This window comes from Lissotriton vulgaris, chromosome 4_1 (genome assembly GCF_964263255.1).
Source record: "Lissotriton vulgaris chromosome 4_1, aLisVul1.2, whole genome shotgun sequence".
In the NCBI taxonomy this organism is placed as follows: domain Eukaryota; kingdom Metazoa; phylum Chordata; class Amphibia; order Caudata; family Salamandridae; genus Lissotriton; species Lissotriton vulgaris.
In genome coordinates, this window is record NC_141691.1 from 1,295,357,525 (window position 1) to 1,295,934,240 (window position 576,716).

Below are 576,716 nucleotides of genomic sequence, written 5' to 3' on the forward strand. Positions count from 1 at the left end.
CCAGGTACTATTAGCTCCAGAAAGTCACCATTCACAGCTGCTTCGCGCAGAACAACAAAAAAGAGCCGAACCACCACGTAAGTGCAGTTTTCAGTGCTTTATTTGTGCCAAAGTTGTAGCCTGCAATCCACCATGACGCGTTTCGCCTCCACCAACAAGGCTTGATCACATGACGTGTCATGAACACAAACAAGGGCATTTATAGTTCAAACATTTAAGTGGGTTCCGTTGTGTTAATAACAAGCATAAACAGTGAGGAAATACTTCGTAATTCCAACAACAGTCAGGGGCATAGTGGGTGTAGTCTGTGATCCAGAAGAAATCCAGGGACAAGTAGTAAGTGGATGAATAAGATTTATTCTGGAGAGGACCCACGACCAGTTTCATGAACAAGCAGTCCCAGTCTTCAAATGATGCACACAACATTCTTTTGAAATGGCATTCTTAACAAAGAACATTAAAGATAAGAACATTCTTGTACATTCTGTAAAGATACCTACACCAATAAATAGCTTAGCTATACTACATATTACACATCTCCCTTTCAACAAATCTTTATATATATATATATATATATATATATATATATATATATATATATATATATATATATATAATCACTTAAATGAACAGAAATCACGTGTACAAATAAAATCATGAGTAACATCAATAATACACATAATCCCTGGAACGAGTAGGGGCAGACCTTACTCGCGTGCTACATCTGGTGACATTGTCTCCACAATCATTAGAACTGATGCATGAAGATTCTGATGCAGGAATCATGCTAGCACTGGAAGTGATACTGTCAGATGAGTCACCTCTATCAAAAGTATTATGTTGCCCTTGAACCTCTAAAGCATCATTATGATTAGACATTTTCAAACCATCTAGATCAAATCAATCTTGTCTTTCCGACACTTTTGTGGAAAAAATATTCAGTAGAATAATGTTTGCTTGTTCAGAAGTAACCTTAACTAAAGCATTGCTATTCTACCAACCCTTTCCTTGCAATAAAACAGCTGTTTTGTTGATTTTCACAACTTTAACAGGTTCAGAAAATGTGTACTGTTCTTTAGCAATTTTGAAAGGTTTTTTGATCAAAACCCAATCACTACTACACAATGTTCCTACTTTAACATGCATTTTCCTATCATAATTTTCTTTATATGTCTCTTGTTTCTCTTTAACATGTTCTCTGACCTTCTGTAAACCAATTTTCTGAAAACGCTCAATTTTACCTAATAGTCAAGTTGGTGTAATCGATGAAATGGGCTTTCTCCCTCTCAACAAAATAAATGGGGCTACATCAGTGGTGCTTTGAGGTGTGATGTTATCATTCCAAACTTTAAACTGCAGAAAATCCAATACATTCAAATTGTTCGTAACAGCAGTTTGAACAACCTCCTTGATCAATCTATTTGCCCGTTCCACCAGGCCATTAGAGGAAGGACTATTTAAAGGTACTCTGATATGTTTGACATCATGCTTATCGAGAAAATCAGTAAAAACTTCAGATACAAAATGAGATCCATTATCGGTGACCACTTCTTTCACTCTACCTTCAATGCTAAACAAACATTTCTGAAAAGAAACAGCTGAAACAGAATCAGCATTGGACACAAATGAGAAATATAACCATTTAGAAAAATAATCAATTGCCACAATCAAAAATCTCTTGTCATTACCAACAACACTAAAAGGACCTGTAAAATCCAAACCGATCTTCTCCCAAGCATTATTATGTTATTGACATGAATAAGAGGACTGGTTGACGTTTTCCAATGCTTGTCTGAACATAAACACTCAGAACAAGTCTCCACATGTCTCTTTACTTGACCTTCAATCCCTGGCCACCAGTAAGTTTGTCTTATTCTTTTAACAGTGGCAGAAATGCCTAGGTGTCCCTCATGTGCCAAATAAATAATTTTTGATCTAAGACTGATTGGAGGAAAAAACAAATCTTGCCTCATCAATATATTATTCACCAAAGATAACTCTGAAGAAACCTGAGCAAAGCATCTTATGTCCATAGACATGCACCTGTCATTAGGCCAACCCGCTACCAAATATTTTTTTACCAAAGTCAAGCAATCATCCTTGTCATAACCTTCTGACCACTCTTTTTCTGTAATTTTGAACTGTTCATTTATATCCTGAACAGTAAACACATATTCGATATCTTCCTTTGCTGTAACACACTCACTTGAATCTTCTGATGTAACCGGCAACCTGGATAAACAGTCAGCTCTTACATTTTTCCCACCGGGAATGTATTTAATTTCTAAATTAAACTCTTGTAGCATAGACAGAATCCGTATGAGCCTTGATGATGCTTTCTTAGAACAACTGTCCTCTAACATAAAAATCAGTGGTTTGTGGTCAGTGTGTAATTCATATCTGGTACACCAAATATACATCCTGAACTTTTCGGACGCCCAAGAACACGCTAATGCCTCGCGTTCAATAGTGCTGTACTTTTTCTCACTGACACTCAATGTTCGCGAGGCAAAAGCTATGGTAGATTCTTTGCCACCCACCATCTGAGTGAGAACTGCCCCCAAACCTTTTGCACTTGCATCAACTGTGATAATGCATTTAGCTCCATGTGTAAAAGGTTTAATGGCGGGTGCCATTATAATACGTTTTTTTACCGCTTCGAAGACTCTCTGACATTCTTCAGACCATATATATTTTGTATTTTTCTTTAAAAGATCTCTCAAAGGCTGAACAATGACGGCATACCCTTGCACAAAACGTGCATAATACTCACTCAATCCTAAGAGAGCCCTAAGTAAATATTTGTCACTAGGTACAGTTGCATCGTTAATACCTTTAAGTAAGGAAACTGTAGGCCTAATTTCATCGGTTGAAATATTGTGTCCTAAATAATTAACTTCTTGAGTCAAAAACTTACATTTATTTATATTAACTGTCATGCCATTTGATCCTAATCTCTCTAAGACTTCCTCCAACAATACAACATGTTGCTCTAAACTCTCAGTATGTATTAAAATGTAGTCCTGGAAAGATTATATCCCTCTCTGATCCCCCAAAATTGTATTCATTATACTTGAAAATCGCTGGCTGCTGATGCCAATCCGAACGGCATTCACTTATACATGTATACACCAAATGGTGTTACAAAAGTGGTGAGATGTTGCGAGCTTTTATGCAAAGGTATTTGATGATACCCAGAGCGTAAATCAATCGTGGGAAAATATTTACTCCCACCCACTTTGGCCAACATCTCGTAAATTCTAGGTAGGGGATGACAAACAACTAATATGTTTCTTTTTAGGACTCTCAAGTCTGCACATAAGCGTATGTCGCCTAAGCTTTTGTGTGCGACTACCGCTGCCGAAACCCTCTCAGATGACTCAACCAGTTCAATTATACCTTGGTGACACATTTCATTAAGTAACTTCTTGAGATCCTCTTGTGCAGAAAGAGGTACTGGTCTCACTTTCTGTTTCACTGGAACAGCATTACTTTTGAGTTTAATGGTGTGTTCAAAATTTTTGATTATGCCAATACATTGGGAAACTTACCATGTAATTTTTTAGTAAACTCATCACGTTCGAGAGTATCCCGAACAGCTAAAATTGGCATATCACCAAGTACAACAGGTTCTTCATGTCTTGGTCTCAAAATAATCCCAAGTTTGGCTTGATACTGCCACCCTAAAATATCTCTTCTATTGACAGCAACATATATTTAGTGTAAATGTTTCTACCTTTGAACAATACACTGTCATCAAAGTAACCTTTCATAATAATATCGTAATCCCCAAAAGCTTTAGGGTTAATAGTAGTAGGTTTTAACAATTTTTGAGACCAAAATTTGTTGAAAGTGTTCTCAGCAATAATTGTAATAGGGGATCAAGAGTCCTCCATGACACTTAAATCTATAGTACCAATTTTTGTTTCACACATTGGACCTTTACAACATTTCTCAAATTTACCTAAAACATTAACTTCAACAGAAGATATGGCAACATTACTGATAGCTTCAGATAAAATATAATTTTCTACATCAAGTTGGCTAACCTTGACCTTTGTTTTATGTGCATGACAAACACTAAAAAAATGCCCCACTTTTTTTTACAATTATTACATCTCTTGCCTTGGGCAGGGCAATTTGGATAATTTCCTAAATGAAATTTTGATCCACATCTTTAGCAACTTCCACTATTTCTACGATCAGGGTTTTTCTTACTTACATACTTATGTGAAACTAGATTCACATTTGTTTCATTACACGTTGAATTTGTATCAACAAGAGAAATTTTAGAAATATCATTAGTAAAACTGTTTGAATTCTCAGAAAGAATTTTTGAAGAGACAACTGAGCGCTCAATATTTCGAGCAATATCCATAACCTCATCCAGAGAGGGGTTTTTACAGGATAAAAGGTGCTCCTGGATTTTTTTATTAAAAACGAATTGGTCTCGTAATGCTGTGTCTAAGTAATTTAAAATACACACTTAGAAGCTAACACATGTAAAACCGCTAAATAATCCTCAATGGATTCTTCTGAGGACTGTTAACGTTTAAAAAATGTGTGTCTCTCTACTACTACAGAAGGCTCATCAACATATTGCTTACTAATTTGTGCAAGAGCCTCTTTGAACACATCCCAAGTTTCATCTTCAGCCAGGGTAGGAACTGTGGGTAAATTATCAAAAAGTTCTTGCCCTGCGCTACCAAGATGATTAAACAATAATGCTTTTTTCCGAGAAGTTGAATATTTACTAGCATTGATTGCTTCTAAATAGTTCTCAAAAATCCTGAACCATTTATGCCAAGGTTTCACAGGTTTACCAGGCAATTCGAGAAATGGAGGAGGTTGCATTACATTATTACTACTACTAGTAGCCATAGTATAGTAATAATGCAAAACAAACCTATACTTGTGACAAAACTGTGAAAAATAGAATAAAATCAAACAAAACAGTTCCTACTATCACAAAACAGTAAGATTTACCTCATAACATGCTTATAAAAAGATTCAAGTAAAATCAAATAAACAATTTCCACTGTATCACAATAAATAAAAAATATCCTGTTTCACAAATTGTTAAAATACACTTACAATATGCGTAGAAAATTATTGAATAATAACAATTGCATTGTTTTCACACCTTCCGCTAAATAAATGGTTAAAAATATTTCTTCGATAGATAGTTCGTAGCTCTGTGAATCAGCTGTTAGGCAAATGAATGGTTAAAATGTTCTTTAGATCGGTAATTTGCAACTCTGTGAATTCATTGCTAAACGACAGTACAAAACAACAATATGGCGGCCGTAACTTAATCCACGTTAATGACGGGATTACGTGATGATGCAGATAGGGATGAGACTGAAAGGCAGAAGTCAGACGTTCGAATTTCGTCGTTCGAGACTCCTGTGGAACGACGAAGCTGGAGAGGTGAGCGCGGCTCTTTTGAATAATGCCAAGAGAAAAGATGCGAAGAGAAACTGTTAGGGAACCACCGCACGACACTTGTGGTCGGTAAGCACAACACCAACGCTCGATTACAGTGGTCGAAAGTTCAGAAGAACGGTCCGATGTGAGGAGAAAATGTGCTGCTTTGGCACGTTAAATATTTCAATTCGCCAGAATGCGCAAAGACGACAATACTACATCACCGTCAGCCATGTAGAAGGTAGCTAGGTGATAGTAAATCATGTGCGATTAGTTTTCCAAAAAATTTGCCAAATCTTCCAGCTTTCATAAAATAAAGAGAAAACTCACAGTTTCAAATTCTTGTCGGTGGGTCCTTGTACATCCCATCCTCGTCGCCAGTAAATGTAGTATGTGATCCAGAAGAAATCCAGGGACAAGTAGTAAGTAGATGAATAAGATTTATTCTGGAGAGGACCCATGACCAGTTCCATAAACAAGCAGTCCCAGTCTTCAAATGATGCTCACAACATTCTTTTGAAATGGCATTCTTAACACAGAACATTAAAGATAAGAACATTCTTGTACATTCCTTAAAGATACCTACACCAATAAATAACTTACCTATACAACATATTACAGTGGGTGGAACCATATAAACCTATGGGTAACTTTACACTTGGGAATGGTGGAATTCAAAAACTAATAATAAAGACATGTGTAGAGTAAACTTACACATCAGCAAATCTAAATGTATACATTTAACTTTGAGTCTAGGCTCCCATCGTTTTGTACATTTTGCAAAATCCTATCTTATATTGTGCGCACATCAATTTTAAAATAATAACTTGCATATTTCATAGTGCTTTCGGTTGCAGGTTGGGTCCTCAAAGCACTAGACATACTTGCCACTATTCAGGACTGCGGCAACCAGGATTCAATTCTATGTCAGGACAGGAGGCTCCGATTATGCTTTCTCATTTCTTTTAATAGAAATGCTCAGCAGACAATTAGAAAACAGTATGTAAAAAGACAACTACAATACCCATGAACACTAGGGTATTAAATGACAGATCATAGAGTCACCAGTATAAAATGTCACCCAGAGAATACCAAATCCTCTTTCTTTGCTGCTCCGCAGCCAGTTAAGTGCATTTCTACCATTACTGCTTGTTTCAGTGTGTTTCATGGCTTTATAACTGCTTTATATGCTTACTGTTTTGCCGCTTTGGTGCGCGCTATGCTAGCGCTTTGCTGTGTCCTGTTTTCACCGGCTTTCTTGCCTTGCTGCCGATTTTTTCTTTTACCGCGTTTGGCGCTTTGTTCTTTCTGTTTTCCCGACGTTGTGGGGAGCTTGCGTTCGCCTCCCCGGTTCGGGCGTTCCTCGCCCGCGCCTTTTCTTCTGGTGGAGTGGGAGATTTGGGGCAGGAACGCTTGCACGTGGTGCGTGAGTGTTTCACAATACTTCCTGGCAGGAGACCATCACCGCGCATGTGCGGTGGCCATTTTTCATGTTTATCTTCGTGGTTTCTCACACGGAGGATTGTTGATACCGGCGTTTCTCGCCTGTTTTGCCCACAGCCTGCGTTTTAGCTCCAGTTTATGCCCAAACTCAGTGAATATTCGTTTGGGCTGCATAATTTTCATAGGCTCTGCCAAGAGTGGCTTTTACTAAGCAAACCCCTCCTCCACTATTAATTTTGTTACTTTCCATAGGTTTCACCTGTGTGCTGTTGGCTTGCTTTGGGGTTTGGTCACTCCCCCTGCATTGTGCCTTTGGCCACTTTGGTACCAGTCTCCTCTGTGGGCATTATTGTTACACTTTGTGTAACAATGGAGAATTACCATTAGGAGGACGACTATTATTATGAGGATGAGGCCTCTGGCTCTATGGAGCAGGAATTGGTTGAGGCTTTGGACCAAGGGGTTCAGCACTCCGGTAACAAAGCGCTTTTTCGCGCAATTACCCCTTTGAAATGTCATCTTTCCAAATATGCGTAGCAACAGGGTTGGTTGCCGTCCTCTTCCTCTCATGCTTCTAAGTCTCCCAGTAATCCCCATGCTTCTGATTTTCAGAAATTGGGGAAGGCTTTATCCTCTGACCGGTCTTCCAGTAAGTCCTCTATGGGAGCCTCGACGTCACAGGTTCAGGTTGATACTGATGAGACTCAGTCTTCTTCGACTTCTGAGCAATATGGGCCTTCACCTTCCAAGAAAGCTCGTAAAGAGTATTATGTTGATGCTCCAACACATCCTCCAGTTCTTATTTTTGAGCCTTCTGACATGGTTCATCTCAATTCATCTTCCCGGCTCCGTCCCCAGCCGTGGCAGAATATGTTCAGGTGCATATTCGTCAACCTTTTGAGAAGGATGTCCGAGCTCGCCTTCGGTCCGAGTGTCCGCAGCCTGACTTGGCTGACAACTTGGCTGACACTCCGGAGGTTGACCCTACTATGGACACATGCCATAAAAAGTATGCCAGGGCCCCGAAAAAGGGTATTTATAGGGCATGGCGTTCCTGACAGTATAAAATGTTGGATTTACTGGGTCCTCTTACTAAAATCTTGGACCTGGGGTTTCAGGGCAAGGAGTCCTCTAATCTGGTTGACCCTGACGAGTTGAATGAATGGTCCCAGAGGGCTATTTGTCAATTAGGAAATGCTAATTGTGAAATATCTTCTGAGCAGCACCGCTCCATTCTTCTTAAATTGGATCCCCAGTTGGCGGAACTATCCTCGTCCGAATCCGGTCCCTTGGCTCAGGGTTTGTTGTTTGGCAAGCCTTTCCTGAAGGACTTAACAAAGTTCGTGGTTACCTTTAGTGGACTGGATAAGGCTCAAGCTTCTCTAAGAAGAGCCTTTCGCCCGGTTTTTGCTAGGGCCAGACGAAACAGGGGACGATAGTTCGGTCGAGGCTCCAACCAGAATACCCAGCGGAGATTCCAGTCCCAACGAGGTGGAGGTCAGGATTCCGGTTACAATAACAGAACCAACTTCTATCCCTCTCGCAAAGGGAGAGGACAATATAAGAAAGGATGCTACGGCGGCAATCAGGGAGGACATCAGGATTCCAACACTTCAGGTGAGGTTGATCCCGGTTTCGGAAGTTGTCTTAGGGGGCAGGATTCCATTTTTTTCTCCCAAATTGGCGTATGATCTCCAACGATGCATGGGTGTTGGAGACTGTTCAGGGTTATGATGGAGCAAGGTGATGAACAAGATTTTGTTCAAACTTGTGAAGTTAATCTCCCATAACAAGTAATCAAATTAATAAGCTTGTGGTGAAATTACTAATCAACTTAGTTTAAGAATACATTCATCAATACACGTGGGATAAACTCATATGCTTTGTAATGCATACCCATAGAAAAAAAATAATAAACTAACCTTGTCTATTGTCTTTGTCAGTATTAAATACAGCAGTTAAATTAATGTGAACATTGTGTAGGTGGTCTGCACTCCATTTCTCCTATTATTTACCTTTTATTTAATCTGAAAACATTTTTAACCAGTTGCGTGCGTCCCTGGGTTGTGCAAGCCCAAATGCACCAATACTAAGTAAAGACATATGGGGAGCGCGTGGTGACACGCTCCACTCCCAGGTGCACTGCTTATGAGGATGCCATATCCAACTCAATTTTAAACCATTCGACCTCTTCACAATTTTATGCAAATTCTTCATTAATGTTCGTCATTCTGTTATCATCATATTCATCAAATCCACATATTTATCGTTCTGCATTTCGGAAACTTCTCATACTTCCATGCGTCCATCCAGACTTCTTTTGGAAATAAGATCCTAATACACCGATTGATTCAGAGCAGCATTCTTTTATTTCTTTTCAAACCCAATGCATTTCGGGCTAAAATCCAGCCCTTCGTCAGGGGTAACTGTAAACGGACAATTACATATAATATCAATATTTGATTTATGGTCTTATTTTAAAAAACATTTCAAATGCAAGCAGTCTAACATTCAGTACTCGGCAATATCAAATAAATACACGAAGCGTGCGATTGCCCCAGTCCATAACTTTGATTAAAACTGTTAATTTAGTTGACCCTTCACCCGCCTAAACAATCTGCTTTGTCACCCCTAGTGAATTCACTTTACCAGGCATTGAGAAAAAGTTTAACCAGCATTACATCAAAAAACAAGTCATTGGGTTTGAAAAGAAATAAAAGAATGCTGCTCTGAATCAATCGGTGTATTAGGATCTTATTTCCAAAAGAAGTCTGGATGGACGCATGGAAGTATGAGAACATGTGATAACAGAATGACGAACATTAATGAAGAATTTGCATAAAATTGTGAAGAGGTCGAATGGTTTAAAATTGAGTTGGATATGGCATCCTCATAAGCAGTGCACCTGGGAGTGGAGCGTATATGTCTTTACGCAGTTAAATTAATGGCATGTGCTTATTTTATGTGCTTATGTTATGTTTTTTCTGTGATGAAGAGCTTATGGAGTTCACGCTGTTCAAGAAGGAAAAGTAATTATAATGCTGCTTGATTGTGCTTATTGCTAGGTAACATAATTAACAGGATTAATTAGTAAAGGGGGTGGGTAACAGAATGGGTCTCAATTCTTTAATTAATTGATGTATTGTGTTTGTTTAATAATAGTTTCCAAAGTGAGGCCTAAAGGTGGTTCAGAAAATATGGCTGACAGAGCTGCAGAAGCAAAAGCTTGTCCAGAGTGAAGACTTTGCACATGCGTAGCTGTGAAGATTTTTACTGCATTGTCATCGTTAATTGAAAAGCAGTTCTTTGGGTGTGTTTGAACGTGCTCATGGAGAAAAGGCTCAAGGACAGGAACTTAAAGTGTCTGCCAAGGCTAGGAAGTAAATGTTCGAAACTCGACGAAAAAGTAACTTTCTTGAGGAAACTGAAGGATGTGGAAATGAAAGACAATAGGGCTTATTTGAAGCCTGGACTTGGTCAAGAGTCGGAGATGACCTAACATTTTTATCATGGACTGACAAACGACCGACAGCCAATGAAAAGCTCGGATTTGCTTAAAAGAATGTAAAATGTAGAAAGTTTAGCTAGAGAGAAAGGTATAAAGTCTGACACTATGAGCAGGGAAAAAACTCTTACTTTCCGATTCCTGAGTGACGTGACATGCTGTTGGATCTTTGACGCATGTAAGGACAGCAAACTTTAATTGATTTTTCCTTTCTAGGTGAAGCAAGAAATAGTCAGGGAAATAGATTTAGGGAATGGAAATTGTTATTTTGCTAATACTTTGTTTTTATGAGCTTGCTTTGGAGATGTCAGTTTTAATTCATTTCCTCATTTTAATGCTGCTTTCTTAATTGCTTATAAAATAAAGATTTTAAAACGTAAATTCTTTTTTCTTATGAAAAATAAAATTAATAAAATTAGATTTCAAGAGACAAGCTGGTCTTGTTTATTCATGGTCTAGTTTTCATCAGTTGATCCAATTGCCTTAGTGGTTTGTTTAATAAATAATAAATGTTTAAAACCATGGTAAAGAAAGATAAACTGCAGTTGTATATAATATTGTAAATAATACGTGAATAGTTTTATTAATCATACCACCTGGTTCAGTTGCTCAAAAACTGTCTCATTGGTTTTATGGGCCTTTATATGTGTTTCATGATTAATGGTGAGTATTGAGGTGATCGGTAGCGTTTATGAGACAGTTTTTCAATCAGAGTGCTGGATCAATTACTTGGTAGCAGAGTTACGGTTTCTATGGTAACTAGCATGTTACATGGTAATACATAGGATTGATGTCTAAAACATGTTAAGTTTGTTCAGTTGTTATATGTAGTCGAAAGGTTTTTTCCAGCAGTGTGAAAATTCCTGATTTGTGCCGGCATGAGAAGTGTGACAGGTGAAGTTACACAGTGCATTTGTTCTGTTTCAAATAGTGGTATCGCCGTATATCACAAGTGTTGTGGTCGTACAGCACAGGTTTAGGGATTTTAGGTGTGTGAGGTAGAATGTATAGTGAAAATTGTCTATGAAATCGTAGCTTTCGAGTATAGGGACTTGTGTCCTGTTTTAAAACTCACTGTGAAAAGAGTAGTAGAATTTATCTAGGCTTGAGTGAAGGATAAGGAAGCGTCGTCTACCTTACTGGCGAATGAGGATTTCTATTAGTGGGTTAAAGTCCTACTAAAGATTCATGTATGCATGGTTAGGGATTTTTCCTGTATGAATGTGCGTAAATGAATTTGTAATGTACGATCGAGTGAAACTCTAAATTGTCTCTAAGAAGGTGTAAAATATCTCTGTATGTGCATTTAGAGAGAAACAAGTTTGTTATTACCTGCCAGAAGGGTAAAGTAGCCTTACTTTATAGACAAATTTAAATATTCTGTGAAAATAACGTCGTCTGTTTCACGCGAAAAGAATACTTGAATGTTTGAGAAAGCTATCACTTTATTTTAGCGAAACAGACAAATGGTTTGTTTCTGTGGAGTTATTAGCTGAATTTATTTGAAAGATTTGTAAATATGGCGCTGTGAAAATTTTTTGTAAAGGAGGGGTCAGTTTAAGGAGTGGAGCGAAGGACAGAGCAGCTGCAGCGGTAGCATACGTTACAAGTGTTGCGCTGTGATTGGCTAGGATACGTCACAGTATTCGCGCACAGATTGGTTCATGTGACTAAGGCACGCTTACAGCTGATTGGCTCATCCTGAAAAACAGTAATTCTATTGGTTGAGCAAAATTGTGACGAAAATTAACTTGATTGGTTTGTTGGTAAGTTTCGCGCACAGATTGGTTGGTGTTGCGGAATAACAAGGAAGTTGTTACGATCTTTTCCGAAGTAAGGGAAATTGTTTAAAAAACATGGATTACTATTACATGAAGGAGAAAAAGAAGCTTTCATGGTTTCAGAAATTGAAAAACAAAATTAAACCTGACAAGAAAATTTTAACGCGGGGTGGAAGATTACTTCATAAGTACAAAACACCTGCGGCTTATATGTTGGGTGAATATGGTTATCATATTTGTCTTTGGATTGAGAATTGGATGAAGTATACTGAAAATTATGGTTTATTAGCATGGCCAGAAGATGGATCATTTAACATAGCAGTTTTAAAAAATTTAAGAGAAAGAATGATGAAACTTGTACCAAAGCCTAGACCTACTCAATTTGAAGCTTTAGTTGAATGGGAGGATGAAATGTTTGAATTAGAACGAGAGAGTAAAGGAATATTAAGAGGAACAGGATTAGGTCTTAATAGAGAAACACATGAGGATAGAATGCGTCGATGGAGAAGTGCAGATATGTGTGATGGTTTGTATCAAGTGAGATTAATTGATGAGGTAACTGGACCAAAGAGTGCCCAAAAGAAAAATAGAAATAGTGAAGAAAGTGATTCAGAAGATGCGGTATTAGAAGAAATGTATACTAAAAAACTGCCACCTTATCAACCAGTTTGTTCATGGTCTTCTCCAAGTGCTCCTCAAAGAGAAATTATTGATGAGACATCCCCTGAAACAAATCCAAATTATAGAGAAACACCTGAAAGAGTAGAAACAGGATGTAATTCAAATATATTAGGAGAAAATAGAAATTATACTAAAACCCCAGTTCAAAGAAATGAAACTCCAAGAAATGGAAATAGAACAGAAAGATATGAGGAATTACCAAATACCTCAGAATATAATCGTTCTACAAATTAATTAATACAGCAGTTAACTAAAAGCATGGTAGCAGTAACAGTACCTGTAACGATTGGACCTGTTCTTCCAGTATTTGATGAAAAGGAAATTAGGCATTCAGCTTTAACTGTTCCATTAAATTCAGAAATACAGAAAGTGACTGAAAAATTGTATTCAGACTTGTCTGAAATACACCGAGAGAAAATAATGATGCCTGACTTAACTTTTAATCAAAGTTCGTCATTTAAAACTCCATCTGGTGCAGAATCTGACTCTGGAACTCCGGAAAAAAGTATGAGTAAAATAGATTTAACACAAACCCCAGAATGTAAAATACTTGATTTGCAAAATTAAAAGCAGATTTAGAGAAATTAATAATTGGAACGATTGGAACTGACAGATTGAAGGCTTATCACGGTGAAGAATTATTATTTATTTGCAAAAGCATAACATGGAAAACGAAAAACAATTATGATCAATTAGAGGATATGGCTTTTGAATTAGAAATAGATTTAAGTAAGCAGAAGAATTTGCAGAAAAATTATAGGGTAGATTTCCCTGAAAAAGACATTGAAAATATGAATACCACAGGAAGAATCATTCATATAAAAGACTTAATTGTGATTTTAGAAAATGGGGTTAATTAAGTAAATGGAGAGCAAAATGGACAAAGAAAAGAGATGAAGACAGAACAAGTTTAGCTTTCCCTATCAGAGAAAAGGAAAAAGTAGTAAATTAGTTTCCAATGAGAGAAATAGCGAGAGGAGGATATGTGAATGTCCCATGGACAAGACAGGACATTTTACTGTTTACAAATGATTTTCCTCGATTAAGAGAAAAACCTGTAGAATAGTATCGACAGGTAGACAGATTTGTGAAAGTTTCAAAAGTTTTGTGGGTTGATCTTGACGGATTATTTGACATAATTGTCTCATCAGATCTTTGGACAGAATGTAAAACTACTTTAGATTGGCCTAGAGAAGAATATGCTCGAGATAAAATAACAGGTGCTCCTTCTCTAGATGTAATGAGAAAGTACAAACAGGTAATTGTGTTTTTGAAAAACAAGATTCCCCCAAAAGAGATAGATTGGGTTAAAATAGATAGAACAACCCAAGAGTCAAAGGAATCAGTGCATTCATTTTATGAAAGATTACTGCTGGTATTTAAACAATACAGTGGTTATGAACATTTAAGTGAAAAAAACATGAGCCATTTTATATACAGATTTGTATATGGCTTGTATATGGCTTGAGACCTGAAATTAGTGAAATGGTAAGAACTGGAATAGTTGGTTGGCAATCACACACAGTGGATGATATCTTGAGAAAAGCAAAATACTGTAGTGATGAAATAGAAGCTAAACAAAAGAAGTTGAAAGAAAAGGCTATGTGGGCACAGGTAAAGGTGGCTGAACAACAAACAGCAAGTTTAGGAAATAAGAATGTTGATCATAATGAAGGGAAATCTAAAGGTTATTATAATAAACCAAAATTGATGGGAAATATAGAAGAGTTAAAACAGAAACTCCCATGTTTTAATTGTGGCGAAATTGGACACTGGAAGCGTGAGTGTGAGAATCCGCTCAAAACTTATTAAAAAAATACATCATTAAATCCACAGATACAGAATGAGATAAATGAGCAGCAATAGCTACAGCGACAGGTAGTGATTCAGCAAAGTCAGTTACCACAACCGCCACTTCCAAACTGTGTAAATGTGCAGAGATACAGTGCAGAAACAGGATTCAGCAGAGGTGAACAGGTAAACAGATCACCAAGAGTGAATGTGTCGAATGTGTCTCAACAATATTGGTTGAAAGAAGATGGAGGGAGTGAATTTGAAGATTATTTCTGACGGTGCCTGAAAGAGGAGGAAGAGTGTGTGCTTGGAGCCACTCGTGAGGTAGATCAATCTGGTCCATTTGTAAATAGTAAAGTGAATGATGTAGAAATTACTTTCCTAGTGGATACAGGTGCTACCCGTTCTACTGTTAGATCAGTAGAAATAGAAAACCTTCCTCTCTCTGGAGATAAAATCCAAGTAGTGGGTGTAGCTAATCAGTAAATGAAAACCGATTTGACTGAACCAGTTGAAGTTGAAATTGGTAAATTTAAAGACATGCATAGATTTGTAGTTTGTGATAGCAGTCCTATAAATCTATTAGGTAGGGATATTCTTTGTAAAATGAATTGTGCAATATATTGCTTACCGGATGGTATAGAGCTTAAAACTCCAGAAGAAGATGGGCTTTACAAATTAACAATGTCAATGGTTGAGGCAGAAGAACGTAAATTATTTCCTGTGTTTGATAAGAATAATTTACCTGAAGAATTAAAAGACACAGTGAATGTAAAAATGTGGGATTTCACTGGAGATGAGATGGGTTTGATGAAAAATGTGGATCCAGTAAAAATATCAGTAAAACAAGGAGCAGATTATCCAAACATTCCTCAGTATAAAATGAAAGCAGAAGTGATTGAAGGGGTAACTCCTGTAATAGACAAATTCATAAAACAAGGTGTTTTAAAAGAAATTGAGAGTAGTCCATGTAATTCACCAATTAGGGGAATCAAAAAGCCAAGTGGAACTTTCAGAATTGTTCAAGACCTGAGAAAGGTTAATAAAATTGTAGTTCCATGTTGCCCAGTTGTACCAAATCCAGCGGTAATTTTATATCAGATTCTGCATGATGCAGAATGGTATACAGTTATTGATTTGTGTAATGCATTCTTTACTGTTCCATTGCATCCAGAAAGCCAACAAATGTTTGCGTTCCGGTTCAAAGAGCGTATTCTAGCATGGTGTAGAATCCCTCAAGGGTACACCGAAAGTCCATCTATTTTTAATCAGTTGCTAAAGAAATCATTGGAAAATCTAGATTTACCTGGAAAATCTACGTTAGTGCAGTATATTGATTAACTCCATGTGGCTGCAAAAACAAGAGATAATTGTGTAACAGATACCATTACTCTTTTAAATCATCTGGCAGATGAGGGACATAAAGTATCTCCTGTGAAATTACAGTTTTGCAAACAAGAAGTAAAATATCTTGGTCATAGAATTGCAAAAGGAATGAGACAAGTGACAACAGAAAGAATAAAAATGATTTAAGCAATGCAACCTCCAAAAACACAGAAACAGATTAGAATGTTTCTAGGAATGGTAGGTTATTGTCGCCAATGGATTAGTGGGTTTTCAGCAATTGCAAAACCACTGCAGAGACGGACAAAAGCAGACATAAAAGACCTGATTAGCCTAACAGAAACTGAATTAGAAGCTTTTGAACAGTTAAAGAAAAGTTTGTGTGAAGCTCCAGCATTAGGAATACCTGATTATGAAAAAGAATTTGAGCTGTATTGCAGTGAAAGAGAAGGATGTGCATTATCAGTTCTGATTCAAAGACATGGAAAACTGAGAAAGCCAATAGCATATTTCTCAGCTGTTCTTGATCCTGTTGCAAAAGCATTACCAGGTTGCTTAAAAGCAGTAGCTGCAACAAGTGTAAGTTTGGAACAATGTGAAGGAATAATAATGGGATTTCCTTTAAAAGTATATGTACCACACTCAGTTGAAATTCTCCTCACCAGAAGCAGAACACAACATTTGACAAATAATAGGCTAATAAAATATGAAAAGTTTATTCTTGGATCAGACAATGTTTCAATTGCGAGATGTGTGAATTTAAATCCTTCCACATTATTACCTGACACTCCTGAAACAGAAATCAGGGATGAGGTTGATCATGAATGCCGGGATGTATTAGCATATTGCACTAAACCAAGACAAGACATAAAAGATGTCCCGTTAGCTGAATCAGATTATGTTTTATTTGTTGATGGTTCATGCTTAAGAACAGATGAAGGTGTTCTGAGTGCAGCATATTCAGTATGTACAGTTGAAGATGTGATTGAAGCTTCCTGTCTCAAAGGAACTCGTTCAGCTCAAGTAGCAGAATTAATTGCTTTGATTTGTGCATGTGAATTGGGAAAAGAGCTAAAAATTACCATAGTGACTGATAGTCAATATGGTTATGGTGTAGTCCATGACTATGGCCAGCTCTGGTCTCAAAGAGGCTATTTAACTTCTGCGAGATCACCAATAAGAAATACTCAGTTGATCAAAAGATTGATTGATGGGCGCTTCAACGTTTGAAGATCCGGCATCTCTAGAAAGGCCTTCGCTATTCAGATCTGGTTCCTCTTTCGGAGGAAGCGAGGTGGGAGGTGCTATGGTGGTTGGAACACATGGAAGCCTGGAATGGGCGTGCCCTGTTCGGAGCTCCCCGGAGGTGGTGATAGAGTCTGATGCCAGCCTGTGGGGCTGGGGGGCTCGTTGCGGTCCGTTGTCGACGGGAGGTCGGTGGTCTCAGGAGGAATTGTCTCTCCATATAAATTGCCTGGAGCTGCTAGCGGGGTCTTTTGTTTATCTCCACGTCAGACCAATTGTTGCATACTTCTCCGCATGGACGTTTCAGTGGTTCGGAATGTCATCAAGTTGGGCGGGACCAAGTCCAAGATTTTGGCAGAAATCGCCAAGGATTTCTGGCACTTTTTTCTTCAGCGGAAGATCACAGTTATTGCCAAATATCTTCCCGGTCACAACAATCTGATTGCGGACTGGAAATCGCGTCATCTACGGGACTTCAGCGATTGGAGGCTTCACCCTCGCATGTTACGCTCTCTGTACCGTGTTTGGGGTCAGTGTCAGATCGACCTGTTTGTATCTCGCCTCAACACTCAGCTTCCCCTGTTTTTCAGCTGGATACCGGATCCAGAAGCCCTGGCCACGGATGTATTTCTGTAGACCTGGCCATCGCTCCTGTGTTACTCTTTTCCCCCCGTTTATGATGATCCCCAGGGTCCTGGCTCGTACAAGACATTATCAGTCGGAGCTGATTCTGATCACTCCTCTGTGGCGGGCTCAAGCTTGGTTCCCAGTTCTGGAAATGAGTTGTGCAGTGCCGCTCCTTCTTCCCCAGCGGTGGATTCTCTCACTGGACCCTCTCGGCAATCCACATCCCCTGATTGAGTCAGGCCACCTTCTCCTAGTTGCGTGGTGACTTTCGGGGAACGCTGGCAGGTCCCAGGCCTTTCGCGAGACGCTACCAGATTTATCAGTGAGGCTTGGTCACCCAATACACACAAACGTTATGCAGGGTCTTGGAAACAATGGTGTGATTAGTGTGCACAACGGGAGGTGGATTCCGCTTCAGCAGATGTCTCTCTGATCGTTGATTTTCTAGCATCCATCGCCTCCTCGGGTCTTGCTTATCGAACGGTTAGTAACTTCCGTTCAGCCATCTCAGCGGGTCATATCCATATTGATGGCAAACCTGCGGGTGAACATCCTTTGATTTCTAAGTTGCTTAAGGGTATTCGCCTAGTGAAACCTCCTTGTCCGTAGTACCTGGCCCTGTGGGATGTTTCCATTGTTTTGCGATTCTTGGAGGCCTGGCCTTCCAATTCCTTTTTATCCCGCAAACAACTTTCAGCGAAACTGACTATGCTATTATGTCTTGTTTCATGCAAACGAGTGTCCGATGTTCGTGCACTGGAACTGGCAGGTCGCAGTTTCACGCCTGAGGGTGTTACTTTTGCTATTTCCAGACGCACTAAATGTAATACGTCTTCTGTCACCTATCCATCTTTTCTCAATAATCCCAAACTTTGCATAGTTCAATGTGTAAAGGATTATGAGGTGAGTACTGCTCCTTTTTGACAGGATATGCAAGGTCAATTGTTAATTCCTTTAAAGAAGCCTTTTCGTCCTGTCACCCCAGCTACTTTGGCCCGTTGGGTCAGATGGCTCATGACTGAGGCTGGTATTGATGTCTCTATCTTTGATACACATTCTGCACGAGGGGCTATGGCTTCCAAAGCATTTTCAATGGGAGTGACTTTGATGGACATCATGAAGGCCACTGATTGGTCGTCTGATTCTGTGTTTAAAACCTTTTATTATAAACCAATTGCACATATTGCTTCTGTTGTGGTGGGTCAGCTTTAAACAAGCATAATCGGTATCTCCTGTCCTGACATAGAATTCAAAATTCGCGATCATACGTGACAAGCATTTTCAATTATTTTAAGGACAAGGAGGCGAGGATTATCCCACACATATTTCTACATTTTACATGTGTTATCTTGTTCTTGGTTATTGCTACTTGCATATGGTATTTTGTTTATTATTGTTCCTTGTTTTTACCCCCCCCCCCCCCCCCTATTTATTGATCTTCTGTGCACAAGGAATGTGTATTACGGCTCTGTATCTCTTTTCAGGTTGTGACCCAAAATAGAGGTTTATGTCCAGCCTGGTTGGTCCTGCCTGACGGTTGTCTACGGCTGCAAACATCCATTTCTTCCTCTCCATGGATTTCTGGTGCCGCTGGTTACTTCCTTTCTGATCTTCACATTGGACTGCCTGTTTTCATTTTGAACTGTTTTAGTCGCCAAAAAAAGAGTATTTGGTATTCTCTGGGTGACGTTTTATACTGGTGACTCTATGAGCTGTCATGTGATACCCTAGTGTTAATGGGTATTGTAGTTTTCTTTTTACATACTGTTTTCTAATTGGCTGCTGAGCATTTCTATTAAAAGAAATGAGAAAGCATAATCCTCGCCTCCTTGTCCTTAATAGAATTGAAAATTCTTGTCACGTATGTTTGCAAATTTTGAATTATGTTGCTGTCTAGTTACCAGCACGCAAATCAACAACCACTCCCTTTTGCTCTCAGGATCACCGTGCACATACTTTTAATGCACTTCGAGCGCAGAGCCAGAAAACCATTCTTCCTGGCTGCTTAACTGGTTTTCTGTATTATTATTATGACAAGTTGCCAACACAACGCACTCGGCAATCATAGCCAATCACATATTAGCAAACGTTCCCCTATTACAGAGAAAGTGTGAAGGCTTTGGACTGGTCAATGTCTCGCCTAGGAGATATCTCGTTATTCATTGGCTGTTGGGCATTGGGTAATGAAACGTGACGTCCCATTAATATCCCAGTACATGGCTTAATAAAAAGTGACATCTTTTTTCTGCTGCGTTGCCTATTTCTGTCAACCTGAAACACCAGGTGACCGGTGTGAGGTGGTGCGCAGAACAGAAATGCATCGAAGCGGAAATGGGCGCAACAACGACGTTTGACTTCACCGACGCTTTTGTGGCGCTTTCCTGCGCCGAGAGCCCCCCGGTCCGTATACAAGTCACTGCGCGTCAAGTCATTTCACCTCTTCCGGCAGCTCTGCAGTGAAGCCGCGTGAGCTGGTGAGCATTCTATACAGTGCTGGTGCTATATGCTAACGGTGAGCTAACCCAAAAGTGCGCGAGTCTGGGACTGCCCCTCTACAGCCTGCATAACGGGGGCTTCATTACCCCCGTTCATGATGTCAGGCGCGCCCTAAAGCAGGCATATAATAAACTGCCAGGAGTTTGGCACTGTGGGGGAGTGCATAGTGGTCAATACAAGATACGCAGCATAACGGTGTATAGGCAACATTCGTAAGTGGCCGAGCGGTCGTACGCCTCTCTATACCTTCGGCCTCGCCCGGCCTTAAGGGTGCAGCACTTCCAGATTATAAGGACGGGTCCTAGTGGCTAGCTGTCTCACTACAGGTAGTAGGAGACCTTCAATTGACCATATACAAATTGTTTATAAGCCAAAGATTTAGATACTCGTATATAGTAGCATAGTTGTGAAGTAAACTAGAAAGCCAGGCACGTAATCTGTGTGTAAGTATGCTTTTTTGTTGTTTACGTTCCACAAAGTAAATAGATCAAATGTGAAGCATTTTTATAAGAGTTCATAGTGTTATGAGGTTTAAAATGAGTTTTAGGGTTCAGGTGTGAGTTAAGGAAATGGATAGTAAGGTTAGTGTAATGTCGTGGGCCCTAGGCCCACATGATGGATAAAGTAATGACACAAACACTGTGTGTAGCTGTACAGAACTATTTTCGGGCTTTTCCTGAGTCTTGTCTTCTCCTGTCAGATACCTTCTGACAGTGGTGAGTTTTTGGATACCGAGGCAGTAGCCTCATTACTCCATATTCATTTAGAATTTTGTAGTCGCTGTTTAGGTTGTCTTATTGGTGTGTGACTCTTTGTCACAGTTGAGGTTGTATTACATGGTCAGCTCAGTGATGGGTGTTTTCAGGCTCGAGCGCTCTAACCCTGTTATTAGCAGGCACACGTCACTGTTACGCCTGTATTGGATGGGTGTGTTTAGTGGGAGTGAAAGCCAGTCCTCAAGGGAGTGGCTGGACGAAACACTAGTATGTGTCCGGTATGACACTACATGTCCTCCCAAATGTTATTGAAAAACAAAATAACATAAAATAAGTTCGACCTGTGGATATAAAACAATAATAAACTTGTTACCACATGAGCCATCAGGCTCTAAAGTCAAATCAACGGGACATCGGCGGACATGTGGGCTGCACCAGTATGTCTCCGCCTGCATTCATATTCTAACCTGTGTGGCTCAGGACACCAATGCTGGCTAGGAGACGTCCATAAACACAAAAATTGCCTAAACCATTCATAATTTCAAAATGTCTGCCTATAGGTCAAACACAAGTTACTTTAGTTTGAACCAGTACTTTTATTTATACCTTTTGAATTTTACTTCTTTTTTTATTCTCACTTTATCACATTTCTGTATGAAAAGGAAAAACGACATTTCATATAACATTTGCACAAATATATGACAACATTTACAAACAATTATTTACATTCCACATAATTAATAAAGAAAAATTAGACATCATACATCTATACTAATATAATGAAGAGAGAGCCCAAACCTTTGAGGCGGGTAATCTCAGGAACCATAGCACCAATCACAACACCCAATACAGCATTGGAAAGGACAGTTGCAGCAGATGGACATAGGCTATACAGCTGCCCACTATATACATTAGAAACGTAAAAGAACCTTACTGACAAAGTAGGCCCGCGTGGGCTTGGGCGTGAGCATGGGCGAGGTGCGGCATGACGACAAAAAAAAGTGTTCTTTGAACGTGTTCGTTGTGCTGGGGGCGTGTGCTGGGGTTCGTGAACAAGGCCAATGGGCGCAGCAATTGCGCGGCACCAAGGGTTATGGCCAATGGGCGCGACAAACGACAACAATCGCGCGGCATATCCCCCCCCAAAAAACCTTGCCTTTAGGGCGTGTGGAAAACAAACGTGCGTAAGGCTGGGGGCATGGCCAAGTCCAATGGGTGCGGCACTTGCACTAGAGCAATGGGCGTGCCAGTTGCTGGGGCTTAGGCGAGGGCAGACGTGACTGACCGTGCCTGCGGGACACTAACTGCAGCGTCTCCTGCGTGCTGTCACACACTCAACTCTCTGCATACACGAATTGACACCAGGCGCACAACATCAACCAGGGCTGGAGCTGGGCTTAGGTGGCGGATGACGCGACTAAGTGCGCCTGCTGGGACACTAACCTTGGAACTGACTGCACTTTCCACACGCACAGCCTCTCCAGAGCGCCGCGCTGTCACCCACTCAACTCTCTGCATCAACAATTTTACACCACAAGCACAACATCAAACAAAACTGTAGCCGGGCCTCAAGCGGGGGATGACTCGATTCAGCTTGCCTGCAGGGACACGAAATTTACAACTGAATGCACTTTCACACATGCTTACCTAAGGAAGTGGAAAACATACACACTAGAAACATCTGCTAATACTTCTTACTCCGAGGTACACACAGTATCTGCACACACATGCCTAACTATTGTGACACTTCGTGCTAAAAATGTTGTCTACCGCAAGATTTTAAAATAAATTTCCCTTGCCTATTACACACATTGCACACATTCTATTTCATACCTGGACAACGTCGGGACGGGCTGCTAGTCCGACATAAAACACTTTGTACAAACAAACAATGTATATTTGTGCCTTTAAATCTAAATGAATGAATCTATATCCAAAATAAAGGACATAGTCAAAAAAGGAGCAAAGCCACCAAAAGGTGTCCAATTTAATAAATAGCAAAATATAATTTGCACTATCAATGGCGTTATTCGCTCCTTCAATTGTGCCGACGCGTTTTAAATCCAGGGAAACCAGTTCCCGGATTCTCAACAGGGTTTTGTCACTTTTCTGAGTGAATACGGCAACCATAACCTTCTTGATTCCGAGTGTAGGCTCGGAATGCGGTGTCTCAATTCTTATTTTGGGCAAGGGTGTTCGTTCTGTTCAATTGGAATTTTAGTTCCCTCTGTTTTTACGGGTGAGGTCACTCTTTCCGACGAGTGGCACCAATCTTTATTTCTGATCGAAATCTTTTTAAGTGCTGTGTGTGGCTGGCAGTGTTCCCTTTACGTAAGCCTCTCAATTGGATACGGCTTCGTTCACACAGCAACTTCCATGAATGAAGCTGCTCGTGGTTATCGACCTGATTCTTGAAACAGAGCCCTGCTCGTGTGACACCCAGCGGGTTCCTTTCTCACCAGCTCCAAGGCAGCAGACTTTCACTTGACCGCAGCCCAGGACGAAGTCCATTGTGAATTTTAACTATGGTTTCGCTTGATCCACTGAAGACAGTCTTGCCTTATTGGGACCTGTTGGAGCTTCCAATACACAGCCTGGCTACATTATAGAATCCGTTGGTGAGGCAAAGTCGAGTCCATCTCCGCGCCTGTGGAAGGCCTCTTAGTTGGGTTGCCACAGGACTGACTTTAGGCTGTACTTGGGCCTGCCTGCCTCAGGGCAGCTGCAAGACTGCCTAGGAGTCACTGCCTAGTCTGTCGTGTAACCTCTGGGGTAGATGTGTCCTGGTCAGGAGGTGCTCTCGCTACTGTCTGGATGCAATCCAGGTGAGCAGGTAGTCACTGGTTCTTCAGATCGTCAATGGTACTTGTCAGCTGATATGGCAACGGTGCAGGACTTCTGTCTGGCTAATTGATGCTCCGGCGGTGGTAATGATGAAGCACTATATCTGAGTTGGCATATGGGGATTGCCAGCCTAGTGGTGAACCTGGACGACGCTAAGAAGAATAATGTATGCTGGAGTGTGGCATTGTGTATCTCTGGTGCCTGTGTTTGTATGTGCACAAGTGTGATTTGTGAGGGTGTATATCTGTGGTGCTTGTTTTTGTATCTGCACAAGTATAATTTGAGATTGTGTTTACATCTGAGCTTATTGTGTTTGTATGTGCGCACGTTTGATTTTCATCTTATGTCAGGGCAGAGGGAGGGCATGTTTACATTTTACTAAGTTTGAGCTAAATATATCGGTAAGATATATATCCTCTTATGGTGCTGGGCTCTACATGGTGTTCAGGGGTTCTCACTTGCTCCAGAGTCTAAGGTAGGGGGCATGCAAAGCTCCCCCTGTGCCATCCTCCCACTCCTTGTGATTTTACTCAAACCCCCACCACTCTTCGATGTCTTTACCACCCTCCTCCATCGTGTTTTTCACAGCATGTTTTTAAAAGAATTGGAGGTTGAGTGTTTCCTTTCCCCTGCTTCTGCCATGCTCTGTTAACAAACACTGCACATAGAGGTCACGCCCCGTAATCCTTTGTGTTTCATACTGTTAATCCGTGGCTTCGCTCCTTCCAGTGCCATGGCTGCCCAGCTTTCCCTTCCATGTCCTGCATTACTTGGAACCTAAATGTCCACATTCCCGCATGGAATTCTGGTATTTATCCTTCCTGGTGGAGAGGGGAGCTCTGAGGAAAGTGTGGATGCAACCCATTGTATGCAGCCTGGAGTACACCGATCCTTACTCTAAAACATATTGTCTGATGGCTGGCTGCTTGTTTATATTATTGTGTTATTGTTTTCCTCTTTGATGAAGTGGGCTCTCATTCATTTAGGGGCGTGTGTTGGTTATTTTAAGGTATTGAGCAGCTTATCGACACTCAGAAGTAATATGGATAGGAGCATAAATGATTTTCTTCTTAATAACAAAGGAGAAAAGCAGCAAAGCTCTCAGACATTTGGCAGATCTCCTGGCGAAACCAGGAGGGCATGCTCACAATTCTACATCAAACCACACACACCCACTCCACTCCAAAACACATAGATTAAAGATGTTGTCATTTACAATGGTTCTAACTCTCACAAATGCAAGACCTATTGCATTGCAAATGTTGTTGTTGTAAAAGCTTTATTTTGATACGTAAATATCTTGAAAGCGATACATACAAAAATACATTCTCTAGGCCTATAGTAACATACGGTTATGAATTTTAAAATAGTCAAGTATAGTACAATAAATAGTTAAAAAGAGAATTAAATTGAAATAGCAAGCCTTTTGGCACGAATCACCCATGCCCATTTTAAAAACTTTGAAACACCACAGACAATGGGCGGGGATGTGTCAGTCAATAAAATGCGGAGGGCCACCAGATGCTGTTGTGTACCTAAGAGCCTGCAAATGCATTGCTGCACAATCACTCAGCCCTAACCTCTTGCTATTTCCACCTCCCTCCCCATCCGGACCATGTGATTTGTGTTGCTCCACCACACCAAACCCTGTGCTACTCCATTTGAAATCCCACCCATTCCACACTGTGCAACCCCGCCCCCACCCCCCCCCCCCTCCAGCGTGGATGTAGCATTTATATCTGCACCCCTGTGCTTTTACAGCCTCCGGGCTCTGTACTGCTTGAACTTCATTTGCCTCATCGCTCTGCCTTGCCCCTATAAACTGCCTCCACCGCCCCCCCACCCCCCTGCTCTTTTTTCGCACAAACCCCTGCCTTTGGTCGACACCCTCCCATCAAGTGCCTTTTCTAGCTTTGCTAAATGTGTTAATAAGCCATACGATACTGCTTCTCCTGTTCTACTCCTTACTTATAATAGTCAACTTGGAAACATAATTTCATTGTACAAAAGCCAAAACAATTATTCTTGCTTTTTAAAATGTTGTGTATTGATACCATTGCATTTAAAAAGTAATAGTTTGGAAAAGATAATATTTTTCTTAGCATGTCATTTACTTTGTTGTTTTTATTAATTTTCTTCTCAGACATGGCATCTTACACATGCATTACGTGTCGCGTGGCTTTTGCCGACGCAGATATTCAGCGCGCCCACTATAAGACTGACTGGCACAGGTACAACTTGAAAAGAAAAGTGGCTGACATGCCTTCTGTCACAGCTGAGAACTTCCAGGAGAGAGTCCTCGCTCAGAGGGCAGTTGTGGAAGAACAGAGCCGAGAAACTGCCACATATTGTGCAGCCTGCAGTAAGCGATTCTCCACGTACAACACCTATGAGAATCACCTAAAGTCCAAGAAGCACCTGGATCTAGAGAAGAGAGCTGTTGAAGCTGTGAGCAAGAAGGTAGAACTACTTAATGAGAAGAACATAGAGAAGGGTCTGGAACAGGAGAGCGTAGACCATGATGCGATGAATACCGCCATTCAACAGGCCATCAAGGCCCAGCCCTCCATGTCTCCAAAAAAGAAGCCCTCTTTACCAAGCACAGTTGCCGAGGGTACACCCACTGCTGCTTCAGGTGCCCAGGAGGTGCAAGGGAAATCCAGGCCCGAAAAGCCTCCTCGTCTACTTTGGTACGAGCAGCAAGCCAATAAACTGGCGGAACATGAATCCGGTAAAGATGATGTCGATGACATGGAGCAAGACGACGAAGAAGGTAAGGAAAAAAAATGGATTCTGCCAAATCCAAAATCAAACAGCTGGAAATGAATGTTTTGATTTCTAGAAAACAGTGGCAGTTTGCTCTCGTAAACTTCACCTTCAAGGTCTCCTTAAATCTGTTTTCTTAAATCATATCTCCTTTCATCCTAAACATAAACTTGTAGTTAATGCCCATCTTACTAGTTACTGACCGAATAAACTTCTCCTAAACCAATTAAAGATACTACATGTTGAGTTTACAAATCAATATTATGTTCTCCCTTGACTTGGAGTTAAATATGAGCTCTTAACTTCTTGGCATCTCGGAAGATGTGTAGTACCTCATCTAACCGTTTGTGTGCCTTTGTGATGTCTGAATACATTATAAAAAGTATCTTTTGCACAAACTCAGAAAATCAAGTGTTTGTAGGTGCAGATACTATGGGGCTATTGACTCTCCACCCTCACTCAGTAGTGCCCTACTTATTTTCTGCAAACATTATGTGTCTTTTGTTTTAAAGTCTTTATTTTCATTGTTAGTAACAGACAAAAACAGTTTAGCACTGTTCCAGGGCTAAGTACATCCTTGTTACCATACCCATAATTAGATGTACAATCCTGGCAGCATACCACAATTATTATTTGTATAGTAAAAAAGGTGCTAAGACATGAAAAGCCTAGACGAGAACCAGGTGCAGCAAGTAGAAGATTATTAGGAAATCACAGATCGGGAAGGAAGGCAGGAAAAATGCCTGTGTATTCTCAAGCTTGCGTTCAGACTGTATTTCGGGATATTGCTATTGGTGAGGCTTTTGAGAGGTCGGCACTTGTCTTGGTCCTACTGATAATAAATGCCCTAAAGCGATCCCATATACTTTCCAGTCTGCTATTTATTGTTTGCATGGATGAACAGGTGTCCACAAAATCATTGCAGCTTTGTTAACCAAGCTGCCATAGTAGGTGGTACATGGGTTGCTATTTTGATTTGAGAAGATGGGAGCACTATATCAGTTAGCTTCTTAATATGGGAGTTGTAGCAATGTATCCCAGGTTGGCAATCAGTAGGGACATATCAAGGGGATTGGTTGTAATATCAGAGAGTGGTTTGAAGCCTGCTTTCCAGTATTCATGGATCTTGATACAATTCCAATCAAGGTGTGTGAAATCTGCAGTGGGGTATACTCAGTAATAGCATGCAGAGCTTATGTTTGAATCACCTCTATGTAGTTTTGAAGGAATATGATACACTTATTCATTTTGAATAAGATTTTATGTCTATATTTCCTAGAACTTAATTTATTTTGTCTACAACCGTATGCCCATGTCTTGTCATCTTCGCTACAACTCAAATCTAATTCCTACCGCCCCGGAGCTTAGTGTCCTGTATTAATGAATACTTCAGCATAACAAGCATTTGCAATACAATAGGTTTCACATTTACGAGAGTTTGAGCTATTGGTATTGTAAATGATAATGCCTTTTATTTGTTGTTTTTAAAACAGATAAAAAAAGGCATTGGCATTTACAATGTCAATAGCTTAAACTCTCACAAATGCGAGACCTATTGCAAATGCCTTCGTGCTATAAAAAAATGCACTAGAGAGAATGTCCTGCCTGCAGGAGCAGAGGCAGGACAAAAATATTCGTGAAAATAGTACTCGAAGGCTGTAATTAAAGCCTACGGAGAAACAACACACATAACCGGGGGTGTCGCCATGGAAGGTTACAAAATGAGAAAAGGTGGGTCCACCAAGGCTATTGACCAATGAACAGCCTCTGTTTACAGCGGACAGTGACACAAGCCAAGGAAAAATATGTCCGGAGAGTAGTCAGAGATTCAAGTCCCTACCTGAATACAGCATGCGTCGCAGAGCAACACATGCGCTGCCCAGGCTCAACCTTAAAACCGGAACGCCCATCCTCTTGTGTTGGCGAAAGCTGTCATATGCTGTACGAGAGTGACGTTTTGTGGTTTATTGGTGAAACCCTGTAAGGCAGATTTTACTGCTTTTCATATTCTGTAGTAAATTAATGTGTTCACCATGGAGTGGGGTGCTGAGGTATTAAACTGATTGAGTTATAAAGTCCCCATTTATAAAACGAACTCCCAGGCGCTAGATGTTTTTTTCTGTCTGGATTTCTCTGATGGTCTTTTCTTGTGTCGAAGTTGTAAGAGTTTCTTTAACAGTTGTATATTGGTTGTATGAAGCTGAGTAAGGCCAGCTTTTCTGTTAGAGGCCCAGGGAGCCTAGTGCATTCTGCTGCATGTGCGAATCTGGGAAGGTCTAGGCAGAGCATTGGCACTCAGGACACCGCAGCAGGACTACAGGTTCATGGAGCTCGCAGACCGATAATTTCGGTCCTCTCCCCCTGCCAGGTGACCCAGGAGGCTTTAACAGCAAATAGCAAGTTAAAGCGGAGGGAATCCCCCTCCATACACGTATAGCACCTTAGCGTGTGCGACACTTTTAACAACACATATCACTTTATATAATTTATAGTTTTTTTCACCCACACACTCATTGGTCCTGAGGAAAGCCAGATGTAAATATAAAAGGCCTGGCTGAAACATGTAGACCACATAGGACGTGGGAGCTCATAATTCACTCCACTACGTCCGACTGCCTTTTTTATTCGCTAGCAGGGGCCCAGATATTAAAGTTACCTATATACCCTCGGGAACTGGGACCCACTGCATAGCTTTTAAATCACTTTCTTACACCCCCCCCTCACAGTACACTCAGAGAAGTATACCAGCTCCTCAGTAATCTGGAGTCGAAGCACACCCGGGACACATTCGGTGTCACTGTGGTGGGCCCGATGATGAAGCATGCCACCAACTAGGTTGGTGGGTGAGGGCTTAACAACCAAACCAAGTGGTTTGCCGTCATACGTCCGTACTGAGTCTCCCTAAAAACACAACAAAGCTAGTTCTTTATTGATAAATACAGAGCATTGGAAGTAGCAGTGTGTAAAGTGCCTTTCTGTGGTTGATCTTTCTCTGCTGCTAGATGTGGAGCGTAGCAGTCTTGTTTTAGCCAGTATACAGAGAAGTGGGAAGCCTAACTCTGAATATCCTCTTAGATGGTAAACAGACTCCATGAGATATCTAGGCATCCATATCTATGAGATAGAAACATTTTGAAATTGGAGTCTTTGCTTAGCGACAGGACGTATAGCTACTATTAATGGCCATGTTCTCAAAGTTACCATAGTTATCAGCATGACTATCCCAGTGAATAAAGTGTTCTTCTCCAAAGTTCCTGCAGAATGTCACCACTGGTCTGGTATGGTTAACACAACAGAATAGAATGGGACATATTAACGCTCCCGTTTAAAAGTGGTGTTTGCAGTCCGTGATATGGAACATTCCTATCCATATGCAGACTCTTTTCATCAAAAGGGGGAGGGGGGGGTGGGGTGATGGAGCGGTATGCAAAACCTTCATGCTACCTCTAATTTACCACTCAAAAGGTGTTGGGCCCTTCACACCATGTATTACCTTCAGGAGACTTTAAATAAAGATGAACAGTCAAAAATGCAATTATTATTTAAGCCAATAAAGAGAGTTGTTGAGTATTTAAAGGGTTTTATTTTCTAGTCAAAAGTTAATTTTCTCTGACCCTTTATTCATTAGTAAAATATCAATCCGGTTACAGAATTTGGAAAACAGGACCAATAGCATTAATACAGAACACATTACAGTCTGCATATAAGCATTACATATAGGAAAGAAAATGTGGCGCAAAATTCCTAAAGAGTTTCTAAGAAAAATAGTCTTGCAAGGCTAATCAAAAATCAAATAGTTTGCAAAAATCTCCCATTAAGAGAAATCAATGCATAAGTCAAATAACTCTTTTCAGACCTAATTAATTAGTCAAAGCATAAACTTATAGTTTAGCATCTAAATCTAAAAAGCCTTTCTATCTGTTGCTGCTCTGTGCATCTCTGTCTAAAGAGCAAAAAGGAGCGAGACAGCCCCTCCTTCACCAGACCTCAAAGGAATGTGGCCTGCAGTGCCAAAATATGACGTGAGAGCAAGAACCCTCCCCCTGACTCTCCTCGGACGCTTCAGTCTCCCGGGACGTTTCTCGTACCTAACCCATAGAATGAAGCAAAGCCTAAGCCAAAATGAGCAAGAAGCCAGCTGAGCTAAGAAAGCCAGCCCCTCCTCCGGAGAGGTCAGTATTTAAACACTAAATTTTGGCAGACTACACAAAATGTTTCATCTCCAGGAAAACCTGTACGTGATTGGTCAGTCATGATGGCATGAGTTCTCACTACCCTGACTCATTCTAAAAAAACTGACTTTACCAGTTTTAACAAAAGAAGCATACATGAATAACTACATTTATAAACATTTGCAACATTTACTAGGAAAAATGTTTCATTCTAATTCTTCCTTCCTTTCACAGCGCAGTAGGACAGATACTTTATCAAACTGGTACATTGGCACAATCACAAGAATGTACAGTTCAAGATGTCCTTGACTACCTCGTGGTTTGAGTCAAGCTGGTGTCTGCGCATGCTCTCTTCACTTTCAAAGTAAGCCATAGCCTTGCTGGTTTCACAGGCAGCCATTTAATGGTAGGCCCAAAAATAAAACAAACACAAATAGAATATTAATTTTATGTAAATCAGCCCATTATGTTTCCCAACTCCATACTAATACCCCTTATAAATGTTTACCTAGCCAAGCTATTAGTTTCAAGCAGTTTTTCTATTATGTATGACAACATGCAAAATAAATGTGAAATGTGCAACATAGCATTTTCATGCTTTTGTGCAACATAGCATTTTCATGCTTTTGTGTAAAAATTTAAAAGCACACAGTTAATATAGCGCACACAGTTAATATAGCGCACACAGCAACATGCTTTAGTGTTTTAGATAGCTCTTCATGCAAAAAAGCATTTAGCCCCCTGTGTAGTGTTTGGTGCATTATTAATTCACACACATTATAAAAAGAGATGTTATTAACTGAAAATATTTATTAAAATATGCAACAAGTCAAAGTCTCTTAAGACAGAATTAGTGAATTTAGATTATAAGGGATGAGCTGGGAAAGAGAGAAACATATTCTATTAATCTTCAAAGCTAAAAAGGCCACTTTTCTTTACATTGCAAAAACACATGTTAATTCATCACACATATTTCATTTTCAAAAGTGACATATTTTTTATTTTATTTATTTATTTTAAATTGCAAAAGCTGAGCATATAACAATTTTTACTTCTATTTCTAAGGCCAACACAAGTCTATCTGTAATCAGATCATATATAGCCAAGCTCAAATGTTTTAGTGCAGAGATCTGGAAGTAGCTTCTTGGAACAGTTAGTCTTCTTTAAAATAAGTAACTAAAATAATAAACAAGCATTTACAATGCAATGGTCTCGCCATTCTTAAAGTTAGAGCTATTGGCATTGCTCATGACATTATTTTTATTTATGTTTTTTGTTTTTAAAACCTAAATAAATGGCATTGTAATTTACAATGCCAATAGCTTAATCGCTCGCAAATGCGAGACCTATTGCATTTGCACCCACACAGAGCCATACTCACAAAGCCAGCCACACACACATACAGAGCCACCCACACAGAGTCATTCATATAGAGCCAACCACACAGAGCCACCCACACACACACAGAGAGCCACCCACCCACACACCCTGTAGTTCTTAACAAAATGACTAATATGGACCACCACTGAATAACTAGTGGAAGCAAGGAAGACCAGCCTAAGCAGTTTTTACACTTTCAGACACAAAGCCATACCAAAAACAAAAAAAACTAAAAACACACTTACACAACAAGCACAAATCAAACAAATGTACAAACTGTGAATGTACAAACTGTGAAATGTTTTATTTAATTCACAAACAAAACGTACACAAAAATGGAAATGTTCATGATTTTACTGGGATGATTGGAGCGTTTCAAAATTGGATTTTATTTCTAAAAGAGGAAGCAATATGGTAGTCTATAATATCGAACAGTTTTTTCATCAAAATCAATTCTGGTTCTTGGCACATACCAGTGTTAAACGGTGGCCACCAATCGTCCATATTAGATGCGGTTTGCTGTACTGGGCTTATACAAGTCAAAGGATTCATCTAAATGTTCAACATCCAGTTCCGAATTCTTTCACATTTATTTACACACACATACATACACACATACATACATACATACATACACACATACTACACACACCAATAATCCTCTGATGTTTTATTTTCTAAACCGTCTCGGATTCCCTAAGTAGAACTTGTACACAGACACCCCCCCACCCAAAATCGGGCCACTGCACCCAGACTAAAGATCCAATGCTCTATTTGACATCTGTGTGTAGTTCCCAAATTAATAGGTCTGTTTCTACTCTCTAGTCAGTTTGTTGCGCAATGTAAACACGATCATCATTTTAGTGTTTGCGTTATTATAAATTTTTCTTCACTTAATAAAACACAACAACAGACGAAAGGTTGTGCATTTATTTAGCACTGATGCTTTAGTACACCTTTTGTAGTGGGATTTCTTGCAATTTAGTCGTTCATTAAAGTTGAGCATTAAGATACATGCTCTGTTTTACCACACATTTGAGCACTGAACGAAAAACAACTCTTAATACCACTAACAAAAAGTAGGCAGATGATTGATTTTCGCGAGGCTTTGAGCACATTTATGAAATTAAAGACAGCGACTTTTGGCTTGAAAATCTGACAGATTTAATTATCTCAATCTGTCCTGCCTCTGCATATGTGGAAGCGCCAAATCACAAATGATTAAGAAACCAGAAATTGACTCAAACAACTGGCAGTTGTAGGTTTAAAACTGAAGACTTTGTCTCATCAAGTCACTAGAGAGAAAGCAAGATTAAGGTGGACTTAATATCTCGATGCAACCACATCTGTTAGGACAAGAGATGCGTAAACACACACTTTGTACATATAGTCGTTGCTTAGGAGAAGCAATGCTGGCAGTAACTGCACTTCTTTTACTGCCAGCCTTGCTTCTCATAAGCAAGGACTATAAGTTTTAAGTGCGTGTTTACACTTCGCTTCCAGGTTTTCAAAACACAGAAATAAAAGTAATTGTCATTTACAATGCCAATAATTCAAACTCCTGCAAATGCGAGACCTATTGCATTGCAAATGCTTGTTTGGAATGTCTTCAGACCACTGGCAAAGCCAGCTTGGCAGGCTTTAATGTGATAAAAGCAATTGCGCGTTTAAAGAATGTAGGCAGAATTTGTGAATGCCTCTGTTTACATGGGTTGACACTTTAGATGCAGATGTACTGCCTTTGACAAAGTTTGTTTCTTCAATGGCTCAAATAAGAAATTCAAAGCAATGTCACTATCACTGTGCCCTGGCTGGAAAATAAACTTGCTTAAGGTATGTGGTTTGATAACATAGCCTGGAATATAACCGTCTTGGACATTTGTGGTATATTTTCGTTAATATAGGAGCCCACTGGAGAACTGAACTGGGGCTTCCAATCCAAGAGGCGATTTATATAAATTGGTGTTGTGTAGCAGGCTCAGTGGGTTGAGCTCCTGCTGTACAGATCTGTGTGTGTGCAAACTGTAGTCCTGAGATAGAATCAAATCCCAGTAACACAGTGGACTCACGTCACAGCTATATGGATGTAAGTGTAACCTGCATCTCAGGATTTCAATCTCAATGTGGCCGGCTCTATTATCGTTCTGCTGCCCATAAGGTACCCCCTGGTCACCTAGGCATATCAGCCTGAAGTGAAGAGACAAGCTTATCCCTGTAGAAGATTACCAGGGGTAAAGCCTGTCACACAACATGGCAAGCAGCCCGCCAAGTATCCCAGATCCGTCCGTGACTATTAGAGGCAGGCGAGTCACATGATGCCTGGCTCTGACTAGCTTGAGTTCCTCCTGGACCCTCGAGCCCAGAATGAGCTGAGTTTCAATATGACTTATGTATGCCAGCCAAGCTCTAACTTAGGGTGTCAAGAATTTTAAAAAATAAATCTTTGCTGTAAAACAGGAAAGGTAAATAGATAATCATCTCGTGGCTGACTGGAACAATGTGAAATCAGAAAACCTAGGAGTTTTCCGGGCTTAACCTAATTGTGTGATCTTAGATAAATATTTTTCTTCACCCTGCTTTACTTTCTATAGAGAAGCAGAGAAAATAGGTTAGTAAGAACTCATTGTAGAAAGAAAAGAACCAGTTATAATTTGAATTGAATGGCGTTCAAGAAATCCGCATGTCTGGAACATATGCTAATGTATGTACCAGCTAGCTTGTAAAATAATAAACGGTGGCCGTTCTCCCACCAAAGAAGGTCTTGGTGTCCATCATATGGAAGGCTAAATGAGGAACTAAATGAAGCCCGCCCGCACCGCTGGTTGGGGGGGGGGAGATTGTAGTTTGGACAGCTTTTTGGCTGCTACTGACTGGGGAAATATGCAACGATTTATTCGTGTCTTTTTATATATTGAATGTAAGATAAATGCTTTCGTTTTTCTGAGGGAAAATATGCTTTTAAGTTTTCATTATCGCAATGCTCGTCAGGGATAATTAGCGCTATATAAATACAATTACAATTACCCAATTTGCACCTTTTTTCATCTTTTTTCGGGGCTGGGCTTGTTTTAGGTGTCTTTCTGTGGGACATGCGCTTGTTTGGGGAGTCTCTTGCTGGAGGGTTGTGCTTGGTTTGAATTTCAGACGTCTCCGCACTGGACATGGCGGCGCCCCTGAAAGACTAAACACGAACGTGAAGGCGGGAGACAGGAAGGGACCATAGAGCGGGTGAGTGAGTGGACGTGAGATTATAGAGGGGGGGGGGGGGCAAGGTAGATGCAGAAAAGTGAGCAGTGAATCAGCGGTGCGTAGGAGAAGGGGAGATTTTGTGAAATAAGTGATGAAAAGTCCCACATGAGCTGATACATACGCGATAAGGGGGAGATGAGAGAGAATAAGAGAAAATGAAATAGTAAAGAAACGAGCCCAACTCCGGTGAGGTAAGAGGGGAGGGGAGGGGGCGAGGGGGGGGGGTCTGTGTGCCTGCATTTGTGTGCCTGCGTGTGCGTGTGTGTGTGAGAGCGCGCGTGCAGGGGATGGGGCCTGCCTGTGTGCGCGCCGTGTTTGCATGCAAGCCCTGCGGTCTGCGCAAGCGCGCTCGCTCCCGCTGTGAAATCCGACACTGGGAAAGCGCGTGACACTCTGCTGTCCACTTTCCTAAATACGGATAACATTAGTTGTCTTGCTGACAGCATTCATGCTTTCGCATGAATGCTACGTCAGCTCGACCTAAAAAGGAAAATGAAACAGGACAGTTTCAGCATTTCTTTTCTCTTTGTCATCAGCTTGCCATCAGAATGGCTCATACAGTGTGGCATTCTCTACCTTTTCAATGCAAATTAGACTACTTAGTTGCTGAGAAACTCTGACAGAGCACCATCAATCTCTTGCACTTTTTCAACCAATGCCTTTCACTCTTATTTTCACTTTGATCAGATTCAGATGTTTCACCACAGCATCTCTCAGATCAAAGCCGTTGCACCATCCATTATGCAGATCTTGTGTAGCAGCTGCAATCTGGTGAGAAACTGTTCACTGTACATCAACCAGACCTACACAGCAATGGCTAGTGTCCACATCAGTGTTTTCCACAAGTGCATTTGTATATGCATTTTTAAGCCACTTTGGTGATGCTGAAGCACCGTCTTTTGCAAAAGGTAACTCTGTGCTGCCATTGTGTTGCTTTATTATGCTTGACACTTCAGGCAGAGAACTACAATCCTTTCCTTGTCCAATCTGTTGTTCTGCACTCATTATCTTTGAGACTACATTATGATCTGATTTCAGAGGAACTGGCAATCTATACCTGGGCTTCAGTCTTTGCAATAACATTTTTGCCACTATGCAGTTGTCACTTCTCAAAAACAGTTCTGATACAACCCTGCAGTGCTGCTTCAAAAACATATTTTCTTGAGCCTCTTTTAATTCAACTGTGAAGATTCCATAGAATGTACATGCAAACAGAACACAAATGTGTGCAACTGAATAAGCATTTCTCTCTCCCATGACAACAGTGACTCTCATTTGAGCAGTTATACTAAATGTTATGGTAAGGGCAATCAATTTCGAATTTTGGGCTAAGGTAACTACTGAAAGCCATGAAGCTTTGACAACATAATGTATAAGGAGCACAGCATGTGCTGCTTTTAATGTGTCACCTTTCAAACATGGGCCATCTACAAAATGGGCATTGTTGGGCTGACTCAGACGTTCATCCTTAAAGTCTGAATTTGGCTTTATGCATATTTTCATGATATTTAGACCCTCCTTTTCAGTTTCATCATAATCCAATTCATTTGCTGATATTTCTGTGTAGTTAGGGTCAAAGGTCATTGGGCAATACATCAGACCGTTGAACATAGTCATCTTTTTGAATAGGCAATGAGAGAGTGCAGCCCTCCCTCTCACTGCAAATTGGTGTATTTTCTTTGAAATAAATTTTCATTCCTAGTGCTGGGGCGCGACATTCTTTCTCTTGCAACTCTAGGAATGCTTTTTAGGTTTCGACCTGCCGGAGCACTGCGAAGCAGTGCCCCGCCCAGTCGGAAGCTATTGTTTACTATATGGGGGACTTGAATCCGCCCCTTCTTCCATTGGCTAGCTCCATAAATGGAGGCTAGCCATTGGAAGACAGTATTGTCAATCAGTCTTTCCCAGTCAAAACGCGATTCGGGGGCGTTTCCGTGTCTTTTTTTAAGTACCGCCCTCTCCTCTTCCCATTGGCTGGAATTTTACCTTCCAGCCAATGGGAAGGGCAGAGCACGGAAAACACGCCCCCGAATCCCTACACGCACTCCCATCCCACCCCCGTCCATTCATTCCCCTGTCCTCGCCCTCCCTCTCTCCCTTGGCCTTGTTTTTTAGCCGTCTCTCTCCCACCCGCCCACTGTCCGTGCCTCCTCCCTCCCGCCCACTGTCCGTGTTCGATGCCTTCATAAATAAAATCCCCCTCCCTCCCGTTGTCCTGCCTTCTCCCTCCCGCCCGCCCACTGTCCGTGCCTCCTCCCTCCCGCCCGCCCACTGTCCGTGTTCGATGCCTCGTTGTCCTGCCTTCTCCCTCCCGCCTGCCCAATGTCCGTGCCTCCTCCCTCCCGTCCGCCCACTGTCCGTTTCCGATGCCTTCATAAATAAAATAAATAAATAAAATTCCCCTCCCTCCCGTTGTCCTGCCTTCTCCCTCCCGCCCGCCCACTGTCCGTGCCTCCTCCATCCCGCCCACTGTCCGTGTTCGATGCCTTCATAAATAAAATAAATAAATAAAATCCCTCTCCCTCCCGGTGTCCGGCCTTCTCCCTCCCGCCCGCCCACTGTCAGTGCCACCTACCGCCCGCCCACCCACTGTCTGTGATGCTGTGAGGAGAGGGGAAGGTGTGTGGGAGGGGCAGGCGCGAGCCGTGCCTGGAGAGAGGAGCGTGGTGCGCGAGACCGGGGGACATGCACTTCGCCATCCCAGAGACCGAGACCCGCAGCGGGGAGGGCGGGTCCTCCTACGTGGTGAGTGATTGGGTCCCTGAGGGCGCCCCGCGCCTCTCACCCCTCTGCTTTACTCTGTGCCCTTTTCACCCCACCTATCTCTGGCTGTCCCGCTGTCTGTCTCGCTGTCTGTCTGCAGGTGTTGTCACCCTCTCGTCCTGTGTCCAGCTGGCGGTGCTCCTTTTGATTATCCAACAAGGGGTGGTGAGGGACAGAGTCTCTGAATTAAACAGAATACTCTCACCCAGTCAAGAGATCAGGGCTAGATCCCACACCGTTTTTTAGCTCACTGCACCATCCCAGTTTCAGAACCTGGCTGTATGCAAATTAGTCTGTTCCTGTCCCAGTGCATGATGGGAACAGGGCAAACCAAACTACAAAAGCCAATTCTTACACTGGGAAGGAAACAAGCTACCGGGGACCGGTTTCTGGCATTTCAGCCTCTTCGGCCCGGCTTGCTTGAATCCTGATGGTGCAATGAGCAAGGGACTCACATCTGAGTATACCCTTCCACGCTTAGGGTGGACAAAAATATTTACAACAAGGGGTGGTGAGGGACAGAGTCTCTGAATTAAACAGAATACTCTCACCCAGTCAAGAGATCAGGGCTAGATCCCACACCGTTTTTTAGCTCACTGCACCATCCCAGTTTCAGAACCTGGCTGTATGCAAATTAGTCTGTTCCTGTCCCAGTGCATGATGGGAACAGGGCAAACCAAACTACAAAAGCCAATTCTTACACTGGGAAGGAAACAAGCTACCGGGGACCGGTTTCTGGCATTTCAGCCTCTTCGGCCCGGCTTGCTTGAATCCTGATGGTGCAATGAGCAAGGGACTCACATCTGAGTATACCCTTCCACGCTTAGGGTGGACAAAAATATTTACAACAAGGGGTGGTGAGGGACAGAGTCTCTGAATTAAACAGAATACTCTCACCCAGTCAAGAGATCAGGGCTAGATCCCACACCGTTTTTTAGCTCACTGCACCATCCCAGTTTCAGAACCTGGCTGTATGCAAATTAGTCTGTTCCTGTCCCAGTGCATGATGGGAACAGGGCAAACCAAACTACAAAAGCCAATTCTTACACTGGGAAGGAAACAAGCTACCGGGGACCGGTTTCTGGACAGACTAATTTGCATATAGCCAGGTTCTGAGCTGGGATGGGGCAGTGAGATAAATAACGGTGATGGATCTAGCCCTGATCTTTGGACTGGGTAAGACTGGTCTGCTTAATTCAGACACTCTGTTCATCACCACCCCCTATTCTGTATCGATTTTGGCCACTATAAGTGTGGCAGGGTATACTCAGACATGAGTCCCTTTCTCACTGCTCCATCAGGATTCAAGCAAGCCGGGCCGAAGAGGCTGAAATGCCAGAAACCGGTCCCCGGTAGCTTGTCTCCTTTCTGGTGAAGAATTGGCTTGGTAGTTTGGTCTGCCCTGTTCCCATGATGCACTGGGCCAGGGACAGACTAATTTGCATATAGCCAGGTTCTGAGCTGGGATGGGGCAGTGAGATAAATAACGGTGATGGATCTAGCCCTGATCTTTGGACTGGGTAAGAGTGGTCTGCTTAATTCAGACACTCTGTTCATCACCACCCCCTATTCTGTATCGATTTTGGCCACTATAAGTGTGGCAGGGTATACTCAGACATGAGTCCCTTTCTCACTGCTCCATCAGGATTCAAGCAAGCCGGGCCGAAGAGGCTGAAATGCCAGAAACCGGTCCCCGGTAGCTTGTCTCCTTTCTGGTGAAGAATTGGCTTGGTAGTTTGGTCTGCCCTGTTCCCATGATGCACTGGGCCAGGGACAGACTAATTTGCATATAGCCAGGTTCTGAGCTGGGATGGGGCAGTGAGATAAATAACGGTGATGGATCTAGCCCTGATCTTTGGACTGGGTAAGAGTGGTCTGCTTAATTCAGACACTCTGTTCATCACCACCCCCTATTCTGTATCGATTTTGGCCACTATAAGTGTGGCAGGGTATACTCAGACATGAGTCCCTTTCTCACTGCTCCATCAGGATTCAAGCAAGCCGGGCCGAAGAGGCTGAAATGCCAGAAACCGGTCCCCGGTAGCTTGTCTCCTTTCTGGTGAAGAATTGGCTTGGTAGTTTGGTCTGCCCTGTTCCCATGATGCACTGGGCCAGGGACAGACTAATTTGCATATAGCCAGGTTCTGAGCTGGGATGGGGCAGTGAGATAAATAACGGTGATGGATCTAGCCCTGATCTTTGGACTGGGTAAGAGTGGTCTGCTTAATTCAGACACTCTGTTCATCACCACCCCCTATTCTGTATCGATTTTGGCCACTATAAGTGTGGCAGGGTATACTCAGACATGAGTCCCTTTCTCACTGCTCCATCAGGATTCAAGCAAGCCGGGCCGAAGAGGCTGAAATGCCAGAAACCGGTCCCCGGTAGCTTGTCTCCTTTCTGGTGAAGAATTGGCTTGGTAGTTTGGTCTGCCCTGTTCCCATGATGCACTGGGCCAGGGACAGACTAATTTGCATATAGCCAGGTTCTGAGCTGGGATGGGGCAGTGAGATAAATAACGGTGATGGATCTAGCCCTGATCTTTGGACTGGGTAAGAGTGGTCTGCTTAATTCAGACACTCTGTTCATCACCACCCCCTATTCTGTATCGATTTTGGCCACTATAAGTGTGGCAGGGTATACTCAGACATGAGTCCCTTTCTCACTGCTCCATCAGGATTCAAGCAAGCCGGGCCGAAGAGGCTGAAATGCCAGAAACCGGTCCCCGGTAGCTTGTCTCCTTTCTGGTGAAGAATTGGCTTGGTAGTTTGGTCTGCCCTGTTCCCATGATGCACTGGGCCAGGGACAGACTAATTTGCATATAGCCAGGTTCTGAGCTGGGATGGGGCAGTGAGATAAATAACGGTGATGGATCTAGCCCTGATCTTTGGACTGGGTAAGAGTGGTCTGCTTAATTCAGACACTCTGTTCATCACCACCCCCTATTCTGTATCGATTTTGGCCACTATAAGTGTGGCAGGGTATACTCAGACATGAGTCCCTTTCTCACTGCTCCATCAGGATTCAAGCAAGCCGGGCCGAAGAGGCTGAAATGCCAGAAACCGGTCCCCGGTAGCTTGTCTCCTTTCTGGTGAAGAATTGGCTTGGTAGTTTGGTCTGCCCTGTTCCCATGATGCACTGGGCCAGGGACAGACTAATTTGCATATAGCCAGGTTCTGAGCTGGGATGGGGCAGTGAGATAAATAACGGTGATGGATCTAGCCCTGATCTTTGGACTGGGTAAGAGTGGTCTGCTTAATTCAGACACTCTGTTCATCACCACCCCCTATTCTGTATCGATTTTGGCCACTATAAGTGTGGCAGGGTATACTCAGACATGAGTCCCTTTCTCACTGCTCCATCAGGATTCAAGCAAGCCGGGCCGAAGAGGCTGAAATGCCAGAAACCGGTCCCCGGTAGCTTGTCTCCTTTCTGGTGAAGAATTGGCTTGGTAGTTTGGTCTGCCCTGTTCCCATGATGCACTGGGCCAGGGACAGACTAATTTGCATATAGCCAGGTTCTGAGCTGGGATGGGGCAGTGAGATAAATAACGGTGATGGATCTAGCCCTGATCTTTGGACTGGGTAAGAGTGGTCTGCTTAATTCAGACACTCTGTTCATCACCACCCCCTATTCTGTATCGATTTTGGCCACTATAAGTGTGGCAGGGTATACTCAGACATGAGTCCCTTTCTCACTGCTCCATCAGGATTCAAGCAAGCCGGGCCGAAGAGGCTGAAATGCCAGAAACCGGTCCCCGGTAGCTTGTCTCCTTTCTGGTGAAGAATTGGCTTGGTAGTTTGGTCTGCCCTGTTCCCATGATGCACTGGGCCAGGGACAGACTAATTTGCATATAGCCAGGTTCTGAGCTGGGATGGGGCAGTGAGATAAATAACGGTGATGGATCTAGCCCTGATCTTTGGACTGGGTAAGAGTGGTCTGCTTAATTCAGACACTCTGTTCATCACCACCCCCTATTCTGTATCGATTTTGGCCACTATAAGTGTGGCAGGGTGTACTCAGACATGAGTCCCTTTCTCACTGCTCCATCAGGATTCAAGCAAGCCGGGCCGAAGAGGCTGAAATGCCAGAAACCGGTCCCCGGTAGCTTGTCTCCTTTCTGGTGAAGAATTGGCTTGGTAGTTTGGTCTGCCCTGTTCCCATGATGCACTGGGCCAGGGACAGACTAATTTGCATATAGCCAGGTTCTGAGCTGGGATGGGGCAGTGAGATAAATAACGGTGATGGATCTAGCCCTGATCTTTGGACTGGGTAAGAGTGGTCTGCTTAATTCAGACACTCTGTTCATCACCACCCCCTATTCTGTATCCCTTTTGATTATCCTGCATCTCTCGTGCCTGTCACCCCTCTTCTTACCCCGCCCCGCCCCATCATACCGGTACATGAGCATCCTCCTGTCTGTACCCCCACCCCCCCTCTGCAGGGCCAGTCTCCCCTTCTGCCTACAATAGACTGCCTGCTTCCCTTATTAAGTTAATTCGTGCCCTATATTCTGACACTTGGTGCAGAGTTTTACTTGGAGGTGATCGCGGCGTATCCAGATTAATCCTAACATCTAATGGGTTGAAGCAAGGTTGCCTTTTGGCTCCGTTGCTATTTTCATTATATACTGTTGATTTACCCATCACTCTTTCTGCTGCGCCGGTATTGCCCCATCCTTGGGGGGTGTTCCAATTGCATGCCTTATGTATGCAGACGACATCCTAATTTTGGATCTCACCCCAAAGGGCCTAAATAATCGGTTGCATGCACTTTTTGAATATGCTGAAAGTCATTTTTTATCAATAAATACGGCAAAAAGCAAGGTGATTTGTTTTTCTGGTAGAAAGAAGCCTAAATGTTCTAACTTTCCATGGGTTGTGGGGGGGGGGAAACTAGAATGTGTGAAATCTTATACCTTTTTAGGTAAAATTGTCACTCACAATCTAAGTGACAAATCACACATAGACAATAATTCCCGGAAGGCTATTTCTCAGGGAAAGAGCTTAGTTTCCCTATATAAAGCCACAGGTAGAAGGCATTTTTCTATTCTCTTAGATGTTTTTAGAGCGAAAGTTCCAGCCTCCCTGTTATATGGAATTGAATTAGTTGATCTAAAAAAATGGAGTTTTCTAAACTCTGCGGAAGGAAAAATTCTTCGGAGTTTAATGTCTGTAGGCACCGCAAACTCTACTGCTTCCTTGCGACAGGAATTGGGTTTACGTAGCAGCAGGGTTCAAGGTCTTGCTAGTATCATACGCTGGGTAGTAGCTTTATCTAAAGGTGAACCCAATACCTTAAGAGACCTTATAAAAAATGAATTACTAGGATCTTTTAATGACTTCTCATCAATTGTAAAAAACTTTAGACTTGCTGTGTTACAATTGAAATTGGATGAGGAGACTTTATTTTTACTGTCCTCTCATCAATTAAAAACAGTTTTGAAGTCAGCCTCTTGGGAATTGGGGTTTTGCCTTGATAGAGACTTCTGTCTAGCGAAAAAAGGTTGTACGCCTGTTATTGAATCTTATACCCTGCGGAAAGCACAACCATATATGTACTGGAACATCTCCCATGGCGTGAGACGCCTGGTGTACTTATTAAGACACAATTTGCTTCCGCTAAAAGTTTTACAAGCCAGCTGGTTTGGTTGTTCGGCACGCTGTGATCTTTGCCAATTACATGATCAGGATCTAGATCACGTGTTGTTCGTTTGCCCTACACTGATGCCTTGCAGGCGTAGATGGTTAAGATCAATCTGCCTACAACTTAACATATTATCAGCGTCTTCGTTTAAGGCAGCCTTGATTAACCCTCCTAATGAAATGTTTGTTTTTAAACTGTACAACTTTTTTAAATGTTTTTTGGACCTGTATTAAGATATCTCATGTGATTGTGACGAAAATATCTTCTTTTCTTTTTTTAAGTATTTGTGCTTTTTATGAGGTCCACATAAAACAGCATATACATACAGAGTTCCTTATCATAATAAATAAACTTTGAAACTTTGAGACTAGAGTCGACTCTGCACTGGCGTGGCTCCGTTCTGTTGAATTCATCTACTGTGGGATGCTGTGCTATGCGTTTGCGCTGTATTGCATGTTTTGGTATGTAGCGGTAAGCTATATTTGTGTGGCACATGGCCATACGTGTGAGCTTGTAGCGCTGTGGGCTGGCCAAGACCTGCGCCCTGCAGGTGTTTATGGTTCTTGTTTTAGGTTTCGACCTGGCCGTAGCGCCCAGGCGAAAACTTTTGTTTACACTATGGGGGACTTTCAATCCGCCCCTTCTTCCATTGGCTAGCTCCATAAAGGGAGGCTAGCCATTGGAAGAGAGTGGCTGTCAATCACGCTTTCCCCGTGAAAATGCGATTCAGGGGCGTTTCTGTGTCTTTTTTTATGTCACGCCCTCTCCCCTTCCCATTGGCTGGAATTTTACCTTCCAGCCAATGGGAAGGGGAGAGCGCGAAAAACACGCCCCCGAATCTGCCGCCCCGGCCACCCCCGTGACGTCATTCCCCGGGCTGCGCTGTGATTGGCTGCTGGCCCGGGAGCTGACTTGTTTAATAATTCTGATTGTACATGTAACTACTTAGTGTGTAAATCTCCGTGAGTCTTAGCTTACTTGACTCTATTGTTAGCGCTTTGACACCTTTTGGTAAACTTATAAACTTATATAAAACTGCATTCAATAAGTAAATAAACTGACTCATTCCTTCCTGCAAGTAAAATGCGCGCATGCGCAGTGGCTCCGGTATCATGATAAATGGGTATTTCCCCCGTGGGCAGCCCCTGCCTGGCAGAGATTTGGGGGGGGGGAGAATGTGCCCGAACACCATGCAGCAGCCGGTGCCCACGTGTGGGCCACAGTGCCCGGGAAGCTTTCAGCACATCCCTTGGCGCCTACCTACCGACTGCCCCCAGTGCCACGTTAAGGAGGCGGAGTCATCCCCCACCTGCCCCCCAAGTCTGCCCCGTTCGTCAGAGCATCAGATGCATTTTTAATATTATTTACATAGCGCTACCCGTGCCCCCTTGTGGCCTGAAGTGCTTCCTCACTTCTTAAGTGGCTTCTCCGTGTATGTCTAGCGCTTCCTGGCCCTGTCCTGGTCACGGAAGCGCTACCGTTTTCACTGACCCCCTGGGCGCTTTTCCTGGTGCAGGATTCGTAGCGTGTTGCTTGTACATTGGCCTCTGTGGGGTAATTGGGTGCAGCATGGAAGGTTTTGTATGTAGTGCTCGCAGCTACAAGTTTTATCTTTGAAATGCTGCAAAGAGCGAGTCATCTTATTATACAAACTCGGAGCGCAGCATTTTATTAGCCTCAGAAGGATAAAAAGCCCAAGTGGCTCCTCCAGCGTGTAAGCTGCAGGTTGCAGATACATCTCACTTTCAGGCGCGTTAACCCACTGAGCTATGTCAACGGGCTTTCCTGCTGTTTCTGTTTAGTGATCGGACGCCTGATGGTGAACTTTAACTGCAAGTCCTGCCTGGCTTCCTCCCGCCACACTGGCCCCGGGGATCTCACGGGCCGTTTACAAAATATGAACCAAACAATGCAATCCACTAAATATACGAATATACACCATAATGCACTTGACACCACGAACTTCACCCTGCTCACCTGGCTCCGGCCTCCATCCGGAAGGCCTGTCCTGCAGCGCTCCGTGGGCCCCCTGCCGGGGCAGCCCCCCTCCTTCTGAGCCCCTCCCCCCGTCACTCACCTCTTGGTGGGAGCTGATTTAGAGGCTATTCCAGTTTATTTACTGCCTTTCACTGAGTGAAACGCAACCTTTGACCCCGCGCACTCGCCAGGATCAGCAGGGGACGACCCTCACCTGGGAGGGAAGGAAGGAACAGGGGGCTATAATTACAAGGAAATGGCGCTGCGGGGTGTTGCGGCCAATATGCCGCGTCATTTAAAACAAGCGCTGGCGTTGCCAATAGGTTTCGCATTTGGAAAGTTGGAGCTATTGCTTTTGTAAATGACATTTTATATTTATATATCGTTATTGGCATTGTCAATAACAATACATAAATATAAAATGTCATTTACAAAACCAATAGCTCCGACTTTCCAAAGGCGAAACCTATTGGCAACGCCAGTGCTTGTTTGCAATTGTTGTCCAATGGAAGCGGATCAGACACATCCTCATGTGTCAGCCTCAGTAAAGGCTTAGCCACTAGGTAAAGGTTTAGTAACCACTCTCTACGCCAGCTAACCATTCCCAAAAATGTCCTGACTTCTTTCTTTATTTGAGGTGGATTTATCTTGGAAATTATTTCCACCCTTTCTGGTGACACCTTTCTACCTCCCTTTCCAATTTTGTGTCCCAGGTATTCATCTTCTTTTTGACAGTACTCCTGACTATTGTCATGCATTGGCACTGTGACATGAGCTTTGCAAACATCAATAAAAGTAAGCCATTCTTCAGCACATGGATTGTGAAAAAATATATTGACTGGATTCGGTACCACAGGACAACATGAAAAAAATAAGCTTTTAATCTCCTGCACCATTCTGTTCTTTTCATTTATTTTCTGTGAACCTGTGATCAGAAAGTTACACAAACTTCCAATCAATTCCATCAAAAATCCTTTTATTGGAGGAGGAGCCAAGATGGCGGCAGAGACGGACGTGTAGTCGCCCGGCTCCCCGAGCCTTTGTTTCCTGCAACACTATCCTGTCCTTTATCCTGCTATAGCGCCACCGCGGGAGGAAGAAGAAAGCGCGCTGTTGTCGAGGATGTTTCTCCGGTGTCCCTGCCTGCCTGCTAGCCGGTGATATTGACGCGCTGACCTGACGACAATTGCCTAGCCCTGGGACCGGAACCCGTGCCACTGTGCACCGCCGGAGACGGCTGGAGCTCTGTGGGTTGCTCGATCAGGGACGTAGCGGATATCCTGTGCCAAGCTGCTTGCTGTGAAGGTACCTGCACTAGCCCCTTCAGTGGAACGTGAACGTCGACCGACTGGCGAGTCTATTCTGCTGCTCCTTCTTTGTACGACGCTGAGGTGAGCCGCGCTGTTCTTTTCTTTATCGGCGTGGATCCGGCTGCTGTGGCTCACCTCCGAGTTTGCTCCTGCCTAGAGCTGCACGAGGGGGAACTTTCGTTGGTTGTCGCCCACTGGTAGCGGACCCAGACTGTACCGGGAGATTGTACCCCAACCGATCATTGTGTACTTCGCCTATGCGCTTTTGTGAACCCCTTGCTGGAATGAACATGGCGGCCGTCTCCTCTGAGGTACTGGTGGGCTCCACCTCGGCTCCTGACTGGGTCGCCCCGCATGGACTCGAGCGGAGTGTGGAACAATGTGCTGCACCTCGAATTGTGGATACAATGGACCACCTGTCTGTTTTCACCTGTGCTTCTGTTATTGCCGCACTTGCCGAATTGAGGGCAGAATGGCGTGAGAGCTCTCGAGCGCTAGGCCTGAAGCTGGATGAAGCCGCACTCGAGTCGGGGTGTGTATCGTCTGCCTACTTTCCTCGCTGCACCGATCGGCTCCCACTATGCACTGACCGAGATACATTGTTGCAGTGCGACTGTACAATGGAGCGATTTTCCGGCAGTGGTAATGCTAGCGGACTGTTGTCGGCCTACCCCAGCGATGCTACAGTGTTTCCTATCCTGCCAAAGTTTTCAATCTCGCCCACAGCATTGCTATTCTTGTTCATGGCGCCGCTGACGCAGCAATTGGTTCTCTTGACTGCCTACGCCATGCAAGCTACGACCTCATTTCATTGTATTCTGCAACATCGGGCAGACCTGGGAACGCCAGTCCTTTGGATCGATGTAACTGCTTGTGATTGGCGGTGTCCATTTTGTTTTTGGGCATCTTCTATCTGCCGAGTGCGGCCATCTTACCCCTTTGTTCTATCTGGGGCGGGTCCTTCTCCGGAGCCATGTTCGGGGGGACGCTTGCGATCTGGCCAGGGCTATGGGGGCTTTTTCCTACGAATTGTGTCTGATGGGCGGGTGGTGACTCGGGATGGGACACTTCCTCAACGTGCTGCGTTACCTTTTTATCCTCACTTGCTTTCTCCCTTGCTACCTTTTCCATTATGCTTAAGGCCTCAAATTGTGCAGCTTTAGATGGTGTCTTTATTTCACATAAGACTTTCCTTAATTTGTCAAGAATGTGCAATTCAAAAGTACCATCTTTTGGAAACCTCAAAGCACCCTCTTTTTCAGTAATCTTGCACCATTGGTGAACCCACATACATGTATTTTGTCCCAAATTGGTAGACCTAAAATGCACAGGTGTTCCTTCAGGAGCATCACCAATAAAAAACGAATTTTTCACTTTACCTCCTAACAGCTTCTTTAAGCCTTCAAACAATTTCATTTTTGCAATAGTTCAATGTAATTTCTTTTTTCCAAAGCTGTCATTCTCAATTTTAGTCGGTTTTACTCCTACTACTGACCCTCCACAAAATCTTACCGCAATATTTCTCTTAATCATTAACTCTGTTAGTAACAACATAAATACATTCGCTACTCTGTCTGTTGTGCTAAATAAAGGATAGATTTATATTCACTGCGAGTAACACATTCCGCTTACCCTTCACAAAGTAAGACCTTCCGGTTACTCTTCAAACACTACAGGTAAATCCCTTCCGCTTACCTTTCACTCAAGCTCAGAAGAACCTGCTACTCCTTTGGACTTATCCTTCAGGATATATCTTAGGCCAAAGTTTCACCAGCGAACCCTTTTGCTATCAATCAAGCTCAGAAGAACCTGCTACTCAGTGTGACCCTTTCTAGGTGATATCAGACCAAAGTTTCACCAGCGAACTCTTTGCTATCAATCACTCACACAGAAAATAGTCCCCACTTTACCACTGCCAGCCCTACCTAGCTTCTCAGTGTTATTCCAACAGATGAGTAACCTCAGTGCAGTGTGGCTTCCATTTACCACCCGCTATTCCTTCCCGGGATTCCACAGGTGTGCATACCTGCGTGTTCAGACAACATAGAACAAGACACTTACTCAACATAGAGTTAAAACATGTAATCAATAACCAAAAATTATGTCCTATGAAATTACCAATATAATCAATAACACCATAAATTCAAAATGAGCAAAATGTCACCAACAGTAAAAAAAAAACCTTAATATTTTCAACACTTCACAAATACATGCTAGCATATTAACAACATTTCACAACCCTAGTGATACTCGCACCACTTCTTGTCACCTTCCAGTACTGCTTTGCCAGTCTTCAGGTTCTGAGCATTGGAGTCAGGAATCAGGACTTGGACATTTATCTAACTTGGGCAATTATTTTACTTCCCTCTTAAGGTCAATGATCCATTAGTTGAGTAGTTGATGGTGAAATCAATAATCATTAATCACCAAACTAATCAATAATGACCATCCTCTCCTTACCAAAAACTGATGGAGCGGTAATTTCTTCTGGTAGTTTCTCAATGCAAAACCTTCATGCTACCTCTAATTTACCACTCAAAAGGTGTTGGGCCCTTCACACCATGTATTACCTTCAGGAGACTTTAAATAAAGATGAACAGTCAAGAATGCAATTATTATTTAAGCCAATAAAGAGAGCTGTTGAGTATTTAAAGGGTTTTATTTTCTAGTCAAAAGTTAATTTTCTCTGACCCTTTATTCATTAGTAAAATATCAATCCGGTTACAGAATTTGGAAAACATGAAAAATAGCATTAATACAGAACACATTACAGTCTGCATATAAGCATTACATATAGGAAAGAAAATGTGGCGCAAAATTCCTAAAGAGCTTCTAAGAAAAATATTCTTGCAAGGCTAATCAAAAAATCAAATAGTTTGCAAAAATCTCCCATTAAGAGAAATAAATGCATAAGTCAAATAACTCTTTTCAGACCTAATTAATTAGTCAAAGCATAAACTTTTATTTAGCATCTAAATCTAAAAAGCCTTTCTAGCTGTTGCTGCTCTGTGCATCTCTGTGTCTAAAGAGCAAAAAGGAGCGAGACAGCCCCTCCTTCACCAGACCTCAAAGGAATGTGGCCTGCAGTGCCAAAATATGATGTGAAAGCAAGAACCCTCCCCCTGACTCTCCTCGGACGTTTCGCAGTCTCCCGGGACGTTTCTCGTACCTAACCCATAGAATGAAGCAAAGCCTAAGCCAAAATGAGCTAGAAGCTAGCTGAGGGAGGAGGAGCTTTGCGGGCAAGCAAGATGGCCGCGTAAGCTCGGAGCTCCGGAGACCCTCCGACCCTCCGCATAAATCCTGACTGAAATCCTGATCCACGACGGAATATTGTTGGTGAACGGTTGTGGAGACGGGACCCGCTGTCCGATTCAAAATCCGACACTCCTGGACGGAGTTACATCGTGCTGAAGATCTGTGCCAGGGACGGGCTATTGTCTCTGTTGTGGCTGACGCATGAACGAAATGCTGTGTGAGTGACTGCTACGCTGGCCCTACGGAGCACGCGGAGTTGCGGAGTTAACTGTCGCTGAAGAACTATTGGTGGCTGCTAGACTTTGCGATTGCTTTGCATAGCCGGAGTGGCCTTGGTGTACCACCCTTTGTTCAGTTCCCCGGCTCCATCATGGCGGGCAGGGGCGAGCCAGACAGGACGGCTAATCGAGTTAGTAGGAAGACTACTCATACCCAGTCGAATAAGAAGATTGATCGCTATGCCCAGCAAAGGAATTCACCGGGTGCGGTTACCCGGCCAAAGGACTCTCATCGGGAGGGATCGCCAGACACGTCGGACCCGACACTTCGGGATGTTATGAGTGCCGTAGCTGGCATCAAGACGGAGATGCACAAACAGCATGAAGTCCTGACACACAAGGTTGACACTCTGGCGATCGAAATTAACCTGATTAGAGCTGATCTGGGCAAGACCAACGACAGGGTCAAATCGCTGGACATTAAAACTACGAGCCTCACAACTGATGTCTCGGACCTGCAGACGGAGGTCCGGGACTTGAGGTCGGCCAACGAACTCTTCTCGAGGCGACTGGAGGATTTTGAGGGACGTGCCAGGCGGCAGAACATTCGAATCGTCGGTGTACCGGAAGGGGCATTGGAATCGGCCACTGATCTCTTCGTAGAAGACTTGGTGCAAACTCATTTGGCCCCTGTGGGCCTTAGCCGGTTCTTCTCAGTGGAGCGGGCCCATAGAATGCCGGGGGGATGCCCCAAACTGGGCGCCACGCCAAGACCCATTATAGCACGGCTGTTCAATTTCAGAGATCAGGACGTTATTCTGCAGGCCTCGAGACGGAACGGGCCCCTCAAGTTCCAGAATGCAGACATCAACTTTTACCCGGACTTCACTCGGTCGGTTCAGCGGCAGCGTCAAAGTTTCGCGGGAGTGAAGAGGCGTCTTAGAGACCTTGGGATGAAATACTCAATGATGTTCCCTGCGAAGCTACGCATTGAACATGACGGCCGTGCTATATTTTTTGACCTGCCTGAAGTGGTGAGCGAATGGTTGGACACTTTGCGGCACAGACACGAAGAACGAGAGGAACACTCGGAGGGCGCCTCAGGAGGCCCTGAGCAACAAAAGTAGAACTCACTTACATAACTTTGTCGGACGGTGGCCCTGTTAGGAAACTAAAACTGCTCTGTTGGAATGTTAATGGTTTGGGGGATCGCATTAGGAGAGGGGTGGTTCTACAACTGTTTAAGAGCTGTATGCCTGACGTTATTCTGCTACAAGAGACACCCTTGGTGGGGAATACGTGCCAAGCGCTCAACAGGAAGGGATTCAAGATGGTGGCACATTCAGGGTTCTCCTCTGGATCCCGGGGGGCGGGGATCATGGTGCGCGCGTCTCTCCCCCTTAAGATTAACTCTAGCGTTGTTGATGAGAGGGGGTGGTACGTTGCTGTCTCGGGGAGATGGGAGGGACGGTCTCTGGTTCTGGTTTCGGTTTACGTCCCCCCTGGGCTGCAAAACAACACGTTTCAGGATCTTGGAGGCGCCATCTTGGGTCTACCCGAGGGGCTGCTTATTGTGGGGGGTGATTTCAACTCAGTCTGTTCGGGGACCTTAGATAGACATCCACCCAGAGATCTCCGAAGTTCGCAATCCTGGCTACCCGATTTCCTGGACACTATGGGACTGATTGACTGCTGGAAGCTTATGCATCCTACCCAGAGTCAATACTCATTCCACTGGGGGGCACATGGTAGTCTTTCCAGAATTGACTATGTACTGGCTCTAGCGGCCCACGCGTCAGCAGTTTCTGAGGCCCGATTGCTGGCGAGGGGCATTTCAGACCATTCCCCGGTCTGGGTGTCCTTCGACTTCGACATTGTGGTAACCGACCGGGTGGTCGCGGTCAATCCATGGTACTTCCGCAGCCCAAAGATTCGTGGACTCATGGCCAAGGCTATTGAGCTCTACTTTTCCGAGAACGCGGGGTCGGTTGCATCGGCTATCACCCTATGGGAAGCATTTAAGACGGTCTTGAGGGGAGAGGCGTTCTCCCTTATTGCTGACGTCCGGAGATGTAGAGATGCGGATGTGGTGCGTATCGAAGCGGAGATTAAAGATCTTGACTCCCGACTGGAAGTCGGCCCTACACCTGAACTACTCCATGTCCTCTCACTTAAACAGTCGGAATATCGAGCTACTGTCACTGACGCTGCCAAGGTCATGGGTAGAGAGCAACAGGGTAGGATCTACGATGTCTGGGATAAGGCGGGCAAGCTCATCGCTTGGCTGGACAAAAAGGAAAGAGCTAACCGGGTGGTTCCAGAAGTGTTGGGGGAGGACGGCCTGACTGTCACCGATCCGAGTGCCATAGTCGAGACGTTTCCAGACTACTTTGAGGCCATTTACACCTCGGTCTCTGACCAGTCTGCGACCGATTCCGGGGAGCTTTTGGCTGAGGTGGACCTCCCGTGTCTGTCGGAGGCGGACCGGGATGACTTGGATAGAGAAATTTCCGCAGACGAGATAGCCCTCGCCATTCGCTCCCTTAGGTCCGGCAAGGCACCCGGCCCCAATGGTATACCAGTGGAACTTTATAAGATCAAACCCGATGTCATCTCCCCGCCCCTGCGGAACATGTTTCTGGAGGCACAGGAGAAGGGCATGCTTCCCCACGACCAGAGACTGGCCACCATTGTGGTCATTCATAAGGAAGGGAAACCCAGAGACCTGTGCCGATCGTATCGTCCCATTTCTCTGTTGAATGCTGAGCCTAAGATTCTGGCTAAATTGCTGGCCAACCGTTTGATTGGCGTGATTGGCGACTTAGTGCACCCGGACCAATCGGGCTTTATTCTACACCGCAACACTGCCCTTAACCTTCGGAGACTCCATGGAGCCCTTGCTAGGGCCCACACGCTCAGGGAACCAGCCATCCTGGCGTCATTGGATGCCACGATGGCGTTTGACTGCCTTGAATGGAACTACCTGTGGACAGTGCTAGCAAAGTTCGGAATTGGTTCGGAATTCGTAGGGTGGGTCAAGCTTCTGTACGCCAGCCCGCTGGCCAACGTAACGGTCAATGGTCGTGTTTCCGCGACCTTTGCTATCCACAGAGGCACCAGGCAGGGTTGCCCCCCTGTCGCTTCTGTTGTTTGCATTGGCACTTGAACCGTTGGCCGCATGGCTACGGCACCACCCAGATATAAACGGAATACGTTGGTCTCCTGGATTCGAGGACCGAGTGTTGCTATATGCTGATGACATCTTGCTGTATCTCACCTCTCCTTGTAAGTCGCTTATTGTGGTGTGTGATGTGCTTCGTCTCTTTGGCCGGCATTCTGGCCTGGTTATTAACTGGTCGAAGTCACACCTGTACGTGCTGAGAGGAGGGACGCCTCGACTTCCAAGGGACTGTGGCATACAGGTTGCGAGGCAGGGTTTTAAATACTTGGGGATCTACATTTCAGCGGACCCCAAGATGCGCTACATGAATAATCTGCTTCCCTCCCTCGTCCGTCTCCGACGTGACGTAGAGGGCTGGCGTAGACTCCCGCTCTCCTTCCCTGGGCGGGCGGCATTATTTAAAATGATGTCCCTGCCCAGGTTCCTGTATGCTCTACAAAATACCCAAGATCCGGTTCCAGACAGATACTTTAGGGAGATTGAGGGCTTGCAACGTGCCCTGCTCTGGGATGGCAGGCCACGCATAGCTATTACGAAGCTTACGCTCCCGTGGTATGACGGGGGTATAGCATTGCCTGGCATCCGGAGATATTACTGGGCCTCCCAGTTGGCAGCCCTTAATCACGGCCTCTATGGTCCAGCAGAAAGCCCAGGCTATGCCATGGATCGGTGGCTCCTGGACGACGGGAAGTACCACAGGGCATTGTACTCGAGATCTCTGGATGGTCGAATGTCGGGGCCAACGAAGACAGCGGTGCACATATGGAGGGCGATCACAAAGTCACAGGGGTGGAAGGATAGGCTTACGATGGCAACCCCTCTCTACGATTCTGAAATACTGGGTAAACTGTGGCACACTAAGGGATTCAACAAGTGGGACATGATAGGCATATCCAAGGTGGAAGACATGATAGTGAGAGGAGAGATAAAATCTTTTGCTCTATTACAGACGGAGTTCCAGCTGGGAGAAACGGAATATTTCCGGTATGCCCAGCTGCGTCATGCACTTTTGGCAGTTATGCCGGAGGGCGAGAGAATCCCTGAATATTCCCCCTTGGAAGATAGGGTGCTAGACGGCCATATGCCTGATAGCGCTATTTCCCTAATTTATAAAACACTGATTAATGTCCGTATTGACCTCCTCCTGGGGGTGAGAGACCAGTGGGTGCGAGATGGGATAGAGCTCAACGACGAAGATTGGCAATGTGCGGTGTCCTCCCCCAAGGAAGTTGCTATCCCTGCCAGGTTGCGGCTGGTACAATTAAAAATTCTTCAGAGTTTGTTACGGGTCCCAGATTAATACACATGGGTCATTCAGTGGATGGCCTCTGTAGATGTGGCTGTGGCGCCCTAGCCACCTTTATGCACATTATCTGGGAGTGTAGTGCAATAACCTCCTACTGGAGGCGGATACACATGATTATGAGTGAGGTGACTGGGGTGGATGCTCAGGCGGAGGCGCGGCGCTGCCTCCTGAATGTCTGGGGCCCAACTGATTATAACAATGCACAAACCCAATGGGTTACCCTGGGAAATATGGTCGCGAAACAGGACATTGCACAGATGTGGGGTGCTGCAACAGCCCCAAAGGTGGTACAGTGGAAGGCCAACATGGATTGGTGTATGTTCCGAGAGAAGACGGTGTACGTGGCCAGGGGTAAACCCAAAAAGTGGCAGAAGATATGGGGGGCCTGGAACGAGTATAGGGGTGACATTTGCATACCACCTGACACCGCCCCACTGGAGGAACGTTTGGCACCATAATTTACAACTCCAACACGCGTTCTGACTGCATAGTTATCCTGTGTTCTCCCTCCCCCTATGGTCCTACACATGAGTACTGTTTTTGACTGTCATTGTGGTTATTGGGCCTAGCCGACTCCAAGATCGGGCTCTGTTGCACAACTGTTTCAATTGCCTTACTTCTTAGCACTAGTTCTGGTGCTCTCTTTTCTTGTACTTGTTACTTGTTATAAAAAACAGAAAATTACAACCTTGATACGTTCTGGTAACTTGCTCCTTGTACACTGGCCTTCTGGTTAATGATATGCTGCCTAGCCTCCGGGATGTATGGCTAAATAGCTGTGTGCACTGATTTGAAAATAAAGGTTTTAAAAAATTTAAAAATAAAAAGAAGCCAGCTGAGCTAAGAAAGCCAGCTCCTCCTCCGGAGAGGTCAGTATTTATACACTAAATTTTGGCAGACTACACAAAATGTTTCATCTTCAGGAAAACCTGTACGTGATTGGTCAGTCATGATGGCATGAGTTCTCACTACCCTGACTCATTCTAAAAAACCTGACTTTACCAGTTTTAACAAAAGAAGCATACATGAATAACTACATTTATAAACATTTGCAACATTTACTAGGAAAAATGTTTCATTCTAATTCTTCCTTCCTTTCACAGCGCAGTAGGACGGATACTTTATCAAACTGGTACATTGGCACAATCACAAGAATGTACAGTTCAAAATGTCCTTGACTCCCTTGTGGTTTGAGTCAAGCTGGTGTCTGCGCATGCTCTCTTCTCTTTCAAAGTAAGCCATAGCTTTGCTGGTTTCACAGGCAGCCATTTAATGGTAGGCCCAAAAATAAAACAAACACAAATAGAATATTCATTTTATGTAAATCAGCCCATTATGTTTCCCAACTCCATACTAATACCCCTCATAAATGTTTACCTATCCAAGCTATTAGTTTCAAGCAGCTTTTCTATTATTTATGACAACATGCAAAATAAATGTGAAATGTGCAACATAGCATTTTCATGCTTTTGTGTAAAATTTAAAAGCACACACAGTTAATATAGCGCACACAGCAACATGCTTTAGTGTTTTAGATCGCTCTTCATGCAAAAAAGCCTTTAGCCCCCTGTGTAGTGTTTGGTGCATTATTAATTCACACACATTATAAAAAGAGATGTTATTAACTGAAAATATTTATTAAAATGTGCAACAAGTCAAAGTCTCTTAAGACAGAAATAGTGAATTTAGGTTATAAGGGATGAGCTGGGAAAAAGAGAAACATATTCTATTAATCTTCAAAGCTAAAAAGGCCACTTTTTTCTACATTGCAAAAACACATGTTAATTCAGCAAAAGCATTTCAGACTGAATAGGCTTCACTTTCATGTTTTTCATGTGACATGTTTTTAACTTGCACCAAAATGTGTGTGGCAATTTAAATGCAGTCTGTCTGAAGCACAAAAAATAAAACAATGCCTGACTGCAGATGAAATCTGCTCCATCGGGGGGAGGGGGGAATTCAGGTTTATTCCAGTTTATCTCCCGAAATGGTGCAAGATTTTATAATTTCTTTGGTTACTAAGGACAGATTGGACTTTGGGTTGTTAATAAATACAAGAATGGCATCTGCATAGAGCCACTAGCATTTTCCTGGTGCAGGGGTGGGGACATTTTTCAAAAATCGACTTGGACAGGGGAGATAATGTTACACAAATCTACTTGTCCTGGGAAGGTAACTGCGTGCCGCGCCTATTCCATAAATTACTAAGGGAGGGCTGCACAAAGACAACCTGCACTGCAATCAGTGCAACATACTATGCAATATATATTTCAAGTGCAATTTCAATTATGCAGTGCATGGTCCTGCACTCTTAAATGCACCTGTTGTAGTGGGTTTGCAATTAGAAAAGGTGGACCTGTGATTTTAGTAGTGGACTCTGTGGGGTCAGGAGTTCTGGCTAGAACATACCAATATTAGCACAAAACCTATTAACATGTGGGTCCTTAAAGTAATAACCACTCTTGAAAACATAGGTGAACTAAATTTCAAGCATTATCCCAGGTTAGACAGTATATCCTAATTAAAATTATAAACATCTATAAACAAACGGGTAAACACACCAGTAGAATAAAAGTGTTAACAAAATTTATTAAAATACCTTCCTCTAGGGGTTACATTCTAGGTAAAAACAATAAAAATAATCACAAAAAAAGGGGTCAAAGTACAATGGGTCGACGCTGCGTTTCGGTGTGAGTTTCAAATATTTACACCTTCTTCAGGACACTTTGACAGTTTCTTAAGTAATCTAAAAATTTAAAAACCTCGTTTTAGACACTTTTACTTATAACACATTATCATGCTTCTAACATTTTAGTATCCTATGGTCACAGGTTTAAAGCCTGCTGGGTCCACTCAGCTTTTCATCCTTTGTAGGTTGATAAAATGAGAACATTGAGTTGGGTAACTATAAATATCTGTTATTCAGCTCCAAGATACCCTACTGGGTGAACTTGCGCTTAAAAATGCACGTTAGGTTATCAAGCCAGTGCACAGGCCGAAACACTATGCACTTACCCTGCACCTCTTGCACTGATTGTGGTAAAGCCAGAGTTCATGATTCTTTCCTTTCACCTTTAAAACTGGGAAAGCTTCAGAATCTGCTTAATCTGTGAAAGGAAAGCACCATGCTTGTCACGTGAGCCTGGTGTGGGCATTTATTTTTTTACAGTTTTTTTTTTATATAGGGCGATCACGACCCAAAGGTATTGGAGTGCTTCTCATGAGCAGCAGTTACATTACACAAGGGCAAACTCATTTTTTTTAGGCCAGAGCAAATTAAGTGACATGTCCAGAATCACAGGATGTTTAGCAATGCTGAGACTTGAACCTGATCCCCAAGGTTCAAAGTCAGCAGTTCTGGCTGTAACTGAGGCGTTGGGAGCTGGGTGGGTATGTGTGGGGCATAGGAATGGTGGTTGGTAAAATGGTGAGGCAGCCCCACTCTCTCTTTAAAATAAGGCTACTCTTTGCTCCCTTCACTTAGTCTGGAGTCTATGACAGGAGGCCCTCGCCCTACCCCTTCTCCTGCCCTGCTGTCCAAACCTCATGGCAGCAAGTCCTGAGTACTATATTCCGTGGGTAGTGTGAGTGCAGCAGTGGTAGCAGGCACAGCTTCCGAGCTGTCTGCTCAGTGGTTGAAGTGCATTAAAAAAACTATTGGAACTGTGATGTTGCACGAAACGGGGGAGGCAGGGTTAGAAAGTCTGGGGCCGGGGGTCAAAATAGTGGCAAAAACACCCCAAATATTTTCAAACTTTTTGTGGTCTTTCACCTTCTGGCAACTACATGTATAACAAGCATTTGCAATGCAATAGGTCTCGCTGCTGCGAGTTTTGCAGCTAATGGCATTGTAAATGCCAATGCCATTAAAAAGCATTGTTATTTACAATACCAAAAACAGCACCTATTGCATTGCAATGCACAGGGGCCATTTCGTATGCAAAAGTACACTGAATTGTCACATAAGTGATTAGTTATCTCAAAGATCATTGGCATATAGAGAGCAGTATGTTTTGTTTTTACTGCAACAGGCCTTTAGAATATTATAGGCAGCTCTCCAAATACAAGGCAGATTTGCTTTGCCAATGGTAGTTTCCATTTTTTAACCGGAGTGTCATTGGTGAACATTGTAAATTGGTGCAGTTAATAACATACCAGCGTGACCTTTGTTCTATTGACAAATGCAGTTCCCTGAATTCACTTCTGTGGTTTGCTTGAATGTAGCACCGGAATGTGCCCACGGCTAGTGCAGGTCAGCCCTCGTGGTTAAAGCACCGAGGGCTTAGAGGTTCTCTGTGTCCGGGGGTGGCGTCAGCGTCAGGGGGTGCTGGGGGTCTGTGGTGAGGCGTGAAGGTCTGAAGCAGACACTGCAGCACTGAACCATGTGTCACGGTTGTGTGCACACACAGATGACATTACTCACTCTGACTCATAAGCACCCCAAACAGAAACCAAGCCAACCGCTCGAAGTTGTCTTCTGGCGAGCAATGAAAGGATTCGGGGACACATGCCAACATTTGGGCTCAGATAAGAGAAAGATTGAGAACAAACACAGCGTGCATTGAATTTACAGATCAACTTGCATTGAAGTAGACAAAATTTATTTATTTATTTGCGGGTTTATAACGCGCTTGAATCAACTCCCGACGGAGTATCTCCGCGCTCCAGAAACACCAGTGGCCAAAAAGGGGCAATACATCCTATACAGAGATCCAGGTAGAATAAGTCTCCGCATATCCAGGTTAAACCCGAAACATGAGGGTTTTCAGTTTTCTTCTAAAATTAAGGTGGTCCGAACATTGTCTTAGTAAGAGAGGAAGTTTGTTCCATAATGTCGGGCCAACCACTAACAGTGCTTTACCTCCCTGCCTAGCTCTTCTAATCAAGGGCACCCTCAGGAGCAGCTGGTTACTTGACCTTAGGGAGCGCCATTCTGTCCATTCTGTACGTGCGCGCATCTATTTTAATGCCCAGCGACGCCATGCTAGTGTGCAAGCCCTTTTCCATCGCGATTAGCAGGCTTTTAATGTCCGTGCTAGGGTCCTCCGAGGAAGCTGTGGGCATGTGTTCCTTCGCCACTCCAGCCGTATCCTGGGATTTCGATCGCCTTTGCTCAAATGTCAATTTAGGCTGCGATTTGTCGGTTTTGCCCATGTTTCACTGCAGATTCCGCCAGACACGTCTGATCACAGCGCAGCCCCAACACACAGGGCAGTCGGTAGGCCACACCCGCCACCCGAGGTGCCTTGCCGGGTCAAGAGCCAGAGTTCAAATGTGGGCACCCAACCACGCCTCCAGACTGTCCCCCGCTCCAGCAGCGACCGCTTAGTTCCTGTACTTCTTCAGACCGCACTGCAGGGCGACGTCGCTCCCCGCTCTGCCTCACTAGCCCGAATCCAGCCGAAGATGCCACCCAGAGACGTTCACTCGGCTCCAGCGCCGCCCAGCACACAGCCCAGGTGTGCAGAGTCCAGGGGGCAGGAAGACCTCAAAGTGGCAAGGTGACCCAAGTTATAGTGGTGCTCAGGGTAGGCGACCCCCACCCTGTGAACGGGCAGCCTGATCTCTCCAGGCGCCTCCTCCTGTGCTCTCCCACCTGCGAGCGTCGCAGCAGCCCGCTGTGCTCTTGTCAGTCTTCAGGAGGGGCGCCGGCCTGTTCTCCCGGACGTCCGTGAGCCCACCAGGGAACCGGCGTCACCGCACCAGGGCCTCCAGGTGAGTCTGCCCCTCGCCGCCACCACCGGGGTCCCAGCCGCCACAGGGGTCCGAACGGGAAGTTGATGGCTGCAAGCGTGGGCCCCCACAGTCATGTCTTCACCTCGCTGGGCAACCGCGCCTTTGTGAATCCAGGAGCGGGGCTCCGCTCAAAGTCAGCCCCTCTTCAGGTACCGGGGGCGAGGGGGGACCGCATACGCCCCCCAGACCTTCCGCCGATCCTCGGGCGAGACTCACTCCCCAACTCGCCTGTGCGCCCGCCTGCAGGAGCCGGCTCGGCTGTCTCCGAGGCAGGTCCGCAGCGTACTCCGCCTCCTACTTCAGGCTGCCGCCTCATGGCCCTTCCTCTCTTCACACGCAACCCGCCGATGCTCCGGCTCTGGGCGCAGTAGGAGGTCCGCGGTGGTTCGATGGGAATCCGGTAGCCTCGCGGCAATCGGGGGCGCAGTATTTACCCCACTGGCATCACAATGAGGGCAGGATAATTAAGGATAATGTGCTCTCCGCAGCGGAGCTCGCGGCTCAGGCGGCCATTTCGTTCGCCGGCAAGCTCGGCCCCCCAGAGAGGATAAAGTTGACTGTACTCCTACACCCCGCCCGCTGGTTCTGCAAGCTCACTTGGCATTAACTAGGTAACATTAATGCCACCCTTTCTCCTCACTTCTGTTCCAGGTCGCGCCACTAGCAGCAAGATATTTCTGCTACCCTCTTGTGTTAAAATTGAGACCGCTTCCTTGTGGTTCTGCATGTCCACCCCATTGAGCTTTAGAAAGCGATACACCCGATTGCTGAGACTACCGCTTTTTGAGACTGACGTTTCTGTCCCCCAGCCAATCACTGGCTAGAGCCCAGTCATGGGTTGCTAGCCAATCACAGGCCTCGAGCGTCTTCTGCTCTCTGTCAGCCTTTCTGATTTCCTGCGAGTCTCAGAGTGCGCACAGCCTGTATTATGTATGCGGTTTAATGTCTACTTGTCCATCGGACAAAATAGACATTAAATCTGCTTTCCCTTGGTAAAAATCAACATGGCTCGGGCGTCGGGCGATACGATTCCCCCACCCTTGCTGGTGGGTATTGATATACCAATCAATCAAAAAATAACTTTATTCGGATTTAAGTTATAAATCCATAGAAGCCACACACATACATATAACAAGTATACAGCAGTGTGAAGGTATATCTGACTAATATTATGGTTACAGTAAAATAGGAGAGCAGTCAGTTAAATACATTAAATATCCATAGAATTTCTTGATTTCACAATAGACTTTAAAAAACCAACAAAAAAAATATATGCAATCAAAATTCAATAATTTCAAAAACATCAGTGCAGGTCTAACTTGTGTAAAGTTAATTTTCTTTAAAATTGGTACCAAAAAGAGTTTTCTAGGATCAGAATATAGTGGGCAAAAAACATAAAATGTAACACATCCTGCTGGGAATTCCCATCACAACTACAAGGGGTTAATACCTGGCCTCTGGATGACACCTTTGGTCTAGCCAACAAAAGGTGGAAGGTGTTCATCCGTAGCCTCGTCAGTAAAAACATTTCATGTGAGGTGAGTGTCCCCAGAAGATAGGGTTCTACAGAAAAAGTCGTAATGAGCGGGAGATTGGCCCGGACACATGGTTTCATAGACTCCGCAGCCTCCTTATCTAGTCTTTACTGGTTCAGGAAGGCAATCTTGATTAATACAATATCCTTCTTCAGAATGGATTCTGGGTTGGTGAATAAAATACCCCTTCCCAGTTGATCAAAACCCTTTTTTAAGTAACTGAACCATGAAATTCGGGCCTTATTGTCAAGCGACATGCAATCTTTAAGTATTGCATGAGTGAGGGGGATGTCCCGATTGAGCTAGCAGCATTGCAGCCAAAAGATCAGGGGGCGCATTGTCACAAGGTCACACAGGTAAGGGACCCCCAATTCCTCATGAACTACTAGGTTTTGAGTACCCAGGGGGACACATAGTAGTCTTTTTAGGAACTTATTTTCCTCAATCTGTAATGACTTAATAGAGCCTCGCCCCCAGAGCTCGCTAACATAGCTTGCTATTGCTATACTTTTGGCTCTGTAGACCTGTAGCATGGCTCCTATCGTTTTTTTCCCACCTTTGAAGCAAAGTTAAAGATTGCCGCTTTTGCCTGGGCCATATCCCCCTTTTCTTTTGGATCAAGGGGTTCCATTTTAGCTGGTCGTCAAAAAGGACTCCGAGGTATGAGAACACCTTTGTGCTGGGAATTATATCTCTGCCTGATCTATACTGGAATGCCCTTTTAGAGCGTTTCCCAATTCTCATAGTATACGATTTGGTACTATTTATGTTTAAATCCAGTTTTGTCATAAAATCCTTAAAACCATTTAATAGAGTTTGCGGACCAAGTTCTGTCCTTGCTAGTAACACAGCATTGTCTGCATAACGCAGAACTGGTATACCCCGCTTCTCAATATAGGGGAAGTCTGCTTTAGTTGCTACGAAGATGCTTTCTAGATCAATAATATAAAAGTTAAATAAAAACGGCGCCAATATACAGCCCTGACATATCCCTTTCTTAATAGGGAAGTCCTGAGTAACCTCTAGCTCCTTAGTGTACCTAACATTAGCCCGTGTCGATGAGTGCAAATCTCTCAGGAAATTTACAAGCCCCAAGTCAACCCACCTTGCCTCCATGGACTGCCATAATTTAGTTCTATTAAAACAATCAAATGCAGAGGACAAGTCCATGAAGGCAAGGTGAATTGTACTGGGGTGCACTACCGTATATTTGTTAGGGATTAAATATAAACTAAGACACTGAGCATTGGTCGAACACCCTGGGCGGAACCCATACTGACAGTCAGATAGGATCCCATTATTATCTGTCCAGTCAGTCAGTCTTTTTAAAACGACCCGTCCCACCACCTTTACTATCGAGTCAATGAGGGAGATTGGTCGGTAGCAACAATTGCTATTTCTGTCTCTGATAAGTGTGTCTCAAAACCACCTGAACAAACTTACCTCACTCAGATATCATTCCCATAAAATAAGCCAACCAGGCAATGGAGAAGAATTAGTAAAACCTTTATTAGGCCATACAAGCACTCATGAGTGGGCCTCGTCTGACTTCACCCCAAGGAGTGCGCAGAGAGGACGGACGGTTGGTTCCCAAAATGACAGTACATTATATCACAATACAGTAACATTAGTCACGCCCCTAATGGAAAAATACGGGACTGGAGAAATAATGAACAATGAACTCATACACGAGGCATCTGCACCTGCGGGGAGGATGGCACTGTTATCTTCCCCAAGGCCACAGAGCCGAGACTCTGCTTCTCTTGGGCATGGGAACATTGCTGATTTCATTTTCGTTGTTTCTGAAACCACTAACTAAAGACGAGAAATGCTGGGATCAGAGATTTTCTGCTCATGAGGGAGGGGAAAGTTGCAGTCTGACCGCGGGGACCCATTCCCAAGATGGCGGCACAGACGCTAAGCTAAGGGGTTAAAAACTGGAATACGATTAAGAAATGAGTACCTAATATATATGTAACACATTCTTCGGTTAGACACACTATGCAAACTTATATATCATCATGTTATTCGGGTTAAGTGGCAGGGAATGCAAAACCTATCAGACCCTCCTTTTAGCATATTGTGGCTAACATGAGCGCATCCTTTATTGGCCAAAAGGTAATGTCTTTACAATAACTATGGGCAAAGCAAACAGCTAATAACTTTTTAATCCTCAAACACTCATCTATTGCCATTAGTGATTGTATTTCTTTAAGCTCCACATTATTCAAAACTGGATATTGTCGAGATCGATATTTTGAAGATTTCATTTTACTGGCACAAAGCGAGCAACAGGGTAGAAGCCAATAAACACAAAGGCAACAAGTAAAAATAATTCCTAAAACCCCCACTACCCCCATCAATATCTTCCAACCCCAGGAAGCGAAGATACTCCAGAACCACCCACGTACTGACCAGGTGCCAGTGTCCTGATGCAACTCAGCAGCCAATCGGTGGAGCTTTTGAACTGCCAAATTAACAGTGGGGGCTGAATCAGGTATATATATGCAGCAAGATGTCCCGATAACGCGACAGTCCCCTCCCCTATCTGCCAGGATGACGTCCAGCACCATCCTGTTCTGGATCGTAAAAAGTCTCATAGCTTGCATCTCAACCGTCATGTTTTTCACAATGTAAATTTCTGTGTTCACCACCTTCTCCATAACCCTAGATAATCTCCTAATAGCCATAATATTGAATATGGGAACCCAGAATGGCAACAAACCCCGAGAGAAATCCGTCCATTGTTGTAGAGGAGTGTCATTCTCATCAACGTCATCTGCTTGGGGTTCCCTCCTTTTCCTCTGTCCAGCAATCACTGGGGACCAACGATGAGTCTTGTGATAATCAGAAGGGGCCACATAAACTGGGGGCAGTAGGTATGCTAAGTGACAGACACCCCCCAGCCCTCAGGTAACCAAAGGTGTCCATTCTCTCCACAGACAAAATAGATATTCGGTGGAGTGACTAAAGAGGGGCTAATGGCCAATGGAATTGAAGAGGTCACATAGCAGGAACTGTTACCAACCTTGGTGGGTCCTCTCCCTAAAATGCAGAATGGAGACTGAGGGCCTCTTCTACTACGAGGAGCTGCAAAGGGTTGCTCCTCCTCTGGAATTGGACGACCAAAAGGATACATTTTTACCTAGCTATAAGTCCAATAATAAACTAAAAAGAAAGAAAATCAGTTCACACCGAAGCCAACCAGAGGGGATCTTCTCCCTGTGTCCGTTAGAGTCTCACAGGCAGACTCCTATTGTCCATTCCCTAACTCCCACGTTGGAGTCGCACAGCTTCACGACTCAGAGGAGCACTTAATCCGGGCCCAGGCACAACCGAATGTTCTCATAACAATGTCTCGGCCAGTGCACCAGGGCTCAATCTGTAGTCCTTCCCTACTTCTCTCGCTTTAGTCCTTCCCTATTTCCCTCACTCAGCCCCTCTTCCGGTGCACTGTTCTCCTTTTCTGGACCGCAGATTATAACGAGTGCTCCCTCGCACCTCTGGATCTGTGAACAAGATGGGGGGTGGGTCAAAAGTAAGGGACTTATCCGCTGATTGTGAATTAATTGGGTCTCGAGAGGCGTCTTTCCTCGGAACGAGGTTCAGCCTCTCCTCGTTTTCAACCTGCTCCTCTCCCCTCATCAAAGCACATGAGAAGGGCACATACCGAGGAACTGTTTCACTTTCCTGATCAGCTACGCCCTTCCTCACCCACGCATCATAGGGCAATGGAAGCGGAACCTTCTTCACATGGCTGACGTGTGTCCACGACTTGTGGCCCTGAATCCTGAGTGTGGTTCGGGTTGCCAGCAGCACCTGGCGTGGTTCGCTCCACCTCAGCTCCAAGCTAGACATCCGTTGATACCTTTTGACAGAACCCAGTCACCCGGTTGGATGGAATGTCCAGGCCCCTCCGGTTGTGGCTTCAGCGTGTCTGCTACCTGCTGGTGAAGGGAACGGAGATCTTTAGTCAAAGCATACAAGTAGTCTATCAACAGAGGATATTCAATGTCAGCAAAACATTTAGGTCTCGGGACACCCCAATCGTTGGCTGGTCTACCAAAAACCACCTTATAGGGTGAAACACCTGTTGTGGAGTTAATTGTCACTCGAGTAGAGAGCAAAGCTAAAGGGAGTGCGTCTGGCCATCGCAGTCCTGTACTCTCTTGGATCTTAGCCAACTTCAACTTCAGTGTTCCATTATACCTCTCTACCAGGTCTGCAGATTGGGGTGTCGTGCTGCATGAAATTTCTGCTGAATCTGTAATCCCTTACATATCAGTGCCATCAATCTAGCATTAAAGTGTGTTCCGATGTCAGTCCAGATCACCCGAGGCAATTCATAGCGGGAAAAATATTCCTTGATCAGCGCTTTCAAATGCCTGACTGTAAATGCTAGGGCTCTCAGTATAGCCCTGGGGAATTCTACAAAATCTGAAGTTACGGCCAGCCAATGAGAATCCGAAAAGATGGCGGCTATCAGGAAGAAGAGGGATGCTAAAAAACGCATTTTTGAAATCCTTAACAGAGAAGTACTTGACCGAGGGAGGAACCATTGTCATAATCGTAGTGATATCAGAAACTACCAGGTACTGGGGCTCCACCACCTTATTAATCTGCCGCAAATTAATGACAAAGCGATAAGCATCTGGTTGGTCACCACTAGCATCAGCAGAAGGTCGCTTAAGAATCTGAAGAATGGAGCTATTGCACATATTGAGGCCGTTTCCTCCTGCACTCCAGATTGCATCAAATCATGAATAATCTGTAAGAGAGCCTTCTCACCCTCCTGTGAAATCTTCTACTGAGGTATACGTGGTAAACGAGCTCCCTGCTTAACCTAAATGGAGACGGGTGCAATGTCCACTTTGCCTACATCCGTGTCACTACTTGCCCACAAAGCATATGGCACTCCATCGAACTCCGGTGGGAGATGTTCATCCTTAGAAAAACATTGCTGAGTTCGCGCAACAAAGGGACCTAAAGTAAGATAAACACCATCCGGCGAACAATAAATTGTAGCATGCAATCTCTTTAACAAATCTAGACCTAAAAGATTTTCACCACAATGAGACGTGAGTAGAAACTGAGAATAAACAGCGAAAGGGCCAATCGTGAGAGTGAATGGTTTTGAAATGGGACTAATCACTGGTGTACCTGAAAACCCAACGGAGATGTTATTCTTGCCAGACAGAGCCGCCCCAGGGACCAAGGAATGCAGAGCCGCCCCAGGGACCAAGGAACGCGCCACGGAACTCTTCATAGCTCCCGTATCCACAAAACATTTCTTGGTAGACCCCAGCAAATCCGCAGTGACATAAGGCCCTCGCTGATCTACCTCCAATGACTCTGGTCCCATACTCTGTCCTACGCTGTCCTAATTGTAAGAAAATCCTGACACTCCGTCCACGTCGTAGTCCTCATGATAGTACTGTCTGTCCCGTTCCCTGTCACAACCTCCTTGATAATGCTGTCTGTCTCCGTCACCATCGAAGTGTCTCCACACATCCACTGGAACCAATAACCCAAAAAATAACTCTATATCTGCAAAGGTCATAACCGTCTAAGTAGCCGCCTCAGTCAACTCTTTATAGTAGGCAGTCGGATTCTTTCTGGAGTCGGGTAACTGTCCCTTCAGTGCTAACACCTCACTTCTCTTCCAGGGGACGTAAACCCATTGCTCTTGAAAGCAAGCCTCTACCCGTGCCTTTGTCACTTCGTTTGTTATTTGGTCCACCACTTCAGGTATTTCCGGGTGGAAGACAGGGTGAACCTCACGCATGAGGTGTGCCCCAAATCTAGAGGAATCCGTAGACTGTAATTAATTTCTATAGCCAATCAAGGTACGCATATTTCCATAAACCTTCCCCATACCTGTATTTGCCCTGTAAGCTCTGTCTCTGATATCATAAAGAGTCTGGGGCGCCAAGCCCCCTTTGCACTGTTCCCACAAACCTATCAACGTCGTCAACATATGTCACAAAGCATGCTGTTGCACCAAAGGCTCATAGTCTTTCATCGTAGACCAAATATCCTCCGCTGTATAGATGGGATTCCGGGCCCACTGACATGCTTGATTAGCCTCAACCTGTTTCCCCTCCATACCCACATTGGAACGTGTAAGCAATTTACGCACTTGATCAAATATCATACGCCTGTCCAACTCCCCCAGACCCCGAGCTGGGGTTTTAGGTACAGTCTGAGGGGTAACACTTGCTGACTCCGTAAGGAACGCAGATGCAGATAGCGGTGTAGCCACAAGGGGGACAGACGGAACAGATGTCCCCGCTGACAATAAAGAAATGAGGGGCGAAGTCGCAGAGGAGGCAACTGAAGTCAAGGCTGCTTCAACGTCTTTCAAAATACTGGGGGCAGAGGCAAGTATAACGGACGGATCAGAGGAAGAGGGTGCCGATGAAGAAGCAGACAGAGCAGATGCAGAAGCAGATAACTCGGGATATATCGATTGCGGTGCATAAGGGGGTGGTGAGGTGTCGGGTTTTTAGGAACCTGGTGGTGCCAGGGGATAACACCCGAAGACCTCTGAGTTCTCCCTGTTCCGGACCACAGAAACCAAGAGTCTTCTAGGTGAAGTCAGAGAAAGAGCTTTATTGGCTGCAACCAAGTAACAAGCGCCCTAGAAGTACAACAGCACGGGTCGTAAGTTCTAAGGAGACTGTTCGTTTTTACAGAACCAGCCTTCTCCTTTTATACAAAAATAACAGCTGCAGGCAAGAATTCTTCAGTTTACAATACGGTCATATACATATTTCCACAATAAAGCAAAAAGCAAAGTCATGTCGGCCAACCCATATTTTAGATGTCCAGTTTGTGATAGATGGCCCAGCCCGGCCCAGAACTACCATCAGATATCTACCCCAATAAAATCGGGCACCTCCTCATCGTAAAACTGGCCATAAACAAGAAACATGGACAGGTGTATGTGTGTGGATAACATGGTTTGTACGTAGTGAATGGTTTATGGCATGTTGTGCCTTGATGCTATCTTACTCCACCACTGGGCGAGGGGGTGCCCGAACAGGTTTGGCTGGAGGCAGTGGAGTCAGCTCGGCCAAGTCATGGGGAAGTCCGCTAAGGTGGACGTGTCCTTTCAGATCAAGCTCGGCCTTAGTCAATTGACTTATATGAGGGCAAGCCATAAGATGGATGCCGTTCACAAAATGGAGTCAGAGGGTTCAGAACGGAAACCACGATTTAAGGGTGATAGCATCACTCAATCTAGACGCAAATGCATAGGGATAATGTCCTAATCATTACCGGTCTGCCAATACCTAATTCGTCACGGTACGATGATATTTTGTAACACGAATGTTGGACCTCGGTACCATATTACAGCAGGGTCCAGAATTTCAGACCCTCCTTTTGCCCTCATATTAGGCAATAACTCATGCTAATCTGAGTCTAAACCTGTATTCATGAAGTCACAGAGATGCTGCTGTAGCATCATTCTGTTGCTCAATTCGTCCCTCGACACAGGCTTCCTTACACATGAGGTAGCACAGAGGCCACATATTACAGGAGCGCACTGCACAAACAGGCAGAACATAAACAGAATGGCTAAGATCATCCCAATGAAGATCAGAGCTTTCCATCCCCAGGCAGAGATCAGTTCCCATAACCACCCTAGCAGGGACCAATCCCCTTTATCCACGTGAAGGGAATCAGAGATTTTGTGCAGTTTGGAGATGGCCTGGTACACTGTCGGAGCATTATCAGGGATGAAAATGCAGCAACTGGATTGGATCACTCTACATACACCACCACGGTCTGCAAGTATGACATCTAGGGCAACCCTGTTCTGAAGAGTCATAAGTCGGTCCGACTGGAGCTCAGCTGTGAAGTTACTAAGGGCACCGGCCGTTTCGGTCACGGCGGATTCAACTACCCTCGTTAACTGGCGAATGTTCCTGCTGTTCACCATAGGCCCCCAAAACGGCAGAAAACCCTTTGCGAAGTCTCCAAACTCTTGACCCGCAGTGTCGTCTTGACTCACGACACCCCTAACTGTCCTTGTCCGATGGTAATCTGCCCCGGCCGTGTAGGTGGGCGGCAGCAGAAACGAGCTAAAACATGTGCCCGAGAAGTCAGGGGGCAACCTGCGTATGCTTTGTCATGGCAGACGAAGTAGGTACCCTTAGCCGCTGAGAATGGAGGGGAAGTTCGAGATGCAAACACATACGTCTCCGTGCATACGCTCTTCCCCAACTGTGCTTTGGGATCGCTGCCAATACCTTGCAGACATAGGTGACCTCGGTGGGGTACTATCCAAACCGGGGAGGATTTCTTTGTTTTCTGGTTCTCACTCAAGGAAATCCAATACTTAGTGATGTTCCATCTACTGTACGGGGTAAACTCATCTTTGGGAATCGTTCGATACGTGTCGATATCCCTGCTCATATTCCTTATTCCTGCCACTAGTGCCTTGTTGCTGGAATTGCTCCCTGTGGGACGCGGGGGATATGGTTCTATGGAAAACCGGAACATTGTCTGGAAAGCCCACAGAGAACCATAGTAACTGAATGGCAGGACGAAGTAAGGGATGCCCTTATCTGTTGTGTGCGGCATAAGTCCACATATCCAACAGTTCGAGGTGTTCATTATATACTGGTGCTGGTGTAGGAGCTGGATGAATGAGTTATTTACAAATTCTAGTCTTCTGGCAGACTCGTGTTCTGGTAGGGGGTGAAAGGAGTGCGGGGAAACAGTAGGAGGAGGTGTGGGCTGAGTGTTATTTACGAAGGTAACTCGAAATGTGAATAAAGTATAGCCAATCAAGAACATCATTATGCTACACAACATTAAAATACATATTATCAAAAATCTTTTTCTGGCCATCACAGTGCATAATTTCTTTTTAAAGTTCGTGGATCTAGCAGGTCTCTCTACCCTAGGAAACTCCATCCTCTAGTTGCTGCCCGCGGTGGGAGATTGATTCTGCCAAAGAGTGCTTTCTGTTCAGCCCAGGGTAATTCCCTCAGACCAACCAGAACCGTTGACCTAAACGTCTCCAGCTGCACTCCCCAGACTGTCAACCGCGACCCTAGCAGCAGAACCGGATGGCGGTTCGAAAATCAAAAATGAGCAATTTCCTTGGGCGAGAGAGCTGTAAAATCAAAAATAGTTCGCGGGGGGGGACTGGGGGGGGGGGGGGGGAAGGAAAATCATATTAGTTTGCTTTTATTAGTTCGTTTTTGTTGACCTCAAATTATATCGTTGTTTCCCAGGTACGGTGTGGTCTTCAAACAATGTTTCAGGTTCTGTGGTGTCCAACTGCATTGACGGTGGCATAAATCCTTGCAGAATACGATCACTCTCCTTATCGGTACCAGTTCCTTTCAATCGTGCATCGCTGAAGGGTGCAAAGCGTGGTACGGACTCGGTCTCAGAGTCAGCAATTCCCTCCTGGACCCACCGGTCATATGGAAGAGGCAGAGGGATCCGTTTACAATGGATCCCGTGGATCCAGTTCTTCTTTCCTTCCACCCGAACGGCTGATCTTGTGGAAAGAAGGACGAGGTATGGGCCGGTCCACCTGGGCTGTTCGCTCTTTGTTCTCTAAAAGTTTTTCACCAATACCCATGTGCCAGGTTCAATTGCGTGACCTGGATCGTCAGATGCTGGCGGAGAGGAACTGTGAACCTGTTGGTGTAAAACACGCAATTTAGTTGTCAATTCGCACAAATAGTCAAGCAGTACAGGGTGCTCTATCTCGCTTAGTTTCTTGGGCCTTGGCACTCCCCATATGTTTGCTGGGCGCCCGAACACGATTTCGTGGGGGCTAAATCCCAGTCTAGAATGGACAGTCATTCTGGTAGATAGGAGTGCTAAAGGCAAGGCGTCAGGCCATTTAAGACCTGTGCTGGCTTGGATTTTGGCCAATTTTAACTTTAACGTGCCGTTGTAGCACTCTACTAATCCCGCTGATTGGGGGCGATTTGCAGCGTGGAACTTCTGGTGTATGCCTAGACATTTGCACACTCTCTTCATCACTCGTCCCACGAATTCACTTCCATTATCGCTCCAGACCATTCTAGGCATACCAAATCTAGGGAAGAATTCTTTGACAAGGGCTTTGGCAGTTGACAAGGCAGTGTTGTCCTTAAGGGGATACGCTTCCACCCACCTGGAGAAGGCGCAAACAACAACAAACACGTATTTCAGATTGTTGCATCATTCCATGTGGATGAAATCGAGCTGCAAAACCTCGAACGGATACGTTGGAGGCGCAAAATGACCAGCTGGAGTTGGGGTTCCCCTACCGGGATTGTGCTTCAAACACACCATACAGTTCCTGACCAAATTCTCTGCGCATTTCGGGATACCACTATTCTGCCATACTGGGGCCAACAACTTACAGATTCCTTTTGCACTAATGTGAGCCATTCCATGGGCCATTGTCACCACTGCAAGCACATATGCATCGGGTAACAGCCATCTTTGATGCTCTGACAATTCGACCCAACAACCATTCGCATCCAATCTACCCTTGCTTTCTCTCCATTCATTCACCTCTTTTTCAGTGGCATCAGATTGTATAGACTTCACACTTTCAATAGTGTCCTCACACATACCCACATCAGCAATCCATCTCGCAGGACCTACAACATACATTCGACTCATCGTGTTCCTTGCAGTCTCTTTCGCAACTTCATCTGCAAATGCATTCCCACGACCAACATCATCTTGAATCTTTCTGTGTGCACTGCATTTCACAATTGCAACTTGTAGTGGCAAGGTCAGTGACTCGAGAAGCTCGTTCACTAGCTGACCATGTTGGATTCTTGCACCATGTGACATCAGGAACCCACGTTCACGCCACAATCTTCCAAAACTGTGAGCCACGCCGAAGGCGTATTGGCTATCTGTATACACATTCACTCGCTTTCCTTTTGCCAACACACACGCTCTTGTAAGTGCAACTAACTCTGCTGCTTGCGCAGAATTGTGCGGTATACGTGCAGTCTCTACAATTGTGTGCAATGTTGTTACAGCATATGCTGCAGTCGTATCACCATTTGGCAACTTGAAGCATGAACCATCAACCCATAAAGTATCATTACATTCAGGAAGGGGAGTGTCCTGCAAGTCTACTCTCCCTTTTCTCTTCTTCTGTCCTAAAGCAGCAATCATGTTTTTCAACCTCATCTGTCTCTGCCGGAATGGGCAATAACGTAGCGGGGTTGAGTGTATCACACCTCTTTATGTGTATGTGACTTGCTAATAGTGTCGGCTCATAGCTGGACAGTCGAGCACTAGTTAAATGCTGTGTTTTCGTTCTGTTTAGTAAAATGTCTACTGCATGTGGGACCATAACGATCAGTGTGTTATTCATCACTAACCCAGCAGACTGTCTAATACAGACAGCTGCTGCAGCAGTGGCTCTCAAGCAACTTGGTAATGCCTTAGCTACAGGATCTAGAGTTGCTGAGAAATACGCACATGGGCGCTGTTTGTCCCCAAAGTATTGTGTCAGGACTGATAATGCGCAACCTTCCTTCTCGTGGACATATAATGTAAAAGGCTTACTGTAGTCGGGGTTGCCCAACACAGGAGCCGAACACAATGCATCACGCAACTCGTGGAAACTTGTCTGACAATCTTCAGACCAAGGCATAGGATCGGGTGTGTCTTTACAGATTAGTGCCAGCATAGTTTAGCCAATAGTATAAAATTCGGTATCCATTGTCTACAGTACGATGTAATGCCCAAGAAAGCACGCACTTCTCTTTGTGTCCTTGGGACACTCAATCTTGCAATTGCCTGTATTCTCTCTGGGGTCAGTCTCCTTCCCTCCTTCGATAAGATGTGACCTAAGTAGGTCACTTCTTGTCGACAAAATTGCAGTTTTGAAAGAGAGACTTTGTGCTCCATGTCACATAAATGACGCAACAACGACAATGTGGCTTGCTTGCAAATTTCTTCAGTATCTGCAGCGATCAGCAGATCGTCTACATACTGAATCAGAGTCGCACCATCATGTAGAACGATCGTGTCAAGTTGTGTTTTCAGAGCCTGACTGAGTATCGATGGACTTTCACAATAGCTCTGAGGAGCGCGTTTGAAGCGGAAGCTTCATCCTCCTAAATTGAAGCCAAAAATATCTCTGCTCTCCTCAGCAATCAGGATGCTGAAGAAGGCGTTCTTCAGATCCATCACCGAGAACCAAGTGGCTGAAGGTGGAACCGTAGTCAATAGGGAAGTAATGTCGGGAACAACTGGAAACTGTGGCACAACAATCTTATTCACTTCTCTGAGATCGATCACAAATCTGTACACAGGTGGCTGCGAAGGATCAGTACGCTTTAAAACTGGCAGAATAGGACTGTTACAAATGTTGCCTGTTGTCTCTTCAATGACATCTTTCTCAATCAGATCATAAACGATCGTTAACAAAGCCTTTTCACATTCGTTGGAGATCTTGTATTGGGGAATACGTGGCAACCTAACATTGGCCCGCAATGTAATGACATATGGCGCTATCTCCAAAAGACCCACATCATTTGATCCACTAGCCCAAAGTATATCTGGAAGAGATGACAATTCAGTTGGAATATTCTCCTTTGCCAAATACATTGGAGAAATAACTTTCTTACCTAGGGTAAGTTGTACTGCTGAAGGAGAACAGTACAAAGTTGCATATAATCTCTTTAACAAATCCAAACCTAACAAGTTTTCACCACAACCTGTTGTAAGAATGAGGGGTGCTTCTAATTCACATGGGCCAACAGAAAGGGGCATAGGACTAGAAATCGGGTTCCTAACCCGGGCGCCAGAAAAACCTACCAAGACATTAATTTCGCCAGACAAAGGTGCGCCAGGAAGTTTTGAGTGCATAATAGAACTTTTCGTAGCACCAGTATCCAGCAGAAATGGCTCTGACACTCCTGATGTAATCACCCCGACATAAGGTCCATTCTGATCTACTGGAACTGAAACAACTCCCTCTCTTTGTCCATGGCTGTCCTAGCAATTTTTACCCTCATTCTCGTTTTCGGCGTAATAGTCATCAGCATAGTACTGAGCTGACCTAGAAGACGCATTATTCTGTTGATCAAAGCTATTCATAGAATTCTGAGGTGGAAAAGGAGTGGTATTCTGGGGGAAATTTCCACGGCACCTACCCCTAGGAGCCTGTTGAACACCTCTACCTCTTGCACCAGAAACACCATTTAAACGTCGCAATAAAGCTGGACAATTATTCTTGAAATGACTCTTCCTTGCAATACGCAAATTGGTTCGGACCATACGGTAAACGCTGATGAGAAAACTAGTTTCCTTGCGAGTTTCTCGAATACTGCTGTGGTTGCTGATAATTGGGCTGACTAGGAGTGCGAGGCGGATAGGCTTGCTGGAGAAGAACTTTAGTTTTTAAATCTTTAGTCTTTTTGTCTGCCTTATCTAGCTCGTCTTTGTGCCTATTTTCGTAGTACTGGGCTGTGGCTAAAATCTGCGCTGACGTGGAAACAGCCCAAGCACTCTCTGAATCTTTCAATTTATTACACAGTTCAGGAAGCAAATTATGTACAAATTTGTCTACAAACAATCTTTGGCCACCCTCGGTAGCCATATCCTGACCACTGTGGTCGACAAAAGTTTCTTCAAATCTTGTGAAAAAGTCAGACACATTCTCATCTTTCTTCTGCTTGCACGCAGACAACTTATCCCAATTTACACGCAATTCAGGCATTAAAGTCTTCATATAAGTAATAATTCTACCAGGAAGTTCAGCTACTAGAGGCTCAGGCTTAGAGCCGCCAATTTGTCTAGCATCAGCAGTAGTGATGTTTGCCCATGTGTCACCCAATTCTTGATCATGATCTGTATGACAAATCTTACTCCATAAGGGCTGTGGAACAACATTCCCAAACAGGTCTACATCTACTAAATTCATTATACATGAGCTGGCAGTCTGTGATAACTCCTTATAATACCCTGCAGGATTTTTACGAGGATCAGGTAATGTCTGCTTGAGTGCTAAAACTTCGGATCTTTTCCGGGGGACATGTACCCATACATGCTGGAAATGCGGTGGAATGGGTGGGTTTGCATTCGCATCACCTTCCCTCCAAACTGGGGGAACCTCTCTCATGGGGTACTGTCGCGCCTTTTTCCTACCTGACATGTCATCCTCATATAGTGATCTAGAGACGTTTCCCTTACTCCTATAGGACAACAACAAGTCTATTGCTCGTTCAACATCGGCACCTACAATCATGCCTTCATAAAATTTGAATCGCATACGGAATAATTCCTGCATTTTGCGTTTGGGATCATTCGTCTCCAAATCTTCGCAAAGATATACACACATCTCTTCGAATACATATCTCTGAGTGGGTGCGTCCCACTGTCGGAAGACTTCCATAACAGACTGAACATCATATTTTACAGTATCAGTAACCCATTTGCGTGCTAACTCATTCAGTACTTCTCTTTCCTCATAATCAGGCAGTTGACTACGCAACTGTCTACGTCCTGTTTTAGGGGTCGTTTTAGGCGACCCAAAGAAAGGTGAGAACAGACCAGTGACAGTACTTGCCACTCTCTGTCGAACAGAAGGAGAAGATTGCGGAGAGGCAGATGTGCCGGAAAAGACAGGCTGATGGAAAGAGGAAGTCGAGGCAATAGCAGAAGAAGTCGAGGCAGTGGCAGAAGTAGTATCAGGATAAACAGTTGGAGCAGTAGGCAAAGTTGTAGAAGAAGTAGATGGAGTATGTAGCAAAGGCGACGGCCCTTGAGAGGGCTGCGTCGGAGAAGTAGGAACCAGCTGAAGAGGAGCTGGTGTTTGTGCAAGAGCTGCATTTCGCGCACCGGGGCGCAGTATAACAAATCGCTTCGGGGGTGCAGTAATACTCGATGTATATGTGGGTGGTGAATTCAATAAATGGGACATTAATGGATCTTTCTCGGATGTTCCCTTTGAACCTTGTCCTTCATGGGGCAACATTGGGTAGCATTTATCTACAGCTAATTTCTTGCTTCTGAGCATTTGTTCACTCTCTTGCTCTTCCTCATTATCCCTGTATGCAACGGCGGCTTGCACCATTGACGTACCTCTTTTATTTTTCTTTGCTAATTTCATTTCTTTCTGTTTGGCTTCTTTGCGCCATAAGCGAAAAGAGTCAAACATCGCCGGCCGGGCTTTCTTCTTGAACAATTTGACCTCGAGATTATCTAAAATCTCCGTGTCAAAGCTACCATATTGGGGCCATTTTAAAACACCATCTTTCCTGGTGTATTTTATCCACACTTCATTATATGTGATAGGGCCTACTCCGTGCTTCACATAGAGCTCATATGTTGGAGTTCCAATCGGAGGAACCGGACACGAATCCTCTAATCGGGTGTCCCTACTACGACCAAGACAAAACAAGTTTCCAAGTCTGCTAAGACCAGGCATCTTCGCTCACTAGTCTAGCTTCAAACTTCAAAGGATTATCGAATACGATATTTTCGTGAATACACGAATCCCTTGGTTTTGGCTCTTGCAAGTTCCAAACAAGGTGTATCTCAGGGATACCAAAACTAAGAACCAAACTAAGGACTGGGAGACGCTCCACTTATACTTAACTGAAGTATTGAAGATCGATGACGTCACTAGAAGACTCGTCTATCGTTTCGCTCTACCAAGGATCACTGGGTCCAAAACAGGGCGATAGTCAGGGCAGCAGTCCTTCGTAGCCCTCGGGACGCTGGGAACCTCGCAGCAAAGACCTTCGGAACCACATCGACATACAGGGGTCGCTGAAGTGGCTGGCCGTCCTCTGGAATTTTCACACGAAGCTCCTCACTAACATCTGGCTTGGACCGATACCGCTTGATACCTCCCCGAGTTGGGCGCCAACTGAGGTGTCGGGTTTTTAGGAACCCGGTGATGCCAGGGGATAACACCCGAAGACCTCTGAGTTCTCCCTGTTCCGGACCACAGAAACCAAGAGTCTTCTAGGTGAAGTCAGAGATCGAGCTTTATTGGCTGCAACCAAGTAACAAGCGTCCTAGAAGTACAACAGCACGGGTCGTAAGTTCTAAGGAGACTGTTCGTTTTTACCGAACCAGCCTTCTCCTTTTATACAAAAATAACAGCTGCAGGCAAGAATTCTTCAGTTTACAATACGGTCATATACATATTTCCACAATAAAGCAAAAAGCAAAGTCATGTCGGCCAACCCATATTTTAGATGTCCAGTTTGGGATAGATGGCCCAGCTACCTATTGATGAAACCCCAATAAAATCGGGCACCTCCTCATCGTAAAACTGGCCATAAACAAGAAACATGGACAGGTGTATGTGTGTGGATAACATGGTTTGTACGTAGCGAATGGTTTATGGCATGTTGTGCCTTGATGCTATCTTACTCGACCACTGGGCGAGGGGCTGCCCGAACAGGTTTGGCTGGAGGCAGTGGAGTCAGCTCTGCCAGGTCATGGGGAAGTCAGCTAAGGTGGACGTGTCCTTTCAGATCAAGCTCGGCCTTAGTCAATTGACTTATATGAGGGCAAGCCATAAGATGGATGCCGTTCACAAAATGGAGTCCGAGGGTTCAGAACGGAAACCACGATTTAAGGGTGCTAGCATCACTCAATCTAGACGCAAATGCATAGGGGTAATGTCCTTATCATTACCGGTCTGCCGATACCTAATTCGTCATGGTACGATGATATTTTGTAACACGAATGTTGGACCTCAGTACCATATTACAGCAGGGTCCAGAATTTCAGAACCACAGTGGGGGTCGGGCATCCTAAAGATCCTCCAACTCATTATTCTCTTCCTCTCTCGCCACATAGCTCTTATCTGTTTGCAACCTATGAAGTCTATCTGCATGCTCAATCCCTGTCTCTGTCTCAGCTTTGTTATAAGCCCTCAATTTCTGCACCATTGACTGGCAAGCTTTCTTCTGGGCTATCTTCTCCTCTCTCATCTGTCTCTGCCAGACCTCTTTCTGCCACATCCTTAAAGAATCAAACATACTCTGGCGGCTGCGCTTAGCAAACAATCTATCCTGTAAATAATCCATTTTAGCTGTATCAAATGAATCTGTCAACGGCCATTGCAAATCCACATTTCCTTTAGTATACCGATGCCACAAAGTATTAAACAAAATTGGAGTCCGTCCATATTTCACATACATTTCAAAATTAGGAGAGCCTTCTACCGGAGCAGGCTGACTCTCGGCCAGTCTTACATCATTTGGACGACAACAACACCCAAAACATCGCAACTTACTGAAACACGGCATCTTGCTCACTCAATCAGACACCACAAAAAAAAAAAACACATGCACCCGGACACGAAAACGGTTATCTCCACACACAACCACTCATGTTCTTACACACACATATTTCCTATGGGCATACATTGGATCACCATACCAAACACGTGTTACCACAATGAGACAAGGCCCGTCGACCAAGTCCTGGGGAACCAGCCCTACCGCAGACTTAATAAACACGGAACAGTACAGAAACTGTTCCGGAGGCCAGAGGACAGATTGATCACACGGTCGGAAGTACGAATCACTATACAGATGCACCCCGTGGCACCTGGAACCCTTCGAACAAACTCCCATTTCGGGTCAGGTTTGAGTCCTTTCCCAGAGTTCCACCAGGCCCAACCGCACCTCCGTCCGAGTACCGTCCGGCCAGATGCTCTCTCACACAAGGACATCCGGTGTCCCCCTGAAACCTTCACCAAACCACAAACAGTCTGTCAGAGTGTCTCATTCAGTCTGAGTTCCCCCGGGGCACACTAGCTCCTCCAATCACCAAAGGCATGCCTAGGGACACACTAGCCCCTCCTCCAATCACCAGTCGGACCACTCACCTCCTGTTCACGGTACCTGACATCCGTTGTTCTCCACCGCAGGCTGCTTAGACCAACACGGTCAGCTCCCAAAAGGTCCGCCTTCTCGACCCCCCCCCCCCCCCCCCCCCCCCCCCAAGCAGGATCGTAAGCCGGGACCTCTCCTGATCATCAGGGTGGGGCAGCGCTGCGAGAACCAAGACCGGCATCAAATGGGCACCTAGACCCACCGTGCCGACCAGACGGTCCTCGGCCTTCTACACCCCTCCTATGGGTGAGAAAGATCCTTATCGCGGGGTTCGTGTTCGGGCGCCATCTGATAAGCGTGGCTCAAAACCACCTGAGCAAACTTACCTCACTCAGATCTCATTCCCATAAAATAAGCCAGCCAGGCAATGGAGAAGAATTAGTAAATCATTTGTTAGGCCATACAAGCACTCATGTGGGCCCCATCTGACTTCACCCCAAGGAGTGCGCCAAGAGGACTGACGGTTCCAAAAATGACAGTACATTATATCACAATACAGTTACATTAGTCACGCCCCTAATGGAAAAGTACGGGACTGGAGATATAATGAACAATGAACTCGTACACGAGGCATCTGCACCTGCGGGGAGGATGGCACTGTTATCTTCCCCAAGGCCACAGAGCCGAGACTCTGCTTCTCCCGGGCATGGTAACATTGCTGATTACATTTTCGTTGTTACTTTTCTGTAACCACTAACTAAAGACAAGAAATGCTGGGATCAGGGATTTTCTGCTCATGAGGGAGGGGGAAGTTGCAGTCTGACCGCGGCGCACATTCCCAAGATGGCGGCACAGACGCTAAGCTAAGGGGTTAGCTAACTGGAATACGAATAAGAAATTAGTACCAAATATATATGTAACACATTCTTCGGTTAGAAACACTGTGCTAACTTGTATATCATCATGTTATTCGGGTTAAGTGGCAGGGAATGCAAAACCTATCAGTTACCCTTCTTGTATACTGCCACTATTTTTGAACATGCCCAAGATTGCGAGCACCCCTCTTTGATGACAGCATTAAAGACCGACTCTAAAATGGGTGCCCAAAACTTGGGATCAGATTTAAATAAATCAGGGGGAATCCCATCGGGCCCAGGTGCTTTGTTGGAAGTTAAGCCTGTAATTCCAACTAGAATCTCGTTTTGGTTAAACATAATAGCTGGATCATTATCATGTCTTTGTGCCCCATTAGTATACATAGGTGGGCTATCAAACATAGTTTTAAAGTGAAGGACACAATCCCCTTCACTTATAGTGGAGAAGTGTGGCTTAATGGTTAGAGCGGCAGACCCTGATACAGAGGTCTAGCCCGGGACCAGGGTTCTATTCCCCGCCTCGGCGGGTCTTGGACTCAAAATTCCACGGACCTGATAATTCTCGCCTCGGTGCCAATTCCAATCATGGAGTCCCACTCTGCAACTCTTGGCAATAGCTTGCTTAATCTCCACAACGGCCCCCACAACGCTAAGGATGCCTAGCCTCCACCTTGGGGGTGCCCAGGAGTGGACGCCTCACAGGGAAAGCCAGGATGGGTTCCACAGCGGTATTCGCACAAGCGCCTTGAGACCCTTGTGGGTGAGTAGTGCGCTATACAAGTATCAAGTAAATATATGTGCCACCAAACCATCCCCTCCGTCTGATTGAAACAGAGGCCCGTTTACAACTTGCCAAAACCTTAAGCTGTTTTTAAGTGTGCTGGAGTCTATCAACTCCTTCCAGGCTTCATCTTTCATAATATCCCTACGATTAGCAAGGGTCAGCTAGTAATCCTTTCTACAGGAGCGTACCTCTAGTTGATTTCTTGCGTTGGTTGTCAGCGCTTCTCTCAGGCGTTTGGCTGCGTTAGTGCAATTAGTGTCAAACTACCTTGGTCCCTGATTGGCTCTATTTCCTGCCTTCGTTATCAGCATTTCCCCGATTTTTGTAGTCATAACAGCGAAAGCCTCCAGAATACTGCCAGAGTCCACTCCTTCTGTTATGCAGGTGGCTATTTTTCCTGAACAATGGTTCTTCACCTTGTTAAAAAATATATTGTGTGAGATTTGTGACCACCTTAATCTGCGCTTGCCATTTGTCGTCCTCAATGAACCTACTACAGGGTCTCTCTGTGCAATTTCCAATAAAGGGCCACCTATATGGACTGATATTGGATTATGATCTCTATATTCATTTACAAGTATGGTAAATCCACTTAGGACTAATTCTAGGGATGCAGAGAATAATATAAAGTCAATAAAAGTTCCACTTCCTGTCTCTTTAAATGTTGGTATAGTAAATGTTGTCAGGGGACTTGTTAAGGACATGGGAACTCCCATATCATATTCAGTCAGCATGTTATTAAGATGTTTCCCTTGAGACGTTTGTTCGAAATGGAATCCCGACATTAGGGGCAGCTTAAATTAACAATGCTAGTGGTAGTTGGATTTCCACAGGGATGTATATTAAAATCTCCCGAAATTATCATACTATAAAGATTATTGCCCATATGTTCTCTTATAAAGTCGTATGAAACAAAGTGAGAGGTACCCCTTAAATAAATTCAAGGGAAGTAGGGTTAAACAACCAACACTGAGAAGAAGTTCCCTTGAAAAAATATTCAATAAAACAACTTAATTTACAAATCAATTAGGACAATAAAGTTAAGAAAATTGTTCACAATTTATTAATATTACAAAATATGTTAAGAAACACAAGTGGGCAAAATCGCCACTGTACACAAATAAAAACAAATAAATTGGAGGAAAAATTGTTAAAACGGTTTTTTGACATACATGGAAATCAAAATCGACCAGCAATATTGATACAAGGAAGGGGGAACAGACAACAGTACGACATCCAATTGTACAGTACTAGGTGTATATTCAAACTCAATGTGATACCCATGTGCTGTGCACTGTTTTTATATTGTATCAACACAGGTATCCGAGTCTAAGAATTATACTTAAAAATGCGTTGACGCGTTTCGGTGGTTAAAATAGTTTTGGACCACCTTTATCAAGACTCTATCTTTTGTCTGTCGTGTATCTGGGGTCGAAAACGATCACCCTTTGAATTCTTCTTTGGATAAACTCCCTGTGCGTTTAGTTGTGGAAATGTGCGCTTTAGGATAAATGGGTTGACATCAGTTTTCCTTCACACTTTTATATGACTGGCTTCAGTTTATCGGTTTAAAAATCCTGCCGATAAAAGTGATGCGCTTGGCAATACTGCTCGTCAAGGAGCGTCTTTTTCTTTTTTCTTTTTTTTTTTTTCTTTTTTTCTTTTTTTTTTTTCTTTTTTTTGGTTTCAGACCGGACTGAAACCAGAGAAGCAGGCAGTTCTCTTCGGCCGAATAGTGAAAAGATTGTTTCCGCCGGGAGGACAAGACGAAAGCGCCCCTGGTTTCCACTTCTTTAAAAAAAAAATTTGTCAAGGGAACTTCTTCTCTTATAAAGTCGGCCAGGTCAAGGATGTTACTCTCCTCAGAAGAGATAGCTGGGGAGCTATATAATAAACCCCACCCTATTCGCCCCCTGCTTAGAGTTAATGCAAAAATGCCTGGGTGTGAATGGGAAGTCATCCTGACATGACACTTAATACCTACAGAAATGTATGTTACCAGTCCCCCCCCCTCCCCCCTCACCCCTCACCCCCCCACCCCACCCACCTTGGCCTGCCACTTGCCGAGGGGGTAGCCGGGACAAAGTAAGCCTTGTATCCATCAAGATGAAAATTACAATTGGTCACCCATGTTTCCTGTAGGCTAATTATTCTAAACTGCTTCACAAAGGCTAGCCAGATAGGATCGTTAAATTTACTGGCGAGCCCCGAGATGTTCTATGATAAAAAATTATTGATGGGGGTTCGTCTCTGAGACACTGAGCAATGGCGTATTTAGAATTACGGGAGGGTTTATTATATCTGATCTCCTTTCCACCTGCGCCCGTAGTCAATCGCAGTTTTCAAGCCCAGATAAGGGAGAGAATCTATTACCCAGTTCTAATGGCTGGTGGAATCTATCCTCTCCCATACTGGGATAGAATCAGGGAAAATGCTGTTGATTCCTACTCGGATGTTGCATATAAAAGTAACCCAGAGGTAAGATTTTTATGTTGGAGCCATTTTTAAGAGGACTGTTTTGTGACTCAGTCAAAATTTTTCCCGCTGTCTGGGGATTATTAAAATTAATAATAATGCAGTCACCATTGCACATTTTTGTACGGTTACCAATCCATTTAACTCTACGAGCCATTATTATATGCCTGGAAACATCATGGCCCCGTTAAAGGTTGTTAGAAAACCACTGGTTACGTTTATTCTTCAGTTGATCACAGTTCTCTTTAGCCTGTTCCTTAAGTTGGGGAACATTCCCTAGTATTACTGTATACTGGGAAGATTCTCGGGGTAGATCAACTGTCTGTAGTTCCTGGAGGGGATGCTCGCTATCAAACCCCTCTCTACTTCTCATGGGATTATCGTTGCTACTCGAATGCTTTCTAGTGTCAGTTATATCCGGTGATGTGCTGCATTCGGCGGGTAAGCTAATAATGCTTACAGGTTGAACTGGAGCCCCTTTAGCTTCCCTAGATCTTATGGATCGCTCTCCCTTTTGTTTCTCATTGGGGTCCCTAGCGATACCATTCATTGTTATAGCTGCCTCACTGGTGGTTATTATATCTGAGCTAGGGTTAGTATAACGCCCAAATGTAACCTCCAGTTGTGCTAGCCTGTCTTCAATATTACTAAGTTTCTTGTGGATTGGATCCAGTAATTTTGATAACATTAGTTCCAATTTCGTCCAATGAGACGTGCTCACCTGTCCCACAGATGGTCCATCCGGCAACATCAGGGTCCTAGATAAAATAGTGTCTGCCTCATCAGTATCTGGCATGTAATCTTGTGTACGGGTCCCTTCTATAGATCCCGGTGCCCCAATTTTCTTAGTTCCCCTTTGGTCCTTGCTATTAGGAATATTCGCTCTTACAGATTTAGGTTTAGACTGTTTCCCCCTCGTAGTCATATTTGTTATCGCTACCATTTGTTCAATAGGTACGATGGTATCCACATTTAAAGATGTCTGAGGTAGAGATAAAGTATCTGGGGGATCTTCCTCAATAGTAATACGCGAGGTGTTAGGCAATGCGAGGGTTAGGGAGAGCCTGTCTATTGAGCATTGCAAGTCCAAAGATAGCCTTCGTTCTGCTTCCTGTATTTCATTTGTAAGGACTGTATTTGTCCTAGTAATAAAGGCATCTAATGTTCCCACCACCGTGTGGCCTAGGTTTGCTTTCGTCTTACTCATCGCTATAGTAAATACACAATGAGCTCCTTACCAGGGTGTATAGTTACAAGGATATATTTGGTCCTAAATTAGGACAAAAATACTTAGAGTAAAGATAACATAGTATCTAAAACCAGAGCAACGCACTTATTAGGCAGACCCCCCCCCCCCCCAAAAAAAAGAAAAAAAATGAGTATTAATTAAAATACGCTAATTAAACTATACAATACAAAATTAACTTAGCAGGCTGGTTTCTAAGGTGACTGTGCAAAAATTAAAAGTTTGACCCGATCTCCTTGTCCAATAAGAATTTTATCAAAAAAAGAAAGAAGTAAGTGGTAATATTCGAACCACATAAAATTAGTTTTGTTCGAGGACACAGTACCTTTGTGATGTGAGGCGGGCAGAAGCAGCTGTCCCACAAATCCCCAAAAATAAAGTGCAAATAACATGGCCCAGCCCAGCCTCTTCCAGGCTATGACGGGCAAGGACGGGCTTGACTTGGCCCGGGCTTGGCCCGCGCAGCGGGAGCGAGCCGCGCTATGTAGGGCTCGGGCGCGTCACGATGATGTCAGGGCGAGTGACGACCCCAGGGCAGCTGGGACATGCAGTCCAAAGGAGCTCCCGGACGTTCCCCTAACGGTGGATGAGTGTGTCCGTTAGGCCGTTCCTCTCACGGCTGGTAGCTGGACAGTGGCAGTGAGTGATTCGGCCGTTCCCCTCACGGCAAGGGATAGCTGGACGTCAGCTAACCAAGGCGTCCCTTGGTTGATATACAGCAAACACAAGGAGATGATGGACGGAGTGCTGAAACTTTTCAGACACTCACCCACAGTCACAGATCTGGGTTGAATCTATCATTGTTCTTTAGCTCACTTCGCCACCTAGTTCAGACACAGCTATATGCAAATACGTTTTGACCCTGTGCCTCATGGGAACAGTTCAGCCCGAACTGCCCAGCCAGGTCTTCCCTGAATGGAAACAAGCATCCTGGGACCGGTTTCAGGGTAATACCCCTCATCATCCAGGCTAGCTTGAATCCATTGGCAAAGTGAGCAAGGTACCCACATATGGGCATACCCTGCCAACTTAGGGTGAACAAAGCAAACACAAGGAGATGATGGACGGAGCGCTGAAACGTTTCAGACACTCACTCCCAGTCACAGATCTGGGTTGAATCCATGAGGCACAGCGTCATGACCGATTTGCACATGGCTGGGTCTCAACTGGGGCGGCAAAGCGAGCTAAAGAACAATGAAGGATTCAAACCAGATCTGTGACTGGGGGTGAATGCCTGTAAAGTTTCAGCGTTCCGTCCATCATCTCCTTGTGTTTTATCAAACAGAGAACGCAGATCTGTCCAATTGGGAAGGAATTAGCGAGAGCAACAGAGTAAAGGGTGTTTTTTGACTTGTTTTCCTGGGTTTATTAGAGGGCACCTTGGTCGCACGCAGACACACACAAACCTGTAAGACATAGAAGCAACCCCCCAAGACAGTACAACTAAACTTGGCAAATAAGATGTTATTTAGAGCAACTATACTAGGCCAAAGTTCGTTTTATTACCACAGTAAAGGAAATCTGACATGCAAAACTCGCAGCCTACTGCCTCAGAGTTTACATCTTACAATTACTCTTCTCTGGGAAACTACTCTCCTAGTAATCAGGAGACCACTTGAGTGCGAGTAATTTTACCCCATTTCATCCTATTATTGGTTAAATACCAATTTAAAAAAAAATTAATGTGGAAATACAGGATGAAACAAACCTACTATATAGGTGTACTATGCTATTTATTACCTTTGTTGATGAACGGATGGGGCATCATGTGCCATTTGCGTCTTCACATCTCACCAGATATAGCCCCTGCCCACCTTCAGAAACCGTAATAAATAGCGTACTCTACTCTATGCATCTGATGTCTAAATATGTTCTGCATACATATAATTCAGAACGTTTGAATAAACACACAGGTTAAAAAGGTGGGCATTGTCTGACATCCATCTTTCAAAGTAGTACAACCCGACTAAACAAAAATATGCGTGAACGAAAGTGAGGTCACACAAGTGCTTCAGCGTCTTTGGTACTGAAGCCCTTGCTCCGATGCAAGTACTAATTAGTAAAGGCATCCGCTTTATATTAATGCAAACATGATTGACCAAATAATAAACAAGCAATAGCAAAGCCATTAGGTCAGCACCAGTTGTTAACCCTTTTGACTTTGTCGATGCTTGTTTTCTCATAGCTTTTGAAACTTTTATTGTTGGGGGAATGGTGGGCCACTGGCAACAATGCCTAAAAGCAAAATAAAATTGAATCTGAAAAAGCACTCGTCACCTTAGAAGTCCTTGGCACTTAAGGAAACTACTATGCATGTCGATATGCTCCTTGTGAAAGAGTAAATGCTGTCACTCACCGTGAAATTGGCCAGTGGCTGAAACGGGCTCATCCACTGTCATATGCTCTAGTGGGCAGAAGAAAAATGTGAATGGCGCAACAGACCAATGGAGAAAGTGTGCTGGTGGAAAGACCATCAAAGTAGTGTATTACATACATTCATTTAATGAAATATAAAGGTCAAGCAAGCGCCAAACCTCAAACAGTAATTCTTCCCATTGTACTCTAATCGTGAATATGGAACGAGCCACATGGTGATCTTATCCTCAAAATTCTGGCATGGTCGGGAATGCAAGTAAACATATTTCTAGAATACCACGCTGCCCTTGCCATTTAAGGAATGCCCTTGTTTTGTCCCTAAAATGCGGTCTATCTAAACGCACAACTTTTGTTTGCTCCTTACCCGTCCACTCAAATCTTTAAAACAGGTAGAGCAATTAGGAATGTTTTCAATAGGGATAGAAGAGGTATGGTTTGTCAGATGATTTATGACCTGTTCAAAGCAAACACATAGTCCATGCATTATTTGCATACCTAACAAAGTCCCAACTTAACTTAATACCCCCATTCAATTGCAGAAAAACACTTACTTGACTAAATAAATAGACATTTCACCACTGACATCAATAGATCACTGTTTACAGACAATTAGGGTTACACTTAATGTACAAACTCCAGATATAAAAGTTAGGTATCTGCCGATATATATTTCAACAAACTCTTTATAAGGCTTATTAGGTTTAGTATCTATACACATAAGTCTCACAAATGTCCATTCTCACCAGCTAAATAGTACAAGGAAAAATGTAGCAAAATATGTCCTTTGAATGAAATTTTACAGGCACACTAATTTGGAATCGACGTTCTTTAAATTCACACATTTAAAATTGCCACATAAGGTATTTGGTTTTGTACAGTCTGAACAGCATGTAGATATTTAACAAATGTTGCAGGCAAGATTTCAATATTCTCTGATGTGTTCATATTTTGTAAACCATTCTAATCACAGTAGCTCAGAAACGAAGGTCTCCCATTTCTCTCTGAATGAGAAGGCATATGTTGATGTAGTCAGAAGTTCCTGGACGGCATACATCTTGCAGGCTGTGAACATATGGTGCTTGGACGTTGTTTCAGTTACCTGCTTTTACTTATCTAGGAAGCTCGGGCTGCAGTAGAAGTGTCATACAACAGGCAGCACATTCGCAGTACTTTACATTTTTTGGTATGTTGATTAGGAGGAATTCAGTGCGGCCTTAACAGAGCAGGAAAGTGTTGCTGCAGGTAGGTGACTTTATTTTTGTTTAATATTCATAAACACTGAGTAGACTCCCTCCTGGTAGACCTGGAGCTGTATTAAAATAAGTTCCCCGGGGGCGCAATGGGCGTTTGCTCCCGCTCTGAGTGCTCCATGGGTCACCTTGGTATTATAGAAAGGGATGCAAAGCTGCAGACCCTTCTATAACACCTTCTATAACACCGATAGCGCTGGCGCACTTAAAGCACCAGCTCTACAGTCAGAAGGTGTTCCCTCATTTGGATAGGGGCGTGCCCTATGTAAATGAGGGAATTCTTTGGACTCTGCACCTGTGCCGTATTACAGACGCCGGCGCAGAGTCAAAGCAACCCTCAGGAGGCACACTGACCGTGCACCATTTAAAAGGTGGAGCACTGTCAGTGCGCCCCCTGAGAACAGCCTTCTGCGGGGGGTCAAGGGGGTCCCATGGACCTCCCCAGACATCCCCTTGCAGGCGGGTGCAGTCATGACTGGACCCGACTGCAAGGGGATCTCTATTACTCTGTAAAAGTGCAGGTGGGGGCCTCTGCACGCCGAAAACACGGAGCAGCTGCTCCGTGTTTTCACATGTATGCATACATTATACATTTATAATAGGGTGCATTGTGATCGCAAACAATCAAAATGCATAACACGTCCCCTGGAGCACTTACAAAATGGAAGGGAAAAACTTCTTTAGTACAAAGCAAACAACGAATGTAAAAAGGAACATTTCACTTTCATGTTTAGTCTTTCAATAGAACTATAGAAAAGAGAAAAATCCCATTAAAAAGTGTTCTTTATGCCACCATGGTTATGGAGCCCGACAGTAAAATGTGTACTGTCACTTTAAGGCTAGCCAGGGAGGGATAAAAGTTATAATAAAACAAGGACCCCCTGATTCCACATAGTATTCCTAGGATAGGGTAAATACAGATTATTCAAAAATTCCTAGGCAATACTTAACCTAACAATGACTAGGTTGAATAAAGAAATATGAATCGTTTGAAACCTCAATGCACTGAACATATTCAATTAGAAGAATATATATGTATTTATTCAAAATTACATGATGTTCATAACAAAAGTTTAAAAAAAGGAGGAATAAACCTCTTATTAAAATAATTGGTGAACTGATCACTAATTCAATGTACAAAACCTATAATATACACAATGACATAAAAAATGACATGAAAAATACAGTGCAAATTTATATTCCTTAAGTAATCTTCTTAAAGTTAAAAACACTAATTTTCAAATCTATACAGTCCATTTAATTTCGTCATCCGTCTCTGTCTCTATGCGCGTTTCGGCGAGCAACCGCCTTCTTCAGGAGAATAGATTGTTGTTCTAGAAAATAAAGAACAGTATATATTGCACATATATAGCAACAACAGTGCATTGAGGCAAGAGGCTTGGTACAAGATAAATAAAGGCACACAATTTACTTTCCTATTTAAATCTAATACTTGATAGACCAGAAAGACAAATATAGTGACAGCCATGCTAAGAGAAGATACTCAACAGGTGATGTCCCAAGAATAAGTCCGACACATTTGTAATTTAGAGAAAGTTAGATTAATTAAACAAAAACCGGATAAGGGTGATCAGATGTAAGAAACAAAAAGTGCAGAAGAGTGAATAAGAGATAATTATTAGTCCCTTGGAGCACTTACAAAATGGAAGGGAAAAACTTCTTTAGTACAAAGCAAACGACGAATGTAAAACGGACCATTTCACTTTCATGTTTAGTCTTTCAATAGAACTATAGAAAAGAGAAAAATCCCATTAAAAAGTGTTCTTTATGCCACCATGGTTATGGAGCCCGACTGAGTAAAATTTGTACTGTCACTTTAAGGCTAGCCAGGGAGGGATATCCACAATCCTGGTATGCTTTTCCTTTTCAGTTACAGTTGGCCCTCATTTTTTTTATTATTTTTTTATCTGTCACAAGTTTTCTTGACCAGAGGACTTTGTACTTTTTACGTTTTTTATTCACATGAATTACTTAGAAGCATTTTAACCCAGCGTGACATACCTTAACAAAGACTGAGAGGTAGATTTATTTATTATTGGTATTTGTTTTTTTATTCTGGTTCTTTCTTCAAGAAATAGGTACAGGGTGGCCAGGGCAGAATTGTGGACACGTTTTCCACGGATCACTCTCGTTGTGCTCATTTTCACTGTGTGAAATGTTTGGCTCTAATTGTATAGAAAATCTGAGAAGAAAGTGTGTACATCCACTTCTGGATTGGCAGTACACATTTTTAGAGTGCATCTGGGGACCAGCCAATGGTAAATGCAGCAAAAGACAAGTGGAGCGGAGAAAGCTCCTATCCATATCTTTCTGACTACCACTTTATACCTGAAAAGTTTTCCTCCGAGGCTTCCCACCTTATTTCTGAGGCTCTTGATTTTGAAGTACAGTCTGAACTTTGCGAGATTCCCTCAACCCCAGTAGAGCGCTTTAATATCCACAAATCTACTAGACATCGGGAGAACCCTTCGTGTCAAGGAGGGTGGCTCTGAGTTAATATTGGACGCTATTAACATTTTCAGCTTTTTAAAGGGAGACTTCCATGATGTTGAGGTTCAAGCACTCTATGTGGGCCTGTACATGTAAGATTGAGGTACCTCTTAGCAGAAAGTCCAGGTTTTAATTGACCGTCTTGACCCCACAGTTGTCCTAAATTTGGTTCAGACACCAGAAGCCACCTTGAGGATTAATAGTGCTGTTGCAGAGTTGGCTGGTCAAATCGTCTCTTTACTAAATGAGAAATCAAAGTTTGAATCGGCACAGCATAATGGATTTTCTTTTTGACTAATATAAATAGATATTTCTCTACATCACTATATTGATACCTTCTGACAGGGTTGTGGTGCAGACTCACTTCAACCTTCACACAGCAGAGCTTCTGTTTATTTTTCTGTTATCTCTTGCAACATAACATAAGGCAAGTAAGGGACTGAAAACGGAGCCAGATAAATCTCTGAAGAAGTTCACGTTTCCTGATGAACCACACTGCTTAGTATGGCATAATGTCAGACAAAAGCCAGAAAATCACTATAAATTTGGAGGACAGACTGTCGCTTGTCTATGAGGCCCTAAGAATCATGAAGAATTGAGATCCCTTCGAGGCATTGGAACTCAGTATGTGAGTGCCACGGGATTGTACAAATATTCTGAGGGAACTAAGATGTTAAGATAATAACATTAATAAATATATTGACATAATAATAGGACACCAAGAGTGTCTTTAATTTTGTGAGCCATGGCTATGGATCGCTTTCTCGAAACTAGAATACAACCTGAAGTGACTAGCAGGGCACTGAGTTGTGCACACTATTTATTGTTGCATATTTTTTCATTTAATAGTTAGATTGATTATTCACATGCGTAATGTATCCTAGATCCTAAAGAACCTTATGTGGCACACCGCTTATTTGCAAACTCACGGTTCCAAATAGACTTAGTAACATCTTGTTACTGTTGTGTTTACACCTGGACAACAATCAAAACTAGGTTTTTCTTTTTCTTCTTTTTATTGACCTGATCATCCTAGCATCTGTTTAACTGCAGAACTATGACCAAACAGAGTACACAATCAAACTTGCTAGAAAGTTATGTACTTCAAGTTTACACAGCAATGGGAAATACTCTTCAAGGAGATTTCCCTTTCCGTCCCGAGAGGGGCACCCCTGAAAGTTCAAAACACAACAGAACAAATTAAGGAGCACTACAGTAGTGCAACCAAATTAGACTGGTTCTGCAACTTAAAAACGGACATTTATTTTGAAAACATTCACATGCCCGTGATGTTTGGGATTCACAACCTTATCCGTGTCAGGATACTTGGATACTTTAGTGGAGGCGGGCCTCTACAGCCTGGTGCAAGCTTGCCAAGTGAGAAACTGGATAACCTTGCACATGAAGTAAGTCCGACCCTTTACAGCGTGCTCCTGTCAAATGTTGGTCGTTAATAATAACCCTAAACTCTACTAAGTGGCCCATCAAAAACACTTGTTTTTCTCTCTTCCTGTGTAACATTTATTCAGAAGTATCAGCGATATATACCTTCTCTGAATCCGAGGAATGGCGTATGTCAACTGATGTTGACATATGTTGACCTATGCCGTTTACTTTTTTTTTCTTTTTACATATCTCCTACTACAGGTCGCTCTTTTTAAGTGTGTCAGAGAATTTTGCAAGGGAGCACATTGGTTATTTCTAAGAAACCGTGGTTGCTGGAAGTTGAGTAACTTTTTATTTTTTTGGATACCCTAAGGAAAACTGTTTTTCGTTGTAGTGATACCAAAAGAAGCGAGAGAAGTTTGTACACCGACATATTATTCCTATATTGGTGCTAAATTCCAACGTTCTCCTTTTTTGATTTCCTACTAATTCTTCCTAGCTCCCTGGGCATGCCCTTTAGATACACCCTCATTTACTTACATTGTGTAGTCTCAAGATCATCAAGCCTCTATTTTCTGTTATTAGCCGAGTAGTTCTAATGGGGGGAATATTATTGAATATACTGTGACGAGACTGAAATATTTGGGTTGAATCCAAGTTTTCTATCATTGGTATCTTCATGAATCACCCCCTACCAGGGGGGACGTCTGTATTGTAATACGACATGTAGATGTTTAAGGCTTGTGTCAGTGGCTTTACAAATAAACTGTTGCTTTATTTTGCTTACCAATATTATGGCTATCCTTAACTAACTTTATTTGACCATAGCAGGAACTATGGCTTCTTATTGCTTATGGAACCAGGCATTGCGTAGAACCTTCTTGGCGGAAGGTTTTCTGGAGGGCTTTTTTCCACAGTGTCCTATGTAGCGCAAGTCTTATCAATTCGTAGGAAGCTGTGGACAGTCATGACCTCCTATTCAATGTAAAAGATATTAATTTCTACAACAGATAAAGTCCTTTGTCATTGTAAAGTGTTGTAATGACTGTAATATCTTTATCTGGTTAGATGCAAAACACCAACTCGCTAATTATGCCAACATGTCTTCGAGCATCACAGAGGAAGAACTAAAAAGTCTTCAAGTAGAAAAAGGAAGTGCCGCTCGTAAGCTTAGACTTTGGGAGCTTGTGACCTTTCGTGCCTACCTGACCGGGTGATAATCGTCATTCTGCTGAACCGGGACTCTGGCCGACTCTGGGCTTTGCTGTGCATTCTTCTTCAAGTGTCGGACTGCGAGGCCCAGCTTGCCTAGCGGCTCGTAACCTGCCGCAGCTGGTGCCTCTTCCCTCACTTTTCTTTTCCTCTATTTAGCAATGCCCACGACTGCCGCACGCGCCGGGCGAAGCCCGGGCCAAGGGCGGGCCCGTTGTAGCCCGTTCCTGACCGTGCAGGACCGGACCGGGCCACCCCCCCTTAGTTTTATTCTTACTATTTTGTGGGGGGCTGAGACATTACCGTAAGGACTTTGACGTAGATCCAGAGCCACTGGAGCACTGAAGTCATAGGATAATGACGAACCGAGAGACCAGGAGTAAAGCTACAGCGTCGAGTTCCATGGTGGCAGGTACCTTGGACAATTTTCTGACTAGAGCCAGCTCCATATTGTCCAATGAACTAACTGTTGTGGAAAGACGTCTTTCGCAAAGGGATTGTTAATGTTAGGAGATCTTCTCTGGGACTAATAGCTAATGCCAAAACGCCAGAAAGGGGTGGGGGTTCCTCGACTGCTCTATTGGATACTATTGATAAGACAATTGCAGCTGTCCTGCAAGACCTCGGGAATAGCCCTGGAGTGCCTAGAAATTCTCTCCCGGCTATTCCTGAAGCCGTATTAGTGCCACCCATTGTCAATGACGGGTTACATATTGTTAGGCACGATCTTGATACTAGACAGTCGCAGGGGATCCGGGAAGGGGCTGTTCCAAAAAGAAAACGTGGGGCCCAGGAGAGAGGCAGGAAAAAAGCGAAGCTAGACAAAGGCACGTGCCTTAATGTCCCATCGATTCACGTCACTAGTCACGTAAAAAACAGTGATGCCCCGATAGCTACCAGTGGTGCTACCACCTCACCACTCCAAACTCTCTTTACACCGCACCCAACTGCATTCAGATTCGGTGATACGGCTCAGGCTGGTGAGGATCAGTCTATTCTTGCTCTGGGTGCTACCCTGAAATCCCTGCTGGATCCTCTGTTTGACAGGCTCAATTGTATTGATCATAGGCTGATAGCAATAGAAACGGCCACAGGGGTATTGATGGATCATCTGAAACCGGTGGAGACTCCGCAAAGGGGCCCTGATACTAACAGGGTGGGGGGGGGGGGGCACTTTCATCTACTATCTCCCCTCAAACAAGAATCCCGGCTCCAGTAATTCCCCCTTGCCCGGCACAGGCACCTGCAATTTTAGCCATGGATAACCCTTTGAGTAACACAGAAAAGAACGACGATAGTAACGATCGAAATATGGCAGAGGGTACCAGAGTGAGGTGGAAAAATGTAGTCAACCTACCCCCCGAGGCGGCGCCCTTGGTAGTGGTTTTTTTTTTTTTAATAAAAACTTTATTAAGAGGAAGGAATAATGATTAGTCAGTTTTGTACATTCATAAGGTACTGGTGACAGTTGTACATTCCAACTTTCGTAAGCAATAAGGAACATCTGTACATCAAGGAGTGCGGTGAAGTTAACCATGTAGGACTCGTGGACACGTTAATAGACGGTCTGTACACTTATACTGTAGTCTTCTATTATCCCCCCCTTCCATATATAATGTAACATCATCATCATTTTTAATAATACAGTAATAACAACTCCCCTTCCCCTCCCCCCCCAACCATGTGTCATCATTGTCATTTTATCTCCACCCCTCTCCCCACACCAGCAGTGTCTCGATGCGCACGACGGTAGATAGCCAGGTCGAAGCCATTAATGTCATAGCCCAGTGTCCTGAGGTGCACTCTCCTTATCTGTTTATCAGTCCTCTTCCCCCTCTGAGTCTAGGTCTTCTCCTTCCGGTAAGGGGTCACAAATCTCCCCCCTGTATATATTCCATGCCGCCCACACTTTGTTCCACTTGCGCGGCGCCGCCGTAGTACATACACTGCCCTTTCCGTTATCATTAGTATGTCTAAGTTCTTGGCCCATCTACCTGCGGTGGGCAGTTCTGGTGCGCCCCATTTCTGTGCTATGTCCCGCTTGGCCACAGTTATTGCCAGCGTTGCCCAAGTCAATTCATATCTGCCCAGGTCGTTGGGGTCCCAGATATTTAAAAGGCACTTGCGTGGTTCAGGTAATATCGTGTGTTTGAGGGCTTGGGAGATCGAGCGCATTATTCGTCTCCAGAATTCCCGTATTTGTGGGCATTCCCAGAGTGTGTGAAGCAGTGTCCCCTCTTCCCCGCAGCCTCTCAAACAAAAGGGATGTGGTGCTCTCTGTATGTTATGCAGCAGCGTTCTGGTATAGTAGATGCGGTGCAGGATTTTAAGTTGCACCAGCCTGAGCTTACTGGAGATCCCCACCTCTTTCGGGGAGGCCAGCGCCTCATTCCATTCAAACTCATCTGTCCCGCCTAATTCTCCCTCCCATTTTTCTTTAAGTTTCAACGTTGGGTCTTTGAGATTATTGATAAGTTTTTTATATGTGAGGGAGGTAGCGCTCTGGACCATGAATTCCGTTAATAGTCTATCCTCTAGCGGGGAGGAGCCCGGTAGAGCGGTGCCTGTAGGAATCGCCCGCAGTAATGCGTGCCTAATTTGCACATATCTGAATGTTTCTGTGGGTCCAAGGTTATACTGTTGTTGTAGGTGTGGAAATGGTATTACCGTGTCCTTGTCCCAGAGATCCCCTACCGTAGAGATGCCTATGGAGTCCCACCGCCCAAATCCCTTACAGCTTCTGAGGTTCCCAAATGCCTTTGTGTCCCACAAGGGTGTCATTTTGGTGATTCGACCTGTCCACCCCAACCGGGCCTGCGCCATGTGCCATAGAGTCGCCGTGTGTTTGGTCGGGCCGAGTAGGGTTTTAAGTTGCGATTTATTATAAAGCACAGACAGCATGCATTCCGTCCCAAGCTGCGTCCAGTCCGCCCGATAGGCCGGGTCTTCTTTTGGGGCGTGGATCCAGCAGTTTATGATTTTAAGTTGAGCCGCCCAGTAGTATAGTTGGATGTTTGGGAGCGCTATACCCCCCTCATACCAGCCTTTAACCAATTTATCGTATGCTATACGTGCTGGGCCAGTGTCCCAGAGTAAGGCCGTAACTAGCGCCACTATCTGCTTGAAGTATCGCGGCGGGACCAGGTGTGGGGTATTTTCTAGGACATAGAGGAGTCTCGGGAGCGCCATCATTTTGTATAACGCTGCCCTACCCAGTAGGGTCAATGGGAGGGCCGCCCAATGCTTGACATCCGCCCGCAGGCGATCTATAGGTGGTTTTAGGTTACTGGCAAAGAAGTCCGCCTCCGTGCTCGTGATAACAATACCTAAGTATTTGAAGGAGACTGTCGTCGTAAGCAGCGGACAGCCATCCTACAACCTCGGCGCCGGGCCTTTCAGTGTGTATACGATGGATTTCGACCAATTTAGTGTGTAACCTGATGTGTGCCCATGGTCGTTACAGAGATCTAACAGGGCCGGGATGCCGGTATCGGGTGCAGTCATGTAGATAAGCATGTCGTCTGCATATAATGAGACTTTGTCCTCCCAACCCTCCTCCCATTTAATGCCTGCAAATAAGGGCGTAGACCTGATCTGGATAGCCAGGGGCTCAAGCACCAGTGCGAAGAGTAAGGGAGATAGGGGGCAGCCTTGTCTAGTCCCCCTGCCTAACATGAATCTCGGTGATATGTGGCCGTTGGCCACCACCTGTGCAACCGGCTTCGTATAAAGCAGCCGTACCCATGCAATATATTTCGGCCCAAGTCCCACACGTTCTAGCACTTGAAATAGATATTCCCACTCCACAAGGTCGAACGCCATTTTAGCGTCGAGAGAGAGAATCGCTGCCTGTTCCGAGAGGAGGTGTGCACGGGCCAGTGCACTATGTACTCTCCGGAGATTCATCGCAGTGCTCCGGTGAGGCATAAAGCCTGACTGGTCAGGGTGGATCAGGGTGCCGAGGTGGGGCAGCAAGCGGGTGGCTAGAAGCTTAGCCAATATCTTGGCCTCAATATTCAGCAGTGATATCGGGCGATACGAGGTACACTCAGTCGGGGGTTTCCCCGGTTTGGGTATTGCCACAATTGTGGCCGTACGCTGATCCAGCGGCAATTCTGCTTTGTCCCTGCTGTCCAAATACATGGCCAGCAATGGGGTACTGAGTTCTGGAGCCATGGACTTGTACCATTCTACTGGTATCCCGTTCGGGCCTAGTGCTTTTCCAGACTGTAACGCCTGGATCGCCAGTTGAATTTCCTCCACCGTCGGGTCTATTTCCAGGGTATCCCTGTCTTCCTGCGTGATACTGGGGATGGCAATATCTGCTAGAGTTGCCGCTGCCATTTGCTGTGTGACTACCCTGTCTGGTGTATATATTGTTTGATAGTGTTGTGCCAGTGTGCAAACTATGTCTTCTGGGTGTGTCAGTGTCCGCCCATCCTCCGAGTCCAATCTCTGAATACCCCTCGCTCCACTCCCTCTTTTATCTAGCCATGCCAGCATTCGACCCGCCTTGTCACCCACGTCATATATTCTATGTTTGGTGTTAGCTATGTATCCCTTTTCTGTCGTTTTAAGGTGTGCTAGGTATTGTTGTTGCCGGACCATGAGAGTGTGTGTCGTGGCTGGGGATGGGTCTCTCATGTGTGCAGTATTGGCTGTGTCAAGCGCCAGTTCTAGGTCTGTGAGTTCCTTTCTGGAATCCCGTTTGTACCCCGTTATTGTTGCAAGGGCCGCCCCCCGGAGGACCGCCTTGTATGCTTCCCACAATATGGACGGTGATGTCACTGTGCCTGTATTTTCTTCAAAGTACTGCGTTGTTACCAGTTTGAGTTTCTTCCGAATCTTGGGGATTTTCAAAAAATTGGGGTAAATTGGGTAGAGCCGTGCACATCTCTTCCCCCCGGTGGTGAGCGACAGAACAAGTGGAGAATGATCAGAGATCCCCCTGGGCAGAACGTCCACTTTTCCCACCATTTCCAGCCCCAACCCCAGTGCCATAAAGTAGTCTATACGGGATAAGCTATTATGTACAGCTGAGTAGTAAGTGTACTGAGTGTCCTCGGTATGTAATTGTCGCCAGAGGTCTGTAAGGCCTAGGGCTTCTACAAAGTCCGAGAGTGGTGCATTTCCCCGAGGTCGGGCCCTAGAGGGAAAGGTGTCTTTAAGTGGGTCTATGATTGCATTAAAATCCCCCCCAATAATCGTATCTCCATCAGGGAGGTCTAGGAGAAACTTGCCTAGTGCAGGCAGGGCCACAGAGCGTAATGCTGGGGGAATATACACCGATACCACATTAAAGGACCTGCCCTCCCATTGACCATGGACCGCAGCAAAACGACCCTGGTCGTCCGCCATTCGGCGGGTTATGATGAAGGGGGACGATTTCTTTACCAGTACACCCGTACCCCTGGAGCCGGTGGTGAACTCCGCGTGTATCGCCATTGTGTAGCCACGCCTATCAAGTGCTTTGTAGGTGGACCCCATGAGGTGGGTTTCTTGTAGGAGGACCAGATCCGGGCTGTGTCGCTTAATGGCCTGCAGCACCAGACCTCTTTTGATTTTGTCACCCAGGCCTCTGACATTCCATGTTAACATGCGCAGTGGGGATATCCCCATAGTGGCAGGGGAGCCCTCAGCGGGCGTGTCGTTAAGTGGCCTGGCCATGGAGCCGGTAGGAGAGTATTGTACCTAGCACGTCCTCAGGGCTATCACACGTGCTGTTTCGTGTCAGTCTGTGTAGGAGACATGTGAGTGTCGGGGTGGCAGTACAACATGAATGCTGATTGATGACTATGAACAAAAACATAAACACTAACAAGAAAACTGTGTTCCCATCCCCCCACCCTGCTACCCTGCTCCACGGACCAACCCCCGCCCGTGTCCCCAACTTTGCAGAGTGCTTTAGTCCTCCCCCAGTCATCTTACTTGCTCGTAGGGTCGGTGAGTTCCTTACGGGCACTGCCTGTGCCCACCCTACTCAGCCACGCCAGATCCATGGCCCTCGCGGCACACTCAGTCCCATACAAATATAGTTCGGCTTCAAACCGGAGCCGATTGTCCGGAGTCCAGCGGATCCCTTTCAAGATCTGATTCCGTTTCTTCTGCGCCCTCTTGACGGGGTGATTGGGAGGTTTGACTGGTCACTGTCTTTTCGGTACGATGTTGCGGCCGGTCTCGATGCGGGCGATGCCGTTGTCCTGCTGGTCTCCAGCCCTCCAACCATTCCTGTGCCACCTCCGGCGTGTCAAAAAACCAGGTCTTTCGTTCGGCTACGACTCGCAGTTTAGCGGGGAATAGCATGGAGTATGGTAACTCCCTGTCCCGTAGCGCTTTTTTGACCTCCGTGAAGGACTTGCGACGTCTGGCCACCTCCGCCGTGTAGTCTGGGAAGAAGGCTAAGGTTGCATTTTGGATCCGCACCGGCGGCGAATTTCTTGCCGCCTGTAGGATCGCGTCTCTGTCCCTAAAATTGAAAAGCCGGGCCAGCACAGGCCTTGGTGCCGCTCCCGTCCTGGGCGGACCTCCCGGGACTCTGTGTGCCCTCTCTACCGAGAAGAAGTGGGACAGGCCTTTGGGCTGTAGTTTGCTTTTGATGAGATCTTCTACGTAGAGGTCCATGGCCCCCTTCCCCTCCGTCTCTGGAATTCCAAGGATGCGCACGTTGTTGCGTCGCGACCGCCCTTCCTGATCATCCAGTTTGTCATGTAGGAGCTTGGTTATTTTCTGCATCTTTTCCATGGCTACCTGCAGGTCCGAGGTGTCTTCCACAAGTGATTTTGTGACCACCTCCACCTGCGACACCCTCTCCGCCATTTTATGAAAGTCCGCGCGCAGCAGGGAGACCTCAGAGGAAATGGCGCCCACTGTAGTTTTAACCTCTGAGAGTGTCTTCATAATGTCCTCCAGCGTTATTTTCTTCGCACCATCCGAGTCGTGGGCATTCCCCGTGGAGGTGCGTCCTACGGAGTGTTGCTGACCTTGCTGTCCGTATGCAAATTTGTCCAACTTGGCCTGCGTGGAAGCACTCCGAGTGCCTTTGCCCGCCATGGTGCTGGAGCTCGTGAATTCCGGAGTCTCGTCTTATGTATTTGCGGCCAGCGCCACGTTCTGTCTCACAGTTTATATGCACTAGCCAGGGAGCAATAGGCTGACGTATGCTGGACAGCGTTTCCTCCTCTGTGTATGCCTTACCGGCCGTCGTGGTGGAGCATGATAGACTCGGTGGGCTCTTACTCCTCGCTATCCCTAATGGTCACAGCTGCCTCCGATTGTGGTCCCCTGCGCTGGTCCGCTACTCTCAGGCACTCCGGTGTGCGCTGGGTCTGGTCTCGGGTAGTTGCCCCTCCAGAGGCCAGGCAGGCCTCAGTATTCCGGATTTGTGTCCCTGTTCCAGGGTTGCTGATGCGGGCCCTGAGGTTCCCCTGCAAGCTCCTGCACTGATCTATAGTCTGGCTTCGTCCCCCGGGGGCACTGAAGTCTCTCACCCCTCGCCGGAGCTGGTCTGTGCTCCCACGGCGAGTCGGCGGCCAGGCGAGTCGCGGAGATCGCCTCTACCGTTCCTCGCAGTCTGCCGGGGGGGGAGGGTCGAGATCGCAGCGGCGCACTTTCCTTCGTGTTACGTCCGCTCTGCAAGGTGGAGTGCTTGCACAAGTGTTGTGGGGCGCTGTCGCCAAGTGTGTCAGGCAGGCTGAGCGCGGACCGGCGGACACCGGGATGCGTCTTCCCCTCTCTTCCGGCTTGGTCGCACTTCTGCCGGGGTCTGGGTGTCACGCGAGGCCGGCGCTGCTTTCCTGCCAGTAGGCCCAGGATTGATGCTTGGAATCCTCTTGGTTCCGGACCTCCAATTCAGTCCAAAAGCGGACCGGTAGCACCGCTTCGGTCCCGGACCCGAACGCCGCCGCTTCAGGTGGGCTGGGTATCGGATAAGTTGGTCGGATATGCTGTTAGGTTACAGTGCCCTCAGGAGCTCACTCGCTATGCGGCCGCCATGCTTGGCTGCTAGCCACGCCCCCCTTGGTAGTGGTTTTAACGGGTGTCCTAAGCTCAGTAACTCCACAGCAGAATCCTTTTCTTCACTAAAAAATAAGGTGGCAAGTTAGCTGAACATTCACAGACCCCTTCCTCCACGTATGTCAACCGAAATTGTAATGGTTAGAAGGGTGGCGTGGGTGGGCCAAATTGCTAAAAAATCTAGGGTGACTGTGTTCTGGTCAACTTTAAGAATGCTGGGATAGTCACCCATATATGTAACTGGACGGGCAGTACGGATGGCACTGTTATACAGTCCCGCCCACTGTCCTTCTTTTATCCACCAGTTTGTGCCTATGCTGAGTTAGGGTTTGAAGAAGGCTGGACAAGGGTATGCTCAAGGAGACGTAATAGAGGGGGTAGGATAAATTTCAATGACAATTTTTTGCCCAGTGATCATTTTCACAACAATAGATTCAGCTGCCTGGATCAAATAGACTGACTTCATGGTATAGCCAGAACTATCATTAAAGAGGGTGGGATGAGTGACCGGGCCCAACAAAGAGCTCGGGAAGAGGGATGCGTGATGGATGAAGTTCCAGGGACGGGGATGGGTGCCTCGTGTGAGCGTACAACTGACACAATAGGTATGGAGGTAACTAGCATACACATGGTTAATACTTCTCCCTGTGATCCAGTATCTTTCTCGCCAATCTTAAACCCAATTACGGACAACAAACCCCTGAAAATGTTGTCCTGGAACGTGGCAGGCCTTTGTAACAAACTGGCCTGCCCTGACTGGGGCACTTTTATAGATGAGAATGACGTATGTCTCTTCAAAGAAACCTGGGCTAGGGAGGAACAATTTTGGCTCGGTTTTGCTTCCTTCTCAGTTCCCGCAAGGTGGGGGGAAAGGGAAGACCATCGGGGGGCTAACAATCTGGGTGGGAACACACTTGGGTTGCAGTGCTAAGGTCTTGGAGACCACAGTAGAGGATGTCCAATGTGTATTGTTGGAGTGGCCAAATGCTTCTAGACTCGCTCTGGTTAACATCTACTCTAGACCAGTGAGTATTACATCTGAGTCTGGAACCATTAATGAGCTTTCCACCTTTTTAAGTGGGATCCCCAAAGGGGTTACTTATGTGAAGGGGGTGGGTGACTTTAACTCTCACTTTGAGCCTCTAGTAGACTTGATGGATGGAGCAAACCAGGCGGAGGACGACCACTGGAAAATACCCCAGGTGGTGGGTCCCCCACCTAGGTCCTGGGCTCCGTTGGCGGTCCAAATCATGGCCCTGACTTTAACCCACTCAATCAGGGCGTGCAATGGCCGTGTAAAATCGGACTTTCGCCAAAATGTACCTTTAATAAACCTGGCCAAGAGGCACGTTTGGACTATATATTTGTTGAGTGCTGTGCTTGGTATAGGGTTGTTGATTTTAGAGTGGTAACCAGGGGAGAAAGCGATCACAATGCGTTGATCCTAGATTTCCTTTCCCCAGGGAATCCCGGGGATGGCTATAAATCAGGGTCTCCCCCCAGATGACAGGGCCCTCCTCTCTACCAACAGGCGTAGGATTAGATGGGACAAAGTGATAACTCGACCTGAGTTAATAGCCGAGTTATATGCCCGGGTAATATCGGCGCTGGAAGCTTCTGGCACCCTGAGTATAAAACACCCCTCCCCTGTTGTGTACACGCAACTTGGATATCTTTATAAGGTTCTAATTAATAGCCTAGCTGAAATTCTAAATTCACCTGGGCTAATGAGGAGAAGAGTGGGCTCCAAACCTACCTGGTTTAACTCGGCCTGTAGGAATGCGAAAGTAGACCTCCTTCAGGCTTTGAAACAAAAAGACAATAGGGCACTACTAAAAGAAAGGAGGTACCGAACCCATCATGCCAAGATAGAGTGGGGAAATGAGAACTGGGCCAATTTAACAACTGCTCTTAAAACAAGAGATGCCCGGAAGTTTTGGCAAATTGTGAATACCGGGTCGCCTGAACCTGTTTCGGCTATAGTGCCTAATATCGCTGCGGAGGTGTGGGAAGAACACTTCCTTACCTTGTACCAGGGGGAGCCCCATCCCTGTTACTTGGACACGGAGGGAGCAGCCTCCAGTTATATCACGGAAATTAACGACCTAGAGTTCACCGAGGGTGAGGTCTGTGCTGCTATTTTTAACCTCCCTCCTGGGAAAGCACCAGGGTTAGACAAATTGCTGGGTGATCTCCTGAAGCAAGAACCCAGGGTTTGGGCCCCATATTTAACGGTTGTTTACAATGCAATTTGGGGCGGCATGGCGGTCCCTAGTACTTGGCTGGGAGCAGAGATAGTCCCTATCTTCAAGAATGGCTCACCTCTGCTCCCAGTCAACTACAGGCCAATTAGCCTTATTGATGTGCCCCAAAAGCTTTTTATCGGGGTTGATCCTAGATCGCTTGTTGGTATGGATTAAGGAGCATTCCATCCTAAGTCCATTGCAGGCAGAGTTTAGAGAGAATGTTTCCACCACGGATCAGATCTTTCGATTAACCCTGTTTTTTTGGAAGACAGTGAAGATAGAGGGTGGCTCACTTTACACAGTTTTTGTGGATCTCCGCGCGGCCTTTGATCTTGTGCTGCGCGGGAAACTGTGGATTGTGCTCAGGGATCTAGGTATATCGCCCTTGTTATTAAATATGATAATCCGACTCCATACCGAGAACTTCGTGCAGGTGAAGTGTGGGAAAGACGGTGCCTTGTCAGGCCGATTCCCCGTTGGCAGGGGGGTAAGGCAGGGGTGCGTTTTGGTACTCACCCTGTTTTGCCTCTATGTCAACAGGGTAATCTCACACCTGGATGCGGTAGCAGATAGTGATGCTCCAAAACTCACTGGGCGTCGGATCTCCGCGATTATGTTCGCCGACGATACCTTATTTCTCTCAAAGACACAGAGTTTTGGATGGGTTTGTATCCTTTTGTGGGGATCGGTGGTTGGAAATAAACACCTCAAACTAAATTTATGATTTTTAACCCCCCCGGTAGCAACACGCCCAAACCCCTTGATAGCCGGAGTCCGCTTGGAAAGGGTTCATACCTTTGTCTATATGGGGCTTACGCTGAATGAAGCCATGATCTGGGCTCAGCATCAATTAAAATCGCAACTAAAGCTGACTCAGATAGCGGGGGTATTCTCAAACTCCTGACCAAATCCCCGGTTAAGCCATTTGGCCCAACACTGGAAATATATAAACTTCGGGCTTGGGGGCAGCAACCTATGGAGGTGAACTTTGGGGACACAAGGGCTGCTCTGCGATCTCTGTTGCGGAGAATATGTTTTTAAGACATCTGGCTGCGTTGCCCCCGAGTACACCACTAATGCCCTTAAGGCTTTATTTGGGCCTTAGACCCATCGATGAGGAGCTGGGCCTTAAGCCATTAACCTAGACTCTATTCCACCTACTAGTTCGAGCGAGGAGAGAGAAGCCAGCAACTCTCCTACCCTCCCAGGCATCACTTCCTGGGGACAAGTGACAGTAGAAGAAGTCGAAGATACGCTGCAAGTTATTAAAAGCGGATCTCCCAGGGACCCTGCCCCTTTACGTATTCTCAAAAAGGTAGCACCCTCGATCGCCTCTTCTCTCACTCACCTCATCAACGCCTCCCTTCAACAAGGAGTCGTCCCCCCTAGCTGGAAGGCGGCAGTCGTCAAGGCACTTCTAAAAAAACCCCTCCCTTGACCCTGTCGACCTGGCAAACTATAGACCAATCTCCCTCCTCCCGGGAACCAGCAAGATCGCGGAAAAAATGGTGAACAGAAAGCTGTCACAATTTTTGGAGAACAACAACCGTCTAAAAAACTCGCAGACGGGTTTCCGCCCCGGGCAGGACACCGACATTGCCCTTCTCATGGCGGTGGAGGAGGCCGAGGAGGCCAGAGCACTCTTAGACGAAGGAGGATCAGTGGCAGTGATCCTCCTCGACCTCAGTGCGGCCTTCGACACCGTCAACCATCAGCTCCTCATCCAACGACTCATGAGCGTCGGTGTGGAAGGAACTGCTCTGTCCTGGATATCGTCCTTTTTGAGTCAACGCTCCTTTCAAATCTGGGAGAACAACACCTGCTCCTCCGACACTCCCCTCCAATGTGGCGTGCCTCAGGGCTCCTCCCTGAGCCCCACATTATTTAACATCTACATGTCCCCATTGGAGGAGGTTGTTATCCCGTTCGGAGTGAGCATCGTCAGCTATGCCGACGACACTCAGTTAGTGGTGTCCCTTTCTCATCCGAAACAACAACCTGCGGACCTTTACAACTGTCTGATGCAGATACAAGGATGGATGAATAGATCGTCTCTGAAACTCAACGGCTCAAAGACTGACATTCTCCTCCTTGGCCAGAAGGGACCCACTTCACTTCAGAACATCTGGCCACCCTTTTTAGGCCTGATCCCAGATCCGAAACCAGAGGTAAAAAGCCTGGGTGTCTGGCTCGATAAGGAATTATCTTTTGCAACACAGGCAAAAAAGGTAGCCGGTACGTGTTTTGGACTGCTCAGGTCAATTCGAAAGATCCTGCCCCTACTCCCCCACAACTCTAAAAAAAATCTGCTGATCCAAGGACTGATTCTTTCTAGGCTCGACTTTAGTAATTCCATCTACTTAGGGGCCCCAGAGGCAACCCTGAATAAACTACAAAGGGTCTAAAATGCAGTTGCCCGGATCCTTACTAACACCCCGGCCAGAGCCTCAGCCAAACCAGCGCTGAAGTGTCTCCATTGGCTTACGGTTAGAGAATGTGTGATGTTCAAGGCCCTCTGCCTAGCGCACAGATTGCTCCAAAACAATGGTCCCCCAAGCCTAAAAAATTTTATCAAACCATACAAAGCCCCTAGATCCCTCCGCTCCGACCAGGAACACCTCATTGTCACCCCCAGAATTAAGAAGGCCCGAACAGGAGGAAGACGTTTTGCGGTTCACACCGCACGTCTCTGGAACGCCTTACCGCACTACCTGAGAACCGAATCCAACTACCTACGGTTCAGGAAAGCAATTGAAAACCCACCTCTTCCCTTAAACTGTCTCTCCCCTTCCCTTGCTGACTCCTAGTTGTACTGATTTTAGCGCTGGGATACTTACGGGTGACTATGCGCTCTATAAAATTAAATAATAATAATAATAATAATAACCTTCTGGCGGAGACTCTGGGTTACTCCGGGGCTCAAGAATTACAGGCAGGAGTTAGCTGATGTATTGAGGTTCGCGAATGTGGGCAAACTTTCCTGGATTAAGTATGTGAGAGAGGGACTGGAGAAACTAGTCCTTGCATCAATGTGAAAAGGGGGGTGGTGTCGCACACTACTCACACACCGGCGGAAGTTGCCCCTAAGGACTCTGGTCATTGTAGTAGAGTGTTCGCGATGCATCATCTTTCGATCTTGCTATCTTCGCTGTCTTCGCCATCCCTGGACACGTGTTTCGGGTTTTCAACCCTCGTCAGCAGGGATAGGCAGTGTTCTGGGGTCGCCGATGGCTGCCAATATCTGCCAGGTATAGTACCACTCCGGCGCGTAGGTGCGGGATCCCAGGCTCGTCAGCCCGCTGCTCAAGGGAGCTTTAAGTTACAAAAAGGGGGTGGGGTCGCACACTACTCACACACCGGCGGAAGTTGCCCCTAGGCTGACGAGCCTGGGATCCCGCACCTACGTGCCGGAGTGGTACTATACCTGGCAGATATTGGCAGCCATCGGCGACCCCAGAACACTGCCTATCCCTGCTGACGAGGGTTGAAAACCCGAAACACGTGTCCAGGGATGGCGAAGACAGCGAAGATAGCAAGATCGAAAGATGATGCATCGCGAACACTCTACTACAATGACCAGAGTCCTTAGGGGCAACTTCCGCCGGTGTGTGAGTAGTGTGCGACCCCACCCCCTTTTTGTAACTTGCATCAATGTGGTCTGATCCGGAGCATGCGTGCAGTGGAATTTTGCGTAACCAGTTGGTTAATTTGTATTGTGAAAGTAAATTGGCCCGCCTCATGTCAAACTCCCATTCTGGCACCCTTATTGGTATGTTTTTAATGACTAAGGATTTTTATCAATTCGAACATGTCTTAGACGATGTTAGCCCCATTGTTGCAAGGGAGCTGTACCTCCAATGGCGGCATGGCTCATTACCCATCAGAACTTATACGTGTAATTGGTATCCTTTTCCCCCTAAGAACTGTCCAGGTTGCACCTCAGACTTAGAAAATGAAGTGCATGTTTTGTTCTTCTGTCCCGCCTATTCAAAACCGAGAAGGAGGTGGATTATTCCGCTATTTAAAAATCTAGGTATTAGGCACTGCCTCCAAGTATATAGAATTCCAAAAACTGACCTCTCTCCTGTAATGGTCTTTGCTGATAGGAATTTAGATACAGCAATGTGGAATTTAGGAAGGTCCTTGGTGAATAATGTATGAACTTGTTCAATCAAGCTACTTTTGCAGAGCTGGACTGATGCTGGATTCCAACTTCTGGAGGGGAAACAACATATAATTTATCTAGGTGTATTTGTTCTATCACTCGTCTACGATATGTGTTTTAATTCTATTTCTTCAATCCTACTGCAGTTTATTGCTTACTTTTAACTGTTTTAAGGATGTATGCTTTTATGACATTCTTGTCGAAATAAAGAGTTGATTGATTGATTGAAAAAGGAAGACGTATGAGAAATACTAACCAAATCCATTGGTGCACCAGGTCTAATATCCTAAAACTTTGTTTACATTGGTGTTTGCTAGCCTTACTAATACCTGTGTTTACACAGATTGAAGCACTCCACTTGTAATAGCCAAAATTTAGCTTAGTCCATATAAAAAACATCCAAAAGAATTTTCCATGAAGATTATCTTCTTTTATTCCTTTTTGTTCATATCCAATCCCAACCAACGCGTTTCGCCGAGGTTATTAAATACCTGTCGGCTTCGTCAGGGCTTATCTTCTATTTAAACCTGCCTCCAGTCTTTAACGAGGGTGCTTGTTAGTATTATTTGCTGCACTTTCTCTGGTCGGAGTGAATATTATCCTTGTGTTTGCGATTGCTGCACTTATATCTATAGCATCCAAAAAGAACTCCACTAGTTTTTGTCGCCTTCTATCAAAATTTCCACAATCCACCTTTCCTGCCGTGTTCTGCTTAGTGCCGATTTAACACCCTTTCACTCCGCTGCCCTCGTCATTCCGCAACCATTATCTTTCTCATTGACCCGGCGTCCCGTGTACAGGCCTGTACACGTTAAAGACTGGAGGCAGGTTTAAATAGAAGATAAGCCCTGACGAAGCCGACAGGTATTTAATAACCTCGGCGAGGCGCGTTGGTTGGGATTGGATATGAACAAAAAGGAATAAAAGAAGATAATCTTCATGGAAAATTCTTTTGGATGTTTTTTATATGGACTAAGCTAAATTTTGGCTGTTACAAGTGGAGTGCTTCAATCTGTGTAAATTTTGATCGTGCCTAATCGTTTGATTACGCAGGGAGGAGTTGGGTGTTTTCCTCCCCTAAACTTTGAAGCACCCTTTTTGCATTTGTGGTTGAGTGATAAAATACAAGGTGTATTACTTCCTGAGCGCTGGTAAACTCCAACAGCACCCAAAGTTTAATTTAATACCTGTGTTGTTAAATCATGTATGTCTCGTAGACTGCAGAGTCTTCACTTTGCACTGGAGAATTAATACTTTCTATTCAAATGCTTCTTTTCACCTCCATTTCCAGAACGGTCACCATCTATGATGCACAAGCGATGTGATCTGAGGCCCTCTGCTTTAGTCTAAATGCAAAATCTCTCCGTATTTGCTCGTGGAAATTCCATATACTACAAAGATGGGAACCATACTTGGATACTAGAGGAGGTTAGGGTTACAATAACACACACGGAACTTAATTTTTATTTTGATGGTGATATGTTATGAGTGTTGGTCAGCACCTCTTGCCCTCTATACTTGTGCCCCAACAGTGACATTACATTAACACCATTTGAGGTAGCTTGTAGACCTATCCTATGATTTCACAAATCTGGGTGTGTTACGGAAGCCTTTCAAGTTCTGCAGGGATAAGCTTGTGATGGAACGAAGTGTTAAAAGGTGAAGCAATGCTATGAGTCGTACTTTGATTGCATTGTTTGAGATCTAATAAAATAAACGTGTGAAGTAAGAAGTAAAGTGCTATAGAAATAATAAAAATATGTATTTACTCTGCTTTTATTTTCTGTTTTGGAAGGCTGGGAAGATTTGGATGATGATAATGATGATGATGAGGATGACGATGATGATGGACTTGATGATGAAGAGATGGACCCAGCAACAGATGTATCTGACAAGGGTGCCTCCGCGGTAGCGTCAGCTGCTCCTGAGGGTGCACTGCCAGTCACAGACTGTTTGTTCTGCCCCCATCATTCACACTCCCTCATGAAAAATGTGGCCCACATGACGAAAGTGCACAGTTTCTTTATCCCAGATATAGAGTTCCTGCAAGACCTCAGGGGACTGATAACATATTTGGGTAGGTACTTTTTGTGTTGAATATTTGTGCAAGATGGATGTCGCCACACAGGTAGATTTTAGATGTGGATGCATGAAATCTCAGTAAGTTATTGTTCTTGCTGTTTCGTCTGAATTATCATTAACATTTTGACTCCTAAGGGTTTGAGACTGTTAGCTAAGTTTATTTTCCACAAGAAATTGCAGACCGCCTTTCGTGATATCTGTACGGGTATATACTTTTACCACAACAATAGGTTGTTGGTGAAATGATGTGGCATCAGCATATAAGATCATAACCCTTAATCATCACTGCAGTCAGAGCGTTGTTGTTCTGGCGTTAGCCAAGACCTTTTTGATTTTTTTAAAAATTATAATTTTAATGTACTTGTGTGGTATTGGGTTCTCCAGGCCTACATACTCCGTAGAATACCCTCTACACCATAACAGATATTGGCACGGAAACTAGAAAATGCAAAAGACAAGTTTATTAAGACCCCATGGGGTGGTGGTACATTCCTACAGCACCCTTCGGTAATGCAAGAAGTATCACACCGAACATCGGTGCAAATACTTCTTTTATACAGTTTTACAGTAATAAAAATGTAGGCGGAATACATTTACAGAGTTTTAGGTACATATATGGTCATTTTTGGAACAAAGCCAACTCAAGGGAGGAGCTATAACACCACTGGTCAGTTTGGCGAAACATTCCTAAGTGATGACTGTTCAATCTAAACTGCGCATGTGTGAGCTTGACCAATACTAAAAATAGCCTGTTGCTGGGCAAACTCGAGTGGTCAGTGGTACAGAGGAAGGACAAAAGGGCATGCTGACCACGAGGCAACGCATTCAACTAAAATGGCCGCCGATACATACAAAATGGCTTCCGACAACCATAGTCAAGATAAGGGAAATACGTGTAGCAAAACTTAATGCTAACCCGATCACCGTCAAATTACGACAGACGACCCTTTTAGGGTTTAGCTGAAGCTACCTCATAGTGGACGTAATCAGGATACTCATCTTCAATATCGATAGACATAATTTGTGCTACTTCTTTATGAATCATTTGTTCATTTTTAGCAATAGCTCGTTTGGATGGAATACAAGCAGAAAGGCACATAGAACATAATACAGGGCCACACTGGATACAGAGGCATAAAAAGAATAATATCCCAATTATTACACATAGAATCGTCAGCAACTTCCAACCCCAAGTACTAAGCAATGACCAAAACCACCCCGAGAATGTCCATGTACCATTATCAGGATGTATCTCAGCAGCAATTTTATGTAATTTAGATATTGCATCATACACAGAAGGTGAATTATCTGGCACATATACACAACAACTACTTCCGATAATACGGCATGCTCCTCCACGATCAGCTAATACTACGTCTAACACCATAAGGTTTTGGAGCGTTACAATTCTGGTGATCTGAAGTTCCTCTGTTAAGTTTCCTAAAGCAAAAGCTGTATCATTAGCAACAGCTTCTACAACACGTGTCAACCGTCTTATTTTTCGACTGTTCAAAGCAGCTCCAACAAATGAAAAGAGGCCTAAATTAAAATCAACATATTGTTGTAAGGCAGTGTCGGTCTGGTCAATATCTTCAAGGACTAATGCTCTCTTCGCTCTATTCAATATAAAATCATGATGCAGAATATAGTTATTATGATACATAGGTGGGGCAATAAACACAGGGGGTAATACAAAAGATATATAACATGTTCCTAACCATCCTATAGGAAGACGGTGATAGCCTTTATTTCCACATATGAAGTACGTATTTCGGGAGGCCACAAATGTAATGCCATTTGGAGTGTCAAAGGTAAGAGTGGTGTTACATTCACTTCTTCCTACTGGGATTGTACCTTTTATTACGAACACAAAGATCAGCTTTGGTATCATTAACAGTAATCACATGTGAGCTGGACATATTTACATTCCTCTGATTACTATAAATTTGTGGTGCTGACACGTTGTCGGGGCGGTACTCCTCCCATTCAAACTTAGTTCCTTCAGCTTGCGGATAACCATCTCGATCGTTGAAGCAGATTTTGTTGAGTCGAAAAAGCAGCCCACCTTTCGTTGGCCATCGCAAAGTGAATAAGAGTGTGTACCAGGCATTACAAGAGCCATTATGGGAGAACGAGAGTGGGATAAGTGGTGTGCCCCCTTTCTTTTGATATCCAGGCAACATCCCACATACCCAGCAGTTCGAAGTGTTAGTCATATTGTGGGTGTGATGCAGAATCTGAATAAAGCTGTTATTCAAATAAGTCTGTCTATGTCGTTCTTCATGATAAGGCAGAGTAAAATGAAAATGTTCAGATGGAATCGGGGTAGTTGGCAATAAATGTTCTCTTACTGGCACCAAAAGTTCTACTACCCAAGCTATCACAGCTATCACAACAATTGTCAAAACAAATAGTACTGCACCAAGAATTCTCTTGTTTCGCACTGCAGAAGATGCCATAGTTCAAAGTTCAAAATGTCTCAAAAAACAACAAAAAAATAAAAATATGAGTGCTGAGCTCCGAGGTAGCTGTTGGTTTCTTCTCTGAGATTCAAGACGGGTGTCGCTACACTTGGCAGAACAGATCCCCCCCCCCCACTTGATATTCCCGGCTTCCGTTTCACAAACCCCAGAGCGGTAACTCAACCAGTCTCGCACAAAAACAACTGCTTATCGTGGTCGTAGGTTGTATCTCTCTTTTCCAGAAACAGTGTGGTCCGGGAAGGCTCCCTCCGATTCGGCAGACGTCACAGCTGGGCTCTTCTCCTCGTCCAAGATGTCTCGATAATCAGACAGCACAGTTGGGCTCATCAGATCCGGAGAGACACGGCGGCAGTGAGTGGAGTGCACCCACCGCTTCCTGTTGGTGACTCGCACAGCCGTTCGAGTTGCGAGCATCACCTGCTCGGGGCCACGCCACCTCGGCTCCAAGCTGCTTGGTCTCTCAAAGGACCTGACCATCACGTGGTCACCAGGACGAAGATTGTGAGCTTCTCCAATAGAATTGTCGGGGAGCGCTTCTCGAACCTTGCCCTTTGGGGGGGACATACAAAGGTGCGGCTTCGCGCATAGGCATAACGTGAACTGTAGAACGCTTATCTGCTCCAAACATAGAACACTCTTTGGATGACTCCGTCGACCCCGGCGCAGGCACGTCTGATGCTTTTCGTGCTTCCCGCAATCTGGACGCCTCGTCCCGTAGCTGAACCAACCGTCGGAAAAATGTGTCCGCATCTGCAATAACAAATAAGCCTTTACTCATATTCTCACGATGAACTGATATATCCTTAGGCTCTAAATCAGGTGAATATTTCCTAAATCGTTCTACAACTTCATCTCCAAAAGTGTTCAAAAAATACAACCTTTCTCGCTCCGACCACTTACTCATCTCATTGTTAATCTCTGACATAGTTATTTTGTTCAAATTAAACTTGCGAGCGAAACTGCGCAACTCCGCAGTTACACTAGCACTTAACCTCATACTCTTAATCCCGTGATCATCACCGTCCGAGTCCTCGTCCGGGGCCGTAAGCAAAACGTACGGAGGCGGGCACCGATCTATTAATGAAAAATCATCAACCTCATTAGTAAGGACAGGATAAAGCGGACGCCGAATAGGAAATTGTCCACTTGTTTGCAAATTACGTTCCCGTGCCGACCTCTCTTTCTTCTCCTGCAACTCCTTCTCCTCCAGCTGTAAAGCCTTATCTCGAGCAGCCTTACGCTGCTCTTTTTCCGCCAAGGCTAGTTCACGCTTCATTCGTTCACGCACTGCTTTCTCCCACATTCGTACACAATCAAACATATCTTGTCTAGACCTGCGCTGAAACAAACATTGTTCCACAAACTGAACCTTTCGTAAATCAAACGACCCATGTAGTGGCCATTGCAACTCGGTATCAGATCTGGTGTACTTATTTCATAATTTACTGTATAATATAGGGGGAAGACCGAATTTCACATACATCTCCCGATTGGGAGTCCCCTCTGGGGGAGCCGGCTGAGATTCATTTAATCGATAAGTGGTACCATTTCCAAGACAGCACATTCCTCGAAGTGTGCTTAAAACAGGCATGTACAAAAAGTATCACGAAAAACGTGATACCACAAAAATGGCACTTAATATACTCCACACAAATGTGCCATTCAAACACAAACAAATTTAGAGAAATATCTCTACATGCCCGCCTATGTGAAGTGCACTGCACATATAGTTCAAATCATAGGATCAAATGTTAGCTAACTCAAAACATATTCAAAGAGCCACAGTAAGCGTCCATAAACTATCTTACCAATCACGAGCTTACCAAATTCTCAGATATCCAGGTTCCAACTGCCAAGGTCTTTGATCAAATCAGCCAAACCGGCACTGTACGACAACTCAAACGAGCAGGATCTCAGTCGAGGACCAGCGCCACCTGGAAGGTCAGATCAGAAGGAAAGGAAGAAAGCACCGTGGGTGCCAAGACTCGGGCCACTCAGTGGCAGCGTACGCGTCCATGGCGAGTTTCCAATCCTTCGTCACGACCTCTCCTTCGGGCATCCGAGTCGCCGATGAGTCCCTTCGTGGTCGCCAATTTGTGGTATTAGGTTCTCCAGGCCTACATACTCCGTAGAATACCCTCTACACTATAACAGATATTGGCACGGAAACTAGAAAATGCAAAAGACAAGTTTATTAAGACCCCATGGGGTGGTGGTACATTCCTACAGCACCCTTCGGTAATGCAAGACGTATCACACCGAACATCGGTGCAAATCCTTCTTTTATACAGTTTTGCAGTAATAAAAATGTAGGCGGAATACATTTACAGAGTTTTAGGTACATATATGGTCATTTTTGGAACACAGCCAACTCATGGGAGGAGCTATAACACCACTGGTCAGTTTGGCGAAACATTCCTAAGTGATGACTCTTCAATCTAAACTGCGCATGTGTGAGCTTGACCAATACTAAAAATAGCCTGTTGCTGGGCAAACTCGAGTGGTCAGTGGTACAGAGGAAGGACAAAAGGGCATGCTGACCACGAGGCAACGCATTCAACTAAAATGGCCGCCGATACATACAAAATGGCTTCTGACAACCATAGTCCAGATAAGGGAAATACGTGTAGCAAAGCGATCACCGTCAAATTACGACACTTGGGGGGGGGGGGGGCTTTTAACGAGCCTCTTAATCCATTGGTCTGGTGCTGTTATTTACATTTTTATTCTGCCCACGTCAGCATACAACACGGGGCAGTGGGTCAGCTCACTTTAGCCATTGGCTAACTTCACTGCGAGTGATGGCATTCTTCTTTTTCCCGTGGAACAGATCCACATAAAACAGCTTTCTTCAGCACTAGGGACTGCTGTGACAAAGTGTGCTTTAAGAAGCCACAGACTATTTTTGCTTTTATGCAGTTTGCTTTATTTTGGCCCTGGATTGGCAGCTCCTGAAAAATAAAGTTTTACAAAAAATAAAGTAACAAAACAAACATTGGCTTAGGCAAAAGGCAGCCCCCCGCCACCTTACCTATTGTCGGTCCCGCTGCTTGTTCTTAGTTGTGACGTGAAGAGGTATTACGGAGTCAGGCATTCCAGTCCATCTTTCATTAGGAGCCCTTGCCAGGAGCCACTGTGTGGACACCATAGAGGTAACCTTTGGAGCATTAATGGAGTTTAATTAGCAGATCAGTTAATGTGGGTTTTATAACTTCACCTGTACGATTGGGCCGGAAACAGCTGACTGAAAATCTGAGTCAATGCAGATCAGGAAGGGGTCTGGTGATTCCTGCACTAGGGTTCGAATTACCCAAGTCCTTGTACAATAAACCAGTTCTTGTGGTTTCTGAATGGAAAACGAAATATTTACAGGTGCACGGATCGTTATTTTAAGCTTTAAGAGACAGCTACTGGCACCGTGTAAACAGCCAGAAAATTCCCCAAAGTGTTGACATGATTCTTAAAGAAATGATGGTTACTGAAGAATGCCTGCTGCAAAAATGAAGAGTTTACCTGGTTTCAATTAAAGACACACTTCACATGGTCTGCTCTGCAGCAACTTCCGGCACTAAAACTTTAACTGTTATATTTTTGTATACGGCCATAGTAAAGGTTGTTGCCAATCACAAGTTATGTCATTTATAAAATACCATTTAGTTTGCTTCCAGGTTGGTGGTGGAGATGGTACAGATATTGGACCCTATTAGGCCTGGAAATCCTTTAGACCACCTGACACCTAAACATCTGTAAGTGATCTAGAAAGCAACTAATTAAGACATTTCTTGTTGTCACTTTTGCCCTCCCCATGTGCCTACAGTGACTCTGGCTAAATATTATTTATTGGTTGCTTGGAAGGCTTGTGACATCTTTATACACCACCACTACTGATTGATTAACGATGTGTGATAACCCGGAGAGAATACACGCCACAAAACAGGTTTTCATCCACCCCCTTCTCCTTTTGGCTTCCCCTCTCGGCTTCCCCTCTCCAGGCAAGTACACATCTATCATTGAACGAATAGCGGTTTTGAGTTCAACACTCTGTTTTGACTGAATTATTGCAAGGCAATTTCTGGTTAGCCATGCATAATGTTCCTTACCCTTGCTGGTCCACTCAGTAGTAATGCTTAAACATTGTCCAAGCTAACCCACAAAGCAAAAGGCCTACTTGTCTTAAGTGCACCCAGACACTTTCTACTGTTAACTCGCAATCAGGCACATCCAATGTCATAGTATCCTTGAGTGTTCTCTCTAAGTTTGACGAGTATTTTATATGCAGTCACATTTGGCTCTTCTGTACACATCTCATAAATACAGATGCTTCTACTGACTTTGCATCTTGGGATTATAAATTATTTCCGCTGAAATAAAGAGTAACATGTAGACCCCATTAATACCAGGCCCAGTTCTGTATTTTTTTCTTCCTTTCAGGCAAAATAACAAGTGCAGCAATGCACCCATTTGCAGCATGCCTAAACTCGGCCCAGTAGCACCTCTAGAGGCCTCCGATACAGAATCTGGTAATCACAGGGTCAGTAACACCAGGCTTCTGATAGTGGCCCAGATACAGCTTTGTCGCAGTCTTAATGAGGGCCTCGCAGTTGAAATCAAAACCACTTCAGAATGCTGCTCAGTCAAAGGTGTATACCTTGAATGCAGTGAAAAGCATGCGTAATATGGGGAACCAACTGCAGTGAAAAGCATGCGTAATATGGGGAACCAACTATCCACAATTAGCTGCACTATCCCAAGCAATCAGTGGGAAGATCATTTCTCCAAAGTGTATGCCACACCTCCAAAGGTAAATGATAGCCACACACCAGGTCAATTGTGTTCTTTACAGATTAGCCTAGGTGAGGTGATCGCAGCTATCAAATAGAGCCTTGGTAATAAGGCCTATGGGCCAGACGGTTTTCCAATAGACATAATTAAATGGAAACCGGAACTCTGGGCACCTATCCTAACAAATGTTTTTAACAGTCTACCTCTAGTGCCAATCAATGCCAGATACATGGTCTACAAGCATAATAGTGCCAATATACAAGAAGGGTGAGAGAACAGACCCAGTAAATTATAGACCAATTTCACTCCTAGATAACACCTTGAAAATCCTGGGTCGAGTTTTATATAATAGGGTCAATGAATGACCACTGCGCCTTCTGGCCTGGTCACCCCCACGCTCCTGTGCCTTCCTGCTCAGCCCCAGCCTCCGAGGACAGTCGAGCACACCAGCCACCCGAGGGCCGCCGAGGCCGCGCCAGATTTTCCCGCCGCCCTAGCCCCGCCCCCCCGCCAGCCGATTGGCTCCCGCCCCCCCGCAGACCTTCCCGACCGGCTCCCTTATTAAGGGGAGCCCGACCAGAGCCAGGGAGTGACCACTGCGCTTCCTGGCCTGGTCACCCCCACGCTCCTGTGCCTTCCTGCTCAGCCCCAGCCTCCGAGGACCGTCGAGCACACCAGCCTCCCGCCACCCCAGCCACCCGAGGGCCGCCGAGGCCGCGCCAGATTTTCCCGCCGCCCTAGCCCCGCCCCCGCCAGCTGATTGGCTCCCGCTCCCGCCCCCCCGCAGACCCTCCCGACCAGCTCCCTTTTTATGACGTCCCAAGAGCGACCGCGCAGCGGACGCGCGCAGCGGACGCGCGCAGCGGGAGCGCCGATTGAGCGCCGAAGGCGCCCCAAAGGTAAGCCTGTTTGCGCCCGTCCGCGCCTGGACCGCGCCCAGTGCCAGGACCCCTGGCCCCCGCAGACCCCAGCCCACCCGCCGGACGTACGACGCCGCCACCCTCAACGCACTCAACATCGGCCAAATCCCGGGATGCTACCGAGCCACCCCGAGACGAACCCACGGACCCTTCAGCTGCCACGCCTGCAAGTTCACCTGCATCCGGACCTGCCCCGCACCAGCACCCGCCAAGCCGAACACCAGCAGCAACCACCTCAAGTGCATCCTACTCAACACCCGCTCCGTCCACAGACACGCCATTGAACTCTGGAACCTCCTCGACACCACAGCTCCTGACGTTGCCTTCTTCACGGAAACCTGGATGAACGACTCCTCAGCGCCCGACATCGCCATCGCCATCCCAGAGGGCTACAAGATCACCCGAAGAGACCGCGGCAACCAGACTGGAGGAGGCATCGCCATCATCTACAGAGACACCATCCGCATCGCGACCAACACCGACGACACCCTGACAACCGCCGAACACCTGCACTTCCAGATCCACACGGACCCCAAAACCACCCTCAGAGGCACCCTCATCTACCGACCCCCGGGACCACGTACACAATTCAGCGAAGACATCGCCGACTTCATCAGCCCGCACGCCCTCCCCTCCGCTGACTTCATCCTCCTGGGGGACATCAACTTCCACCTGGAGAACAACAACGACCGCAACACCACCACCCTGCTTGACAACCTCGCCATCCTCGGACTCAAGCAGCTGGTGACCACCCCCACCCACCTCGCCGGGCACACACTCGACGCTGTCTTCTCATCCAGCAAGGACATCGTCTTCAGCCACGCCACCGGACTCCACTGGACGGACCACAGCTGCGTCCACTTCACCTTCAGAAGATCCACGATCCACCAGCAACAGGTTGCTCGAAGAAACTGGAACAAGATCACAGCAGACCAGCTCGCCGTTTCCCTGAGCCAGCACCCTCCCGCCAGCTCAGCGAACCCCAGCCAGGCCGCCGACAACCTTAAGCAGTGGATCAGCAACTGCGCAGACGACCTCGCCCCACTGAGGACCCCGCCTAGCAGACCCGGCAGCAAGAAGGCCCCATGGTTCACCGACTAACTCAAGAGCTCCAAGAAGAACTGCCGAGCCCTTGAGAAAGCCTGGAGAAGGGAGCCAACACCGGACAACATGACCACCCTCAAGCTCGCCACCCGGAAGCACCATCAACTGATCCGCGCCACCAAGAAAACAGCATTCAAGGACCGGCTGGACTACAACGCACACAACTGCAAGGAACTCTTCAACATCGTGAAAGAGCTCACCAACCCCAACGCTGGAATCAACGACATCACCCCGTCGCAAGACCTCTGCAACTCCCTCGCCTCCTACTTCCACAACAAGATCGCTGACATACACAACAGCTTCAGCCCACAAACAACGCTCCCCACGACCGCACCAACGCCCCCTACCACCACCCTCAGCGCCTGGACCCAGATCAACACAGAATACACCATCTGCACGATGAACTCTATCCACTCCGGATCTCCGACCGACCCCTGCCCTCACCACATCTTCAACAAGGCCGACGCTGTCATCGCACCCCACCTGCGGGACATCATCAACACCTCCTTCGACACCGCCACCTTCCCTGAGAGCTGGAAGCACGCCGAACTCAGCGTTCTACTAAAGAAACCCAACAGCGGACCCCACCGAACTCAAGAATTACCGCCCCATCTCGTTCCTCCCGTTCTCAGCCAAAGTCATCAAGAAGACCATCAACAAGCAGCTGGCCGCCTTCCTCGAGACGAATGGATCCCTCGACCCCTCACAGTCTGGCTTCTGAGCCAACCACAGCACAGAGACCGCCCTCATCGCTGCCACCGATGACATCCGAGCCCTGCTGGACAACGGTGAAACAGCGGCCCTCATCCTCCTAGACCTCTCCGCGGCGTTCGACACTGTTTGCCACCGCACCCTAGTACAGCGCCTCAGCAACATCGGAATCCAGGAAAAGGCCCTGGAGTGGATCATCTCCTTCCTCGCTGAAAGGATACAGAGAGTACGCCTACCACCGTTCAGATCTGCAGCCACGGAAGTCATCTGCGGCGTTCCTCAGGGCTCCTCACTCAGCCCCACCCTCTTCAACGTCTACATGAGCCCCCTTGCGGCCATCACACGCCAACACAACCTCAACATCATCTCCTACGCCGACGACACCCAGCTGATCCTCTCCCTGACCAACGACCCCGCCGCCGCCAGAACCAACCTCCATGAAGGGATGAAAGACGTAGCCGAGTGGATGACGACCAGCCGCCTGAAGCTGAACTCAGACAAGACGGAAGTCCCCATCCTGGGCTCCTCGCCCTCCGCCTGGGACGACTCCTGGTGGCCCCCCGCCCTGGGCACCGCACCCAAACCGACAGACCACGCACGCAACCTGGGCTTCATCCTGGACTCCTCCCTCTCCATGACCAGACAAGTAAACGCCGTCTCCGCGTCCTGTTTCAACATCCTGTGCATGCTACGGAAGATCTTCCGGTGGATCCCCATCGAGACCAGGAAGACGGTCACCCAGGCCCTCGTCACCAGCCGACTGGACTACGGCAACTCCCTCTACGCCGGAACCACCGCCAAGCTCCAGAAGAGACTCCAGCGGATCCAGAACGCCTCAGCCAGACTCATCCTCGACATCCCCCGACGCAGCCACATCTCCGGACATCTGAGAGACCTGCACTGGCTCCCCGTCAACAAGAGAATCACCTTCCGTCTCCTCGCCCACGCACACAAAGCCCTACACGGCCAAGGCCCGAGCTACCTCAACAACCGCCTCAATTTCTACGCTCCCAAACGCCACCTCCGATCGACCAACCACGCCCTCGCCGCCGTCCCCCGCATCCGAAGAGCGACAACAGGAGGAAGGTCCTTCTCCTACCTGGCCGCCAAGACCTGGAACACCCTCCCTCCCGACCTTCGCCTGACCCAAGACCACCTCTCCTTCAGGAAGAAGCTCAAGACCTGGCTGTTCGAGCAGTAGCGGCACCCCACAACCCCCCCCCCCCCCCCCCCCCCCCCCCCCCCAAGCGCCTTGAGACCCTCCGGGTGAGTAGGGTGCTCTATAAATGCCTTGATTGATAGATTGAATGGGCAGAGGAAATAGGCGTTTTAGACCCCTGTCAAATGGGCTTCAGAAGTAGGGTTGGGACGACAGAACAGTGTTTGAATTTAAATTTAGTAATTGGCAAATATAACATCGCCAGGTCTTCACCAATTTACTTAGCCTTTATGGACTTATCGTCCGCATTTGACTTAGTAAATAGGTCTAAATTGTGCTCTATTCTTCTAGATTATGGCCTAGATGAGCCCCTTGTACACTTTTTGGCCTATTTGCACACTGATACAAAAGCCCAAGTAAGGATCGGGATGGCGGGGGAAATCTCTGTGGCCATAAAGGTGCAAAGAGGAGTTAGACAGGGGTGCGTTTTAGCACCCCTGTTGTTCATTATTTATATTAATGGGTTAAGTAACTCCCTAAAACTGGCAACTACGGATATTCTGAAAATAAGAGGGGGATTGTTACCGACACTGCTTTATGCAGATGATGCCGTCCTTATGGGCCTCACACCAAATGCCTTACATACCCTGGTTGAATCTTTCACACAGTATATGGATAACTTAGACCTTAAAGTGAATTTAAAAAAATCTTTTATTATGTCTTGTGGGGCAAGAAAAAGACAGCTTACTGTTATTTCGGTAGGAACTGACAAACTATATTCCACAAATACATTTCCCTATTTAGGCATGGTTTTTGCTCCGAACGGCTCGTGGAGTGGACATTTGGCCCATGCCACGAGCAAGTTCTCAAAAGCCATTAATTCTATTCTTAGTCTCCCGCGGCCTAAGAAAATAGGCGCCACCAAAGTAATTAAAAAGTTTTTTAAATTGCAGTGTGCCCCGGTAGCAACATATGGGGCCGAGATATGGGGCCTGGGCAAAACACCCAGCGTTCAAACCAAGGAAAATCGTTTTTGCAGGAAAATCCTTGGAGCCCCTATTTGTACTTCAGAGAATATCTGTCATTCTGAATTAAACTTGCACTACATATCGGAATTTATAGCAACCAGACCGGCCTTGTTTTGGCTGGCTATCTGGAGGAATAAATCGGCCAATTAAACCCATGAAATTATAAGAGATTGTCTCAACAGTGAGAAAGGGATGACAATCCCATGGCTCTCTGGAGTTTTTAATAAATTGAGCACCGTGGGAAAAGGCCATCTTTTTACCGACCCCCCCCACCAAGATCGAGCCTATAGACAAAAATGACACAAAGTTTGCACTGTACGCACTTTATAGTAAAGAGAGACTGGAAGGGGAGCTAACCAAATCAACCGTCCAGGCCTATGTGAATAAAGATCTGTATAGGCAACCAATTCCATTGTATCTTACGTTACCGATGACAAATTGGGAAAGATCACTTTTGTTCCGTCTAAGGGCAGGTACTGTTAGATTTTTATTATGTTTCCCACTAGGTTACTTTTCTACAAAATCCATAGAAAAGTTTTGTCCTTGTGATGAGGTGAGCATACAAAATGATCGAAATTTTTTCTTTTCCAGGAAATTTTATCTAAAATTCATTAAATGGTTTTTAGTTCCGTATTTTAAAAAACAAAGACCACTTTCCCTGGAGCAGTCCTACCTGATGCTGCTTACCCTGCACACTGATGAATTGATATTTCGCGCCAGTACTTTCTTGAGTTATTACTCATGTATGTAAAATGATGGAAAACCCTTGAAATAATTTCTGCACTGTAGCTGCTAAGCAATGTGTAATTTGTTTTTATTTTAAATGTAATTCGGAAATTATAATCATTTTTATTGGGATTGTATATATGAGATTGCTTTTATGGATTTGATGAAATTCGAATAAAGATTTTGAATCTGAATAATATTCAGGCTGCTGGTGACTTGAAACTACTTGCATGTTTGCATTTTCATAGCTGCTGATATATTTAGTGTAGAGGTAAATTGGAGACAGAACTTCTAAGCCTTAATCTGCTCCTATTATGTTAATTCTTATGATTTGGAGCTTATTTTTTATTCTAAATTGTTTTACTGTGACATTCTTCTGCTTTTACCCTCTGTGGATCCAGTCTTTTGTTTCGTATGCGGGGCATCTGGTCATACTCTAGCGCCGTGGTTCCCAAAGTGTGCGCCGCGGCGCCCTGGTGCGCCATGATGAGAAGCCAGGGGCGCCGCCACGCCGTGCAGGATGTGGGCAGCTGAGGAAAGGCGTCTTCCGAGCCTGTCACGATAAAATATTTTTATCACAAAATAAGGGGCACACTTACGTCAGAAGTATCTAGGGTCCCTATTTGACACCGGAGTGGCTGGTATGCAAAGCTTTGCTGCTCTCGGCACGTTACAGAACTGAGTGTCCAAAAAGAGTGAAGTGGCAGCACTTGAGTGCAGCCCTAATGAAACTGCTCTACGCAATACAGCAGTGAAACATGTCGGCACTGTAGGTAATGGTATGCATGACTAGCTACCAGCCTTTTTAATAATCAAGAGCACGCGATCACCACCCTACGAATAAAAGTGGATAAGGGATTGGTGTACTGTGTGTGGTTTTAGGCACTCCATTATTATGTTTGTGTGTGTTTGTCACTAGCAGAGTTTTCTGCACTTCACTGTAGCACTTTATATGTTGTTTGTTTTGGACACTTCTTCTTTCCTTTCATCTTATTTTTCTCCGAGTAGCGAGTGACCACCGATGATGAGACAGGGGCCTGTCTGGAAATTGCATACCAGTTACCCCGCTTGGTGGTGTTTCCGTGAGGGGTCACTTGCTTCTCGCACATTTTTCCTCTATTCAGAGTAAGGTCCAATGTGTGGTGTGGACTGTTGTGAACCACTACGATCTGGGTCACTCTGAGTGTTTTGTTCTGTTGTGTTGTCCTGGTAAAATGATGTCAAAACTTAAGGGAACGACCGCCACTCCTGAAGGCGTCTGTTCCACTCCACCTTCTTCTGAAAGCTCAAAGAAGTTGTACATTGACTCTGCAACCGGAAGACTCACCATTTTCAAACGGAGGATCTTGCCGGAGAAGCCAATGGAATCCTATCAAATTCCACTCAAAAGGAAAAGAGACTCTGCTTCCTCGCCAGTTCTTTTCGAGTCCGTAAGGCCTTATGGACAAGCCTTTACTCATTCCCCCACACGCACGGAGGATGGTGGGGGGGGATGACCAGAATGACGAGCAATTCAACTATCCTGACGAATCTAATCAGGATGACTCTCAGGATGTGCTCGACGATCAAGGCACGGTGGACACCCAGTCTTACCAAGTAAAGACAGCCCCCGCAGAGGATACTGCAGCGTTCAATGCTCTGATTGAAAGGGCAGCGTTGAACCACGATGTGGTCATGCATGCAGACCCAGTTGAGGAGGACTTTCTGTTTGATACCTTCTCTTAGTTGGACAGATCAGTGAAGGGTGTCCTTAAGCACGCCAATGACATTTTCAAGGACACAACCAGAGCAAGGGTGGTGAGCCCACGTATTGAGAAGAAATACAGGCCTGCTCCTGTGGACCCTACGTATATAAGGGGTCAATTGCCATTGGACTCTTTGGTGGTCTCCAATGCCCGGAAGAGGGCGAACTCCCAAACAAGTGGTGATGCTCCTCCCCCAGACAAAGAATCTAAAGTATTAGAAGCCTCTTGGAAGCGGGTTGCTGCACAGGCAGCGAATATTTGGAGAATAGCCAAAACACAGGCTCTGCTGGCTAGATACGATAGGGCTCACTATGATACACTAGAGCAATTGTTGCAACACTTGCCTGATGAATATAGAGAGGGGGCGGACATGTTGATTCAGGAAGGGAAACTGATATCAAACGCTTCTATCAAGTGTGCACTAGATTCAGCAGACACTGCAGCCAGGGCTATTAACACTAGTGTAATGCTAAGGAGGCAGGCATGGTTACGAATTTCAGGATTTAAGCCAGAAATACAAACAAGTTTGCTCAATCACCCCGTTAACCCAGATTTCTTGTTTGGGCCTGACGTTGACACAATTCTTGAAAAGATCAAGAAAGACACCGAGACGGCTAAGTCTATGGGGGCCTTGCAGTCTCAACAGTTCAGAGGGGGTTCTTTTCGTCGCTCAGGTAGTAGAGGGCCGTCAAGAGAGCAAACACAATACAATAAAGGTGGTGCACAGACCACCTTTAACAAAAACAATAGAGGTGGATACCGTGGTAACAGCACCAAAGGCAGAGGACGTGGAAATAATAACGCCAGGTCCTCAGCAAATACCAAACAGTGACGTCTTGTCAGTCTGGGAAGGCATTACCACAGACCGGTGGGTGAGGCAACTTATCCAGTACGGGTATTGTTTAGAACTGACATCCACTCCACCCGACATACCACCAAGACACCATCCTATGTCCGCAGAGCACTTACACTTATTACAGCAAGAGGTGGCCAGCATGCTGCAAAAAGGGGCCATAGAACTGGTGCCTCTAGAGGAGCACGGAACAGTTGTGTACTCTCTCTATTTCTGAGTCCCAAAGAAGGATGAGTCTCTCAGACCCATTCTGGATCTGAGACCCTTGAACCTTTACATCCTTTCAGAACATTTCCTCATGCTGTCTCTGCAGCAGGTCCTGCCATTGCTCAGTCAGGGGGATTTCCTGGCAACTCTGGATCTGAAGGATGCGTATTTCCATATACCCATACATCAGGCACACAGGAAATACCTCAGGTTCACTATACAGAACAAGCATTACCAGTTCAAGGTACTACCCTTTAGAGTGACCACTGCTCCCAGAGTGTTCACCAAATGCTTGGCGACAGTGGCGGCACACCTTCGGAGACAACACATTCAGGTCTACCCTTACCTGGACGACTGGCTTGTGCAAGCGAAGTCGGACCAGCAGTGCGCCAGCCACCTGTCCCGCACAATTCATCTTCTGCACAGTTTGGGATTTTCTCTGAATTATCCCAAGTCGCATCTTCAACCCGCTCAAGAACAGCAATACTTGGGAGCGCCGTTGGACAGTGTGACAGCTACAGGCCAGCCAAACTCAGTGCGAATCGACAGCATGCAACTGCTGATTGGCAAATTCTGGCCACAACACTCACTACAGGCGCGAGTGTTTCTGCAGTTGATAGGCATGATGGCCTCCTTCATGGTCCCGCACGCGAGACTGCACATGCGTCCGCTCCAAGAGTGTTTAGCACGACCGTGGAATCCGGCTCAAGGACAATTGAAAGACCTAGTGTTGGTGACCGGTCGTGCGTACAACTCTCTGCATTGGTGGAATCCACGCAACCTTTGCAAGGGACGACCGTTCCAAGAGCCTGTACCACAAATAGTGCTCACGACGGACGCATCCCTCCTGGGGTGGTGGGCGCATCTCCTTCATTATACAGTGCAGGTACTATGGTCGGATCAACAGAAGAAGATGCACATCAATCTGCTGGAATTGATGGCAATCTTCATGGCACTGAAGGCTTTCAAGATACATCTGTGCAACAAGGTTGTGTCGATACGGACGGACAACATGACGGCCATGTATTACATTCAGAAGCAGGGAGGTACTCACTCTCCACAGTTGTCACACTTGGCTCAGAGTATGTGGAAGTGGGCCATTCAGAGGAATATTTTCCTCATGGCGGAGCACCTCCCGGGCCAGGACAACCAGATGGCGGATCTGCTCAGCAGACACAGCCAGGTGCACGAGGGGGAGATTCATCCCTCGGTGCTGCAACCGTACTTCCAGCAGTGGGGACATCCAGACATCGACCTGTTCGCCTCAAACGAGAACGCAAAATGCCCAAACTTCGCCGCCAGGTTCTCACACCCGCGGTCTCAGGACAATGCGATATGGATGAACTGGTCAGGCAGATTTGCGTATGCTTTTCCGCCGGCCCCGCTCATACCTCTGGTGGCACGGAAACTCAGACAGCACTCGATGACTCTCATTCTTTTTGCTCCAACGTGGGCGAGGCAAGCAATGGTACACCACGTACCTAGAACTTTCCGTGGTGCCTCATCAAAGACGGCGTCTTACACCCAGTCTTCTCACCCAGAGCCATGGCGAAGTTCAGCACCCAGATCCGCAACAGTTAAACCTTGCGATATGGCTCCTGAAGTCATAGAATTTGGGTATCTGAATCTGCCTCCTGATTGTATAGACATCATCAAGGAGGCAAGACGGCCTACCACTAGGGCCTGCTATGCTTCCAAATGGAAATGTTTTGTCATTTACTGTTCCAACCATGACATAAACCCGCTGGATGCATCAACACAGAACATTATTTGTTACCTGTTACATTTATACAGATGCAATCTGGCATACAGTTCTATACGTATTCATTTGGCGGCAATAGCGGCTTACTTACAGAACAGGCAACACCTTTCACTGTTCCGAGTGCCAGCCATAAAGGCTTTTATGGAGGGACTCAAAAGAGTCATTCCACCCAGAAGACCACCTTCACCGGTCTGGAATCTTAATATAGTTTTGACCAGACTGATGGGACCTCCTTTCGAACCTCTCCACTCTTGTGAGATACAGTTCCTAACTTGGAAGGTTGCCTTCTTAGTAGCGATCACGTCGCTGAGAAGGGTTAGCGAGCTGCAAGCCCTAAACATTCAAGAACCTTTTATACAGGTTCATGCAAATAGGGTAGTGCTACGCACTAACCCTAAATTCATGCCCAAGGTAGTTTCTCAGTTCCACATTAATCAAACTATTGAACTGCCAGTTTTCTTCCCTAATCCAGACTCCGTAGCAGAAAGATCACTGCACACATTAGACGTCAAACGAGCTCTCCTGTACTATATAGACAGGACGAAGGATCTCAGGAAGACTAAACAACTCTTTGTTGCTTTTTCACCACAGCACAAGGGCAAACCCATTTCCAAATCCGGTATAGCCAGATGGATTGTTAAGTGTATTCAGATTTGTTATCAGAAGGCTAAACGCACACTAACAGTCCCCCCAAGAGGCATTCCACACGCAAGCTAGGGGCATCCATGGCTTTCCTGGGTAACATTCCATTAGAGGACATATGTAGAGCAGCCACATGGAATAACATACATACATTCACCAAACACTACTGTGTTGATGTACATTCCAAGCAGCAAGCTACTGTAGGACAGGCTGTTTCTAAGTCCCTCTTTCAGGCTGCTGCAGCTGGCTCGGGCAACCACCGCTAAGGGAGAAACTGCTATTTATTCTATGCACAAGATATGAATTGAGCGGCCCACATGCCTCGAACGGAATATGCTACTTACCAGTATGCATCTGTTCTTGGCATGTAGGGCCGCTAACATTCACATCGCCCGCCCATCCTCCCCGGTGCCTGTCGCAGCTGTAGTAGTCAGAATTATTTGTAAGCATGGTCATCATGTATTGTATTGGACTCCATCTCTGCCACAATGGCGAAAAACAATCTGAGGATGCCCATGCGCACTGTAGACAAGGGGAGGAGCCACCTATCTCATGATACTTCAAAGACTCTTCCAGGACAACAAGGTGCAATCATCCGGATCCAACACTAGGCGGCGATCTATGCACAAGATATGAATGTTAGCGGCCCTACATGCCAAGAACAGATGCATACTGGTAAGTAGCATATTCCTTCCTCAACGTCCCTCATTCAGCCCACACTATTTAATGCTTATATGTTACCTTTGGCCTCCATCGTTGAAACCTTTGTCATTTGGGGGATCTCCCATGCGAATGACACACAGCTTATTTTTCCATCGGTGTAAAAAAAAACAGTTGGGCAGCAGGCCTTTGGTAGATGCTTACTAGAGGTGGTGGAATGAATGAATAGGAACTGTTTGAGATGTCATTCTTCTAAAACAAAGATTCTCATATTGCTCATAGCACGTATAGCTGGTCCAGTGATTGGAGGCCAGCTGAATTATGCCCAGCCCCAACCCCGACATCTGTAGCAAAAAATCGTAGAATTAAGTTCGATGATAGACTTTAATTTTGCCCCCAAATTCTATCAGTGGCTCGGACGGTATTGATTCATGCCATGAAGAAAACGTTAGATTTTGTTCTGCCTGAATCCCGAAAACCCATAAGTCTTGAGTTTGTTACATCTAGACTTGATTATGCGAATGCCTTGTTCTTGGGCCTACCTCACTGTTTACTAGATCACCTGTAAATTGTCCACAATCTCTAAAATCGCATCTTAAAGAACTTCACTGGCTACCTTATTAAGAAATGTATTACTTTCTAAGCACTGGTTATTGCTTTTCGCTCTCTTCACAAGGTGAAAGTATCTATGTAAGCGGCTCTCTTGGATCAAAAGAAGCATTGCTCTTGAATCCTCAGAGGTTCCGCCTCAAAGCTCACGGTGGCCGTTCTTTTACTTATCTGGCTACTAAGCCTTGGTATGAAATGCCTTTCACTATTAATTAATATTAATTAAAATCATTTCAGGAAACAAGTGAAAACTTGGGTCTTAAGCCATTGATCGTCTTTTTGAGGGGGCTTATCTTGCTTCCAGCACCAGGACGCCTGGTTGGCAGCTGAGCACTTTATAAATCTTATTGTAATGTTTCATTTTCATTACAAGTCCTCGTGGCAGATGCTTATACAACAAAAATACATATTTTAAAGCATTCCTTTTTACAGTATGAATCTAAGATAGATGCCACTTAGTAATTGAAAATTCTTAGTTCTATGCTTGAAAAAACCCTTCTGGCAAATATGGATTTGTATCAAGAAGTGTTGGTAATAAGTCTGCCATTTGACGTTGAAATGCTGCTCCACCTTTCTTCACATGTAAAATCGTTTTCTGATTAGTGTGGCCTCATCAAGCCCAAAAGTAACATTCAGAGCATAAACTTTCAGCTGAGGAAATCTGGAACAATATGTGTGTTTTTTGACACAATATACTGATGTACACCGACCTCTCTGTTGGGACCTGATGAACTAGTCATTCAGCCCTTTTTTCAGCAGCTGAGCAGAGTAATTGGTATGAGTATGTCTCCTTTTTGTTTGACTTTAAATGGAGTTGCTATGTTTGCAGTGTTTATATGTCATGGAAAGCATGTAGGTTAAGGTTTGCACTCGTACTGAAAGCCCTTCTAGAAATCAGCATAATGTTTTTTACTTAAATGTTTTATTATGATTTTTACAATAGAAAACAAGCAGCATCCACATTAAGGTAGCCTATAGTCCATATTCATCACATTTTTTCTATTACACAGACCCTTCAGTGCGATATATCTGTAATGAGATAGTACTTCTCGACTGGCCATCCTGCTCAGTAGGGATATACCTCTACTAACGGGTCCATAATACTTTATCCCCAGACATGTGTAGGACAAACAAAGCTTCAGCAAATTCAAACCATTTTATAAAGTTGATAGGTGTGGCCTCACACCACCCCCGGGCATCATGCTTCATCATCGGCCACACCTCATTCACCAAAGAACCGTACAATGGTGAATTGGCTCCTCATGATGAGGAGTAATTTTTATAATGTGGGTGAAAGTAGAAGCGGGATCTAGACTCAATAAAAATCCCTCTATCTTATCCCAAGGGTTGTTCTTTAATGTGGATGGGTCTAGGGGATGATTACAAACTGAATTGACGTGCAGGATTAGTTAGTATCCCTACATTAGTGGGGTTGACATGTTTCAGCCTATAAACCAGCCCTCAGGCGAGTCCCAAGCTTTCTTTAGGACACCAGATTCCAATTTTACTGACTCCTAATTCTGAACAAACATTAACAATCATACCTCACCAGGCACACAATGCCTATTTGTACGGTCCTGTAAACCAACATACACTGGAAATGCATCTTTTATGGATCCTGAAAAAATAGAAAGCATATAACATCAAATATCATAATTGCAACCTCATGACTGGATTACATAGACAGACCAAACATATAAATAATAAATAAGACATCATTTTGTGTGTCTTGTGATCTGCTAGTCGTAATTGTATGTTCACACGTGTTCGGTGCACACAGCAAACCTGTGTGGGTAGTGCAAAAACCATGCATGACAGCACTCAAACTGCTCATCATTTCCTTACCCTTACCACTACTACAGAAGTCCCCATGGAGTGGGGAATCCTTATAGTTACACACTGGAAAGTAAAGACACTCAAATGAACTGAAATTCTGACTGGAATATGTGTCTGCCGCCTGCGGTACTTAGCAGTTACTTTGTCAGAGGTATTGCCCCTCTGTTTCACCTATATGAGTACAGTGAACCCTCCGATTGTTAATCCGCCATGGAATGGGCTAAGGATTTATAAGTGTCACTCCGAGTCAAGCGTATCTGCAACAGGGGACAGAAGTCCGCCCACATGTGCAGCAGCGCAAGAGACACGTTGGCATCAAGACGTCATGACGTGCCTTGCGTGTGGCCCAGATTGTTGAAAGTTGAAGTGCTCCCGGTCTGTTCTGTGTAAGAGTTGATCCAGCAGGACACCAACCTGCGGAAAATTATCACTAAGTCACATACACTCGGGGCCCATTAACCACGCTCACTTACTGAATCTAGTTGATAAACCCCGCTAAGAATCAATTTAGTGTCTTTCTATATATCCATTGGCCTAAAGGAATTTAAATATATTTAATTTCAACCCCTTCCTTCCACTTGGATCATTTTTTAGTTGAGTTGGCAATAGTAATTAATGACTTTTAAGCATTTACTTATTTAATTTAATAACCACAGACTCCGTTCTAGTTTCAAAAATGTTATAGGAAAATATTTAGTGAATCAAATACAAATTACAGTGTTAAATCCATCATTCTGAAAAGGTAAAATCCAATTGTCTAAAATAGACTAATAGACTTTAATGACTTTTACCTCAGGAAGAGAGGACAGAGAGAAAAGGCACATTGACACATTACAATTCTATTTACCTAGGATGGTGTGAGATCAGACCCCCTTGGCCAAGAGTTTGGACCTCACGAATTACCAGGTATTGGTTCAGGACAGGTTTAAGACAGGACAGATCACCCTTTCTGGATACAACACCAGCGTCAAACCCCTCTCATACTAGTTCCCTCCTCGACAATTCTTCCGCACCTCGTTCCTAGTCCCTCACCTCCTCGGTCCTCTTCCGCACTCTAGTTCCTAAATTGTATTTGAAATTTTGAAGTCTGTTTCCGGTAGTCAATCAGCAATCAAACAGCATGTCTATCCCTCAGCGTTCTGGCAGTGATTCAGGCTATTCAGTATTGCTTACTATCCCAATTATACCTTCTGGTGGCATGTTCTGCCCCTAAATGTTTCAAACTGGTGTAAATTGTGTTTTCTGATTGAACAAATCAAGGGAGAAGATAGTCACACCATACCAAATGTATTACTTTTCTAAAGAGTATTGTCTTATATGCCTGCCCATTCAGGGGCATAACACAGGCCCACGCATCCCCTGCAGTGCAAGGGGGCCCTCAAGGTCAAGGGGGCCCCCTCACCACTGCACTTTGACCTGAGAGCTCCTAATAGTCAATTATCGTTACGCCACTGCGCCCATTTCATTTGTTTTCCCAAGCTTTATTCCCACCCGTTTCTTCATTGAAAATAAAACTTATTTAATTTATACATGTGTTCATTGAGTCTTCAGGATGTTCCGTCAGCTTTCTTTGAGAAAAGATCGACTTTGACCATGTTCCAAAACTCCGGGGTTTTTGTCTACTGAGTCTGCGCACATTACCCACGTGGGTATAAGCCTCGTCTCTCGGTTTAGGCCCAATTACGAACTAACAGAGAAGTCAAAAAGACAAGATGTTAGATTCAAATAAAATGGTTTCACTGTATACCACTTATGTCTACTCTAATCCCATTTAATTAAAATCATTCTTTATGCATTAGCACTTAGTATAAACGTAGTTTAGTTTTGAGCAAAGCAGATGCTTAGCATGTGAGTTCTGAAGCGGCCATTTTGGACATTAGTGCGCAGAAGCAAAGCTTTCCCTCAAAGCGTTATGACATCATGCCTTTGGCGCATGTGCAATTTGTTTCCTGCGTGTTTTTTTTCCGGCCGTTTTAGGCTTAACCAATTACTTGGTAGTGGACACATAAGCAAGCTTCCCCTACTTCTACATTGTATATGAAATTGGTGTAAATTAGTATAACAGACACATTTTAGTGCCTTATTATGATTAAATGAGAGAATTCATCCAGCAAGTTGCTTATACGCAAATCCTTGCTCCATCGGGGTGATGCTGGAAATTCCGTATGCATGTGGTGCCATGTCACAGCATTAGAACCCGTAGTGTCAGAAAGAAGCAGGTGTTCCTTAGTAATTAGGTTTGGCCACCCGTTCTTGATTTTCTCTGAAGGATTGCAGGAATGTCTTCTTTTTGTGCGTGGTCACTCCAGAGTTTTTGACTTTTACTGGGCCCTAAATTTGTTGCAGGCTTTAGAACTCTGTGAACTTTACCCCTGCTAACTAGTGGTAAAGTGCCTATGCTCCCACCTTTAAAACATGGTCAAATTGACATTTTTCTAATTTGTTTATTGACCTTGCCTATAAGTCCTTAGTATGTGGCACAAAGTGTACTCAGGGCCTGGTAGTTAAATGCCATTAGTGGACTGCATCTTGTAAGGGTATCTACAAGGGATTTTGTTCCAAATATCACTTGATAATTATATGTTTTAAATTAGTAAGTAAGTCATAAGATCAAACTCATATGTTTCCATAGAACAACAACAATTAATGATAAGAGCAATAGTGGAAAAATGCTTATGAAAAGCAATTAGAAAAGCAATGATTAAGCACACGGAGAAACCGGTTTGTATTGAACGGATATGTATTTCAAAATGTCATATCTTAAAAACATGAGTACATGGAGATATATATACAGAATCAATCAATTGCAAGAGGTCATGAACCAATGTCGGACTAGTAAACAACAAAAAACAGTTCATAACAGTCATCAACTCCTTTGAATGTAAGAGTAACTAAACACAGCAATGTAAAAATGTTACACAAAGAAACAATTATTCTTTTGGAGATGATGAAGAAGTCGACGTTTCGGTCTTGGCAGCAAGAGTCTATAAGACCATCACCAGGACAATTGATTATTGCAGGAAAAGGGCCCCCTATGATCCTTCGTAAACAACTTAAATGTTCGGTATTGCAGCACCCAAGATTAAAATTTTGAGGGTTGCCGCCGTTCAAAAAGAGATCTGTGATCCTTCGTAAACAACTTAAATGTCCGGTCTTGCAGCACCAGAGAATCAAATGTTGAGGGTTGCCGCAGTTCGAAAAGAGATTTTCATAACAATATGCGGCGCAATGGGGAATCCGACCGCATCTGGAAGCCATGTGAGGTTGACTGCAGCACCTATTGTGCCATTCACTGCAGTAACAGTGCAAACATGACTTCAGGCATATCATTGTAGTCTGACTAACAGTGTAAAAACTGCTGTTTGTCCTGTCAAAATAAAATAAACATATTTTGCCTGGTAAAAAGCTTGCTTTTAGATAATAATAAGTCACACTTGTGTAGGCCATGTAGCCCAGAAGGAAGAGTGCTTGGTATCTAAAAGTAAGTCATGAAGAAATATTATATTAACGTGTCCTTCTGAGGTTCTGAAAATTACTAATTCGTTCGTACTCAGCCTCTATTTTGAGATCGCCGCCATTTTGTGTTGCCTTCACTCAGGCAGCTCGGCGAACGCAATGTTTTTTTCATTTCTGCTTTACGTGTCAGGTGGCTTCCTCGCCTATGTTTACTAACGAGTGTCAGGGTCTGGCCGAGTACACTAATTCCTGTCTGAGCTGAATAAACCCCGTCCGGACTACATGTCATTTCACACCATTGTTTCCTCTAAGTTATTTTATCTGTTGTCCTTCGCTACACATCTCATGCATTCTCCTGTTTCTCGACTGTCCTTCTACGACACACAGCTGTGTTTTCTTTGCTAGTAAACTGTGTTTTTCTCGCTAGTAAATTGAATTGTGTGGATTCACTTGTGATTTGCTTAAGGGGTCGAGTGACAAACATACTCGGGAACTTGAATTGTTTTGGATTTAAAGTATTGTCTGCAACATTTGCCTATAGCTTATGTTCGTGTGTGATTGAATTTTTGCATTGTGTTGTATGATATATAAACCTGTGCGCCACGGAGTTAAGTGGCAGTCTCTTTTGAACCTCGTTGTATTGACGACTTCTAAGACCACTGTACTAGCTGCAGCTAATAAAAGCCATCTTCTACGCCAGATGAAGAATCAATGTCTCTGTTTTGACAAGGCAGGGGAATCCCGGGGATTTAGGCGTACCCTGCGCCACCGGGCCTTAAGGCTGCGGTTCTCCAACTGGCGCCCACGTGGGGCGACTTCAGCGGTAGCGGTTGAGCCCGAGGGTCGTGAGGAGCCCCGCAGGAAAACTCCGGAGGAAGCGCACCACGTAATCGACCCCTGCATGTCGGAAGTGGACCGAAGGTCTTTGACGGCGCGGCTAGTCCTCTCCGACAGCTGCTGACGACTGCTGCCCTGACTGTTGCCCTGCCTTGGACCCTTCTGAAGTTTTGGTAGAGCGAGACGATAGAGAGACCTTCGCTGGCGCAGAACGATTTTTAGTTAAGTATTTGGTGGGTCGCTCCCACAGACCTTTGTTTTGTTTTTATTCTTAGTCTTTGTTCAGTCATTGCAACAACTGAAGCCAAGGGGTAAGTACGATTTTACTGTGTTGCTGATTTATACCCTTATACCCTTTGTTGTTTGTGATCAGTCTAGAGAAGTGACGATGCCTGGGCTGAGTAAGTTCAAAAGATTTTGTTTGGGTTGTACGAGGGATTCCCAGTTGGAGGAGTCATGTCCAATTCCTCCGGTTGGAACTCAGACTTATGAGCTCTATTCGAAACATGGTATTGGTCCAATTACCTTTAACGAGACATGGGTCCGATATACGAAAAATAGTGGAGTTTTAAGTTGGCCACAGAATGGTTGCTTCGATCCCGCTAATTTGGATAATTTGGAAACAATTCTGTTCAGGAGAAAAGCCCGGCCGGTTATGTTTGACTCCTTTCGCCTCTGGCGTAAAGAAGCCAAACAGAAAAAAATTAAACAAATGAAAAAGGATAAGAAAGCACGAGACATGTCAGTCCTTCAGGCTGCTCAGCAGTTTAAAGATAACGAAGTAGATGATGCGAAAGAGATATCAGAGAGACAACATCGTAAGGCGATAGATAGATGCTATCCGATGTTGCCTACTTCCTCTTCAGATAAAAGTAAGGAATTAGAAGAAGATCCCCTAATGACTTGCTTATTGAATTCACCTCCGCCCTATGTTCAGAATGCGACTGCACCACCGTTACCCCCTCCCGTCCCTCAACAAGTGGTTGCTCAATTACCGATTGTCCAGCAACCAGCTCAGCCCCTTAATGCTTCTTTGTTTACTTCTGCTTTGCCTTCACAGCTTGTACATCAGCCCCCGCCTTTTCCCGCTCCTATTCTTCGGCATGCTACGTCTGTCTCCATTGCCTTCTACATCTGTAATACCCCCTATTCTTTCGCGGAATTCCCCTGTTTCACAGAGGAGGATAGCAGATGCTGTTACAAATGTCTTATCTCCTTTTGTTAGGTCCCTAAAAGTGTCTCCGGCTTTTTCTAGACGACAATCTCGCTGTCAGCTTCTTTTTGCGGACGAGAAAATAGCTCTGAGTTCTCTCGCTCGCAAATGGATTGAGCATGGGCCAGAATATACTACAGATGATATCATGAGTTGTTTTCATCAATGGGGGGAGCCCACGCAGAGATATGTTTTCAACATTATGTGTCAAACTCTTATCAAAGGTTGGGAAGATATGGAGTTAGATACAATCCCTTCGGACCTTCTGAAATTACAAGGTGATTTTGATGAAGGTTTTATTGTAGGACACAGAGTTGAGGAAGCGGTAACTAGACTCATTGCGTTTCGAACAATGTTTTTATCCCTGTCCTTTTCTGAGGTTGATTCCGTTAACAAAAAGGGTAGTAAGAATTATCCGATGCGTGAAGTCCCTCCCGTATGGAGAGACGCGGTGGTTGGTCCACCTGCTGTCCCTGCTCATTTCCAGCATATATGGGTTCACGAACCCTGGAAGAGGTCTGAAGTATTGGCGCTTAAGCAAACTCTTCTCAACCCCCGTAAGAATCCTGCTGGATATTACAAAGAGTTGTCCCAAACAGTTGATGCTTGTATCATGAATTTGGCCGATATTGATATGTTATTTGGAAATGTTGTTCCACAAGGTATATGGGCACGGATTCGTAGGGAAGATCATTTGGCCGAATTAGGTGGTGATTGGCCTGCTATTCGAGCTGCGGATGCGAATCAGGTAGGTGGTGCGAAACCCAAGGATCTGATTACGGCTCTTCCAGGTACAATAATTGAGTTAATGAAGACAATGAAGCCGGCGTTACGAGTGAATTGGGATAAGTTGGCCGTGTGTAAGTAGAAGAAAGATGAAAGTGTTTTGGATTTTTTCACTCGATTCGAAGAAACGTTTATCGATCATAGTGGTCAGGATTTGAGTGTAGAGGGTGGCCAGCGATTATTTGTGGACAAGTTTGTATATAATATGCTTCCCAAATTATCGAATAAACTGAAGAGTTCTGAAAGTGCATGGGCTGTCTCTTCTCCTGCCAAAATATTGGCTACTGAGCAGTATTATGAGAATAGGGATAAGGAGGAGAAAGAGAAGCAAGAGGAGAAAAGGATTTGAAAACTAAAGTTCTTTTACAACCAGCGTATCCGCCTCGTTCGAATCAGCATCAGCAAAACATTCAGTTTCAGCAGCCTCCACAGTTCCAGAGATTGTTGCAAAAACCGGAGTATTTTACGCCGAGACCTTCATTAGGTCCTAATCAATGTGCATATTGTAGGGAGGAAGGACATTTTAAAAGTAATTGTCCAATCCTGTTACAGCGTAATAATGGGATGTCTGCTTCTCGAGGTTGTGGTAATTTTCAGACAGGATCTAGGGGAAGAGGACGAGGTACGCCCTCTCAGGAGCAACGTTCTCGAGTCCCATCTACATCAAATTACTTTGACCAGCACGCAGCTCCGTCTAAGCAGTATTACAACGATGATTACTATGTTGAAGAAAGGGCTGACCATTTTCAGACCGAATAGGACAGCCAAGGACTAAGTGAGGGAGTCGTGTCGATTCCAGTAGATCAAGATGGGCCATATGTCACTGTTAATACAATGGGTGTCTCAGAACTGTTTCTTTTGGATACTGGTGCGATGAGAAGTTCGATTATTCATTCTAAACTCCCTGGGGCCCCTTTGTCTGGCTTAATAAATACTTCTGTGGGATTTTCTGGTGCTCCAGTTTGTAATCCGGTTTCTTGCCCCCTGCCTGTTTCGACTGGTCCTTATGATTTGGAGGCTCCGCTGATATTGACAACAGGTTGTAATGAGAACTTATTGGGTTTAGACTTGCTGAAAAGGTTGCATGCGACATTGTATTGTTCTCCTTCTGGTGTGCATCTCACGTTGGTAAAAAGATTAATGTCCCCTATGTATTTATCTCGGGACAAGTTTCCACCGGAGTTCTGTTCTGTCCCGGAAAGTCTTTGGGCCACGGGTCCGAATAGCGTGGGCCGTCTTGCGATCCCACCGTATGTCGTCACAGTTAAGGATAATGTTCGAATGCCACGCATTCCTCAATATCGTATCTCTAGTGATGGAGAGCGAGCATTATTAGCCATTGTTGATGACTTCATTCAGAAAGGTGTGGTTGAAGAGACTAGAGGCAATGTTTGTAATAGCCCTGTTCTTCCGATACTTAAAAGGACGGATCCTTCACAGCCTCCTGTCTATAAATTCGTTATTGATTTAAGGGAAGTCAACAAAATAGTGGTACCGCAGTTCCCTGTTGTTCCGGACATTACAGCCTTATTGACTATGATTCATGCTTCAGCAGCTTGGTTTTCAGTGATCGACCTTAAGAATGCTTTCTTTAGCATTCCCATTGCTGAGGAGAGTAGAGATATTTTTGGTTTCTCTTTAGGTGGCCGAAGATTTCGCTTCAAGAGAGCTCCTCAAGGCTATTGTGAAAGTCCCTCTATTTACAGTAAAGCTCTTAAATGTCAACTTGATACCTTTCCTTTGCCTCCAGCTGCTACGCTTGTGTAGTATGTGGATGATTTGCTGGTGGCTGCTGATACGGAAGATGTGTGTAGGAGTGTGACTGTGGCGTTGTTACATCATTTGGCTGTTTTGAATCATAAAGTATCGCCCTCCAAGTTACAGTATGTCCGACAAGAAGTTACCTATTTAGGTCATCTCTTGTCGAAGGAGGGAAGGCGATTGACCCCAGAACGTATTCATGCTATTTCACAAATGTCTGTACCCACCACACAGAGAGAAGTGCATGCCTTTTTGGGTATCACTTCCTATTGTAGACAATGGATTCCTAATTTTTCTCTCTTAGCGAAAACGTTGGTGGCATTAACGCTGAAAGATACACCCCATCCACTCCCTTGGACGGATGAATGTCGAAAGGTTTTGTTGATTTACGTACTGCCCTGTGTTCCGCTCCAGTGTTGGGTACCCCAGATTATAGTAAGATCTTTACACTGTACGTTCATGAGAGAGAAGGTTGCGCGTTGTCAGTCTTGACACAGCAATTCAGAGATAAGCAAAGGCCATGTGCCTATTTCTCCGCTACATTAGACCCAGTAGCTAAAGCTTTGCCCGGTTGTCTTAGAGCTACAGCAGCTGCCGCAATTTCTATTAGACAGACTGCCGGATTGGTATTAGATAATACACTCATTGTTATGGTTCCACATGCAGTGGATACTTTGCTAAATAGAACCAAGACGCAGCATCTCACGAGTGCTCGTTTGTCTGGTTACGAGCTGACACTTCTAGCAAGCCATGTACATATCAAAAGATGTAACACGTTAAATCCAGCTACACTGTTGCCACTCCCAGATGAGAAAGATGATCAGGAAAAGCATGATTGTTTTCTTCGAACAGAAGAAGAGACGAAGGGGAGGATTGATTTAAAGGACACTCCGCTCAAGGACCCGGACGGGGTCCTATGGGTGGACGGTTCTTGTTTTAAGCTTCCAAATAGAGAAACCACTTCTGCCTATGCTGTTACTACCTTATGCACTATTGTTGAGACTGCACGTATTGGTCATAATTCAGCCCAAGCAGCTGAATTGATAGCTTTGACTAGAGCATGTGTACTGTCGAAGGGAAAGAGAGTGAATGTGTATACAGATAGTCAGTATGTGTTCGGTGTTGCGCATAGTTTTGGAAAGTTATGGAGGGAGAGAGGATTTTTCACCTCTCATGGGACAAAGATTCAGCCTGGTCAGTTGGTAACTGATCTTCTTGAGTCACTGATTTTGCCAGCACAGATAGCGATCATAAAATGCAGCACTCATAAGAAAATCACAGATGATGTGGGTCGTGGAAATGCTTTTGCAGATGAGATAGCTAAAACTACAGCTAGAAACACCACTAGTCTAATGTATGTGGCAGGCCCTGCAAATTGGGTGAGGGAAATTGGAATGTGTGAAGATACGATTGAAAGTGTGAAAACGATTCAGGGAGAAGCTACTGAGAAAGAATTGAGCGTGTGGAAAGAAAGGACAGGAATGTTAGATCCAACGGGTTGTTGGACAGAGTTGTTGGAACATCAGCGATGGTTGTTACCAGACGATTATGTGCTGCCGGTCCTGACTATGGCTCATGGCCCGGCTCACATTAGTGCAAAAGGCCTATGCAAGCTTTTGGCTCCGGTATGGCAGAATGAAGGAATTCTGAAATGTGCAGAAAATGTGGTCAAACATTGCATTGTTTGTTTAATGCATAACCCAGGAAAAGGAACCCCAACTCCAGTAGGCCATTTTGCTCCTCTGTCATATCCCTTGGAGGTGTTGCAGATCGATTACATTCATATGGATCGCTGTAACAACCTCAAGTATGTTCTGGTGGTGGTATGTGCCTTTTCCCGCTGGATAGAGGCCTACCCCTTGAAAGATAACACTGCTTTGTCAACTGCTAAAGTGTTAATTAAGGAATTCTTTCCTAGATTTGGTTTTTCCGCGCATTGTCTGGAGTGACGATGGGAGTGAATTTGTGGGCCAGATTATGCAGAAAGTGTGTTCTAGTCTTGGTATTAGGCAAAAATTCCATGCGGCAAACCATCCACAGTCAGCGGGTTTGATTGAGTGTTACAATGGTACGCTCAAGCTTAAGCTGGCGAAGATTCAAGCCAGTACAGGTCTTGCTTGGCCTGATGCTCTGCCCCTAGCTCTTTTGTCAACCAGAACTACTGTGCACTCTCGTATGGCACTTAGCCCATATGAAGTGTTATTTGGATGCCCAGCAAATGTTTGGGGTGTCCCTCGTCCCAAAAGATACTCCGATATACCATATCCTTTGTTAATTGACTATCTGCACGATTTGACTACTAAATTGAGTGTTATTCGTCAACAGGTACAAACTGTTCTGCACTGCAAAAAGGTGTCGCTTCCATTAACCTTTGACCAGTGGATTCGTAGTGGTGTAAGAGAATCGGACACTGCAGCTGTTCCTTGTTTTGTCCCATTCAGTGATGCTCAGATTTATGAGACTCTGTCTGAAAAAGCGGATGACGATATTCTTCAAGCTGCTGTGCCTGTGCATCGTCGAATAGACACCACCAACCCAGAAATACTGTTTAACGATCTGACCGTGCTGAGCAAAACACGCTAAAATTTAAGGCCAAAGAGGGGGGCGTGGCTACGCAAGCGGAGATGGCGGTCGCAGCTTGCTAGAGCTCCCGCCGGCCCGCCATTTATCCGACGAGTTATCCTGGTCCCCAAGCCCACAAACCCACAACCGGACCAAGGCTGATGTTCCTGGAGGCGCCGGGGACCATCCAGTGTGCTCGGTGGCGATCCCATGCCCCCGGACGGAGCTGAGCAGTGAAGGGCGAGGTGCGGCCTGGTGGACAGCGGAGCAGCCGGGGCCTCGATTTTAGCGGAGCTGCAGAGTACGCTGCTTGGCCCGGGAACGACCGCGGTGTTTGCTAACCCTGAGGCCGAGACACTGCTGACGATCCTTCTCCCGGGGCCAGGCTGGGCCGAGGAGAGGCCTGCTGATCAGTGACAATACCGGTGCGGTGGCGCAGGACGCTGGGGGTCCTCGCACCTCCTGGAGGGGCAACGCAGGTCACAGGAGACCCTGGTCGGCGGCGGCTGGGGGGGCTGTTCCTGGGGGAAGTGGCTGAAGCCTGCCCCTATTTCTCATCTGCCACTAGATCTTACCGGAGAGATTTCTTTCGGGACTCCCCTCCTGGGGGCCGGCGACCCTAGTGGCCCTAATACACCCAGACAATCATGACCAGGGGAGGTGGTGGATCCACCAAGCAGGTGACCATCAACAAATTTACTGGTCCCGGTGGGGGCCCTGGATCGTCGGGGGGTGGTCCATCTGGAGGAGGGCTGGACAATGCAGCCCTTATGGCGGCCATAACCCAGTCAAGAGACATGCTGGACGCCAAGATAGGGGCAGTTGGTGCAGATGTAACCATGTTGCGCCAGGACCTTAGAAACGCAGTGGCACGGATCACAGAAGCCGAGTCCAGGGTGTCGGTGGTGGAAGAGGATGTAAGTGCCCTTAAGAAGAGAATGGCGGCGATGGAGACCGCGCAGCGGACCACAGCGCTCCGTGTAGAGGATGCTGAAGGGCGGGCACGGCGTAATAACCTCAGTTTTCTTGGATTTCCGGAGCGCTGTGCCAAGGGCAATATGGAACAATTTCTCACACATTGGCTGGAGTCATGGATGCCCCCAGGGTCGCTATCTGCCTGTTTTATTATCGAAAGAGCGCACCGCGCCCTGACGCAAAGGCCGCCTGAGGGCGAGCGGCCTAGGGCGGTAATCGCTAGGCTGTTGAACTACCACGACAGGGACGCTATACTGAGGGAAGCCAGAACTAAGGAAACCCTCCTGTATGAAAACCAAAAGATCATGATTTTCCCTGACTATACTAGACTCGTGCAGCAACAGCGCCATTCTTTCGTGGCGGCTAAAGCTAAGTTGAGAGGCCTTAAGCTACAATACTCCCTGTTGTACCCAGCGCGCCTGAGGGTGATATTCCAATCACGGACACTGTTTTTTGATACCCCGGAAGACCTTTTTAAGTGGACGGATGAAACAGTGCAGGTCAGACCGAATTCTCAGCCAGGACTTCATCCAGGCACCCCTGAGGGCTCACCGCGGGTGCAAAGAGACCAAATGACAAAGAACGGGCGATCCAAACGCTCCAAATCGCGCAGGCGTGCGGCCTCGGTGGATGGCTCACAAGACACTGGTAGAACAGAAGATTCAGAGCAGTCTGGAACGGATCACTGAAGTCTCCGGAGCCTTGGCTCCATTTCTTGCTAGTAATGCTGTGACTCCTGGCTGAGTGCGCCGAGTCGCTTGAGACCTTTGAATTGCTGACTATATTGCAGCTCTGAGATAGTACTGCTTCGGTCTCCTAATTGTGGGAAGAGTTTTGGTGGGGTTGGGGACTTGGGGACTACGAGATAGGGGCTACCACTCTCCCAGTTGTGAGTGGGACATCAAGGGGAGGGGGGTGTGTTTACTGTTTTGTCTTTTTGGGATGTTGGGATCCATTGGTATGGGTGGGCCCGGGCCCTCTGTTTTGGTCTCGAGACTACCCATGCCGCGACAGGTACTTCATGGTTCATTGAGGTATAGGGTGGGGGGAGGCGGGAGATGGGCAGTCGGGGGTGTGACTGCTGAGTTGGGGAAGGGAACTGTTGCAGATCGTGGGACGAGGGGGTTGGTAGTTTTTCTTGGGGTAGTTAGTGAAATGCATGTGTGTACCGAGATGATGCTTTGTGTGGTGTGTGGCGGGTGGAGCGGGCCTAAGGGGCTTTTATGGTGGACTCCAATTGACTATGGCTGAATCGACTCATCGACTCCCTGTAGACTCTATGCGGGTGATTACGTGGAATGTCAGGGGGTTGTTAGACAAGATTAAACGTGGGGCGGTGTTACGATGGGGGAAAAGAGAAGCGGCAGATGTATTATTGCTTCAAGAAACTCACATGATGGGCACAAAGACACTGGGTCTACAGAGGTTTGGTTATCAGCAGGTTTTCCACGCGGGGTTCTCCAGGGGATCCAGGGGAGTGGCCATATTGATACACCGCAGGGTGGCATATGTGCACGAGAAGCAGTGGGTGGATCCTCAGGGCCGCTACTTGTTTGTTAAGGGCGTGGTGGGCACGGAGCCCGTGGTGTTTGGGAGTGTATACGCCCCCCCTCCCCTGCAGTGGGCCCTGGCCGAGCGGCTGTTTGCAGTGTGGGAAGACGTCTCTGGATCACTGGCAGTGATTGGGGGTGATTGGAATGACGTGATGGACGTGAGTGTGGATCGCCGGAGACGTCAAGAGGTGACCGAGACCACCCCCCCCTCCCTCCCACCAGATTGCATGCAATGAGTGAGGGGCTAGGCTGGGTGGATGCTTGGCGACATATGCACCCTGTAACCCGTGAGTATACGTATGTCTCAGCAGTATATGGCTCGTTCTCGCGGTTGGATTGTATGTTTCTACCTAGAGAATACTTGTGTAGGGTGAAGGGCGCAGACATCTTGCCGAGGGGCCTGTCCGACCACTCCCCAGTTTCAGTTAAAATAGATCTACTTCAGAAACGGCAGCCGTTTAGATGGAGGATGTCCTCGTGGCATCTCCTGAAACCGGCATATACTAAGCATTTGCGAGAAACCATAGACCATTATTGGCGGGAGAACCTGGTGGAGGGTGCCGACATAGGTGTGGTGTGGGAGGCTATGAAACCTACCATACGGGGAGTCGATATCGCATGGTGCTCAGCGGCCCGTCAGCAGCGTCGAGAACATACTACAGAGGCGGCTGCCCGAGTGGCGACCCTAGAACAAGAACACAGCGCTGGAGGTGATGAGGTGGGTCTGCGGCTGCTCCTGCAGGCGCAGCAATCGTACGCGTCCCTGTTGCTAGATGAAGCCAAACAGGCGTGGCTGGCCACAAGAAGTAGGGTGTATCAATGGGGGGACAAGTCGTGCTCAATGCTCCATAGATTATGCCAGCACAACTTCCAGCCCCTCGTACTGCCGGGTCTCACGAACGACAACGGGGAAGTCCTGACCGACCCGAACGAGTTGGCGGCAAGCTTCGCCACGTACTTTACAGATCAGTATGCCCCGTGCGACCAATTGCCTGAGGGCGACTTGGCCCGCTTCTTCGCGGAGTTCCCGCCAGTACCAGTGTCGGACGAGACCAGGGAGGCCCTAGATGCACCCCTCACGGCGGAGGAACTGGGAGACGCATTGGGGCAACTCCATGCCGGTAAGGCCCCTGGACCAAATGGCTACCCATGTGAATTTTTTTTTAAATTCCGTGTGCAGTTGGGACCACACTATCGACGAGCGCTGGAAGCGGCCCGTACACGGGGTATGCTGCCCCCAGACTGGTGCCATGCAGAAATAGTGGTCTTTCAGAAGCCTGGTAGACCCCCAGATAGCCATGATTCGTATAGACCCATCTCCTTAATTAATATTGAGGCTAAGATATTGGCCAAGGCTCTGGCGAACCGTCTGGCTCCGCATATCACGGATTTAGTCCATTCGGACCAGGCAGGCTTTATGCCCCACAGGGCAACGCGACATAATATCCGACGCGCACAGGCGGCGATCGACGCTGTTGGGGCCTTGGGGGACCAGGCGGCGTTATTGCTGGCCGATATCAACAAGGCCTTCGACTCGGTTAGCTGGTCGTACCTATTTACATTACTATCTTGGCTCAACCTAGGCCCGGTCTTCCTGTCCTATATAAAGCTCCTCTACACCGATATCACAGCCTCGGTGCGGGTCGCCGGGGCGGTATCAGAGACATTCCGCATAGGCCGAGGGACCAGGCAGGGCTGCCCGCTCTCCCCCTATCTATTTGCACTGGCCATGGAGCCCCTGGCGGCAAGAGTGCGCCGGGATGCACAGATACGAGGCTTTGTATGGAATGCTACCCTGTCGGATAAGATTGCGTTATACGCGGATGATGTCCTCTTTTTCCTTACAGATTTGCAACGCTCGGGCCCACGTGTCTTGGAGATCATGCACCTGTTTGGGGAGTCCTCGGGCTTGTATCTCAACCTACACAAGTCCACCCTGTGGGTGCTATCAGGAGACCCGGTGACAGACCCCTGGGCTTCGGGATTACGTGTGGCCACAAAAGGGCTGAAGTACCTTGGGGTGTTTCTCTCGGACTCGGCTGACACTGCCTGGGAGCATAACCTGCTGCCCGTCTGGGAACAAGTTCAGACGGACGTCAAAACTTGGTCTCGAATGCCCCTGACAATCTTTGGCCGTTCTGCCATCTTCAAGATGGTTGCGCTCCCGCGCCTACTCTACCAGTTACAAAACCATCCATATCCTATCCCACCTCGGTGGTTTAAACAGGTTAACTCAGTGCTGGGTCGCTTTCTTTGGGCGGGAGGTGCCGCCAGGGTGGCACTGCGCACATGTTTTTTGTCCACCTACTGTGGAGGCCTGGCCACCTCGGATCTGCAGTCGTATTACCAGGCCGCTCATCTCCTTATTCTGAACGAATGGTGGTACGGTGACGGTGGGGATCTGGCCTATGCCCTAGAGCGTGCTTTGATGGGCGATAACTCGCTCCACACCATCTTATACTCACCCCGACTGCGTAGTTCGCTGCCGAGGGTTACTAAACTCGTATTTGCTATATGGCGACAGGCCTTGCGTCGCGTTGGCTGGTGGGGCAGACTAACCGCAGAAACGCCTTTATGGCGGAACGGTATGCTACCTGAACTCTCTAAATTATCAGGCTTCGATGGCTGGGATGCAATAGGTATCTCGCAGTTGGGCCAGGTGATGTCTGGAACGACGCTCAAATCCTTTCAGACCCTTAGAACCGAATTTGATATGCCCCAATCTCAATTTTTCCGGTACCTACAATTCCGACATGCACTGATGCCCAGTATTGCCAACCTTGACTCACTCCCTGAATTTAGCCCGATCGAAGCGAAGGTCTTCATGGGTGATCTTGGGGACAAAAAAGTATCGCGCATTTACCAAACAATGGTCACCCACTGCTCCCCTACTCTTCTTTCACTGAAGACGACTTGGGAGGCTGATATCGGCCCCTTGGACGAAGATGACTGGCGAGAGGCCTTAGAATCCCCGAGGGGGGGGCGGCTATCGCAATGCGATTTCGACTCATACAATTCAAGATTCTCCATAGAGCATACTATACCCGAGAGCGTCTGTGGAAGGCGGGCCTGATTGGGTCCCCAGAGTGTCTGCGGTGTGGGGCTGAGGTGGGTACGTTACTTCACACAATGTGGTTGTGCTCTAGGCTGGTTGGCTTCTGGAGGGGTGTTTAAGGATGTCTGTCTGAGGTGCTGGGCTGGACCCTCCCCCGTACTCACCGTCTGGGTCTGTTGCACGTCCTGGAAGGGGTTGGTGGTAATATCTATAAGCGGCACCTGCTCCTCCTGGGGCTAGTGGTAGCTAAAAGAGACCTGGCCCGTGCATGGAAGAATGTAACCCCCCCCCCCCCTCCCCCCTGAATGCATGGAAGGCTGGTATAGACTTCTGTATGGGCCTGGAGAGACCTATATTTGAGGCACGAGGATGCCCCCGCAAACACTTTAAGATATGGAAGAGGTGGGCAGACTATAGAGGTTTGACACTGGACCCCCCGGCGGAGCAAGAAGAAGATCTTTAGCCCCGTACGGTCTGGCAAAACCCAATGTCCACACACACATTAACCACGTCAAAAGTTTACGTCGATACAGTTAGTACACACATGCATGGGGTTAGGGTGGGTTCCAGGGTGGGATCAGGGAGTTGGGTAGGTAGATAGCGGAATAAGATGAAGGTGGGGTAACTGTTTCCTGATATCCTTGATTGCATTACCTCCTTGCTTGGACACTCAGTTGAATGCTGCGATTGTATCAAAATGTCAGGTGGTATAGTCCTGATTGTGGGCTGCCACTCTATTTCATATGCTCATCTTTATCAATAAACTTGTTGTGAAAAAAAAAATAATTTAAGGCCAAGACCCAACAAACTGAACTCAATAACACTTTTTATTGATTAAAGACATTCTTTTGTTCTTTTTGGTTTTTTTGTGTAATATTAGTTCTGTAGTAGGGGATCTTTGTGTATAGTCATAATCTAGTGAATAGTCCCACCCATGTGCGTGGACCCCGGAGCAGTCAAAAATAATTTCTTAAAGTGTCGAAAAAATGCAGAACTGCACAGACACTTAAGAGAGAATTTAAAGACAGATAATGCAGCCTATAACCAGGCTACACTGTCCAGTACTTCAACTAGAAATTCCACCAAAAATCCACAAACCGCAAAGTCTGTCCAGATTTCCCTTGCCTTAGCAGCAAAAACCCTCTGGAATGATAGAGAGGAAGACATGGACAGACAAGCCCATAGGCTGCCATTATGTGGCTCAAAACAGGATACTGTGCCTTTAGGAGAACTTTGCAGAACTTCACAGTATCCCAGAATGCACTGCAGGTCCCTTTTACTTTCAGTTCTTTTTTCCGGCTCCTGCAAGCAGGACCCTGGAGCATTGAGCTCTCCCTTTTTAAGGGTTTTTGGTGATTTTTCACTAGTTTTCTCATAGTTTAGTACTTTGTTGTACTTAATCACTACCGAATTTTATACTGTTTTTTACCAGTTTGTGTATCCTACCTACTGTTTTCTGTAAAGCGCTCTGATATCTGCAAAGATCTAGTTTGCGCTATATAAAACTTTAAAATAAAAATAAAATAGTGCCTTTCTCCTTGGATCTTACACTCTGTTTTATGTTGAATATGCCTGCATTATTCGATAAATGTCCGGAGTGCTCCAGGAAGAAGGCCAAATCGGATCCCCATGAGGTGTGTATCCTCTGCCTTCCTCCTTCACATGTCCCAGAGGAGTGTGTGATCTGTCAAGGCTTCTCTGGCAGGACCCTGAAGGACAGGAAGAAGATCAGACTTCACGGCCCGAGGAAAGAAGATTGAAGGCACAAGGTGGGTCTGGAGGGGCTTCTTCTGCCCATGCTGAGGCCTCTGGGGGGCTCCGCAGGGGCAGGAAGGCCAGCAAACGTCACCATTCTCCGCCTGGGTCTATTGCGCCCATTACGGCGTCGAGAGGTATGACTACGGTCTGTTCCCTATCGTCGGAGACGAAACGACATAGACGCTCGGCGTCGAGGGATGTTACAAGACCGTGCCTCGTCCCCGGTGACTGTTTCATCGTCGTCGGCATCGACGTCGACAGGACAGGTGTCGGCGCTCGCCCTCGAGGCGACACCGCCGTTCGCCGTCGGCGAAGAGGAGGCTGTCGTCGCCAAGGAGGTCCTCGTCGTCAAGGTCGCCGTCGAAGCAGAGTTCGCCGTCGAGGCACGGGTCGCCGTCGAGGCACGGGTCGCCGTCGAGGCATGGAAGATCGCCGTTGAGGCACAGAAGGTCGCCGTCGAGGCGCCGAGGATCACCGTCGAGGCGCCGAGGATCACCGTCGAGGCGCAGAAGGTCGCCTTCGAGGCGCAGAAGGTCGCCGTCGAGGCAAAGGCGTTTGTCGCCGAAGAAGAGACGTTCGACGTCAAGGGGGCGGCGCTCGCCGTCTGGTCGCCGTTCTTCGACGTCGAAGAGAGGTGAAAGGAGGCCTGACGCCGTGGGAAGTTCGCCAACGTCCCAGGCTGGTAGAGAAGGAGGTTCGCCGGGCTAGGTATATTCCGAGGTGTATACCCCGTCAGGGAAGGTGACTCCCCCTCCTCCATTACCGAGGGGTCCCCCTCCGAGGAAGCCTACTCCTCCTCCGTTGCCTCCACCGCAACCTGGGCCAGGGTTGCCAGTGAAGCCGCCTCCGGTTCCACCGAGGTCGACTTCGTTGCCTATTCTTCCGACGCCTCCCAAGGGTACACCTGAACCGAAGGCCCCGTCCAAACCCAAGTCACCCGCTCCGGTGGATCCGGTTGATCGTCCTCGGCCGAGGAGGTCAAGTTCACGCTCCGGACAGAGAGGAAGATCAAGGAGTCGTCATAGATCCTCCACCAGATCAATGCGTCGCCATAGGAGGCGGGGGTCTAGGTCCCGTGCGGACTCTTCCAGGACCCATTCCTACTCTCCGACCTTATCGGACTCCCCTGAGACCAGGGTTTCTCCAGTGGATGACATTGCCACTTTCCAGGAGGTCCTCCTGAGGGGGGCTGCGAAGTTGGGTATCGCTGTGACGGCACCTACACCTTCGACGTCAGTGATATTCGAGACGCTTCATAAGAAGCATTTGTCTCGCCCTCTTCTACCACTAGTACCTGGATTGAAGGAACCTGCAGAGGAGCTATTCCTCACACCAGCGGTTGTGAAGGCCGCTCCCTCCCGACTTCTAAAGAAGTACAGGGCCCCGGATTCGGACCCTGCCTTTCTGAGAGTAGATCCGGTACCGGATTCGGTGATAGTGACGGCGGCCAGGAAATTACACTCTACCTCCCCGTCATCCACCGTGGCGCCAGATAAAGAAAGTCGATGGATCGACTCGGCTGGAAGGAAGGCGTGTGGGACCGCTTCCACAGCCATGAAGGCGTCCAGCGATCCAGCTCTGCTGGGACGTTCTGACCGGGCGCTGTGGGACTCCCTGCAACAGTTTGTGGAACTGCTACCAAGAGACAAGAGGGAGGACTTCCAAGAGATCCTCAAGGAAGGGATGCTGGTGTCCAATCAGGTCATCAGCGCGGCTGTGGATGCCTCCTTGTTGGCTGCCCATGGTTACTGCCATGGAATCAATCAACGACGACATGTCTGACTCCGGCTCACGTCACTCAAGCCAGAGGTCGCGCACCCTGTCTCGGGAGGCGCAGACGATCTGGCACTGGCTTCTGGCCAGAGGATTGACGATAACGGCTACCCATCTACCAGGTGTGCAGAATGTTCAGGCAGACTCACTGAGCAGACTGATTCAGGAAAACCACAAATGGGTCATAAACGACGAAGTACTCAGAGAAGTCTTCGAAAGGTGGGGGACTCCAGACGTAGATCTGTTCGCCGCCGCCGAAAACAGCAAATGCCGAGACTTCGCCTCCAGGGACTACCAGCAAGGGATGCTGGGGAATGCGCTATGGATCAACTGGTCGAACAGCTTTGTGTACGCTTTTCCACCCATTCCCCTGATTCCAGGGGTGCTCATCAAGCTGTCCCAGTCCAGGGCACGGATGATCCTAATTGCTCCGGAATGGCCAAGGCAGTGGTGGTTCACGGACCTGCTTCATCGATCTCTCCTTCCGCACATACGGCTGCCGTGCAGGCCGGACCTTCTCACGAAGTTCGGGGGCAGATGTTAGCACCCCAACCTCTCATCTTTGAGTTTGGCGGCATGGCTCCTAAGAGAGTGCAATATGGCCACTTGAATCTGTCCGAAGATTGCATGGACATACAAAAGGAGTCTAAGCGACCTTCCACTCGGACATCCTATGCTTACAAGTGGAAGAGGTTTTGTATCTGGTGTGCGTCCAAGAACTGTGATCCGACGACATGCAAGGAAGATGTCATCCTTCCTTACCTTATACATTTGGCGTGGTCTGGCCTTAATGTTCATTCCATTAAGGTTCATCTCACTGCTTTGACTGCCTACAGGAAATGCCCTTCACAAACTTCCTTCTTCCAGATCTCTGTGATCAAAGACTTTTTGGAAGGCTTGAAGAAAGAATTCCCTCCTGCCAGGCTTCCTTCGCCTTCATGGGAATTGAATGTGGTGCTGTCCAGATTGATGAAGGAGCCTTTTGAACCTATTCATAAGGCTTCGTTGCAGCACCTGTCCTGGAAGGCGGCGTTCCTCATGGCCATTACATCGGCCCGCAGGGTGAGTGAAATTCAGGCGTTGTGTTGCCAAGAACCTTATACTGTATGTCATGCTGCTAAGGTTGTTATGCCTACTCACCCTAAATTTCTTCCCAAGGTTATTTTTGATTTTCATGTCAACCAGACTATAACTTTGCCTAAGTTTTTTCAGAATCCTTCATCTCCAGCGGAAAGGTCCTTACATTCCCTGGATGTTAGGAGGGTGTTGAAATTTTATCTGGATAAGACCAAAGATATTCGTAGGTCAGACCAATTGTTCATCAACTATGGATTGGTCCGGACGGGTCTTGCGACCTCTAAGCTGTCCATCTCTAGGTGGATTGTGTCCTGCATACAATTGTGTTACCAGAAAGCTAATAAGACCTTAGGAGGTAACCCTAAGGCTCATTCCACCAGGGGCAAAGCTGCCACGACGGCTTTTCTCCGTAATGTTCCTATTGCAGAAATTTGCAAGGCCGCCACTTGGAAGTCGGTTCATACCTTTGCTAAGCATTAATGTCTGGACACTGATGCCAGAGCAGATGATCAGACTCGACAGGGTTCGCTGCGGAATTTGTTCGCACAATAGTGGTGTTGATTTCTTTTCTCCACCGCCGCTTTGGTGTGGGGATGGGCTTGCCATTCTATTCACTAGATTTTGACTATACACATAGATCCCCTATTACAGAAGGAGTAGTTTCTGTCCTGTAACTCCAGTTCTGTAGTAGGGGTATCTCTGTTATAGTCATAAGCGCCCGCCCTCCTCCCCGGTGGAGAGATATTCATGTAAGGAATGCTACAGGTCTGGCGTGTTACGCCTTCAAAAAGAACTGAAAGTAAAAGGGACCTTCAGTGCATTCTGGGATACTGTGAAGTTCTGGAAAGTTCTCTTAAAGGCACAGTATCCTGTTTTGAGCCACATAATGGCAGCCTATGGGCTTGTCTGTCCATGTCTTCCTCTCTATCATTCCAGAGGCTTTTTGCTGCTAAGGCAAGGAAAAGTTGTTTGTGTATTTTTGGTGGAATTTCTAGTTGAAGTACTGGACAGTGTAGCCTGGTTATAGGCTGCATTATCTGACTTTAAATTCTCTCTTAAGTGTCTGTGCAGTTCTGCATTTTTTCAACACTTTAAGAAATTATTTGTGATTGCTCCAGGGTCCACGCACATGGGCGAGACTATTCACTAGATTATAATAATAATAATAATAATCCACATTTGTAAAGCGCACAATAACCCGTAAGGGTCTCTAGGCGCTGGGGGCCGTCAGGAAGATTAAGCAAGCTATTGCCCAGAGTCACATGGTGCTGGGCTAATCTGCCGCCGGTGCCGGGGATCGAACCGTGATCCCCAGATTCCGGAGTCAGTAACAGAGATACCCCTACTACAGAACTGGAGTTACAGGACAGAAACTACTCCTATTAGATGTGCCATCTGTCTCCGTCGCAAGGTCACGGTAGGAGACTCCGACTGTAACCTGGTTCTGTTCTTTAGTTAGCGGCTTGTGCCTCAGGTATACAGAAGTGATTAGCTGAGTGATTGGAGAAGAGTGCCGTGAGCGACATTATTTTTTAGATAAAGATGGATGGTACAATAATTGTAGGTAGGGAAAATAGGAAGCAAGAAATAAGAGTAAAATATTGTAAACTATTATGTATCCGATTTGGCGTAGCTTTGTGTGTTCTTATGTTTTTACGTATTTTATTAGCCTGCACAGGATGGATTGTTCATATCTTACAATCAAGAAATGTTGCTAATACTACGACTTCTTTGCCTTCTCGACTTTCTGTCTTTTCACACAAAATGCATACTTTACCCCCACATGAACAGATAAGGAGAGCCGAGTATATGAATAATACGTTTATTCAGTTGTTGCATCAACATCAGTTGGCTATTAATATGACTGACTGTTGGGTGTGCGGACTCATGCCACATAATACACAAAAGGGAATGCCATATCTGGTTCTTCCTTTCTCATACGAAATTTCAGCTTGGGCCTATTTGACAATGTTTTCGGCCGCATACCACGACGGACTTAGAAGCCCTATGAGAACTCCTGGGAATGAATTAGATTTTAGTCCTAGTTCCTTGATAAAAAGCATAGTGGTAACCGCCAAGATTATAGAGCAGAGTAAGATTCCATTGGATGAAAAGAAAGCTTATGATGGATGGAATGTTACCCACTATGTCTCTATTCTCAGTGATAAAACTAGGGAAGGCGAGTCTTCTCCAGAGTGGACTGTGCCCCATAAAGGAAATCTTTGTCTCCAGATTAACCGCAAGAAGATTGATGATATCCAGAAATGTACATACACCTATGTTCTTTCATCTCTTGATTTCCCTCCGCTATTTCCATCTCAAGGAACATACTTTGTTTGTAATGATCGAGCCTATATTTGGTTACCTTCTAACTTTTCTGGAACTTGCTACATAGCTTTTCTTCTGCCCCCTACATATACGGCTTCGTCAGACCATCACAAAGTTAGACATAGCAGAGGCGTATTCGATGCCAAAGACACGGCAGAGCAAGAGGGAGGAGATTTCCTTAAGGGATTCCTTCCCTTTTGGGGTCCAATGGTTAACAGTAGACACATTAGGCAATTGGTTCGAGTGGTTGAGACCACTATTAATGTCACTGCAGGTGCGACGGGTAACATTACTGCAGAGCTTCAAGCAGACCGTCTTATGACGCTTCAGAATCGAATTGCGCTGGACGTGATTCTAGCAGATCGAGGAGGTGTCTGTAGATTGATCGGATCTAGTTGCTGTATTTATATTCCAGATGACGCTCCAGCAGTTTACCAGGCCATTTCCAAATTGCACACAGTCTACGAGTCGATACATCGGGATGAAGGAGATTGGTCTTTTATGGGATGGTTTTGGGGAATAATGTCAACTTGGGGATGGAAAATTTTAACGTTCATTGGATCAATTCTAGCTGTCATATTCTCTTGTTGTTTGTGTGTTCACTGTGGTCCTGCAGTGTGTGGGCTGTTGGCTACCTTGTGCGTTCCACGAGCTGCTGCTCAGAAGACAGAGAATATTAGAATGATGGTGCAGCAAAAAGATCTCATGAATATTAGTATTGCCTCTGACTCAAATTAGCATGAGTTGGTTTATTTTTGCCTGAGTAATGGCAAAAGGAGGGTCTGAGGTTCTGAAAATTACGAATTCGTTCGTACTCAGCCTCCATTTTGAGATCGCCGCCATTTTGTGTTGCCCTCTCTCAGGCAGCTCGGCGGACGCGATGTTTTTTTCATTTCTGCTTTACGTGCCAGGTGGCTTCTTCGCCTATGTTTACTAACGAGTGTCAGGGTCTGGCCGAGTACACTAATTCCTGTCTGAGCTGAATAAACCCCGTCCGGACTACATGTCATTTCACACCATTGTTTCCTCTAAGTTATCTTATCTGTTGTCCTTCGCTACACATCTCATGCATTCTCCTGTTTCTTGACTGTCCTTCTACGACACACAACTGTGTTTTCTTTGCTAGTAAACTGTGTTTTTCTCTGTTAGTAAATTGAATTGTGTGGATTCACTTGTGATTTGCTTAAGGGGTCGAGTGACAAACATACTCGGCAACTTGAATTGTTTTGGATTTAAAGTATTGTCTGCAACATTTGCCTATAGCTTATGTTCGTGTGTGATTGCATTTTTGTATTGTGTTGTACTGTACTAGCTGCAGCTAATTAAAACCATCTTCTACGCCAGACGAAGAGTCTGTGTCTCTGTTTTGACAAGGCAGGTGAAACCCGGGGATTTAGGCGTACCCTGCGCCACTGGGCCTTAAGGCTGCGGTTCTCCACTTACAGTGACTAGCATCCAAAATCTATTTTCAATGTGGCAGGCCTAGCAGTCTGAGGTGGAAAACTAGTATAGATGAAAATACTAATACCATATCTCGGAAAAGGGGCTTGTTCGTAAAATAAAGACTACTATTTTTAATAGTTAATAAAAATCAAACTCAATGGTTTAAGTCAGACTATTAATAAATATTAAAGAAAAGTAACTTTTAGACTGATGCCTTTCCCTTCCTGAAGTTTCTGGAGGCTAATTTGCATGTATTTCCGGCTACACTCAGCCTGTACTTGGCTTTAATAGGGTGTGCCTGGGGGGGTTATATTCCTCCCGGGAGCGACACAGTAGGTCCCTGTGATTGACAGGTTGACCTGATTGCTGAGGAGTCCTCCCTGCCCAAAATAAACCGGGCCTCTTTTTGACAGGACTGTATCAAGTCCTACATGACAGCTGTGCTGAGCTAATTATAACACTTGTGCACTTGAAAGAAAGGGAACAGGATGCCACGGAATTAAATTTGTGTCCACTGGCTGGTTGCTGTAGAATTCTGTTTTTCTCCTAGCAGACATCTGTCTCTGAAGTAGCTACTGCAACCACAATAAACCCAAACTGGATTTTAATGTTGTTGTGAGAGGACACTAGGATTGCCAAAGTACACACATCCAGCCCGCAGAACCAGAGTTTAGTGTGTCCAATGAAGTGGATAGGGTTGGCCTTGGGAACTATTACCCCATTGGGTAGGGTGTGTCGAGGAGTCATTCCCACCCACTAGGTAGTGCCAGGCATAAATGGGGCACCTCCAGGCACCCACTTCAGACAGAAATGCTGGCCCTGAGGAATGCACCTGCTGTCTGCGACCTGAGAGGAGCCGTGAAGTACTGGACTGGTCTCCTATCCTATTACACCCAGCAATAAAAAGTGGACTTAATCAGGCCTCATTATTAAGACCGAATACTAGGTGGGTCGCTTGAATGAGAGTTTGTTATTAGAAAATTATGCCAATTCACGGAAGAGTCAGGAGTCTGAAATGTGTGGGAGCTACCATTACCTAACTAGGATCAAAGGTGGAGTAACTAAATTAAGGCATGTGTTAGAAAGATTAGAGCTTTGAAGTGGATAGCCAAACCAAACGCTTAGGATTTTTAATCAGTTGGTACAACATTTCCCAAAGGAGTCAATCCTTGGTCGATCCAACTTGAACTTTCTGTTCATTATTAAACAAAGTTCCTACATACCAAGGGCTTGAATGTGGCTGGATTCACTACAGAAACAGGACTGTAGAACTGGGGTTCGCAAATAGGAGGGAGAGCATAACGAAAATGCAGGCCAAAAGATTAGATTTATTGATCAGATTGGTGCACTAACCAGAACTGCAGCGCCTGAAAAAAAGAATTTGTCTTTTTGAGGGAAAAAAAGGCCTTCCTTTGCTTTACAATCTGATTGAGTTGTGAATGGTGGGAAAACATAAAAAACTTCCAGTGTCACAAGGGAGCACCTAAACTCTTTACCATGGGCAGACAAGAATGTGAGTAATGGTACACTGTCCTGATGGTTCTACATTCTCCAGGAACCGTAAGGGGTGTGATCAGACAAGCATTACTTCCTTCTATGGCTTGAGGGATTGATAATGTGCGATGTTGACAGCAGAGCTGTTGTTTTTGTTTTATAAAGTGTTAATAAAGTGCAATGGTCTACTTTTAAAACTTCTCTTTCCCTTCCCCTCAACCTTTTTTTACTGAGGTCATAGTATTGCATACTATGTTCTCTATTGGTTATGTTTGAAACGTACTCTCTATGGCATTTATAATGTAATTCAGCATAGGAGTTCAGATTGTTTTGTAGTTTGTAAAGAATGCTGAACATCTCCGAATAGTTAGTATAACGATTTAACCCTTTCGCTGCGGCGGCTATTCCGCCGCAGCGCTAACTGGGTGGGGCGGCCGCGCGGTGGCCGCATGCTGGTGACAGAACCGCTCCGTCACCAGCCGCGGTTGAGCTATGCTGGTGACGGAGCGGTTCCGTCATGACCCGCCCCGCTCATTAGAACGGCCGCGCAGGCGCGGCGGCCGGGCCATGACGGAACCGCTCCGTCATCAGCACAGCCCAACCGTAGCTGATGACGGAGCGGTTCCGTCATCAGCAGGGGAGGGGTTAAAGCACAAAATTAGAAGATTGAAAAAATGTGTTGTGATTAAACAGAATATATATATATATGCTGGTGTACTAGGGTTCACCCTGGTGGCACACAATATTTCTAGGGTTATAAATCTATTGAGGTTCCCTCACCAGAGAACTATTGTTACAGGTAAGTAATGTTTTTGTTTTTTCCTCTTTAAGGTCCTAAAATATGTTTATCAATCACACATTAGCACTACTATTGAAAAACATTATAGACTTGGGTCAAGATCTAGGCTAAACATATGTGCACAACATCTCTGATAAATTCCCCAAAACCGCATTTCCTTATATTTATTTAATATACCTTTTTGTTTTTAAGGGGAAAAGGTTGGTGTTGGGAAAGTCTGTCTTTGGTGCAACGAGAAAGGGAAGTCGTTTTACTCTACTGAGTCTGTCCAGGCTCACATGAACGACAAGAGCCACTGCAAGCTTTTCACTGAGGGAGATGCAGCCCTCGAGTTCGCAGATTTTTATGACTTCAGGTAGGAGAAGATTTCCCAGAACTATAATGCATTATTGGCTTTTAGTGCTTCAGAATCTTTTTGCATACTTGTATCCTTTCCTGTGATCTCTTACACTCTTATTAGCTTTCTTTGTCAAGACCCAGTAACGTGGTATGTTTGTTGGGAGTTGGATGTACTTTTGTAATGCTGAGAAGCTCCCTACCGCCTAGTTTACCACTGCATCCTTTTGTTCTTTCATGGGTCGTCTCCATGTGCAAGACTAGGAAACTGGGTTTTTGTTGCAATTGTCCCCCGCCCCTCCCACATTTTGCCTCCTTTTTTTCCTTTTTAGATGCCGTTTTTTGACTCTGACAGTCCACGGAGGCCTGCTAACCAGATCTTAGGGCCAGTGCTCTGTCCTTAAAATAAGGTGATATCTAACTGTACACAATTATGAAAGGACTTTGGTACCCCTGTAGGTCCCTGGTAAATGGCACCCCCTGGTATTTAGGGCATGAGTACCAAAGAGGGTCCCTAATGGCTGCAGCATATCTTATGCCACCCTAAGGGGCCAACACACAAATTCTACGCAGACTGCTTTTGCAGGCTGCGTGACCAGGTGCAAACTATGTTTGGAAACATGACATGGCACACTCTGTGTGCCATGCCAAAGACACTGCATGGGCTATATGTAAGTAACCCCTACAGCAGGCTTTGGAGTCCTAAGGCAGGGTGCATTATAGCACAAGTGAGGACATATCTGAATGAGCAGATATGCCCCTTTATTGTCTAGTTCCATTACTGAATATTACAAGTGAGCAGGGAAGCCAGTACTGGGCACTGGTCAAAACGAGATTCCCAGCTACATAATGGCATCACTGAAACCTATGGTATTTTGGTATCAAACACCTCATATTAATAAATCCACACTGATTCCAGCGATAGATTTATTAATACATGCACATTGAGGGTACCTTAGAGGTACCCCCTGAACCTTGCTAGTCCTCAAGTGTGCTGGCTGACAGCAGGACAGCTAATATATTAGCATGTCTCGATAGGGAGCTTCAAAGAGCACACCACAGGAGCACACCGCAGTTGATATGCACGCCTGGCTTCCCTCAGACTTGGAAGATGCCCCCTGGCCTGAGGCCCATTTGGCACTAGGCAAGGGCTGTGCAAGGAGGCGTGTTGCACCTCCAGGCTAGTCATCCCCACAAGGGGGGCAGCCTGGAGTGAACATGAGGTAATTCCAGCATCTTGTGTGTGGTGGAGTTAGGAACTCTGGGACAGGGTGATGCTCACTACCCACAGGAAGTGGTTATCTAGGGGGGTGTAGTGACCCCAGGTGAAGTAGCCCATTGGCTACTACCCTTCACTCCCCTTAACACCCCATAATTGAGTATTTAGGGGGGCCCATGGCACCATAAAATCAGATTAGACTGCTGGAAACTGAGGAAGAAGACTGAAGAGAGCGAGAACTGAAGATTTGCACCAAAAGTTGGCGCAAAACCCTGCAGGCTGCTTGCAATTTGACCATCTCTGGGACCACTTCACCAAGAACTGAGCACCCTCCTAAAACCCTTGGAGGAGTGCCCAGCACCTCAACAACTGGAAAAGATCTCCCCTTAGAGTAGAGGAGCTGCTCCCCTGCAGGTGCCACAAAGCATCTGCCAGTCCACCGTGTTGCTAGCCATCAGGCATTCTGAAGGAGTAGCATGAAAGGATAAAGGTCTTCGTGCTCCAGGAGGTCCGACCCATCTCCTTGCCAAGTTGGGAAGACACCAGGACCTCCAGGAGCCACCCAGCACCAACAATCTCGATACTGGAGCAGTTGCAACAACCAAGGATTGTTGGTGGTGCAGTCCGGACTCCAACTGCACAAAGCAAGACCTACTATTGAGGGACCTCAGGATCCACCAGGCCAGCTCAGAGAGTGGCCCTGCTGCCCTGTTCCCCGACCAAGGTGACCTTCTGGTGCTGTCTTGGACCTTGCCCTATACTTACTTTAAGTCCAGAAGAACAGTCCTGGAAGTCAGTGTCAAGTGGCCATATGCAGTATATTTTTTTCCATAGGATTTTTCAAGATAGTTCTTGAAAAATCACTATCTTGAAAAGTATTTGTCCGATTCCGATGATCTTGGTGGCTAAATTCATATAAAAAATCTTTATTTTTATAAATTGGTGTTGGATTCCTTTATTGAGTATGTGTCTCACTTACTCTGTGTGTGCAATAAATGCTTAACACTATCCTCAGATAATCCCAAACTGCTCACCAACTCTACTACAAAGGAGAGCATTTGGGATTATTATTATTATAACCCCTATGAACCACTAAGAGTCGCCTGGACTCTTTGCACAGTGTTCCTCATTTTGGTGCTCTATATAGACCGCCACCTAGCTACAACGCCTGCATGTCGATCTTTGGTTTGGCACCACATATGCTTTGGTTATAATTTAATGCTCTAGCTTTTTAGATGTGTTGGTCTGATTAAGCCCATTGTATAAAACACTGATGTAAACTTTAGCCACTCACCTATAAAACTTGACATTTTATGACCCAGTACATCCATGTACTAGTTTCAGAAAAGTAGTTTTTTTAACTTTACCAAACATCTACATCTCTAAACTGCTTTGGCCTGGGAAGAGAAGGAAGGGCTTGCCTGTTGAAGAGCTGGACTTTGTGACCTGATGTAATGCAACAAGTACTGGGACCCCCTCCACAAAAAATACTTTGACAAGGCCAGGGAGAAGAGGGGAAAATAACAATGAACCACAAAAAAGTTCCCTCACGACCTAGATGGTATTACTTTCTTTTTCACAATACATTTCATACTGGGCTAGTAAACCGAAAAAACCATGACCTATTACAACATAATCATTGCAACTTTTTTAGTTATTTTAACTATGTCTTTATTCATGGATTGAATTCATTTGTCATCTTTATAAAAAATACATATTCATATTATATACAAAAGAAACATTTCTACATTCATCATTGTTGTAAAGAAGACTCTTGAAGCAGGAGAAGGTAAGAACTGTCTTTATTCTGTCACCCACTCTCCAAAACTCCTGAGAGATGCCAACATTCTAAGGCAAGCTCTGGTGGGACCTACCAACAGGGGAAGGGTAGAAGGGAGGGTGAAGGAATGTACAACCTGAATATGTAAACAGGAAGGAAGATTACAACACATCTCCCTTCGCTAATGTTATGACAGAAACAGACGATGTCAGGAGAGTCGTCGTGGAACAGCATACAAAATGGAGAACCTGCAAAACAGAGATCAAGGAGCAGGGAAGGAGGAAAAACAAGGCATCCACCACTGGAATACAGTGACGTAAAGAACAAACACACGTATAAGAAGGATAGCAATTGTTCATAGGTCACCAAAGTACAATTTCATCTCAAATAGCTTCCTAAACAAGTTGACCTGAGCATACACTAGAAGGCATATCCTTTACATTCCACAGCATTGCAAACCCACCCTACAGAATGTGTTAAGGCAGATGCAAGATCTAATTTCCACTACTAAGGCACACTTGGTCTACATTATTAGGGTCAAGCATTATTCCTAGCTCTTTTAAATGATGCCAGCCTAATAGGTTTGACCCCTCTTTTACAATATAAACCAAGCCACTGGTGGACCTTCCTCTGAATTCTATATCCATTTCTACCATGCCTACCAGGTGTATGGGTTCCCCAACATAACTAGTAGGCGATACATCAGGTTTTAACACTTTAAGACTTGAAATACTAAACCGATCATCCATCTCATATTGATTAATCATCGTAAATGGAGAACAAGAACTCGCTTAAAAGACCAAAGGTTTCTGTTCAAGAAAATGGTACATTCAGGATACAGATATTGCAAAGTATCACTCTTAGAAGTATTCACATCCAGATTTTTCACTTGAAATACATACAGAGGAGAGTGTTCCTCTCCGTTGCTAACAAGTTTTACCTGGTTATTCTCCCCCTCTCTGCACACTCTTGCAAAGTGTCCCTTCCGGTTGCATTTCATACATGTTGCATTGCGGGCCGTGCAATGAACATTGTTCGCAAGGTGGTTACTGCTGCATCACCTAAAACACTTTAACCCTTCGTTAACACTCATAGGTTTTTCTGTCTTGCCTTCTCTTGCTTTGACTTTCAAAATTTCACTGTCATTGTTGTCATCCTGATACCCTTTGGCATTAACTACGCTACAGACCGGTTTTTTGGGTGGGTTCATTTCTAAAATGCACTTAGCAGTGTGTTAAATAGGCTGTGCCATATTAATAGATTTTCTCAAGGATGGGTTTATGGATAGGAGTTTGTCTCTAATGCGGGGATTGTGGGTACACCTTACTAACTGATCCCTGATAAGGGAGTCGTTCAGTTCCCCAAACTCACATAATTGAGTTAGACCTCTGAGAGCCGCAATGTAATTGGTAACCGACTCTTGTTTACCCTGCACTCGAGCAAAGAACTTGTGCCTTTCTCGGACGACATTTACTTTGTCTCCAAAGTGACTTTCCAACTTCATAAGAGTGATTATGAAAACCTCCAAATCAACCTCCTCTTTTTCTAGCTCAGGATCAGGTAGGGTATCGTATATCTTTCTACCTTGGACTCCAAGGTTGTGCAACAGGACATGTTGTTTTCGAAACAGCAGAGAACGTCCTCCCCCCGCCCCCATTGCAATAAGGTAGGAATCAAACAGGTTAATCAAATACTTCCAATGGATTTCAGGATCCCCAACATCATTAAAAAAAAGGGTGGTTGACTCCTGGACGAAGCAGCCATGGAGGAGGATAAGGGGAAAGGGTTCCCAAAATTCTTAGGAAGTAAGCAGAGGTACAATGTAAGTGCTCACAATGTAGATTAACTTAGAGGTACAGTGGCACCCAAAGTTGGAGGTCCTACCAAGTCTAATACATCATACAGGTAAAAATATAAGAATATATTCACTTTACTGAGGGAGGGGTGCCTAACTGTGAAATCAATAGAAACTCTATTGACGTACTAACAGTACAAAACTGAATCTATGTAAAGTACTAGGGTTACCATGTAAATAATAACTGAATTACATTATCCAGACTGTACGATATCACTGCAAATGTGAACAATGCAATACCCAGAAGATCAAAACACCCCAACATTTGGCGTAAAAACAATCAGAGCATGGTATCCAAAATAACTGGAGAAATAAAACACAGGAGAGTAAAAATAGGCAATAACCCATGATGCAAGAGCAACTCTGTAAGTATAACACAGGTTAAATGACTTAAAGTTGAATGTCTACGTGTCCAATGGATAAGATAAGTATAAAAATGCGGATACCACAGTTGTAGGAAAATACAAAAGTTGATGTGTGTGAATCACTGTGAAGGATGCAGTGACTCACTGGCGAGGGCAGCAGTTCAATGGAGGGAGACTGTATCTTGATTTGGCAATTACAATAAAAAATAGTAGAAAGGTGTGCGTATCGCCGTTGAGACACACACCGCAAAAATAATAGAATGGCACAGTTCCTTACTAGATCAAATATACGTGAGCTCGTGGGGTTTCTCCAACAAAGAAATGTGCCAGTGGTTGAGATATAGAAAACAGTGCCTCAGGACGTCGGGACAAAATAACAAATGTCTTACTTGTGACCTAGTGAGGATAATGTCTTCTAATGATTTGACAGCTCTGCTCCACAGCCAATCGAAGAAAATCCCTGAAGAAGCGGCCCTGAGGAGCTGGAGTGCCGGGTGGGCTTGACGAATGTCCTTGTAATCCCGGTGAAGAGCAAAGAACACACTTCTGGAGACTCTAATGCCGGCTTGTGAGGAGGGCGCTCGGCTGAAGAGAATGCTGGCGCAACCTTAGTGCGGGAAAAGCCCAAAAGAAGCGGCTGGGGCGTAAGTATCTGCGCCTATGACAGGAAACAACCGGGGCAACAACCACTGCGACGGAACCTTAAGAGGACAAAGCTCCGCCTACTCCACCAATATCTCAAAGGGGAAATCGGCGAACGTGGTAAGGGGTATGCAAAAATCCTCTGTGAGGAAATATTTCCCTCAGCTCCGCCAGGCACCTGAAAACGAGTCAGGGAATGTAATGAGGCCGCACTGCTGCATGCTGTGGAAAACACGAAGCAGCTGACGGGACCTGAATCAGCCGGCGTGCATATGTCACCGTGAACTCCTAATGCACTGTAATAGGACCCAGAATTCTCCTCATGAACTGGCAACAGGGCACAAATCACACAGTAACTCCCCAGCAACTCCGTCAGAACAGAAGACAGGCGGTGACAAAACACAGAGTCTTTTAATGAATCTCACTGTGTGTCAAAATGTTTCCTAGAACTCAGAGTCAGACAAAGGAATGTTGAACCAGCTGCACTCACAGAGGATGACGATTCCTGGGGCTGATCCACAAGCAAAAGCCGTACTCACGCCTCCAAGGACTGGGCAGCTGAAGTCAGACACACGGAGTTCTCCTCTGGAAACCACACCTTCGGCAGTTTAATAGCATATCCATCACCAAAGTACCGGGCACCAAGGACTGGACAACTGCAACTCACCAATCACCGCGAGGTAAATCTTCACCCAAAGTACATCAAATACAACCTTGAACTGAAGTAGATGGACAGTGTACTGAAAGGGGTGGATGACAGTACGGCCCCCTGCGCCGGTTTCGTCGCCAGTGTTGTAAAGAAGACTCTTGAAGCAGGAGAAGGTAAGAACTGTCTTTATTCTGTCACCCACTGTCCAAAACTCCTGAGAGATGCCAACATTCTAAGGCAAGCTCTGGTGGGACCTACCAACAGGGGAAGGGTAGAAGGGGGCGAAAGGAATGTACCACCTGAATATGTAAACGGGAAAGAAGATTACAACAATAATCTATTCAGCACCAGGTAGAGAACAACCCACACATACCACTCACACACATATATACATTCCATTCATAACCCATCCAAAACTCCACAGGATTATCCCAAATTGTACGTTGGGCTACTGCTCATGAGTAGGTTTGAAAAAGGACACCTTCAACGCGTTTCGGTGGCATAAGGAGATAAGGCCACCTTCATCAGGACTCGCAGATTATCACAATAAGAGTTCTTAACACCCTGGGAAGACCTGAAAATTCATGTATGGAAAAGTCCATCGATTAATAGCCCATAGCAACACAAACTCTTTATAGACATTGATTGGACCAAGCAAATATCAACATTATACTGTACATAGATTAAGTGTGCTATAGTACACACGTGCCACCTTATACCCAGAAAAGAAAGTGTCACCAAATATCAACGTTATCTTAATGTATTCATCATATGAGGCTCGCTAAGGCACAAGATAAGACGCACATTTTTAATCTGTGCCATCATGATCCCTAGAATAATAAGAAAACGATGATAGGGGTCTAGAAACTGACTGAAAGCAACTAAAAAGAAGGGGGTGAACCAAAAGTATACCCTATTTGTCCTCAGATACTTACTGTGATGTGTTGTATTGCAAAGAGAACACAGCTCATCACTTAAAGGTTAGAGTGCCCCCACACTCTGTGAACGTTCGAAAGGTCTGCCTGGTTCCTAGCAAGGAAAAGGAGGTGATCTATTACGGTCAGATAATTTTAAAGCAAATGACCTTACAACCCATCTCCTCCTTAAATAGACAGCTTTCTTACCAACAATATTATATTTCTTTTCTTATAGTTTCTTTGACATAAATTTGGCACCTATGGAACTCACTGTCGTGTCATCTGGTTTCTGCCTAAAAAACAAGGATTTTATAAGACCAAGGCATCCTTTTTATACAGAGGTTCAAAAGATTCTCATTTGAGGACTTGGGGCAAGACAAATTACCTTACTTTGTCATGCTCATGACGGAGCCGCTCCGGCATGAGCCTCGGTTGAGCTGTGCTCATGACGGAGCGGTTCTGTCATGGCCCACTCAGTGCGACTGCGCGGCGCAAATTCCGTGCCTGCGCTGGATGTTCCATTGAGCGGGCGGGGCCATGACTGAACCGCTCCGTCATGAGCACAGCTCAACCGCGGCTCCTGACGGAGCCTGCGAGCGCCGCTCTGCCCCCCTTCCCCCCCTAGCGCCGCGGCGGAATTCCCGCCGCAGCGAAGGGGTTAAATAAATGGAGGTTCTTTCAACAGGATAATCTTCTAAGAATAGCTTCACTGTGTACACACACAGCCAAAGACACAGAATCTTGGCTCCTTTTGTAACTCAATTTTGATACTGTCAAAAAAGATGAAAGAGGAGGAAAGTAATATCTTTGTGACCTGATGTTCCAGAAGAAGTGCACAATTTCCAGTTGATTGGAGGGACCTCCGTGAGGACAGATCAAAGTATTGAAATAGGCCCGCAGTCCCTGGGTTACCCCAGGTATGTTGTGCAGGAGGAAAGAACCAATAAGGACACGTGGGTTGAGAAGTTACTGCGTGACTTGTCAGATTTACAATGGTGATCTTGCATCAACCCAAACCATATGGGTAGGATCCCCTGCTTACCTCACTACAGGCCCAAAGGGAATTAGGAAATAGGGAATCTTCACACTTGACATGGGGTCTGATCCCAGTGGTTGGAAGAGGTTGTCCTGAATCCAGAAACTTTGTTCTAGCCCTCGTGTTTTATAATGGGTTTCTTTCCCTTTCTTGTCCATAGGTGCTCACCCTAACTCTGGCTCCCATTATCTCTATCCGAGTGAGCGTTCTACCGTTCTTTTTCTTAAGGACTTTATATAAATCTGAGACAAGCTTCTTCACCCCTTTTTAGGAATTTCCATCTCTCGAGGGAGCCAGGACTCCACTTGCATATGACCTTGTGAAGACTTGCATCACCCAGTGTTAGAGTTCCTGGAACAATATCTCTCTTTTGTGGGAGGATGAAGGTTTGTGTGAGGTGTTCGAATGATTGCAGTCCTGGCTCCTTAGACACATTCCATATCCTTTAACAACCCTACTTCCTCCATACATCGCACATTCTTTAACAGCTGCTGGAGTCAAATCTGGTTATTAAGGATCAGGGTAAGTGGGCCGGGGAACATAGTGAGCCCCTTCTCTTTTGAAACTGCCACACTACAAAAATGATCCTGGTCACTGGCGATTAGTAGAGGCCCCAGATTGGCTGTTTTTTCCCAAGCCATGGAATTCTCTTGATGCTTCCCCCTGTGGCTGCCTCATTCAACCACCACTTATGTTTCTTTGATTCTTCTTGCCCCCCAATGCACCACAAATGTAAGCTGTGTCGCCTGAAAGTATTGCATTATATTAGGAAGCCCTATCTTCCATCTTTGGTTGATCTCCATTCATCTGGCTAGTTTTGCGGCTTCCTCAGCTCATACAAATACTTCTGCTTCTCCCAGGAGTTTTTCCAAAACTACCTTATAAGCTGGGAGTGGAAGCGTTTGAAATGCTAAAGAATTCATTGCAGGGACACCACCTTGATTGCTGCAATCCTCCCACACCATTAACCACATGGCTGCTAGGCGTTTTCCCGTCCTGCGCTGGGAATTGCTGTTTTACTTTATTTCATGACGAGCTGGCCTTGTCATCCGCGCACGGCAGGTAAGCGCCACGACGAGCCCAGCTCGTCATTAGCTTCGAAGGGGTTAAAAACAAATCACACAAAAAAAAGGATGCCAGTTCTGCAGGTCGTGGCTCACTGGTTGTAATAATTCCGTATCGCTTACCTGTATTATCTGGTTAGTTGAGTCAGCAATTTGGATGCCTGGGTATTGGCAATGTCATCACTCATTACAATAGTAATTTAGTTTTGAGCTAGGCTGTTAATTCCTTTTAGGTAGATAGATATATTCAGTGTTTTGGGCTTGGCCACGTTGATAATAAATCCTGATATACCATCACATGTATCCAGTTCCTCTATTAGTGCTTGTATAGACCACACTGGATTTATGAATTACACCACAACGTTGTTTACGTACATTGTGAGAATGTGCTTCATTCCACTCAACCTTACTCATCGTCCTTTCACAATTATTCATAATTTTGACTGCTATCACCTCCATTGTTGGGGCAAAAAATGGAGGAGAGTAACCAGCCTTTCCTTGGGCTCCTCTTTATGGGGATTTGCAGGAAAACTTCAAGTTTTTCGGTAAATTTTGTGACATTTGATGAATTTCACTGCATTTGGCAGGCGATTAGCATGCTTGGCTTATGCTTTGTACTTTTATATTTGTGAGGATTTGTCAGTGGAGGTACAGTTGTAAAAGATGGGGCAAAAAGTGTTAATTTTCTATTAGCCTTGGCATCTATTAACACATTCATATGAAATCTAGCAAACATTTACTGTGTTTAGTCTTCTGTGAGTATAGCGGGTTTTGTGCGGGGTGCAAAAATGTTTTCGTGTAAATAGCGTTAGTGTTGTGTTGAACAACCTTGAAAAATGACAGCCTTTTAGAAAGGTAGGCCCAGTGCAGGAATCTCTGGTCTCGTAGCATTTTGAGGTAGACCAATTCAGAGGGGAGGTAAAAAAAAATTTGATTTAACAGTTTCTTGGATCTGCAGGACATTTAGCATAGTTAGCTTACTCATGGTATTTTACGTTTAATGTAAATCCATCAGTTGTGGGCACAATGAAGATACAGGTCTTAAATATTTTAACTTTCGGATAACTTTGGTGCAGTTTAATGAATCTTTGAGGTTTTGTGTGCTGTTACCAACCTAAGCCTAGTGCAGTTGTTTCTAGTTTCGATTACAGCAGCAAAGCAAAAGGGCACTCCAAAAATCTGAGTAGGTGATACATTTGGTAACATTTCATGAAACTTGGCATGTTTAACTTATGATATGTGGAATTTCATACTACTCCGTAAAGGGGGGCGTAGTTTAAAGGAGTTTGGGGTTATTGTTCATTTGCTTGTATCTTTGGCAACCTCGCCAAATCTGCACCAAAAGTGTCTGTAATTTGCATGGTTAATGCAGACTGACAAAGGGCTATTACAGTTAAAGTGAGTGGTGGTTAAAATATATATGATTTACTGATAACCTTGTTACCATTTGACACGTTTCCATGAAGGTTGAGATGCCAGAACTGGATTACATTTGCAGTCTGCATGTGCTGCTGGCGATTGGCTGCATGAGAGGTTGGTTGCCTGTGGCAGACTACCGTTGCACACGACCAAAGGCTACATGCAGCAGTAACCATAAGGCGAGTTGCGCAGGGTCTGGCTTGGGGCCAGGCCCTCGATGTGACCTCACTGCACACAGCTGAAGGCCATTCAAATCAGGGTGGAGGTAGGGGGTGGCAGCACCAATAGGATACAGAGGCATTATAATTTCTACCAGACAACCACCAGTAAAACACTTTCACTATTCTGTTAAAAAAGACAGTTAATATGCAGTTTAGGTTACCTTAATGTCTGTTTAAAGAAAACCTCTGAAATTTACTTTAAACAGTTAAAGTTTACATAATAAAAACAAATGCCTCTGAAATGCCCCAGTTTTCGCTAGCTCTGCACACCATACTTCATATAAATGCCATTCAAAGCTTAACTCGCACACTAAATGGAATGCTGATGTCCCCTACAGTATTTATAACATTAAGTAAAAGGACTTCAGGATTTATACTATCACTGCGCACATGCACAGTTTGCGTATTATCGGCTGTACCCTACACAGTTTATAACACAAACGGCTCCGAGGCATGACCTTGCGGCGCATTATCTATGGTGCTATTCAGGACCGGGGTCTTTCATTCCGGAGCAACAGCTACCTGAAGGGGACACAAACTTGCTGGATCGATTTACCTACTATCAGTTTTCAGGCGGCCATGCTTACCTCTTATGCTTCCTTCCCTGCAGCGCCCCCATGCTGCCTGCACTGGAAGGACTTCTTGGGAATCCATCCCCGGCCAAGCTGATGACCAGATTGTACTCTGACATGCCGTGTACTACCCCTGTTCGAGCCCCCTCTGCCCATTCGGAATAGGAGACTCTATTGGGAGTACCCATCCCAGAAGATGTGTGGTTGTTCTGTTGTGCGCAGTAGAGAGCACTTTGGCCCATTTACAGGCTGCGGCTGATTCATTTAAAATGTTTACATAGGCTCTGCTGAACACAGGAGTGGCTGTGTAGAAGGGAGCTCCTGGAGAAGGCACAATGCATCAGATGCTCGGCCTCCTGCTCAAATTTTCTGCATTTGGCATGGGACTGACATGACATTCGGTGATAAGGGGTGCAGTTATGGATGCTATAGATGGGATGACAGGGCTCAGATTAGATCACTCACACACACCATTCATCGCCCTGCTGTAATATATAATGGAGGTCCCCTTGTAGCTTCCCAAGCTGGTTGCACTGCTTCCGCTTACGGGGAAAGCGGAGAGTGGGGATGTGCTGGAGTTGCAGACCATGGCCTCGGCTGGAGGATTGGCTGAGGGATGCTTTGTACTCCCAAAGTCATTGGCGACTTACTGGGATTTGATACCGACCTCCTCCCGGTCCAGAGATATTTAGGAACCATCCGGAAGTTATATGCGCTTGTGCACTTCGGCTGAGGATACTTCAGAATAAGTTAGTGGTGCGGCGTTGTGCAGCTGTCTTCAATGGGCTGAGCCAGAGGAATGCCAATATATATATGAAGTGGCTGCTTATGGGCAGTAACAAGGCATTGGGCTAGTCTCCTCTCTCCAAATAGACATGCGTTCAGGAAGTTGGGCGAGTAGGGTCAGTTACTCTCTTTTCTTCGCTTTCTTTTCTTATTTGCCTTTCTTCTTTCATATATTCCTCGGTCACCTTATGACCACTGACTGACAAATTGGCCTGCCAGAAAGTTGATATGGTGTAACTGTTAGTAAATATATTGGGCAGTGAGATGTGTTTATCGGGATCTATAGGGCGTACTGGTGGTAAAAGTTTATTTCTGTACTCTGTACATCGATTCTGTTAACTTTTGTCGAAAGTATAATAAACAGATTGGATAAAAAAGTAAAAGGACTTCCGATCACATCTTTAAATATAAATACATAATTATCATACCATATATAATCATGTCATCCATAATGTTAATAGTAAGATAATGTCAAGTCACCAGCTAGATCATGTGTGTCATTTATTAAATCTGGTACATCGAGAGCAATGCCATTATCAGTCCATTTGATGTGCAAGTTAACATTTTGCATGGCAAGTATGCAAGCTATGCTTTGAGGGGGTATCCATACATGGGTAATTTAAGGGGTTTCTCTATTACTTTTATAACCATAACTGAACTTGAACTGTGGATGAAGTGAATAAATATATATGTTGTGTAGCCAACCATGACTCATGCAAGGCTAAGTCTTCAGCAATAATTAGCATGTTGCATTTTTTATGTATTGTGTTTTCTATGGTGTTTTTAGGTCTTTCCTACATGCGGCTTTAGCTGTTTGTTGACAGAACTATTACATCCAATATAAACTCTCAGTGGGCTTTAGGCCTGCCCCTTGTTCATGATTCGATGGCTCCGCCCATGTCGCCCTGGCACAGATCCCTTGCATACGCCTCTGCCGCACCAGAGAACGCCCTCCCACCTTGCTGCTAAACGTTTGGAACACCCCCTCCCCCTCCGCGCCCTCGCTGACCGACTTCAGGAAGGGGCTCAAGACCTGGCTCTTTGACTGACCTGCAGCAAGCGCCTGGTTACAAGCACAACCAGATTGATTCTTGTCCACCTTAGTTGTGTGAAGGAGTGTGGCTCAATGATTAGAGCGGCAGACCCTGATGCAGAGTTCTGGCCAGGGACCAGGGTTCGATTCCTGCTTATGCGGGGTCTCGGGCTCAATTTCCTCAGACCTGTTAATTCTCGCCTCGGTGCCTATTCTATTCACGGGCCCCACGCTGCAACTCTGGGCAATAGCTTGCTTAGCCTCCACACTGGCCCCAACAGCGCTAAGGATGCCTGGCTTCACCCTGGGTGTGCTCAGGAGTGGACATTTCACAGGGAAAGCCAGGAGGGGTTCCACAGCGGTAAGAGTATCAGCGCCAGGAAGCCGTATAGTTATTTATTTATTTATTTATAACACTTATATAGCGCAGCTGTCACCTTGCAGGTATCCTGGCGCTGTAACAGTATAGCTCCTGAGATGGAGAGCAGTGGGGACAACAGATAAGTAAAGCCAAAGTTTAACGTTTAGGGAAAGAGCCAGGTTTTAATCCGCTTTCTGAAAGGGAAGAGTTCAGTGATTTGGCGAATGTCGAGGGGTAGGCTGTTCCAAAGTTTAGCGGCAGCAACTCTGAAGGATCTTCCCCCCCGTCCTGACCTTGTAGAATCTTGGTATTGAGACAAGACAGGCTGTGGAGGAGCGGAGGGCTCTGGTTGGGATGTACCACGTGAACATGGATCGCAGGGGTTTGGGCCCAACTCCATGTAATGCCTTAAAGACAAGACAGAGTGATTTAAAAGCCACTCGCTGCCTCATAGGAAGCCAGTGCAGCTCGGCCAAAGCCGCAGTGGCCGAGGATCTCCTTGACCAGCCAAGGGTTAGTTTGGCAGCGGCAGATTGAGCTCTTTGGAGTCGGTCAAGCAATACAACTGGAGCCTCTAACAGCATCGCGTTGCAATAGTCAAGGCGACTAAGAATAGTACACCTGACTATTAGCGCCCGGGCTTGTAAGGGGAGAAGTGGCATGATCTTGCGTAGGGAGCGCAGGAGGGCCGAGCAGGTGGACACTGTTTTCGCAACCTGAGTTTCCATGCTAAGTTTGTCGTTCATCATGACACCCAGATTGCGAACGGTGGTAACCGGTTGAGGCTTTACCGGGGCTTCAGGGGGCCAGAAATCGTCTGGGAATAAGCGAGGGATCCGACTTCCGGCACAGTACAGAACCTCGGTTTTAGAGGAGTTGAATTGCAGAGAATTTTTGTGCAACCAACCAGCTGTGTCTCTCAGACAGTTGTGAAATGATTCCAGGGGGATTGATTCTTCCCCCTCCCAAGAGAGAATAAACTGAGTATCATCAGCATAGTTTATGGCTTTTAGATTATGGGATTTTATTAGCGTAATCAAAGGTTTGAGGTAGACATTGAATAAAATAGGGCTGATAGACGAGCCCTGGGGCACCCCATGGGGAACTGGGGAGAAGGCAGATTGAAACGGGGGTAGGGACACCGCCTGCTTCCTATCCCGCAGGAAGGAGTGAAACCAGAGCAGGGCGGTGCCATCAACCCCTGCCTCCCTCAGTCTTTCCAGCAGAGTCACATGATTGACCGTATCGAATGCGGCAGACAGGTCCAGCAGGACCAGGGCTGCTGCCTGGCCCCTGTCTGCGCGCATACGAAGGTCCTCCATGGCAGTGAGAACAGCTGTTTCAGTGCCATGGGCCGGACGAAACCCAAATTGAATTTCGTCCAGGATGTTATTCTGCTCCAGGTGTTTGGAAAGACAGGAGCTCACCCAGCGCTCGACGATTTTCGCCGGGAAAGGTAATAGGGAGATAGGCCGATAGTTCAGTAAACATTCGGGGTTCAAGGAGGGTTTCTTCAGTAGTGGAGTGATAAGAGCCTGCTTCCAAGGAGCCGGAACAACCCCGCAGCGCAGGGATTGATTGCAGTTTCTGCAAAGGGTACAGAAAAGTTCCACTCCGAAAGCTTTCCAAGTGTTAGGGGGCAGAGGGTCAAGAGGGGAACCCGAAGAAATCCCACGAGCCAAACTATCGAAAGCCGCCTCCGAGATGGGGGGAAATTCCCGCAGGCATATAGTAGGAGAACACCCTGGGCTTATCTTTTTGTAGTCAATAGAGTCAGCTCCAGGGCTAGTGCTCAGGTTATGGATGATCGTCTCGATTTTGTCCTTGAAGAACTGTGCGAGATTGTCACAGAGTGCTTGTGTGGGAGGGGTAGTTTTTTTGGCAGAGTTGGGGTGGGTGAGGTTGTTAAGGATCTGAAAGATGCTTTTGGAACTGTTGGTGGCTGTAGCTATAGTGGAGCAATAGTAGGTGGATTTACATTTAATAGTTGCAGCTTTATATTCCAGGAGTTTGTTTTTCCAGATCAGCTTGTTAGTGTCGGAATATCCTTGCCTCCATTTCCTCTCAGCCTGTTTGCAGGCTAATTTAAGGGCTTTCATGTATAGGCGACACCGCAAGGTGACGTCTGGTGACAGTGCGCTCTATAAGTTCCATGACATTTACATTTACCTCATTTCATGACTTTCCTGCATTTTATTTATTTTCAAAACTTGTAGAGCGCTCAGCTACCCCCAGCGGAGGTGTCCAGCGCTAGGATAGTCGTCAGTTGTTAGTATCACTATGTTGATAAGAGTTGGTGTCTTCAAATTGCGTCGGAAGATGGATCCAGATTCTGTCATACGCAGGTGCAGCGGTAAGCTGTTTAAAGTTTTGGCAGTAACTACTGCAATTGCCCTGCCCCCCATTCTGGAGTGACAAAACCGGGGAGTCATCAAGAGGCGAAGGTGGTTCGATCTGAGTGAAAGGTAGGACTGAACATGCTTAAGTCGAGCTCTGAGATAAACTGGACCCTGACCCTGCATAGCTCTGAATGCCAAGACCAGTGATTTAAACTGAATGCGTCTTATCACTGGAAGCCTGTGAAGCTTCCTTAAGTGAGGTTAAATCGAATGGTGATATGGAATGTTATAAATCAGTCTTCCTGCTGCTTTCTGAACGATTGTTCAGGCGTTTAATCAGGTAGGCTGGCGCCCCAGCTTGCAGACTGTTAGCATAGTCTAGGTGTGAGGAAATAAGAGCATGAGTAATGTTCCGGCGAGATTCCAAGGGGAGAAAAGGGAACATTTTGCAAATTGTGTATTTTACCAAAGCACGCAGAGGAAACAAAGTTGATTTGAGTGTTACAGGACAATTTATTGTCAAATCGGAATCCAAGATTCCTGGCTGAGTCCACCGGAACTGGAGAGGGATTCAACTCTGATGGCCTCCACAGTAGTGGCTGAGGGGGATCTTTTTGATTAAAAAAACAGCACCTCAGATTTATCCAAGTTGAGCCTAAGAGTGTTTGATGTGATCCAGGTGAAGATGTTACACAGGCAATGTCTGACGTTCGCAAAGGCAACATCAGAGTAATCCTTAAATGAAAGCACCAGTTGTGTGTTGTCAGCATAGGAGATCCCTCTGACTCCACAGGATTCTGCCACTGTGGCCAGAGGAGAGAGATAGACATGAAAAAATAGTGGGTTCAGTGCAGAGCCCTGCGGGACTCCACAACTGAGTGGCTTCTCCTCTGACACAAATGGCTGAAGGGAGACCTGTTGAGTGCGGTCACTCAGGAAGGATCTAATCCAGGACAGAGGGGTGCCCTGAATCCCAAGACTGTACAGTCTCTCAAGCAAAATAGCATGAGAGACCGTGTCGAATGCCGCGGACAAGTCGAGGAGTACTAGCATCACCAGTGTCCACGCATTCGCGAATGGTCTCTGAAACCTCCAGAAGAGCCGTCTCGTACTATAACCGGATCTAAATCACGACTGTGAGTCATGGAGGAGTTGACAGGACTCGAGATAACTAGATAGTGCTCCCGAACTACTTTTTCCAGCACCTTGGCTGGTTTAGGTAGGAGAGAGATTGGATGGTAATTTTTAAAAACGGATAAGTCAGCGTCAGCTTTTTTCAGAATAGGAATTAACATGGCCTGTTTCAAGGTTGAAGGGGAAAATACCAGTTTGCAGGGAGGTGTTTCAAATCAAGTTTAAAGGGGAAATAATAAGGGGAGCTAGCGAGCTAAATAGTTGTGCTGGGCAAGGATCCTTAGGAGAGACTGATAAGCAGGCAAGCATTTTTTGGAATGATGTGTCAATGGCTATGGCTTGAAAAGATATGAATGCATCACCCTTAATTGCCCCGGTATCTAGGACCGGAAAATCCGGGGTATGGATAAACGTAGAGTATGTATCTAAAATGTTATCATGGAAAAAGTCTGATAACCCATTGCAAAGTTCTTGACTGGGGGGAATCGTGCTATATAATGCAGGAGTTTTGGAAAAGTCTTTCACTATTTTAAAAAGAGTTTTAGGTTTAACTCTTTTTATTGAAAAACAGTGCAGCAAGATACATGGTTCACAAGCATTACACAGGTCAGTGCCCATCGTGCCCGGTAGAAGAATCAAGAGGAGCCAAGGGACCCTAGCAGTGTTAGCAAAGTCCGACATGTCTGGTAAAAGGCAGCTGTAAACATCAATTTCAGTAACTTCCCAAGGAAAACTCCCCCCACCCCAGGCCCCTTCCCCTCCCCCTCCCTCCCCTTGTCCAGTGCTCATGTCTTCTCCCGGGAGACTGTGTTTCCAAGCTGGTGAGATCAAGTCAGTATCGTGAGTCTCGCGGATCTGTGGCTGCTTGGCTGCTGGCGCGGTAAGGCGCAGTAGTCTGAGATAACGTGGGTATGTAATTTCTGTGAATTCGGTAAGCAGCAGGGATCGGAATGACTGCCAGAGTTCTTCAAGTTGGTCTCTATCCCCGGCCAGGGTGAGGGACAGCTTCTCCATGCCCAACACGTGCCACAGCCGGTGGAGCCAACCAGTGGTAGAGGGGACCGTGGCTGTGCACCAGTGTATGAGAATGTTTTGCAGCGCTGACCCCAATGCTCTGGCTATTTGGCGCCCCCTGCGAGAACTCAGAGGATACGTCAACGCATTGGGGAGTCCCAACAGGACGTATGCGGGGATGCTTGGTATGGTAGTTTTGAAATGGGTGTCCACTTCATCAAGTATGTGCGTCCAATTGGATTGGAGGTGAGGGCATTCCCATAGCAAGTGTACTAGGTTGCCAGTTTGGTCGCAGCCTCTCCAGCATAGCTTGTCCTTGGAGTGGTCCGTCTCATGCAACCGTTCCGGAGTGTAGTACCAGTATGTAGAGATTTTCGTGAAGGTTTCAGTGAGCCCCATGTGGTACGCAGAATGACATGCCCTGTAGGAGATCCCTCCCCACTCTTTGTGGCTGAGAGCCCTGCCCAGCTCCCTCTCCCAGCGCTCCCGGCCCGGGTTGTGGACATGTGTGGGTGGTGTTTGGACCATCTTATAAATGTCAGAGATAAGTTTGGCATCAAAAGTGTGCGATAACAGCCATCGCTCATATGGTGTGAGGCGCCTCTCCGCGGTCTCCCGCACCTGCGGTTGGAGCGCCCAGTGCCTCATCTGGAGGTAGCGCATGCGTTCGGACTCGGGGAAGCCGTATTCCTGCGTGAAGAGTGGAAAGGGGAGCACTCCGTCTGGGCCGTATACATGATATAAGCTCCGGCAGCCCGCCGAGCGCCAATGTGCAAAAGCCCCTTTCTCTATACCTGGGGTAAAGTCTGGGTTGTCCACCAGTGGCGTCAGCGGGGAAGGAAACGTGGTCAGCTCCTGGGAACTGTTGGTTGTATCCCAGACCTCCAACGGGACCCTAGTTACATGGGAAGCGTAGAGGCTTGCGGGCCCATGTGACTTCGGGAGGAAGGGGATCTCCTGCAGAGGACGCCCCGCCACCGCCTGGTCTTGGAAGAGCCAGTGCTTCCCAGACTCCCACGACTCCACTCGACCAAGTAACGAAGTTGCGCCGCCTGGTAATATTTATGCAGATCTGGGATGCCTAGCCCTCCAGCTTCCGGCCCTGCCAGATAAAATGGGCTAAGTCCGCCTGCGTCTGTCTGATCCATCGGGTGGGTGGTCGTAGTGGTAAGGCTCGAAAGAGATAAGAGGGACTGTGGCAAGATGGTCATTTTGACTGCGGCTGTTCTTCCCAACCAGGAGAGAGGGAGGTGTTTCTAGCGGCTCAGCTCCTCTCTGATCCGTTTGCGGAGGGTAGCGTAGTTCGCCGGCGTCATTCCGGCGAGCGTCGGGGCCAACTGAATCCCTTAATAGGGGACGGTATCAGTCGCCCACTGAATGTGGAGGATACCCCGCAAATAGGCCCTGGTGAAGGCGGAGAGAGACCAGTCAAATGCTGTGGATTTGTCCGCGTTCATTTTAAATCCCACCACCGCCGTGAAAGCGTCGAGCTCAGCGATGCAGGCCAGCAGAGCGTTGCGCGGATGCTCTACTGAGATCAGTATGTCATCAGCATAAAGACTGATGGTATGCACGTCGCCGCCGAACTTTATGCCGGTGGCCCCCTGATTTTGTCTTATTCTTTGAGCGAGTGGCTCCATGCATAAGGCGAACAGCAGGGGAGACAACGGGCACCCCTGCCTCATTCCTCTTTCAATCTCAAAACTGGTCGAGCTATAGCCATTAACCCGCACTACTGCGGTGGTGGACTTGTAACAGTTAAAGATCAGGGTACGGAACTTTTCCCCGACCTTGGCCAGAACTAGTTCTAAATAAGGCCAGTGTACTTGGTCAAACGCTTTCTCTGCGTCGACTGCCAACACCATTTGTTCCCCCGGTATGCGTGGGGCCTTTTCGATCAAATGGACCACCCTTTTGGTGTTGTCTGTCTGCCGTTCGGGAGTAAAACTGGCTTGATCCAGGTCGATGAGGCCCGGGAGATAAGGGGCTAGCCGTGACGCCAGAATGCTGGTATAAAGTTTAAGGTCGACGTTAAGGAGTGATATAGGCCTGTAGGCCCCGCATTTAGTTCTGTCTTTTCCCGGTTTCGGGATGACCGAGAGGTATGCCCGAAGGAGATCCAGTGGGATTGCCCCAGGCTTAGCAAAGGTGTTAAAAAGGCGGGTGAGGAGGGGGGCCAGCGTGGTGCAAAAGGTTCTTATAAAAAATGGCGGAAAAGCTGTCCGGGCCTGGCGCTTTCCCTATCTTGAGCCAAGCGATAGCGGCAACCACCTCCTCAATTCGGATCTCCCTCTCTAGATACTCTGTTTGTACCGGGACGAGGGAAAGGAGCGCGACCGTGTCTAAATAATGTGCAGCTGCAGTTACATTAGGGGGACCATCAGAGTACAGGTCGGCATAAAAATTGCTGAAGGTCTCTGCTATCTGCGCGTCTCCCAGTGCTGTGGATCCATCTGGCCGGGATATCTCTTTGATATTCCGTTGTTGCTGTGCTATCCGTAGCCGGTTGGCTAGCAAGCGGCCGCATCTGTCCCCCCGTGTAATAGGTGTGTTTGAGGCGCAGCGTATTCAGCGCGATCCATATCTTGAGCAGATAGAAGCTGCTGCGCCACCTTGAGTTGTTTCCATATTCGGGGGGGCCCCTGTCCGTTGGTGCATTTGTTCCAATTCGTGCACCCTTTTAGTGAGCTCGTCCCGTTTAATTTGCCTAGCCCGGTTCTCAGCGGAGGAAAGGGCGATAAACTCCCCCCGAAGCACTGCCTTCGAGGCGGCCCATTGAGTCGCGAGTGTGGTGTCTGAGTTGGCATTGTGGGTCAGATAGTCTTGAATAGCGGTCTGTATGTCTGTAACCACGTCCTTCCTATGTAGTAGGGCGTCACAAAGTCTCCACAACCTGGGAGGATGTTATGTAGGTGGCAGGGTTAGTGTAGTGGTGACCGGGGCGTGGTCAGATAGTGAAATGACCCCTATGTCAGTGGATGTTGCAAGGGCGTACACCGGACTTGTGGCTAAAAAATAGTCCAATTGTGCATATGTTTTGTGCGCGTTGGAATAGTAGGAGTATTCCTGCTCCTGTGGGTGGTTTAGGCGCCACAGATCGCGTAGGTCGAGTTCTGTCAGTCTCTCTATGCAAGTGGGAGAGAGTGTTCCTGCCTGGTGGGAGCGTTGTCCTGACCTGTCCAGGACCGTGTTGAAAACCATATTCATGTCTCCTCCCAGCATGATATGTCTATCTAGTGTGGCTGTGATGTCAGGGAGAGCTGAGTGGAGAAATCGGTCCTGGCCCTCGTTAGGGCAGTACAAGGAGCCAATCGTGAACATGAGGCCGCCTAAGGCGGCGCGGTATGCCAGTAGCCTACCCCGCAATTACGCACTTTTATGGAGGACTTCCCCTTTGAAGTGGCGCGCCACCAGGATCGCCACTCCTGCAGTTTTAGTATGGTTAGAAGAGAAGTATTGACCAGGAAATTTGCAAGAGCGGAGTCTGTGGCAGTCCCAGGCCAGCAGGTGTGTCTCTTGAAGTAGATAGATGTCCGCTTGCGTGCTTTCTAGGTAGGACAGGACCGCCCTTCTCTTAACTGGGTTATTAAGACCCGCACATTAAAGGTCAGTATCTTTAGGGTGGTGGGTGTCATGGTGTGTGAATCATTGAAGCTCGGCCGTGGCGCCGGTCAGTTGACCACTGGTACGTAGGGGGGTAGAAAGTCCCCAGGTGGCCCCCATCAGCGTGGGCGTAAATAAGTACTTGAGCAAAAAGACAAAAAAAGGAGAGCACTGGACATCCCACCCGTTCCCCCCCCCCCTCCTGTCCCCCTCTCCCACTCCCCCCCTCAAACTCCCTACTGCAGCTCCCCCCTCCCTTTGCCCACCCCTCCCGCCAATCCCCCTGTTCTCTTCCCCAACTTGCCCTATCCCCCTCTACCTCCCCTCCTCTTGACCCCAACTCTAAGTCCCAGTAGAACATCATAGACCAAGTACTGGTCAGCCGCAGCACAGGGCAGTGGTAAAGTACTTACAGGAACGTGCAGCCAAGTCGCCGCCCGCTGCTCCCCCAACATCCACCCGGACATTTGCATTAACAAAGCTGAAGTGTTCTCCCCCCTTCGAGATGTTCATTCTGCGGATGCAGTGTCCCTGGTCACTTCATGGATGGCATTATCCATCTCCTTTTTAATAGTCTGTGAGTCCGGCTTCAGGGACGTTGGCGATGACTGTTGACGAGGGACCCGCTGCCACCCATCTCCAGGGGGCCTCTGGGAAGCTTTAGTCTGCGTGGTGTCGTCTTTCTGGTCGATATCCAGCAAGGCGCATGTCTCTTGAAGGGATCGTAGCTGTCGCAGTGCGCCGTCCCACTTAAAGATGATGCGGAATGGGTGCCCTCATGCGTAGCCCTGTAGCGGTCTGTGGCCCTGGAGTGGGTGATTGCTGTGGTGCTTCGGTCCGTTGGCAGTTGCAGCGCTCAGAGACTCCGTCAGTACCTTGTGTGCGCGCCTGTGGTTCCACCCGGCGCGGGCCGGTCCCTCTTCTGGTGCACCGGTTTGGCGTCTTGGATTTGGAGTGCCGCGCCGCCTCCGGGCCGTGCCAGGCTCACTCCCTCGATTGTTGTTCCTCCGGGGCGGCGGGGGCCACTGAGCCTCACCGGAGGTCTCTGTGGTCGGGCTCAGACAGAGGTTCCTCAATGCGCCCTTCACGGGGCGCCCGCGGTAGCTTCGATAGTTCCGGTTCGGCTGGAGCCTCAATGCAGTCCCGGTATGGGTCTTCCCCTGGCAGGGTCCGGGAGTCTGGCAGCAGTCTGGGGCCCTAGGATTGGGGAATGCTGTGGGGCGGCGTCTTGTTCGCTATGTGCTGTGTGCCGAGCGCCTGCTGGTGCGACGAGCGCTTACCGGTGATGTGCTTGGTGTGGGCCGGCCCACCCCTCCGTCGCCCTAGGCCGTGACCCCGGCCTTGATTTGGAACCCCGGCTTCAGAGCTCCGCACCGCCACCGGGCCGCTCTGCGCGCCTGTTTTAGGTGTCGCCAAACCGGGGCGGCACGGACCACCGAGCCCCACCGGAGTCCGTGCGAGAGTCAGTGTTTCCAGCAAAGGCCCAGTCTGACCACGCAGAGCCTCTGTCCCTCGGCGCTCGGGCACCAGGGCCTCCGGCACCCCGCCTACGATTTCAAATGGAACCACGCGGGAGTCGCCCCCACCTCTCGGGTCACTGCTGCCTCCGATCCTCAGGCAGCCTGGGGGTTCTCTATTAGTTCCCCACCCCTGCTATGACATCGCGGGGGAGAAACGCTGTTTTAAACGGTCCGGGCTTGGTCGTATTGGTGGAGCACTCGGGATCTGCGTCCGCTCACTCTGCCATCTTGGCCACGCCCCTTAAAAATAGTTTTAGAGGAGTTATATGCGGAATTGACTTTCATACTCCTACATTTGTCCCATCCAAGGACCATTTCGGTCTCTCCATACTTTAACTGGATGACATATATCTTTCCACCACAGAAAGGAGTCCTTGCATTGCAGTGGATGTAGGACTATTTTCTCACCCTCGTTGTCTTCTTTCACACCCTTGCTTGCTTTAATATAAAAAATAAAAATAAATAGGCTCCCACTTGCTGCATTACCAGTACATATTTGAAATGTTTTATTTGTCCATCACTAATAGTTTTCTAGGATACCCATAATATAAGCACAGCCTGGACATTAGGCAGCTTTTGCACAATAATTTGCAATATGGTGCAAGATGAGGTCGCCCCTGTGTACAACATTTTTAGTGTTCTACACCTTTATCATGGAAGGGATATGAATACTCCTCTGCTTCTCACATAGATATCAATCCTACCATTCATTTTCTCAGGTATCTATGTTAACATATCAGACTACCATAATTAAATGTTTTGAATAATTTTTATTATAACTGATTGTTAACACAAAAATTGTTTTTTATGTGCTATATTGTATATTTTTAATGCATGTATATAATTTTTTTTTATACCTTTTATGATTCTAACAAATCGAATAAAGTGTATTTGACTGACTGACTGACAGCTTAATTTGCCATCAACAATCACTCCGTTATAGGGAAAAGGGTCCACCCTCAAGACAATGTCTATTGTCTATTAACAAAAATTGGCTTGCTGGGGTTTCCTAATGGCCATCAACTTTTAATTCTTTTTTTTGTTTGCTCCGAAGCTAGTAGCTTCTCCATAACAGTCCATACATTAAAGGTACCTAGAACTAAGGCACTCTAAGCCATTAGATGTGTGAGAAATGAGTATAGTGTCATCTGCGTAACGAAGCAGAGTAAGTTATCTAGCACTTTGAGTGGGATAATTTCCACATCAAACAATTCACTGTATCAATGCATAACAGAAATGATGTTATCAACAAAGTGGACGGTTCGATATAGGAATCCAGATACAAGAATGAGTCAATGCCATGCAGAGGAATGGAGAAAAAAACAGTTGGGATCCTGTGAAGGACCGTAGTAGGTATCGATGGTGGGCGGACTTCCTTGATGAATGTGTGGCTACAGGAGTTTGCCCCTCCGGGATCATAATTAGCTGCCTAATCTTCGTAGCTTTTATTTTATACCTGAAGGTGGGAACTGTAAATACGGCGACAACCACGCACTCACAGCACACCTTAGCATGTGTGCTGATAATTTTACATTGTCACCCAATTCTTGACGCACTTCACTTGTCTTGGTCCTGAAGAAAGCCTCAGTACCTCTGTTGAGGCTTAAAAATGTTGTTCATTCTATGGGGATAATGAAGACCAACTGTATCTTCGCTATATCCTCTTTCTGCTTTAAATCGTGCCCTGAAACCTCCGGAATAAATCAGCGATTGAGGATCCTAGAGGTACTTTTAAACTGCCCTAAATTCACCCCTCACACAAAAAAATGCAACCCGCTCCGCTGTAACAATTCTTGACGCACTTCACTTGTCTTGGTCCTGAAGAAAGCCTCAGTACCTCTGTTGAGGCTTAAAAATGTTGTTCATTCTATGGGGATAATGAAGACCAACTGTATCTTCGCTATATCCCCTTTCTGCTTTAAATCGTGCCCTGAAACCTCCGGAATAAATCAGCGATTGAGGATCCTAGAGGTACTTTTAAACTGCCCTAAATTCACCCCTCACACAAAAAAATGCAACCCGCTCCGCTGTAACTCGGGCGTCGTAGCACAGCTGGCTTGCTATTGGCAGCCCAGCTGGGAACCCAATGATGAACCATGCCACCAGCTAGGTTAGAGGGTGAGGGTTTTTCTTCAAAACCTACTGTTTTTTTTCTCCATTCCTGTGCATGGCATGGAGTCATCCTTGTATCTGGATTCCTATATCAGGTTCGTCCACTTCGTTGATCTAATGAATTTGGGGACCAGGACGTACCAAGCAAACCTAAGGAGATGATGGACGGAGTGCTGAAACTTTTCAGACCCTCCCCCCCAGTCACAGATCTGGGTTGTATCCATCATCGTTCTTTAGCTCACTTTGTCACCCCAGTTCAGACACAGCTATATGCAAATCAGTCTTGACCCTGCGTCTCATGGGAACAGTCCAGCCCGAACTGCCAAGCCAGGTCTTCACTGGACCGTAAACAATCATCCTGGGACCAGCTTCGGGCTAACAGCCATCAGCCAGGCTAGCTTGAATCCAGTGGCAAAGTAAGCAAGGGACCCACGTCTGGGCATACCTTGCCAACTAAGGGCAAACAAAGCAAACACTAGGATATGCCCCCTGCTTTCCTCTCTCTCTCTTTGTTGTTGTTTAACATAAATTATGAGCATATAGGGTGCTAAGACACCTTTTTCCCCCGCTTGATGGAGAGACACACTCCTTTCCCCTGACATACATTGTGGAGGCCTGAAGGACTCTTTGAAGGAACTGTATGCCCAGGTTCTTCTCTACACCTAAAACTGCTTGAATTGTCCTGAGTTTGGACCTGTCCACTATATCAAAAGAGGACATGTCCATGAATCCCAAATTTATGGGCACCTTCCTACAGATTATAGATATAGAAATCACCAAGTAGTTATTCTTGGGCCTCACGTCCGTCTGAACCCAAGATGCACATTGGACAGGATTCATTCCTTTATCACCCAAGCATGGGTATTCACAGGACTGACTTTAAGTTTCTAAGCCAGAGAATTTACCACACGTTTGAGAGGGTAAATTGTATCTTTCTACTCCTTAAAATCATGGAACTGCTTTTTAGGTCTCGGGACGAAGCTGCGAAGCAGCTTCCGGTCAGAGAATTAATGTCCTCTAGTGGGACTTCAGAACCCGCCTTCCTGCTCTGTCTCTCCACCATTGGCTGGCTTCCTAAAAGGAGGCCAGCCATTGGAGGAGAGAGCCGTCCCTCCAAAGAAGCTCCGTCTTTTTCGGATTCGGGGGCGTGATTTTTTGCATTCTTTAGCCCTGTGACGTCGTCTGTCACTCAGGGCGCAAAAACACGCCCCCGAATCCGAAAATGGCCGTGCGTTTCTCCGAGCATTGTCTCCTTGCCTCGGAGAGACGTGGTCGTGTTTTCGTAGCTGCTCGCCTCCCTTCCCTGCTGCTTTTAGGAGCTGCTTGGCTCCGCTCGCCTCCCCACTCCCTCTGCCCTCCTCCGTCGTGCTCTCGCCTCCCCCCCCCCCCCCCCTCCCTCTGCAGCAGCTCTCCTCCGTCGTGCTCTGCCGCTCCCCGGCCCCCACCCCTCCCTCCCGCATTCGTAATCGTACCTCTGTGGAGGGGGCATCCGCGGAGCCTGGGGTAGAGGGGGTAATTTTGTTAAATAAAGTCTGGTACCCAAACGTTTTGATTAGGCCACGGCAAGGCTGAAGTTTTAAAATAATGAGCTCCGCCAGGAGCTGCACGTAATTGCCGAGCTACAGGTGTTGTGCTCCTGGCCCCCACCGAGCAGCCTGGCTCCAGACAACTCACCCAGTGTAGCGGCAGCAGGGGCAGCTTGCGAGGACCCGGGCTTCATCATCTGTGCCTTCGGTCCCTCACCAGCCAGGCATGGTGGTGCGGAGGACAGGTCACCAGCGGAGCAGAGTCGGCCGAGCTCGGGCAGCACACAGGCAGGCATGCGGCGGGTCAAACAACACCATGGCAGTCGGCAGCCCCTTTCTTTAAGCGCACCCCCGCCCGCCCCCCCCCCCCCCCGCTCCTGCAGCTGCCCCCTCCTCTAGAGTCGTGTTTACCTCACTCTTCCTACTGGCCCCAGTACGCCCCTCCCTTATACACACCTCTCTTCTCAGCGCATCCGCTACCCTCCCTTTTCATAGCGGCCTTGTTATCCATCCCGGTTAACTCTCCCCACCACGATAGTCGAGACCCTCCTCCCGCAGTATTCTATGCCTTCTGACCTTTGTTACTGCCTAAAAGAGATCTTCCCCTAATGCCGTTATAACCACCCCACACATTAAACGGTAACCATCCACCTGCCTCTTCCCAGGAGCATTAATACCCCCTTTAAGGTGCTCCTTATGAAAACGCTGGCACATCCTTATGCAAGCAAATCACCCCCCCCCCCCCAATCAAGAGCAGGATGGCTTGCATAATGCAACTGTACTAAGTTAGCTGTGAAGTCAGTGAAAGCGCGCGCACTAGACACAGACAAGGTTCCAGAGACATATGTCCTTTTCAATCCTTCGGGGAGGGGAAGGCCTTTGCACCTGCAAATACGGCAGGCGGGCAACTGCTTCTGTCCCCTCGTCACCGACGATGACACTTTAGAGTCAGCTGCTGTCCTATCAGAGCTCCTTCACGAACACCAGGCTGGAAGTCTTTCTAAAGGGCCCTATTTGGAGGAAGCGCGTCGAAAAAGGCAGCCGTCTTTCTGTAATGTTTGTGGATGATTCTATGCCCGGAACGTAAGCGCACTCCAATCCAGAGGTCACACTGCTTTGACCAACAGTTGTTGCAGTCTAGACTTTCCACTAATAACAGTCTCATCTTGGAGTTAAGCTATCTATGACGCAGGCCCCCCAGCTTCTCAGTAACTCCAATGATCTTCGTACCTCGCTCCTTCTTGTGACTTGTAAGCCCCAGCAAAACCCTAGCTCAGTCGCCGTGGGAAAGATACACCCCAAGTCGCGACTTGTGGTAACAAGAGTTCAAGTGTCAACATATAAGTGCTCGCAGGCCTTCAGCGACACACCCATTCCTTTCACCCCTGGTAGCCCTTACCCCTAACAACCCCTTTCTCTCCCAGCATTCCATAGCAACCACCCGTGCCTGACCACTCAGAACACGTAGCTCCTCGTTTCAGCCCAGAAGAGGCACTACACACCTCACTCCATGGACTAAGGGAACTCACGATCATTGCGTAAAGCATCCCCCCCCCTCCCCCCGGAAACGGCAGCATCCTCGGGCACCGACCTGATCGAGAGCCGGCAGGGTATGGCCGAGAAAGCAGACTACCGAGAGGCCCCTGGGAGGAAGTGTCTGTCCATCAGCTTGCCCCCCTCTCTCTCCTCAGAAGACACCAACTGGACTCCTTCACTCACACACCCGGAAGTAGAGTGTTTGCCCACCGCTGTCTGCACAGGAAAACACACCGAACTGCACAACCCCTTACCAAAGCTCTTAAAAGGCAGAGGATGAAACCGCTGTTTGCGTGCGCGCGAGGAAAGCGAGAAATAACAGCAAAACAAATGGTACAGCTAATGAGGACAATTAAATTAGTTATGTTCAAGGAGATGAGATTGCAACCCCCTCCCCGATCCGCTACTACTCGTTGGCAACTGCTGCTCGCTAATTCATGGCAACTGATTGCTGCCTCTATGCAAATCTTTGTTTAAATCATTTAACTAATTACATGACGGGATCCTCGCCTAAGGTGACATCATTCGCAGCAATAAGCCCCCACTTGGAGTGTGGCAACAATAAGATTTCTGGTATTAACAGCCAACCGGCACCACACATTAAACAGGCTCAAATCTCCCAGTTCAGTACTTAGCCCCCTCAAATCGACCCCTGCGATCTCAGTTGCTTTATCTGACAGAAGAAGGGGGCACAGGGAGAAAACTTCGAAAATCAACCAAACGTCGTGCGTAAGAGGATATAATTAAGTCAATAGTTAACATTCAGCGCCACGCCATTCATTTCCCTTTAAAATGCAATGATAATTAGATGGGTCATAAAATGCTCTTCTTTTCATTATGACTGATGAAATGCATTAAAGCTGACGGGGTATTACCTGACAGTAATTAGGTTTTGTCAGGAATTAAGTTATTTGAAAGCAGGCTATCTCCCCAATCATGCAATTTACAGAGAGGTTTTTTAAAAAAAATTCTGTGCTACAAGGGTGAGGAGGAAAAACAGTTTTCCCCACTCTCTTTACAATCATGCATTATTCACACTTCAGGGGGAGTGTGGGGAAGAAAAACAAAAAATTGGTGCACACGAAGAAAGAGGCCGGACCCTTAAGGCTCTGATGTGATCAGCGTCAGTGACTGGCGACAATTAAATCCAAGTGCCCGAGAGATGATGTCGTGAGCACGAGGTGGAATGTAATCATTCCATGCTTGCACTTGGCAAAAAAAGGGGGTGGGGGAGAGGACACACAATTAACTCACAGTAAGCCCCAATTTCACCACATCAATGCTTCTTGCGCTCCCATCTCAATTCCCCACAAAAGGTTGTTAATAGAAAAAAATAAAATACACATTTTGAGTTTCGACCGCAGCCACTCTACATAGCGCTTAGACAGATAATGTCAGTGCCTCCCTGGATGGATCCCTTTGTAGCATACACAGGCAGAAGGCCACGGCTTCCATGATGGAGGAGAGGGCGGCTTTCCGGGCCGTGCCTAACCGGGGGACAGCAGCTCCAGAGCCTGGAGGACGGCAGGAATTTAGCGTGCCTGGCATCCTGCACTACATCCAGCACGAGTGGGCGCGCTTTGAGGCTGAGAAATGTCGTTGGGAGACGGAACGGGCAAAGTTGCAGGTAAGAGTAGGGCAGGTATAGCCTGGGGGGAGGGGTGGTAGACCCAAAAGCTCCCCTGCAAACTACAATCATGGGTGCGATGGGCTGGGAGCAGAGTCGCCGTTTCCCCATTCGGGGTATGCGTTGGCGGACCTTGGCCGACCGCAGAGCAGCTGGCACCTCCCAGAGTTATATGCAGCCAATGTGGTACTTAAGCAAGTTGGCATGGAGATTCGGAGGCCCTTGGGGCTTGCTTTATAGAGTCCTTGCGTTAACACCTTAAGGTATGGAAGAGAGGGAATAGGATCTCATCCATCCAAATAGAAGTTGTGCCCCCCCTTCAACCCACCCCCTCATGGTGAAACGGGGTTGACAGCACCGACTCCATCCACTCTGTCACTGCTTGTGTAGGGTTTGCACAGCAGCAGACATACCCATCAACGTCATTAACTATAGTTGTTGTCGTTACCAGGGATCCTTCTGCACTGTTAGAAAGAGAAGAGGCTGATGCGCTTTAGCATTGATGGATCGCAGTCCGCACATCCAAAGAATGCTATGGGAGTGGAGTGGTATTTATATCTTGGTAAAATGTGAGCTAAGTCCTCTAGCATAGAAAAATGCTGGCGATATGAGATGTTGTGGAGGTATCCTTACATGTAGTGCCGCCCCCCCCTGTAAACTAAATACTCAGTGCGTGCTGTGATATGTGGCGACCGGCACCACCCAAATGTGTGGCATAGTAGGAGAAACTTCAGTCTTTTGTGTACATTCTTGGGGGTCTGAGAAGTGTATATGGATCGGAAAAACTCAGTTTTGTATGAGATGTACTTACCCCTGCTCCCCCTAATAAAAACATGTTGCTTGTAGCATCTCTGCAGGTAGTGCGTTCGTATGTGCATCCATTTTTCAGGTAGAGCAAAATATAAATGCATTGCACTCGAACATTCAGAGAAGTTTTCAGTTAGTCAGAATAATGTCTTTATTCTCAAAAATGTCTTCTGTGATATGAAGGTTGGGTTGAATCGCTGCAGTTAATGTCTACTGCATGTGTTTAGGTCCACACAGGCATAACGTTCGAAGTACAAATGTTACGTTAAAACAAGTGGTGATAGAATTGTTGATTGAGTCACACTCAGGGTATTCTGCTCATTTATTTTTTCAGAAGGGTTTCTAAAAATAACATTTTATATGTTTGTTTTTACATGTTATTGAATATTGGACATGACCAAAAAAAATAATTATTTCGGGGTAGAATTAGTACGGTTTTAGGGTCTGAGTAATGGATGGTGTTTGGATTAGTATTGTGGTTAGGACTGAAGTTCGGGTCGCAGTTCATGATAATGTTTACAATGTAACCATGAGCCACAGAAGGTTAAATTTCGCCTGTTTTATCTTTCCGTGTTTATTTCTTATTGTGAACAGTGTAACTCACAGCAATGTTTCTGGTTAGTGCTTTCCTTTTTATAAAATGGACACTTAAAGCCCAGAGATGTGTTTGGTACAGATGAAGGTAGATAAGTGAGTAGTAGAAGGCGAACGTATACCTACGATGCGTGTTATTTTTAGAGGAACTCGTACAGGAACTTATCGTCCGATTGTACTTTGTGTCTGTGTTTCTGTCCATCAGGTGTCTGCCATCCGTCTCTAGTATTCATGTTGAACGGGAAGTGGCAGGGAAAGAATGGGGGAGGGGCGGCAGTTGTTGGCTGAGAAGGTGTGTTGTAGACACAAACCAGAAACCTTCCAACTCACTCTCTCTCACTACATAACTCTCTCTACCTCACTACTCCACTCTATCTCTCTCACTATCTCACAACTTCTCTCTTAAAACACCACTACCTCACTCTCTCACTACCTCACTCTCTAGCTCACAACTTCACTCTCTTTCACTACCTCTCTCTCACTACCTCACAACATCCCTCTCCCTCACTACCTCACTCTCTCACTACCTCACTCTCTCTCTATTTCTATACCTCCCTCTCTGTCTCTATCGCACTACCTCACTTGCTCTATGCTAATGCAAAAAGGTATCACATATGCAAAAAAAAAGCTAATGCCATTATTTAGGGATACAAAAAAGATAAAAAAATAATTAGCAATACCAATAGCTCTACCTATAATATTGCCGAGACCATTGCATTGTAAATGCTTGTTTCTTTTAGCACTCGATGGGAGTGTATATTCTTTCCTTCTGTCTCTGCCTCTCCTCTGTGTGCTGTAACACCTTTTCATGTCCATGCTGCTCACAAGTTGTCAGTTGCTTCCCCCATCCCATCCTGTCACCCTCAAGATTTTTTAAATATTATTAAACCTCCCTACATCTCGTCCATTGCTCCTCTGCTCACTACCACTTGGCGGGGTGCACTTACCCCTACTCTCGCGTTTCAACATTGCTTCTCTGCCCCCTCTGTAATTTATTTTTTTATTTACTCCAGGAAAACTAGCAGTTACAATTTACCAAAACAACATCAAAAAGCATTAACCTAGCCAAAGGCAAGACTAATTGGCTTTGCTAGTGTTTCTAAAGGGTGGTCAGATTGATAGCTGATCAGAAGTCAATGAAGATGCAGTGCTAAATCCTTCAAATACCAGGTTGTAGTAAAAAGGGCAAAGCAGTAACAGCTGTGGAATGTTCCAATGTTTTATCATTTAGAACTTGTCTTCATCCATATCCATCTAGTACCTATGAAATTCTGGAGATTATAGATTTTGTAATGTGGTATTTTGTGTGCAAAGATTTTGGCGTTGTTAAGAGTGTATCGCACTTGGTCGGAGTTATAGAGCATTTTGGAATACTCATTGTGATGCCACATATGCTAGCACATTATGCACTTCATTGTGTTTCATATTATTCAGAATTGGCATTACCTCCATGCGTATTAAAATTTGTTTCACATCACTAAGAGTGTATTGTGGAGTTGAAATAGAATGCAGTGGTGTGGAAAGTCGGTAGCTCCTTGGAGAATTGCATGGGGTTATTTTTAGGTTTTATTCTTTAACCTCCCTTCGACGTAAGTTTTATTTTTTTACAGCATGTAATATATATGTATGTGTGCATATATTAAACTTCAACAGTTCAATCAGTGGTATTCCTTGTTTCACTGTACAAACTTGTACGGTCTCCCAAATGATGTATTCTAAAATTATTCTACAGCCAGAGTTAAATTACACTTCCATGTTCTACAGTAGAAAAACCTGATTAGATATTACTGGTTTATCTTAACAGGGCTAGTTATCCCGATCACAAGGAAGGAGAGGACGTGGAAATGCAAGAGGAAGTACCGGCTGAGAAGAATTTGGCATATGATGATGAAAGCATGGAACTGGTGCTCCCTTCTGGCAAGTACTCTAGTTTGGAGAAAGAAATAATTTTTTTCTTCTCCCTAGTTCTTTTTAAACTGTGCTCATGTTCTGTTTGGAAAGTTAGTTACATTTGTTTGTAGGATCTTCTCTGACATACCAAGAGAATTTTCTGAAGGAAAATTTAAGAGAATATGAAACATGTTGCTAAAAGTAATGCTATAAAAAATTATGAAACCTACATCATGGTTCTCGTAGCTAACCTATTGCATATACTTCAAAAAACACATACATATATATATATATATATATCAAACACCAATTCCTCCATGCTTTAGAAAGGAATGCACTGCACACGGGACTTTCTGGCATACGAAGGTTTTAATCTTCATTACAGCAATGTGGCAAATTCAAGCAAATCCATTCAGTACATCCTAACGCGTTTCAGCCGTCTCAGCAGCCTTGTTCACAGGTGAGTATCATGGATTGTGGCGTTCTCCGCTTGCTAGCGCGCCATTTGAAGACTATCAGAGTGCTGAGTAGTGCGCAATTACAACAATCCCCAGAATGCATTGCGCCCTCACCGATTTCAGTTCCATATTGATGCAATTCATTTTCCTTATCATTATTCATTTCAGGGACATTGCAATCATTGAAGGAAACTTCGGCGCGGTGTTGCAGTGCATGGAACTTTCAAATTTTGCTGCTTGGTCACAATTCAAAGTCTTTAAAAGAAACCAACGTGTGCTTTCCAGTCCTTGGTGAAAGGGAACCCCTTTCCCACTCCCTTGCCTTGCTATCGCTTTTTGTTAATAGGTTGAAGTCTTCATACCTGTATTTTCACATGGCATTAAGCAGGCGGGTCGGGCTCCTTTTAGACACACGGTCCGAAAATCAACAGTCATTTCCTCCGCTAAGGAGCCCCGCTCCCACAGGGCAGGCAGTGCGTGGGTAACGGAGCACCCCACTCAATAACAAACACCAATTCCTCCATGCTTTAGAAAGGAATGCACTGCACACGGGACTTTCTGGCATACGAAGGTTTTAATCTTCATTACAGCAATGTGGCAAATTCAAGCAAATCCATTCAGTACATCCTAACGCGTTTCAGCCGTCTCAGCAGCCTTGTTCACAGGTGAGTATCATGGATTGTGGCGTTCTCCGCTTGCTAGCGCGCCATTTGAAGACTATCAGAGTGCTGAGTAGTCCGCAATTACAACAATCCCCAGAATGCATTGCGCCCTCACCGATTTCAGTTCCATATTGATGCAATTCATTTTCCTTATCATTATTCATTTCAGGGACATTGCAATCATTGAAGGAAACTTCGGCGCGGTGTTGCAGTGCATGGAACTTTCAAATTTTGCTGCTTGGTCACAATTCAAAGTCTTTAAAAGAAACCAACGTGTGCTTTCCAGTCCTTGGTGAAAGGGAACCCCTTTCCCACTCCCTTGCCTTGCTATCGCTTTTTGTTAATAGGTTGAAGTCTTCATACCTGTATTTTCACATGGCATTAAGCAGGCGGGTCGGGCTCCTTTTAGACACACGGTCCGAAAATCAACAGTCATTATATATATATACATATATGTATTTTCTTTATTTTTTATTTTTACAACAAATTACATTTGGTACAGTGTCACCAGTAGTTGTCAGTGTTCAAAGCGTTTATAATCATTCCATATAGGTATGCATTTTAAATCTTTCTTATACATTCTTGTGTTTCTTGTCAATTTATACATAAAATATACAGTTAGGTGGGGTTGCATCACAACACATACTCCCTTATAATCTCCGTTAGTCACTAATATCAGATAGTGTGTCCTCTTGGGGGGGGTTCACATATATTGCCACGGAAGGTGTTCCATTTTCCCCATATTCAGGCCCAATTTTTGGGGCATCCCCTATGAACATCTACTGCTTTTTCAGTTACCATCGCATTATCCATGTCTTGGCACCAATTTCTCTGGGTAGGAGTCTGTCCTGTTCCCTAATTACGCACTATGTTTCACTTTGCCAGTGCCATACCAGGGGTTACCCATTCCTGGTCTGAGAGATTAAGACCTGTTGGCTCCCATATGTTAATAAGACAGTGTTTTGGTTCCGGGAGGATTTCTACCCCAGTGACTTGTGACATTATGTTCATGACTGCTGCCCAGTATGACATGATGTGGGGGCATTCCCAGATGGTGTGGAGAAATGTACCAGGGAGGCCACACTGTCTCAGGCAAAGCGGTGTGTCCGTGGTCCCTAATTTAGAAGAAGTGTACATGTGTAATATGTTCTGTGCAGGACCTTTGATTGCAACAGTCTTAGCTGTGAGGGGATTGCTACCTTCCTGGGGGATGCCAGTGCTTCCTGCCAATCTGCCTCTCCTAGTGTCCCTAGCTCTGGTTCCCACTGTTCCTTAAGGACTATCATGGGGTCTGGCTGATTGTTTACTATTTTCTGGTATACTAGGTAATGGCTTTCTTGTGCAGATGGTCTGTGAGGAGCCTGTCTAACAGAGGTGAGGCTTCTGGCAGTTGTGTTCCCTGTTGCAGGGTTTTCTGGAGTGCATGTTTAACCTGCAGGTATCGAAAAAATTCTGTCTGTACTAATCCGTAGGTGTCCTGCAATTTTTCAAATGGGATGACTTCTCCCTTTTTCCAGATATCCCCTACTTTTGTAATGCCTTTGAGGTCCCATTGCCGGAATCCCTTAGAGTTACTCAATTTGCCTAGTCGCCGGGTGTCCCAGATAGGCGTAGCCTGTGTTATTACACCCTTCTATCCCAGCGCTCGCTGTGCCTCAAACCAGATTTTGATCGTATGTTCTATTGGGCCTGTAAGTGAGGGTCGTCGTTTTTTATTGTGGAGCGTCCCCATAATTCCTTCTTTTTCAAGTAGATGTCTATCCATGCAGAATGCAGGCTCCTCTTGTGGCACGTGAAGCCACTGGTTTATGACCATGAGTTGCGCCGCCCAGTAGTATTGTTTAACATTACACAGGGCTATTCCCCCATCGTACCACACTTGCATGAGTTTATGTATTGCTCTCCGACTCGTTTTACCATCCCATAATAATTTGGTCACTTCTGCATTAATCGCTGTGAAATATGCGGCGTTACTGAGAATGGTGTATTTTGAAGGGTATATAAAAACAGAGGAAGCGCCAGCATTTTAGAAAGAGCTGCTCTTCCTAGCAGTGTTAAGGGCAGGGAGCGCCAGTATTGGACATTGTTTTATCAGTGGCCTTGTGAGATTTACTGCAATGAAGCGTGCACGGATATGTGTGATGTATACACCAAGATATTTAAATCCTTCGCTATAGTGCAGTGTTGTGGGAGTTTATGCGCGGGTCCGTGTAGCACACACACAAATGATTTTGCCCAATTTATTGTGTATCCTGAGGCACGGCCATATGCCGTGCAAATATCCAGCAGGCTATTTATGGATCATGCGGGGGAAGCCAGATAGTGGAGTATATCATCTGCATAGAGCGAGATACGATCCTCCCACCCCATCGCCCACCGCAGACCCTGGATGACCAGATCTTGCCAGATCCATGCCGCCGGGGTTCTATCAACAGAGACCAGGGGCAGCCCGGTCTCGTCGCTCTCCCCAACGGAAAATTCGCTGATATGCGACCGTTTATCACGACCTTGGCTAAAAAAAATATTTTTTAAATGGCATAGTGGTTTAATGATTTGGGAAAACTACCACCAGTATAGCTGTACGGGCTTCCACAGGGGGCTCCATTCCCCATCTTGCAACATGCCAGGAGTTACCGACGTCCGTTTCCCGTCCACAGCCTCATTCTGTCTCCACCTTTAATAGCACCGTTGTACTCCAGCGGTGCGGGACATCTACTGTCAGCCTAACTCTACGGGCTGCCACAGGGGATTCCCTCCCCTTCTAGACAAGCACCAGGATGCACCGTCTGTTTACCGCTCGCTTCCGCATCTTGCAGCAGTGCTTAATAGTGCAGTTGTACTCCCACAGGACCTGCCCAGGCTTAGGGCGGGCCCGTCTGCACCCGAACAAGGCCGTACCTGGCCCACCCTCTTGGTTCGAGGAATCCTTGGTCAGAAGCAAATCCAGTAAGAACTTTCCTTTTGTACTATTTTATCACCTAATCCAAAACTGCTTGGTTTTAGACCTACAGAAATACCCAAACCATGGGTAAACGGAAACTAGTCCAAGGTCCTGCCGGTAAAAGCTCTAAAAGGTCTACAGCTACAAATGCCATAATTATCTAACTGGTATAATGTGCCTAATAAACAGTGAAATTATCTATGTGTAAGAAAGGCTGGCTTCAACCAAGAACACAGCTAATTAAGTTCTGTGTAGTGCAATTGTGGAAGCTATTGGGGAGATATATTCATTAATTACAGGGCCCCCAAATGTATTAGTTGCTGCCTCTGTGAAACAAGTACATTAAACACTGAACAGTTACCCATGTCGCAAACATGCGACTGGAAATAGAACTGTCCCCCAACTATGAGCCAAAATCCCCACTGGCAAAAAATTGTAAGCAGTCGGCAGGAGCAACGAGTTTCATTTTCACGAAGATTACCAAGGCTCCAGGTATAAGTGGGTAAGGCAGCATCGCAAATGGACTAAATAAAGAACAAGAGTGTACCCTAACAAAGAACCATGAGATGATGATCAAGCGTCCATGTAAAATTGGATAACTTGGAAAGAAAGCTATGACTTGAAATTAGAGAAATCCACACCTGAGTTAGCTGTAAAAAACACACCAGATACAATCCAGAATGGCGATACATCGCAAAATGATCGCAAGGCTACTGTAGTCATTGTTGCTGTGGAAACAGAGTACTCCCTTTCAACTGGATCAATGATCGCACCGGTATCCAGCAAGACGCAAAACACTTACCCAGTCAGGGATTCCCTGGAGGCTCACCTGACGATCCCATTTACTTCACAGGACACTGCATTTGCAAGACAACCGGGTGAGGCAAACAAGGTAACTTTTGTGACTGTATCAGACACTACATCTGTTACCAGATGTAACCCACTATGTATTTATTCTGAAGGATGTTCCTAAATTAGACTTGCATACAACAGAAAACTGGTGTGATCTGAAAAATAAAGTTGTACACTAGATGTCGGACCATAATTGTAATATCAGTTTCCTATATAATGAAATAATAATGGGTGACTGGGTTGGGAACTCTTGAAAAACCAGCCATAGTGATTGTATTGTTGTTCGTTTTCGCTACCTGGTTGTGGTAAAACCTCTTCTCCCTAACCTTTGTTGTAGACCACAGTCTCTGGACAGCTTATTTTACAAATAGATCTACACCAAGGGCCCTTGCCCCAGCTCCAATTATGTAAAAGTTGGAAGAAGATGCCCCAATCGGGTCTGCCCACGACTAACCACAATAAATTTGCCTTGCTCGATAGTTGCAGCGAGCTAGATTGACAGCTGGCCCTCAATGAGTCAGAGGCTGACCATAGAGTGCTGGACGACCCGATAGAACAACAGGAAAGGGGGGTTAGGGGAGTAACAATGATAGTAAAAATTTCCTTGGTAATGCTCTAGTCATTAGATCATAGAATGTTGCCAGAATCAAAAATTAGAATGGAGAATAAAGGATGGTTGAGTACTAGAAATATCTCTCAGCTGGTGTGCCTACAGGAAACGTGGGAAGTTTCAACATCAATGGTTTTACCTCCATCACTTCCCCAGCATTACCCTCGAATTGCTGGTGGGCTTAATTAGGTTTAGCTGTGTTAATTTCAACTACAGCACAACTAACCTTAAGGAAATCTTACACCAAATCTTTCTGCTTTCAGTTTCTTCACCCACGGACCAATGAGAAACCGGATATTATGCTCATTAATTTCTATAATAACATATATAATAATACGAGGAGTAGGGTTATAGCGGACCTTGAGAATGAGCTGGAGAGTTTTATGAATGCTTATGAGGCAAACTGTATTTACATCTGGGCAGGAGACTTTATTCTAAGTAAATGTCAGCTCTCACCTAGTGAGATTTTTGGGTATACGATGGAACAGGTCAGCTACATTTCCCATATGGCGAGACTATAAATGAGTTGATATCAAAATACAAATTAGAACTACTGGAATAATCTACTGATAATGTACTACCCCTTTAGGAACTTTCCAAGAAAATGATAGATCCTCTATTATGGATCATATTGTTCGAGGCATGTGGGCTGCTGAATTCATATCTGTGCATAGTCCGCCACCTAGTGTTGGGTCCGGATGATTGCACATTGTTGTCCTGGAAGAGTCGAAGTATCACGAGATAGGTGGCTCCTCCCCTGGACTACAGTGCGCATGGGCATCGCCTCCATCCCCAGATTGTTTTTTTCCGTCATTGGGTTCGGATGTGTTTCGGTTCCCTCTGTCGGAACCGATAGTTGTTCTACTTTATACTCGAGACCAAAAGGTCTTTAGGCTGGGCGTCGGTATAGTTGCGTACGGTTTTCTTTCTGACTCTCCGCTCCGATCTCTTACTGCCCTTCCACGTGCTTTCGACGCGGACGGGCCTACACTACACCCTTTGCTATGGAGCGGACTCCGTTCAAAAAGTGTCCGCTGTGTCACTCTAAATATTCGCACCTCGACGTGCACCCTGTGTGCAATACCTGCTTGTCACCGGATCACCGCGAGGACACCTGTATGGCGTGTTCGAAATTCCGAAGCAAGAAGACTTTAAAGATCCGCCGGGCCAATCGGCTCCAGGCTCAGTTGTCTGCTTCGGCACCCCCACCAGATGACATTTTCCAGGAATCTGTCGAGGGAGAAGACGACGTGCGAGGGTCGGACTCTGGGCCCGCGTCCGAGGAGGAGACCTACGACGCGGGTGAGGAGGACTATAACGAAGTCTCCGACGAGGTAGGGGACGACGACCAGGCTTGTGCCACGATGGGAGATAGCTCGGAGGAGGAGCATCTCCATACAGACTCAGGGGTTATTCCCCTTCATGCGGCCCAGGTCGAGGGATCGCCTTCGGGCCTTACCCAAGATCTAACTATGAGTCCTACGTCCCCGCCTACGGGCCCGGTCACGGACATTTCTAAGCCATCACTTATGTTGAAGAAAACGAAAGTGAAGCCAACGGGTCACGCACCCTCGGATGCGAAACCGAAACTGAAAGTTGCGCTGGTGAAGAAGGTTCTGGAGGCGTCAACTTCCAAGAAAACCAAAATGGCCGACTTGAAGAGCCACGCCAAAATGGCCGACCCGAAGCCCTCTGGGTCGGCGCCGAAGGCGAAGGCCCCCGACGCGGCTGCGTCGGCGCCGAAGGGGGTCATGGACCCGAAGACGGTTCCGAGGAAACGTCAGGCCGACGACGCGCCTAGACATGGGGCGTCGGGGCCGAAGAAGAAGTCTACCGGTGATCAGGCTCTCGAAGATGAGGGGTCGCTCGAGCCGGTTCAGCCCTCGGCAGCCTTTACGAAAAATGTGGGGGACTCCTTACAGCGGATCCGGAAGTCCACTGAGGTTCCTGCTCAGGACACCGTAGCGCCTACGCTCACGCCTAAGCCTACTAAAGAGCAGACGCCCATTCGTTTTACCCTTCCACCCAAGTCGGCGCCGAAGGCCTTCGCGCCGAAACAGGGCGGGCACGCAAAGGAGGTATTGACGCCGAAAGCTGCCTTGGTGGTGTCGAAGCTTCGGCTCCAACCGCTTGCGGTGGAGGAACGTCGTGAGGTGATCATCGACGCCAACACCGGAAAATTGTCGCTCCTCAAACGAAAGATTACGTCGGAGCCGGCCTTGGAACCTTTTAAGATTCCGCTCAAGAACAAGAAGTACTCTGCGGACTCTTCGGCTCTGATGGAACCTGTGTCCCCACAGGCCTTGGAACACTCGCCGACGCATTCCCCCGCGCCTGATGCGGACGAGGAAGATGCCGAGTACACCTATCCTGCGTACTCGGATCCGGAAGAGGAGCATGTGCCCTGGGCCGCAGGAGGCGACGCAGAAGACCCGCAGTCGGGTCAGGACACTCAACTTTTCGCCGCCAAGACGTCCCCGACAGAGGACTCGGCGGCCTTCAATGCCTTAATAGAGAGAGCTGCAGCGAACCATGACGTCGAACTGCACTCGGACCCCGTGGATGCGGACTTCTTATTCGACACCTTCTCGGTAGCCGAAAAGCAAGTCAAGACACTACCGATGCTTAAAGGGGTGCTGAAACATGCACAGGAGGTTTTCAAGGAGCCCACCCGGGCGCGGGTGGTCAACCCTCGCATCGACAGGAAATATAAAGCGGCGCCCACGGATCCCACGTATATTAAGGGACACTTGCCATTGGACTCCCTGGTGGTTTCCAACGCTCGGAAGAGGGCGAATTCGCAGACTACTGGTGACGCTCCTCCCCCAGACAAAGAGTCCAAGATCTTTGAGGCATCAGGCAAACGCATTGCTGCACAGGCAGCTAACATCTGGAGGATCTCTAACACCCAAGCCCTGCTTGCACGTTATGATAGGGCCCATTATGACACATTAGAGGCCATTCTGCAACACTTGCCTGACCAATACAAGGAGGCGGGAGAGATGCTCATTCAGGAGGGTAAACTCATTACAAATGCATCCATCAAATGTGCCCTAGATGTGGCAGACACTGCCTCCAGGGCTATCAATACAAGTGTGTTACTTAGACGCCATGCCTGGCTTCGAATCTCGGGGTTCAAACCCGACATCCAAACCACGATATTGAGTCAAACAGTGAATCCTGACCATCTGTTTGGCCCTGAGGTGGATGCCTCCCTAGAAAAGATGAAAAAAGATACCGAAACTGCCAAATCTAAGGGCTTTACAAAGTCAGCAGTTTCGGGGTGGTTCCTTTCGCCGCTCCAATTCAAGAGGCACCTCAAGGGGACAGGCATCCCAGTCCACACAATACTACAAGGGTAACACCCAGCCCTCGTATAACAACAACAAGGGCAGGGGTGGCTACAGAGGCAATAATATCAAAGGCAGGGGACGTGGAAACAATGGCTCCAGGTCCACCACCACCAACAAGCAGTGACGTCTTGTCACTGCCCCCCGATCACACGACACCTGTCGGGGGGAGACTCCAGCAGTTCCTGCCGGCGTGGAGGTCCATCACCACGGACAGGTAGGTGAGGTCTCTTATCCAGTACGGGTACTGTCTAGAACTTACGTCCATTCCACCGGACATACCGCCAATAAGCCGTGCTATGTCCGGCGAGCACTTGACCTTGTTGCAGCAAGAAGTTCTAGTCATGCTGCAAAAAGGGGCGATAGAGCTCGTTCCATTGCAAGAGCGGGGAACAGGGGTTTACTCCCTGTATTTTTTGATCCCCAAAAAGGACGGATCACTCAGACCGATCCTGGACCTCAGGCCCCTGAACTGGTACATCAACTCGGAGCACTTCCATATGCTCACATTGCAGCAGGTGCTTCCCCTGCTTCAACAGGGGGACTTTCTGGCTACGCTGGATCTGAAGGATGCCTATTTTCATATTCCCCTGCATCCTTCCCACCGAAAGTATCTCAGATTCACGATCTTAGACCAGCATTACCAGTTCAGAGTCCTGCCGTTCGGGGTCACCACGGCACCAAGAGTATTTACGAAATGCCTAGCGACTGTGGCGGCGCATCTCCGTCGCCAGCACGTCCACGTCTTTCCATACCTGGACGACTGGCTCATTCAAGCAAAGACGGAACAGCAGTGCGTAGACCACGTGTCACGCACCATTCACCTCCTGCACGATCTGGGATTCTCTCTGAACTACCCAAAGTCCCATCTCCAGCCCGCCCACGTGCGACAGTATCTGGGCGCGACAATCGACACTCTGGCAGCCACTGCGCAGCCGAATTCAGTGAGAATCGCCAGTATCCAGGCGCTGATCCAACGATTCAGACCCCAACACTCGCTTCCAGCGAAGGTGTTCATGCAGTTGATAGGCATGATGGCCTCCTGCATCTCCATTGTCCCGCACGCGAGACTACATATGCGTCCGCTTCAGGAGTGCCTAGCACGTCAGTGGACTCAGGCTCATGGGCAACTGACAGACCTAGTGTTGGTGAGCGGTCGGGCGTACAACTCTCTGCATTGGTGGAATCCACAAAACCTTTGCAAGGGCCGACCATTCCAGGAGCCTGTCCCACAGATCATCCTGACGACGGACGCCTCTCTCCAGGGATGGGGAGCGCATGTACTCCACTACACTGTGCAGGGACTATGGACACTTCAGCAAAGGAAGATGCACATCAATGTGTTGGAACTGATGGCAATCTTCATGGCCTTAAAGGCGTTCAAAGTACATCTGTGCAACAAGGTCGTGTTGATCCGGACGGACAACATGACGGCCATGTACTACATCCAGAAGCAGGGAGGTACACACTCTCCACAGCTGTCTCATCTGGCTCAGAGCATGTGGAAGTGGGCCATTCAGAGGAACATCTTCCTCATGGCAGAGCATCTCCCGGGCAAGGACAATCAAATGGCAGATCTGCTCAGCAGGCACAGCCATCAGATGCACGAGTGGGAGATACATCCATCAGTACTCCAACCGTACTTCCAAAAGTGGGGTCATCCAGAGATAGACCTGTTCGCCACAAAGGAGAACGCAAAATGCCAAAGCTTCGCCGCCAGGTTCCCACACCCCCATTCACAGGGCAATGCGATGTGGATGAACTGGTCAGGCAGATTTGCGTACGCTTTTCCCCCAGCACCTCTGATACCGCTGGTGGCACGCAAGCTCAGGCAACACTCGATGACGCTCATCCTGGTTGCTCCAACGTGGGCTCGCCAACCATGGTACACCACGTTTCTGGAACTCTCCGTGGTACCGCATCAAAGGCTTCATCTCACTCCCAGCCTTCTGACGCAGAGCCATGGCGACATTCAGCACCCAGATCCGCAACAGCTCAACCTGGCGATCTGGCTCCTGAAGTCCTAGAGTTTGGCTACCTCAATCTTCCTCCCGATTGCATGGACATCATTCGGGAGGCAAGGAAGCCCACTACTAGAGCTTGTTATGCGGCTAAATGGAAGAGGTTTGTCATCTACTGTGGGGACCACAGCATTGACCCGCTAGATGCTTCCATTCAAAACATCATATGTTACCTCTTTCACCTGTATCGATGTAATCTAGCGTACTCTTCCATCCGCATTCACCTGTCTGCTATGGCAGCATACCTCCAGAATAGGCAGCACCTGTCACTCTTTAAGGTCCCTGCTATCAAGGCTTTTCTGGAAGGACTCAAAAGGGTCATTCCACCAAGGACTCCACCAGCTCCAGAATGGAACCTCAATGTTGTTCTTACAAGGCTGATGGGTCCTCCCTTTGAGCCACTGCACTCTTGTGAGCTCCAGTTTTTAACTTGGAAGGTTGCGTTCTTAGTAGCAATTACATCGCTACGGAGGGTTAGCGAGCTGCAGGCGCTCACCATCCAAGAACCTTTCTTCCAGGTACATGCAAACAGGGTGGTGCTCCGCACTAACCCTAAATTCTTACCCAAAGTGGTCTCACAGTTCCACATAAACCAAACAATTGAATTGCCGGTGTTTTTCCAAAACCCAGAGACGCTGGCGGAGCGTATGCTCCACACTCTTGATGTGAAAAGGGCCTTGATGTACTATGTGGACAGGACAAAAGAGTTCCGCAAAACCAAACAACTTTTTGTTGCTTTTGCCACACAACACAAGGGAAACGCAATCTCCAAAGCGGGGATTGCTAGATGGATAGTAAAGTGCATTCAGATCTGTTACGCTAAAGCTAAGCGCACTCTCACTATCCCACCGAGGGCCCACTCCACTAGGAAGTTGGGGGCCTCTATGGCTTTCCTAGGTAACATTCCCTTAGAAGATATCTGTAGAGCAGCCACATGGTCTACCACACATACTTTCACTAAGCACTACTGTGTAGACGTGCATTCCAAACAGCAGGCAGCTGTTGGTCAGGCTGTTCTAAAAACACTTTTTCAGACTGCTGCAGCTGGCACGGGCGGCCGCCGTTAATGGAGGGACTGCTATGTATTCTATGCACAGATATGAATTCAGCAGCCCACATGCCTCGAACTGCAAAAGGTACTTACCAGTATGCATCTGTTCTTGGCATGTAGGGCTGCTGACATTCATATCGCCCACCCTCCTCCCCGGCGCCTGTAGCAGCTGCAGTATTTATTCATATACACACATATGCTCATAGCATGGTCATCACTCACTTTCTTCACTCCATCTCTGCCAATGGCTAAAAACAATCTGGGGATGGAGGCGATGCCCATGCGCACTGTAGTCCAGGGGAGGAGCCACCTATCTCGTGATACTTCGACTCTTCCAGGACAACAATGTGCAATCATCCGGACCCAACACTAGGTGGCGGACTATGCACAGATATGAATGTCAGCAGCCCTACATGCCAAGAACAGATGCATACTGGTAAGTAGCATTTGCATTACTCTCTGAAAATAGTTTAGGGCTATTTACCTCGCTCAGGGTCAACCCTAGTACATTCAGTGACTATTTCCCCTCAATAATTACCCTAAATCTCAAAGCAGACCCAATGGAAGGGCCTCAATTAGCAGCACTCATTGAACCATCGTGCAATAATGGTATTAAGCCCGAAGTGAACAGGGACAAATGAATCTGCTTTTATGGATCGGATTGTAAAAGACAACCTTGATGAATTTCTTATCTGTACAGAATAGGATGCGAACCTGACAAGCTATTGTATGTATTTGGCAAAATAATTGCCGCTAGATTAAGAATGTACATAAAGGTACCAACAAACCAAATATTGGGTGGTTTGACCACCCTTGTACACGGACTAACCATAACCTCAAGAAAGCACTCTAGATCATACCGAGAAATGGGGAGGAGGTCAAAACGCTAAGGCTTATCTATAAGCAAACGGTGGACAGGAGGAAAAATAACTACAAGAGTGGGCCTGGCTAAGAGAGAACAAGCAGCCGTAACTGGATACCCTGTACTGTTCTAGAAAACCATTAACCAGCCATTCCTGAGGGATAATTTGACATCCACGGTTGAGACACTTGTGTTGCCAGCAGACTAGATCAGTCATTTCGGAGGGATCTTCATCCCCAACAACAAAAGGGTAGAAATGCATTTAGGCGTTAAACATCCATTAGCGTCAACACACCTAAAGCCAGTAAGTATGGAAGCAGTATGCTCGCAGTTGAAAAATGTGCATCTGGGACAGTCCCTGGCCCGGATGGGGCCCTAGTAGATCTATTTTAATATTTAACCACGCTGTGGGCTCCAAATTTCTGCTCAAGTGGGTAATACGATTCAGAAAAGGGGGTGGTGATGAACAGAGTGCTTGAATTAAGCAGACCTCTCTTACCCAGTCCAAAGATCAGGGCTTGATCCATCACTGTTATTTAGCTCACTGCACCATCCCAGCTCAGAACCTGGCTATATGCAAATCAGTCTGTCCCTGGCCCAGTGCATCATGGGAACAGGGCAGACTAAACTACCAAGCCAATTCTTCACCAGAAAGGAGACAAGCTTCCGGGGACCGGTTTCTGGCATTTCAGCCGTCGTCGGCCCGGCTTGCTTGAATCCTGATAGTGCAGTGAGCAAGGGACTCATGTCTGAGTATACCCTGCCACACCTATAGTGGCCAAAACGATTCAGAAAAGGGGGTGGTGATGAACAGAGTGTCTGAATTAAGCAGACCACTCTTACCCAGTCCAAAGATCAGGGCTTGATCCATCACCGTTATTTAGCTCACTGCACCATCCCAGCTCAGAACCTGGCTATATGCAAATCAGTCTGTCCCTGGCCCAGTGCATCATGGGAACAGGGCAGACTAAACTACCAAGCCAATTCTTCACCAGAAAGGAGACAAGCTTCCGGGGACCGGTTTCTGGCATTTCAGCCGTCGTCGGCCCGGCTTGCTTGAATCCTGATGGTGCAGTGAGCAAGGGACTCATGTCTGAGTATACCCTGTCTGTTCATCACCACCCCCCTTTTCTGAATCATTTTTGTCCTCCATAAGCGTGGAAGGGTATACTCAGATGTGAGTCCCTAGCTCATTTCACCATCCGGATTCAAGCAAGCCGGGCCGAAGACGGCTGAAATGCCAGATACCGGTCCCCGGTAGCTTGTTCCCTTCCCAGTATAAGAATTGGCTTGGTAGTTTGGTCTGCCCTGTTCCCATGATGCACTGGGCCAGGGTCAGACTAATTTGCATATAGCCAAGTTCAGAGCTGGGATGGTGCAGTGAGCTGAAAAACGGTGATGGATCAAGCCCTGATCTTTGGACTGGGTAAGAGTGGTCTGCTTAATTCAGACACTCTGTTCATCACCACCCCCTTTTCTGAATCAAGTGGGTAATACAGCAGCCCAAGGGTGTTTCCCTCCAACCTGGACAGAAAGTATAATTGTGCTGATTGATATCAAGAAAGGGGACATACTAAATGTTATCACCCCAAATCCCTTCTGGACTCATCTGCTAAACCTATGGGAAGATTAATTCTAGAAAGACTGGAAACCGGGGCAGCAGACAACCTGGTTCTGATAGATTCGCAGTATGGGTTCAGAAGGGATATTGGCACAGTAGAACAATGCTTTAGTCTAAATCTCCTCATCAGTAAATATGTTATTACTAAGGAAGGCCATATCAACCCACCTCTGTTTTGCAGAGGTGAGCAACGCTTTCAATCTCTCTAATCATGCAAGCTCTGGGAGACAATGGTGAAAATGGGTGACCTACCCCACCCCTCCTCTTCCCCCCCATGATATCATCTCACATTTGTCACAGTTGTACGACTCCTTGACAGCACATGTACGCTATGGAACTAAAAGGGAGTGCATGTCAAGATTAAGAGTCACAAGAGGCATTAGACAAGGCTGTGTCCTTGCTCCTTTCTTGTTCTCATTATATATAAATGGGGTAGACCGATTATTGCAACAAGTGAACACAGATGCCCAGTGAGATGGTAAGTGACACATACCCTTCTATAAGCAGATGATGCGGTGTTGCTGTCTAGAGCCACTAACGCGTACAACGCTTAAGAGACAACTTTAATGCATATTTGGAGGAGATAGATCTGAAACTTTTCATTATGGTATGTGGATAGGGAAGTCAAGAAAGAAAACTCATCACGTTGGGGGAACCGCACTCACAGAATTACGAAATTCCACTTACTTGGGCATCCATTTTCCCCATGGTGGACAGTGAGGTTCCTAGTTGAGAACTGCGAAATAAAATTCATAAGGACATCTGAAGCCCTGTCTAGATTTGCTGGAAAAAAAAAGAAAATAGGGAGCAAATCTGTAGGAGAAATGTTGCTACTATATAAAAGTAAATGCCTATCAGTAGTCACATATGGGGCTGCATTGTGGGGCCCGACAAATAGTACGCTATTACAGACGCAGGAGAATCTTTTCTTGCACAGACTCTTGGAGGTGGGACATTCAATATCTTCTTATATTATCCATAAAGAATTAGATGTACCTTACTTAAGAAAATGCAATTCAGAGAATTCCGATCATTATCTGACACAGAATATGGAGCAAAACGGGTACCAAGTTCACTAAAGAAATTATAGAAGATTGACTATCACTTGAGCATCATGGTAAAATTACCTGGCTAGCGCATGTGAAAAACTTGTTCAAAGAGAAAGATGAAAACATTAGTGCAGAGGACCCCACCAGTATCCTGCAATGTAGTAAAAAGGAACTGAGAATGATCCTCCTAGAGAAAAGAGAAGCTGAACAAGACCTCCCTGGAAAATCAAAGTCCCATATGTACGAAATTTCAGACTTGTAATTCCTAAATAGCGAATCCGAGGAAATCACTATTTGGAAAAATAGCAAATTGGAATTACAAAAGTTGCGATTTCCTCATAGCGATTCCTATGAAGTCGCAATCACTATTCGGAAATCCCTATTTAGGAAATTGGTAAATTGTGATTTCCTAATAGGAGATCGCAATGCTGCAAACAGAATCCTGGAAGCCTCTGTGTGCTTTATTTATACCACTAGGCCTCATCCAAACTTGGAATGGAATACAAATTGTGTTGAATATTTTCTCAAAATTGTCACATTGTATCCTTAGACTGATGGGACATGGAATGTTTATATCATCATTTTATTAATTACCCCAACTAGTAAGGCATGATTTGGTTGCCAGCCATTGGCAGCGATCAAGAGGAAGACTGTGCGGGGGCGTGGCTTGGCCAGCTACAATGGCGGTCGTGCTTTAGGCTCGCTCCGACCAGCCATCGTATATCCTGTTTAATATCCTGCCCCTGGATGTCTAGGTGTACGAATCGACTGTCTGAGGTGCTGCTTCTCAGCTGTGTGGCCCTCCAACAGTGCTGGAAGCCTTGTAGAGCAGCGGCGCAGCCCGAGGCGGAGTGGTGGCCTGGCGGAGGACGGCGCCGGCGGCGCCGGGTCCTCCCGTGGTGTGCTTTGTCGGCGGTGTGGTTCCGGAAGCCAGCGTGACTGAGGTGGAGTTGCGGCAGAGCGCGGCGCTCCCTATCTCCAGGCGCCGGGGGTGGCCCGCTCCCCCGCTATGACATCCGCACCGGAGTAGGTTGAGCGGCGCTGCCGGTGAGCCCTAGGATGGGCGGATTTGGTGCTGCCAGCCGGCAGACTTTATATCTTGGACCGGGCGGCCCTGTGGGACACGGCGGCCATCTTGGAAATTTTGGGCCGGCGGCAGTGAGTCCATACTATCAGACATAGGAGGTGACCCGCTCCTCACCTGCGAGAGTGGCATAGAGGGAGTCGAGTGACGATGCCTGGGGGCACACGGAGGGGCGGCTTGGGCGCAGCCAGCCGGCCGGGACAACTTGCTTGGGCCGGGAGGCCTTGAGGGATGCGGCGGCCATTGGATTCCTAGTCTGTGCCGGTCCGCGGTGAGTCACCATTCCTGGCATAGGGGTGGCTCGCTCCTCCCCTGGAACAGCGGCGCGGGAGGGTGCCATGCGACGACGCCTGGAAGCCCACGGTCGAGCGGATTGGAGGCGACTGGCAGCGGCTACGACTTCCTGGATTGGGTGCCCCTGAGGGAACCAGCGGCAGTTTTCTCTGGCCCGGGCCCGCAGCGGTGAGTTCACTGTATCCTGGCGTGGGGCTGTGGGCAGGGGGGAGCCACGGAGGGGAGGGTGCTCTCTTTCACCCCCCCAGAGAAGATTCGTTAAGGCAGCAGTGATGTTGGACCTGGTGAGCTCGGCGGTCAATTCGGTCCGCAGCGGTAGCGGGAGCCGCAGGGACAAAATACCGCCCTGGTGGTATCTCCTGGTGGTGGCGACCCTGCTGCGGTACTAAGAAGGGCCAACTGCGTGAGTCGGTCGTGCGGGCCACGAAGCAGGGAGGAGGGGTGTGGCCTCCCCGGCTGTGTAGTGAGGTTGCTCCTCAAGTGGCCTGGGTTCCTCGAGACAGCCAGTCACATCGGGGTCCCAAAGGGGGATGTTGCTGATCTGGTGGACGCCTTTTCTGATCCCTGTGCTGCTGTATACGGTTGACCTGCCGGGCTGGTTTCCCCTGACTGAGCACGATACCTCAGGATGACCCGCGATATAGGAGGTAGTGGTAACGCCAAACAGGGCACCACTGACAAATACACCGGTGCGGGGGCCGCTGCCGGGACAGCTGGATCGCAAAGCCAGGTCCCTGATAACGCCTCGCTCATGTCGGCCATTACCCAATCCCGCGACATGATGGACGCCAAGATCGGGGCGTGGAGTCCGATGTCACCCTGTTGCGGCAATACCTGCGGAATGCAGTAGAGCGCATTACTGAAACTGAGACCCGCATCTCGGAGGTGGAGGACGACGTCACAACCCTAAAGACGAAAGCCGCGGCTATGGAAAAGGTACAAAAGTGTCTGGCCCTGCGGGTCGAGGATGCGGAGGGGCGAGCCAGACGGAACAATCTGCGCTTCGTGGGATATCCGGAGGGATGCGAAGGGGACAGCGTGGATCGCTTCTTGACCCGGTGGCTAGAGGGGTGGCTCCCCTCGGATGTGCTTTCACGCTGCTTTGTTATAGAACGGGCACACCACGTCCTCATGCAGAACCCCCCCCCCCCCCCCCCCTTCCCCTCCCCGGGAGCCCTCCCACGGCCAATCATCGCCAAATTCCTGAACTATATGGACCAGGACACTATCCTGCGGCACTCAGAGCTAAGTCCTCCCTCACCTGTGACAATGCCTCTATACTTATTTTTCCAGATTACACACGCATGGTGCAGCAGCGACAATCATTCCTTGCGGCCAAGGCGCGTCTTCGGGACCTTAAGCTCCAATGTGCGCTGCTGTACCCCGCTCGGTTGAGGGTTATCTATCGGTCCCGTACAATATTCTTTGATTCTCCGGAAGAAGTCTTTAAATGGACTGATGAAACTGTGTGGGTGCGACCTCATACGCCACCGGGCATGGACTCTGAATCCTCGTCAAGTGATGCGGCCCGCGGGGGGTCCCGGGGCCAGAAGGGAGGAAGTAGGAGGTCCAGATCCAGGCATAGATCTCGGTCCGGCTCTGCTCTCCGCCAGAAGGGCGCGTCGCGGGAGAAACAGCTGTTGGAAAAATGACTTTGTGAACTTCTTGCCTAGGCGTTCTGATAGACCTGTTCGAACTTAAGGCTGTATCCCGCTCACGTAGTCGTGGACGGGACGGGGTGATGCCCCCCCCCAAAAGTAGTGGGTATTTCATTGGGGATCCATTGGAGGGGGTGGTGTTTGTCCCCCGGTTGGGGACTTGGCCGTGATCCAGCCGCGACCGGTACTTCCATGTTTGGGAGGTATGGGGTGGGGGGTGTGGCGGGGGATTGGGGGGGGCTGGGAGGTAGGGGGGTTGTTTGATTGCGTATTTGTGCTGTTTGCTTGCCTAAATTCATGTGCGCTGAGACGGGGAGGCACCAGAGGGAGGGACAGCGACTCTTCATCATGTCTGACACAGATGGAGGAGGGCGGGTAGCCCCTGATTCTTTGCGCGTGATTAGCTGGAATGTGCGCGGGGCGCTGGATAAAGTGAAGAGAGTGGCTATTTTGCGATATGCTAATAGAGCTGGGGCTGACATGCTTTTGCTTCAGGAAACGCACCTAATGGGCACGAAGGCTCTATGTTTGCAGCGGTTTGGGTTCAACCGGGTTTACCACTTCGTGTTCACGAGGGGCTCGCGGGGTGTTGCAATTCCGATACATCGTAGGGTCCCTTGAACACATGAGAGGCTCTGGTCGGATGCACATGGTAGATATATCATTATACAGTGCAGGATTGGGGCGATTTATTGACGATCAGTAGTGTATATGCTCCACCGCCACTACAGTGGCCTTTGGTGGAACGGCTCCTGACGCTGTGGAGGGCCATGCCAGACACCTTGTCCATAGTGGGAGGAGACTGGAATGACTTAATGGAACCGGGGCTTGACAGATGGAGGAGTGGGGGCATTCCTATGGTGGGAGGTTCATCTACCAAACTTCATTCCTTGACTGTGGGTCTTGACTGGGTGGATGTGTGGAGGCACATGCATGGACCTCACAGGGAATACACTTATTTCTCCGCTGTGCATGATTCTTTCTAGAGGCTGGATTATATTTTTTTTCCCAGGGGGCTCACCTACAGAATAATGTCGACTGCTATATATTGCCTAGAGCCTTATCTGATCATTCGCCTGTAGCACTTACGATTCAGATAGGTCCCGGACGGCAGCCGCTTCGGTGGCAAATGTCGGGGTGGTGCCTCCAAGGGGAGGAGTACAGGGAACATCTGACTAAGGCACTGCTAGGTCATGGAGTTGGTCATCAAACACCTGGACACCATCCCCGAGGATAAGAAGGTCCGGGTGCAGCGCACGCAGAGCGGCTTCGAGCCCTTCGAGAAGCCGGCGAGCCAAGTGAAGAGGGTGCACTCGGAGAACAACGCCTGCCTCAGCTTGAAGAGTCCATCCGCGGGGAAGGAGTCCCCCCAAAGTCCGGCGGCATTCCAGCCTCAGCTCGCCAACAAGTCCCAAATTGGGAAAAGCAGACTCGTATGAAAAACTGGAAAAACTAGGGGAAAGATCCTATGCCACAGTATATATAGGGAAAAGCAAGGTCAATGGGAAGCTAGTAGCACTGAAGGTGATCAGACTACAAGAACAGGAAGGTACTCCATTTACAGCAATCAGGGAAGCTTCACTCTTGAAAGGACTGAAGCATACCAACATAGTACTACTTCATGATATCATCCACACCAAGGAGACACTGACACTTGTTTTTGAATATGTGCACACAGACTTGTGTCAAAATATGGACAAACACCCAGGGGGTCTTCAGCCAGATAACGTGAAGTTATTTTTGTTCCAGTTGCACAGAGGATTAGCATACATTAACCGGGGCTATATTTTGCACAGAGACCTGAAACCGCAAAATCATCTTATCAGTGACACAGGGGAGTTGAAGCTTGCGGACTTTGGTCTTGCTCGAGCCAAGTCAGTCCCCAGTCAAACATACTCCAATGAAGTGGTAACCCTGTGGTACAGACCTCCAGATGTTCTTTTGGGCTCCACAGAGTACTCCACCTGTCTTGACATGTGGGGAGTCGGGTGCATTTTTGTAGAAATGATCCAAGGAGTCGCAGCATTCCCAGGAATGAAAGACATCCAAGACCAGCTAGAACGAATATTTCTGATTCTTGGTACTCCCAATGAAGACTCCTGGCCGGGTGTCCATTCTTTACCACATTACAAACCAGAAAGAAGTACGACAGTTTGTTTCGTTATCCATACATTGAGATATCACTATTTAGAAGTGACATCTGTAAGAAAGTTAGGGCACAATCTTTTCTGTAGGGTATGTAGTAGAGTATGAAACTGTAAGCTTTAAATTGTCATCATTCTTGATCTCCTTTATTTCAACATTGTAGAATTCTTTCTTATTTCCTCATGTTTGAAACTATGGATAAATCCACACATCCCTTCATAGAAGCATCCTCTGACTTTGTGAATCAGGATCTAGCATGATTTGTGCAGGTTCCACCTTTTGAGTAAATAAACAAAAAGCTGAGCTGAAAGCAAAATTCCTGGATAATTTGACAAGGAAGAGAGCTTCTGCCAGTGGATCCATGCTAACTGTCATGTTTTTCAGTAGATATTCCCTCACTGAAGGTATTCCATCCTACCTAGCCTTGGTGACTAGGCCATCCCACAAGTTTGTCCTAACCAGACTGAGGTTTGGAATAGTACATCACCTGGTGGCCCTACCTAACCTTAAGCAACATCCCAAAGGTCCATGTTTGTGTGACGGCATATCCAAACAGAGCACCTTGCACTTTCTATTAATATGTAAACTATACATGAACTTTCGTATTACCTGTCTGAAACCTATGTTTGCCAAATATGGTGTACGTACAGTTGATGAGGCAATGAGTCGTATTTTTAATATGAAATACTATCAGTATGCGAAAAGTCATGATATTCTAATGCACTTGGTCCGTATTCTATGACATTCTTTTGATAAATTGTTGATTCATGTATTTTTAATATGTGCTTTTATGGTCATTTTATATGTTCCGAATAAATCTTCATGAATTGAAATTGACTAAGGCAATAGCGGACTATCTTGTGACTAATGTTGGGTCCGTGGACTCTCCCGCGACTCTTTGGGAGGCTTTGAAACCGACGTTGCGGGGTATTGATATCGCTTGGTGCATGGCGGCGAGGAAGGAGCGGCAACGAGACGAGCTTTGCGGCATATTAAGAGGGTTTATATGCGCCACAGGAATATCTCCCAGAAGAGACTATCCAAAAGTTTATTGATGATCTCCTACCCCCACCCCCGGGCTGTCTCGGACTGGGTGCGGGAGCAGCTGGATAGACCCCTGTCAGATGACAAATTGAGTACAGCCTTGGGGGAGCTGCGCCCAGGGAAGGCTCCGGGCCCAAATGGCTTCCCGAGTGAATTTCTTTAACGCTTTTTTGTGCAGTCGGTCCCAACTTTCGACCGGTGGTTGAGGTGGCGCAGGAAAGCGGCTCGCTTCCTCCGGATTGGAGGCACGCGGAGGTGGTAGTGTTTCTTAAACCGGGCAGGCCTCCAGAGCAGCATGAGTCCTATTGCCCTATATCCCTCCTTAACATTGAGGCCAAGGTGTTGGCTAAGGCTTTGGCCAACAGGCTCAGTACGCATATTACAGACCTGGTGCATCCGGATCAGGCAGGATTCATACCTCAGAGGGCAACCCACCATAATATGAGGGCATGTTGCGATATCGGCCTGGAGGCAGCTTGGAGGGCCAGCAGCTTTACTACTAGCTGATATGGATAGGGCATTTGATTCCCTGAGTTGGGTGTATCTGTTTGCTCTGCTGCGACGCCTTAACTTTGGCCCGTGTTTCATGGCCTACTTGCGGCTGCTATATACAGATCTTACGGCGTCTGTGCAGGTGGGGGGGAAATATCTCGCTTTTTTAAGATCCAACGGGGCACGAGTTAGTGGTGCCCACTCTCCCCATATTTGTTCGCGCTCGCCATGGAGCTGTTGGCGGCGTGGGTGCGCATTGATGCTCAGCTCAAGGGCTTCAGATGTGCACCCGGTATTACCGATAAGATAGCGCTGTATGCCGACGATGTCTTGTTCTTCCTTAGATTTAGATAGGTCGGAACCACGACTGCTTCGAATCTTGCAGATTTTTGGCGAGACCTCTTGGCTCTATATGAACCCGAGCAAATATACGTTATGGGTCCTAGTCGATAAATGTGGGGTGGGGGACTGGGCTTTGGCTCTCCAGCTCGCACCTGGGGGATGAAATATCTGGGGGTCTATCTCTCAGCTTCCCCAAATGTGTCTCGAGAGCGGAATTTAGCCTCTGTGTGGGAACGCACACGAGAGGATCTCAGGACATGATCTCGCATGCCCCTGATGATTTACGGTAGATCAGCTATTTTCAGAATGGTGGCGCTCCCTCGTCTTCTATATCAATTACAGAATCACCCCTGTTTGCTTTCGCCGCGCTGGTTCCAACAGGTCAATTCGGCTTTGGGTGGGTTTCTTTGGGGGGGGGGGGCAGTCCGGGTAGCCCTGCGTACGTGTTTCCTCTCCACAAACACCGGGGGGCTCGCGACGTCAGATGTCCTTTCCTACTATCAGGCAGCACACTTGCTGGTGCTTAACGAGTGGTGGTACGGAGACAGAGGAGATCCGGTATATGCGGTAGAGCGATACTTGATGGGCACTAGATCATTACACACGCTGCTATACTCCGCGCCATTGCGACGGTGCCTTCCCTCGACCACGCAGGTGGTATTTCATGTCTGGCAGCGGACTCTGCATAGAATGGAGTGGTGGAATGTTTTGACCCGGGAGACGCCTCTTTGGGGTAACGGACGGCTGACTCAACTGGAGACGCTTCAGGGTTTCCAGGGGTGTGACTCTATAGGGATATCGTCCCTAGGGGACGTGATGGCAGACCTGACACTTAAATCCTTTCAAGAGCTAAAAGATGAGTATGGGATGCCGTGGTCCCAATTCTTCAAGTACTTGCAGTTTAGACACGCACTGACACCTCTTCTGGTGGGTCTGGAGTCCCTTCCCGAATTGAGTCCAAAAGAGGCAAATGTGTTTATGGGTGCACTGCCAGACCGCAAGATCTCTCGCATATACCAGACACTGGTTCATCACTGCTCCACTGATTTACAGCGGCTCCAGACAACATCGCTCCCCATCTTCGCAAGAAACCTCAAAACCTGGCTCTTCAACAGACCCCCTCCTTGATGGAATGGAACCTGCACCAAATTGCACTGCCGCACCAGGAAACTATAGAGCCCTTCCAGGGCGGGGAGCAGTACCGTTATACAGATATAAGAAAAGTTAGACATAAGTGATAGTGTGTTAGAGAAACTATGAGATAATGGATATTAACAAATGTTTTATCTTATGGAAAGCAAACCTTTTTGTATAGCTAATTATGAATCTGCCACCTCTCTGAAAGTTTCAGACATGATGTATCTCTTCTGCGTTGCAGTGCCAAAACTCTGTCATTGCTCCAATTTCCTATACAGGCTTCAGGTAAAGGCGCCTGGACCCTGCAAGCCACTCATGCAAGGCACTACATCTAGATGGAACTCAGTTGTTACATTTTGTGTTAAAAACTGTCCAAAAGTAAGAAGTCCACACACACTAATCAAGCGGCCCTGTGAAAATGAATAAGAATGCCCATTTAAAGCCCCTAAGGGGTATTTTGGGTGCCGTTTTGATGTTTGCACCAGGTTACCACCAGTTTGAAATAGATGGTAATGGCATTTCCTGAATGCCCATGTCGCAATTAGGAAATGTTGTATAAATGTAGTTATGGAAATTGCAACCAGGAAATCCCTATTTGCGAATTCCAATTTAGTGATTTCCAAAATCTCCTGGGTAGAAATCAAATTTTGCTACAGCGTATATGCCTTTTGTACATACTGAAAGCCTTTTTCACATTTAGTAACAGCCCGAATGAGCTTTTCTGTCCGTTAAGAATGGCAACATCGTTTTGTACATTTGGGCCTAAATCTGGCATATGCAGATACTACTCAGGACACACGTAACAAAGCATCCAGAGGTATCTGATCATCAGGACTAACACACAGGACAGATTCTACCTCCCTGGACTACGGTTAGGCATTATTCATCATTTGGTCGCCTTCCCTAAAATGTCGGCATGGTATGAAAGATCACATATATGCCCTTGTGATAGGAAAACTTTCCAATCCACTTTGCATTTGATGATGATCTGCGATTTCTACAAAGATTTTTTTTAAAACAACTCTGTGGCCACTGCTTTCACCGATGAAATGTATTTACTACCAAGGTGGTTTTAACTTTTTATGTACACTGAAATATGTTGCTACATGTTAGACAGTCTCTTCATCAATCAGAAGAAGGTAATATATTTCACATTTAGAAAGATTAACTTGTGAGAAAGAACATTGATGCTAATGTTGACCATTCCAACACCTTTTTGACCTATACCTTGTCATTTATATAACTCTTGCACTTTTGTACATCGGAATGTCCCTTGCACTAAATGCAGCATATCAAAATGCACTTATGACTACTAATGGGTTTCTCTTATCATCGTGATCTAGATAGGATGCTGGTTTTCAACATTGTCGATTATTTATAGATATATATATATATATATTTTTTTTTATTTATTCGACTTCCTTTGCGATCTTGCATGTTTGATTGTTTTATACAAATATGCATTTTACGAATTTAAGATTGAAAAGGAACTCATTTTTAACCTGACTATAACAAGATGCTAATTTGTTTATAAGGTTTTACAAAAAACATACTGTGTTTTTATCCTGTAGTTGGTATTATTTGAGGGATTCGCGTTAATCCGAATATTTATTACTGGATTTGGTTTAAAATATTTTGTCTTTAGTCCCATTGCCTTGTGTAGACTGGAGATTGTAAATTTTAAAAAGTAGCTTTTTTAACTAGGTGCCTTTCTTTATAATCCAGGGTTGAGGGTGTAGGTTTTTGGAATACTTACCTAGATTAAGGAGCCCTCTCTCCAGGATGTTCACTCAGTTTACTGTTCTACCTTCAGTTTTTCTTTGGTTTACTCAACTGCTATGCACGCTCAAAAGCGAGTTGTTCATAACCTATTTCCTTACTTTTGTACTCTTCATTTTCATGCAGATATGTTTTAGGAATTTATTTCCACAATTCATAAATAACCATCTCATTTGGGTGTCTGTTAAACAATGTATTATCTCCAAATTATTATCTCCAAATTATTGTTTACCAGAAGACCTAACAGAGCGGAGTGTGCTTTTTTCCCTGTCTGCACTTTATAAGAGAGGTCATATCAAGCATTTTAGAGTATAGACCTTAAATATAATGCTGCAAAGCTTACAACATCACCCAAAATGTTGTCACGCGTAGCCAAACCCAAAGCTATTTTGGTAGCCATATGTGAGTTCCTTGGTCGCAGTCTATTTACTCGTTCAAGTACTTCATTTGTAGAATCTTCTGTTCCAATAATCTTCACAAACATTTCCTAGATGATTTACACGGCATCTTTAACTTCTGTCCTTCCAGCGATGTCATAATTGTGGCAGTTTACCCTCCCAGGTTTGTGTACAAAATATTTGTATTGGAAATCCTTTCGCTCCAGTTTTGGATTAATTTGCATGTGCCTCTTCATAGTCCCTTTAGCTGCTATTTTGACATTTTGTGTAAAGTGCTTTTTCTCTTTTTACTTTTTCCAGTTTGTGTTAATCATGGTTTGTAAGTGCCTGAATAAGTCGTTTTAAGTTTATTGCTTTCTCATCTCAACAGCCCATATGCCTTAGTAACATTTTAGTCTCTTAAGCTTGCTGATTGTGTGCTCTGGGACATCATCGCTCTTGTGTCTCGTATAGGATTTTTCTTTGCTTAATTTTGTTTTTTTTGTGTAGCTCTGATGGATGCCATTGATGTCCTGTTGATTGGCGTCTGTATCCTATCTCCCACCACACAGCTTTAGCCGACGGGACTCCGTAGTTGACTGCTTTGATAACACCAGGAATTGGGCTCCTCTTGTCAGAGGGATCTTTGGCACCTTTCCATGGCCCCATTTTTCATTGTTGTTGAGTTCTATTCAGAAAGTGGTGTTCTGGCTATTAAAGAGCACATACTTATCCACCAGTCGTATCCCTGTGTAGTACTTGGCTGCAGAACAAATATCCTTTCCTATACTCTTCAAACCATGTGTCCTCTGTCTCCCAGAGCAAGAGCCCATCTAAGTTGCGTTGCAGCTTATGGCTCTAAACAGCCCTTTGGTTTGTCAGGCCCACTCCTAGAATGTATGTTTCCCGTCACAGAAGCCCTCCACAACACAGCAGCACCTTGTGGCCTCTGAAGATTCTGTTGCTCTCCAGGTCACTGATTGTGTAAGCATTCTCAAGTCACAGTGGGGGCTCTCTTTTCTTTTTCTGCTGCTAACAGTTGGTGAGATAACATGATTTGCTGATTATTTACACAGTATGATACCGCTGCACTGGCTATAATATACATACAGACGCTTTCTCAGGATCGTGGAGTCATTGAGAGTTCCTCCCCATGACTGAGCAGTGTGCCAGTTCTTCCAGTCTGAAGCAGATGCTTGTTCACAAAAACACATTTTCATTCTCACACAGTGACCTTAAATAGCATGGTATTCCCTTTCTGATATTGGGGGCGAGGTCTGTTTAATGCTTGGGCATTGGTTAATTTTCATGTATGTGAAGCCCTGGTACATCCTGATCCCATAGAAGAATATGGGGCATAAGTAATAGTTGTCAAGTCAAGTCAAGTCAATAAGTCTTTATTTCGACACAAGTCATAAAAGACATTACAATAAAACAACAATCAATTAAAAAAAAAATAGAACACTTCATAATTATTACATCCAGATGTCCTTGAAATCAGTAAGAAATCATGGGTTAACTATTCAATCATGCTTTATACAGGGTGATCTAAACACAATTAAAAAAATATATATATAGTATATTTAAAAAGTTCATTAACCCATTTAAAAATTATTGCATAGTTAAAAACTAGTACTTTCAATCAAAAGAACAGGTTAGGACACTGCAGTCTATATTTGCTTCAATTTGTCTCTGCGTATGGTCCACATCCATTTTAAAAACTTTGCAAGTGCAATAACCATACTGTCGGAGCAATCTGTTTTTACAATCCTGAGTGCCATAATACCACTATGGATACCTTTTTGTATGCAGATAGGTTTAATCCATTTATGACGTGGAGCTTTATAAGCTGGACATATGAACAGAACATGTGCTATGGTTTCCGATTGGGTTGTACAGAATGGACACTGATGGTGATCTTTGTTGCTTGACCACTTACTCGTAAATGTGTTGATAGGAAGAGTTCCTACCCTATATTGATGAAAAAGCTTTCTATCATTGGGGATGGTGATGAGGTCCCAATATCGCTCATATTCAGGAATATGTTTAAGTTACAAGAAAGCCCTGGTTAATGATGCATCAGTATGTGTTTGAAATTCCCTTTGGGTGATGTTAGTCCAATACATCTCTTTCAGGGCCTTCCGTGATGGGAAAATATTTTCTGACGGATTTTCCCAGAGTTGCTCCATTCCCAGGACTTTATATTGCTACTTGACCTGTTCAAACCATGATATTTTACCCCCTGTGTCCAGATTTCTGGTTTCAAGGAGTGCCGAAGCATAATGGGTTAGTTCAGGCGTGACCCATAGCCTCCTCCAATATGCAAGTGGTCGGAAACTAGCTACGTCCTTCATTTTCTGACATCCCAAATCCATATATAACTGTATTAATGGTGTTGATTTGGGAAGTTTAGTTATGCACCGCAAGAATTTATTTTGTGCATTAGTCAGAACGGAAACATCGGTGACCCCCCCCCCCCCATAATTCAGCCCCACATAACATCGAAGCCCTGACTTACGTGTCATATATTTTTAATGCTGGGGCTATTGGTTGGGTAACTGATGATCTCAATTCTCTCAATAGGACACCTGCTAGCTGTGCATGTTTTGCTGTCAGGTAAGTCATATGTGGCTTCCATTCCATCCTAGATCACAACGTGATACCCAAATAACTGAAACTATCTGTCTGTTCTAAAAGCTCACCGTTCATAAAAACTGTACCCCTCACATTCTTGTGTCTATGCATTACCATGAATTTAGTTTTAGACACATTTATGATTAAACCATGGTCTTTGCAAAAGGCCTTAAAGCAACCAATTGCGTTTTGTAGCCCTTCTTGCGTTTTGGAGATTGAAAGGGTGTCGTCTGCAAACATTAGCAGGGGTATTGGGATGCCATTTTGTTTAGGTGCATCTGTATGAGCCTCCCTGAAGTATTCAATAACCCTATTTATGTATAATGTAAACAGAGTTGGTGCTAAAACGCACCCTTGTCTGACTCCCCTTTCAGTATTAAATTTATCAGTAACCTGACCCTGGTTGCCCCACCTAACCTGTGCGTAATTGTTTTGGTGGAATTTAATTAAGAGTGTGAGAAGTTCTTGTGGCATGCCTTGATCGTGAATCACTTGCCACAGCCTTGAGCGTGGAACTAAGTCAAACGCTGATTTCAAATCGACAAATGCTGCGTAAAGAGTGGCTCCCCCAAGGATAACCCACTTCCAGTATATGTTAGAAAATCTAAAAACTTGGTCCACGGTACTGGTAAAAGGACGAAAGCCTGCCTGTAGTGCTGACATAACCCCGGAATCGTCAACCCAATTCTGGATCCTATGCAATACCAGCCTTGCCACCACCTTCTGGATGCATGCAATTAGGCTAATTGGCCTGTAATTCGCAGGGTCTGCGCGATCCCCTTTTTTGAAAATTGGGACAATTTCAGCTCCCCTCCAGACATCAGGAATCGGGGAGCCCCTGGCGATTGCATTCGCCAGCAGCTCTATGTATGGCACCCATACCTCTCTACAACGGAGAAAAAGATCTGCCGGAATCTTGTCCGGACCCGGGGCTCTTCCTCTCGGAATGGTGTTTAAGGCGTGTTCCACTTCACTACGACTGAACACTAGCGGGGTAGAGGCTACACTGTTTATAATAGGATCCAAACTTTCCCCACTCACTCGAACAATGTTTGCAAACTGGGATTTAAAGTGTGATACCCATCGTTCTGGTGGGACTGAGTTTTCAGGCTGTGACCTACATGATCCCTTACCCCATTTCCCTATCATATTTCTAGCCTTACATGCCTCGTATAGCTCTTCCCAGTATTTATTATCCCAGCTTTTTTTTGCTTCCAGCTGGGTCACTTTATAGTGACGCCTCGCATCACGTATAGAGAGTCTATCCTTTGATCTCACGGCCATTGCTAGAGTTTTATAAGCAGTTCTGCAGCTTTTGCCATACCATGATTCCTGTTTCCTTCTACCTTAGCGCGGACGATTACTTTTTTCCTTTATAAAAAATGTGCTAAGATTTAAAAATAAAGTTGTGTGAATAGAGACCACCCTGGTCTCAAAATCATTACTAAGCATGCAACGTTGTAACTCACTAGTTGCACTAGAGACCATTTCGTTCCATTTCTGGAATGCTTTGGCAATTATCCATGCATTCCGCCCATTTTATCCTTCTTGTATCATTTGCAAGGACTATATCGTTGGATGTATCTATGTCAAGGGCTCCCATTTTTAGGAATAACTGGAACTCTAAGCTAAGAGGATTGTGGTCGCTCTCAATTCTGTTAATGATGTTCATATCCCAGATAGCCGCCCAAAGTTCCAGATTGACAAAAATGTGATCAATCCTACTAGAGCGTATGCCGTTATTAAAAGTTGGACTTCCGTCCTTATCCCCTTTAGTTCTGCCATTGACTGCTCTTAACCCATGCTCAAGGCTAAAAGTTTTGAGCTAGATAGCTGCTTGAGTCCACTTCTTTATAGGTGCTATATTTAGCGGAGGGATTTGCCAGCTATCATCCTCTGCCTCTGTAAGGTCAATGTCAAATTGATCCAGCGGCTCGAATGAGCAATTAAAGTCTCCCCCTATCATTATATTAGCTTTTCCCCTGTGTTGTTTTAGGCACTGACCCAGTTGTTTAAGTGTCTCAGAGGGTTTGCCTCCCGGATTACCTCTTGCATATACATTGAAAATTATTAGATCTCCAAACTCAGGCGAATGGAGCTTCACAATTAGAATATCCTTCGTATTGGAGTCTAAAGACGCCGTAGTGTACCTGGCATCCTGTTTAACCCAGGTGGTCAGGCCCCCCATTGGCCTTCCCCTCTACGTTTGAGTTTCGGGTATAGAGAAATTTAAGTAACCTAGGCGGTGGTACGATTCCATTGCCCAGGTTTCCTTCATAATTATTATGACATAATTGTCAATAACATTTAGCCAATCTTGAGAAGTTATCTTGTTCCTAAGACCTGCTATGTTCCAGGACACTAAATAGTGGCCAACCTGGTCATTTCCCAAGTCTCTGGAAACCAGGTCAGGCTGTACTTCTGTATCCCTTACAGAAACTGGATTTTGAATTGTAGTGCTGGGTTCGGTGGAGATATTACTTTGTAAACTAACCTTTAGCTCTGTGTCTACCTCCCCTGACTGACCTGAAATCTTCATTATATGATTGAAGGACATTGGCCCAGATGTTGTGTTATCTTTCATCAGTGCCCCACTGCCAACAATAGGAGGGTATAATCTATAATTGTCTTGTAATTCCACAGAAGTTACCTCCAATTCTATCCGTTTTGGGGGCATATTCAAACTAATGGATTTGGCATATAAGGATTCATTTGGAGTGCAACTAACTGCATTTTCCTGTCCCAAAAGCTGATTTGATGCAGGATACAAAATAATGTCTTCTAAGACCCCATTGGCTGCATTATCTAGATTATTGACAGAAAATTGGCCGCCCATGCCCATCCTAATCTGTAACTTTCAGTTGCAGTCGTCCATTCCATTGAAGACATCAAATCTATTATATGTCTCCAGGGAAGTAAAGGGCCGCAGATGGTCCATGCGTCTGTTTGAATTTGTATTAACATTAAATGGTACAGTGTTCCACCCATAAGGATCTGGGTCCGGCATTTGGTGTTGTGTATGTGACATGTACCCAGTATTAATTGGGGTTGGGAAAAGTGTATGAGTATTTGTTTGTCTATTTATATGATTCGAGGCAAACACTACAGATCTGGGGTAGAAGTAAGTCAGGGGGCGGGGGATAATGCTATTGTTACCATTCCCTACTGGCCAGTTTAGTATGCAGTTAACTACACGCGTATCTCTGAAGTTAACCACAACTACATCTCCCTCTGTATCCTTGCTTCGGCTACCCAGCCATGATAGTCGGCGAACATGAACTATTTCACCATTGATATTGCTTGTAATTGGTCTATATAATCTTAGCCAATGCATGATGTTGTTCTTAAGCTGGGCAAATCCTTCCCTTTTGTTGTCTGCCAGTGTAGGAAACGCTGTTAAAACAACCACATATGGCACAGCTTCCGGGGGAAGCTCTGCTGGTGGACCCCTGTTCTTTGAACCCCCTGGATTGTCTAATGCCTCTCCTTTCTTCGTGAATTTTCCCCTCATGAACCTTTTCCTGTACTCTCATGGTGTTACTCGTGGGAATAGTGGCTGATTTTTTTTATCTGTTTTGGGGGAGATCATTTATTTTGAACAGCACTTGTTGTTTTGCGAGGATTGGGTTTAGCGAGAATAGGTTTAAATGAAACTTTAGGTGCATTAGTCGCAGCTAATGTAGCCGAAATTGGAGGCGGCACTGCCTCACTCGCTAAGACCTCAGATGAACTGTCCTTCCCCCCTAATGCCCAACTCCATCTCCTCAAGACGCTTCTCCACTATTTTTAGCCTTTCAATAATAGGTAAAATGAAATATCTAATTAACTGTTCCATACTGTCTAATGAAACACTAGTATATGCTGGTTTCAGTATGGATTCTGTGGGAGGATCAGTGGGTACACTAATACTGATGTCCATTCCGGTATGTGAATGTGATTGGTGAGTTACCATATTTATTGAACAGTCTTCTACGACAACTGGGGCCTGTTCGACCAAAATCCCAGGTTTATGAGACTTGCCAAAATCTGAATGGCTAATCCTGGGTTTTAACTTTGCACCTTCTTTTCGTCTTTTTTTGCAGGGAGGTGGACCTTGGATCTGAGGCAAGATAGGTCTTTTTTTCTTACTGCGTTTTATTTTGTCAGATATACGATTTGATATGACCAAGTCTTTTGTGGGACTAGTAGGGGGAATAGGACTCATGGACTGCCCTGAGGAGGCACACGGTGTGGGAGTACAGTCTCGCAGCAAGAGTGGAACACTCTCTGGCAAGGTGAGGTCTTCGGTTTCGTTCCGCATAGAATGTATGACTGTTTTATGTTTCATGTTTTCTACCGAGCGACGGCGCTCCGCCCTCCGTTCTGCTAGCGTGTTCTCCTTTTTTAAGTCATTAGGAACTTTTGTAAAGTAGTTGTCCAGGGTACCCTTTAATGGTAAACCCCCACCTTGTCTGTTGTTTTCTTCTCTGGACTCATACCTGTAGCAGCAGCAGACATTTCGTTGGTGAGAAAGTTGGAGAATAGATGCAAGAGAGTAGGCCCGTCCCGGCCTCAGTCGACCTCTGACGACTACAGACGGCCCGCCCTTTGCCCGGGCTTCGCCCGGCGTCCCGCGTAACGGCGTTGCACACTGATGAAATAGAACGTGTGACGGCAGGGGAGCGTGGCTGTCAGGGGGCGTTGACCAGTTGGTACGGTCACGCAGGGACTCTTGGTCTTCTGAGTCCCAGGGACGCTCCGCACCTGATGCCGTTGGCTTTCCCCCTCCTGCGCCTGGTTCAGGTAGCGCCTTTGAAATCCTCGAAGCGGCACCCGCTAAGCGGGTGCGGCGAGGTGCTGTGGTGCGGCGACTGTGGCGAAGAGCAGGGCTCAGCTGAAATCTCCGGGGCAGCGACAGTCAGCAAGGGTGTCCAGTTGGTGAGAAAGTATCAACTGTGGTACAGGCAATGATAGGAAGCAGGCTAGATTATGGTAACGGTGGGATGGGATTCTAATGAGGAAAAAGAAGAAGTCCTTCTCTGTTTTTAATAAACCCCTCACTCACCGACCTGGTCGGTGACATGCTTCATCATCGGGGCCACCTTGACAGCCGAGTGCCATCAAGGTGTGCCGCAACACCTAGGATACAGTGGAGCGGGTATGTGAGTGATGAATGTAGAAAAAAGAAATCAGTGAGTTAAAAATTGTCCTGGTATGGCTTATACAAAATTTTTATTCTAAGACTACTGGACAATAATAAAAAACAGTGTGTGTCGATACAGTGAAGGTTTTATTATGACCGAATGTATCTGTGAAATATATGTGAGGTCTACATGTTTCAAACCGTAAGGAAATTGCCGGTTTTTCTTCAGGACCAAAATAAAGGTGTTGGGGTGTTGGGTGGTCAGGGTACACTAACACCCTGCCATACCTGCAACCCTTTGTTCCCAAATAACAAAAAGTTGTTATAGGGCAAAGAAAAAGCAACCCAAAAGTGGTTGCATTAAAAGCAGAAAAACCTGTGGAGAAAAAGAAATTTTAAGTCAACAAAACTAGTTACATGCCTGCAACGTAGTGAAGTGACGGAATCTGCTCTTTCTGTGAATCATCCCACATCCATTTAATGCGAACTACTCAAGTGCGGTGATCGAGTGTTGTTTTTCAGTGAAGTTTAGGGTTGATTGTAGACACACCTATCAATATAAATGTGAAGTAGAACGAGCAAAGTCTATTCACTGCATGTTCGTTTAGGCTAAAGAGTGCGTGCCTAGGTATTACCCATATTTTAATGGTGCCAGGGATTACCGACGTGCTAAGAGTACAACTTGATCCAAAATAGACAATACAGAACAGACACAACACACAACACATATTGTAAATAAAACGTGCTCACTCCTCTTTAGGGGGGTTAGAATGCTGCACAGGGATTAGAGGGAAGGGAGGCCACAGTACAGGAAACATATTCTGTAAATGGAAAGTTTAACAGATCAGCAAAGTACTAGGTGAAATGCTAATCGGCACCAAATTGCTGCTCGAGTTGGGCAACTAGAAACGGACGCCTTTCTTTTTTGTGCAGCCGGAATCTACTTACAGTTTCAGTGGTCTGTCTACAGCCGTATACCTATTTCGCCCCTCCATACGCCCGTCAAGAGTCAAATGCGGAGCCGTATTTAATGGCAGCCGCCATTGGGGTCGGAGTGGGCGTGGTTACCGTGACGTAATGACGTCACGCGGCCACAAGGAAATCTATGGAAGCCCGTAAGGTAGAAGGTTGCCATAGAAACGGAACACAGATTTACAAAAGAGCTCCATTGAGAGGAGCGTCCAGACACAAGGGGGTAGTCATGGGAACGTAGGGGATATGATTTCATACACGGAAATGAAAAAGAGAGTTAGCCATTCAGCATGGTATAATAGGGTGTATACCAATATGGAGTCTTACAATGGTATTTAGGAGAGTACACTTGCCCAGGGTATATTATCGTTCAGACCATTCACATGTGTGGATAATCTGTATACCCATCTTTGCTCTTTCTCATGCAAACGTTTTTGTATGTTTGGTCCAGGGGCCACTTGCACAAAGATAGTCCAAAACATATCGATTGGTGTATGGCCTTTCTCAATGAAATGATCAAGTCAAGTCAAGTCAAGTCATAAAATTTGTATAGCGCACTACATACCCAGAGGGTTTCAAGGCGCTTGGGAAGGGGAGGAGGATTATTTGTCAAATATCCACGTTTTAAGCTGCTTTCTGAACGTTAGGTGGTTCTGGGTGAGGCGAAGGTAAGCGGGGAGTGAGTTCCATGTTTTAGCAGCCAGGTATGAAAAGGATCTGCCTCCCATGGTGGTCTTGTTGATGCGGGGTACAGTGGCGAGGGCTTGGCTGGAAGAACGTAGTTGGCGGGAGGGGGTGTAGAAGGACAGTCGAGAGTTGAGGCAATCTGGGCCGATGTCGTAGAGTGATTTGTGTGCGTGGGTAAGCAGTCGGAAAGTGATCCTCTTATTGACGGGTAGCCAGTGGAGGTCTTTAAGGTGACCAGAGATGTGTTCGTTGCGTGGGATGTCAAGTATGAGCCTGGCTGAGGCGTTTTGGATTCGTTGGAGTTTCTTCTGGAGTTTAGCGGTGGTACCTGCGTAGAGGGTGTTTCCGTAGTCCAGTCGGCTCGTGACCAGAGCGTGGGTGACTGTTTTCCTAGTTTCGGAGGGGATCCAGCGAAATGTTTTTCTGAGCATGCGAAGAATGTTGAAGCAGGAAGAGGATACGGCGTTGACTTGTCTGTTCATTGAGAGTGAAGAATCCAGGATGACGCCAAGGTTCCGTGCGTGGTCTGTCGGGATGGGTGCTTTTCCGAGGGCTTCCGGCCACCAGGAGTCGTCCCAAGCAGAGGGGGATGTACCTAAGATGAGGACTTCTGTTTTGTCTGAGTTCAGTTTCAGACGGCTTTGTTTCATCCATTCGGCAACTTCTTTCATTCCTTCGTGTAGGTTAGTTTTGGCGGTGTTGGGGTCTTTGGTGAGAGATAGGATCAGTTGGGTGTCATCCGCGTAGGAGATGATGTTGAGGTTGTGTTGTCGTGCGATGGCCGCGAGGGGGCTCATGTAAACGTTGAAGAGGGTGGGACTGAGTGAGGATCCTTGTGGTACGCCACAGATGACTTCAGTGGCCTCGGACTTGAATGGTGGGAGGCGGACTCTCTGTGTTCTTCCGGAGAGGAAGGAGGTGATCCATTCAAGTGCTTTTCCTTGTATTCCGATGTTTCTGAGGCGCTGTAGAAGGGTGCTGTGGCAGACTGTATCGAATGCTGCGGAGAGGTCGAGGAGGATGAGGGCGACTGTGAGTCAGTAAGTCGGGTTGCATTTTTCTTGCAGCGTATGGTGCTGCGATGTTCGCATATTCTTTGTTTGACTTTGCGGGTGGTCATTCCTATGTATCGTTTCTTGCAGGTGCATTCGATCAAGTATACCACATTACTACTGTTGCAATTGGTGTGTGAAATTTGCCTCCAGATCTTGCCAGTTTCCAGATCAAGTGTTTTGGTATTCCTGGTCAGATGACATACACTGCAATCTCCGCAGCGGTAGTGACCAGTTACATCTGGTAAACCCCAGGTCCTGGTAATAGATGGTGTAGTTGGGGCTGTCCTTACTTTGGGTCTAGTGTTGACAAGAGTGTCTTTTAGACTTTGTGATTTCTTGAAAGAAAACGGAGGCTTCTCCAAGTGTAGATTTCCAGTGTTCACGATAGCCCAGTGTTTATTTATGCTTCTGGTCACTTGATTTGATATTGAGTTAAATGTGGTCACACATGTCAAGGGTATTTCCTCATTTTTCTCGTTTTTTTCTTCAAGAAGTGCATCCCTGGGCTGATTTCTGGCCCTCTTTTGGCATTTGTTCACTATTTTATTGGGATACCCACGATTACCTAATTTTTCAGATAGGTCCTTTGCTTGTTTCTTGTATTCAGACAATTTGCTGCAGTTTCTGCGCAGTCTTAAAAACTGTCCGTAGGGTAGGTTCTCCCTTAGCGGCCGAGGGTGGAAACTCTCAAATCTTAAAAGGTTGTTTTGTTTGTGACCACATTTACCTCAATATCAAATCAAGTGACCAGAAGCATAAATAAACACTGGGCTATCGTGAACACTGGAAATCTACACCGGGAGAAGCCTCTGTTTTCTTTCAAGAAATCACAAAGTCTAAAAGACACTCTTGTCAACACTAGACCCAAAGTAAGGACAGCCCCAACTACACCATCTATTACCAGGACCTGGGGTTTACCAGATGTAACCGGTCACTACCGCTGCGGAGATTGCAGTGTATGTCATCTGACCAGGAATACCAAAACACTTGATCTGGAAACTGGCAAGATCTGGAGGCAAATTTCACACACCAATTGCAACAGTAGTAATGTGGTATACTTGATCGAATGCACCTGCAAGAAACGATACATAGAAATGACCACCCGCAAAGTCAAACAAAGGATATGCGAACATCGCAGCACCATACGCTGCAAGAAAAATGCAACCCGACTTACTGATCATTTCATTGAGAAAGGCCACACACCAAACGATATTTTTTGGACTATCATTGAGCAAGTGGCCCCTGGACCAAACATACAAAAACGTTTGTATGAGAAAGAGCAAAGATGGGTATACAGATTATCTACACATGTGAATGGTCTGAACGATAATATACCCTGGGCAAGTGTACTCTCCTAAATACCATTGTAAGACTCCATATTGGTATACACCCTATTATACCATGCTGAATGGCTAACTCTCTTTTTCATTTCCGTGTATGAGATCATATCCCCTATGTTCCCATGACTACCCCCTTGTGTCTGGACGCTCCTCTCAATGGAGCTCTTTTGTTAATGTGTTCTGTTTCTATGGCAACCTTCTACCTTACGGGCTTCCATAGATTTCCTTGTGGCCGTGTGACGTCATTATGTCACCGTAACCACGCCCACTCCGACCCCAATGGCGGCTGCCTTTAAATACGGCTCCGCATTTGACTCTTGACGGGCGTATGGAGGGGCGAAATAGGTAACGGCTGTAGACAGACCACTGAAACTGTAAGTAGATTCCGGCTGCACAAAAAAGAAGCGCGTCCGTTTCTAGTTGCCCAACTCGAGCAGCAATTTGGTGCCGATTAGCATTCCACCTAGCACTTTGCTGATCTGTTAAACTTTCCATTTACAGAATACGTTTCCTGTACTGTGGCCTCCCTTCCCTCTAATCCCGTGCAGCATTCTAACCCCTAAAGAGGAGTGAGCACGTTTTATTTACAATATGTGTTGTGTGTTGTGTCTGTTCTGTATTGTCTATTTTGGATCAAGTTGTACTCTTAGCACGTCGGTAATCCCTGGCACCATTAAAATATGGGTAATACCTAGGCACGTACTCTTTAGCCTAAACGAACATGCAGTGAATAGACTTTGCTCGTTCTACTTCACACTTATATTGATAGGTGTGTCTACAATCAACCCTAAACTTCACTGAAAAACAACACTCGATCACCGCACTGGAGTAGTTCGCATTAAATGGATGTGGGATGATTCACAGAAAGAGCAGATTCTGTCACTTCACTACGTTGCAGGCATGTAACTAGTTTTGTTGACTTAAAATTTCTTTTTCTCCATAGGTTTTTCTGCTTTTAATGCAACCACTTTTGGGTTGCTTTTTCTTTGCCCTATAACAACTTTTTGTTATTTGGGAACAAAGGGTTGCAGGTATGGCAGGGTGTTAGTGTACCCTGACCACCCAACACCTTTATTTTGGTCCTGAAGAAAAACCGGCAATTTCCTTACGGTTTGAAACATGTAGACCTCACATATATTTCACAGATACATTCGGTCATAATAAAACCTTCATTGTATCGACACACACTGTTTTTATTATTGTCCAGTAGTCTTAGAATAAAAATGTTGTATAAGCCATACCAGGACAATTTTTAACTCACTGATTTCTTTTTTCTACATTCATCACTCACATACCCGCTCCACTGTATCCCAGGTGTTGCAGCACACCTTGATGGCACTCTGCTGTCAAGGTGGCCCCGATGATGAAGCATGTCACAGACCAGGTCGGTGAGTGAGGGGTTTATTAAAAACAGAGAAGGACTTCTTCTTTTTCCTCATTAGAATCCCATCCCACCGATATCGCTTTCCAGCCTTATCTATGGTGGTACTCCTCCTTTTTTGTTATATAGTTACCTACCCAGGGGATCAGGAGTACCTTTCCGTCCACCGAGGTGGATAAAATCCCTTTACTCTCCATTTCTGTTTATAATATAGATTATGGTAACGCCCTTTTGGCAGAGGTAGGAATCACTACCCTATCAAAGCTGCAAGTAATACAGAACACTGCGGCCAGAATGGTCCTGAATTACCCCCCTGGAAGCCCTTCCCTCCCCTTGGTTAGACAACTGCACTGGCTGCCAATCCAAAAACGCGCCCTTTTCAAGATCATCTGCCTGTCTTTCAAGGCTTTAAGAGGTGAAGGTCCAGCATATCTCAGGGACAAACTCTTCAAGCACACAAGCGAGTGCAACCTAAGATCAAATGATCTAGCCCTCTTAAACATTCCCCGGATACGGCTAACCCGCACAGGTGGTAGAGCATTCTCATTCGTAGCACCAAAATACTGGAACTCCCTCCCAGTGACGCTACGAAAATCCCCAACCTACCAAATCTTTAGGAAACAACTAAAAACCTGGCTGTTCTGAACCTTCCTAACCACAGGTTACCCCCTCTTCTGGTGAGCGCTGAGATACCCCTTGGTGAGTCATGCGCGATAAAAGAGTCATTAACATAACAGGGGTAACAAGTGCTATATGAATGCAAATCTTCCTTCCCCTTTTATCCCTCCGCTATCCTTCTCACTCCAAATAACTGACTAATATCCACCACTGAAATTACTTTCATATTTCACCATATTAATTCACCACTAATCCTTTATGGGCTTCCTGAATAGCATGTTTCAACACCCCATCAGGGGTAACAAGCGATCTATAAATACAAACCTTTTTTTCCTCCTCTATCCTTCTGCTACCATTCCAAATAATTGACTAACCTATCCACCACTTAAAATGTACTTGCATGTTTCACTATACTAATTGAGCACTAATCCTCTATGGGTCCGGGAGTAGCGCGCTACCCGCCGAAAAAGCGCTTTCATGCCTCGTCAGGGGTAGTAAGCGCTATATAAATGCAATTACAATACAATACAATAAGAACCACAGACATCAAACATGCAGGGGACACCTAAGGCAGTTAAGTGTGGTTTCAGTCCCAATTGGATACTGGTCCATTAATGTCAAGTAGTAAACATAACTTTTACTGGTGATAACACCTGAATTGTGGAGGGCTGAATCTTGCTCACATCAGCAGAACTGGACATAGCATTGAGAGTGTGGAGACTGAATGTCTCCATGTCCCACTGAGGCTGAAGAACGTTGGATACAAACACCCTATTGACATGAGCCACAGATGGTGCAGGTTCACTTTTTCTTCAGTTATAGGGAAAGCAACAAGTCCATAACCTTGATGCTGTCCTTCCTTCTGGACAGCTTTGCAGGAAAGACTATATGGCCCCCGGGGCTCCCTTAGTCATCGCGTTGTCCTCAAGCAGGTCCTCCCTGTAATCTTGGCCTTGTGTGGATTTGCCTTGGGATCAGATCATTCCTGGCAGGAATAGTTCTATTCCTCGGCAAGCTGGTAAGCCCTCCTCCTCTCCCCAGGTCACAGCAGCTTGGTGACTGTACAGATTTTCCCAGGCTAAGGCTTAATCTGAAGGGAAGCATTCTATCAAAGTTGAACTGCTAGTCTGGTAATTTATGTTCTAAATTAGCAAGCAGGCTCCTTATTGTCCAATCAACAGAGGGTGACCAAGTACTGAATGAGGGTTCCTATAGTTGCTCCTCTCTGATGGTCAACGTAGGATCTCAAAGTCAATCTGAGGGTCTTAAGTGTCTGCTTCCCTAATCTTCCAGCCAATTCTGTCCTTGTTAGTGGTTATGGTCAGGGGCCTGTTTCCACACTCAAATCAGTTCTGACTGGTTGATGAGTTGTGTACGGTTCCTAGACTGAGCCCTGCATTGATTCTGTTGACATGAAGGATGGTCACATTGCAGGAAGTAAAGAATGGATGAGTTTCACCCAAGGCAGGGAAAAACCTAAACTGTATAAAGGGAAGGTGGGAAAAACATGCTCTACCCACCAATTACTCAAGGTTCAGAGGTGGTGCAAGGATGGAGTTGGAGGCTCAGGTATCACATTTGAACATCACCAGCTTGACACAACAGATGCAACCTTTTTATGAAAATATGCACAAGTTCCAAAAGGATGTCACTATTAGCAGCTCACATGTTAGCCACACATCCCACATGCATACAGAATATATATCCTCCATGCATGCCCAAGACTTGATGGAGGCAAAGAGCCCTGGTTCCCTGGTAGGCAATGTGCCAGCACGGGTACAGGTGAAACAGGACCTATGGACCAGAATGAACCTACCACCTCCACCAGTCACTGCAGAGCCTGATTTGACAGGGCAGTAGCTACTCTCATTCAGGTTGCATTTGCAGGTCAACATTCACCCTGACATCAAGCACAGTTCTAATGTCTGGAAAAGCCAAAGTGTACATAGAGCACCTCAGTGTGATTGCTTTATTGTAGAGCTCATTGGACAAAAAAACGCAGCTGCATCGAAAACATGCAATGACAGAGCAGCACAGCTTTCCAAAGCCATTTTGTCCTAATATTGCCCATTTACATTTCCCTGCCAGTCTCTTGGTGCTTTGTTCATTTCCAGGTCCAGGCCCATCCCAAGCATACGGAATTGCCTGTGGAGAACTGGCCACTCTGAAATGACCTTCGTAGGGCTCAGGATAAGCCTAGTGCCAACCTGTCTTATTCTACGAATCCACCTCCGGTCTTGTCACACTCTTGGGAGGCCTTGCCAGGCCAGGGTCTTCCTCTGTTACGGTGTCCTCAGTTGCAGGGTGATCCTCAGTGGAAGACTGATTGTCTAGGTGGGTGAATAAGAGGGTTTGAAACTGGCTATAGCAAGTGGGCGCTCTTCACTGGACCCACAGGTGAAAGCTGTACCAGCAGACTTGAATGTACTAATTCTAACGAGAAAATGAGGACTAGAGCAAGTTTCAAACTTTCTCATTCACCCACCTAGACAATCAGTCTTCCACATTATGCACAGTGGAAGCTAAGCTATACCCACACAGATAGTTCTGGCTGCTTTCCTGTTGCTTATGGCGCAGTCTTCACTTGAATGAGAGGCCTGTCAGTCTCACTAAAACAGAGTATGAGGCATTTTTTGTTTCCCAGTTCACACTCTAAACTGATTGCAGAAATTTTAAAATGTAGATCAATTTCCTGCATATTTTCTTGAAATCCTGACCAGGGCTTGAAATAGCCAACTGAGTCTTGGGTACTGAGTCCCATCAGATGTAAAGAAGGCTGAGCCAATTTTTGTGGGATGGGTGATGGTTGTTTGGCAGTTTTTATTTTACCTTGTCTGTACTGTGACAAAGAGTGGCACTTGCGCAGGAACTAAAGATCTTTGATACAACAAGGAAAGGGGGAGTGAAAAGGTCATGCACATACCCTTATAGATCCTGCAGCCTAGCTGAAAAATAGGAGTGTCTTGAAGGACAGGCCTTTTCTGTTTTGGTACATTGGGAGTGGGGGGCGGCCTGTACCTCTGTTCCCCCTAAGACTCCAAGGAGTTGATGTAAAGAAGGCTGAGCCTGCTGACCGATCATGATCATCTACTTGCATGGAGAGCATTATTTTCTCTGCAAGTTTACAATACCTGTGTAGCAAAAAAGGCAAGGGTTATTGGATGCCAGGGTAGAAGAAAGATTTGAAGCCATTTCCACCAGCACCAACCTTTTATATTGCTGTAGGAAAGTGGATTACTTAGTGGTGTGGTTGTGAGATCTCACCATGTAATGTCACAGTCATTATCATGTCCAGTTAGGTTGCTTTAAGTAAACCCTTAACTCCGTCCTTGTCACTGTGGCACAAAGCAGTCAGACTTAAAGGAATTAGTGTAAAGCATTTAGAAGTACCAAAACTGTTAATAAGTAAGAGACACAACACAATAAATATCCAATACAAAGTAATGCAGCTCTTTCCCGAATTGCTGAGCTCTTTTTTGGAGAAACTCTTTACTCAAATCATAATATCCGGTATCTTTCCAGACGCTTGGAAAATTATATCGGTAAGGCCTCTCTTAAAAAAAACGAATTTAGATAATGAGGACCCTGGCAGATATAGACCCATAGCCAGGATCCCATTTGCAGCAAAAATTCTAGAGAAACTATTAAAGAAACAGCTGTCCCGTTATCTGGCGGAGGGCAGCTGGCTGGATTATTCTCAATTTGGATTCTGTACGGGACATGGTACGGCAACAGCATTGCTGACCGCGGTCGAAGAACTTAGGACGGTGCTGGATGATAGAGGGAAGGCCGCCTTAGTACTATGAGACCTATCGGCGGCCTTCGATGCGGTCAGCCATGGGACACTCTTGTCCCGTTTGACAGAGGCAAGGGTCCATGACTCCGCATCAGTCCTCATTGCCTCATATCTGGACAACAGAACTTTTTCAGTTGAGCTGGGAGAAGCAAAGTCCAAATCATTCAGTTCACCTTGTGGGGTCACCCAGGGGTCCTCCTTGAGCCCTACCCTTTTTAATTTATATGTAGCACCTTTGGCAGAAATCATAAGAGAACGTGGCTTCCTTCCAGTGTCCTATGCCGATGACACCCAGATAGTGGTGTCCATCAGTAAGGAGGTGAACGAGACGGCAGATAAATTCAAACAATGTATGTCACAGGTCAGCCAGTGGATGATGTATAATTGCTTAAAGCTGAACGGGGATAAGAGAGAAGTGCTGCTGCTGGGAGGCGGTTCTAACATCTGGTCCCCAGCCTGGTGGCCTGACAGCTTGGGCGGTTGCCCTGATCCAGTAGATAAAGTGAAAAATCTGGGCATGACCCTTGACACCAAACTCTCATTTGACGCCCAAGCTAGTAAACTTGCATCATCGGTTTGGTTTATCCTAAAGATGATTAAAAAATTACTGCCTTATATACCTGATGATACTCAAGACAGTGGTGACGGCATTGGCATTGTCTAGGTTGGATTATGGAAATGCTTTATACCTTGGGGATAGAGTGCAGATTTTAACCAAACTACAATGCTTGCAGAACGCAGCTGCGAGGTTGGTACTTGGCATCCCCAAATACGAGCCAATCGCACTTAAACTAAAACTCCTACATTGGCTTCCAATTGCAAAAACAGTTCGCTTTAAATCATTATGCCTGGCCTACAAGGCTGTTCAAGGATCAAACTCAACAGTTCCTACGAACCAACCTGAAATTGTACGAACCTTCCAGACTGCTTAGATCAAGCCAACTGAAACTAATTAGGATCCCGAAATTCAGACGAGCCAATTGGGGTGGTAGGAGCTTTTTTGTACACACAGCACGGGCCTGGAACCTGCTGCCACTTACAATAAAAGATAGTCCATCTCTAGGCTCTTTTAGAAAACCAGTGAAAACTTGGCTTTTTACTGTGGCCTGCTAGGCTGTTTCCGTCTCAGAGGCCTGCTGTCTGTCTCAGCGCCAAGGCGCCTTCGGGCATTCGCGCGCTTTATAAAGGGATAAATCAAATCGAATCAAATTAATACAATTTCTAAAATCAGAGTGTACTTTTATCTTAAATTAGACCTCAAAATGACAAGTCTATTGCCTGCAACCTGAGATGATTTTTCAAAGGTAAGTAATTTGTTGCAAATGGTTAGTAGCCAGTGGGCTAAAATGCATGTTTGACTCCAGCCCACTGTGACTAGTAAAATGATTCTATCACAGAGACCACTCGGGTCCATGGGGACCATTTACCTGTCATAGTCAGCAATCTTAGGATCCTCATTGTTCTTTTCTTCTTTAAAGCAGTCCAGCCAAGAAGTGGTGCAGATATTGGAGATAAAGGTTGCTGCAGAGGTTCTGTGAGTTTTCCTGGGGCTACCCTGAGGTCCACAGATTTGAGGGGTCATCTCTGGTCTCCGATTCAGTGCAGGTCCAGTTGGCACTGATCAACTGGACTATAGTAGGTTCAACAGTTGTTTACTGGTAGGCAACTCCTTTTGTTTGGGGGACCAGAGTCCACTTTGGCCTTGGCTCTGGGTCCCACAGGTTTGGGGACACCTCGGGAGATCAAGTCTCAGTCACCCAACAAGTATTTCGTCTTCCAGTGACAGGCAGGCATTCCTGGCAGCTGGGCTTTCAATGGGTGTTGGTCTCTTTAACTTTTGGTGGCTTAACAGGAAGCTGTCCACCTAGCTCTTGGAGTCACTTCTTCCGTCCTGACACTAGTGGAGCTCTTTTCCATGAGTAGCCACAGCAGGCACAGTCCTCTTTGTGAGTTGCTTGGGTGAAGTAAGTGCATGTTTTCTTTGCTGGGTTCAGCAGTGCAGTCCTTCACATGTCTTCTTCCAGTCCAGTTGGGATCTTATAACTGTGGGTCAGGGGTTACACTTTTATGTCATCTTCTTGTTTGTAGAAGTGAAGGACTCCCTAGCCAATAGTTCCCATAACGCTACCCTTTCCAGTTTACATCTCTACCGGGGGGTTTGCTCATTACACAACCCCAGGATAGCTTTCTCTATCCTAAACCAAGATGGTGCAAAAGCCATTTTCCCCTGTGAGTACGAGCGACTCCTATGGGAAATGGTTTTGCAACTGTTTTCCCCCCTCTGGAGGAGATGCCAGCCAGTCTGCCTACAAACATGGATTGGGCTGGTGGCCTCTTTGAAGCTGGGCCATCTGTGGCCGTAGTCCTGTAGTCCTCTAGCTGGAGGAGATCACATTTTCTCCCTTCAGGAATTCTTTGTTCCCTGTTTGTGGGAGCACTTCAAACGTCTAGCAGGGAGTCAGCATGTTGTCCTGGGTGACAACTGCTGCTTTTTTTTTTTAATCACATTTCTATTAAATTTTACCTTAAATCTGATCTCTACAGCGAGTCTTGTTTAATATAACTATTAATTTGATACCTTGAAGTAATATCTTTGGTGGTCCCAAATGGAAGTTGGCACTTACAATGGTGGCTATTAAAACTCCATGTTAGCCAATGGGGCCACTGACCTTGTTTTGTTTTTTTAAACTTTATTTTTCAGTTATGTAACATATACAAGAACCCCCTCAATTGGCATTGTTACAACACATGTATACAGCTCGACAACCTCATTACGGCACTTGAGGACACAGGTATCACCTAGATAGGTAGGACACACAGGGATTAACAGAATAGCAGACAAATAAATATCATGAGGAAGTAGCTGAGCACCGCCCATCTCCCTGGAATAAATAAGCTTTAGCAGTCTCCCCCTCCCTCCCCATCAGACCCCGACCCCACTGGCGAGAACAAGTCGTCACTAGCCCCATCGGACTCCCTCCGGGAAGACCGCCCCTCTCCGCCAGTCCCGAGGCACACATAATGCGCCAGGCGAGTAAATGGTCTTGCAGTTTCTCGTGCCTCCAAGTGAGTTGCATATGAGTTTCCTCGGCGAGGGGCCATTCTCTCACATCTTTAAGCCATGTGGGCACCTCTGGGGCCCTCTGTCCCATCCAAGTAATCGCCACTCTACGCCTGGCAAGTACCAATATTAATTGCAATAGTTTATAGGAAAGTTTCCTTTTCTTGGGCTTAGGAACTAACGCCAGTTAACAATGTAAGGGATTAATTTCTATCTGAAGGCCTGTAGTGGTGACTATGCGATCTACCACCCCAGCCCAGAAACTCCTGATCAAAGGGCAGTCCCAGGCTAAATGCAGGAAGCCCGCTCCCCTTGCGCGTGAGGGACCCTATTCGCGTCCGCTGTCCCTGTTCCAGTGTAGCACCAAGATCCGCCTACCATGCCACCCAGGATGGCGGCACTGGTGGATTGGAGTCCCGTTTCATAGCCGTATATAGCAGAGAGATTAGTCTACGCCCCCTGCTGCATGAAGAAGAATGTTTAGGGTGTATAGGTCATTGGGGGTGCATCCGGGAACTGAGGCCAGGTAACCTTCACCTAATCTTGTAGTCCCCGGTAGTGCAGGTACTGCACTCCCCCAAGATCGAAGGTCTCCTCCGCCTGCTCATAAGTCAGGAAGGATTTGTTAGGCTAGAGATCAGCTAGAGTCTCACATCCTCTCTGCCGCCAGTTGCGAAATGACATGTGTTCCTACATGGCAACTAAAGGGGCCAGTATCCAGACCGGTAGCTCCTTATGATAGGGCACCCGCCTTAAAACCTTCTCCACAAACCGCTGCCAGATGCTTGCTGTGTGGCGCATAACATACGGCAGAGTGTCATCCGCTCCCCTTCCCTGCATCAATGCGACCTGTAGTGCCTGTACGTTCGCTCTGCCCGCCAAGAGGCGCGACTCCCAGTTATCAGCGTCTGCGAACCACCGGGCCGCAGGCTGTAGTGTGCCGCATAATAGTATAGGTCGAAGCGCGGCGCCTCCAGGCCTCCCTCCTCATAGCTACGAACCACAGTGTGGAGGGCTACCCTACTGCGCCGGCCCGCCCAAAGCAGGGACGTTAGCAACATGTTGAGAGTGCGAAAGACTCGCGGAGGAAGAGGACACAACGAATTCTGGGCCACTGACCTTGTTGAAGTGAAAAGAGTAAGTTTGTGTTTTCACTATCATGGCATGCCCTTTTTTAATACAAAGCACCCTGCCTGGTGGGCTACTAAGGCCTTCCTAGTGGTGGCTTAATAATATTAAAAAGCAAGATTTTGACCGGGCAAAGGGGTTTATTTTACCATGTCGAGTTGGCAAGCCTGGAGTTACGTTTTAAACTTCGCAAACACAAGATGGACCGAGCGCTGAAACTTTTCAGACACTCGCCCCCAGTCACAGATCTGAGTTGAATCCATCATCGTTCTTTAGTTCACTTCGCCACCTCAGTTCAGACCCAGCTATATGCAAATCAGTCTTGACCCTGTGCCTCATGGAAACAGACCAGCCCGAACTGCCAAGCCAGGTCTTCCCTGAGCTGGAAACAAGCATCCTGGGACCGGTTTCTGGGTAACACTCTTCATCAGCCAGGCTTGCTTGAATCCAGTGGCAAAGTGGGCAAGGGACCCACGTCTGGGCATACCCTGCCAACTTAGGGCTAACTGAGCAAACACAAGGAGATGATGGACGGAGAGCTGAAACTTTTCAGACACTCACCCCCAGACACAGATCTGCTATTCAACTTACCACAGCAGTAGTGGTGCAATCAAGTGCTGTAGTCCACTGGTGACGTTTAACTTACAGCCCTGGGTAACTCTGGTATCCTATACCAGCGCTCTACAAGTAAATTAAATGAGCCAATCCGGTATTAGCCAATTGTACACATAGTTTCCGGCCAAAGCATATGCACAGGGGCTTGGGTGCAGTGCACTAGAGCGTCAAAAAACTAGCAACATGAGTCACAAAACTTGGGGTTGAGAGTGATCATACAAAGAGTGGTCCTTTCCTACAATTGGTAAGAGAAAAACTTCTTAGACTCATTTGGAAATGCTGTGCTGGCCTGTTCTGTCAATCTGTTATTGTGATCTGTTTTATGCTTTTCCATAGTCTCATTTAACAAACTGTAAATTTGCTGAAGATGTGCATTTAAATAAAATTGCCCATTTGTAAGGCCACTTCCATATTTTTGCCCCAATCGAAGTGATCGAGAATACGGAGCCTAAACCCATGTGAGTCGCATGTTTTTTACCTGCACTGCTGTGCGCAAACTGCCCACTGACGACTTTGTCTGTGGTGTTTCTGCCTACTCCTCCGCTTCTCCCATAAGCACCTAAAGTGGCAGTCTGTTTGGAACACTTCTATCCACACTTACTAGAAACATCAGTATCAAGCAATACTCCAGTGGCACTCAACTGAGCCTCAAATTGCCTCACCTATTGACATTCAGTAAATCAAATCTGTCTTCAATGTAGCCAGAATTTGATAGCCATTACCTGCCAAAAGCTCATCCGGACATATATATAATTACTCTTGTTTGGCAACAGCTTTAAACAACCACAAATTAAAGCCTGAATCTCCAACATGCACGTAGATGTCTCCATCCCTCAGCATACAGACATCACACTCTTCCTTGGATTCTCCTTCCACATATACTTAACATTGAAAGACATCACCATCAGGAAAACAAAAGCAGCTTGGTATCGGGTTTCTTTCTTGAAGAAAGTGAAACCATTTCTTTCAATAGCTAATGTCTGAATCAGTGCTTGATGTGTTTCATATCCTACCTTCATCAAGGCAACACTCTGCTCAATGGCTTCCAGGCAGCTCTTTTTCACCCCTAAAAGTCATTGAACACACTGCTGTACAACAAATTTAGGGTCTGCAGAAGTTCAGCCCTATGCCTTGATTTTTATGTTCTGGTGCCAGTGAAAGCATTATTGTAATAGTCTTATGTACCTGTTTATTGTTCTATTGTTCTAGTTTTAACTAATTTCGTGTATCTCTTGCACTAGGCAATATGAATTGATCAGCTAGTATCTTTTTAAGGTCATTGTTACAGTTTTAGATACAAGAGAAGGATTGTGTTATTAAGGTCACTTCTATTGTGTTTTTATCTGTAATGAAGGATTTAAATATATTTAAATGTAATGGGCTGTGTAAGAAATGGGGGTTACCCAAATCTCCAAGGGGGTAGCATGGCATCAAGCGGGCAGGCCAAACTTCGAGGACATGTGAAGCATTGACGCAGTATCCATAGACGGCACACCAGGCACACTACAAAAGAGACGCAACTCCACCTTTGGTTGGAAAAGAAGAAGTTTAGTGATATCTCCAACCTGTAAGGTAAAAAGGAAAAATACACTGGTAATCACAACAAGGCGCCAACTGGCACCCAAGCCAAGTACTTCAGTGGGGGATTATTTACATGGGACAAAAAGGGTTGAATCCAAAGTCCATAGCTGAAATAAAAATGGTTGGTTAAATGAACATTAGACCTGGGGCCACTCTGGCGGGGCCAACTCAGGCTCTCATCCTTAGGGGGTTGGCTGTAATTGCAAACTCCAACATTATGCATAAACACACTTCCTGCGTTATAACGCCAAACCCCACCCCTGTAAGGGAAAAACAGAGCTTCACAACACATTTAATATTAGCCAGGAGCACCTATCATGAATCAACATGGCTGGCTCATTAACCAGGGGCATGAACAGGGCCTAGAATAACTCGTCAGGCCAGCTTAGGCACACCTGCACTAAAGGGGCACGAAAGCACACCAACACCCATCATGTGTAAATCTCCAGTATACCTGGACCTTATAAACCTTAGTGTAGGCATAACATTAGCATATTCTCTTTAGCAGGGTAAACAGCCTACAATTCAAACTAGGCACGGAAGCGCACCACACCTTGACGGGTAACATGAAGACGCTGGGTTACCATAGGGCAACCAGCATCCTAATTAGAAATAAACATAGCAAATAACCATTGCAGGACTCAGGGGTAAACCAGCCAGTAACAGACCGGCTGAGTCATCCAGCCCTTCACTCCGCAATGCCTAACACCTAGCCAGGGGTTAACTTGTCCCTATACCAGTCCAGGCGGGGGCCTCAGTTATGTCCCAACCCAGTTTAGAAGTTTCAAAGGGGACCAATAGGGCCAGCGAGGCTCAGAACAGTTTCCAGGGGCGAGCCCTAGTCCTGGGGTGAGCACCGACCCTGTGCCCCGACTTCCACACAGGATAATCAAAGCCCCACTCACCGGGATTCCTGCGAGTGCTGGCGGCTCCTCCTCCGTAGCTCCCGAGGTTCTGGGGCAGGGCTCTCCCGACTTCTGGAGGCCCTACAATGACGTAAGACAGCTGCCCAGGCCCTTCTTCCTCACTGGGGCCAGGGCTTCAGGGCGGCTGATGGAGGGTTTAACTCAACTTCTTGGTCCCTCACTAGGGACAGGGGATGAGCTGGCACCGTCCCTGTGCCTCGTCGCTCCCTCTCCCCCTCCAGCTGCTCCTCCTCGTGGTACGTGGGCGGGGTAGGCACCAACGCTATGCCTGGGCAATCCTTGCCCGTCTCTCTCTCCGCACAGGGGGCTCTCCTTCTCCTGGGAGCCCCACCGACACTCTTTGCGGTCTCCTCCCACCTCACCCGGCAAACGCGGACTCCCCCAGCGGAGGGGCCAGGCACCGACAGTGTGCGTCGCGGCCCCCTCCCTTCTGTCTCCTCCGACCGGCACGGCGCTGGGGCTCTCTTCCGGGAGGGGGCAGGCACCGACAGTGTGCCTCGATGCCCCCCCTCCTCTCCCACGACACCCGGCACTTCACCTGGGTTCCCCCTTTTCCTCACGGGGACCCAGGGCTTCAGGAAGCTCCTCTACCCGGGCTGCCGGATGACAGCCAATCCCTGCGCGGCCTTTAGGGCACACGGCCGTGCAGGCCAATCCGCTTGCGGCAGTGGCGGGGGCGGCCCGATGACGCGGTCAGGCCCCCGTCACGTGAGGCAGGACACAGCGGCCTCAGGGCCTAGCGCGGCCCTCTCTCCACTTCGGCGGCCCCCTCCTGACACCGGGGGTCGCTGCAACGATGCGTCATCCCGCAGGGGAAGGTCTCCTCGCAGCGCCGGGCTGCGGCGGTGATTTTCGGCTATGATAAAGGGGTAGGCTCCCTTCTTAATTAATTAATCATATGGCAGATAGCGGGCTGACACGAGGGTAGGCTCCTCCAGCGTGATTCTCCTCAGGAGAATGGCGCTATGCACAGCGCACTGCTCCTCCCCCTGCCCATACTACTTCCAGGGCCAGCAGCATTCCAGGGGCCACACTAGCCCCAGCGCTTCTCTCCCCACAGCGCTTGATAGGCAGTCCAGGGGCAGTCTTAAGAGTCACACTTCCTCGAGGGCACGCTCCTCCCCGTCCAGCGCTTCCACAGGGGCATCAACTTCCCTGGGGGCATCAACCTCCCCAGAATAGCGCTTGCCAGGCAGTACCTCACAAGGGGCAACAGTTCCTCCAGCCAGCCCTAGGGGCACACTCCTCACCTCCTGGGGGGCTCAGGCCCACAGCATTCCTCCTCTTCTGGGCACCCCTTTCTCTCAGCGCTGGCGTAGTTCAAGGTCCCACAGTGTCTGGGACCTGGGTAGGGGCCCTCCCTTATCAGGGGCCCATGGGGACAGTAGAGGGGGGGTTCATAGGGGTGCAGGGCCCAACTCACAGGCCCATGTGGTGGTAGCACCTCACAGCAGGTCCCCTCTCTTCTTTGTCCCCGCGCTGATTGACTCTCTGGTGACACTTCCCCCTTACTTATACCCTCCTCCCAGGCAGTGCCAGGACCTTCTAGAATGTTGGCAAATCTGGCCTAAACTGGCTCAAGGGGAGGGGGTGAGCACCCTGGGTGCCAGGCTTTCCCTCCAAAAGCTAGGGTTAGCTGGGTAATATTAACTAGACCGCCAACCTAACGCAGTCAGGTGGCACTACCCAGGGCCATGGCATCCATTTTAAAATCACAGTACATTTCAGTCAGGTACATTTTTAAAATGGGGGATATTTTCTGTACACCATTTAACAACATGTAATTTTACATTTTCAACAAGGTGTCTCACACCACTCATGGCCTATACAGGTTTAATCCCATGGGGGAGACATCCTAGGTAAGGGGGTCAAAAGCGAAAAATTTTGGGGGAAAAAGGCCAAGTCCAACAGGCTGTATATATGCACTATGCAGTTTTATAGTCTGATGAGCGAATACATTTTATTGACTGACTGACAAGATGAATCTGATCCCGCCAATCTTATTTAACACCATGGGGAATGTTTTACACTGCCTAGAACTGGAAAGCGCTCCTGTCTTATTGCTACCGCCGTTTGCATACAAGCTTGAAAAAATGAAATTGACCCTTTCCCGATATAACCCAACAGATAAAACCATAGTAAGTCACTGGTTTGATCGCCCATGCACAAAAACTCTAAAGATTCTCCAAAAAGCCCTGAAAACCCAGTCTAGAAATAGTACTGTGGTAAAGTAGTTACGCATGGTCTATAATACAGCCAGAGAGGGATATGAAGGAGGAGCATTGGGTAGAATTTGAACAAGCTGCCAGTACTAGAAGTAGCAGTGACTTCTGGGAGGTAATCAATGCCCTGCTCTTTAAAAATCCCAAGGACCCCACACTGGACACCCATGTTGGTGAAGAAGCATGGCTGGCTTATTTTGGGCACATCTTTGTTTCTAATAATATTCCCTGGAATGACTCTCCTAGCCTAGACATAGTTCTGAATGACCACGTAACATTTTCACTCACAGAAGTAAGAGGAGGTTTGGCCCCCTGTGGTTCTAGGAAGGCTCCGGGACCCAATGGGGTCCCTATAGAGTTCTTTCTGGAGCGTCAAGACTTGTGGGCCCCCTTAATAACAAATGTTTTTAATGGGATAGCCAAAGTTGGCCTCCTAACTTCATGGAACACTAGTGTAATTGTCCCCATATACAAAAAAGGTGATAAAGAGAATCCGTGGAACTTTAGGCCGATTTCGATTGGAAGAGTAAGCACAAGAGAAGAATATTTTAATGCAGGTGCCGTATGGTTTTCAAAGAGGTAGGGGTGCAATAGATCAGTGTCTAAATCGAACTTTGACAATAGACAAATATACTAGAGCTAAGGGTTGTAAGGTCTTTATGGACCTATCAGCAGCATTTGACTCCGTGAGCCATTCTAAACTATGGTATATAATGGAGTTGATGGGGATTGAGTCTGCCATAATTAAGTTTATTTATCAACTACACTCTCATTCCACTGCTTGTGTTCGCTATGGCAAACACGGGGAGTGCACCCGTCTGTTCAAGATCGCAAGGGGACTCAGGCAAGGGTGTGTCCTTGCCCCATTTTTATTTTCCATCTACACAAATGGGGTTGAGGCAGCTCTTAGATTCAACTCCAGACATTCCTGTGTTTTACACCCTTCCTGTACCAATTTTGGCTTATGCCAGTATTAACTGCCAGAAAGGGGTGGCTATAGAACGACTAATAACGGCATATGCAACATTTATGGCGTCATTGGACTTGAGGGTTAATGAAGCTAAATCCTTTGTCCTTCTAGCATGGGCCGGTAATCGTGATAGTTCCATATTTCCATACGAACTCATGTAAATTAGAGGTGGTAGATGCCTTTTCATACCTGGGGGTCCTTTTTGATAAAAAAACAAGCATGGTTAAGCCTATTGGTGGGCAGGGCCCTAGGTATGGAGAGGAGTATGGCAGCTACTATGTTATTCGCAAAGAAGCTGGGCTCAAGATCTTTAGGCCCAATAAAAAAGATCTACCAGGCAAAGACTATATCAGCTGCTTATTACGGGGCAGGAGTATGGGATATGGCTTCTATAGATTCCCCCCCCCCCAAATCCTTGGAGACAGATCCTTTAAGAGACTGTTTCCATTCCTAGCTCCACCACGATTGAACAAGGCTTCCATATGCATCATCCCTCTAAGGAGAGATGCAATGAGCTAGTGACTTTTGTAAAAACCAAAGTGGAAAACGTACATACAGTGCTGCATAAGTGTCCCACGCATGGCCCCAAGTGAAGCAGGACTCCTCTGGTAGGAAAGGCCAACTTCCTAGCTCAGATCAACCTGAACCTCCAATACCCCCACTATATGGGACCTTCCCAGCGTTGAGCAAAGAACGCATTGGCCTCCTCCTGACTAACATTAAATCTGGGCCTCCACTAGATCCCGCCCCTCCCCACATCTTGCTTCAGGGTGGGGATCCCATCCTCTCTAAAATGTCTGACCTTCTCTCGCTATCCCTGAGCTCCAGGATAGTGCCTAAGAAGTGGAAGCATGCCACTGTGAAGCCTCTACATAAGATGCCTCAACTTGATCCCACTGTATTGGGGAATTTCCGCCCCATCTCACTACTACCCATTTTGGGCAAAGTTGTTGAGAAACATGTTAATAGCATCCTCTCACAGTTCCTGGAGGAAAATGACATCCTGCAGCAGACTCAGATGGGGTTTTGCCCAGATCATAGTACAGAGTCTGCCCTCCTAGTAATAACTGAGCAATTGAAAATGATACTGGACTAGGGGGGATCTGCCGCGATTCTACTCCTGGATCTAAGTGCGGCATTTGATACCATGGATTCCAAGATCTTAATGCAAAGACTTAGAGATATTGGGATCCAGGACAAAGCCAATCAATGGCTTGCCTCTTTCCTCAGCGACAGATTGTTCCAGTGTATGGAATCGGTCATCCTCTCAGACACATTCCTGCCCCTTTACGGAGTACCTCAGGGCTCGTTCCCAAACCCTACCTTGTTTAACATTTATCTGAGCCCTTTAGCACATATAGTGCAGGAGTTCGGCATGTCAATTGTGTTTTACGCTACTGACACTCAGTGGTCTCAGTGTCAGAGGAGATAAATTCGAATAATCTGCAGCTGGTACCATGCATGGAGAAAAATAGCAAACTGGCAGCCTAAAACTGAATGGCGACAAAACTGAGCTGATGTTCCTGGGCAGAGGACCATAGGCCTAGATCAGTTGGCCAAAGGGCTGGGGTCCATCCCCCACTCTGAAGCCATCCATAAAAAACCTGGGGAAGTGGTTAGACCGGAACCTTTCCATGGAAACACAAGCCAGCAACCTGTTTTGGTAAACTATGGATGATCTGTAAGATCATTGACCCTATCCCAGAACAGGCTCAGAAGACAGTGGACCAGGCCCTAGTGGTCTCGAGACTTGACTACAGCAACTACCCTGTACCCGGGGTTCCAGAAGTATGTGTTCAGTAAGCTACAGGTTGTCCAAAATGCTGCAGACAGGATGCTCCTGAAGATCCCCAGACAGGAGTCCGTAAGATCCTCTCTGAAAAATCTGCATTGGCTACCTATTCAATCTGGTTTTAGGTTCAAAGCCCTCTGCCTAGCCCACAAAGCCATTCTTGGCAGAGGTCCAGCCCTTGTCTCCCCATTAGGTCCCTCAGGTCGTCATCTAACTTTCTTTTGAACATACCAAGGATAAAGAGAAGAAGATGGGGTGGGAGTTCCTTTTCACACCTGGTCCCAAAGCTCTGGAACTCAATGACCACGGAACTGAGACTGGCCAAAGATGAACAGAGTTTCAGGAAAAAACTAGCACTGGGAAGCCCTTGGACAGCCATGCGCTTTATAAATCACTTAAACATAACCATATTCAAATTATCTTATGTGTCAGACAGCATTAGACTACCACCGATTTTATTATGGCATTCCATTTGGTGTAGGGACACTGTACATTTAACACAAACCATAGTAAAAAATTACTTGAAATTTGACAATAAACATAACATCAGGTGGCTACAATATGTAATGTCAACCCTGAACTCCCTTGAGTTAGTGAAATTATTAATTGACCCAAGTGCATGTTCGAAGATTAGGAAACAGAAATTAAAGGATACCTTTAGATCTAGGGCCACCTATGACCGACAGGAAATAAACCGTGCAAAACAAACAATTCTTCTATATCAGTTGACGCTGTCCATCATAGAGGTGGGGTACTCCTATCGAGAGAGTATTAGATTATTACAGCATAGATACATTTTACTTTGGCTCCGACTGAACCTAATCCCCCTGATGTTGGGGTTTCCTGACAGAAGATTTGAGCACTCTGAATTGACACCTTGCCCACGCAATAACCAATCACAGCAGCTGACTTGCATATATTTTTGTTTTGTGAGCTATATAAGAAAGAACGAAATAATTGTATCCTTACGATTTAAAGGGGCCATAATTTTAGGCAATGTCGAATAGCTTCAGACTTTTTTAAAGACCATTTCTGACCCCCTTGTATGTTTTTCGATTGCCACATTCTTATGGGCTTGCGTAAGGAGGAGGAAGCTTATGGGACACGAGCCCTCTTTGAGGGTATTAGAATATAACTAAGCTGTACCTCTACGATTATTATATATTGTCAACATGTAGCCCATAATATTCTTTTTTAAAGTTTTAAAGGTTTTAGTGATGCACAGCCTTATTTATGTCATCTTTGACTTGTACCCCATGAATGTCTATGAATTATTTAGGTCATTTTATTGTACACATGGGTAAAGTTTTGGAGCCTCGCAAGGGGTCTTTTATTACATGAATTGGGCGTACCATTTTTATTATTGTTATACTTTGAATTTGTACTTTTTATGATCTGTAATAAATAGATTGGGGGGTAATAAACTTAGGCCCATCTCAGGTTAGATTGTGTAAGCTCTTGCAAGATGGAAAAGGGTGTGTCTTGCCCCATCTAAAAAGGCAAGATTTAATTCTACAAGGAATACTGTATAAGCCGATGTCAGCATAAAAACTCCATAGAATAAACGATTGCAGTCGGGTAATAGCTGATGGAAGCAAGCACAAATGAGTGGGTGGCAGTGTGCAATTTTGGAATTCTGGTGTTTGTTAATAGTGTTTTTTTTTATCTTCTCTGGACTAATTAGAAATTTGGTTCACTTTTCACAGGTGCAAGAATAGGCCATCGGTCCCTCTTGAGGTACTACAAGCAACATTTTGGTGTCAGCAGAGCTTTGGTGGTCTCAAAAAATCAAAGAGCTGTGGGCAGAGTACTGCAGCAGTACAAAGCCTTAGGCTGGACGGATGGGACAGGTGCGTTTTTCTTGGATTTGAAACATTTGCGCACAGTAGGAGTACAATTTTGTTTTTTAAAAACCTTCAAACTTTGTCTACTTGTAAGCGTTGAGTTTGGATTTTGAATGTCGAACAAGAACTATAAAGTTTTGTATGATCCCGATCCTTCTATTTCATATATGTGGGATTGCGTTCAGCCAGGAGGTGGTTGGTTGGGTGGGGGAGAGAGGAAGAGAAAGAGACAGGCAAGAAGGTTGCACCTAAGCAAACTGCAATGTGTATATATTACCTTTATGTATTAAATCTTTTATTGAGCACAGGCAAACATTATGCACCTCCAAGATGTTATGTGGGCCGGCACCACTCTGGGGAAGCCAAAGTCTGAGACCCCACTGATACCCATGACATGGCCCGCGGGGTACACAGCAAGCCGCCTACAACCCAACCGGGCCGGCCGCGTCATAAGAGGTGCTACAGAGGTGCAGGCTATGTAGTACTAGTGCAACATGAAAGAAACATAGAACTGTAGACAACCCCCCTTACCCTCCCCACCCTTACCCTCCCCTCTCCTTGTCCATTTCCGGGAATAATTGGTTGGCTACTGTCTTCCATTAGTGGTCAGGTGGTGCTGCGCTTCTCGGGCCTGTACGCTTGTGGGAGCGTGTCTTGGGTTCTGGGAGAGGTGTTTCCGCAAGGCGCAGCAGACGCAGGTAGCGTGGGCAGCTCACCTCACGGAATTCCCCCGTAAGTAGGGCGAGGAATGGTCGCCAGAGCTCCGCAAATTCCGTTCCCCTCCCTGCCGCTGCCAGTGACAGTTTCTCCATTCCCAGGATCGCCCAGAGCCGGTGGAGCCACCCCAGCTGTTGCGGAGCCTGGATTGCTCTCCAATGGGCCACAATGTTCTGGACCGCTGCCCCCAGAGCAAGTGCGATCAGCCGCCCCCTCCAGGACTTCAGAGGATACATGAGAGCGTTCGGGAGGCCTAGTATAATGTATGCTGGGAAGCGCGGCAGCTGTGTATCTAGATGTGCGTCTATGAGATCCAGGATAGGGTTCCAATAGGGGCGAAGTGCCTCGCAGCTCCATAGCAAGTGTTCCAGTGTTCCTAGTTCCCTGCACCCCCTCCAGCACCTATCGCTAACTCGGGCATCCCATTGGTGTAATCTCTCAGGGGTGTGGTACCAGTATGTGGCTACTTTAGTTAGTGTCTCGGTGAGCCCGGTGTGGTGTGCTGAATGTCTGGCCCTGTGGTACACCCCCTCCCATTCTTTCCTTGTGAGCTGCCGCCCCAGATCCCTCTCCCACCTGACCTGTCCCGCGTTGTATGTGTGGGCCTGAGTGAGGAGCAGCTGTTGATAGAGGTCCGAAATCAATTTTTTATCCGAAGTGCCAGTCAGCAACCACTTTTCGTAAGGCGTGAGGTGTCGTTGGGCACCAGGTTGGATCGAGGGGTGGAGCACCCAATGCCGCACCTGTAGGTACTGTAGGCGTTCCGATTCGGCCACACCGTAGTCTGCCTTGACTGGCTGGAACGGGAGGATCCCCTTGAGGTCGAACATGTGGCCCGCCGCTCTACAGGGCGTCGTTCGCCAGGTCGTAAACGCTCCGGTGTCCAAGCCTGGCGTGAAGTCAGGATTTTCGAAAATGGGGGTCATAGGCGAGGGAAAGGTGGTCAGTCCCCTGGCCACGGCCACTCTATCCCACACTCTCAGGGCGGTGCTTGTGATTTCAGAGGCGTACAGGTTAGGGGGCCTGTGCTGGCGTGGCAGGAAAGGCACACCCTGAAGGGTACGACCTGCCACCGCCTGGTCCTGGAAGAGCCAGTGCTTGCCAGACTCCAGTTGAAACCACTCCACGAAGGTGCGCAATTAGCCGCCTGGAAGTACAGGGTGAGGTCGGGCACCCCGACCCCCCCGTTCGCAGGGGGCAAAGTGGCGAGGGTATGCTTAAACCGCGGTCGGCGGCCGTTCCAAATGAATCGCGACAGCTCCGATTGGGTCTGTTGAAGCCAGCCAGCCGGGGGATTCAAGGGGAGCGTCTGGAACAGATATAAGATCTGCGGTAGCAGCGTCATTTTGACTGCGGCAATTCTGCCTAGCCACGATAACGTAAGCGGCTTCCATCGCCGTAGCTGCTCCCGGAGTTTGTTTGTGAGCGCCTCATAGTTGACTCGCGCAGTGTCCCGCACAGTAGGGGCCAGGCGGACGCCCAGGTAAGGGACGGCTGCGTCCGACCACTGTATTTTGAATTCGGACTTAATCTCGGCCACCACGTCCGGACACAGGGAGATGTTCAGGGCTTCGGACTTCGCTTCATTGATTTTAAAACCCGAGGCCAGGGCAGAGGTATGAAGCTCCACAAAGAGAGCACGTAGGGATTGCATCGGGTCGGTGAGGGACAGCAGAATGTCGTCCGCGTACAGGCTAATTTTGTGCGTGTCAGCGCCAAATTTAATGCCAGAGATGAGCGCATGTTGTCGCACCCTCTGAGCCATCGGCTCCATGTACAGTGCGAATAGGAGCGGCGAAAGTGGGCAGCCCTGGCGCGTGCCTCTGCCAATATCGAATCTCGGGGAGGTATGGCCGTTCACCCTCACGGTGGCGTTGGGCCGGCGGTAGCAATTGAAGATGCGGTGGCGGAGTTTCTCCCCAAACCCGAAGTGGCGAAGCACATGGTCAAGGTAGGGCCAATGCACCCTATCGAATGCTTTCTCCGCATCGATGGTGAGGAGCATGCAGCCCGGTTTAGTGCGCGACCCGGCTTCTATGAGGTGCAGCACTCGCCTGGTGTTGTCGCTGGTCTGCCGTTGGGGGATAAAGCCCGACTGGTCAGGGTCTATCAGCTGCTGCATGTATGGTGCAATGCGGCCTGCTAGTATGCCGGTGTAGAGCTTCAGGTCTACATTCAGCAGCGAGATGGGCCTGTACGAGCCGCAAGCCGTCGGGTCACGGCCCGGCTTGGGAATTACAGAGATGGACGCCTCCAGCAGGTCCGGGTGTATAGCACCAGGCGTGTCGAAGGTGTTAAACAGGTCGCGCAGGAGGGGGGCAAGCTGCTGACAAAAGGCCTTGTAGAAGGCCGCAGTATAGCCGTCGGGTCCCGGGGATTTCCCCACCTTGAGGCGGGCAATTGCAGAGATGACTTCCTCCAGGACTATGGGCCGCTCCAGAAAGTCCGCTTGGGCTTGGGCTTGGGTAAGGGTGGGGAGCTCAGCACCCTGCAAATAGGTCGGTCCGGCAGCAGGGTCCAAGTGGTCCGCATCGTATAGTGCCGCGTAAAAGTTGCCGAAGGCCGCTGCTATAGCCGTGTCCTCCGTGATCTGGCCGCCACTAGCAGATAGGAGGGAGCGCACCTGCTGCCGTTGGGTTTGCGCCCGCAGTCTGCTCGCCAGAAGCTTCCCGCAGCGGTCGCCTCCGGTGTAATAGGCGTGCTTCAGGCGCATAGCGGCGTATTCCGCCACGTCCTGGTCTAAAGCGGCCAACATTTTCCGCTCGGCCCATAATTGGCGCCATGCCCGTGCCGCCCCTGTGCGTTGGTGCATTTGTTCCAGTTCCGCCACCCGTTGGGTAAGCTCGGCACGCTTTAGAGCCCGTTCTCTGTTGTTGGCGGTGGCTATGGAGATAAGTTCACCGCGTAGGACCGCTTTGAGGGCTGCCCACTGAGTGGCCTTTGTGGTGTCGTCGTTGGCGTTGTGTTCCAAAAAGTGGTCAATCGCGGTCTTGAGCCGTGTTTGGGTGTCGGGCAGCTGCAAGAGGCCATCGCGCAGCCTCCAGTGTCGTCGTGGAGCCGGCGTGGCCCTCACTCGAAATGTCGCTACCACTGGGGAATGATCCGATAGCGCGGCTGGCATTATCTCCACCTCCTTGACCTGCAGCGCCAGTTGAGAGTAGCACAAAAAATAGTCCAGCCTCGCATAAGTCTTGCGCGCCGCCGAGTAATATGTGTAGGCCGTCGTCTGGGGGTGGGTGTGTCGCCATAAATCTATGAGGCCCAAGTCTGCTATGTGTGCGTGTCCTGCAGCCGTGAGTGCTCCTACTTGCCCAGATCTCTGGCCTGAGCGGTCTGCTGTGTTATGAAATACAATGTTGAGGTCTCCACCTAGTAATAAGTGTGTGTGTGTGGTGGATGTTGAGGCCTCCAGCGCCGTGTGTAAGAACCTTTCCTGTCCCTCATTCGGGGCATAGACCGAACCCACAAGCAAAGTATGGCCCGCAACCTGGAAGCTATAAAGTAGAAGCCGCCCTTTAATTTCAGCTTCTTTCTGGCGGACCCTCCCCTCGAATGACTTAGCTACTAGAATTGCTACCCCGGCTGCTTTCTTCAGGGATGAGGAGAAGAACTGCCAGGGAAAGGCGCGCGATTTGAGTCTGTGCTGGTCGCTGCAGACAAGGTGTGTTTCTTGGAGGAGGCAGATGTCCGCCTTGGAACGCTCGAGGAAGGACAGTATTGCTTTGCGCTTGTTCGGACTGTTGAGACCCCGCACATTAAGCGAGAGCACTGTTAGGTGTCGTGTCATGTCTGAGGCAATAGGGGAGATGCCAGGTCCCACCTAAAGGCGATGGGCGCGGGCTGATGGACCATGAAAGACACTGCGCTGGAAGTCCTACTGACTCCGTCAGTGGTGGTAGAATCCCCTGGACAAGGAGAGCCCCCCCAACCCTCCCCCTCTTCCCCCAACTCCCCCCCAACCCCAACCCCAACTGGTGCAACTCCCCCCTCCCATAGCCCCCATTGTCCCAGTGTCCAAACATTGAAAAGGGTGCAAGCACCGATGTAACTCCCTCCCCCCTTCCCACCCTCTGCCCATGTCAACTCAACCATAAAGAAGTCTGATCCATCATAGTCCCAGATCCAGGTGGAAGTCCGCTGGATCCGTGGTAAGGGAAACACTTGGAGTGTAGGCGATGGCGACGGTGACGGCGGACAGTGCACGTCCCCGCCCGGGTCGGCCATCAATGGGATGGCGAAGAAATAGTGCGGGTTAGCGAGGCTTCACCCCGCCGCCGGAGTGAGCAGTCCCGGCTGAGCCGTAACCCCGCAGGTCCGTGAGCCCCCGGCCGGGGGTCAGTCGTTGTCCTGGTTCGCTAGGCCTTGTGCGACGGTCTCCACTGCTGCTCGTTGGCCTTCTGCTATCTCTTTGGTGGCGGGACGCCGCGGCCTGTGTCGCCGCCGCTGCTGCCGCCATCGTCCCGGCGCTTCCTCGCTGGCGGTGCCCCCCACCCCCGGGTTCTCAGCCTCAGTCGGCTCCTCGATGTTCAGGAGGCTGCATGCCTCCCTGAGGGAACGGATCTGGTGGAGATTGTTGCCCATCTTGAACACGAGTCTAAAGGGGTGCCCCCAACTGTAGGAGATGTGGCGTTTCCGCAGCTCTGCTGTGACAGGTCGGAAGATGCGTCTCTTCTCCAGGGTCACCGCTGCAAGGTCTTGATATAGAGCAGGGGAGTGCGCGCCATAGGACACCGGCGCCATCTGGCGCGCCTTGTTGAGGATCTCCTCTTTGGTCCGAAAGTCCTGTACGCATACCAGGATGTCAGCCGGGTGGGCCGTTGCCGCTCTAGGTGGGCCCATTCTGTGCACTCTGTCTAGGCCCAAGGGAGAGTCTGTCGGCCGGCCTATGATATGATTGAACAGGCCCTGAGTAAACTGAAAGAGGTCCTCCGTGTCTAGGGATTGCTTCACCCCCCGGATTCTGATGTTATGCCGCCTGGAGCGGTTCTCCAAATCCTCGGCGTGGGTCTGGAGGTCCACTTGCTGGTCGTGTATGCGCACCAGTTCCTGTCGCAGTGCCTCAATTTCTGTATCCCGTGCGTCGCTCTTCGTCTCTAGTTCCGCCACTCTCTCACCAATGGCGTCTGTGTCTCGGCGCACCTCCTTTATCTCGTCTTGGAGTTCTTTCTTCAACGCCTGTATGTCTTCGCGCAGCCCCATGAAGAGCGACTCCAGGAAGGAGCGCGTGACCGGGCCCTCTGGATCCGCCTGTCCCTGGGACGGAGAGGTCTGGCTTTTCTTCTCGGAGCCCGCTCGGTGGCTGGTCGTTGCGACATCCGCCTTCTTCCCCACTGCGCCGGGGGTGAAGAGCTCGGCAATGGAGCGGTCCTTCCTTGTCCTAGCGTTGGACATGGCCCCTGCGATTTCCCTTGCCCAGCAATCGGCCGCTACCAGTACCGGTGGCCTCAGGCCGTAGGTGTAGCTATGTCTCGTGGCGTCCGGCACGTGGGTAGCGGAGAGGGTGGCGCGTCCGGTGTGGTGGCTACGTGTCCAGCCGGGTGCCGGCGTCACAATGTGGCCCCGCTGTGAGGGCCCAGCTGTGAGGGCTCCGCCAGGGGTTCCCCACGCAGGTAGGAGCTGAGTCGGGGGTGGGAGCCTCCTCTCACCGTGGTGCTCAGGAGTGTCCTCCGGCCGGCATCCGGGCTAGTGCGGAGTCCGCCGCTCGGGCCTGCAGCGTGTGCGGGGGGCAGGGCTGGGCTGGTTGCCAAAAGCTCCCCGTGCAGGCAGGCGCTGTGTCAGGCGCGATGGCTCCTCTCTCGTCGTGACCCCCAGGTGCGGCCCCCGGCCGGTTCCCGTGCAGGCGCGAGGTCCGCCACAGGTGCAACGCGCGGCATCAGCGGCCGTAGGACGCGGGGCCAGGCCGATGTCGCGCTCCACAGCGGCCTCTGTGCTAGGTCACCTAAGATGGCGGGTCACTGCTGGGGATCGCGCCTCTCGCGCCGACCCTTCCCCGGCCAGACGAGGTGGGATGCAGGCGCTCCGCGAGGAGGGGGGGGGGCCCGGTGTCACTGTCTCCTCCCCCCCCCCCCCCCGGTACCTCTTCTCGTCTGTGCCGGTTCCGCTGCGAGTCGGGTTCAGGCGCCGCACGGGCCCTCCAGGTGCCGCTGCCAGGTCTGGTGACGGGAGCCGGCGGCTGCCCGGGCAGAGGCCGTTCCGACTCCCGATGGGGGCAGCAGGTCCGCAGAAGCCTCCACGTGGGACCGTGAGAAGCCTCGCGCGCCTCCGCGCGGGCCGGACCTGCCGCCTCTGCTGGTGCCCGCCTTGGTCGACCTCAGGCGGCTCTGTGGCTCCTCCCACCTCGGCCTCACTCTCGTCTGCGCTCCCGACTCGTGGAGTGCGCTAGGCCTCAACCGCCGCTGCCTCCGCGGCCAATCTCGGCAAGGGTCAGGCTGCCCCCGGTCTCAGAACCGGCCCAAAAGGTCGCCGCTGCTGTGGCGCTGGTGTCAGGAGCCCCTCGGGGCCACTTTTGGCCGGGCAGGTGCTGAGTTAGTGCTGAAGTCGGTGACCGGCGGCGGGAGCTCGGCAAGGCACGTCCGCTCACACCGCCATCTTCTATATATATTACCTTTAATCGAAATCTGTCAAGCGTTTCTCCACTGCAATTTAGAAAATAGTACTTTGCTCTTTAATTTCATTAAAGGAAGTAGTCTGTGCATCAGCCCCATATATGGCGCTATATATCCAGTATAAATGCATTGTCTTCTTAAGCATGTTTAAACAACCGAATGGTGCACACCTTCACTCCCCAAAAGGTATACAGTTAGGAAATGTTGCTGAGTTTATCAAACTGATTAAGAGGGTCAGACAAGGATCAAACTAAAGGTCTAGACTAAATGTACAATTCAGAAGTGCTTTATGTTGAAAGCAGGATGTTCCGCTTACAGAGGAAAATGCTTGCTTATGAAAATATTAGCAATGATCGTTCTCTGCAGGCTCTCTGGAAGCCATGGAAAGTATTTGCCAAAAGAAAAGTTAATTAACTATTTGAAATCCAAAGTATCTTACTTTTGACACATGGCCCATTTTCATGTTTTGCCGTTCTCCATTCCTGTAGGTGCTTCGCTGATGCGTGCCCGTGACATGCAATACGTCCAGAAGATGAAATCACGCTGGATGCTGAAGACCGGAATGAGCAACAACTCCACAAAACAAATGTATTTCAGGTCACAAGTGCGATTCTGAGGTCCCCATCTTAGCCTATGTGGAACCCAGGTTAAATACATAAATGGTCCAGGTTATTGCAATGCCCGTTGGTGGATTAAATTGCTAAATTGCACCGAATTGTCTTCTTTCTTCCGTGTGAAAATACTACATTTGACATGGTCAGCACATCTTGCACCGAAAATTGTTTTCTTGGTTCTAATTTTTCTCCCGTTGATAAGCTGGTGATCAGAGAATGTATGTGGCATCATCCAACACTGAACGCATCTTTCCCTCCATGCAGATTTAGTGGCTAATCTTCTGCCGTGCCATCTCGTATCATGGGGATGGGCCTCGTCGTTGGTCTAAACTCAAGCAATTTGAGATCGCTTATGTGCATCTCTCTTTATCAGTAGTACTTCTTGAGTGCTGTGGGACAGTGGTGATCGGGTGTTGTGATACTTGGCTCTTTGGTCCTCAAGAGCTCTGTCTCTAGCAGGATTGCCATGTGACGGTCAGTGTATGCTTATGCAACAACTATATTCTTGAATGATACTGGATCTTTTACTTGTAGAAATAATGAACAGATCACTACCAGAATGGGGATAACTACACGTGTTCGATCATTTAACCTAAGTCAGAAATGCGTAGATTGATCACGTCTGGTTGTACAAGCTTACATCATGCCCATACTGCATTCCTTTATAATAAAGCCTCATGACAGATGGATTAATCTTGAGGCAGTGGTAGTAAAGCCCAGTGCATAATTTTTTTTTTTTTTTTAATCGTCAATCCTACCTTTTTCTTTTTGGTCAAGTGCCAAAGTATCTATAAATGCATTCCTCGCAGTGACCACCTTTTTACACACCTGTGTGTTGTGGAATGTCAAAACTTGATACTTCAATTTTGGATGATTATTGTGCATTGCCTCAAACTTTCCAGTTTAAAAATCGTACACTACTAACGGCCGAGTTGAAAACTGTGCTGTGCCTCGTGCGTTCCTCCATTCATCTAAACTCTGCACAAATCCTTAATAATGACTTGTTCCACAGCTTTTAATCCCTCTCCATAGTAATGAGCAATGTTCCCTATTAAGATTCATTTTAGTCTGTCATCTTGTCAGCATTTATATAAAGCATATATGTGCTTACTATTGAATTGTAATTCACTGCAAAGCATGTTTGAATGCGAAGAGCTGATACTGTAATTCGTAGGCCTCCGATTAAGTGCCATACACTTTCACCTTTGGCTCAGTTTAGTCTAGGTTACTGTACTTTGGTACTTTAAGAGAGGTAAATATTAGGGAACTTTATCCTAAAATATACTGATTCATTATCCTCACACCTTATTTTCTATGGTTTGACACCAAGCTCCTAAGTATAACCAACTAAAATGCCTCCGTTTTGGGTAAGACCTTTTCCTTTGCCATCAAGTTAAGCAGTCTTGTTGGGGTGGTGCGATATGGCTTTTGCAGTAGTTATGATTATCAGATCACATGTTTAATTAACCATGACTCTGACAGCAGCAATCTTAAGCGAGGCACTGGTATGGATTGTGGGTGGTTATAATTTGCTAAGTAATGCAATGTGTTATGTTAAAGTAAAATGTCAAATAGAGGAAAACATTGATATTTGATGTAAGAGCTCTGTAATAAGTAGGTGTGCTCAGATTACGTATGATTAAAACCAGAAATATGTTAAACCCCCTCCATATCACAGGAGAGAGAATATTTTGTAAATGTCTTCACAAAAATGTTAAGATATAAGCTTTTATTATAATACATTTTAGACCAGCCTTGGCTAAATTGTAAGTGTTGTAATATTGCAATTTATTTTTTGTAAATAAAAATTTGATACAACTTGCATTAATTGCTGTTAGAGCCTGGTGATTTTTCACCCAACTTTGATTTTTTTTATTTAATAAATTATAGAATTCAAGTGCGTAATCAAACTTTAATTTCAATATGGTTTTGCTCACATTTTTGCAGACTTCACAATCACCATTACTTGCACTTAAATCAAACTTCTGTATGTTCCTGTACTTGAGAGCACGAATGTACTTGAATAGCAGCAAATGAACACCATGTCAGACCTATTTATGAGTGATGCGCATTTGTAATTTACTGTTCCTCCAAACCTTTAAAATACTTTGACATTGACCACTGAGCTTACTGTTGCATAGCTTGTGTTTACTAACTGAACTCATGGTTCATTGTGGAAGTCCACAGCAGCTGCTTTTGTCGCTTCCTTGTCCACCTGTATATTTGATGTAAATTACAGTGCAATAGTATTGCAGAATGTCTAGTAGACTTAAGTGCTTTGCAGCCTGGTAAAACTGAAACATTCTTTACACGTTTGTTGTTTACATGATCACCTCACTTCTCCCATAAATATAATTCCTAAATGTAATTTGTTCATAATAAAAGTAATTTGCCTGATTTGGGATCAAATGCCCTTTGCAAGACTTTCAATATTGTGCTGTGCTGCCCTGTTATGCTGTAAGTGAAATCAGTCTGTTGATGCCCTGGAAGACTTCTGAATTTTGCTGTACTGTTCACCAAAAATAGCCCATTGAGTCATACTCCTGGTTCGATCTTTTGACAGAAGTGGAAATTAACTCTGCAAACTTTAGTGTGTTTCATTATTATTTTTTTCTTAGTTTTTAGGTCGAGCATTCGAGACCTCTTCTATATACTTTAGTATATATTTATATACTTTAGTATACACTTATATGTGTATGTACTTTGTGGGCTTTGGCGATCAGCCCTAGGACTTGTCTGCTTCCGCGTAGGCACTTTTTTTTCTGTTCAACTGCCCCTATTTAACTGTCTTGATAGAAAATCACCAGCAGAGGTCAGTAAAATACCAGAATTACTTTCTGAAGAGGGACCTTCTTTTTTTGAAAAATTTCTGACAACTGCCTTTATTGAACTTTCTTGATAAAAAAAAAACGACCAGCAGAGGTCAGTAAAATACCATAATCACTTCAGCGTTCTCTAGAATTGGTCTGCTTCCGCTTAGGCGCTTTTTTTCTGTTCAACTGCCTCTATTTAACTGTCTTGATAGAAAATGACCAGCAGAGGTCAGTAAAATACCAGAATTGCTTTCTGCAGAGACCTTCTTTTATTTAAAAATTTCTGGCAACTGCCTTTATTTAACTTTCTTGATACAAAAATGACCATCAGAGGTCAGTAAAATACCATAATCACTTTAGCGTTCTCTAGATTCCAGTCCATAGAAATGATCTTCCACAAGCACCGGTAAACAATAATATTTTGTTCAAATCTTGTATTTTCAGTGATATGACCACCGAAGGCCCTGATTTTATATTAAAAACAGAGCTTGGACTGGCCTATACCATTTCCCGCTGAAAGGCAATATTTCTCTTAATGTTCCCATACCTGCAGTTTCACGCAGTTTGGTGCTTACTTTCCCTCCATGTTAAAGAACAGTAGATGTCTCAGCACCCAGGCTAATGTGCTACATAGCTAAATACATATACGGTTCTAAAGGCAAGACAGATTGCATTGCAAATGCTTGTTTGGGTAAATTGCTACTTTCATTGTGTGTGGTGCTTGGGGCACAGATGAGACCGCAAAGGAGGGTGTTCAGGGTACTGCTTGTTTAGTGTGGATGTCTTATCTAGTTTACCCTGCATCAAAGCACATATTAAAACCCCCACAAAACAGTTTTCCTTCGATTGGCAAGTGAGATGACTATATTATCCCACACCAGTTGAAATACAAATCTTTCTGTGGTTTTAACGACCTGGTTTGATATTTGCAGGGCAAACCGGTAAGAAAACATGGTTGCCTTCCACGGAAGCAACAGTATCCTGAACTCCCTTGTGCCTTTAATTTTCAGCAATTCTTTAGTTTGGTTTGGTAGGTTCCCCAAATACAGCACCTACCAACTCCTTAAAAGACTTTTAGAAAGAGCTTTTGAAGACCATTCCATGGTTTTTGGGCCTTCCCTGTCCTCAGTGATATGCCAACCCACACCTGCTTGTATCCGGAGAAGTTTGGGAAACACTTAGTGGTGGGACTTTTGCTGTTATTTGCATAGAAATGTGACGAAATTCTGTGTTTTTATCCAAAGTTGGGCATTCTAGTTAAGAAAAACGAAGGGAATCCACACCGTTCACCCCATCTGAGAATCCCCCAAAGTGTCTTATTTTCAGCAAGGTATGAGGTTGGTATGATTACCTGGATGCCACCTGACCGAACACGGCAGGCACCCACATTCCGAAGAAAGGCCTTTTCAGAAAAGACTTGGGATGTCTGAGTGGTCAAGTTTTTTGGGCTTTTTTTCTGGTCTCTACAATAGGCCCACCCAAACATTAATTTTTTTATTAGGAGAAAAGTAGGAATGCTTGGTGGAAAGACTGTTGCCTTACTACAAATTCTGGCTCTTTCCATCAAATTAATGTCAGGGAATTCTGTATTTTTAAACAAAGTTTGACCTTTACTGTACAGTCTGCGTGAGAAAAAGTAGAATGATCTGGACAAGCAATATCACCCTGGATGCTGAGTGATCAATTTCAGAAGTCTTAAAGGTTGATAGGTTTCCCTGGTACTGTTCAGCTCAGGCCAATAACTGCTTAGCCACATCTCACAAAATTGATCTAATTGTAAGATACTCTCAACGTTTTCACAGTCCTGTTTTTAGGCCTTTTTCCAACCCTGATGGTAGGCCCACCCACACAAGTGTGGTACTGTTTCTATTGAAAGAAGTGAAGAAATTCATCCATAACTTTTCCTTCAGAGAAATGTGAGGAAGTTCTCTATTTGTACCCTACATTTTACATCTGCAAGTCGTCCTAGACAACAAAAAAGTAGTGGGATCCATGCAAGCCTAAGCACCCTGGACTTACCTGAGACTTAAGTATTAAGCAATGTTTCCTTGGTTATCAGTTGTTGCTGTAGCCAAATGTGTCGGGCAACCACCACAATGAAATTCTGTATTATTCCAACATCATTTCCTCACAGAAAATGGTCGCTTTTTGGGTCTTTCCCGTGTCTGTGATAAGCCAGCCAACAAATATGGTACAATTTTAATCAGTATCAGTAATCAGCAGAAGTGTTGGATGCTGAACAGTAGGATATTTGTTATTATGTGTTACATGTTTCTAGATTGGGTTCCAACTGTGAATGTCTTCAGAAAATACCTTTAGAAAAAGGCACGGAGCTCACTTGGCATTGAGGCAATTTGAAATTTTGATTGGTATAAACAACCACTGTCCCTAAACTAACATGTTTGGCAAGATTTCAACATTTCATAGCTTTTCTTCGTACCTATTTTTAGTCACTGGATTTTTCTGTTTGATTCTATGAAAAATGAAAATCTCTGTGAACCACGACTCAGTAGATGGCTCTCAGTATCAAAGATTCTCCTCAATCTTATATTTCATAGATTTGTATTTTGAATATTCCCTGTCGTCCGGCTGGGCATCCGTAGTTGTCCGTGATAACATAGTGTCACATACACTTAAAATCACATTAAAACAGTCTTAGACTATGTTGTCTGTTCACCTCATTATGTGACCGCAACTCTGGCCAATGATATGAAGGGACTCAGACTTTCGACTCCTCACAAAGGCTGAGCAACACTGATATTTTAGCAGCTAGTCAACGCACAACAAAATAACATAGATAACCAAAGTTGCAACACTTTTGTTACAGGTAACTAACGGTTCTTGTTCAACATTGGGTCGTCATAGAATCACATATTTGAATGGTGATTACTTTAGTAAGAAAGGTATCATGTACATGCTAAAGATAGCAGTAATGAGGCTTACTTTAACGGTTGCACAGTACCACTTGCCTCACCACTGATATGAAATTTAGAGAGCTGTAGTTACAGCTAAGCAACTTTTATTCTTTTTGACCAGCTTCCAAATACTTACAGGTGAAAACCTTCTTGTCTAGTTTGCATTTGTCCCTCTAAAATTCCCTTTTTAGGTCGAGCTGACGTTAGCATTCATGCGTAGCATGAATGCTGTCAGCTCGACAACTAATGCTATCCGTATTTGGGTAAGTGGACACCAAAGTGTCACAAGCTTTCCCAGTGTCGGATTTCACAGCGGGAGCGAGCGCGCTTGCGCAGACCGCAGGGCTTGCATGCAAACACGGCGCGCACACAGGCAGGCCCCATCCACTGCACGCACAGGCACGCGCGCGCGCGCACACACACACACACACACACACACACACACACACACACACGCATACGCAGGCAAACACATGCAGGCATACAGCCCCGCCCCCTCCCCTCTTACCTCACCGGAGTCGGGCTCGCGCCATCTGCCAAGGGAGCCCAGCAGAGCACTCGAGCTCCTCTCCCACTCTACGAAGAAGCAGAGCTCTCCCCATAGGCATGGGGGCCTCGCAGTCTCCCCGCTGGTCTTCACCCGGGCCCCCTCCTGGGACCCGGGACTTCATGCGGCACTTCTCGTGTCTGGGCTCGCGCTGGTGCAAAGGAAACGAAACTGAAGAGTGGCGCGCATGCGCAACCACCCCCGCCCTCCCACTGCTCACAGGCCGGCAGACATCGCTGTTTATTTATTTATTTTTACTTAATAGACAAAGATATGCTAATAATTGCCGCCGATGCCGAGGCTCCAAACATGTTAAGGGCATCCGTTTTTAGCACTTCCCTCTCCCGTGTTATGTTTAATTTGTGGCTCCGGACCTATTTATGACCTCCCCTCTAATCAACCCCACCTGCCCTGTCTCCCTCGCGCGAACACACCCAGGGAGAGACCGGCTCGTGCACGGCTCTCCCTGGGTCCCCCCTTGCGGACGGGAGGGCGGGAGGCTGCCTTTCCTTGAAGATGAGAGCTGCAGGATTGGAATAATGCAGGACGGCGGGAGCGGGAGTCGGGACCCAAGTTGAGGTGGCTGACGGTAAGTTTTATTTTATATTTTTTTTTTATTTGGCTCCCCCTGCCCCCCCCCCCCGCGATGACCTCATTAACCCCCCCACATGACCATCATGCCGGCCGCAAGAGCAACCAGTAATTGGTTTTTGTCCAGCAGGATTAATTGGTCTGGCCGAGGCTGTATATTCATACTTAACAAAAAGGGGTGGTGATGGACGGAGTTTCTGAATTAAGCAGAATACTCTCACCCAGTCAAGAGATCAGGGCTTGATCCAACACCGTTTTTTAGCTCACTGCACCATCCCAGCTCAGAACCTGGCTATATGCAAATTAGTCTGTCCCTGGCCCAGTGCATCATGGGAACAGGGCAGACCAAACTACCAAGCCAATTCTTTCACTGGACGGAAACAAGCTTCCGGGGACCGGTTTCTGGCATTTCAGCCGTCGTCGGCCCGGCTTGCTTGAATCCTGATGGTGCAATGAGCAAGGGACTCACGTCTGAGAATACCCTTCCACGCTTAGGGTGGACAAAATACTTAACAAAAAGGGGTGGTGATGGACGGAGTTTCGGAATTAAGCAGAATACTCTCACCCAGTCAAGAGATCAGGGCTTGATCCAACACCGTTTTTTAGCTCACTGCACCATCCCAGCTCAGAACCTGGCTATATGCAAATTATTCTGTCCCTGGCCCAGTGCATCATGGGAACAGGGCAGACCAAACTACCAAGCCAATTCTTTCACTGGAAGGAAACAAGCTTCCGGGGACCGGTTTCTGGCATTTCAGCCGTCGTCGGCCCGGCTTGCTTGAATCCTGATGGTGCAATGAGCAAGGGACTCACGTCTGAGTATACCCTTCCACGCTTAGGGTGAACAAAATACTTAACAAAAAGGGGTGGTGATGGACGGAGTTTCTGAATTAAGCAGAATACTCTCACCCAGTCAAGAGATCAGGGCTTGATCCAACACCGTTTTTTAGCTCACTGCACCATCCCAGCTCAGAACCTGGCTATATGCAAATTAGTCTGTCCCTGGCCCAGTGCATCATGGGAACAGGGCAGACCAAACTACCAAGCCAATTCTTTCACTGGACGGAAACAAGCTTCCGGGGACCGGTTTCTGGCATTTCAGCCGTCGTCGGCCCGGCTTGCTTGAATCCTGATGGTGCAATGAGCAAGGGACTCACGTCTGAGAATACCCTTCCACGCTTAGGGTGGACAAAATACTTAACAAAAAGGGGTGGTGATGGACGGAGTTTCGGAATTAAGCAGAATACTCTCACCCAGTCAAGAGATCAGGGCTTGATCCAACACCGTTTTTTAGCTCACTGCACCATCCCAGCTCAGAACCTGGCTATATGCAAATTAGTCTGTCCCTGGCCCAGTGCATCATGGGAACAGGGCAGACCAAACTACCAAGCCAATTCTTTCACTGGAAGGAAACAAGCTTCCGGGGACCGGTTTCTGGCATTTCAGCCGTCGTCGGCCCGGCTTGCTTGAATCCTGATGGTGCAATGAGCAAGGGACTCACGTCTGAGTATACCCTTCCACGCTTAGGGTGAACAAAATACTTAACAAAAAGGGGTGGTGATGGACGGAGTTTCTGAATTAAGCAGAATACTCTCACCCAGTCAAGAGATCAGGGCTTGATCCAACACCGTTTTTTAGCTCACTGCACCATCCCAGCTCAGAACCTGGCTATATGCAAATTAGTCTGTCCCTGGCCCAGTGCATCATGGGAACAGGGCAGACCAAACTACCAAGCCAATTCTTTCACTGGACGGAAACAAGCTTCCGGGGACCGGTTTCTGGCATTTCAGCCGTCGTCGGCCCGGCTTGCTTGAATCCTGATGGTGCAATGAGCAAGGGACTCACGTCTGAGTATACCCTTCCACGCTTAGGGTGGGCAAAATACTTTAAAAAAAAAGGGGTGGTGATGGACGGAGTTTCTGAATTAAGCAGAATACTCTCACCCAGTCAAGAGATCAGGGCTTGATCCAACACCGTTTTTTAGCTCACTGCACCATCCCAGCTCAGAACCTGGCTATATGCAAATTAGTCTGTCCCTGGCCCAGTGCATCATGGGAACAAGGCAGACCAAACTACCAAGCCAATTCTTTCACTGGACGGAAACAAGCTTCCGGGGACCGGTTTCTGGCATTTCAGCCGTCGTCGGCCCGGCTTGCTTGAATCCTGATGGTGCAATGAGCAAGGGATGGCATATAGCCATGTCTGAACTGGGGTGGCAGAGTGGGCTAAAGAACGGTGATGGATTAAACCCAGATCTTTTGACTGGGTGTGAGTATTTGATTGATTCAGATGCTCCGTCCATCACCACCCCCTTTTGTACCGCTTTTGGCCGCCATAAGTGTGGCAGGGTATGCTCAGACGTGAGTCCCTTGCTCACTTTGCCACTGGATTCAAGCAAGCCGGGCTGAAGACTGCTGGAATGCCAGAAACCGGTCCTCGGAAGCTTGTTTCCGGTCCAGGGAAGACATGGCTTGGCAGTTCGGGCTGGACTGTTCCCATGGGGCACAGGGTCAGACTGATTTGCATATAGCCATGTCTGAACTGGGGTGGCAGAGTGGGCTAAAGAATGGTGATAGATTAAACCCAGATCTTTTGACTGGATGTGAGTATTTGATTCAGATGCTCCGTCCATCACCACCCCCTTTTGTACCGCTTTTGGCCGCAATAAGTGTGGCAGGGTATGCTCAGACGTGAGTCCCTTGCTCACTTTGCCACTGGATTCAAGCAAGCCGGGCTGAAGACGGCTGGAATGCCAGAAACCGGTTCTCGGAAGCTTGTTTCCGGTCCAGGGAAGACATGGCTTGGCAGTTCGGGCTGGACTGTTCCCATGGGGCACAGGGTCAGACTGATTTGCATATAGCCATGTCTGAACTGGGGTGGCAGAGTAGGCTAAAGAACGGTGATGGATTAAACCCAGATCTTTTGACTGGGTGTGAGTATTTGATTGATTCAGATGCTCCGTCCATCACCACCCCCTTTTGTACCGCTTTTGGCCGCCATAAGTGTGGCAGGGTATGCTCAGACGTGAGTCCCTTGCTCACTTTGCCACTGGATTCAAGCAAGCCGGGCTGAAGACTGCTGGAATGCCAGAAACCGGTCCTCGGAAGCTTGTTTCCGGTCCAGGGAAGACATGGCTTGGCAGTTCGGGCTGGACTGTTCCCATGGGGCACAGGGTCAGACTGATTTGCATATAGCCATGTCTGAACTGGGGTGGCAGAGTGGGCTAAAGAACGGTGATGGATTAAACCCAGATCTTTTGACTTGGTGTGAGTATTTGATTGATTCAGATGCTCCGTCCATCACCACCCCCTTTTGTACCGCTTTTGGCCGCCATAAGTGTGGCAGGGTATGCTCAGACGTGAGTCCCTTGCTCACTTTGCCCTTGATTCAAGCAAGCCGGGCTGAAGACGGCTGGAATGCCAGAAACCGGTCCTCGGAAGCTTGTTTCCGGTCCAGGGAAGACATGGCTTGGCAGTTCGGGCTGGACTGTTCCCATGGGGCACAGGGTCAGACTGATTTGCATATAGCCATGCCTGAACTGGGGTGGCAGAGTGGGCTAAAGAACGGTGATGGATTAAACCCAGATCTTTTGACTGGGTGTGAGTATTTGATTGATTCAGATGCTCCGTCCATCACCACCCCCTTTTGTACCGCTTTTGGCCGCCATAAGTGTGGCAGGGTATGCTCAGACATGAGTCCCTTGCTCACTTTGCCACTGGATTAAAGCAAGCCGGGCTGAAGACGGCTGGAATGCCAGAAACCGGTCCTCGGAAGCTTGTTTCCGGTCCAGGGAAGACATGGCTTGGCAGTTCGGGCTGGACTGTTCCCATGGGGCACAGGGTCAGACTGATTTGCATATAGCCATGTCTTAACTGGGGTGGCAGAGTGGGCTAAAGAACGGTGATGGATTAAACCCAGATCTTTTGACTGGGTGTGAGTATTTGATTGATTCAGATGCTCCGTCCATCACCACCCCCTTTTGTACCGCTTGAGGCTGTATATTCCGCATTTTTGCCTGACAAAACTTTGGTGCTGAGATGAAGTTAGGCCGTTAATAGGTTAATAGTTCTCCGGGCTGGTGGTATGTATAAACAGGGGACGTTGTAAAATTGAAGGAGGACCCCACAAAGACTTATAGGGGACTGGGGGGGAAATAGTTTTCAAAGATGAATTGTCCCCACAGAAAATGGATAGATTAAGAGTGTCCAATTCCAATGAGTGTTCACTCAAATAGACCTATTATCTGAAGGACAGCATGCCATCAATTGGGCGGGAAAGGTAAAGGTACAAACCTTTATCATAAACTTCTCTCAATATGTTCAAACTGGACAACCACAAAGCTATTACCCCAATATTGCTGTAGTTTGATGAAAAACAAAGTTAAAAAACATACATTTAAATAAAAAAAGAGAGAGATGATCCCCACACTATTCGTTTGGTAAAACTCTGTTTCAATTTATTCTGTTACAAAAAATGTTTTCATTATCACAATATTTAAAAACACGTATTATGCATTTTATTAAAAAATTATACAATTAAAAACACAAAGAATCAAAACAGTCGACGCGGCGTTTCGGTATTCTGATAGTAGACCTTCTTCAGGACTGATTCTTATTCCAGATGGATTTCATATCTCTACTGGACAATGTTGTTATTTTCTCTCATGGAGATCCGAAGGGCTTCGGAATAATAAACCTGTCCCAGGGTTTTCTACACGCTTTTCAAGATATGATGTCACTTGTTGGATGAAGAAATGTTCTCAACGTTCCTTTCAGTTGTCGTATATATTGTTATTCCTTCTGCCAGGCAAGTCTCTCTCTGTCTTTATGGCATGGATTTGCAGGGTCTTTGGGACAGGTTTATTATTCCGAAGCCCTTAGGATCTCCATGAGAGAAAATAACAACATTGTCCAGTAGAGATATGAAATCCATCTGGAATAAGAATCAGTCCTGAAGGTCTACTATCAGAATACCGAAACGCCGCGTCGACTGTTTTGATTCTTTCTGTTTTTAATTGTATAATTTTTTAATAAAATGCATAATATGTGTTTTTAAATATTGTGATAATGAAAACATTTTTTGTAACAGAATAAATTGAAACAGAGTTTTACCAAACGAATAGTGTGGGGATCATCTCTCTCTTTTTTTAATTTAAATTTATGTTTTTTAACTTTGTTTTTCATCAAACTACAGCAATATTGGGGTAATAGCTTTGTGGTTGTCCAGTTTGAACATATTGAGAGAAGTTTATGATAAAGGTTTGTACCTTTACCTTTCCCGCCCAATTGATGGCATGCTGTCCTTCAGATAATAGGTCTATTTGAGTGAACACTCATTGGAATTGGACACCCTTAATCTGTCCATTTTCTGTGGGGACAATTCATCTTTGTAAACAACAGGGGACTACACATGGAGGGAGCAATACTTCATATCCCCGCAGGCCCACATGCCATGTGTTCGGTGTCTGGCAAGGGATCACACAGCCTTTTCTTTAAATTGATGGCCTAGGCTATGTTAGTGACAACAAATCAAGTGTCATTTCTGTCTACCATGCATTTTGACTCAAATACCCACTGATTTTTCAGTCAATATCAACTCATTAGGTCACATCTATCGTTAAAACTACATTACATCCCAACAAAATATTAATATGACCTGGTGTAGTAGTGTAATGTAATTGGTGCTCATATGAGGCACTCCAATATATTCTGGCCGAGAGCGCAAATAAAATGGTGACCAGCATCTGAAAATATTTTATTGTGCATATCTTCCCCTACTAGTTAACAGACACAGGACTAAGTGGAGTCAGCTTCTGCCTCTAAACTCGATACTAGAAGAAAATAAAGCGAGAGATGCCATTGACATTTCTATCGCTGAAGTAGTCAAGCAGAGCTAATATCACTGAATTGCAATCTGCTCTGATGCATGTCTTACAATAGGTAATTTAACAAACCTCTTCTGTGATGTTTAATACGCGGTGAGAGAAATGCAGCGGAAGTGGTATTATAGTATTGGCTTAGAATGGTTGTCTTTTACTTTACCAAAAGGTGAAGCACCACACGCAGAAGTACTTTATTTGTAAATACAATCCAGGTTAATTTCTAATGCATTACTAATTTCGAGGGATGTTATTTCCATATGCTATAAAAAAACACAGCGGTCTCTATTTTACTCTTCTTCACCTCTTGACATTATTCTGCACTCAGATGCCCTCCGCAGATTTCTAGACGCTTTATAAACATTGATAGACAATGATATAAATGCTATTGCTACAAAACAAATGCTATAAAAATGTACCCAGTACTGGCAGAGTTTATTTCAGCACAATTACAATATTGTAAAATATACCAAAAAATGACATAGATACTGATGTGGGATTTTTATACGGGACTTTTCCCATACGGATACTATAGAACACTGTACAGGTCATAGAATTAGGGCGGGGTCCAATCTAATGCTGGCCATGGGGAACATGCAGGGTGCCTCCTTCAAGTTCACCAAGTCTTATTTACAGGCCCCAGCACACAGAATACGTGCTTGTTTTTAGGCCACATCCTACAGCTGTTCGTCGGGACACCTGTCTGCTCCTCCTAACTGGTTGCTCCTCCTGCAGTCACCTTCTTTGTTGCAAAGCCTACGTGTCTAGCAGTCACAACTATAATATGCTAATAATTGCCGCCGATGCCGAGGCTCTGCATCATTTGTTTCAGATGCTACACTTACCCATCCCAACCGTGTTTCTTTTTTCTTTCTCTCCCCACCGCCCCTCTGAGATTGCGGTTTAATTATTTATTTTTAATTACTAGATAGGGATTTGCTAATAATTAAAGTCGATGCTGAGGCTCAAATTATGTTAAGGGTGTTTGTTTGTCCACTTTCCCCTACAGTGTCATGTTTACTTTGTGGATCTCTCAACCTCACCCACCCTCACCCTCACTCACACTCTCACACACCCTCTCACCCCCTCACACCCCCTCTCACCCTCTCACACCCCCTCTCACCCTCTCACACCCCCTCACACTCACACACCCACATACCCTCACCCTCACATACCCTCACACCCTCTCACCCTCACACACCCTCACCCTCACACCCTCACACACCCTCACCCTCACACCCCCTCACCCTCCATCACCCTCACCCCCCCTCACCCTCCCTCACCCTCACCCCCCCTCACCCTCACCCCCCCTCACCTTCACCCTCCCTCACCCTCCCTCACCCTCACACCCCCTCACCCTCACACCCCCTCACCCTCACTCACCCTCACTCACCCTCACTCACCCTCACTCACCCTCACACACCCTCACTCACCCCCACTCACCCTCACACACTCTCACCCTTACGCACCCTCACACACCCTCACACACCCTCACTCACCCCCACTCACCCCCCTCACTCTCACACACTCTCACCCTCACACACTCTCACCCTCACACACCCTCACACACCCTCACACACCCTCACTCGCCCACCCTCACTCACCCTCACAGGATAGCAAAACATAGCATAGCATAACATAACAAAGCATAGCAAAACAAAACAGCATAGTATAACAAAACATAGCATAGCATAACAAAACACAACAAAACATAGCATAACATAACAAAGCATAGCATAACATAACAAAGCATAACATAACAAAGCATAGCATAGCATAACATAAAGCATAGCATAGCATAACATAACAAAGCATAGCATAGCATAACATAACATAGCATAGCATAACATAACATAGCATAGCATAACATAAAGCATAGCATAGTATAACAAAACATAGCATAACAAATCAAAACATAGCATAACAAAACAGCATAGCATAACGAAACAAAGCATAACATAACGAAACATAGCATAACAAAACATAGCAAAACACAACAAAACATAGCATAGCATAACAAAACATAGCATACATAACAAAACATAGCATAGCAAAACAGCATAGCATAGCATAACAAAACACAACACAACATAGCATAACAAAACGAAACAAAGCTTAGCATAGCATATCATAACAAAACATAGCATAACAAAACATAGCATAGCAAAACAAAGCATAATAAAACACACCAAAACATAGCATAGCATAACAAAACATAGCGTAGCATAACAAAACATAGCATAACAAAACATAGCATAGCATAACAAAGCATAGCATAGCAAAACACAACAAAACATAGCATAGCATAACAAAACACAACAAAACATAGCATAACAAAACAAAGAATAGGATAGCAAACCTAAACCTAGCATAACAAATCAAAGCATAGGATAGCAAAAGAAAACATAGCATAACAAAACACAACAGCACATAGCATAACAAAACATAGCAAAACACAACAAAACATAGCATAGCTTAACAAAACACAACAAAACATAGCATAGCGAAACAAAACATATAATAGCATAGCATACCAAACACAGCATAGCATAACAAAACATAGCATAGCATAATAAAACATAACAAAGCATAGCATAACAAAGCATAGCATAACAAAGCATAGCATAGCATAACAAAGCATAGCATAGCAAAACATAGCATAGCATAACAAAACATAGCATAACAAAACACAGCATAGCATAACAAATCAAAACATAGGATAGCAAAACACAACATAGCATAGAGCCTCACTCAGCACCACTCAGGGGCACCACAGCATCACTATGCGCTACCACAGCATCGCTGAACGCAACAGCATCACTCGTTCGCCACCACAACACCACTCAGCGCCACCACAGCATCAATCTGTGCAACCATTCAACACCTGGTTCAAATATATTCTCTCAATGTTTCAAGCTTTATTACAAATGTCACAAAAAGATGTTAATATTTCACTTCTGTTCTTGGAGTTTCGCCACAATAAAATACAATGAACATACCGTAATCTTCACAAAAGTTATTTACAAAAGTTTAATCTATTGCCATTATAAATTACAACAACTTTTATTTAAGTATTAATTATTTAAAAAAATTAAAAGCCATTGTTATTTGTAATATCAATACATCTAAGTCACGTAAATACAACACATATTGCATTACAAATGCTATAGGTGTAACATTTGTGAAAGTTAAAACTATTGGCATTGTAAATGAAAAAGCTATTACTTTCACTATTTTCAAAAGCAAAACCTAAATAAAAAATTTGTCATTTACAATACCAATAACTCAAACTTTCCTAATGCGAGACCTATTGCATTGCAAATGCTTGTTTATTTTAGCTATTAGTTTATTTGGGAAACCCTTAAATGAGCTGTGCAAATGGTGCTTGGTGGAATTCAGAATTATGTTTAGTTTAAAGAAAGGTATAGCTTTCACAGGTCACCATTGGGGTTCACACCATTTCCCCCCAAAACAGCAAAATTAGGAAATATAGCAAAGAAAATTGCAAAAAGTGATGTACATTTGGGTTGAATATTTTTACTTCCACTCTTTTCCATTTTTGCAGATATTTTTAGATCTTGGCTAGACGGCGCATGCGCAGACTCGAAGAGACGTGTTGTGTTTAATCTGTGGGCTTCAGCCCGCCCACAGGCTTTCCATTTGCTCTCTCCATAGTCTGTCTCAAATACTTTGTTTCCCTTTACCCTTGGCATGCATGATCATGCCTCTTTTTGTGTTTAAAGCGGTACGAAAGGGGGTGGTGATGGACAGAGCATCTGAACCAATCAAACACACCCAGTCAACAGATCTGGGTTTGATCCATCACCGTTCTTTAGCCCACTCTGCCACCCCAGTTCAGACATGGCCATATGCAAATCAGTCTGACCCTGTGCCTCATGGAAACAGTCCAGCCCGAACTGCCAAGCCATGCTTTCCCTGGACGGGAAACAAGCTTCCTAGGACCGCTTTCTGGCATTACAGCCGTCTTCAGCCAGGCTTGCTTGAATCATGTGACAGTGAGCAAGAGACTCACGTCTGAGCATACCCTGCCAACTTATGGCGAACAAAGCGGCATTTCGGGCTGGACTGTTCCCATGAGGCACAGGGTAAAGCCTGATTTGTATATGGCCGTGTCTGAACTGGGGTGGTGTGGAGTGCAAAACAACGATGGGTTTAGGCCCAGATCTCTGTACTGGGGTGAATGTATGACATTGTTCTGCATTCTGTCCATCAATTGTTGTTTTTGCATTTGTCACTTCGAGTGGGATGGGTATGCTCAGACGTGAGTCCCATGCTCTCCACACCACTGGAGTCAAGCTATCCTGGCTGAAGACGGCTGATAGCCAGAAACCGGTCCTAGGATGCTTGATTCCAGTCCAGGAAAGACATGGCTTGGCAGTTCAATCTGGACTGTTCCCATGAGGCACAGGGTCAAGCCTGATTTGCATTTGGCCATGTCTGAACTGGGGTGGTGTGGAGTGCAAAAAAATGATGGATTTAGGCCCAGATCTCTGTACTGGGGCCAATGTATGACATTGTTCTGCATTCTGCCCATCAATTGTTGTTTTTTCTTTTTGTGTTTAGCCCTCCCCCTAGAGCATGGACCAAATACTTGTAAACATCCACCAGTGGTGTGGAATTTAATGAAATATCTACTTGTCCATAGGGCAAGGTTCTTCATGAATCGACTTGTCCTGTAAAACAAATGTACTTGTCCCTTTGGGGTCATGTAGTATGGCAGCAATCTCATTATATCAGACTGCTGATAATAGCCTCTCTGTTTATGCCAGAACTAATACTATAGTAGGGCTTGAATACAAGCAATTTCCTTATTTTGTCTCCTTTCTGTAGAATCTACATGCTGGAGAAAGCAGTAAGAACGAGTTCCAGGGTTGGAATGGCCTTTCAAGTCTGCAAACTTACTAACTTGCATGTTTTAAGGGTTTTCACCAGTTCTTCTCTACCCTTTTCCTATACTGAGAAAGGTTGGAAGTTTGCTTCAGACCAGGGCAGAAGTAAAACGTCTTCCAGGGTTGAGAAAAAAAGAGGTTGGAGGGAAAGTGGACATGTAAATGCTCAACAAACCAGTTGTTAAAGAATGTTTCCAGTCTGGGTAGATGTTATAGGTGTTGGTCAAGAGCATTGACTTCTTCTTGGGTGTCTGGAAGTAACCTCTGAAGCATAGGTATTTAGGACATGTCCGCTCCCGAAACTCTTAGGGAAGGATAGCGATGAAGGGGCCCCAGAGTTTAGCTTATGCCGAATTATCTGCATAGGTCGCCATCGACAGTCGCTCCATGTCCAGCTGTGACCATAATTGATGAAGCCACTGCAGATGGTCTGAGATTTTGTCTGTGTGAGGCATTAAGTGCCAAGGCCATCCGCCTACCTTTGAAGTGGGAATGTAAGTGCATTGGGGAGTCCCAATAGAGTGTATGCTGGAAATCTGGAGATTGTGGTATTAAAAGCACGGTCAATGTCATCCAGGATCTGATCCCATAATGTAGTCCGTTTTGGGAAGTTCCAAAGAAGAGGGAGCAGCGCGCATGGATTGCTGCAGCTGCGCCAGCATTGGCCAATACATTGGGCATTCCATTTCTGTATACGAGACGGGGCATAGTACCAATAGGAAATGATCTTGTAGGCCGTTTCTGTATGTCATGTAGTGTGTGCTGTGTGATCCGTTCTATAGAAAATATATTCCCACTCTTTATCTGATAGAGATCGGCCTAAATGTGCCTCCTAACGGTTCTGCCCTGGGGTTCTGCATTTTTGTGTCGCCTTCGTCAACTGGATGACCTCCCTGTCGTCTGTTTTAGGGACAGCCACTTCTCGTATGTAGTCCTCTGTTTACCTGCTTTAAGCCATGTGTCCGAGCTAAGCACCCTGTGTGTCATTTGCACATGAGTAAAATGGTCTGTTTCCAGCAAGGCATAGTCCGTTTTGAGTTGATCAAATGGTATGAGGCCATTGTGGTCAAAGAGGCATCACATACGCGTACACCCGCCTACTATCCATCGTTTGGTGGCACTCTTAGTCATGTCTGGAGGGAAATCCGGATATGAAAATAGGGGTGTTGTGGGCAAAGGGAATCTAGTGAGTCCCGCAGTTGCTATTTTGTCCCAGATTTAGTGTCGGACGAGTTACGGGGAAAGAATAGTGCCCCCAGGCTCTATTAAGGACGAGGCAACCACACCTCCCTCCAGATGTGTGATCCCGCTACTATATGGTCCATGAAGACCAAATGTTTTTCCGTTCGTGGGCGACCACTCCACCAAGTTGCGCAACAGCGCGGCTTGGTAGTAATGAGACATGTTTAGTACCGAGAGCCCCCCTTCTTGTTTTGAATGCTGTGGAAACAGTTTCTGCAGCCTAGGTTTCGCTCTCCCCATATAAAACACTCAATCTCTCTTTGAAGAGAATTGATCATGCAAGAAGGTGGAGTTAGAGGAATGGTCTGGAAAATGTACAGGGCTCTAGGGAGAACATTCATGTTTAAAGCAGCTATTCTACCAAGCCACGAGAGCTGAAGTTGTTGCCACTGTGTCAGGTCTTTGCGAATTAGGGCGAGAAGCTTTGAGTCGTTGGCCTCTGCGGTTTTAAGGAGACCTTTGCCTCGGACTAGAGCTAGATATGGGAGATCCTCAATGACCCAGTGGAAGTAAAACTGAGATCGCAGGGCATGTTCTGTGTGTGGTTTAGTGTTAAGATTTAAGATTTGTGACTTTTGCATAGTTACTCGAAAGCCCGAGGACGCTCCAAACTCCTGGAGTTCAGCGGCAGTAGCTGGGAGAGAGGTAGAGGGTCGGTGATTGAGAAGATGACCTTGTCTGTGTAGAGGCTGATCAGGTGCCGATCCACTCCAAAAGGGATACCCCTAGCTTTAAGGTTGTCTTAATCTCTGCGCCAAAGGCTCCATATAAAGAGCAAAGATAAGTGGAGAGAGAGGACAGCTTTGCCTCGTGCCCCGATCTGTAGGAAAGCAGCTAGATCTTACGCCATTTACTCGGACCGCTGCCCTGGGGGAGCTATAGATACTTGAAATCCAACTCTTTAAGCGCATGACCATGCCAAAGTGCTTGAGATTCGCAAATCGATAGGGCCAGTGCACTCTATTGAATGCTTTTTCAGCATTCACTGCCAATTACAAGGTTTGTCCTGAGATCGAACCCTGCCTGGTCTGGATTTATGAGGCCGGGAATCGGGGGATTGAGACAGTAGGTTGCTTTGGGTCTTTCCCAGCTTAGTGATAACTGAAATCGTGGCTTGAAGCATTGATTCTTTAAGTGTGCCCGTGTCGGCAAAGGAATTAAACAGGCGAGTGAGTATGGGGGCGAGTTCCGAGTAGAAAGTCTTAAAGAATGCCGCACTGAACCCATCTGGTCCCGGTAACTTCATAGGATTCAGGCGAGCAATCGCTGAAATCACTTCTTCAGTGCAGATAGGCCTGTCTAGTGCTTCAGATTCCGCAGGGGGGAAATTGCTGCAGTCTCTAAATATGCATGTGGGTCTGAAGGGCTAGGAGATTCATGTTAATACAATTCGGCATAAGAGGCTTGGAACGTGTCTGCAATGCTATTCACCTCGGCCACTTCCGCTACAGAGGCTGTCTGGACAAATTTAAGCGCTTGTGCAAATTGCTTACTGCGGAGGCGATGCGCAAGCATATATCTCCTTTCTTAGTCTCTACGTACGGGATTGAGAGTGTCTGAGTCTTGTCCTGAGGCGGAAGCCGGGACTGCTGTATTATTTGCAATTACGCCGCAATTTTTAACTATCTGCACGTTTTTAGTTATTATTTGCACTAGAAGTAGACTTTTAAACTGTGACCAATTCTGAACGATTTGCTGACTTACTTACTTGGCTTTAGCCCACTGCAGCCGTCTAAACGCTGCGTGGGCTCGACTAGGTTCCTTGGCGCCCGCCATCCTAGGGGGGAAATTCAGCGAGCGGTCTAGTGCTCGGCCCCTCGTGCTTAATTACTATAAAAGCCTACAAATCACTCACACCACCGATTGAGAGTGTGTGAGTCTTGTCCTGAGGCGGAAGCCGGGACTGCTGTATTATTTGCAATTACGCCGCAATTTTTAACTATCTGCACGTTTTTAGTTATTATTTGCACTAGAAGTAGACTTTTAAACTGTGACCAATTCTGAACGATTTGCTGACTTACTTACTTGTCTTTAGCCCACTGCAGCCGACTAAACGCTGCGTGGGCTCAACTAGGTTCCTTGGCGCCCGCCATCTTAGGGGGGAAATTCAGAGAGCGGTCTAGTGCTCGGCCCCTCATGCTTAATTACTATAAAAGCCTACAAATCACTCACACCACCGATTGAGAGTGTGTGAGTCTTGTCCTGAGGCGGAAGCCGGGACTGCTGTATTATTTGCAATTACGCCGCAATTTTTAACTATCTGCATGTTTTTAGTTATTATTTGCACTAGAAGTAGACTTTTAAACTGTGACCAATTCTGAACGATTTGCTGACTTACTTACTTGTCTTTAGCCCACTGCAGCCGACTAAACGCTGCGTGGGCTCGACTAGGTTCCTTGGCGCCCGCCATCTTAGGGGGGAAATTCAGCGAGCAGTCTAGTGCTCGGCCCCTCTCGTCACACACTACAAAATGACCCCCCATAACAGGGAGCGCAGCGGACGCGCCGTCAGCGCGCCGAAGGCGCGCCTAAGCCAAGCCCGTCTGCGCCAGTACGGGGCATGGGGCACCTCACTCTGCACATTATTTGAAATATACTGCCGCTGACCTGTGCCATCTGCACAAAGCGTCTCAATTACCTGATACAACCACCAGGCTTCGCCTAGACAGACTTGGTCTCCTACAGCAAAGGGATAGATTCCCGGAAATACGTCGTATTCAAAGGGACAACAAGGCAAATACTCTTCATAATTATTTGAACTTTCGTGTGTCCTACTTAAACACTCGCTCCTTAATTAAACATCAACTGGAGATTTTCACCCTACTCTCCTCTGACCTACCTGATATACTGTTTCTCACGGAAACATGGATAACTCCGGATTCGGCTCCTGACATACTGGCCGCTATCCCCTCTGACTACTATATTCTCCACTCCGACCGTCCATCAGGAAAAGCTGAAGGAGGAGTGGCCGCTATTATTCGCCGCCAACACCAATTCACATCGCTTGATTCCCTCAACCTACCCGCTGCAGATAATTTAGTGATCAAACTTGATTCAGATCACACATCCTTGATATGCGTGGTCGTATATAGACCCCCTCCGAGCATGCCACTTTCCCCCATCACCTTGAGTGAACAGATAGCTAATTTAGCAATCAAATATGCCAATATCCTGCTTATCGGCGATTTCAACTACTGGTATGGCGACCAAGCTGGCGGCCCCCATTCACTTGAATTCACCAATCTCCTATCTAACTTTAATCTTAAACAACACATTTCCACACCCACTCACAATAAAGGCCACATACTAGACCATGTCTGGACAACAACTCCGATCATCTCCGCATTACAGGTAGCTCCGTGTATTTGGTCCGATCACTGTCTAGTCACATTCCACCTCATTCTGGCTATCAGGACTATATCCCCCCTGGTCGAGGGTGGGTCGGCTAGATCATGGAAATCCATTGATCTATCTGAATTTAAAAACTTTCTGGCCGGATCGACACCTAATCCGGACCAGAACGTGGACTTATTGGACACTCAGATCTCCGGCTGGTTAAATACAGCAAGTGATCAGTCTGCCCCTCTCAAAAAAATCTAAATAAACCGGAAGGCAGATGCCCATAAATGGTTTTCCCCCGAACTTAAGGAGATGAAACTATTACTCCGCCAAAAGGAAAGGAGTTGGAGAGCTCGCTATGACCCTGGAGACAAACTCCTCTATAAATCAGAGCAGGCAAAATATAACATAGCAATTAAATCAGCCAAGATAGATTACTTCTCCTCCAAGATTCTAACGTCCACAAACAAATCTAGAGAGATTTTCTCAATAGTGGATGAACTATCCAACCCTGATAGAGTGACGTCTAAACCTACTCCTACACAGGAATTGTGATAAATTAAACACATTTTTCATAGAAAAGATCATTACAATCAAAGCCAGTATTGTTTGCTCTTCACCAGCCGCGATTCCATCTGACTCCTTCATGAACAATCGTACCCTGGATAGTTTTCCTACGATCGATCACAAATCTCTTATTTCCTTGATGTCTAAGGTCAAATCAGGTTCTCCCAGAGACTGCTGTTCCCCTCATATATTGAGGGAAGTCTTCTCCACCATCCCCCAACCCGCCCTTTCCTTATTAAATTTATCACTCACCCAAGGCTGCGTTCCCAAATCATTCAAGAACGCTACAGTGGTCCCTCTGATCAAAAAGGTTGGTACCGATTCTGCTGACCCATCTAATTATCGCCCCATCTCCCTGCTCCCATTCCTAGCCAAGGTCTTGGAGGCACATGTTGCTAAATCCATGTCCACCTTCATAGAAGAGTCTGGACACTTGTGTGGTATCGGGTTCCCAAGGCCTACATGCTCCTTAGATAACCCACTTACACCGAAAGAACTGTTGGCACGGAAACTGAAAAGTACAAAGGACAAGTTTATTAAGACCCCATGGGGTGGTGGTACATTCCTACAGCACCCTTCGGCAATGCAAGAAGTATCACACCGAACGTTGGTGCGAATCCTTTTATACATTTTTACAGGTAATAAAAGGTAGGCGGTACGAGGTTACAGAGCTTTATGGTCATTTTTGGAGCACAGCCAACTCATGGGAGGGGTTACAACTCCACTGGTCAGTTTGGCGGAACATTCCTGAGGGGTGACTGGTCAGTTGGGACTGCGCATGTACAGACTTGACCATTACTAAAAATAGCCTGTTGCTGGGCAAACTCAGATGGTCAGCGGCACGGACAAAGGACTAAAGGGCATGCTACCACGAGGCCGCTCATTCCCCAAAATGGCCGCCGCAACATACAAAATGGCGTTTTCTAATATGGCCAAGTTAAGGGAAATAACGTGTAGCAAAGCTAAGCGCTAACCCGGCCATTGTCAAATTACGACAGACGACCCTTTTAGCGTTTAGCTGAAGCTACCTCATAGTGGACGTAGTCGGGATACTCATCTTCGATATCAATCAACATTATTTGAGCAACTTCTTTATGAAGCATCATTTCATTTTGAGCAAGAGCTCGTCTGCATGGGATACAAGCTGATAAACACATAAAACATAAGGCAGGGCCACATTGTATACATAAACATACAAAGAACAGTATCCCAACAATGATACATAAAATCGTCAGCAGTTTCCAACCCCAAGTGGTGATCATTGACCAGAACCACCCTGAAAAAGTCCAAGTGCCATTGTCCGGGTGTATTTCAGCAGCTATTTTGTGGAGCTTTGAGATGGCATCATAAACAGAAGGTGAATTATCAGGCACGTACACGCAGCAGCTACTTCCGATGATGCTACATGCTCCCCCACGGTCAGCTAGAACCACATCTAGAACCATACGATTCTGGAGTGTAACAATCCTAGAAATCTGGAGTTCTTCTGTTATGTTCCCCAATGCAATAGCAGTGTCATTGGCTACAGCCTCGACAACACGAGTCAGTCGTCGTATTTTCCGACTATTCAAGGCAGCCCCCACAAAGGAAAACAGTCCCAAATTGAAGTCTACATATTGTTGTAAGGCGGTATCGGTCTGGTCGATGTCATCCAGAACCACAGTTCGTTTAACTCGATTTAACACAAAATCATGATAAAGCACGTAGTCATTGTGATACATTGGTGGGGCAATGAATACAGGGGGCAATACAAAAGATACGTAACATGTGCCTAACCATCCTAAAGGGAGCTGATGGTAGCCTTTGTTACCACAGATAAAGTAGGTATTTCGAGATGCCACAAATGATATGCCATTCGGACTGTCAAATGTAAGTGTAATGTTACATTCACTTTTCCCCACCGGGATTGTACCTTTATTGCGAATACAGAGATCAGCCTTGGTAGTGATAACATTAATAACATGTGAACTGGACATATTAATATTCCTTTGATTACTGTAAACACGGGGTGCAGACACATTATCGGGGCGGTACTCTTCCCATTCAAATAGAGTACCCTCAGCTCGTGGATACCCATCCCGGTCATGGTAACAAATCTTGTTCAAACGGAAGAGCACCCCCCCCTTTCGTTGGCCATCGTAAAGTGAATAGAAGAGTATACCAGGCATTGCAGGAACCATTATGCGAAAATGGGAGTGGGATGAGTGGAGTGCCCCCTTTCTTCTGATGACCAGGCAACATCCCACACACCCAACAATTTGAAGTGTTCGTCATATTGTGAGTATGATGCAAGATATGAATGAAGCTATTGTTCAAGTAAGTCTGTCGGTGCCGTTCTTCATGGTAGGGCAAAGTGAAGTGAAAATGTTCAGATGGAGCCGGGGTAGTCGGCAGCAAGTGTTCGCGTACAGGCACCACAAGTCCTACTACCCAGGCTATTACTGCTATCACCACAATTGTCAGTATGAACAAAATGGCACCAAGGATTCTTTTATCTCGTGATGCAGAAGACGCCATAGTTCAATAGTTCACAATGTCTCAAATGTTCAACTACAAAAATCAAAAACAATGGTGCTGAGCTCCGAGGTAGCCGTTGTTTTCTTCTCTGGGGTCAAGACGGGTGTCGCTACTCTTGGCAGAACTGATCCCCCCCCATTGAGATTCCCGGCTTCCGTTTCACAAACCCCAGAGCGGTAACCAACCAGTCTCGCACAAAAATCTTCTTCCTATCTTGGCCGCAGATCGTAGCGCTGTCGTCCAGAAACAGTGTGGTCCGGGAAGGCTGCCTCAGATTCAGCCGATGTCACAGCTGGGCTCTTTTCTTTATCCAAAATTTCTTTGTAGTCGGACAGCACAGTAGGATTCACCAGATCCGGAGAGACATGGCGGCAGTGAGTTGAGTGCACCCACCGCTTTCTGTTGGTCACTCGCACAGCTGTTCGAGTTGCCAGGAGGACTTGCTCGGGGCCACGCCACCTCGGTTCCAAGCTATTCGCCCTCTCAAACGACTTCACCATCACAAAATCGCCAGGACGAAGATTGTGAGCCTCTCCAGTAGAATTGTCAGGGAATGCTTCTCGAACCTGTTGATGAATAGAAAGCAAATCATTTGTTAATCGTGCCAAATAATCGTTCATCATTATGCAAGGCACATCATATATCAATCGCGGCTTAGGCACTCCCCATATGTTCATAGGCCTTCCAAACACCACTTTATACGGTGTGAGGCCTGTTCGAGAGTGGGGCACTGATCTAAGAGAGAGCAATGCTAGCGGCAAGGCATCCGGCCACTTCAATGACGTGGATGCCACAATCTTAGCCAGTTTCAACTTCAACGTAGCATTGTACCGCTCGACAAGACCTGCTGACTGAGGGTGGAACACAGCATGAAACTTCTGCTGGATCCCCAACCCCTTCAGTACATACTCCACAATTTTCCCAACGAAATGAGGCCCATTATCGCTCCACAAAAATTTGCAAACTCCAAATCGAGGGAAGTACTCCTTGAGCAACACCTTAGCTGTTGTCAAAGCTGTATTATCTTTTGTGGGGAAGGCCTCAACCCATTTGCTAAAGGCGCACACCACCACTAAGACATACTTAAGGTTATTGCAGCGCTCAAGCTGGATGTAATCCATTTGGAGTACCTCGAATGGTGCAGAAGGTGGAACGAACCCTCCTTTCGGAGTATGAGTCCCTTTTGCAGGATTGTGCTGTAAACATATCAGACAGGTCTGCACTACTCTCTTGGCAGTACTGGCAATCTCGGGATGCTCCCAAACTCGTGTTAACAATCGAGTGATTGCAAGAGCTCCCACATGCGCTAATCCGTGTGTCATCTGAACCATCGCCTGCAAGTAAGCTGCAGGCAATTTCCATTTCTCCATGTCCTTGCTTCTCCAACAACCCTCATCATCTAGTACCCCTTCTGCTGCCCATGCCGCAAGTTCTGATTCAGTCGCTGATTTTTGGATATCTAGTATCTCCGCTCTAGCATCATACCATCGCTCAGCCTGTGATTTTGTTACATACATGGGGGAGTCAGTTCGGGACATAGCTGTTTGTCTTGCTATGCTGTCTGCAAAAGCATTGCCTTGACCCACTTTATCAGTGATCTTTTTGTGTGCACTGCATTTAATTATCGCTACTTTCTTTGGACAAAGCAACGCGTTTAGGAGATCACGCACCAGTTCTCCGTGCATAATGTGTACTCCATGAGAAGTCAAAAACCCACGTTCTCTCCAGAGTAGCCCGAAATCATGCGCTACTCCGAAGGCGTACCGGCTGTCTGTGTATATGTTCACACATAGGCCAGCACTCAGTTCGCAGGCTCTTGTCAAGGCTATCAACTCTGCTGCTTGAGCCGATTTCTGTGGTATTCTAGCTGTTTCTACCACTGTCTTAAGTGTCGTGATCGCATATGCTGCGGAAGTCGTACCATCTGGCAGCCTCAAGCACGATCCATCAACCCACAGTTCCCCATCCACATCTGGAAGTGGCATATCCTGTAAGTAGACACGACCCTTTGTCTGTTCCTCGGTCAGGAAAACACAATCGTGATGTTTTTCTTCCTGACCCTCCTCAACCGGATAGGGCAATAAAGTGGCAGGGTTCAGGGTAGCGCATCTTTTCAATGTAATGTGTGGCGCCAAAAGTGTGAGCTCATATCCTGTCAAACTTGCGCTCGTGAGATACTGTGTTTTCGTTTGATTCAACAGGGCATCTACTGCGTGAGGAACTAACACCAACAATTTGTGCGATAAAACTATTCCCTCACTCTGTCGTATAGCTACCGCTGTTTCTGCAACTGCTCGAAAACACCCAGGTAACCCTCGTGCTACAGGGTCAAGAACCGCTGAAAAGTATGCACATGGCCTCTGCTTGTCCCCGTGTGCTTGCACTAACACTGATAACGCGCACCCATCTTTCTCGTGCATGTACAACGTGAAGATCTTTGTATAATCTGGTGTACCTAACACGGGTGCAGAGCAAAGGGCTTGTCTCAATTGATCAAAAGCATTTTGACATTCATCTGTCCATTCGAGGGGCATTGGTGTAGTTTTTGACCATAATGCTAACAAAGGTTTTATAATGTGCGAAAACCCCATGATCCACTGTCTACAAAAGGACGTTAATCCTATAAAGGCACGTACATCTCTCTGAGTGCGGGGGACTGGTGTGTCTAAAATCGCTTGAATTCGATCTGATGTTAATGCACGCCCCTCCTTAGACAAAAGATGACCGAGGTAGGTCACCTTGGGTCTACAGTATTGAAGCTTTTTCTTAGAAACTTTGTGGTTATTCTGAGCCAAGAAGGAAAGCAAAGCAAGAGTACTCTCCTCGCATTGTACATAGGTGTCTGCAGCTAACAAGAGGTCGTCAACATACTGTATAAGGGCTACTCCAGATTGCAATTCAAAAGAATCAAGCTGTCTTTTTAAAGCCTGGCTGTAGATGCTAGGACTCTCAGTGTAACCTTGAGGAACACGACAAAATCTATACGATTTATTATTCAACGTAAAGCCAAATAAATATCTACTATCAGGATGGATGGGGATGGAAAAGAACGCATTTTTGAGGTCAATGACACTAGATGTCGTCTCCGTCGGGGGAACCAATGTAAGCAATGTCGTGATGTCGGACACCACCGGATATTGGGGAATGACAATTTTATTAATTTCTCTCAAATCAATAATAAATCGATAGACCTTGTCGTCAGTGTCTTTCTTAAGAATCGGAAGAATAGGGCTGTTGCAAACATTATAGGGAACTTCCTCCACTACTCCTGCAATGATCAAATCTTGAACAATGTGTGTCAGGGCAATTTCACCTTCCCTGGAAATCTTATACTGTGGTACACGTGGCAAAAGAACTCCCTCCTTTACAGTAATTCGAATAGGTGGAATAAGCATCTGTCCCACATCCGTATCTGAGGTAGCCCATAACGTGTGCGGGAGAGAGGCTAATGCTTCACTTTCTTGTATATTGCAAAATCTGTCTAAATCTGGATAATTGTCGTTCAAAATAACTCGCACTCCCTCCGGAGCGCAACGTATCGTTGCTCGAAAATATTTGAGCAAATCGATGCCCAGAATGTTATCTGGGGTATGAGGTGACAACAAAAATTGACCAAAACTGAAAAAATTATCAATACAAAGTGCAAGAGGTTTTGATAATGGGCTAGGAGAGGGTGTGCCATCAAACCCTATACAAGTTATCATGTCGCCAGACAGGGGAGCCCTCGGAACCAAGTTTTTAGACAAAGCGCTACGAGTAGCTCCTGTGTCGACTAAAAACTGATCAGTAGAACCCAAAATGCCCGCTGATACATATGGACCTCTCTGATCTACTGGCAATTCAACTGATTCCGTACCCCATCCTACGCAGTCCTATGCATGCACATAATCCTGACGCTCCACATTCTCACCCTCCGATATCTGATACTGGTTCCGTCTATCAAAGGTATTACGTTCATCCTGGCCACGGCCCCTCTCTTCAACTCTACCACGATCACCTCCGCCACCTCTCGCCCCCGAATAACTGTTCCTTGACCTTCCACCTCCTCGACCACGCTGACTACGTTGCTCACGAAGTACCGGACAATCTTCAGCCCAATGCCCAAACTCCTTACAATAGGCACATTGGTCCTCCGCTATATCCGTACGCCCATACAACGCATTACTCCCTCCTCTTCTGCCTCTATCATTCCCTCTAGATTGCGTTCCACGAACCTGTGCCAACATCACCTTCGTTTTCAATTCCTTCGCTTTCTTATCAACACTTTCTTTAGCCTCCAATTCCTGCTGCTCATAATACTGAGCCATAGTTAACAAAGACGCAGGGGTCGCCGTGGTCCAGGAACTTTCGCTCGTTTTCAATCGCTTCGCAATCTCCGGTAGGAGATTAGCCACATACTTATCAACAAACAGATGCCTACCCGTATCGTCTGTTAATGGTTGCCCACTGTAATCATGAAATGCTTCTTCGAAGCGTGTAAAGAAATCAGATACCGATTCATCTGGCTTCTGTTTACATGAAGCCAACATAGTCCAATCGATCTTTTTAGGAGGCACCAGAGTTTTTAATTTAGTCAAAATAGCCGTCGGGAGATCTAAAATCAAAGCACACGGTTTACATGCAGGTTCCCTTTCTAAGTCAGCCTGTTCTAAGTCCTTCCAAGTTGCCCCAAATGTCGTTTGATCATTAGTTTTACGAATCAACCTCCACATATCAGGGGGGAGTATTAATCCAAAGAAAAGGTCTACATCAACAAGAGTCATAACACAAGAAGAAATGGCCCCCTCCACCCCTTCATAGAATGCAGCTGGATTTTTACGAAGATCGGGCAGGGAGTTCTTTAACGCCATAACATCTGCTCTATTCCAAGGCGTATATACCCAATTATATATAAAGTACCCCTTCGCATCCTTCGACGTTTTATCGTCATCTGTACCATCTCCCTTTGGGGGAACATACAAAGGTGCGGCTTCACGCATAGGCATAACATGCACTTTAGAATTCTTATCTGAACCCCGGAGAGGACACTCTTTGGACTGCTCCGTCGACCCCGGCACGGACTCTTTAGCTTTTTCCCTTTCATCCCGCAGTCTGGTCGCCTAATCCCGCAGCTGGAGTAGTCGTTTGAAAAGGTCATCAACATCTGAAAGAGCAAATAAACCTTTATCCAAATTCTCACAATAGACCGACACAGCTTTGGGTTCTAAAGTCTCCAAATGTTTACGAAATCGAGTAACAACTTCATGTGCCAAAGTATTTATGAAACACAGTAATTCTCGTTCTGACCACATTTTCCTTTCAGCTAAAACCGTTGCTACAGTTATATGATCCATGTTTAATTTCCTAGCAAGGCTACGCAAGTCCGCGGCTCTTTCCGCAGTTAACCTGACACTCGAGTTGTCCTTTCCATCCGACTTATCCCGACCTTCATCACCGGAATCCTCGGACGGAGCCGTAGGGTGGACATACGGAGGCGGAGAGCGATCTAGTAATGAAAAATCATCAATTTCATTATTAAGGACCGGATAAAGCGGACGACGAATAGGAAATTGACTGGTCGTTTGCAAATTACGTTCCCGTGCCTCCCTCTCTTTCTTCTCCTGCGCCTTCTTTTCCTCAAGCTGTAAAGCCTTATCTCGAGCAGCCTTGCGCTGCTCTTTGTCCGCCAAGGCAACCTCACGCTTCATACGCTCACGCACCGCTTTCTCCCACATTCGTACACAATCAAACATATCTTGTCTAGACCTGCGCTGAAACAAACATTGCTCCACAAACTGAACCTTTCGTAAATCAAACGACCCATGTAGTGGCCATTGCAACTCGGGATCGGTTCTGGTATATTTATGCCATAATTTACTGTACAGTATAGGGGGAAGGCCGAATTTCACATACATCTCACGATTTGGAGTTCCTTCTGGGGGAGCCGGCTGTGATTCCGCTAACCTAATTGTGGTACCATTTCCAAAACAGCACATCCCTCGGAGTGTGCTTAAAACAGGCATGTACAAAAAGTATCACGAAAGCGTGATACCATATAAATGGCACTTACAGTACTTCACACGAATGTGCCGCTCAGAGTACAAAACAAAATTAGAGAAACATCTCTACATGCCTGCCTATGTGAAGTGCACTACACATATATACAAAGTTCACAAAATCAAAATGTTAGCTAACTCAAATCATAGACACAATCATAGAACTTCAGTAAGCGTACGTAGACTACCTTACCGATCACAAATCGTAGAACTTCAGTAAGCGTCCGTAGACTACCTTACTGATCACAAATCTTACCCAATTTCAAATATCCAGGTTCCAACTGCCAAGGTCTTTAATCGAATCAGCCAAACAGGCACTGTACAGCAACGCAGACGATCAAGATCTCAGTCGGAGACAGGCGCCACCTGGAAGGTCAGATCAGAAGGAAAGGAAGAAAACACCGTGGGTGCCAAGACTCGGGTCACTCAGTGGCAGCGTACGCGTCCATGGCGAGTTTCCAATCCTTCGTCACGACCTCTCCTTCGGGCATCCGAGTCACCGATGAGTCTCTTCGTGGTCGCCAATTTGTGGTATCGGGTTCCCAAGGCCTACATGCTCCGTAGATAACCCACTTACACCGAAAGAACTGTTGGCATGGAAACTGAAAAGTATAAAGGACAAGTTTATTAAGACCCCATGGGGTGGTGGTACATTCCTACAGCACCCTTCGGCAATGCAAGAAGTATCACACCGAACGTTGGTGCGAATCCTTCTTTTATACATTTTTACAGGTAATAAAAGGTAGGCGGTACAAGGTTACAGAGCTTTATGTACATATATGGTCATTTTTGGAGCACAGCCAACTCATGGGAGCGGTTACAACTCCACTGGTCAGTTTGGCGGAACATTCCTGAGGGGTGACTGGTCAGTTGGGACTGCGCATGTACAGGCTTGACCGTTACTAAAAATAGCCTGTTGCTGGGCAAACTCAGATGGTCAGCGGCACGGACAAAGGACTAAAGGGCATGCTGACCACGAGGCCGCTCATTCCCCAAAATGGCCGCCGCAACATACAAAATGGCGTTTTCTAATATGGCCAAGTTAAGGGAAATAACGTGTAGCAAAGCTAAGCGCTAACCCGGCCATTGTCAAATTACGACACTTGGACCCCCACCAAGCAGGCTTCCTTCCAGGTCGTTCGACTGAGATGGTTATCTTGGCAGTGTTGGATGAGATTCGCAGGGAGGCTGACATTGGAAACCCTCAGGCCTTAGTCCTCTTAGATCTGTCAGCCGCGTTCAACACGGTGGACCATAAGATCTTGGTGGACCGTGTCGGACGGGCAGGCCTGCAGGGCAGGGCCTTGAGATGGGTCACCTCATTTCTGGAAGATCGCTCACAGGCGGTTCGCCTGGCTAACTTCACAGCGTCTGAGTTAAGTTCCACATGTGGGGTCCCTCAGGGTTCTTCCCTGTCCCCACATCTGTTTAACATCTACCTACTCCCCCTGATCAAAGCCTTAAAACAGAGGAAAGTAAAAACATTCAACTATGCAGATGATCTGCAGCTCTCCTTCACAATAGAGAATTCCATCGAATCTATAACCAACTTTCAGGACACTATGGTGTTCATCCGTCATTGGATGGATCATAACCATTTGAAGCTAAACCCTAGAAAGACGGAGGTACTGCTGATAGGAGACAGTCGCATCTCTTGGGGCCCTCATTACTGGCCGGCCGAATTGGGGCCCTTTCCTAAACCCTCCTCCTCTGTAAAAGGTTTAGGAGTGATTATTGATGGAGACCTGTCCCTTAACACCCAGGTGGGAGCAGTTGTTTCTAAATGTTTCTTCCAACTACGTAAAATCCAGAAGATACATCACCTGCTCACCCAGGCAGCACTGATACAAGCTGTGATTGGCCTAGTCCTGTCGCATTTAGATTATGCAAATTCAATCTATCTAGGCCTTCCCTCTTTTCAGATCAAGAGACTCCAGCTTGTGCAGAACCAGGCGGCACGATTGATATATCAACAACCTAAGTGGCAATCGGCCAGACCTCTGATAAAAAAGCTTCACTGGCTCCCACTTCTCCAACGTGTCACCTTGAAAACCGCCTGTCTCACATATAAGTCCCTAAACTGTCACAGTCCTATGTTTATTAATAGCTTAATTGTGAGATACATCCCTTCCCGTGACCTCCGCTCTAAACATCAAAACTTACTGGTCAGCACAAAGTTTAAACGCAAACGGCATGGTGGAAGCCGCTTTGGCTACCTGGCGCCACAACTTTGGAACTCACTCCCATGGGAGATCCGTTCCTGTCGCCATCTGCTCCAATTTAGAAAGCAGCTTAAGACATGGCTGTTTACACAGGCACATGAGTAATTCACTCCCATTGCTATCATTTCAGAACAGGCTACTCAGTACAGTCTCAACAGCGCCATGAAACCTTGGTCAAAGTGTGCTTTATAAATTGGTTAAACATAAACGTAGTATTTATGTTTTAATCATAATGGTGCATGTTCAGCTCTATCCAGAAGTTGTAGGCGCTCCCTCTCGAGTTGCCTCAAGAGTTGGGGAGCCCCGGTGCGTTTATGAATAGATTCCAATTCGAGCACCGATGTCTCCAGTTCCCTCCTCTTAGCTTTTCTCATCTTATTTTTGTGCACTGCTTTTGCAATAAGAACCTCACAGACCACCAGTTTTTTGGCCTCCCATTCTGGTATTTCTTGAGGAGAATATCCGCACACAAAGTAGTTTTGTTCAGTAGCCTGAACTGTTGTCAGTGTGTGCTTTTTGAGACCCAAAAATATTTTAGCTTTTTGCCAATATTTGTTACACTAAGGCACTGACAGCTCCCACAACCATAATAGGTGTTACAGAAGCAGGGTCAAAACAAAACGCGCTTTTACGAAACAAAAAAACTGACCATCAATGTCAGGCTTATTGGCTTTGCCTATGCTTGTTTATTTTCATTTTTCTCATAATCTTGTTGAAACTGCTTGCATTGATTTTCCATTATGAATATTTTTTGAAATGTTATGTATCATCATTTTTTACTAAACTATGCGTTTAAGAAATTGGTACCTAAAATTCCACAGTAATTCAGCAAAATGTTTTTTTCCTATTTGCATTTTTTGTGAACATTTTATTATGAAAGCAAAGAATTATCAATCTTGCTTTCAAGCTTCTGCAAATATTTGCATTTAATCAGAGAGCATTCTGAGAGCATTATATGTACCCTTATATTGTTTAACATTGGAAATGTTTACAAATTTTTTTTTTACTGAAACCACTGTTAGTAGTGCAGTCTGAGCTTGCAACATTTATTTAAAGCACTCACCCAAATAATAAAGGCTTTGCATTGATGAACCATAAATAGAAGTTCGAACAGCATTAACATATGGATACAAATATTACCTCAACTGCAGACAATTCCCTTGCGTTTTCCATAATGTGATACTGTAAACTGGCGAGCAAACGGTTTGTGCTTCGGAGGATTGGGGCTAAGTGTCCCAACAACAAAATAAACATGAAAACTTGTCCTTGAACCCAGACGTCCTGGGCGTCGGCTATAGGAATTTCACTCCCCTAATCCTCCGCTCCCATTTTAGGCCCTACTTTTTCTTTGTTCTCCAGCACTCTACACATTGCTTGTGCATTTACTAGCTCAGTAAACCCCCCCCCCCGCCCTCACCTCCCCCAAATACTGTTCCAACTCTGGCATGCTTTACTGCTCCCTTGACTTGCTCGTTTTATTTACGATCGAGCACGCCACTGGAATGTCGCTTCCGTGGTATCCAGTTGTTTGCTTTACCGTTCTAACTGTACAAAGCCTTTTACTGCTCTCTTGCCTTCATCACCCTCCTTGATATCAACTGCACATGTGAAGGGACCATGACGGCGCTCCTCCTCTGCAGCATAACTCTGCTTTCAATGCACGCTCTTTAAGTCTGATTTGTGACCAAGGTACGATTGCATCTACAGTAAAATTCAACTAAGGATTACAAAACTACACGTTTTGTTGATGTGATTTTTTAGGTCGAGCCTACTCTATTCCGCAGGAATGACTATGCGAGTGTAATGCCGCTAAACCACTACTTAACCCAAGGCTCTCAAAAGGCTCTCCTCAAGCGGCGGATTTTCAACAGTTCATGAGAATCCACAAGCTCCTTGTGCACGAGCTCTCATCAAAGGCAGCCCAGCCTCCCTCACACAAGCTTCTCCCAGCAGGCAGCCCACCCCCCTCCGTCTCCATATGGTCGCTCGAGTTGCAGGCAGCCCACCCCCTCCCTCTAATCTGACATCTGCCCGAGCCTTCTGCCTATCAGCCTCCCTCCCACCTCCCCCCTAATTGCTTTAATTTTCACGGCCTCAAGGCCGTGAGCTACTTCAAAGAGATCCTCTCCTCAGCTAATCAGCCTGCCCACCCCCTCCCTGTCTGTGCCTTTATCTCCGTGCCCCTGCACAGGCTGCACTGTACCATGCTAGACAGCCCAGCCTGTCCGTGTACTCTGCACCCCAGCCTGTCCGTGTACTACAGCTCCACCCCAGCCTGTCCATGTACTCCAGCTGCACCCCAGCCTGTCCGTGTACTACAGCTACGCCCCAGCCTGTCCTTGTACTCTGCACCCCAGCCTGTCCATGTACTGCAGCTCCACCCCAGCCTGCCCAGCCTTTCCATGTACTCCAGCTGCAACCCAGCCTGTCCGGGTACTCCAGCTACACCCCAGCCTGTTTGCCTTCTACTCCAGCTACACCCCAGCCTGTCCGTGTACTCCATCTGCACTTCAGCCTGTCCGTGTACTCCAGCTACACCCCAGCCTGTCTGTGTACTCTGCACCCCAGCCTGTCCGTGTACTCCAGCTCCACACCAGCCTGTCCATGTACTCCAGCGTAAAACCCAGCCTGTCTGTATACTCAAGCTGCACCCCAGCCTGTCCGTGTGCTCTGCACCCCAGCCTGTCCGTGTACTACAGCTCCACCCCAGCCTGCAAAGCCTGTCCATGTACCCCAGCTGCACCCCAGTCTGTCCTTGTACTCCAGCCCCACCCCAGCCTGCCATGTACTCCAGCCCCACCCCAGCCTCCCATGTACTCCAGCTTCACCCCAGCCTGTCTGTGTACTCCAGCTGCACCCCAGCCTGTCCGTGTCTCCAGCTACACCCCAGCCTGTCCGTGTACTCTGCACCCCAGCCTGTCCGTGTATTACAGCTCCACCCCAGCCTGTCTGTGTACTCTGCACCCCAGCCTGTCCGTGTACTCTGCACCCCAGCCTGTTTGCCGTCTACTCCAGCTACACCCCAGCCTATTTGCCGTCTACTCCAGCTACACCCCAGCCTGTTTGCCGTCTATTCCAGCTACACCCCAGCCTGTTTGCCGTCTACTCCAGCTACACCCCAGCCTGTCCGTGTACTCCATCTGCACCCCAGCCTGTCCGTGTACTCCATCTGCACCCCAGCCTGTCCGTGTACTCCAGCTACACCCCAGCCTGTCCGTGTACTCTGCACCCCAGCCTGTCCATGTACTCCAGCGTAAAACCCAGCCTGTCCGTATACTCCAGCTGTACCCCAGTCTGTCTGTGTACTCCAGCTACACCCCAGCCTGTCCGTGTACTCTGCACCCCAGCCTGTCCGTGTACTACAGCTCCACCCCAGCCTGTCTGTGTACTCTAGCTGCACCCCAGCCTGTCCGTATGTTACAGCTGCTCCCCAGCCTGTCCGTGTACTACAGCTACACCCCAGCCTGTTTGCCGTCTACTCCAGCTACACCCCAGACTGTCCGTGTACTCCATCTGCACCCCAGCCTGTCCGTGTACTCCAGCTACACCCCCGCCTGTCCTTGTACTCTGCACCCCAGCCTGTCCGTGTACTCCAGCTCCACCCCAGCCTGCACAGCCTGTCAATGTACTCCAGCGTAAAATCCAGCCTGTCCGTATAATCCAGCTGCACCCCAGCCTGTCCGTGTACTCCAGCTACACCCCAGCCTGTCCGTGTACTCTGCACCCCAGCCTGTCCGTGTACTACAGCTCCACCCCAGCCTGCACAGCCTGTCCATGTACTCCAGCTACACCTGAGCCTGTCCATGTACTACAGCTACACCCCAGCCTGTCCGTGTACTCTGCACCCCAGCCTGTCCGTGTACTCCAGCGCCACCCCAGCCTGTCCGTGTACTCCAGCTAAACCCCAGCCTGTAGTGCACTCTGTACCCCAGCCTGTCCGTGTACTCCATCTACACCCCAGCCTGTTTGCCGTCTACTCCAGCCGCAACCCAGCCTGTCCGTGTACTCCAGCCGCAACCCAGCCTGTCCGTATACTACAGCTGCACCCCAGCCTCTCCGTATATTACAGCTGCACCCCAGCCTGTCCGTGTACTCCAGCTACACCCCAGCCTGTTTGCCGTCTACTCCAGCTACACCCCAACCTGTTTGCCGTCTACTCCAGCTACACCCCAGCCTGTTTGCCGTCTACTCCAGCTACACCCCAGCCTGTCCGTGTACTCCATCTGCACCCCAGCCTGTCCGTGTACTCCAGCTACACCCCAGCCTGTCCGTGTACTCTGCACCCCAGCTTGTCCATGTACTCCAGCTACACCCCAGCCTGTTTGCCGTCTACTCCAGCTACACCCCAGCCTGTTTGCCGTCTACTCCAGCTACATCCCAGCCTGTTTGCCGTCTACTCCAGCTACACCCCAGCCTGTCCGTGTACTCCAGCTGCACCCCAGCCTGTCCGTGTATTCTGCACCCCAGCCTGTCCGTGTACTCCAGCTCCACCCCAGCCTGCGCAGCCTGTCCATGTACTCCAGCTACACCCCAGCCTGTCCCTATACTCCAGCTGCCCCCGAGCCTGTCCGTGTACTCCAGATACACCCCAGCCTGTCCGTGTACTCTGCACCCCAGCCTGTCCGTGTACTACAGCTCCACCCCAGTCTGTCCAGCCTGTCCATGTAATCCAGCTGCAACCCAGCCTGTCCGTGTAGTCCAGCTACACCCCAGCCTGTCCGTGTACTCTGCACCCCAGCCTGTCCGTGTTATCTGCACCCCAGCCTGTCCGTGTACTCCAGCTACACCCCAGCCTGTTTGCCGTCTACTCCATCTGCACCCCAGCCTGTCCGTGTACTCCATCTGCACCCCAGCCTGTCCGTGTACTCCAGCTACACCCCAGCCTGCACAGCCTGTCCATGTACTCCAGCGTAAAACCCAGCCTGTCCATGTACTCCATCTGCACCCTAGCCTGTCCGTCTACTCCAGCTACACCCCAGCCTGTCCGTGTACTACAGCTCCACCCCAGCCTGCACAGCCTGTCCATGTACTCCAGCTGCACCCCAGCCTGTCCGTGTACTACAGCTACACCCCAGCCTTTCCGTGTACTCTGCACCCCAGCCTGTCCGTGTACTACAGCTCCACCCCAGCCTGCCCACTTACTCCAGCTGCAACCCAGCCTGTCCGTATACTACAGCTGCACCCCAGCTTGTCCGTGAACTCCAGCTGCAACCCAGCCTGTCCGTATACTACAGCTGCACCCCATCCTGTCCGTGTACTCCAGCTACACCCCAGCCTGTCTGTGTACTCTGCACCCCAGCCTGTCCGTGTACTCCAGCTACACCCCAGCCTGTTTGCCGTCTACTCCATCTGCACCCCAGCCTGTCCGTGTACTCCATCTGCACCCCAGCCTGTCCGTGTATTCTGCACCCCAGCCTGTCCGTGTACTCCAGCTCCACCCCAGCCTGTCCATGTACTCTAGCTGCACCCCAGCCTGTCCGTATACTCCAGCTGCACCCCAGCCTGTCCGTGTACTCCAGCTGCACCCCAGCCTGTCTGTGTACTCCAGCTGCACCCCAGCCTGTCCGTGTACTCCAGCTACACCCCAGCCTGTCCGTGTACTACAGCTCCACCCCAGCCTGCCCAGCCTGTCCATGTACTCCAGCTGCAACCCAGCCTGTCCGTGTAGTCCAGCTACACCCCAGCCTCTCTGTGTACTCTGCACCCCAGCCTTTCCGTGTACTCTGCACCCCAGCCTGTCCGTGTACGTGTAAAAACATTAACAAATATTACAAACATTTACATTTTACACACCAAAAGCTCAAACGTATCTATTGCGAGACATTGCATTTCCAATGCTTGTTTTTAATGTGTTTTCAGTGAAAAAGCTTGCCTCTTAGTTTGTTAAAAGCTTACCTCTTTACTCTCTCCCTTGTCATGTGCTTATCTAGGTTCCTGATCGATACTGTGACCTTATGCCCCTATTCGGCTATAAATCCATTTATTCCCTATATTGGCATAACCGTTCAAGTGCGATTTTCTGTAAAGTCATCTCTGGCCTCACACGAGCAGAGCCACAGAGCCACATTCCAGCATGACTCTCTGCTACTTCCTTTGCGACCAATTAGTGCAATGACAGAGCAGCAGTCACTATCTGATATTCCTAGATAACACTCCGAGTTCTTCAACAAGATAAAAACTTAGCAAACCTGGAAATCCCCGCTTGCTATGTTTTGATTAGTAATGGAACTCTAATGAGCAACTGATAGCTGCCACTTCCTAGTGACATCTTTAATTGACGTCTTATGTCCAGCAAACTTGCGTCAAACCTGGCACCTGTCAGGTATAAATATTACCAACGTTGCCTTAAGCAATACGAAGCTGTGAGCTGTGAGAGCGAAGCTAACTGCTGTTGAGCGTTGCCTGTCGCTGCAGCCTGCTATCCTGTGGTGGTGAAGCTACTGATTACCATTATCGCCGCTACAGCGCGACCTATGGTGCAGTACGCTTGAGGAGCCGTGCAGCCGTCCTCTGCGAAGACATCCAGCCCAGCTGCCCGCGGACGCTGTCACCCCTCCTTCCTCCAGACGCGCTGAGAGAAGCCGCTGCCTTTCTCGTGCAGAGAAATCCAGTCCCGGCGCTTCCAGTTTACCCTCGCAGGTGACTGGGATATCGAGAGAGACCCCTGAAGGAGATACCAATCCTCCATCATTCTATTCAGAGGTATGGTGTTGACTAAACCCTTAGACGAGAATTCTTGAAACAAACCTTGGCAAAACCAACTTAACTTAAGCTACTTACTTACTCCCCTTCTCACGTGTTAGGCCTAGGTCAGGCACACTGGGGTAGGCTTAGTTAGAAGCACCAGTTGAGTATGTTAGCCTAATGTATATATGACTGTATAAATGTTTTATTACTTTTAAACCATTGTATGGCTAAGAAACCATATCAATGCTTTTACAGTTCTATTTCGCTATTCTTATCTTACTGTACGTACTTTTCATAATAACAGTTATTGCAATTGTGGCAATACATTTCTCTTGTACGAGAAGAAAGACTGTTCAATAAATGTTAACCCTTTATTGATAAACGCCCGTCTCTCTATTCTCTACATACTGTGAAAGTAAACTGCACTAGACTGACTGAGTGAAATCTGTGTCTATTGTTTCACACGACCCTAGAGATCGACTCTTGATCTGAGGAGCAAAGTTGTCATGTTGCACGGTTGTTGGAAAGCTGAATCCCTTCTTGTCTGTGCCAAGGAAGCTGATCACTTCCTATGCAGAGAAGAAAGTTTCCAGTGACCTCTGAGCTAGTTGGTAACACAACCCAATTAAGTTTAGCATAGTCAGTGGAGGCCTGGAATACCCGCAGTTCCACGTCGATACTACTGTTTATGTTATTCCAATGCGCAGGGCCTAGTGGGAAACTAGGAACTACACTACATGGCGCCCCAACGTTTGGTAAGGCGATAAACTAACGTAAGACTTGTAGAGTAACTCAGTCGTGCATATTTCACACCCCTTTCTCCCTTAAAATACTCCAATAGACGTCTGGAGTGGGTGAAAGGTTAAAATCCGCCCGACCTTAGTAGGAAGAGATTCCTATGTAAAGCTCTGGTTTATTCAACGTTGAAGGATACAGTGTTCCAAAATATTGTGCATCTAATCTTTGTCTCCTTGGAGACCTACTCTGCAAAAACTGCATTTATACAATGTCAGTAGAAAACAACGGCACCACTGGGGCCGCAGTAGATGCGACTCAGCAAGGTCCCGAATACACAGACCCGGATGCAATTATCATCCCGGTCCACTTAAGAAGATCTATAACTTTAAAACTTATAGAAAACGGACTGACACCTCAAGGTGGTACAGTAATTTTCGTGATAGAGGCTCACGAGTATCGGCAGACAGAGGTATTCTATTCATGGATAAACTTTCCAGCGGTAAACGCTATAACACAAGAGTTTCACTATTACAAAATAGAGGAACCTCCGGGAGAGTACGCTCCTTTCGAGGAGATTGAAATCCCACTTAAATTTCAAGAGCACCTGCTCTGGTTTAATGGCGCCCTAAAACACAATGATCACATTACCAGGCTCGGTCCACTAGGTAGACCAGGAGCCACGTGGCCGGTTCTAGCCAGCTACACACCACATCCTGACATTGCAAAAATGTCTAGAGAAGAGCTGTTAGCACAGCTAAACACATTAATAAAAATACATAGGCAATTAGTCCAATATGTAATACGGACTGCAACAGTCCAGCCAGCTGTTAATACACCACAGCTGACCCCTCATCAGGGGAACACAAATAAAATTACACCACAGAACATACAGTCATGTCTTGGTAAAACACCCGTAAAACGGGAACAAATTCCTTTCTGGTTAGCCCAGAAAATCACTCAAATAGAGGCAGTATTTCCTGATACTACCCCTATTGAGAAACACAGAATCTTGACCATCTGCCTTCCTATGGGAATCGCACCACACGTGGAGGACTGCGACACTTGGGGTACAGTCTTTGCTTCCATTTACACAAAAACACACGGTGTTCCGTCTATGGCGGTAATACCAGACGTGCTAAAACAGATTCAAAATGAATTCGGTCCAGAACCAGCTTTAAATCTAGGTATGAAATTACTGAAAGACTTCAAGCAGGTCACGGCTATATTATTAGCCAATGTAAAGGGAGAAGCAGCATCTGTGGCGATTCGCCAGAAGTTGAGGGAAACAGATATAAAAGATCCTGTTGAGCTTGCAAAAATCATAGAAAAATGCTATGAAGAATTAGGTAGAGACAGCTTGGGTGGAAAACCAGTTAAGCCCCAACTGCTCGAAAATCCTGAAAAATTATTTATTAAAAATAATTTAAACACTCCTAAAAAAAGCTGGGATGGAAATAAACAATCCACTCCCAAGGAAAAAGTTTTCCAGTCCAGAGGAAGGTCTCCTCGACGGAGGGAAAGAACTCCGACTCGAGAACGCCAGTCTCCCCAGAGGGAGCCCTCTGAGAAAAGATATAACCTTAGAAATAGGGATAATATAAAAAAACCTGATAGATATCAAAGTATTGATACACGTCCCTCTCGATCTTCTCCACAGAATTCGGAAAGAAGAGGACGGTCAGACCCAGGAGAGCACACCAAGTCCAAAGACAAGGAACCTGCTCAAAATAAGAAATCTCAATTTCCTAAAAAGAAGGTAGCCAGTATTAGAGTAATCGATCATGCCGAGAATACTGAGGACACAGTTGAAAAACGGGGAGTGGGCATTGACAATGTTGGACAGTGCAGCAGAGATCAGTATAGCGCGCAAGATCTTGATGAGTCATCTGGAGACAGTGGACACGAATGAATACATTCAGGTTGAAACTGCCGACGCCAGACTTAGCGAGCCCCATAAAATATACGAAATAACATTGCGTATAGAGGGTGATAAGACTAGGAAAATTAAGGGTCTATTTTGGGATAAGCTCTCAAAAGGCTATGATATTCTGTTAGCTGAAAAAGATTGGCCCCCGGAGTTTGTCAGGGAGTGCCCTCGTGGCGAAGAAGTGATTATGCCTGCCTTCTCGAATCACATACCGATTCACAAAAAATACACATATGCAAGGAAATGGGCTGTAGCCCAGGCACCTGCATTATATAAAAATCATGTAGGATGGGATGAGGATTCACCGCCTCACAAAATCCAATTAAAAAGTGAACCAACTGCCCAACGGCAGTATCCCATAAAGCAAGAAGCTAAAAAACAGGTCAGGGAGATCTTAGATCAACTTGAGTACCAGGGGGTGATTGAAACATGCACCTCCCAAATGAACAATCCTTTGTTTCCTGTCTCCAAGCCAGACAATTCATATCGTCTAGTTTTGGACTACAGACATCTTAATACATGTTGCAAAACCTTTGCAGTACAAAACTCGCATAGTGCAGCCCTAATGAATAATATAGTTAGGAAAAAATATAAAACGACATTAGACATTTCTAATGGTTTCTTTTGTCAAAACATTGCACCAGAAAGCAGATATTTGACCGCTTTCTCTGCATTTGGGTCGCAGAAAAAATTCTGTCGTCTCCCACAGGGGTTCAAGAACAGCCCAGGACTATTCTCAGCTAGGGTAACAGAGTTACTACAAATCTATGATGATGAAGCATTGTCTTACGTCGTCTGTGAGATTTATCTCACAGACGACGACTTGGATACTCACTTGAAAAGAGTGAACACCATTATACTTGGGTTCGCAGCAGAGGGTTACAAATTCAACTTTAAAAAGTCCCGAATTGCCCATCTGACAGTACTGTTTTTAGGGTACGAATTATCAAGTGAAGGGAAAAGCCTAGCGGACAACTTCTTAGAGAAGTGCGCTGTACTCCAAGCTCCAAAAACGCTGAAGAATTTACAATCAATTCTAGGTTTTCTGAATTTCGGAAGAACTTACATACTAAATTACGCAGAGAGGGTTAAACCTCTCTACGAACTAATAAAACCTGATTTAAAACAAATCAATTGGACTCAAAAACACTCAGAAATTTTGAGATCACTGCAAACAGACATGTTAGCAAAAACAAAATTAGATACACGTGACAACACACGTGATCTTGTAATCCGAGTCATCCCAGGAAGATGCGGATTCACATACCCAACCTCTAATGAGGGAGAAAAGGTACCAATAGCTTACAAATCACATTTGTACACAAGGGCTGAAATAAAATTCAGTTCAACGGAGAAAATTCTAACTGCGGTTCAGACTGCTGTAGCGAAAGAAAGGCCCCTAGCACAAGGTAAACGAATAATAATCGTAACTCCTATACCGGCTTTAGAAGCGGTAACTAAAGCAAGCATTCCTAATGCTAAAGCTTTGCATCCGAGATGGATTCAGTGGGTTAATTCTCTTGCTGCAACAGACGTAGTTTACGAATTTGATCCTAACTTAAAAACACAGGAATTTTTACAATATGAATATGAATGTCCTCTGCCAATTGAAATCCTGCCTCTCGAAGAATACGGAAGTATTATATATACTGACGGATCAGCACAACCCGCAGTTGGGGGTAAGCAAGCTTACAGTGCTGCGTGCGCGATTGTTAAAGGTCGCTGGCACAAAGGAAAATTTAGACCATTGGTCACTAAAACACAATCTCTAGGAGATTGCTCGGCTCAACGAGCTGAATTAGTAGCATTTAAGATGGCGCTAGAAAATACTGATCGCGAATTCCCCACACTAATAGTGTGCGATTCTTTTTATTGCGTACAATCTTATAATGAATACTTGCAGAATTGGGTGGAAAATGGTTTCAAAGATGCAAAAGGTGGCACAATAAAGCATAAAATGCTTTGGGAACAGGTAGTTCTTTTACAAAAAGAACTACAAAAGACTCACGTGATACATACACTGAGTCATCAACGTGATGGCGTTCACGTTGCAGGGAATTCATTGGCTGATGAAGCCGCGAAGGCAGCTGTGCAAACGGCTTCCGTAGCTGCGATAACTCGGTCACAAACAAAAATAGACAGCGATGTTCTACAAGCTGTCAGTGCGTCAGTAAAAAATGATAAGAAAACACTCCCAAAAGGCTTTCCTGAAAAGTACTTGTACTTAACGGATACAAATAATGTTCCTTTTGCTCGAATCCCTGGAGTGGGGGATAGAGTAATTCCAAACAAGGAACACAGACTAGGACTAATAAAAGCGGCACACGAAGGGCTTGCTTCTGCACACGCTGGCGTTTCCGCAACAGTATCACTATTAAAACAGAGATATTGGTGGCCTCGCTTGAGAATACAAACTAAAAAGTATGTATTAGAATGCGACATATGCCAAAGGATAAAAGTATCAACAGTGAAACGACCAGCGCAGACACCCCTTCTCATCTCGGATAAACCATTTGCATGTGTTTACCTGGACCACTGTGGTCCCCTACAAAGGGACGGTAACTATAGATATATCATGGTAGCAGTGGATTCCTGTACGAGGTTCATATGGATGTGGCCCCAGCGCTCGGCTGACGCTAGAACGGTTATAAAAGATTTGCGAGTCTTTATCGGCACATACGCAATTACCACGTTCCATTCTGACCAGGGTCCTGCTTTCAGCTCTCGAGCCTATAAGGAGGCCATGGCCAGCATGGGAATTGGGTTGCGGTATTCTTGTCCGTCGCACAAGTGTGGTAGAAAGAAAAAACCGGGATATAAAGCAATCTATAACAGCGAAGGTATTAGGTTCAGGCGCTGGGTGGGTCAAACATTTAATAAGTGTCCAGACTAGTCTTAACAACATGCCAAGAAATTCTCTAAAAGGTTTCAGCCCATACGAACTATTGTTCGGAATAAGAATGAACGTTCAGGACCTCGATAGTCAGATGTCAGTGGTACAAGAAGAAACAAAACAGTTTGAAGTAAAAGACCGTTTGGCTGTTTTACAGGAACTGAATGAAACAAGAAAATCATTAAGCAACATAAAGTTAAAGCAACAGCCAAATACCACTGACGAGGCACCACCCGCAACAGCCCCAGCAAGGCCTGTCTGGATTCCAAAGATTGGGGATCTAGTCAGAGAAAAGATCGCGGTTAAGAAGGAATTTGGGCCTTCTTACAGAAAAGCAGTACCTGTCTTAGCAGTCACCGGAACAAGATCAGTTGTGCTACCGCCCCTTGCTGGTAAAAAGGAGAACAGAGTCGTGTCCATCGATCTGGTAAAACCACAAGCATGTGGCCTATAATCAACAGTAGGCCCAGTGGACTCCCAAGAAACAACAGAATACCCAAACTTGCAACAATCCAAGAGGTTCAAACTGAAAGACTAATCACATTCGATCAGCCTGCAGTGCACAATGAAGGACTATGCAATACAGCCATGGAACCCGTGCCTCTTGAAACACAGATTGAAACAGTTCGTCAAGAAACAGCACCAGTCTACAATAATGTGGCATCAGAAAGTGCTACCGAGAGACAGATTGAAAGAACAATCCCATCAATTGACAGAACTGCCTCTGGTTATTTCATCAACTTCGACAACTTCTCTGAAGATGAAAATGAGCCCGAAGTGATGCCAGAAACAAAAAAGTCTTTTAAAGAAAAAGCAACGGAACTCTTTCATCAACTGAAGGAAATCTACCTAATTTCCCCTTGGCTAGAGTTCTGGTTCGGTCTAGGTGTATTTTTCCTCCTGCTTTGGCTCATCATGGTACTGTGTTTGGGAAAATTCATTGAAGGAAAATATATTACAATGGACACAGCAAGTCAGAACATCAACCTAGTCCTGAAACCACACAGATCATCCCACGTGAAGAAAAGAGAACTGTCAACAGTAAATGTCACAGCAATTCCAATACCTGGTGGGGTAGTATGGGAGAAAACAGACTATGAGATCTATGGTCCGGTCGAAATCCTGAAGTATCCTCATCAACTAAAGGTTTCCTTAAGTGACTTTGTTACACCAAGTACATTCTCTGATGATTGGGACTTTAACAGTATTAATGACATGATGTCTGATTTAGTAATGTCAGCTAGATTCACAGATCATGATTATTTACAAGGTTCATCTAGTTATGAGCAGTTATTCTGTTACACCCACTATGGGGATCATTACTTGCATAAATCTGCACAGCCTAGAAATGTTTTTATGTATAATCAATGGGAACATTGTTCTACACCACCTAAAAGCAGTTCTAAAGCATTTTTTGAGAAATTCAAATATTTTTCAGGGTTTAACACCAGTGATGCAGAAACGTTTTATTATAAACTGTTAGATAAAACAGGAATGAAAACAATGCTGACAAATTCTAAATTGATATATTCAGAAGCATTTTATGACAAAATGATGACATTTGGTTTTGATTATTGGAAAAATAATATTGAAACGAAATCAATTTGGGGTACAAAAGATTGGCAGGTGCAAGGCATAGAAGCACTGTTTAGAACCTGCATGATACCAGAACAAATGTTATTTTTAAATGACACTGTACACCAAACATCTTGTCTTGGCCTAGCTAAGAACAAAGAAATGAAAACACCGTCTATACCAAAGCCAATAGCTGAGAATACAACTACAGATAATGAGTTAGACGTGTCACACATTTTACATTTCAACAGAACACATCCTGATTGGAAAAAGTGGTTAATCTGGCCTACAGACACAAATAGCTGTCAAGATAGGTTCCTGAACAAAACACAGGGTTTAAAAATGACCAGATTAGACCCTAGATATTCCCAGAGACAACATCCAGGAATTATAACCACATACAGTGTAGGTAAACTCTGCCTAGAATGGCTAACTTCATCCACACTGGCTGAAATTAAGCAACATTTGTCTTTGTTAAAAGATGGTGCTGATTTGCGCGACTTCATTCTTGGACCACGCAAACAGCATCAAAAGCGTTTCATAGCGACCAGCATCTATGCTGCTTACAACGAGGCTTGGAAAGTAAAGCAAATTGAAACTGCTGAAAAGATACGAGAAATTGATCGTATTAATTTGGAAAAATCACTTTCTGTAGTAGACAATGGGTTAATGACTCTGTCTTCCAGAATATATTCTTTGGACAATATTGTATCCTCTGCCTTTGATGTGATAGACAGAGATTTGCTAATGTTACAACATGGCCAGTCTCAATTACGCTCTATTATAGAATTAGGCTGGACGCTGCAAAACCTTCGTTCAGGCTATGTGCCTTGGCGTCTGATAAACACAACGTCATTATTTTCCATTTTTAACCTTACTGATAAACAGATCAGTTTGGCACAGAAAGGAGCAGACTATACAATCTTGAGCATCGAGAAACTCGAGAGATTACCATTGACAATGTCAGAGAGCCCTGTCATTGAATGGATAATACACGGAATTATCACAATTCCGATAACAACTTTCCGATTTCATAAATGCCTTGAATACATACCTGCTGGCCAGTATGAACAATTGGGTAAGGGATATGTTAAATCCGAATGGAAATTACCATACACTCATTCTTGCTATAGTGACAGCGACAAAAATGTATTTCTTAGTGGTGACAACTGTAAACACTCACTAAGCGGTATACTTTTGTGTCAGGGTATTAATTTACACGGAGCATGTGATGGCAATTCAAACAACCTTTCATGCCACCAGCTAGTCACACCTGCAACTCAGATAGAGCCCTTCTTTATGCAACTCGCAAACGGGAGTTACATTCTAAGAACGGATCACAGGTGCTGTGGCCTCGCGCCCGGACTAAGTTATCTAGTAGAAGTAACGTCCATGGTCAAATGTTGTATGCAAGCATTGTTCCCGAGCGGGCCTCCAGACACAGTGACTCCCCTCTGGCCTCGTCTGAATCTCTATTCTATACGAATTGATACATTAAGCAAAATGAAATCTGTGCTTTTACAGACAACAGTGCCTATAACGTCATCTAAAGAGACGTATGATCTTCTAGTCGCAAGGACGGCTACTGAGGTCCATGACCTTTTATCAACAAATTGCCCCGTGCATTTCGTACAAATGCTAGACCAACTCCTTAACATGTCTAGTGCTACAAGCATCCCAGGCATATTTAAGACAGTCTTTACGGGACTGCTAACACCCTTCCAGGCAATTTTGGGAATCTTTCCTAATTTTGTGCACTCCATCTTTGGTGGTATCCCACTATTTTTTGGACTCATCGCAGGGATTCTATTTTTGACCCTCCTGCTACGTTATGGCAAGCCTCGGCTCAGACATAGCTCCCATGGGAATGGAAGAAACAATCCTAGCAATGCGCTACAGGGACAGGATAACTAACGTCCTCGGATTGGCCAGGCTGAGAGATCTAAACATGACCTGGTTCCTTTCATTCAGACCGATATGGCAAAATTGCATTTTACCTGTGCTACGGTGTATGCTTTGCGGCGAGGAATGCGTGTTGGACATCTGTCTTTCACTTCCATCAGCAGTACCAATGGACGTCGATACTTTGCTAAGTCCAATAACGGCTCACGCATTGTGTTGTCCCCAGCGGCTACCAATCCTGATGACGGCATTCGTGGAGACTCCTGTACTACAGCCAAGTGGTAACAGTGGAGCGAGTGACAAAAGCAACATCATCCAGGTACAACGTTCTGTGAGCATTGCTGGTCCCGGCTATGATGACAGCAATCATTCTCACACCTGCCAAGTTTCAGCGCTATCTAATTTGGTTGAACTATCACCTGATTTTGTAGACCAATTCTTTGCGAGCCTGTCTGATACGATGTTCTCACCCACAGAGAAACAATAACTTTTGAAAAGCTTTCCGACACACGGCGTTCCCATGAACTCTGAATTCGGCCTTCAGTTTTGATCAACATAAAACTGCCAGGAGCTTTGGTAAACTGATTTTTCTTTGAATTGGACAATTTTTTTAAAATATTGACCCTCTCTTTTTGGCACGAACAATTCTTTGCTTAACGTAAAAACTATTCTTAGAGAACAGAAGCTTCACACTTCTATTTCTAAAAACACATCTAGAGACATAACAACATAACACCAGCCTCTAGCGCACATGTTATTACAATGCATTTTTATGTGATGATTTATCTCGCATTTCTTCTGTCAGAGGTACTTCATGTGTAATTCTTTTGCATAATCGTTCATTGACTTCATATGCAATACCTTTTGAATGATTACTATGCTTTAAAAAACGTACAGTACCTAAATTCCATGTATTACAAGTACGCCTATTTCGAATGCATTTATGTATTTTGGGGTGGGCTATGTTACACAATGTTACACATACATCTAAATTGCTTAGTTTTAGTAATTTTGATGGACATGAATTCGTGGAGTGGGTGTCATGTGCTTATCTAGGTTCCTGATCGATACTGTGACCTTATGCCCCTATTCGGCTATAAATCCATTTATTCCCTATATTGGCATAACCGTTCAAGTGCGATTTTCTGTAAAGTCATCTCTGGCCTCACACGAGCAGAGCCACAGAGCCACATTCCAGCATGACTCTCTGCTACTTCCTTTGCGACCAATTAGTGCAATGACAGAGCAGCAGTCACTATCTGATATTCCTAGATAACACTCCGAGTTCTTCAACAAGATAAAAACTTAGCAAACCTGGAAATCCCCGCTTGCTATGTTTTGATTAGTAATGGAACTCTAATGAGCAACTGATAGCTGCCACTTCCTAGTGACATCTTTAATTGACGTCTTATGTCCAGCAAACTTGCGTCAAACCCGGCACCTGTCAGGTATAAATATTACCAACGTTGCCTTAAGCAATACGAAGCTGTGAGCTGTGAGAGCGAAGCTAACTGCTGTTGAGCGTTGCCTGTCGCTGCAGCCTGCTATCCTGTGGTGGTGAAGCTACTGATTACCATTATCGCCGCTACAGCGCGACCTATGGTGCAGTACGCTTGAGGAGCCGTGCAGCCGTCCTCTGCGAAGACATCCAGCCCAGCTGCCCGCGGACGCTGTCACCCCTCCTTCCTCCAGACGCGCTGAGAGAAGCCGCTGCCTTTCTCGTGCAGAGAAATCCAGTCCCGGCGCTTCCAGTTTACCCTCGCAGGTGACTGGGATATCGAGAGAGACCCCTGAAGGAGATACCAATCCTCCATCATTCTATTCAGAGGTATGGTGTTGACTAAACCCTTAGACGAGAATTCTTGAAACAAACCTTGGCAAAACCAACTTAACTTAAGCTACTTACTTACTCCCCTTCTCACGTGTTAGGCCTAGGTCAGGCACACTGGGGTAGGCTTAGTTAGAAGCACCAGTTGAGTATGTTAGCCTAATGTATATATGACTGTATAAATGTTTTATTACTTTTAAACCATTGTATGGCTAAGAAACCATATCAATGCTTTTACAGTTCTATTTCGCTATTCTTATCTTACTGTACGTACTTTTCATAATAACAGTTATTGCAATTGTGGCAATACATTTCTCTTGTACGAGAAGAAAGACTGTTCAATAAATGTTAACCCTTTATTGATAAACGCCCGTCTCTCTATTCTCTACATACTGTGAAAGTAAACTGCACTAGACTGACTGAGTGAAATCTGTGTCTATTGTTTCACACGACCCTAGAGATCGACTCTTGATCTGAGGAGCAAAGTTGTCATGTTGCACGGTTGTTGGAAAGCTGAATCCCTTCTTGTCTGTGCCAAGGAAGCTGATCACTTCCTATGCAGAGAAGAAAGTTTCCAGTGACCTCTGAGCTAGTTGGTAACACAACCCAATTAAGTTTAGCATAGTCAGTGGAGGCCTGGAATACCCGCAGTTCCACGTCGATACTACTGTTTATGTTATTCCAATGCGCAGGGCCTAGTGGGAAACTAGGAACTACACTACACCCTATGCTTCCTTTTATAAAGTACTTGAGCGTCCGACTTTGGAGCTGGGGAACCGGGTTCAAGTCTCTGCGTTAGAGCAACACCCTGTGATTCTGGGCTTCTCACTTTCTCCGTTCCAAAAAATGTATGAATTCAACTGGTGCACATGTACAGAACTCTAATACTTTCGGGTCACGTTTGCGCTGTACAAAACTACAAAAAAGGCGGTTTCTTGCTGAATACTCTGGATTGCAATTTAAAATGGGCATGATCTTTTTATTTGTTGTAACAATTTTGCAATTAAAACATTATTACACTCCCAGTTAATTCACACTACCTTAAAGAGACAGTTAGTTATAGATTCCTTACCTTAGAATTAATCCCCAGGCGCCAGACTGAAATCGTAAAGTTTTTCGTCGGCAGTACACCTGCGCATCGAAAGGTGGCATCGGTCGGCTCTGCGTTGGCCGTTGGCATTGTGGTTGCCGGTATAATTTTGCGGTAGCTACTTAGACGCCGCCCTCGCGCGCTGACGTTGGTTCTTTTTTTTCCCTGCCAGCCAGCGCAGATCCGGAGAGAGCGGTACCTCCTGTCACTTTTTGACTGACTTTTTGGTGACTTTTGTCAACACTGTTTTTGACTCTTCGACTCCTGCAGCCGGCTGATGTCGGAGACTGATCCGCACAGCGTGTGTCTATTTTGCCTGGAGCGCGACCATGATCCCAAGTCGCTTTCCGGCTGCCGGACCATGATTCCGAAGTCTTTGCGGGAGCGGGAAAGCTTCCTGAGGCCCGGCATTCGGCTCTGTGCCATTCGAGGTCCGGTCGCATGGGAGGTTGAGGGACCAGTCGTAGAGCCACCACCACCAGTCTTATTTAAAGTCTTCGCATTCCTCAGGTAAGTCAAAGTACAAGAAGTCGAAGAAGCATCATCGCTCTTCGACTTCTCCCTGTCGGTCTGCTGAGGCGACAAGGGATACGGGTGAACCCCTACAGCGGCTCCGCGTGCAGGGCCCGAAGATTCGTCTCAGAGTTTCCCTCCCTATCCTGGACCAGGAGCAACCCTTGCCCAGCTTAGCACCGTTTACGAAGCGAGGCATACCATATTTGGGCAGCCCGACTCTGCCTGAATGGCTTCAGGCCCGGACTTGGCTGGGGGCCCTGAGCCTTCCACACTGGTGGCTCCGGCCTTGGCACCGCAGGGTCCTCTTGGATTCAGGCCTGGATCCAGATCGTCACCTGTCAACCGGATTACACCTCCCCCAGCGCAGATTCCCCCGGCACCACGTCCGCAGCTGACGCAGATTGTGTCCCCAGCTGGTTCGGCCCCAACCTCCGCCCTGCAAACGGAGCCCGACCGGCGCAGGATCCAGCGCCGATGGGTACCTTTGTGCCCTTGTTCTACCCTGGTGCTCAAATCAGACCAGATTGGCAACCAGAGGAAGGTGAGGGGGACTGGAAGGGGTCTGGAGACCCTCTACCTGACCAGTTGGAGTATGAACCGGACTGGAGAGAGGAACTAGGGGGAAGTCTAGATACTTCTCCAGACCTTGACATGTTGTCTTCTCCTACCGTAGCTACGGAGGAGGGAGCTTCTTACGCAGTGGTGTTGATTTGGGCGGCTGAGGCTCTCAACCTCGAGCTCCCTACGGTGGCAGTCATCACTAACCTCCTGACAGAGGTTCTTCAGCTGGCAGCGAGCTCTGTGGAGCCCCTGCTACCGTTCAATGAAGCCCTAACCGAAATCCTTATGGGCACTTGGTCCAGGCCCAACAACACTGGGGCTCCCGTGGATAGGATGATTGCCCGACGCCACCGCCTGTCCCCAGGCGACCCACTTTCCTCTCCAAAAACCCCACCTCTGAGAGCCTGGTGGTCCAAGCCTCCATATCCAAAGGTGCATTCCCTAACGCACCACCTGATGATAAGAAATCCAAAAAGCTGGACTATCTTGGGAAGATGTTTTCTTCCTCCGGCTTGGGACTGCGGTCAGTAAGCACTGCATGTCTGTTGGACAGTTATACCCACTCTGTGTGGGATACGGTGGCACAGGTGCTGCCCCAGTGCCCGTAGGAAGCCTGGGCCTTGCTCTCCCGTGCAGTTACTGAGTGGAGAGATGCAGCGGAGTTTACCATACACTGTGGACCGGTTACTGCAGACTTGTTAGGTAGGACGATTTCAACGTTGGTAGCCCTTCGACAATACACCTGGCTGAGGTCGACTGGCTTTTCTGGGGATGTCCAGATCACCCTACTGGACATGCCCTTTGATGGCTGTTTCCTGTTCGGTGACCAGGCAGACAGCGCACTAGAACGCTTCAAGGACTCACTGGCTCCCGCGCAGCGCGTTCAGCAGCCCCAGGAACCGCGAGTGCCTGCGACTGCAAAGCTGCGCCCCGTGGGGGCGTGTCATACGGAGCTCTGATACAGGCCCGATCCTACCCACCTGCGGCACTCTCGGGGCAAAGAGAAGCAGCGCAGGTGCCGGCTGCGGATGGGCGGTCCCTCCCCCTTTCTCCACATTGGGATTGCTGCCTGAGGCAGGGACGCTTACCACCACAGTCAGCTCACATTAGTGCCATAAGTCTGCGTGCAGAGCTTGCTCCTTTTCCAGCGTGAGGCCCGCTGTTGAGTAGGAGGGCACGAGTACATAACACAAACTTCCTGAATCCCCCAGACTGCTCCCGGGTGAACGCTCCCTGCAAGTAGGCTGAAGTACAAGACTGGTACCATTGGGGGTCCGCCCGAGTGAACACTGAGACCAGGCGTGGTTGGGGCGTGCATATAGCAGCGGCAAGGAGAGCCCACGCTCTGCAAGACCCATTGTGTACACCCTGCCTCACACCACAGATTACTTAGTCTGATAGTCACCCGGTGGCCACCTCAAGTGCACCTACCAGAGCAGTTATGGCATGGGCCGCAAAAAACCCAAAGCAATGTGTACCCCCTTTAAAAAAACTTGTGGACTCTGCCAGGGATCAGCCAAGCGACATGGCGGACGGTGGGCAACCCCCATCTACCTCAACTGAGGACCCACACCAATTACACCCACTGCTATTCGAAATGAGGTGCTAGATGTCCGCTTCGACTCCCTGGATAGGTTCATAGCGGAACTGAGCGCCAAGCTCCAAGTGCACGATAGAAGACTAGATGTAGTTGAGTCCCGCACATCAGACCGGGAGGACGGAATGGCGAAATCGGTGAAGTTGGACGCATGGAACGGATCCTAAAGAAAGTTGCGACGAAGTACGAGGATTTGGAGGCGCGCAGTCAGCGCAACATTATTTGCCTGGTAGGTTTGTCAGAATCCACAGCTGCAAGACGCATGGACACCTTAGTAGAAACGATCCTTACAGACCTATTTGGGAAAGAGAGTTTTACCCCAGGCTTCGTAGTGGAGCGTGCCCATAGGTCACTTGGACCCTGCCCCAACCCAGGTATCCCACCCAGGCCCATCATAGCGCGTGTAATGAACTTTCGAGACAGGGACATCGCACTGCGACTGTCACGGGGGCACGGCAAACTCTCCTGGCAAGGCTCTAGACTGTCACTGTACCCGGACTTCACAACCATGGTTCAAGATGCAAGGAGGAAATTGGGGCAAAGGCAATGCTGAAGAACTTAGGGCTGAAGTACGGCATGTTGTGTCCTGCCAGAGTTAGGGTAGAGGAGAATGGCCGTGTTCGGATCTTTGAAAATCCAACAGAAGTTCAGGAATTTTGCCACACTTCTAAACTAAACAATAAGCGCCCTACAGAAACGGGCTCTGCTTCAGCCCCGTACAGCGGCTCAGCGGCCAGTGTGGATCTGTTCTCGAACTCTGTGCATGGACACGTTGGTCGCTGGCCTCCTGCTACTATGCTGCACATTTACTATGTTGAAACGACAGCCGGGATTTAACATGTTGAGTGTAATATTTGTTTAGGCTGCTAGGCCGGTGGAAGGCGAACGCCCCCCACTTTGGTGTACACCTCGAGATCATAATGGGACAACAGAATGTACCGCAATTGTTCACTTGAATTTTGTTTTTGAAATCTCATTGGTACTATTGTATGTTGTTGTGAAGTTGGTATTGCCTCTCCGGATGTGTAACAACCGGATTTTCGGACCAGATAGAATCAGCTCACCAAGACACCACTAACCCAGCCGAAACGTAACCACCTCCCTCCTTAGGACCTATTTACAACAGGTATCTGTGTTCCTACCTAAGGATGGGGAATTAGCAATATACAAGCTTAGGTCTTCTAAAACACCACACTCATACAATATAGTCTCGCGGCCACATGGGCCCAGACTAATCTACCCTGGGGCAGTTCTGATTACTTACCATTACACACTGACTACACCCAGTGCTCGCTCAAGCCACAATCTTGTGGGTATAAGCACTGTATCCTTCCAGTGCTCTCACTATTTCATACAAACACAAGCCACAATCTTGTGGGTATACACATTGACCGCAGTCAATGCTCTCATGAACGCCACTCTCCCTAGAGGCGATCTCACTACGCACCGTATCCCCCCGGTGCTCTCACAAGCCACAATCCTGTGGGTATACACATTGACCGCAGTCAATGCTCTCATTAACGCCGCTACACAACGACGATCTCTTTCCTATGAATACCTTCAGCTCTCTCTCTCTCTCTGTTGGGAAGTTTCTCTCATACATCTAATACCTACTGGGGATGTCTCATATGCAATTGTTATATTTTATGTGGTACACAAGAATGGCCAAATCACACTGTGTAAGAGTTATTCCCTATTTCAAGAGCTCCTCTCCCCCTCATTGTTCAGTTACCATTTACCTGGACGGGAGTCGCATCCGTTCACATAACAGCATCTGACTAGAAGAAAGGTTAACTTTACCATAAGAAAGCAACAGTTACACATTAGTTCACTAAGAACTGGGGTTCCTTTATTCACTAATAACATCAACAATATAACACTACAATATCACACATAGCCTGAAGAGTAAAAGGGGAATAGACACATACACAGATCTGCGGGGTCTCTTTATTATAATGGAAAGCTTTATTACTATAACACATCAACATGTAACTGACAGGGACTGTAGATAGCTAAAAAGGGAATGGATTATACTGCACACCGCTGAAAGAAAAAGGATTAGCAATACAGTAGGGAATCTAGCCTAGGAAATAAAAGACAAGATTAATGTTTAAGTGTAAAGCAAACTAGTTTAGAATACCTCACCCTATTAGAAAGGAATGTTTCTCTCTCTTTCTCTCTGGTGGAATCAGGGCTCTCTCTCTCTCCATCAGTCACCACAGCTTCACTCCACTGGCTCAACTGCTCCAGCTGGCAGCTTCAACTCCTCCATCTGACTAGTAACTGCTTTAATGCATCCTGATAAACTGGCACCTCCAGCTGACAGTTCCAAATTCATTCCAAGATTCATCTGACTGCTCTCTCCAGCTCCAGCAATCATCTGCCTTCTCTCTCCATTCCAGAAAATCAACTGAACTGAACTGTTCCAAAGACCAACTGACCGTTCTCTGTTCCAAACACCAACTGACTGTTCTCCTCAGCTCCAAAAACCATCTGACTTCTCTCTGTTCCAAACACCAACTGACACTCCTCCTCTTCTGCACTTCACTAATATAGAATGCTCTCCTCTAGTGGAAAGTTCCAGCAGAAACTACCTCCCACCGAATTCCTGTGCCAGCTCCAAGGCTCTCCGCGCAAACGCAGTGGCCATCTGCATGTTACGTCTGGGCCCAAGAGACAAACACATTCTGTTCGATAAGATCCAGTCTCCGCTGGTTTTCCCCTAGCACACAACAGGATTAACTATAAACATCACCTTTACCCTGCAAGCATCTCAGTCTGCAGGGACAGAAAGCAAAATGGAGTCTCTCTGGTTCTGGGCCTTGTAGGCCCGAAAAGGATGAAATAGACACTTAGCTCTGTCAGAGTACATACACAAACTGTCATATGGATACTTCGTTACATATATTGCGTTAAGTTAGCATGAGTGTATTACATGTTTAAACAGCCGTTTTTCCTTCGGCTTCAGTTTTGCACACGACACCTACTTGTTGTTGTCGCTTTCAACCTAGAAGCGGTGATGTGATTTATTTGAGAATAATATGTTATCACTATGCTATCAGCTTTGCCTGGTACACTTGGTACAACTGTCTGCACACTGAGAGCTGCACACTCTAAGAATAACCTAACACAAGGTTGTTGGGAAGCCTGATCCTCGCACCACATTAGACATAACACTAATAATGTTGATGCCAACATTTTGGGCTCTACGCGGGTTTAAGATAGAGTTACACGGAATGAACGTAGACACTTGGTGCTGCGCATGAAGAGAGCTGGTAGCTGTTGATGTGATCTACTCCTACTGACATTTAGAGGTATGGGTCCGCCCTGCTAAAGCCCGAATGAGACCTTCTTAGATATAAAATAATATGCTAAATAGGGTGCGCGAAATATAGGTGATATAGATTTCTATAGATTTTGCATTGTAACATGCTATCACCTTTTGCTTACTATGGATTAGTGACTATGCTGCTAACTCTGATTTTTATAATCTGCATTTTGGTATTATACAAGATACTGCGTTTGAGAACCTTGCATTGAATAATAAATATTTCAAACTTGCACGTGTGTTCTTTGACTCTCAGTTTTGGTTTGAAATGATTATATAACGAAAGAGTGTTCATGTGTTCCACGATTCCTGAGGTATTCTAAAGTTCATGTTCTGGTTTGTCTAAGACATGGTTCATTCCATAATGAGCAATGAGACACTGTAGCTAGCTAGGTAAGGGGATTTCTGACACTGAGATGAGTTTTGGATCATCCTAACTCACTGAGGTTCTAGATCTCTATGCACAGTTCTGTGGGAGAACGGAAACCCTGCTACATGGCGCCCGTACGTTGTTGGCCTTATATCATGACACTCGAGTAGTATATCATTCAAACCTTGACACCTTCATTCCCGTTTCCGGTAAACGGTGGTGTCGGAAAAACCTACCTATTTTTTAAATAGGTCTTTTCAAGCTTGAATTCTTTTAAAAACGGTTTCTTTGAATTACTACCCAGTTGTGCTACAAAGTGTTCTTTGTCTTTTTTCTCTTCCTGTGCTACCATGGCCGTGGACATACCGCAGCATAGCCGCGTCGCGGTTCGCGACCACTTGCGGGCATATAATGTCCCTGTGGAAGGCTTGGCTGTGGTTCTAGTGGTGAGTGCGGAACATGCGTACCCGTACAAATTGTTTTATTCCTGGGTGACATTTCCGGCAGTGGACGCTAATTCGGGTGTCTTCCATTCATACACTGCCTCGGCTGTACCAGCGGCTTATGCTCCGTACAGGGCACTGGAAGTACCTATCGATGCTTGGCAGCACGGAGTTTGGTTTGGTGGCGCCCTACCCCATTCTTTAACGGCTTCTAGGTTAGGTCCTTTATCCATTCCGGGCACAAATTGGCCCGCTTTGGGTGGATTTACTCCTCACCCTAATCGCGCTACTTGTAGTGTAGCTGACCTGCGGCGTCTTCATAACGTCGCGGTTGGAGTGATTAGGGCGCTTGTTCATTACATTGGTCGTAATGTTCATGGCGCAGCATCCGCCGGTGCGCAGCTTCGAGCAGAACAGGCTGGTTTGAAAATCAGTCCTGTCTTGGTGAATTCCGTTATGGGCAAGATGCCCCAGGATAAGGATGATTTTCCTTACTGGCTTGCCGAGAAATTCGACCAGCTGGAGGCTGTGTTTCCTAATATGACTCCGGGTGTAAAACACCGGATTCTTACGCTTAGTTTACCGAAAGATTTAGCCCCATAACTTGCTGACTGTGAAACATGGGGTAAGACTTTTGCAGCGGTTTACTCGAGGTGCTATGGCACCCCGTCTGTGTCAAACCTTTCTGCGGTCCTTAAACGTGTTCAGGATGATCACGGACCGGAGTCGGCGGTTGAATTAGGTATGCGCCTGAGCGGCTCGTTTGAGACAGTTTGCGGTCTTATCCTTGCAAATGTCAAGGGGGATGCAGTGAACTTTCAGGTGGCCAATGCTCTGGCGTTAATTCCCGATGCCGAGAAACCCCGTCAGCTAGCAAGAATTATTGTGGCGGCTTATAAAACGGTTGGCCGCACTTCTAAGGGTGTAAAGGCTTTTTCTGAAAAAGAGAAGAAGCAGCCCCAGGGACAGTCTTCGGAAACGGGTGGACAACCCAAGTCCAAAAAACAAAATTGGCCTAAAAAGCAGAATCAGGGTAAGCAGCAACAACAGCAGACACAGGTTTCTAGTCCGGCGCCTTCACAACCTGCGCAGTCAGATCGAGTTTATGATTTGCGCGATCGCGCGACGATTAAATCACCTGAAAGATTTCAGGCTTCTGACCAACGCTCTCCTCGTTCCTTTCAGGACTCATCGGCTCCGTCAACCGGTGGTGGAGGGGGCGGCCAGCAAGGACGTGGCCAGCCCCGCACGCGAAGTGAAGGGGATCAGCGGGACGACTCTACGCCAAAGAGACCGCAGTTTGCCAAGAAGAAGGTCGCAGCCTTAACGGCGCATCGATATGCCCCAGATAGTGAGAACGCGGCTTCGGAATCTGACGTGGGCTCTGACCTTGCTGGACAGCGCGGCGGAGATTACCATAGTGAGAGAGGCCCTCCGTCCACTGTTGAAGGTGACAGCGACTGACACTTATGTTGTGATTGAAACGGCTGATACACATGTTGCTCCCCCTGAACGACTTTTTGAAATTGTCCTGTTAATTGAAGGTGACATGCAGCGAACTGTAAAAGGGGTATTTTGGGAAAATCTTTCGTCTACGTATGACATTTTGCTTTCGGAGGCTGACTGGCCCCCACCTTTTGTTCTCGCAGCTCCGCGAGGGGAGGAGGTGATCCTCCCCAGTTTCGCGCACACTGTATCGAGAGTGGAAGCGCTGCATTTTGCAGAAGAGTGGGCTCTGGCGCTTGCGCCGGCTGTGTACCGAAATCAGTGTGGCTGGGATAAATTGTCCCCTAGCCATGAGATTCCTTTACGGTCACAGCCGCAGCCACGACCTCAGTATCCCATACGGCGTGAAGCTAAAGCTTCAGTCGCGGCTATCCTTGAACAATTGGAATATCAAGGTAATATAAAGTCAGGACTACAGGATCCACCCTCTACTATAGGTAGGATGATGAAAGGACACATAATTATGTCAAAGCCAATAGGCAATAGATGGATTAGAGTCAGGAATAAGGGATCTATCATCATATAAAGCAGCTATCCTCTAGTTTATGCTTCTAGGTCTGGAAAGGGGGCTAAAAGGACCAAAACAAGCTAAGAATAGGGATCCAGGATGGTAGCAAGCTTAAAGTCACCATCACTCAGAAATAGAGCCCAAAAACACGGTCAGAACAGGATGGGCGGGCATGGCTGGGTGGGGGGAGGAGGGTGGGGTATTGTCCGTATTGAATTGCACTGTCGTTTTCGTCCCTTTATTTTTGATCACACTTGATGGGCATTGTATTTGGTTCCATTCGGCATATAAGTTGTACTCTTTGGAACGGCACAGTTAGGTTACACTCTGGTCCTTGAAGTGTCACGCTAGCGACGTGGAATGTCCGAGGCTTAAACAATACACGCAAAAAACGTCAGATTGTTCATTATTTGCTCAGACACGGGGTGGATGTAGGCTTCTTGCAGGAGACGTACCTGCCTATTAATGGCCATTCCAGGTTCTTCTCCTCTTGGGGCCCAAATAGATTCTTTGCAAATTACAGCAACGACGCAAGGGGCACTGCCATCCTTACACATAGCTACTCCACTTTAAATGTCACTCCGTTATTTATGACCCTGAAGGCAGGTATGTGAGAGTAGTGGGCAAAATGCTTAACCAAAAGATAGCGCTAGCTTGTATATATGGCCCCAACAACGACTCCCCCGATTTTTACTATGCGTTATCGACACTGCTAGTACTAGGCCCCATGCCCCATGCCCCTTCTACATGGGGGCGATTTCAATATCTCCTTGCACCCGCCTACTGACAGCACTTCGACTGCCCCAGACAACAAGCTCCGAGCCTGTAAAGCTTTGCGCTCTATCTGCGAAAATTTCTCACTCCTGGACGTGAGCCGTGCATGGGACCCGAGTCGCACCCCCTATACCCATTACACCAGCCCACATGACTCCAGGACCAGACTTGATTATTGGTTGGCTACACCGGACGTTTACAAGTGGTTCCATCAACTTCAAACACTGCCCAGAACGTATTCTGACCACTCCCCTGTACTGCTAACCCTGAGGATCACACGTCCTGAAGGCTTTGAAAGACAGTGGAGGTTCCCCCATTGAGCATTGGAGGACGAGGTATTTAGGCAAGAGATCCAGGACGCAATTGACAAATATTTTACACTTAACAGGTTCGGTGGACATGGAGGCAACGTTGTGGGAGGGCTTTAAGGCCTATATTAGAGGAGTGTGCATGGCAAAATGATCTGGGGTACTCTGTGATATAAGCGGCACTCTGACCCGGGTTGAGGGGGACATTGGGGCCTTAAATGCTGCACAAATGGTATCATTTGACCAGGCCCGCGAGGCGGTGAGGGCAGCCTTACTCCTAGAATACAGAGCGACTGCTGAGCGGAAAATCTTATATATCCGGAAATACCACAATGCAAGGGTATACAGGGAGGGGCACCGCCCCAGTAGGATTCGGGCGCAAATGGTTAGACCCCCTACACGAAAGCTTACATTACAAAGCTACATTTACAGGCGGGGCACCACATCACTGACCCTTTGGACATTCAGCAGGAATTTTTCTCTTATTTTACAACACTACACTCCACCAGGCTGGGAAGTGATCGCACAGCACAAGAAGCCTATCTATTAGAAATCGCACTTGTGTACCTTGAAAAATTCATCCAGGATTTTTTTAGTGATACCCATCACGACTGAAAGCATAGACGAAGCCATCACATCCCTGAGCTCCTCCACTGCCCCCGGGCTGGATGGGTTCACTGGGGAATTTTACAAGGATTACAAGGAACTTTTGATCAATCACCCATTAGATATGTATGCTGAAGCGTTAGAGAATCAGGTCCTTCCACCCACACTCCGCAAAGCTCCCCAAACCCGGGAAAGACCCCTTACTGTGTGACTCCTATCATACCCTGTCTCATAAACCTGGACTATAAAATACTTGCTAAGGCGTTCACGCGCAGCGGTCGCGCCCCATGCGCGCCGAAGGTGCGCCAAAGGTAAGCCCGTCTGCGCCCGTCCGCGCCTGGACCGCGCCCAGCACCAGACCCCCTGGTCCCCGCAAAATTCATCCCGCCCGCATAACATACGACGCCGCAACCCTCTCAGCCCTTAACCCCGGCCGCACACCACAATGCTACCAAGCTGCCCCAGGACACACCCATGGACCCTTCACCTGCCACTCCTGCAAATTTGACTGCATCAGAACCCACACCAAATCCACAAACTGCAAACTGAGCTCCAACACCAACCACCTAAAGTGCATCCTGCTCAACACCCGCTCGGTCCACAGACACTCCATTGAACTCTGGAACCTACTCGACACCACATCTCCGGACGTCGCCTTCCTTACAGAAACCTGGATGAACGCCTCATCAGCGCCCGACATCGCCATAGCCATCCCGGACGGCTACAAGATCATCCGAAAGGACCGCACCAACCAAACAGGAGGAGGCATCACCATCATCCATAAAAATACCATCCGCATCACGACCAATTCCGAAGACTTCCTTGCTACCGCCGAACATCTTTACTTCCAGATCCACCTCGACCCCAAGACCACACTCAGAGGCACCCTCATCTACAGACCACCAGGACCCGCACACAATTCAGCGAAGATATCACTGACTTTATCAGCCCACATGCCCTCCCCTCCTAGAACTACATCCTACTGGGAGACCTCAACTTCCACCTGGAAAAGAAAAACGACAGCAATACCACCACCCTTCTGGACAACCTGGCCAATCTCGGACTCAAACAACTTGTGTACACCCCCACCCACCTTGCCGGACACACGCTCGACCCTATCTTCACCTCCAGCAAACACATCTCCTTCGATCACACCACAGCTCTCCATTGGACGGACCACAGCTGCGTTCACTTCAACTACAAAAAGACCACGACCCACAACCCCCCACAACCTATTCCCCGAAGAAACTGGAACAAAATTACCACCGACCAGCTCTTCACATTGCTTCACCAAAACCCTCCTGCCAATTCGGACCCAAACCAAGCAGCCACCAACATCACACAATGGATCACCCACAGCGCCGACGAACTAGCACCCTTGAAAAACCATCAAATCAAGCAAGGTAGCAAAAAAGCCTAATGGTTCAACGACGACCTTAAGAAATCCAAGAAGCTCTGTCGTACCCTCGAGAAAGCCTGGAGAAAAAACCCAGCCACTGACAACTTGGCCTCCTTCAAGAACGCCACCCGCAAACACCACCAACTCATCCGATCCACCAAGAAATCAGCATTCAAGGATCGACTCGACAACAACGCCCACAACAGCAAGGAACTATTCAACATCATCAAAGAATTTACCAACCCCACCGCCGGCACCAACGATATCACTCCCTCCCAAGACCTCTGCAACTCTCTATCCTCATTCTTCCACAACAAAATCGCCGACATACATAACAGCTTCAAAAACCAGCCCGAAGACCAGCCCACTTTACCCACCCCCGAACCAAAACCGCACTCTAACAACCTTTACGCCTGGAACCCAATCACCACCGAAGACACCATCCGCCTGATGAACTCCATCCACTCAGGATCGCCAACCGACCCATGTCCCCACCACATTTTCAACAAAGCAGACTCGATCATCGCACCCCATCTCTGCGATGTCATCAACTGTTCCTTCAACTCCGCTACCTTCCCGGAAAGCTGGAAACATGCCGAACTCGGCGCCCTTCTGAAGAAACCCAGAGCAGACCCCACTGAACTTAAGAACTACCGCCCCATCTCGCTCCTCCCATTCCCTGCCAAAGTCATTGAGAAAGCCGTCAACCGTCAGCTCGCCGCCTTCCTTGAATCCAACAATTTCCTCGACCCCTCACAGTCCGGCTTCCGAGCCAAACACAGCACCGAAGCAACAGACGACATTCGAACACTACTGGACAACCGAGAAACAGTTGTCCTCATCCTACTTGACCTCTCTGCAGCCTTCGACACAGTCTGTCATAGCACCCTTATACAACGCCTCAGCAACGTCGGAATACAAGGAAAAGCATTGGACTGGATCATCTCGTTCCTCGCCGTAAGAACCCAAAGAGTCCGCCTCCCCCTTTTAGATCTGAGGCCACCGAAGTCATCTGCGGTGTACCACAAGGATCATCACTCAGTCCCACCCTCTTCAACGTATACATGAGTCCCCTCGCATCCATCGCGCGCCAACGCAACCTCAACATCATCTCCTACGCAGATGACACCCAGCTGATCCTCTCTCTCACCAAAGACCCAAACACCGCCAAAACCAACCAACACGAAGGAGTGAAAGAAGTAGCCGAGTGGATGAAGAACAGCCGTTTAAAACTAAACTCGGACAAAACGCAGGTCCTCATCTTAGGCTCATCCCCCACTGCCTGGGACGACTCTTGGTGGCCACCGGCCCTGGGAACCACACCCATACCTACGGATCACGCACGTAACCTGGGCTTCATCCTGGACTCCTCACTCTCGAAGACCAGACAAGCCAATGCTGTCTCATCATCCTGCTTCAACATCCTACGCATGCTCAAAAGTCTTCCGTTGGATCCCCACCGAAACAAGAAAGACGGTCACCCACGCACTGGTCACCAGCCGACTGGATTACGGAAACACCCTTTACGCCGGAACCACAGCCAAACTACAGAAAAAACTCCAACGCATCCAAAAGGCCTAAGCCAGACTCATATTGGACATCCCTCGTCAAGCTCACATTTCCGGTCACCTGAAAGATCTCCACTGGCTCCCCGTCAACAAGAGAATAACGTTCCGTCTCCTCACCCACGCACACAAAGCCCTCTACGACCTAGGACGCGAATGCCTCAACACGCGACTGTCCTTCTACACCCCCACCCGCCAACTACGATCATCCAATCAAGCCCTCGCCGCAATTCCGCGCATCCACAGATCCACCATGGGGGGGAAGATCCTTCTCCTACTTAGCGGCCAAGACCTGGAATTCTCTCCCCACCCACCTCCGCCTTACTCAGAACCACCTCTCCTTCAGAAAGCAACTAAAAACTTGGATATTCGATAAGTAAAAGCACCCCCCTCCCCCAAGCGCCTTGAGACCCTCTGGGTGAGTAGTGCGCTATATAAATTTCTGAACTTGAACTTGAACTTTATGCCGCCTCTCGCTACTGATGGAGTCCATAATCTCTCCGGCCCAGTCGGGGTTTTTATACCCCATCGATCCACGGCGTTTAACCTCTGTACATTATATAATACCTTGCATAGGATAAATCCAGACACCCCCGCAGCAGCTGTCCTGTTAGACACGAAAGAGCCTTCGACTACCTGGAGTGGCCCTTCTTCCTCTCTATAATGCAAAGAATGGGCATGCCGCAGGGCTTTATAGACGCCACAGCCCTATTATACCATCTGCCCACTGCTAGACTCTGACTTAACGGTACTCTATCATCACCCTTCCCCCTATCTAACGGGACTAGGCAGGGATGCCCACTATCCCCCCCTATTGTTCATATTAACAGCAGACACAGATTGATCCATTTTAAGTTCTTACGCCGAATATATGTTACCCCAGTCAGGGCACACAAGATTGACCCCAATAGACCGCACCAGTGTCAACGATGCCAGTCCCCCCAGGCTGACTTTGCGCACCTGGCCTGGACCTGTCCACACATACACACATTCTGCAAGATTATGTAGGTGCAGGTAAACCCTCTGCCCGAGATAGCTCTCTTGAGATATGTTGTTCAGCTCCCCCTCAAAGTTAGAAGATTTGCAGCCATCGCCTTACTTTTGGCCAAGAGAGAGGTAGTGATACACTGGGGTGGTAAGAGAGCCCCCACAAGACAGTCCTGGCTCCAAAGCGAGGCGTCCTGCTCCATGAGGAGCGAGCAATATGCAGACACAACCCCCCGCCTCCAGACCAAGGGACATTTGGGGCCCCTTCAAGGCTTATCTTGCAGCTCAGCAACAGGAACACCCTACACAACCAGAGCAGGGCCTGGCACCCACCGGAGTGGGCTAGAGAACTGTTTTGCATTGTAAGCAAGTCCCGAGATCCGGTACACATACCACATGCAGTTATCTGCCAGTATGGCACTAGGAGTTGACAACTAGTTGGAGGGAGGGAGTGAGTGATGCCCGGGCAGGGTAGTCGGGGGCAATGATTGACATGGACCAGATATGTATAGCTTATGTAATGTGAGGTGTATCATGTGACCTATTATGCAGCTAAGAGGACTAATGTTTATTTCTCTTATGTATGTAACAGAGATGCCCCATACTCGGGCTCAGTGCTTTGCTTTGTTTTTCATAAAATGCTAAATAAAGTTAAAAAAACAAAAAAAAACTCGCTGACTACGGCTGAGTCCTTGGGCCTCTCCACCACTCCCCCCTGCGCAGTCTGCTTTTCGCTCCGTGCGTGGCTACGGAAGGGGTGCCCCAGTCCACCACGCCCCCTCTGCAGCAGCTTACAAACCCTCCTAGTCCAACCTTCCAGGGCCACCAATCTCCAGTGGGTGGCAGGATTCGCCATCAACTCGCCCACTGGCGCACCATCACGTCGGACAGGTGGATTTTGCAGATAGTCCGAAGGGGCTTCTCCCTCCCCTTCGAGAGTCCTTCCCACCCCCCACCCCCCCCCCCCCCCCGCCATGCCACCTCAGTAACATTGCATGTTGGAGGATCATCTGGCCCTTCTCTAACAGGAAGTTATGGCTCTCTTGACCAAGGGAGCCATCAAGCGAGTTCCTGCCCCAGAAGTAGGTCATGGTTGCTACTCCCACTACTTTCTGGTGCCCAAGAAGGCCTGCGTCCTTTCTTGGATCTCAGGGACGTCAACAGCTTCCTCTGGAAGGAGAAGTTCAAAATGTTGACGATAGCTCAAGTCCTGTCTGCCCTCGACCCTGTAGACTGGATAGTAGCGTTGGACTTGCAGGCTGCTTACTTTCACATCCCTGTCCTGTCGGCCCACCGGCATTACCTGCAGTTCATGGTAAGCCCCAAGCACTTTCAGTTTACCGTGCTCCCCTTTGGCCTTACCAGCGCCCTTATTGTGTTCACGAAAGTGATGGCGGTGGTTGCAGCTCATCTGTGCAGATCAGGGGTTCCATTCTTCCCCTATCTCTTCGACTGGCTGTTGAAGTCTGGCTCGCCCCGGGCTGTAGTCTCTCACCTCCAGACTACGGCCTATCTCCTGCATTCGCTGGGGTTCTCAATCAACGTGCCGAAGTCGCACCTGACTCCCTCTCAGAAGCTCCTCTTCATCTGGGCAGCTCTGGACTCGACGCAGTTTCGGGTCTATCCTCCTGAACAGCAAGTCCAGTATATTCGGGCTATGATTCTGATCTTTCAGCCTCTATCCCGGGTTTCGGTCAGGATGACCCTCAGGCTACTGGGCCTGATGGACTCCTGCATCCTGCTGGTGGACCATACCAGATGGCATATGCAGGCTCTGCAGTGGGACCTGAAGTTCCAGTGGGTACAACATCTGGGGAACCTGTCCGATTGCGTCCAGATCTTCGAGGGCACTGCATACCAACAACTGTGGTGGGTGCTAACGAACCATGATTGGGTCGACGGCAGATCCCTCTCCCTTCCCCAACCAGAGTTCACAGTGGTGATCGATGCATCACTTCTGGGTTGGGGCGGCCACCTGAGGAAGGTGGAGATCAGAGTCCTCTTGTCTCCGGCGGAGTCCGGGCTCCACATCAAGCTTAAGGAGCATCAGGTGATTCGTCTTGCACTCAAAGCATTCCTTCCCTCTGTCCGGGGAAGAGTAGTACAGGTGTTCACGGACAACACCACCGCCTTGTGGTACTGCAACAAGCAAGGCGGGCGGGGTCGTGGACCCAATGTCAAGAGGCCCTCTGCCTCTGGACATAGCTTGAATGTCTGGGCATATCCCTGGTGGTTCAATACCTGGCCAGTTCGCTGAACGGTCGAGCTCAGCCGCAAGTGCTTGATGGATCACGAATGGCGTCTTCACTCGAAAGTGGTGCAAGGTCTCTTTCACCGGTGGGGAGAGCCTTGGTTAGATCTATTCGCCACTGAAGAGAAAGCGCTGTGTCAGCAATTCTGCACGTTGGAACTTCCAAGGTGGCACTCGCTGGGCGATGCTTTTCATCACGAGCGGAGTTGCGGTCTTCTATATGCCTTTCCGTCTATACCACTTCTGCCCAGGGTGCTGAAGAAGATTGGGCACGACCGGGCCCAAGTCATTCTGGTGGCTCCGAATTGGGCACGAAGAGTCTGGTATCCCGAGCTATTACACATGGCCATCGATCCTCTGATCCAACTGCCTCTTCGGGAGGTTCTTCTGTCGCAGCAGCAGGGGACGAGCCTCCACCCGAACCTGTCCAGCCTCCACCTCTTGCGTGGAGATTGAGCGGCGACAGTTGACCACTTCCGACCTTCCTCCCGAAGTCTGGGGTGTTATCTTGCCAGCCAGGCTTCCCTCCACAAAGACGGTATATGCCTGCAGATGGAACAAATTTGTGGCATGGTGCCCAGCAAAGGCTGTGGATCCCCCTTTCCGCCCCTCTTTTTGAGGTTCTCTTCTTCCACCTTTCTTTAGCACAGCAGGGCTCTGCTCTGAGCACCCTTAAGGGCTACTCTCAGCCATTTCAGCCTTTCTTAGGCTACCTGGTCAGCCTTCTCTTTTCAAGTCCCCTGTTGTAAATCGCTTCCTTAAGTGCATTACTTATCTTTTTCCTCTTGTTCCCTTTGTAATGCCCCAGTGGGACTTGAACTCAAGTCTTACATATCTTATGTGTGCTCCCTTTGAGCCGCTACATAACTGTCCTCTCAGGCTTCTGACTTTAAAAACAGCTTTTCTGGTGGCCATCACCTCTGCGCGCAGGGTGAGTGAGCTCCAAGCTCTTTCTTCTAAACCTCCTTTTCTGGCTGTTCATCCGGACAAGGCTGTTCTCCGAACTCATCCTTCCTTCCTTCCTTCCCAAAGTGTTTCCTTCTTTGCACATTGGACAGACCATCACTTTGCCCACCTTCTTTCCGCCTCCATCTTTCCAAGAAGAAGAGGGGCTCCACCGTCTGGATCCAAAACATGCACTTTCATTTTATTTGGATCGCACAAAGCAATTCAAGGTGTATGACCAGCTCTTTGTTGGCTACGTGGGCACCAAAAAAGTCTGGCCGTGAACAAACGGACCATTTCTAGATGGGTTGTTTTATGCGTCAAAACTGGTTATTCCTTGGCAAAGAAGGAGTCTCAAGTGGGGTTACCCACCCTTTCCACCAGGGCGACGGAAGGTACAACTGCTTTTCGACGTGGGATCCCCTTAATGACATCTGTCCAGAGATAGCAAAGTCCGGAGAGACAGCTTCTTTGGCCGTTCGGTTCTCCAGGACTTTCTGGTTTGAAATTGGTTTGCAGACCCACCTCCGGGGTTGGTATTGCTGGGGTATCTATTCTAAGGTAAGGAATCTATTACTAATTGTCTCTTTCAGATGAACAAGTTACTTATCTCCGGTAACGATATAGCTGTAGGAGACATAGATTAGTTATAGATTACATACCGCCCCACCCATCCTCCCCGTTCTGCGAACTGATTTCTAGAGTTAGGGACTCCTTATCTGGGCCCTAGTTTTGTGCACCAGTGGTCAGTGTCTTGCATGGCTCGGCGCGTCTGGCGTGGAAAGTCGTGCACAGAACTGACGTCAGCGCGCGAAGGCGGTATCTAAGTAGCTACCGCAACATCATCCTGGCGACCACGAAGCCAACGAGGAACGACACCACCTTTCAACGCGCAGGGGTACTGCTGACGAAAAAAATTCCGGATCCAGTCTGATGCCTGGGGGCAATTCTAAGGTAAGGATTCTATAACTAATCTATGTCTCTTACAGCTATATTGTTACCAAAGGTTAACTAACTTGTTCCTCACACCTACAGCCACTCTATAGGGTCAGGCTTCATGCTTTTTTACTTCGCTTTCAGCCATGCTGAACAGCAGAAGTGCTGCTAAACAGCATGGCAAAAAGACATTCACATTGGCCAGGCTAATAGCTCTCGGTTTGCAGAGACCTATTGGCTTTGCCAATGCTATTTTTTCACATTTTAGCTATGTTGTTATCAGGCAGCTCCAAGGTGGATAACAAATGCGGAGTACCTTTATAATCCCCAGCGTGGGGTAAAAGGATGCACATTTGGCCTGAATATCTTTTCTGGAAAAATGAAGCCATGGGCAAGAACTGCCACAAATGTCTACTAAGCAGTGGCAAAGCCAGTAGGCCTGCTTGTAGTTTGCTAATGCATGCAGCATTATCACATTACAGCAAGGCATTCAAGAGGGAGCCAGACGGAGCAGAGGATGCTATAGCTGCACTGGATTTGAGGTGGTAAGATACATCCAGTGAGCAACTTTAAGTGAGAGGAATATTCCACTTGGCTGAGCTTTGTGCCAAAAAGTGATTAACTGTCTCCAGCCAAAGGCGAATAGAGGCTTGTTAAAGAAAGCCATTAGTTGAATGGAGTGGACCCAAATCCCACTTTATATTGGTAGCAGTAAATCTTTCACAGCTGTGTGCTCAAAACCCAGACCTAGAAAGGTGCTAAGCACTGAAAAGGCTTAGCAGAAGCTGCAGTTTCTTCGCAAGGGGGTGTTGTTCCTACCCAATAACTCCCCCACCCCCCCCCCTTCCGCTGCAGAGGCATTAAACATGAAAAATAAAATGGCAATGAAATGATTTAATTGACATTTTATTTTTCACGTTTAGCTGGCAATCAGTCTCCAGCAGGGATAAATGGGGGTTGTCCTCCTCTACTGCCAATTAGCATCTTACTGGACTGGAAGAGCAAGATGGACCTTCCAAAGTACACGTCCGTTTGACTGGCTCTCTTGAGCTGGCCAAAGTGACGTGTACTTTACAGCTCTCCACTCAACTGTCTTAGCTGGGTGTAGACCAAGCACCGGCCTAAAGGACATGAAGGAGCGTAAAGCCAGGAAGCTCAATCCAATCCTGGTGCTGCTCTCATGCTGGTGCGAGTAGCGCTAGGATTTGTTAGTGGAATTTTCTGGAGGCTGAAGTCCGCGAATCTGACCGAGGATGGACTACGAAGGACGTCCAATGTCAGCAGGCCAGGTAAGTGACTTTAGTTTTTTTATTATTTGCCACTTCCCTTGCCTTCATAGACACACTCGCCCACCACTTAGTTGCCTACGCACCTTACCGGTGCATATACATGCCAGCCGCCCCTGCTTAGCAGTCAAGTGGTTAAACTTTTGCCATCAACATATTTTTGCTCAACTTATTTTGTACCTTGCACTTACTATTATCACTTAGCACCTCACTATGTATTCTCACAGTACCCGTTAACCCTAATATATAAAAATATTAAAAATAAATGCTTTGTATTTTAATGTTTCTATTTTATAGGCCCTTAAATGCAATTATGAAGCCATCTCAAATTAAATGCTTCGAAAACTGAAATACTCACATGTGGTGATCAGAATAATTATGACCCACTCTGCGCTTGGCCTGATGATCTTGGACCACCTCCTAAAGTATCTAAGGAAGTAAGAAACCTTGGATCTGCCATGGACTCAGTTATCAACGAATGCCCTAGTGGAAAAAATTTGCAAGGTCAAGCTTCATTTCTATGAAAACTCTGCAACGAATCTTCCCCCACCTGGGATTTCCACAGAAGGTCCAGGCTACTGTCTTTCTTGTACTGTCTAAACTTGATTACACCAAGGACCTCTACTACCAAGGATCATCTTTATCAATTATAAAAAGACTACAACGGATTCAGAACTCTGCTGCTTGACTACTCCTACATGTATAGCCACAAGCCCACTCATTTCCCCTGCATTGAAGGCCCTACATTGGTTACCAGTTGACAATGAAGCTGCTTTGTATCACCCACTAAGCAATACATGGAACAGGACTGCTTTTCATCAGGAATAAAATCACAAAATGCATTCATAAAGATTAGCACCTCGCCTCAAAACCCCACCATACAAGGAAAAGATCATAGGTGGTACATCTTTCTCTGTTCAAGCAGCCAAACTATGGAATGCATTACCCCCAAACATAATATTCACAGATAACTATCTTCTTGTCAGAAGACTACTCAAGAGTTGGCTCTTTCCTACATTACCACCATACTCTAACACGAATGTACAGCATATCTCTGGATTTTCCAATATTTATAAATTGGTTATATCCATCTATGTATTTCTTTGTACATGTAACTATGGGTTTTAAAATATATAGATATTTTTTAGATTGGTTTAACCACTGTATATATTCTTTATGGTTATATTCTATACTTAACATGTTCAAAGGTCACTGAATAGTTTGTATGTTATTTGAATATATGCTTATGGGTCTGTTTTATTTATCACAATATGTAAATATTATAACTATTTTATCCACAAATGCTTCACAATTGAAATATTGCCTTCCAGTACAGCAACACTTGAAAGTCGGAGTTTATACAATACAAATTTAAATCTCAATATATTGTCTTTACACATGTATACTTTTTCTATGTAGTCATGTGTCTATATGTCTATTACTTTACACCAACTGTAGATGAAAAAAAACTTTCACTCTATCCAATGTACTGCTCTGTCTCACCTTATACCTCTTTCAATATATCCTCTACCTCCTCTCTAAATCATCCCAAACTTCATTCTACTACTACTACGAGCTCCAAAATAACCCTTTCTAGACTCTTCCCTCCTCACTCACCCCAAACCTAATTTTACTACTATGATCTACCAAACAACCCTTTCTAAATTCTTAACTCATGTATCCCTCATTTGACTCATCCCAAACCTCAGTTTACTACTATGATCTCCCTAATCCCTTTCTAGAGACTCTTCCCTCCTCCTCCTCATCCCAAACCTCATCTTACAACTACGATCTCCCAAATAACACTTTGTACACTACCCCTTCTATCACCCCTTTGTCCTATTCAATCCAAATAAGACTTGCATGTCAACTGCTCAAATTAAGTCATATTTCCCTATAATAATCCAACACTAATCTTTTTGGGTTAAAGGCGCAGGATCCCCAGCACCCCAACAAAATGTGCTTAACCTTGTAGGCCCATTTGGAAGGTACAGAATGATGATAGGCTGAGTCGAGGTTAAAACTACTCTACACATTGAGTTAACTCAATACGTAATGTTATCTTATCTAACACACTCTCTTTCCTTAGTGTCTGTGCACCAGTGATTATGTTGGTATACTGAAGAAGCCGGAATTAGTTTTGAGCTGTTCAGTTGGAATGTGGCAGCCCTGCACTCTTTAAATTATGTTTACTAAGATACACCAGAAGCTATCATAATCTTGAGCAAAGAAGAGTGAATGTACAGCCTCAAGAAGAAACCTGAGTGCTGACAGTCATTCTTTGAGACATGAGAGTTTCTCTACTACTACATCCATGATTGGAGACAGCGCTCCTCTCCGACTCAGATTGGTCTCTCTTCACTTTCCCTGCTCTTTACAGATTCAATGTAGGCGCCTGCTGGAGGAAAAATATATATCCATATACTATAGGTCAATTCAATTCTCCCCCGCACTATGTCAAACCTACTGAGCTATCTATTTCTGTCCCTGACCAAGCTGCTTGCTCAGGTTCTCCACAGTGCTTTCCCCTCCGTCCTAGAGCTATTCCAGCCCTGCACCAAGGCTATCCGCTTACCTCTTTGACACCTCCACCAGCTGTGCAAACAAACCTCTCTGAGTCACATTAGGTCTAGCTCCTGGCTCACACATTAGGTTTAGTTTGTCAGGTCAATATACAAGAAAGGCTATAGCTTCCTTTAGCCTACAAACAGTCCACCTGTTTTCTGTTCATTTATGCCCACACTACAGATATGAATAATTGGGACGGTGTTCTTTTTAGTTTGCCCATATGTGGCAATTCTGTTTTCTGTATGTTTGCCCTTATTTGGATTGTGTTTTTCTTTGTTTCTGCTAAGGGTTGCATTTCTGTAAAAGTATATAAAGGCCGCACAAGAATGAATGGCAGAAGAAGCTTGTTCCAAGACGTAACACTGGGATGTGCATCTGCCTTGGCCACCCAAAAAGCTGTGGTACCTGAAAATCATTTGATCTGTTCCGGAGCCCTGCCTGGTGTCTTCTTTGTGTCACTCTGAGGACGGTTGGAAAAGTTCTTCCCTAGCCAATGGTGCTGTGTGACTGAGATGTGTGGAGTATCACACCTGGTAAGTACCTTGCAGCTGTGGCCCTCCAATACATAAAACTTACCTCTTTGGAAATTAAACACTGGTCTGATGAGAAAACTGGGAGTTTTCTCCATATCAATAAGTTGATTGATAGTGGTCATCACAGGACAGCCTGAGCTGTAGGAACATGTTTTTATTTTTTAAAGGATACCCCTGGGGCAAGGGACAAAACCCTTCCGGAGTGTAGCATGGGAGGCATTTGATTATCAGTTGGCACCAGAACCCAGGGAAATGATTTTGAAATGTGCACAATTTTTATTTTATTCCATCCAAGAACATAAGTCAAGTGCAGTCTTATCTAGTGACAGTTACCGCAAGAACAGCTCCGCATCTCCGTATTTATAACATTAGGACATTACATCTATAGTAGAGCATTTTCAGATCACCTCCTCCCTCTCTTCCCACCAGCACCCTGAATCCATGTCTATTACATAAACCCCATACCTCATGGACTGTTTTCAGGTGTGAGCTCCGTACGTGGAGGCTTGCATAGGTTCCCCCTGGCTTCATTCCACTTCCCCCATACCAGTGTCCACTTCTTGGGGCAACCCTGTGTATGTAAACCGCCTTCTCAGGTACCATTGCTATGTCCATATCTTCTTCCCTCTGTGATTGTGAGGGCGTCACCCCGGATCCCCAATTTTTCACTACATTCCGTTTTGCCATGGCCATCCCCATTGTAGCCCACGTTTTCTGTGCCACATTAAGATCTGTAGGTTGCCATATGTTTAGAATACAACATCGGGGATCTGCCCTAACTTCCACCCCACTCACTTCTGAGATTTGCTCCAACACACCTTCCCAATATGATTGAATTTTGGTGCAAGCCCATAGTGTATGATAGTATGTACCTGTTTGTCCACATCCTCTGAGACAGAGTGGGTCAGGTGCACGCCCTATTTTATGGACAAAGGGGTGAGTACCTCTTTTGACGTCACAATAAAAGATTGAATACAATAAGGAGCTTAGGGGATAAAGGACAGGTCGTCCCCCTCTCACTCTAATATGTACAACACAAGACCTGTCCCTATGGTGGGCTTATTTCTCCTGATCCTGGCCAACCAAAATGTATTATTTAGTTGGAATGGCTGCTGTGCAATCTAGCCATCTGTTCCTAGATCAAGGTCACCCATTATTAAAACATTTTTTTTAAAAAGAGTGTGTTATAGTCTCTGTGCCTGTTTTCTCACTCCTTCCCCCAAGAACTATCTAGAGTATGAGGAGAGAGAAAAGACCATAGAATGAAAAAAGTGAGGAAAAGGAGTCGTGGAGCCTAACGGAAGTAACACCATGGAGGCTAGCAGGATGGTACTCGCCTGCCGCCTATGTTCTCATCATCAGCATCCACCACTCCAACCAAGAAAGTGATAGTGTAGAAAGAAAAAGAGAAGTATAAAGGTGCTGAGGAGACAGTGCCTGCCTGTGCACCAAGATTGGTGTACTGCAGGTCTGGACCCCAAAAAAGAAGAACTGCGTGTCAAACCAGATGGCACGCTGATCCTATCAATCTAAATCCGGGCTTGAACACACTAGCCAACTATAGTTTATTCTGCGCTGTGTGTCTACCTATTAAAAAAGCGGACCTGTTTTGTTGCCCCTGTGAAAATTTGCGGCAACTTCTTCAGGGCTTGGGTCTGTCACTCCACCCTGCAGCAATGTTCACAAATGCCTGTGAAAAACATAAAAAGAGACAACACACCTCTGTTGATTAGCACTGGATGTCTGAATGATTCAAAAAGTAAAACAATACATATGTCATCTAGACATACATCTGTTTCTACCCCACGGGGGAAGACCTGTGCTTTATCCCCTAAGCTCCTTATTGTATTCAGTCTTGAGAACTGCAGTTTAGCCGCAAGAGCTTAATAAACATTATTTGAATTCGGTGGTATACACCCTAGTGATCCCCACAATCAATAAGCACCGGTTGATTTGTCTGATGATTCAAAAGATACCCCCTCAAGCACCACAAATAGATTTATAGTAGTATGGCCACACACTGTCTAGCCTTTACTGATGACCATATAGCATCCATCTTGTCTGGCCCCTCACTACTACCAGATGCCCCTCTAAGTGGAAAATCCATAACGCGTGATGAATGGGAGAAATTATCCACTACCAGGAAACGCCAAATTAGGATAGCGCTCCATGGAGCGCTTATGACTGAGTACCTTCGAGCAGGAGCAGCCCCAGCGAGCCTCGTAGTACGCATTGAACCCAAGATCTTCCTAGAAAACAAGAAATTCAGAGTTGACTGGAGCTACATCGCGAACAAATGCACGAGAGACTGGCTCGTCTTGATCATTGAAACAGCTAAACGGTTAAGTGAGGAACCTCTGAAAGAGATTTTAGGCATAGAAGAAACAATAAAGGCGGATAAGACCATTACAGATGCCAAAGACCAGTTGAGCAAAATTCAAAACTATTTAGGTGAATACCAGACTTATATGGTAAATCAAAAAATCAAAGGTCTCAAAAGAAATCTAGACAGATTTAGCCACGAGTGGGCATATCCATACACAGAGGACCGTTATTACCAACAAGGCCAAGACCAAAGTACCTTGCCCCAGGGCCAACGAGGAGGACGATGGCAAGGGAAGAGAGCACCAAACAACTGGTCCTTTGACAACACAAGTAGTGAAGACGACGAAACAAACGTCCAACCAACTACTTCAAATCAGCGGGTCAGGTTTGACCCCACTGATAGAACAAATGAGGATCTAGGAGCCCTGTTCAGGGTTTTTTAGATCAACAATCTTTACATCCTCCCAACCAAAGAGGTGCAAGCCACAGAGGCCAAGGATGTGCACAACAGAACCTCAATACAACATGGCAGATGTTCTCACCCAGGATAACACGGAACTGAGTCATAGGCAACCAACAACTATGAGGCAGAATTCCATAGTTGTGAATTTATCGGAGGATCAACTCAGTGAGGATGAAACACTGGTTCTTAATAAAGGCCTCGGATACATCCCTACACCTAGACATGACAGCTTTCAGCTGAGAGGAGAAATATATGGACTAATGAGGAAGATCAAATTAAAGAAGTTCTTTAATGATAAAGAAAAAGAAATAGATAATCAATCTCTGTTCTCTACCAACCTGAGATGCCCTTCTACTTTCTGCCCCCCCAACAATGTGGTTGGCCCGGAAGTACAGATGTTTGAAGAAAAAGTGTTGCAGGACATAGCCACGCTAGAAAATAACATGAGTGGTACATCACATAGGAACATGAATAAAAAAGACTGGGAAGCCTTGAGAGCTCTAGAAAAGAACACCGCCATCACCATCAAACCGGCCGATAAGGGCGGGGCGGTGGTGGTGTTAGATACAGTAAATTACGACAAAGAAGTACAGCGCCTTTTGGGGAATCGTAAAAACTATAGACCCTTGACAAATGACCCAACCAGAGAACTACAAAATACTATAATGAAACTGGTTGCGGATGCAAAAGAAAAGAAACGGGTGACGTATAAAGAAGCAGAGTTTCTAGTCAATTTGAAACCTAGGATGCCGGCATTTTATATAGTGCCCAAAATCCATAAAGCACAACGGCCTCCTCCTGGACGCCCGATCGTATCAGGGATACAGTCACTTTTAGAACTTCTGTCACAGTTCTCAGACTTTTTTCTCAGAGAATGTGTAGTTACACAACCGTCCTATGTGAAGGACACAACCGATGTGCTAAACATTCTGGAGGACATTACTTACGATCAAGCTGACAACTTATTAGTCACCATAGACCTAGAATCTTTATACACCAGCATCCCCCAGGAAGCGACGCTGGTGGCAGCAGCGCGCGCCCTGGGGTCGTGCGAGTAGTTCTATGATACGCCCCAAACTTTCGTACTACAATGCATCGAGATCGCACTTGCCAACAACTTCTTTGCATTTAAAGACCAGATGTATCTCCAAGTCTCGGGGACTTCGATGGGGGCGACTTTTGCCCCCAGTCTGGCCTGTATTTATGTAGGCCAATTTGAGGCACATTATATCAACCATGACACCAATCTCTTCCAGAGGAATATTGTCCTCTGGAAGAGATATATTGATGACGTGCTATGCATATGGCAGGGCACAGAAAACAGGTTGCAAGAGTTTCTCACGTGGCTCAACAATCTAGATCCCTGTCTTAAGTTAACTTGGACAGTAAGCAGAACTTCAGCTACCTACCTAGATCTAGATATCCGTGTGGACGATAATAAGCTGATAACAAGTGTCCATCAGAAACCCATGGATAGAAACTCATTATTACACTACAGGTCATACCATCCACGAGCACTTCGCGATAACTTGCGGGTAGGACATTTTTTGAGATACCGCCGCAACTGTTCATCGGTGCATGAATATGCAGAGCAAGCACAAGAATTGGCTTACAAACTGGGAGAACGTGATTACCCCAAGAGAATAATTAAATGGGCACAGAAATGAGCAATTAACACTCCAAGAGCAGCACTCTTAGAACGTACAGTTAAAAACAGTACAGACTGCATCCTGGTTGTTACTACCTTTGGACCCATGTCCACACAAGTGCGTCAAATCATTCAGACGACATTGGCATCTTCTCAGTACAAGAAACATGAAGATGCCTCATCCCAGATTTGCGTTTAAGCAATCCACAAATTTGCGTGACCGCCTGGTCCACACACGCCCTAGACAAGGAACACAGGAGACTAACCTCCCCCAGGGGCATCTCCCCTGTGGAGGGTGCTCAGCATGTAATCTTACAGCACCCACCAAAACCGAGACTTTGGCAGGCAATAAAACCTGGCATCTGAACAAGTTCAGTAATTGCAATACCTGCAATGTAATATATAGATTGACTTGCCTATGCGATCTACACTACATTGGTCTCACGTCACGGGAGGTCAAAGTTAGAGTACAGAAACATCTAAGCACCTTGCGAGCAGGGAAACTTACCACCAAACTGGTTCAACACTTTCAAACATTTAAACACACCTTGAGAGATATCCGATGGGTAGTATTAGAGAAAGTGCAGGGAGACCAGTTTAACATAGAGAGGAGATTGAGCACCAGGGAAGCAAGATGGATCTACCAAGAGGGTGCAGACCAGGATGGGCTTAACGACCTTATTGAATGGGGTAAAGTGGACATTTAGTAGAAACCATTAGTCCACTGCCAACTATGAGATAACAGGGAATACAGTGTTAACACACAAAAAAAATTCTGTCTTCTCTCTTTGTTCAGTAAAGTTTCAAAAATCTCTTTACGTCACACATGTAGGCAATTGCCATATATATGAATAATCCCACCCCGGGTAATGATGTAATACTGATAGGCTCGAGACCTTAGCGATTCAACAAAAAATGGGGTGTGGTATATTTATAGGGACATCTTTTATAATCCCAAATTACCAAACATAAAGGACACATCATCAATATTCAGCTATATATATATAGGGTCAGTGTGAATAGGGAACATATAGCTGTCAATCACAGAAAGGTATTTACATACATAGGGCAATGTCTCAATACATACACATTTAGTGTTTGTCCGGTTAAAACTATCTAAATAAAGTTCAAATTGACAGTCACTGATATGGGAGTTATCTAAACAGACACAGTAGACCCACACCCTGTATAGCGACTGAAAAGAAGCATTACGGACACTACATGCAGCATTAGACACGTATGCACCATTTTCAGGCATACATCTGTATAAAAAGAATTTTTTTCACAAAGAATTCCCTTCACAAAAAATATTTTTCTTTAAATAAAAGTAGCAATGATATTTTGAGGCAGGCCACATACACCATACTAGGATGGAAAAGGTACAAGTATCAGCATAATTACGGGGTGGATTTGGGATTATGACTACATCGGCACCTCGTAACGTGGTATATATGTAACCACTAAACATCTTAAGATGACTCCCGCAGTAGTCTGACACTATCCCATGAGTACCGCGACCACGTGATCCACGCGAGAACGCGGTTATCGAGATTTAAACCACTCCCCAAACTAGGAACAGCACGGTGCTGAGACAACGCTCTGCTATCCGTACGGTCCCGGTAAGAGTATGAATGAATTGAATGCGAGCTAGACACCATAAATAAAAGGCTAATTTTTTGGGAATGGGCAGGAAGGTTAAGCTTAATTAGCCAGCTTTGACAGTTGCCGTAATCGGCAACACAGAGCATGCACTAGAAACGGGCTGGCAATGAACACGAGTAATAAGTAATCTCCTTACAAGTGTAAGATAATGAACACAGAGAACAAAATATCAGAATGTTTTTTAAGCACTTAAAGTATTGTAATGCATACCATGTTTTTACAGGCTGACAGATGAAGCACAAGGGTAAAAACCGATAACGAAGTTATATTGGCACATCAATCCATGAGGTATAGGCATACCTTTTGAACGCCGAAAATGGTAAATTGGTCGTGGTGTTGGAGTGGGGTAGAAACAGATATATGTCTAGATGACATATGTATTTTTAAACTTTTTGAATCATTCAGACATCCAGTGCTAATCAACAGAGGTGTGTTGTCTCTTTTTATGTTATTCACAGGCATTTGTGAACATTGGTGCAGGATGGAGTGACAGACCAAGCCCTGAAGAAGTTGCCGCAAATTTTCACAGGGGCAACGAAACATGTCGGCTTTTTTAATAGGGTAAACACACAGCGCAGAATAAACTATAGTTGGCTAGTGTGTTCTAGCCCGGTTTTAGATTGATAGGATCAGCGTGCCATCTGGTTTGGCACGCAGTTCTTCTTTTTTTGGGTCCAGACCTGCAGTACACCAATCTTGGTGTACAGGCAGGCACTGTCTCCTCAGCACATATACACTTCTCTTTTTCTTTCTACACTATCACTTCCTTGATTGGAGTGGTGGATGCTGATGATGAGAAGCTAGGCGGCAGGCGAGTACCATCCTGCTAGCCTCCATGGTGTTACTCCCGTGAGGCTCCACCACTCCTTTTCCTCACTTTTTTCATTCTATGGTCTTTTCTCTCTCCTCACACTCTAGATAGTTCTTGGGGGAAGGAGTGAGAAAACAGGCACAGAGACTATAACACAGTCTTTTAAAAAAGAAAAAAATTTAATAAAGGGTGACCTTGATCTAGAAACAGATGGCTAGATTGCACAGCCGCCATTCCAACTTAATCATAATTATTGGTTGGCCAGGATCAGGAGAAATAAGCCCACCATAGGGACAGGTCTTGTGTTGTACATGTCACAATAAAAGATGCCTAGTACACTTTCACAAGACTCAATCAAGGCTTCACTGAGAGTCCCATGGTCTATGCACAGGTAGTGAAGAGAAACCTGGACAGCCTATCCTTGGAAGGTGGTAGCGTTGTCTTGCGGTAGGCTCATGATCTCCTTGTGGCATCTCCATCACTTGAATCCTGTGAAAAAGACACTGTAGCTCTGTTGAACCACCTCCAGGGTAGAGGACACAAAGCCTCATTGTCAAAATGTCAGTGGTGCCAAAAAGGGGTGACTTACCTAGGCTATAAGGTATCCAAAGGCACACGTCGCTAATCTCCTGACAGAATAAAAATGATTCAGAGCATGCAGCCCCTGTCCACCAAGAAAGGAATGATGTCCTTCCTGGGGATGATGAACTACTGTTGCCAGTGGATTCCTGAGTACAGATCCTATGATGCCATCTCGAGACAATGTACAACACAAGACCCACAACATAGTATGGACTAATGAACTTGCAGACTGTTTGAAGAAACTAAAAGAGACATTGTGTACTGCACCAGCATTGGGACTGCCTGATTACAAACTGTGTTTCCATCTATATGTGTCAGAGCAAAATGGCTTTGCAAGTGGTGTGCTGACACAGCAGCGTGGCTCTGGAAAAATACCTGTGGCGGATTTCTCCGTGACTTTGCCTTCAGCAGTGACTGGGCATCCAGCTTCTTTGAAAGCAGTGGCTGCAGCAGCTGTGATGGTGGAGAGGAATGTTCCCATTGTATTGGACTATCCTTGACTCTATGTGCCACATTTGGTACAGTTGTTGTTGATATCTGCAACATTGTTCAGCTGCCAGGCACACAGGTTATGAGGTCACCTTGTTGTCTAACACTAATATCATCATCAAAAGATGCCCCCTAGTTGATTTAGCAACATTATTACCTGCAACAGGTGATACGGATGAGACCCCTAAAAATGGCTGTGTTGAGGTTGTAGAAACATGCACAACACCCAGAGTTAGAGCAGACACCATCAGAAAAGGCAGACTATGAGTGGTACACTGATGGTTCCCGTAGCAGAATGACAAACACAGAGCAGGGTATGCTATTACAACAATAGACACAATAGTTAAAAGTGCAGCTATGCCACCTGGCACATCTGCCAGCAAGCTGAGCTGTATGCTGTATAAAGAGCATGCTGAGGGGAAAGCTGTTAACATTTTTACTGACTCACGTTTTGCCTTTAGAGTTGCCCATGATTTTGGCCGGCTGTGGCAGTATTGTGGTTTCATAACAGCACCAGGGTGCCCCATTCAGAATGGCCCTGTAGTAAAGAACTTTTTAAAACCAATACTACTACCCAACAGTATAGCGGTAATGAAATATGAAACCGATACAAGAGCAAATACTAAGATAGCCAGAGGTAACACCATGGCTGACAAAGCAGCACTAGAGAGCATGTTACAGCTAGTACAGATGGTGCCTTTAATGCCAAAAAGCATTCCAAAAATTCAGCGCTTTCAAAGACAATTGTTGCTATCTGATGTGAAAGAAGAGCAATGGTCTGCAACATCAGATGAAGAGAGAGTGTAAGTTGATGCTGGATGTGAGCAAAACGTTGAGGGATTGTGGGTCCACTGGGAAGGGAGGCCTATGGCCCCACTCAGTATGTTCCTTCCCCTTACACGGCTTGCTCATGGTCCCACTCACATGGCACAAGGGGGAATGAATCTATACTACTATAATAAAGGAAGAACTTTCAGCCTTTGAGGTGGGTAAACTCGGGAACCACAGGGCCAATCCACACACCCGATACACCGTTGGAATCGTCAGGGTGTGCAGATGGTTATAGGCTATATAAATTTAAAAAAAACGTTATTTAAAAAATGTTCAGTAAAAAAAAAAGTAGTCCCTCAGAAATAGCGCCGGACGCGACGTGCGTGCTCACGTCAGGAGCGCGAGGAGGAGCGGCGTCCAGGAGCGCGACGAGGAGCGGCGGACAAGGCGCGGGGGAGGAGTGGTGATGTGAGGAGCAGCAGACAGGCCAGCGGCTGTACGAGCAGCGAACAGGCTGGAGGAGCGGCGGACATGGCGTGGGGGAGGAGCGGTGACGTGAGGAGCAGCGGACAGGCCAGCGGCAGTGCGAGCACCGGACAGGCGGGAGGAGCGGCGGCTAATGTAAGGGGACCCATGTCGGGGCAGGCGGGGGTCGGGGTAGGCGGGAGTCGGGCAGGCGGGGGACGGGACGGGCGGGGGCACGGGCTGCTGGACAATGTCGGGGCGGGCGGTGGTTGGGGAAGCCTGTTGCTCCCGGACAAGGTCGGGACGGGCTACTAGTGTGTTAATAAGACAGGAGTAGTTTGTACTGGGGATAACAGATTCCACTGCACAATTTTGCTCCCAATGTCCTGTCTGTGCCCAACATGCTAAATGTCAGTCCCATGCTACACATGATCCCTTGCCAGTACCACAGTGTCCCTTTACCAATGTCCAAATAGATTTTGCCTATATGCCCACAGTAAATGGATTCAAATATTTGCTGGTGTGTGTGGATCCATTTTCAAAATGGATGGAGACGTTTCCCACAAGGAAGAATGATGCAGCAACTGTTGTGTGATCCTTGATAAAAGTTATCCTACCCCGGTATGGGGTTCCTCAGGGCATAAATAGCGACAGAGGGGGTGAATTTGTGGCTGCAGTTGTGCAAAAGATGTGTGACTTATCTGAAAGAGACACATTCGGGATAGATTCCTTACCTAAGAATTATCCCCAGGCGTCAGACTGGATCCGGAAAGTTTTTGTCAGCAGTACCACTGCATGTCGGAAGTTGGCGTTGTGCGGCTCCGCTTCCTTCGTAAGCGTCGTGATCGCCGGGTTGATATTGCGGCAGCTTCTTAGACACTGCCTTCGCACGCTGACATAAGTTCTTTCTTTTTCCGTGCCAGCAAGCACAGATCCGGAGACAGCGGTACCCCCAGTCAATTTCTGACTGACTTTTTTGGGACTTTTGTCTGTGTTTTTTGAGTCTTTGACTCCAGGTGTATTGGGATGCCCGGTTTCAAGTCTTGCGAGGTTTGTCCCTGCATGATGTCGGTGCCGGACCCGCACAGCGAGTGTCTCTACTGCCCGGGGCACGATCACGACCCCGCCTCATGCCCCGACTGCCGGTCCATGGCTCCGAAAACTTTGTGGGAGCGGTCCCGAAAGTTGCTTGAGACCCGGGAGTCAGATCGAAGTCTTCGCACTCTGGGTCAGGTAAGACGAAGCACAAAAAGTCGAAGTAACAACGTCGCTCTCCATCTTCCCTTAGCCTGTCCCGTGACCCGGCTCAGGGTGCGGGTGGTGCCCCCCGGGCAGCTCCGGCGGAGCTTATGCAGTCGCTGTTGGCCTACCCACCTTTTCTCGGTCTGTCAGCTACTCTGGCCCAGCTGCAGAAATTTCTGTCAGCCATGGCCCGCCTTTTTGGCCCGTCGGGCCCCGCTGGCACGCCCTCGGGTCCGCGGGTCCGACTGGGTGTCCTCACCCTTCGTCGCAACTCTGGCCCCAAATTTGTCGACGGCTCCCAAATTCATTGACGGCTCCGGGCTCGGGCCGCAAGACCCCCATGGATCCATGCAAGGATCCCAGCCAATGTCAGTTGACCTCGTACGACCTCCACTGACATAGACGTCTACGGCACCGCCACTGGCGTCGGACTGCTACCCGGCTGATGTCGTCCCCGACTTCCACCCTGACGTGGAGACGGTGCTGGACCAGTGTCGATCGACGCCGATGGGAATTTGTATCTCTATCTCCATTCTCCTCCTTCTTTCTCACCTTACCAGCAGGTTATGGAGGACGGGAGAACTGGGAGGGGTCTGAAGACCCTCTCACAGCTCAATGCCAGTTAAACCTGGACTGGGCCGAGCATTTGGGGGACACCGGTGATCTGGATTTCTCATCAGAACCTGGCGCAGTCTCATTCTACCGTGGCTAAGGAGGAGGGTGGTACTTATTCAATTGGGTTGCGTAGGGCAGCAGAGGCTCTCCACCTCAAGCTCCCTACAGTGGCCATCAGGATTAACCTCCTGACAGAAGTGCTTCGGCTGGTGGCTTCCTCTGCGGAGCCGCTGCTGGCCTTTAACCCCTTCCATGCTCATGACGAGCTCAGCTCGTCATGAGGCACAGTGGAGCTGTGCTGATGACGAGCTGAGCTCGTCATGAACAATGGGAATCTGTTGAGTTCAGCACCTTGCGGGAATTGCTGTAGCAGTCAAGGTGTTAATGATGTACTTTCAGACATCCTTTTGGGCACCTGGTCCGGGCCCAACACGGGCTCCTGTGGATAGGAACTTGGCCCGACACCATCGCCCAGCCCTGGGCAACCCCATTTTAATCTCCCAACACCCTACCCCTGAGCGCTTGGTTGTCCAACCCACTGCGTCCCCAAGTGCATTCCCTTCTGCACCTCCAGACAAGGAATCCAAGAAACTGGAGCAGTTTGGGAAGAAGATTTTCTCTTTTGCCAGTTCAGGGCTGCAGTCTGTGAACACTGCATACCTCTTGGGCCGTTATTCCCACTCTGTGTAGGATACGGTGGCGCAGGTGCTGCCTCAGTGTCCGGAGGAGGCCCGGACAGTGCTCTCCCAAGCTATTGCTGAGGGGAGAGATGCAGCCAAGTTAACGATTCGTTGTGGCCTTGGCACCGCTGACTCGCTGGGCAGAGCGATTTCCATGACAGTGGTTCTACACCGTCACGCCTGGCTGAGGACCACTGGCTTTTCAGTGGATGTCCAGAAGACTCTGATGGACATGCCCTTTGATGGCACTCGTCTTTTTGGCGACAAGGCAGGTAGTGCGTTGGAGCGCTTAAAGGACTTGCGGGCTACAGCCAAGTCCTTGGGCCTTTTGGCCACACGCACTCCTATGGAGTCTGCTTTTCGCTCCTTTCGTGGCCAAGGAAGTGCCTAGACACGTTTGTTTTAAAGCCACAGTCCTGCTCATCAACAGTCTCAGCGCAGCTGCGGATGTGGGAACCGCCGAGGTGGGTTACGGGCCAGCGGGCGGGTCAGTCCACTATCTCCCTTGCCGCCACAGACTCCAAACCTTCCTAGTCCGGTGTTTCAGGCCCACCAGATGCCAGTGGGCAGCAGGATTCGCCATCACCTCCCCCACTGGCGCACCATCACTACGGACAGGTGGGTTTTACAGATTGTTTGAAGGGGCTACTCCCTCGCCTTCGAGACCACTCCTCCAGCCATGCCACCTCAATACCACAGCATGCAGGGGGATCACTTGGCACTTCTCCAGCAGGAAGGTGTGGCCCTCTTGGCTAAGGGGGCCATCGAGCGCGTTCTGATGCCTGAAATAAGTCATGGTCCCAATTAAGTACAAGGGCCTGCGTTCTATCTTAGACCTTCAGGAGTCAATCGCTTCCTCCTGAAGGAGTGCTCACACTTGCTCAGGTCTTGTCTGCCCTGGACCCGCAAGACTGGATAGTACCGTTGGATTTGTTATTTTCATATCCCCGTCCTGCCGGCCCACTGGCGTTACCTGCGGTTCACCCTAGGCCACGAGCACTTTCAGTTCACTGTGCTCCCTTTTGGCCTTATCATTGCCCCTCGGGTGTTCACGAAAGTGATGGCAGTAGTCTCAGCTCATCTGCACAGATCAGGGGTTTCACTCTTCCCCTATCTCAACAGCTGTTTATTGATGGCAGGCTTGCCCCAGGCAGTCGTCTCCTACCTCCAGACTACGGCCGACCTCCTGCATTTGATGGGGTTTTCCATTAACTTGCCTAAGTCACACCTGATTCCCTCTCAGAAGCTCTTCTTTATAGGAGTGGTTCTGAGCACGGCTCAGTTTCAGGTTTATCCTCCCGAACAGCGAATCCGGGACATTCAAGCTATGATTCTGATCTTTCGGTCCTTGTCCTGGGATGCGGTCAGGATGACCTAGAGGCTGCTGGGCCTCACTGCCTCCTGCATCCTGCTGACCAATTATGCCAGATGGAATATGCAGGCTCTGCAGTGTGGGACCTGAAGTTCTAGTGGGCGCAGTATCAAGGGGGCCTGTCCGAGTTCGTCCAGATCTCGTGTGGCACTGCACAACAATTGCAGTGGTGTCTCACAAACTAGCATTGGGTCAGCGGTAGATCACTCTCCCTACCCCAACCAGAACACACACTGGTGACGGATGCGTCCCTCCTCGGATGGGTCAGCCACATGGGAGATGCGGGGATCAGAGGCCTCTGGTCTCCGGCGGAGTCCAGGCTCCATATCAACCTTCTGGAGCTCCGGGCGATCCTACTTGCACTGAAGGCATTCCTTCCCTCTGTCAATGGAGAGTGGTGCAGGTGTTCACAGACAACACCACCGCCATGTGGTACTTCAACAAAGAAAGCGAGGGGTTGTGGACCCTATATCAGGAAGCTCTGCGTCTCTGGACATGGCTGGAACATCAAGGCATTTCCTTGGTGGTTCAACACTTGGCAGGTTCTTGGAACGCCAGGGTTGATGAACACAGCCGCATGTGCATGATGGATCACAAATGGCGTCTTCACTCGAAGGTGCGCAAGGTCTCTTTCAACAGTGGTGAGAGCATTGGTTAGATCTATTCGCCACTGAAGAGAACAATGTCAGCAGTTCTGCTCGTTGGAATTTCCAAGGTGGCACTCACTCTACAACGCTTTTCATCATGTGTGGAGTTGCGATCTATTGTTCACCTTTCCGCCTATGCCACTTCTACCCAGAGTGCTGAAGATCAGGCGCGACCGGGCCCAAGTCATTCTTGTGGCCGCGGACTGGGCTTGAAGAGTTTGGTATCCAGAGTTACTCAGTATGAGCGTGAATCCCCCGATCCGACTGCCTTTTCGGGAGGATCTTCTGTCGCAGCAGCAGGGTACGGTCCTCCACCCAAACCTATCCAGCCTCCACCTCCTTGCATGGAGATTGCGCGGTGACAGTTGATTTAATTTGACTTGCCTCCTGAAGTCTGTGATATTATTCTGGCAGCCATCCGTCCCTCCACTAAATCGGTATATGCCTGCAGGTGGAACAAATTTGTGCATGGTGCACAGCAAAGGATGTACATCCCCTTTCTGCCCCTTTTTCAGACGTCCTTTTGTTCCTTCTATTTTTGGCCTGGCTGGGCTCGGCCCTGGGCAATATTAAGGGCTACCTTTCAGCAATTTTGGCCTTTTTCAGGCTCCCTGATCAGCCCTCTCTTTTCAAGTGCCCTGTCGTAAATAGATTTCTCAAAGGCATTACCCACCTTTTCCCTCCTATTCCGTTCGTGATTCCGCAGTGGGATTTGAATTTGGTTCTTACGTATTTGATATGCACTCCTTTTGAGCCGCTTCACTACGGTCCTCTTCGTGTACTAACTTTAAAGACTGCTTTCCTGGTTGCCATCACCTCCGCTAGGCGTGTGACTGAGCTTCAGGCTCTTTCCTGTAAACTTCCTTTTCTGTCTGTTCACCTGGACTAGGTTGTGCTCCACACTCGTCCTTCCTTCTTGCCAAAGGTTGTTACTACCTTCCAAATCAGGCAAACTATCACCTTGCCCACTTTCTTTCTGCCTCCGCACCCTTCCAGAGAGGAAGAGAGGCTCCACCGTCTGGACCCAAAACGTGCGCTCTCATGCTACCTGAATCGCACACAAAAGTTCCGGGTGGATGACCAGCTCTTTCTTGGCTGTGTAGGTGCCAAGAAAGGCTGGGCTGTACACAAGAGGACTATCTCCCACTCGGTCGTCTTGTGAATAAAAGCCTGCTATTCTCTCGCTAAAAAGGATCCTCTGGTGGGGCTACACGCCCTTTCTACCAGGGCGACAGCAGCTACTACTACGATGTGGTGTCCCCCTGCAAGACATCTGTCAGGCTGCCACGTGGGCCTCGCTGCACACTTTTACTAAGCATTATTGCCTTGATAGCCAAGTCCAGGAGAGACGGCTTCTTTGGCCGTTCTGTTCTCCTTGAATTTTTGGTGTGATCTTGGTTCGCAGACCCACCAACGGGGTTGGTATTGCTGGGGTATCTATTCTAAGATAAGGAATCTATCACTAACGGTAATGATATATCTGTAAGAGACATTAGTTAGTGATAGATTCCTTACCACCCCACCCATCCTCCCCATTCTGCGAACTGATTTCTCGGGTTAAGGTCATCCCTTTCAGGGCCCTAGTTTCAATGCACCAGTGGTCAGTATCTTGCATGGCTCTACGTTCCTGGCACGGAAAGTCGTGTACAGAACTGACGTCAGCACGTGAGGGCTGTGTCTAAGTAGCTGCCGCAATGTCATCCGGTGATCACAGCGCCTACGACGGACGCGGAGCCGCACAACGCCACCTTCTGACGCGCAGTGGTACTGCTGACGAAAACTTTCCGGATCCAGTCTGATGCCTGGGGGTAATTCTAAGGTAAGGAATCTATCACTAACTAATGTCTTTTACAGATATATAGTTACCGAAGGTAAGTAACTGGTGCTTTGGGAATTGAGTGGAAACTGCATGCCCCTTATAACCCCCAAAGTTCAGGCCCGGTGGAGAGGATGAACTCTTCAATAAAAAATAGATCAGCAAAGACAACTAATGCAACAGGCCTGAAATGGCCTGATGCTCTGCCTTTAGTGCTGCGTGTTATAAGCACAAAGCCATCTAGAACAACTCTTTTGTTTCTCCAAGAGGTACTGATGAGGGCGTCCTATGTCAGTGGGGTTGAGGTTGCCTCTCATAGCATCCCAAGCAGCCCTGCTTTGGATGGATGAAAAAAATTCCGATCATGCTGTCCAGTTGATAGCAGGTGAAGGAAGCTTTGCCCCAGCCATCCTCAGAGCCCACACACCCTTTTAAAGCTGGAGACATTTTCATGGTGAGAAAATAAAAGATGTTTCTCTTAGTTCAAGGTGGACCGGACCCCACATCGAGCTTCTGGTGATACAGACCGCAGTAGAGATACAAGGACGCCCTGAGTGGATTCATGGAACAAGATGCAGAGCTGCACCAACACCAACAGACGGAGGTACCTGTAACGAATCAACACCTGCCACCCGTGGAGCAATGTGACATACCAGAAAAGGGGGAGATGGACCAGACCATTCCTAAGAGCCTTGCTGAGCGACTATCATCAAGTGCGACAGGGACGGTGACACCAGCTAATGTTGTTGAGTGAAAGAACACAACAAAGTCTAGAAGAAAAGTGATGGTCTACACCTGCAGAAAAATAGACTGGAGACTACACCACAGTGCAGGTCTGTGAAACCGCTCCTGAACAAGACGACTTTGAACCAGGAGGAGAAGCAGAGGACAGCACACTGCATTCCATTTTTTTAACTTTAAAGCCACATGCAGCGCCTTTTGTGACTCCCTGCAAGCACTATTAAACCAGGTTAGGGGCTTCAGCTTATTTCTTCTAGGGCCAGTAGATTTAATAAAAAGAGTTCTCAGTTTTAGAAAAAGATCCCTGTGTAGTGTAGTAATGTTATGTAGAAGGGCCGACTCTTGGCTGAACCCACTAATTTGAGTCATTGTATCCCTCAACATGGATCTAATCTTTGACAGAACCTCCTCATCCAGGGCAATTTTAGGCCAGCTGGCCCTTCTTTCATTGTTGGATAATAAGACCTGCGGCGGGGACGCCTCTACCACCGAGGGCTCTAGAAAGAAACCTTCTTTGAATGATAGGACCAGGGGATTGTGGTCACTCTCAGGTCTGTTTGCTACCACCATATCCAGCAGACTGGGCCACATTTCCACATTCACCAGGATGTAATCAATACGGGAACCAGTTCTGCTGTTGTCGTAGGTCGTTGCCCCCATCCTATCAGACTTCAAACGCCCATTAACTGCACGCATTCCCTGGTTCAAGCATAGTTCCTTTAGAAATATGGCTGATTGGGACCATTTCTTAATAGGTTGTAACACCAACCCCGGAATGCCCCATAAAGAATCCTCATCTTCTGTAAGCGTGCCATCGCCCGGCCCCATAGGTTCAAAACAGGTGTTGAAGTCCCCCAGCACCACCCTATTGGTATTCACCGGAAGAGAGCTTAAGAAACCCTCCAACACCAAGGCAACAGGAGTACATTTTCCCCCTTGGATACCCCGAATATAAATATTTACAATCACCATAGACAATCCCGTAGACGATTTTACCTGTATGGCCAACATATCGGGGTTATCCGGGTTATAAGCACAAAGCCATCTAGAACAACTCTTTTGTTTCTCCAAGAGGTACTGATGGGGGCGTCCTATGTCAGTGGGGTTGAGGTTGCCTCTCACAGCATCCCAAGCAGCCCTGCTTTGGATGGATGAAAAAAATTCCGATCATGCTGTCCAGTTGATAGCAGGTGAAGGAAGCTTTGCCCCAGCCATCCTCAGAGCCCACACACCCTTTTAAAGCTGGAGACATTTTCATGGTGAGAAAATAAAAGATGTTTCTCTTAGTTCAAGGTGGACCGGACCCCACATCGAGCTTCTGGTGATACGGACCGCAGTAGAGATGCAAGGACGCCCTGAGTGGATTCATGGAACAAGATGCAGAGCTGCACCAACACCAACAGACGGAGGTACCTGTAACGAATCAGCACCTGCCACTAGTGGAGCAGTGTGACATACCATAAAAGGGGGAGATGGACCAGACCATTCCTAAGAGCCTTGCTGAGGGACTATCATCAGGTGCGACAGGGACGGTGACACCAGCTACTGTTGTTGAGTGAAAGAACACAACAAAGTCTAGAAGAAAAGTGATGGTCTACACCTGCAGAAAAATAGACTGGAGACTACACCACAGTGCAGGTCTGTGAAACCGCTCCTGAACAAGACGACTTTGAACCAGGAGGAGAAGCAGAGGACAGCACACTGCATTCCATTACGTTATTGACACTTGGAGAAAGTGCCTTAGAACTGAGCAACAGAAAGACACTCCATATCTTGTCACTTTCACAAAAATACATCACATAGTGCACACAATATTTTTTAGTCCCTTACTTGTGTGCTACCAGTATCACAACCACCTGCTGACCATCCCCTGATTGCAGTACATGAGAAAGTAACCAAAGTTTTAGTCTTGAAAATTGCTAGATTTGTAGAGAGTTATCCATACACCCAGCGACCCTATTGGCTTCTATGAGGCACCTGTGCCTATACAGAATTATACACAAGGAAAAGGATGCCCTATATCCAATGTAACTTTGGATTGTGGAGAAAGAAGGAATGGATGGTACCCACGTTGTACCATACTGCTAAATATTTATGCCCAATACCAAATGGGTCACCTGCGGTAGAAAACAATGCTGAGGACAATGCATTTCTGGATGTAACCCCGATTCTTGATATTAGAATATTTAGCAAATGACAAGTGTCCTAACATATTGGAATTTGATGATACCACAGGTAATTGGAATATAAGGGACAGACAGTTAGTGAGTAGGAACTGGACAACTAAGGTACAAGGGAAATAAGTTAACTACACTTTACAGTACGGGAACATCACTATAGGTGGAGGGACACTGTTAATAACACCTGATGGTCTTCTATACTATCCATTAAATGTCTGAGAAAATGATTATGCTATTGCACCAAATGTGATTTCTAAAATATTAGAATATCCCCTATGGTCAGCGCGCTGCTTCACATGACATCGTGGGCATTCGTTACACTTATAAATTCTGCATGAATGGATTACAAATGGTGTGATCACTGTCAAAACACTCTTCCTGAGGTGGTAGGCCTTCTTCTCAGTAAAAACCACACACTGGACGCACAGTTACAAGGTGGTATGTATTTCATTTGAGGCACTAAAGCATACAAGGTGCTTCCCTGGCACGGAGAAGGCATGCATTCTATTTCTTATCTTACACCAAACATTTCAGTTGTGCTGCTGATTGCAGCACATGAGCCATTCCTTTTGGTGGAGTTTCGCTCATAGGTATAATGAAGATATACATGCACCTATTCTGGAGTCTAGACAAGGTCTATTTTTTGAGCTAATGCACATATTAATTCCTGGATATGGTGTATTTGATTTAGAATTGTCCCTTGTTACCATGTCGGCTCAACTAGCTATAGCATTCAATGCAACAAAAGAAGCACTTCAAGAGTTGCAGGCGGAAATTAGTTCAGTGGCTACCATGACTATTCAACATAGAATTGCACTTGACCTTCTGACATTACAACAAGGAAGAAGGGCATTGTTTTACTGAATTCCCCTTGTTTTTTGATTTTTTTTTAATAAGGTTTTATTGAAACAACAAAAGATCTGCATATACAATGTTAGCATCATGTTGTCATGCATACAGTCATTCGGTATACAGTTTCACAAGGACCACAGCACTTATATGATTGCGGTTATATTATATGTCCGCGTCTGAGTCTTGATCCAACCGCGGAGGTGTACAGATGTTCCCTCTGTATACGTTCCATTTGCCCCACACCCTTCCCCATTTTTTGGGGCATTTCCTGTGAATGAATGTGGTCTTCTCCGCTACCATGGCTATAGCTATATCTCATAGAAGAAAACAAAGGAGGGAGTGGAGAGTCGATGTCCTACATGAACACCTGGGGTGGATATAGCCTCCCCTTACAATTATTAGTAAACAAAAAGATCCACCCAATGAAAATTGTAATTGACTGAGGTCTGGTCAAGGGTATTCCCTACATTGGTGGGAAGCACACTGTGTTTCTTAAATACCCCTCACACACCAAAAGGGCCCTTGGTGTCATGCTTCATCATAGGGGTCTTCGCACCCCTCTATAGAACGCGGCGTGCTACTACCAACTGATACGTGGGAGCACTGATGTATTCTCTATGTGTGGTGTGAGAGGTAGGGTCAGGAGTGAGTGGTAAGTGAATGTTAAAAAATACCTAGCAGCATTGTAGCATAGGAACAACATTTCTTAATAAGCCTTGGTGCCGCTTTTGTTAAAATAGTGTGAAGTTGTCAGGTCCCAATGTCCTCAGGATGGTACGATGCCAAAAGGGTTCCACCTCTTGATAACCTCTGGGTCTGACAATAACAGACACACAGTGGGGATCAAGCGAGGGATAACAGGAACTGCAGGGCAGGAACGGGAGGGCGGAGAAGCTGAAATGAGAACAAGAAGCAAACAATTACACTCTGTCTCGTAACCTATATAACCTAACTTCTTACACTTCTCTACTCTGTACCGCCCTATGGCTGAACTCTAGTTACCTGGAGGGTAGGATAGGGTTGGCTTTGCCTGGCCTTCAGATGGTAGAAAATAACAGCACAATCCTAGGAACACAAGACACTGCGTGTTAATTATTGCACAGTTCTACATGTAATATCTCCCTATGGTATCATTCACATACCAGTGTTGCTAATAGCAGGGGCTTCAACAGAGGGCAGAATGGAAAACAGCCAGCCAGGCGAAGCTCATTATACCCCTGTTGTGAAAAGATAAGTAAACAGCAAATAACAGACTTTTGCTTCTAAAGAACTTCACACATAAACGACTTCTGGGTTACGTCACCCAAAGCCTCACTGTCTTTACACCCGGCTGGTAAGGTCCTGCACCAGCGAGCATACAGTACATGAAATGTTTCCCCAAAGAAAAGCAGTCTTCCAGTTCAAAGAAAACAAGGTTGTTTAAATCACCCCCCACAGATGCGCAGTCTCTGCAGACGGGGATCTCAAGTAATAACTCTAGCACATCCACTGCGCGTGTTAAGATAATCAAAAGTCAAAGCGTAAGGCTTAAATCTGTAGCCTCCTCGTAAAACCTAAATACCAGCAAGAGCCTAACTAGGATTAGGCAAAATCCGAATAACAAGGACGACTGGTCTCTGATCACGAAGCCACTGGAAAGGCTCCGCTAACCGCCAAGAGGAACTTCCCCTGAGCGGAACACGCTACAAAAGAACACAGCAAGGAACGCGAAGGAATAATGAAAAGCACCAAAAAAGGATACGCAGCCACAATCCTGGACTGGGGATCCTACCGTAACATCAATCCGGACACAGAATATACGGCGAGGCGATGCAGGATTCACTCCGTCTTGAACTTCCTGAAACTGACGTCATCGCCAGACGCGTCGCTCTCCCCCGGGAATCATGGGATGTGTAGTCTTTCCCGGAAACATGGCTCTGGACAGTGTTCATAGCGTCCCACCTCCGTGGGTCGTAACAGTACATCCCTCCCCAGAAGAACACTGACAGAGACATGGCTTGTGGGGGAAACGTTTGTGGAACAGCCGAACATACTTGGGAGCATGAACACCTGATGCAGGTTCCCACGAATTCTCATCATTACCGTACCCCTTCCAAGCCACTAAATACCACAATCTGGTACGATAGATTTTGGAATCCACGATACCCCTCACTTCATGCTCCTCCTCACCATTGACCTCAACAGGAGCAGGCCTGCTCTTCTTACCCACCCTTGCAGGTTTGACTAGTGATACATGAAATGCTGGATGTATACGCAAGGAGGAAGGCAAAGCCAATTTCACCACCACAGGATTCACCAGTTTCAGAACTTTGTAAGGACCTATGTACTTAGGATTGAATACACTGTACCTCCTGAATCTTATGTTCTTTGTGGATAACCATACATAGTCACCTTTTTGGTACACTGGACCGATCTGCCTGTGCTTATCGACATAGGTTTTGTATCTTGCCTTGGCTAGTGCTAATTGCCCCTTAACCTTCAACCAGATCTCCTGGAGATCCCGCACCCTTTCCTGAACTTCGGGGACAGGGGACGCAGAAGCAGGGTGATGGAACGGAGTGAAATTAGGATGAAAGCCATATGTGCAGTAAAAAGGGGCATGTTTGGTGGACCCATGAACAGCGCTGTTGTAAGCTATTTCAGCCAACCATAACCGTCCCACCCAATCCTCATTAGTGACATCCACATAGCATCTCAAATACTGCTTCAAGGTTTGATTTGCCCTTTCCGTCTGCCCATCTGTTTGAGGATGGAAACTTGTGGATGTACTGGATGTTATACCTAAAGCCTTACACCACGTTTTCCAAAATTTTGCTGTAAACTGACTTCCCCTGTCGGATACAATCACCTTGGGCAACCCATGTAACCTCACTATGTTTTGGAGGATCAGATGTGCCAACACACTAGCAGATGGTACTTTCTTGCAAGCAATAAAATGCGCCATTTTGGTCAGATAATCCACTACCACTAGGATGGTGGTACACCCCGATCTATTGGCATGCCTACCACAAAGTCCATAGAGATGCATTCCCATGGGACATCAGGCGTGGGGAGCGGCTGTAATAAACCTGACTGTTTTGTATGCAACGTTTTCATCTGGTTGCAAACCGGACACTCTGCCACCCACTTTGTCACATCTCTTTTGATGTTTGGCCACCAAAACTGTCTTTGTATCCGCTCAAGCGTCTTGCTGTAGCCGTTATGTCCTGCACAAGGCGCCGTGTGACACCACTGAAACACTTGCTTCCGTAGGGCCTGGATAGGTAATAGCAACTGTTTCTTTCGCATGGGGAGACCCTGCACCATGGTCCACTCTTTATGTACTTGTAACCATTTCTTCCATTCCTCCTTCTGTACATTGCTCATAACACTGCGTAGAAACATCTGGGTACATGTGACCCCTATAACCTTCTCCGGGTTGATGATGGCTTCTTCCTTTCTGTCTGCAGTGTCCGTTTTAGTATGTTGTCGCGATAATGCATCTGCCTTTCTATTATCCTTTCCCGGCCTATAGGTCACGATGAAATCGTATTCAGCGAAATGCATCATCCATCGCATCTGTCTAGGCGTCAAATGGCGAGCTGCAGCCATGTACTGTAAGTTGCGATGGTCTGTATAAACAGTTACTGCATGTCTCGCACCCATGAGATGATGCCTCCATTCTAGGAAGGCTGTTCTTATCGCCAGCAGTTCTTTCTCGGCTATTACATAGTTTCGTTCAGCCTGATTTAGCGTACGCGATAAATATGCTACTGGATGCAACTGGCCCGTGTCAGAATGACGTTGCGATAATACCGCTCCTACAGCTACATCCGAAGCATCTGCTTCCACTATAAAAGGCTTGCTAGGGTCTGCATGCATCAGTACCGGTGCCGACACAAAGGCTTTCTTCAGCTCCTCGAAACTTCTTTGGGCTTCCTCGGTCCAAACGAATGCCACCTTCTTCTTTAGCAGTCTCGTCATAGGGCAGGCCATAGCAGAGAAGTTTTCGATGAACCTGCGATAGAAATTCGCAAACCCAATGAAGCACTGGATGTCTCTTACTGTTTTGGGTGTAGGCCACTCTTTGACTGCCAATATCTTCCTTTCGGACATCTCCTGGCCCTGTGGTGTGAGCATGACCCCTAAGAACTCCACTGAGGTGACGTTGAACTCACACTTACTGAGCTTACAGTATAGTCGATGATCCAATAAGGTGCGTAATACCGTCTTCACATGACCCGTATGTTGACTAGTGGTGGAGGAGTAAATCAAAATGTCATCTATATATACGATGACGAAACGATCCAAGTACTCCTTCAAAACGTCATCCAAAAAGAATTGAAAGGCTGCTGGAGCATTACACAGCCCAAAGGGCATCACTAAATATTCGTATAATCCAAAACGTGTCTTTATGGCTGTCTTCCACTCATCCCCGGGCCTCATTCGGACTAAGTGATACGCTCCCTTTAGGTCTAGCCGAGTGAATATCACTGCATCCTTCACCTGCTCCAACAATACCGTGATTAAGGGGAGTGGATATTTATTCTTCACCGTTATAGCGTTTAATGCTCTGTAGTCTGCACAGGCTCTAAGATCTCCGTTGGCCTTCGGGATGAAAAATAACGGAGAGGCGGCCGGAGACTTAGATTCCCTGATGAATCCGAGCTCTAACAGTTTATCCAAATATGACCTGAGATGCAGAGTCTCTGGTTCCGTCAGAGCATACACCCGTCCTGCTGGTATTTTGGCCCCAGGAATCAGATCTATTTGGCAGTCATACGGTCTGTGGGGGGGTAGTGTTTCTGCTTTTGTTTCACTAAAGACCTCTGCCAAATCTTCCGTGGCTATATGATGAATGCTAGCCAACTCGATAGCTGGACTTGGATTCATCGGATAGCAATTCCTCTGACAGAACTCCGAAGAAAAATGTAGTACCTGATTTTCCCAATCTATTGCGGGATTGTGTCTTCTAAGCCATGGTAGCCCAAGAATCACCCCATACTGCGGTGCGTGAATAATGTTGAAGATCAACCTCTCCTGATGTTCTACAGCCATGGTCACACAGAGCTCCTTGGTTTGTAACCTGATAGGTCCGAATGTCAATTTTCGCCCATCGACCGCAAACACAGCTTCAGGGGTTTCTTTCTCTTGCAGTTCCAACCCCAGACTACAGGCTGTGGCCTGGTCCATAAAACAACCAGTCGCCCCTGAATCTAACATTGCTTTGATCCAGGTCCTTTTCTCCTGTATGTCCACTCCGATATCCACATAGAAATGTAGAGCTTCTTTTGTGTTTTGTCTATCCAACGAAGGGATATACAACTTACTTGAAGGGCACCCTTCACTCCTCTTCAAGCCTTCTCGTTTCCCGCCTCCTGTTCAGAAGACAAAACAGACACCTTCCGATTTTCATACCGATTCTTTGTCCTTGTTGGGCATTCGCGTATGAAGTGCCCCTTCCTGCCACAATATAAACACAATCCCCTCTTTCTTCGATATTCTCTTTCCTCCGCCGATAGAGGGGATCTAACCGCTCCTATTTCCATGGGCTCGGGTTTTACCGCGGACGTTGCTTCTGCTGTTCGGGAGTACTCATAACTAGACCTAATCTTGTCCTTTCGCCTAGTGTCTCCCCGTCTATCACTGAGGCGATGGTCCAACCTCAGCACCAAGCTAATCATATCCTCGCAAGTACTGGGTTGGGCGTCGATTGGGGCCAAGGCGTCTTTCATCTCTCCAGTCAATCCATTGTAAAAGATGGCTAGTCGCTTGCCTTCAGGCCAGTCCGTTTCAGTAATTAGCCTTCGGAAATCATTAAGGTATGTTATCAGATCCCTATTTCCTTGTCGTAACCCCAGTAGGTCCCTATCTGCTGACAAGGTGGCCGACCTGCGGTTGAAAGTTTTCTCGAACTCAGCTTTAAAGGCCTCCCAATCCCTTAACAATGGATCATCTTTCTTAACTAGAGGTACCGCCCATTGAGCAGCATCCCCACCCAAATAAGATATGAGAAAGGCCACCCTTGCATGGTTAGTGTTGAAGACCTTAGGTTTGCAGGAAAAGTGTAAAAGGACTTGAGTGAGAAAAACCTGCACCTTATCACTATCCCCATGGAATCGTTCTGGAGCGGCCAATGGAATCGGGGCGGGGACTTCCACTACCACAGAAGAAGTAGGCTGGGTGCCTGCATTGAAAGGGTTTCTATTCATCCTATCAACCTGTGCTTGCAACGTTGCAGTTTCCGCCCTGGAAGCCTGCAACTCAGTCTGCACTATGGCCAATGCGGCCATTAAGTCTTCGAGGGTGGTCATGATATCGTAACACCGGGAGGACTAGATTCTTGGGCCGTATATTCTGTCAGGTCCCAATGTCCTCAGGATGGTACGATGCCAAAAGGGTTCCACCTCTCGATAACCTCTGGGTCTGACAATAACAGACACACAGTGGGGATCAAGCGAGGGATAACAGGAACTGCAGGGCAGGAACGGGAGGGCGGAGAAGCTGAAATGAGAACAAGAAGCAAACAATTACACTCTGTCTCGTAACCTATATAACCTAACTTCTTACACTTCTCTACTCTGTACCGCCCTATGGCTGAACTCTAGTTACCTGGAGGGTAGGATAGGGTTGGCTTTGCCTGGCCTTCAGATGGTAGAAAATAACAGCACAATCCTAGGAACACAAGACACTGCGTGTTAATTATTGCACAGTTCTACATGTAATATCTCCCTATGGTATCATTCACATACCAGTGTTGCTAATAGCAGGGGCTTCAACAGAGGGCAGAATGGAAAACAGCCAGCCAGGCGAAGCTCATTATACCCCTGTTGTGAAAAGATAAGTAAACAGCAAATAACAGACTTTTGCTTCTAAAGAACTTCACACATAAACGACTTCTGGGTTACGTCACCCAAAGCCTCACTGTCTTTACACCCGGCTGGTAAGGTCCTGCACCAGCGAGCATACAGTACATGAAATGTTTCCCCAAAGAAAAGCAGTCTTCCAGTTCAAAGAAAACAAGGTTCTTTAAATCACCCCCCACAGATGCGCAGTCTCTGCAGACGGGGATCTCAAGTAATAACTCTAGCACATCCACTGCGCGTGTTAAGATAATCAAAAGTCAAAGCGTAAGGCTTAAATCTGTAGCCTCCTCGTAAAACCTAAATACCAGCAAGAGCCTAACTAGGATTAGGCAAAATCCGAATAACAAGGACGACTGGTCTCTGATCACGAAGCCACTGGAAAGGCTCCGCTAACCGCCAAGAGGAACTTCCCCTGAGTGGAACACGCTACAAAAGAACACAGCAAGGAACGCGAAGGAATAATGAAAAGCACCAAAAAAGGATACGCAGCCACAATCCTGGACTGGGGATCCTACCGTAACATCAATCCGGACACAGAATATACGGCGAGGCGATGCAGGATTCACTCCGTCTTGAACTTCCTGAAACTGACGTCATCGCCAGACGCGTCGCTCTCCCCCGGGAATCATGGGATGTGTAGTCTTTCCCGGAAACATGGCTCTGGACAGTGTTCATAGCGTCCCACCTCCGTGGGTCGTAACAGAAGTAGAGGTGTATTTGCGTTTGCCTCGATTAAACGTCCCCTCGCGGCTTCATCTATCGGAGCCGCGAGGGGATGTTAAATCGAGGCAGCATTTTAGTATATAGTGAAATGTGCACAGGGTCCCTTTAGTTTTGAGGCTCATGAGGCCAGTGGCTTCTAAAACAACAAATTGAGACTAAGGCATTTCCTTTTTACTGATAATATTGAGACTATTGTGTCCCATTTTTTTATCCATTGTCTTTACACTTCTACATTTGACAGTTGTCACACCATACATGTGAGTAGGGTAGGGATATGTCTACTCGTCCTGAAGAAGAAGCAGCACGCTTCGAAACATGTTGACACACACAGGAGGTTTTGTACATCAACGCAAATACACCTCCACTTCACACTATTTTAACAATACCGGCACCAAGGCTTATTAACATTTTTTATTCCTATGCTGCTAGGTATTTTTTAACATTCACTTACCATTCACTCCTGACCCTACCTCTCACCACCTCTCTCACACCACACATAGAGAATACATCAGTGCGCCCACGTATCCGTTGGTAGTAGCACGCCGTGTTCCGTAGAGGGATGCGAAGACCCCTATGATGAAGCATGACAACAAGGGCCCTTTTGGTTTGTGAGGGGTATTTAAGAAACACAGTGGGCTTCCCACCAATGTAGGGAACACCTTAGACCCTTGATCATCAGACCTCAGTCAATTACAATCTTCATTGGGTGGATCTTTTTGTTTACTAATATATCTATATCTCTACACCAGTCCAGTAAAGTCCGTATACTTTTTGCCCCCCATTTTTGTGCTATGTTTCGTTTGGCTATTATCATGCCCATCGTGGCCCACTGATATTCAGAGTGATTAAGGTCTGTTGGTCCCCAGATGTTGAGGAGGCAGCATTTAGGCTCAGGCGGGGCCTGCTTCTCAGTGACCTCTGTGATGATTCCCATCACTGCCGCCCAGTATGGTGTAAGCTTTGTGCATTCCCACCAGGTGTGATAAAAAGTACCTACGGCGCCACAGAGGCGCAAACAGTATGGATATGGAGTTCTTCCCAACTTGTGCAATATTACCCGTGTATAGAGGGTCCTGTGTAATATTTTAAACTGTACCGACCGCAGTCTAGAGGAGATTGACACCTCTTTAGGCGATGCCATCGCCAGCCAGGGTCGTCCATTTCTCCAACCACTGTCTGCCAGAGCGCCCCTAAGTCGGTCAAGTGGGTCTGTCCGGTTATTGATGATTTTTTTTATAGGTTAGCAAGGTCGCTTTTTTGTCTAGATAATCGGTAAGCAGTCGGTCCTCTGAAGGGGATGATTTAGTGAGTACTTCTGCCGTTGGGAGGGCTGCGTTTATCGCATGTTTAATTTGCATATTTGGGAATTGTTCACCCGGAGCCATTGTGTGGTGCTCTTGTAGTGGAGAAGCAGACCAGGACAACTAGATTCTTTTAAGGGTTGGTCTTTTTAATGATAGTGTATTAGAAGAAATAAGGCTTTTGGGAAGTCAGTCTTTGGTGGAGAAAAGTACACAAAATAATGGGTCAGGAAACAAAACGGCAGTCCTTGGTGTAAAGAATTCTGGGAGTTGTAGTTTGGCCCGGTTTCTTCCTCGTTCCTGGATGGTGGTCAGGAGTTTCAGTGAATTGCAGGCTTGCCGACCATATACCCATTGGAAGAGAGGACTGTCAACAGAAGGAAAAAAATAAAATACAAAGAAACAACGTAAGGGGGATGTTTCGTCTCTGATTAATTGGTCGCGGGAAGCCGGGGAGGTGTAGGGGGTTGTCACCACTACCTTCATCAGTGTGTTTTGCGTGTGCTTATTCTAGCACGAAGATGGTCTGAGGTCTCTACCACCCGTATCAACCCCCCTGGGTCCCTCCAGTGCGCGGCCCCAAACCAAGCCGAAATGCCCCCGTACCTTGTTTAGCCACGTCCCTCCGAGGCCGTGGCTCGTTTCTCCACGTTGCCAGGTAGGGTCTGGCTGACCGTCTGTTTCCTCGTCCGGTACTGCTCCACTCGGGTGCTCCTCCCGGTACGACGAGTCTTCCTGCAGCGGCTTCCTTCTTCGTACGTTGGTGCCACAACGAAGGTCTTCACCAGCGTCTTATCACGGCGTGTTTCAACGACTACCTCTGGCGTCCTCCGTTTTGAAGTTGTCTGGATCATGTGACTCGGTCACCTGATCCGGGAAGGCTCCCGCCTTAAAGGACCAGTACTCCTCGGGCAAGGTCTGTGAATATAGAAGAGAAGACGGGGAAAGATAATGGGGAAAGTGTTCTGCTGAGGGGGCCCCAGAATGCTCCTCCTCACATGTACGTAGGCAAAACTGGCGACCTCTCTATTATGCCAGAGGTCCCCCAGCCAGGAGATTCCTATCAGATCCCATTTTTTAAATCCTTTGCTTTTCCCCAATGTTCCTAATTTGCCTGTGTCCCACAGTGGAGTATGTTGTGTCAGTCTATCTGACCAGCCCAGGTGCTTGGTAACTGTGTGCCATACCCGAATTGTGTGTTCTGTTGGGCCCATGATGTCACAGGCTTTCCGTTTTTGTAAAGCGCCCCATTAATGCCTCCTTTCCCCAGGGTCATTTTGTCTAGGCGATAGGCAGGGTCTGTGTCGGGTACATGAAGCCATTGATTGATGACTGTGAGTTGCGAAGCCCAATAGTACGCCTTGATATCCGGTAGGGCAAACCCACCATCATACCAACTTCTGACTAGTTTCTTTGCTGCCACTCTTGCCGGTTTGTTATCCCACAGGAGAGCAGCAACCTCCGAATTTACTGTTCTAAAATATGAGTCGGGGACTGGATAGGGCGTGTTGTGCAGAGCATATAAAAATCTGGGCAGGGCCATCATTTTGAAAAGAACCACCCTACCCAGTAGGGTGAGTGGCAGTGCTCTCCAATGCTTGATGTCTCGCTTCAGCCTTTGCAGTGGGGCTTGCAAGTTAAGTGTTATGAATGTGTCCAGATCTGACTTTACATGTATGCCGAGGTATTTGAAACTATCCGTGACTATCTGGACCTTGCATCCCTTTGGGAGTGAATTCCCCTTGTTGTTATTTTTTAAATAAAAGTGGAAACAGCAAGGGATGTGGCACAAATTAAGCATGTGGCTCAAATATTCTGTGGAGCAGAGAAAATTACAGGTTCTGATGATTGGTTTTCACTATGGTTGTGGATGCTAACAAGATGGTTGACAAGCTTAGTTCTAGAACTATTTGGTATCTTTATAGCAATAGTGGTACTTTTGTGTTGTCTTCAGTATTGTTGCTCCACGGGACAGCAATTGTGTAGTAAGAGTATTGTTTCAATTTCTGCAGTTAAAGTTCTAGCTCGGCCTGGAACAAGTCCTGAACAGGCATTCCTGTGCACAGGACCATCGCCCGTGGACCCAGCCTTTCTCACCCAGTACCCCACCACTGAGATCCAGGTCTTGGACTCTACGACCGAAGGTAATCCTGGCACAATCCCTAACACATCACCGGATTGGGAATCCAAAAGGCTGTATACCTTTGGGGAAATTATCTTCTTTTCTACCAGCCTTGCACTGCGGTCTGTGAACCCTGGGTGCTTATTTGACTGATCCTCCCAAACGGTATGGGATTCAGTTGCGCAGGTGCTACCCATGGTCTTGGAGGAGTCCCGAGCCATACTCTTCCAAGCAGTTGTTGATGACAGAGAAGCAGCGCAGTTCACTATACGCTGCGGACTGAAACGTCCAACTAGCTAGTCAGAGCAATTGCGTCATCAGTGATACTCAGACGCCACGCCCCATTGAGATCAATTGGGTTTTTGAGGGATGCCCAGGACTCCCTTATGGACATGCCCTTCGATGGCACCCACCTGGTTTATCACAAGGCACATTCGGCACCTGAGCATTTCATGGATAGCAAGGACACCGCTAGGCCGTTTGGGCTCACCATGGCTACACACAGCTGTTTTCTGCCTTTCTCTCCTTACGTGCCTATAGTAGAGGCTACCAGTCGCGTCCTTTCACCCATAGGCACCACGGCCACCAGGCTCCTAAGTCCTTTTGTAGTTGCCAACACGGCTCACAGACTTTGTGGGACCCATGGCCAGAAGTCTACTCAGTCCGCCACCTCCCCAGCAGCTGCCACCTCAAAGCCCCTATAACATGCCCTAGCAGCATTGTGGAAAGCTGGTTGGAGGCAGGCTGGATCTGTTATCACCTGCCCAATTGCAAATAGTAACATCGGACAAATGGGGGCTTCAGATTGTCCAGCTGGGTTATGCTCTTCCTTTTACAGAAACCCCATCCACCGTCTTTAGGCCGGCTAAAGGAGGGCCACCTTTCACTCCTCAACAGGAGGCGCAGGCTTTTTTAGCCAAATAATCCACTAAGAGGGTACCAACATCAGAAGTGGGTTGTGGTTGCTATTGTCACTACTTTCTGGTGCCATCACAGTGCCAACTTAAATAAAAGTTCGACACATTCTTTGAAGCTGTAGCACCGGCAGGACATTGCATTAATTGTTATGTACCATGTAATGCTGTATCCTTACTCCTACCATTTCCAACAGTATATACAGCCTGCTTAACTTTGCTTTCCCCTGAAAGTGAAGTCTTACAAATGAGCCAGTGTTTTCTTATGCATGTGTTTCAGAGATGATACGAGAATATTGTGAGTATATCGCCCTACAAAATATTGTGTCCTGAAAATCGTTTACAAAAGTATCGGAGTTAATCGAAAATCTACACCAACTGACAACATTTCTATAAACTATATTTACAAGATTGCATTTTTCGAAAATGCTACTTCTGTAGGCCGCATTCTGACATAAAACCTATTTGATATAATTATTTCGTTTAGACCGCATTTTAGAATTATGCTGAGCTGGGTAACTTCTCTTCCCCGGTGCTCTTCGCGCCCACTGTTGTTCACTCTCCCTGTGTTAAATGTTGTATTCTCTGTGTCCTGTATAAGTGTAAAAAAAATCTTTTAAAATTGTTGTTCTGCTTGATGAGCTTGCGCTGTAAAGTGCGCATTTAATGTAACTCCTGAAATTTCTTTGCTGCTCTTGTCCTGTATGGTGCTCCTCTTTACCTGACCAGGGTGGTACTTTCCTATTCCTTCGATCATTGGTTGTGCAGTGACTGCCCCACACTCGTTGGCTTACTCTCTGCAGATGTAGATACCAAATTCTCTGTTTCCTATTTTGCAAGAATTGCTGGTGTCTCTGTGAGAAAAGTGTATGTGATTGGAGTACGTAAAGAGAGGATGCAGTTGTGTTTAGTATGTGCAAGGATTGACGCAGTGTGGGACTTGTAGTTTTGAAAATATTCTGATTTTACATTATCATTTTTTTTAAAAACTTTATTTTTGTTGCATAGCTAGACATTGTACATCTATTCATTCTGGTTTACTCACCAGTATACATCGCGACATGTTCATTTACAGTACAACAGAAGTATGACACAGCCATTTAGCCCACAACCCGGAGGTCGGGCGGCGTTCGTAATCAATGTCGCAAGCAGTACCCGCGTGATGAAACCTTAGTCACTGTGTTTCAGAGACGTCTAGCATCTGCTTTTTTACTTCCCCACCCTTCTATTCACCTAAATAACCAAACCCATGCACTTAGTGGTATGTGCTACTCAAGTACTGTCAACTTGGAGCTTCGTCCTAGTGGTATTGATTATCTACCTGTAGTGAACTACTAGTAGTGCACTGTTCCCCCTCCTATTCTTTATGAAGTCATCAGCCGCAGTCCTCCTACTTATTGCTTTAAAACACACCATTTGTTGGGTACTAATAGGTCCTAATATGCTACAGGTGCCAAATGTTTTGAACTCCCCAACTGAAACCCCCCTCCCCCGAACTGCAGGTGGTGTGGGCAACGACAATTTCTTCCAGCAACTCAAAAGGAAGAGACCTGTTGGATTCCATCTATGCATCCACAACTCACATGGAACAACTCTCTAATCTTGCTCGTTTTATTCTTCGTCTGGGGATAGGGTATCACTCAACACCCTCACTAGTTCGGTCCATGCGTGCGCTGCTTCCAAACTTTTCTCATTAGCCGTACAGGCTGCCTGGCGCAATCTAATCATGCTCTCACTATGGGCCCATTTATGGAGTTTGTTCGCCCATCGCTTACTGGACGGACCTTCCCTTGACTTCCAGTGCCAAGTGATTTCCCTCTGGGCCAGAATGAGGCCCAGATCAATGAATTTGCTAGTTATCTCGGTCTTCCTGGTGTGAGGAAACCACAGCAACAAACAAGTCGCCATAGTATATTCCACTTGCCTCTCAGTAACCTCATTGAGAAGCCTTCCCACCTCAGTCCAGTATTTTCCCAGTTTCGGACATTCCCACATCATGTGTTCTATCTCTACATCGGGTGCCAGGCATCTGGGACATGCCGCGTCCTGCACATGGAAATACTTCCTGATCTTTCCCGGTGTTAGGTACGCCCTGTGGATCATAAAGAAATGTACCTGCCGAAATCGTGCATTCCTGTATCCCTTCCAGGTCCTTTACATGATGCGATCCCAGGTTGCATCTGGTATCGATTTTCCTACGCTTGTTTCCCACTTCTGCTTGAGACCCGTTAGAGGCATCAGACCTTCATTTAGCATTCGTGTGTGCAGGCAAGTGACCGCCTTGGCCGTTCCCTCCGCCATCACCACATATTGGCAAGCCATTGTGGTCTGCGGTTCTGCCCGGTCTTCCAATGTTTCCGCATCGCAGTAGTGACTGCCATGTGCAATAGAAAACCTCAGTCAGGAAGTCCGAATTGTTCTTGTAGCACCCCATAGGGCAACAGCTCACCATCGGCATATAGGTCGCCCACCATTTGCAGCCCCATGTCCTCCCACTCCAGCAATTGGAACCAGTCCCCTCCATGTGGCAATGCGGTTAGCATGCCTAGAGGGATCTCTGGTGCGTACAGGTGCACCACTTTTGCTCCTTTTGACTCTTATTCCAGCACATCCTCAGGGTCTTCTCCTCCAAGGTTAAATCCCGGATCACTAGGTGCTGTTGCATAACTATATAAGATAGGACATGCCTCAGAATCCCCGATCAACGCGCTTCTTCTGGGCCCCTAAACTCCCGTGCTATATTTTGTGTTAGGATTTGCAGCTGTGCCGCCAAATAGTATAGTTCAAAATTCGGGACTGCTAGTCCTCCCTCCTGTTTCGACCGTAACAGCGTATTCATTGCAACCCTTCTCCGTCCTGCCCCCCATAGAAAATCAATGGTAAGTGTCCTCAGCTCCCGGAAGTACCAAGGAGGCACCCATATCGGGAGTGTACGGAAGTAATAGAGTAGGCGTGGTAAGGCCACCATCTTAAGTAGTGCAACTCTCCCCAACACCGATAGGGGTAGTGTTGCCCAAAATGCTATGTTGCCTCTCAGTGCCCTTATGCAGCGCCCTTTATTTCCTTCCAATATGTCTTCTACTTTATGAAATATCCGTACCCCCAGATAAGTAAAGCACGAGCGCTCCCACACCAAACCAACATCTAGTTGCGGCTGGGGTGTGTCCGCCCTCAGTGGGAATACACATGTTTTGGTCCAATTCACCCGCAGTCCCGATAGCCTCCCAAAGTTCCTCAGCATACTCACTGCCCCCTCCAGGGCAACCGCCGTGTTCGCTAAGAACAGGAGCAAATCATCCGCATATAATGATATATAGTGCGGAGAACCCTGGCAGACCAAGCCGCTATACTCCGCCCCTGACCTGGCGTAGATCGCTAATGGTTCCATTGCTAACGCAAACAGCAGTGGTGATAGCGAACACCCCTGTCTCGTACCTTTCCGTACCGGGTATTCTGGCGATATGGACGAGCCCAGGCGCACCCTGGCTGCTGCTGAAGAGTACAAGACACTTGTCCATTGTCTGAAATTCTCGCCCAGTCCGAATTTTTCTAGACCCTATCCAGATATTCCCATTCAAGGCTATCAAACGCCTTTTCTATATCCACTGATAGTACCGCTGGCGTCACCTCCGCTCCAAGATCAGTACTTAACACTGTGGAGAAGTGTGGCTCACTGGTTAGAGCAGGCAGACCCTGAAGCAGAGGTCAGACCCGGGACCAGGGTTCAATTCCCGACGCGGCAGGGTCTTGAGCTCAAATGTCCATGGACTCGATAATTCTCGCTTCGGTGCCTGACCTAATCATGGGTTCACACTCTGCAACTCTGGGCATTAAGCTTGCTTAATCTCCACAACGGCCCTCCGCGGCGGGATGCCTGGCTTTCACCTTGGGGATGCCCTGTAGGGGCTATCTCACAGGGAAAAGCCAGGATGGGTTCCCAAGGCAAGCGCGGAGATACCCCTTTGGGGGTCGATTCAGGCGCTATATAAGAAACATAATAATAATAATACCAAGCGCCGGACATTATGGGAGGTATTCCTGGTTGGTATAAACCCCGCCTGATCAGCATGAACCAGGGCCGTCATGTGAGGTAGTAACCTCGAAGCCAGAATGCGACTCAGTATTTTGTAGTCCACTGTCAGCATGGACAACGGTCTATAGGAGGTCACGTCGTTACTCTCTCTTCCAGGTTTCAACAAGGGGACGACCAGCGCAACCCTCATGGATTCAGGTAGGTTACTCAATTCAAACGCTTCATTATAAACTTCCTGCAACTGGGGCGCTAGAGAGTCGATGTATGTTGCATAAAATTCTATTGGGAGACCATCTACCCCCGGGGTCTTGTTTCTAGCCATGTGTTTGATTGCCCCTCCAATCTCAGCTATCGTGACAGCCTGGCCAAGTTCCTTAACGTCCTCCTCTTCTAGCTGCGGAAGCGTGAACCCCGCTAGATAGTCTTCAATAGCAGACATTTCCGCCTCCAAGTGACTTTGGTATAGAGTGGTATAGTACCTGAAGAAGCGCGAAATAACTTCAGTCTGAGAATAGACCACCTCCCCGGACTCTGATCGACATTTAGGACCAGGGACCCCCCATCTCTTGGGTTCGCCAATCTCACCAGGAGCGTGCCCACTTTATCTCCCTCCGCATGTACCTTTGCTCTATACTGCTTATAGTCGTAACTACGTAACCTTTCTGTCTCAGTAGCCAAGCACTCCCTAGCCGTCAGAAGCTGATCCTGCAATTCTCTCTGTTCCGGTCTCAACTTCCCTTAATTCCTCCTCTGCCTTCTTGACGTCATTCAGTACCACGGTCCTTTCCCCCCTATATTTACCAATACAGAGCCCTCTCACTACCACTTTAAAAGCATTCCACTCCCGTTCCTCTAGCAGATGTTGAATTCTTATTTATAGTGAAATATTGTTCAATACCCCTCTGGATATCGTCCCTAAAGGCCTGATCTTCCAGTGTGTCTGGTTTAAGTCACCATGTGGGAACCTCCGCCCTCACCTGCTGCCATTTAAAGGACACCAACTGTGGATTGTGATCAGATATAGTCCTTGCTAGGTACTCTGAATGTGTTGCTAATGGTGCCAGTGATTGGGTGCACAGTACTGCGTCAATTCTAACATGTAGCTCATGAAGAGCAGAAAAGGAGTAGTCTCTATCCTCAGGGTGCTGCACTCGCAACACGCCAATTAACCCCCACCCACTCTGCCACTCCGCTCTCTTCTTTGCCATCTTTCGGACCTGGGATTCCCCTAACGGGGGATGTGACCTATCCATCTCCACATCCGTAATTGAGTTAAAATCTCCACCTAATATTACCTGACCCGTCAGGAAATACGCTAATTTTCCAGATATGGAGTAAAAGAATCGGGGCTGGTCCACATTCGGAGCGTATATGCTACATAGTGCCAACTCTCTACCACATAGCCTCCCCGCTACCGCCACATATCTGCTTTCAGGATCCACTACGGTTTGTGTTGCCTGGAACGGGATTCCCGCCCTCACCCACACTAATGCCCCCCTGGCAAACGCTGAGTAAGTTGTGCCAAACACCTGACCCCTCCATCTTTTCTGTAGTGCGACACATTCCTGTTTGGTAAGATGCGTCTATTGCAACAACGCTATTTGTACCCCCTTCTCATTAAATATGCATGTACCTTGTGACGCCTTGACATGGTATGTAATCCACGCACTTTCCATGTGATACACTTTATCTCAGGTAATGTTCCCATTGAAGCTCCTCCAGTCCTCCTCCCCCTCTAAGTTTTGTGTGCCCACACCAGCACTGCCAAACCCCAAACACAATGAACCCTTTAAAACTTTCCTGACCCTCCCCCCCAGAACAGGTCCCAATAACACATCATTAGTTCCCGTCCAAACTGCCATACCAAAGCACATACTACTATCCTGCAGTAGCCACTACAGGCTGCCTTAAGGGCAGTGGGATTGTGGTCCGATTCCGACAGGCGGTAGCTCCCGCGCCAGCCCCCCGCCCCCATCACCCCGCAATAATAAGGCACAATGATAAAGTTCACATTCGTTACCAGGCTTTCTAATGTCAGTATGGCAGTTTGTCTCCCGTGATCTCAATCAGCTATAAGCTACCTACAGATCATCAACCGAACTAGGCGTCACCTCCGGGCCCTTGGTACTTTCGTCGTCCGATGGTTCTGATGCAGATCGCCTCTTATCTCCTTCGGAGTCAGTCCCCTTGCTGGAGTCCTCCTGCTGTGAACCAGTGATCGTGGCTGTAGCATCCAGTGCTCCTTGCTTATCAGCTGCCATCTGCGCACGTTGCAGTTCTTTTTGTAGTTTATTTTTCTTGCGGAGACGCTGTGATTGGCACATCCGTTGTGGTTTGGGCATTCCACTATCCCCCATAGTCCTACTCCGTGCCTTCCCTGTACTTTTCAAGCCACGAACAAGCTTCCTCCAGTGTCTGGAAGAACTGCGTCGACCCATCCATTATTACCCTCAGTTTAGCAGGTAACAGCAAAGAGTCCTGTATGCCTTTTTCCCTAAACTCTTTCTTAACAGATAGGTATGATGCCCTACGCCTTTGTATCTCCTGGGTGTAATCCGGTAATATCGTTACAGCACTATTGTCCACTTGAAAAGGACCAGCCGAGCGTGCATTTTGGATAAGGAGATCTCTATCTTTGTAATGGAGGACTCTAGCCACCATCGGGCGAGGAGGGCGGCTGGGCGCAGGCGGCTTGGCCAGGACCCTATATGCTCTTTCGAGTGTAAAGAAGGGTGATAGACCCGTTGGGGCCACTGCAGTTTTAAACCAATTCTCCAGATATGCAATCATATCCGTCCCCTCAATCCGCTCCGGCAAACCCACCACTCGGACGTTGTTGCGCCGGTTGCGGCTTTCCGCGTCCTCGGCCCTCCTTTCCAGGGACTCCAGCCGCCTCAGTGCATCATACAGTTTATGTTCTACTGTGACGACCGCTGGTTTTAGGTCTTGAACAAGGAGTTCAGATTCTTTGACCGTATCCGCTAATTTCGAATGATGTGCTCTTAGTAGCCCCAGTCCCGTTGCCACCTGAGATATGTCCTTATGGAGGGACTCTTTTGTTGCTTTTATAGCCTCCAGGATCTGATCAAAGCGTTTGTTCAATCTCTGCTCCGATGTCGATGTTTCATCGACATCTCCGTCTCCGTGGGCCCACGCGGGGTCCGCGTCTTCCTCCTTCCTATTTTTGGGCTTCATGTCTCAGCAGTGAGTAGGCCCCGTCTTCGGCCCCCAAAGCTTGGTACGTGCGATCAGCTCTTGCCACTAGTCGTATCTAATGGGCGCATGTCGCTGGCTAGCCCTCCATAGCCCCCGGCTGCACAGCGCCGCGAGCCTGCTCCCGCTCCCACCTCCGCAGCGCTAAGAACAGGCCCGCAACACCGCACTCACCGACGACCCAGCAGGGGAGCCTCGAGCACCTCCGCTCCAGCCACACCGCTCCAGGGCACGCCTGCCTCTGCCTCACCGTCTCAGGCCTCTGTCGTCGTGCCCTCGGAGATACACTGCAGTTCCAATAACTTCAGAACCGGGGCACCGGATCCCCGTGTCGATTCCTGGTCCTCCGCTCTCACGTGCAGCGTATCGGACCTGCCCGCGCCCTATGGCCAGCCTGCTCCTGGTTGCGCTGTGCATTCAACGCTGGGCCTTGTTACTGATGCCGTCGTCACCACGGCCGCCATTTTAGTTTCTTCGTTCACTCCATAGCCCTTCCGCAGGCCGAGTCCCATTCCGCTTCTACCTGCATCCGCCTCAAAAGCACATACGAGGCCGTAGTAGGTCGACCGCACTTTCGCTGCTGTCCGTGCCCAGATTCGCGCAACTGCACCTTGTTTCGGCATGTCCTCGAACTAGCTCCCTCGATCGGGTCCAGCCGCCATCTTGCCTCCGCTCATATTGATGCGGCCACTGATCTTAACACGCATCTAGGGGCTCCCGGAGGTACCAATTCACCACCCGTTGGGCACAGATGCCTCTGACCACCTTTCTACGTCCTTTGCGGTCTCTATCGTGATCAGGGCAGTTTTTCAGGATAATCGGCAGGTTCAGGGACGGAGCTCGAATGCTCACGCCGCCTCCGCCATCGGCGTCCAGACCACGCCCCCTGATTTTACGTTATCATCCAAAGCAAAGAAATTGAATGTGTAAGGCTCGTTTTGAAGTGTCCACGATTATGAGGAGTCTTTTGTTTGCCCCCTTTGCTTAGGAGTGTCCTCGTTCCTGTTTCAATTAAACTATTGTCAGGCGCACCTCTTATCCACTTAACATGCTGATAAAAACAGATTAAAAAAATAAAACATGCTGACCTGGGAGAAGTATCGTCCTGTTCATAGGAGGAAGTGGATATCTGGAGGCTGTCTGATTGCGAACCAAAAGGCTTAGAATATAGATGTCAAGGCACGAATATTGAGTGTACAAAATTGTATGTTATTTGTTTATTCGGCCCTTAAGCACCCAATTGAAGAAAGTTACTATCACACATACCTTTTGTTTTTGCATACTATATTCCTCAGAGAAAGTTAGTGCTAATGTTTTTTTGCCGTGAGAAATTAAATAAACTCTCAAAAGATACCACAATTTGTTACGCCATTTGTCTCACACCAGCAAGGATCATGCCCCCCTCCTCCCTCCCAATATATTGCAGAATGGACTGAAGGCTGATGTCAGTGTTATGTTTAATTGTTGGTGTGTTCACCCAGCCTGTTAATTATGGGAGGGGTGTTCGTGGAATGGTCCCTTCCCGCCCGGTTGAAATGGTCGCAACCATGGTGTAGGGACTGGGGTGAATAAATTGCCTCGGGTAATGACCCTGAGGTAGTGCAACACCAGTATTGTATTGTATTGTATTGTATTGCAATTGCATTTATGTAGCGCTTATTACCCCTGGCGAGGCATCAAAGAGCTTTTTCGGCGAGTAGCACGCTACTCTAGGACCCATAGAGGATTAGTGTTGAATTAGTATAGTGAAACATGCAAGTACATTTTAAGTGGTGGATAGGTTAGTCAGTTAATTGGATTTGGAATGATAGCAGAAGGATAGACGAGGACAAAGGTTTGTATTTATATCGCGCTTGTTGACTTACTCTATTCAGGAAGCCTACAAAGGATTAGTGGTGAATTATTATGGTGAAATATGAAGTAAGTTCAGCAGTGGATATTAGTCAGTTACTTGGAGTGAGAAGGATAGCGGAGGGATAAAAGGGGAAGAAAGATTTGCATTCATATAGCACTTGTTACCCATGATGGGTGTTGAAGCGCTTTTCTGGCGAGTAGCAAGCCACTCCAGAACCCATAAAGGATTACTGTTGAAAATTAGTATAGTAAAAAAATATGAAGTAATTTGAGTAGTGGATATGTTATTCAGTTATTTGGGTATTATATTAGTATAGTTTAATATGGAATTTGAGATGTGAACAACGTAGTCTGTTAATTTCGATTGAAAAGGATAGTGGAGAGATAAAAGAGTGAAGGATTTTTTTTTTCGGTCTTAGCAGTGGGAGGAGGCTTTTGAATGAATAACAATGAGTTTTGGAGGGGGGGACTCGGAGGGAAGAGTTTAGAAAGGTTTGTTTTAGGGGATTGGTATAGTAAAAGAGGTGTCAGATGATGCAAGGAGGAGTAGAGTAGGAGAGTCTAGAAAGGGTTATTTTGGCAACCATAGTAGTTGTATGGGGTTTGGGATAAATGAGAGTGAATGTAGAGGATATATTGATAGGATAGATGTATAGGATGAGAGATAGGGTAGGGCATTGGAAGGAGTAGAAGTAGAAGTTTGAGATGAGTCAGAAGGTTGGGCTAGAAGATATATTGAGCGAAGTATAGGCTGAGAAATAGGGTAGTGCATTGGAAATGCTAAATTAGAAGAAAGTGATAAATATATAGATCCATACCTACATTGAAAGTACATAGATACATAAAGGAGGTAAGTATGTGTAGATTAAAGATATTGATAGAGGCACAGGATGAGAAATAGAGTAGTGCATTGGATATGCTTTTTCAGGAGAAAAGTAACAGACACACAGATCCAAGTACATGGAAGGTACATAGATGCACAAGGGAAGTATGTACATGTAGACCAAAGATGATATTTATTTATTAATATAATTGTTTTCTCTCAACAACATAATTATTTTACATGTTTATACAAAGTAATACACAAAGATAGGTACATATCTATAGTGAAAAAAATGCTTGTATACAGAGGGATATGCTGTAAATTTCTGTTTGCGTATGGTGCTTATGTGGGAAAGAGCCAAATCTTGAGTAGTTTTCTGAAGATAAGGTGGTTGTCGGTGGACCTTATGTTGGGGGGTAAAGAGTTTCATAGTTTGGCTGCTTGAACAGAGAAGGGTATCCCACCCATGGTTTTTTTCTTGTATGGTGGGATTTTGAGGTGAGATGCTCCTTTAGAGCTGAGGTTCCTTTGTTGAATGTGTTTGGTGATTTTATTCCTGATGGGTGATACAAAGCAGCTTGAATGTGGATCTTCTGGCAACCGCTAACCAATGCAGGGCTATCAAGGCAGGGGAGATGTGGTCTCGTGGTTTTATATGCAAGAGTAGTCTGGCAGCCGAGTTCTGAATCCGTTGTAGTCTTTTCATGGTCGTTAAAGGGTGACCCGTGGTAGAGGCTATTGGCGTAATCGAGTTTGGACAGAACAAGGGAGATGGTAGCTTGGACCTTGTGTGGAAATCCTAAATGAGGGAAAATTTGTCACAGCGTTTTTATAGTAGCAAAGCTTTATCTTGCTAGTTTATCCACTTGGGCATTCATCGACAGCTTGGAGTCCATGGTCATTCCGAGGTTTCTTACTTCCTTCGATACTTTAGGCAGCGATCCCGGTTCATCAGGCCATGCGGCAAGCGGGTTGTAATGTTTCCAATCGCCACACGTGAGTATTTAAGTTTTTGAAGCATTCAATTTGAGATGGCTCCAGGTCATCCACTGATCCACGGCTCTGAGACAGCTGAAAATTGGTGATTTTCCAATGTCTTTGGGGCATTCCAGTTGAAGGAGTATTTGCGTTTCATCTACATAGTTATAGCACGTAAGGTGAAATGTATTGATCAGTACTGGTAATGACTTCATGGGAGCTGCTTCGCGCTGGTGTGTTTGTGCTGCAGGGGACTGGCACTGACAGAAACCACATGCCCCAGGAGCCAGCGGGGCCGACAGCGGACTAGCAGCCCCTCCCCCTTGTCACCAGGGGTTCAAGTACCTCTTGCGCCTCCCGCTTCGCGGGAGATGCTTCGCGGGAGATGCTTCGCGCTGGTGTGTTTGTGCTGCAGGGGACCGGCGCTGATAGAACCCACATGCCCCAGGAGCCAGCGGGGCCGACAGCGGACAAGCAGCCCCTCCCCCTTGTCACCAGGGGTTCAAGTACCTCTTGCGCCTCCCGCTTCGCGGGAGATGCTTCGCGCTGGTGTGTTTGTGCTGCAGGGGACTGGCACTGACAGAAACCACATGCCCCAGGAGCCAGCGGGCCGACAGCGGACTAGCAGCCCCTCCCCCTTGTCACCAGGGGTTCAAGTACCTGTTGCGCCTCCCGCTTCGCGGGAGACGCTTCGCGGGAGACGCTTCGCTCTGGTGTGTTTGTGCTGCAGGGGAATGGCGCTGATAGAAACCACATGCCTCAGGAGCCAGTGGGGCCAACAGCGGACTAGCAGCCCCCCCCCCTTGTCACTGGGGGTTCAAGTACCTCTTGCGCCTCCCGCTTCGCGCTGGTATGTTTGTGCTGCAGGGGACCGGCGCTGATAGAAACCACATGCCCCAGGAGCCAGCGGGGCCGACAGCGGACTAGTAGCCCCTCCCCCCTTGTCACCGGGAGTTCAAGCACCTCTTGCGCCTCCCGCATCGCGGGTGTCAGACCTACCAGAGTCTTAACGAAGCCAAGACTTTATGCTTGCACGTTAGAAACAAAGAATCGCTGCCCAAGGAAAAGAAATACATCTTGGAACCACCGCTGGACACTGCTGACTCGCGAGCGGAATTCCAAGATGGCCGCCAACTAGGAAGACGAGTCGGCGGTCTAGTTGTTGCCATCTCCGTGTTCACGAACAGCTGGTGAGGCGCGAGCGCTAACTGAAGTGTGCACTTCACTAGATTTCTTTCGAGAGTCAGTCGTGTTTTGCTCTGTTCCCACTTTTTGATATAGCGTCGCGTTTTTCCCCCTAATTAAGTCCGCTTTTAGGTTGGACCATTTTTTCCCTTCCAAGCCCCCGTTTCCCCTATCTTCCGTTTTCAAGCACCAGAGCGAATGGAAAAATGTCTGTGGATATCGAGTGCAAGTCTTCGTCAGTCAGGACTTCGGCATCCTTCGAATCCGACGTTTTCAGCTTCCTGAAGAAGAAAAGACAGTTCAAGCTAAGTGATAAAGACTGTGGAAATTGTTGTAAAAGTGAGAGCATAGCAAACCAAGAGACTTTATTGAGACTTAAGATAAGAGTAACACTTACCCAAGTAGCAGGATACTTCTGACACATACCTGCAAAATTAAAGGAGATACACATGAGACAAGTTAAGACAATAAAGACTAGATAAAATACAACTAACTAGCATTCTTCAGAGAAGGTAAGAGTAAAAGTAGTTGATAAAATAAATCGATAGAAAGAACACAAAGCAGAGAAGGGATACCTACTTTTATGCATATATATTTTGATTCCCAAAGTGCCCAAAGCAACGGGAGAGCACTCGACTGTGACCTGCCATCCAGCATTCTAATGCATCCTTCCTGTTTGCTCCAACTTCATTATTGTGCCGACGCGTTTCGAGGCCATTAGCCTCTTCTTCCTGGGCTGCTGGGGAAATCAAACAAAAGGCTCGCATTAACCATTTACGTCATGTTTATTGCATGCTCGCCTCCAATGGGCGTATGTTCACAAGGATCTTTCTCACTGCATGCTGGATGTTGTTGTTCCCATAATGCGAGCGCTATTGTTCAATGTGCATTTCCTTATTAAATAGCAAAGTTTTTGTCCTTAAGTAGGTGTCAGAGCAACACCGAAGGCTTGGTTCCGCTTTGGGCACTTTGGGAATCAAAATTTACACGGCCGTCCTGCCGTGGGGAGAGAACCATCGTCAGTGGGGGAACAAGCCAATCCCTGCTGTCAGAGGCTGTGGTTTCGAACTGTTCGAGACATTTTAAGCACTGTGACCCAAATGCGGAACCAAGCCTTGGGTGTTGCTCTGACACCTACTTAAGGACAAAAACATTGCTATTTAATAAGGAAATGCACATTGAACAGTAGCGCTCGCATTATGGGAACAACAACATCCAGCATGCAGTGAGAAAGATCCTTGTGAACATACACCCATTGGAGGCGAGCATGCAATAAATATGACGTAAAAGGTAAATGCGAGCCTTTTGTTTGATTTCCCCAGCAGCCCAGGAAGAAGAGGCTAATGGCCTCGAAACGCGTCGGCACAATAATGAAGTTGGAGCAAACCGGAAGGATGCATTAGAATGCTGGATGGCAGGTCACAGTCGAGTGCTCTCCCGTTGCTTTGGGCACTTTGGGAATCAAAATTTACACGGCCGTCCTGCCGTGGGGAGAGAACCATCGTCAGTGGGGGAACAAGCCAAACTCTGCTGTCAGAGGCTGTGGTTTCGAACTGTTCGAGACATTTTAAGCACTGTGACCCAAATGCGGAACCAAGCCTTTGGTGTTGCTCTGACACCTACTTAAGGACAAAAACTTTGCTATTTAATAAGGAAATGCACATTGAACAATAGCGCTCGCATTATGGGAACAACAACATCCAGCATGCAGTGAGAAAGATCCTTGTGAACATACGCCCATTGGAGGCGAGCATGCAATAAATATGACGTAAATGGTTAATGCGAGCCTTTTGTTTGATTTCCCCAGAAGCCCAGGAAGAAGAGGCTAATGGCCTCGAAACGCGTCGGCACAATAATGAAGTTGGAGCAAACAGGAAGGATGCATTAGAATGCTGGATGGCAGGTCACAGTCGAGTGCTCTCCCGTTGCTTTGGGCACTTTGGGAATCAATATGCATATATATATATATATATATATTTTGCAGCTAACGTTTCTAGAGATAAGCATAAGAAGAAAGAGATAGAAGAGTAGCACAATCTTTGGAATGTTAGGTAAGAACAAGTCAGTATAGTTTAAAGGAAGAAAAGGATAGCGATAGAAGGGTGTTGATAACTCTTTTCTGTCAATGCATTAGGGTTCCTTAAGATCCGTCAAGAAGCAGACGAGACCTAGGAAGCCGAGAAAGAACATTCCGGAGCAGTCTATTCTTTGTTTATTATTTTATCCATTCCCCCTTCCCCCTCAGAGGTCCTTGAGGGTCAAGTTTAAAATAATGGACTCTTGGTATCTTGGAGGTGGAGTTGGGAAAAAGGCAACAACCTGTTCCTGTGCAAGCCGTGGTAAGAGTTCACTCATAGTTCCTTTTGACAGAGTGAAGTGCCCACATTATTTAATTGCACCCGAACAGGATGGCAGAGGGAATACATTTACAAACCTTAGGTCCGGTTCTGGAGGCCATTCAAAAGGAATTGATAGCCGTCAGGGAGGAAAACCAAAATCTTCAAGATGAAGTGATAAAATCAAGAAAAAAAAACGCAGAATTAGCGCAAAGGATGGGGCAGCATTTCAGTGCATGAAGGGAAGCTTTAGGAACTTCAGCTGAGGGCTCAAACAGACTAACCACACAAGTTATCTATTCCTTGTCCCCAGTAATTCCATTGGCCCCTTCCGAGCGTTTTATTGGAGACCGTCAGAAAGCACAGATTTTCCTTAACATCATCGCTGCTGATGGTATTCTTCCTCTATGCTGACAATCATTGATTCCCATTGTTCATGACGAGCTCAGCTCGTCATGAGCACACGAGAGGTGTACCTCATGACGAGCTGAGCTTGTTATGAGCATCGAAGGTGTTAAACAATGTTCCCTCCATTTTATGTGTCGCCCTTCTATTTTCCCAGATGCCCAGTTGCGGGTTGCTTTAGCTGTTTCCTACTTGAGTGGTGACGCAGCTACATGGTCAATGACTTTAGTCACTCGGGACAATCATATCCTACAGAATTACGATGAGTTTAAGAAGGAATTTCTCAGAATTTTCGACAGAAGGAGAATTTCGCAAGCAGTACACTATGAACTACTTGAATTGCGACAAGGCAATCGGGACTTGGTAGCGTATCTAGCCCAATTAAATAAACTGGTTGTGGAGACAAATCTTCTATCGTGGATTACGAGACAAATTAAAGGATGTACTAGCACAGATACCTAATTGACCTACTGAGATATCAGAATTGGTAGATCTGGTTTTAGAGATAGATTTTCGTCAGGGGGAAAGAAAGCGTGAATGAAGAAAGGACCAAAGACCCATTGTGCCCAGATTTGATACAGCCTGGTCAGATTATAATCGAACAGAGGAAGGTCCAGCGAACCCAGACCGATGCAAATTGGGGCCATAAGAGCCACTAGACAAAACTCTCATCTCTCTCCAGCAGGTACATTAATCACTGATGTTATCTAGACACTTTTATTAATGCTCTAAAACTTTAATTCTACAAGGAAGTTTGTAGTGCTTTTAAAACTGCTGCCTGTGGAACCCCGGGAATGTGTCACGGACCCCAGTTTGGGAAACACTGGTGTAGACTGAGTCCAGACTCCCTCTGTGGTGCAGGAATAAGAGTGAGTGGAGTGTGCCACATTTCCAGCACCCTCGTTACTGTCCAGAACAGCCACCACGACAACTATATCGCTTTGGAGACTTTTTTGACTGATGGCCCCCCTTGCGCACATGGTGCAAGCTGGAAAGACTAGGTAGAATGTCTGGAGACCTATTTTTATTGACCTGGATAAGAACAGGTGACTCTCCATGCTTCTCCATCTGGGTGGACCTGCTATACATAAACTGGGAAAGTCGGTCGCCAAAGCGGGACCACCTTACACGTAACTCATGCCCAAGCGAGCATTGACTCCCTACTTCGAAACCCTGACTAATTCCGAATATGAACGCTTCCTACTACATCAAGCCAGGCAACTACCCCATGAATCTGTTGATAGCTTCTTTGCTCGCCAATGGAGCTTGCTAGCACCAGCACACTACCAGACATTCAGGGATGTTCCTCAACGAAACTTCGAGAAAATATCCTCCAAGTCCCAGGAATGCCCATGGCGGACATGTTAACCCTCTGAAGGTCTAAAGAATTGTGCAAGGTGCGAGTAGCTCAGTTGGAGGCGGCACTACGCACCAGGTCAAAACAGAACCTTAAATGCAATAGCTGTCAAAAATGCTGACAGGAGGATGGCCCGTACCAAGATGAATATGGCATCTAAGACATGCTATGGATGTGGAGGTCTGAGGTAATTGAAATTTTTATGGTCAATTGTGTCCCCTAACGTGTACCCCAACGGCTCCATGTACGAGTTTCAAGTACATGTAATTTCCCTCCACAATTGAATCTGAAGACGCAAATACATTTGCGTCCAACGTTAACATGTCCTCTATCAGATCCACCATGAATGGATTGATAATTCAGTTCCTAAGTATGCCGTGCCACCGTCTTTACATGGTGCACTTTCACGTTTTTCCTGGCTCTGCCGAGCTAGGCCCTGATTTCTGTCTTCAAGCCACGTCTGTCTCTGCCTCTGAAAGCTGCAGCATGGAGATGCATCCCTGACCTCTGCCTTACTTCCTGCCAAGCGAGCGGTGCCCGGCTCGGCCTGGTCTGCCTGCCAAAAACAGTATTTTACCTTCAAGTTATCAGCGTAGCCAGCTCAGCTCCTCGAAAACACATTCCTGTCTAGTGATTTAGGTAAACATATCCCCGGCTGCAGAGCAAAGAGCAAGTCTTCCTGTCTCCGTGCAAGTAATTTACAGTTCCCGTTGCCAGAGTAGGCCCATGGCCCGCACGTAGACACGCAGACACCTATGCACGCACTAACATTCAGTAAAGAGTAGCCTCTGCCCAAGAGACCTTTTACTCTAGATTAAACATCCTCCAAATACTAGATATCAGATATGTTATAGGGACAGGTCGATCTGACATGCCAGACTTCTGTCTCTTCTACTAGTGCTAAAAGTCAGACCCTTAACTTCCTCTAGATCAGGGTTCTTCAATCTGTGGGGCCATCCCAGGGGGGGCGCGGGCTCCACTTCCATCTTCACTTTGTGCCCTGTTCTTTGTCTGGGTGATTCTCCCAGGAGGGGGCCAATTCACAGTCGACAGCTTCGGCTGCGGTGCGAGGCAGGGGTCTCCTCTGCTGAAAACGAAAGCAAACAAACAGACACGCTTTCAGTTTTAGCAGAGGAGACCCCTTGCCTCCCACTGTAGCTGAAACTGTCAGCTCTGTGAATTAACCCCCTCCTGGGAGAGTTAGCTCTTCCCAGAAGGGAGAGAAGGTTTCACAGAGGTTTTGAGGCACGGGCAGGGTGGGCTCTGGTCCAGGGCCCCAGCCTTTCAAGGGGGGTGGGAGTGAGGGGGAGTTGGGGGGGACGTGAGTCCTTTAGTTATTTTGGGAAGGGAGGGAGAGGTTGCAATCCGGGCCATGAATCGGGACAGTGGGCTCTGGTCTGCGGTCCTCAACTCATGAGGATCTTTGTGTGGGCACCCGGTGTTCAGGGATGTTGGTCTGCAGATTTGAATTTGAATCATAAAAGGTGTGAGGGTGGAGTGGTGGATGTATGGGTGGGGGGTGGATGGATGAGTGAGGGGATGGATGGTGAGTGAAGGGGTGAATGGATGGTGGGAGAGAGGATGGATGCATGAGTGGAGGGATGGATGGGAGTGGATGATGTGTGTATGGTTGGAAGGGTAGATGGATGGGTGGAGGGGTGGATGGATCAGTGAAATGGTGGACGGATCGATGGGGGGGTGGATGGTGGACGAGTCGGTGGGTGGATGGATGAGAGAGGTGATGGATTGATGTATTGATGGGTGAAGGGATGAATGAATGGATGGATGGATGAGTGAAGGGGTGGATGTGGGGGATGGATGGGTGATTGAGGAGGGTGGATGGACGGGGGGATGGATGGAGGAGTGAAGGGTGGATGAGTGGTCAATGGATGGATTCATGAGTGGATGAGTGGATGGATGAGTGGGTGGATGGGTGAAGGGTGGATGGAGGGATGGGTGGCTGGGTGAGGGGGGAATGGAGAGAGAGGGGGAGGATGGATGGATGGATGAGTGATGACATGGATGAATGATTGGCAGAGTGGATGGGCAGGTGTGTGCATGGATGGGTGAGGAGAGGAGCATGGAGATGGATGGGTCAGAGAGTGCATGCATGAGTGGGGGGGGGGGTGGAGAGCGGGATGGATGAGTGGGGGGTTGAGTGGGTGGACGGATGAGTGACTGGGTGGATGAATGAGTGGGTGGGGGGATGGGTGAGCGGGTGGGTGGGTGGTTGGATGGATGAGTGGATGGATGGATGGGTGGAGGAGTGGATGGATGGGTGGAAGAGTGGATGGATGAGTGGAGGAGTGGATGGATGAGTGGAGGAGTGGATGGATGAGTGGGAGGATAGCTTGGGTGAATGGTTGGATGGATGAGTGGGTGGATGGATGGGTGGAAGAGTGGATGGATTGGTGAGGGGATAAATTGGGTGAAGGGATGGATGGATGATGGATGGATGGGTGAGGGGGTGGATGGAGGGATGAAGAGGTGAGATGATGGATGGAGGGATGGAAGGTGGATGGGTTTGCAAGTGGTTGAAGGGGTTTGGATGTGGATGGGGCTCAGATGGAGGGACGGAATAAATGGTGGGGGAGTTGGTGGATGACAATGTGTACATGATGGATGGGGAGGGTTGTGATGACTTCCTTTGCTTTCTTGGTGCCATGAGAGAGGTGGTTCAGGGGGGGGGCGTGGCTTGGACGCCGATGGCGATGGTCGCCTGAGAGCTCGGCTCCGGGACTGAGCCCGTGATTATCCTGCAGATCGGAGGCCGTGGGGTACCCTAGTCCCCGCAAACCGTCGATCAGACTGATTGGGACCTGCAGAGGCACCTGGTGCAACTCGAACATGAGTTGATCCGACGGAAAATCGAAGTTTGTGGTCCCGCGGAGTGCGGCCCAACATGGCGACAGGACCTCTTTGTCCCCTTGGTCGGGACCTTTAGTCTGGAGGAGCGTCGTTATCTACAGCGCACCCTCCACCTTTTCATCTCCCTGTGATGTGATGGTCTGGGTGTCGTTCTGATCGGACTTTGAATACGGTGATCGCTCCTGGATGATCGGATGCCCACATTATAGTGGACCTCGACTCACGGACGCCTGGCGGCCCTGGCTGCGGTGCCGATCCCCTGAGCCGCGCCTGGCTGCATCCCCCCGAGTGACTGACTTCCATGGGCAGCACGGCGCCTTGGCGCCACAAAGTCTCCGGTGGTGTTGGAGACCCTCGTTCCAGATCCTCATCGGCCAAACGGGCCTGCCCGACCTGGCGCCAATTGTCCCCGCCTCCTCCTCAGTGCCCTCCGACGACGCGGTGGTGGCGCGGCCCGAAGCTGTGGAGGTCCAACAGGCCCTGGAGACGGAGATCGCCCGCCCTCGGCCCGAAGGCCACTAGCCGAGAGAGACATAGCCGACACCCGCACTTGGTGGCGCCTCTGACTGGCTCTCCACCGTGTGACTCCTGCGCCATGGGAAAACCGAGGGGAGCCAAGGAGACCACCCCAGCCGCCTCAGACTCGGAGGCCCCGGACAAAGAAGAACGTGGGGACCCGGAGAGTTCTGGTGGAGCGCCATTGCAGCAACAATTTGACCGGGTCCTGGAGGCGATCGCGACCACGCGCTCGGCCCTCCAGCAGGACATTGCCCAGGTGGCGACGAGTCTGGGCCTCCTTAGAGCGGACCACGGCAAGCTCTCGGATAGGGTCAAGGAAGTGGAGGGCTCGATAAAAACCTTGGAGCCAGCACAGAGAACCCTAGCCGCGACGATGAAGGATGCCCTATCACGGATTGATGCCCTGGAGCGGCGAGCGGAAGACGCGGAAGGTCGCAACAGGCGAAATAACATTCGAGTGGTGGGCCTGCCGGAGAAGATCGAAGATGGCGACATGGTGGCCTACTTGGAAGCCTGGCTACGGGACACGGTGGCTCCGGAGGGTCTATCCTCCTTCTACACCCTGGAGCGAGCACACAGAGTCCCAGCGAGGCCGCCGCAACAGGGCCGTGCCCCGCGACCGGTGGTGGCACGGTTATTGCACTTTCGGGACAGAGATCTCATCCTTAATGCCGCCAGACATAATGGCCCCTTCAAGGTGGCGAACAGCCAGGTGAATATCTTCCCGGACTACACCTATGAGACCCAGCGCAGGCGGTTCTCATTCCTGGCGGTCAATCGCGAGCTCCGGAGCGAGGGCATCCAATACTCGCTCCTGTTTCCTGCAAGGCTCCACATAATTGTCGATGACAAGACTCAGTTCTTTGATTCCCCGGAGGATGTCTGTAACTGGCTAGAACTCTATAGAGCCGGAAAGGATGGCTTTGGCTCCTCATCTCAACTAGCAGTGGAGCCTGGACAGCGACGGCGGTCCAAAAGGATTCGGAGTCGCCGTGGCCGGTCAGGCGGACCCTCGACTGCGGAGACGTCGACGAAGCGGAAGGGAGTGTTGGAGGTGTTGTCTGCGCTGTCTGGCTCACGAGATGGTACCATAGAAGAGGAAGCGGACCTTGGTGACGAGGGGGTACCAACGGACTCGGAGGAATCGGTGACCGACAGTGTCCACACCCCGGTGATCACTCCGAACTCGGTTGAGGACCTTCTGGATGGACAGGGTTGACGGGGTGAGCTGCGTCCATTTGGGTAGGGCCTGCAGCGGGGGTGGCGGGGTAGGCGATTGCTCATAATCCCCAGGGAAGTGGAGGTGGGGTGCCCTGCCCGTGCCTTGAGGGTTTCCTCTTATTGTTTTGGGCTCACTTTAGTCTCGGTAGCCCGAGCATCGAGGGCCCATTGCCAACGCCCAGCCCGCACCTGGCCCTTAAGGCCTTCCTGCGGTGGCGACTGCAGGATTAGTCGGGGACAGAGGGTTTGCTGGGGGTATGGTTTGGATGGGGTCTAGATGGTACTATTTGGGTCCTGTTCTGGGGAGGGTGGGCAAGGGTTTGGGTCGAACCGGGGTTGTTGTGTTTTGGTTGGGGAAAATGGCCGCCATCAGTGCTGGGTTGATTGTTGCTCTTTCTTTGTTGGGGCGCGGATGGAGAGACTTTGCACGAACAATATGGGACAATGGCTGATGTTGCTAATGTGAAATGCATTACTTGGAATGTACGGGGGCTTCACACTATGTCTAGACGTCACAAAGTCCACGCTTATTTAGTGCGTAGAGGGGTGCAAATGGCGCTGCTGCAGGAAACCCATCTTAACACGGCGGAAGGGGCGGCGCTACAGCGTAGGTGGAGGGGGCAGGTCTTTTACACTTCGTACTCCGCGTATGCCAGGGGGGCGCTAATTTGGATCAGAGCTGGGGTTCCTTTTCAGGTTACGAAATCAGTGGTGGATCCGGAGGGTCGATATGTGGCCATTTCGGGCACTCTGGGGGGGGAGGGACCTAAACGTTTGCTGTGTTTATGCACCCAATGTGGACCAACTTGCCTTCCTTTCCAGGTTATCGGGCTCGTTGGCCCACTTCTTTTCCGGGCCCCTCCTGCTCGGCGGGGATTTCAATTCAGTAGTAGATGTGGAGAATGACCGCTCACATCCCCCCCTCCCTGACTCTCCGGTTCGCCGTGTGGCTAAAGGTAGGAGGGACTGGCAGACGCACTGGGGTCTGACGGATATCTGGAGGGCGCAGCACCCCGACACTAGGGACTATTCCTACTTCTCAGGCTTGCACGAGTTACACGTCCGTCTGGACGGGTTTCTGGGCTCGACAGACTTGGTTTCAGCGGCGGTCCGGTCTGAATATTTGACCAGGACCATCTCAGATCATAATCCTCTCCTGCTGGACCTTCGCTGGTTTCCGGGGGTGCCTGCGGTGCCCACCTGGAAGTTGCGTCCCGAACTCTTAGAGGACATTGTATTCAAAGCGGACCTAGAAGACAAGATCTCGGAATACTTCTCGTCCAACGGGGGCACTGCGGGTTCGAGGGTGCTAGAATGGGACGCTTTTAAGGTGGTGGTCAGGGGCTTCTGCATTTCCAAGAAGGTGGGCATGAGGCGAATCATCCTTGATGATTTAGAAATGGCAGATCGGAAACTCCGTGAGTTGGAACTCCGCCGCCCCGGGCGCCCGGAACTCCAGGAACGCACGGCAGCGGCGAAGGAGGCGGTAGCGGCGGAGGTCGAACGGCTGCGCTGTTTCGACTATAAGGCCTATACTGTTAGATCCCTCGCAGAGGGGGATAGATCGAGCGCATTGCTGGCGTGGCTAGCTAATCCTACGCGCCAGACCTCTCTGACGACGTCCATGCGTACGGCGGATGGGACCGAAGTGCACACTCAGCCTGAGATTCTGAGCTGTTACCTGCACTATTATGAACGTTTGTACCGCAGTCGCTCTGCCAGAGACCCCGACCGGCTTGATGACTACCTGCCACCCCTAGAGCTCCCAATGGTGGAACCTGACGTAGCGAAAGCCCTGGGTTCCGACATTGAACTGGGGGAGATTCGCAGCGCCATTAAAAAGATGGCAAGGAATAAGACCCCGGGTCTGGACGGCCTTCCGGTTGAATTTTATGCCGCTTATGCTGATCTCTTGGCACCGAGGTTGCTGATCGTTTACAGAGAGGCGAAGCGGCTTGGTCGGCTCCATGGCTCAATGTGCGAGGCCTTAGTGGTTCCCCTCCTCAAGCCGGGAAGGGACTCGTCCGATCCGGCGTCCTACCGTCCTTTATCAATGTTGACGGTCGATTATAAAATACTGAGCAGCATCTTGGCATCGAGATTGCTGGGTCACATGAGCTCTCTGGTGCATGAGGACCAGGCTGGATTCATCCCCAAGCGAAACACGACCATGAACATCCGTAGGCTGTTCCGCTTGCTGGGAGAACCGCTCGTGGACGCCCCGTGCCCGGTAGTCCTCTCGGTAGATTTGGAGAAGGCTTTTGACAGCCTGGAATGGGACTACCTGCGCACAGTATTACTACGATTCGGCCTCGGTGAGGGTTTCGTCAGATGGACCACGGTACTATATACCTCGGCGTCGGCCAGGGTACGGGCAGGCCCGCTGATCTCCTCTCAATATCCGGTGGAGAGAGGCACGAGACAGGGTTGTTCATTATCCCCACTTCTCTTCGCGTTAGTGGTGGAACCTCTGGCGCTGCTACTCCGGTCGGGAGCCCACTATAATGGCTTATGGACGCCTTCGGGCCCACATTATGTCTCGCTGTACGCTGATGACCTGTTGCTCTTCCTTGAGGACCCGGTTGCTGCCCTGAATGGAGCTGTGAGGAGGTCTCGGGCCTTCGGGTGAATTGGGCTAGGACCTGTCTTTTCCCGGTTCGTAAGGGTACACCTAGCCCTGATATCAGTAGAGAGATTAGGTGGGAACCTGACTGCTTTAAGTACCTGGGGGTATACGTCTACCATGAACCGTCAGACCTCCTGGATGGAAACATAGCTCGCAGCACTCGCGCGCTGCGTGGTAGCATGGACTTCTGGGCTACTCTACCGCTCTCGGTACCTGGACGGATCGCTTTGCTTAAAATGGTGGCGCTTCCCAGGTTGCTATATTATTTCGGGGCGCTGCCGATTTGGATCCCACCAGCCACATTTCGACTGTTACGGTCAATGGTGGTCGGATTTCTCTGGGGTTCGGGCCGCCGAAGAGTGGCCCTCAAGACCCTGACGAGGCCGAAAGCTGAAGGTGGGCTGGCGGTGCCGGACTTTGAAAAGTATTACTTGGCAGCGCAGCTGCAGACTTTCACCCAGGAGGTCGCCAGGGAATTCCGAGGCCCAGAGGACAGGAGGGGCACAGGGATAGCTAGGCATGTTCTCTCCTTCATAGCGCTGCGACAGCGTTTGGCCTTGCAGGACTTGACACTTGAAGAGAAGACCATTCGCTTGTGTTGGAACCGAGCCCACGCCCGGGGCCAGTTGCGGATACCGTATGCACCCGAAATACCTCTGGGCATGCTGACGGCCCTGCCTCATGGCGGTGATTGGTCACGATTAGCGGATTGGGAGGACGCGGGCCTACAGTTGGTGGGTGACCTTTACGAGGACGGGACGCTTTTGCCCTTTCAGGAGCTCATTGATCGCTTCGAGGTTCCTCGCGGTGATTTTCTTCTGCACTCGGCCCTGGTCCGAGCAATTCAGGTGCACTGGAAGCACCGGCAGGAGGAACCTCCTACTTCTCCGGTGTGCCAGTACGTTATGATGTCCGCGGGAACTGTTAAGGCGGTCACTTGCCTGTACGGCAGACTGCTCAATGAGGGGTTGGCCCCCCCTTACTACTTTAAGAACCCGTTGGGAGGAAGACATAGGGAGGGAGATCCCGGAGACGACCTGGTCCCAACTCATGAGGCGGGCCTGGAAGGGCACGCGCCACGCCCGCTTTCAATTGGTCCACTACTACGTACTCCATAGGGCATATTTGACCCCGGCGAAGATCCAACAATATTTTGCCACGGACTCCGCGGACTGCCCCAGGTGCCAGGCGCCTGATGCAGACCTTCTTCATATGTTGTGGTCCTGCCCGGGGCTGTCCTCCTACTGGCTGGAAGTGGGGGATACCCTGGAGGAGGTAACGGGGAGATCCTTATCGGTTGATGCGGCAGTGGGGCTCCTACACTGGTTCCCACATACCCCCAAAAATAAAATCACTAGTAAATTCATTGATCTGGGGCTTCTCATTGCTAAACGGGAGGTGACCAGGAATTGGAAGGCACGGGTTGGTCCAACGGGGGCCCGATGGCACAGCGAACTCTTGAAATGGGCGGCGGGGGAAAGCACGCTGCGGTACCAGTTAGCTAGGAGACAACACAACGAGAAGGCGCAGGAGGCGGCGCTAGAATGGGAGACATTAGTGCAGGCCCTCAGGGATTATTGCGCTCCCAGCGATTCCGAAAGCGAAGATGCAGCTCGCCCCGAGTCCTGATAGACGATTGCACTTTACATGTCTGTTGCTTTCCTCATGGGTCCTCTCACAGATCCTATTACGGCTGTTACCGTGCACTGATGGCGGGGTTGGGGGGGGGGGTTTGGTTTGGTTCATAGTGTTTTGACGGGGGGGGTTTCTTTTGGCTTTCTTTGTAGGATGGTTTAGAAAAGCAGATGACGGATAGTGGATCATCCGGACCAGCTCCGACTTCCTGTTGAGTCCCCATTGGGTATCGCCGCCCGACTCTTGGGTTGTGGGCTAAATGGCTGTGTAATGGTTCATCCTGCTAGGGGACGGAGGGATGTATTCTACTAATTTTGATTGAACTTATAATGCTGGTCGCTTTGTAAAAATTTACTGATTCCTGCAATAAAAATATATTTAAAAAAAAAAAAAAAAAATGAGAGCTGTGGTTCAGAGTGGAAGGCATTTGAATTGTTTGGCTGCTCCCTTGCCTATGTGTTACTGTTCTGTATTCTATGTGTGCTCATGTGTGGGATCTATGCATCATGCGTGTGACATTTTGCGTGACGTCCAGCTGCTACTTGAATGCGGGGCCCCCATGGGCAAGGTCGGGTTCCATGTTTTGGGTTCCGCTTGGTGAAGCACCCATGGTGTGTTCCCTATAGTGGGTTCATCACGGCGGTCCTCCCTTTGGTTCACTTGTGCATGGTGCTTTACATCCTACAATGTATTTGTTTATTTGTTGGGGAGTTTGTGAGATTGGGTTCTCAGCACTTGCGGTGTTGAAGACTAGGTACCGTTTAGAACTGGATGTGGAGCACAGCCTGAGGATGGCAGTGGCAGGGATTCACCCACAGATTGAGAGTCTAGGTGTGGCTGGGCACCGGCACACCCGTCACATTCATGTTGGTGGTGTTGTTGTTGATCTGTGTCCTGTGTAAGGCAGGGCATCCCAGTGGGGAGAATTTGCGCACATTTTGTCTTGGAGGATTGTGTTTTGAGCTGTCTGGTACGCCTCTGTCGTTTCGTCACACCCACTCACAGGCCTGCAGTTTGCTAGGTACTCTTGCTGTGTTGAGCATTGTTTGCCGGATATGGCCCGTGGTGTGCGCGTGGCAGTCGATCATGTGGTGTGCCGGATTCCCGAGGTTTCTGTCGGTTGGTGGGGGGGCCCAACATCTGGGGGAATTCAGCTGGGGGGGCTCAACCTGGAAAAGTTTGAAGACCTCTGCTCTAGATGTACGTCAATCACACGTCATATTAGCTGCGCGCGCATTCAGGCCACAGGTTTCAGCTGGCTCTGCAATATTTCTCTAAGCATCCACCCACTTATGACACTTTTCTGTGACGTTTCTAGTACACGCCTATGTGCACACCCCTGTTCACGCCTTTTTGCTACGCACATGTGTTCTTATCATATACATTTCACTTGTCACGCCTACTGTATTCAATGCTACTGTGTCATTTTACTATATATGTCATGTACTGTTAATAAATCGTTGACATCTTTCCTGCCATCATTGCATACCCGAACCCTTGTATTGATGGAATAGATTTCCATGGCTCGAGTCATCATTTATGATTAAAGCCCTTATGACTCAGACACCACGGACTCTGCCTCTCATTTGATTGAGCTATTTCTTTTTACCTGTCTGAAATTATATGGCAAACTCGTATACGGTAAAATATTTACCACATAATTTGGCGCCCGAATAGGGACCCCTCCCCCACCCCACGCGCGGTGATGCGTCGCAGGCTTTGCCCCCGACTACAGCTGTGACGGACCCATGCGCATCTGCAGGTTTTCCTGTATCTCCCTCAGGCCTACGGAGGTGACGGAGACTGCGGTCGACATCCAGACGAGGCGGTGAGGAGTGCGGAGGATCCCGACCAGAGCCCAGCCGAGAGAGCAGTGTCCGAGGTATCGAGAGACCCAGCTGTAGTGTCGAGGCGTGCGTAGTGCGCAGCAGCAGCAGTGACGTCGTAGTGGTCCAGTCCAGTCGAGTTTCCGAGGCCTTCCGTTCCGTGCTTCCCGGTGAGTACCGTTGCTGGGGACGCATCAAGACGGGTGCATTAATTTGTGTCCGGTCAAGACGGGTTTGGGTACACAGATCCGGTCTGCACTGTTTTAGCAGTGTATCTGTACTGTTTAGCAGTGCATCTAGTATTCAGTTATCCAGTTATTGGTGTTCGTTTCAAAATGTTAAAATGTGTTTTAATGTCGTGGTATGAGTGATTGTTTGCATTTTCTTACTGTGTTTATTGTGTCTAGACCGAGGTAGCTATGCCTTTATTTTCGAAGTTGCGACAGATAGGAACTAGGAAAGGGATACTCGAAGAAGCAGTTCCCATCCCACCCAGGGACACTCCTGGACATTTTATGTACCACAAGCACGGCTTAGATGCCATATTATACCTAGACTTGTGGGTGGATTATACGAAAGACTTAGCGGAGAATCAGAGATGGCCCGTTACAGGGACATGGGATGCCGAGTGCATCATGAGAGTAGAGGAAGCGTTATGGAAAAAGAAAGCCAGACAGTCACAGAAAGATGCCATTGAATTATGGCGTAAAGAATCACATAGACGGACAGAGAAAGCACTCAGAAAAACAGAGAAAAGTAGAGAGGATTCCGAAAAAGCTAAAGAAAAGGAACTGCTAGAAGAAGGACAGCGAGTCAGAATGGAACAACACGAAAGACAGAGTAATGCCATTATGACAGGATTGTATCCAGTCCTGGCCGAGGGCCTGCCCAAGGCGACCCCGGAAATACCGAAAGATCTGCCCCCTCCATTGGTTCCGACTAAATTACGTCATAAGACCGCAGCAGACATTTTCCTTTCTTCCTATTTAGACGACGTAGCTCCCGCATATACCAATGTACCCATCCATGTACCCGTACCACCTGCTGACAATTATCTGCCCCCAGGTCGGCAACAACAGCTCCCTGCTGATCCGACCAGGACCCCTCCACGTCACCCACTTCCCGCACCTGTTGTCACTTCCCCTCCTGTTCCCCCTGGTGTTCATCCGCTTAATCCCTTTGGGCCCGGCGCTGTTCAAGGTTCAACCCCGCTACAGCCAGGTTATGCTCAAGCCTCCGCTTCAGGAGGGGCCTCAGGAGGTCCCTATCACACCCCGCCACAAGTGCAGCGCCTGACACTGAGAGAATTAGCTACGCTGCGTACCCCGAAAGCGACCCCAGCCGAAAAGCTTAAAGAATATCTTACAGATTGTAGATATGATGCAGTGACTGGCAAGACAGGACCCATGATGCTAGCATCGTTACGTTTAAGACGTGCTGCAGACTTTTTGGTTACACTACCAGGAATGCCCGAACAATTAGACAGGATATATCATTTTGTTCAGACAGGAGTAGGCCCTGAATGTGTTCGTGAAGCCATGGTATATCAGAAAGTTGATACACAAGCTTTAATATTACGGTTCTTGATTAATTGTTTGATAAGAGAACAAGATCGACCAGGTTTTGATCAAGAAGAGATGAATGTATTGACTAGATGGAGTCAGAATATTGCAGATTGTAAGCATGACAAAGAGAAATGTATAGAGGCCATGTCTAGAAAAATCCGTAAAGAAATAATGGCCATACATACCCGACAGAATGCCGATAGGGCAGTAGAGACAGACGATAAGGACTCCTCAGAGGAGGAAGAACCAGAGAATCCAGCAGCGACTCAAGATATAGTTGCGTATGTAGGTAGAGAGACACTCCCTAGACAGTATCCTCTTGATAGGCCCTTCGACAGACCCATTCGTTTAGAAAACAAGAAACGTTACCTTTGTCCGATACCAGAGCGATGTTCCCTTGAACATATATTCCAAATTACTGATAAAGTACTGAAAGAAAGAGTAGGTTATCACGAACTCAATACCTTACGTGATCAGGAACTAGCCCGGTCCGCAGTACAGTGGGCCGGGGATGACGGCATATATAAAGACGATTCAGTAGTGCAAACATTTTTAAGTCTTACTCCAGAAGAACAGCGACTAGCTGGCATATACATGACCCAACACCTCATTATACAGTATGAAAACCAAGCATCTGACCCAGGTCCGTTATATAATTTATTGCAAGACTTACTCCTGAGAAGATGGAGAGGTCTAGGTACCGATCTAATTGAAATGATTTTAGAACAACGTCACAAGTATAGAACTTTCTTGACTCCACATCTTGTTTCCGTTCCACCCCCAGTCAGGCAACCATATCACCTAGACAAACAGAATCCTTTACGAGAAGTACATCCAATCCGGAACCCCGATGATACCCTTGAACGCGTGTTTGTATACACGCCCATAACTAAAATGGAATTATTAGAAATGAAGAAAATAGTGCCCAGTCATGATAAAGACCCTGCAGGTTTTCACCGTGAAATAAAAGACATGTTACTCATGGGAGATTACACTTATCCCGACATTATGAAAATACTGAAAGTTTTATTGCCTGCCGGTATTTACGAGAAACTCAAGGAAAAAGAATGGGAGGTGGGAGATAAAAAGATTAATTGGGCTGAGTTAGAAACCGAAGAAACTGGTCGAACCCCAGGTTTAGGTCTTGGGGAGAAAACTAAAGCATTACCAGGATTGTTAGTACAGGTTTTGCCAAGGTTATTGGCGACTAAAAAGGAGGATTGGGATGCAATCTCAGCCTGCAAACAGAAACACGACGAAGACACTAGTGATTTTTATTCCCGATTCGAGAAATGTTTTATTATTAATAGTGGCCTGAAAACAAGTAGCGAGTCATACCCACACCTTTTTGTGTCAAAATTAGTCGAGAATTCCCTGCCCCAGGTTAAGAACCGTGTACTGAAAGTCGAGAGCACATGGCAAGCCAATACGCCTTCCCAAATGTTACAAATGTTACAGTACCACCAGAACAGAATTAGGGAAGAACATGATCACGAACAGAGACGTATGAAAGACACGAAAATGAAAGTACTAGTTGCTCAGTCAGTTCCAGCTGATGGTCATAAAAGGGGTACGACACAATCCAATAATTCAAATTCAGCAGCTCCTGTTAAAGGGATATGCAACTATTGTAAACAGCCAGGTCAATATGTAAACGATTGTGCAGTTTTGAAACACAACATAGCCACAGGTAAAACTAAAGAGAGGCCGCGTCCTCCTAGACAGGACCAGGTCCAACAACACGTTCCACAGAATGTTCAGCCTATGCAGGTTCCACAACAGACCGTAGCGATACCACAGCCACAACCCATTGCCGCAACACAACATGTTACACAGCAGATGTACCAGTATGCACAATCTGACTATCCCGATTATCAGCAATACACATGAAACAGCCTAGAGAGGGAGGTTGGCTTGCCCCTTATCGAGGTTCCTGTAGATCAAAAGGTCCTTATGTACACAGTCACGTATTAGGGAAGGATAGAAAATTTTTGATTGACACAGGGGCAAGCAGAACGACCATCAGTCATGACGAGGTTCCAGGGGCACCCCTCTCAGGCTCACAGAATGTTTCCCTTGGATTTTCAGGAAAGCCTATAGTCAATGAAGTATTGAAACCAGTTCCCCTAGCAGTTGGTCCATTATCCCGTACTACAGATTTATTACTCACGAAGTCATGTCCAGAAAACTTGCTTGGTATAAAGACTCTGAAAGCTTTAGGAGCTGTAATTTGTTGTTCTCCGGAAGGAGTTAGACTGTTTCTTCGTGATTTTAAGGGACATTATGTATTGAGAGATTTTGACCCAAGGTTGCAGAATGTCCCTGCACATTTATGGGCACAAGGCCCCACTGATGTAGGTTGCATGCACATTACTCCATATCGTGTCACATTCAAGCCAGGAGTAGTACTACCACGTATCCGACAATACAAGTTACCACCAGATGCTGTAGTGGCTTTACTGAAAATCATTGACGAGCTCATTGCACAAGGAGTGGTTGTAGAAACTGACTCCAATGTTTGTAATTCCCCTATCATTCCAATTTTTAAACGTACAGATCCAAATGCCCCTCCTGTTTATCGATTAGTCATCGATTTGCGAGAATTGAATAAATGCATTGTACCACAGTATCCCGTGGTCCCAGACATTTCATCCCTATTGACTGCTATTGATTCTGAAGCGACGTTCTTTACTGTAATCGACCTCAAGAACGCCTTCTTTAGTGTCCCCATTGATCCGGAAAGCCAATACCTTTTCGGATTCTGTTTAAATGGCCGAAGCTTCAAATTTGCACGCGCACCTCAAGGATTCACAGAAAGCCCCAGCATCTACAGCCAAGCATTAAAACGACAACTTGACAGTATTCACATGCCTGCCAACACTGCCCTACTCCAATACGTCGATCTATTGATCACCGCCCGTAGTGAACCAGAATGTGAACAAGCATCACTGACAGTTTTGCATTTCTTGGCGGACAAGGGACACAAGGTGTCTCCTTCGAAGCTACAATTCTGTGCCCAGCAAGTGGTGTACCTTGGGCACTTGCTGTCCACGTGGGGTAGGCAGCTGACACCTGAACGAATTCAGTTAATTGCACATCTTCCGCAACCCAAGTCACAGAAAGAAGTACGAGCCTTTATTGGACTCACTTCCTATTGCAGACAATGGATTCCACAATATGCATTTCTAGCTAAACCACTCATACAGTTGACAACACAGGAGGCAGCGTCTTCGACTGTCCTCCCTTGGACTCAGGAACATGCACAAGCTTTTGATGAATTAAAGACAGCCTTATGTCAAGCACCAGTTTTAGCGACACCATGTTACAGCAAACCTTTTACACTTTTTGTCACAGAACACGATGGCACAGCGTTGTCGGTTCTCACTCAGCTACAAGCAGGCAAACACAAACCGTGTGCTTATTTTTCGAGTACATTAGATCCAGTAGCCCAGGCCTTGCCTGCGTGCTTAAAGTCAGTTGCAGCAACAGCTCTAGCAATCAGACAAAGTGATTCCATTGTATTAGGACATCAATTGACAGTACAAGTTCCACATTCTGTAGAGGTTCTCCTAAACAGAACACAGACTCAACACTTGACTGTAGCAGGACTGACAGGTTATGAATTGACGTTATTCCAACCACACATAGAAATCAAACGTTGTAATACACTGAATCCTGCTACACTTTTACCATCGAGCACAACAGACCCTGCTCCGCATGACTGCGTAGATGTAGTTGACACAGTTACGAAACCCAGATAAGACTTGACAGATGTTGCATTACCCAACCCAGACCTGACACTTTATGTGGATGGTTCATGTTTAAGAACAAGTACAGGAGAGTTAGTGGCCGCATATGCAGTGACCACTGAAACTGAAGTCATAGAAACACATCGCATTGACACCCTGTCAGCCCAATCAGCAGAGCTCATTGCTCTGACTCAAGCCTGTATACGAGCCAAGAACTTGAAAGTAAACATATACACAGATTCACGCTATGCATTCGGAGTTGTTCACGACTTCGGTGTCCTCTGGCAAGAAAGAGGTTTCTTAACCTCTCACGGAGCCAAGATTCAGCATGGTCCCCTCATTCAAGCCCTTTTAGAAGCCATACATTTGCCTACAGCTATTGCTATCATGAAGTGCAAAGCACATACGAAAGTCACAGACACTATTTCTCAGGGCAACGATTTTGCAGATCGAATAGCGAAACATACAGCACTGACTCATACTCAAACAATGGACATGACAAAGACTGATGTAACTTCACCAACACACTGTATGACAGTCAGGGACCCCACACAAGATGTCATCGACATACAGACACATGCCACTCCAGATGAAATAAAGAAATGGGCTGAACAAGGAGGGGTCCAGACAGACCAAGGATGGATGACGAAGGGAAAGACCACATGGTTTCTCCCCGACTCTATGGTTCAGGTTATCATCAACACAGCACATAGTCCAGCACATTTGGGAGAAAAAGCCATGTTAGACAGTATACAGAATCTCTGGTTCAACAAGCATTTACGAGCAGCAGCCAAACAGAAAGTGCGTACCTGCATGATCTGTTGTCAGTTCAATCCAGGAAAAGGTGTTCCCGTAGAGCAAGGTGGATTTCATCCTCCCGACTACCCTTTTGAAGTCCTCCAGATGGATTATATCCAGATGGAAAGATGCCGAGGATTCAAGTATGTCCTCGTAGTTGTATGTGCCCTATCCCGATGGACAGAAGCATATCCCGTCCCAGATTACACTGCCCCGACCACTGCCAAGCAGTTGGTTCGTGAGTTTTCCCTCGATACGGTTTGCCCCGTGTCGTGTATTCAGATAACGGTCAGCCATTCTCATCCGAACTTATGAAGCAGGTCTCGCTTCTATTGGCGTACCAGTGGAAGTTTCACTGTTTCCGGCATCCTGAGGCAGCAGGTCTCGTGGAGCGGCACAATCCGACTCTGAAAACTCGCCTTGCCAAAGTGTGTAAAGAGAAGGGAGTAGATTGGATAGTAGCTTTGCCAGTTGCTCTTTTTTATATGAGAATGGTAGCCCATTCCAGGACAGGGCTATCCCCGTATGAGGTGGTCTTCGGTAGGCTTCCTAATATGTGGGGGACGCCTCTGCCGCGAAAAATTACAGATGTTGACAGTACTATGCTGACAGATTACCTTGCTTCCTTGATGTCTGCACTACAATCATGTCGTTCACAGGTCACGGCAGCCTTCCCAGACAACACCGAGGTGAAGCCACATGAACTGGTCCCGGGGGACGTTGTAGTCGTCCGGAATTTCGACAGATCGAGCCCTTTGGAGCCCCGCTGGAAGGAGCCGAAGATTGTTTTGTTAACAACCAGGACTGCTGTAAAATTGGAGGGGCGGAAGGGTTGGGTGCACTCCAGTCACGTTAAAAGATTCCATGGACTTCCGCCAAAAACTGAATCCCAGAACTCCCACGTACCAGTGACTGATACCAAACTCCCCCTTCTAGAGAAAACTCCCCAAGAGGAGTACCGACAGAAATTGAGGTCTAGTAAGTCAGACAGTTTGATTGTTTAAGTCCCCTCCTGGGTGAAGCGGTTAGGCAGTTTCTGACAATGTACAAGTTAGACCCAAATAGAGAGAGATAGACAGGAGACCAAGAAACAAAAGTATCGTAAAAGTCTCCGGAGCAGATGCGTCTGCACACTACTTATTATGTTTTTTCTGAGTCTTACGATTATTGCTATGAGTTGGATGTTATACATGTATTTTCCTCTTGCACATTCTTTTTCTAATGACACTGTCGAGCACACGTTTAGTGCTCTTCCTCCACACGAATTGTCTTATCGACTTGCGCTGCGCAACAATACATTTATTCGTATGTTACACCATTCTCACCAGATCAATAATGCTACTAATTGTTGGATATGTGGCCGACTCCCTCCTTATCAGAACTACAAGGGAGCTCTGCCCCTCTTTCCTTATCCGTTTACACATAATGGTTCCTGTGGTGCATGGTTTAGTTTAATATCTTCTATAGACACCGAATCTAGAGTTTCCCAAGACAATTGGATATGGGGAAATCTGAACACAGTCATGAACAAAGCATGTTTTCCAAACGAGGAGGGTCTTCCACAAATGACAGGGACAGATCTAGAAAATGAAGTGTATGGATTAGGCAATTTTACACTCAACCTCATGATTCTAAATGTTCAGTCAGAAACCAGTCCAGACTTGCCATCCATATCAGTTCTACCAGCGAAAGGTGTATTGTGTGTCAGAAAGAATGGTTCAGTACATCTAGGTCACAGTGACTGTACTACTGTGGTCGAATTCAGTGATAAAGGCAAGTCTACATTCAAAGCTTCCCGACATTCCTATTTCATTTGTGGTCAGACAGCTTATGTCCGTTTACCTCCAGACTGGGATGGTACCTGTTTCATTGCATTCTTATTGCCACCAGTATTCCTAGCCCCATCCGACTATCAAAGGAATTCCCGCCTTAATATTGTTAGACACAAGAGAGACCTCCCAATAGTTGATCAGACTGAAACTACATGGGAACAATATACAGATTTCAATAAAGGATTCTTTCCCTATCTAGGCACTGTCTCCAATAGTAAACTGATACGCAAATTAACCAGAATACTTGAAGCCGTAGTGAATGAGACTACTTCTGCTTTGGGCAACTTAACAGAGGAGCAGTCTGCCATGAGACTTGTCGTTCTTCAGAACCGCCTTGTCCTTGACGTCATCCTGGCCGATAGGGGCGGGGCTTGTAGAGTCATCGGATCCAGTTGCTGCGTGTTTATTCCAAATAACGCGCCATCAGTCTATAAGGCCATTACCAGACTTCACGAAATTGCCCATCTGATACACCAGAATCCAGGCTCCTGGACTTGGTCCGGTTGGCTCTGGAGTGTAATCACAGCTTGGGGATGGAAGCTACTGTCATTCCTAGGAATCATATTGGCCATAGTATTCAGTTGTTGTCTATGTCTGCAATGTGGGCCAGCGATTTGCGGCTTGTGCGCCACAGCTTGTGTTCCCCATCCAAGTTCACGTTCCCATTCTCGAAGAAAGAAAGAAGAGCAGATGATGTTATATGAACAGATTGATGGTCTCATGAACATCGATATATCTTGAAGGGTCCGTAGGGGACAAGGAGGGAATTAGGTAATTGAAATTTTTATGGTCAATTGTGTCCCCTAACGTGTACCCCAACGGCTCCATGTACGAGTTTCAAGTACATGTAATTTCCCTCCACAACCGAATCTGAAGACGCAAATACATTTGCGTCCAACGTTAACATGTCCTCTATCAGATCCACCATGAATGGATTGATAATTCAGTTCCTAAGTATGCCGTGCCACCGTCTTTACATGGTGCACTTTCACGTTTTTCCTGGCTCTGCCGAGCTAGGCCCTGATTTCTGTCTTCAAGCCACGTCTGTCTCTGCCTCTGAAAGCTGCAGCATGGAGATGCATCCCTGACCTCTGCCTTACTTCCTGCCAAGCGAGCGGTGCCCGGCTTGGCCTGGTCTGCTTGCCAAAAACAGTATTTTACCTTCAAGTTATCAGCGTAGCCAGCTCAGCTCCTCAAACACATTCCTGTCTAGTGATTTAGGTAAACATATCCCCGGCTGCAGAGCAAAGAGCAAGTCTTCCTGTCTCCGTGCAAGTAATTTACAGTTCCCGTTGCCAGAGTAGGCCCATGGCCCGCACGTAGACACGCAGACACCTATGCACGCACTAACATTCAGTATAGAGTAGCCTCTGCCCAAGAGACCTTTTACTCTAGATTAAACATCCTCCAAATACTAGATATCAGATATGTTATAGGGACAGGTCGATCTGACATGCCAGACTTCTGTCTCTTCTACTAGTGCTAAAAGTCAGACCCTTAACTTCCTCTAGATGTACGTCAATCACACGTCATATTAGCTGCGCGCGCATTCAGGCCACAGGTTTCAGCTGACTCTGCAAGATTTCTCTAAGCATCCACCCACTTGTGACGCTTTTCTGTGACGTTTCTAGTACACGCCTATGTGCACACCCCTGTTCACGCCTTTTTGCTACGCACATGTGTTCTTATCATATACATTTCACTTGTCATGCCTACTGTATTCAATGCTACTGTGTCATTTTACTATATATGTCATGTACTGTTAATAAATCGTTGACATCTTTCCTGCCATCATTGCATACCCGAACCCTTGTATTGATGGAATAGATTTCCATGGCTCGAGTCATCATTTATGATTAAAGCCCTTATGACTCAGACACCACGGACTCTGCCTCTCATTTGATTGAGCTATTTCTTTTTACCTGTCTGAAATTATATGGCAAACTCGTATACGGTAAAATATTTACCACAGGTCCCTACCCACACCAAGGAGCCTGACTGGCACAAAGAAAGCGATGCTCAACATTCAATAAACTGAACCATTTCGCCAAGGTCTATAGTTGGTCTGCGCCCCCAAAAGGTCGGAAGTCTTAACTGGTTAATACCCTGCACACACCAGATGCCCCAGAAGATGAAGGGGATATAGACGATGATGACGTTGATGGTGCCGTTCACGTGATACATGCCATGGAACCTGATTGACGCCCCCAAAAACACATTCCAAAATGCAGCGTTCTCCTGTGTGGTCATAAAGTACAGGCGCTGGTCGATACTGGGGCTTCCATCAACATCATGGTCCAGTCCCTAAAAACACCCTTCCTGTGTGACCCACTCTAAGACCCACCACTACGAAGGTGTTTGCTTACAGATCCACCTTTCCTCTTCCTCTAGCATGGGTATTCACAACCGACATGAATCTCGCTTGACTCATGCCAAAGAATATGTCACAAAAGGAGGCGTCCGGATACTACTTAGTTGCCGTACGGCAGAGCACCTTTAACTCGTCGTTTACGCCTTCAGCATACAACAGGAAAACATGGAGGATCTGGTGACTCAATTCTCCTCATTGTTTGACGGCATAGGACGCCTAAAACAATGTTTGATACGCCTCCACATCGACGATTCAATACAGTCGGTGGCCTTGAAACATTGGTGTGTGGCCTTTCACCTCAGGCCAAAGGTGGAGGACGAATTGATCAAACTAGAACAGGTGAATACTATTGAGATGGTTGAATTCATGGGTGTCCCCAATTGCTGTAGCTCAGAAACCAAAACAACCAGCTTAACTCAGGATATGCATGGATATGCACCTACCTAATCTAGCTATCAAACAGAAGCAACATTTGACACCCACCTTTGACGATATTGTGTCCGAAGTCAGTGGATCAAAAAATGGTTAGCAAAGATGGACTTAAGAGCAGGCTATCAATAGCTGATGTTGGACCCAGAATCTCGAGCGATCACTACATTATCCACCCATGTAGGATTGAGAAAATGCAAACGTTTGCAGTTTTGGAATCTTTAGTGCCGCCAAAGTTTTTCAGGACACCATCCGAAGTGTTTTGGCTTGCCTAGATGGAGTCCTTAACGTCAGTGGTGACATTCTGGTCCACGCTCTGACACTTAAAGCACACTTTGGACATTTGAGAAACACTTTTCAACACCTCAAAAAGAATGGTCTAACCCTTCATTGAGAAAAGTGTGCCTTTCTTCAGAATTAAATATCATTCTTTGGCTATTGTTTGTCCCAGGAGGGGGTCCTGCTTGATCCCATCAATGTCCAAGACATCCAGGCTGCTCTTGCTCCCACCACCGTGATAGCGGTGAGACTTTTTACTCTGTATGGCCACGTACTGTGGCCAATTCATACGCAATCTCACAGAACTCAATGTTCCCTTGTGAAAGCTGACAAAAACCATTACAGCTTGGAATTGGGGGCCTACTCAGGAGAAAGCATTCCAGGCCACGAAACAATGCCAGTCCCATAGGACTCGGAGCAGTGCTATCCCAGAAACAGATCAATGGGGAGGGGTTACTGTGGCCAATGCCAGCCGAGCACTGACTGAGACAAGGCAACACTATTCTCACATAGAGAAATAAGCCATTGCTGTGCATTGGGGATGCTGTCATTTTCACCTGTATCTATATGGCCAACCCTTTGGGGTGCATACTGACCACAAACCCCTTATCCCTTTGTTTATGGGATCCTCATCCTAACTCCCACCTTGGATTGAGAAATTGATTTTACAATTGCAAGACTATCATTTCAAAGTCCTTTTCCACCCAGTTGCAATCAGCGGTTAATCTTGCTACAGGTGCAAACGTGGATATAAAAGACTGCCCGGTCTAAAAGATCAACTCGCTAGGATGAAGCAGAATCTTAGAGGCCCTTTTCGGTTGAGGAGATTGGTAATCACAGAACATATCAGCAAAAAATATATGAGGAAAGTCAGCTAATAGGTAAATTCCTTGCCTGGCCAACTTGGATTAAGCAGAATAAAAAACGCATTAGTAAGAACGAGAACCCTAACATCCATACAGTAGTAACAGAGAATGATGCGATTGCCAATTTCTGCAAGATTATATGAATTTACATTAGAGAGTGCATCCAGTCCCTATATGTAGGCTAGAACAATATTTCAGTTCCCTCTACCTATCCCAAATGCCAAGGGTCCAAAGAGAAATTTTGTCAGACGCAATCTTGGCTTCAGAAAATATGTCTAATGCAAAAGCCTATGGTAATGATGGCATGCCAACAGAGGTATGTAGGCGATTTCCAAAAGACTTACTCTCCGTTATTGCCGATTTATTTCATCTAAATAGGGTGGATGCGCAGATATACCAGTCTTTCAAAGCGTCTATTATAGCTGATTTTCTTAAAGAAAGACAAATCACCCCATTAATGTCAATATGTATAGACCATTAAAGGCCAGATGTAGGAGCCCTAATACCGGTCGGTAACGGCCGAATTCGGCCGTTACGGACCGGTATTAGGGTTTCCAGATGTAGGGGGCCTATATTTTACCGATTCTGTAAAGTTACTGAATCGGTAAATTTACAGAATCGGTAAAATACCGAATCGGTATATTTACCACATGTAGGTGGCACTCCTAAGAGTGCCACAGGCCCTTAAACATCGGTATTTTACCACCCAATCCTATTGGGTGGTAAAATACCGAATTCAGGTGTGCATGCACATCTGTGCATGCACACCGGTGCTGTCAGGACTGTGCCGACCCCCAGCAAGAGACCCCTGTCAGTCCCGGCAGCTAGGGGAAGATTTCCTGTTGGGAGGCTGTTCCCGCTTTGAGGTTCCTTGCAGAAATTGGCTCATGATCACGGCTGGTCGGAGGAGTAGCTCGCCTCCGGCTTGTGCCGCCATTTCGATGCAGTTAGCGTTCTAGTCTTTTTCTGCAGTCGGCCATTTCCTAACGCCGCACGTTCTATGTGGCGCACTTCAACTGTCCCTTTCCAGCAGTTAGACGCCCTGAGTTAGACTCCTGTCAATTCACCGCGTTCTGTCATAGTTTTCCCGCAATTCCAGTCAGCGTTCACAGAGACTCTGTCCCGATACCCCTGGAAGCGTTTCACGCTTCGTTCCTGAGGATTCCTGCTTTTCCGGTTGTGTGCCTCTGACTTGACGCGGCCAGTGTCTGGCCGTGCGGACTCTGTCAGTCAAGCATTCCTTGTCGGAGTTTCGTTCCAGTGGGCAAGTACCTTCCGCATTGTCTCAGAACCCCGGTAAGAACTTTCATTCTTCAGCCTTGCCGGTTCTGTCGTAGCCCAGTGCTTGCCCGTCATCTACTCAGAGCCTTCAGTGAATGTTTCCAGAACTGTTCTGAACTCCAGTTGTGTCCAGACCTTGAGTGTCTCTTCTTGATTTCGAAATTCGTCTAGTAAATGAGAGTATATATTATATGCATATGGTAATACTGTTGTCTACCACCTCTAACCTTCACATCATCTTTGCTACATCTCTACACAAGCAACAAGAGTACCAACCCTCCCCTCACCTTTGGGACTCATGAAGAGAGAAGCTAACTCCACACAATAACCAGGTATGATTGAGGAGAGTCAAGAGTGAGTGAGTGTGTCGTCCATGATTTATTAGAACGTTAGTAATGTTCTGCTCCCTGTTGCAGGTGTTCCCCAGCCACTCCTTCCAGAGGTAGTACGAGGCACCAGTGTGGAAGACTCTCTTTGTTGTTTGTTATCCACTTCCCCTTTCCCTTCCATTCCTGGGCTTGGAGCAATCCGGGTGCAGGGGTGTTTGGGAATTCGGAAATTAGCATCACTGAAGATAGCCGCTCGCTCCCACGGAGATCTGGATATTTCAGGTACTGCTTCTGACAGATTGAAGTGCCTCAATTATCTTCCGTCTGAGCGAGATGGCCGAGGGTTTGGATGTCAAGGCTTTGGCTTCTGTGTTAGAGGGACTTCAGAAACAGTTGAGTGAGACGAGGGAGGAAGTTAGGAAATCCAACCAGGAGGCTAGTTATTTTAGACAGAGATTAGATGAACTAGCAGAGAGCCCGCGCCCCAACTTCGGTGGTATAAAATCATCTACCTTTGGTTCCGCTCCCTCCTCATCCTCTTCTACGGAGTTTACCACACAGGTGGTGCACGCAATGTCCCCTACCATTCCGTTGGCCCCGCCTGAGAGATTTCAGGGAGATCCCCACAAGGCCCAAATTTTTCTGACCCAGTGTTCCCTGCATTTCTTGTGTAAGCCCATTCTGTTTAAAGAGGATCAGTCGAAAGTGGCTTTTGTCCTGTCTTACCTGAGCGGAGATGCCGCCGCGTGGTCTTTGCCTTTGGTGGCAAGCAACGATCCAGTGTTGTATAAATTCGAAGAATTCAAAGCTGAGTTTTTGCGTATTTTTGACCGAAGAAATGTGTCACAGACCACCGACAATGAACTATTGGAATTGAAACAAGGGAATCGTGATTTGGTGGCTTACCTGGCACAATTCAATAAATTGATCGTCGAAACGAGTTGGCCAGAGGCTAAGCGGGCGGCCATTTTCTACCGAGGCCTCAAGGATGAGCTGAAGGACGGTTTGGCGCAGATTCCCAAACGACCCACAGATGTGTCAGAGCTCATCGACCTTGTATTACAGATTGATCAGAGACTTGCAGAAAGGCGAAGTGAACGACGAAAGGATATCCGTACTCTCCCGCCACGATTCGATCGGTCTCGACCGGAGGTTGTGAAAAACCCAGAAGGCCAAAGCCAGGAAGAGCCGATGCAGGTGGGAACCATTCGAGGCCCTCTTACGCAGGAGGAACGAGAAAAGAGGCGCCAAGGTCGATTATGTATGTATTGTGGGCTATCGGGCCATTTTGTCAAGGAATGTCCGAAGAGATCAAAGGCTAGCTCGTGGGTAAAAGATCGGCTCCACCAGTAGACGGAGTTGCACTGGTGGGAGCGAGTGACGAGCCAACTCCCAAACCACAACTGTTAGCCAACACCCTGCAATCCGCAGCCCCGCATCTGAATTTACTGTGTAGGATCGAGTTTGGAAAAGCACAGAAGGAGGAGGTTTCGGTGATGGTAGATTCGGGGGCTACAGGGAACTTCTGCGACATCCAGTTTGCCAAGACCTGGGGAATACAGTTTGAGAAGAAACCCAGACCGGAACCAGTGCGAGCAGTGGATGGCACCCAGTTGTCGTCGGGACCCATCGCTTATGATACTGAGTTGATGACAGTGGTGGGCCCCGGAGAGCACCGAAGCTTCATTCGATTTAGTCTCATAGATGCCCCCCAGTTCCAACTCATACTGGGGTTACCCTGGCTCACCGAGCATAACCCGCAGATTGATTGGTCACAGCGTTCTGTAAAGATGAGTTCCGAGTTTTGCTCTGAGCATTGTTTCCAGTTGGCTCCGGAGAGCCCAAGTTCCACGTTGTCCCAAAACCTGGCCAATCAGGTTCAAATGGTGTGTGCTCTGGAGGCCCCAGAGATCCCCGAGGAATACCAGGATCTGAAAGAGGTGTTCAATGAGAAGGAGGCTAAGAAGTTGCCACCCCACCGAGAATATGATTGTCGGATCGAGTTGGAACCAGGGGTGTCCTTGCCATGCAGTAGAATCTATGCGTTGTCGGAACCGGAGAATCTCCATTTGAAGGACTATATTGAACAAAATTTAGCCAATGGATTCATCCGCCCCTCTCAGTCTCCGGTGTCTTCGCCCCTCTTCTTCATTCCGAAGAAGGATGGGACCTTGAGGACTTGCATTGATTATCGGGCATTGAACCTGGCCACCAAGAAGAACCGTTATCCTCTGCCCCTGATTTCAGAACTCTTGGATCAAGTCAAAGATGCCAGTGTGTATACAAAATTGGATTTACGGGGGGCCTATCATTTGGTGCGCATGGCCGAAGGAGAGGAGTGGAAAACTGCCTTTCGAACCAGGTTTGGTTTGTATGAATATCAAGTGATGCCCTTCGGGCTCTGCAATGCCCCCGCAGCGTTCCAGCATTTTGTCAACGATGTGCTTCGGGAGTGTCTGGACCGTTTCGCAGTGGTCTACATCGATGACATCCTTATTTACTCCAACAGCTTAGAGGAACACGTTCATCATGTGCGAGCCATCCTGAAACGCCTACTGGAAAACCATCTATTTGTCAAACTGGAGAAGTGTGTCTTTCACTCTTCCCGAGTGGAGTTTTTGGGCTTTGTTTTGTCTCCGGAAGGAGTTGCCATGGACGACTCTAAGTTGCAAGCGATCAAGTCTTGGCCGGCGCCCAGATCTGTGAAGGAGATCCAAAGTTTCCTGGGATTCGCCAATTTCTATAGACGCTTCATCTTGAACTTCTCCGAGAAGGTGAGCCCCATCACTAGGCTGCTAAAGAAAAATGTGCGATTCGTCTGGGAACGAGAATCGGAGGAGGCGTTTCAGCAATTAAAAGAAGCGTTCGTGACAGCCCCAATACTGCAACACCCCTGTTCGAGTGAGCCCTTTTTCATTGAGGCCGATGCATCCAATTTGGCCATAGGAGGAATCCTGTCGCAGCGCCAGAAGAACACCGGGCAGCTTCATCCAGTGGCGTACCATTCCCGCAAGCTTACCCCAGCGGAGATAAACTACTCCATTGCTGACAAGGAGCTTTTGGCCGTCAAAGAAGCATTCAAAGTGTGGAGACATTATTTGTTGGGAGCGAAACATGTAGTCACGGTTTTCACAGATCATAGGAATCTACAGTTCCTCAAGTCAGCGCGCACGCTCACCCCCAGGCAATTGCGTTGGTCGCTCTTCTTTGCAGATTATGATTTTGTCCTCACGTACAAGCCTGGCTCCTCCAATGGGAAGGCGGATGCTCTGTCCCGTCTGAGTATGGGAGAGGAAATCAAAACCAAGATGGAAGGATTCATTATTCCGGAGGAGAAGATAGTGGCCATAGCTGTCGAGGACGATTTGGAGGCCCGAATAAAGGAAGAGTTTTCCAAGGCCGAATATTCAGATTGGGAATCAGGTGGTCCAGACCGCAGTGTGAGAAACCAAAGTCCCTTTTGGCAAGAAAAGATGTTTGTCCCCAGTGAGAAATTGCAAGGTGAAGTCATTCAACACTTTCACGACCACCCGCTAGCAGGCCATAGAGGAGCGAAGAAGACCCTGGAATTAATCAAGAGAACCTTCAGTTGGCCCGGCATGGATGCTCAGGTGAGACAGTACATCGCCACTTGTGAGCCCTGTGTTAAGGGTAAAAGTATGAGACAGTCCCCGCAGGGCCTGTTATTGCCGTTGCCCATTGCCCCGTCTCCTTGGCATTCAGTCTCCATGGACTTCATAGTAGACCTGCCATCTAGCCAAGGGTATTCCGTCATTTGGGTGGTGGTGGATATGTTTTCCAAGATGAGCCATTTTGTCCCTTTGAGGTCCCTCCCCACAGCCTCTCAGTTAGCTACTCTGTTTGTGGATCACATTGTGAAATTACATGGGGTTCCCAAGGTGGTTATCTCCGATCGAGGCCCACAGTTTGTCTCTCGATTTTGGAAGGCTTTCCTCAAGGGTCTAGGAGTGGACTCCCGTTTGTCCACCAGTTTTCACCCGGAAACGGATGGACAGACGGAGCGAGTGAATCAGGATTTGGAACAATATCTCCGCTTGTATTTGATGGATCAGGAGGGGGAATGGCCCTCATTGTTGAGTACGGCAGAGTTCGCGTACAACAATGCCGTCCATTCGTCTACAGGATTTTCCCCATTTTATCTGAACTCGGGTCGGCATCCTAACATGCTGGTGGGTCGGGTAGACGTGGAGGTCCCAGCAGCCGAAGAGGTTATACACGAGCTACAGAAATCCTATCAGTTAGCCTCTTCCAATCTCCAGAAAGCCAAAGATGCTTACAAGGTACAGGCAGACAAGAAGAGAAAAGAGAGTCCAGTGTATGAATCAGGAGAAAAGGTGTGGATTTCCACTAGGCACATGAGGTTGAGAGGAAATCGAAAGTTCCAACCTAGATTTGTGGGCCCCTACCCTGTGGTGCGAATGATAAACCCAGTGAGTGTGAGAGTGGCTCTCCCCAAGTCATTGAAGATCCATCCTACGTTTCACGTGTCATTGATTAAAAGAAGCCCACCTAACTTCAGACGTGTCCAGCCCCCAGCTCCAGTTCAAATTCAGAGTTCCGAGGAATTCGAGGTTAAGAGGATCCTAGACTCCAAACTCAAGAAAGGGAAAATCTTTTACCTCGTGGACTGGAAGGGTTATGGTCCCGAGGAAAGGTCGTGGGAGCCCAGCAGCAACGTTCATGCCCCAAGATTGGTCAGCGAATTCCACAAGGTTCACCCCCAAAAACCCAGGGAGGGGGCTTTGGTGGGGGGTACTGTCAGGACTGTGCCGACCCCCAGCAAGAGACCCCTGTCAGTCCCGGCAGCTAGGGGAAGATTTCCTGTTGGGAGGCTGTTCCCGCTTTGGGGTTCCTTGCAGAAATTGGCTCATGATCACGGCTGGTCGGAGGAGTAGCTCGCCTCCGGCTTGTGCCGCCATTTCGATGCAGTTAGCGTTCTAGTCTTTTTCTGCAGTCGGCCATTTCCTAACGCCGCACGTTCTATGTGGCGCACTTCAACTGTCCCTTTCCAGCAGTTAGACGCCCTGAGTTAGACTCCTGTCAATTCACCGCGTTCTGTCATAGTTTTCCTGCAATTCCAGTCAGCGTTCACAGAGACTCTGTCCCGATACCCCTGGAAGCGTTTCACGCTTCGTTCCTGAGGATTCCTGCTTTTCCGGTTGTGTGCCTCTGACTTGACGCGGCCAGTGTCTGGCCGTGCGGACTCTGTCAGTCAAGCATTCCTTGTCGGAGTTTCGTTCCAGTGGGCAAGTACCTTCCGCATTGTCTCAGAACCCCGGTAAGAACTTTCATTCTTCAGCCTTGCCGGTTCTGTCGTAGCCCAGTGCTTGCCCGTCATCTACTCAGAGCCTTCAGTGAATGTTTCCAGAACTGTTCTGAACTCCAGTTGTGTCCAGACCTTGAGTGTCTCTTCTTGATTTCGAAATTCGTCTAGTAAATGAGAGTATATATTATATGCATATGGTAATACTGTTGTCTACCACCTCTAACCTTCACATCATCTTTGCTACATCTCTACACAAGCAACAAGAGTACCAACCCTCACCTCACCTTTGGGACTCATGAAGAGAGAAGCTAACTCCACACAATAACCAGGTATGATTGAGGAGAGTCGAGAGTGAGTGAGTGTGTCGTCCATGATTTATTAGAACGTTAGTAATGTTCTGCTCCCTGTTGCAGGTGTTCCCCAGCCACTCCTTCCAGAGGTAGTACGAGGCACCAGTGTGGAAGACTCTCTTTGTTGTTTGTTATCCACTTCCCCTTTCCCTTCCATTCCTGGGCTTGGAGCAATCCGGGTGCAGGGGTGTTTGGGAATTCGGAAATTAGCATCACTGAAGATAGCCGCTCGCTCCCACGGAGATCTGGATATTTCAGGTACTGCTTCTGACAGGTGCAATGTGACACACAGACATGCCTTAGGGCATGTCTGTGTGCCACATGGCACACAAGTCCAGAATTGGGGTGCTAGAGGGTGTCAAAGTGACACCCCCTGCACCCTTGCAGGATTCGGTATTTACGGATTCTGTAAATACCGAATCTGTATTTCACATTGATTCCTATGGGCTTCAAGGCCCATAGGAATCAATGGGAAATACAGATTCGGTATTTACAGAATCGGTAAATACCGACTCTTACAGATTCGGTAATTTTTTACCTACATCTGCCTCCTTCCAATTTAACGACTTTTAAATACTGAATCGGTATGACTCGGTATTTAAGAGTCGGTAAATCGGATTTACCTACATCTGGCTCTAAGTCTTTTAAATGCGGACTTTAAATTGTTTATAAAAATATGGGTATCTCGAATCATCCCCATTGCTAAAATTGATACACAGGGATCAGAATGGGTTTTTGGCAAAAAGGTTTATAGGCACAAATATGAATTTCTCAATTCCAGCTATTGATTATTTTTCTAGCAATCAAGTTAGAGCAGCTATATTGATGATGGATGCCAAAAAGGCTTTTGATTTGGTTAATTGGGATGCCGTATTATTTATTTTAGGCAAATTTGGTTGTCCTGACCAAGTTCTAAAAATACTCAAGAATTTCTATAAAAACGCAGAAGCTAGAATTATTATCAACTCAAAGGAAGGAGGCTCCGTGAAAATGCGTAGAGGTACCAGACAGGGTTGCCCCATGTTTCCCATTATGTTTACTTTCTTTAATGAACCCTTGGCAATGAGAAATCATAATACCGATTCTATTGTTCTACTGTTTGAAGGGATGTTGAAATTAAACTTTTTGCAGATGATATTATACTGTACCTAAAAGCCGATAGGAGTAATATTCAGGGGGTGATGAATGAAATCTTAGATTTCACCCTTGTAGGTGGTTATAAAATAATTCAAGCTAAAACTGAGATTCTTTTGCTTAATGCAGTGCCCACCAATCTCCCTCAAGACCTCCAGTATCAGTTCAATTCTCAGTGTCAAATTCGCTATTTGGGGATATTTGTCCCATATAACTATTCACAATTGTTTCAATTAAATTATAATGCGGTGCTTAGCAAGGTTAAAACCTTAATGAATAGAAGGACTTTACTTCCCTTGTCATCGATTGGTAGGGTAGCTTTAATTAAGACGTCTGTTTTGCCATTATTTTTATTTCTTTTTTCAAATCTCTCTATTAAGATCAGTCATTCATATTTTAGATAATTAGACTCCCATATTAGGAAATTCATATGGAATAGTAAAGCACTTGGTAAAATAGGTCCGACCTAAAATGCCACAAAACCTGAGAAAATCACCCAGTGAGATAATTTGTAATAAGCCTTGAACTTTAATTCAGCATTTCCTGCTAAGTTTTGCACAAAGAAAATTTAGCAATTGGATTTTAAATGCAAATCATACTTCTGTGACACCCCGCGCTCCCCCTCCCCCAAGAAATCTTGGGCCTTCTGCACCAAAATTGCTAGAAATCTTATTAGTGATCCAAATTCGTTTTCTGGAATGTTTGGTGCATTTAGATAATAATCCTCAGCCAGGAACCTGATCTAGAGGACATTGGAGCCAGGTTCAGTAAATTGTTGAGGGGGTCCATGTCAATGTCAGTTGTCCGGCGTGGGCTGTGGGTGCGTTGTCCATGTGCAGGGTGTTCCAAAGGGCAGATCTAGATGTAGACCCCGAGTTCTATGGAAGCATGAAAGGGCAAATCGTATTAATTTTGTTTAGACACATTAAAATCGGGCACCCGAGCTACCTTTCTCAAAGCAGGAAAGGAGGGAACAAGTGCTAGAAATAAGGTGATGGAGATATTTCGCATCTTTCATATTGAGAGCTGTCAGTTTTCTATTAATTTTTCTCAGATCAGTGATAATATAATTGCATTAGCGCTTTAAATGTGTATGCTGAGCTTTACAAAAGCATTGAATAAAATAGATTTTGCTACACAAACAAAATCATATTTAAATTATTGTTTTCCTACCGTGTGCATCTTTTCCACATATAAAGAGGCTATAGGTCTCGTAATGACTGAAGTAACTATATATTCAAATAAAGGAAATGAGTTTGGTTGGTACATTTAAATGGTAAATTTTGAAAAAGTAAATCAAATACCCAAGTGTATCTTTTAAAGGGAGCTGGTTTGGTGCTAAGGCTCTAAAGAGTGAGAGATGTAGTGTACTTGACCACCAACAAACTGACTTATTACCAAAAGCCTCACTTGAAAAACTACAAAATTCCGATCACCAGACTTTTGGGTCTTTTTATTGTTGTTGGCCCTCTCTCTCACTGTCACAGCTCTGGTTTTTTTGAGTTTTATTTGCCAATCTATCTGAAATATATAACAATGATATTAAGGCTGCTTGGAATTCCCGCAGCCACAACCTTGCCTTTCACGCAGGTGACAAACCTTCATGTAAATTATTCTTTTTAGCAGCTCTTTCTATTTTTCCAACAGAGATTAGCTTTGTGCAGCTCTTAGTTTCAACCCTTTTCTATAAACTTTCTTTTTTTAAATGACGCAAGAGTTATGGACATGGTAATCTCACAGTGATGTAATCAGAGATGGCATCAGTAATGTCATTTAACTTGTCAAGAGTGATGTAAGCAGTGAAGTCATAAGTAGTGCATGACAGGGTGCAAGGTATAGTTAGTTCACAAGACTATAACTGGCGAATTGTATTTTTTCAGTTTTTAAACATTAGTTCTTATCTTGCTTCAACACTTAACTATAACATCACTTCAACTTTTGTTTTTTTCTGTGAATGTGTATATATATATATATACCAACGTAATCCAGATTAAGGATAAATGAATGAATCCACTGGAGCCATGGCCACAAGTAATAAACGGTCTCTTTATTTTTGGCTTCGGGTAGACCCGACGCGTTTCGCAGTTACCTCACTGCTTTGTCAAAGGTGGTTCAATAAAGTGCAGTACACACATTTAAAGGTGCAGGGTTCCACTTAATAAACATAGTAAAAATACTTCCGTTTTTTTAGCAGAGTAAACACAAATAATTTTCACATTGCCCTTAAACGCATTTGAGCCATTCATAATTCATACATTACTTTTTTGCATATCTTTGTTTAATTTTAAGTCTTTAGTTATATTTGTTGGACACTCAGGGTTCTCACTAGTTTTTAAAGCCAGCTTTTCAGTTTGTTTTCTCTGCAGATAGAAGATGTAACTTCCAAAGATGCTTTGCCCAGAGGAGGGGATTATTGCTCACTTGAGCTACATCACAAAGAAATTTGCCAAGCTTAATTGTTAAAAAATAAGAATATATGAGATGATGATTTAATCAATGCCTAGCCCACTGGGGCTGTATACAAAAAGTAATGTATGAATTATGAATGGCTCAAATGCGTTTAAGGGCAATGTGAAAATTATTTGTGTTTACTCTGCTAAAAAAACGGAAGTATTTTTACTATGTTTATTAAGTGGAACCCTGCACCTTTAAATGTGTGTACTGCACTTTATTGAACCACCTTTGACAAAGCAGTGAGGTAACTGCGAAACGCGTCGGGTCTACCCGAAGCCAAAAATAAAGAGACCGTTTATTACTTGTGGCCATGGCTCCAGTGGATTCATTCATTTATCCTTAATCTGGATTACGTTGGTATTTGTGGGAGTGGCATTCCCAGCCGTGTTGCCCGCCGTGAACTGTGGCTTGTTTTCTTGCCAAAACTACGTTGGATATATATACATATGACGTCCACAATGCTGCTTGAACAAACCTCGACCAATCAACGCTGGTGCCATCGGTAGTAGCAGCCGCTACCTCGATATCTATCAGGTACTGGATCCCACCGATTTCAGAGGACACAGAGACGGCACACCAGGAAATCCTGCACAAACCCTTTATTGTGCACTCTTTAACCAAGGACGACGCGTTTCGGCGTAAGCCTTTTTCAAGTAACCACCATTTTGTTTTTGACAAACTTATAGTCCCACATTTGTGTCAGTGTTCAATGAACATAGAAAAAACATTTCACTGTGTACATGATGTTCAATAAACAAATAACCATTCAACACTTGAGACATATTTGAATTCATAAAGGTGAGTTTGACTAAATAAATTGGAACGATTAAATTTTAATTGTCGAGTTTATGAATTCTGACACTTGTCACCATAATTTATGGAATGTTGTTGGTCCGACATTTTGATTGCGAGCTGTCCCAAAAATTAAGGGGATCCGTCGCTCACAATGTGCCTATGCTCGACTGCCGTAATCCAACAATTGCCATATTTTTTATTGGATTCCAGTCCGTGGTATCGTTGTAACGATAATAACGACCACAAGGATCGAAAATAAACGGACAGGTGCTAAACCTACTGGGAATTGTAGTTTAGTGCGCGATGTGGTGGAGATCACGACCATAGTCAGAAATTGCATTGCGGGAGCTCCCCGGTTACATGAGGCAAAGGGCGGGCATATGTTCCATCTTAATAGGACCATTATCAGGTATGTCGATAGAGGAGAGCTCCCCTCGTGGTTTGACCATGAAACATAGTTCGTGACAAGGTGACTGGTGGTAAGGGGGTCAGCAATCGAGTGCTTTTGGGCTGAAGGGTCCGAGATGTACACTGACCACATCCTGATGTGGGTCAGGTACATCGACGACCTATTTTTAATCTGGAATGGCCCTGAGACACTAGCAAGGCAATACATTAGTCATTTAAATGTAAATGACCTCAATCTAAAATTCACGTATGTGATTAGTAACACATACTGTAAATTCTTGGATGTGGTAGTAGAGATCAGAGAAGGAAATCTGACCACGCGCCTGTTCCGGAAGACTACAGCCGGAAATGCGGTCTTGCATGCGGCGAGCCACCATCCAGCTCCCCTCAAAAGGAGTATCCCCTATGGGGAGTTGTTGAGGGCTCGCCGCAATTGCAGCACCGAGGCGGACTTCCATAAAGAACAGGAAGCCATGATTGAACGCTTTAGCCAGAGAGGATATAGCGAGGAAACATTAAAAACTGCCCAGATGAAAGTCCAGGACCTAAAACATGAAGAGGTTCTATTTAGAACATCTAAGAGTGATTCCAGAAAGAAATCAATGGAGAATAGAAATCAACCAACTGCTCCCCGTATGATTACCAACTACAGTAGGGGAGCTTGGGCCCTGGAAAAAATAATGAGAACCAATTGGAAGTTAGTCACATCTGACCCAATTGTGGGAGGACTAGTGGGCAATAGACCCCAAATAACCTATCGTCGGGCACGATCTCTAAAAGATAGACTAGTACACAGTTATCCTAAGGAACCGATTAAAACCAGGTGGCCTCCAATTCCCAACGGCTTCACTACTTGCGGCAGCTGCAAATGTGACCGCAACGGTAAGTCATGTAAAACCTACAAAACAGGATCTGGTCAGACCAGAACTATCAACCAACAGATCAACTGTAACACAGAGTTCACAGTCTACGTATTGGAATGCCCATGTGGGCTCCAGTACTTGGGCAGCTCCAAACATCCCCTAAAAAGCAGGATTCTGCAGCACCTCCGTGCAATTTCTAATAAAGATCACAATTATCCCATGGCACGCCACTATGAAGAAGTGCATAGTGGTAACAATGGTAGCCTAAGGTTCTATGGTATTGACAAAATAACAAAAACCATCAGAGGTGGGGACCGCGAAACACAGCTGAGAATTAGAGAGTCCCGTAACATTATAGATATGGAGAGCAAGGCCCCGAAAGGACTAAATTATGGGGAAGAACTAGCATCCCATATAGGCTCCTAAGACTGAACAGTACAGAGTAGAGGCGAACCCGCAGTATGCTGAATGTTGTTCTGAATCACACTATCACTTTTTATTGAAAGAAATCCCCTATAGACAGGTATATGCAATGAACAAGAGGTAGGGAAGACATAACCAATATTCATAGAATAGGTTGTATCTTGGTGCTCCTACTGTCGAAATTGTATCAGTATTACAGAGGGGTATGACACTATACTCACTGAAATAGATTGTATGTTGAGTATTGTTGTGGTATATTTTAATTTGTATTTTATTTTTCACAAATGTCACACACATTCACCTTAACATGTATATGTCACCCTACACTCATCCCAAATGTAAAAGCACTCGATTGCTGACCCCCTTACCACCAGTCACCTTGTCACGAACTATGTTTCATGGTCAAACCACGAGGGGAGCTCTCCTCTATCGACATACCTGATAATGTTCCTATTAAGATGGAACATATGCCCGCCCTTTGCCTCATGTAACCGGGGAGCTCCCGCAATGCAATTTCTGACTATGGTCGTGATCTCCACCACATCGCGCACTAAACTACAATTCCCAGTAGGTTTAGCGCCTGTCCGTTTATTTTCGATCCTTGTGGTCGTTATTATCGTTACAACGATACCACGGACTGTAATCCAATAAAAAATATGTCAATTGTTGGATTACGGCAGTCGAGCATAGGCACATTGTGAGCGACGGATCCCCTTAATTTTTGGGACAGCTCGCAATCAAAAATGTCGGACCAACAACATTCCATAAATTATGGTGACAAGTGTCAGAATTCATAAACTCGACAATTAAAATGTAATCGTTCCAATTTATTTAGTCAAACTCACCTTTATGAATTCAAATATGTCTAAAGTGTTGAATGGTTATTTGTTTATTGAACATCATGTACACAGTGAAATGTTTTTTCTATGTTCATTGAACACTGACACAAATGTGGGACTATAAGTTTGTCAAAAACAAAATGGTGGTTACTTGAAAAAGGCTTACGCCGAAACGCGTCGTCCTTGGTTAAAGAGTGCACAATAAAGGGTTTGTGCAGGATTTCCTGGTGTGCCGTCTCTGTGTCCTCTGAAATTGGTGGGATCCAGTACCTGATATATATATATATATATATATATATATATATATATATATATATATATATATATATATATATATATATATATATATATATATATATATATATATAAAGCAAATCCTCAAACCTCCACACCGACAGCATGGCGAAAGAAGGAAACGGACCCCACGACTTCAGGCAAGATGTTAAGTTTTATTCAGGACCTTTCAGACGACGCGTTTCGAGTACCATGTACTCTTGTTCACATATATATATATATATTTTTTCATACGTACATATATGACTGGACTGTCAACTACAAGGTAAATGAACATGTACCACTGCCCAAAGTACCCAACTGCATGTGAACCTGCTTTCCTGACCTTTCTTTTTGTCCCAGCATAGGGCTAATCGAGTGTGTGACCACAGCTTTACCCTGGTGATGCAAGGTCCAAAACCTATTCTGTGACCTTGAGAGGCGCACCAAGCGTGCCCTTGAGAGGCGCACCAAGCGTGCCCTTGAGAGGCGCACCAAGCTTGCCCTTATCCATGCTTTGGGTGAATCACATAAAGCAGTGGTGGCAGCATACCGATTTTATGTGAATCATTAGTGTGGCCAGGCATTTTCTCTCTGTCTAGGAGAGGGCTGTCTGTTGGCCCCTCTCATGTAAAGTTCCACTTTTATGTGAATCTCAGATCCTTGCACTGATGTTCTGTGTGCATGTCAACTGTGTGTGTATGCCGTGAGTGTGTCACATGTTTAGTAGTAGGACACTTTGTGTAGTGAAAGTCTTGGTACTAGGACCAGTGGGATACATTTTGGATGCTCTTGTTTAGCATGGCACACAGCTTCCTCAGACAGTGAAAGTGTATTGATTGGATTTCTATTATTATTGGAGGGTATGAGACCCAGACACAGAAGTAATGATGGAGACAAGGCTCTCCTTGCAAAATCAGTGAGGCCCTTGTTATCAAGCGGCAGCTGATTGGTCCTTCTGGAGCCGAGCCATTCATTGCCATTTAGTAGATGATGGGGTTAGAAATTGGGCTGTTGGTTCACTGGGGTACTAGCCCAAGACAGGCAGTAACCACAATCCTAGTCAGGTTAAGAAGCAGGCAAACTCTAAATTAACCTGTGCTCTCTCTCTCTGGTAGCTTGGCACAGAGCAGTCAGGCTTAACTTAGAGGCACTGTGTAAAGTATTTGTGCAACATTTCAAACAGTAAAACAGTTAGAACACAACACCACACAAAAAGAGATAGATCAGTTTGGATAAATAGAACTTAATTTAATAACTAAAACAAAACTGAAATGACAAAAATCCAATAAGCTTAACTGCAGAACTGCAGATATGATTTTTTTAAGAATAAACTGTGAAATAGCACCTAGAAGGGATAAGCACTTAATTGAGATATCTGGTCGTGCAGGACCGGGACAAAGACCAAAGTTCCGGCTGACCGCAATGGACCGCAGGGCGGATACAGGTATCCAGTTAGGCCTGTTGAAAATAAATTACCTTGATCTGGGTTGCGTTGACGTTGAAGATGTGGTACACAGCCAATGTCGATCCTCACAATAGCGCCAATGTGCTGTCCTGACCTGTGCAACAGTGACGATATGTCATCTTCGATGGGCCCAAGTGAAGGACTGGGTTTTCTTAAGACCCAGCGGTGCCAGGGGACAACACCTGAAACCTTCGTGGGTAACCTGTTCCGGCGTACAAATGACAGAGACACGGGACACTTCCTTCGGCGTCAAAGATTCAAGGTTTATTACTGCAGGGAACACAGATGTCACGAGAAGTACATAACGTAGGTTCACGGAGCCTGATTCGAATTGCTACTGTGGGTCGCTCCTTTTATACAGTTTTCTCTCATAGGTTAACATGGTACACAAAAGGTTACAACTCGGTTCCCATCGTAAAACCATAAGGGGTTACTTTCATGTATTCAAGGCCCGGAACATAAGTACAGAAACGTTTGGTGGTTCCCAACTGTAAAAACCCATCTTCCCACCATTAGTACATTCCAATCAACAATAAACAGATCGAGGAAAGGACAGAAACAGGTGCAGAGGAAGGCAGAAACAGTGGGGAGATCGAAAAGGGTGTAAAGGGGGTGGTATCGGGAAACACGAGCTGCAGGCATCAAAGGGACGTGCCTAATGAGATGCACGGCTAAGACAATAGACCAGCACGGCAAGATGAGCCTCGAGCGGGGCCATCTGCCTTACAGTGCCGTCCCCCTTATCATAAAGACCCCTTCAAAGGAAAACGTGTCTTCCGCAAGAGTTTGGGAATCCCAGGGTCGCGTAGCGGACAGCGTCCGTTCGCTGGCTACTTGAGGGCAAGAGACAAAATGGATGCCGCATCTAAGATGGAACCCATGGGCTCGGATGTAGAAACCCACGAAACAAACGAACGGTTTAGGTTAGCACAGCGAAAATGCGTACACCCACTAAACTCGTCATTTGCGGTTCATAGATACCAGACTCGACCATATTCGTATGAGTCAAAAACACCACTTACGATCGTCACGGAACCTCACAGGGACTGTGATGCATAGTTCTCATTGTCAAGGCTGTCACTCTACCTTTAGAGCTGGCAAGAGGTTTATCGTGCCAGGTTGAAATGGCAGAATAAACAGCACACACAGGCTCTGCAATGGCAGGCCTAAGCCATGGTTAGCGCTTTACTTCAGTGTGTGGCACTGGCTAATGATGGGTGAAACCCTGAAATTGGTCCCAGGATGCTTGTTTCCAGTCCAGGGAGACCTGGCCTGGCAGTTCGGGCTGGACTGCTCCCATTGGGTGCAGAGTCAAGACTGATTTGCATATGGCTGGGTCCAAACTTGAATGGCATGGTGAGTAAAAAACAATGGATTTAGGCCCAGATCTCTGTACTGGGTGTTCAATGTATGATATTGTTTTGCATTCTGTCCATCAATTTGCATTTGTCACCCCGAGTGGGACGGGTATGCCCAGACATGGGTCCTGTGCTCTCCATGCCACTGGAGTCAAGCTATCCTGGCTGATGAGGGCTGAAAGCCCGAAACCGGTCCTAGGATGCTTGTTTCCAGTCTAGGAAGGACCTGGACTGGCAGTTTGGGCTTGACTGTTCCCATTAGACGCAGGGTCAAGACTGATTAGCATCTGGCTGGGTCCAAACTGGAATGGCATGGTGAGCAAAATAACAATGGATTTCGGCCCAGATCTCTGTAGTGGGGTGAATGTATGATATTGTTCTGCATTCTGTCCATCAATTGTTCTTTTTGTATTTGTCACCCCGAGTGGGACGGGTATGCCCAGACATGGGTCCCGTGCTCTCCATGCCACTGGAGTCAAGCTATCTTGGCTTTAGAGGGCTGAAAGCCTGAAACCGGTCCTAGGATGCTTGTTTCCAGTCCAGGGAGGACCTGGCCTGACAGTTCGGGCTGGACCGTTCCCATCGGGTGCAGGGTCATGACTGATTTGCATAAGGCAGGGTCAAAACTGGAATAGCAGGGTGAGCAAAAAACAATGGATGTAGGCCCAGATCTCTGTACTGGGGTGATTGTATAATATTGTTCTGCATTCTGTCCATCAATTGTTCTTTTTGCACAGGCCTTCTAGTAGCGTTTAATTTACAGGCCCATGGCACATAAAGTGCACTTTACTAGAGACTTATAAGTTAAATAAATATGTATGCCAATTGGGGAGGAGCCAATATTACCATGTTTAGGGGAGAGAGCACAGGCACTTAAGCACTGGTTAGCTGTTGAAAAAGTGCACAGAGTCCTAAAGGCAGCAAAAACGAGGTCAGAAAAGTGGAGGCAGTAGCCAAAAAGTTGGGAAGATGACCACCCTAAGGCTGTCAGGTCTAACAGTGAGGTGTGGGACTGCAGTTTCTGCTGCTCAAGAAGAGGATGTTTCTAGATCGAGCTTGTCCATTGTATGTCCCTGATTACTGCTTGAGGATGGCTGATGATAGCCAGGTGCAGACAGCTCACAATCCAGAGTGACCTTATTTTGGATACTGCTACTTGGAACCAGCATCATTGCTACCAGGTCTGAAAGCTATAACTTTGCAGAAAGTATGTGTCTGAACAGTCAGAAAATTACATCTGAACAAGAACCAACTCAAACCAGTTCGAAAATCTTAGATAGGGAATCCACACCCCGTCTGGACAGTATGCAATAAAGTAGGATCCAATTCCAAGCTCTTCATGACCACTACTCCCAATGCCCACGGCCTTTGGTCTTGTGCAGCCAGGGTTGGGTGCAGTACCTGGACTTTGGCCAGGTCCTTCACCCAACCCACAGTTATCAGCCAATGCCTGCAGTGCTCTGCCTTCGACCAAGTGCACTAAATGTTGGGGCCAGGACCTGCCTGCGCCCAACCCATTGCAGGAAGCCAGACCTCACAGCACATGGTCCTAATCCATGGAGTTTAAGCACAGATCCTGGTCTGTGTCCTTCAGCCAACCTGCAGCACATGACCTTTGCCTATACACAGTGGGGCTGGGCGCAGGACCTGCACCCAGCCCACCAAGGATATCTGTCCACCTTCAGTGCCCATTACCTTTGGCCGTGCACAACTGGGCTTGGGCACTGATTCAGATCTAACTGCTGTGGCCAATAGTTGTGCACGGCGGGACTTAGCCACTCATGTCAAGCTGTACACAAGGGGCACGATTCACAAAGGTAAAGTTCGACCAAAAGTCTAACTTTGACCAAAAGTCTAACTTTGACCAAAAGTCTAACTTTACGAATTTTCAGTATTCAGAACGGTAAAGTTCAACCAAAAGTCTAACTTTATTGCTTTTCAGTATTCACAAAGGTAAAGTTAGAGCAAAAGTCAAACTTACGCCAAAAGTCTAACTTTACTACTTTTAGGAATTTACATAGGTAAGGTACTACTAGTAACTTTTCTACTAGTGATTTTACTACTGGTAAGTTTATTAATGTATTTTCACTTGTAGTACGTTTATTAGTGGTAAACTTACTAGTAGTAACTTGCCTTTGTGAATACAAAAAGTATTACAGTTCTTTGAGCTAGATTGTGCCTGAGAATTTGCCCGTTTTCTCTAGTTATGGGTCTTTGAGGTATACTACAAGATTTCTGCCACAGGTATTGGTCACGGTAGTGATGTGTCAACCACTAGACTCTCATATTTTTTGGTCTCATCTGCTTCTTCCCCAGTGGTGCTGGCCCTCAGTCTCATCCGCTTCTTCTTCCAGTGTGGTGGCGGCACTCAGGTGCCTGGGAAAGAAGTCTGCTGGATTCTGAGATCCTTGACTATGCTCAACTCGAAACGAACATCATCACATAATTCTGAGCCGGACTGAAATATGCCATCGTGGTTTCCGCCGACAATGCATATAAGGTGTTTCTGAAAGCCTCTTAATGAATATGATCCTGTTAAAAACGGGTAGCATGGTGCAGAGCGGGCGGGCCAAACTCCGGAGGAAATGTGTAAAGCATCCGCACAGCACACACAGGCGACACACAAGGCACACTACAAAAAGAGACTCCACACCAGGTTAGGTGAAAAACAGTTTGTGTATTGTAAAATAAACACATCAGAAAGGAATCACAGGTGGAGATAAACTGTGCCAGCCGGCACCGGGGAATAATTCACATGGGCACTATATACAGGGCAGCACCCATCGGGCAGCTGCCAGGACCATCACAAGTCCAAGGATAATTGAAAGTCCATAAGCAATAACGTCTCACTGGCCGTACCTACTGGTGAGTAGACATGCACTTGGCATAAATCACTTTAGGCATTTGTCAAGGTAGGCCTAAACATGAAACCAGCCATGTAAGCATTAGGGAAAACAGTAGTATAAGGGCATTAATCATGAAAACACATTATGCATAATTTCAGGCATAAATCATAGTTGCCGTAGCCTGGAATGGGAACCTCAGGTTAGGCATAGTATGCAGAACACCGCATTGCAGCCTTAGGGAAAAAGAAAGCATTAGCACTAGGCATAAAACACAAAGTGGTCAGGCATAAAGCCTGCATCAACACCTTAGACTTACCGTCAGTGTGTACCTGAAAACACAAATATATTAGGCATAATGGGAGAGCATATTCTGCATATCATTAGGCACACCATACGCAGCCGGGGCCTAAACCATGGGAGCATTAAATCACCTTAGATTAGGCACTTTATGCAGGACCCCCACAAGGTATCATTAGGGTAAAAGCATTGCCAGCATTAATGCATTAGGCATACAAACAGTATAAATAACCCATTAGGCGGGAAAAGCATTAGGCATCAACCTGTGGACATAAACATAGTAGGCATGAAGCATTCTCATTAGGGTAAAAACGTTGGGCTAACATCACCTTGGGCATTAGCAGATGCATAAGGCACCTCCTGCGGTACATGGGGCCTAATCATATTAGAATGGGGCATTTCATCATTGCGCACATTAGGACAGAACATTAGCTTAATGGTGCCTCCCTGGTAACCCCAAACATCCTGTAAGCATTAGGGGGGGAAGAATTATCATCAGAATAAATGCCCTAGGCCGGATGTAAAAAGCAGCTCTTACATAACATTAGGCCCACATCCTGAGCCTGGGGCATAAAACATGTGAACATAGGGCATGGAAACTCATTTGGCATAAAGGCCCTACTTCCAATAAGCATGAATCACATTATACATAACACCGTAATACAGGCATAACCTTTGCACTGCATGACACGACCTGGGGCGTAATTCTATTAGCATAACTCACCCTTGCATTTGACAGAGGAGGCAACATCAACCCCATACAGGCACATTGTGCATTCAAATAGGCTGGATGTATATTAACAGCAGGGCATCACACCTAACCTTAGCAGGGCACACATGAGATCCTAGGGCATCCTCATTAGCCTAACAGCCTGAGCACCACACTAGACATAACACTAGGTATAAATGCATTATGCAACCATATTATGAATGAAATCATATGGGGCAATAGGCCTCGCCAGCATAAACCTAGTTTGCCCCAATCGGGGGCACAGCACTCTGAAACTGGCCACAGTCCAAATGGCCTCTCTCCGAGGCTCAAATTCCCTATGTCCTGCAAAGTCAGGACTGGCTGCTAAAACAGAAAAAGCAAAGTACGCAAAGCACTGGGGCAGGGCAGGAGTGTCTCTCACTCCTCTCTCTCTTCTCATGAGGAGTACAATGCCCCCCAATACGTTGCAGCTGCCCACTGTCAACCAAGCAGGCAGGGGGGAATCCCACACGCCGGGATCCCCTCGTAGCGCTTTAGAATCCCGGTGCTGCAGACTTCCGAACCTCTTCTCCAGGGCACAGTTGTAGCGCCTTGGCAGCAAGCAGAGCACAGTCAATGCAAATATGGCACTCTGGCAGCACCCCAATGCAGCACACACGCAGGGGAATTGAAATATAGTGCTTTAACAGCACAGCGCTGCAGGCGTCAGCTTCTCTTCCTCTGGCACCTTGAATATAGAGCTTGCGAGGCACTAGTTCCCACTAGAAGCTTCAGGGACAGAAGGTAGTGTACCTCTTCTGGTAATCAGGAAAACAGTGCCCACCAGGCGCTAGAGTGCAGGCAGAGCAGCACAGTCACTTCAAATATGGCGCTCACCAGGCGCTAGGTGACTCAAAGTTCCCAAGGGCCCACCCATGGGAGTAGCGCCCACGCTCCTCGCCTCCTTGGAGTGCAGGCAGTCAAAGTATAACACTCACGAGGCGCTAGGGCAACAGAGCAGGCAGGCCAGGCTGGGCAAGATCAGCAGACAGTGGGCACTCATCAGTACAGGACAGCAGCTCCTAGAAGCAGTCATCTCCCATAAAGTGGCACTCCACCTGACACAGTAGTCTTCACTCCAGCCAAGGCTCTCACTGGCCCTGTGGACAGCAGAGGGGTACAGATGGGCTCAGGGGCTAGCACACGGGCCCATGCGGCGGTACCCCCTGTTAGAGTGTCCCCTCTCGTTCCAGTCCACCCTGAGTCTGAGCATGTAGTGTAGTTCCTAGTTTCCCACTAGGCCCTGCGCATTGGAATAACATAAACAGTAGTATCGACGTGGAACTGCGGATATTCCAGGCCTCCACTGACTATGCTAAACTTAATTGGGTTGTGTTACCAACTAGCTCAGAGGTCACTGGAAACTTTCTTCTCTGCATAGGAAGTGATCAGCTTCCTTGGCACAGACAAGAAGGGATTCAGCTTTCCAACAACCGTGCAACATGACAACTTTGCTCCTCAGATCAAGAGTCAATCTCTAGGGTCGTGTGAAACAATAGACATGTATTTCACTCAGTCAGTCTAGTGCAGTTTACTTTCACGAGATGTAGAGAATAGAGAGACGGGCGTTTGTCAATAAAGGGTTAACATTTATTGAACAGTCTTTCTTCTCGTACAAGAGAAATGTATTGCCATAATAGCAAGAATTGTTATTATAAAAAGTAGGTACAGTAAGATAAGTATTGCGAAATAGAACTGTAAAAGCATTGATATGGTTTCTTAGCCATACAATGGTTTAAAAGTAATAAAACATATATACAGTCATATATACATTAGGCTAACCTACTCAACTGGTGCTTCTAACTAAGCCTACCCCAGTGTGCCTGACCTAAGCCTAACACGTGGAAGGGGAGTAAGTAAGTAGCTTGAAGTTAAGTTGGTTTTGCCAAGGTTTGTTTCAAGAATTCTCGTCTAAGTGTGGTAAATATTTGATTTACCGTCTTAATTTCTATGCAGGTAAGTACTTAAACAAAAATAACTCAATCGGAAAGAAAGAGGCAGAGTCCGTGGTGTTAGAGTTCTTAGGGGTTTTATTCCTTAAAAAGGAATGGTCATGGTACCAGATCGGATATCGGGTTCCTGCCACCACTGGGGTGCAGGAAGGGATAGAGCAATATTTTATTGACAATACATAGCTTATATACTTAAATCATATAATGAATACCAATACAGTAGGCGTAACAGCTGAGAGAAACAAGATAAGAGCACACACGTGATAGTGATACGTAATTAGAAGGCGTGAACTAGGCGTGTACATAGAGGCGTGTGCTAGAAACGTCATATGTAAGTGTCACGAGTAGGTGGGTACAAAGCAGAATTTGGCAATGTCAGCAGAAATCTGAGGCCTGGATGCGCGCGCAGCTGCATGACGTGTGATTGACGTGAAACTGGAGGGTGCAGGGGACTTGACATTTACACTGGCGGAAAGAGACAGAAGTCTGGTATGTCAGATCAACTCGTACCTCTATCATATCTGGTATCTGATGTTTAGGAAAAGGTCTCTGGGGCAGAAGCTATTCTATACTGACTGTGAGTGCGTGTATAAGCGTCTAAGTGTCTGCATGAGATGCGAGGGGGCATGGGCCTACCATGGTAACAGAGGCTATGAATTACTTGCACGGAGACAGTGAGGCCGGGCCCTTTGCTCTGCAGCTGGGGGAATGTTTACTTAAACTAGTAGGTAGGAATGCATTTTCGAGGAGCGGAACAGATAATTCGAAGGTTGAATTCAGTCTTGGCAGGCAGCAGGCTGAGCTAAGCGCCGTTAGCCGCACAGGGAGTAAGGCAGAGGCCACGGGTACAGAGACAGCCCAGGCTGAGGCGTTCAGAATCAAAAGGCAGAAAAAGGCTTGATGGCAGAATTCAGGGCCTACTTCGCCAGAGCTGAAAAACATGTAAAGTACACCACAAAAAGACGTTGGCATGGCATACTTAGGAACGGAATATTCAACCCATTCAGGGTGGGTCTGAAAGAGGACATGTTAACGTTGGACGCACATGTATTTGCGTCTTCATAGCTGGCACAGGAGGGAAGTTACATGCACTTTAAGCTGGTACATGGAGACGGTGGGGTACACGTTAGGGAACATTTCTTGACCACAAAATTTATATTTCCTCACAAGGGTTTAGTCAACACCATACCTCTGAATAGAATGATGGAGGATTGGTATCTCCTTCAGGGGTCTCTCTCGATATCCCAGTCACCCGCGAGGGTAGACCGGAAACGCCGGGGCTGGATTTCTCTGCAGGAGAAAGGCAGCGGGTCTCTTCAGCGCGTCGAGGAAGGAGGGGGGACAGCGTCCGCGGGCAGCTGGAATCTGCTGGATGTCTTCGCAGAGGACGGCTGTTCAACTCCTAAGCGTACTGCACCATAGTTCGCGCTTTAGCAGGGATAATGGTATCAGCAGCTTCACCACCACAGGGACAGCAGGCTGCAGCGACAGAGTGCTAGATTTACCAACACGGGGTCTTGCAGGCAGCTGGCATCAGCAACAGTAGCTCGCATTGCTTAAGGCAACGTTGGTAATATTTATACCTGACAGGTGCCGGGTTTGACGCAAGTTTGCTGGACATAAGACGTCAATTAAAGATGTCACTAGGAAGTGATAGTTATCAGTTGCTCATTAGAGTTCCATTACTAATCAAAACACAGCAAACGGGGATTTCCAGGTTTGCTGAGTTTTTATCTTGTTGAAGAACTCGGAGTGTTATCTAGGAATATCAGATAGTGACTACTGCTCTGTCATTGCACTAATTGGTCGCAAAGGAAGTGGCAGAGAGAACTATGCTGGAATGTGGCTCTGTTCGTGTGAGGCCAGAGATGACTTTTCAGAAAATCGCACTTGAACGGTTATGCCAATATAGGGAATAAATGGATTTATAGCCGAATAGGGGCATAAGGTCACAGTATCGATCAGGAACCTAGATAAACACGCAACACCCACTCCACGGGTTAATGTCCATCAAAATTACTAAAACTAAAGCAATTAGATGCATGTGTAACATTGCCCACCCCAAAATACATAAATGCATTCGAAATAGGCGTACTTAATACATGAATTTAGGTACTGTACGTTTTTTAAAGCATAGTAATCATTCAAAAAATTATTGCATATGAAATCAATGAATGATTATGCATAAAGAATTACACATGAAGTATCTCTGACAGAAGAAGGGCGAGATAAATCATCACATAAAAATGCATTGTAATAACATGTGTGCTAGAGGCTGGTGTAATGTTGTTATGTCTCTAGATGTGTTTAAAAATAGAAGTGTGAAGCTTCTGTTCTCTAAGAATAGTTTTTACGTTAAGCAAAGAATTGTTCGTGCCAAAAAAGGTCAATATTAGAAAAATTGTCCAATTCAAAGAAAATAGATTTCCAAAGCTCTTGGAAGTTTTTGTTGATCAAAACTGAAGGCCGAATTCAGAGTTCATGGGAACGCTGTGTGTCGGAAAGCTTCTAAAAGTTATTGTTTCTGTACGGGTGAGAACATCGTATCAGACAGGCTCTCAAAGAATTGGTCTACAAATTCAGGTGATAGTTCAACCAAATTAGATAGCGCTGTAACTTGGCACGTGTGAGAATGATTGCTGTCATCATAGTCGGGACCAGCAATGCTCACAGAACGTTGTACCTGGATGATGTTGCTTTTGTCACTCGCTCCACTGTTACCACTTGGCTGTAGTACAGGAGTCTCCACGAATGCCGTCATCAGGATTGGTAGCCGCTGGGGACAACACAATGCGTGAGCCGTTATTGGACTGAGCAAAGTATCGACGTCCATTGGTACTGCTGATGGAAGTGAAAGACAGATGTCCAACACGCATTCATCGCCGCAAAGCATACACCGTAGCACAGGTAAAATGCAATTTTGCCATATCGGTCTGAAAGAAAGGAACCAGGTCATGTTTAGATCTCTCAGCCTGGCCAATCCAAGGACGTTAGTTATCCTGTCCCGGTAGCGCATTGCTAGGATTGTCTCTTCCATTCCCATGGGAGCTATGTCTGAGCCGAGGCTTGCCATAACGTAGCAGGAGGGTCAAAAATAGAATCCCTGCGACGAGTCCCAAAAATAATGGTATGCCGCCAAAAATGGAGAAAATTAGGAAAGATTCCCAAAATTGCCTGGAAGGGTGTTAGCAGTCCGGTAAAGACTGTCTTAAATATGCCTGGGATGCTTGTTGCACTAGACATGTTAAGGAGTTGGCTGAACATTTCTACGAAATGCACGGGGCAATTTGTTGATAAAAGGTCATGAACTTCAGTAGCTGTCCTTGCAACTAGAAGATAATACGTCTCTTTAGATGACGTTATAGGCACTGTTGTCTGTAAAAGTACAGATTTCATTTTGCTTAATGTATCAATTCGTATAGAATAGAGATTCAGACGAGGCCAGATGGGAGTCACTATGTCTGCAGGCCCACTCGGAAACAATGCTTGCATACAGCATTTGACCATGGATGTTACTTCTACTAGATAACTTTTCCCTGGCACGAGGCCACAACATCTGTGATCCGTTCTAAGAATGTAACTCCCGTTCGCGAGTTGCATAAAGAAGGGCTCTATCTGAGTTGCAGGTGTGACTAGCTGGTGGCATGAAAGGTTGTTTGAATTTCCATCACATGCTCCGTGTAAATTAATACCCTGACACAAAAGTATATCGCTTAGTGAATGTTTACAGTTCTCACCACTAAGAAATACATTTTTGTCGCTGTCACTATAGCAAGAATGAGTGTATGGTAATTTCCATTCAGATTTTACATATCCTTTACCCAATTGTTCATACTGGCCAGCAGGTATGTACTCAAGGCACTTTTTAAATCGGAAAGTTGTTATCGGAATTGTGATAATTCCGTGTATTATCCATTCAATGACAGGACTCTCTGACATTGTCAATGGTAATCTCTCGAGTTTTTCGATGCTCAGGATTGTATAGTCTGCTCCTTTCTGTGCCAAGCTGATCTGTTTATCAGTAAGGTTAAAACTGGAAAATAATCACGTTGTGTTGATTAAACGCCAAGGCACATAGCCTGAACGAAGATTTTGCAGCGTCCAGCCTAGTTCTATAATAGAGCGTAATTGAGACTGGCCATGTTGTAACATTAGCAAATCTCTGTCTATCACATCAAAGGCAGAGGATACAATATTGTCCAACGAATATATTCTGGAAGACAGAGTCATTAACCCATTGTCTACTACAGAAAGTAATTTTTCCAAATTAATACGATCAATTTCTCGTATTTTTTCAGCAGTTTCAATTTGCTTTACTTTCCAAGCCTCGTTGTAAGCAGCATAGATACTGGTCGCTATGAAACGCTTTTGACGCTGTTTGCGTGGTCCAAGAATGAAATCGCGCAAATCAGCACCCTCTTTTAGTAAAGACAAGTGTTGCTTAATTTCAGCCAGTGTGGACGAAGTTAGCCATTCAAGGCAGAGTTTCCCTACACTGTAGGTTGTTATAATCCCTGGATGTTGTCTCTGGGAGTATCTAGGGTCTAATCTGGTCATTTTTAACCCCTGTGTTTTATTCAGGAATCTATCTTGACAGCTATTTGTGTCTGTAGGCCAGATTAACCACTTTTTCCAATCAGGATGTGTTCTGTTGAAATGTAAATTTTGTGACACGTCTAACTCAATATCTGTGGTTGCATTTTCAGGTATTGGCTTTGGTATAGACGGTGTTTTAAGGTCTTTGATCTTAGCTAGGCCAAGACAAGATGTTTGGTGTATTGTGTCATTTAAAAATAACATTTGTTCTGGTATCATGCAGGTTCTAAATAGTGCTTCTATGCCTTGCACCTGCCAATTTTTTGTACCCCAAATGGTTTTCGTTTCAATATTATTTTTCCAATAATCAAAACCAAATGTCATCATTTTGTCATAAAATGCTTCTGAATATATCAATTTAGAATTTGTCAGCATTGTTTTCATTCCTGTTTTATCTAACAGTTTATAATAAAACGTTTCTGCATCACTGGTGTTAAACCCTGAGAAGTATTTGAATTTCTCAAAAAATGCTTTAGAACTGCTTTTAGGGGGTGTAGAACAATGTTCCCATTGATTATACATAAAAACATTTCTAGGCTGTGCAGATTTATGCAAGTAATGATCCCCATAGTGGGTGTAACAGGATAACTGCTCATAACTAGATGAACCTTGTAAATAATCATGATCTGTGAATCTAGCTGACATTACTAAATCAGACATCATGTCATTAATACTGTTAAAGTCCCAATCATCAGAGAATGTACTTGGTGTCACAAAGTCACTTAAGGAAACCTTTAGTTGATGAGGATACTTCAGGATTTCGACCGGACCATATATCTCATAGTCTGTTTTCTCCCATACTATCCCACCAGGTATTGGAATTGCTGTGACATTTACTGTTGACAGTTCTCTTTTCTTCACGTGGGATGATCTGTGTGGTTTCAGGACTAGGTTGATGTTCTGACTTGCTGTGTCCATTGTAATATATTTTCCTTCAATGAATTTTCCCAAACACAGTACCATGATGAGCCAAAGCAAGAGGAAAAATACACCTAGACCGAACCAGAACTCTAGCCAAGGGGAAATAAGGTAGATTTCCTTCAGTTGATGAAAGAGTTCCGTTGCTTTTTCTTTAAAAGACTTTTTTGTTTCTGGCATCACTTCGGGGTCGTTTTGATCTTCAGAGAAGTTGTCGAAGTTGATGAAATAACCAGAGGCAGTTCTGTCAATTGATGGGATTGTTCTTTCAATCTGTCTTTCGGTAGCACTTTCTGATGCCACATCATTGTAGACTGGTGTTGTTTCTTGACGAACTGTTTCAATCTGTGTTTCAAGAGGCACGAGTTCCATGGCATTATTGCATAGTCCTTCATTGTGCACTGCAGGCTGATCGAATGTGATTAGTCTTTCAGTTTGAACCTCTTGGATTGTTGCAAGTTTGGGTATTCTGTTGTTTCTTGGGAGTCCACTGGGCCTACTGTTGATTATAGGCCACATGCTTGTGGTTTTACCAGATCGATAGACACGACTCTGTTCTCCTTTTTACCAGCAAGGGGCGGTAGCACAACTGATCTTGTTCCGGTGACTGCCAAGACAGGTACTGCTTTTCTGTAAGAAGGCCCAAATTCCTTCGTCACCGCGATCTTTTCTCTGACTAGATCCCCAATCTTTGGAATCCAGACAGGCCTTGCTAGGGCTGTTGTGGGTGGTGCCTCGTCAGTGGTACTTGGCTGTTGCTTTAACTTTATGTTGCTTAATGATTTTCTTGTTTCATTCAGTTCCTGTAAAACAGCCAAACGATCTTTGATGTCAAAGTCTGTTGTTTTTTCTTGTACCACTGACATCTGACTATCGAGGTCCTGAACTCGCATTCTAATTCCGAACAATAGTTCGTATGGGCTGAAACCTTTTAGAGAATTTCTTGGCATGTTGTTAAGACTAGTCTGGACACTTATTAAATGTTTGACCCACCCAGCGCCTGAACCTAATACCTTCGCTGTTATAGATTGCTTTATGTCACGGTTTTTTCTTTCTACCACACTGTTCCCTTTGGGGTGCGACGGACAAGAATACCGCAACCCAATTCCCATGCTGGCCATGGCCTCCCTATAAGCTCGAGAGCTGAAAGCAGGACCCTGGTCAGAATGGAACGTGGTAATTGCGTATGTGCCAATATTGACTCGCAAATCTTTTATAACCGTTCTAGCGTCAGCTGAGCGCTGGAGGCCTCATTTTTAGGTGCTTTTCGTCTTAACTGTTAATAGGACGCAGGATGGGGTGTAGGCAGCTTTACGCTCTTCTGACTAGTAGCCGGTAGCAAGGTTCGCTACTGCGATCCCTATTACAGTTTTCACAGTTGTTTGCATATATTTGGTGTTCTACACTCATTCCCGGCCACCAGAATACTGATTGTAATTCAGTCAGTGATTCCTTGATCTCTCTGTGCCTTAGACCCAAACCCATGTGTGCGTCTGCTATTAAAAATATTCTCCTGTTCATGTTTGGAATTACTCTGTCCCCCACTCCAGGGATTCGAGCAAAAGGAACGGAGTTTGCATCGATTATGTATGCATAATTGAGTGGATAGTTTACGGGTAGTGCTGCACAGTCGCCTTTTACGGTCGTTTTTACTGCCAGCATGGTTTCCCCGTCTATGTATTTATCTGTACGCTTTTTTGTGGCTACGGAAGCCGGTTTAGTTGCTTCCGCTGTGGCTGTATTAGCCAATGAATTCCCTGCAACGTGAACGCCATCACGTTGAAGACTCTGTGCGTGAATCACGTGAGTCTTTTGTAGTTCTTTGTGTAAAAGAGCTACCTCGTTCCAGAGCAATTTATGCTTTATTGTGGCACCTGTGTCATCTTTGTAGTCGTTTTCGATCCAACTCTGCAGTTTGTTATTGTAAGAGTTGACGCAAAAATGAGAATCGCACACGATAAGTGTCGGGAATTCACGTTCTGCATTTTCTAGCGCCATCTTTAAAGATCTGATTTCAGTTCTTTGAACCGAACAGTTTCTTACAGATTCAGTTTTTGTTACTTTCGGTCTGAATTTACCGCACAGCCAACGACCTTTAATGATCGCACATGCTGCATCGTAGGATTTTCTCTCTACGTTGAAATGCTGTACAAAGCTATCTGTATAGATTATACAGGCGTATTGTGGGAGAGGCAGAATTTCGATTGGCAGAGGATATTCTTCTTCATATTCTAAATCATTCAGTTCTTCAAATTGCGGGGCGAAATAGTATTTCACGTCTTCCGCTCCTAGAGAATCTATGCACTGTATCCATTTCGGATCCAGTGACACTGTAGGCAGGTTTACTGGGCTGAATAGCGCCTCGAAGGCGGATTCCGCTGTAAGGATATTAATCCGTTTGCCGTGTGCTAGTTCTCGTTCATTTGCTAATGCGATTTGCACTGTTTTCACAGTTCTTTCTGTGTGACTGAATGTTTTTTCTGCTTGTGTGTACAAGTGAGATTTAATTGAAATGGGTACCTTTTCTCCCTCATTAGAGGTCAGGTACGTGAATCCGCATCTTCCTGGGATGACTCGGATTACAAGATCACGTGTATCTAATTTTGTTTTTGCTAACATGTCTGTTTGCAGTGATCTCAAAATTTCTGTGTGTTTTTGAGTCCAATTGATTTGTTTAAAATCAGGTTTTATTAGTTCGTAGAGAGGTTTAACCCTCTCTGCGTAATTTATAATGTAAGTTCTTCCGAAATTAAATTCAGAAAACCTAGTATGGATTGTAAATTCTTCAGCGTTTTTGGAGCTTGGAGTACAGCGCACTTCTCTAAGAAGTTGTCCGCTAGGCTTTTCCCTTCACTTGATAATTCGTACCCTAAAAATAGTACTGTCAGATGGGCAATTCGAGACTTTTTAAAGTTGAATTTGTAACCCTCTGCTGCGAACCCAAGTATAATGGTGTTCACTCTTTTCAAGTGAGTATCCAAGTCGTCGTCTGTGAGATAAATATCATCTACGTAAGATAATGCTTCATCATCATAGATTTGTAGTAACTCTGTTACCCTAGCTGAGAATAGTCCTGGGCTGTTCTTGAACCCCTGTGGGAGTCGACAGAATTTTTCTGTGACCCAAAAGCAGAGAAAGCGGTCAAATATCTGCTTTCTGGTGCAATGTTTTGACAAAAGAAACCATTAGAAATGTCTAATGTCGTTTTATATTTTTTCCTAACTATGTTATTCATTAGGGCTGCACTATGCGAGTTTTGTACTGCAAAGGTTTTGCAACATGTATTAAGGTGTCTGTAGTCCAAAACTAGACGATATGAACTGTCTGGCTTGGAGACAGGAAACAAAGGATTGTTCATTTGAGAGGTGCATGTTTCAATCACCCCCTGGTACTCAAGTTGATCTAAGATCTCCCTGACCTGTTTTTTAGCTTCTTGCTTTATGGGATACTGCCGTTGGGCAGTTGGTTCACTTTTTAATTGGATTTTGTGAGGAGGTGAATCCTCATCCCATCCTACATGATTTTTATACAATGCAGGTGCCTGGGCCACTGCCCATTTCCTTGCATATGTGTATTTTTTGTGAATCGGAATGTGATTCGAGAAGGCAGGCATAATCACTTCTTCGCCACGAGGGCACTCCCTGACAAACTCTGGGGGCCAATCTTTTTCAGCTAACAGAATATCATAGCCTTTTGAGAGCTTGTCCCAAAATAGACCCTTAATTTTCCTAGTCTTATCACCCTCTATATGCAATGTTATTTCGTATATTTTATGGGGCTCGCTAAGTCTGGCGTCGGCAGTTTCAACTTGAATGTATTAATTCGTGTCCACTGTCTCCAGATGACTCATCAAGATCTTGCGCGCTATACTGATTTCTGCTGCACTGTCCAACATTGTCAATGCCCACTCCCCGTTTTTCAACTGTGTCCTCAGTATTCTCGGCATGGTTGATTACCCTAATACTGGCTACCTTCTTTTTCTGAAATTGAGATTTTTTACTCTGAGCAGGTTCCTTGTCTTTGGACTTGGTGTGCTCTCCTGGGTCTGACCGTCCTCTTCTTTCCGAATTCTGTGGAAAAGATCGAGAGGGACGTGTATCAATACTTTGATATCTATCAGGTTTTTTCAGATTATCCCTATTTCTAAGGTTATATCTTTTCTCAGAGGGCTCCCTCTGGGGAGACTGGCGTTCTCGAGTCGGAGTTCTTTCCCTCCGTCGAGGAGACCTTCCTCTGGACTGGAAAACTTTTTCCTTGGGAGTGGATTGTTTATTTCCATCCCAGCTCTTTTTAGGAGTGTTTGAATTATTTTTAATAAATCATTTTTCAGGATTTTCGAGCAGTTGGGGCTTTACTGGTTTCCCACCCAAGCTGTCTCTACCTAATTCTTCATAGCATTTTTCTATGATTTTTGGAAGCTCAACAGGATCTTTTATATCTGTTTCCTTCAACTTCTGGCGGATCGCCACAGATGCTGCTTCTCCTTTAATGTTGGCTAATAATATAGCCGTGACCTGCTTGAAGTCTTTCAGTAATTTCATACCTAGATTTAAAGCGGGCTCTGGACCGAATTCATTTTGAATCTGTTTTAGCACTTCTGGTATTACCGCCATAGACGGAACACCGTGTGTTTTTGTGTAAATGGAAGCAAAGACTGTACCCCAAGTGTCACAGTCCTCCACGTGTGGTGCGATTCCCATAGGAAGGCAGATGGTCAAGATTCTGTGTTTCTCAATAGGGGTAGTATCAGGAAATACTGCCTCTATTTGAGTGATTTTCTGTGCTAACCAGAAAGGAATTTGTTCCCGTTTTACGGGTGTTTTACCAAGACATGACTGTATGTTCTGTGGTGTAATTTTATTTGTGTTCCCCTGATGAGGGGTCAGCTGTGGTACATTAACAGCTGGCTGGACTGTTGCAGTCCGCATTACATACTGGACTAATTGCCTATGTATTTTTATTAATGTGTTTAGCTGTACTAACAGCTCTTCTCTAGACATTTTTTCAATGTCAGGATGTGGTGTGTAGCTGGCTAGAACCGGCCACGTGGCTCCTGGTCTACCTAGTGGACCGAGCCTAGTAATGTGATCAGTGTGTTTTAGGGCACCATTAAACCAGAGCAGGTGCTCTTGAAATTTAAGTGGAATTTCAATCTCCTCGAAAGGAGCGTACTCTTCCGGAGGTTTCTCTATTTTGTAATAGTGAAACTCTTTTGTTCTAGCGTTTACCGCTGGAAAGTTTATCCATGAATAGAATACCTCTGTCTGCCGATACTCGTGAGCCTCTATCACGAAAATTACTGTACCACCTTGTGGTGTCAGTCCATTTTCTATAAGTTTTAAAGTTATAGATCTTCTTAAGTGGACCGGGATGATAATAGCATCCGGGTCTGTGTATTCGGGACCTTGCTGAGTCGCATCTGCTGCGGCCCCAGAGGTTCCGTTTTCTGGCATTGTAAAAATGCAATGTTTGCAGAGTAGGTCTCCAAGGAGACAAAGATTAGGTGCACAATATTTTGGAACACTGTATCCTTCAACGTTGAATAAACCAGAGCTTTACATAGGAATCACTTCCTACTAAGGTCGGGCGGATTTTAACCTTTCACCCACTCCAGACGTCTATTGGAGTATTTACGGGAGAAAGGAGTGTGAAATATGCACGACTGAGTTACTCTACCGTCTTGCGTTAGTTTATCGCCTTACCAAACGTTTGGGCGCCATGTAGTGTAGTTCCTAGTTTCCCACTAGGCCCTGCGCATTGGAATAACATAAACACTAATAGGTATATTAGGAACCCCCTCCTCCACTTAGGGGACATCTCCCCCATGGTAGGAAATGTATATGCCATGTGTGGTGTGAGAGGAAAATAATACATGCTGTGTAATGGTGCACTCACCTTTATTTTCACCATTGCAGAAATGTCACTTTTAAAATGGATGCCATTTCTGTCTGCTTGTGCCGCCTGCTTGAGGTGGGTTGGAGGTCTAGTGTTTGAAGTGACAATTTGCTCTACACTTTCCCCAGTGATAGTGAGACTGGAACTGCCAGGGACCTTCTAGAAGCTTCCATCTCTTTCTGGTAGGTGGGAGGAGGGGTGTATATGTAGAGCAGTAGAGATGCCATGTGCTTGTTGCGTGTTTATCTAGGTTCCTGATTGATACTGTGACCTTATGCCCCTATTCGGCTATAAATCCATTTATTCCCTATATTGGCATAACCGTTCAAGTGCGATTTTCTGAAAAGTCATCTCTGGCCTCACACGAACAGAGCCACATTCCAGCATAGTTCTCTCTGCCACTTCCTTTGCGACCAATTAGTGCAATGACAGAGCAGTAGTCACTATCTGATATTCCTAGATAACACTCCGAGTTCTTCAACAAGATAAAAACTCAGCAAACCTGGAAATCCCCGCTTGCTGTGTTTTGATTAGTAATGGAACTCTAATGAGCAACTGATAACTATCACTATATGTTTTATTACTTTTAAACCATTGTATGGCTAAGAAACCATATCAATGCTTTTACAGTTCTATTTCGCAATACTTATCTTACTGTACGTACTTTTTATAATAACAATTCTTGCTATTGTGGCGGAAAGCACACACACTTTGGCGGAAAGCACACACACTTTGTACTGCTAACCAGTGCCAAAGTGTCCAACATCCTGAACCCACCAACTACATCACAGCGAAAGGGCTAGGGTAAAGCCAAAAAGTTTCGGGATGACCCTGCAAGCAGGGCCAAGTCTAACAGAGCCCAAAACCACCTGTTGTTCTCTGAGCGGAGCTGTGAGAAATGTTATTTTCACAATAATTTACTGTTCATAAAGTGTGAGGGCGAACACAAGAATGTTGTCTCTATCCTTCTGAAAACTTATGGAAGGCTTGGGCCCATATGCAAACTAGATGGGACCTCTAATACTTTGTGTACAAGAAAGTATCTAGTTGCTTGGATTCTCTAAGGAATTACAGAAATGACGAGCCAATGTCATAAATCCACAAGCCTGTGTGATTTATTCCACTTTTCTTTTAACTTTTTTAGAAAAATGTTGAATACATTTTCATCATGTTATCATAAAGGGCAACAAGAAATTCCGACAATTTGCTGACATAAACATTTCACAAGTGTACATAAAACATTAACAAGTGGTACAAAAATACATAAATTATACAAGTTTGAATGCACAACGTAGAACACCAGTCCTTGACACTTAGGCGGAGAATGGACAAAATATACAGACAATAAATGTGTAATGTCTTCTGCCTGTGTGTACAGCTCTGGGACCTATAATTCATAGTGTTATCAAAAGGAGAGCAATTAATTATGGGCTTTCTCCGTGAGCCCTCCCACTGGGTCTTGTCCCAGATGCCCCAGCCGACTCATTTCCAACCCTGCAACTGTTATGGTGTTTTCATCAGGACCTGGACATGGTTATGTCTTTTCAAAACTAACGAAAACAAGCATTTGCAATGCAATAGGTATCGCCTTAGTTAAGATTAAGCTATTAACATTGCAATTGGTAATGGCATTAGTTTTATGTTTGCATATGTAGAATATATTGCAGTTCCTCTGCAATATATTTTGTATTTATGTTGTTGACACACATTATTTCACATATTTATACAATAATTATATCGATATGTAATAGTTAGCTTTTTTTGATAGGAAATAATAAGGCAAACTACAGTGTTCTTTAAAAAGTTCCTTTTTTATGACATTTAGAAAGATATACTCAAATGTACATATTATTGGCATTTTTTTAGAATTTAGATAGTTTCAATTGTGTGTTGAGCATTTCGTTAGTTCTTATTTAGTTATATATGAAAATTAACTTGGTAAATAATATGGTAATCTGCATGTACATTCGTTTGGCAAAACAAGTAGTAACAATGGAACAAGTATTTATATTTTAGGATCAAGTAAAATAAACATAACAATTATAGCAAAAGAGAGTGCAATTTTTGGTGTTTCTAATATACAGTTTACTAATAACAATTAAAGTATCATAACAATAAAGTGCAATATTTTAAATAATGCAACAAGTAACATAAAAATACACAGTTTTTCAAACGTAAAAAGTATTTTAGCATTTACATGAACAAGAAATGAAATTTTGTATAGAAAAAACTTTCTGAAAAAATCAAACATAAGTTATCAGTAGTATCATCCAACCTATTCACGTCACTTTTTAGTGTTTTTAATATTGTTATGGCAACAATGTTTTAAGATCAATTATAGCAACATATAGTGCAATTTTTGAGTAATTTGTAACATACACTTTTGTAAGAATTTGTGATAGTACAATGATGATAAAGTGCAGTATTTTAAATAATGCAACAATCAATAAAGATATGCACAGTTTTGCAAACAAAGAAAGTATAATTTAGCACTGTTACATGAACAAGAAATGGATTTTGGGATACAAATAACTATCTGAAAAAGTCAAACATAAGTAATCAGTAGTAGTATGCAAACTCTTCATGTTACTTTATAGTTTTTTGTATGCGGTATTGCAACAATTTTTATATTGCAGTTATATTTCTCTAATTATGTCTGTAATGCAACCATTACAAAACAGTACACTGAGTGTTATTGGCAAAAATGACATTAAAGCATTTTCAAAATCTTCTGTGTCAGTCTCAATGTTTAAGAAGTCCATCAAAGGTGTATTATTGATGTCCATTGATTGCAAGTTTTCATTATTTTCTATTTGCACCACCATTGTGCTTTTCTCCTGGTAGGTTTTTTCCATTCCAAATAACGTTACAGTTATGTTTTCTTTTGGTGGTTGTATAACCTATGGAAATAGTGTTTTAGTACACCTTTTTTGAATTTTCTAATTGTATTATGATATTGCTATAAATATTTACTTACTTGTATTGTAGTGTGTCTTGTTGTGTTCAATATCTTCTCTCCATTGAACTCATGTACAGCCATATGTGTAAGCTGAACATATTTCCCAATTTCAATCATAAAATCAGTGGCGTCTCTCCATAGACTTATCTTCACTGAATCTGTAGCATCATTAATTGTAATGCTCCTTATTTTAGTGTCTTGGCCTCCAACAAGTATATTTTTAGTATCTTCTGCCTGTGGTATGTAAAGTAGGCATTTGTGTCAGTTTTGTATACTTTAATGAATGTTGAACAATAAATTTACTTTTTTGTATATGTACACTCAGAATTATTCAGAAACATACTATAGACATTTTTATATTTGCAACATTAAATAATGAAAACAAAAATTATTAATTGTTTGGCATGCAAGTTTTGCTTACTTTGAACTTTGTACAAATGCCAATGGATATAATTTGTGTTACTTACCTTGTATTGCTGTTTATAGTTCACAGATCCATTGATGTATTGCTAGTATATTTTATCTTTCTTTTGATTAAACTGTCTTTTTTGTCTCTACATTTCTACTTTTGGTATTTAGTAAGTCCATTGATGGTATATAGAGTTTTCCATAGGCTGATATTATACTATCATAGTATCAATGTTAATACATCAGCTGAATAGAGCTGGAGTCGTAGGAGCCTTTTCTATTTTGTATAGAAGTGGCATGCCTCTTGTTCTGTTGGAGTTGTGTTGGACATCTTTAGTTTGAATGGAACATAGGAGCTGTCAGCAGGGGAGGCAGGGAAGAGCATGAGGGCAGGAGATTTTCCTGCTTAGGGTAAGAGTATGTTATGATCTTGCTGTCTTGGAGCTGCATTGTACATTATCACGTTAAGGGTAATAGATGAGCTCCTAGTATGTTGGGCAGGAAAGAGTTGGAGGATAGGAGCCTCTCCTGCTGTAGGTTGAAGTCTGCTAGGCTTGTTGGTATGTTGGTGCTGCGCTCGACACTTGGGTCTAGTGCAACATAAGAGCTTTCAGCAGGGATGGACGGGAAGTGCTGGAATGTAGGAGCTTTTTCTGTGTTGGATGGAGCTGTCAGCAGTGGTGGTAGGGGGAGGTGGCATCTCACACTGCTGTGTTGACAACACAGCAGTTGTCAGCAGAGCGGTGTGGGGGGGGTGCATGGAAGTTCTGGAGGATAAGAGCCTTCCTTCTTTGGTTGCAGTCTGCTCAATAAGACATCAAATATACAAGAATACTGTGTGAGTACTCTTGTTGTATGTATATATACATAAAATTGTTCCACAAAGCTCATAGAATTGCAACATGCCCCTTCAATTGTTTGCTACTGTGAGTTAGAAAGTGTCTCCTCAGGTAGGAGTTTTCCCCATAAGTTAATATTGCTATTTTTATACATATAATGAAAGGAAAGTTATAGGGATTGATATGGAGATGGGAGTTAACAGAAACAAAATATAGCAAAAAGTACAATAAGACTAGCCTAAGGTAATAAGCTGTTGATGGAGTACTTGATGTATTTTACATCTTAGCTATTGTGGATCATGTAGTAATTACTTGTTTCAGATATTATTGTACAATTTTATTTGTTGTACAAGTATGTATTTAAAACAAGTAAATGCTGTTTGTTAAGTTGTATCTTTGGGTAGAAGTCTGCTTAATAAAATACGAAATAGCCATGCAAACTGTGTAGTACTTATGTTGTTATATAGGTACAATAAATTCGTTCACAAAGCTCATACAATTGCAACTTGTCCCATGGAATTGTTACAGTTACTGTAAGTTAGAAAGTGTCTCTTCAGCTAGTACTTTGCTTTATAAGCTAATATTGCCTCTTTTACACATATACTGAAAGAGAACTTTAAGGGAAGCAATGGAGATTGGAGTTTATAGGAACAAAATAGAGCCGGATGTATAATAAGGCCAGCAATAGGTGATAAGCTGTCAATGGTGTACTTGATATATTTTATATCTTAGCTATTGTAGAACATGTAGTAATTACTTGTTTCAGATATTATTGTACAATCTTATTTGTTGTACAAGTATCTATTTGAAACAAGTAAATACTGTTTGTATTGTGTGTTGTTATTTTTCGGATTTCTGTAACACATATAAAATTATTTACTTACTTTATAATAGTAGCTGATTGTTGCTTTGGAGGGTATAATTAACATAATAAAATAGTCCCAAATAAAATTTTGTGAGAAAATTATTGCATATTAATTACTTGTTGCAGATAGCATTGTACACTTTCTTTTTTGTACAAGTAGTTATGTGAAACAAGTAAATTATTTGCAAGTAAGTTGCATAGGTTATAGAATTTTTCTGTTTTTTGTAATGTATATAGAGAATTTACTTACCTTGTATTAATGGATAATAATTGTCTCACATATTTTTATATCTTTATGTACTGTTCAATCTAAATATTGGCATGCTAGCAATAGTAATATCATAAAACAGTACCTTTTATATTATTATATGAAAATTATAAGTTGTAAAACTTGTATACATATAAACATTGCATTTTATTCGTAATGAAAACAATTACTTATAATTGTACAATTGCAAACTCTTTTTAGTATAATGAGGTACTAATGTGAATAGTTGCATGCAAAATAATAATAAAATAATGCTTACTTCTGTTATTGTTTTGACACACTCAGGAGTGTCTTTACAGCAGCACCTCGAACAGCTTTTATCGGAGATACTGGTGGGGCTGGCGGTTGCAGGATGCATTCCGCTTCCTGGATAATACCTGCTGAAATTGTAAGGGGTGGCATTCTTGCTATTTTCGTTTGCTTTGTCAACAACAAAATATCATTTTTGAAAATGTAATTGCGAATAAGTAATCCATTTTGTTCTTTTGTTTGCATATAGTAATCCTCATTATAACATGTTGCTTTTATAGTACTACTTTCATCAGCTAATGCCATATGATACAAAACTTTATTTTCGTGTTTTGAATTTCGATAATAAGTTTTGGGTGAACATTTGATGATGTTGACTCGTAGCGCTTTCTGGTATGGCTTGGAATCAAATTGATTGGTGCTCTTTAATTCTTCAATGGAAATCATCTGTAAAATAATATGTAAATATTAATAATCAATAATGTTATTTTTGCAAAGACAGTACTTTCATAGGGTGACATTCTCAAACAGTACATTAAATAGCTATCCATATTGGTTTATGATCACTGTAATATGATTCTAATGTTCCGTAATTTGTAGGATGTGCATTTGTAAAAATGTAATCTAGTAAAGAGTTGTAATCTGTTGTAGGTGTGTTAATTTTCTGCTCACAATTAAAATTTGTTTTCATGTAGTTTTGTAGTAATTTGCTACTGTATGTTGTTTGTTGTAGGTCAATGTTAAAATCACCCATTATGATGTATTTATGATGTGGATATGCATTTAATGTCGAATTTAAAATTGCTAGTAATGTTTGTATTGCAACTTTTGGTGGTTTGTATATAATGACTATTAAGTATTGTGTATTGTTAATTATTTGTGTGAATTGTAAAATGTCAATTTGTTCTTCTGTTGTAAAAATTGGATTGACAACATGTTGTTTGTTGTAATATATAGCTATTCCATGTTTTGTGTGTATGTTGTAAAATTTGTCAAATAATAAACAATTGTAATGATCAATATTATATGTTTCGTTAGGTGTTTTGTGTGTTATATTTATTTCAGTTAAACATAACACGTCTGCATTTAATATATTAGTATCAGATTTCATTGCTTTGAAATGTTTTTGTAGTGATCTTATGTTATGTGCTATTAGTGTGAATTTTTTGTTGTATTGATGTATTTGTGGCATTGAAATTTGTAATAACATATTTGTTCTCATTCGAAACATTTCTTCGTGCACTTTAAAGTGTGTTAATATTTTATCTTCTTTGAAGTTTTTAATATATATGTTACTTAAAGACTTTGCTCTGCTAATTGCTACAAAATGTAAGTGGTGTGTTTTGCTATTACCGAAATGTATATATAATGGTTCTATTGTCTGACCTTGAGTTCTATGTATAGTACGTGCAGATGATTGTCGTAATGGAAACTGTTTTCGTACTATTGTTATTAATTTTTTGCTATATTGAAAATTACGAGAAATCGGTAATATTGGTGTCCAAGTTTTAGAAATGTTTATTTTGTAAAGGTGTTTATTTTGTTGCCTTGTTTGTGTGCCTATTTTTTGATTGTCAAAATGCATCCAAACAATGATTGGGATATTATTTGTAGTTTCAACATATTCAATTATACCTGTTGCACCATTAGTTAAACCATCATTCACATTAATATTAGAAGTTACATCATAACATAATTTAATTGCAATATGTAATATTTTTGCCAATGACATAGTTTGATTTGTATTAGTAGGTAATTTTTCTAAAATTGCTTCTTTTACTTCTGGACTTAAGTCTCCTGGTACTGTATCTATAGCTATTGTAGTATACATTGGATAGTGTTTGATATGTTGCATCAAAACATTATGATTTATTTCATTAACTTCATTGTTAGTAAACATTATATATGGTATAGACTGTAGTATACTTGAATCTGGTTCTATTTCACGCGATTTCAACTTTTGAATATCATCAATTGTTTGCTCACCAATTCTTAGTCTATTTAGCAGTTGTGCAAATGGCATATCATTTATTTGCCTAATTATTTTGGTAAGTTCAAATATTTGGAAATGTGTTTGCCATAAGTTAGTACTTAATGGTCCATACATATTTTTGGAGTTTTCAAATATATATGTATCAAAAACTGGTTTCAATTGGTAAAAGTCGCCAATGGCTAATATTGATATACCTCCAAATGGTTCATTAGATGCCTTTATTTCTTGCAATCTATTGTGTATAAAATTAAACATATTTGTGCCAACCATTGATATTTCATCTATTATCAGAACTTTTAAATGCATTAATTTACATTGTAGTGCACTTCTATTTTCATGTGTTAATTGCTTATATGTTAATGCTTGTGAGATTGGAATTTTAAATATACTATGTAAAGTTTGACCATTTATATTATGTGCAGCTTGTCCTGTTGGTGCTGTCAATAATACATAAATGTTATCAGGATTTTCTCCTGCTTTTGTATTATAGTATCGGACTAAAGTTTGATATAGTGCAGTAATTACATAACTTTTGCCTACTCCTGCACCACCAGTACAAAAAGTAAAAAAAGATGTTGTTTTTGTTTTTATCCAGTTTAAGTGATGGTAAACAAAACTTAGTTGTTCCATTGTTAAATCTTGCATAATATTACTGTACTCCTCTTGTGGTAGTATATTGTTTACTAATAAGTCTTCTTCTGCAATTGTTCTACTTCCTAAATCTAATGCTAGATCATATTGTGTATCTGATTGATATGCATGTGTTGTTGTTACTTGATTATCTATAACTGTTGATCGTGTAGGTGATACTGGTGATGTGTCCATTTCTTCATTATTATGTGTTTCTTCAGTATTAATTATTGTATCTTCTTTATTATATAATTTATAGTTACTATCTACTTCTATTTGTACTTGTAGGTATCTTTCATAGTATGTACTTTTTGGCGAAATTATATCGTTTTCTATTCTCCAAGGGTAGTATAGCATTAGAAGTTCTCTGTAATAATTTTCTGTGTCGTTTATTTTATTGAAACGTCTATATCTTATTATTTTTTTTTCTACGCTCACTGTACATTTGGCTGTGTTTGTTACTTATTAATTCATCTATTTGAACTTCTTCTTCATCTGAACTATAAAAGTTAGTTTCTAAAAGTAAGTCATCATAAGTATTTTTTTTTCTGTGTGTTTATTTTCTGTTTAGTATTATAGTTTGATGCATAATCAGCTAAAGTACATTGTTCTAATGTTATTGGCCGTTTGCTGTACTTGTTAATAACATTGTCAAATTGTATTTTTGTTGATGTTTCTGGTAACATATTTATTGTATTAATGTCTTTCATTAAATATGTACGCTGCTCTGGCATACTTGTATTAATAAATACAAATGATCTTGAACTTTTCATTAAGGGTATTTGCAATATAGGGTAAGCAGCTTCTTGTGCACTAATTTCTGTACAATTTAGAAATGTATTACCTATGTACTTTAATTGCTCTTTCATGTTTACATTATGGCCAACTTCTTTTGCAGCTTGTGCTAATATTTTACTTAAGCCACGCTGAGATTTACTAATATATGATACAATATATACAGCACAAGCATATGCATCTAAAACATACTGTATATCTATGTTAGCTTGCCATGCTCTTAAAATTACTTTATTGTAATTATTAATAAAACATTCAGCTGGTGTTCTTTTTAAAAATATAGTAGTTTTAGTTATTTGTGATTGTATGCATGTTATATATTGTTCTTCTGTTATTTGAATGTGCTGTAAAAATTCTTCATATGTGTAATTTGCAAATTGTTCTGTATTCATTGTAGCATGAATAATATCTATGTGTTCCTTAAACATATTGTTAGTGTTTTCTAATAGTAATGGCTTTAATATCATTGTGCATGCCATTGGATATCTTGGAAATTGATATTTACATGTTCTTTTATGTTTTATGCGGCAATTTTTTTGTATGACCATGTTTTTGTAATGTAAGTAAATTGTTTAAAGGTGTCTCTTCTGTCTTTGTACATGTTATGTGCTTATTTATAAAATGTATAACTTTGTCATCTTTGTGTATGTTATATTGTGGTGCCTTATCAATCCAAAGTAATGCATGTATATGTGGTGATCCTCTCTGTTGAAATTCAACTCTGTAAAAATAATCTATTACTTTACCTACTGGGTTTGATTTATGAAGTAAAATACAATTGAATAATTTTCTAACTTGATAATCAAAGTGTCGTGCACATGTTATTGGGTCTTGCTGTATTAGACTGCATTTTGTTTCCCATGCCATACTTTTGAATTCATCTCTTGTACATTCTTTTCTTTTTTTTATTCGTAATAGTATATTAATCAGATGGTACCATTTTGTTTCTGCTGCTGATAATGTTAGAAAAAAAGTTGGGATTCCCAATTGCCTTATCGTTGCAAATAAATCTTTTTTTACAATTTTCCCAATATGGGGGAGAACTTCGTATTGTTTTTAATATTTTGTAACCTTCATTGTATTGTAGTATGCTGTCTAAGTTATCTTTTATATCTTTCACTGTGATAACTTTACCATTAGTAAAATACTTTCTAAGTGATATAAAAATGTTGTCTTGTATTTGTTTAATATGCAATCTTTTTAACTTGAAAAACAGATTTGTTACATTATTAGCCACTCTTTTGTCAAAACTTCGTAATTCCTATATACATATAGTACTATAATGTACTGGTACATGTCTATTTTCATTAGCTGTTCTACGTTTTCCACAAAAAAAAGTTGGAAATGCTAAGTATTCCGAATCTTTGTCCTCATATAATCCACGTGGAGTATTATGTTCAGCAGGAGCTAAACTTAATACATTAATGTTATCTGTTGGAATAGTTTCATTTGTTAATAATGTATCTAAATTACCTACAGGTAGTTCATCTGTACTACTTGAAGTATTGTTAGTTTCAGACATATTTGTATCATTTGTTTCCTGATTTGGTGTATATTGCCAATCTGAGTTTATAGTTATACCATATTCTTTAAATAATTCACTATTGCAAGCTAAATATACAGCTGCATTTTTTACTTTATTAGGTCTTACATTTTCATAATGTGTGTATGATTTATAACGTAATTTTCTTTTTAATTTTATAGGAATTGTCATATTATCACTTATTTGTCTTGGCAACATTGTAATCGTGGTCATAACATCAGCTGGTACATTAACAACAGCACCTGTTAATGCTTTTTGAAATCCACGTGGCAATGTTCTAATTTGCAAAAAAGGTATTCTAGGAGATATTAATCTCTCTTCTAAATTATGTAAATATAATTCAGATGGTATATTAGGGAAACTCATTCCATTGTAAACAGAACATGGTGGAATTTTGTTTTTAATTATATAGTGATAGCATGTTTCACATATATAATTAGTTTGATATTCACTAATGTTACATAATAGAAATGTTTTCTGGTTTGCGATATAACTAATATTTTTTACTGTCTGCTTATGCCACATTTGATTACAAATAGTGCATATATATTCTGGACCATATTGTATTTCATTATGAAAAGCTTCTATTATATCTGATATTGTTAACATATTTGCATCTTTATTTGGTATTGCATTTTTATTACTATTATTAACTGAGATATTTTCTTTTGTAGTGCTATCCTGAAATGTTATTTTATGCATATTATTACTATTTTTTTCAAGTACTATACTATTCTCACTGTTACTATTTATTTGTATTTCATTTGTATATCTTTTATTTCCCATATTTTGTTTAGTAACTGTAGGTTTAATAGATATTTGTGAAGTAGATATTTCTTTATTTGTATTTTTGTTTACTTCTGTAACTTTTTTTGTCATTACTGCAGATTGATAGGTGGTAGGTGAAGAAGCTAATTGTGTGCTATAGTGTATTAGCATTTGTTTCTTATCTTCAACATCTTTTTTTAAAGTTAATCTTTTTTGTGTTTTTTTAAAAGAAGACTTAAGAATTTTAGTCACTGTTAAAGGTATTACTTTTATTAATAGTAATTCTTCATTAATGACGAGCATATTTTTACATATAGTCATTATATACTGCATTAAATTTGTATATGTTTTTATTTCTATACTGTTTGAAATGTAGTCAGTTGTATATTTATGACTACTTTTTGATGTTTGTGAGTAATAAATGCAATAGGTATCATGTTTTTTAATAATAATTATTACAAGTGTATGTAAAAATATTATATTACAATAATGTCTAGCTAAAGCATTTGTTATAGTTAAGTATATGTTTTTTTGTACTGTATTATTTTTTACTATGCTATAGAACTGCTCTTTTTGCATTTTAATCCGATATATTGTATTATCATACTCAATATAAGTAGGTATATTTTCAAAGTGTATGTTTTGTTTCTTATAGAAAGTTGTCATATCTTCATACATTTTTTTGCCAAGGTGCATTATATTACGCATATCTTGTGCAGTCCATTTTGTTGGATCTGTGTTTTGACTATAAATAATAGCAAATACAAGATTGCAAATGTATGTGTTATCTATTTTCATCTCTTGCAATTGTGTATTTATTAAATTACAGTTAACTTCTATTACTATGTTACTATTGTCATTTTGACAATTAATAGTATTTATATCATGTGATTCCAATTTATGCATAGTACCTTGTAATAATTCTTTTTTATTCAATTTCATTTTATTACTCTTTTTGAGTTTTTGATTACTATTATCTGTTATTAAAGTTGCTTTTAAGGTCTTTTTAATAATTGTATGTTTTTTAATGTTTTTTTTAAGTACTTTCCTGTTACATTTTTTTAGCAATTTGCAATTCTTCTGTTATTGGTACATTTGTTGTAGCTTCATTAATATGTGTCTGCTGATCTACATTTTTTTGCTCAATAATTTCTGTTTCTAACAAAGCACTAATTTTAGCTGTTTTAGCAGTTGTAGAATTAATTTTGTCTGTGTTACACCTTTTTTTTTTCAAAGTCTCTTTTGTAACATATTCAGGTGCTGCATGTATTAATGCACTTTTAATTTGTGTGTGTGTTATAGTACTAGTCTGTTTAGATTGTAAATTAGATGATGTTGCTTTCTTAAGTATGCCACTATTGTTATTTTCCTGCTCTAAAATGTTTGCATCATGTACTAATAGTGTATTTTCATCCTTTCCAATTTTATGTACTTTTCGTAATGCTTGTTTAAAAGATTTTTCTTTTATTTTTATAACATCTATAGGTGTTAATTCAAATTGTATATCTACAGCATTACCTGGTTTTATAAAACTTGCTAAAGTACAAATATGATGCATTACATCTTGAAAACTTTTTTGATGATTACTACACATGTGCCATTTGTATGTGGCATCCCATTATAATCTTGACTATGTGAATCAAAAATAAAGTATGTATTTTCATTTTTAAATATAGAAATTACATATACATCCATGCATATTAATACTCCAGAATGTGTTATTGATATATTTAATGCTTCTTGAATGTCTGGATATGACAAATCAAAACGTTCAAATATATTACCATAGTATGGCTGGCAAAGATGAATTGAATATATATTATTTTCATGCATTACATATTTCGGTAGTTCATCAGGATGCATAAATTCTTGTTTATTAATCTGATGCATATGTAAATATAATGCATTTCCAAGATCCATTATATAATGCAAATCTTGTGCATCCCATATGTTTGCCTGTTTATTGTAATTGTGAATTATGGCAAATAGACTATTTGGTAAGCATTGTCTACCTCTAGAAGTTTGTGAAAATTTGTCATGTGCTTGATTGTAGTGAGCTTGTATGTTACTATACATCATGTTGTCTTTTGTAAAAGTCTAGTCAAAGATTTATATGTTATTTTGTCACGTGTTTTTTGTTAATGTATTTGTATATGTAATTCGCTACTATAACAGTATAGTTATGCATACATGACTAATACTTTTATTTTATTTTATGAAAAAGTAATTTCTTACTAGTAATGTTTTGATGAACTATTGTAACATACTATGAGAAGCAACTTTAATAATGCATGCATTCAATGCAATTAGTTAAACTTGAACTAAGTATATTACCTTGTTGTTAGCTTCTTCTTTCAAGATGAACCTGTAAAAACAAAATAATGTACATTTTATTTTTGTATTTATGCATACTTTTTATATTGTGCATTCCAATAGAGATAGCAATATATAATCGAATTGTAAGATAGTATAATAAATATGCATGTTACTTTAAGACATTGAAAGGCCATTTATGTTTTATATATTGCTTATTATATGTTGCAAGTATTTAAACAGTTTTATTATATAAGCTATAGCATATTTAGCAAAGTTATATACAAGATGTTATATAACGACATGGTTTTAATATTTTTTTTAAATTAAAGAATTCAATTTGTCATTGGCCAGTAATGCTTGTTACATAATACATGTATAATACATAGTACAGAATAGTGGATGTAGAGTGCAGAGTAGTGAGCACACAATAATTAGTACTGAGGCCATTGTGCAGAGTAGTGATGGTAGAGTGCAAAGTAATTAGTGAAGAATGCAGAGTAGTGAGTGCATAGTGCTGAATAGTGAGTGCAGAGTGCATAGTAGTGAGGGCAGTACTATTTTGTGAGCACAGTGCTGAGTAGTGAGTGTAGAGTGCATAGTAGGAATGGCAGAGTGTAGCGTAGTCAGGGCCGACGGCAGAGTACTGAATGCAACGTAGTTAGTAGTGAGTGCAGAGTTGTGAGTGTAGACTAGTGAGTGCAGAATAGTGATTGCAGAGTGCTCAGTTGTGATAACAGTACTACTTTGTAGGAAGGCTTCAGAGTAGTAAATGCATACTGCATATTAATGGATGCAGAGTTGTAAGCATATAGTAGTGAGTGCAGAGTAGTGATAGCAGAGTGTAGACTATTAAGGGCAAAATGCAAATTAGTGAATGCACAGTGCAGAGTAGTGAGGGCAAAGTGCATAGTAGTGAGGACAGAGTGCATAGTAGTTAGAGCAGAGTGTAAAGTATTTATGTCAGAGTACAGAGTAGTGAATGCATAGTGCAGAGTAATGTATGCATAGTGCATAGTAGTGAGGGCAGAGTGCAGAGTAATAAGGGCAAAGTGCAGAGTAGTAAGTATATACTGCAGAGTAGTGAATGTAAATAACATAGTTGTGAGCGCACAGTGAATAGTTGTTAGGGCATTGTACAGAGTAGTGAAAGCAGAGTGCAGAGTAGTGAGGGCAGAGCGCAGAGTATGAGTACAGAATGTAGAGTAGAGAATGCAGTGTAATTAGCAGTGAATGCAGAGTAGTGAGTGCAGAGTAGTGAGTGCAGAATAATGAGTGCAGAATAATGAGTGCATAGTGCTTTGTAGTGATGAAAGTACTACTTTGTAGGCAGGGTACAGAGTAGTAACTGCAGAGTGCATATTAGTGGGTGCAGAGTACTAAGTGCAGAGTAGTGAGTGCAAAGTAGTGAGTGTAGAATAGTAAATGCAGATTAGTGAGTGTAGAGTGCAGAGTAGTAAGTGCAGAGCGCAGAGTAGTGAGTGCAGAGTGCAGAGTAGTGAGTGCAGAGTGCAGAGTAGTTAATGAATAATGCATAGTAGTGAGGCTAGAATGCAGAGTATTGAGGGTAGAGAGCAGAGTAGTTAGGGAAGATTGCAGAATATGAGTGCATGAGAATGGCCTGACGAGTAATATTGCTTTCCTCGAACTGTTTCCCATCTTGGTGGCCTTGAGAACATGGCCTGATGGTTTCAAGGATCACTCTGTCATATTTTGGTCTGACAATATGACCGTGGTCGAGTGCATCAATAGTCAGGCAGCACGTTGTAAACTGATCTTAAGACTGCTTAAAGAAATTGTTTTACTGTGTATGCAGTTGAACGTGCTATTCAGAGCAAAACACGTTCCAGGGGTGTTGAATCAGGCGGCTGACGCACTGTCTCGTTTTCAAATGCAGGCTTTTTCGGGTTTCCTTCCCTCAGCGGACCCGGAGCCGGCACCATTTCCCGAAGCTCTCTGGTCTCTCGGTGCCCCGAACTTCGTCACCTCGTGGGAGAAAGTCTAGCACCAAGGACGAGGAAGGCATACGAAGGGGCGTTTAGGGCCTATTTAGCCTTTTTGGGGACTGTTAGAGAGCGACTTTGGGGTCACGAGGAATGGGTAGTGAATTTCCTGTTGTCCTTACGTAGGGCTGGGAAATCGGTGGCTACGGCCCAGAGGCATCGTGCTGCCATTTCCTTTGTTGCCAGAGCACATGCTATCCAAGACCCTACAGCGTCTTTCGTTGTGCAGAAAGCGCTGCGTGGGTGGCAACGCCTGGAGGGTCGCAGAGTGGATTTAAGGCGCCCGATAGGTTTGGATAGATTGTCCCAGTTGTTGGCTACATTACCTGCCACATGTTCATCTCAGTTTGAGGCGGTGCTGTTCCGAGCCGCTTTTACGCTAGCATTTCACGGGGCAATGCGGGTAAGCGAACTAGTTGCGAGGAACAAACTGGATGTGGCGGGGGGTTTGTGCCAGGAACACGTTCAGATCAGGGGAGAAACAATGACTGTCTCCTTTGTAAGGTCCAAGACGGACCAGGAGGGGTTGGGTGACTGCGTCATCATACGCAGGATTCCTGGGTCCTCCATATGTCCGGTAAAGTGTTTAGAGGATTACCTAGCACGAAGGGTGGCATCATGGGGGGGGACTTTGTTAAGACACGCGGACGCCACCCCACTGACGAAATTTCAGTTTCAGCGGGTGCTTGCGATGTCAATTGCCGCTGCGGGCTTGAACCCGGGCGATTTTGGGACCCATTCCTTTCGGATAGGGGCTGCTACGGAAGCTACAGCCAGGGGTCTTAATGTTGAACAAGTGAAACGAGTGGGGCGTTGGTCCTCCAATTGTTATAAAAGATACGTGCGGTTGCACATGTTGTGAAGCTGTAATTATGTACCCTGTACTCACGCTTCTTGTTTTTGTTTGGTTTCAGTTACGCAAGCCTACGAGGCGGAGCGGACTACGCAGTCGACCCTACACCGGGCCAGCGGTCAGACATCACCGGCTGTGAAAAAGGAGGTGTGGGTCGTGGGCCACTCATACGTGAGGCGTGCCGCAGACGTATTCAAAGCAGGTGACTTGGTTCACGTAGCTGGGGAATACGGGTACAGGATGTCCTTCCACGGAAGGGGCGGTCTCTGTATTGACCAGTTTCAAGCATTCTTTGAGGATTTGTTAGGGCGGACAAGGTCACCGCCGTCTATAGTTATAGTACATGTTGGGGGCAATGATTTGGTCACCATCGGTAGACGACTACTCCTGGAGGCAATGCTTTCCACTGTAAGTTGGTTGGCAAGGAGAGTTCCGGGGTGTACGATTGCATGGTCCCATTTGATTCCACGAAAGGTGTGGCGGGGGGCTATCTCTATACCTGCTTTGAATCATTCCGTTAGAAAGCTTAACAATAAAGTGAGTAGGTTGTTCCGTTCCAGGACATTGCATTCTATTTCCCATGGCTGTATTAATGATGACAGGATGTATTCGGGGGATGGTGTGCATTTGTCTTGGGTGGGGAATGAGTTATTCTTAGGAGACTTCTTAGCATGGTTAAAATCTTTGAAGCATGACCTTTAGGTAGGAGTTTTTGTGGGGAGTCCGGATAGCCGGTCAACTATCCGGCCTTGTGGCGGTAAGGTCATGATCGGTGAGCACTAATTGGAAGATCCCTATGAGTGGGCGTCACCCAACACGGATGGGAGCGCTCGGGGGAGGTGGCCTTTGGCCCCTCAACGGGGAGGCGGTCCCTTCTAAGGATGGGTCGCCGAAAGGAGAGGAAAGGCGGTCAAGGCCCCTTCCTGTGTAGGAGGGGGTACAGCCCCCTCCTGGGGAATTTCCCGGGGCCAGGGACATCTGCGACGGCAGATGCGGTAAGTTGTGTGGGGTTGGGGGGAGGTCTACGATACCTTCTAGATACCTCACACGAGTTCGAACAACCTTTAAATGGCGTCGAGTTGATAAGTGCCCCCGTCAAGACAAGGGAAATTGTAGTAGTTGCACATGAGTACGCCTCAGTGCGGTCGCCCCTCCCAAGTGGGGGGGGTATGTCTGGTTAGGGATCTTGACACCGGTTACGACCTTGCCGTTGGCCCTTAAACGTTAGGATGTACAATTTCAATATTTCAAGTAAATGTTTTGTAGGATGTTAGATCGGCTAGGAGAACCTCTGTATTAGAGAATCTGTTAAAGTTAGCCAAACATCGCAATGTGGTATGAAATTGTACATTAATGTTTAACCGTTTTAATTTTTTGTTTTAATAAATACGGCCGGGAGGGTCACTCCCTCCCACTTCCAAAAACTTCAAGAACTGTTTCCGGTTTCCCTCATTTGGGGATTGTGTTGAGAGGGGGTGGCGGGTATCTCAGCCATATGGAAAGGGGCGACCACTCGGTCCCCCCGAACGTATGGCAGAGTGCCTCGATCCCCCCGGGAAGCCATTTTTTGGGCAGGAGGCGCGTCTCGGCTGGTATGCCCGAAGCGGCGTAGCCGGGGCGCGCTTTTTCCCGCCCTTGAGTGGGCTGGCCTAGACACTGATGCCGCCGGCCACGCCCTCGGGGCAGGCAGGGGCGGGTTTACGCCCGCCCTGAAGATGGATAAAAGGAGACGCAAGACCAGAAGACATCCTCTTGTTCCTGTGCTCTGAAGCTGCACCTCCTCGCTGCACGTGAGCTCGAGACGGAACGAAGAGCCAATTTTGACCCACCCACCAGCCCCTGAGGACAGCTAGTTTGTTTTAATAAAGTTGATCAGTTATTCTATTTCGTTTTCAGGTTGTGTTGGTGTTATGTTAATATTTAGTGTGTAATAAAGATTGGTGTTATTTTCAGGTTGTGTGATTAAAGAATTTCGGATTTAAGGTCCATTTAGTACAGGTTGTTTCGGTCATAGTGGCCAATGTAGTTTCATTTAAGTAGCATTTGTCGTATTTATTTCAGTCAGGCGGTAGGCGGTAAGGTCATGATCGGTGAGCACTAATTGGAAGATCCCTATGAGTGGGCGTCACCCAACACGGATGGGAGCGCTCGGGGGAGGTGGCCTTTGGCCCCTCAACGGGGAGGCGGTCCCTTCTAAGGATGGGTCGCCGAAAGGAGAGGAAAGGCGGTCAAGGCCCCTTCCTGTGTAGGAGGGGGTACAGCCCCCTCCTGGGGAATTTCCCGGGGCCAGGGACATCTGCGACGGCAGATGCGGTAAGTTGTGTGGGGTTGGGGGGAGGTCTACGATACCTTCTAGATACCTCACACGAGTTCGAACGACCTTTAAATGGCGTCGAGTTGATAAGTGCCCCCGTCAAGACAAGGGAAATTGTAGTAGTTGCACGTGAGTACGCCTCAGTGCGGTCGCCCCTCCCAAGTGGGGGGGGTATGTCTGGTTAGGGATCTTGACACCGGTTACGACCTTGCCGTTGGCCCTTAAACGTTAGGATGTACAATTTCAATATTTCAAGTAAATGTTTTGTAGGATGTTAGATCGGCTAGGAGAACCTCTGTATTAGAGAATCTGTTAAAGTTAGCCAAACATCGCAATGTGGTATGAAATTGTACATTAATGTTTAACCGTTTTAATTTTTTGTTTTAATAAATACGGCCGGGAGGGTCACTCCCTCCCACTTCCAAAAACTTCAAGAACTGTTTCCGGTTTCCCTCATTTGGGGATTGTGTTGAGAGGGGGTGGCGGGTATCTCAGCCATATGCAAAGTAGTGAGCGCAAAGTGCAGAGTAGTGAGGGCAGATTGCAGAGTAATGAGTATAGACTCGTCTATACAGTGCAGAGTAGTAAGTGCATCGTGCAGAGTAGTGAGGGCAAATTAAAGACGGCAGAGTGCAGAGTAGTGGGTGCAAGGTGCATAGTAGTGAAGGTAGAATGCAGAGTAGTGAAAGCAGAGTGTGGAGTATTTATGGCATAGTGCAAAATAGTGAATGCATAGTGCGGAGAATTAGTTCAGAGTGCATAGCAAAAGAGTGCATAGTAGATAGGGCAGCATTACTTTGTGGGCAGAGTGTTTAGTAGTGAATGCAGAGTGCAAAGTAGTGAGTGCAGAGTAGTGAGTGCAGTCTTGTGAGTGTAGAGTACTGAGTGCAGTGTAGTGATTGCAGAGCAGTAATGTAAAGTACTGAGTGGTAAGTGCAAAGTAGTGAGTGCAGAGTAGTGAATGTAGAGTGCATAGTTAGAGTAGTGAGTATATAGTGCAAAGCAGTGAGTGCAGTGTGGATAGCAGTGAGTGAACAGTGCATACTAGTGAGGACAGCGTGCAGAGTAGTGAGAGTAGAGTGTGGAATAATGTATGCAAATTGCAGAGTATTAGTGCAAAGCGTAAAGTAGTGAGTGCAAAGTAGGTAGTAGTGAGTGCAGAGTAGTGAGTGCAGAGTAGTGAGTGCAGTCTTGTGAGTGCAGAGTATTATATGCAGTGTACTGATTGCAGAGCAGTAATGTAAGTACTAAGTAGTAAGTGCATAGTAGTGAGTGCAGAGTAGTGAGTGTAGAGTGCATAATATAGAGTAGTGAGTATAGAGTGCATAGCAGTGACTGCAGTGTGGAAAATAGTGAGTAAACAGTGCATAGTAGTGAGGACAGAGTGCAGAGTAATAAGGGTAGAGTGCAGAGTAATAAGTGCAAATTGCAGAGTATGAGTGCAGAGCATACAGTAGTGAGGGCAAATTAGTGAGTGCAGTACAGTGAGTGCAGAGTGGTGAGTGCAGAATGTAAAGTAGTGAGTGTAGAGTGCAGAGTAGTGAGTGAACAGTGCATAGTAGTGAGGGCAAAGTGCAGAGTAGTGAATGTAGAGTGTATAGTAATAAGTGTGAAGCAGTAAATGCAGAGTGCACAGTAGTTACTGCACAGTGTATAGTAGTGAGAGCACTACTACACTGTGGGCAGAGTGCAGAGTAATGAATGCAGAGTGCATAGTACTGAGTACAGAGTACTGAGTGCACAATAGTGACTGCAGTGTAGTGAGTGCAGAGTAGTAAGTGAAAGTAGTGAATAGTAAGTGCAAAGTAGTACGTGCATAATGGTGAATGCAGATTTGTGAGTGTAATGTAGTGAGTGTAGAGTAGTGAGTGCATACTTCAGAGTACTGAGCATAGAGTGCAGACTAGTGAATGTGAAGTGCAGAGTAGTGAGGGTAGAATGCAGAGTGGTGAGTGCAAAATGTAGAGTAGTGGAAGCAGACTGCAGAGTAATGAGCATAGAGTGCAGAGTAGTAAGTACAGAGTGTAAAGCAGTGAGGGCAAAATGCAAATTAGTAAGGCAGGGTGCAAAGTAGTAAGGCAAAGGGCATAGCAGTAATGGTATAGTGCATAGTAGGGATAGCAGAGTGTAGAGTATTTAGGGCAGAGTGCAGAGCAGTGAATGCATAGTGCAGAGTAACGAGTGCAGAGTGTAGAGCAGCAAATACAGAGTGCAGAGTAGTGAGTGCAGATAGTGATTGCAGAGTAGTAAGTGCAGAGTAGTGAGTGCATAGTGCAGAGTAGTGAGTGCACCGTGCATAGTAGTGAGTGCAGAGTGGATAATAGTTAGTGCAGAGTTCAGAGGGCAGTATAAATCGTGTATATATCGTGCAGTATAAACAGTGAGTGCACTATAAATTGTAGTTAGTGAACAGTGCATAGTAGTGAGGACCGTAGACAGAGTAGTGATAGTAGGGTGCAGAGTATTGTGTGCAAATTCCAGAGTCTGAGTGCAAAGCATACAGTAGTGAGTGCAAAGTAGTGAGTAGTCAGTACAGAATAGTGAGTGCAGAGTAGTAAGTGCAGTGTTGTGAGTGCAGAATACTGAGTCCAGTGTAGTGATTGCAGAGCAGTAATGTAAAGTACTGAGTGGTAAGTGCACAGTAGTGAGTGCAGAGTATTGAGTGTAGAGTGCATAATATAGAGTAGTGAGTATAAAGTGGATAGCAGTGAGTGCAGTGTGGAGAGTAGTGAGTAAACAGTGCATAGTAGTGAGGACAGAGTGCACAGTAATGAGGACAGAGTATCAGTAAAGAGCGTAGAGTAGTGTATGCAAATAAATGAGTAGTGAGTGCAGATTGGTGAGTGCAGATTGGTGAGTGCAGTGTAGTGAGTGCAGAATAGTAAGTGCAGAATGTAGAGTAGTGAATGCAAAGTGCATAGTAGTGAGTGCAGAGTGCAGATTATTCAGTGAACAATGCATAGCAGTGAAAGCAAAGTGGAGAGTAGTGAGGGTAGAGTGCAGAGTAATAAGTGTAGAGCAGTGAATGCAGAGTGCACAGTAGTGACTGCACAGTGTATAGTAGTGAGAGCACTACTACACTGTAGGCAGAGTGCAGAGTAATGAATGCAGAGTGCATAGTATTGAGTACAGAGTACTGAGTGCACAATAGTGACTGCAGTGTAGTGAGTACACAGTAGTAAATCAAAGTTGTGAATAGTGAGTGCAAAGTAGTGAGTGCATAATGGTGAGTACAGATTTGTGAGTGCAGATTAGTGAGTGAAGAGTATAGAGTATTGAGTGCATACTACAAAGTAGTGAATGTAAAGTGCAGAGTACTGAGTGCAGTATAGTGAATGCATCATACTGAGTACTTAGTGCAGAGTAGTGAATGCAGAGTAAGAAGTGTATAGTAGTAATGAGTGTATAGTAGTGAGTGCGGAGTGCATAGTAGTTAGTGCATAGTAATGAGTGTACAATAATGCGTGTAGAGTACTGAATGTAGTATAGTGAATGTCGAATAGTAAGTGTAGAGTAACAAGTAGTAAGTGCAGAGTAATAAATGCAGTATAGTAAATGCAGTGTAATTAATGTTGAGTAGCTTTATTATGTGCATCTAGCTGAAGGCTGCAATTACGTTGAATTCAAGTGAGGTAGATTTGTTAGTGGTTGATGCCTTTGCTGCTGAGATAGTAGTTTCAAAGAGAAAATTTGTAGTGCAAATGCAAAGTGCTGTTTGCAAAAGCAGAATGACAGTTAGCAGTTGCTAGTAAATATTATTATTTACAATGCTGTTATTTGTAAATCAAAAAAAAGGAGCCTTAATGCATGCCTAATGCTTCTTTCAAATTTTTGACATTATATGGGGAGTCAGCAGTGTATGAAATCGCCAAAACAAATAAGTACATAATTTTGAAAAATAAGTACTACCATCACGCTTTACTTAGTGTATCTGCAATGTACATATAGCATTTATATTTGATATACATTAAATAACGCCCAGAAAAACATTATGATGTTAATAAATGTCATAATATATTGTTAAGCAGTCATTAGACTAGCAGAAGAAATGCACGTGGTATACAGTGAAATGGAAAGCTGATTATCCAAAGCACTTTATGTTGAATAGATAAACTAAACATAAATTATTTCCTAACCTGCTCAATTTATAAAACGCATCTGTCACGTTTGAACACATGCAAGACTAATATTTGACATACACTAAATAATAGCTTGTAAAAAACCTCTATGTTGATAAATGTTACATTACATTGCTAAGCAGTTATTAGGCTCGCACAAGAGGTGCATGTGGCATACAGTGAAATGGAAAACTGATTACCCAAAGCACTATTTCCTAACTTGCTCAATTTATAAAAGGCATGTGTTACCTTTGAACCATGCTAATGACTGACATTTCATCAAATATTATAATAGCACTATTTGTTATTCAATGTAAAATATTTTTTAACACAAAGTGAATATCGAAAATATAACATGGACTGAGAAAAAAGGAACTGTTTACGTAGGGTTTGTTTCTAGGCATGAAACAGTTAATACTTTTGTTTGAACGTGAGGATAGGGGCTTAGTAAGGACCAATAAGAATGCAGTATTGGTAAGAAGGGAGGTAATTGAAACATTGTTGTATGTATGAGGCACATGCTGTTTGGAAGGGATTGCAGAGGGTGTTCGAATGATAGCAAAGCTGACTTAATAAGGTAATTTATAATTAATTGCAAACAGTAGCAAAAATAAAGTTATAACAAATAAGAAAATAGCAATGTTTTATAATTTTACAAAGATGTTCCCATGTTTACGATAATTGTTTGAATTAAAAGTAAATGAGTTTGTATGTTATACAGTTTGCTGCATATCACGAGCAAGTCTATATGAAGTGAATATTAGGCTTAGCATGTTATTTAATATGGCATAGTTTTAAAAAAAGTGTCGTACGAAATCTAATTTGTAATTTAACCACTGCTTGTATAACGAAAAGTAATATTATGTCTATTCAAAAATAGAATGATATTTAATTGTAATAATACCAGAAGCTCAAAATGGCGGCCGATAGTTGTATATACATGAATGCTGCAAACGTTACTCCGCATGCGTTTAAATAGAAATGATCTAGCAGCATTATTTTTATTGAAAACAATAACATTAAACGTAAAATGGCAGTCGAAAGTAAATGGTACATGAATGCTGCAAACTTTACTGCGCAAATAGGAACGCGATATTTCAATTTCAGCATGATTTTTTTAGCGCGCGCGAACAGCAAGACTTTTTCGGGGGCAGTACATTAAATAGTGTTTGGCAAAAGCTGATTTTGCAAATAACTGCTGGCTAATATATTAACAATACGCTAGCGCTAATATAAAAGCAGCATTGAATAAATAACAATTATTGCAACAGAACCGAATATATTAAATTAAAAGATAATGCGTTTACATGATGAATTTTTAAGCTGTTTACGTGTAATCTCGTGTTTTTTACGTCCCTTTTTATGATCCCAGCTTCTATATCTGTTTACCCGGTTCTCTCCCTTAATCCCTGGCCCGAAGCTTTGTAACGATATTGTCATAGTAGCATATACGAGGGTTCGTGCAGGGGGAGCAGTAAACAACCCGGGGTGGATCGATGTGTGTGGGTGATGCAACTTGTGACCAGTTCGTTTCCTGCGGGTGTCCGTAAACTGATAGATCGATTTTGCAGGTAGATTTCAGTCACATGTATTCGAAGGGAAACTTATATCGAGATTGGGGCCGCATTAAAAAGCATGAAGAAATTCACACGTGGCACGAGCCCGCACTGCCTACGTGAAAGCTAGGCATGCAGGTCGATCGAGGGTGGACCGGTTATACTCTGCATATGTTTACAACGCGATATACCAAAATATGAGTTAATTTTAATGTATGTTGCTAATATAGATGTGCACACATATTTGCCAACTTACTTGACAAAATTGTACGTTGAAAGCTTGTAAAATGGCGGTATGATTTTTAAACGCGCGCGAACAGCAAGACTTTTTCAGGGGGCAGTACATTAAATAGTGTTTGGCAAAAGCCGATTTTGCAAATAACTGCTGGGTAATATATTAATAAAACGCTAGCGATAATATAAAAGCAGCATTCAATAAATAACAATTATTGCAACAGAACCGAATATAATAAATTAAAAGATAATGCGTTTACATGATGAATTTTTAAGCTGTTTACGTGTAACCTCGGGTTTTTTACGTCCCTTTTTAAGATCCCAGCTTCTATATCTGTTTACCCGGTTCTCTCCTCTAATCCCCAACCCGAAGCTTTGTAACGGTATTGTCATACTCGCGTATACGAGGGTTCGTGCAGGGAAAGCAGTAAACAACCCGGGGTGGATCGACGTGTGTGGGTGATGCAACTTGTGACCAGTTCGTTTCCTGCGGGTGTCCGTAAACTGATGGATCGATTTTGCAGGTAGACTTCAGTCACATGTATTCGAAGGGAAACTTATATCGAGATTGGGGCCACATTAAAAAGCATGAAAGCTTTCACACGCGGCACGAGCCCGCACTGCCTACGTGAAAGCTAGGCATGCAGGTCGATCGAGGGTGGACCGGTTATACTCTGCATATGTTAACAATGCGATATAGCAAAATATGAGTTAATTTTAATGTATGTTGCTAATATAGATGTGCACACGTATTTGCCAACTTACTTGACAAAATTGTACGTTGAAAGCTTGTAAAATGGCGGTATGATTTTTAAACGCGCGCGAACAGCAAGACTTTTTCAGGGGGCAGTACATTAAATAGTGTTTGGCAGAAGCCGATTTTGCAAATAACTGCTGGGTAATATATTAATAAAACGCTAGCGCTAATATAAAAGCAGCATTCAATAAATAACAATTATTGCAACAGAACCGAATATATTAAATTAAAAGATAATGCGTTTACATGATGAAATTTTAAGCTGTTTACGTGTAACCTCGGGTTTTTTACGTCCCTTTTTAAGATCCCAGCTTCTATATCTGTTTACCCGGTTCTCTCCTCTAATCCCCAACCCGAAGCTTTGTAACGGTATTGTCATACTAGCGTATACGAGGGTTCATGCAGGGAAAGCAGTAAACAACCCGGGGTGGATCGACGTGTGTGGGTGATGCAACTTGTGACCAGTTCGTTTCCTGCGGGTGTCCGTAAACTGATGGATCGATTTTGCAGGTAGACTTCAGTCACATGTATTCGAAGGGAAACTTATATCGAGATTGGGGCCACATTAAAAAGCATGAAAGCTTTGACACGCGGCACGAGCCCGCACTGCCTACGTGAAAGCTAGGCATGCAGGTCGATCGAGGGTGGACCGGTTATACTCTGCATATGTTAACAATGCGATATAGCAAAATATGAGTTAATTTTAATGTATGTTGCTAATATAGATGTGCACACGTATTTGCCAACTTACTTGACAAAATTGTATGTTGAAAGCTTGTAAAATGGCGGTATGATTTTTAAACGCGCGCGAACAGCAATACTTTTTCAGGGGGCAGTACATTAAATAGTGTTTGGCAGAAGCCGATTTTGCAAATAACTGCTGGGTAATATATTAATAAAACGCTAGCGCTAATATAAAAGCAGCATTCAATAAATAACAATTATTGCAACAGAACCGAATATATTAAATTAAAAGATAATGCGTTTACATGATGAATTTTTAAGCTGTTTACGTGTAACCTCGCTTTTTTTATGTCCCTTTTTAAGATCCCAGCTTCTATATCTGTTTACCCGGTTCTCTCCCCTAATCCCCAACCCGAAGCTTTGTAACGGTATTGTCATACTAGCTTATACGAGGGTTCGTGCAGGGAGAGCAGTAAACAACCCGGGGTGGATCGACGTGTGTGGGTGATGCAACTTGTGACCAGTTCGTTTCCTGCGGGTGTCCGTAAACTGATGGATCGATTTTGCAGGTAGACTTCAGTCACATGTATTCGAAGGGAAACTTATATCGAGATTGGGGCCGCATTAAAAAGCATGAAAGCTTTCACACGCGGCACGAGCCCGCACTGCCTACGTGAAAGCTAGGCATGCAGGTCGATCGAGGGTGGACCGGTTATACTCTGCATATGTTAACAATGCGATATAGCAAAATATGAGTTAATTTTAATGTATGTTGCTAATATAGATGTGCACACGTATTTGCCAACTTACTTGACAAAATTGTACGTTGAAAGCTTGTAAAATGGCGGTATGATTTTTAAACACGCGCGAACAGCAAGACTTTTTCAGGGGGCAGTACATTAAATAGTGTTTGGCAAAAGCCGATTTTGCAAATAACTGCTGGGTAATATATTAATAAAACGCTAGCGCTAATATAAAAGCAGCATTCAATAAATCACAATTATTGAAACAGAACCAAATATATTAAATTAAAAGATAATGCGTTTACATGATGAATTTTTAAGCTGTTTACGTGTAACCTCGGGTTTTTTACGTCCCTTTTTAAGATCCCAGCTTCTATATCTGTTTACCCGGTTCTCTCCACTAATCCCCAACCCGAAGCTTTGTAACGATATTGTCATACTAGCGTATATGAGGGTTCGTGCAGTGGGAGCAGTAAACAACCCGGGGTGGATCGACGTGTGTGGGTGATGCAACTTACATTGAGCCAATTAAAGTTATAAAGCGGAAGATATGTAATGCACTTCAGCAAAGCAAGCTCGAGTCTGTGCAGGTGGCTCTGTGGCGCTGCAATATATATATATATTTGCTTTGCATATAGCAGCCAGCTGTTGACGTGTAACCTCGACTTTTTTACTTTCCCTTTCTAAGATCCCAGCTTCCATCTCTCTTTACCTCGTTCCCTACCCTACTCCCTGACTAGAAGCTTTGTGGCGATATTGTCATACTAGCGTTTGCGGAGGCATCTGCAGGGAGAGCAGTAAAGAACGAAGTGTGGATTGACGTGTGTGGGTGATGCAACTTCTGGCGGGTATAATTTAAAATGGTAACCTGAATTGTAACAACGCACGTAAACAGCAAGACTTTTGTGGGGCCAGTAAATGACATAACGAATTAATAGTAAATACACTTCAATGTTGCCAGTAAATATATGGCCAGATATTAGCAAATAGGTAAAAAACAGATTACAAAAAAAAAATCATGATGACAATTGCTAAGGCGCATTAATGTAGTCAGATAGTACTTACGTTAATTTTGCGAGTTGAACTGCAAACTCCTTTTCTCCGTAAACGGTATGTAGAAGAGTGCACCGAAATTATTCTGCAGAAAAAGCAGTTATATATAATATTTGTACATACAAGAGCAATGGAAATGTAAAAATTGTGTCTTCAGGCAACATTATATAATGCGATGCTAAAATTAAGTACATCGCGTTAGTCCTTTTAAATAATTTGTAAAATTACTATAAAAAATAAATTAACAAATGTTAATAATGAAAGACCAAAACGTACCTTTTGCAAAGAGATGGCAAACGTGACAAAGTTCAGCACTAACCAAGTCGCGATGTGTTTAGCAATAGTGATACTTCTAGTTAAGTACGTTTCTTCTCATCAGATAAGACCTTCGAAGCAATAAAATGCAAGGAAAAGTAACAAATGCATAGTACTAGTGTGGAAATGTCAACGTGTGACAGGAAGCGGTCTGCTATCCATCAATGTAAATAAAAGATCAAAGGTCAGCTATAGTATCCAAACTGGTTAGTTTCGTTTCTTCAAATCGTGTAAAATACTTTCGGTTCTTCAAATCGTATAAAATGCTAAGAAACGTATAGCAGATGACAAAAAAGCACAATTTTAAACTAAAATAGCTAACGAAATTTGAAATGTGCAAATAAGGAAAGTATATGTAAAACAACACAACGCATTTTTAGGTAAAAAGTGCTATAAACTTCTAAGCGCAGTGTTCAACAACATAAAGAACGAATGAATTATAAAAGCGCCTCCTTTTGCTATTGTGCTGTAAATCTACCCACCACGCTAAGTTTTTAAAGCAAAAAACAATATTAAGCGAGACATAGCGACCTCTGCACGTATGTTTCACTATATTGCATAAGATATTATTTGCAGTAATATGGGCTATCGTTCATGTACATTGTTTTGTTTATTAAATAGACGTATTGAGCCCGGCTGAGTGACAAAGTATACTGCACCCCCTACACCAATAATATAGCGCGCCCTCACAGTGTGAACGATTTAAAGAAAACGTTTGTAATGTATAATGTACGGCGCCGTGCTGTAAGCCACCGATATTTAAATGTGCATATAATAAGCAACATGCCATGTACGTGGTTTTGCACCACGCTGTTTTCTATGTAAAAAAATAAAAAGACATAAGTGCTGTGAGCCAAAAACATTTAAACGTGCATCTAATGAGCAACTTGCCATATATTGTGTAAGATATTATTTTGCAGTAATAGGAGCTATTGTTATTTTTCAAATAGACGCACTGAACCCGCAAAAGTGACCAAATATACTGCGCCCGCCACAACAGTAATATAGCACGCCCCCACACCGCTAACAATTTAAAGAAAACGTTCGTAATGTCTAAATTAGGCATGCGTGCTGTGAGCCACGACCTTAGCGCGCCCCCACCCCGGTAACCATTGTGCAAATACATTCAATCTATAACGTAAGCAGCCGTGCTATAAGGCGCAGATATTTAAATGTGCACATAATACAGCATCATGCCATGTAGCACATAATTAAGCAACATGCCATGTACAGCCTTTGCCAACACGCTATGTTTTTTATTGTAAAAATATGTAAGTTGAAAATATTGAAATGTGCACATAATTAAGAAACATGCCATGTACAGCGATTCCCACCACGCAATTGTATGCCATGTACAGCATTTCCCACCTCGCTATATTTTTTTATCTAAAAATGTGGAAGTACATTCAAACATTTAACTTGTTATTTTTGAAATAGACGCACTGAGCCCGCAAAAGTGACCAAATATACTGCGCCCGCCACAACCGTAATATAGCACGACCCCACACCGCTAACAATTTAAAGAAAACGTTTGTGCCATGTACAGCGTTTGCCAACACGCTATGTTTCTTAATGTAAAAATCTGTAAGTTGAAAATATTGAAATGTGCACATAATTAAGAAACATGCCATGTACAGCCATTCCCACCACGCAATTTTATGCCATGTACAGCATGTACTAGTGTGGAAATGTCAACGTGTGACAGGAGGCGGTCTGCTATCCATCAATGTAAATAAAAGATCAAAGGTCAGCTATAGTATCCAAACTGGTTAGTTTAGTTTCTTCAACTCGTGTAAAATAGTTTCGTTTCTTCAAATCGTGTAAAATGCAAGAAACGTATAGCAGATGACAAAAAAGCACAATTTTAGACTAAAATAGCTAACGAAATTTTAAATGTGCAAATAAGGAAAGTATATGTAAAACAACACAATGCATTTTTAGGTAAAAAGTGCTATAAACTTCTAGGCGCAGTGTTCAACAACATAAAGAACGAATGAATTATAAAAGCGCCTCCTTTTGCTATTGTGCTGTAAATCTACCCACCACGCTAAGTTTTTAAAGCAAAAAACAATATTAAGCGAGACATAGCGACCTCTGCACGTATGTTTCACTATATTGCATAAGATATTATTTGCAGTAATATGGGCTATCGTTCATGTACATTGTTTTGTTTATTAAATAGACGTATTGAGCCCGGCTGAGTGACAAAGTATACTGCACCCCCTACACCAATAATATAGCGCGCCCTCACAGTGTGAACGATTTAAAGAAAACGTTTGTAATGTATAATGTACGGCGCCGTGCTGTAAGCCACCGATATTTAAATGTGCATATAATAAGCAACATGCCATGTACGTGGTTTTGCACCACGCTGTTTTCTATGTAAAAAAATAAAAAGACATAAGTGCTGTGAGCCAAAAACATTTAAACGTGCATCTAATGAGCAACTTGCCATATATTGTGTAAGATATTATTTTGCAGTAATAGGAGCTATTGTTATTTTTCAAATAGACGCACTGAACCCGCAAAAGTGACCAAATATACTCAGCCCGCCACAACAGTAATATAGCACGCCCCCACACCGCTAACAATTTAAAGAAAACGTTCGTAATGTCTAAATTAGGCATGCGTGCTGTGAGCCACGACCTTAGCGCGCCCCCACTCCGGTAACCATTGTGCAAATACATTCAATCTATAACGTAAGCAGCCGTGCTATAAGGCGCAGAAATTAAAATGTGCACATAATACAGCATCATGCCATGTACAGCATTTCCCACCACGCTATGTTTTTTTATGTAAAAATGTGCAAGTACATTCAAACATTTAACTTGCCTACTTTTACGTATTGAGCCCGCAAAACGCATTGAGCATTGTATACTGGTTGTACACGAAAGTGCATTAGTGCCTACTTTTATTACGATTGGCCCGAAATTAACTGAATGAGACACGATGCACGTACACTTTAGACGTTATTGTTTATTAATAAACAAACGGATTTCTTTTTGTGAAGTTCAAAACTGATACACACATTGACGCCAGCAAGTTTCATATTTAGTTACATTCAAAATAACGACTACAGCACGCTCCAGGACGCAAGCTACGATGACAACATGCCGAAAAGTATCACAGCATGACATGTCACACCATCACACTATTTAGCAGCACGTTCCGCCGTAAGCAAATGTCACAGCCTCACACTATTTAGCAGCACTTTAACGGGCCGCTTAATTCAAGATTCCTTAGTAAGTCACAGACGCATTGACGCCAGCTCCTTTGAAATACCTGCGCCACAAATAAATGACTATGTAAAGCGCGCCCGCCACTACACGCCGTACATTAATCCCCAAATCCCAGACGCATTGACGCCAGCCCCTTAAAGCTAAACTGACTTTTAAGCAAGCGCCCGGCACTCCACGTGAACAACTACCAGACCCATTGACGCCTGCACCTTGAAAGTGAAACTGACTATGAGGCAAAGACCCGATTCACGGGGGAAAAAAAATAACTTTGTAAAGCCACACACGTTAGATGCAGTCAAGGCGCGCTCACGAGGTCAAATCTCCACCAGGAGAAGCTCTTGACAATCTGTCTGCAGCAGCAAAAGCGAAACTGACTATGAGGCAAACACCCGATTCACGGGAAAAAAAAATGAAACTGTAACTTTTTAAAGCCACACACATTAGATGCAGTCAAGGCGCGCTCACGAGGTCAAATCTCCACCAGGAGAAGCTCGTGACAGTCTGTCTCCAGCAGCAGAAGCTCGTAACAGTCTGCTGTCCACATTCCCCAGAAAGTGGCAACATAAGTTGCCTCGCATAGACAGCAAAAGCTTCGCTTTTGCTTTCGTCTAGGCGAGACCTAAAAAACGGGGTGTGTGCTACTGACACCTAACAAACAAATTGTAAAATGTTAACTTTTCCACAGCTTAGCCTAAATGTATTCTAAATGTATCTCCTTTAGGCTGTAATCCTCCTTAGTATGTTAGATTTGGAATAAACGGCTTGGTTGTGTCCTGCCAAAAGAAATTGTAAATGTTGTTTGTGTAAGCACATTGTATTATGTAAAGCTTAAGTATTGTACAAGAGGTGACTATGGAACATGCCTGGGTCGTGTGACGGTACTGATTTAGCTGGAGCCAAATTGTTTGTTTTTCTGTTTCAAAATCTGTAAAGTTTTGAAATTCCTGTTGCTAAAATTGTGTGCTTACAATACAATATGGACAAATAACAGCCAGCTGTGTTTAAAAATGGCGCCTGACTCAAATTGCAGTGAAGTGATCCTGAATTGTGGCTCAATATGCAAAAGATACAAGCTTTATCAGTAACTCGCACATGCTTCTACAGATGCTCAAACAGGGATTGTTTAAAAAAGTTTGAATGCCAGAGCAGCGCGGGTGAAAGTAATGCAGCGTTCCTGAAAGCTAAAGAAAACGACCCGATTAGAAATCGGGTACAAATCTTCAGGTTCACAACAGTTTATCACAATAGTGTTTGTTTGCTTGCCAAGGAGGAATAAAACATTATCAAAGCGCGGCTGAATCTACTGCGAGGTTCTCTTAAGGAAGCAGAACCGTTTAAGGGTCGGATATAATTGGTTGCGCGAGCAATGATTTATGAGGCAAAAGTCTTGTTATTACTGCGCGCTGCTGTCAGCTTCTTGCAAAGGGGAACCTTATCACTTGTCTGGTTTCTGAAGCTCATCCCGGTTCAAACAAATGAGGCTGTGGTCAGTTACTCTTTGAAAAACGAAGGTGGTATATGATTTTCGGTGTTAAAAGTAAGCACCGGCATGGATTCTTTGAATGGGAAAACATGAATGTGGCCGAATGCATTCTGGGCAATTCCCTGCATGCATGATGACTTTTGAACAGCTGGAAGCTTATGTGTTTATCTATATTCTAGCGATCTCGGACATCTCATTTAACCCTTTTAAGACTTTGTCAAATTTCATTATAAGATAGGCTTCTTTTTGTAATAGTGAATTTTCCAGGTCACCCCCTCGAGGATTGGGTATGATGGCACTAGGGTGACCAACTGGCATTGGTGCAAATTCAGGACGGTGAGTGTAAAAATTCAGGACAAAGGGTCAAAATTCAGGACACAAATTCAGGACAGGAGGTCAAAATTCAGGACAAAACTTCAGGACAATTGGATAAGTTTTACAGACACATCAGAGGTCGCGCAGTAGTATATAAGTAAGCCCAGCCATATCCAAACATATTCAACCATTTGCAAACCTATCCATCATGTATCCTTCCATCTATCATTTCACTCATCCATCCCTTCATCCATCCTTTCTCTCATCCATACTTTATCCATCCATCCACCCTTTCACCCTATCCATCTGCACACTCATCCATCCACTCTTCTACCCATCCATCCATTCATGCATCCATCCAGCCATTTACCCTTTCACCCATTCAGCCATCCTTTCTCTTACTCACCCATCCACACAGTCACTCATCCTTCCACCCATCCACCCTTTCAGTCATCCATAATCCTTCCTTTCTCTCTCCATCGACCCTTTCCCTTAGCAATCCTTCCTTCCATCCACCCACCCATCGACTCATCCACTCATGAATCCATCCATTGACCCTATAACTCATCCATCCTTTCTCTCATCCATTTATCCTTTCACTCCTTCACTAATCTGCTCATCCCTTTGTCCATCTACCCTCCCTTTCACTCACTCATCCATCCTTACATCCACCCTTTCACTCATCCGTCCATCCATTCACCCTTGTATTTATCAATTCATGAATCCATGCATCATTTCACTCATCCATCCACCCACCCACTCACTCACCCACCTTTTCACTCATCCATCCACCCTTTTACCCATCCAGCTACCCTTCCACTCGTACATCCAACTATTTACCTTTTCTCTCTTCCATCCTTCTCACTCATCTCATCAATCCGTCCATCCTCTCTCATTGTCCATCTATTCAATCTTTCATTCATCCATTCACCCTTTCACTAATTCATCCAGCCATCCACCCATCCCTTCACTTACTCACTCGCCCACCTTTTCATATTCATTTTGAGCTGAGCCTTTTTGAGAAGAGGCCCATCAAGAACTTCACCCTCACTGCAGGAGCCATTCCAGGACTGGGACAGAAGCCACCCAGGGCGGAGACATGATCCACCACAGGGGGGACAGGAGCCATCACAGGCGGGAGGGGGGACAGGAGCCACCACATGGGGGAGACAGGAGCCATCACTGGGGGTGAGGGGGGGCAGGAGGGGGAACAGGATCCACCAGGATGGGCACAGGGGTGGGCATGCAGTATTCTAGCATCATCTTGGTCTCTTCTAGGGTGGGGTAGGGCTCCTCACCCCCTCCTGGACAAGACACCGAGAAGACAGTCTCTCTTCCCAAAATGTTAGTTTTGCATCCCCCACTGTGATGTACAGTACTTAAAGGAGATACTCCAAGAGAACTGATTTAACAGATTGTCCTCCATACTTTGTTAATCAGTGTGGTGCGATTGTGCCATTTCTGTATTTTATTACATTATAGACTGCATGTTTGAAGAACCGAGGGTTGTTTACAATTTAGTGACAGTAATTAAGTTCTGTGCTGTGAAGAGAACCACGTGCTGGCTCGGTGTAATCCAGGCCGGTTGTAGGATGTTTGGGTCCCTGGGCAGAAAGGGAATGTCTCACACAAATTGCAGAGACATGAGACATTCAGGGCTGTTTGCATCTAAATAGATGCCATTGCTCCTGAAGCTCCAGCCCCTCCCTCTCAGTCACCTTCAAGCACCTCTTAACAGCTCATCAAGGGCTGGAGGTGTGAGGGTTGCCATCCCGCTGTGCCTCTCCAATGCTAATAGGTATCTAAGCTTTGTTACAGCATCAGAGTCAAGAAGGGAGGTGGGTGGAAGCTGTGCTGGCACAAGGGAGGTGCGACCGGTGCCTGGTTAAAATTACGGACAAATGGCGTCCGTTAAAGAATCCTTCACGGACAACGGACAGACGGACGAAATTACGGACTGCCCGTGAAATTTACGGACGGTTGGTCACCCCAGATGGCACAGAGCACTGTCCACTTGAAGTCTTTGTCAGTATGACTTTTTTCAACAAAATGGTTCAACATGTGAGTGTTTTGTTTTTGAACCTGGAGCGATATTGTATGATTCTTTGTTTCACCTCTTGGTTGGTGTTGCCGATGTAGATCTTCTGGCATGGACATGGTATGGCATACACCACATTTCTAGTTTTTCAGTTAGTGAATTCATTATGTTGCCAACTGATCTGTCTGTCTTTGAAGGTGGTACCTTCAATGCTTGAACTGCATAAGAGCAGTTACCACACTTGTGGTGTCCTTGTCCTGGATTTAAATTGAGCATGGAGCGAAGTGTGTCTGGTCATCAGGTCTCCAATTCTGTTGCACAGACTATTTGTTACCCAATTCTGCGGTTCTTTATGAGTGCAAATAACGGTGGTCCTATGCTTCTTATAGATCGTTCTATTAGGTGCCAATTGCTATTAATAATCTTTTTGAAAGAGTTGGTATGAGGTCCAAATGTGGTCAAGCACACCAAGCGTTCAGTCGGTGGCTTTTGCATTTTGATGCGTAAGTGCTCTTGGGTGTATACCACACCCGTTTCATTGAGTGTTTTAAGAGTTTTTTGGGATAACCTCTTTCTTTCCGTTTTTCAACAAGTACTTCCGCAGGGAGCTCGTAATCCTCTCTTCTTGTACAATTACATCTAATACGTAAAAACTGTCTGTATGGCAGATTATTTATTTATTTATTTTTTTCAATTTATTTTAGGAGTGTTATATAGCGCTAGCTGGACCCGAGGGTATCAGAGCGCTTCACAGCATGTACAGTTATGTGCAAATATATAATACAAATATTATGATAGAACATGCCGGTTCGAGACAGATATAGATCAGACACAGGAGCGAACAAGCAAGGGGCGGGTAGGGTGTCGATCATTCAAGACGAGCGTCCAATAGGATTCTTTGTTCAAAAAGGACGGGAGATCAAGAGGTTTTCTGGGTCGTGTCAGCGTCCACAGTCATAAGATTACAGTAAAATGGAGAGCCCTCTAAGGTGCTTCCTTGGCTCTTATCGATTTGCTCGAGAACGGTCTAGGAAGAGGACTTTGAGCAGGTTCTTGAATTTAGGGAATGAGGGGATCGTCCTGATGTGAAGGAGGAGAAGATGGAGTTCCAGATTTTTGGGGCTTTTCCAGCAAAAGATTTAGATGCGTTTTTTTGCTTACGAGTTTTCAGTGGGATGAGTAGTAGAGTGTTGGAGCTCCTGAGGTTTCTGGACTGGCCGTCCCTTTTGAGTTTGGCGGCTAAGTATTCCGGTTTGCCTGTGTGCAGGGCTTTATGCGTGAGGCAGGCTGTTCTAAAGTTGGCTCGCAATTCAATTGGGAGCCATTTAAGTTCCCTGAGTGCAAGAGAGATACGGTCGAATTTCTTAGTTCCATTGACCATTCTTGCTGCAGCATTGAAGGTTGTTTTCAAGGGGGCGAGGTGAGATTTTGCTGTCCAGGTCAGGGCTGCGATCCCATAGTCAATTCTGGAGAGCACCAGTGCTTGAGTGGCTTGTTGAAGATCCTTAGGGGGAAGGAAGGGTTTTATTTTGTACAGTACTTTCAAGTTGAGAAAAGCACTTTTGGCGGATCTTGTAATGTGTTTTTTCAAGTCCAGTTTCGGGTCTAGGGTGGTACCTAGAGATTTTACTGAGTCCGCCGGGGTGAGGGTACCATTGAGGGCGTCAATGGCTTTGAGCCATTCTTCAACTTGGGGGTTTTCATCTCTGTTGGAGATGATAAGTACTTCTGTTTTCTCTTGATTGAGTTTTAGGTGGTTGATTGTGAGCCAGTATTGAACCTCTTTAAGCATGACATTTAGTCTGGGAATGTCGTCAATGGAGGTAGTTTTCAGATATAGCTGCGTATCATCCGCGTATAAGTGGAAAGGGATGTTAGAATTACTGAGTAGTGTGGTAAGGGGTTCCATGTAAATATTGAAAAGCTGTGGGGAGAGAACTGACCCTTGTGGGACACTTCCATTGACTGGGTGGAGGTTGGACTCAAAGTTTTACATTTTTATACTTTGTGAGCGGTTGTGTAGAAAGGAAGAGAACCAGCGGAGGACAGTCTCTTCAAGACCAGCCCTTTCTTGGAGGACCTTGAGGAGCAGAGAGTGATTGACTGTATCGAATGATGCAGATAAGTCTAGGAGGATAAGACAGCAGCATTGATCCGAGTCCAGTGACTTGTGTAGATCGTCTAAGACATTGAGGATTGCGGTTTCAGTGCTGAAGCCTTTTCTGAAGCCCTATTGATGGGCATTTAGGAGATTGATGTAATCCAGGTATTGGGTCAGCTGAGGGAGTTCACATCTTTCCAGGATTTTGGACAGACGGTGTACGTTCGATACAGGTCTAAAGTTGTTCATATCCTCAGTGTCTAGCCCTGGTTTTTTCAGTAGTGGCGTGACTTGGTCTATTTTGAGGCAGTCTGGTACGATTACAGAGCTCAGTAAGCTGTTAATGATCTTGCACGATAACGGGGCTAGGACGAGCTTTAGGTCCTTGGCCTGGCGCGGGGGAAGCTGATCTTGGGCGTGGGATGAGGGTTTAACATTGGAGATTAGATTGACTACCTCTGCTACCTGAATGAGGATGAAGGAGGACCAGTGTTTTGGGGGGTTCACATGGGGGGGAGAGACTTTGGCCAAGAGAGATATCGATCTTGGCGATTTTATCGTTGAAATTTTTGGGATGGTGGCTTGTATATTGTAGAGCATTGTTCTTGTCCATTGGTTTGGTATGAAGGGTCGTGATTAATCCCGTTGGTGATGATTTAACTTCCATATCAAGGAAAGCTAAGCTTTTTCTGCTGTTTGTCAGATTTAATTGTATGTCTGGATTGCGGTTAGTGAGCCATGTATGAAACTCGTTTAATAGCGACTCATCTCCTTCCCAGATACACCACACATCGTTAATGTACTGGTGCCATTTGACGATTCGCTCTTGAAAGGGATTATTGTTGTAGATGTAATGATGTTTGTACCTGGCCATGTATAATACTGCCATCTCTAGAGTAAAGGGACAACCCATGGCAGTCCCTTTGATTTGAATGAAAAAATCATTGTCAAATTTGAAAACGTTTTTTCGTAGGCAAAGTGACGCTAATCAGAGAATGAATTCCGTGGGGACTCTGTGAGGTCTTGGTCTTTGTTTTAAATATAATTCAATTGAATCCAAAGTGTCTTCTTGAGGGATTTGAGTATAAAAGGAAGCCATATCCATTGATACTAGGATGTGGAGTGATGGATCGAATTCAAAGCCTTCAGTTTTGTTGATAAATTCCATAGTGTCTCTCAAGTATGAGGGGACTTCTGGCTGAAAAGGTTTAAAAAATGTATCAACATATTTGTCGAGCGATTCTAAGATGGATTCGCAACCAGAAACAATTGGTCGGCCAGGCGGCTGTGTAGCATTTTTGTGTACTTTTAGTAAAAAATACATTACTGGTATGCGTGGATGTTTGTTTATTAGATACTGAGCCTCTTTTGGGCCAAAATTTCCAGATCAATTTAAAAAATGTATAATTTGGTTGTTAGGTGTCAGTAACGCACACCCCGTTTTTTCATTGCTTTTGAACAGACACCACCATGTCCAGGTCCTGATGAAAACCTCATAACGGTTGCGGGGTTGGAAACGCGTCGACCGCGGCATATGGGACAAGACACCTTCGAATGCTCAGGGAGAAAGCCCATCATTAATTGCTCTCCTTTTGATAACACTATGAATTATAGACCCCAGAGCTGTACACTCAGGCAGGAAACATTACATATTTAGTGTCTGTATATTTTGCCCATTCTCCGCCTAAGTGTGATTATTACTTTTCAGTCACGAACTGGTGTTCTACGTTGTGCATTCAAACTTGTATAATTTATTTATTTTTGTACCAGTTGTTGATGTTTTATGTACACTTGTGAGATGTTTTTGTCAGCAAATTGTCTGAATTTGTCCTTTATGATGACATGATGAAAATGTATTCAACATTTTTCTAAAAAAGTTAAAAGAAAAGTGAAATAAATCACACAAGATTGTGAATTTATGACATTGGCTCGTCATTTTTTTCTATCATTCAGCATCTCCGGCAGTCCTGCTAGCTCCCCTAATGGTGTCTGGTGTGTGTAGCAAGTCCTGATAGTGAATAACAAATTTCATTTTTCACTATTGCAAGTCTACCTGTTCGAATAGGCCAGAATGGGCAGTTTGAGTAAAACATCTTATAGTCCTAACTGACTCAGGGAACTAGGGAAAAAGGTTCAGGGGATAAGGCACAAGTGCTCAACACCCTGGGAAGGTGAAATCAGTAGAGTTAAGAAGAGATCTCTCCGCGAATTCAGGACATGGTCTGCTAAACTATTCTATGGAACTCATAATTAATATAAGAAAGGAAGTTCTGGAAGCCTCATCACATCAGTTTGCCCAAAATGGTCTAATCAGCAGATTATTGTTCCCTAGGAGCAGGTAGACTTCTTAGTTTCCCGGCGCTGGACAAAGGAACACACATCTGCTCAATTTTGGATGCATCGCTGGTCCTGTCTGCCTGTTACAGGAGGATATCTCTCACCAGCACGGTTTTCGGGTCCAAAGCCAAATTCCAGTTAATTTCTAGCTATCTATCAGTTTCAGTACAATAACAATAGGCCTAATCTAGCTAACGATGAGCTCGATAAGAAACCTGCAGAAGGAAAAAAACATGAATCTTGCAGAACGTTTTATAAATATGAAATGCATGCAACTTGGGCCTGATTACAAGTTAGGCTAACTTTAGAAAACATATGTTCCAAGCAAATACAGTTAGTATTAGTAAGCACAACCACCTACTACATTTGATTAATACTAATAATTGTACACAGATTAATATGGGTAAACACTGAGCATAATTTGCACACAACTTTATTGGGAACTAAATTATGCAGCTCCAAGCCTCTTCACCCAGAGTTTCCATCTTGGTACCTGGGACGAAGGTTAGCCTGTAACAGCAAAAGGCTCAATGATGGGTATTGACAACATACCTCTGTAGAATACTTCAGTGGCCCCAGGTATTGATTAAGCCTGGGCGGAGTTCACAGAGTTTTGCTATGGGGAACTGCGCAAAGTGCAAAAAAAACTCTGTGGAACTCTGCATGCGGGGGAATATGTTAGGCAAATGCAGTTTTCAGTGATTTTCTGTGCCGGGTGTTTGTCCGCACTCTGGAATCATAGCGAATGGCACCATGCACAGCGCAAGCGGGGGCTGCTTCCTTTCTCTAGCTCAAGTAGATTTTTTACTCAAGCAGAAGCTTTCTAAAAGTGAACAAACAGTTTCTCAACTTGAGCTGTCACGAGCATACGCAACCACTCGCAATGAGAAATATGACCGTCCGTGTTGAGAAATCTTGACTGGAGGTTGGTTTTCCATGCTCGTGCTCGCCAACTTTACTTTGACGATCGCGAACAAGGAAAAATCTAGCTGGGAAGTGGATTTTCCTCGTTCACCAACTTGATGTTGACGAGCGAGGAAAAAAACTCTGCATTGTTTTCAGAGCTCTGTGAGCTCCGCGTAACGCTGAGTACGGAAGCCTCCACAAACTCCGTTAGAGGAGCTGAGTTCACCGCCCAGGCTTAATATTGATACGTCTCATAGCTTTGTGACTCCCCTAGGCATGATAGATCACTAAGTGGCTTGTGCCCAATGGGTTTGTTATGCAATTGAGTCTTACAGTTACTTCCAAACATTAAAGGGTGATCCGCGGCCATCCAAGCCGGTCAAACCATTTTACTGAGACGCTGATGCCTATTCTGTACCAGGGGACGGGCCCTCATTCAACCCAAGAACAATTAATATCTATGAGATGCTCACCACATTCACCCATGGGCTCCATCATTTTGTGCAATGCACTGTGCTGTACCTGTTGTGTTTGTGGTGGAAGACTGCACAACCACTGCCTTTGGCATACTTGTTCTCTGTGCATGGGGGGCTCTTGCACTGCTCCTGTCTATGTTGCAGTGGGTGTCTGTGTGTGTTTGTGTAAGTGTATGTGTTTGAGAGATAGGGATATGTGTGAGTGTGAAAGGGCTGCACTGCTACTTTCCCTGCTGTAACTGTGCTATAACTCTGACAGAATCTTACTGCAGTTGCTTTTTCGGTGCCTGTGTCATCTTTTAGTGAAGCTTTCCTGTGTGGCGATGAGGGAAATGGGAAGAACTATTGTTCATGCTGACTCCATTCTGTGTGCTGGAACAACTGTTGTTTGTACAAATCTTGTTCTGATAAAGCTATACGGCTGCTTTCTCTCCTATTTCTGTTCTGCATGTGGGATGCAAGGGGGGAGCGAGAGAGAGTGTGTATGAGTATGTGTGTCATGAGCAGCTGTATCAGGGAAGAGAGGCGGGCGGGGGAGTGATTAGGAGAGATACGCTGGAGACATAAGAAAAAACGTACCTGCCACCCTCCAGCATCGCCAGAGACTGCCAGTGCCAGCCAAACCCACATGCATAGCCCAACACTGCTCCTCAAGCCTGTCACCACCTTGTCCAGGTCCCCAAGACTCGATTTTCAACCCGTTTTATTTTTCACGGTTTTTAGAGGCTGGCAGGAGTGTATGCATGATAAATCATGCACAGCAGTGTTTATACTGTTCAGGGCTTATTCTCAAGAACGTGTGATAAGCATTGCAAAAGTTACTTAACGCAACTTCCAACATCGCAGTCTATTGCGGGAAAGTTATGCCGCGTTAACCAAGCATTCTCAACACAGCGTTACCATGCAATAGGCTCCAGATAATGCGCCAACTGACCGCGTTAAAATCAACGCCACGCAGAACGCAATGCAAAACGTGAAAGCAGAAAAAGCCGCGATGAGGCCAATCACGATACTGAAATCAGCGAAAACCAGCAACAGGTCTGCAATTCACACGGGTCATGCGGGAAAAATCACCATAAAAGTAGAAAAAACTGACAAACAAATGCCAAACAACAGCAAAGCACAATGGATGTTGCCGGAGCAATTACTGCAGAGATACAGAATACCACAAGCCCCCCGGAGGACCTGCCTGGGACCTCGGGGTCAGGTAAGGAAAAGGGGAAGAAGCGCTTCAGTCCAGTGTAAAACAGAATCCTGATAACGGAGGTGGTCGAACACCATCAAAAACTGTTCGTCACCTCCACTGTGTCATTGGCAACCAAAAATGGACTATGGCAGTCCATCGTGGACAAGGTGAATGCAGTCGGAGTGCTGTTGAGGACAATGGAAGAGGTCAAGAGTTGCTGGAATGACGTAAAGCGCAAAACCAAGATGAAACTCGCCAACAACCGGAAGGCAGCAATGCAGACTGGAGGTGGGAGTCCTGCACCACAGGAGGAGCTGGACAATATGGAGGAAATGGTGTCCACAGTCATCAGTGGGGAGACGGTGACTGGATTCGGGGGACCGGACACCGTTCAACATGACAGGACACAACAGCAACAGGGTGAGTAACGACCAGGGTCTGGGGGGACTGGGGGAGATGGGCACAATGGCACACATGCACAATTGAGCTGAGCACATCTGCGGAAAAACCATGCCCCAGACCTCAACTCCCACCAAGAGACCAATGCACACAAGTATGCAACATCTCAGCACTGTATAAGCACAGAAGTCAAAGGCACACTGCAGAAAAGGGATAAGGGGCAGCAAAACAGAGCAGCAGGGGCCACACCCCCAAAATGCAGCACACACACATGACATTCAGAGCACAGCAACGCTGACAACAATGTGGCACAAACCGTAACACGTCCACAACAGAACACAGGACACAACTGGTGCTGACTGGGTGTAGACAGTGGCCAATCACAAGTGGCATTGCAGGGTAATGTGAGATGACTATATACAAGTGCAAATACAAGCACGTCTGTTGTCGAACTGTCAACTGTCCCCCTTCAAATAGGCAGCTCCTCACAAACAGCAACGATGTACACAGTCATGCAGTCTGTATGTAAAAATGTACAATGTGATAACACACATGTGAACACATCGTTAAACTGCATCTCCCCTTCACATTTCAGAGGAAAAATCAACACCTCTTGCAGAGCAGCCCGTACCTCTCTTCTCTGATGATGAAGAGGACCACCACAGCTTCGACTATGACGCCCACAAAGAGTTAATTGACAGCCTCAGCAGCCCACCTCCAGAAGCAGAGCAGCCCAGCTGCAATGGGGACACCCCACCCCCTGCACAGACCACACAGCAGACAGCACCCACCACCATGGCTGCCTGCCAGGACTCCCACGAAGAACAGATGTCCTTCCAACACCATTTGTTGGGATGCCAGGAGCAGCTGGCTGAACAGGTGTGGTGATATTCGACTGCATGGCAGACAAACTAGATGCCATACGTGGGTGTCTAAGTCCCATCAGGGACCACTCACAGTCCCTAACGGACACCCAAAGTCCGCTCTATGCTCTCCAACTAACCATGGCTGACATTACCAGAGTCCTGACTCAGAGACAAGAATGATTGACTAGTCAGAGTGGCTCTATCGAGCTCGCCAAGGAGGCGGGAAACATGTAGAGGCTCATGGAGACCATGGAGAGGGCCAATGCGGAAAGAGTGGCTGCCACGGCTGCACACCAGTGAGTGGTAGCTGGGTTCCTCAATTACCTCAAAACCATCCTCATGGCATTGCTGCCACAAGGCCTGGTGCTGAGGCAAGCTGTTGCTACCACTACATCCACATCTCCGCCCCCTGAAGTGACAGTGCCACACATTGCGGCAGACATTCCACCTCCGGCCCCTGAGGTGTCACTGCCACACAGTGCTGGAGAAAGGCCAGCACCACCAACACGTGAGGCACATGGAAAAGCAAAGGATGAAGATGTGGATGAATCTGCCATTGTGGTAAGAAGAACGCAGTAGCATTCTTCGCCGCCATATGGCTGGTTTCAGCTTGGTTCTGCCCTCTGCATTGTCACCTTCCACTGTCGCCCGGTACACTCTGCGACACTCACCTTGGACCTTGCAATGGACTGCCATATTCTGTATGATCATTGATGACACAGCAAACAGACAGCCAACTGAACTCTTCCTCTTCCTTTGGATTTGTCATTCCCTGAAGGACTCTGGCTGGCCCTCCATGGGCCAACATTGTAAAGTGGGGTGTGCATGGCCCTGTCCTGCTCCAGATGCAACACTCCACTGAAAGTGCATTAAACATTCCGAATCACACAGATGTGTTGTGTCTATAGTCTTTCAAGTGTAGTAGTATTGATGAATGTTGGGTCAGTGAATTCCCCCTACTTCCATGTGGCTCATGTCGTTGGACTTGGGTCACGGGGTGACACATTGCCGAATGTTGTCCAGGTGGCGCCGACGCAACAACAGCGACACGCGCATTAGTTACTTCCTTGCCCAGCCCTGTACGGAACCACGCCCAGAGCCCCGGGTTCATTGTCCATAACCCTTACGCTGGACTGGCATATGCCAGGTCAGCCCACTGCTCTTACGCTCAAGGGGGGGACAACAACACTACATGTGCCAGGACTTCCCTGTGGTGATCTGCTGCTCACAGGTCTAGTTGTCAGCATGCTATGGCCACTCCCTCATGGCTGGTATACACCCACACCACACCCATCCAGCACACGCGTCACAGCACGTGCCCCTGCCAATAAAAAGAGCCAGGCGCACATACTCAATGCCATTTCCGACCTCTTTCGGCATGTATTCATGTGGTGTGCATGTAGGCATGGTGGCCCAGGAGCCTGCGACATCACATTCCGCATGCCCGGAAGTGACATGACGGAAGTGACATGACGGCGTCATTCACACAGTAGGACGCGGACTGATGCGAACACGGAGAGCAGCCGACCGTGCCCCTCCGTCTATACTTTAGATACCACGGGCCATTGTGCCACAAAGTTTCAGAGTGAAGGTCCTCTGTCTGTTTACCGGAACTGTCATCCTTCCTTGTCTTGAGAAAGACCCGCTGCGACCACCCACAGGGGTGCATGAGGGTCGAAACGTCGACGCATCTATAGGTCCAGACTCACCAGGATACTCACAACAATCTTAGGAATCCTTGGTTGATAATCAGCATCTGGCCATTGAAAACAATCTTGTATATATGTATATGTATTAATCCCTTCACACTGTATATATGTCGCCACACCCATTGAGCACCACTTCACAAAAAGTCACAAATAAATATATATTTTTTGCATGTCTGTATGACGGTCTTGTCATGTATTGAAAACCTATCCTTGAATGTAGTAATTCGGATATTTTTTTTAAGTATTTGTTATAATTTTCATAATATAACAAGTTGAACTTATGACATTGTCTTTTGAGCATTTATTTCTCAAAGTGCACATTGTGTATCAGAGAGCTATCTTTCGTTTGTCTACATTTATGAGCATTGTTCAATTTATCTGTCTTACCCAACAGAACCATTGTTTGTTTAACTATGACGGCTTCCGCAGCATGATACCCAATCAAAGAGGGTCCATGACTAGTGGGGCACAGACTTGGTGGCACCGGATGCACTGCGGCAGGCACAGGCACACTGCCACGGAAAGGTGACTTTCGGTGCACTGAGGTAGGGTCACCTTAAGTGCTGTGCAGGTGTACAGCTTGAGATGATGCCCCGTCCTGGTGGTCCGGACGGCTCAAGTTTTGTGTTCCCTGCTAGATTGCAGTGTAGGCCTGAGCCAGCGGGCAGTGCGGGCCTACTGCCTAGTGGCGTCGCCTCCTGGATCACAGAGTTAGTGGCACCTATGAGGCTGAGAGGGTGTGCAGCCTGCGATGATGCCGGTGCACTGGTATGTCCTCTTCCATGGAGAAATCAAGACCCAGCACCAAATGTGAGACCTGGGAGCCTGCGGAGTAGAGCTGTTTGATGTGGAGGGTGACATGTCTGGGGGCCCCAGGCTTGCATTGGCACATGGTGGGCCCACATTTCTACACGCCGATGGCGGAAGGGGAGCAGTGAGGCCTGGGTGTGCTGGGGCGGGCATGCTCTGCTTGGCGGCACGAGGGGCTGGGGTGCAGCTGCTTCGGTGCGCAGGGGCAGGCATGCACCGCTGGGCGGCAGGAGGGCGGGGTGCAGCTGCTTGGGTGTGCAGGGGCAGACAGGCGATGATGTTGCGTGCAATTGTATGTACTGTGCCATTCATGTAGCTAGACTCTGTTTCAGATGATGGATATGTTTCAGATGTGGGGCCTGGTGAACTGCACTACCCACTGGCACGTGGTGGAAGACACACCAGTGGCAGCAGGTGAGCAGTGTGGCCTGGGTGAGCAGAGTCGCCACTCTCTCTCCCTGCCCATCTCTTCTGTTATCTATGTCTCTCTCCCCCTCTCTGTCCGTCTATCTCTCTCTCCCCCTCTCTGTCCGTCTATGTCTCTCGCCCCATTTCTGTCCGTCTATCTCTCTCTCTCCCCCTCTCTGTCCGTCTATCTCTCTCTCTATCCCTCGCTCTCTCTCTGTCCGTTGATGTGTGCAGGACACAACTTCTCATCATGATTTTTGTCTTGCAGGCTGTGCCATACAGATTGTCCTGAGGGGTGCCGCCATGTGTCTTCATTTCTGTTCTGTGTTTGTTTTAATAAATTTTCATTTGTTGCTTCGAAGGTGAATGTGTGATGCTCATTTTGTGTTGACACATGCATGTAACCAGATGTGATTGTGCGACATCGGGCAGAATATTTGGTACATAATTCCGTGTAGTTGATGTGGCATGTCTTTGTCTGGGAGGGGACGGGAGGGGGTTCCTGGGGGTGATGGCGGTGGGTGTTGTGGTCCTGTTGGGGCTTCCAGCTGCATGATGAGTGTCTCCATGGCTTCTGTTGTCCTTCAGGTGTGGCCCTGGCCTGGGCTCCCTTTTGTGGTGCAGGCTATGGTCCCACTTTACACCAGGTCAGAGCAGGTGTTAGTTTCCTGCTGCTAACGTGCCTTATCGCATGTTTTGTGTTCTTATCGTCAATCTGTCTGGTCATTGAGAATGTTGCGGAGTGGTGTTGTTGCGGCTTTTTGCTCGGGAATGCCTACTCTGCATCTCATTAGCGATAGTTGCAGGGCTCATCGGTTGCAATGTTTTTTGCGGCTGCTATCGCAGGGAAACTGGCGCTATGAGCCGTTGGCACCAGCTTGTGAATGGGGCAATACATTTCTCGCGACTTTGGCTGCGATAAACTGCTGTTAACTCGGTGATAGCTCTTTGAGAATATGCCCCTACTTCGTGTTGTACGTGTTGTGAGTTTGTAAGCTCGCGCCTTGCCCTTGAGTCTGCTGTGTGTGGAATAATGGTGCTCGAGAGAACGTTTTCACAGCATCAAAGAACAGCTATTGCTTTATCAAGCTTGTAGGGCGAAATGTGACCTAAGTGCCAACGCTCCCAATTCTGGGGTTAGGAGATTTGGTCCGAGTGCCGGCCTTGATTACACACTGTGATTCTCTGCCTATACGTTTTTTTTTTTATTTAATCCTCTTCCTCTGTAAAGCCTTCTAATTCCCTTTAGTTCAAGTTGGCGCTATATAATACTGCAAAAACATGACGATTAACACAAACTTGTGATTCTTCAAACTCTACCACCACCGTTGTGTTTAGTTATAACCTGCTTCTGTGCGTGATTCTGTTATTTTCATTTGATCTTGGTCGCCTAGGCCCTAGGGGCATAAGAGGCCTTTCCAGTCCCATCGGTGCAGAATCCACAGGTTCAGTGAGCGCTCAATCCATGTCCCGCCCTGATTGATGCGTGTTTTAGCCCCGCCCACCCTGGAAAGAGGGAACAGGCGATTCAGTACGTCTGGCCTCGGCCTCTTCGACGCTGGTCCAGTTTCCATTTCCTCACCCCGATCGATGCGTGTGTGATTGTGAATGGGCCCCTGGAGCAGCGCCCGGACGTTCTAAAGCGCCGTTAGCATCGCGTCAATCTATAAAGGGGAAGCTATTCAGACGACTGATGCACCAGCAGCGTAAACATTACATTGATCGCTTCGCCCCTCATGTCGCACGCAGAATGAATTACAAGAGCCAATTTTCATAAATATGGTTGAACAGTTTCGTAGCTGGAAAAAACTCTCTAGTCATGTTGGCCCGTTACCTACTTTTCTTAGTTCGCAGTTTAAACAATTTCAATAAACATGAGTTGGTTGAAGGGCTACTCTTGATGCTTTTGTTTTGTGGAAAGGGCTGCTTTATTGGAAGCAAACAGAACTCACAAACACTAATAATCCTTCAGTTTCGCCACTAAACTCTTACCTATCCGCCCCACTTAAACATCACCCACCCCAAGACTCTATTGCCTCCAATCCCCTTTAACTTCCAACACTTTAACATGTTTATATGAGAATTCCTGCTTCCTATTATTTATGCCTGTTTCCTCACAGACGTCCTCTCCAGCCCCTCCACTCTAGGCCCAGGCTGTCGCCTGTTCCATCTTTCATCTGCTCGCAATTGCTGGGCTCTGACTGTTTCCTGTTTCATTACAGATTCTTTCCTGTACTTCTCTCCTCCAAACCTTCCTATATATGACCCTCCCTTACCCTCAGCTCTCTCTCTCAACCACTTGGAAAGCCTCTTCCAAGGTGTTTTTAGGTCTGGCCTGTGACAGCATAAGCTCTGTCGCCAGGGCACAAGTCCTAAAAAAAGAAGTGGGGGGACGCTGACGTCACGACAGGAAGTGAAATCATGAAAGGTGGCTTGCACAATCAGACCCATTGCCTCCCCTCGCTCACCCCTTAGATGCGATTGCATCAGAGAAGCCAGCGCGTGAGCAGCGTTCGGAGTGAGCTCCGATCTCGCCCCAGAGAGGCCAAAGAGTGAATGTGTGGCTCTATTTGCTCCAGGTATCGAGCGCCCGGTAAAATAAGTGGGGGATACTTCCACTCGTGTGGTACCCCGACCCGAGCCCTGTCTGTCGCTTGCAAGATCTTTTGTTAACTTAAACTTAAAGTGGTCATAGAGCCCACCCATTATTTACCATTGGTTAGCTTCATCATCACTCTCACGTCCTTGCTTCTCATTGGTGAGCATGAGTCAGTTTCACTTTCTCATTTTGTGTGTCAGTCTGTTCCAGGGAGCTTGAAGTAATTACTGATTTAAGTCTTTAGTACTGTCCTGCTGCTCGTGCTCAGTTGGAGGCACAGTGACACTGTAGCCACGGACTTATTTAAATGTTTAAAAAATAAATATTTAAATACATTCTTTGTTTTCCAAATACAATCTATACTACAATATTGCTTTTAGATCTTTCAGCGTGACACGTACCCCTGGACTTATTTACCTTTTAAAAGCAGTTCCTTTTTTTCCCAACGTCCAAATACACTTTGTTCATTTTCCCAACGTAATCTTTACTACAACATTATTTTTTATTACTCCAGTGCCACAGACAGTTTAAATAATTTTCTTTCATTTCAACATGTAACTTTACTTTTAAATTAAGGCAGTTTCCACATCTGCACGCTATTCTCTTCTGTGCTTCTTCTCTAAGCTAACCATGTTGCCATGGAAAACTATTCGTGCCATACCACACCATGCAATGACATACCATACCATACTGGGTTATACCATAGTATACAATGACAGGTCATAAAATACCACCTCATACCATACCATAATACACTTTAAAATGGCAGCCCATACCATATCATACTGTACAATAACAGACCATACCATGCCACACTATTCAATGACAGACCATGTCATACCATATCGTTCCACGCTCCCTTCGCTACCTCAATTATCTCCTATTAGGCGATTTGAATTTTCACCTGGACTCTCCTTCCTCCCCGGAGGCTTGGGCTTTGCTGGATGCCCTGAACCTCGCCCAGCTTTCCCAACATGTGCGACTCCCATCGCATTCGGGAGGCCACATCATTGATGTGGTTTGTGCCAATTTTCCTATACTTCTTAGAGATCCAGAGCCCATTACCTGGTCGGACCACTTTTTGATTAGATTTTAGATTTTCCTGGGAGAACATTAGGCATGGCAGGCATACTACAGGTGCCCCCGGCTTACAAACCAAGAAGGTAAATCTCCACGCACTTTCGGAGTTCCTGGGTCAGTCCGGCCCCTCGCCCGCCCCTGATGTAGAAGGGGCGGTGGCCAACTTTGATCAGTGGATCAGTCAGGGTGTTAGCGCTGGTGTCAAGGGTCAGCGGGGCAACACCAGGCGCTCCTGTCCCTCGCAGCCCTGGTATACAGACACTCTTAGGGACCTGAAACAGGGCTGCAAAAAGCTGGAGCTCGCCTGGCGTCAGAATTATTGCACCTCAACCAAGGCGGCTCTACGCACTGCCCAGAGAGAGTATTACTCGGCCATTCAAAAGGCTAAGAGCGATCATTTTGCTGGGAGGAATATGCTGTCCCGCAATAACAGCAAGGAGATCTTTGCGATTGTACGAAGTTTTCTCTCTCCCTGCGCTGAGCAAGGCAATCTTCATGCATCTAATGAATGGTGCGTGGAACGTTCGTCCTTTTTTATCGATAAAATAGCTAAGATTCAGGAAAGTGTGGGCCCGGCGGCCGGACCCCCTGAAATCCATCTCCCCACGCTCGGGGTTAACCGTCGAGTTGGTTCGGCTACACTTATGTCATTTCTACCCAATACTGAGTCAGACGTGCGGGCCCTTCTGAAGGCCCTTAAATCAGGTTCCCCTGTGGACCCCTGTGCTGCGCGGGTCTTAGCGGGGGTAGCTGAGGTAGTCTGCCCAGCAGTAGTGGATATGGTTAACCGCTCCCTTCAGTCGGGGTGTGTCCCTATGAAATGGAAATGTGCTAAACTTCTGCCCCTCTTGAAGAAACCTACTCTAGACCCCCTGCAGCAGGCTAACTATCGTCCCATTTTGCTACTTCCAGCACTTGCGAAAGTTTGTGAAAAAGTGGTCTTCCGGCAGCTCGAGGCCTTTGTAGAATCATCTGGGGCTCTCCACCCTGCGCAATCAGGCTTCAGATCCGCCTACAGTACAGAGACCGCTCTGGTGGAAATGTCGGAGGCTATCAGAGAGTGTCTGGATGGGGTGGCAGGGCTGCCCTCATATTACTCGACCTCTCTGCGGCCTTCGACACCGTGCCCCACCAGAGGCTCCTGGACAGACTGGCGGCGGTAGGCATTTCAGGGCAGGCATGGCAATGGATTGCATCCTTCTTGGACTCTCATTCACAACAGGTGTGCATGGCCTCTTGCTCCTCGATGGTCAGGAATTTGGAGACGGGGGTCCTTCAGGGGTCGACCCTTAGCCCCCTCCTCTTTAATATCTACCTGACACCGCTGGTCCATCTGGCGGAGGAGCTGGGAGCCAAGGTGATTGCGTACGCTGATGATACGCAGCTACTGTTCACCTGGAATGATGCTATCCTGGACACTGGCAGGGCTCAACGATGCCTAGCAGCGGTGTTCCGATGGCTGGCCAGGGCTTCCCTCAAATGCAACGAGGCTAAATCAGAGATCCTCCTCTATGGCCAATTCCCGGAGGACTTTAGGACCCGGGTGTGGCTACCGGGCTTCCCTTGCCCGGCACCTAAATCAGGTCCTGTAAAGAACCTGGGTATTTGGTTCAATGAGGATCTCAGCTTCTCGGACCACATAAAAAAGCTTACGGGCATGTGTTTTGGGACCCTTAAAATGCTAAAGAAATGGTCACCCGTGCATGATTGTGTCTAGATTAGACCATGCGAATGCTCTGTTCATAGGTCTTCCAGCCTACCTGCTGGATAAGCTCCAAATTATTCAAAATGCAGCAGCTAGGCTTCTCTTTAATGCCCCCACACGCTCCAGCGCGCGCCCTTACCTGCTAGAGTTGCACTGGCTTCCGGTGGCCCAGAGGGTGCAGTTCAAGGCTATGACGCTGGCTCATAGAGCATTGCACGGTCGGGGCCCCATGTATCTTCAGAAACGCTTTGCACTCTATGTGCCCAACCGGCACCTGCGCTCTGCAGCCCAACGCAGAATGGTGGTCCTACGCTTCCGCAAGGTCCGACTGGGAGGCAAATCCATTTCTGTCAAAGCGGCGGAGGCCTGGAACCTACTGCCAGTGGGGCTTCAACATATTTCTGTGTTCCAGACCTTCAAGAAGCAGCTCAAAACACACATGTTCAGCTCGGTGCTCTAATTTCCCAATTCCCCATCTGCTCTCTTCTCTGCGCCAGGACACTCCAGAGTAACAGTGCCCGTTACAAAAAACACTATAACATAACATACCCGTACCATACCATACCATGACAGGCTACACCATACTATACCATGTTATATAGTTAAAGGCTGTATCATATCATACCATACTATCCAATGACAGGCCATACCATACCATACCATACCATACCATAGAAAGACAGGTCATACCATATCATACTATAAAATGACATGCCATACTATACCATACAATGATGGGCAATACCATACCATATTATACTATAAAATTAATCAATCAATTAATCAATCAGCAGATTTGTATAGCGTGCTACTCACCCGCTAGGGTCTCAAGGCGCTGGGGGGAGGGGGGGGGGGGGGGAGTCGCTACTGCTCGAACAGCCAGGTCTTGAGTTGTTTCCTGAAGGAGAGATGGTCCTGGGTCAGCCGTAGGTGGGTGGGGAGGGAGTTCCAAGTCTTGGCCGCCAGGTAGGAGAAGGATCTTCCTCCGGCGGTAGTTCTGCGAATACATGGTACGGTGGCGAGGGCGAGGCTGGCGGATCGGAGCTGGCGGGTGGGTGTGTAGAATGTGAGGAGGCTGTTGAGGTATTTGGGGTCCATGTCGTGGAGAGCCTTGTGTGCGTTGGTGAAGAGTCTGAACGTGATCCTCTTGCTGACGGGTAGCCAGTGCAGGTCTCTCAAATGGGCAGATATGTGGCTGTGACGGGGGATGTCCACGATGAGTCGTGCAGAAGCGTTCTGTATGCGCTGGAGTCTTTTCTGGAGTTTGGCTGTGGTTCCTGTGTAGAGGGTGTTCCCGTAGTCCAGTCGGCTGGTGATGAGGGCCTGGGTGACCGTCTTCCTGGTTTCGGTTGGGATCCACCTGAAGAGCTTTCGAAGCATGTGCAGGATGTTGAAACAGGATGACGAGACAGCGTTGACTTGCTTGGTCATTGTGAGGGAGGAGTCCAGGATGAAACCCAGGTTGCGTGCGTGGTCAGTTGTCTTGGGGGCGGTGCCCAGGGCCCAGGGCCACCAGGAGTCGTCCCAGGCAGAGGGGGATGGTCCTAGGATGAGGACTTCCGTCTTGTCCGAGTTCAGTTTCAAACGGCTGAGCTTCATCCATGCCGCGACGTCTTTCATTCCTTAGAGGAGGCTTGATCCGGCGGTGGCGGGGTCGTTGGAGAGGGAGAGGATTAGCTGGGTGTCGTCGGCGTATGAGATGATGTTTAGGTTGTGTTGGCGTGCGATGGCTGCAAGGGGGCTCATGTAGATGTTGAAGAGGGTGGGGTTGAGCGAGATTCCTTGCGGCGCACCGCAGATGACTTCGTGGCCGTGGATCAGTGGGGGGGAGGCGGACTCTCTGAGTTCTTCCGGCGAGGAACGAGATGATCCACTCCAGGGCCTTCCCTTGGATTCCAGTGTTGCTGAGGCCCTGTATTAGTGTGCGGTGGCATACGGTGTCGAATGCTGCTGAGAGGTCCAGGAGGATGAGGGCAGCTGTTTCCCCTTTGTCGAGCAGAGACCTGATGTCGTTGGTGGCTGCGATGAGGGCGGTCTCAGTGCTGTGGTTTGCTCGGAAGCCGGACTGCGAGGGGTCAAGGGATCCGTTAGACTTGAGGAAGGCAGAGAGTTGTTTGTTGACGGTCTTCTCGATGACTTTGGCAGGAAAAGGGAGGACCGAGATGGGCCGGAAGTTCTTGAGGTCCGTGGGGTCTGCGCTGGGTTTCTTCAGGAGGGCGCTGCGCTCGGCATGTTTCCAGCTCTCCGGGAAGGTGGCGGATGCAAAAGAGTTGCTGATTATGTCCCGGAGTTGGGGTGCGATGATGGAGTCGTCTTTGTTGAAGATGTGGTGTGGGCAGGGGTAGGTTGGGGAGCCGGAGTGGATGGTGTTCATCATGCGGGTGGTGTCTTCGGTGCTGACCGGGTTCCAGGGGCACAGGGTGGTTGTGGGGGGGTGCTGGTTTGGTGGTCGGGTGCGTGGTCTGTGCGCCAAAGCTGTTGTGTATGTCGGCGATCTTGCAGTGAAAGAACGAGGTGAGTGAGTCGCAGAGGTCTTGCGAGGGTGTGATGTCGTTGTTGCTGGCGCTGGGGTTGGAGAACTCTTTAACAATGCTGAAGAGTTCCTTGCTGTTGTGGGTGTTGTTGTCCAGACGTTCTTTGAATGTTGTCCTTTTGGTGGTGCGGATCAGCTGGTGGCGTTTGCGGGTGGCGTTCTTGAGGGCTGTCATGTTTTCTGTTATCTGGTCGTGGCGCCAGGCTTTCTCGAGCGTGCGGCAGGTTTTCTTGGAGTTTTTGAGGTCGTTGGTGAACCATGAGGCTTTCTTGATGCTGAATCTGCTGGGAGGGTTCTTCAGTGGTGCGAGGTCGTCGGCGCAGTTGGTGAGTCACTGTGTGAGGTTGCGGACTGCTTCGTTGGGGTCCCTCGTGTTGGTGGGAGGGTTCTGGCTGAGGGAGGTGGTGAGTTGGTCAGCTGTGATCTTGCTCCAGCTTCTGCGAGGACCCTGTTGCGGGTGGTAGTGGGTCGTGGCTCTCCTGAAGTTGAAGTGGACGCAGCTGTGATCAGTCCAGTGTAGTCCGGTGGAGTGGCTGAAGGCGATGTGCTTGCTGGCTGAGAAGATGGTGTCTAGCGTGTGGCCGGCGTAGTGGGTGGGGGTGTTCACCAGTTGCTTGAGTCCGAGGTTGGCGAGGTTGTCCAGCAGGGCGGTGGTGTTGCTGTCATTGTTGTTCTCCAGGTGAAAGTTGAGGTCCCCTAGGAGGATGTAGTCTGAGGAGGTAAGGGCGTGTTGGCTGATGAAGTCTGCGATGGCTTCACTGAATTGTGTGCGTGGTCCCAGTGGTCTGTAGATGATAGTGCCTCTGAAGGTGGTCTTGGGGTCGGTGTGTATCTGGAAGTGAAGGTGCTCGGCGGCGGTGAGGGTGTCGTCGAAGTTGGTCGTGATTCGGATGGTGTTTCTGTGGAAATTATGCGCCATAGCATGCCATACCATACTATACAATCACAGTCCAGCCCATACCATACAATAGCCGACTATAATACCAAACCATATCATACTATATGGTAACAGGCCATACCATATTATATAATGACACACCATACAATACAGTGCCATATTATACTATACAATGACAATGCATACCATACCATGCATACTGTACCATACCGAACGAAATAATGACAGATCATACCACAGCATGCCAAACCATGCCATACCATACCATACAACACAAAATGAGATCATACCATACCATTCCATACAATGACAGGCTACACTATACCATTCCATATTATACAGGGACAGGCTGTACCATATTATACCATACTATACAATGACAGACCATACCATACCATACCATACCATACCATACCATACCATACCATACCATACCATACCATACCAAAGAATGATAGGCCATACCATACAACACTATCAAATGTAATGCCATACTATACCATACCATACCATACCATACCATACCATACCATACCATACCATACAATAATGGGCAATACCATACCATATTATACTATACAATGATGGGCCATAGCAAACCATACCATAATATACAATCACAGCCCAGTCCATACCATATAATAACAGGCTATAATGTCATACCATATCATACTATATAGTAACAGGTCATACCATTCTATATAATGATACCCCATACCATACAATTCAATGACATATTATTCTATACAATGACAAGATAAACCATACCATACATACTGTACCACACTAAACAATGGCAGATCATACCATACCATGCCATGCCATACCATGCAAAACAAAAATAGATCATATCATACCATATTATACCATACTATATAATGATGGGCCTTATATACCACACCAGACTATACAATGACAGACCATACCGTACCATACCATATCATACCATAGTATACCATGCTAGTCCATAATAGGCCATACCATACCATACCATTCCATACTTTACAATATCAAATCATACCATACCATACTATAAAATAACAAGTCAGATCCTGCCCTATGATATTATACAACAACACGCCATACCATAATATACAATAGCAAGCCATACCATACTATACAATAACTTAGGCACATACGTTTCACATGGGCTTGCCCAATACATGTTTTAATGTCCCTTCATCAATTCAACTTTTCCTTCCCCACCAATTCTCCAACACTTGTTACGTTATGTGTATTTGTAAAGCACACTATCACCCACAAGGGTATACTGGTGCTGAGCAGGTGTGTTTGTGTACCCCTTTCAACGATAGAGTGGTTAGTTGGAAAACCAGGTCTTCAGCTTCTTGTGGAATTCAAGAAGAGAAGATTCGGCTCTGATGTGGAGGGGAAGGTTGTTCCACACTTTAGGAGAGATGTAAGTGAACACCCATCCTCCTGATGTATGATTTTGTGTATGCATGGGATGTGTGCGAGTAGGAGTCCTACGGAGCTGGGGTGTCTGCAGTGGTTGGTGGAAGAAGACGTGACTGTTCAGATAGGTGGTGCCTGAGTTCCGTAGTGCTCCATCATCTTCACTCAGAAAGGATAAGTGCAGTCCATATTGCTGAAATAACTAGGCCTGGGCGAAATTTCCATTACACCAGCATAATCTCACGCAATTTTACAATACACTTGTTACATGAAATTCCTGAAATTAAGGTACTATGGGGCATATTATCAAGAACTGTGATACAATTATTGCAGCTTTAGCGGCAGGAAACTGCCTCTAAAACTGCGATAATGGGCTTGATAATATGCCCTTGTGAATTCCCATAGCAGCCCAGGTTAACACTAGAACCTGGGCTGCTATGGATATTCACAAGGGCATATTATCAAGCCCATTATCGCCATTTTAGCGGAAGTTTCCTGCCGCTAAAGCGGCAATAATTTTATCGCAGTTCTTGATAATATGCCCCTATGTTACTGTGTGTAATTACACACTGTTTGTAGAAAAGAATAAGGGCAAGCACTCAGGAACAACATGAATGACCTGAAAGCATGTGGCTGCTGTTTGCGCCACTGGTGTTAGTAGACAATTTTTTTGTATGAAATGTATCCTCACATCCAAAATGGAGACAAGGATGCATTTCAAGTTAAAATATAACTTAAGTATGGCTTAACATCTAGAGTGGCTGACTTTGAAGCTGGGTGTTAGAAATGGGGGTCTCTAGTTGGCAATGGTTTGCACCTTGTCCAAGTAGGGACCCTTCCTTCTAGTCAGGATAAGGGAGTTACACTCCTAAAATAACCTCTGCTCACCCTGTTGGGAGTTTACTTTGGCAGGAGCAGTCAGACTTATCTTCAAGGCAGTGTGTAATGTATCTGCACGTAACCAACAGTAATACTGTGTAAGCACTACAAAAGGACACCACACCAGTTTAGAAAAATATCTATTTTTTATACATTTAAGACAAGACAAAAACAATGAAAAATCCACAATACAGTACTTAGAAATCTTCAGTTATCAAAATAAACTTGAAAACAGTTCCTTGAAGTTGATAGCTCCGTCTAGCGCTATCATGGTGCTGTGAACAATAAATCCAAACAGTTCTGGCTGACCGTGGCGTCGGGGCCAGCTACGGTGTCGGGAAGACCCGCAAAACAGTACTTTTAGAAATGCGGGGCGACGGCGACCTCTCGTTGAGCTCTGAAAGCTCAGCCTCCACAGGCGTCGGTTCTGGAGGTGGGTGCAGGAGTCGTCGGGCCCCTGAAGTCACAGCCTTTGCAGATCGAATGCCTCGTGTTTGAAGTCCGGAGCACCGGCATTGGCAGGCGTTGGGTACTGTGGTGCGAAGTGCAGTGGTGCGGCATGTGGTCCCCATAGGTTGCGGTGCAGGCAGCAGCTCGGTGACTGTCGTCCAGCGGCATCAGTGAAACCAGGGCTGCAGTGCGAAGAGATGGGGTGCTCGTCGTGAAGCTTGCAGGTCACGTTGCAAGCAGCGTCGTCATCTTTACTGAAGCTCTAATGTCGGCTGACGAATTGGAGTCTGTGTTGCAGGCGTTGGTAGGCCAAGGCTGCGGTGTGGGATGAGGGCGGTGCGTCGTGTAACTTATGAGCGGTCCCGTCGAACCACGTCGATGTTGACTTGAGGCGGCGGCGTCGGGGATACCAGGGCAAAGATGTGTAGCGAGGCAGTGTGGAGTGTGGTGCACACAGGTCGCGGTGCAAGCAGCGGCTCGGTGGTGGCGTCAGCAGGCGTCACCGGTGAGACCAGTGTTGCAGCGTGGCGTTGAGGCAGTGCCCTCTGCTGTACCTTCAGGACACAGAGTTGGCAGCTGCGTCGTAGATGGCGTCAGGTTGCTTTTTCTTCTGCCGCAGCACAAAACACACAGTCCCCAGTGCTGAGGCCAGAAGAACTTGAAGTCTTTGCTGGAGAAACTCACAAAAAGAGATTGCAGAAAGTTCAAGTCTAGTCCTTTCACTGCCCAAGACAGAAGCAGCCACTGCAGTCCAACACAGCAAAGCACACAGCAAAGTGGTAGTTCCCCCTCATAGCTTTGCCAGCTATTCTTCTTGGCAGTCTTCTTGGTCCAAAAGAGTTCTAAAGTTCTGGGGTCTGGGCCCCAATATTTATACCACCAAATCCTATGTTCTCTGAAGGCAGAGAGTGTCTGTAACCAAAAAAGCAGTTCTGTCCTCACTGGTGCAGCTTCCTGGCAGGGAGTGGAGACTGCATTGTGCAAGGCATACCAGGCCCATTCAGGGGCAAGGAAATCTACTCCTACTACTCTAAATGGAGCCCAGGTCTATTCAGCCCAGCAATGACCCATCAGGCTCTCTGGAGCCACTGCCCCTCTCCAGCCCCTGTTATCCCAAAGCCAGACAGTCAATCCACAACCCCAGCAGAGGCACACAGGATTGCTAAGCAAGAAAATACCTACTTTCTAAAAGTGGAATTTTCTAACACAGAATGTAAAAATAATCTTCACTAAAAGATACATTTTAACAGTCCAGACCTACTAAACTTTATTTTTCTACTTTGTTTTCCCAGGGGTAGTTATGTTCATAAGATGGTATAAACAAACCCCCCATTCTCTCCTATCGGAACAGGCAGCCTTGCAATGGTGAAGAACAACATACACTGTAATTCACCACCAGGACATGCCACACACATCAGTACATGTCCTACCTTTAACATACACATCACTAGCCGTGGAATGGGTGTGACATCCTTTCCGCTGTGGAGAGCCGCCGGTTGTCGCGCACCAGGCCTTCTATTCGATGCTGAGGGCATCACTCCCTTCCCTCAGCTCCGAGCCGACTACGGCCTCCCTGAATCTGGACATCTGCATTACTTACAATTGTGGCATTCGGCCATGCATCCCGACAATAAATCCCAGGCGCAGAGACATCTCACTACGTACGAATGATGGCTAATCACACGGTCCTCAGACAAGAAATTGATCTCAGACCTGGACAAAATACTTCTGTCCCGCTACATGCATACATATCACACAGGCCGTGCGCATTGGGAGAAAGACCTTGGCGGTGACCTTAGCAGTAAGCATGGGCGGAAAATCCGTTTCGCTCGCGGATTTTGCGGATTTTCGGTAAATTCGCAATCCGCGAGATTCGCGAATTTCCCGCAAAATCCGCAAATCCGCGAGCAGCGGATTTGCTCGCACTGTTCGCGTGAGTTCGCGGCTTCCCAGTTCAACCTCGCGCCCCGCGAATAAGCGCTAAATTGCAGAAATACGATTTTAGCAAAACTGAAACTACTTACCAGGTTCAAAAGTTCAAGCTCATCATTAGTAGCCATTTCTTGTAGTGCTTCCTGAGGGGCCCCTCCAGAGTTCAGTTGCCTACTTGCAACTATTATGTGACCCTGCTCTGACCCTCAGAATAGTTACACAAAGGTCCTGAATTACAGCTAAGGCAGACAAGCAGGAGCCAGGCTGGAAGTTCAAATCCAGTGACACATTAATCAGCCCCTAATTCATTATTGTCAGTTGGGGCAGGGCAGGTGTTGTAACTAATTTTGCAACAATGAAAGCACTTAGCAAGTGCAAAAGATCACTAATCAGGAAGCACTAAGGAAGCAGGTGCCAGCTAAAAAAATATTCTGTGACACATTAATCAGCCCCAAATTAATTCAGGTCACTTGAGGCAGGGAAGGTGTGCTTTGCTTTGCCGAAAATAATGTACACTGGACAACCAGAGGGTGCGGTGATGAAACAGAGGGTGGCATGGGTGGGCCAGAGGGTGGCATGAGTAGTCAGAGAGTGGCAGTGGTGACAGAGAGTGGCAGTGATGAAGAAGAGTGTCCCCAACAGGCTGGACACGTAGAAACAACAAGTTCGCAAAACTTGCGACCCGACAGGTAAGTTCGCGTTTTGCGAAATTGTACAAAACCCTCGCGAACTGGCAGAAACCCGCGCGAACACACAAAAAAAAAATCCGCAAATTCGCGAGAATTCGCGGATTTTGCGGATTGCGAGTTCGCAAATCCGCAAAATTCGCGAACGCGAGATTCGCTAAATTCGCCCATGCTTACTTAGCAGCAAAGAGTGGGAGGGAGCATGCTATAGGGCGCATCACACTGCGAGCCATATAGGCCTCACAGAAACATTTACCAAGTTAGAGTACCATTGGTACTACACTCCTGAGAGGCTTCACCAGGCTGATCCTGCACAAAGCCCAGATTGTTGGAGAGGATGTGTGAAGACGGGCACACTAGTTCACCTTTTATGAGAATGTGAACACTTACAACCTTACTGGATGCAAATCCTAGACAAACTTGACAAGTATCTTCACACAGAGCTCCCCGGCTCCCAGAATATGTCCTTCTGGGTGTACCGAACCCGCTTACTTATCCCTTGAAGTCCAGGAGAGGGAGGCAGATAGCAATAGCGCTCGGCACCACCACTCAGAACACACTGTTACACTGGAGGTCCCCCTGGATTCCTGCTCACACAAGGTGGCTTCAGCGGCTGTGGCACATACTAGGTATGGAGAAGATCTCACTTACGGGAAGGGTTCGACATTTGGCAAGCTCTTTCTGACCCTTCTCGCTCAAGATTTCCGGGAGTTGACATGCCCCTGATATCTTCGCCTCTTGCGACTCACCTCACCAGATCCCTCTACCCAGCGGGTCCAACCTTAGGGGTGTCACTTTGAGCTGTGCTGTGACACATTGAGTTTAGTGGAAGTGGGCAGGGTGGGAGGTTCCCTTTTCTGTTTTTGCTTTTTCTGTCCTGTTCTTCCCCCTTTTCTTTAGGTGAGGGGTGGGGGGAACTGTTCCAGTTAATTATTGTTTGCTTTCTTCGTACCTGTAAATACAATGCATGTCCCTGGGCTCTACGCAGCTCGTCATGGCGCACTCTTGCCTGTTGCAGTGCTTCAATAAAAAGATTTAAACACTAACATACACATCGCCCTGCCCACAGATGCACCTTGGGCCTACCTTCGGGGTGAATGACATGTACACAAAGGGAAGGTTGGGGCCTGGCAAGTTGGTGCACTTGCCAGGTCGACATGGCAGTTACAAACTGCGCACAGACTCTGCGGTGGCAGGTCTGAATTACCTTTTCAAGGCTACTTCGTCGGCGGGCTCAAATGGGGGAAGGACAAACGCTGGTCTTTGGAGTAAGTGTGACATTAAGATCACGCTCCCACGACCGTCCCGGGTTTAGAGCATTTCTTTAAATTCAGAAAATGCCCACCTCTCTGTATTACTAGAAAGGTGAATTGGATACTTCCTTTTTATTATTAACATTGACCCCCATTGGGGGTCAAGATCGCTAATAACAAGGGATCCATACCCTGCAGAAGGCCTCATTGACCCATGAGGGCTCATGTGAGAGGCCGAAACATGTTGGTTTTTGCAGCTGGAATATAGAGGCATTTACCCCTCCTACTTATCCCTACATTTATTTTTAATCCTGCCAAGGGGAACCGAGAATAAAGGTAATCATATGGTATCTCCTTGGACAGTTTTAATCTCTTCTCCTGCACCACTTCATGATCCCTTCTTGAGGGAATACTTTTCCCCAGCACTTTATCTTTTTACTCTCCTTGAAACATTCTCCCTCACCACTTTACTCTTTTCCCAAAACAATTGCACTCCGTCCAGTGTGTTGGTTTGCACCTGGATGTCTGCAGCGGCCCAATGATGAAACATGCCACTGCATAGTGGGTGAAGGCAGTATTAAGATTTTTTTTTTCCCTCTGTCTTTTTCTCTCGTTGCACGAGCTAGATGTACTCTGTAGTTAGAACAGGGAGTAGAAACCTGAGGATTCCTAGGGGGCATATTACCAAGCAATAGCGATAATTATCGCTATTGCTTGGTTAGAGACAAAAATTTTCCTTTGAGCTGCGGTGATTTTTATCGCAGATAAACCTTGGTATTACCAAGGTTTATCGCAAATGCGATAAAAATCGGCCACAATGCATGAATATCGCTGAAAAGTCAGCGATATTCATGCATTACCGAGATATTGCTCTTAGCCATGTTATCCACCTCCCATTGGATAACATGGCTAAGAACTGCTCAGGGCAGGTGTTAGCTTTTTGAGATATTCGCGCTTAGCGCGAATATCTCCAAAAGTTGGTAATAGGAGAAAGCGATGTTAGCGACTGTTTCCAGTCGCTAACATCTTGGCATGCCCACTTTGCATGTCATTAGTGATAAATATCACTGACATGCAAAGTGGGGCCCAAGATGGTCGCTATCTCCTACTAGCTGTCGCTAACTGGTGTTAGCGACAGTTAGGTAATAGGGAGATAATTTTATCTACGCTTTCTTGGCTTTTAAAGCCAAAAAAGCAGAGATAAACCCCCTTGATAATATGCCCCTTAGTTTCCTCATGCCTATAATGAATGTGTCCGTTTGTAATGCAACTGGTGCTCATCTCAAGCACTCTGATATGTCCGCGCTATATAATACTGCAAAAAAAAAGCCAATTTCTGCATTTTGTGTTATTACGTGTACTTTCACATAATTAAGCAGATGCGAAGTACTCAAATTGGACACACCCCTAGAAATAACAAGCACCATTTGTATGTCATATATGGACGTGCAAATAACTGATGCCTAATTATTTCTTTGCATGGCTTGTTTATTAAAGTTGCAGGTTGGGATGGTGCCACCAAACCCTCCTGGGAAGAAATTGGGCCCAAAATCTTACTGTCCTAGCCCAGGTGTCTTGAAGTACCTTTAGATTGTTTTTCATAATTTTCAACAACTATAGACCTGTAAGCTGTCAGTTAACAGCGGCTCTCCCCACTTAGGGGGAACCGTCGATATGGCAGGGGAGTCGGGGACCAGCAGGAGGGACGGGGTGTGGCCGCTCTGTCTTTCCGGCTGGAAAATGGCGCGGATTTGTCGGCGTGCCCTGGAAGCACTAAAGGGCTTCTGGGTCGGGGGTGTTTGATCCTGCCCTTATTTGAAGGGCCTCACAATCGGGAGCCGGTTCCTTGTATCCTGCTCGCGGCCAAGATTCTGTCGCCCCCCACAGCTTTGCCCAGATGCCTACATCGCCCCAGGAGCAACGTGTTGTTGGCGGCAGGCTGTGGGTGCACAGATGAGACTAGAACATTCCTGGTACGCAGGGCGTTGAGGGGCTGGCAGCGTTTGGAGGGGTGTACACCAGACTCCAGGCACCCCATAGTCACACCGAAACTTGCAAAGATCATGGCCTCTCTGGAGGTTGTGTGTAGATCATCAGATGAAGTTCGCATTTTTAGGGAAGCATTCTCCCTGGCATTTTTATCAGGTATTAACGGTGAGCAATTTGGTGGCAAAGAACAAAAAAGATTTAAAGGGTGGCCCAAAGTGTGCGGACAAACAATGGACAAATGGCTCCCTAGCAATCACCATTACCCATTCTAAGACTGATCAAGCGGGTAAGCACATATTGCTACACTGAGCCTTAGCAAATCTTTTTTGTCTCACTGGGAACAAGGAGCGGGAGGCCCTTTGTTGTTGCATCAAGGCGGGACACTACTCACAAGGGTCCAATTTATCAGGGTGCTCAAGGGGGCATTGGGGGCTGCAGGTTTGGATCTTGCTGAATATGGTTCACATTCATTTTGTATTGCCGCAGCAACCACTGCCGCAAGTATGGGGTTGGCAGGACAGGCAGTTCAAAGGATAGGCCGGTGAAAGTCTGATTGCTACAAGCACTATGTGCCATTAAACATGTTGTGAGTACCACCTGCTTGTTTTAGTGCCTTACCTTATTCTCCTTTCAAATGCAGGTGGTGAAGAGGTTAGGGGGATTCAGCCGCTGGATGCTTCGTTGCCTCTGGTCTACTCTGGAGCAAGGGACGTTACAGATGTGCTAGTGTTGGGCCATTCCTCTGTGACGCGTGCAAAGAGGTTTTATTTAGCAGGTGACTACGCATCACGAGCAAGGAAGGATGGATATCAGCTGACTTTCTGTGGTCAGGGGAGGCCGCACTTGGCCTACCGGAGAACTGCATTGGACAGAATGTTGCCTCAGAGGCTTACAGTTCCAGGGGTGATAATTGTACATATTGGAGGCAATGACTTGGCGGAGCTAGGTCGGAGAAACTTGTTTGAATTGATTGTTTTGGAAATGTGTTGGCTGGCAAAGAAATTCCCAGAGGTCACAATTGCATGGTCCAATACAGTCCCGAGGTCAAAGTGGAGAGGTGGTAAGTCAGTAAGAGGCATAAATGAGTCAGTAAAAAGGTTGAACTGGAAAGTGGGTAAGTTGTTCAGGACAGATAGGTTGTTACCCATACCTCATGGGTGCATCAAAGGGGAATGTTTTCTATTACAGGATGGAGTGCATATATGTCTAAAGAAGGTACCGCAATGATTTTGGAAAATTTGCTGGCTTGGCCAGGCCAGCGTGCATCGTCGGTCGGGGGGCGGGGCAGATAGTCGGTGAACTATGCTGGCACTTAAGGTCCTTTACGGCATCCTGCTATACCAAATGTAGCATCTGCATCCATGAACCCTCCAAGGGGTGCTGCCACCTGGTCGGAAGGAGGTGGCAGTGGCGCGGGGGGTTCTAGGCTGTCGCTGACATGTGGTCCTTTACCTCTCTACCACCCTCGCAGGCACATTTGGGCACAACCTAGCACTGGCCATTGGGGAATGGAAAACCTGGGTTTAGGGGTGCCAGCGGTAGGTATCCTAAGGGCTGCCGGGGCCCCTGCACCAGAATTTTTCAGAGGTTGGCGACCTTCCTATAGAGAGGGGAGAGGGAAAGTGATCTCATTCCTTAAGGATGGCCCCGAAGGAATAAACGAAGGGGAAAAGCCAGTCTTGATCTCACTCAGAACGATTACAGAATAATTTTGTTGTGTACACAGGACAGACTAGTTATGGTTAGGTGATTCCCATGTCCTAGAGTCTCTGTTAAGGCTAGGTCACAACTGTAAGCTGAAATGTAAATAATGTGGTTACTGTGTAAAAAGGTTATAAATTGTGTTTTTTATTGTGTGTGAAATGATAGTAAATACGGCCAGGGGTCTTACAATCCCTATCCCAAAGAAATAAGAAATGGTTTCCTGCAATGTTATGTCATGGGGTTTTGGGTAATGGTAAGGATTAACCTTCCTGGGACTTTGGCGACTCCTTGGTCAGATCATTTTCTCCTGGGTGAACCATGATCATGTCAGGCCTAGGCCTGCATGTACTTTATTCCCAAAGTATGGGTGGCAGCTGGTCCCTCCCAAGCAACCAACAACGTGACTCTGCACCACTACGTTACTCACTGCCAATCCCAACTGCTGACCATACGATTGTCTCTTCAGGCTGCTTCATTATGAGATGGACACAAATACATACCTCCTTTCTTCTCCAGCCTCATGTCCCTCCTTTTGCAGAAAAACACAATCCATCACAACACTCTTCATTTAGTCGACCTTCTGTATCTAACATTCCCTCAGATCCTGCTAGAGGTCCATCTAACCAGTCTCTTTAAGCTAACTTCCTCCCATACAATCCATATACCTGTTATTGCAAATATTCTAAAGTAATGCAACTGAAAGCCATGCAGAGGCCAACCATCCTTTTGTAACCATTTTTGTAACACCCCAAAGGTTGCCTGCCTTTTACACTGCTACCACCCTGTTGTATAAATGAGCCTCCCCATCTCGTTTTTAGGTCTCGCCTCTCAATGCACATGCGCATTGAGCAGAGCGAGACTATAGGGCTTTAAACAGACTTTACCCAACTGGCGATTTGGTGCTGTGCCCGTGCGCTTTTAGGTCAATGCGCAAGCGCATTGACCTAAAATGCTCGTACTCAAATCGCCAGCCATCTGTTGCCCAGCTTGGTGCCGCTCCACCCCCTGCCGGATCAAAGGCTTTCACGGCCGGCCGGCAGTGCTTTCAGTTTCACTGCCGCTCGGCCGGCCGTGTCTCCTTATTTGACTTGTTTTGCTTGTTTGCAATTCAGAACTTGAAAAAGTGAACTGTCTTCAATCCAATATCCCCATGTGACTTGTATCCCATGCCCAAAGTTGATGACTTCTTCGAACAATTAGAAAAATGCCTGTTTCAGGTATGTATCGATCTGAATCTAGAAGATGCCCATGAAGCCCCCTCTGCCACAGAAAGAGATTGTTTCAAGTGTGTGTTCTTCAGTTTGGGCTGCGTGGGATGCTGATCTACCAGCCTCCTTTCCTAGGTTACTAGATTATCATTTAGGAATACGTTTTCTTCTTTGTAATGTTCTCCCACTCTCATCAAAGGCTTTCACGGCCGGCCGGCCGTGTAAAGTGCACTTCAAAGGCCGCTCTCCCTGCTCCGCCCCCTGCTGCGGCCGTGTCGCATTTCTCCTCCTCCCTCCCCACAGCAATGCCCTCCGTCTTGTTTCTTTCGAGGTAAGTGTTAGAGACTGCACCCTTTATTTACAAAGCTTTACCTCGATAACTTTGTTTCCGCCATGTGTACGCTTGTTGTGTTTACCAATTAATTCGAAATTATATATATATTTTTTCTGGGAGGGTTGTTTGAGAACTGCTCCGATGGCTTCTTCATACCAGGTTTCTAATGCAATTCGCAACTGTAGTCGGGCGTTTTTGCTATACAATTAACACCTTTACAGACAGACTCTGGGCTAGAAAACGTCATTTTTTTCTGCCACCCGGCTTTCTTCCTATTTCGAATTGCGGAGACATGTAAAATGTACTGTAAGTGCATTTTAATGAGTGGCTGATTTGTTAGCTTAAAAAAAGAACTGTAGATTTTAGAATGATTACACCGTTCCATGGTATTATAGATGGATGAATTTCCCAACCGATCTATTAAAAAATATTAAACCTCAAAATTATCTTAACACTAGTGCGATGGACCTACTCATCAACCATGTCTTCTGAGGCAATTGAAAATGCTACCTTCACCTGCCTGCAAAGCGCCTCTTATTATAAATTGTATCTGAAATTATCCAGTTTCTATAAATCCACCCATACACACTTTCATCCATCTCCATGTGCTGCCACTCCTACCCATCCACCCTCGCATGCAGGCAGGCCCATCCAACCATATATTCATCCAAGTATACACCTATCAAGTATAAACGTATCCATGCATCCATTCACCCACCCATTCACCGCATCCACCACCACATCCACCATCACCACCACATCCACCACCACATCCACCACCACATCCACTGTCACCTCCACCATCACCTCCACATCCACCATGACATCCACCGCCACATCCACCACCACATCCACCACCACTTTCACCACATCCACTACCACCACATCCACCACCACATCTAACACGTCCACCACCATTTCCACCACCACCGCATCCACCACCACCACATCCACCACCGCATCCACCACCACCACATCCACCACCACCACTGCATCCACCAACACCCAATCCACCACCACCACCACATCCACCACCGCATTCACCACCACCACATACACCACCACATCCACCAACACTTTAACCACACCCACCACCACCACATCCACCACACCCACCACCGCTACATCCACCACGCCATACACCACCCCATCCACCACCACCACTGCATCCACCACCACCACCGCATCCACCACCACCACAACATCCACCGCATCCACCACCGCATCCACCACCACATCCACCATCACCACCACATCCACCACCACATCCACCATCACCTCCACATCCACCACATCCACATCCACCGCATCCACCACCACCACATCCACCACCACATCCACCACCACCACCACATCCACCACCACTTTCACCACATGCACCACCACCACATCCACCACCACTTCCACCACCACCGCATCCACCACCACCTCATCCACCACCGCATCCACCACCACCGCATCCACCACCACCACATCCACCACCACCACCGCATCCACCAACACCACATCCACCACCACCACCACATCCACCACCACACCTACCACCACCACATCCACCAACACATCCAACACATCCACCACCACTTCCACCACAACCGCATCCACCACCGCATCCGCCACCACCACATCCACCACCACCACCGCATCCACCAACACCACATCCACCACCACATCCACCACCGCATCCACCACCACATCCACCACCACATCCACCACCACCATATCCCCCAGATCCACCACCACCACATCTATATGTGTATGTGTCAGGATTCATCAAGTGTCTACTGTAGTTTCCTCAAGACAGTTATCTAAATCCCTGTCATTGCCCCGCTCTACACGAGCTAATGTTTGGTTCCCTTGCTCCTCTGGTATGCTGAGAAATTCCGGAGGTAATCCGAGTCATTGAACAAGAGAACTGACAAGACTGTACATAGTCCCCCTCCCTAAGATGGCCGCTTAATGTCCCGTTTAGAGTATTTGAGAAGTGCGCCTTCTAGTGGGCTTCTGGAAGTCGCGCGCTTCTAACTGCGCACTTCAACAAAGATTCCGTTCGAGAAGCTTTTCCTTGTCGCTGCTCCGCGTCAGCTATTCATGACGGGAGAATTACAGCAATTATAGTAGGAAGTCAGAGAGTCATAGTAACTGGGAATATAGAGACTTTGGTAATATACATTCCCACAGGGTGCTTTCATAGTTCAGAGAGATACCACAGTCCTGACAAAGTTTTCGGCCGCTGTCATCGAGCGGTGTCAACTGTCAACCAGATATCATAGCCGTTTTCCTGAAGAGACTTGCTTCTAAGAAGACTCGACAAGGCTCGTCATAGTTGAGTATCCAGTAGAAGAGGTTCCTGAACTCTACAAGTAAGGTGTTATATCTTCACGTCAAGCCTTCAAGTACAAGAACTAAATTGTCCAGCATTCGTATTCCCCCCGGACATTCCCCCTTGCGTTTTTCCTTTCCTTTCCTCCCCTTTGTACCTTCCTGTATCCTTTTTGCGTGCTACGGAAATTCTGTTGAACTATTTCTTGTACCGCTTCCAAGAATAACATCTCTTCATAGAATCCCCGAGACCAAGTCTGGCAAAAGGCTTCACAGGTACTAGTTCAGTCAGAGGGAGAGTGAGAGAGTGTGGGAAGAATTATCTGAGGTAGAGATTCTAATGTACGCATATGTCTTCACTGCAGGAAGCTCAGCCAGATAAACAATACACATATAGAAGAGAGGCAAATACCTGGGCTGAAACTGGTAGGACAAGTTTTGTTACCCTTTTAAGAACAGTCTGCGTAGTGAAGAAAAGGTTTGTGGTATATTCTCTGCTTCTCTCCCTTCTGTGTATTAGGCACCTTCAGAGTAGACGGCAAGAAATATAGCAGTCACCAGAAGATAGAGGTGCCAGTCGAAGTACAGGTATTCTCTTCTCTGTCCACTTCCCCTTTCCCTGCTGCTGGTGGTCTTGCTCTTGAAGCGAGGGTACCGGTGGAAGGGTGATCGGGACATTCGTCAGTACTGCCCCTGCGAAGCGTTGGAGCACCAGGACTTCGTGACAGATTGAAGTGCCCACGTATTTTTCTTCGCCTGGCAGTATGGCTGAGGGAATGGATTTGAAGGAGTTAGGCGCAATCTTAGCGGCTATTCAAAGAGATTTGGGAGCAGTTCGGGATGAAAATCAAAGTTTAAAAATAGAGTTAGTGGCTTCCCGTCAAGAGACAAGGCTGTTAGCACAAAAGGTAGATGGGTTAGCTATGGGAAATCCCGTGCAGAGTTCCACTGTCCCAGTCACTAGTAGTGTTACTGCGGATACAAAATCTGTAGCTCAAGTAATTCATTCTGTATCCCCGCTAATTCAGTTGGCCACTCCTGAAAGGTTTTCTGGAGATCCTCAAAAAGCTCAATATTTTTTGACCCAATGTTCCCTCCACTTCATGTGCCGTCCCACTCTTTTTCCGGATGCTCAATCTCGAGTAGCATTTATCCTGTCATATTTGAGTGGGGATGCGGCCAATTGGGCCATGCCGTTGGTTAGTGAGGATGATCCTTTGCTTAGTGACTTCCCCAAATTTAAGGCTGAGTTTCTTAGGATCTTTGATCGGAGAAGGATATCTCAGGCCACCGATAACGAGTTGTTGGAGCTGCGTCAGGGATCTAAAGATTTAATTACGTACCTCACGCAGTTTAACAAATTAATCCTGGAAACTAGTTGGCCAGAGGAAAAAAGAGCTGCTTTATTCTATCGTGGATTAAGGGATGAAATCAAGGACACTCTGGCTCAGATCCCTAATAGACCCACAGAATTGTCAGCTTTGGTGGATTTGGTGCTGGAATTGGATTTTAGGAATTCGGAACGTAAAGGTGAAAAGAAGAGAGATTGGAAGATAAATTTCCCGCGCTTTGACCGAGCCAAGAGTGAAAAAGGACCTGGAGGGAATTCAGAGTCGGAACCCATGCAAATTGGGACAGTTCGAGGTCCCGTGAGTCAAGAAGAAAAGGAACAACGGAGGCAAAAGAAGTTGTGCTTGTATTGTGGCACACCCGGCCATTTTGTTAAGGATTGCATGAAGCGTCCCAAGACTCCGTTTAAGGGAAACGAGACAAACCACCAGTAGACGGGGTCGCTCTGGTGGTGAAAGAAGACAAGACGGCTCCAGAATCTCATTTAATTTTAAATACACTACAGACCATGACGCCCCATGTAATTCTCCATGTAACTATGCAATTCCGTGAACATCACATTTTTGGAGTGGCAATCATGCTCGATTCAGGTGCCACTGGAAATTTTTGTGATATCCGTTACGCTAGACAGATGGGAATCAAAGCAATCGCAAAGGACCGCCCAGAGTCAGTGCGTGCAGTAGATGGTACCAACTTGACTTCCGGACCAATTACTAGTCACACAGAGGAATTGGAAATTACTCAGGGGGATGGGCATCGGGAGGTGTTGCAGTTCAACTTAATCGATGCCCCGCAATTTCAATTGATCCTGGGACTGCCCTGGTTAACCCTTCATAGACTGGGAAAACAGGACTGTCAGCCTGCATTCAGAGTTTTGCTTGTCCCACTGTTATGGTACTAAAACTCGTGAAAAAGAATCTACGCCATCTATGCTGTTGTCGTTTGGTGGACAGTCCATTGGAGCGGTTATGACTGAAGAAATTCCTCCAGAGTATCGAGATCTAGAGACTGTGTTCAGTGAGCAGGAAGCCGAATTGTTGCCACCCCACCGTGCTTATGATTGCACCATAGATTTGGAACCTGGAGCAGTTCTTCCATGTAGTCGTATTTATGCCCTGACCGAAGCTGAAAATGTACACCTAAAAGAATACCTAGATCGATACCTTGCTAATGGTTTTATCCGGCCATCTCAGTCTCCTGTGTCTTCACCACTGTTCTTCATACCGAAGAAGCAAGAAGGTAGCCTAAGAACTTGTATAGACTATCGTGCATTAAATCAGGTCACCATTAAAAATAGGTACCCGTTGCCGTTGATTTCTGTTCTCTTGGATCAGATAAAGGAAGCTCAAATTTTCACCAAACCGGACTTGCGCGGAGCTTATCACTTGGTTCGTATGAAGGAAGGGCACGAATGGAAGACCGCCTTTCGAACCAAGTTTGGTCTTTTTGAATATTGTGTCATGCCATTTGGCCTTTGTAATGCTCCCGCAGTGTTCCAACATTTCATCAACGACGTCATGAGTGACTTAATCGATAAGATTGCTATCATCTACCTGGATGATATTTTGATTTACTCTCGGAACACTCAGGAACACACTCAGCATGTACGAATGGTTCTAGAGCGATTGCAAGCCAATCAACTTTTTGTTAAGTTGGAAAAGTGTGTTTTTCATGTATCTCAAGTGGAATTTTTGGGATTCGTAATCTCACCTCAGGGAGTTACCATGGATCCAGGAAAGGTAAAAGCAGTGGAAGATTGGCCTGCCCCCAAGAACGTGAAAGAAATTCAAAGATTTCTGGGCTTTGCCAATTTCTATCGGAGATTTATTCAAGGATTTTCTCAGCTGATAACTCCCATCACTGTTCTTTTGAGGAAAGGAGTCAAATTTGAATGGACTGATGAATCTAATTCCGCTTTTTTGAGTCTGAAGAAAAAATTCATTTCCGCCCCCATCCTTCTGCACGCGGATCCTGCTGAACCTTTCTATGTGGAAGCTGATGCTTCAGATCAGGCCATAGGGGGAGTTCTTTCACAACGCCACCCAAAGACTGGGCAGCTTCACCCAGTGGCGTACCGCTCAAGAAAACTGAACTCTGCTGAAGTTAATTATACCATCACGGAGAAAGAGCTATTAGCAGTAAAGGATGCTTTTGAGGATTGGAGACACTATCTGTTGGGGGCACGACATACAGTCACAGTCTATTCTGATCACAAAAACTTGCAGTTTTTAAAGACGGCTAAGACCTTGACTCCACGTCAATTGCGTTGGTCTCTTTACTTTGCAGACTTCGACTTTGTGATTACTTATCGACCTGGTCCCAAGAACGGAAAAGCAGACGCATTGTCCCGACTACAGACTGAAGAATCCGAACATACTGTTGAAACTAAACCGATCATTCCAGAAACAAAGATAGTGTGTGCACTTACTTTAGATAATTTCAAAGAAGAGGTCCGAAAGAGTCTTACCACAGAAGAGATTCAGCAGTGGGTCCAACAAGGGGAAGAACGACAGTGTCGACACCAGCTACCTTATGTAAAAGAAGCCTTATATCTCCCTACCACAGATCTCCAAGAAAAGGCCTTGCGGAGCTGCCATGATCATCCACTAGCGGGTCACAAGGGAATTGCGAAGACTCAAGAATTGGTACAGCGTTATTTTTGGTGGCCTGGGATGTCCGATCAGATCAAGAAATATGTTCAGTCTTGCGAGTCTTGCGCTCGAAGTAAACCAAATAGACAGGCTCCCCAAGGTTTGTTGCAGCCCTTGCCTACTCCCACTTCTCCATGGCATACAATTTCTTTGGATTTCATAGTGGACCTACCGTTAAGCAAGGGATTTGATACCATCTTGGTGGTGGTGGATACCTTCACCAAGATGAGTCATTTCGTTCCTCTGTCAGGAATTCCAACCGCAGTCCAGTTAGCTAGAATATTTGGTGAGAATATAGTAAAGATTCATGGTGTCCCTAAGATTGTGGTCTCAGATCGAGGTCCCCAATTCATTTCTCACTTTTGGAGGGCATTCCTAAAGGGGATGGGAATTGAAGGTAGATTGTCTACTAGTTATCACCCAGAATCCGATGGACAGACAGAAAGGATAAATCAAGAATTAGAACAGTACTTGAGGTTATTTCTGTTAGATCAAGGTGGGGAATGGTCAGAAAAGTTGTGGATGGCAGAGTTTGCTTGCAATAATGCGAAGAGTGCGTCTACTGGCTACTCTCCGTTTTATTTAAACTTTGGTAGACATCCTAACTTTATGATTACGCAAGAGGAGTTAGATGTCCCAGCAGCCAAGAGAGCCCTTTTAGATTTGAGCTCGTTGCACAAATCAGCAGAGAAGAATTTAGAGAAAGCTAAGGCGTCCTATAAGAAGTTTGCAGATTCACATAGACAAGAGTCCCCACAATACCAAGAAGGAGATCAGGTGTGGTTATCCACTAAGAATTTACATTTGAAAGGAAACAGGAAGTTTCAACCCAGATTTGTTGGCCCATATACCATAGAGAAGGTGTTAGGACCAGTTACTGTTAAATTGAAACTTCCGACCAAGTTTGGGGTGCATCCTGTTTTCCATGTATCCTTGCTGAAAAAGATTCAATCACCAATACGACTCATGAAACTTCCAGATCCACTAAACATTCAAGGACACACAGAATATGAGGTTAAGGATATTTTAGATTCCAAATACCTTAAGGGGAAATTGAAATACTTAGTGGATTGGAAAGGTTTTGGCCCAGATGAAAGGTCCTGGGGACCTGTTAGTAATATCCATGCTCCACAACTGCTGAAACGTTTTCACTCCAGATTTCCACACAAACCAGGACCGATGAATCGGTCCTTGAGAGGGGGTACTGTCAGGATTCATCGAGTGTCTACTGTAGTTTCCTCAAGACAGTTATCTAAATCCCTGTCATTGCCCCGCTCTACACGAGCTAATGTTTGGTTCCCTTGCTCCTCTGGTATGCTGAGAAATTCCGGAGGTAATCCGAGTCATTGAACAAGAGAACTGACAAGACTGTACATAGTCCCCCTCCCTAAGATGGCCGCTCAATGTCCCGTTTAGAGTATTTGAGAAGTGCGCCTTCTAGTGGGCTTCTGGAAGTCGCGCGCTTCTAACTGCGCACTTCAACAAAGATTCAGTTCGAGAAGCTTTTCCTTGTCGCTGCTCCGCGTCAGCTATTCATGACGGGAGAATTACAGCAATTATAGTAGGAAGTCAGAGAGTCATAGTAACTGGGAATATAGAGACTTTGGTAATATACATTCCCACAGGGTGCTTTCATAGTTCAGAGAGATACCACAGTCCTGACGTAGTTTTCGGCCGCTGTCATCGAGCGGTGTCAACTGTCAACCAGATATCATAGCCGTTTTCCTGAAGAGACTTGCTTCTAAGAAGACTCGACAAGACTCGTCATAGTTGAGTATCCAGTAGAAGAGGTTCCTGAACTCTACAAGTAAGGTGTTATATCTTCACGTCAAGCCTTCAAGTACAAGAACTAAATTGTCCAGCATTCGTATTCCCCCCGGACATTCCCCCTTGCGTTGTTCCTTTCCTTTCCTCCCCTTTGTACCTTCCTGTATCCTTTTTGCGTGCTACGGAAATTCTGTTGAACTATTTGTTGTACCGCTTCCAAGAATAACATCTCTTCATAGAATCCCCGAGACCAAGTCTGGCAAAAGGCTTCACAGGTACTAGTTCAGTCAGAGGGAGAGTGAGAGAGTGTGGGAAGAATTATCTGAGGTAGAGATTCTAATGTACGCATATGTCTTCATTGCAGGAAGCTCAGCCAGATAAACAATACACATATAGAAGAGAGGCAAATACCTGGGCTGAAACTGGTAGGACAAGTTTTGTTACCCTTTTAAGAACAGTCTGCGTAGTGAAGAAAAGGTTTGTGCTATATTCTCTGCTTCTCTCCCTTCTGTGTATTAGGCACCTTCAGAGTAGACGGCAAGAAATATAGCAGTCACCAGAAGATAGAGGTGCCAGTCGAAGTACAGGTATTCTCTTCTCTGTCCACTTCCCCTTTCCCTGCTGCTGGTGGTCTTGCTCTTGAAGCGAGGGTACCGGTGGAAGGGTGATCGGGACATTCATCAGTACTGCCCCTGCGAAGCGTTGGAGCACCAGGACTTCGTGACAGTGTGTGTGTGTGTGTGGGTGACTCTGTGTGTGTGTAGGTGCAAATGCAATGTTCTTGGATTTTCGTCACAATAAAATACACTGAACATAATCTTCACAACATTTATTTACAAACAATTAAGCTATTGCCATTATAAATTACAATAACTTTTATTTAAATATTAATTATTTACAAAATTAAAAGCCATTGTTATTTGTAATATCAATACATCTAAGTCACGTAAATACAACACACATTGCATTACAAATGCTATAGGTGTCACATTTGCGAAAGTTAAAACTATTGACATTGTAACTGACAAAGCTATTAATTTTGCTATTTTCAAAACCAACACATAAATAAAAAAAGTGGCATTTATAATACCAATCGCTCAAACTTTCCTAATGCGAGACCTATTGCATTTCCAATGCTTGTTGTAAATTTAACTTTATTACTTTTTATACCCAATATAAGCACCAGGTCTAATAAGGCATAATGGTAAACATTGCATGTAGTATTGCCAACAGTATTACCCCCTCCCCCACCCCAACACAATAGCACACGTACAACACTAGGAAATCGGTCTTCTATGGTTTGAACTTTTCTTCCTCATTTCCCAGATTGAGGGGTGTAATGGCAACCCCCGTGGTTATCTTCCCTCTGTAGTTAACATGCCTGCACCAGGGCCGAACTGGGAACCCAAAGCAGCCCTGGCAGTTTTGTTGGACCAGCTCCCTGGAGGGGGCGCAAGTGTGAAGCACTGCTGCTTTTGTTATTGGGGGCCGATATTGCAGGCACCCAGTAACCCCCCCCACCCCCCCACCCCCCCCCCCCCTACTTCTGCAAAACTGGCTCCCACCCTTCCAGCCTCCTGGGAAAGCTCCCAATGCCCACTAGGGCCAGTCCAGCCCTCTCCCCTACCTATTCCATATAGAAATTGTCAGTTGGACTCTACTTCGCTTGCCCACCCACACCAACGAGAGCAACACGCTATTGAAGTCCTGTAAGGTGTCCCTAGGGATCAGACTCAGTGAATTTTGTAGCATATAGAGAGATCGCAGGAGAAATGCCATGGTTGCCACTGCCACCCTTCCAATTAGCAAGAACTGCTTGGTACTCTAAAATCGAACCGAACTGAGCAGGCCATGCCCTATCCTCCCGGTATCGTGGACCCAGGGTCAAACGGACTCTATAATTCTCGCCTCGGTGCCTACTCTAACCAGGGAACACACTCGGCAACTCTGGGCATTAAGCTTGCCTCATCTCTACAACGGCCCCCACAGACGCCGGGGATGCCTGGTTTCACCTTGGAGATACCCAGAAAGGGACCATCTCACAGGGAAAACCAGGACGGGTTCCCCAACGGTCTTCAGCGCCAGGATACTCTTTGGAGTCACAGTGCACTTTACAAGTACACCCACCCACATATTGTGATCATGTTGTTGCTGCTCAATGTGCACCACCCTATTGCCCAGGTATCAGAAGCTGCCCTTCTCCCACTTCAGATATCTCTGGTATCCTATGCACCAGGAAGCCAGAGGAAATAGCAAGGATTTCTCCTAGTTTCCCTGAAGCTCTGACATCTCCCCAAACCGCTGCAGCTAAGTCAGTAAACAGGGAATGGACCACTCAGGGTGGGTTAGATACACCAGAGCATCATGGGTGTACAGCGATACCACATGATTCATTGCTCCCAGCTGGATACCCCAGGAGTCTCCTCATCTCTGATCCCTGACTTCCAAGTAACTTCTGTGTGGACTTTCTGGGCAGATTCCCTTACTGCTTGGCATCCCTTTATACTTATTCTATTTTATTGTTCCCAAATGCTTCAGTTTGTAGCCTATCCCCTCTCAAGGGCATGTGTCCCATTTCCATAAAACTTTGCACCCACTGCTTCTCATATTCTGAATGTACCCAAAAACCTAATGGAAAAAATTGCCATACAAAAGGGGCATTCCCAGGGAAATGTGCAAGCATCTTTTACCTGAAACATTACTTCCCCCATTATTTCTGCCATTGTGTTCTTCCCTGGGAACCTCTGCCTTTCTCCTGTAGCCACCCCTCTGAGATAAGTTTTGAAATGTCCCCATTCGGATTGTATCCCCGAAAGCATTTCCCATAGAAGGCTATTCCTGACATCTTCACTGAAGAGCCACCGTCTACTAATCTTTTTTCAACCATTTACATATATGTAATTCACTACAAGTGTAATTTTTACTTTAATTCCTGGCCAGTCGCTCCTCCTCTGCTGTGCTCCACTTCTCACAAAGGCAGCGAACCCTCAGCTAACTGTATTGTCTTTATGTCCCTAACATCTCTTCTGGTACCACTAGCCCTTGATGTTCTGCTTCCAGTGACAATCCACAAATCTGGACCACTGAAAACGAGGTAAAGCACCTGCCAACTGATTCTATTGGTTTGTATATGCTTGTCACAAAACATTACGTTCCATTTTACAACAAGCTTTCTTAATGTCAGAACCCAGCGGTTGTTGAGAGGCAATTTGTTAGTCAAGTCAAGTCATAGTTCCTTTATTCGGGTTTCATGTAATAGAAAAAAACATAAAAGTACAATTTAAAAACAATGGTTAAAAAGAAAAAAAATTACATTTTCTATGTACAATTGGTGTTTAAAAAAATTCAGATCAGTGAATAAAATTCATAACTTTAATGGACGCCATGATCAACAAGTTTTCGGATAACTGATACATAGTTAAAAAGAAGGATAGATAAAAACATCTTATTCACTAGACAGGATTTACAACAACAACTTTTTTGTAGATTTTTTCTTTGCCTGACATAAGATTTCAAAAATTGTGCAATGTTTCTCGTGAAACATTCTGCGTCCAGCAATTGCACAGCAAGATATGCTGGACGACATTGCCTCATACCCCAAATTTTAAAAATAGGTTTTATCCATTTTTTCTTTAGTTCTTTATAGAATTTGCAAAACAAAACCATGTGCATCGATGTTTGGAACGATACCTCATCACAAGGGTAGGTTGGTAGAGTTTTTGCCCAATCATTCATTTTTGGGAAAGTTACCAAATGATGAAATGTATTTAGCCTAAAACGTGTTAGCACAAACCTATCATAGCCGCTCAGAGTGAACGTTAGGTAGGGTTGAATTGTGAGGCTAATTTGCATCATTAGGTTGTTTTGTACAGTTTGCTTGTTTGCTTCAAGGGCAAATCTAAGCTCCTCCAAGTGGCTCATACATTGTTTTTTTTAAAACAAACGTTATTGAAAGATTGCGCAGATTCCGCAGAGCTCTGCACACCAGAGGTATCTGCAGGACAATTGTACCACATCAAATGAAATGCAAGCAACTTTTCCTTTTCTTTGATAAACAAGCATAAACAAAGCAATACTGAGCACCCCCGCCCTCCAACTCCCCCCTCCCGGATCCCACCCACTCGAATCGCACCAAGTCCGTCACGCGTCTCCTTCATATCAAACATCAAAATGGCTACATGCATGTCAGCTCTACCATGGCCCCTTCATGCCACTTCTGGAAGATCCTCCCGGTCCACCGGTGGCTCAAGCCACAGGCCCCCAAAGTCAGCCCAACGTTTCCAAATTCTATAGTGTTTTCTTGAGCATCCCTGGACTACAAAAATCGGCTGCTCCATCCCCATACAGAAGTCCAGCCCTCTCTTCCACCCCACCACAGAAGGAGCTAGCGGATCCTTCCACGCTCTAGCCAAGTCTCTTTTGGCCAGAGTGAGGCCCAGCAGCAGTCTCTTGTAGACATTCCCGCCCACCCTATCCATCACGTGCAATAAGCCCAACTGCGGTGTACGGGGGAGCTCCCACCCCAGAACCTCAGACAAGCAATCCAGCACCCCCCTTCCAGAACCGATCTAGTGAGCCGCATCCCCAGACTGTGTGTATAAACGTCCCCAATTCCTGGCCACATCTGAGACAGTCCGGAGATGCAACTAGCCCCGCCTGCCATAACCGCTCCCTAGTGAAATACACTCTGTAAATACTTGAATTGGATGAGAGACATTGTTTTTTAAACACTTTCCTGGGGATCCGAGCTATCAATATAGGGTTATTATAATAGTTTAGTAAGACCAGGTCAGACAGGAAGTTTTTCACATATATGAGCCACCCTATCTTGTGTACATTCTCAAGACCAAGACAATCTTTCAGAATCTCTAGATTAAGTGCTGTTTTTGAAGATGACCAAATGCGATGCCATAATAGGGCAGGTTGTACTTTTATGGTGTCAGTGATATACAGTATTCCCAGTTCTGTGTGGCAGATAAACGTCGAGGTGCCTTGTGGGACTGCCAACAAATACCTTAGAAAGGCATTCTCAACTTTCTGGAGTTCGTCAGCCACACTGTAACCCCAAACTCCTGCCCCATATATTGCTGTGCTAATACATTTAGCTTGGTATATTTGGAACATCTCCATTGGTGGCCTCTTACCTAACCTCTGAGCGAAGTTAACCAACGCCGTAGTTGTCCTCATTAAAAGTAGCTTCCTGGCTTTTATTGCTTGACGCCACAAGGCCTTATTGTCAATTAGGATACCTAAGTAGGGGTATGTTGTAGTGGACACCAAATTTATATTTTAAATAAAAATATCTTTCTGTTTTCTTCTGCCGTCCCACAGCTCATTACAAAAGTTTTCTTTATTTTTATTTTTAGATCTAAATTTGCCATAAATGTATGATACCTGTTAAGGGCACGTTGAAGCCCTATCGTAGTCCGAGCCATAATTAAGGCGCTGTCCGCATAGAGTTGGGCGGGTATTGGGCGTTTCTGCAGCAGAGTTAGGTCCTGGCACCCCTCCAACATGGCCTGCTCAAGGTCATTTGTATTAAGTGTAAAAAGGAAGGGTGCCAGGGCACAACCCTGCCTAACCCCCCTCTCCACTTTGAACGGCCCTGTAAGCTCCCCGTTTATACCAAATCGCACCCTAGCAGTAGAATTTGCATATAGTTCTCTTAACAAGTTAATTATGGGAATCTCCACACCCATCATTTCCAAGGTCCTCCATAATTTGATATAGCTTACACAGTCTAATGCCGCTGTTAGGTCTACATTGGCCATATATAACTTTCCCCATTTGCATTTACATATTTTCCCATTAGAAGAGGCAGGTTAAGGACTTGCTCCGTGGTACCCAATCCCTCCCTAAACCCAAATTGGAGGTCATACAGTACTTTGTTGTCCTCTGACCATTGTTGTAGGCGGTTAAAGACTATGCGACCTGCCACTTTGCCCAGTGAATCTAACAATGAAATGGGGCGATAACAAGCCGGGTTCTGTCAATCTCCCTTCTTGAATATCAGGACCAAAATTGATTTAGACCACGATTCAATAAGCCCGGTTGTACAGGTGGCTTTTAACACCCTTGTCAGTATGGGGGTCCATAGCTCCATATTGTGCTTAAAAGGGTCAACTGGGACCCTGTCTGGTCCCGGGGCCTTTCCCCCTTTACTAGCCTTAAGGGCGAGCTCGACCTCTTTTAAGCTGACATCAAGAGCTATAGGAAAGACTACCGAGCTAGCATGAGGACTGATGTTAAATGTACCTACTGTCACATAATTCTCCTCAGTATGTAAGCCAAACGTCATGAGAGAAATGTTCCACCCAGTGTCTTTCATCTATTGCAATTTCTATGGTCGGCATATCCCCGGCTACGGAAAGAAAAGGGGATTTAAGAACCAACCAAAAAGCTTATTTGTACAGCTTTTATGTAGCTCTTCCCAAGTTTCTTTTTTTAATTCGCATTTTCTTAATTTTACGGCTTGATTGTATGCTTTTCCAAGCTGTCTGATCTCCTGTCTGTCCCTCTCCTTTTTGTGTTGGGCAAATTTTAGATCAGCGTATGCTTTTGTGCAGTTCCTGTTAAACCATCCTTTACGCTTGTCTTTCCTTTGTTTTAGTTGGACTCTCAATGTTTCCTTTATTACATTTCTTATCTCCATGAAGCTACTCAAAACCTCATGGTGTGGAATTAAAGGATTTAGGCACTTCATTACAGAATTTAAGGAATTTTTGACCACCACTTTTGTGAACTCCTGTGGGTCTACGTTATCCCATTTTAAGGAGTACTCATTTGTTATATCAATTTCCAAATTGTTCTGCCCATATCTCCTCTTATTCTTACTTTTACCAATTTCATACGGAAAAGATATTAAGACACTAATCGGAACATTTTCACTAGTTGCATTTTTGTGGGTGGTGAAATTCAACAGGCGGGAGGCGTACCTGTTTGATATAAAAATATAATCAATGGTACTGCTTGCTCCTCTGTCTGTGTGAATGGGATTGGTGGAGAAAGTAGTTCGTTCGCAAAGCCCATTTCCAAAACAAATAGGATCTAATTTAAACAGTCATCGTATGTTGTGTTGGGAAAATGGGTTAGGTTACTATTATTCTCATCGATTAAACCACATATTAAGTTATTATTCTTTCCGCATGGCGTTACATTGAAGTCCCCCCATATAAGAAAAACATTTTGGGTACAATTATTCTGGATTTCTAGCAGGGCGTTTCTGATTTGTTTTAGGATTACCACCAACTGACAAAGGATGTTAAATTTACCAACAAAGTCAATCCATATGTGATTGACCACTTTTGAACGTAAGCCCGCTATATTCCAGAATAAGGTTTTTAACATTAATTCATTGGTGGTACCTTCCCACTTAAAGTCGTATACAATAGGCCTAATTTGGGGCTCAATTTGACTCGTGGCCATAGGTATTCCCTGTTGTTTCTCGGAACTCAAGTTTAGTACTGGCCCACTACTGACCAATTTATGTTCTGTGTGCATTGACTGCCTTTCAAACAGATGATAACTTTCTGGATTTGGCACCTGTGGGCTGAGATTAGAAGTGGGGTCTGTACAATATGTTCCAGGGGAGATATATCCTCCGTCTTTCTTGGGATGAGTTTCATACGACTGAACCAGTCACTCTATCTCTTCCAGACCTGAGAGCGTGGCGAACCAATAAACAATCGGGAGGTGATAATGATAATTTTGCATTGCCTCCACTTTTCTGAAGTTGTCATCTCTTTCTGCCCTAAAGAGTGGTGGATAAAAGAAACCCAATTGTAGTATATGAATCCCTTTTCTTGATACAGGATTGTTACCTGGCCTCCACAGGATATTCTCCACCAAAAGGGGTGTTTTAAACGTTAAAACTATGCAGTCCCCTGGTTGTGTTTTCCTGCAATTGCCAACCCATTGAACCCTCCCCGCTATCTTGAACCTGGCAAAGAGTTTTTCAGTGGACCCAACCCTCCTGCTTAACCAGTGCAATGCTTTATTTCTTAGCATTTCCCAGGTTTCATTTTCAGATAGCCCCAATTTGGTGCATTTGCTAAGATGACTGTATACGGCGTTGCCTCTGGTGGTAGGTCTAGGTGTTGATGTCTTTGGGATAGTCATAATTTAATTCTGGAGTTTTTGCCCCGGATTGTTGCCTGATCTGTTGATTTCAGGTAGGATAATTGGACCTACTGTCCGGGACTTCATCTATACTACAACCCATTCTATTCCCTTTCTCTGTGATATTAACAGAATAACCAGTCATTGTCAATTGGTGAGTGTCTGTCTTGGAGGCTTTAATATTTTCAGAAGGATTGCTAGTGCTGGGGGCTACAACCTCTTTTCTTTGAATGGAATGGGGATTTGTTGCTAACAAGCCAGGATTCCTGCTTTTGACACAGTTGTCGCTATTCTCCTTTCTGGGGTCAATGGGTATATGTTTTTCACTGCTTCCCTTATGTGGATAATTGGTCAACGAGGTTTCTATTAAAGATAATCTTTCGCCCATTTTATCCAATGAAACTCGTAGGTAGAGATCTAATCTTTCGACCAGAACTGTTAAACTCTTTAGGTCATTTCCATAAGAATCTGTGTTTCTATGGGTTTCATCCTTGAATTTCCAGGAGTCTTTTCTTGTCCCCACTCTTTTTTCCCCTGCTTAATCAGTTTTGGGGTGGTAGTACCCAATATCTTAACTGCTTTTGTGTGGACTGGCAAACTCGTCATTCCTTTTGTCAGTTGTAGCCAGATTTTTTTATTTTTTCTGTGGAGGTTGTAAGGAGTCAGAGTCACTAAATATAATTTCTTCAGATACGTGTTGGATACATCCGCTAGGAGATAGATTATTCTTTGGCCTAGGCCCTATGACCCCTTGTGTCTCAGAACTTCTACCTGGTTCAATAATAGCGCAAGTCGTGCCTGCCTTTAATGACTCCTCTACTGAGGATATTTGTTAATCCAATGCCCCCATTGCCACTGTAAGGTAGCTCAGTAGAGTTTGCTGTGCCTCACTGGAGACTTTTTTTTACTGGTTGGTGCTGAGCGCTTGGTAGCTTTCTTTTCCCCATTGTTGAATCCTTTGACCGTACTGTGCTATCTGTCATAATATTGGTTACACCAGCCCGATCAGTCTCTTTATCCCTCTTTAGCCCCTTCCAGCCGACAAAGTATTTGAGAATACCCGTGCTCTTTTAACATATGGGAACTAGAAGATCATATACAATAGGGTACTGTTAATTAGCTTTTTCCTCCCTTGTAAAGTGGAACTAGTTGAAACACCAATAGTAATATTTAAATAGTAAAAAGTTACTTGAACTGGTAGAATGAGTCGTTCCCGGTGATCACACATTCGCACAGTCACAGTCCAGGAAAAAAACAAAAGATTAGGCCCAGCCCAGCCTCATCCGGACACTGACGAGCAAGGACGGGCCCGGACTTCTCCCGGGCGCAGCCTGCGCGCATCCCGCGCCGTGGGTGCCCTGGCGTTGATTTATGCACCTGGAGGCGCAGAAGCGTTGCGTGCCTCCTGCCGCGATAACACAAAGCCCCCTGGGGGTTGTAGTTCAATCCTTGTGACGGTCCCCGCAAGCGCTGCGGATGCAGCGGGAGGATAACCAAAGCGGTGATGACCAAGCAGTAAGGCAGTAAGGAAATTATTGGGCGTCCCGCGCCACGAGTGCCCTGGTGTTGATTTATGCACCGGGAGGCGCAAAGGCGTTGCGCGCCTCCTGCCGCGATACACAAAGCCCCCTGGGGGTATAGTTCAATGTGTGTGACGGTCCCGGCTGCAGCTGGAGGATAACCAAAGCGGTGATGAACAGGCAGTAAGGCTGTAAGGAAATTATTGGGCGTCATTCTAAAAACTGCTCATTGTCACAAAAGTGACATTCTTGATAATCAGTCCCTCACCCCACAGTTTTAGTGCAAAAACAAGTGGAGACAATCCAAAAAGGCAATGCTGAGGATTTGTCTCTTCCAGTCTCATTGCCTCTTCAGCACACCTTCCCAGTAAAGGCCGAAACCGCCTGCCCATGATGTGTCAGAAAAAATGTCCACATTCAAAGTGATAGGGTCAGTTTGCAGCCTCATTACCAGACTGTTATAACTGATTAGAAACTTGTTCCATGTACTCAAGTCTTCGCCTATTTCACCAATCATCCCTATCCTTACTTGTTAAATGACATAGTTGGTAAAACATTCAAAGACTCTATCTTACATATTTTATTCTTCCATTGGTTTCCCCCCCCAAAAAATTTGTGTGTATAAGTTTATTTATTGATTTAACTCAGTAGAGGATCCACAGAAACACTCCTGTAACAACATACCAAATTCATCATATATCCACGTAACAAGTGTTATTTACATCACAATTCTGAAAAAGTGCTAATGTGCCTTTTAGTGTTCTAAATTTCATCCTAAAACCATGTAAATATTATTGTGCAATATTAAAAAGAGCAAATATGCCTTCCATAAACAAATACATTCAAATCATAAATGTTCTTAATTTACAAATTTCGAAATGATGTTAAAACGATTTTCAAGGATTCATCATCAATATTATTGCCGCCTCATAACCTTCACATGCTTGTTTTACCAGTATAGGATGGAGGTATTTATTTTGATTGTTTCCCATACACGGACAAAAGAACATCATATGCAAAACATCTTGTAAATTGGTGTTGCAAAATCGACATCTTGGGTATCTATGTGCAACTCCATTTTTTACTCGGATACTAAACTTAGGGGAAGTGTGCCAAATCAGAATTTTATAAAAATTCTCGTTATTCGCAGACATAGGTTCACTCTTTAACAAAATTGCATTAATCCACATGTAGGGAATATACAATTCATTTGCAATCTTGTAATGTGACTACAATGGTCAATTCAATTCAAAAACTTTATTTCGGCTAAAAGCCTTAAAAGTGCATAAAAACTCACATTTCAATAAAATTTCCATTATCACAATATCATTTCTTTACATTTTAGTGGCAAATCAATACATCTGGAAAGAAGGAAATTGCTAAAAAAAAAACCCTATTGCATCACCACACAATTACAATACCATAATAAAAATAGCACTACAAGTATAAATAGATAAAAAGCCAGAATTAAAAGTGCCATAACAGCACGAATATTATCACAATATAAAATAAACGGATTGGAGAGTTTATATACATAGACCATGTTTCTTCCTAATCAAATAAACGTTAAATAAATACCTGCTCAAAGTAAATACCACCAGCCTCGAGGTGTTTGAGGCGAATATACGTTCTGCTACGATAAGTTGTCTTATCCCCAAGTTTTTACATAGTGGTTTAATCCATTTGGACCTGGCAGACTTATATGCAGTACAAAAGAAAAACACATGGCTAGTAGTTTCAATTGCCTCCTGGTTACACAAAGTACAAAGATTACAGTCCGGTTTGTTCCTCCATCTGCTAGTTATTGAATTAATTTGTAATATTCCGTATCTAAATTTCAAAAACAAAGTTTTGTCAGTGGAGGCTGTATTTCATCCATAAATTGTTCGAAGCAGGGAGTGTCCTTAGTTAACATAAATTTTTGTGTAAGGATACCGGTGTTTGGGGCAAGCGATCTTTCGTTATTCACAAAAGCCCAGTATACATTTTTAAGCTGCTGTTTACAATTTGGAGTCATAGCTGAGGGATTATTCCAAAAGTGGGCTAGCCCCAGTTTAGTGCACCAAGAACAAATGTGGTTTAAGCATTTAATTTCATTAAAGGAATTCATACTCATAATTTCCACTAACCCATGTTTATAACTGGACAGCTCAGGCGTAGTCCACAGTCTAACCCAGTACATGAGCGGTCTTAAAGTTGCATATGCATCTGTACGCTTGAGGTCAATATCTAAAAATATTGGGAGAAGTGGAGTTCTGTTAGGAATTCTAAGTAAACGACGTACAAAGTTATTTTCTTCTCTCTCAAAATTCTTACTGGAATAAGGTCCCCAGATTTCTGCACCGTAAAGCGCCGCAGATTGTGCTTTTGACTTAAATACATCTAGGGCTGGTGATATTGCCTTTGAGAGACTCCCCCCTTGGATTTTCAGGATAGGAAGTGAGTTTTGTTTAAGAGACAGTCTGCTCTTTTCCAACTGGCCCTTCCAAGTCATTTTACTGTCTATCGTTATGCCTAGATAACTGAAACTATCCACATACTCCAATTTTTCATTGTGTAGTGTTAGGTTCTTTTTGAAGGACTTTTGTGGGTTCAGGGCCATGTATTTGGTTTTAGAAGAATTAATTTCTAGCCCCTTTTCATCACAATATTTGTTAAATTGGTTAACCAAATTTTGCAAGCCCTTTGGGGTTTGAGAGATAAGTATCGTGTCGTCAGCAAACAATAGAGCAGTGACCACCTCCTTTCCTAGTTTAGGGGAATCATGGTTACAGTTAGATAGGTATGAGGGGATATCATTTACATAGAGGGAAAAGAGTGTGGGGGCCAGCACGCATCCTTGCCGTACCCCCCTACAAACTGGAATGGCCTTTGTTACCTCCCCATTTCTTGCCCAACGGACTTTGGCATAATTATATACATGTAACCTGATAAGTTCTCTTAAGAGTTCCGAAGGGATTCCCATTGCCCCCAGAGTGTACCACATTAAATCACGAGGGACCAGATCAAAAGCTGCCCGTAGATCCATAAATGCTACATACAGTGTGCCCTTCCTTATGTTTAGGTATTTCCAACATATACACATGAATCTAAACACTTGGTCTACTGTGCTTGTCTTAATTCTGAACCCAGCCTGGTACTCAGACAGAATTTTACCCTCCTCCATCCATTCTATTAGTCGGTTTAAAATGTGTCTGGCAAAATTTTTCTGTAAAATATCAATTAAACTGATTGGCCTGTAATTGGCGGGATTATAACGGTTCCCCTTTTTAAAAATAGTAACAATTTCAGCCCCCTTCCAGGTATCAGGGATTGGTGTTCCTGCCACTATAGAATTGCAAAGAAAATGTATGTACGGGCACCATACCTCCGTATTGTGTTTAAAAAGATCCCCTGGGATTTTATCTGGCCCTGGAGCTTTCCCAGCCTTAACTGCCTGAATTGCCATCAATGTCTCTTCCTGGCTGAACCGAAGCGTCCCTAGCTCTAATGCTGCATCTAGCTCCTCTGGGCCTTTAGGTATAATCATTTCTTTATATAGGTAAAGGTTTACAAAATGATCGCACCAGGTGTTTTCATCTAGGTAGTGATCATTTAGGGATTTCTCAGATTTTTTACGCTTGGAGAACAAGCTCCAGAAAGTGCAATGATCCCTCTACCTAGATGCTTTGAGAAGATCCTCCCAAATAGAATCATCCCATTCTTGTTTGGCCGAGGTCATGAGAGTTTTATACTTCTCTCTAGCATTTCTTATACCTTGTGGATCTTTAGACCTAACAGCATGGACTAAATTTGTTTTTGCTAGCTGGCATTCACTGTTATACCAGGGGTTCCCTGACTCGCTGTGTTTGTTTTTGTTTGCTTTGTCTTTCCTATAGAACTTAGACAGGAGGAGTGACAAAGAGTTTACCAGCCGATAGTGCATGTCAAGAACTTCCTGGGACCCTGGGCTGGAGTGACTTTAATGGCTAATAGTATGGGAAAAAGCATTATAAATGCTTTCGATCAATTCATCTTTAGCCAAAATGTAAGGCCACTTGATTGCCCGCCTATTATTTGAGATTTGGATTTCTCCCTCATCCATTGCTAGATCAGTTGATCCAGTTGGTTCTAAAAAACTTCCAGGGTCTAGCGATAAGCATAATGGGTAATGGTCGCTCTCGGTTCTACATTCTATATTAAAGTCCAAGAGCAAGTGCCATAAATTAATAGAAACCATTATGAAATCTATCAAGGATTTTGAGTCACCCCTATTAAAAGTATGAGACGGAGGTTGATCTGACTTGAAGCGGCCATTACATGCCCTCAGATCATGTGTCATGGACAGCTGTAAAATTTGAATAGCTGCCACTGAGCTCTTCACTGGACCGAAACTATCTACTTCGGTCTAAATCACTTTTATGAATTTTCTTTTTTCTAAGCAGAATAGCGAAAACATTTTGTAAAAGTGTAAACATTATTTGAGTCATGAGTGAAAACTTTCCAGATGTATTTGTAAGACAGTTATCCAGGCTAGAGAATAGCTGATAAGCATAACGTAAGATCTGCTCATTCTTGTATATTTAATGCTTATTAAGGCCAGCTCCAAATGAATCATTTTAATCAAACTAAACTGTCCCATACCTAGATAATTTCCCCATGATTTCGAATGAATGCTAGCATACCTATTCAGGGCACTAACTGAATGAGATTCTGCTGCATTTTAAGCTAAATGGGGAATTTTGACTACAGAAACCTGCAGTAGGGAAGGAATATATCTACTGCTGACTGATCTAAAGAACTTATGGACGACAAACTATTGCTGTTGCTTTCGAGATTTGGGCCTTCACGTGATTTGTCCATGCTAAGTTGTTAGAAGTTTTTTATTTTTAAATAGTTATATATTTTTACAATTTTCAATTTGGAACTCTTATAGTGCCAGTAAATTGGTAAATTTAAGCCAACAGCCCCTATTACCATATTTTTTGTCTCTCCTTTGTTTACTGTTAAATTATAACTGTCTGAGAGAGCAGCTTGTATATCTAACTGTCTTTGAGGGTCAATAGGAGTGAGGGACATCAGAATGAAATCATCGGCGTATATTGATAACGAAATTATGTTAGAACCTATCTTTGGGGATGTGTATTCACGTCTAACCTTTATTAGGAATTCAGCTAAATGAACTGGAAATAACAGGGGGGACAAGATGCACCCCTGTTTCAGACCATTCAGAGCAGTAACTTTTGAAGGATATTCAGATGCTAATAAAACCTTTAACCAATTTTCTGAAAATAAATTAACCAGCTGACGAAGTAAAGAAATAAGAATATCCCTATTTGTTAATTTTTCCCACAGTGTTGATTGATCGATTTTACCGAAGGCATTACTGAAATGATTTTCTTATTTTCACATATTTTTATCATCATTAAACATAAAATATTATGTACAGTGGAACAACCCTCCCGGAAACCATATTGTTCAACTCAACTGGCTATCAGGCATTACCTTTTAGGGTCATTATGATCTAATATAATGGAATAATTTTACGAGCCTTCCAGGACCTTGTAATTAAATTGGTGTTTATACAAAAATCACACAATTGTTTGAGAAAGTTTTGCGAAAGAGTTAGGGCAAGATTTTAAGAAGTTGGCCGAGATTTTATCTGGGCCTTACCTCTCTTGAGCCTTTCAGCCCCATTTGTTTTTTAAATATTTTTTTTATTTGCTTTTAACACATATACGTTCCGATCGTATCAGCCAGTACAGGTTTCACAATGTATTATATCATAAGCCTGCAGAATAAAGGGTGTATGAATGGCCATGTCCCGTGGAAGCCTCAATGCATGTGTATGTCAACGTGCTATGGGATGTCATGAGTATGAGTGAGCAGGGATAAGGTGAGGGGTCTCTTGTCCCCGATATGGCCGGGTAGGAATCAGTTTCGCAACAGTGGAAAAGGAGGGGGGTTGGGGGCATGATGTTGAGTAATACTGCTGGTGTCTTGCGTTGGACCTATTGACGGCGTAACAGCTTTGGGAAGTGCACTCGTGGGTGAGTGGGGGAGAAAAAGGGAGGGAGGGGGGCTCGGGGTGAATTACATTGGTGTCCTCACAACAGACAGAGGCCCGTTCGGGTAGTAAATGGGGTACCAATCGACCACTCTGCTGGGGACCAGGGGTCACGGAGGCTGTATCAACATCTTCGTTAAGTTGCTGGAAGCGCATGAGAAGCCTAGCGCATTGCGAGAAGAAAGGTCTTCAGCGGATTCGCCAGGCCTCCGCATTATGAACCTCGGGGCAGATTTATGTCGGACTTGCGCCACGTTTAAGCCGCCGTTGCGTCACGCAACGGCAGCGTAAACGTGGCGCATCCCTGCGACCCATTTACAACGTGATGCATCTAGGCAGATGCGTCACGTTGTAAAGCCCTGCCCCACATGTGGACGTTCTAGCGCAGGGTGGGCGTTACGGGGCAGGTGCGCCTCGCAAAAGCACCTGTGTGAAATCTACAAGATTTCACGCAGGCACTTTTAGGCCAATGCTGCGTCAAAACCCTGCGCCTGCTTGAAGCAGGCGTAAGGCTTGACACAGCATTGGACAGATAGGGCCCCCCGGAGCATTGCTGGAGCTGGGTCGCTCTTGTGACGCAACTCCAGCAATGCGCCGCTTTTACGGCACAGATGCGTCACGCATCTGTGCCGTTTTTGCCTCATGGTGCGCCGCATTGTAATTGCGGCGCACCATGGGTGGCGGAGCTGTGGCGCACAATAACTGGCGCATCCCTGGGGATGCGCCAGTTATTGTAAATCTGCCCCTAAGTCTTCTTCTGCCGGGCTCCATTTACGCAGGGCGCCCATCCAGGCCTCCATGGGCGGGGACACCAGTGAGCGCCAGTGTAGTTTGCACTTTGTGGTCAGGGCCGGACTGGGAACTGAAAGCAGCCCTGGCAACATTTTCCAGAGCAGCCCCCATCTGGCACGTAGCGAGCTCTTAGGTGGGTTGGGGGGCTTCTCCCCCAACCCATCCCCCATAGAAAACTTTGGAATAAGACAGACAAAATTGATGCCTTTTACAGCACATTTTTCATTACATGTTTAATTGTATTAACTTTTAAAGCACAATAAATAGTAGAAGATGACCTTTAAGAGCCCCATGTTATCCAGTCATATGTACCCACAGACATTCTTACAGAGAGCACCAAAAATAGAGGTTTCAGGTTGCCATGTGTAGTATTTTCATAATTTCAGCGTAATTATGAGTGACATTTCAAATATGTGACACAGCAGAGCACAAAAAATGGAGTTCTTCGGCTGATGGAAAATCCTCAGCTTACTGCCCAGCGAGTCTTGGGCTTCAAATTCTCAAGGAAACCCTGTCATCTCAGGTGGCCTGTCAGAGGCAGAATGGAGTTATGAGCTCAAACTCTGTAGGGTGGCGGGAGGGTGACATCACTTGTTGTATCACAAAAGAGCTCTCCATTCAGCCATTGTACTAATTGTTGCCATGGCCTCCTTATTGTGTGATAAATACCTTTGGATAGTGCCTAAAAATCAGTCCTCAAACGTCAATGCAGACCAGCTAGAAAAAGACTTAAATACAAAATTAACAGGATAGTGAAATCAGGGTTTTGCCTTTGAGAAATGTTTTACAGCAGAAGAAACACAGCATGCATGGTGCCACATTAGCTGTGAGGCAGTGTACCATTCTCCCTAATTAATCTGGTCCAAATGGGAAACATCCTTTACAACGCAACTTTTACCACGCAGTGCCTTTACCACGCAACTTTTACAACGCAAACCATTACAACGCATTGCGCTGGGGGGCGCTCTAGGATAGGGAATACGTTTAATTTACTATCCAACACCTTCCCTAGTGTCCACGGGGACTGGAGTTGGAATAGTAAATTAAACTATTCACTATCCAGCACCCCAAAGCGCTATGCGTTGTAAAGGTTTTCGTTGTAAAAACCGCGTTGTAAAGGCATGCGTGGTAAAAGCATGCGTTGTAATGTCATACATCCGGTCCAAATAGGTAGAGTAATGCTTAATTCCATTGAAATTATCAAAATGTAACACATATGCAACCTGAAACCTTGGCACCTATGAGGCTGGTAGACTTGCCTAATTAAGTTCTTCATTACTTTTGGGGAAATACTCTGTGTTTCTTTAGAAATTCAATGAAGTTCAACAAAGTTCTCCTGGACTCTCTGCTTGTTTCTGCTGCCATGTGACTGGTCGCAGTCTCCTATGGCCCACCAGTCAGTATTTATGCTTTGAGCAGAGAGGGTGGGCTGCATTTGTAAATATTCTATGACTGTAGATTCCATTAGGCCCCTTAAAATCCCTTTCTTTCACTCACAACCTTCTTGCCTGATACTTTAGAGCTGTTGCTTACTCCGAATTAATTTAAACCTATTTACACCTCACTCAGAACCTATAACCAGTGTCCGTGAACAGACCATATGGACCAGCTCATGGAGGCAAGCTCCCATTGCTGAGGGCGGTTTCTTCCCGGCCCTTTACATACTTTTTGATCTTAATGTCTCATTCGGGAGTTTGACTTTCCTCTGGTCAGCAGAGTTATAAAATAGGCGATTTTGAAAAAGACATTAAAAAAAGGAGCAGGAGCTGTCGCAATCAATCGTAGACATAGTAAATTGAAAAAAGATGCAGACTTTTGGTTTGACTGAAGACAATAAAATGCACATGTACACCACACTGGGTGGGATCACTGAAATAATATCGATTGCCAAAATATCGAGTTGCAATAATATCGTTGACAAAATATAGACTGTCAAAATATCAAGTTTCTATGTACTAACAGGTAAGTACAAAAATATTGAGTTTTAAATATCATTTACAAAAATATCGTTGTAAAAAATATCGACTTTAATATCGACTTTAATAAAAACAATGTTAAATTACATTAATATTAATATTTAATTACTAAAATATATTTAAAAATACTTAAATGAATTTATAATAATTAAATAATTAATGAAAGTCAAAATATTTTTTTTTAAATCATATTTCTTAAAACATATAGCCAATATTATTAACATACAATAACAAAAGTGTAAAAATTACTATTCCCACTGCAAAGAATGCAAGCATAGGGTAAGCGTTGGATAGTGTAGGGGTTAAAATTACTATTCCCACTCCAGTGGGTGCAACAGTAGGGCAAGCGTTGGATAGCGTAGGGGTAAAAATTACTATTCCCACTCCAAAGAGTGCAACAGTAGGGAAAGCGTTGGATAGCGTAGGGGTTAAAATTACTATTCCCACTCCAGTGAGTGCAACAGTAGAGAAAGCGTTGGATAGCGTAAGGGTATAAATTACTATTCCCACTCCAAAGAGTGCAACAGTAGGGAAAGCGTATTCCCCTATAAACCCACAAACTGCTACAGAATTACATTACGCAATATTCATTAAAAAAATGTCATTTAATAACATTATTTATAACATAAATACACACTTTCCACACATATTATAACATAAAAATACACTATAAAATATTATATATTATTAAAAAATAGATATTTTTAACTATCTATATCATATATTTCGATATTTTATCCATCTATATTTTTTACAGTCGATATTACTTCACTTTCCTTAAAAACTATATTTTTGTTGTCTATATTCTGTCCTGTCGATATTTTGTCCAGTCTATATTAAATACTCGATATTTTGTCCAAACGATATTTTGGACTCGATATTATGTCTGTGCACCCACTGGGTGATGTTGGGAGGTTATGTATCCCGCTTTTTATTGTTTCTTGACAAAGTGGGACATTGTTCCTTTTTCATATGTAATGTTTCAATGATCCATCCTCTGGCATCAATGCAGCAATCCCTCAATGTCAAAAGTCTATATTGACAAATCCTAGGTTTTAATTTCGTGTTCACTCAATCTGACAGACTTGAAGGTTCTTAAGAGTGACAGACTGTTAAAACTGTAATCCATCTTCATTGCAAACAACCATATAAGTAGTTTTGTCTGTTTGTGTATCTGTTTACTACACACCCTGCCTGTCAGTGCAAAGCCATTCTGGAAATCTCCCTGGGGCTCTATCATTGTGGTTAATGTGGCCTAGCAGTTTTTATTTCAGTTCTTTAAAATCATTTGAGAGACTAGATGCAAGTGAGTTCTATAGCTAAATGTCTATATTTAGCATGCACTTGTGATTAAAAAAACGATCCTGGGTACCGTGAAATCCTATCCAATGGGAGGTTTTTGAGGTCTTAGTAAAAGCACAATCTCTTTGAAATGAATGCTATCTTTAGGGATAGCTTCGTAAAGGATCGCTCTACTTCCTTGTGACAACCAGTGAACACTTCAGAACCATCTGCTCGCAGGTAATCAGTCTTCAGCATCTAAAGGGGCAGGCCGAGGCAATGATAAAACGCTAAAATTATGAAAATGCCACACATCATGGCAACCCAAAACCTTGTGTGCAGTTAATGCTCTCCAATTACAGTGGGGTAGGAGGAAGCTCTTTTGAATTAATCTGATGAAGTACTGCTGTGAAAAAAACGAAATAATTCCTACAGAGCTTCAGATCAGGATAGGAATCAAGATAAGTCCTACACTCATAAACACATGACACTGCTGGCGGAAGGGGAGGGATGTATAACCAATAGTATTTAGATGATTGGTGGAATACACAGGACTTTCATTGGTCCTTTTTTCTCTTTACCCAGTGGTAAAGTTAGTTTATGGTGACTGGCTGCTTGTTAATTAATGCAAGAAAATAAAACCTAATATGGGCCATGACGTCTGATAATTTCAAAACGTTCTTTTAATAATGCTGGGAACCGTATTATCTCTATCTTCTTGAGCACTAAATCCAGTTGTCTTTTACTAAATTACCTACTTACCTTATGTAAATTTGCCAGTTGCGTGTCACGCATAGCTGCCAAGACGTCGGTGCTGGGCTACATCTAAAATTAAAAACAGACAAAGACCTATTACTTTTGTCAGTTTCTATGCCCCAGTGGATGATAATTCTGGGATTCATGAGGACCTGTTTCAGTCTTTACTAATGGTGGGAGTGGATATTGTTATTGGAGGCAATTTTAATATTCTCGTTGGTGCTGGGCTACATGTAAAATTAAAAACAGACAAAGACCTTTTACTTTTGTCAGTTTCTATGCCCCAGTGTATGTTAATTCTGGAATTTATGAGGACCTGTTTTAGTCTTTACTAATGGTGGGAGGGGATATTGGTATTGGAGGCGATTTTAATATTCTTATGAATTCAAAGTTGGATTCTACCACTTATTCAAAAAAGCAACTTAAACCTAAATCATTCAGATCTATTTCCAATAACGTGATCTTTGTGACCCATGGCGTTCGCAAAACCCATTAAAAAAAGAGTTTATTTGTAGGTCAGGGAGGTTTAAGTCTTCCTCTCGCATTGATTTTTTTCTTGTTTCCAGACAACTTAAGTTTTCTTATCAGAAAACTTTACATAATGGCTTCTCTGACCACCAGTTGCTAGTCATTGAGTTTGCTTTGGAGGAAAATGCGAGAGTCCCCAAACAATGGGTATTCAATAAGACATATTTGCAAGATGAAACATGGGTTGCATCAAACTAGAGATCATAGACTTTATCGCCCGCAACATCGACACGGCTCCTCTTCACATTGTCTGGGACTCCTTAAAGGCACGTATTCGGGGTGTAGTTCTAGGGAAAGATGCAGCAGAATTGTCTGCCGCTAGGAATATAAAGAACTCGCTGCAACAAAAAATACAGGCTTTAACGGAACAACGGCAGTATAACCCCTCTGGCAGTGTTCAAAGTCAATTAAATGAAGCCAAGCGGGAACTCAGTGCGAATTTTTTTGTCCAGAGTGAAGAGATTTTTCGCAGGCCATAGCAAAAAAATTACGAAGAAAGCAATTTTACAGGGACATTTTTAGCTTGTTAACTTGGCAGGTTAGAGAACAAGCTGCCGCAAATTTGATTTGTTCCTTAAAATGCCCAGTTACTCATATGGAGACATCAGAGTCGGCCGAGATAGGGTCGTTAATGCTCTCTCATTACAATAAGATTTATAGTAGGCAACATAACATAGACCATCGAAAGTTAACTGACTTTTTAGGTAGACATGCATTGCCCACTCTCTCTCAAACAGATCAATTGATAATGGCGAGCCCATTTTCCAGGGAAGAAATAGAGCTGGTGGTAAAAGACCTTCCAAATGGTAAGGCTGCCAGCCCTGATGGGGAAAGAATCCAAGGATCCCAGTTCATATAGACCAATCACATTATTAAATTCCATAAAACTATTATCAAAATGTTTTAATATTATTTCAGCAGATTTAATCCATCCTGATCAAAATGGTTTCATCGCAGGTCGACAATTGATCACGAATACACATTATTTGATTGAGGCCTTAGATTATTTTGAGATACGGGGGGTCCCTGCGTTAATTTTATTATTAGATGCGGAAAAAGCTTTTGATTTGGTGGTTTGGGTGACACTTTTTACTATTTTGCAGCATTTTGGGATCCGACAACAAATCACTAACTTAATTCAGAATCTTTACACAGGTGCCATAGCCAATGTTATTATTAATACAGCCATGGTGGGATCAGTGTGAGTTAAGCGGGGCACAAGGCAAGAATGCCCATTGCCACCTGTTCTTTTTGCTTTTTTTATTGAACCACTAGCAGTGGCAATCCGGAACTGTGTGAATATTTCCCCTCTCGTCACCTCTATGGCCAAGATTAAATTATATGCCGACGATATCATGCTGTTAATCAAACCTGATATGCAATCTCAAATGCAGACTCTACAGATCTTTGAAGAATTTGAGGCCTTGGGGGGATACCCGATTAATAAAAAGAAAACGGAAATTTTGGTTTGTGGGGGTATAGATCCAGAACTTCATCTTGATATAGGCAGCTGTATTGATAATAGACCTAAGAGATATTTAGGAATCTTTTTTTCTGCTTCAGTTAAAGATTTGTATATACTTCATTTTGATCCTCTTCTTCAAAAAGTTTGTACAATGTTTGCACGGTGAAATTCATTGCCATTATCTATCCTTGGTCGGGTGGCATTGATAAAAATGTCCGTCCTCCCTCTATTTAATTTCTTGTTTTCCACCATCTCCTGTTTTTTGCCCGGCGCATTTTTTTCTAAAGTAGAATCTCTGTTCTCAGCCTTCGTTTGGGCAAAAAAGAGGCCGCGAATCGCAATAGGGACTCTCTATGAGGACACGGAGCAGGGAGGTCTTTCCCTACCAAATCTTAAGGATTATTACAATGCATATTTCGCACAGTATCTGGCAAGATTCAAAAAACAAACTCACGGACAGAATTTATTTATGAATTTCTTTTTTGATTTAATTTGCCTTGAGATTCAGATTCCCTCCCCCCTTCAGGTACTTAAACTACCCAAATTTGTTCGCTATAAGACATTGACCTGGTTCTTTAAGAGATGCTGTGTTATGCTTAAAAGATATTCTCTTCCCCTCTTTAATTTAATAACTCCCCTGATTAGTGTATTTTCATTCATAGGGATTAAAATAGGACCGGCGATAGTTGAAAATTGGGGGCGGGCTGGGTTTGCCACGCTAATGGATTTTGTTAGGAATGGATCCTGGATAACCCTGAAAGAGATAGCACGTTTAATCCAGGGGATTTTTTTGCTCATAGGTTCTTATAATCTGATTTATAAATCTCTGGGGCAAATAGACCCAACACAGATTAGTCAACCTACCCAATTGACTAATGATCTTTTTGTGGATTCACGGGTAAAGAAACCCGGGGATTGGAAACGGTGTTTAGCACAGAGTAGGGAGAAGGATTTAAGTTCCAAAGCAATTAGAAAATGGCAGGAACAAGAAAACTATGGGCTATCTCTCAATATTTGGAAGACCATTAATAAATTTAATTTTAGCGTATTAAGGGGAGCCAATTGGCGCAGAATGTTATTCTTCAGTAAATGGCCTCTGTACCGTACTCCGGCGGCTATTGCCAAAATGTACATTAATACTCCATATCACTGCTTTAGATGCTTACAATATGCTCTGGCTAACTGGTCTCACATAATGGTCCACTGCTCTAAAATTAAGGCATTTTGGGATGGAATTTTTGTTTTTCTTCAAACTCATTACAAGATTATGATTTTCTTGAATGTTAAATTAATGTTGTATGGTTACGATCCGGATCTTGAGCTTTCAGACCAGCTGGCAAAACTTGTGTATATTGAAATGGCAGTGGCTGAATCGTTATTACTGCACAATTGGCGTTCAGAGCAGGTTCCTTCGGTGCAGGAATGGCTTCAGAAAATAAAAAGAGTTAGAAAAAGCGAACAATTCTATGCTCAGAGGATCGGGGGGTGAGAAAATTTGAAAAAATTTGGGGATCATATTTTGATTAATTGTTTATAAGATTTTGTAGATCAAAAATGAATGTTAATTGACGCTTGTATCCCCCGGCTGATTTGTTATATGCTATGATTTTTGCTAAATGTGCATTTATGATGTCACTAAGGACTACTTCAGTTGTCAGCGTTTTGCTTACCATGTGTCTACTCTCCTCATTTGACCCATGCCTGTTTCTCCCCTGCCCCATGTATTATCCTCCTTGCAGCTCAGCACCTCCTTTCCCTTGCTCTATCTTCTCTCCCAAGTCTTAGCCTTTTCCCTCTCAGCTCCCCCCTTTCTCTCTCCGATACATCTGCAACCGTCCTCGCACTCCCCTGCATTATTATACAAAGTTCCTCTTTCTACCTTGACTAGTCTCTCTTTGTCTTTATGTCTTGTCATAGCCTCATGAAAAATGAGGTAGGGGCATTCATTCCCTCACCCATCTGGCTGTGCTCCGTGACATAAAACTCTGGTTGCAATGCTGTCGCATTCAGGCAGTGAAAATCTTAGCATTGGAATATTAGGGTGGGATGTCCCCAGAGACCTATGACTCCCAAGCATGTCATTGCTGTTTATACACATCGAGTACGGTCAGAGCAGACAGCATGTGAGTATGTGCCTGTCATGTCTAGTGTGGTTTTTAAAGTCCTTTACTTAAACAAGAACACTGCTTTCTTTTTTCACCTTTTCGTGCACTTACAAGCGAGGCCAACTGAAGCTGCAGCTACAGCAAAAGTGCATGGCATGCACAGTACAAAAGACTAGCCCTTACTATTGATCCAATATACATGCGCTGCACGGAGGGCCAGCACTGTAGGATTGACCGGCTTGTGGGGGTAAGGCAATGGTGGCTTTGGGCCAGGGTGCAAAGAGCCCATTGGCACATTTTATTCTGTGAAGCATACCTCGCCAGTGGCCAGAAGGCAAATGCACCTGTACTCTCTGGCTGAACCACAAGCTCATTTTCTTACTTCTTTCCCCTTGTTCTGTTATTTTCCTTTTCACTTCCTTTGAAAGTTTTTTATTTTACTCTTGCACCTGTACTAAATGGCAACTCCTGCACACATGAATCCTGCTTTGTATTGCAAAAGCACTTTCCGGCACAGCCGTTTTAAAGAAAATCTTTATTCTTCCATGTGTCAGTCTGAAGAGTGCAGATGCTAAGATTGTGGCTGTGTGGTGGCAGTATCTTGACAGAGGTGAGCACTGGGAAGACAATCTCTCTCACTTCACAAGTGTGTAAAAGGAAACAATTCATACACGTGCCCCCTCATACCTTGTGGCAGCCTTTGTACCATGCATATGTTTATATTTTGCAAATACATTCTGACTGCCATGGAACTCAATTTTGAATTGTACACACCTGGGTGCCACACTTCAGTGCTAATGCTGCACCAGGCCACCCCTCTAGTGTCGGCCACGAGTCAGCCATGGGCTGGGGTCGCAAGTGTTCATACTTCATTACCACGCTCGGTATGCGGGCCCATGTGGCCGTGTGGACACAACCCGGTGAAACCTGCAGCAGAGGCAGGCTGGCTCCCCTCTGCGCTGGTTTCCAAACTGTATCACTTAATCTTCAAACGAACTGTCAGGTGGCTTGCAAGTGAACCTGCCACAGGCCCGGGGTCTGGGAACTAACTCTTCTGAGGGCGCAGGCGTGTAAATTTGACAAGGGGGTGCAGAATCATCGGTCAGGTCAAACTCTCGCGTTGATCTGCGCCCCCTTTACGCCACTGCCTACAATGAAGGCAGATCAATTCAAACTCTTGCGTTGATCTGCGCCCCCTTTACGTCACTGCCTACAATGAAGGCAGATCAATTCAAACTCTTGAGTTGATCTGCGCCCCCTTTACATCACTGCCTACAATGAACGCTGATCAATTCAAACCATCGCGTTGATCTGCGCCCCCCTTACGTCACTACCTACAATGAAGGCAGACCAAGTGTCTCAGTGCCTGCCTGGTCACGAGTTGATCGTGTGATAACGCAAGTTAGCATGCTAGTGGCTGAGGGGTGGAGACATGGGCAGGACAGGAAAGGGAGGTGGCTAGCAAGGGAAAGGGCAGAGTAGAGTAGGGACACGAATGGAACAGTTGAGTGAATAAAGCCCTCTAAAGAATATGAGTCTGTGTCCAGTCATTGCTAGAAAGACTCTACAACTGGCGACGAGGGTGGTGAGTCAGCGCATGGTCTGAACGCGCTACTCCCTGAATCCAGCAGACGACTAATTTTCCGTGATGCCGTGGGTGTTGTGTTGCCACCGCGGTGTGTGCGGTCATCTGGGTGTCCCCCCCCCAACTGTGCTGGCCGCGCTGAGTGTTATTTGCTGTGGTTCCTGGTGCCCCGGTTTGTGAGCTGTGGGAGTGGTGATTATGAGCGCGGACGAGCGCTGCGATCTGGGTGCCCACCCCAGCCACGTGTGCTGCCCAAGACGTGCTGCCTAGTGCCGGGAGCCCACCCCGGTCTTACCTGCTGCCTGGAGTCCTTGTTGATGTCGGGAGCCCACCCCGATTTGTCGCGCTGCACCTCTGCATCGACGCAATCGTCGGTCCGGTGAGTGCCTCCTTGTGTATGCTTAGGCTCCCGGTGTGTGTGGAGCTGAGCCAAATTTCGCGGGAAGCAAGATTTCGACGGCGGCGGCCATCTTGAGGTTAGGCATGCATCTGCACCTATCCCCTGTCAGGGATAGCCGGTGGCCATTTTAGAGTTAGGCAGCAGTGGTTCTGCAATCAAGCACCAGCAAATGCAAGCCTGAAAACTGATATTTAGTGCCACAAACTTGCGGAAATACTGTTGCGACACCAGGAAAAGGGAAAGAGGACAGGCAGTCCACAAGCGCGTGATCCCTACAGTGGATGTATGAAGTAACATATCCGGTCAAGCCAGCAAGTGCATGATTGAACGAAATAGATACCGTCGCAAGTGACTATCTGAGGATACTACTACGCCCCAAAACTATCTATAAGGATGGCAGGATCACCGTCACGCCGAACTCAAGCCCAAACCCCAGCCGGCACCAGCCGACCGGGCATGATGGGTGTTTCCTTCCTACGCCCACCTGAACCGCTCGCACTTGTAGCTGGAGGAGGAATGTGCCTTCGCTGGCAAGAGTGGCTTGAGACTTTGAAGACTTCATGCAAGGGTCCCACGTGACGGAAGAAGATCAGAAATTAATTGCTTTGCGTAACCTCATAGGAAAGGAGGTTGGTCAACTCATAAAAGAACTGCCCGCGGGGGATGCTGGGTCAATAGTCAAAGTGCGCGACGCACTAAACAGGAAGTTTATACACAAAAAGAATGTTGACTATGAAAAGTACACCTTCAGCCTAGCCTCACAAGAGAAGGAAGAACCCATGAGCACGTTCATCACACGGCTTCGAAGGTTGGCTCGATATTGTGAATTTGACACATTCCCACTGAAGATGCTCTCAGATTACGCATCATAGAAGGATGTCAATCGGAGTCACTAAGAAGGCGACTTCTAAAGAAAAGCTATACATTAGATGAAATTGAGGAGATGACTAGAGTTCATGACCAGGCGGAAGAACACGCCAAGAAGATGGAAGCAGGGCGTACAGAGAAGCATGAACAAGCCTTCCGGCTTCATGCTCGTACCACCCGCAGATCCTCACATGGTAGACAACGATCGTCTAGACCTAAAATTCATCATCAACACACGGGTCGCAGACGTCACAGCTCAAGCAAAACGGACAAGAGACGGGAACGTCAGCTCAAGTGTTATAGATTCGGATATGACTTCCTTCACGCTGATGCATGTCCCGCCCTTGGACAACAGTGCCGGAAATGCGGGAGAGACGACCATTTTGAAAATGTCTGTGGAGAATATCGAAGAGACAAGCAGAGGGAACATGGCAGGTCATCTCGTCCAATGACTACTCGCCATCACGCCAAAGCGGTACAAGATTTCCGAAGATCATCCACTGGATCCTTACAATCAAGTGGGGCATCCCACAAATCGTATTGGTCCAGGAGATCGCCGTCACAAGAATCGAGGACACCATTGCCTGTGTCACAGGACAGCGACGAATACATCTGTATGGTGGCAGATCCTGATCAACTCAAGAAATACCCGCGACTCGACATACGTGTGGGTGAACATGCGGCTAAGTTTGTGCTTGACAGTGGCGCCTCCCTAAACTACATTCCAGTGACAGAATATCGCAGGATGAATCCAACCCCTCCACTGAGCCCGGCACACGTGAGAGTGTATACCTGGATGTCAAGAAAACCACTTCCCTGCCTAGGAAAGTTTGCAACCACTCTCACCCACAAGGATCACACTGTGCCCGCTCACATACATGTGATCTAGGGACCAGAAGCAGATTGCCTCCTCAGCCTTCCCACAGCTGTACGACTCCGACTGGTAGAGATCCTCTATAGTGTCAACCAGGACCCAGACATCATCCACAAATTTCCCAAACTATTCACAGGACTCGGAAAAATGGCTTGCTGTCAAGTGCGGCTACATATCAATGAACAGGTAACTCCCGTAGCTCAGCATCACAGAAGAGTCCCATTTCATCTCCAAAGGGCTGTCGAAGAGGTATTAAAAGAACTACTGCAAGCCAACATCATCGAACAAACAGATGGACCCACCCCATGGGTTTCTCCAGTGGTGATTGTGCCAAAAAAGGGTACCCCGGACAAAGTACGCCTCTGTGTTGACATGAGGGTACCCAAAACCGCCATCGAGCGAGAATGACATCCTGGGCCGCATCTGAGTGACATGATTGCGTCCCTTAATGGAGCTCAAGTATTTTCCAAGTTGGATCTTAACAAAGGGTACCATCAACTTGTATTACATGAAAAATCACGGTACATCACCACGTTTGCTACTCATCTCTGACTTTTCAGATACAAGCGGCTTAGCTTTGGGGTCTCTTCTGCATCCGAGATCTTTCAAGAAGCCATAAGAAAGACAATCCACCACATTCCAAATGCCCTAAATTACAGCGACGACATCCTGGTTTATGGTGCAACAGTGCAGGAACATGACACGGCACTAGACAGGGTTTGTCATGCCCTGCTGGATGCTAATCTTACTATGAACAAAGAAAAATGCAAATTTCATAGGTCCACGCTGAAATTCTTTGGACACATTTTCTCAGGCGCAGGAATGAAGCCTGACCCTGAAAAAGTAGCAGCCTTGAACGACACCATGAGCCCTCAGGATGTAGGAGATGTGCGATCCTTTCTAGGGATGGCGAGCTACTGTGCCAGGTACATACAAGACTATGCCACCATCAGCTATCCACTGCGTAAACTCACAAAACAAGGGCAGCCATTCCAAAGGACAACGCAATGTGAAAAAGCCTTCCAGGAGATCAAAAGGGCGGTTGAATCTGCCAATATCTTGGCCTACTTTAATCCTAAGAGGAAAACAGAAATCACGGTTGATGCCAGCCCCGTTGGCTTAGGAGCCATACTAGCCCAGTTTGATCATGACACTGACCAACGACACAATTTTGCATATGCCAGCAGAAGTCTTACAGACACAGAAAGAGCTTATTCTCAGCCCGAGAAGGAGAGCATGGGCATGCGAACACTTTCACATCTTTGTGTATGGCAAACACTTTAAATTGGTAACGGACCACCAAGCCTTAGTCACCATCTTTGGCAATCCGCGAGCTAAAATGCCCCCAGGATAGAACGTTGGGGCCTCCGTCTCCAAGAGTACACATACACCATCATACACAAGCCCGGGAAGGCTGCCAATCCAGCTGACTATATGTCAAGGCATCCAAAGGCCACAATCACATCGGGGCCCTCCCTAACCGAAAAGTACATACATTTTGTGGTTGACCATGCCAGGCCACCTGCGGTTCCACTAGAAGGCCTTTGGGATGCCACGAACCAAGACGCTCTTCTGCAACAGGTGAGACATCGCATTTGAACAAACAGCTGGCGGCACTCAGATGAAAATGAGCTAAAGGAACCAAGTGCAAGGCAAGAACTGAATGCATTCAAACATGTGAAAGATGAACTATCTGTTGCTACGGATGGACTCGTGCTCTGAGACCTGAGAATCGTCATCCCCATGCAACTTCTCCAAGGCGTCATCAACCTGGCGCATGAAGGACATCGTGGAGTGGTGGCGACCAAGAGAGCTCTCAGAGAGAGAGTGTGGTTCCCGTTATTGGATCAGATGGTAGAACTGACACTAAAAGACTGCCCTCAATGGCAACTGGTGAGCCAAGGAGAGCCCCCTGCTCCCCTTCAGATGTCTGCACTACCCAATGGTGTCTGGCAAGATGTTGCCTTGGACTTCTTTGGTCCTCTTCAATCAGGGAAAAATATCCTAGTTATCATGGACGAATACTCCAGGTTTCTCAACGCTCAGTTCGTCTCATCAACAAAGGCTACTATCACCATAGCTGTCCTTGATGAAGTTTTTGCTGCATGGGGCATACCGAAGACAATCAAAACAAATAATGGGCCGCCGTTCAACGGGCAGGAGTTTGGGGAGTTTGCCAAACATCTTAATTTCAAACATCGCAAGATTACTCCCCTATGGCTGCAGGCCAATGGCATGGTCAAAAGATTTATGGCCACCTTGAAGAAGACACTCCAACAAACGGGCTTGACAAGAGGGATCCCTAAGCTGCTTTAAATGAAGTCTTAAGAGCATATCGAACAACCCCACATGCTACCACTGGCAAGTGCCCTGCCACCCTCATGTTGGGGCGATCTTTAAGGACCAGGATACCCACTCTGGATGATGCCCTCCAGTCTAACACATATGAACGTGATCATGACGATCTTGCCATAACTGATCGGAAGGACAAAGAAAAGATGAAGTCATACGCGGACACTCGGAGGAGAGCCAGAACTCCGTCCATCCATGAAGGAGACTGGTCAAACAAGAGCAACAGAGAAAATTGGACTGTCGATATCGAGCTGAGCCGTTAATAGTCACTCAGCAAAAAGGAACTATCATCACCGCGGAATCCGAGAACAAGAGGATCACAAGAAATGTGTCACACTTTCAGAAATGTCCTTATGCAGTCAAAGATGCTCTCACCGCTCCAGTGACAGTCATGGCTAGTGAAAATGCAGCAGTCGGCAGCACTCAATCAGGGCCCGTACGTCCCGTTGAATTGGAAAGTGAGAGTCCAGAAGCTCATCTTAGACCACGACGAACCATCCGAAGACCAGTAAGGTTGATTGAAGAACTGTAAATATATGTACGTTATCAATAAGGTAACAGGCAGTAGCCTTTACAAGTAACTTTTGCATTTGTTAAAGAAGAGGGGAGATGTGATAACGCAAGTTAGCATGCTAGTGGCTGAGGGGTGGAGACGTGGGCAGGACAGGAAAGGGAGGTGGCTAGCAAGGGAAGGGGCAGAGTAGAGTAGGGATACGAAGGGAATAGTCGTGTGAATAAAGCCCTCTTAAGAATATGAGAGTCTGTGTCCAGTCATTGCTAGGAAGACTCCACAGATCGGAGTTGTGGTGGTGCCGCCAAATGTAAATGTACGTGGGTGCGCGCGACCTGCATGCACCGGCACATGGTTGGAATGGCACCCTGTCCCTGCGCTGCCTTGCACACACAGTGCAGTGGACTAGTTACTGGTATAGTAATTTGGGTTGAATTTAGTAATGCCTGTCAGAGGCACACACACTACTAAATTCAACCCAGCTATGGCACCACAGCACCTTTTAGAGACAGGAGGAGTGCACACTGCGCTCAGGTCGCTGCGCAGAGCAGTACAGACAGGACGGCCTTCTGATTTTGTTGTTGGGTACAAAACCGGCCCCCTGTAAGGAAACCGGCCCCCACCCCTTCCGGCCTCCCGGGGGATTGCCCGGTGCCCGGCATTTCCAGTCCGGCCCTGTTTGTAGTGCTTCCTTCTCTTAAAAATGCAGAGGGGGCATGCCTCCCATGAGGTTATGTCTGGGAGCCCGGTGAGCTCTCTAAGCATGTCGTGCATAGAGCACCAGTAATCCTGAAGGGCCAATATGACCATAGCATGTGCATAAGCATGGCATCCACGATGCAGCAGCAGGGGCATTTGAACTGTATATCTGGAAAGTATTGGTGCAATTGGCCGGTTGTGAGGAATGCCCTGCGTATTATAAAGAACTGTGGGCCATATGTATCAAGCAAATTAGCATTTGCAAAGGCCGAAATTCACAGAATTTCGGCCTTTGCGAATGCTAATTTACTAAATGGTATGTATGAAACATTTTGGCAGCAAAATAAGGAATCGCAAAATTTGCCATTCCTTATTTTGCGATTGCACTTAAGGAATCGCAAATTGTGCGATTCCTTAAATGCAATGTATCAAAGGAAAATTAATTCAGAAATGCCCATAAGGATTCGCAAATTACCACCAACTTCCAGTTGGTGGTAAGTTGCGAATTCTTTTAAAAAAGCAATTTATTTAAAATCCAAAGGTGCCATATGACGCTCATACATGCCCTTAGGGCATGTATGTGCGTCATATGCCCACACATGTCATTTTCAGGGGTGCAGCAGGGTGTTCTTGTGACACCCCTGCACCCTTGAAAATATTCCTAAATTGCGATTAGCAAATTGCTAAACGGAAATTTCCCCTTCATTCCTATGGGCCTCCTGGCCCATTGAAATGAATGGGAAATTTGCGATTAGCAATTTGCTAATCGCAATTTAGGAATGTTAAGGAATCGATAAAAAGAAGCGATTTCCTACATACATACCATTTTGCGATTTCTAAATAGCGATTCCTTAAAAATCGCTATTTAGAAATCGCAAATGGTCATGATGATACATATGGCCCTGTATGTTTTTAAAATAGGCATTGGTGAAAAAACTTCTTTGGGAATTCAAGAGCACGTTCCCACTCCTAATTATGGAGGGCGTGCCCGAATTACTCTTACCATTTGTGGAGGAGGGGGAAGAGTGAGGTTGCCGTCAGGCCCCGTATGGCTTTGTATAGCCAGGTGATGAGGTGGCGACCCAGCCCGATGGTCAGTATGGTCTGCAGGAACAGATGTTTCTCGGGTTCCCCTGCAGAGGAACCACCGGTCTCCAGACATGTGAAGGATCTATCAGTGAAGGAGGCACTGTCCTGGCGGTAGCCCCCACCCCTTAGCCAGTAGGGCAAAAGGGAGAGGGTCACACTGCACGAAGAGGCCCCCACTTCAAGGAGAGAATGCTTAGTCCAGACCCGTAGGTCCTTCGAGGTGTAATAGTCTCACCCACAGGGCAGGCCGATGTGGAGCAGGTCAGGAGTGTATAGTTTGACTGCCTGAGAGAGGCTCTGGATCCTGTACATACATGTCCGCGCCACCTTCAGGGGCCAGGTGGACGTGGGGCAGGTGCCGGGGAGGAGTAGTTGCCTTAGAGCAGGAATCGGTAAAGGTTCCGTCTGCACAGAGGCTTCCCCAAGTTAACGGACTTAACGCCCAGCTGTCCAGTGGGACAGCAATTGTATCTGTGCTGCTAAAAATATGCCTCAAAGGAGTCACTCCAAGGCCCCCTGATAAGCTGTAATTTGGGTAGAGTCACTCGACGGAGGCCAGATCCCCAAATGAGGGAGCTGAGGAGGGAGTCCAGCTCCGTAAAAAAGGAACGGAGGAACCACTGGGTGGTTTGCGAAGTGATAAAGGAGGCAAGGGAACGCCACACTTTCACTAGGGCTATCCTCCCTATGAGATCCAGAGGTAAGGTGTTCCAGAAATGTATCTGGGGTTGTATACTCGCCATTGCCCTGCAGAGATTCCCCCCATAGAGGTCGCTAGCAGAGTGGCAAAGGTGGATTCCTAAATAACAGGGTGCCCAGCTCTGCCCTGGTGGCGGGTGGTGCCAAGAGTTATCTCTTGCTGTATCTGCTCAGGATGGAGTGGCGATATGACCGATTTTTCCCAGTTGACTTGGAATCCCGCCACTGAGGCAAACTCCACCAGCGTGTGCCGATTTGGCGTAAGATCTGTTGCTATATCTTGCAGATAGAGGAGTAAGTCATCAGGGTATAGGGATATCACATGATTCCTGTTCACCAGTGGGATCCCCTAGCCCCAGCCCTCTCTGTGCAGGTGCACATCTCCTTAGCAAGTGCGAACAGTAAGGGTATAACAGGCATCCTTGACGCGTCCCGCGATGTACAGAGAACAGGCCCGAAATAATGAGTCTTTCAGCTCCATGATTACTTTATAAATTTCTTCCATCTGCATATCTTTCCAAAGTCATTAGTATCTATATGTCTTTTTGTGCATGTTACAGTACATGTTTTACTTTTATTTATTTTCCATTATATATTGAATAAATTAATTGTGCTATGAAAGAAGAAGAATTGTGATGTATGAATATTGTACACTCTGTTGTGCAGCATTTAGAATCTTAAATATCAGCTCCTTCTTGTTTGCGATTAATGGGTATTGTCGAGGATCATTCTGGTTGTGTTGCCTGCACAGACCTTGTCCCCATGGTTCTGAGGGGTGGTGTTAGTATTGTGTGAGGTTTAATCGCTCCCCTTATGACTAACACCAGGTGTCTGGACAAAGGTCTGTGTAGAGCAGCCACCTTGCATGCAAAGTTCATGTGGTCCAAGATCTACTGCAGCCCCCTCAGCTCACACTTCTTCATGCCTACCACCTCTTGTGGTAAGTTTCACAATGTATTTAGTTTTTCTGTTTGTAAAAATGACACCATCACATAGTCTGTTTCAATACCTTGGAAGGAAATAGTTGTTGATGGACCCTCAATTTTCTCTGGTGCCAATAGTTTTCTTAAATCCAAGGCCACCTACCTGTTCCACCACTCATCAAGATTGCCAATTTATTATGCCCAGCTCTCTAACAGGAAGTCCTTGAGGCAGTGCAGCCCCTCCCCAGACCCTGATATCTACCTTATCACCCATTCAAGGAACGAAATGAAGGTCACAAACAGTGTACATCCCTTTAAGAATCCCATTAAAATTAGCTCCCAGGAACAAGCGAACAAAAGGTGGTAGAGACAAGAAGAATGTGTCGATGAGGAGAGAAAAAGGGAGCATGAAGAGCAGGAAAGAGAAAAGGAAAGGCAAGAAAAGGGAAAGTAGAGGTAATAAAAGAGAAAGGCAAATGACTGTTTTGTATATTTTAGGTCATGTTTAAGGACATGTTGTAATTCACTGTACCTCAACTGTGGTCCTGATGTTTGGCCAAAATATTGAGGTGTAAGTATCAGGAGACAGAAAAATCGAAAATAAAATATTGTGCTACAAAAATATTGTGATGGAGGAATATGGTTGTCAAAGATATCATATTTTTAGGTAAGTGATATTGTTTTTAAGAATATTGTTTTTAATATTGTTTTCAGTAATATAGTTGAAAATATTGTTTTTTAATTATTTTAATCTTTAGTTCATTTATTAGTGTTATGTTACTAGTGTTTGTATAATTTTTATAATTTGTGTTATATAGTTTGATATTTTAAGTGATTTATACTTTTTTATTCCTTTTTTCTAAAGTGTAATTAATAGATTTGTTAAGTTTGTAGGGGGACATCCGCGCAAGAAAGAGCCAGGGCAGGGCCACCCCCTGTTAGGAATCAGTGGGATTCAGGCCTGGACTGGCCGTTGCGGTGGGCCACACGGGTGGGGGCCGGTTTGGGGCCCCTGGGGGCCGTTTTTGTTACAGGGCCGTTTTTGCAGCATAGCTGTAACAAAATCGGGCGAAAACCGGCCCTGGCAGAGAACGCGGACCACCCCCTCGCCGGGGGGGGGGGGGGTGGTGAGGAGTGGGGGCCGGCTGAGCACTTTGCCAGGGCCGGTACCATTGGTCCTATCTTCTTTCTATGTTCATGTACAACCGGTCACCTGATCCAAAGTAGGCGTGGCATGGGGGTATAAATGGCTGCACCTACCTTCCTTTCATTGCTTGGTTTTGTTCCCGGTCACCTTTGCCTGGTTTGGAAAACTTTGCCTAATATCCCTGGATTTTTTGAATTCCTTCATTTCCTCCTGTCATACTCCGGGCTCGGCGGCTGTCGGACCCAAATTCCGGACCCCTATGCCTGAAACACGCTATTAGTTGAGGAGAGCATTGGTCCAGCGTTTCCAACTAATTACGCTCCTCTACGGTGCAGATTTGGTTCATACGCGCCTGCGTAGTGAATCTGAGTAAACTTCCTGTATTTTTGCAACCACTCTACGTTGTTATTTGAAATTTCAGGTGCTTTTACGAACTTCCGAGAGCAGGAAGGTTACCCTGTTTGTTTTGGTGCGAGTTATTCGGTGGCCACTGAATTGCACTATCTGGGGAGTTTTACTCTTGATTTATGTCCCCGTTTAATTCTGGAACTGTTAAGAAAGGGGTTTTTTTTGTCACTCAACTTTTTCCCCTAGCCTATATGGAGGTGGGAGATTAAATTTTTTTTGAATTCCCCGAATTCCCCGAAGAAAGACGTTTATTGCTGAATTCCTGAAAATCAGTCCATTGTCTGTGCCTACCGGTCCTGATGATCCTACTGGTAAGAGAGTGGTTCTAAGAGACAGGGGGTGGATCCGTGTTGTACATGATCAGAGAAATGGCTGAATAATATTGGTCCCCTATATTAAGCACGGATTGTGTATTTTCTTGTCTCTTACTCCAGGTACCTCTTCAGGTGTGGGATTTCGCTACAGCTAGGGCCATCAAGTAGCAGGAGCATGTAGTCCCTCAGAAGTCCAGCTTTCCTTTTTTTTGTTTCTCTCCCACCCTCTCCTTGCGCCCCAGTGAATGGTGTGCTGTATTTCATATCCAGTACACCGCATAGGGGTGTTGGCAGGGGCTGGGGCTAATCTTCGCCTCTGCAGCGTTGGGCATAGCCAGATGGTAAAGGTAACAGAAAACCAAGCCCACGAATTTATACGCTGCCCAGACGAAGATGAATGGGGATGGGAATTCAATGGGTGAGGATATTGGCCCTACTTTACAAGATCTGATGTGTGCCATTACCTCTCTACAATCCCAGGTGCAGGACCCGAGACAAGAGAACCTAGGCTTGAGACATGAGCTTAATATAGTGAAGGCAAGGGATCGGTCTGCAGGCCAGGGACCGGTAGTGCAACCTGCTACCTTCCAGTTTGAGAGAGGACAGACAACTAGTGGAGGGGCTCCCATAGCTGTGACTGTAACAACTCCCGTACCAGTACCATTGGCGGCGCCAGAACGTTTTTCTGGTGACTGCAATAAATATAGTAGGTTTATGAATCAATGCCATCTGCATTTCATGTGTCGCCCTAATGCTTTCCCGGACGATTCTGCCAAGGTGGCATTTATTATTTCATATCTAGCAGGTACAGGGGCATTATGGGAAGGCCCATTAGTAAACAATGATGATAGAGTCTTGTATAACTATCAAGCTTTTAAAGATCAGATGCGATGTTTATTCGCAAAACATGCTTTTATGCAAGCCAGTGACGCCGAATTATTGAAATTGAGGCAGGGTAAGCAGGATTTACTGACTTATATAGCCACATTCATTCATCTGGTATCAGAAACACAATGGGCGATGGAGAAAAGGACTTCTCTGTTCTATCAGGGGTTGTGGGAAGATCTAAATGATGTAGTGTCTCAGGTTGTTGTTCCTCCCACTGATTGTGTAGCTTTTATCGATTTGGTGGTGAAGCTAAATCATCGTCTGTTAGAAAGGTGTGGTGAGCGGAATAGGTTTCAGTCTTCACGAACTGCTTGGGTAAAAAATGAAGTGAAACCTACTGTTGAGTTCAAGCAGCCAGGACCTGAACCAATGGAGATTGGTGGAGTTAGAGGTCCGCTGACTTTTGAAGAGAAAAAGAGAAGGCGAGAGCAGAATTTGTGTTTATATTGTGGAGGTACAGGTCATTTTGCCCGCGAATGTCCATTGAAACCCTCTAATGTGATTCCACCAAGAAATTTGTGAGAACAACTAAAGAAGGGAACTCGCACAGCTGGTTATGCAAAAGATGACGGATTGTAAAGAGGTATAGTGTGCTGCAAGAGGAAAACACTGTCTGGCCTGGCAGTGTGGAATCCGAAGGAACTAATACAATGCATGAAATGTTGTTGAATACTCTTCTTTCATTGAATCATGAAACAGCAACTTTAACATCAAAACAATAAACATTGAAAGCTGAAATGAACAGTTTGGTGCTTTTTGCCATTAACCTTTGGCTTACCTATTTTGTTATGGAATAAGACCAGTTGGTCCCCTTTGTTGTGCTCAGAGGCGCTCCCTCTCAATAGAGGGAGCATTGTATTAATTCCACCAAGAAACACAGTAGCATTTGTAGAGAAACAGGGAATAGCCACTACATTAGAGGATTATAACACGTCATATGAGGTAATAGGGGCCGTGCAGAGAGTACTGTAACACTTTACTATCTCGGCTTGTCTAGTGATTTCAAGTACTAGTAGGGCTACTATTTCAGTGGGGGGTGATTGAGGACCCTGTTTGTCACGGCCGGGCTCCGCTCCGCCGCAACGCGCAGCACCAACAGCTAAGGGCCGGGCCTTGCTCCACCTGCATCCCGGGCTTGGCTCCGCCGGGCCCCTCCCACCAGTGACACAGCAACAGCGCCAGGAGGCGCATAAAGGCAGCGCCAGTTCCGAGGCTTCTGGGGGTGATTGAGGAACCTGTTTGTCACGGCCGGGCTCCGCTCCGCCGCAACGCGCAGCACCAACAGCTAAGGGCCGGGCCTTGCTCCGCCTGCATCCCGGCCGGGCTTGGCTCCGCCGGGCCTCTCCCACCAGTGACGCAGCAACAGCGCCAGGAGGCGCATAAAGGCAGCGCCAGTTCCGAGGCTTCTGGGGGTGATTGAGGAACCTGTTTGTCACGGCCGGGCTCCGCTCCGCCGCAACGCGCAGCACCAACAGCTATGGGCCGGGCCTTGTTCCGCCTGCATCCCGGCTGGGCTTGGCTCCGCCGGGCCCCTCCCACCAGTGACGCAGCAACAGCGCCAGGAGGCGCATAAAGCAGCGCCAGTTCCGAGGCTTCTGGGGGTGATTGACAAACCTGTTTGTCACGGCCGGGCTCCGCTCCGCCGCAACGCGCAGCACCAACATCTAAGGGCCAGGCCTTGCTCCGCCTGCATCCCAGCCGGGCTTGGCTCCGCCGGGCCCCTCCCACCAGTGACGCAGCAACAGCGCCAGGAGGCGCATAAAGGCAACGTCAGCCCCTCGTCCCGCGGGACGAGCCGGGCTAAGCCCGGGCAAAGGGCGGGCCCTCTGTGGCCCTGAGAGGCCTGAAGAGACTGGACTGGGCCAGGGACCCTATATCATTTTAACTGGACCTCTACTGTGTATTAATCACGTGAGACTTTATTTCATATTTTGTTATATTTCTATGAGTAAGTAGTGGTATTACCTGAGTTTATACTTTGCACCACAGTTATCTAATATGTCTAAATCCAAAAGCGATAAACCAGTACTGGGTCCCGCTACTTTGGATAACTATTTGGTTAAGAAAGTTAATCAGATAAATAATGAAAGACGCGCCTCTTTAGGGAAGGGCACTCCGATAGTGGACCTGCCAGGTCTGTCTCCCACTAGAATGTCTATAGACGCTGAGGCAAATATGAGTGGTGTTACCATAGTAGAACCACCAATGCCCATTACAGTGAGTGTTGAGGTTCACTCAGACCAACACGCCCTGTTAAGCGAGGAAATAGGTGTAATAAATGAAGCTCCGCCTGTTATCAGGCCGATGCGAACCTGTAGGACAGCACATCAAAAACGGGGGGGGGGGGAGGCACAACGCTAACGCTATCACTAAAAAAAAGGACGGGAAAGAAGCTCACAGCCCTGCCATAACCCCTTTTGTGTTTATGTTATGTTATGTTATGTTATAGTGATTTGTATAGCGCACGGCTGCCCCAGCCAAGGGGCGTCCCGGCGCTGCGAGAAGACTAATTGCAGAGAGTTAGAGGCGCAGAGGTATGGAAGCAAATTATTGAAAGAGATGAGTTTTGATGGCCTTTCTGAAGGCCAAAAGGTCCTGCATGCCACGGATAGATTCCGGAAGACTGTTCCATAGCTTGGCAGCTAGGAAGCTAAAGGATCGGCCGCCTACTCTGGCCAGTCTGGTGCGAGGGATGATCGCAAGATGTTGTCCCTCTGAGCGAAGCGACCTCCTAGGAGTATACTCCGACAGAAGGGGGCACAGCATTGGGGGAGAGGCGGTTTTAAGGATTTTAAAGGCTAAACACAGTGCCTTAAACTGGATCCTTTTACCCACCGGGAGCCAGTGCAATTTTTTCAAGGCTCCGGCCACCGAGGAGTGGCGAGGGAGACCTACCAGTGCCCTGGCAGCAGCATTCTGGACTCTCTGTAGTCTGGTGGTTTCGGCAAGGTTCGCCCCCAATAAAAGAGAACTGGCATAGTCCAGTCTCGAAAGGATGGTCGCCTGAACAATTAACTGGTGGGTGCGGCAGTCGAAGAACCTCAAAATAGGTCTGAGGTTACGTAAAATGCCGAAGCAGGTGGCAGCCACCTTTTTAGTATGGTGAGTGAACTTCAGTGCCGAGTCCACCCAGACTCCCAGATTTTTAACGCATTCCTTAGGCTTAGGAGGTTGGCCCAAGACGTCAGGCCACCAGCTATCTCCCCAGGACGCAGTGTTTTTCCCCAGGAGCAGTATCTCTGTTTTCCCCGCGTTAAGTTGGAGGAAATTCGCCGTCATCCAGTTGGTGATGTCAGTGAGTGTCTGTTTGAAGTGATGAGCCTCCAGACCACTGTTGTCATTAAGAGCCACCACCAGCTGGGTGTCGTCAGCGTAGGACACCAATGCTAGTCCGCTCCTTCTAGCCACCTCTGCAAGAGGGCGGACATAGACATTGAACAGGGTGGGGCTCAGGGAAGAACCTTGCGGCACTCCCTGTCCGATGTTATGCACCTTAGAGATGTAAGGGGGGGTGGAGACTCTGAAAGACCTGTTGGAAAGAAAGTCTCTAAACCATCCTAGCGCTGTCCCTGTGATTCCAATTTCCTCCAGTCTCGTCAGAAGGACCTCGTGCGACACAGTGTCGAAGGCAGCACTGAGGTCCAACAGGACCAGTGCTGCCGTTCCGCCGGTGTCAAGGATGGTACGGAGGTCCTCTGTAACACTGAGCAAGGCTGTCTCGGTGCTGTGACCAGCTCTAAACCCGTGTTGGGAGTCATCCAGAATGTTGTTGGTTAGGAGGAAGTTGGTCAGAATGTTGTTAACGTGTGCCTCGATGATTTTGGCTGGCCAGGGAAGCAGGGAGATGGGCCTAAAATTTTCAGGAAGCGTGGGGTCTAAAGTGGGTTTTTTTAAGATGGGGGATACCCATGCCTGCTTCCATTTGGAAGGAATACTGGCGGTAGAGAGAGACAGGTTAATAATGTCTCGTATATGTTCTGTGATAAGTTTGTGAGCTTCACAGAAAGTCTCCAGTTTTAAGGGATCCGCCGGGGAACCAGATTTGATTTTTCTACAAATGTTTTTAAAACTCTCTCGCTCAAGTGTAGAAAGAGAGGAGAGAGAAGGTCTGGTAGGGTCCAGAGTAACCGAAAGCTGCGGACGGTTTGGGAAAGTGTCATAGATTTTCCTAATCTTATTGGTAAAAAAATTGGCCATATTGTTGCAAAGGTCAAGGGAGGTAGTGGCAGTGATAACAGTTTTTTTTTCGCAGTAAGGTCTTTCAAGATTTTAAAAACAGATTTAGAGGTGTTGGAGCTACTGTTGATTTCATTGGCATAGTATGCCGCTCTTGTTCTGCACACCTTTCGGTGATAGGTTTTCTGGAGTAGGACATAATTCTGTTTGAGGAAATAATGACAGTGGTCTTATTTGAATTCTGAACAGTTTGCTTCTCTCATTAAAAATCTAGAAGCAAAACTAACAATGAAGATAGAGGAGTTAATTAAACCACTCACCAACAAGATTGAGACCCTGGTCACGGAAGTGGCCAGGCTGGGCGGCCTGTTAACACACCTGACTGCACCAATTAATGGCAGCGCTAAGGCGGGTGGAAAAGGGCAGGATGTGGCGAAAGCTAAAGACCATTTGAACACGGGGAATACTGTTGCAGCAGCTACCACTGGGAATGAGGCATTAAATATACCAGTCGCCCCAGTGGCAGCTGTTCCATTGACACAACCCAATATAGCCCCACGAAGTGGTACAGCCCCTAGACCCCCCAGGTATAATCGATACCTGAATCTACCACCTGATTGTGCACCTTTTGTGGCAGTATTGACCAATGTTCCACCTTGTGGTACCCACCCCGCCTCACCTCATGATGAATCTCATGCATCATTGAAAAATAAGACAGTGGCGTGGCTTAATAAAAATTGTGGTTTTCCCATTTCTTATTTAGAACAGATAATGGCAGGAAGGCGGGTGAACTGGGTAGGACCTTCTAAAAAGACGGGCAGTGGGAATTGCATTGTTGTACATTTTAAACATCCCCAGCATGTGGCAACTGTCCTTTTGAGAGCTTCCTCACTAGTTTATAACGAGAACAGTATTTGTGTGCGCCCACTGGGATACTTCTACGCACATTTGTGCAAACCCACACCCCAACAAAGGCTAACTAGGCGGATGTTTGAACCACAGACACCAGTTAGGGACGCACAATTCATATATAACATCATCAATCCCTGTGGCTCTGGTAGTATGAATGATACTTATAACAGGATTAGTAGTGTTGGAAGCTGTCAGCATGGGTCTAATGTTAACACACAGAACAAATACGAAGTTCTGTCTGGACTTGAGATGTGTGATTGACGGGAGGTACATGCGGCTCAGGGCACTGTGGCTTCAGGTGAACCTATACACACAGAGAATCCCCAGGTTATAGCATCTGGATGTTATGTTGTTTGCTGGAATATTGCAGGCCTGGCTGCCAAAATGACTGATGAAAATTGGGTTAACTATATAAAGCAATTTAAGATCATCTGCCTACAAGAAACGTGGGTGGTGGGGTGTGATCTCTTTCTGGAAGGGTACAAGGCCTTCTATGTGCCAGCCACACCATCGATAAGGGGCAGGCCAAAGGGGAAACTTGTAATTTTTGTTTCCATTTTAATATCATGTAAGGTACGTAGAATTGAATCACAGCATACAGGCGTGATGGGCCTAGTTCTATCTGGAGAAAATTGTCGGGTTGGCTTGGTGAATTTTTATAATGCTATTCATGATAGTGCAGGCACTAATCAAATTTCTATATTACATTCTTTTGTTACTACTTTCTCGAAAGATCTTGGCCATAACCTCATGATCATGGGGGATTTTAATGTGCACCCTTGTGGTGATCCACTGAAGAAATGCTTAACAGAGTTGCATTGTGAACGTATGGGAGGTCTCCATATGGAACATACTGAGGAGGGGGAACTATGTAATGACCTGTTGAATAACTTTGACCTCTCATTGGCTATGACACTCAGGGACCCGTTAAAATGTTTTGATATTCCTACTTTCAAAGGGCATGGTAGGGGCACCTTCATAGATCATATGCTAGTCTCTCTGACGATGCAGACCTTCCTAGATTCGTTCAGCATTGTCTTAAGTGAATTCAGTGACCATAATCCTCTAACAATCTGTTTAAAAGGATACTGGGTAAAAAAGGCAAACCAGTGCAGCAGCATAGGTAGGCTGGGAACAACAGATGGGAGGAGGCGACTCAAATGGTCAATGGTCTCCCCGGATATTCTCTATAAAAACATTGCTGAAAGTTGCACCGAGGATATCAAAAACTGTACTCTTGAGGGGGGGAGATCCCAGGCAGGTTCTAGTTGCTTATCAAAACTTATCGGAGAAGGTATCAGAATTACTATCTGTCCCCAACAAGAACCGGGTGAAAGTGGGTCCGAGGTGGTTTAGCCACGATTGTACTAAAGCTGCACGCAAACTTAGGTCTGCTTTGTCAGCTACCCCGAGGAATCGGGAGGATGTAAAACTGTGCAGAAAGGAATATAAGGTTGTCATTGCATCCCGCAAGGAGTTCTTAAGAAGAGAGGCCTGGAATGAAATACTTGACCCCTCCACCTTGAACTGCAGCACCAAATTTTGGGCACTAGTTAAAAAACCTTTCCTGGCAGAAGAACCAGGTGACGGACTTGACTGCTGCATAACTAAGGAGGAGTGGGAACTTCATTTTAAAAAACTGTACTATTCAACAGATCCTGTAACGGTTGATGCTGTTACCTATGCTAGGGGAGGCAATATTAAATTTGATAAAAGCGAGGTAGTGGATGCCATAGAGGGTCTTACAGCAAAGAAAGCCCCCGGACCTGATGGAATTCTACCGGATCTTTATAAATCTGATCCAGATTTTTGGGCACCCATTCTGGTAGCTGTATTTAATGCTGCTGCTATATTGGGCTGTCCCGTGTCCTGGGGATTGTCAACTATTGTCCCTGTCTTCAAGAAAGGAGACAAGGGCAGTGCTCTTTGCTATCGTCCAATATCACTAATAGACTCTATGGTCAAGATTATGGGGAGAATCTTACTGCAGCGTTTAACAAGTTGGACTGCTGATAATAACATTATGTCAAATTCCCAATACGGATTCTGTGAAGGCCGTTCTACTATAACACAGTGCCTTAACCTGTTTCTCATATTGAGTAAATATACTGTTGTACAGAAGGGAGCCGTCCACCTCGCCTACATGGATCTGTCACCGGCCTTCGACTGTGTTAACAGGGGAAGGCTGTGGCAGACCATGAGGGAGAAAGGTGTAGACAGAGGGATTGTGGACTTTTTGGTAGATTTGCACAGTGATACCAGAGCTAATGTTAGGTTCTCAGCCATTGGGGAAACCACTGGAAATTTTAACATTAAAAAGGGAGTGCGTCAGGGCTGCATCCTGGCCCCATTTCTTTTTAATTTTTACATTAATGATTTAGATGCCGTACTACAGGAGGTAAAATCAGATTGTCCTAGAGTCGGCAGACGGGGTATTCCTGTACTTTTATAAGCAGATGATGCAGTTTTAATTTCAAGATTGGAAAAGGGTCTCCAGGCACTTTTGAATGCTTTCAATAACTTTATGACTAATAGTGACCTTCTGGTCAACAACTCCAAATCTTATATAATGCATGTTGGCCGTCAACCAAAAAAGAATTTTATTTTTAAACTAGATGATGTCCTGATCCCCATCACTCATACATTTTCATATCTTGGTGTTTTATTTGACACAAAGCTCAGTTGGGCCCCACATGTGGCAAGAAAGAAGGGGGAAATGACAAGGGTAAATGCCTCTATCTTTAATTTTGCCACCAAACTGGGGAAAAAGCCAAACACCGCCATGATGAAACTCTATAATGCTAAATCGATAGCTACCGCAGTTTATGGCAGTGAGATATGGGGCTATGTTAGTGGCAAACAGTTACAGGTTATTGAAAATAACTTTTTAAAGCGTCTGCTCTGTGTCCCAGCCAGTACATCGAATCTGGCAGTACACGAAGAGCTGGGAAGTCAGTACCTATCCGATATAGTTGGGTTAAAACCACTGACATGTTGGGTAAAATTATGGCTAAATCATGACATTCCGTTAACCCACTTGATAGTGAAAGACCTTGTATCTCATGATAACTCAATGTGTGTGCCCTGGCTTAAATATCTGAAGTCTCATTTCCTGAAGCTTGGACGCTTGAATTTGTTTGAAAACCCAAGTGAGATAGTAAAGGGTGAGGTTGCAGCAATTAAGCAGGCTTTTTATATGGACAGAAGGGCCCAAAGAGAAGAGGTTGAGCTCATGAAACCTAATGTTAGGAAATATGTCATGTTAAGAACTTGTGATACTATGGAACTATACCTTACATGCTCCTTACTTCTCATGAAAAATTTCTGCTGACGAGGTTCAGGTTTAATATCTTTCATCACCTTTTAATCAGACCAAAGTCGGACATTTTTAACAAAACTGCTGCTCCCTGTGGCTGCGACGGGAAGTCTCCACAGGATATGCTGCATTTTATATTTTTATGTAGGTTTTACGAATACCCTCGAAAACGCTATCTTGTCACCCTATTAACACCTTGGCTGCTCTGGTTATTTTTCCCCTGCGCTGGAAAATCCTTGATACCATATATTCATGACGAGCTCAGCTCGTCATCAGCACACGACCACCGTGGCTGATGACGAGCTGAGCTCGTCATCAGCATCGACGGGGTTAAAGAAACTAAATTTTAATCAAATAAGGCCTGCGCTCATGTATTTACAGCTTTTGCACAGTGACAGTGTTCTTCAGGTGATAGAATTTTTTTAATTAACTGTGAAAATAAGAAAGTTCCTAGACGAGTGACTATATATCTCTGAAGGATGACGAACTTACGCACTATGTTGTAAATTCGGTACTACTTGCACTTTAATTATGACTTTGCCTACTTACTCACTAATGAAATTTGTATTATCTGTTTTTTATGAAATTTGTACTATTTGTCCTCAAGAAATTGTGATTTTAACTATGAAATGTTTATTGAATTTTTGTGCTTTTATGGATTGAAATATATCCGAAATAAAGTCTTATTGAATCGAATTGAATTGAATATTTCAGTGTTGATTGATTTGGGAGCAACAGGCAACTTTATGGATATTCAGTTGGCTGAGAGACTGATGGTTCCCTGTGTGAATAAGGAGCAGCCAGAACCTGTAAGCGCTATCGATGGAACTGAACTGTCATCTGGATCCATAACACAGCAGACACAACCTTCATGTTTGTTGTTTGATAACGATCATTCAGAGGATATATGTTTTGATTTGATTGATGCTCCTTCGTTCGGTGTGGTCCTTGGTGTGGCCTGGTTGCAACTGCACAATCCTCGAATTGATTGGGTACGGCGAACAGTGACTTTAGACTCTGTCAATTGTTTACAAAACTGTTACAAAGTGGCTACTGATTGGATATCTCCTTTGCCTTGTGCAGGTAGTGAGGGTGGAGAAGTCCCATTATTACCAGCCCCTCACTCCACCTTTTGGGATGTATTTGATAAGGGTCAAGCTGATAGTCTTCCACCCCATTGAACCTTTGATTGCCGTATCGATCTTGTACCAGGTGCTATTTTTCCATGCAGTCGCATACACGCTTTATCTGAGCCAGAGGAACGACATCTTAAGCAGAATGTTGATGACATGTTGGCCAAGGGTTTTATTCGTCCTTCTTCTTCACCTGCGTCCTCAGCTATCTTTTTTATACTGAAAAAGGAAGGTAGTCTGCATGCTTGTGTGGACTATAGGGCCCTTAACAAAGTCACCGTAAAAAATAAATATCCCCTTCCTTTGATCCCGGTATTGTTGGACCAGCTGAAAAAAGCTACCATATTTACTAAATTAGTCCTAAGGGGAGCACACCATCTGATTCGTGTTCGACCAGGTGATGAATGGAAGACTGCTTTTAAGACAAAGTTTGGTTTATTTGAGTATTGTGTTATGCCTTTTGGTTTATGTAATGCTCTGGAAGCTTTTCAGTTTTTTATTAATGAGGTGTTGAGGGAATTTTTGGATTTAAGTGTTATAGTTTACATTGCTGATATTTTTATTTTTTCCCAGTCTCGAGTCATATGTAATCCACGTTTTGCGGAAATTGAAGGAACATCAGTTGTTTGTTAAGTTGGAAAAAGGCCATTTTCATGCCACAAGTGTAGAATTTCTGGGGTTCATTATTTCATCAGATGGTATCAAGATGGATCCAAGAAAGATAGAGTCTATTGTCACATGGCCAAGACCTACATGTGTTAAGGACGCGCAGGTTCTATTAGGTTTTGCCAATTTCTATCGGCGTTTTATCTCGCATTTCTCGGATGTGGTGGCTCGAATGACGGCCTTGCTCAAGAAGGGGGTTCAATTTGTTCGGACAGCTGAGGCACAAGCCGCCTTCTGTCAATCAATATACAACTTCACATCTGCCCCGGTTCTGGTGCATCCAGACTCTGCTTTGCCTTATTTTGTAGAAACTGTCGCTTCCTTGTGTGCTGTAGGGGGAGTGCTCTCACAGAGAGATCAGGAAACAGGTTTTATGCATCCTGTTGCGTTCTTTTCAAAAACTTTGTTGCCAGCTGAACGTAACTATACTGTGGCAGAACGAGAATTGCTGGCAATTAAACTATCATTCGAGGAATTGAGACATCACTTATAGGGAGCCTGGCATTTGATTACCATTTACACAGATCATAAGAACTTAGAGTTCTTCCGCTCTGCCAGCGCATCAACACCTAGGCAAATGCGTTGGGTTTTGTTTTTTAACGAATATGACTTTGTCATCACATATAGACCAGCAGCCCAACAAGTAAAATCAGATGCCCTGTCCCGCATCCATGTAGAACAGGCTGATGCAGAACAAGAGAAGGAAATACAGCCTATGATCGCTGGAGAAAGGATAGTGGGGGCAGTGTCTGCTGATGACTTCTGTGCAATTGTAAAAAGAAAGATGCAGAACGTTAATTTGGTGCCCTGGTTATCTCACTCATTGTTTGAGGTAAGAGATGGGTTGTTGTATCGTGAGAACCGCTTGTTTATATCCCCTGAATTGAGAAATTTGGTTCTTCAATGGTGCCATTCCTCGTCTTTGGTTGCACATCCTGGTATTCATAAGACCAAGGAATTTTGTCTGAGATGGTTCTGGTGGGTTACATTGGCACATGATGTTCAGGTTTATGTGTCATCTTGTTCTGTTTGCGCCATTAGTAGGTCTTCACATTTAAGTCCTTCTGGAATGTTACATCCGTTGCCTGTTCCTCCGGCCCCTTGGCATACCATCAGTATGGACTTTGTAATAGATCTGCCTTCTGTAGCAGGGTACACTGCAATAATGGTGGTGGTGGATTTATTTACTAAGATGGCTCATTTTGTTCCAACAGCCAGGGAAATGGCAGCAGTGTTTGTTAACTCAGTTGTGAAGCTCCATGGGTTACCCTCAGCCATAATTTCAGACAGGGGAGCTCAGTTTATATCCCATTTTTGGACGGAGTTGTGCTCATTGTTGCAAATGGAGATACGTTTATCATCTGCGTGTCATCCGCAGACGGATGGCCAGACAGAATGCACCAATCAGACGATGGAGCAGTATCTCCGTTGTCTTTTGTCTTCTTTCTCTTGTGCGTGGGTTGAAGCTCTTCCCTTGGCAGAATTTGCCTATAATAACAGTGTGCATTCTGCCTTAGGAATGACCCCTTTTTTTTGTTCCATGGGTTATCATCCTAGAGCTATACCTATACAGCCGTCGGGACATGTACCAGCTATAGATGTTTTGAGTAAGTCCTTGACACATATATGGGAGATGGGACAGCTACAATTGCAGAATTCCAAGGTGGTAATGAAGGTTCAGGCTGATAAGCATTGGTTGCCCGCTCCGGTATATGCAGTAGGTGATCGAGTATGGCTGGCCACCAAGAATTTACGGATTAAGGGGTCTAGAAAGTTACAGCCCCAGTATATAGGTCCCTTTTATATTTGTAAAGTGGTTAACACTGTGGTGATGAAATTGGATCTTCCTGATGAGTATGGGATTCATCCTGTTTTTCACACTTCTCTTATTAAACCTTATGTGGAAACCATACAGAAATTGCCTCCTTCCCCTCCCCTAGTGGTTGGCGGTCAGGAAGAGTTCGAGGTACATGCCATTATAGATTCCAGGCATAGGAGAGGGAGGTTGTATTATCTAGTTGACTGGAAAGGCTATACCCCAGAAGACAGGTCATGGGAACTGGCTAGTGGCGTTCATGCTCCTGGATTGGTGCGTATGTTCCATATGGCTCATCCATCCAAGCCCCGTCCAGTAGGGAGACCTTTGTGGGGGGTACTGTTAGGAATCAGCGGGATTAGCGGTACCCTTGGTCCAATCTTCCTTCTATGTTCATGTACAACCGGTCTCCTGATCCAAAGTAGGCGTGGCATGGGGGTATAAATGGCTGCACCTACCTTCCTTTCCTTGCTTGGTTTTGTTCCCGGTCACCTTTGCCCGGAATTGGATTTGGAAACTTTGCCTGTTATTCCTGGATTTTTTGGATTCCTTCATTTCCTCCTGTCATACTCGGGGTTCGGAGGCTGTCGGACCCAAATTCCTGACCCCTATTCCTGAAACACGCTATTAGTTGAGGAGAGCATCGGTCCAGTGTTTCCAACTAATTACGCTCCTCTATGGTGCAGATTTGGTTCATACCGGGCTGCGTAGTGAATCTGAGTAAACTTCCTGTATTTTTGCAACCACTCTATGTTGTTATTTGAAATTTCATGTGCTTTTACAAACTTTCGAGAGCAAGGAGGTTACCCTGTTTGTTTTGGTGCGAGTTATTCGGTGCCCACTGAATCGCGCTATCTGGGGAGTTTTATTCTTGATTTTTGTCCCCGTTTAATTCTGGAACTGTTAAGAAAGGTTTTATTTTGTCACTCAACTTTTTCCACTAGCCTATATGGAGGTGGGAGATTTTAAATTTTTTGAATTCCCCGAAGAAAGACATTTATTGCTGAATTCCTGAAAATCAGTGCAGTGTCTGTGCCTACCGGTCCTGATGATCCTACTGGTAAGAGAGTGGTTCTAAGAGACAGGGGGGGATCTGTGTTGTACATGATCAGAGAAATGGCTGAATAATAGTGGTCCCCTATATTAAGCACGGATTGTGTATTTTCTTGTCTCTTACTCCAGGTACCTCTTCAGGTGTGGGATTTCGCTACAGCAGGGGCCATAAAGTAGCAGGAGCATGTAGTCCCTCAGAAGTCCAGTTTTCCTTTTTTTTGTTTCTCTCCCACCCTCTCCCTGTGCCCCAGTGAATGGTGTGCTGTATTTCATATCCAGTACACCGCATAGGGGTGTTGGCAGGGGATTGGGCTAATCTTCGCCTCTGCAGCAATGGGCATAGCCGGATGGTAAGGGTAACACCCTCCCTGAGTCTTTGATTAGCCGACCCGTGGCTTGGTGGTACAATTGTTGTGACTCATACAAAGGTACTCTTCCCCTGTTCCTGATATTCCTTTTGTAAAGCTGGTGGGCTCTTTTCTCCCTGTGGACCATTAGTGGACTACTAAAGTAGTTTGTTTCTTGCATCATATTTGTTTGGTATTCCACGAGAAGGGGCCGATTTGCATGGGGAAGCGTAAATCAATGGAGTGGGTAGTGGGGGGGGCGAGACTATGATTTCTTCTAAATCACGAAAGGGCAAGAAGGCAAGGAAGGTGGCTAGACATGCAGCTGCCAACTGTGTCCTTGGTCATATTGGTAATCTTGTAGAAGAATGTGAGGCAATTCTGGGCAATGAGACTAATGTAAAAGTAACTGGGGTCATTTCGCAATTGAATATAGGTGACGTGGGGGCCGAAAAAGGGGGCAATGTTTTGCCTGTTATTCCTGCTATGTATCTTATAAAGCAAAAGGTTGCAATTGAAGTTGATTCTGCCACAAGTGGGTCTCTAACTGTAACAACTAAGAGTACCATAGAGAATGACATTGATAATTTGACTCTAGTAAATAGTCGTCAGCCTTCTGTATCAGATCAATTTGTCCCCTGTGTCAACAGGTTTTCTGTCCTGGTAAATATACATAGTGGTAGTCCTACGATAGACATACCACATTCACCTGACATTGATCTGGCCCCCATCCTCAACCCAATTCCTTACTTTTTGCCAAATCAAGTTCCTGTTCCTTTAGTACGATCCAGTTCCATGGGCAATAGTGTCTCACAGGAGCTTTGTGTCTTAACGAACTTAGTCTCCCTTTTAAGAGATGAGATCGAGTCTATGAAAACTTGAATTCTAAATTTATCTGCCATGGTAGGACCCCAGATAAGTGAGAGGACACATTCCTCACTGAACCCTAGTACAACTAATGGTAATGCATTCCCTTTGAAAACAAGCAATATTAGGCCGAGTTTTCAAGCTGAGGGTAACATAGCTAGGGCTGGGAGTAAACTACTACCCACTCATAGGGAGCAGATGAGGGAAAGTAGATTCACAACATCCAGGAAAGGCCAAAATAAACTGCCAACATTGTCGGAGCATAAGCTGACACATCAGCTGAAGACACCAGTGAGAGAACATTCCACACCCGATAGTAGGTGGGGCATTACTGATAAAGCACGTAATAGATGCGAAATCCCAATAAGAAGAGAGGGTGCTGAATTTAGTAGACCACATAGTGCCAATAACATTTATATGACAAATGTCCCCAAGTTAGGTACGGGGGGTAAATTTGAGAGCGCTGACTCTTTTACCAATAAAGCCATTCATTGGTTACGCTACGTCAGACGTTGCCGAATAGTAATTAGGGAAGACATTACTAAGGCAACTAGGCTAACCTCTGATGCTGACCAATATGACTGTATTGAATTGGTTTTACCAACAGAGTCACTGGCCGATAATTTATTTGCTTTGGAATTTAGAAGCAGCACTCCAGCCCACTCCCGTATCCAGCTGAGGAAATTTCCTTTAGCTCTCCAGGATCATTCGTCTTATGGGCAGAAACCACAGGATAATACTAGGGGCTCTGGTCTAGAAAACATGACTGACTTCCAATTGTTTTTGCGATAACTCTGTCTGATTCAAGTGTAGAGGGCCTTGTCAGGGGAGGACCTGATATAGAAACAAAAATTACTGACAGTAGCCCAAGGCCCAGTCACATTGCAGAGGATCAACCTGGTAATGTTAATACGGCTGTTCACTCTATTGAAGTAGTATCCTGTAAAGGGTCTGGTTGCTCCCCTGGCGTTTGCCCAAACATTAGGGCTGACTGTTTGCAACAGGTCAATATATGCTCCTTTACTGTTCCTAGCCAGGATAGGCTTACTAGTGTAACACAGTCAAGTACTTCCTCCAACCCAGGATCAGTTAGGTGGTCTAGGGTAAATCCTATGAATGAGGACAATATTTCACTACCTGTGGACTGCGATCCCAAGGGGGCACACTAATTTCCTGGAACATAGCACACTTGGGCGACAAAGTATCATCACTGGAATGGTTAGCGTTCATTAGTGATTTAGATGTCTGTCTCTTCCAGGAGACCTGGTCATCTCAGCCACATTTTTGCCCTGGCTATTTACATTTTTTTGTGCCTGTAATAAAAGGGGGTAAGGGGCGTGCGATGGGTGGGTTAACCATTTGGGTGCAACAACAACTCCCTTAGTTATCAAAGAATTACCCTCAGGGAGTAATGATATTCAAGTTTTAAGATTGAACTTGGGCCCTATGGGATGTTTGGACATCTATAATGTCTATGTAAGGGGGGTTAGAGGGGGTAGATCCCAGGCCATAGAGTCCTTGGACTCCCTCATTGCGCTTCACTCACCAGACAGTAATGTGATCGTTGTGGGTGATCTAAACTCTACCTTCGAGCCCCTGGTAGCTACTGACTGGTATCTTGCTGATGATGATGATGAAGATAGTCAATGGGGGGTACCCAAGGTAGAACTTGAGCCTGTCAAGAAGTGGACAGAGGTAGTCATTCAGATTAATACTGTCTGTTATGAAAGGGGACTTAGGGCACTTAATGGCAGGACTTTAAAGGATAGGGTTGGGTCTGTTACATCTAACAATTGGAGTAGTAAAAGTAGAATTGATTATGTCCTTTGTAGCCTGAAGTTCTGGCACACAATCGCTGATATGGTGGTTAAAGACCGCATGGAAAGCGTTCATGATCCCCTGTGCGTCATCCACAATTGGGGTGAGCGGGACCTACCTCAGGCTGATTGGGTTGAGCTTTGTCCCCCAAATATTGTTCCCACCAATGATATGAGGCGTCTTAATCGGTCAAACGTAGCTTCCAACCTGGAGGTCTTGAATAAAAGAGCTGAGGAGGTTGATAGTGCTTTGCTGGCCCTAGAACATGTTAATACCCTTGGAACTGATCTGAGCTGTCTAACTCCAATTCATGACAGCTTGTTCAAGTGTGCTAGTGCCCATTTTTTTGCGCCTATTAAAACTAAGAAATTAGCTCCCCCAAAATCATTAAGGTGATATAATGATGATTGTAGGAGAGCTAGAATCGACTTGGGCAACGCTATTATGGCTGGCAATTTGGATGCTGTCCGCCTTGGCAGACAGGTGTATAAAAGAGCTATCTTAAAGGCCAAGAGTTCATGGGACGAGCGCCGATGGCAGGAGCTTAAAGAAGCAAGTGACAAAAAGAAATCCAGATTATTCTGGAATACTATTAAGTGGGGCAGAGGGGCTAGTCTGAACAGCCTGAAAACTATCAGCCATATTCATCAACCTGAATTGCGCTCGCAAATGGCCAGATTCTGAGAATCTGGCCGTTTGCGAGTGCGATTTTTGTATTTTGGATTCATCATCCCAAATGCAAAAATCGCTATTTGCGAAATCGCATATTTGCGAGGAATTGGATTTAAGGAATCTCTAATAGAGATTCCTTAAATGCAATTCATCACCCTATTTGAAATTGCGAATTTGCAATATTTGGTCGCAATTTACCACAAAATCTGACTTCGTGGTAAATTGCGATAAACGAGTAAAAAGCACTTTTGTGCATTTTTTACTTTTGCATGTTACACACACACATGTCCTCTGGACATGTGTGTGCGCAATACCTGTTCAAATGTGCATTTGAGGGGTGCTACAGGGTGTCCTTCGGACACCCCTAGCACCCTTCAAATCGCAATCTTATTTGCGATTAGCAAATTGCTAATCGCAAATAAGGAATACTCCCCATTCATTCCTATGGGCCTTTTGGCCCATAGGAATGAATGGGGAGTTTTTCCTTATTTGCGATTAGCAATTTGCTCATCGCAAATAAGGAATCAGTAGGAATCGCAATAAATTTTGCTAATCCTACATGAATCCCGTTTTGCGAGTCCTTAATAGCGAATCGCAATAATTCGCTATTAGGGCCTCGCAAAACGGGATATTGATGAATCTGGCTGTATGTTTCTCAGGAAGGGTGGGTTAATTATATTAGACCCCAGTATGCGTGTAACCCTTCAGGAAATCAAATGGAAGATTTAAACTTTGTTTTTTATAAAGATGATGCTTTTAATAGTACTGACGTTTTAATAGCCCTTAATGCTGTGGCAGGAGGTAGAGCTATGGGGCCCGATGGTGTCCCCGCCAATGTCTTTCTGTATGATAAGTCTCGGTGGGCCGAGTACATACAGTTGCTTGCAAATGCTACAGCACAAGGTGCCCCGGTCCCGGCCTCCTGGAAAGGGGCCGTGATAATTCCAGTGTACAAAAAGGGCGATAAGACACACCCTGGAAACTACAGACCTATTAGTCCGATAGACACAATTTCAAAAAATAATTGGGAGGATGACCCTGATTAAGATTTTGGTCTGGATCGAAGAGAACAATGTACTGTCCCCCTTTCAAGCGGACTTTCACAAATATATCAGTACCATCGATCGAGTCTTTCGTTTTACTCTTCTCCATTGGAAGATTGTGACCCTGGGCAAAGGCAGTCTTTATGCTGCCTTTGTCGACCTGCGCGCAGCCTTTTACCTTGTTCCCCGTGAATAGCTATGGGTGACACTAAAGCAATTAGCTCTCTCTGATGAGATTTTAACTATGGTGATGAGGCTGCATGAGGCCAATTATGCTAAAATCCAATGGGGAGGCCAAGGCAGGGTCACCGCCCAATTTCTGGTTAAACGTGGTGTGAGGCAAGGTTGCGCCATGGTTCCAACTCTTTTCTTTTTGTACATTAAGGGAATAGTTGACTGTTTGTCACCAGTAAATACAGATGCCCCTTCATTAGCTGGTGTAAAGGTTCCAATTTTAATGTTTGCGGATGAAACGCTAATTATTTCCAAAACCCCAAGTGGCCTCCAGCGCGCTCTAGTAATTTTCGAAGAGTTTTGCTCCGCGCGGGGCCTCGAAGTTGATGATTTTTTTTTTTTTTTTTAATTTTTGGAAAACCTTTATTGGTCAAAATGCAGACAGATACGGGCCTACAGCCTTCTGGCCGGCCTCGAAAGCATCATATACACATTTGCAGGTTGACGGACCCCAGCAGCATCACAGTACGAATTCGCATACAATTAAAGTTACACTGAAGCGTGAGAGAACTGCCGGGATACAGGAGACGTGAAGGTTAATTTTAAAGTTTTATAAAAGATATACAACTAGAGACTCAAGAGGATCAGGGACCAAACAGTCATAGAAATATTGTAACGGGCAGCTACGATCAGCAAGCATTAATCAAGCAAGAACGTGGGCAGTATAGCGACACTGTGTGCTACAGAGAAACAAATTACCACTCACCATAACCCCTACCATCATCGCCCCCCCACCACCTAACCATCCCATCGATCCAGAAAAAAGGGGGAAAGAAAAGGCAAGCTCAGAAGAAAAGAAAGGCCCATAGAACCGAAGACAAACAAAAAATCCCCCCACCCTACACGCATGCAGAGGCTACGGCCTACCCCCCCCTTGCAGTGTGTCTGTCGCCCAAAAAGGAAGACCCGAAATGCAGCAAAAGGAAAGAAAGAGAGGAAAAGAAAAAAGATTCACAGAAGAACCAGGAGGAGGGCCAACTCAATACAGTCTCGGTCACTCCAGCCCCATACACACACTTCACCCCACTTATAGATATCAGAAAGAGCAAGCAATTACAAGTCCATGTGGGGAGAGTCATCACTTATCGTGCGTCTGAATCAGGTACAAAACAGTCTAATCCCAATCTCCGTCTGCCAGTGAAACACAACTGCGAAGGATAGGCACCTAGCCCTGGCCCGATTTAGGATGGCCCCCAAAACGAAACCTATGAGGAAAGCCGCCCCCCTCTAAAACGATGAAACAAAATGGCCTCAGATAGAAGAAGGAGGGCTCGTGATCCCAAAATGGACGTCTCCAGTCCCCACGAAATCCGTCATCAGCAATGAGGAGCGACTCCAGAATAGTCCGATGGCACACCTTGCAAAGTCTAGAAAGCGGAGGCCTCCGAGAAGCGTTAGACATGGGAAATGGAGGCCACACAGACGGCACCCAAATACGATGCAGTGGTAAACGAAACAAAGTTGCAGTCCTTGGAGGAAGGGGAAACAAAGTAGCAGGATTAGTGCCGGCGGAAGGTAGAGTGCGTGCGCCAGGTCTATCAGTAGTTGCCCCCTCATCGCTAGAAACGTGTGCAGACATTGCAGCCCCATCAACCGGCAGTGAGGGCAAGTTCATACGGTGCCGAGAACCGATCCTCCGTTCCCGTCCCAGGTCAAGCAAAATGTCATCGAGTTTCTCACCCAGTGCGCGGGAGCCAAGGTCCAACGCAGAACGCAGGTCCCGAAGGGCAGCGAGGACGGTTCCGTAGGTAGGAGTGAAATGTGGAACCTCCGTCTCAGGATCGTGAGAGGGTTCCCGGAATCCGTGCCCCAGCTCAGTCCGATTTCGGCGGTCGCGGGACGAGGGTAGACGATCTTCTCCACATTGGGAGTCGCGGGGCACCTCCATTTTGATAGCAATCCAACGATGGAGCTGGGGCGGGTGCGGCAGGAAGAAGCTGCAGTCCGAGCCACTGATCTTGCAAAGCGAGCTGCAGTCGGTCGTCTTCTGCTGGAAGCGTACGTGGCTCAGTTTTGAGGTCGGGGCACACCAGGACCAGCTCGCCGGTGACGGGCAAAGACAGCAATGGAGGCTAGGCAGCTCGCCTCCGGCACTACACAAAGAAGTCAAACATACCGCATATCTCTTCCTCGCGGTCGTGCAACAGGCACAATGTTCGAAGAAGCCACAGCAGGGCGATGCAGCCCGGTCCGTATCTAGGCAGGAGACGGTCCTTCCCAGCCGCCGGCACCAACCACTCAGCACGGCCGTCCTTTGTCCTTCCCGGTCTGGCGGTGCACAGCGGCTCAAGCCGGGGCCAGAGCCGCTGGACGACCTCGTAGGTAACTCCGGTCACCGGGCAGGTAGAGATCCCGGGAAAACGCGGGCAGATTCAGAGCAACCTCCAGAACACGCCACCGCCAAAATGCGCCAGGATAATTAACAGGATATCGATGCGGGGCTCAAGGGCTGGCGGACGAAGTTGATGATTTTTAATCTGCATCCTACTTTTAAGGGGAGAGTTTATATGAACGGGAAACCGCTCGAACTGGTCAAGGCTTTTACTTATTTGGGTGTTCATTTGGGTAAGGATCTTAAATGGGAACACCATATAGATATAGCTGCTCTCAAACATCGCCAAATTGCAGGAGCTCTAAGCTTGGAGCACAAAAAGTCATTGACTAAACCAATCCAGCCTGTCTTGCAAGTCTACAAATCCAAAGCTGTTAGCTCCTTGCTTTATGGTGCAGAATTATGGGGGTTTGAGAAGATGGTACCACTGGCACTCTCTTCTGCAACATCATTAGTCTCCCTCAGAGTACACCCCTACTGCCGTTAAGATATGACTTGGGCAGGAAATCTATTGTTGATGTCGCCAGGCTGCGCCCTAGTTTATATTGGCACAGGCTGTGGTCGACACCTGAGCTTTCCATAGCTGCTGCAGGGTTTATTGATGTTATAAAATCAGACTACTTCCATAAGATTCGGTGGCTCGGTCATCTAAGAAATAGTTTGGTAACTCTAGGCATGCAAATGCTCTGGGATAGTCCTGCGGAAGCCTCATTCCCGTCTAAGAAATTATTGAAGAAAAAATATTGGGAACAGATTGCTTACCAGGCCTGAAGCGATACTGATTCATCCACCATGGTGGGGGGTTTTCTAGGGGCAAAACCTGCGCCCAAATTGTAAACTTATTGGGACACTATTACTAAGCCTGGGGATAAGAAGCTCTATTTTCAGCTTAGAGCTGGTTCCTTGCCCCTGAAGGCATTGACCTCCACATGGTCTGATGTAAGCACTAACATCTGCCCGGCTTGTGAAAACCATGAGGAAACTCTTACACATCTTCTTTTTGTCTGGCCAGTCTATGTAACCCTGAGGCGTGTCTGGCTTACACCAATGTGCAAGTTACTGGGTACTAATAGTAGATCTGTAGCCAAAAGGTTGATACGTAACAGTACCATGCCATTCATTTCAATAGCTGTAGCCAAATACTTGGGGTGGGTATGGGTGCTAAGGCAGAACTCAATCCGGGGCCAATTGATTGTTTCTGAATAAATTATATATGATGAGCTTGATCATGTACTGACTATTTGTAGAATTGATTTTACAACCTTTTAACTTTATATTAAATTATTTTATTTGTTGTATCTTATGAAATTGGATTTTTAACTCTTCCATTTGCTGCTTGTACTTGTACTTTCTATTCAACTATTTTAACCATGTAATTTTTTTAGTTAGATTCATGTTAATCTGTTGGAATTATGGATATTTTGTCTTTCCTTTTATGAGTTTATCTCAAATAAAGCTACTTTGACTGACAAATATGTAATCTGTTAGAAGGGATTTATTTTTCCCTATTGTTGCTTAAACTGGAGTGGGAATAGTTAATCTTACCCCTCCAAAGTAAAACACTTTACCTCATGTTGCACAGACTAAAGTGGGATTAGTAAAGCTTACCACTCTGAAGTCCATCACTTTCCCTACTGTTATACATGTTGTTTGGAATAGGAATAGTAAAAGTAACCCCTCTACAGTCTAATACGTTCCCTTTCTGTTGTTTAGACTGGAATGGGACTAGTAAATGTAACATCCCTGAAGTCCAACACTCTCCCTATCTTTGTGGTGAATGGAGTAAGAATAGTAAATGTAACCCCTCCAACGTTCAAAGCTTCCCCTACTTTTGCTTAGACTGGAGTGGGAATAGTAAATTTAACCCCTCTGAAGTCCCACACTTTCCCTACTGTTGCAACATTTGGAGTGAGAATAGGAAATGTAGGCTCTCTAAAATGTAGCGCTTTCCCTACTGTTGCTTTGACTGGAGTGCAAATAATAAAGGTAACCCCTCCGAAATCCAATACTTTCCCAACTGTTGTGCATGCTGAAGTAGAAATAGTAAATCTAACAACTACAAAGTCCTACGTTTTCCCTACTGTTGCTTTGCCTGGAGTAGGAATAGTAAATTTAACCCCTTCGAAGTTTAACACTTTCCCTATTATTGCGCTATTTGGAGTGGGAACGGTTAACCTAACCCCTTACAAGTCCAACACTTTGCCTACTGTTGCACTGTTTGGAGTAGGAATAGTAAATTTAACCCCTCTGAATTCTAATACTTTCCCTACTGTTGCATAAACTAGAGTGGGAATAGTATATCTAATATTCCCAGACTCTAGTACTTTTCCTAATATTAGTTACATACATTTTTAGTATTATTTGTTTCTTTTTTTAATTTTATTTATCTATTATTTATTTTAATATTTAAAAATGTTTTGTCGTAAATGTGTTTTTTAATTTTTTTTAATTCTTTACATTCAGTTTATTTGGTAATTTATTTAATATTCTGCAATTGAATTGATTTTTAAAAAAAAGTTTTAATGAAATATATAGAGTTATATTAATAAACAGTTAGATACACAACTACAAGTCCGCTATAATGCGTTTCGGCCAAACAGTTGGCCTTGTTCACATTCATGCAATTCCATCATTGTTAATTTTTATAGCACCCACGTGACAATCAACATTGATGAAAAACTCACATGATTAGTCTTTTTTCCTTTTAACACAATTTGTAAATAAAGTGCATATTTAATGTTTTCAGCAATAGATGAAATCTTACTAATTCATGTCAAAAGGTAAAAAAAAAACACTAAATATAAATCAAGTGTACTCAATGAAAATTACAAATATAGTCAAGAACACACAAGGGCTCAAAATTTGTGATGATCAATATCGGTAATACCGTGAACTAGAACCGGCTGGGTTGAAAGGCGTAGGTGGTGGTCGTGGTTTAATTTGCACATTTGAAAATAAAGCTTATTGAAAATTCTTTTGGTGTGCAGTGAAATCCTTGACGGATACTTGGTGAGAAAAAATTATGAGGAGCAGTTTGCGCTAGGTCATCACGAACACATTGGTGGAAGGTATATACGTATATGCGTCGGCACAGAATGCCTAGAGATTGCGGGCGCTTCAGATCCGCCCAATGTTAGGCAAAGGGGCTTCTCCGAGGCTCGTCCGGCCGCAGAGAAGCCCCATTGCCTAACATTGGGTGGATCTGAAACGCTTGCATACTCGAGCGTTTGTAACAATGAGAAGGTCATTGTTACAGATTACATAAGCAGCAGGAGCAGGCATGCTGTGCCCACTGGGGAAAATATTTGTGGACTATCAAACAACAGCACCCACAGGGGTTTGTATTAAGGTGGACTACAGGTACCAGGAGGCATTCTGTACCGACGCCCATCAAGGGCGGGACTTGGGTGTATTTAACAACGTGCTCCACTGAAAGTCTGTTGTTTCCCTCATAGATAGACAGGAAAGATCTACTGGTGGACAAAGTAAAGCAGGAAACCAAGGGACCTACACGTATGATTACTAATTTCAACATTAGATCAGGGAATTAGTACATGTGTTTGACAAAAATTGGCACATCTTAAAAACAGATGCCACCTTGAAAAAGATCTTACCAGCACATCCGTCAATAACATATAGACGTTGTCAATCACTAGGCGATCACCTTGTATGAAGCGACTTTGAGAGTCCTGCAAAAACAACAACGATGAAAACCATAAAGTGCTAGAATCAAAATACATAATTGATTTGCAGAGCAAATGGCCAATAGGGCTCAATAATGACGAAGAATTATGGATTCACCTTTGAATGTGCTTCAAGACACAGAAAATCTGTATTCTAGCACAGATAGGAAGAGAAAATGTACATTTAAGGAGGGACTGAAAGCTATGTAACGGATTTAAACTAGGAAATGTAGAGAAACATCTTCCCACCACTCCTAAGGTAACTATACACATAATAAGTGTTCAATGATATCTCTCTTTTGTATAAATACATATAGATGGATATCCCAACACTGGGTGGAAATACAGTTGAGCAAGCCCATACAGGGCTAGATATCTGGTGGAGAATTATCTGTTGACAAGCACCAAGACACAAAGATATATTTCCTATTGCAAATGGTATATATACCTGTGTCATCTGTCGCCTCTTTTGTGTGCATGGTATAGCATAACGAATTACAATCATAGGATTAAGATCATTCACACATATTTCTAACTTGTTGACAGGAATGAAATAATTTATTTTGTTTCTTTCTCCACATAATGAAATTGCTTTCGAATATTGAAAAAACATTTTTTTAACATTAGCACTTGTTTTATTTTAGCCATCATTTTATGTAAAGAAATTACAAAGTTAAAACATGTTGTAAGATGGCGGCCATAGTGGCATTCATGCGATTAGTCCACTTTCACTGTTCACTGGTCACCTGTGAGAATGCAGGAAATAAAATGGTCGTTTTCTTTTACGCACGCCAACACTGACGAAGCCGTGAGGCGAAACGCGTCTGTTGGAGGGGTAGAGGGTCTGTAATAAACACTTCTGTAACTGGAGACCTGCGTGCTTTCCTCTTTTCAACATCGGAAGGGATGCTGACTTGTTCTGAAATATATATATATATATTTATTTTTGTTTTTTTTTCCTTGCACCAATAAAGCATCTTTTGCTTTGGATTCTTCGTGTGTGCCTTTCCTCTTTTCGAATCGAATGAGGGTTTGACGTTGAAGGAATACATAAATATTGAATTAATTCAGTTATATTTACTAGCATGTGACAACGTCGGCATTCTAATAGGAATAGTATTTTTTCCCTCGTTGTATATTTGCTCTACATATATGAAATCAGTACCTTTTCAGTTTTCATTTATGTCACATGATGTATCACATGACTTGCACAAGCATTTGAAAAGTACAGGCATTGTGGGTAAACATTTTACTGTGAGCAAGGGCAACTGCCCGAAACGCGTCAGTTTTGCTGCTCAGTTTGCCTTGAAGAAAATTATATTTTGCCTTACTGAGGATTCGTCTGGTCATGGTTGCAGTTTTGGCTGTTTCTGTGCATTTATTCCGCGGAAGGTGGTTGCTTCCGCCACGAATCCACTCCCTGCAAGCTGTCCATCGTCGTCAACCAAAAGTGCGCCTAGTCTGTGGATCGGATTTTGACGACGGACCCTGCCTGCGGCCAGAGAACACACCCGTTTGAAGCAAGTGTGCCGAGGAAGCGTTGAAACGCTGAGAAGTTGAACGCCGAGTGCCGAGTGCTGAGTGCCGAATATCGTGGGAGAAGACCCGCTGCGTGACCCGCTGTGTAACCTGCTGTTACCTGCCGTGTTAGTAACAACGCGGCTGTGCTAACTGCATTTAGCGGGATTGCTGGCAATAATTTACGGCACGGCTTCATGGTCCTATGAGCTACGGGTGTTTGTTCACAAGTGCATGAAAGGCGGTGGGGAGGAAATAGGCAGCGTGCGAAGGTGAACCACAAACATTCAAGTCACCTGAACACAGAATATTAATCTAATTCGTAACCGGGCAAACTGAGCAGCGAAAATCATGACAGAGGAAACAGTAAGG

At 45.8% G+C, this 576,716-nt stretch overlaps 1 protein-coding gene and 1 pseudogene across 2 annotated transcripts; both read left to right on the forward strand.

Moving 5' to 3' along the window:
* Positions 1–20,015: 20,015 nt before the first annotated feature.
* ZNF622 (zinc finger protein 622) lies at positions 20,016–260,430 on the forward strand. Of its 2 annotated transcripts, none has more exons than XM_086965527.1 (7): positions 20,016–20,321; positions 26,047–26,676; positions 110,527–110,808; positions 159,103–159,265; positions 192,782–192,894; positions 250,303–250,446; positions 258,251–260,430. In XM_086965527.1, the coding sequence occupies exons 2-7, from the start codon at positions 26,049–26,051 to the stop codon at positions 258,376–258,378; spliced, it is 1,458 nt and encodes a 485-aa protein (XP_086821653.1). In that variant the 5' UTR covers positions 20,016–20,321; positions 26,047–26,048; the 3' UTR covers positions 258,379–260,430. The 2 variants fall into 2 exon arrangements, with proteins under 2 accessions (XP_086821653.1, XP_086821654.1); XM_086965528.1 differs by having other exon boundaries at positions 20,301–20,359.
* LOC147723145 (cyclin-dependent kinase 14-like) lies at positions 212,574–219,274 on the forward strand (annotated as a pseudogene).
* Positions 260,431–576,716: the final 316,286 nt, after the last annotated feature.

Coding starts and splice junctions, on each gene's coding strand:
- ZNF622 (XM_086965527.1), top strand. CDS start 26,049: ATGGCATCTTACACATGCATTACGTGTCGCGTGGCTTTTGCCGACGCA. Junction 26,677..110,526: donor GGAGCAAGACGACGAAGAAG/GTAAGGAAAAAA, acceptor CTGTTTTGGAAG/GCTGGGAAGATTTGGATGAT. Junction 110,809..159,102: donor GGGACTGATAACATATTTGG/GTAGGTACTTTT, acceptor TTTGTTTTTAAG/GGGAAAAGGTTGGTGTTGGG.